The 550,507-nt window shown below is 43.5% G+C and overlaps 7 protein-coding genes across 16 annotated transcripts; 3 read left to right on the top strand and 4 right to left on the bottom strand.

The window, feature by feature from the left end:
- The first annotated feature begins 3,127 nt into the window (after positions 1 to 3,127).
- Positions 3,128 to 10,108, top strand: HYAL3 (hyaluronidase 3). The gene is made up of 3 exons (XM_054977767.1): positions 3,128 to 4,048; positions 7,363 to 7,452; positions 9,532 to 10,108. Exons 1-3 carry the CDS (start codon positions 3,128 to 3,130, stop codon positions 9,955 to 9,957), a joined length of 1,437 nt encoding a protein of 478 aa, XP_054833742.1. The 3' UTR covers positions 9,958 to 10,108.
- A 3,678-nt stretch (positions 10,109 to 13,786) lies between these two features.
- Positions 13,787 to 24,845, top strand: LSMEM2 (leucine rich single-pass membrane protein 2). Of its 2 annotated transcripts, XM_054975184.1 has the most exons (5): positions 13,812 to 13,874; positions 15,489 to 15,553; positions 19,430 to 19,579; positions 21,897 to 22,139; positions 24,132 to 24,845. In XM_054975184.1, exons 3-5 carry the CDS (start codon positions 19,435 to 19,437, stop codon positions 24,263 to 24,265), a joined length of 522 nt encoding a protein of 173 aa, XP_054831159.1. In that variant the 5' UTR covers positions 13,812 to 13,874; positions 15,489 to 15,553; positions 19,430 to 19,434; the 3' UTR covers positions 24,266 to 24,845. The 2 variants fall into 2 exon arrangements, with proteins under 2 accessions (XP_054831158.1, XP_054831159.1); XM_054975183.1 differs by lacking the exon at positions 15,489 to 15,553 and having other exon boundaries at positions 13,787 to 13,874.
- A 115-nt stretch (positions 24,846 to 24,960) lies between these two features.
- On the bottom strand, positions 24,961 to 53,550 carry IFRD2 (interferon related developmental regulator 2). Of its 2 annotated transcripts, XM_054975181.1 has the most exons (12): positions 53,360 to 53,550; positions 38,532 to 38,648; positions 35,600 to 35,684; positions 33,705 to 33,829; positions 32,547 to 32,704; positions 32,318 to 32,368; positions 30,248 to 30,429; positions 29,936 to 30,041; positions 29,176 to 29,313; positions 28,417 to 28,545; positions 28,079 to 28,174; positions 24,961 to 27,535 (listed from the first exon to the last, which is right to left on the bottom strand). In XM_054975181.1, the coding sequence occupies exons 1-12, from the start codon at positions 53,409 to 53,411 to the stop codon at positions 27,455 to 27,457; spliced, it is 1,320 nt and encodes a 439-aa protein (XP_054831156.1). In that variant the 5' UTR covers positions 53,412 to 53,550; the 3' UTR covers positions 24,961 to 27,454. The 2 variants fall into 2 exon arrangements, with proteins under 2 accessions (XP_054831156.1, XP_054831157.1); XM_054975182.1 differs by lacking the exons at positions 33,705 to 33,829; positions 35,600 to 35,684.
- Positions 53,551 to 55,788: 2,238 nt separating this feature from the next.
- On the top strand, positions 55,789 to 100,259 carry MST1 (macrophage stimulating 1). Of its 3 annotated transcripts, none has more exons than XM_054977485.1 (18): positions 55,789 to 55,889; positions 58,057 to 58,189; positions 70,114 to 70,226; positions 76,134 to 76,248; positions 77,269 to 77,405; positions 80,218 to 80,335; positions 82,894 to 83,012; positions 87,194 to 87,356; positions 89,579 to 89,709; positions 90,318 to 90,420; positions 91,857 to 91,993; positions 92,495 to 92,530; positions 92,737 to 92,851; positions 93,347 to 93,424; positions 94,107 to 94,253; positions 97,798 to 97,904; positions 98,649 to 98,788; positions 99,186 to 100,259. In XM_054977485.1, the coding sequence occupies exons 1-18, from the start codon at positions 55,820 to 55,822 to the stop codon at positions 99,345 to 99,347; spliced, it is 2,124 nt and encodes a 707-aa protein (XP_054833460.1). In that variant the 5' UTR covers positions 55,789 to 55,819; the 3' UTR covers positions 99,348 to 100,259. The 3 variants fall into 3 exon arrangements, with proteins under 3 accessions (XP_054833460.1, XP_054833459.1, XP_054833458.1); XM_054977484.1 differs by having other exon boundaries at positions 80,215 to 80,335; positions 87,197 to 87,356; XM_054977483.1 differs by having other exon boundaries at positions 80,215 to 80,335.
- Positions 100,260 to 112,913: 12,654 nt separating this feature from the next.
- On the bottom strand, positions 112,914 to 157,995 carry LOC129327419 (acylamino-acid-releasing enzyme-like). 5 transcript variants are annotated; one of them, XM_054976052.1, is made up of 22 exons: positions 157,094 to 157,995; positions 156,829 to 156,958; positions 143,538 to 143,664; positions 142,986 to 143,073; positions 142,257 to 142,332; positions 139,999 to 140,138; positions 138,942 to 139,079; positions 138,091 to 138,182; positions 136,429 to 136,469; positions 135,729 to 135,850; positions 135,186 to 135,246; positions 134,753 to 134,847; positions 133,810 to 133,861; positions 131,910 to 131,998; positions 131,163 to 131,301; positions 130,244 to 130,330; positions 129,872 to 129,952; positions 119,617 to 119,705; positions 118,449 to 118,639; positions 118,039 to 118,141; positions 116,700 to 116,806; positions 112,914 to 113,734 (listed from the first exon to the last, which is right to left on the bottom strand). In XM_054976052.1, the coding sequence occupies exons 2-22, from the start codon at positions 156,956 to 156,958 to the stop codon at positions 113,584 to 113,586; spliced, it is 2,199 nt and encodes a 732-aa protein (XP_054832027.1). In that variant the 5' UTR covers positions 157,094 to 157,995; the 3' UTR covers positions 112,914 to 113,583. The 5 variants fall into 5 exon arrangements, 4 of the variants coding, with proteins under 4 accessions (XP_054832027.1, XP_054832028.1, XP_054832029.1 ...); XM_054976053.1 differs by having other exon boundaries at positions 130,244 to 130,327; XM_054976054.1 differs by lacking the exon at positions 129,872 to 129,952.
- Positions 157,996 to 160,025: 2,030 nt separating this feature from the next.
- On the bottom strand, positions 160,026 to 176,970 carry APEH (acylaminoacyl-peptide hydrolase). Of its 2 annotated transcripts, none has more exons than XM_054978487.1 (22): positions 176,784 to 176,970; positions 174,584 to 174,713; positions 173,842 to 173,968; positions 173,243 to 173,333; positions 172,829 to 172,904; positions 172,397 to 172,557; positions 171,601 to 171,738; positions 168,787 to 168,878; positions 167,426 to 167,466; positions 167,216 to 167,337; positions 166,394 to 166,454; positions 165,215 to 165,312; positions 164,794 to 164,845; positions 164,470 to 164,558; positions 163,757 to 163,895; positions 163,496 to 163,579; positions 163,322 to 163,402; positions 162,458 to 162,546; positions 161,789 to 161,979; positions 161,603 to 161,705; positions 161,355 to 161,461; positions 160,026 to 160,959 (listed from the first exon to the last, which is right to left on the bottom strand). In XM_054978487.1, the coding sequence occupies exons 1-22, from the start codon at positions 176,793 to 176,795 to the stop codon at positions 160,854 to 160,856; spliced, it is 2,190 nt and encodes a 729-aa protein (XP_054834462.1). In that variant the 5' UTR covers positions 176,796 to 176,970; the 3' UTR covers positions 160,026 to 160,853. The 2 variants fall into 2 exon arrangements, with proteins under 2 accessions (XP_054834462.1, XP_054834463.1); XM_054978488.1 differs by having other exon boundaries at positions 163,496 to 163,576.
- Positions 176,971 to 212,177: 35,207 nt separating this feature from the next.
- Positions 212,178 to 545,028, bottom strand: BSN (bassoon presynaptic cytomatrix protein). The gene is made up of 13 exons (XM_054976376.1): positions 544,838 to 545,028; positions 526,219 to 526,618; positions 480,818 to 481,025; positions 480,189 to 480,775; positions 269,080 to 269,523; positions 253,176 to 255,992; positions 249,150 to 253,121; positions 218,868 to 219,363; positions 217,188 to 218,816; positions 215,945 to 216,831; positions 215,222 to 215,318; positions 214,368 to 214,508; positions 212,178 to 212,218 (listed from the first exon to the last, which is right to left on the bottom strand). Exons 1-13 carry the CDS (start codon positions 545,026 to 545,028, stop codon positions 212,178 to 212,180), a joined length of 11,910 nt encoding a protein of 3,969 aa, XP_054832351.1.
- Between the last annotated feature and the right edge of the window lie 5,479 nt (positions 545,029 to 550,507).

Below are 550,507 nucleotides of genomic sequence, written 5' to 3'. Positions count from 1 at the left end.
CCTATATTTTGGTTGCTGTAAGCCTGTTTGCAAACATTAGGGTAATTGCTGTGTGCACCCATTTTTGTGTATGGCTGAGCAGATGTTCTAAGCAGCATGCAATGCTTAAATCTAGCTACGTAATCTCTTATAAACATCTGGGTTGCACACACTTCAGATTGATTTGTTTATGGCCTCGGCACACATTTCTTACTTAAGAACTCCACTGGTTTATTTGCGTAGACAGATAAAGGAGCAAACTAATGGCTATGGACAGAGGAAGATAGGGACGGTAGAATTTAGGGCAAGATTTCAACAGAGATGTGGGGCAGCCAATCAGGGTTTTATTGGAGATCTGGTAGGCACCGAAAGATCAGTGTAAAAAGATCAGTGAACCAGGAATTTGAAATTGGTTTTAGGGGGATGCTGTGATCTTGACTTTCAGCTGATGCTTAATCTTCTCTACATGAAGAAGTGTATATTTGCTGAAAGATGATGAAGTGGACAGTATAATACAGCATACCTACTGAGACAGGAGATAGAAATGGTAGGAGATGCCAATCTGGTGGTCATTTGAAACAGGGCTTGCCTGGATTAAACCTTGAAAGTTGTTTTTAGTCCCAGGCAGGGCTTTTTTTTCTGGGAAAAGAGGTGGTGGAACTCAGTGGGTTGCCCTCAGAGAAAATGGCCACACGGCTGGTGGCCCCGCCCCCTGATCTCCAGACAGAGGGGAGTGTAGATTGCCCTCCACGCTGCTGAGCGGCATGGAGGGCAATCTAAACTCCCCTCTGTCTGGAGATCAGGGGGCGGGGCCACCAGCCGTGTGACCATTTTCAAGAGGTTCTGGAACTCCGTTCCCCCGCGTTCCCCCTGAAAAAAAGCCCTGGTCCCAGAGCTCAGCTTTGCAATGATAGTGATATCAGATAAGAGTGTGGCTCTAAGCGTGTTCATAATTTAATGTCCTCACTACTGAGGAACCGAAATTACCAGCTATATTGTTGTGATAAAAGAGGTGTCAAAGCAAAGGGCATATCTTTCAGTCAGGTTTGTATCAGCCTCTTTCATTTTAGATATTGCACATTGATCATATGGCCTTCCAAGCATGGAGTGCGAGTTTTCCAACCTCACCACAGTGTTCAAGGCATAGTAAAATTAGGGTAATTTCTACCAGTTTGCTTCAAGATCACCACCACCACTAGCCTGTATGTCTGTCTAGGGCATTTTGACTTGCAGAGGTGGCCTTGCATAGTTCTGTGCTTAACACCTAGACTGCAGCAGAATATTCTCAGTTAACTCAGCATTTTGCCATGTCCATACCCCATGGGAAACACAAAGAGGGTTAGCACTATGCAAAAACATTACAGTAGCAGTAACAGGTGTGAATAGCAAACTCTGCAATATGGCATGAGAGACAGGCTAGGAGAAATGATTCCAGAAGGTTAGCCGTTCTAGTCTGCTGCAGCAAAAATAAAGGTCTTGTGGCACCTTAAAAACTAACAACATTTTATTCCAGTGTAAATGTTTGAGGATACAGTTAATGTATCCTTTCTGTACAGTCATTTTATGTAGGAGGCATGAAAGCAAAACAAATTAACGGAACAAGGTTTGTTGTTTGTTTTTATTTTTCTGCATAAAATGACTGCATAGTAAGACTCCATTCATTGCATTTAGAAAAATGGGCTGTATTCCAGCACAAAGGGTTGTGCTGGAATAAAATGTTGTTAACCTTTAACGTGCCACAAGACTTCTGTTTATTTTAGGAGAAAGACACATCACTACAAATAGGAAATATTGTAATACAGGTAGATGATGGCTGCACTATTCTGTTCTAAATGAAAAACAGTGTGCTGATTTAGAGCTAGTATTCATGGCCCCTCGGTGATAGCAAATCCCAACTCATCAGTGAACTGCCCAATCTCTAAGAAAGCTGGGACCCAAATCCTGACAGCCCTTTCCTTGCAGGGGTTTGTGTGTGTGATGCTACTGGAGCTTTAAGACAAGCAGCCATGTTCTGATCATGATGAAGTGACACATCATTTGCAGAGGCTGAATCAGAGGAGAAGATGCCCTTCTAATAAACAAGTTTTCGTCATTTCCCAAATAATACTTGGGGAGTATTCAAAGCCTAATACAGAGCCAGTTGGCAACCAGCAGTAAAACTGGAGACAGATCCTAGCCAGCAATTTCTTAGGCTTGGTGTTCTTTCAGACTGGAGTGGAAAATGAAGCAAAGGGAATGACACAGAGCAAACAATCCAAACCAACAGTGGAAGCAGCCTAGACTGGGCATTTGTGCTTCTCCATTGTGGAAAAATACTTGGCTGTTTAGAGCCATCCTTCCTAGTATCCCTGCATAATCTAAAGAGCTTCTCTCTCACAAATAAGATGAATTCACATCAACCAAAGCAACCAACTCTATCACACAGCTACAGTCTTCTTGATGCTCCGTCCTTGCCTTCACAAATTTAATCTAGAATTAAATCCCTTAAAGCCTTCCCTGAGCCATTTATTCCAGAATAACTGAATTTATGTGCTGGGGCAGAGAACCTTAATTTTTTGAGTCCTGTGGACACTTTTGAAATGTTGAGGCTGGGACGGCACCATCACAAAATGGCTGCCACAGGGGCAACCATGACTGCCATGAAGTGCTGGGGGCCAATCACAAGATGTTAGGAAGCTGCAAATCAAGCATTCTCCTATGATGGAAAATGTTTCTGAGTGGATGCTCTCTGCAAATACAAAGATGGTACCTTCTTAAAGATGGTACCTTGCCTCATTGAGGTGGTAGAAAGCCAGGACTGATTCTTTGCTTTGGGAAACAGTGGCTTTGCTGAAAAAGCAAATGAGTGCCAGGAAACCCACTGGTGGGCACTATAGTTCCCACAGGTGCCACAATTAAGGATCACTGTGCTAGAGTAAGCACTGGTGTTTAAATACTATGCTAAAATCCCCAAGGTTAAAAATACAGCTTGGAAACTATTGTGGGGTTGTGTGATAAGTGTGTCAACTAGTTAGGGGTTTTGTTAATGGAGGAAGATAAACTGAGAGGAAAAATCTTAGGTTCTCCTTTTCTTTCTCCCTATTAGGAAATGTATTCATAAGCAAAGCAGGAGAAGCCCCAAAAGATATATTGGATTATTACATCCACCATGATCCCAAACAGAGTAATCAAGGTTTGCATCATTTTCTACCTTTGGGCCCCACACAACCTGAAAGGACATAGCTGGGACCCGACAACTGCTGGTCCCATTTTCCAAAATGAACCATTTGCTGTAGTGTGGAACTTGCCCACTGCAAGATGTGAAGAACATTTTGGGATTGCTCTACCTCTTGGAGATTATGGCATTGTTGAGAACAAAGGTAACACATTTCGTGGCCAGAACATGACTATATTTTACAAAAACAAGTTTGGACTCTATCCTTACATCTCCTCTGAGGGTGAGTGGCATAATGGGGGAATACCTCAGAAAGCTGATCTGAAAGAACACCTAGAGAGGGCTTCAAAAGAAATTACAGAACTTTTGCATCATGGCTTCCGAGGTCTGGCTGTGGTTGACTGGGAGGAGTGGCGGCCTCTCTGGAGGAGAAACTGGGGGCCCAAGATTGTGTACAGGGAGGCCTCTCAACAATGGGTTTTGGAAAGGTTCCCAGATCTGCCTGCTAAGGAACAATCCTACTTGGCTGAGGAAGAATTTGAGCAGGCAGCTAAAGTGCTCATGGAGAGAACATTGGCTGTCGGGAAGGAGCTGAGGCCACAGGGACTCTGGGGCTTCTACCGATTCCCTGATTGCTTCAATGACAACTGGGAGAAAGAAAAGAACTACACTGGCCGTTGCCACCCCAAGGAGGTCCAGTGGAACGATCGACTCAAATGGCTCTGGGAAGTTTCCTCAGCCCTCTTCCCCAGTATCTATCTCCCCCCAAAGCTCCCATCATCAAAACACCAGCGCTATGTTCACTACCGCATAAGAGAGGCATTCCGCGTGGCACAGTTTGGCTTGAAGCCACCCCTGCCTGTAATTGCATATTCCAGAGTCTCCTACAGACACTCCTCAAGGTACCTTACTGAGGTAAGACCTAAAAGATGCTGAGAGTGCAAATAGCAAGTAGAGATTCTTCCCTGTAGGTGAATGCAAGCTAAAGTTGTTACCTGGATGGTAGATGGCTTCTTCAGTAAATATTAGCTTCCACTGTATATTTTTTTGTATTATCTTTTAATCCTGCTCTTTCTCAAAAGTAGTTCAGGGCAACATTCACAGCTGTCCCGCACCTGTCCCTCCAAGTTTATCCTCACAGTAGGTTAGGTTAAGGAAATGTGAGTAGCCTGAGCTCAACCGGTGAGATTTATGGCTAAAAAGGGTGTTGAACCTAAAAAGGGTGTTGAACCAGATTTTTCCAGGTCAGATTCAACACTGTTCATTTCATTACTATGATCAGGGCTTTTTTTCAGCTGGAACGCGGTGGAATGGAGTTCCGGCACCGCTTGAAAATGGTCACATGTCCTGTGGCCCCGCCCTCTGACCTCCAGACAGAGGTGAGTTTAGATTGCCCTCCACACCAGTGTGGAAGGCGATCTAAACTCCCCTCTGTCTGGAGGTCAGGGGGCGGGGCCACAGGACATGTGACCATTATCGCTGAGGGCGATTTAAACTTTTAAAAACTCTCCCCTTGTTCTAGCTGACCGAAAGTGACGTCATTGTGTGGTCCTGAATTCCACCACTGAGTTCCACCACCTCTTTTCCCAGAAAAAAAGCGCTGACTATGATAATATATTTTATAGCAACATGGAGCAACAACATTATGTGAAGATGTGCATAGAAGCTCTAGGTTCCTGCTCTAGCAAGCCAATCCTGCTTGTGCAGCACAATCCTAAATAGAATCACACCCTTTCAAGTCCGTTGAAATCAATGGGCTTAGAAGGGTGTTAAGCAGCTTAGAATGGCACTGTACTTTCCCAGAAACAAGACCCATTGAGTCCAATTGTCTTAAGGTCAAACAACACATTCCCGGTGGTGATTTGGCAGCCTTATTGCAGCTGTGAGTCCCAGGTGGCAACTCCATGTAAAAGCAGGGGCTTTGGATTGGCTCCTGCTACATTTCCACCCAGGCTGTTTTAGGGTCTAGGGGAAGCAGGGACTCCTCCTCCCCCCATGCTGTGGTCCTGATCTAAATCCGGCCTCTGCTTGCCAACTCTGGGATAGGAAATTTCTGGAGGGGGTGGAACTTGGGGAAGGTGGGGTCTGAGAGGGGAGGTACCTCAGTGGGGTACAATGCCATAGAGAGTTCATCCTCCAAAGCAGTAATTTTCTCCAGGAGAACTGATCTCTGTCATCTGGAGATCAGATGTAACTCTGGGAGCTCTCAAGGCCCCATCTGAAGATTAGCAACTCTACCCCTGCAGTGTTTTTACACAGAGTTGCCACTGGGGACTTGTAGCTGCAATATGGTGGACATTCCCCGCTGGGAACTCATCTAAAATGCAACAACTAGTTTGGCCCTTATAGTCTCAGGCCTAAACTCCTGTAAATTCTACAGCCACAAAATCCTAGTTTTGCTGTTGGAATAAAATATTCTGTTAGGTACCTTGCTATAAAGGTATTTTCCCAATGCCCAGTCCAAAGTCTTGAAGGATATATTTTTAAAAGTCATTTAGATGCTTTTAAAACAATGAATGGAAGAAGGGGTAGGAGTTTGTGGGCGTACTGGTAGATGACTCATGTGCAGAAATAGTGGAGAAAATTATCAACCATGGAGAAGGAAAGGGAAATTAAACTTAAATTTGTTCCCTTATTGGACATCCCCTCTCAGAGCTGCTGCCTTTATCACATGCTGATTCTATGTCTACAGCCTTTTTTCCAGTCAATGAAGACTAAACATTTGTTTTCTGATTTAAAAGAAAGCTGATATTCTTAGAGCCAAATGAAACCCAATACTGAGAGATCTGTGAATGGATCTTCCCAGTAAGCCAGCAAGAACTGCACAGGGGCCCAGTTCAGATTGGTGCTGCAGTTAGGGTTGCCAGCTCCAAGCTGGGAAATTCCTGGCGATCTGGAGGGTGAAACCTGGAGAAAGAGGGGTTTGGGGAGGGAACAGACCTTGACATGGCATAATTCCATAGAGTCCACCCCCCCACCCCCGAAGTAGCCATTTTCTTCAGGTGAACTGATCTCTGTGGCCTGGAGACCAGCTGTAATTCCGGGAGATCTCCAGCCACTACCTGGAGGCTGGCAACCCTAGCTGCAGTAATAGGGGGAAGAAGGGGTTTAAGCCTTCCTCCCTGTGCCATTGTGCTGTTTTAAACTGTCTGCTGTGCTGTTATTAACCCAGAAATGGGGGAAAAAATACAAGACAGAATCTGTTTGGATTCTGCATATAAGTCAGTGCTAGAAAATTGCATTGAATTTTGTTGTTCAAATATCTAGACCAAGCACACACACAATAGAGGACTATAGTTACAAAGGGTTATGGAAAGGCAATGGTGGATCTTTGCTTTTCTGTAGATGGCCAAGAGAATATTCCATATTCATGAATGACTTACTGTAGCTAATAATATGAGTACAATAGGAGTTGTTTTCTACTCTGCATGGTACAGAAGTGCTATCTCTCCGGTCTAGGGTGGCCAGGCTCAGGTTGGGAAATTCCTGGAGATTTGGGGGGCAGAGTCTGGTGACGGCGGGGTTTGGGGAGGGGAAGGGTCTCAGAATGGTATAATACCATAGAGTTCACCCTCCAAAGCAGCCATTTTCTCCAGGGGAACTAATCTCTGTCACCTGGAGATCAGTTGTAATTCCAGGAGATCTCCAGTCACCACCTGGAGGCTGGCAACCCTACTCCAGTCCAACACAGGTTCATGTTTACACTGGGCAAGGGAGAAAATGAAGTCATTTAAATAATTAGTGGAGATCGTCAGAGCCTTGACAGCTAGTCCGTACAAATACTACTCATGTACCTGAGTGTTTGAGAGGGCCTGTCCAATAGAGTGGTGATCAAGAAGGAACATGCATAGGGACTTCCTACTGCCATCCTTCACATGGTAAAGAAGGCTATGTGCAAATATTCAAACACTCAAAAGTAGGGTGATAGATCTATTCTTGCTTGCAGCACATACATTCACTTTTTCTTTCTTGCCATGGTCTTCAGTGTGACAAGATTTTTGAAGCATTACAAACCCCTGCACAACATACTTAATCAGAGGGCATAGTGAGACAGGAAAATGGAACATGTGTTGTTCTTGTTCTTGGGGCAACAACTACTCTGTCACAGTCTTCAAAAATCTACTGCCTGTAACCAAGGAAATCAGGCTAATACTGCCCAAACTAACATGTACTTTGAATACATAGAGTGTCCCTGAGCTGAAATGTTCTTTGTTTCTTTTCTCATTCAGACTGACCTGGTATACACCATTGGAGAGAGTGCAGCACTTGGAGCTGCTGGAGCGGCACTCTGGGGTGACCTCTCCTATTCCAGTTCACTTGTGAGTATCCCTGAAAGATCTCTTCCTAAGGCAAGGATAGCCCTAAATCTGCCTCAGGCAGAAAACAGGTACACCTTCTGACACAACAAGCACGTGCGCACACACACGCGCACACCAGGGCCGGCGCGCCCATAGAGGTCAGGTAGGCGGTGGCCTCGGGCGCGAGGGCACTGGAAAGGCACCGGAGGGGGTGTCGGAGGTGGAGGTGCGCGCAGCAGAGCTGGTGTGACTGAGCTGCAGCTGCTGCTGCAGCCAGCCAGCCCCATGCCACTGCTGCTGCCACACGCCCCAGCCGGACGCAGAAGCCGCGAGCCGCTGCTGGGGTGACGGGTGGAGGCTGCTCTGTGCTCCGCACGCTGCCCCAGCAGCAGCCTGACGGCTTCTGCACCGTCAGCAGCTGCAGCCAGCCATGACAGCCAGCAGCTGCAGCCGCAGCCAGCCACGCCAGCTCTGCTGCACGCTCCTCCGCCCCCACACATCCCAGCCGGGCCCAGAAGCCGTCAGACTGCTGCTGGGGGCTGGGGCAGCGTGTGGAGCACGGAGCAGCTTCTGCGCGCCACCCCAGCAGCGGCTCGCGGCTTCTGCGCCCGGCTGGGGCATATGGCGGCGGCGGCGGCATGAGGCTAGCTGGCTGGAGCAGCAGCTGCAGCCAGCCATGCCAGCTCTGCTGTGCGCTCCTCTGCCCCCACACACACCAGCCGGGTGCAGAAGCCGTCAGGCTGTTGCTGGGGCAGCGTGCGGAACACAGAGCAGCTTCTGCGTGCCGCCCCAGCTATCCTGCACTGCGCAATGATGTCATCGCACAATGATGTCATCATGCAGTCCGTGGCATGCGCGCGCACTCTGTGCGCGTGTGCACGAGTGGCCGCAGGCGCCAGAAACTCTGGCGCCGGCCCTGGCGCACACACACACAAAATAACCAGGAAGAAAAGGAAGCAGCTAAAAGGAAGGAATTCCTTGAAATTAGCATTCAGAGTAAACAAAGAGACAGCAAAAGAACAGACAAGAAGAAGAATACAGAGGAATCTGACCTGTACACGATACTAGTTCTACCAGCCCCTCTGGAGTACTTGTGTGCTTGATGCAAAGACAATGCACAGGCCTTCACTTCCAGCATTTAGTTCCTGAATAACAACTGAGTTTTCTGTCCCCTCCTGGTTTCTTCTCTATAAAGGCCATTACTAAAACCACTCATTGGCTTCTTTCACATGGCAAGAATTCTCCATTTGTATTCATCACCACTGTGAATGCAGAGGTATTTGCACTGGCAACAAACTTTCCACACAGAAGTTTTCCGTACACTTTCCTCCATCAGCTACCATTTCCCCTGCACCTCCCCCCTGAACAGTACTACCAAAGGGCCTTAAAAAAAATAAATCAGTAAATGGTATAGGACTATAGCTTTACAGCACTATAGCAATTAATTTTTTTTTTAAGATTCCAATTTTTTAAAAAAGAGATTCCACAAAGTCTTTTTGTTGAAGTTGAAAATAGCTGCTACAGTAAGCTGATGGAAGAAAAATGGCACTGATGCAGGTGAGATCATTAAAAATGTGCACCTTTCCATTATAGGGGACCACTATAGTGTGAGACCTCCCACCCTGGAGCTTGGGTGTTCACCGCCACTCAATAGAACGGTGGAGGGAAACTGGGGAGGGGGGGATAAGCTCTGGTATCCTACAACATACCAACATATTAATGTCACTTCTGGGTTCACATTGGAAGGGATGTCATGGTATTGCCGTAAGGTCTATTTAGCATGTCTCTGCCCTCTACATCTCCTACCAGTTGCCAGTGCTCAAGCTGGCAATCCTATCCTATGAATAGTGTGCTAGACTGAGCTTTTCCCCTAAAGGTTGTAGAAAACCAGGTTTGGGAAAGAGTATACTGGGGACAGGGAAAGGGTGAGTGGAGCATGGTTCGAGCATGGCACTATGTTGATGCTTCCCCTCAGAAAAACCACTTCAGTTTGGACACTGAAGTACAGAAGAACCTCCACGTGAAAAGCAGCCATTCTTATTCAGCTGGTCCAGCCACTGCAATATTCCAAGCTGTTAATTCTGGCTTTCTGTTCTTTAGGAGAGCTGCATGAGCCTTCACCGTTACATTGTGAGCACACTGGGGCCATATGTAGTCAATGTAACCACAGCAGCCCGCACATGTAGCCAGCAGCTGTGCTATGGGAATGGACGTTGTGTGAGGCAGCACCCTGATGAGCTGGGGGCTTTCCTCCACCTCAGTCCACAGCAGTGGGAAGGGGAGCCTACTGTGACAGACTTTCTGGACCAAGAAGTTTCAGCATGGGAGAGCTTTCGGTGTCACTGCTATCCTGAATGGACTGGTACCTGGTGTGAGAGGCCACAATGGAGAGAGCCCATCACAGAAGTGGAGTTCAACTTAGCTTCACAGTATCATGATATCTGTGATGCAGCTCATGACAACAATGTTGTGAAGTCAAACAGCTGTCCTCCCTCCATTTATGACAAAAAGACAGAGCTCAGATAACTATCTATGCAGGTCCAACAATCTCTAGCATTTAACGAAGGGTAGCCTCAATGTTCTGGTAACTGAATGACAGGTTTGCTAAGGGACATCCTGTCTTGGACAAACAGCAAAATACACTCTCTTTTCTTACTATTGTACTTACACTGACATTTCAAATAATCACAGGTCAGACAATATTTCTAAGAATAATGGCTTCACTTTTTTACAGTTATGTGAAGCTTTTGGGTGCTAAAGTAAGGACTTGGACATTGAGGTTTTGAACTCTGTAGTACAGCACATTCTGTGTATTAAAAAGAAGGGAACCTTTTGGCAACTATTTTGCAGTTATAGTAATGAATGGGCATTACATGCTTCCAGAGGTATTCAGAATTTGTACATGCCAGGGTAGAGAGCAAATAAAATACTCCCCATTATGACATTATCTTTATTCATACTATTCTCTATATCTGTGATCCTACTGGGTAGTTGCTGTGTTGTTTTAATATGTCAGGCTTAGAATTGCTTGTGCTCTGTTTCAGCATTTCTTGTGCCCTGTATTGGATTTCTGCTGGTTTTTAATCTTTGCAAATTGGCATTTATACCCTATGGCAATGTTTATTGAAATATCTGTGAAAATGACTGTGCTGCTGACTCATACTGTGCAATCTGCCTTGAGTACTAGTGAAAAAGGTGAACTATAAATAACAGATAAATATTCCCTCAATACTATGATGTAGGGACAAACTACATGTTGTGCTGGACATTTGTGACTAGATCCGCCAGTGTGTCTTTAAAAGCAACTGCAAGCAGGTGAGATTTTAATTGGGGCCACAGCAATGGAGAAGGTTAACCCTGTGCAATTATCCCCATCAAAACTACCCTTCCTAGTTATATTTAGCCTTAGCTGGGGGGGAAAGACAGGCACTCCATCTATGCCTACTGTGGTTAAAGCAACCTTCAGGCCCCGGTTTCAATATGAAGAAATGATCAGTGAAAAGGTTAAATTCTCCTCCCCACCACTGTGGCCTCAATCCATGTTGCTCACCACAGCATCCTCTTGAGGCTAAACTCTGTTCATGGACCATCAACATTATGTATAGTTAGGCCTTTGCAGTTCAGCAGTCTGGAGCTGTATCTATTATAACTATTTCTTCCCTTCATAAAATGTCCTTAATAGCTGTAAGAAAGCAGATGTGTTGAAAAACCCCTGCACAGCACATCTCCACAAGGGATTCTGTGCCTCTTTCTTGTGTGTTATTAGTGCAATAGTTAAGCAGTTATTACAAAAGTTCCAGATAACTTAACCTCTTGTGCTTCTGCTACAAGAATCTTGTACGCTGCCCCATCCAACCCCCAATTTCAATATTTTATAGCTTGGGAAAGGCTATTTTATTTCTCAATAAGAGCCATAGCTTGAGATTTTGAATACAGTGTAGAATGTGGATGTTTAGTAATCCCAGCTGGCAAAGTTCTTTGCCTAAGATCCTGGAGCTTCTCAGCCAGTCAGCTAAGACAGTTACAGGTGAAATGGACCAAGCAGTCAGAGTCACACCTTTTCTGTTGCATGCTGGAGTGTATGACTGCCTGCCCATCAGTTCACCAGTGGGACCATAATGTCCTTTATCTTGAGCACTTCCTATTTCTTATGAAGTTCTGTCCAAATACTTAGTAGATTAGCTATATGTCTGCCACATGTTCTCTTTTGCTGTTTAGCATCACCAAATACTTTCCAAATAGTATTAACAAGTTCATAAGAACATAAGAAGAACTTTGATGAGTCATACTAGAGGTCAATTTAGTTCAGGTTCCTGTTTCTATGCTGTCTAATGTTAGTCCTAGAATTGATTATGTTTTGCTTCAATATCTCTATTATGTCTTGGATCCTTGCTAATGCTATGTCTTTAAACTTGTATATGTTTACCTTATGGTATTGTATTGAAATGTATTTACTTGATACTGATTGTATTAACCTCATACTGTGTAATCTGCCTTGAGTCTCAGTGAGAAAGGCAGACTATAAATGACTTAAATAAATAACCAGCCAGATGCTTCTAGGAAGCCCACAAGTATGGCATAAGAGCAAAAGTTGTGTGTGTGCCATAGCTACTGATATTTTAATCCATTGGGATCCCATTTTGTAATTTCATAAGTTCATAAGAACACACTGACCTAATAATAAAAATAATATTAGCACATTTAAAACTGCTTTACCATAGATCCTATCAGCAGCTAGCATACCACCAGTCCATACTGGCATTGCATCTTAGAGTCTAACCAGATATCATATTTTCTCAGAGTAGTTATACGTAGCTGTATGCGTCATATGTGTCTGTTCACATATGTCTTCATGTTGTTTCTTCTTTTTTGCCCCCAAGTTTGCTGTGTACATGTTTATCTTATCAGTATGACTGTATGCCCTTGTGTGCAGTTCTTGCATATTTCTATACCACTGAGACTGCACTGAGAAACATTAACACCAGGTTAGGTTTGCAGTGTGATTTTTGTCCAAGATGTTTGCATTTCACAAGGGACACCACTGGTGATGTTATGTACCACAATGTTTACGGCTTGGCTTTTATGTGGGGTAAGGGTGGCTTGGGTTAAAGTTAGGGTATTATTCGGTTGAGGAAGGGTATTTTGTAACACATGCACACATATGAACTTACAATCATATGAAACTACAAATTTGCAAATACATGACCCAGATACAAAGCTATGAATACAAACCTCAAAAACAGTAAATCCAACAGCATCTTGAAATAGTTATTGATAGCACCTCTGCTCCAATAATGCCATCTCTTTTATGACAAGCCACAACCTCACATGATTTATTTGCATTTCAGTCAACTCCCTGGATAGTTAAAGGCAATGCTGAGTTAGAAGAATAGTATGATAAATGAATGGGCTAATTATAGTTATAATTTTATTTAAATAAAAACATATTTAAAAATTACTGTGTGTATTTTCTGACCAACACAAATGGGATGCACATTTTGTCTTTCTCTGCATTGAGTAGTAGAGTAACAAAAAGGAAATCTAGGAAAATATCAGTGTTTACATTTTTATCCATAAATTATTTCCTGAATGTTTAAATATCATGATACAATATTTGCTTGGACAGCAAACCCAATATAATAGCAATTAATTTCAAATGTATGTGTTTGCATGAATTTATCAGTTTTAGTATAAATCGTATGTTCCCAAACTTGCTGAGCTATTGTGGGCACTTTTAGATTTCTGAAAATACAACAAAATGGCTGACGTATGTGATGCAGCTGACCAAACAATGGATGCCTTAGAACAATCACAGAATGTTGGGAGGTTCCAAGCTAAGTGTCCTCTCATGATGGAAGGAGTTGCAGCTTATCATCACTGATCCTGGACCTAGCAGCAGAGGAAGGCCTTTGTCACCTCCCAGTCGCCTTGCTATGGCACAGCAGCCGGGGTGCTGCCTAAGTACCTTGCTGAAGTGCTGCTCATCATGGCTGATCCTGTAATGCCATGGGAGGGCTGGCTTGGCACCACTCTAGATCTGGGACAGACAGGCAATTGCATACCGAACTCTGCCCACTCCCCCTCATTGGTTCCTCCATTTCCATCTCATTCTTGCTGCTGTTCCCTCTGTACATCTCTCTCTGTTCCACACGAGATCTCTTCTCCATTCCCTGTCTTCTGTGTTCCAGCACTCACTTAATATAGTTCATGAAGTAGCTGCTCTGGCCCCTCTATTCTATTTATAGCTCCCTGTTGGACTCCTCTCATTCCTATTTTAAGCCCAAGCAGCTGATGTGGCAGGCAGACGCCTGTGTTTACTTTTCCAGGGGATCTGTATAGGTCCCTCATAGCTTCTTCCACACCCATTTTTTTCTTGCGTTGACTCTGGAAGGGCCACTGGAAGAGGAGCCTGGCTATAGTGATGCCCAACAAGACTGGAAAAGGTACCATCTGTTTGGGGACAGGATTGTAGGGTATTAAGGGGACATATAAAAAGGCTATTCATGGTAGAGAAATGGAGCGCTGCTAATAGACATTGCTAATCACTACTACAGACATTGCACCTCTTTAAGTACAAGGATCTCCTCTTTTGACACACTATACAAGGTGCTTTCCAGCTGTCACCGTCACCTCAAATATCCCTTAATAAAAGAGTGATTCATGTGGCAGTATTATTTGCATAGCTAACTATGACAATGCTAGCTTGAAGGGGAGGGAGTCTAAGGTGGTCTGTGCTCAATATGAAGTGGGTGGAGGGAATCCTGGCTGAGGTGAGTGTGCTGGCAGCTCTAGTTGGCACAGACCAAGGCAGAGCTGACGTTGGGCAGGTTCAAAAGAATGAGACGCTTGGTCTAGGGGATATAAATCATTATACAGGAAAGTGAACAAGGTATGAATCTATTTGAATGACATTTAATTAACACTACAGTTGTTGACGCTCTCCAGTATAGCTGAGTCAAGCCCTCCTCTCCAAGCCATGAATGCATGTCAGATGCACCGGACTCATAGTTGCCAGAGTCGGATTCAGCTGCAAGAGCAAGCATGCAGGTTCTTAATTCCAGCATTTCCTGGACTATTAGCCACCCTCTCTTCTGTATTGCTGTGGCAAACAAGAATCCAGTTTTCCTCTATATCGGGCAAGATGGCTGAGTGGGGTTTCTAGTGCTATAGCCCAGGATGGGAGACAACTTCACTGCATGATGTCTTGGGCTTTGACCTCATATGACATGGAGAAGGGAGAACTGGTGTTGGCTCACAGCCATTGTTGTTGACGAAACAGTAGTAGGTACCAGCTCCAGTGACATCAGTCCTGCCCACAGAACATATTATAGTAGAAGCATTCTCTAGGGCTACAAAAATTTCTTTATTTTACTTGTATTAAATTGTTATATTTCACAAGGTAAGGTGATTTCAAGGCATGGGGAAGGGGTAGTTGTGAATACAGGATTATTAGGGTGCAGAAGCATCAGACTTATTTGCAGAGGTCCTGAGCACAGGTTGCATTGTTGTTTTCTGAATTTCACAACTGAAACAGAGGCAGACTTAACAGTGATATTTCCCTACGTGTTTATCTTATGCAGCATCACACAGTGATTAAAATGTCTGAATAATTGGCTTGGTTCAGACAGAATGCAAACCCATGGTTTATTTTAACTACTGTTAGTTCGGAAAATCAGGATTCTGTTTGCTGGCAACCATTCAGTCCGGTTTGCCTTGACCAAAGCTGGTTTAATCACTTTCACTCTTTCCCGTTTCTCCCACAGGGGCCTAGGTGGTATTCCAGCTTGCACTGTGGTGAGGGTAGCGTCAGGAACCAGACAGGATTAAGCCAGGATGTCCACATTTTTACATCTGTCAAAACTCTAGCTAAGAATGTGGTTAAGTCTTTGAATCTTGATCCTAGTTTAATACTCCCTAACAAATTGCATTTAATGTAGTGGCCCATATTTGGATAATCACACTAACCTTTATTTCTTTTCTTCATTTATACTCTGCCTTCCACCCAATGGTGCTCCAAAGTGGCTTACATCATTTTGTCCTGCATTTTATCCTTACAGCAACCCTGTGAGGTAAATCAGGCTGCAAGAATGACTGAGGTCACCCGTTAAGTTTCCATGGCACAGTAAGAATTTGAACCTGTCTCTCTCAAATCCTAGTCTGACAGCCAAACCGCTACATCACACTAACTTCAGTTACTTTAAAAAATCAGTTTCTTGTGATGTCCAAACATCACATGCTGCATGTTTAAACTGAGTAAATGCTGCAAGTATTATGAATGAGCACTTACTTCTTGAATATTCTGCGTATAATTCCTACTTTGACTAGTTGTTCCTTCCAGAATAGGCCCTTTCCCAATTTGAACAAATACATTATTGGCAATATGCAAATCATGTAGCCTTTGGATTGTAGAGGAACAAGATGAAGAGGAGAATGGGGAAATTGCGTAGTTGTATCTTTTAGTATACAATTCCATTTAAATTATTTGCTGAAGGAAAGATTATGGGTCATAAAAATATGGCGTTATTGACCACAATCCAACTTTAGCTGCATGTTATTGTCTGCAACAAGTGGTCTTGCATGGGAATAATCACCATCCAAATCAGACATATCCATTAAACTCAATGAGCCTCAGAGGTGCATTTTAATATTTAATATTTCAATTACAAGGTGCTTTTAAACCAAATGGATCCTTGTAAAGATGAACTCTCTTCCACATTAAACAAGTCTTTATCTGTCAAAGAGTTGTTCTCATCTATCCACTTTTCTATATGTAAGATTTGGGGGTGGGGAGGCAGAAATATTCAATCACGTAAGACTCCATTTTCAGTCTGGAGTGGTAGAGCTCAAATACAGGTTTGTGTCTTCAGTAAGGTCCAGAGTAGCTGTGACGACTTCCTGCTCCTGTGCTTTTAACAGATGCATGACAAGCAGAAATGCAGTGACAGGACTACATCTGCTAATTTCTTGTTTATCATGCACCCCTGTGTACTTCCCTTGTGATTGGCCCTCAGAGCAGAACTAAGTCCGTGTCCTTGGAAAAATATGATCTCAAGGTGCCAGTAATGTTGATCTATGAGATCATTGATGATGCTGGTTTATCCAGCAGAGATTTGCGCTGAAGTGATAGGGTTGCCAATTTTTTTGTCGTCCCCCCCCCCCCCGCAGGTCACCTGTTCCTTTAATAGCTGCATGACAGGCAGAAGTCCAGCAGGTGAAGAGCCCACCATTTCTGTATCTCCATGCCTCCCTCAAAAGAAAAAAAAATGCACTTGCAAAATTTTTGCTGTTTTGTCATTAAAACATTTATCAAGATGAGAGAGCAAAAAGCAAATCTGATTCAGAAAATAAGAAAAGCTCTTAGGGCAAGGAATGACATAAGAACATAATTTATCTCAGGTTTGCAGCTTCTGTAGCTTGGCAAATGAGCCTCTCTGTTGGGTGTCTGTGCAATTAGGCCATGAGAAAAGGACAGCAGTTATATTAAGGCAAGAGGCCTTGTGTGGGACTCAACAATGTAGCCCAGGATTCCATCCTCCTTAAGGAGGCATGGAGGGTTCTGTCCCTGGGTGACTGGACAGCATCTAAGTGGTTTACATGGGGAAAGGCAATGGTAATTCTAGCCTATTCTCTTACATGGCAGAATTTGAAGTATTCAAGGCAGGGTGCTTCAGCTGTTTCAGGGGTCTGGTAATAAGAGATGGCCTCAGGGTCACAAGTACTAGGTATGTTGTCCAGGCCTTTCCCACCCAAGGAATCTGAGCGCCTTGACCTCATATGAAATGGGGAAAGGATCACATTTGCCAACAATGTTGTTGTGAGGGATGGCATCAGGGGTCAGCACTGTTGAGCATCTTCTGGAGCCCCTCTCGCTGACCCCTGGCCTACCACTGCACTAGCAAAGACAGGATTTGACCTCCTTTGTGCACATTCCATTGTGGCTTCTTCTCTTTCCTCTGCTGCTTAGAGGGTTGCCTGCAGCTACAAATGTCAAGAGAGAAACTGGGAGAGGGACAATGCAGCAGCAATATGAAGTTTGCCTACTCTTCTCCCTTAGAGCAGCAGTGAAATAGGAGCTCCCTGTGGGAGTTTCCACCTTCTCCTTTGGCTACTAGTAGGATGTAAAGCTAAGGTGTTCTCCTTCATGTTGCCTGCCCAAGCCAGGATATAAAAGAGGAGTTGAGCAAACAAATGGCAGCTGCTGTAATTTGCAACAGGCAACTGGTAGTGATAAGTTGCCTGCCATTTGGATTGGGTGGTGGTGGTGGTATAGCCTCCTTATCCACCCAATATCCTGTTGAGGGCCTCTCCTTTTCTAAATAAAACCTGAATATTGGGAGAAAACGAAAGTGGCGCCTGTCTGACCAAAAGCAAAACAATTGATGCTTTCCCCCTTTTTTACCAAGAAAGAATTCCTCTGAAGCAGAGGATATTACTGTATACTACTGGTATATGCTATTATCAAATTATTGGATGGCTTCTAATTTTTATTATAGCACATTGCAGCATTATGTTGAAGGTATCTGATAAAATGCCTGATCTGACATCTGAAATGCACCACTGAAGCAAAGAATACCCTTATGAACAATGGGTTTGTTAACATGTGAAATAGAGAAAGGATTTTAATCAAGTAGATCTTTTATTTGAGATCAGAGAGAGAAGTAAGGCACCTTCTAGAATTGTGCTGGAATCTCCCTTCTGAATCTTAATCTAAAAGCAAATGATTGGATAATTTGTTGGCTTAACTAGAGGGTTTTTTTGGGGGGGTAATCATTGTTTTGGCCAAGTCTGATGGAGAATATTGGATGAGATACATGGGCCATTAGGGGCAACAAACATGTTTAGGCATACAAGAATACTGTAGGGACCAATTCTGTTTTGTAAGATAAAAAGGTAAAGGTAGTCCCCTGTGCAAGCACCGAGTCATTACTGACCCATGGGGGGATGTCACATCACAGATTTTTTACAGGGTGGTTTACCATTGCCTTCCCATCATCTACCCTTTACCCCCAGGAAACTGGGTACTCATTTTACTGACCCCGGAAGGATGGAAGGCCAAGTCAACCTTGAGCTAAAATACAAAGCTAGAAAATGCTCTAAACTCAGAACAGGACCCTGGAGCAAATCCAGTGTCTCCTCTTTTTGTTTGACTGAAATGATTACTAATTACCATCCACCCCTTAAGAAAGAGAGATTACTGAGATGTTTTTTAAGCCTGCCAATCCAGGCTCTTTGCAGACTTCACCACCTCAAGATTACTTAGAGGTTGTAAGCCTTTCACTGGAGTAGCACGAGGGTGGAAAATACCAAATAGTAGCTTGATGCTACTTGCCCACCCCGTGCCATTTTTTACTCCATACTAGGCCCCGATATATCCAGAGCAAAGTTTTTCTTTAGACAGCCACTCTTGCAATTCCAGAGAATTCTACAAAGACAAGCAAGCGTGTGGCTTAGAGCAGAACCACAAGTGACAAAAGGCACAGATTGGACACTTGTCTGCTTCCCTGAAGTTTTGATGGGAAATGTAGGCAGCTTGGCGGAATGTTGGACAAGTGACAGTTGAAAAGTCCATTGGACAGCAGTCAGAGAGCCAAGCTGCGAGACCAGGATGCCTACATTTCCCATCAAAACTTGAGGGAAGCAGACAAGTGTCCAATCTGTGCCTTTTGTCACTTGTGGTTCTGCTCTGAGTCTTCACAAGCAAAGGGCAGGATAAGTCAGGATAAAATGGCAGACCACAGAATAGAGTGAAGGAAAAAGAATCCTACTCTTAGCAGCTATAGGACTGAGGAAGGGGAGGCAGATGTTCTGTTCAATTGGTACACAAAAGGTTTGCTTTACAAAAGTGGGCTGTAATAATGGACGGAGAGAGAGAGGACACTGAACACAGCCTAAGAGAGATGGGATTTGCAGAGTTATTTCTGCAGTTCATAGAGACAACTGACTTAAACCAGCTGCTATGCTGTGTCTCACCTCCCAAATCCTGCATTTCCCTGTGCAGACGCCATGGTGAACGCTGCTGCTTCCTCCAACAGGGACCTTTTTGAACTCAGCAGTAATGATACAGCAGAAATCAACTTGCACGCAGTGGAGTCCATTAGCGACCTGCATTGTGTGTCCAGCAGACACGACCATGTCAAGGGCTCAGAAGGTACGTAGTCCAACCTAACTGGATTGTAAGGCATCCTCAAGAGTTCCCATAGTAACAAGCTTTGTTTTATGTATTGTCGAAGGCTTTCACGGCCGGAGAACGATGGTTGTTGGGGGTTTTCCGGGCTGTATTGCCATGGTCTTGGCATTGTAGTTCCTGACGTTTCGCCGGCAGCTGTGGCTGGCATCTTCAGAGGTGTAGCACCAAAAGACAGAGATCTCTCAGTGTCACAGCGTGGAAAAGATGTAGGTCATTTGTATCTACTCAGGAAGGGTGGGGTTGAGCTGAGTCATTCTGTAAGAGTTTCCCAGGGTGTGGAATGCTAATGGCGGGAGGCTTCACTGAGTCATTCTGTAAGAGTTTCCCAGGGTGTGGAATGCTAATGGCGGGAGGCTTCACTGTATCCTGAGGAGGTTCTTTTGCATATGGATTGGTGCTTGATGTGCTAATCTTCTCTGCAGGGTTATTGTCGGGTGTGGAGTGTTTTGTTGGCCTGGTGTTTTTCAGAACTGGAGCCCATGCTCTGTTCATTCTTAAGGTTTCTTCTTTCCTGTTGAAGTTTTGCTTATGCTTGTGAATTTCAATGGCTTCCCTGTGCAGTCTGACAAAGTAGTTGGAAGTGTTGTCCAGTATTTTGGTGTCCTGGAATAAGATACTGTGCCCTGTTTGAGTTAGGCTATGTTCAGCCACTGCTGATTTTTCAGGCTGTCCAAGTCTGCAGTGTCTTTCATGTTCTTTTATTCTTGTCTGGATGCTACGCTTTGTGGTCCCGATGTAAACTTGTCCACAGCTGCAGGGTATACGGTATACTCCTGCAGAGGTGAGGGGGTCTCTGCTGTCTTTTGCTGATCGTAGCATCTGTTGTATTTTTCGGGTGGGTCTGAATACTGCTTGAAGGTTATGCTTTTTCATAAGCTTTCCCATCTGATCAGTAATTCCTTTGATATATGGCAAAAACACTTTTCCTGTAGGTGACTGTTTTTCCTTGGTTGTTTGATCACCACCCCCGACAGAAAAGAGGCATAATGAAAACATTAGTGGATCGTGCAAGACGGATATGTGAGCCGCGCTTTCTCAATGAGGAAATTAATCATCTAAACCACGCACTTCAGGCAAATGGCTACTCCAGAAGTGAAATCCGAAGAGCAATCAAACCCAGGATGAATCAAACAACCAAGGAAAAACAGTCACCTACAGGAAAAGTGTTTTTGCCATATATCAAAGGAATTACTGATCAGATGGGAAAGCTTATGAAAAAGCATAACCTTCAAGCAGTATTCAGACCCACCCGAAAAATACAACAGATGCTACGATCAGCAAAAGACAGCAGAGACCCCCTCACCTCTGCAGGAGTATACCGTATACCCTGCAGCTGTGGACAAGTTTACATCGGGACCACAAAGCGTAGCATCCAGACAAGAATAAAAGAACATGAAAGACACTGCAGACTTGGACAGCCTGAAAAATCAGCAGTGGCTGAACATAGCCTAACTCAAACAGGGCACAGTATCTTATTCCAGGACACCAAAATACTGGACAACACTTCCAACTACTTTGTCAGACTGCACAGGGAAGCCATTGAAATTCACAAGCATAAGCAAAACTTCAACAGGAAAGAAGAAACCTTAAGAATGAACAGAGCATGGGCTCCAGTTCTGAAAAACACCAGGCCAACAAAACACTCCACACCTGACAATAACCCTGCAGAGAAGATTAGCACATCAAGCACCAATCCATATGCAAAAGAACCTCCTCAGGATACAGTGAAGCCTCCCGCCATTAGCATTCCACACCCTGGGAAACTCTTACAGAATGACTCAGCTCAACCCCACCCTTCCTGAGTAGATACAAATGACCTACATCTTTTCCACGCTGTGACACTGAGAGATCTCTGTCTTTTGGTGCTACACCTCTGAAGATGCCAGCCACAGCTGCTGGCGAAACGTCAGGAACTACAATGCCAAGACCACGGCAATACAGCCCGGAAAACCCCCAACAACCAAGCTTTGTTTTACTTCCCTTTTTCATGGTCTTGCAACTGTGAAAGCAAGCCCCATGGGCTATGGTGACCCAGGAAAGGATGGGGAGGGAGGGACACAAAAGTAGCAGTTGGGGTTCACCTGCTGAACTGCCCCCCCCCCCGCAACAAAAATTCCTTCTGGCTTCTCCACATTACTGTGGCCCAACTGAAACAATATATGAACACAAGTCACATGACTTGCACCACTCCATTGGCCTCCTGGAATTTTGCACCCCTAATCTCCCCTCTGCATCTGTTCTGACTTTAACTCATAGTTCTCCCTCCTTTCTTCTTCAGGGAGTGCCCACTCTCAACTTAATACCACACAGACTCCACATGGGGCATTCTCCAAGCACGTCCGTCTCCCCGATGAAGATGACTCATCCTTCCTACCACCAGGCCAGGCTGTTCACATCATCCCTGCTTGTACCTGCTGCCCCTGTTTCAGTCCCACCTGCTGCCCAACAGGCTTCTTTGCTCTCCTTGGCGTGCTTGTAGTGGCCAGCCTTGCTCTAGCCACACTGGCTGTCTATCTGAGTGGTACGTTTGGGACCCTGCAGGCTGTTCTTGGTAACGAAGGGATTGTAGTGGGAGCTGCTCAGTGCCCATCGGTAGGAAAAGATATGAGTGAAGGAGCAATCCTATCTTAAATACAATATGCAAGAGAACTCTGGGGATAAGAATCTGAGGAACTATCATGCCTCACAACTGGAAGATCTATCCCAAATGTTTTTGGTTGGCAAAGATTGGCTGCAAATGTGAGAGCAGTCCCAAGCTTTGCTGCCACCTGCAGGGACTCTAAAAAAAAAATCACACATGTGGATCCAACCCTTCCCAAGCATCCTCTGGCCTCTGCCAGAACACCACCTGGGAAGTGCTAGCAGGCACGCTCACAGCTCATTCTTGGGACTCAGCACCTGTTAAGACTGTCCCAGCAGACATGCTATATGCCTAGATGAAAGAGAAAGAGGGGGACCCTGGATGACTCACATGAGGGGAAAACTTATTTCCCACCCTGCCCCTCTCTACTCTGTTTGAGAGAGGAGTAATACTAATGCTTCAGCCTGCACTCCCAACTGGCTTCCCTCTACTAGTTATACTACTGGGAGACTATCTCTTCACACAGAGTTGCACAATGCATTTTTATGAGATCCTGTAGAGTGAGGCTCTCTTGTGATGTTTGTGGTAGCACAGGCAGCACTTCTGCTGTTGCGGGTAATTTTTTTTTTAAAAAAACAACCTTTTTCTCAAAACCTCTTAGGTATTCTCCCAAGATGGTAGAAAAATCTCCCCTTTCCGTACATGGCCCCATTGTGCAGGTTTTTATCGTTCTACTAGAAGAGTGGTCTTCCACCTGCTAAACTGCAAACTTCTGTAAGCTTCACCATTTGTTTTCTGCTTTTGGGAAGGATTTGCTGCTGGTGCCCATGCAGAGAAAGCAACACCTTCTGTCTTTCTTTGCACACAGAGGAGGATAGTAAGGTGAGGTCATTGAGTGGTGGAGCCAATTTCTTTTTAGCAAAGGCAAGACTCTCCCCTCTTTACATGACCATGGTTCACATTTCTTCCTGTCACACTTGTACCTCAACAGGGCCTTGGGTCTGGAAGGATTCATGACCACTGTGCTAACAGATCATACATGTCCTAATGTGCCAGTTGCTCTGGGCCTCGTTACTCAGTGAGTGCTAAAATAATGGTTAACAGCGAACTGTACTAGGTAGGACTTTCACTGAAAGTTAGTGTTACAGTGAACTGACAGTGCAATCCTATGTAGCCCCACCCATCAATGTGTTCAACTAGTCACTGTCCAGTGTAGGAGACTGAGCAGTAAGTTTTGAACTCAAATCTCAACTCTGTCATGAACTAATGAGAGGGCTCTCACCCTGTCCTCTATATGCAATATAAGGATAATACACCTGACCTACTTAACGAGGTTGCAAGGATTACAAACCCTTTGAATTGTTGCAAGTGCTGTACTAGTAAGAATAATTCATTTGAATTCTAATCAGCAGTGCTGGAGGTGAATCCAAGCCCACCTTCCTCCATTTCAGCATTTAAATTCTCATCCATCTACTTTCACTGCTGCCCCACCAGAAGCCTCTCCTTGTTCTTCCAAAACAAGCTGATGTCTGTCCAATGTGGGCTGGCCAAGTGGTACTTCTGAAGCTGATCGCAGAATGCGATGGGTTAGCAAAACAAAAAGCATCTCAGTGTGACAGCAACCTAGGTTACCTTTACTAAGTGCTGTCCTCTTCTCCTGCCCATAAAAACACTAACCTGTCAGGAATGAACACAGGGGACTGGGAAGTAATTTTTTACACAGGCAACATTAGGTTTGCTTGCTACAACTGTTGGTCTCCAAGTAAGAGAGATGTGAACAGCATCTCACCTCTCTTCCTTCTCATCTCTCTTCTGTTGCTTGAGGCTCAAAGGCTCTGGCGTATAAGCAAAGTAAAAGCTGCTAATTTAAAGGAAGAGGTGCTGACCACGCCAGGGTATTAATAATGTGTTTTTTCCTTCTCTCCCATACAGTCTTACAGAGCGAGTCACTTCGTGTTCTTGCCCGATGGTTGGAGTCCCAGGAAGCGACCATCCGGCAAATGAGGGCCATGAGCTTACACGTATGGAGTCAACTAAATGTCAGTGACCCTGGGGCTCGAACCTGAGTTAACTTCCATCACCTCTACCTTCCCCTTGGGGAGCCTGGTTCCAATCTTACAGAAGAGGGGAAACCAACTCACTGCTTGACACATTGTAGACACTGACCTGACTTGAGATGGCAAATGAGATTCTGAAGCAAAAAGTTCTCCAGAATCCCTGGTGGGGAGAGTCCTCCAGGCATCAGTGGATACAGACCTCAGGCTGTCTGAAGAAGGCAGAACAGAGGGGAAGAAATGGTACCGAGACCTAATAGGAATGGTGTTTCTCATGTGCAGCCTTTCTCCAACTCATTTTTTAAAATCACATACAGTGTTCTAGCACCTTACTCACACCCAATTGTTCCACTATATACCCATTTTGATCCTATCTTTGAGCAAGTATCTGATATATGACAATTAAAGTGACAAAACTAGATCAGCTACTTTTTAACTAATGCATATGACTTACTTCCTTAGTAGATTTGGCTGGTTTATGAAATTCAGGTGCAGCATGTAGAAAAGAGACTAGAAGCATGTAAAGAACTAGGCTTGGGAACAAAGAAGAAGGGCTTGTGGGATATCAAAATATTAAGAGGAACATAATTAATTATCAACATCGAAATTGTTTGCTATTAGAAAATCTTGACTCTGTAAATCATTATGCAATCAAACATGCACACCCTATTTTCAATTTGTGCCAGATGAAAATCTTGCCATTGCCACAGATTTAATTATTTATTTTTCTCCAATCAGAGATGGTGAAGGCTGATGGGGGAGGGGGAGAGGAGCAATACTGCAAGGTAACAGGTAACACAGATGATAAGGTACATACAGCACTGAAATTCCAGTGAACTGAGGTTTAGAGTAGATGCAGTAGGAGAATCCATGAGTATTTATTCATGAGTCTTCCTGTTCATGTGTGAAAAAGGTACCAAGGAGTGTATTTTAATCACAACTTGAATGCACAAGGAGGAGAGGAGAAACCTAGCCTTTCCTCCCACCATACCTTGTGCCATTACTTTAAGGATTTTCCCCCAGCCTGGCTCATTGCTGGTAATGGGGTTGAACCAACTGTTTAAAAGCAACAGAACACCCACAGAGAATGGCCAGGGCACTGCTTCCATCTCCCCATACACTCTGGTTTGGGTTACAAATGGACCCTTCTCTGTGTAGAGGACAGATGAATAAGTACTCTTGAATCTTTGTCTTTTTTAATCCTAAAACCGCTGTTGGTTTTCACAATGCTCACAGAAAAATACTTATGTTTCCAAGCTTTTCCTTCATTTGCAAAGTCTAGACAAACTTTTAAAAAATAAATAAAAGGATAGCTGAGATTGGAGCATAAAGGACTCACAGTACAGAATATGAACAATTCCCTGTGCTGATGCTCTAAGGATTACTTTGCAACTGCTTCTCTACATTGCAGGAAACTCAGAATAGCCTTACAGCTGACCATTAAGCAAGCCAAATAATTCATTTTGTGAGCAGGCAACTTCTAGTGCCACCACTCAAGATGTCGTACAAATACAGAAGACACGCAAATTCTTTGCATAGGTGGAACTTGCACTAAACTAAGTCCAGTGAGGAAAAGCATCAGAAATACACACAGCTACATGTCCTGCCATTAGGACACCATTATTAATTTTGTAAACCTCAGTGAATCACGAGATTCTCACCTTGCAAAACAAGCTCCATGCCCACACCACTGCTGAAAAAGTCCTGTTAAGATAAGCATAGCTCTTACCTGCTTCATCTTACTTTCAAGAGATGCCTGCCACTTGGTTTATTTTAACTAGTTATACCTGATCTTTTCCTTATGGCTTACGAACAAAAAAAATGTTTAAAAAGGCATAGGTGAGGTGGTTCATTAGAGACGAACACACTGAAATACCTAGAAAAGCATGCACCTGCAAGTAGCTTAGTTACATGCAGCTAAAAACAAGCTGCCTTTCTTGAAGGCTTACACACTTTGCACCTTACCCAATTTGGAATGATATAAATCACAAAGAAGCCAAGTGAGCAAACCCAGAATACCCTGCATGCAGAATGGTGAGCAAGGACTAGGATACATAAAATCCAGCACTGGCTAATTTAACGGTTCTCATCCACTGTGCTTCATTCTGCAATTGTATGCAACTACTGCAGAAGCAGCATTTGGTGCAGGAAACAACTTCTTAAGAAGCGCCACATGAGCTTGGCAGTCTCTCGAAAGTCTAGTTAACAGGAGTTCGAGGCGTCAACAAACCAGGCATCAGGGTTCCTGCACAGCTCCTTACCTTTCACACTGGGTAGTGGAGGTAAAATAAATTATGCAAAGCGAGCAAATTCATGCAGAACTGAAAACTTTTCTTGGCATGAAAATGGACCTGCCATGAAGGCAAAGCACCATGGTGAGAGTAGTTTGGCAGGGCCGTCAACAGGAACGCTTTAAAAAGCCGTATGCAAATGAGAAGCAAAGCCACGTGTTAAAAAGCAAGAGAACTCATCTGCCTACAGTGATGGATAGGAAAATCAGAGAATGGAAGAAGTAACCAAGAGTTAGCAACTGCACGAGCAAATAACACCCCCCCCCCTTCATGGTGCTATGAGCCTAAGCCTTCAATCAACTACACTGATTTCTAATTTACATTTTATCCAACCTTCAACACTGGGGAGCGGAGGTGGGGACGAACCCAAGGCACTCATCCTCAAGCCGGTTCCTTCACTGTCTCCATCCAGGACACTCTCCCTGAAACCCACCTCCTGCACTGAGCTATCACTGGAATAGTCAACAGTTGCAGGCCAGGGGGATGGAAAATGATCACTGACTCCAACTTCTGTTGCCAACAGCAACTGTACAATACATTCAGCAATGGAGACAGAGAAAGGACGCCAATATTACCACTGGTTTAAAAAGCAGCAAGGGGAATAAGTCTCCCCACCACCCAACCTCGTTTAGATTTTTGGTTAAAAAAATAAAAATGGCACCTGCCCACTGCCATTCCACCAGTATTCAAACACCCAAGACATTTAAATAGTATTCTATACACATATATAAAAGCCCCCCCTCCCAAAATTGGTGGGGGAACAGAGGGAGCATGGCACAACCCTGGTTTTGAATGAGTTGAGGCAATGGGGTCCCCTGCCTCAGGCTTCCCCCACCCCCTCATGTTCACAGTGGTCCGGGTCTGTAGTTCATTGGCTTGATGGAAGGCAAAAGGAGGGACAAGCGCCCCCTCACAGGACATCCGCTCGCTTATCTCGAACACGGCTTCTTGCTTTTGTCCTGGCCTTGAAAGCAGCCGAGTTGTACAGATGCTGGTGGCAGTGAAAAAAGAAGAGGTACAAACGAAAAAAGTCAGATTAGGGAACCTCTGATGCAAGTTCAACAAAGCTGTAGGAGGAAAGTTACCAGATCTGAATTAATTAGGTCACGATAAAGAAAAAAAGTATATGTTATGGCAAAAACTGCCAGATGGGAGATCTACCATGGTTAATTTTATCCTTTGCCACAAAACAAGACCACACAGAAACTCTGGGCCAAACTAAAGGTCCATCTAGCCTAGTGTTCTGTTTCAATAGTGCACATGAAGGAAACAGCAACCCCCTGTCTGGCTTCGGTGGGTCATCTCCACACAGCCCCAGACTGAATCTCATTCCTACTGGGCCTGACCATTGTACGTCACACTTATGTTAGAGGGATCTGAGAACACGCAAGTACATTTCCCAGTGGCACTGCCAGGCAGCTAAAGCAAGTTCTTCTGGAAGAGAAATTGCAGAGTTCAATGCAAAACAAGAACCTGAGCAAAGCAAATGAGAAAGTCAAGGACAACAAAAACAACAACAGCCTCACTGATGTACCTTCTCAAAACGTGAGATCTTGCTAGCTTTGATGGCCGCAGCATCGAGCACAAGCGGGGGACCCAGCTCAAATATTTCACGCAGCAGCTCATTGTTCTGGAGAGGAGGAGACAATAGCCATTGGGTAGAATCTTGGAGTCAAGAAATAAGTTCCCAGAGACACAAATGCATGAAATGAAGAGCAGATTCCGGGCAGGCGGGGCTCTACCCATCAGCATTCTGTGTACCAATGCAATTTTACGAGGGCTGGCTGCCTCCCCTTCTGAAGTCTGCCACCCCCAACAGAATCTCTTTCTTCATCAAAAAAGAGCTCTCAGCAGAAACGCTTCTACTCTTACCTGTAGGTGGTGCCGGACCCCAGAGCCAAGGGCTTCTTTGAAGGCATTGTATGTTCTTCTCCTGGCCCAGCTGTCCACGTACATGCATTCCAGTCCAAACTTGATGGTCTCTTCATGGCACTCTCCATTCTGCCACAAGGAAAAAGTGCATTCAGAGACTTGATGGAGAAGAGGACAAACCCCACCAGATTTCCCCATCTGGTAGAAGAGACAACTCAGCACAACATTGTACCACCAAACCCTTGGGGAGGTTAGCCACTCAAAGGACTCTCAGACTGTACTGCAGGATAAACCAATTCCACACAAGTACCAAAGTAACCTGTTCCACCAAGAAGCCAACTGCAAAGAGCTTTAGACATACAGGCTCTGAACTGCCTTCTTTTTTACAATTCCTGGTGTGGGCAGAATAGCAAACACTGCCCCAAAAGTTTCATGAGGGAGGCCAACACCAGCATCTAAATGAAATGTCTCAATGAACAGTATTCCCTCCTCTGCCCCTCAAGCCCAGGCTTGGAATTTCGGCCAGACTTTGGGCTCTATTCTGAATGACAGGCCTGACCGATGGAACGTGAGAAGCAATACAAAAAACAAAAACCATGTGTCTAAGGATGCTCAACAATGAGCCACCATCTCCTGCCCTTCATGGAAGTGGGACTGGGGGAGCATGAGGGCTCAGAGCAGACTTCAGACCCATTTGGAAAAATTTAAATGGAGCCCACTACAGATCTACGCAATGATGGCAAGAATCAGGCAAGGCACCTCAATGTAATGCAGCACATCCCGAAATATAGAGCGTTGCTTTCGCCGGTCTGTTTTGGCCCGGTACTTGTTGCTGTCTGTAGCCAGGGCTTTCAGTTTTGTGCACAGCAGGTCCGTGTCGTCATAGAAAAAATCCTCCTGTGGCAAAAATGAGATGGGATGCTGATCAGAAGCTCCAAATCACAGCCCGAGCCCAAACTGAAAGGAGAGAAGGAATGCAGCTCTTGCCAAGCTTTACTTCTATCTGCTTCCTTTAGAAAGCTCATAGTGGCATATAGAGGGACCCCAGAATCTCCAAGTCAACAGATTCTTGTACTTTGAGCCTATTAGCCTGGCACAGATTCTTCACTGAATCTAAGACGCAGTGGACTCCCTTTGACTAACACCAAGCTAGAGGAGACCACAGGGATCTCCATGAAGAAATCCTCATTCGCTTGATTCTTTTCAGCTCACTATGATAAAACTGTACTTTTCCACTTCTTGCAAAGCCTCTATGCAGTGCAGAAGCGCCAGTCCACATTTAGGAGGAAGCCAGCACTACCACACTTGCTGAGTCTTCTGAGATACGATCCTCTATTGTGTGACTAACAAGCTAAGCCAAGTCAGACTAAAACAATGAAAATTAAACAGAAGAAAGGATGCAACTGAACGAAAAGGGGGTGCTCTTCCTCCCGCTTTTGCTTGTTCTTAGATATTGACAATGGCCCTAGACTTGTAATACAAGAGGACAGGAACCTGCCTTTTTGTGGATTCAACATACCTCCATGTCTCGGGCCAGCTCAAAGAGTAGTGCAATCGTTTCACCTGCCACAATCCGAAGATTGACGTTATCACTGGACAGCATCAGAGGCAATGTAGGTAAATGACTACAGAGGAAGAGACACAAAGCAATGGAGCAGGCCCTGTGCCCACCAGCTTGTTCTGCAAGGAAGTTACTTTGGGAATTCATCCCCCTCCTCTTACTCCCATGCCCAGGTGGACTTGACTGGCAAAGGTCCTGGTGAGCCCTTGCAGTGTGTATAAAGGAGAGCTCCTTTGGCCTGTTGCTGCCTGGGCAAGACTGGCTACTCACTTGTCCAGGATCTTCTTAATCTGAGTGCTGGGGCAGATGGTGAGGAGCAGGGACCAGGACTGGAGCGCATTGCAGTGCAAGACCCGGAGCAGAGGGCTCTGGTGGGAGGGCACTGAGCTGGTTTCCTTGCTGCAGGAGGTGCCAAAGATACCCTCTAGGCAAACAAGGCAGGAAACCAGGTCCTGAAAAAGAGGGAGAGTGAGCAGCTCTCATGGAAACTACAAGAGGAACGGAAGGAAGTCACACACCAGAACAGTCTCTGGCTAACTTGCTGAGAAAAACAGGGAAAGTTGCAGGGAATCATTTCTTCCTTCACTATATAGCCGTGAACCCAGAGAATTATCACCTTCCCATGTTCCTTCAGGCAGTTAACTTCCTTATGTCATAAGAACACTTTAGTTAAAAACACCTTGCAGGTGGATATTTTTCAGGACAAAATGGGCAGCTTTCCAAAAAGGCTTCATAGAACTGACTACAAAACTAGCCCTTTCCCACATATTAATGCCCACCTTCTGTAAGTAGTCATCTTTTAAAAACCCACAAATGAAGAAGTTCCTTCCTGGAGTCCAACCTACACAGTTGTTTAGGACATTATAAATGTGGAGCCTTGCACACTGTTACTCTATGGCATAGATCCCCACCGTGGCACCCACAGACAACATGGTGCCCTCTTGCTCCTTTCCTGGTACCTGCCAAGTACGTTTAGAAAGTGGATGGGACTTTTTCAGCTTTTGATGTCTATGGTATAATACAAACAGTCATTTTATATAAGGTTCTTTATGTGTGCAAATAGCAGAGTGATATGCTAAAAAAACTGGATCTTGATTCTGAATGTTCACAATTGTGCTGCATGGCTAAAATGCTTAATGCACCTAACTGGATCTTCTATAAAGGAAATCAGATCTTCCCAGTTTTAATGTATCTTTATAATTAAGTTGGACGCTGATAATAACATCACTACATCTAATTTTGATCACTTTTCAAAAATCATTTACGTTTGTATCAGTCTCTGGCCAGAATCTCTCTTACTGTACACGTGTGCAAGGTATTCTCATCACCAGCCCTTCAGCAACAACTGTTGTTGTACTAGTAACAGTGCAGGCTGAAAACGGTTGGGTTCATGAGAGAAGGGCTCATGTAAAGGAACAGCCAGAAGAAGCATCTTTTCCGTTTGAATACACGTATTAGTTGCCTGCAAAATGGAGACAGATACTGCCAGATGAGGGTTTCTTATTTAGCTTAGTATACTTATGTTTTGTGTACCCACAAAAATATGTTTAAACAATGTTAACTTAAAAGACATCCCACTAAACTGAGCTTCTATCTGAAATGTTGAAGAACCATTGTCAGAGATGCAGAGGAGTTAGCCGTGTTAGTCTGTGGTAGCAAAATCAAAAAGAGTCCAGTAGCACCTTTAACCATTGTCAGAGTTATGCATAACATTTTGTGGTTGGCCCCACCTGCTGTTGCAACCATTTCGTAGTTGCATCCACCACCCTATGTCAGAATTCCAAAAGGGCACACATGCTGAAAAGGACTGGGGACCCCTGCTCTATGGCCAGAGGGTGGAAGAAGGCACACGATGCAGCTACCCTGCTGAAGCTAAGCAGGTCGGTCTGGGTCTAGACAGGGCGAAGGTGGGAGACTTCCTGGGAACTCCCCATGTAGTTCCATGATGAAAGAAAGACAGGATATAAATGTCACAAGTAAATGTCACATTTATATCATGCGGGGAGGGTGGGATACAAACGGAATAAAATACAAATACAAAACAAAACCCTGTGTAGCCTTTTCCCTAACCCATTCCAGAAGTCTGTCTAGTAGTCTTAGAAACCAAAACAAAACCCTTTTCAGTAACAAAACCCTTTTCAGGGTTCAGAAATAATCTTGCGTTCAAATAAACAGGTTATCGGTAAAAAGGGTGAGGTGCAGCCCTCAGCCCAAGTGAAAGATAGGGGCACACTAGAAACCTACTTCAAGCCATTAGGGGGTATAAGTCTGTTTGAGGAGAAGAACTATTTTTAGCTACATCAGCTAAAAGCTGTCAATTAAAACAGTAGCTTATTTTACCTCCATGTCCGCTGCAGCGATATAGCAGCACATCCCAAGAGCAGTGGCACACTAAAGGGGATGGGGGGAAGAGGGGGGTGGGGAAAAAGAACAGATAATAGCAAAACTATTCTGAGGAATCAGTTTGAATTTTTTTTTTCAAAAAAAGAATCCAGATAAGAACTCTTCCATGAGTGCTCCCTCACACATCAAAATTCACTTTGAGACTGAATAAAAAGAAGTTACTCACGCTCTGCCGAGCAACTGGGCTAGCCATGGAGTCTATCAGGATGCTGATGAGGAGGGGCTTCAGGCTGCGGAACACTTCCTCCCCCTCAGGCCCCGAGCCCATTTGAAGGCACAGTAGTGTAAGAACAGTAGCAGCAAGGGACTGTTCCTCCCCTTTACCTGAGTGTAGGAAAAGGCACAGCTGTCCAGTTTTCTGGTACAAGACATGCTAACAAGGCTATGCATAGACAAGCAGCACAGGGCGATGGCGACATTTATAAGGGCAGAGAGGCAGACGCTCAAAATTTAGAAGTGGTACTCTCCTGCAGCATTACAAATTTCTCTCAGTAGTTCAAAGTGGTTTTAAGACCAGAGTTTACTTAACTCTAGAGGAGGACGTTCAATAGCAATGTGAAGAGTACCACTAAGAAATGCATGACGCTTGTGAAGGGTTGCATCAGAACCTAAAAACCAACACTGAGAAATGTACCACACACTGTGGAGATGTCGCAAAACCCTGACAGTCCAGTAAGAATGGAGGAAGAGCCATAAAGTCTGTATTTCCCAAAATGCCTCATCTACATCAGAAGTAAATCCCATAGGATTCAATGGGTCTTAATCCCAGAAAGGTATCTTTAGCATTGCAGACTTTGCTCCCCAAGTTCTTACCTATAACTATTTCACAGTTCTGAAGACAGCTGTCTCCTTCAACACCCGCCCCCGCCTCACCAAGAATGCCAAGACACCATTTACTTATCACTTCAACACACAACATATCTGTAATGCCAGCCTAGTAGCTGTGAACCTGGAAGTTCAATTAGCAGCTTTAGGCAAACCTATCACCTTCATCTCCTTGTTGCAATACCGTGTGAAATATACTGGCCCATCTTACAAGGCTGTTGTAATGATTCCTGAGAAAGAATACTAACAGTGAAATCCTAAACAGAGTTACTCCTGTTTAAGCCCACTGAAATCAATGGGCTTAGACTGAAGTAACTCTCCTTAAGATTTCACTGTAAGGGCACAATCCACATAAAACACTTCCAAGTCCAATGGATTTCAATGGGAGAAATATAAGCAGTATTCCAATTCTCATACTGAAATAATGGAATCTGAAAATATTTCAAATTTCCCCCCTAAATATAATAGTTTTATAAACAGAACACTGTTGGAGACCAACCTTTTTTCAGGCACTTCTCCAAGGAGTCCATGAGGGTGAGCCTACGTTCTAAGAGGAAGTCAAAGAGCGTCTTGGAAGAGAATGCAAGCCGCAGGCTCTCTAGAGCTACCTGTCGTGTCTTGGCGCTGGGGTGTACAAGGAGAAAGATGGAGTCACAACCTTTGACAGTCTGGGAGCTATGCCTGGATAGATGTCCTCTCAAAAACCCAAGGCAGCATAATGAACTCCAAACAAATTATGAAAATTATTTAGGTTTTCGTCCCCCCACTAAAAATGTATGGTTTTATGAGGTTTCTAGAGAGGAGGGTTTGCAAAAAGACAGCAGATCAAAAAGCAGCAAAGATACAGCATAACAGTAGGCATGAAATAGGTCAAAGAACTGTGCGAGTTCTGAAGCCTTTCCCCCCAAAGATTAGAGACTATATACAACCTCCGATAAGAAGTCAGCCAGTAGGGGCCCAGAATGTTTTTTTTTAAAAAGAATTGCCGGCAAAATGCAAATTCTATGCCTGGTCCTAGATTCTGATCTCAGAACTGCTCCTTAGATTATGAAATCAGCAGATATCCCATATGTGTGCTATTATGTGCTACCAATGCACTATTTTTAAGAGGGTATACACACCCCAAGAACCCAGGACCAACCTGTCCTTCTCAATGGCCCAGACACATGATGCATATTGGGGGGTCAAGGACAACATGTAGGAAGTCCATACGTTATGTGGTACATCACAAGTACTTGTTGAATATAAGTATGCACAACTCATTTCATAATGCATCAGATTTCTGAACTCTCACCACAAAGCTATGTGAGTGACCAAAGAACAAGAGGCCTGGCCTGCAGCACTGAGTGAACTCTTTTTACAGCTGATCAATATCCCCAAATCAAGTTTCCTCAAATCCTCACCCAGCTCCTTTTAAAGTGATAGGCATAAAAGAGGACTGAGGCTTTACCACCCCCCACCCCCAAACTAGTTCATAAGTTCACTGTGAATCATGGAAGCTGCATGGCCAGATGGGCAGCTGTAAGTCCTATTGTGTAGCAAGGGGCTGTACCAAGCACTGCTGGCACTTCTGTCAAGTTCTCTTCAATGGAGCTTCGTCCAGCCTGCCTTGGTTGACAATTTGATACTAATAGCACAGCATGAAAAGACACCATAGATACTGCAGGGGTGCGGGGTATTGCAAGTGATGAGACTGCTCCTAGAACAGTTTCCACCAAAAACGTGCAGCAGAGGCAAGGAAAAGGCACAGAAATCCAGTAGCTCCATTGGCTGGGTAAATATGCTGACAAGCAGATCGAGCCAGAGATTCCCTCTCTGCTCCTTTTGTCCCCAGCCTGCTATCCCTCTGCTCTGGAGATCAGAGTTGCTGCAAACAGTGCTGTCAGCTTGGGGAGCTCCAACAATCACAATGCAGATGGAGTTGCTGCTGCTGCTCAAAAAAGCACAAGCTCAGCAGGATCAGCAGCTCCAGGGCTTAAAAGACACAAGCCAGAATGAGGTTTGTGTTAACCAAAGCTCTGGGAGGTCAAGCCCTGCTCCAGTTACCTATCTGTTAAGCTCCCTGTTCTCTTGGTGTCGTGGCTTCTGGGAACAGAAGATCGGCCACAACTGCAGGGTAGGAAGGTGGAGGCTCTTCTCAGCCAGTAGCACTGGGCTCCAGAGGCACTCCTCAAGCTTATCTGATAATACAGGCTTGGGGCGGGGGGAATCAATGCCAAGCACAAAGCCAGCCAAGATGAGCAGACCAAGCCACCAAGCCACAGTTAACACCTACCATGGTTTGCCTGATGGTCACAAACCAAGGTTCAGATATCACACCAAGCCACAGCTGAGCTTCCCAAACCACCATTTGGCATGTCTGAACTGAGCCTTCCTATGGCAGGTGCCTCTCACCTCTTGTCCATTACGTTGTCAATGCACTCCTTCAACTTATCTTCCATTTCCTCTTGCTGTGCTTGCTCATCAACTGCCTCACCTCCTGAGAAAAGCAGCAAAAATCACGAGCACCAGGTCAGCCCAGCCAGATCCCACAGTCTGCAGAAGCCGCCTCCTTCTGCAAGGAGTGGTATCAGACCTGAACGGCACTGGCAGAGCTGCACAAAGGCCTTCCTCCTAAGATTTCAAGAGACTTGTGGCAAGACGATCCTTGTGTTTTGCATGATTCCTGGCAGCTATCAATTTAACTGAATCCAAACAGAAGGAATGGTATAGTAATATGAAGTTCTGAACTGTTCATCATTTTCAGCTCTTAATTTGGTTCTAAGATTTTATTTATTTACATCATTTATAGTCTGCCTTTCTCACTGAGACTCAAGGCAGATTACACAGTGCGAGTTAGTAGAGTCAGTTTCCAATAAACCATGTAAGAGGGTACATATATGCAAATTTGCAGATTTAAAACCAGAAGAAATTTAAAACCAGAAGAGTTGAAGAAATGCTGAAACAGAGCATTAGCTATTCTAAGACTGAAATATTAAACAACGTAAGTGTGGTCCCTATCTCTTTACTGATGCATCTCTTTGAGACCACTACCTTACAATTTAGCCCTCCTATCTGAGTAAAAACCCCTCTTGAATAATTCAGTTTTGCATAGTTTGCAGAAAGTGAGGAGAGTGAGAGCTTTCCTGACCTCTTCAGGTAGGCCATTCCATAAGGTGGGTGCTGCCACAGAGAATGCACATGTACTGGCAGCTGTTGATTTTGCCCATGTGCAAGGTGGCATCTGCAGAAGGCCCTGTTCAGATGAGTGACGTTGCCATAGTAGAACATAGGGTGAAAGGTGGTCCCATAGATATGATAGACCAAGGCCATGAAGAGCTTTGTATGTGATAGCCAATACTTTGAATTGAGCCTAGTAACTGATAGGTAGCCAGTGGAGTGACTGCAGAATGGGAGTAATATTCATTCTTCTCCAAGCTCCTAATAGTAACCAAGCTGCAGCACTCTGCACCAACTGGAGTATCTGAGTTAGCTTAAAGGGGCGACTTATATACAATTCATTACAGTAGTCAAGTCTCAATATTACAGTGGCATGGATCCAGGTGGCCAGATTGGCTACGTTAAAGTAAGGGGCCATCTCCCAAGCTAGACTGAGGTTGTAGAAAGCATTTTTTTCAGATACCTTGCTTTTCTAGCAGTAGCACTGGATCCAGTATAACCCCATGGCTCTTAACTGAGTCTGCAAGGGTAAGACAGACTCCATCAAAAGTGGGGAGTACAATGTCCTTTAAGATCTGACTTCCCAATGAGCATTACTTCCATCTTGTCTGGTTTCAGTTACAGTTTGTTAGCAACCCAGAGACTGAATAACATGGAAGGTAAGACTGGGCCCTGTGGAACCCCATGAGATAATTCCCTCTGGAGATGGCTGGTCTCTCACAGCAATCTTTTGAGTCTGCTCCATGAGAAACAATTTAAGCAATTCTGATACCCACTTCTGCCTCCAAGTGACTCAACAAGATGGCATAATCTACTGCATCGAAGGCTGCAGATAGATCCAGGAGGAGCAATAACAAAGCATGGCCTTTGCCTATATTCAGATGGAGAACATCCACTAAAGCTACTAGAGTCGTACTAGAGTTGCCTGAATCCAGACTGAAAAAGGTCCAAAATGCTAGAGTTATCCAAGAAGACCTGGAGCTGGGTCAGCTACTGTTTTCTCAATCACTTTGCCCAAAAAGGACAGATTAGAAATGGGGTGATACCTGGTCACATCATTTTAGCCTAGAGATTTTTTTAAAGTAGCAGGTGGAAAACTTCCTGTTTTAGTTGCTGGGGGAAAGTGCCTTGAGTTAGCAACTGATTTACGATAGAATTCAATGGATTGTTTGTGATCCTTACTTGATTTTAAGAGCCAAGATGAACAAAGATCCAATGCATAACTAGTAGCTTTCACAGATGCCAGAATCTTGTCTAGATTCTTCACTGTAACTGGTTCAAATTGGCCCATTCATGAACCAGGCTTTGGGGGATAGCTTAATGGTCAGCCACAGTACACGTTTCATTATAAATAAAATTAACTAAGGGCTTTAGAAATTTGTGTAGCTATGATCATAGAGTAGAGTAAGGCAGCCCCAAAATTATTTTCATTCTAAAACATGCCATCACCAAACAGATGTTTTTAGTAGCCTTCCATCCAAGTATGCAGAAATTATTAACCCACAACCTTAAATACATGACAGTTTAGTTAACAGAGAAAGAAGCTAGAGGCCCACAAAGAATCATGAGGGGTTAATTTGGAAATCCCAACTCCTCCCCACATCACCTCACCCAAGAGACACTAAACTCCCAGGGCCTTGAGCAGGATGCGGTTCCCCCCTTTTAACTGGCACTCGGCTGCTCTCAACATTCTATCCTTTCTGGGGGATGTTTAGTTCTCATCAGGCCTTTTTCTTCCGGTCCATTCACAAAGCCATACTGTTCTGTATACCTCTAATTTGGTACCGATCCCTTGCATTTGTTAGTGGCCCAGTTTTGCCGCTTTTGCCATTCACACAGGGCCAGGCAATTTACTGATTATCAACAGTGATGAGTTGTCTAGCTCTTATTTCCCACATATTTCAAACCCAAAGCCTCCTTTCCTTTACAGACCTACTCTCTTCTCCTTCTGTTATTCCCTAACTGCCAATTTTTCCTGCTCTTTCTTTCACAGACACACATCTACCCTCTATTTACATTTTCAAGAAAACCCTCCAAAAACACATCAGTGTGCTGCGTGGCATTTCCAAACATATGCAGTTTGCAGAGCTTATTCAAGGAGTGTAAGCTTTTTGGTTAAAACCCACAGAATTCCAGATTTTCTGTTCCTAACATCACCCACACTTACCTGTCACTTCCTCTGCTACACTGGTAGTCTCACTGGCGCTGCTGTAGTGACTCAGCACTTCACTAGCTGCCTCATCATCACTGGCCTGGGAATCTATCTTGGCACTGCCACGGGCCCCTTAAGGAGGAGATTAAAAGGTTAGCACAAGTAAAGAAAGCTTCATGTTTACCAAGGCAAGAAAACAAAAGGCTGAATCCTGCACTTTTCCATTCATGTTGATTTATATATAATATGGCCCACCAAAAGATCAGAGTAGGTCACATAATTTTCCCCCAGTTGTGCTGAGCAAACACAGATAGCTATTTACCAAGAAGTATCCAACTATAATCTACAGGTAGTTGCCTGACAAGTTGCATGGTTGTATTATCAAGTCTAACACTGAGGAGAAATTTATCGGACCTCTGCACCTGATCAGAGACTTGAGTGGTAATGTTCTCCTCACCACTTGGCAGGACCCATACAGATGACCGTAATACCACAGATCAGCACCAGGTGTTCAGAGAAAAAACCCTTCTTGCTACTTGGCAACACAATATAGCCAATACAGACAACCAAGCAACCCCAAGGTAGAAACCCAATCCAGGATAGTTTGGATGCATATCTAGATTCAACCAATCAAGCATTGACATGCTCACTGTCATAAACTAACTCATTCCTAGTTATAATCTGTACTGTTTGTACATGCAACTCCATTCTAAGCAGAAGTCTAGACATTTTCATCTCTTCTTCTTTACATGTCCTACAGAACGAGTTCAAGGCCTCTGCAGGAGTCCTCATTCCCAAGGCATTTCCCCTAGACCCACTGAACTGTGCCCTCATTTAAGATGGCATTCTAAAGACCAAGCAGGCTGAGGCTGTTCCAGTGAAGACACCTGCAGTGAAATATCAGGGGAGAGTGACAAACAAGTTTTCACTCACCTAAAGCACAGTTAACCATATTCTCTGCATCCCTGAAGATACTTGCTAGCAATGGAGAGCACTTACCCTCCAACAAAGCAAAGGTCTAGTACATAACACAGCATGCACATGTTTCTCCTACCTTTCGCTAAAATTAGCTGTCAGCTTGGCCATGCTCTTTTCTACAAGGCCTGGACTAGGAGATAATCAGCACCATATGGAATGAGTAAGGGGGAGGGGCCAAGGGCAAAGCCCTTCTTTAACCCTTTCTTACCATTTTGTATGTGGTTTGTTCTGGATTTTCTCAGTTGGCTTTTCTCTGATCCCAAAAGGCCAGAAACTGTCCTTACTTTGCTCAGCACAAATAATAAAGTCACTTTGTTCAATTTGTTGGAATTACCAATTTTATTCCTGGACAAATAAAGATAATTGTGTGCCACGTGGCTGAGAAAAATGGAAGACAGGTGCAGAGGAATCCTTCAAGCAAGAAGGAAAGGGGGGAGAGTATGTTCCTCCAGAATTTAATTTTTGAAGCCTTTAAGTTTCAACTATAACAATATTATAAAGTGGTAATAACCTTTCAAACAGTATACAAGGTGGCACACAATACACACAAAGCAAAGCTTCATAAAAAGGATAATTGAACAGATGCATATTCAGTCAAATGGCAGTCAAGCCCACTTGTGATAACAAAGAGCAGAAGTCCAGTAGCACCTATAAGCCTAACAAAGTTTGTGGTAGGGTATGAGCTTTCATGAGTCACAGCTCTGTGACTCACAAAAGCTCAGTTCTGAAGAAGTGACCTGTGACTCAAGAAAGCTCATACCTTACCACAAATTTTGTTAGGCTTATAGGTACAACTGGACTCTTGCTCTTTTCTACTGCTACAGACTGACTAACATGGCTACCCATCTTGTGATAACACAGTTTGACTTTTGCTGGTATTAAAGCAAAGCTTCCAGCCCTTTGTCTGACATTCATGTTGCCACCTACAGGTGCTAAAAAAAAAGACAAATATTTCAATATTACGAGGGCCTTATCCTGTAAACTTGCAGGTATTGAATACATCAACAGTTGGACAGATGCCCAGTGTGAGGAGACTAATGATTAAGTAAGTGCCGTAACACTGAGGTAGTGTTAATTAGCTAGAGAAGGTGCTATTCCAGTTTAGTACCCTCTAGCTTTCTCCATTGCTTCTACTGATGGCATCAAATGATGCCTCAAGGTCTTTTAAGGAGACAAGCCAATGTCCCTTCCTCTTAGATGTTTGTAAGATAACAGCAAGTACATCACAGTGACCTGATCTAAAGCTGATCTATCCCTTGGGGAAGATACTGTCAGAAACTGAGAGCCAACATTGTATAGTGACTGAAGTCAAACTAGGACTGAGAAGACCCAAGTTCACTTGCCTATGAAGTTGACTGAGTGACTGTGAACCAATCACTCTTTTTCTCAGCCTAACCTACCTCAGATGATTATTAGAAGGAGCAACTAAAGGAGATTACTATGTACGCCATTCTGAGCTCCATGAAGTAAGGATAGGATGAGAATATGATTGACAGATAGTGATCATCCAGCTTTCAAGTAAGTATTCGACATGTAATTTAAGAACTGGAATACCTTTATTAAAGAATCAGAATTGTTGCTCCAACAAAAAAGTTTCTGTTTCTTTATATGTAGTTATTAGAATCATAAAAGAAGAAAAAGGAGAAGTATCTGAATAGAGAAAAGAAAAAATAGTGCTAAGCACCAGAGATTATAAATATTTATAAAGCGATGATCAATTATTGCATATGTACATAAGAGCAGAGCATAATACAAAACAACAAAAACATTGCACAGAAAAACAGTGACAACCATGTCCAACTAATTTTGAAAAGTTAACACTATCAGTCTTGTTAATAATATTCAGGCAGGATCATATGTAGTTTTGACAGATGCACTTTTTAGCATGTCGAATAAATGTAAATGGCTTTTTTGGTAACAAATTTTACAGCCAAGACAGAACACATATTTAATGTGATTGGCAGATTTATTTGATGTTTTCCTTATTGAAATGCATGGACACTACATTTCAGTGATAAACTTGTTTGATATTGCTAGTGATGGCTTACTCCTATCTATTACCAAATGGAACAGATATAAGATATTAGGAATGAAGCCTCAGCATTTAAAATAGTCCCATAACTGACATGTAGCTCACAGGAGAGAAAATCTTTAATATTTCTGTTGCATTTCCAGTTCAGCATAGGCATCAATTACCATTCACCTTGGCTCAGCAATAAACCCTGAATTATTAACTAGCCTGTGACTTCGTATTAGGAGGCTAAAAACAATCCTAATTCATTGGAGATCAACAACAGACCTATAAGATAAGACTTCAACATTTTAAAAAGTCAAATAGAAATCGTGATGTGAAGGTATAATTTTACTATATTAGCACCCTGAAGTAAAAGCAAAATTCCTTTTTCAATCAAACTTTCCCTTGCCATTTAGCAATTTATAATCTGATTTATAAAGAGTTTTACAACTACTCCAACAGAATTGGAGTTATCATTCTCAGCGTTTTGCTGGGGTAGAAAGACATCATTTCCCTCCTCCAGCCCCTCAAATGAAGCTTTTGCTACGTTCTTTCTTCTCAGGGAAAATTTTGCGGACCTTAGTTTACGAAATCTTATGCAACAATAAAAATGTTAATCTTTAAGACAGCAGGATTTTAATTCAATGGCACTTTAGAGACCAACAAGATTTACAGAGTGTAAGGTTTCAAGAGTTAGAGCTCACTTCTTCAGACAAAGTTAATCTTTAAAGTGTCACACGATGCCGTCATGGGCTAACACAGTTATTCCGCTGGAACAGAACTTCTGCAGTTCTCTCATAATTCAGTCCCAAATTCTTGTTAGGTAGAATTTGTCAGAAGAATATAGATTTTCATTAATTACAGATCCATGTTTCCACAATTACGACAACCAGCATAATTTGTTCATACTCCACTTTCAATTGCAGGCTAACAAGATTAACCAATATCCCAGCTGCCACATAATTTTAAGCGCAAGGAGAGCTCAAACTGTGAAAGTAGAGTTTTATCAGTCAACCCAAGTTTCCTAAAGACAAAGGATTTTACTGCCAGCAAGTCTAGACTGAAATATTTGAGGGTATGAAAATAGTTTCTGTTCTGTAAAATTCTGACTGATGAAACTACTGAAATGAAATTTTTGTTATTATAATTCCTAGCAAAACACATCTGCCTCATCCTAGCACCCTGCCTGGAACCAGGAAAGAAATTGTCACTGAACAGCTGGATCAGCCATCAGGAAAAAGAGGTAGAGGATCTTTTTTGGGAGCTTACCTTTATCAAATTAAGCCTGCTTCTGCCATAAGACATCCACATATTCATGTTTCTTTCATTATGCAACACATTTGTCTCCTCTACTGTCTGCACTGTACTAACTCATCCTGTGATGTGAGCCCACAGGAATCTACCGAAAAAAGCACTGAAATCTGACTAATTCAACAGTTTTAAGCAATTATTTGTTAACCAGAATACTACAGAATACAAAGAGGATCAAGTTGGATGAAATATCACACCCTCTAATTGGAGATCCCTTCTACCATTCCATGGAGAAATCCGAGGAGATACAGTTCCATACTAATCATAGTGATGGAAGACTGCCCATTGGGTAAATCGTTTAAACAGCGCTGATTTCAATTTCCCTCAGAGCATGAAGGCACTTTTTACACTTCTCTGGAAGGACCAAGAATTAACCGAGTTTACTTTAGCTTAAATAATTTTCCCATCGCTGTTCAAGCTGGGGAATAATATCTATTTTGGGAATCCTTGGACTGGAGTAAATACATTTTGCTATAGCATCAACATTATTATCCAAAATCACAGATTGTGAAGGTGTTGCTGCTGTAGGACTTGTTTAGACAAATGTTAGTTGAGGTTTTAATAAGTACACCAGGCCTGGATCTGAAGGGACAGAGTTCGTCTCAAAGCACTAGGACTGAAATTTAAGTTTTCATTAGCATCAGAGATGATAAAGAACGGTATTAGAATTAGTACCCACAGAAAACCATCAAATTTGCAATACAAAAGAGCTAAATAAGGCAAAAAAAGGTCAGGAGCAAACCACTTTACACAATTAAATTTTAGCTATTAAGTACAATGGCTAACTAGGACAGCTGGACAAAAATAACTCATCTGGCTAAATGGAAAACCTAGATAGTTTGGGCCTCATCAAGCACAGCCAACTCTGCAACTAATATTCTGTGTGTTTCAATCTAACAGCTAAACTATTCTGCTGCTTTTAGTCTTGCCTAACTAATGGACCCCTTACAACTTCTTCCAATCCCACAAGTTTTGCTCCCAATGTTTTCACCTTGCTTGCCTCTATCCATCCTCTTTCCTGCTCATCTTATTGGGAAAGCCCCTTCTGGATACATATTCTCCCTGTCTTAAGTCTCCCCTTGTAGCAAACAAAAGAATTGCTTCTGGTTTCACCAGGGCTTCCTCCATCTTCCTCCAAGCCTGAGAAATGCAAATATTTTGTACTTTTTCTTCTTTGGCCTCTCTATAAATAACATCCTTCATAATTCTAACTTGTGTTTAGTAATCTGATACTGAGGACCAGCTCTGGTGTATATCCTGAACTCCCTTGCTTCAACCCCCACCTCCCACTTGCATGGCAGCTTCCACGTGCTTTCTCCATGGATCTCTCCCATGATGTTCTGCTTGCTTGGGTCCCTAAATGGCCTTGTCCAGCACCCTCTCCTCTAACACCAATTCTCCTAGATTGTGTACGTGGAAAACTATCAGCTGCCTAGATACTACCTTAGATGATTTCCTCATGCAGAATCATACAACAATAGGCAATACAGCACTCTGCTTGCCTTGTTACCCTCCCCCCCCCCCACATCTCTGCCTTGAGTTACACATGGCATAAGTGTATATTCTTATCCTGTGAGCATTTTGGTATTTGGTGATCATGCATTTCAATGAATAAAACTATCCCTGATTGTGATAAACCCTTACTCCATTTTGTTCCATGACTGCTTCAGAGTTTTGTTCCTTTAAATATTCCTTAGAAGTAAGTATGTGTTTGTGTGTGTGTTATCTCCTCAGCCATTTATTAGAGACACCAAATCTGCAGTTCCTTTAAGACAGAAGTGGCAGAAGAGATGTCTCTTCAGAATGAGTGTGGCAAAGGCACAAAGATGTTTACATGTATTTTTACGAACACACTTAGTAATAGGGAAGTCCCACTATTAACCATGTCTTTAAATGTACTTCAGGTGCTGCATAATAACTAGACTGAAATAGCAACATCACTCATTAAAGGACAAAAAACCCAAAGCAAAATAAATGCAATGTATTGTTTTTCTAAAAATCACAAAATCCATTAAACAAGAATACTTAATGTACTGTCCTAACTCCTTGGGCAACATCCAAGTATACACCTCTGCTCTCACTGAGGTGTAGCATTTACTGCCATGGTTAAAAAATGCTGGCTTGACAAGAAGTGAGGACCAGGGGCAGTAGAAGTAACAGTGGGTAAACTACAGCATTGACTCTAATGTCACTGTGCCAGATAATACATAAATCCCAGTGTTATAGAGGGTGATCTGTCCTACTCCTGGCCTTCATGTGTAGCAACCAGGGCTTTTTTTCTGGGAAAAGAAGTGGTGGAACTCAGTGGGTTGCCAGCACAGGGTGCAACTCCTGGCAGGAGATGGTACCACATGCGCGTGTGCAAAATGCGTACATGCTCCCAGGACCACACAATGACGTCACTTTGGGTCAGCTGGAACAAGGGGGGAGTTTTTAAAGATTAAATTGCCCTTGGCGAAAATGGTCACATGGCTGGTGGCCATGCCCCTGATCTCCAGACAGAGGGGAGTTTAGATTGCCATTTTCAAGAGGTGACCATTTTCAAGAGGTGCCGGAACTCCATCCCGCTGCGTTCCGGCTGAAAAAAAGCCCTGGTAGCAACTATGCTGGCACCTCAGCCATCCCAACTTCAAGCCTAGTGATGCTTAAATAGTCTGAAGAGAGGAGACCACTGATCAACTCCAAAATTTCAGTTTATAGCCGGGCCATCTTTAATCTCTTTAGCAATCCATCGGAGGCCCTAAGTGTTAGATCTACAGGAAGTTTTTAATGAAGGATTAATACAAAAATAACTTTCCCTGCACCACATACTAACCACCTCCCCTTTACCCCTGTATTCCAAATTAAGACCTCTCTCTACTATCAGTACCCCAATTTCTACTAAAAAAATCCAAAATTCAATATCTGCACGTAACATTTATCATTCATACAGAAGTTTCCATGTGCAAACTTCTTTATGGCTCTTACCATTTTAAAGCTGTTGCTGGAACAATAAAGGATAATCACTGATTATCCATGCTGCTACTCAGTGTGGCCATGAATTAAGATAAATTTGAATCCATGCTTCCAGATTCAAATTAACCACTTTTATTGGTAATTACATGGTCCAGCAGTCAGAGTTACAGTGAACTTGCTCATAGTTTTTTAAAGTTGCACAATATATTCTAGCTGCAGAACTTGCAAGGCTTTTGGTGCACAATACACAGTTCTATGAGGCCAGAGACTTCAGCAGCAACTTTCATCAATTCTTCCTGGCTGACAGACACCACGTGTGTACACTGAAGCAGCTCAAGCAAGCGCCACAGCCCAAGGGAGTGCTTCACCTCAGTCAGCCCCATGCAGAAGAAAAGCTTTCTAGGAAGGCAGCCAAGCCACTCTGCCAAGTCGTTCACTCTTCTCCTGCACATTCTCTAAGAGAATGTGATAACCAGCCTGCAAACAGCTCGAATGCAGTAAGAAAATACAAGGGCAATTAAGATGCTGCTATAATAGCAGCTTTTGAGTTAAATATAACACTTCCTCAGGTATCATGGACAGGAAGTCAATTTACATCTATACAAAAGCACCAATTTGTCCGGGGTCTGAGCCTCAGCCCCCGGACTTGCCAGGCAGGAGCAACGGGAGACAACCGGGAGACAGCAGCCCTGCCACCCCAGCCAGCAACCAGAGTCAGAACCCACCTACACCCGGGGAAAGGGGCAAAGGGCCAGGGCCTCAGAGGGCTAGAGGAGGCGGAGAGGCACCAGCTACACCCACCCTCCAGGGGGGCAATAGCACCCCCAAGCTACAAACCTGTTCCTTTAAGGGAGTACGACCCCATCTAGAACAGCAGACATGGCAACCTAGACAACAATGTAGCTCTATCACCAAGAATATCAGCCAGTACTTGCTAAACAGGTGACACCAAGAGAGCATCACTGAAGGGTTATAGCTTCATGGCCGACATAGGTAAAAAACAACACTGGTTGCACAAACCAGATGAAAGCATCTTCTTCAGTACGCAGCTGGATCCACAAGTGTACTCAGTAGCATCTACCAGAGCAAATGTCTTACTTTCTTTGCAGGACAGACTGTGGTCAAAGTTGTGTGGCTGACTACACAGCAGCGCTGAATACATTCATCTGCAAGAAACATTTTTCCACCAGTATCATGTGCTCCTCACTTAAGAGTGTTGAGAAGTTCCAGCGGCAGCACCTACCCAGTTGGTTCCTTTTGGAAAAAAGAACACTGAAGTCTTACAGCATTTCTGTATTATTTTCCTATTTACTGATAAGCAGGTAAAGCACAGGCAGAAATACAGAGACACTTCTACAGAAAAGCAGATACATCACCTCATGTCAGACCCTACCCCAGCTCACAACAACCTGTCTGCATCCCTGTGTCTTTTCTGCTGACTTCAAAAGACAGACATTTGACCCTCCTCCAAGAACTGGCGCTTCAACAGAGCCATCAGAGGACATTCTCTTCATAACTGATGCCTATTGAGAAAACACTACAGTAGTTAAGAACTGTTATCAGTCTTTTGTCATAAGCTCTAGCTCCCCCCCCCCCCGCCCCATGCCACTTTAGGACAAGTTCATCCATTCACAACGACCAGAGTCCATACCCAGGACATTCAGCATGATGCTATCCACTACAAAGGGAGGCCTGTGCTACAGTTCTGCTCCAAATCAATAGCTGTTATTAGTCACCAGAAGGTGTCAGGGGCAAAAACCAAAATGTAAGACAAAGTTTCCTCTTACAGTCTGCTTGCAAGACAATCTAGCTGTGCGGCTGACAAGATGCATATGTGAACTTTAGCACACCAAGGCAGCTGAAGTTGTATTGATTTTGAATGTCCTTAACTGGGTCTGCTGTATGGATGCCAAAAGAATAGAACACTGTGTACTACACTATACTAGGGGAAGAGATGCTCTGGGTAGTAAGACACTCTTGAATACATGTCAGGGTGATCTTCACTGTCACTCACATATCACACACCAGGGACACACTGGGACAGCCTCAAGGCACACAGGAATTCTCTTGATAACATGCAGCCATCTCCAGAGTTGCTTCTCCTTCCCTTTCAATCACAGAAAGGTTGTATGTGGTATTGCCTAAAATAGTATAATGGACTCCTCTTGCTAGAAGAACACCGCTCTGGAAACATGCTTAGGATTCCCTTATGGGACTCTTAAGCCACAACAATTTATAGACAGGGAAATAAAGACTATATACACAAAGAAGAGTGGTTAAAGTAAAATGACAAGGCTCAATTCACCACTCTTGCACTGAAATCAACAGGCCAACAAAGTGATTAATTTTGTCTGGACTGGGCCCACAGAGTTGGTTCAGTTTATCGAGGAGCGGCAGCTATGCGAACAGGTAAGTTCTTTTAAGAGAGCCTGTGAAAATGTCACAACATTTGGACAGCAAGAGTTCATTTAGTTTCAGGGGCATTATTCAGTCTGCCTTTTACACTGGGGCAAGAGAAGCCACGATCATCAACAATACATCTAATTCTCAATATGGCCAAATGTGTGTATATGTAAAACTAGAGATTGGAGACCTGAACAGACAAGACTGATGTTTCTATAATCCTGAAACACACTCTTCCCAGGTTTGCAGAAAAACCTGAAATAAAAAAATACATTGGAGTATTAAAAAAAAAATCTAAATATTAAAGCAGCACCTATAGCTTTAGGAAACTAAAGCCTTCAGTGGCCATTGCTAGACAACCACACATTACTGCCAGCCTTTAAACCTTGGTTTCTGTCAGTAAAAGGCAAGGGACAGAGGTAGGGCCCTTTCCAGGGTTATTTTGGCCTTTGAGGGAGGACTCATTAAGGGGCAAGCCTGGCAGCAATCACAGAGAAACCTGTTACCACATAACTTGCATGAATCATCCAGGCCCGACAACTTGCTACCAATCAACAGCAATCACTCCATGAAAGACAGTGTTAGAGTTTCAGACTAAGATCTGGGAGACCTGGGTTCGAATCACCACTCCGCTGTGGAAGGTCACTGCGTGACACTGGGCCAATTACACATTCTCAGTCTAACTTACCTCAGAGAGTTGTGAGGATAAAATGTAGGAGAGGAAAATGATGTAAGTTGTTTTGGGTCCTTGTTGTGGAGGAAGGTGAAATATAAATGAAATAAACAGATGAAGATGGGGGGCAAATAAAAGGTAGATTTGGTGGGTGGGAAGAACAGGATTCAAGAAAAGAGGAAATAGTGCAAGGAAGGGGATACAGGGTAAAATGAGGTATCCCCTGCAAGTGCTTGTGCCACCCCATGCAACTGGGCCCTTCCCAGCAGCCAGCAACAAGGCCATGGGTTCCCAGGTAGAAGCCCTCTGGAAGAGGGAAGGGGGCAAAAGCTGAAGACGGGGACAGATAAAGGTAGGTTGGATGCTGGGTGGGGAGAAGAAAAGGAAGCAGGAAAGGACAGAAAGGCTACTGGGGCTACCAGGGAAGGCTAAGAGGAAATGAGATGCCCCTCCGAGCAAGTCCTTGTGGTCTCCCACTTGTATTTTCTAACAGAGGCACATTCAAGGGAGAAAGACTCTTTCTTACTAGTCATTGATCTCTTAACTGGAAACTCCAGAGTGCTTGCCATTAGCATTTCTAAAAGGAAATAATTAGAAGATTATATACCTAAGAGATTCTTCATCAAATTTCTAGAATGGGAGGGGGCATTAGTAACCTCATGTATGAGCTCCATCTCCAAATTCTGCCTCCAAAAATAAAATTCTCAAAACCTTTGCATAAATTGTCGTTATGATGCACCCAAACTACACATGTATAAACTTCCAGACTACATCCTGGAACATCAATGGGATCAGCGCATTTTTGTACAGAAAGTGCTCTACATTTTCTGAATGATACCACATCTGAAAGACAGACAGCAGTGCAGCAGGATTCAGCAGCCCTCCTGGAGAGTTCCACAACACACAGAAAACCCAACAGATGGTCATTCCAGTGTTGACATCACTTACATCAGAAAGTAAACACAACAGGTCCGGAACATTTGCTGATTTGTGTTCCTGAAGTCAAACTACTTTATCTTGTACACCTGTAAAGGTCACCAATATATTTGGTTTTTTCCCTTGCATTCTTTACAGGAGAGTTTCATGACATTTAGCAATGCCAACTTTTGAATTAGCTCAACATGAAGCCATAGTTAAAAAGTACTTTTTTCCATTTCACCAGAAAGACTACAGAGGTAGTTTTAGGTGGGCAGCAGCGTTGGTCTGTAGCAGAAGAGCACAACCTGGGTCCAGTAGCACCTTAAAGACTAACAAGATTTCCAGGGTATGAGCTTCCAAGAGTCAGAGCTACAGAGTTTCACTTTATTGCTGTGTAGAACATGGACTTTGGGGGGGGTGTCTACCAGAGCATTCCCTGTAGGTTGCTGAATTATATGAAGTTGTAGAAATGTTATTTAAGACAGACACAAACTTATATGAGTGATGGGTACTTAATTCCTACATCTAGGAAGAGCCCCGTGGGCCAGAATGGTAAGCTGCACTACTGCAAGTGGCGTAGATGGCTGGGGAAAGGCAAGTGTAGATGATTGGGGAAGGCAATGGCAAACCTCCCAGTAACAAAAAGTCTGCTAAGAAAACATCATGATGCAACATCCCCCTGTGGGTCAGTAATGACTCGGTGCTTGCACAGGGGGCTACCTTTACCTACCTAGGAAGGTTAAAGAACTACAGTCACAGAAAGAGAAAAGATTCTATACTTATACTTGCCTCAAGAATCTTAGTTTATGAGCGCAGAACTTTAAAAATCCTCCATTTTCTTGAAGTAGTAGAGCCTTAATGTTCATCCCTCAATACTAGCTTCACCACTCCAGTCTGCTTGTGGAAGAGCAGCTTCACCCACTAAGCAAGAGGCAATACTATGCAAGTCACCCCATTTCATGTACACAGCAAATAGGAAATTATTGCAGAGTAACTAAACTCCTGTTGAAAGGGAAGACATCCACTCACTTCTCAATGGACAAGAAAGACAGAAGATCTAATCCTTCATCACTGTGGCTTAGGGTTTTAACTAGATGAGAAGCAAAAGATCTGTGATCAGACTGCAGAATATATTTAATTAATTTGAAATCAGCCAAAGGGTTGACGTGCACACTTTGCTTTGGATTAGGGCCACAGTAGTGGAGCATAGGCATTAATTACCCTCCCTCCCAGCACTGTTTCCCAGAGAGAAATTGCTCCACGGCAACTGGCTGTCAGCTGGAGTAGGAAAAAGAGAAGACAGTTTATAAAAGAAGTTAGGAGATCTGATCATCCCTCATGTCTTATCTAGTGAAGTGACAACTTCTCACTGAGATAGAAAATTTGCATGGGGCAGTACCTCTTTCTACTGCCAGTGGGGAGGGGGGCTCACATGAATCTCTTGCATGGAAGTGTATTCATTTGTATGAAGCCACAACTGCAGTGCGAAGTGGGACTGCCCACACACAAGTTTGCCACCTCAGTAAGAATCAGGCCTATCAAAATCAAAAAGAGTCCAGTAGCACCTTTAAGACTAACCAATTTTATTATAGCATAAGCTTTCGAGAATCAGGCCTATATTAGAGATTATTTTACTGATGCACAAGGAAATTGCTGAGTTAACATCCATCAAGAAGTTTAACATGCTTTCAACCAGGTCTGAACAGGGACCAGTCATTTTTTAAACCAGGTGCAAATATCTTGGATTTTCCACCCCATCCAGATGCTAATTACTTCAGCTATACCTCTGTAACTTCATATTGTATCTGCTCATCTCAGTTGATCCCACACTAGATTTTATGTTTTGCCAAATAACTGTGGGGAGAGTGAACTGATTACTCTTTGGATCGGATCTTATTTTTGGTCAACCTCTCTTTGCAATACTTACCCCCTTCTGTTATGTACATAAATTGGGCCTGATGGATATACACTCCTGTGCACTGAAGAGTACACTCTGACTCACAAAGTTTATGCTGAAATAATTTTTGTTAATCTTGAGGGTGTCACTGGATTTATGTTTTATTTTACCCTGCAAAGAGACTCTTTGTCCAATATTAAAGACAGATGACAAAAGCAGTCACACATGGCAGAAAAGATGTCTCTTAGCAAGTAGCAATACCTACAGATTCCAAGTAAAGCTCTTGTCCCATCACACTCAGCATATTACCTAGCCTAGGAAATTAACAAACTGTTTGCAACCTGTCACACAGGAGAATCAGAAATATTCCGGTTTCTCTCAGGAACTGCTCTAATGTAGCAGAAAGGGGGAAACATGACAAAAGGAAATCTGAGCACAGGGAAGGATTCAAAACAAGTTATGTAAAACAGCCACACAATTGCTGCTGTATAGCAATGATAGTTTCCCACTTTTTCCTCATTTGAGCAGAATTTTATCTAGCTTGATTATTCAGCCCTTTAAGATCACACATTTTGAAAGTTTTAGGTGGGTAGCCATGTTGGTCTGCAGTAGAACAGCAGGATTGGATTCCAGTGGCACCTTAGAGACAAACCAGACTTTCAGAATCAAAGCTTTTGAGAAACCTGAAGAGGGGAGCTTTGACTCTTGAAAGTTTACACCCTGAAAATCTTGTTGGTCTCTAAGGGGCCACTGGACTCCATTCTTGACATTTTGAAAGCACTCTGTGTAGGACACCTGAATGAAGCAAGCAGGTGCAGTCACACAACCATTTTACAGCGCATATGGATGGGATGGAAGTTCCTTTTGTAACTCCACACAAGCAGGCATACACGTATGGGATCTTCACATATGGTAATATGTACACAAATTTCGTATTACATTCCTAGGCAAAAACACTCGTTCTTGTCCCTTCTGTGAAGCAAGCCAGGAAAGCAGGGGCAACAGTGGAGGGGCCTTCAAGGTGCGTTAAAGTGCTGGCGGGATTTTAAGAGGAAACACGGAGCTGCAAGGGACTTGAGGTGAAGCTCCCAGGCGCTGCATGAAGACTAAGGCCATTTCCACACACGTTGAATAATGCACTTTCGCAATCCTTTTGAAGTGGATTTTTTGTTCCACACATGGAAAATCAGTTTCAAATGTTTACTAAAGAGCATTGAAAGTGGATTATCCAACGTGTGTGGAAGCAGCCTAATATTCCAAGCAGAAAGGGCATAGCGGTGTTCCGTTGAGGTCTTGGCGGAGCATGGCAGCCAATTCTCACAGGGCCCCTCTCACTCACCCTCCACTTCCGCGCGGCTAGGAGGCGTCCTGCCTAACTGCCCCATTCCCGCCCCCGAGGCTTCTGCGCGTGCATACCCAGGAGCTGGCGGCGCTGCTCAAGCGCCTCACGCCCGCGCCCACTCTGCAAGATCTGCTTGGCGCTCCCTGCCTGGCACGCGGCACCTTCCCAGACTCGCCTCGGGCGTCGCCGCCGGCGCAACAGCTGTTAGCAGGAGACGGGGAAGAGGCGGCGGTGGCGGCCACAGACAGGGACCGTCCTGCACTAGCCCGCTCCGGATTCCGCCTGCCCGCCCGCCCACCGCCCCTCTCCCTCGCTCCCATTGCCTAGCCGGCGGGAGGGCAGCCTGGCTCACCTCGGGCGCCCCTGCGGGCTCCGTCGCCGCGGCGCGACCGTGGCCGGGGCATGGCTGCTATCAGGAGGCGGCTTCAGGCCGGGAGGCGTCTCTCTGCTGGGGACTGGTGACGGGGCTGGTAGTTGCCTTGAGGGGGAACCACGCCGCTTGCTCCACCATCTTCCTTCCCTTGCTCGACCGCTCGCTCGGCTTCCCGCTCCTCCTCTTTCCCTCTCCCAGCGTGTGCCGGTGCTGCCGTGGTGCCCTCTGGGAGTTGAAGTCCTCATCAGCTCTGCACTCCGAGGCAATGAGCTTTATGACAGCGGGACGGCTAGACTACCAGCCCCATGATGCTTCGCGCATCGTCCCCTTATGACTTACTGGGAAACATAGCCTCAATGAGCAGGCTCTCTTGAGAATGCCGTGTGGGAGGTCAATGAACTACGATCCCCATAGGCCCAGGGCAGAAGTTTCACCGCCTCGGTGGCCTTAACTAAGTCCCACGAATCCCGCGCGAGGACAGACTGTGGCTCATGCCCTCTAGTGGCGAGACGGAGTTACTACAGGGGCCCATAAAGTTCCCTTGTCGAAGTGGTTCACGAACAGGGCTTTGGTTTTCGGTTATGTTGTCAGTCTGGTGCTTGGCGGCCGAGGGATTGGAGTTTCCCGTGGGCCCATTTTGTCACCCTACCAAAGCGAAGAAACGAACTGGAAGCGGTCGTCTTTGTTTTATGGTGGGATGGTCACTGCTCAGATCTTTTCACCCCACCCCCACCGGGAGGTTGCAACTGGTCAGCTGAGACACTGGGCTTGAGCATAGGATCACAGCTGGTCCCGTTGTCCAACTCTGGCGTTAATGAGTTACTGGGATGTTAAGAAAATAGCTACTGTTCTTGCACTTCTCTCGTGTGGTAGAACTAATCGGTGAAAGAAACATAGCACCTGTCTTCTCAGATCTTCCAATTCAGCCTCTGGCCAGGAAGGAAATAGAGTATCAAATTCACCTTATGCTAAAGGAGGGATTCAAACCTGTCTCTCCTCGACCTTAGCTTGACATTCTAACTAACTAGGCTTCACAGCAGCAGTCCTGTGCATATTTACATGAAAGTAAGTTTAATTGAACTTCGTGGGACAGTCCTTCCAAGTATGTGCCTAAGATCTGGTTGTCAGGTTCAGTTCTACATACACTAGGGAGTGAATTCCATAGAACTCAGTGGGACTGAGGTAGGCTTTCAAACACACAGTTAACGTGCTCTTTTTTGAGGGGGGGGGTTGCATGCAACATTGCTTAGTAAAAGAAATTCAACAAATTAATTCCTTGTTACAGTATCTCCATGATGAGGAAAATAGTAAAAAGTCCAGTAGCACCTTTAAGACTAACCAACTTTATTGAGGCATAAGCTTTTGAGAACCACATCTGTTGAAAAGAGCTGTGGTTCTCAAAAGCTTATGCCTCAATAAAGTTGGTTAGTCTTAAAGGTGCTACTGGACTTTTTACTATTTTGCAACTACAGACTAACACGGCTAACTCCTCTGGATGATGAAAGCTACACCTGCTATTGTCTTGCGCTTCATTATCAGTTGCATTTCAGCAGTCTCTCTCATCTCCCTTCGAAATTCCTCTGTAGGATAACTGCTACTTTTTGGTCAGCAACTGAATGTCCTGGAAGGTTAAAATGTTCCCCCCACTGGTGTGGGTTGCAATAATCTCAGTTTCAACCACACTATTTCTGGACCATGAGAATAGATAACATTCTGCAACACCTTTAACAGCAGCACATTAAGGCCAAATCAACAGGTGCGGCTCTGCTCCCCAGCATGGAAAAACTTCCATCTGTTATTTTCTTCCTGTAGTGCATGTATTGAGTGCATAAAGCTTCTGCCCGTTAAGCAGATGGCCATCGTTACTTGCATTTCCAGGCTGTACGCCATCCCCTCCCCATAGGTCTTCTGTAAGCTACTCATTTGGGGTTGAGAAATTCCAGCTATCAAAGGCCCTACGGTTGTCTCTGGAGCTGCTGGGCTTTCATTAGCTGTTCCTTTCCTCCTGGCATGCTGTCAGGAAAGGGCTGTGATTGTTTCTGCTTGGAGGATGGATTTTTGTGTACGGGGAGGTAGCTCACAGGAAGGGGATGGTTCTTGAGCTGGGGCCAAATTGAATGAGTTTGGAACAATTTGTTAACTTGGCTTTATGTATAACGTTAATATTTTTGTAGGGGCTGGGGTTTGTGGTAGGGATCAACTCACTGACTTGAAGAAAGTACTGAAGAAGGAAAAGTTACTTAAGAGAGAGAATTGGTATAATGGGTATAATTGTGCCCCATGCCCTTTGAATTTGTTTTTTCCTTTCTCTGAAATATTACTGACACGTGAGCTATAAGCAAATATTTGGCTAGTGGTATCAGGGAGGTCTGTGCATTGCTCTCTGATAGTCTGTTCCTGTCCACCTAACCCAGCTGGCACATCTGCCTGGTTGAGCCAATGTTGCTGGAGGGAAACATGCAGTCTGTGGCCGTCCTGCTCCTTGTGCTGGTCTGTACGTTGAGCACAGGTGAGGAACCCCTACACACGCCAATTTCCTTTCTCCTGGAGCTGACAAGGTTCTTCTCTTCCACTGCTGTGACTTCGGAGAATGCAGAACTCATACCCTTTTCTCCTGCCCCTCAGAGTTGCTGCCTGCTGAGTTTTTTTGCACTGAGGCACCCGGAAGAGGAGTAGTCTAAGGGAGAATAAGAGAGGAAAGCCATTTTTGTTCCATGAGGGCTTTTGAATTAGGAAGAGTTTGGCATAGCAGCTGTTTCCCTCTTTGTCACCCATTTTTGCCATGTCTCCCCAGAAAGCCTCACAAAAAAGCAAGATGCAGCTGATCAGAGACCACAACATGGCTCCTATGTAGAGCAGCTACCTCCCCTCTTCCGCCCTGTGACAGAGTGACTGCATGGTGTAGTGGTTAGAATGCCAGACTAGGATCTGGGAGAGATGGGTTTGAATCCCCACTCTGCCTTGGAAGCTCACTGGAGGACCTTAAGGCAGTCCTGCTTTCTTAGCCTAAAATGGAGGAGTGAAGAATAATTTTGTAAGTTGCTTTGGATCCCTGGTGGTGTTGGTGGTGAACAGGGCAGAAATATCTAAACAAATAAATAAACAGACAGGTATTCAATTGTTAGAAGCTTATTAGCTCAACGCTGAGAAAATGTTTGTTATGCAGCTATTAAAAGCACAGGAGGCCTGACAGGAAAAAGTTAATACTCCTCCTAGAAAGATAATACCCTTTCTAGATTTAAAAAGAAGGGATGTCACTTCTCCCTACAACAAGATTCCACGTCTGGCACCATTTCACTGCAGGCAAAAATTCAGAGGTACAGCTTTCTCCCATTACAGTATATGTTGGAGAAAGCTACAGTTGATACATTTCTGGCTGTCATGTAGCCATTGAAGGTCAGAAAAAAGCATTTTAATGGAGATAACAAGGAAAACTGTACGCTTGCGCTGTCAAATTTGTTAAAAGGCTTCTGACTGCCAAAAGCAGCGTTATGGATTCTGAATGTTGTTTTGGCAATAGCTCTGCCTATTTGCTACTGCACACCTGTAATATCTGCTCAGTCTATACAGACTTCATTTTCTAACCAAGCTGATGTGGTGGAGGTTTTTGATAGTGCAGTTATAAGATGCAAACAGAAGCTCTGCTGCCATCCTTGTGGGTTTGTTGCTGCTTCGAGAGATGTTGTTGCAAAGATACACAATCTGTCTTGCTCTTGTCTTGTGAGGACAACTCTTAGGGCATGCTTACATTATATTTAAAACAGTGTTAGATTTGTTTAACTATCATGACTGCCAACCAAGGAAACCTAGAAATTGTGGCTGTCCGGAGGGGCTGGCAATCTCTTGAGTGGCATTCCTCTTGCAAAACTACTGTTCCCAGAGTTCTTGTGGGAAAGGAGAGGCTTGGAAATAGCCCCAGTTTAAAGTTATAATACCAGTGTGCCCTTTTTTAGTCACTATATTTAGTTGGTTGTAATCCTCAGCTTAGGTAACACCCCAATGTGTTCTTCTCACCACCTTTCATTCATTAACCCTGGGAAGAAGTTTGCCCTGGGATCCAGGACCAGTTTGCTCAGCTAATCCTTATTCATCCTCTAGATTCCACTTTAATGTGAGCTGTAGCTTCCTTGGCTCTCGGATGTGCAATGTAATACCCAGGTGCACTAGAAACATTCTCAGGCAGGGCAGATAACTACTGTCTTGAGACACCTGCACATTCGTCATGGGAAGCCAGATACAGTGTTGGTGCCAAGTCAGCCACGTGTGCAAAGTCACACCATATGTCTTTTCTATGGATACTGGATATAGTGGGAAAGTGCATGCAGTCCTTCAAATCACAGCCACCTACATGTGCTTTTGAACAGATTCTCATGCTCCTTTAGGCTCATCAAGCTTTCACTTACATTTTACATGTTAAGAGCTCCATTGGAAATGCCCAGGGACTTGAGAGTGCTCAGCAGTCTCTGGGAGGACATTTTTCTTTGAATCACTGCCTGTCTCTTATTCCATAGCATCACACACTGCTAGCTTTTCCCAGGGACTAGGACACTGCTGACAGTGAAAGAAAAGTCAGAAGAACTAGCTGTGTGGTACTTTAGACTACAGCTTCTGGAACTGGTTGGGTTCTGGCTTCTTTGTAGGAGAGTGCAGCAACCTGTGATTTCTATGTATTCTAGGTCAGCGTTCTCCTCTCAATGACTTCCAGAGGCTAAAAGCTACTGAGCTGGTTTCTGTGTCCCTTCGCAGAGAGGAGAAGCCCATCGGAGTGGAGGAGTGTGCAAGGCAGTGCACAGCTTTCCTAGATTGCAGGTGAGAGGGAAAATAACTGCAATAGAGGCAAAAGATGTGAGCTTCAGGATTATGAAAGAACAAACTATATATAGCATTGTCTTCTACTGGCAGAGATTATTTGCCCCACTATTAGGAATAAGAGACAGACACAGTATTTGGATTATAAAAATGGGCCGCTTTATTAATAAACAACAACCAGAAAATATTAACTACGGCAAGGGCCTAACTAGCGGTACAGGTCAGGCCCTGGGGTCGCTCCCTACCCCGCCCTGACCTGTCTGGGCGAGACACCCGCTGCCCCAGGTGCGAGCCATCAGACAATGGCTGGGACCCAGCCTGGCCAGGCGAAGTGGTTCACCCCTGTAAAGCTCCCCCACCCGGCCGTACGGCAGCGGGGGGAGACTGGCTTGTCCAGGGGTTCCCCACCAGGGCGTCTAACCACGCAACTGGGCCGTACGGCAGCCAGCCACATCTGGCAGACCCCAATTCCCCACCAATGGGGAGGTGCCAAGGGTGCTCACCGGCCCGCTACAGATTCTTCCCTAACTAACACCCTGCCACCCGTGGCATAAACTCAGACCCACCAAATCAATTAACCCTCCTCCCAAGACAGTACGAGGTAGGCGAAAAAACTCCAGCCCCAAGGCCAATCGGGGACTGTGAGAGAAAAAAAATTCCTACCTGGCTCCAAATAGGCAACCGGCTAGTCCCGCACTGAAATAGGGAGAGGTGGGTGGGCCGAGCACGAGGCAAGACTGAAGCCAAGGGGGCGGAGAGGCAGAAAGACGCCGCAAGACTCCGCCCCCAGGCTGAATCCCCGGATGAGGCTAAAGCTGTCTGCCTCCATCCCTGCAGTGGGGCAAATGGCTGCCACCTGCTTAAAGGTGGGGCAAGCCCCAAGCAGGATTGGCAGTATTGCCCCACTATTAGGAATAAGAGACAGACACAGTATTTGGATTATAAAAATGGGCCGCTTTATTAATAAACAACAACCAGAAAATATTAACTACGGCAAGGGCCTAACTAGCGGTACAGGTCAGGCCCTGGGGTCGCTCCCTACCCCGCCCTGACCTGTCTGGGCGAGACACCCACTGCCCCAGGTGCGAGCCATCAGACAATAGCTGGGACCCGGCCTGGCCAGGCGAAGTGGTTCACCCCTGTAAAGCTCCCCCACCCGGCCGTACGGCAGCGGGGGGAGACTGGCTTGTCCAGGGGTTCCCCACCAGGGCGTCTAACCACGCAACTGGGCCGTACGGCAGCCAGCCACATCTGGCAGACCCCAATTCCCCACCAATGGGGAGGTGCCAAGGGTGCTCACCGGCCCGCTACAGATTCTTCCCTAACTAACACCCTGCCACCGCAGAGGCCAAGCCTCTGCTTAGGCCTCAGCGCCCCACAAGTGGCTTAAAGCCAGGCGCAGCCCTTGCCGCAGGTCGTTCAAGAAAATGGCATTACCACTGTTGGATAAGTGTACCCCATCCCCTCGGTAGAGGTCTGCAGACTCGGCCCTTATCTGCGGATGGGGCAAATAGATCCCAAGACCCCCTGACATTGCTCTAAACAGGGCTCTATTGGCCATCCGCCTCGCCCTTTCCACAGCCCTATGGTCCAATGCTTCCCGCCACACCCGACGCGGAAGCATCGCCGACCAAAAAATGAGAACACCGGGCCATCTTCTCATAATCTCACGGAAGTCGTCCTGTGCCTGGCAAGACAGGGCCACGCCCTTCATGAGACCCAAATCGTTGCCACCCAAATGGACAACAAGAATATGTGGGGGAGGGAGACTCCGACCCTCAAACAACAGCGGCAGCAAACCTGCCCAGCGCAGGCCTCTTCTGCCTTGCCATTCCACTGTGGCCCAACGGCTGAGTCCCAGCTGAGTCCGTGTCCTCTTCGCTTGGTGTGCCGCCCAAAAGACCATACTATGGCCACATATGAGAATGCATATCCTATCGCGCCACGTCACAGCACCTGGAAGAAAAACAATGTCAGCATGACTGCCCACCAGCCAGGGGCCTCACATAAGCCTTATAAGCGGAGGAGCGCCACCGCCCCACTTTCTGAATCTCAGCTCCCGAATACCCCATCGCTGCGGCCGTGGAAGCCGCACCTATACGAAAAGAGTGGGTCCCAAATTTGACTCCTTCTAGCCCTAACTTTGAGAGCGCCCTGCCGGTGACAGTCCAGAACTGGTATTTCGTAAGCGGGGAGCTATTCTCATGGCAAAACAGTGCCCCAGGCGCTGAGCCCCGTGCTTTCAAATACTTTTCCAAAGCCGCCACCGGGCACAAATCCTTAATTGCGCATTGCCCTATTGACAATTCTACCCCTTTATGCATCTGATCGGTCTTAGAACGCCTAATGCGAATCCTCACCTGTTCTCCCTGAATTTTAACATCAGAAACGGAGATGGCGCGACCAGAAACGTCCCTAAGGGACTGGGGAACGAGCTCACTGACCCTAAGAGCTCCAAAAAATGCAACCAAGGAAGCGGCATGGAATAACAGCTCCTCAAAAGGGGAACTGCAGACCACCGGCCACATGGCCCTCAAACCCTGTAGAATACTAGGGGAAATAGGCTGCCTGGCGTCCCTCGGAACGACGGCCTCCCTGGACCAACCCTCCAGCATTTTCCTAATGCGGAAGTCACCCGTGGGGTCGACCAGGCCCCGAGCCTTCGAAGCAAAGCCCAAAGCCGCAAGCTGACTACGAATGTATTTAACCCTGTGCCCCTTACCTTTCTGAGCAACACAAAATTGGGCTGCATGCTCAACTGGAATTGGCCAAATCTGCGGAAGACCAGACTCCTGCCTGAACTCCGCAAAGTACCTCACCGCCCTGTCGTAGGCTCTCCTGGTACTAGGGGCCAGAGCTAACTGGATAGCCCTGAATGCCTCGGATTCCCAATCCTCCATAGCTCCAAAGGAACCTGGGCAGGCAGCAAATCCGCCTCTGGGGCAAGCTGTCGAAACCGGTCCATCTGCAGACGAGATAAGGCGTCTGCCACTTCATTATTTAACCCGGGTACGTGTCTGGCTAAGAACAAAATATTAAGGTGGAGACACCTTAAGGTGAAGGCTCGGACCAGCTTCATTACCCTGGGGGATCTAGAAGAGAGGGAATTCACGACCTGCACCACTGCCATATTATCGCACCAAAAGTGCACGGAGTGGTTGGCCATTTCCCCACCCCATAAGTAAACTGCCCCTAGAATCGGGAAGAACTCAAGGAACGTAAGGTCCCTGCAGAGGCCGGCTTCCATCCAGCTGGCGGGTCATGGCGCAGCACACCAGTGCCCCCTGAAATAAATGCCCAAACCAATGGAGCCCGCTGCATCAGATGAAACCTGAAGGTCACCCTCCAACAACAGCTCTTGTCTCCAAAAGGAAACACCATTGAAATTGCCCAAAAATTGGGACCAAACTTCCAAGTCCTGTCTCATACCTGGAGAAACCCGAACCCTGTGATGCGGAAGCCGAAGTGACCTCATTGCATCACAAAGGCGCCTCAGAAAGGCTCTACCTGGCGCCACCACCTTGCATGCAAAGTTAAGATGGCCTACGACCTGTTGGAGCTCCACTAGGGAAACTTTCCGCTTGCCCAAGAGGGTCTGCAATCGAGACCGCAACTCCTGGAGCTTTACCAAGGGCAGCCGCGAAGTCTGCTGCTCGGTATCCAATTCTATCCCAAGGAAGGTCAAAACCGTCGTGGGACCCTCCGTCTTTTCGTGTGCTAAGGGAACACCCAACTCGTCAGCTAAACGTACAAAATCATCCAACAGACAAGCACACTGACCCGTGTGTGGGGGCCCAACCAGGATAAAATCATCCAAATAGAAGGCGGAGTCACGGCAGCGTTGCCTGTGACGTAGTGCCCACTCCAGGAACGTACTAAAACGCTCAAACACTGCGCAGGAAACGGAGCAACCCATGGGAAGGGCTCTATCCATGTAAAATTTGCCCTCAAAGGCAAACCCCAGCAGTTCAAAGTCGTCTGGGTGCACAGGGAGAAGGCGAAATGCTGACTTGATGTCGCATTTCGCCATCTCTGCACCCCGACCGCAACGTCTAACCACTTTGACCGCCTGGTCAAAGGAAGTGTAACGCACTGAGCAAAAATGCTCAGGAATTGCGTCGTTAACCGAACCGCCCCTAGGGAAAGACAGGTGGTGAATAAGCCGGAATTCACCTGCTGCCTTCTTAGGCACTACTCCCAAGGGAGAAACCCGCAGATAAGGAACTGGAGGGGAGGGGAAAGGGCCTAAAACCCTGCCCTCGGCACATTCCTTCTGGATCTTTGCCCGCACTCCTCCATGCCAATAACTGAACGCAAATTGGCTGACATGAAGGCGGTTCTGGGGCCTTGATAAGGAATACGGAAACCAAACAAAAAACCTTGTAACAAAAACTGGGCATCCACCTTGTTAGGGTAGTCATCCAACATGGCCTCAAGGACCCTCACTTTTATTGGGCTGGGGCCCTTCACTAAGCCCCTGTTGCCCTGAGGGGCCACCCCCTTTCTTTCCGAACGGCCGCTGCCTCTTACAGGCATTGAGGGCATGCGGACCTCGGCAGGTCGGGCATTCATGTCCAAACCGACAGTTTTTACGGTTGCAGACCCCTTTCGAGGTAAACTCAAAGCAAAGCAGCCGGGGCTGAACCGACTGCCCCGCCGAGGCGCGGGAACCGTAAGAACCCTGGGCAAACCCCCCAGAAGCCTGTGAAGAACGCTGCACAATATGACCACTATCAGACCTGTCCCCAACTGAAGACTTAGCCGGGGTCATCAGCTGCAACCACAGGTGCTGGTGGACTTGATCCCAAGGCAGAGATGGGTTCAAGGCCGCCCGCATCCGGAATTCTTCGTCATATTGCAGCCAGGCTGCTCCTAAGAATTCCGTGTGAGCCCTATAAATGTCCATGTACTGGAACAGTGGTGCCGCCCTCCAGGGCTGTGCCCTAGCTATGACTCCCGCGTAAATGAGAAAACCAGGGAGCCAATTATGCCATGTTCTATCTATTTTGCGCCTCTTGATGCGCTCTTTGTCACGGTCTTCCAGGTCTTCTTTATCCTTCTTCTCCAGATCTCTGAAGAGAAGGGTAAAGACATCTACATAATCCCCGCGCAGGATCTTCTCCCTAGTGGCCGGGGTAAGATGATCGCCTAACGGCATGGCCGTGTCCCCAACTGGGAGGGCCCTATAAGGCACAGAACCATAATTGGACCAGGGAACTCCATAATAAGAGCCCCATGGTGGAACCATGCCCATGCCTTGAAACTGTGCCGAGGGGGGCACCCAACTAGCAGCCCCAGGCGGCTGCCCAGGGACAGCCGGCTGGCACCAGTTGCCCCAATCCGGAAACAAACTGGAACAAGATGGACCCCCCGAGGAACCAGAGTGCGTACCCGCCGCATGTGGTGCATTTTGCTGCGCCTGCCCCCAAGGCCAAGCGCCTGGCTGCTGCGGCCAAGAACACTTACCGTCAGCCTCGGGCGGTTGCACCACCAGCGCCACTTGTCCAGCATCCTGGGTCCAAGTCCCCTCTACCTCCGTGGCTGCCGACTCCGCCACCTCGTCCTCAACGATATTACCAGCCGTAGAAGTAGATGGAGCCGAAGTACCACCCGAAGATGCCCCTTCTAAAGCCGCTAAACGAGAGAGAATATCGTTAAGCGATGCAGTCTTAGACGCAACCCTCACGGGTCTCTTACTCGCCGGTTCCGCTGACGGAGCGGAAGATGCCCGTGCTTGCTCTAAAGCAGCAATCCTGGCTAAAATATCGCGTCTTGCGGGAACATCGTCCTCCTCGTCAGATGATAAGGCAGTGGCCACGCGCTTAGGTGGGCGCTTTGCAGGCTGCTTGCCTTTAGCCACACCTGTACCCTTCTTGGGTGGCATCCTAAATCAAGTTAAAGAAGTGGCAGTTAAAGACAGGAATGTTGAATTACAGCCAAGCCACTTAACCACTGCGCTACAGCAGGTCTACAGGGGGGAACCCCGCCCCCTGACAGAAACAGCTGAAGAAGCTGGAGCAGGTAGGGGAGGCTCAGCAGGCCGCCTTCAAAGCTACAGTGCAGTAGCGGGATTTGAACCAGAAAACTGGTTCACAGCCAGCCCACTTAACCACTGTGCCCAACTGCTCCAACAAAGGCCCAGACATGAGAAATCGGCCCCCGATACAGCCCAAGGACCGGGGGAGATGACACAGGTCAGGCCCTGCAAGTAACTCTCCGGTACCTTTGGCACCTATAGGGCCCAGAATGTCTGCTAGAGGTACCGCACCCAAAATGGCCGCCAAAGGCTGGACAAAATGGCCACCGCAACAGCCGGGGGAAATTAGAGCCGGCCGTTACAAAAGTGCAGGGAGGCTTCCCCCAAATGCACGCCCGCCCTAAACCAGGTTGAGGGGGGGGCTCTGAAAACGGCCCGCCGGCCCGTAACCAACGGCGCGCCGCGGCAGCAGTGGGCAGGAGAAATACCCCCCCACCCCAGAGCCGCCGGAGGCCAGGTAAGCGGCGGCGAGGCACCCAGTTGCCCTTAGGGGCCAAACGGGCGTTGCGCGAAGCGCAGAGCACAGACGAGGCGCCGGGACGCAGCCGCGCCGAAGTGGAAGGCACGAGCGCTCCTTCCTTACAGTCCCTCGCTCTGCTGAACGAACCGGGGCGGCGGGAGGGGGGGGAACGGCACGCAGGCTCGCACGCCGACCCCCTCCCGACCACAAGGGCGGGGGGAAAGAAAGCCGCCCACCGCGCCCCCACTCGGCGCCCGAAGCTCAGTAAAGGCGGCAGCTGCAAAGCACTCCAAATATCCCAAACCCCGCACGACCCCGAGCCGGGCAGCAATATGCCAAACGGCCAGTCGCTGCGAAGGCAGGGGGGGGGAGAGCAAGTTCCGCCCCTCCGCCCTAGCCAACCCTTCACCCAGCCGGGTAAGAAAGCCGCGATGATCCGACTGGTCCTGCGTCAGCCAAGGCCTCGTGCCGGGGAGCAAACTGACAACGTCTTGCCTCCACCGAGCACGAGGCAAGACTGAAGCCACGGGGGCGGAGAGGCAGAAAGACGCCGCAAGACTCCGCCCCCAGGCTGAATCCCCGGATGAGGCTAAAGCTGTCTGCCTCCATCCCTGCAGTGGGGCAAATGGCTGCCACCTGCTTAAAGGTGGGGCAAGCCCCAAGCAGGATTGGCAGTACAACCCACCTAGATCTGTACTGTACTGCCTAACCCAGTCAGCTCAGGCAGGAACCTTTCTCCTGAGTCTACTCAGCATTAAGGTTCCAAAGATTCTTTAACTGCAGGTGCCGCGGACAGAAACTGTGATCTTATATAACAGCATGCACATTATGTTCTCTACATCTTGACTGTGGCTGAGTGTATGCATTATATGCATCAGTTAAACATAACTGTTATTAGTTGTTAGGCATGTAGGGGTGATGAACCATAGTACTGCAGAAGAGACATGCAGAGGGGAGTCATCTGTTTACATGACTGCCCTCCTGTCTACTAAACTGCTTGCCATAGGCTAAACATTAGAATCATAGAAATGTAGAGCTGTAAGTGACACTAAAGGTCATCTAGTCCAACCCCCTGCACAATGCAGGAAATTCACAACCACACATCCCTTCCTCCAATGACCCTGCTCAATACCCAGGGGAAGATAAAAAATGTTCAGGATTCCTGGCCAATCTGTCCTGGAAGAAAATTCCTTCCTGATCCCAAACTGGTTATCAACATTATCCTGGGCATATTAGAAAGGTCCGCCAGAGGGCTGAGCACAGGCTCATACCTTCCTGCTTTCCATCTCACAATCTGCCTAAGTTCATATTGAATCATAAAATCAGCATTGCTGATTTATGTAATGGAACAAATATTTGGACTGTACTCTGGATACAAGCTGAACAGAAAGAAAACAAAGATGATGCTACTTTCAACAACAGCAGCAGAACAAGAAGGGATAGGAAAAATAACGCATTGTGCCTCTACTTCAAAGCCAATAAAATACCTAGGGATGTATGTATTAGCCTGAAATGAGAATCTTTATAAGGATAATTATCAAAAAGTCTGGATAAAAATTACCAAAGATTTGCAGAGATGGGATAAATCGGAAATTTCAAGGGTAAGATTTAAAATATTACAGGATGACAAAAAATGAGGAGGACTGGCTGTACTGAACTTTAAGTTATATCACCAAGTGGTGGCACTAGTTTGGATAACAAGCTGGATTATAAACCCAAGTAGCAGATGCATCCAACTGGAGACAGAGAATGGCAAAGAAGGTATCCACAATTATCTATGCCTTAAGAAATCACTGAAATCTATCAAAAAAACAGGATAGAACTCACATACTAAGAGATGGACTATTTAAAACATGGTTTCAGTGTAGAAACAGATTAAGCCCACTGGTCTCCCCATCGATGTTGCCAGTAAATGCTTACTATGACACAGCCACCAGAAGCAGAATTGATCAGTTCAGCTATGAGTCAATGTTTGATGAGAAGGGACATATGAAAACCTGGCAAGAAATTCAAGATCAAGGTAGAAATATTCCATGGCTGATGTATCACCAAACGGTATCAAGGCTAAAAGAAGAATTTCTTAAACTAGCCTGTAGATTAAGGAAAAAAACAGAATTTGAACTATTAATATCTGGAGATCTGAAACATCTCTTAGGGAAAATTTACAAAATGTTATTGCAACACCACACAGAAACGAAACAAGTCAAAACATGTATGATAAAATAGGCTTCCAACTGCCCAATATAAGACTATATTATGAAGTAATATGTCTGGTATGGTTAAAAGACTGGATAACGTTAAAAAATCGTAAACTGCTGGCCTTGGAGGGGCATAAAAAATTATTTGGATGGCATGCATACATGTGGTATGACAAAGTAAAAGCAGACTCGATGTTTTTGCACTACTACATTCGGAGAAGCCTCTTCACAGTCTGGAAAAAATATAAGGTTTACATGGAAGATGGAATTCCTTCATGGGTGGTTCCATATGAAGTAATAGATCCGAGAACCGTTGACAATGAGAAGCAGTGCCTAACATACAAGGAGATAACACAAGTACAACACTCAATGCTAAAAATAAAAACAGAAGAAGAGTTGTCTCCTTGTTATGGATGGTTCCAGTATAGACAGATTAGAGATCTTTACAACTCAGACTGCTTAAGAGGAGGCATAAGAATGGAAAACTCTGAACTAGAAGAAGTGATGTTACAAGAAGGCAAGAAAGAAATATCTAAAATTTATAAATTACTTCTGAAATGGTATACAGAGGATGAAACAGTTAAAACCCAGATGGTGAAGTGGGCAATAAATTTTCACAAAGAAATAACAATGGAGGCGTGGGAATACCTGTGGAAAAACACATTGAAGATTTCAACTTGTACGAATATTAAAGAGAATGGATATAAAATGATCTACAGATGGTATTTAACGCCAAAGAAAATTGCGCTAGGGAATACAAACATGTCAGACAAATGCTGGAAATGTAAAAATCATGAAGGATCACTGTATCATATGTGGTGGACTTGTGAAGTAGCTAAGCAATATTGGGGAGATATAATTGAAGGAATTAATGAGATTTTACAAACTCAAATAAATAAGAACCCAGAATTGTTGCTACTGATAATCTAAGCTAATATTATGACTAAGAAAATTTGAAGTAAAATGGATATATTAGAAAATTTATACTATATATTATATATATTATGATTTATGGTACTAGTATAGGCACTGTACACTATATTGGGATGCTATATTTTAACGCATGCTAGGTTATATTGTATGGAATAATATATAACAAATACTATATTGATAGTATACTATATTGATTAGTATATTGGATAGAGAATATGCATAAAAGAATTAGAATATGGCTAGAGCAAGAGACATTATAATTTAAGTGCTATAGATAAATACATGTTATGTTATATTACGTTAGGTTATGTCATACTTTAATGCATGCTATGTTATGTGGTAGGGTACAATATACAGTAAATATTATACTGACAGTATAGTTGAAAGAGTATTTGTATAAAAGAATTAGAATATGCTTAGAGTAAGAGATATTGTGATCTGTGTGTTGAAGAAAAATATAAATGAAATAGTATTAAGGAAAAAAAGGGGGTAAGGGTTGGAAAGCTGTTGGAAGTCAATAGGGAGGGGGGAGGAAAAGGGTGGGGAATAGGACTAATTAGATATGAAGGGAATGTATGTAATAAATTTTAAAGGTTAAACTCACCAATAAAATTTTTTATTAAAAAAAAACATGTATGATAAAATGGATGGAAAATTTGGGAGAAACTATTCTGATGAATGTATGGGAAGACCTATGGACTAAGGATATAAAATTTACAGCCTGTCAGTTACTAAGTGAAAATTGATATAAAATGTTTTTAGACAGTACATCACCCCTAAAGACATTGCGAAAATTGCTAAAGGCTATAATGGACAGTGCTGGAAATGTCAGTGCATGGATGCAACATTTTACTATATATGGTGGACTTGTAAGAAAGCATGAAAATACTGGATACTGGATACATGAAGAGATGCAGAAGATTTTCAAACAATGATTTGAGTTGAATCCAAAAAAACATATTATTAAACATCTTACCAAATAATCTCAGAAAAGAGCAAGGATACCTCTATCATTACATGGCAACAGCAGCTGGAGTGCTATATGCAGCGAGATGAAAAGCTGATGCCTCTCCTGAAGTGTCAGAGTGAACAGATAAGGTTCATAAATATGCCTCAATGGCCAAATTAACTACTTATGTACACAATAGATCAATAGCTGAATATTGGGGGAAATGGAGGGATTTCTTTGATTACTTAGGCTAGAACTAATATTAATGAAGGTAACGTAGTATAATGATAAAAGGGTGAAACACAGGGAATGATAGTAAAATTGTTGATATTAAATTTTGTATAAGTAATTAAGGAGTATAAGTAATTAAGGAAGGAGATTCATTATACAACTAAAATCTGTTATTAAAATTCTTTTTTTATATTTTTATCAGTTTAACTCAATTTTAAATGTAGTGCTTGTTTAAGTTACAAATTAATTTCAAATGTACTATTTGTATAAGTTAGTGTAAGTTTCATATTAATTTCAACTACTACCAGTATAACCTTTATTATGCACTTTCTATTGTCATATTCTATCTTGCTTTTTAAATAAAATCATCTATTTTAAAAAAAATTCAGCATTGCTGACAGCCATATAGTCTCTACTTAAAACCCTTCAAAGGAGGAGAGCCCACCACCTCCCAAGGAAGCCTGTTCCACAGAGGAACTTCTCTTACTGTCAGGAAGTTTTTCCTAAAGTTTAGCAGAAAACTTTTTTGGTTTAATTTTTACTTGTTGGTTCTTGTACGACCATCTAGGACAACAGAAAACAGCTCTGCTCTGTCATCTATGTGACAGCTTTTCAAGTACTTAAAGAGGGCTCTCATATTAGCTCTCAGTTGTCTCATCTCCAGGCTAAACATACCCAGTTCCTTCAACCTTTCCTCATAGGACTTGGTCTGCAGACCTTCACCATCTTTGTAGCCCTCTTTTGGACATGTTCCAGCTTGTCAACATCCTTTTTGAACTGTCCAAAACTGAACACAGTACTCCAAATGAGGTCAAACCAGAGCAGAGTAAAGTGATACCATCACTTCACATGATCTGGATATGATATTTCTGTTGATGCAGCCCATTCTGTGTATCCTTTTTCCCAATAACAAAGTGATGTGAGGCTCAGCTGAACATGGGCTCCATCTGTGTAGTGGAAAGTGGGGCTTTTTTCTACTTATCTATAGAGTTGCCAGTGGGACTAGGGATCCATTCATGGGTGCGAGGAGTGGGTATGGTCCCTGGCCAGGCTGAAGCCCATACATTGCTCATTGGCTAATGAGGATTGCGCTTTTGTGTTGTCTTACTTTTCCAGAGCCTTTCATTACAACTGGCAGAGTCATGGCTGCCAGCTGCTGCCTTTGACACAGCATTCACATCAAACCCGGTTGCAGAGGAATGTACACTATGACCTCTACCAGAAGAAAGGTAGGATGGCAGGCTTGAGCTATGCAAAGAAGGGGAGGGAAATAAATAAATAAGCAACACAGTCCAGCCAACAGACCAGAAGGACAAAAAGCGATGCAGGACGAATTACTGGACTCAAATCTGTAAGTTGTGGTGCCATAAAAGAGGAAAGTCTAAGGGAAAGCCAGCGTTGCTGTAATGGGGTGGGGAATGACCTGGAAGTATGTCAGTTGTAAAAGAACTGGATGAAAAACAGCACAATTATTAGGCGAACTGTCAGTGAAAGCATTTTAGGAGGAATAGCTTAAGTTGCAAAGAGTACACCCGAGTTAGGACAGATGTCGAGAGCTACATTGGTTATTCAGAACTGGTGGGTAGGGGTGTGCAAAGGCACTCTGTTTCGTGTTTCTTGTTTCGGGTTTTTCCGAAACAAGAATCTTTTTCGGAAATAGCAAAACCCGAAAAGTCTAGCCGTTTCGGGTTTAGCGTTTCGGGTTTGTTTCGGGTTGTTTCGGGTTTCTTTCGGGTTTTTTCAATGGGAAAATGCCTCCGTCTTCCCGGACGCCTGGAGGAGGCATTTTCCCACCGAATCAAGCCAAAATTGGTAGGGACCTTCCTCTAACTCCTCTCTAACAACCCCCCAAGTTTCAGACCGATTGGACTTTGGGACCCCCTACCAGGACCCCCTATCCTCGCATAAGAAAGGGAAGGGTGAGCATATTGTTAGCTTGCTGCTGCTCATCTTCTTCTTCATTATTTCCTATGGGGAAAAAATGAAGAGGCAGGCTTCCTTTGCCAGGGGTGGCATTTTGCATGCAAAATGCCCCCCAACCCTCAGGGGCCCTTCTCCCACCCTTCCTCCTACCCCCCACCAAGGCTCAGCCTGCTCCCACTTGGGGGGGCATTTCATGGCCTCCCCGAGTAGGTGCTCTTTTCTCTACTACTTACAGCTGGGGGAGGCTTGTCTTGCCAGGGGTGGCATTTTCCATGCAAAATGCCCCCCTACCCTCAGGGGCCCTTCTCCCACCTTACCTCCCACCCCCCACCAAGGCTCAGCCTGCTCCCACTTGGAGGGGCATTTCATGGCCTCCCCAAGTAGGTGCTCTCAGCCCCCAAAGTCCACCCCCTACAGCCCCACACAAACCCAATTCCCCCCCAGCTGCCACACACAGACCCAAATCCCCACATTAGCCCCTCACAGACCCAAATCCACCCCCAGCAGCCCCACACCCATAACCCCAGGAACAGGCTGGCAAAGGCCAGCCCTCTCCCTTTGTTCCCTATGCTGGGAACTTCTAAACTCTCTTTCCCTGGGCAATTCTGCACAGCCCAGGGGTGCCACAATGGTGGGCACACTTCTGAGTGCCAGCTGGTCCCTGTGAAAGAGCACCTGAACCACAGACACCCTCCCTCAAATTCCCCCACCACCTACAGAGATGGCTGGCCAGCCCGCCCCATTGTTCCCTATGATGGGAACCAACTGTACAACAAAGAATAAAACACGAACAACACAAAATAAAGTTTTTTAAAAATTATTTTCTCCCTTTCAAAGTACAAATAGGCAAAGCATTATGACACATTACACCAGCAGTCCCCCACACAGAAAAATTAACACAACTCACTTAACATCAGAGAATCACAAAAACACAATTCCTGTCAAAAATACTTTATTTCTTGAACAGTTTTAGGTTACACAGCAGGGGGGCACACCAAAGGGCATGGCAGCAGTATCTTACACAAAAATAACACAACTCACTTAACACCAGAGAATAACAAAAGCACAATTCCTTTCAAAAACACTTTATTTCTTGAACAGCTTTAGGTTACACAGTAGGAGGGCACAACAGGGCATGATAGCAGTGTACTACACAAAATAATACAACCCACTTCACCGTTTTTGACAGCAATTGTGTTTGGGTGATTCTCTGATGTGAAGTGAGTTGTGTTATTTTTGTGTAGTACACTGCTTTCATGCCCTGTTGTGCCTTCCTACTGTGTAACCTAAAGCAGTTAAAGAAATAAAGTGCTTTTGACAGCATTTTTGGGGGTGATTCTTTAATGTGAAGTGAGTTGTATTATTTTTGTGTAAGATACTGCTGCCATGCCCTTTGGTGTGCCCCCCCGCTGTGTAACCTAAAGCTGTTGAAGAAATAAAGTGTTTTTGACAGGAATTGTGCTTTTGTGATTCTCTGATGTTAAGTGAGTTGTGTTATTTTTGTGTAAGATACTGCTGCCATGCCCTTTGGTGTGCCCCCCTGCTGTGTAACCTAAAGCTGTTCAAGAAATAAAGTGTTTTTGACAGGAATTGTGTTTTTGTGATTCTCTGATGTTAAGTGAGTTGTGTTATTTTTCTGTGTGGGGGACTGCTGGTGTAATGTGTCATAATGCTTTGCCTACTTGTACTTTGAAAGGGAGAAAATAATTTTTAAAAAACTTTATTTTGTGTTGTTCGTGTTTTATTCTTTGTTGTGCAGTTGGTTCCCATCATAGGGAACAATGGGGCATCTCTGTAGGTGGTGGGGGAATTTGAGGGAGGGTGTCTGTGGTTCAGGTGCTCTTTCACAGGGACCAGCTGGCACTCAGAAGTGTGCCCACCATTGTGGCACCCCTGGGCTGTGCAGAATTGCCCAGGGAAAGAGAGTTTAGAAGTTCCCAGCATAGGGAACAAAGGGAGAGGGCTGGCCTTTGCCAGCCTGTTCCTGGGGTTATGGGTGTGGGGCTGCTGGGGGTGGATTTGGGTCTGTGAGGGGCTAATGTGGGGATTTGGGTCTGTGTGTGGCAGCTGGGGGGGAATTGGGTTTGTGTGGGGCTGTAGGGGGTGGACTTTGGGGGCTGAGAGCACCTACTTGGGGAGGCCATGAAATGCCCCTCCAAGTGGGAGCAGGCTGAGCCTTGGTGGGGGGTGGGAGGTAAGGTGGGAGAAGGGCCCCTGAGGGTAGGGGGGCATTTTGTATGCAAAATGCCACCCCTGGCAAGACAAGCCTCCCCCAGCTGTAAGTAGTAGAGAAAAGAGCACCTACTTGGGGAGGCCATGAAATGCCCCCCCCAAGTGGGAGCAGGCTGTGCCTTGGTGGGGGATGGGAGGAAAGGTGGGAGAAGGGCCCCTGAGGGTTGGGGGGCATTTTGCATGCAAAATGCCACCCCTGGCAAAGGAAGCCTGCCTCTTCATTTTTTCCCCATAGGAAATAATGAAGAAGAAGATGAGCAGCAGCAAGCTAACAATATGCTCACCCTTCCCTTTCTTATGCGAGGATAGGGGGTCCTGGTTTGGGGGGCCATAACATGCCCCCTCAAAGTCCAATCGGTCTGAAACTTGGGGGGTTGTTAGAGAGGAGTTAGAGGAAGGTCCCCACCAATTTTGGCTTGATTCGGTGGGAAAATGCCTCCCCCAGGCGTCCGGGAAGACGGAGGCATTTTCCCATTGAAAAACCCGAAACAACCCAAAACAACCCGAAACGTTTCGGGTTATTTTGTTTCGGATAACCCGAAACATTTCGGGTTTCCCAAAACGTTTCGGATAACCCGAAACAACCCGAAACAAGTTTGTTTCGGGTTTCTTTCGGGTTTCAGAAACCCAGATTGCACACCCCTACTGGTGGGTGTAAGTGGCAGGGGAGGATCTCAGCTTTGCTCCATTACCTATAAATTGTCTCAGTTTCCCCTCAAACTGGGTCTCCAGACTAACACAGCAGAATCTCATGTGCCTGTTCAACACCCTGCTTGTATGAACTCTGAAATATAAGCACCCACACCCTCCAGTATTTCACAGGTGGGAATAGGGACATGTTTATGAATGTATGGAGAGCACAGCTGAGAACTCTAACTACAAGATTTTTCATTGAGTGGACCAATGTAATGAGTCAAGAGGAATTTCTGATTTGAAAACATGGTAGCAGCAGTTTATTTTAAACAGTGGCCATCATTTTAAAAAGTTTGTTCTTTATTTTGCCATTTATAGTCGACCAAATTGGTATATAGAGGGTTCCCAAGCAATATCCCATTGAGGCACTGTCCCACTTCCTCAAGGTTGCTATAAACAATCATGCGCCTTCCTTCCACAACCTGAGACCACATCCAAGTTAAACAAGTTTAAGAGGACATTTATGGTCTAATTGTAAAATTATCTGGATCACTTCATGTTATCACAGGAGTAACTTTGTCAGTGACAGAATAACGCAGTTTCACTGTTACTGCTTAACATCTCAAAGATAATTGTGTAGCCCAGTCTACAAGAAAAATTGTCCCCATTTGGATTTTTTCCTCAAATCCACTAGAAAACTTACCAGTTAGGAAAAAAAACACTCATTCTAGGGTCTGAAACCTGTTAGGTTTAATATGAAGCAGATCCAGCACTCACCTGAAATTAGCCTGAGAACATTTTCCACATCAGGGCACTGTTCTGGAATTGTTAAGTAATAGAAATACATCCTGGGAGATTTGGAACAGTAGGAGGCTATGTACACAGGTTGTAAATGGTTCATAATTAAGCAGAACACTTAGTTCTATTATCAGATAAGAGAGCAGTATGATCTTTTATGATGGGTGTCTGTCTCATCCTGTTGCCAGGAGACAGGTCTACTTTTCCAGTCTGGTTTCTGAGAGAGAGTAGGCAGTAGTAATCTAGATATTGTGTGAGTCAGAGGCAAAAATATTGCCCAGTTCCACCTTCTCTTGTTCTCTTGCTCTTAAGGTAGGACAACCTCTCATCATTCTGGAAGATACAATGTGACAAAAAATCCAGTCTTTATTTATTTATTTAGGTTATTTCTATGCAACTTCTTCATGATCTTTCCCCCCAGTTCTGGCCCCATACTATTTCGATGTATCCTCCAAGTTCTTCACGGATGGTCAAAATACTCTGATTCAGTCTCCATACTGCTTTGCATCCTGCATTTAAGGGTTTCATCTGCTGCAGAATCAATCTTTCCACGGCTTTTCTGCAGCACTTCTCCCTGCACAAATATCCTGATGCTTCCCCCCACCCCCAGTGTTAAGACTGCTTTTTTTCAGTGCAAGATGTTTTCTTCTGGATGAGCCCTGCCCCTACCTTTCAATCTCTCTTGCGTTCTGATTGGTTGGACAGCAATGTGAACACCATTTCCTCTCCTTTCTTCTGCCACCACTTAACCCTTTTTTTAAAAAGTCTTTGTTCATTTTGTGTTGTGTGTGCATAATAGCCTCAGTAGCTACTTTGGAAATAAATCGTCTTCTCAGGCAAAACAGCATTGCTCAGAAAGTCCTCTGGTTGTTTTTTTTTTAAAATTAAAACACCAATGCTGCAGTGTTGCTATTTCAACCAAATAAATAAATAAATAAAGGGTTTGCGTTCCGGGGAGCAGGGGGGATGTTGTGATGGCCTAACATAAAAACTCAGCAGAAAGTCCTGAATCCTGCTTAATATTTCAAAACAGTTTCCCTCTAGAACACCTCAGCCAAATATACATGCATGCACAAAAAAACCCACTGACAAAACCGTTGTAGCGTTGTCTTCCCCCAGAAAGCCTACAGTAGAATAAGGGCATTTTTTAAGGGCAGAAATAAAAAACAGACACCACTTCAGTTTGACTCCCTCAAAGTGTGGAATTAAAGAGTTGAAGCACTACATGGCCAAAACTGATGAATAAAGCGGTTCCGATTCTTATGAGCCAAATATGCAAAAAGATCAATGTAAAGTTCACCATGTGGAAGATGCCCACAGAGTCTGCTTAAGGCAGCTTACAAATTAAAACCTAATAAGAACATTAGCACCATAAAAATTGTAACAAATAATAAAATATTTTTTTAAAGCAAGATATTAAAAATGGCCTAAAACATATAGCATCTTAAAACGAATCTGGTAAAATACTTGACTACGAAGATGACATAGTCTTTTTCATTTTTCATGGGCTGTATTGATATTACTGTAGTTGTGCTCTCTCCCTTCCACAGCTTATACAGTGAACTGCATTATGGGAGATGGGTCAAGCTACAGAGGGACACAGTCGGTGACAAAAAATGAGGAGACCTGTCAACACTGGCGATTGAAAGTTCCTCATGATCATAGGTACAGTAGGGACAATGATAACATAGCTGTACTGTGCTGTGGGGTTCCATCTTTGAAAATTTTAAAGAAGCTGAACAATCATCAAGTAATATCTCAGCCTAACAAAGTGAAACCCATGCTTCTTTCTGCAGGGCTTGTCTCCTGGTTAGGAGGCTGTAACCCACCCCCAAAGAATTGAAAAGTTATTAATAGATGTCATGGGCAATCACGTGTTCATTCACATGTCCTCACATTCACCAAAATGAATCAGTGGGAGAGAGAGTTTTTATATTTATACAGAAAACAGAGCATACAGAGAAGGGGAGCTCTCTCCCCTAACCTTACTATGCTCCATTTTGGAGACGGTGTTCTAGCCGTGCTGTATACTGGGACAGCCTGGAAGAATTCTCAAAGGGATGGAACTAACAAACGTAACATGAAGGAGGGAACAAGATTCCTGCTCTTCATTTGCATGCTCCTTTTTTTTAGTTTAAAAAATCACCCCACTTTACAGGACTATGTGAATAAGTTCAAGTGGATCCACCTATAATGGGTGAGTTTGCCCTTAGAGTGGGTATTAGATATGTCTTCACTAGCATGTTATTCCTGGATTATGCCTCAGGATATGGGCAAAAGTATTACCTCATAAAACAGTTACTGACCCCCCTCCAAAATGTTCCCAGTAATGTCTGAGTAGATATTTTAAGACTCTTTTTCTCTAAAAGACTGTTATTCGGAAAATCACAAAACCAGCTTTTGTCCATTTGAGACAATGAAGAGTTTTGAGGGTCATCGGGGTGGAGAGGAGAGAACAGAGCATACATTTTAAAATAACTGTCAAAATCTATGCAAATAAAAAGCACTAATTAGTATATGTAATTTGAATCCCCCCTGTGCAAGCACTGAGTCATTACTGACCCATGGGGGTCTGAATTTGGAGTTTCTGATCAAATGTAGCATTCTGTTGTCCATTTGACAATTTCAGCTGGAACAATTACTTGGACCTGTCATTCTTCTCCAATTCTCAATTTGTGTTATAAGGTTTTCACCATCGCTACATAATGGGTTAGAAGAAAATTACTGCCGCAATCCAGACAAAGATCAGCGTGGTCCCTGGTGCTACACAACTGATCCTGCCGTTCGGTTTCGAAGTTGTGGAATCAAGAAGTGTGAAGATGGTATGTAGATTGGCTTAAGAAACCTAGATATTGACCATTATTATTTTTTTAATTGCTTTTTATCTCACAATTCTTCAAAGGAGCATGTTCAAGTTGACATACCTAGTTCTGTCATTGTCACAACAACACTGTCAGATAGATTAGGCTGAGAAACAGTGGCTGGTCCAAGGCCACCCTGTTAATTGCATGGGAAGCAGGGATTTGAATGTGGATCTCTCCAGGCTTAAGGGGCAAAATACATGTGACATGAGTCAGGTCACAGGCACCTAACCCAACTCTCAATCACATGTTCACATGAGGACCAACTTTAAAAATCCTCTCAGTCACGTGTACAGCTCCAAATGCTGTGAGGACGAGTGAGGAGAACCATCTTCAGACTTCTCTCCTGCACCATTTTCATCAGTGGCAATAGCCATGGAGGGCCTGTTTGCCCCCTTGTTGGGCTCTGTATGCCCTCGGATGGATACATGGAGCCCAGGTGAGTAAACAGGCCTTCCTGTGGCTGTTTCCGCTAGTGAAAATGGTGCAATATGGAAGACCGAAGGCTTGCTTCCCCCTCGCAGCGTTTGTAGCTGCACAAAGTGATGGAGAGGTTATTTTAAAGTGTTTTTTTTTAAAGTTAGTTCCTGAGTGAACATGTCTGAGAGGCTGGGCACCCATGACCCTGCTTGTATTATATTTAACATGCATTTTAGCCTTCCAACTAACACTCTAACCACTGTCCTGCTTTGGCTCTGTATCAGAGCATAGGTATCTGGTGCTGTGGCACATGATCATACATAAAGGCTCGCTTGTCTGCATAGAGGCATTTGCACTGTGGTTGTAGAGTTTGAGCTCCAAATATCTTGGGGAATAGGTTGTCATCTTGAAGTAGTTTTGTGGTGGTGATTTGGGAAACAACTTAGTAAAAGGAACCAGAGAGATCTTCAGATCAAGCAACACTCTCCCAATATGGATTTTTTTTTACATTAACTTATTCCATGACCTGGCTTGATGTTTTGCCTTGAACTCTCCCAGCAGCATGCAAAGGCCATCAGAATTAGTAATGGGAACAGCTACGGTAGATGGATACAAAGGTCTTTTCTTCTTCTAGAGCCCCATCGCTGCACTGTGGAAATAAGTACTTTGTACACTCCACTTCTCTGAGTGATGAGTTTGCTTTCCTTTGGATGAGAGAGAGAGAGTGATCAATGCAGACTTATTAGCAGTTCACCCATTACAGAGTATACAGGCTGGGTCCAGGGATCCCCCACCACGTGTCACACTCATATGTGAGTTGCAAGTTTTCAATTTACACACGCATGGTGCCCAGTGGTTTTAGGGAGTGAGCTATTGGGAAAACCTATGAGTGTACACCTGAGTTTCCCCAATGGGCCAAATAATGCCCCCTTCCATGGACTGTTACAGGCAATGAAGCCCTTTTCCCACACATGCTTATCCATACAAGGCATTGCACGCATGGAAATTGAGGGGAACCTGCAACTCACATGTGACTGCTAGTCAGGACACAAAGTGGGGACCATGGACACATTCTGTGGATTCTACAATGGGTGAATTGACCCTTACAGTGTGTCTTTGAATATTTGTTTTATTTACAAATATCCATCTTAGGTGGAGGAAAATAAGCCCCTCCTGTAGGCAGCAGATCTGTTACTTCTTCTGTTGTTTCTCTAGGGAAAGAGATCCTGTGCCCTAAGCTGCTTCATCATCCAACTCACAACTCTCTGTCTGCCCCAACCTCAGACTGCAGTTTCTTATTATACACATTTTCCCCTCAGTTGAGTCACCTTATCTAATCTCTCATCAGTCAATCTTTTGAAATCACAGAATCCCCAATCTGCTCTTACTAATCAAACATTCTGGGCTATTAGCCTAACTAAGGAAATGTCAACCAACAGGCATAAAAATATAATCCTCTTGGACTGGATTTCTACCTAGCCATAAGAGCTAAACTCTCTGTATCTATGCATAGGTATCTGGTACCCCAGAGGGTGTTCCAATCAGCCAATAAACAACTGCTGGTGGTCCCTGCCTTCAGGGAGGCTTGCCTAGCCTTGACCAGAGACAGGGCCTTCTTGGTCCTGGCACCAGCCTGGTGGAACTCTCAGTCTGCTACAACCCGGACCCAGCAAGATTTATTATCTTTCTACTGATCCTGTAAGACAGAGATGTTCCATCAGGCATATGGTTGAGGTTGGGCTATGGGCGAGTTTTCTTGCTGGTCTCCTGTTGGGGGGGTAGCATAAACCCCCACCCTGGTTTTTCCATCAATAGACCCCCACTGTTACTTTCATCTCCCACCCATGAAATGTCTTGGCTGGATCTGAGTAATATGGGCCACCATCTAGAGTTGTTTTATTACTGAATTATATGTTTATTTATGGTTTTAATGTAAATTTTAATACTGATGTTTATCCACTCTAAGCCCGATCACGGGGAGAGTGGACTATAAGACCAATAAATCTAATCTTTTTCTTCTGGAGGAAGTCCAAGATACAGCTTCCTATATTTATGATGAAGTTGAATTGACTCTCTTGCTGTGGAGCAGGAAGACACGCTCTGTGCTCTAACGCCACTCTGCAGATCAGAGGTTGCACAAACATTTTAATTTGCTAGTCTGTATGGCACATGCCAATGAACATTTTTCTCCAAATTTATACTCAGTGGTTACAGTTTATTTAAAGTTGACCTTGACATAAGATGTATCTGTTCTTCTTCAGGCTGAAGTGCTCTTGCAAATGAGCCCTCTTTTTTACTTCTAGACGAGCTGCGTCTCAAAGAGTGACTCTTTTTGGTCTTTTCCTTTCAGCAGTATGTATGTCATGTAACGGTGAAGACTATCAAGGCTTTGTAGATCACACTGAGTCCGGCAAGGAGTGCCAGCGCTGGGACCTGCAGTTTCCTCACAAGCATCCATACCAGCCAAACAAGTACTTGGTCCCATCCTTGAATAAACTATTAAGGGGAAGGGAAACCTTTTTCACATGAAGGTTTTCCTGATCATGGATTTTTCCAAGAGACATGGGCATCCACCCAGGCCTTACCAGTGCCTGTGAGGAACTACACTCATTGGAACCGTTATTGTGAGTCAGGGTATTTCCTGACCTCCATTTTCTGCAGAATTGTTCTCCTCCCCCTGATTCCTACATCAGGCAATGAATAGATTGGATCTAGGGCTTCCATCATGTGTAAGAGTCAGATCTAAGTTGTGGGGTGTCTTGCATTCCTGCATGAATGGTGCCAGAGATTTGGATCAGGATTGTGGTGCGTATGGAGAATGGAGTTCAACTTTCCTTCCTGCACCATTTTCCTGACCTGAAACTGTCCGGGAGAGTGCTGTTTGACCAGGGCTTTTTTTCTGGGAAAAGAGGTGGTGGAACTCAGGGCAATCTAAACTCCCCTCTGTCTGGAGATCAGGGGGCGGGGCCACCACCCATGTGACCATTTTCAAGAGGTGCTGGAACTCCCTTCTACCGCGTTCCTGCTGCAAAAAGCCCTGGTGGTTAGAGTGTCAGACTAGGATTTGGGATGACTGGGTTTGAATCCGTACTCTGCCATGGAAGCTTGCCAGGCGATACCTTTCACCTACCTCATAAGGTTGTCATTGTAAGGATGAAGTGGAAGGGGAGAACAATGTGAAAAGCTGTTTGGGGACCCAATCAGGGAGAAAAATGGGGTATACTAATAATTTTAAAAGATCATAATCCAGCTCCTTCTCTTCCTGTTACAGTACTCTGATGTCACAGGGCTGTGATGTCATGTGACTTCTGGTAACGTATTTGCATTGTAGAGGGTCCTATACTGCTGTTGAGGGTTCAAACTGTGTTCCGGACCTGGAAAGTTTGAAAGCCATTGCTATAAAAAATAAAAATGACAAGTTCTTTTAGGCTCAGACCAATTCGTTTGCCAAGCCAAGGAGAAAAAGGTTGCATGGTGAAGCAGCTCAGCAATCCAACTTTCATATGGGGCAGTCCTAGTTTCAAAGACATATGTAAATTGCATGGATGAGTTTGCGGTTGCACATCTCCTCCCGCACAACATGTGATAATTGTCAACTCTGGTCTGAGAAATATCTGGAGATTTGGGAGTGGGGGTGCCTGAGGAGAATAGAGTTGGGGGGGGGGGGAGTTCAGCATGGATATGGTGCCATTCAGACCCCTTTTAAAGCTACCATAATAACATTCAACTTAATGCCCACTCAGAGCAGTTTACAAAGTATGTTACTATTATCCCCACAATTACCCTGTGAGGTTGGTGGAGCTGAGAGAACTCCGGAGAGCTGTGACTGACCCAAGGTCACCTAGCTGGCTTCAAGTGAAGGAGTGGGGAGTCAAACCCAGTTCTCCAGATTAGAGTACCGTCACTCTTAACCACTACACCAAACTGGCATGGTCAATAATTGAACCATTTCCTCCAGGATAACCCATCTTTGTAGTCAGATTAGTGCCAATTCCAGGAGAACTCCAGGCCCTACCTGGAGGTTTTCAGCCCTTTGTGACATAGAAGTCATCTGTGAATGTCCATAAGCACTGCTGAAAAAAGTCTGGATAGACTGTATGAGCAACGCCTACATGAGAACAAGTATACCAGTGTGAACCGTATGCTATGCTAAACACCAAACATTACACTCTACATAGGATGGCAAATACAAGTTAAGAACCTCACATGAAGTTGCCAGTCCAGCGCTGGCACTTGATGGGAGGTTGTAGAGGACAGGGACCTACCTGATTGGTGGCATGCCACCCCGACGTCCCTTCTGGCACAAACTGGTTTAACTAGAGTTTGAGGTGAATCCTATAGTGTTACACTCAGGAATTTTTTCTGGGAAAAGAGGTGGTAGAACTCAGCGGGTTGCCCTCAGAGAAAATGGTCACATGGCTGGTGGCCCCACCCCCTGATCTCCAGACAGAGGGGAGTTTAGATTACCCTCCACACCGCTGGCGTGGAGGGCCATCTAAACTCCCCTCTGTCTGGAGATCAGGGGGCGGGGCCACCAGCCATGTGACCATTTTCAAGAGGTTCCGGAACTCCATTCCACCGCGTTTCAGCTGAAAAAAAGCCCTGTGTTTGACCCATAAGAGGAAATCGCAGGAGTTTTCCCCTTATATCATGGGAGAACTCTAGCACAATTTTCTAAGGTTGGTCTTTTGGTTTTCTGTGACAGACACAGTAAAAAAACCTATCTCAATGTTTCTTTTTCCCAGACGACACATTATACTTGTGAATGTGTGTTTCCATTGTTTTAATCTATTTAGATTTATGCTTATTCTAAAAAAAACAGTGGTGGTGGTTATACTTAATATGGAATAGATAGAAATCCTATCTGGACTAGCTAGAAAACTATTTCCATTGCATAAAGCAGGAGAAGGGAGATGGTGGTGATTTTTTCTTCCTGAGTGCAAATAAATGCTTGATCCAGGGGCAAATTAAAATAGAAAAAACAAGAATATTGTTTTGTTGCTTTTCTTTTCTCTCCTTTTCTTTAAAGATACCCTGATAAAGATCTGTCTGACAATTACTGCCGTAATCCTGACAGTTCTGAGCGTCCTTGGTGTTACACGACAGATCCTGCATTAGAGCGGGAATACTGCCACATTCGGAAATGCAGTAAGTTCTGAGGTAAAAGGTACACTCAATGTTAAGGATAATGTCACCATGAAATCCATGTTTGCTGGGTCTTACTCACCCTTTGAGGTGATTGCCATTGTTGTCAGTAACTATAGAGAAATGTCAATTTGGGCTTTGGGCTTGTTCTGTTCCTCAGCTGGACCTGTAAAGATGAAACAAGGAGAGAATAAACAAATTTCAGGTATGGCCCGGGTTGGGGAGGAGAATGGGTGTACTTCACTGGGTTCAGGGTATACATGAGATGATCTGTTTAACTCATTTCAAAAATGATTTTTTTAAACTTTTCCAAAACAAATTTTAAAAAATTCAAACACAGATTTCCTCTCCCCCACCCATGTGTCATCTTATGTATAGGATCAGCTCATGTGTGCAGAGGAGCTTAGTGACAGGCCCAGCTCATGAAAGAGGACACACTTTGGACTTAATATTTTGTACTGAACCTTTGAAAGAAGGCCTTATGGTTGGAGACTTGGCTTGAACCATGGTCTAACCATTATCTACTGAACACAAAAGTGAATATGGCCCTGACACCCCACAAAAAGGGGAGGCCCAATAAAATGGTTTGCCCACAAAGGTTCATGGATCCTTCTAGATTCCAAAATGCCCTGGGGGGTGGGTTAGGGTTCCAAGCACATGCTCTATTGAGGCTGCGGTAGGAGCTTGGAATGTGAAGCTCCTCAAAACTATTGACAAGATTGCTGTTTGCTGACCTCTCTGACCCATGGGATGGAAGCCAGCCCTGTAGTTTAACATGGAGCTGAGTGACCTAAAGAGGGGTGAACGACTAGTACTGAATCTGATAGAGCATGCTACAGAGCCAATTGGAAGATCTATAAAATGGCAATAAGAGCAGTAAAGAAACGGTATTTCTCTGCAACCATCACATCAGCTAGTTCACACCCATCCAAATTGTTTATGATGTCTCATTTTCTAACTCCTAAATCTGAACAGACAAGTAGCTGTGATACCTTTGCAGAGGTTTTTGCTGATAAAATAGCATGAATATGGTCTGATCTGGATGCCAGCTGTAATATAAGCGAGGAATTAGATGCCATCAGTATGTGGATGACACCCAGCTGTATATCTCACTATCCAAATCACAACAGGTTGTAATAGAAATCTTGGGTCGCTGCCTGACAGCTGTGGTCAAATGGCTGAAAGCAAAATATTAAAACTGAACATTGACAAGACAGAAGTGATGCTGGTTGGGAAGGTGGAGATCTTGAGGGACATTGTACGCTGTCCTTACTTTCAATGGAGTTCATCTGACTCTTGCAGACTCAGTTAGGAGCTTAGGGGTTGTACTGGATCCAGCACTACTGCTAGAAAAGCCAGTAAAAGCAGCTGCAAAAAATGCTTTCTACAAATTCAGTCTAGCCTGAAAGATGGCCCCCTACCTTGACATTGTCAGTCTGGCCACCTGGATCCATGACATGGTAGTATCGAGACTTGACTACTGTAATGCACTGTATACAAGTCTCCCATTTAAGTTAACTCGGAGACTCCAGTTGGTGCAGAATTCATTCATTCATTCATTCATTCATTCATTCATTCATTCATTCATTCATTCATTCATTCATTCATTCATTCATTCATTCATTCAATGTCATTTATAGTCTGCCTTTCTCACTGAGACTCAAGGCAGATTACACAGTACAGTCAATATGAAGGACATTTCCATAAACAATGCCATAGGGTAAATAAGTACAAGTTTACTAAGACATAGCATTAGCAGGAATCTAATACAGAGTTGAAGAAATGCTGAAACAGAACATAAGCAATTCTAGGATAGATATTAGACAACATATAACTACCCAGTAGGATCATACTTGAAACACAGATAGCACATAGGGACACATACTTAAAGCAACAGATAGTATATAAGGCAACATAGTAGTGAAGTATATGGTCCCTAACTCATTAGTGAAGCATCTGAAACCTCTCCCTACAATACAGCCCTCCTATCTGAGTAAAAAAGCCCTTTTAAATAATTTGGTTTTGCATGATTTGTGGAAAGCCGGGAGGGTGGGAGCTCTCCTGAGCTCCTCAGGCAGGCTGTTCCACAGCTCAGCTATTATCAGGAGCTAGAAGGAGCATACATATTACTACCATTCTGCAGTCATTCCACTGGCTACCTATCAGTTACTAGGCTCAATTCAAAGTATTGGCTATCACATACAAAGCTCTTCATGGCCTTGGTCTATCATATCTATGGGACCACCTTTCACCCTATGTTCTCTATGGCAATGTCACTCATCTGAACAGGGCCTTCTGCAGATGCCACCTTGCACATGGGCAAAATCAACAGCTGCCTGTACATGTGCATTCTCTGTGGCAGCACCCACCTTATGGAATGGCCTACCTGAAGAGGTCAGGAAAGCTCTCACTCTCCTCACTTTCTGCAAACTATGCAAAACTGAATTATTCAAGAGGGGTTTTTACTCAGATCAAAGGGCTGTACACTGAGGAAACAGTCTCAAAGAGTTGGCTTAGTAAAGGGATAGGGACTGTACACTTTACTGCTATGTACTGTCTGCTGCTTTAAGTATCACCCTACTGGGTAATTTCTGGGTTGTTTTAATACGTCAGGCTTAGAATTGCTTGTGCTCTGTTTCATCATTTTTTCAGGCCTGTATTGGATTTTTGCTGGTTTTAAATCTTTGCACATTTGCATTTATATACCCTATTATATTGTTTATTGAAATGTCTTTGAAATTGACTGTATTGACTCACACTGCATAATCTGCTGTGAATCGCAGTGAGAAAAGTGGACTCTAAATAATGTAAATAAACAAATAACTAAAAAAGAAAATTAATACCAAGCCTAGAGAAATTATGCATGATCCTTGCATAGAAATGCCCCAATTTGTGGAATGAAAAAGTAAGGGAAGGTCCAGTAGCCAACCTAACCACCAACTTTCCACCCCCCCTTCCCTACATCTGGTCTGGTACTAGTGCTCTGTGTTAAATACACCCAATTGCAGATGCTGCTGTCCTCAGAACAAGTGGAACAGAACAGATTTTGATTCCAATATTTATCTTGACTGTGTGAGGTTTATTCTGATGTTGAGGCATCAGGGGGAATTGAAGAAAGGCTGTAAAGCCTAAGCCTAAATGATTCTTAATGTACTTAGTGAGGACTCGTTCAGGAGGCCAAGACACTGACGTCTGAAACAAATATATCACCCCCGCTCCTCAGTGCACATTTGATGCTCTCCAAATCTAATCATGCACACAGATTTATAGTTTGCTGAGACAAAGTACATGCACAGTGTTAAAGTTACTTGTGTAACAAATTCCTCCTCTATTGCTGAAATACTCTAAAAATCAGTTTTATAACCTCAAATCATTACATTTTATACCCTAGATTGTAAGGATATATACTAAAGATTGCTTTTTAAATTTGGCTTCAAAATAGCTAATAAATTAAAGGCATTTGAGGGTCCTCCAGATCAAATGTTACTGATATTTTTTCTGTCTTATTTATAATGTTGGCTTTTCAGTATAGTTATGATTTCAGTTTATTACTCTTTTTTTTTGCTTTGTGATCCACCTCAAGGATCTCTTGGGGAGTATAAAGTGGGAATGGATACAAATTAGGAATAAAATGAATACATTTGCTGTCATTTAATGGTTCCCAAAATGACTGCCCTGTGGGGAAAGTAATTCCTCACACAGCTTGCTAAGGATTCATTAGAGAGGTCGCATATTACAAAAGCCAGCTGATTCTAGGGCATTACCGTCAGTCCTAATTTATGAAAACACAGGTACAATTCAGTAGAAGCTTCCTTGGTTTGAGCTAGCACACACTCAATAGCACTTGGCGTGAAATATATGCATCAGCTCCTCCCTATGCATGAATTGGTTTGTCCATTAATAATCAATGGGTTGCTAAAAAGAGGGATGTGACCAGAGGCAGATAGAAATGTTGATGAAGTTAAATGCTTTCAGTAGAGAGACCACAGTTGGTTGCTACCTTCTCTTCTATCCTACCCCCAAGAGATTCTATGCCTTTAACAGGCAGAAATTCAACAATTTACCTCATTATTGCACCTTCATGTTGGGAAAAACTGCAGCTGTTAATGGGATAGAGCATCAGTAAGGAAAAAGAGTACATTGCAGTGTACAGGCCCTCCTTTTGTTTTTTGTGTCCCTGAAAGCAGAGAAACGTCCACGCCTCACTACTAAAACCAGTTGCTTCAGGCTGAAAGGAGAAGACTATCGAGGCGAGGTGAACACCACTTCAACAGGCGCCCCTTGCCAACGCTGGGACTCACAGGCACCCCACCAACACAATTTCCTGCCTGAGAAATATGAGTGCAAGTAGGCTGGGGGCATATATGTTTGGAGGTGTCTGTCACAAAGAGGATGCTGTGTGTGAACCATATACTAAATAAGGCTACTGATCCATCCATAAGTGGGTGTGTGTCTCAGACAGAGGATCTTTCCCAAACCTGCTAGCTGAGAGCCAAACTGGATGTGATGGCATCCTTGTGGGCGCCTCAAGGGAGCCGCCGCCATTTTAAAGTAATTTTAAAATGCTGTGAGGGCTGATCAGGCCTGCAGTGCAGCAGGCTGATGCACTTTTGTCCCCATCTCCCCATGCCTTATCAACTATTGAAATGGGCACACATACCCCACTGCTGTTTTAGCACCTGAAAAGGCACATGGGGGTGTGGGGAGTAGACACAAGAGTGTTACGTTGTGGGCCCAATCAAGATTAAGCCTTTGCAGCATTTTAAAATGACTTTTAAATGGCTATGGTATCACCATCACATCTAGTTTCGCCCTCTGATACTTTAAAGATAATGCTGGGGATTGAACCTGGAATCTTCTGAATGCAAGGCATATGTTCTACCTCAGGGCACAGGCCATTTTTCTAATGTGTGCTGCCTCCATGCCTCTGATGTGAATTTGTCTGAGGAATAAATGCCGGACCTCTTTCACTCAAAGCATAACTCATGTCTCTTGAACAACAAGAGAAATCCCAGAGTATGAGGAGCATATTAGTTATGGAGCTGGCGGGGTTTATTCTTCTAGGAGTTGCTAGACTTAAAATGATTTAATGCAATTGCTATGGTAGCCACTCCCCCATATATATAAGCTCTGTGTACCGACACATTCAGTGGGTACAGCTTTTCATGCAACTGCCAAAATCTGCACCTGTGGAATTTCTGCCTGTCATACAGCTGTTAAAGACACAGCACCTCTTTCAGGGAATCACATGTAAATCTTACAAAGGGCTCCAGTTCAGACTCTGGGTAAACATACTGCATGCTGTGTTTCTGAACTATTTGCCCCTGTAGCTTAAGAGTATGTTGCCCATCAAGAATGGTGGAGGGTAAAAACTGCCCATGCCATCTGTTGCTGGCTTTGCATAAAGTGTAGCCCAGCATGTGAGCTGTTTTCCATTCATCTCAGCTGCCTTTTGACTCTTTCTAAATACAAGATTTTCTGATTATTTCAAAGTATATACATTAAACTCACACTGATTTCAGCTGATATCCAGATTTCTGACATTGACAACATCCAATGTCTGTTTTACTTCAGTGCTCCATAGGTTAATGGTATATTTGTGCAACCATTTTTTCTAATTATGCCACGGTATTTATAATCACTATAGTTCTTTTCATGTGTTATTTTTTCTGGCATTCCTATCTCATGTACTGGGAAAGTATTCTATGTACTATCCTTATGGTATGTGCAATTGCCATTTTGTCTGAAAAGGTGACACATATTTTTCAGCTTTGGTACACATAAACTCATACCTCAAAAATCTGGGTTTCATGTACCATATACTATGGCTGGAAAATGTTGCCTTTGTCAGACAAAATGATGATTACATGTACTGAGAGGATTGCATGCAGCACACTTTCCTGGTACATGAGATAGGAGCACCAGAAACATAATGCCTGAAAATGGCGTATGCCTATGTAGAACTGTGTCATCTGATGGGAAGAGCTGGGTTGTTTCCAACTCAGAAGCAAAGAAGTAATCCTCTTGTTTCCCATTCTAAAATAATCCAAAATCTCAAAATGGGGATGAGGATAATGATTTGCCCTGGGCTTGAAAACTCTCATTCTTTCTGGCTTCAAAATTGTCCCTACGTATGGCTACCGGAGCCGTGACCTGGACGGCCTGGACTAGCTCCATATTGTCAGATCTTGGAAACTAAGCAGGGTCAGCCCTAATTAGTACTTGGATAGGAGATGGCCAAGGAAGTCCAGGGTCATGCAGAGGCAGGCAGTGGCAAACCACCTCTGAATGTCTCTTCCCTTTAAAACTCTACAGGGTGACCAAAAGTTGCCTGTGACTTGACAGCACCATGTCTACCAGAAGCCTCCAAATCCCTTTGATAAAACAGGCTGCATTAGCACTACTCAGTGCCACAATCCTGATGTAGAGGCAACATGGCAATTAATATTCATAAATTAGAGCACTGCGGGATTCTAGAGAGTGCTACAACCCCAACAGTTGATCCCAGGATTTCTTTGAACTCCTGCTGCACATTTGGAATGGTGAAGACGCTGTATTGTTTCCCCTAGAGACCTGAAGGAGAATTACTGCCGGAACCCAGATGGCTCAGAGGCCCCCTGGTGCTTCACTACCCTTCCCCACCTGCGGATGGCTTTTTGCTTCCAGATCAAACGCTGTACTGATGATGTGGAAATAGAAGGTGAGAGCTGGCTGGACTAATCTGCAAATGAAATGTTGGACCTTCCAGCAGGGATTCCTTCCCCTCCCACACTTGGATGGATTCCTGGAGGTGGTTTCATACAAATTAACTGTTGATCATACTGTATTTTTGCTCAGTGAATGTCCTACATATTGATTATATTGTATTCACTTGCAGTGTGTAATCTGCCCTGAATCTCAGTGAGAAAGGCAGACTATATATACATAAATGCCCTGACCTGGATAGCCCAGGTGAGCCTGAACTCGTCAGATCTCAGAAGCTAAGCAAGGTCGGTCTTTGTTAGTAATTGGATGGGAGACCTCCAACAAAGACTAGGGTTGCAGAGGCAGAGTGCTACAACCACCTTTGTTAGTCTCTTGCCATGAAAACCCTGCCAGGTGTTACCATTAGTCAGCTGTGACTTGACGGCACTCTCTACCACCACCACATATAAATAAATAAATATTAAATAATTCTTTCACTATAAAAAAATTCTTGTATTTGGGACTGTATTGTTGAGATGGATAGAGGACCCTGGTACTGTTGATGTGAAAGGTGGGCATCTGTGTCAGCACTCATGTGGGTTTCTTATCTCCCCCCCACTCCAGATTGTTACTATGGAAATGGAGAAGAATATCAAGGCACTGTCAGTAAGACTCGGAAGGGAATCACTTGTCAGAAGTGGTCAGAGCGATCACCTCACAAACCCCAGTGAGTGTTCAAACTGGCATGGAAAGGCTATGGGTGGTGGGCATCAATACCAGCTGGGAACTCGGTTTAGTTTGTGGCTCTCAACCAGAACCTTGAAAGACAATGCCACTTATGGTCCCTGTTTGCCTGACTCGCTCATCAGAGGAGTCGGAAATAGCTGATAGATAACTCAGATGCCTGGCACTCTTCTGCAGGGGAAAACCTGCATACTGACTCTGGAGGACCTAGGGCAAAAAAAAAAAAGAGTGAGCGCTTATATTCAGTGTACTGCTATGGTTTCCAGAGGGTGAGCAAGTACTCTAACACTCATTTGTTCCCTCCTGAAAAAAGAGTAGCAATAGTGCTACTAGGCTTTAGATGGCTGTGGCATCTTAGAAGCAAAGATAGTGCTTCTAAGTGGTAGGCATGGGCCTTTGGGTAAAATAGTCCACCACTCCCAATCTTTGGGGCCCCTGGCTACCAGCAGGCTTGGAGAGATCCCTTTGCACAGCCCAAAATATTGGGCATCCCCCAAGCAAGAGAGCCAGAGACTCCTGGCAATAACAAGATGGAATTAGGGCTAGTCAAACTATTGTGATTTCGTTGAAGATACATGTATGATCATTTTGTGGGAGTAATTCAGACTGTTTTCCTTTTTAAAAAATCAGGTTGTCAAGATACATTCATATGAATTGCATTTTAGTAGCTCTATATCACACAGTTCTGTAATGCTGAAGGGTGGGACTGCCTTGCTCCATAGGATATAATCTTGGTGTGTTGGGGGTGGGAGAGAATAACTGTCCTCTGCTTTTTAGAAAGGGGTCAAAATATGCAGTGTATCACTGTATAGTGAGAGCATATACAGCCTTAAAATAATTATATTTTAAAAATAAAACAAGACGTGTACAAAATGATGGGCAATGATGTGGAGGATTGTAGCCTTTATTTGTGTTCAGTACGTTAACAAGATGTAAATAACTACATGAGCACTCCCTGTAAAAAAGTAAAACTAAATTAACTCCAAAAACTCACTCCTACTGGAAGGGGTTGTGTGGTTCATTGCTAGTGATGTCACAAGCATTCTCCAATCAATCTGTGCTGCAGTCACATTCCAAGCTGCACTTGCAATTGCATTGGAGTCATTAGCTGAGGAGGAGAGTCTCCTTCAATCAATAAAATATTGCTTTTTGAGTTTTGGGATGTTGAACTATCTGCCCAATGAAAGTGCTTAGAAATGCCTGAATAGTCCACAACAAATAACTAATTTTCAAGGCTATAGATATTCCATTGTTAGCTATTTGTTGTGGATTTTCAGGCATTTCTAAGCACTTCCATTGGGCAGATAGTTCAACATCCCAGAACTCAAAAAACAGGAAGTCCGGAAAGGACCTGAGGGTGTGGCAGGGGATAGTAACTTGGAAACGTACAGAAGGGATGATGTTCTGTCTTTCTGCTAGGATCTTCCCTACTATGTTCCCCACTGTGCGCCTTGAACAAAACTATTGTCGCAATCCTGACAATGATAGTCATGGACCCTGGTGCTACACAATGGACCCCAGAACCCAGTTTGATTACTGTGCTATTGAGCCATGCGGTGAGTCTTTGAAAATAAAGTGAACAACACTGTCACAGTGGCCGGTCAGTTACACTGGCTGCGTCCTCTCCTTTGGTGCCCAGAGGACCAAGACAGGCCTCACTGTCTTCTGACCATTCAACAGTCTTTCTGCCAGGAAAGGCAACTTGTGCCCCACAATAGGATTTGAGTCCAGTAGCATCTTAGAGACCAACAAGATTTCCAGGGTATAAGCTTTCAAGAGTCAAAGCCACCTTCTTCAGATAGAAGAAGAATGGAGCTCCCTAAGCCTTTGTATCTCAGTCAGGAGGTGAGATGGGTGAATTAAAGAAAGGGATGTAGAGGTACAATGCATCTCATTACAGCAGAAATTAGCATGTGTAGTGAGGTAAGAATCCTGTGTCTCTATTCAGTCCACACAGCCTACTTTTCACTGGCTCCAGTTCAGTTGCCAGGCATTAACTGGGATAAGCCAGTTAATGTACTTGCATGTGTGAACAACCTGTTTTTTTTCTTCTTCAGCTAGTAACAAGAAACCCTCTATCTTGCTGAATCCAGGTGAGTTGTCTGTGTACAAACTTGAGTGTTCCGATAAATCATTTCAGGGGGAGGGAATGCAGCTGGTTGGGCAGCTGAGGCCCCCCACATCTCTGTCTCCAGGTTGATGTGTCAGTAATCTTCAAGCATGAGCATTTGTGTTTTTAAAGCTACTCTAGCTTGACTAAAGGTACTCAGGCTTGACTTGCTGTAATTCCTGCTTGCAGAGAACGTAGTCTTTGACCATTGTGGCAGGAGGGAGGAGCGCTGGTTCAGCAAACGGTCTCGTATTGTAGGGGGGCATGTTGGAAACTCACCCTGGACTGTCAGCATCCGCAATCGGTGAGCAAAATACAAGATTCCTTAGGACGTGGTCCATAAAAAGACCTGAATGGTATGACGGGGAAAGGTATTTAAGAGGCTTCAGCCAGTAGACAATGATGAATTGTCCACAGTCCCTATTTCAACAGTCCCTATTCTTAAAAGTGAGGTCTCAGATCTGTGGCACAGCCTGTCTCCATTTATCCTTATGCCGTCTGCATTTTCCAAGTAGCAGAGTGCTGCAAATGGGAAAGTTTTTGGCAACTAGTGGCAAACTGTTTACTCTTTCAAGATGTTACAGTGCTGGCCTGGCCGAATGAAGGTGTTTTCCTGAGACCAAATGTAAGCACAGATGCCACATCAGCTGTTGCATGGCTTCAGAGGAAAAAATAATATATGTGAAACATGGGAGCACTGGATAAGAATTCAGTGACGTTGGAGGCCATATTGGGAAATGAGTTCACTGAGTGGAAGCTGACCCCTTTTCCACTGTGCTGTGTACTTTCTGTTATCCAGGGAAGGAATCCATTTCTGTGGAGGGTCACTTGTGAAAGAGCAGTGGGTCATCAGCACACGCCAGTGTTTCTCCTCCTGGTAAGCATTGCCTTCTGCCACTATTTCTTCTGGGTCCCTCAAAAGACCTGATGGTGAGCCTATATTTTTTTAAAAAAATTGCTTGAGCATAATTCCTGATGTAACTGATTACAGTTGCTTTCCTTGCTTAAAAAGTTGACTATGCATCCATTCACACAAGTAATTTTTCCTAGACAGAAATCATCTGTGTGGGAAAAAGTGCCCCATATGAAGTACTGATGTCTCTTCAAAACAGTTCCAGAGCATCTCAATGTTTTGAAATGCCCAGTCTGCAACATCTACAAAATAACTCCCAGTTTGTTCAGGAAATGTGCACCCAGGTCACTTTCAGAAGCTAGAAGCATGCAGCAGATGGCATTTATGGACAATATGATGACCAGTGATCAGATGAGAAGGGGTGGGGGTGAGAGCAAGAGAGAAGAGCTTGGACAAAAGCACTTGTTTATAAATTGCAGAAAATAGTTACTTTTAAATATTATAGTACAACATCCATCCAGCATCATTTTAGGTTCTTAAAAACAGGTAATAAAAATATCTAGATAGCTGCAGAAAGGTACTATGAGGACAAAAGGAAAGATAATACTGTGCTTTCTTTTTCTGAGGTACATATATTTGGGAAGCTGCTATAGAGAGTGGGAATCCTTGGCAGCTCTATGGAAATTTTTGTTTCTCTTCCTGACAGTGATGCTGACTTATCAGGGTATGAAGTCTGGCTTGGCACTATCTTTAAGAACCCTCGCCCTAATGACCCTGAAAAACAGGCCATGGCCATCCGTAAGATTGTCTGTGGACCTTCTGAATCTCAGTTGGTGATGCTGAAATTAGAGAGGTATGTGGCTTTGAGGAGGATTTTGTATCTCCTACAGAAAGAATGTGACTTCCATGTTTTATGCACAATGATGTGGGATCCTAGGTACCTACTGCACCAAAGTTTGGAGCCTGTGATTTGTTATTCTGGTTCCAACATGAAGAAATCAAGTGGATATTTTGGAAACTTCTAGTCTTGGGGAGGGAAAGCTTAACATCCCATTGCCATGGAAGTTAGGACGTGTTGGGAGTGGAGAGGTAGTGGGCAGTACTTGGAAGTCTCAGCAAGTTCCAAATCAGCCGATGTAACATCATGGCCCTTGTTAAGGGAATATCTCTTATAGGGTGCAGCTGGTAAGAGTGTTGGCATACTGCTTGAGGGAACTGACAGATAAGGGGGATCATGTGATATGATGTGATGCAATGTATAAATTGATAGGAAGGGTGACCAAGAGTAAATTTGCAAGACTATTTCTAGGTGTCTGGTAGGTAGCTCCCTTGGACATTGTAGGGGTGATGTCCTCAAGAAGCTCCTACCCATTCCGTAGCATGACAACTGCAACCTGGAAGGGGGCTCCTGGGTCATCAAGGGCCGCTCCTAATAAAAGTAAGAAAATTCTGCCACAAAACTATGTACCGTCTAGTCACCCTCGGATAGGCTTTTGTATCATTCCCCCTAAATGAATCAAAAGAAATTTTTGTATAATTATTATTGATACCTGCCTTGTTAAATATACCCTATTTCCCAGCCATGAAAAGCTCCTGAAATAGGTAACAAAGCTCCACAAGCGATGATGTCACTGTCCTAGATGGTTTCTACATGGGAACAAGCTTATGTTGTTTCCCTGTTACTGGTGTGGCTGCCAGTTCAGTGCAGCAACAACAGGGCTGTCACATGGCAGGTTTCCCAACAGTTTCACTGTCCCAGTCCCCCAGTAGTAGCTGTCCCTGATCCCATGGGCCACTTGGGCCCTTTTCAGTTTAAAAAAATTGTTAATTTCATATTGCTATATCAATATGTTATAACAAGAAGTGCATCTCTGTGATGGAAGGGGCTAGGGATTTACTTTTTTTTAAAAAAATGAAAGGTGAGAGTTCACAAAACCTGTTACATTTAATGTTATAATGATATGAAATGGACTATTGTTTAAAAAACAAAAAGACCCCCAAGTGCTGTGGGGAGGAAATGTCCACTGTTGAGACAGGGTCAATGAAAATGGTTGCCATGTGAACTGGGAAATCCAAAATTTCCCACCCATGCAGCAGTCGTCCAGGCTTTATTGCGATCTTTTCCAAAACATTGCAGCAAAGCAGGTTTGAGAAAGATCAGAGAGAAGCCAGGGAAACTCCAGGAGGTGCACAAATACAGCACAACACTGTAGAGAAGTGGTGGCGGGGGGGGGGGGGGGCGCAGCGGGGACATGCAGATAGCCATTGTGGAAATGGGCCTACCATGCAATCTCTTCCAGGGTTACGCACCAGAAAACAGTATGGAGTTACCATGGCACTCCATGAATGAAGTTTCAAGGAAGCCTTTTCAGAGATGTTGCATTAGACAAACTGTTTCTACGCAGGTTATTTACCCCAAGTTCATAGAAACATAGAGGTGGAAGGTATTCCAAGGGTGGTCTAATCCAACCCCTGCCCAATGCAAGAAATTCACAGCTACCTTTCCCCTTCACCCCCCTATGACCTCTGCTCTATGCCCAGAGGAAGTAATAGAGTTTAATGCTGTTGCTCCAAAGTTAGGGAAAGATAGCAACCCCCCACCTCCTGAATGGCTGCCATGTGGGTGAGAAATTTTGGATTTTCCCTGTCCCACCAACACAGCAGGCATTTCCCTAACAACAGCCATTTCCTACCCCATCATAGTGGCGGGGGGGGAATTTTCCCGTTTCTGCTGCAGCACCTGCACACAGTACCTCCACATAGAGCAGCAGAAACAAGAACACCACCCCCACCCCCTGCACTGTTTTTGCACAGGGAAGAATGCTTGGGAGAAAATCAGGAGCTCCCCCTTCTCCTGCTGCAGCTTTCCAAGCCCATTTGCCCTCTCTCTATTTAAAAAAATAGAAACCATTCCCTGGAGCTGCTGTGTGACTGTGCAGAGCACGGGTTGGCTCTGTGGCAAGCTTGGAAAAGAAGTAATGTTTAGAGTGACCAACAGTTTACCTGGAACTGGTCTGCCTCAGGGTCATTTTTCCTGTGGGAACTGCATGTATACCTGTAGTATGAAAAAAATTCATACATCTTGTAGATAATAAAAAATATATATACTTAAGAACTTCAAAATATGCACCTCCAATCAGGAAATTTATGTTGTCAAGTGTCCTTGTTATGTTGTATCATAATAATAATAACATTCGATTTATATACCGCCCTTCAGGACAACTTAATGCCCACTCAGAGCGGTTTACAAAGTATGTCATTATTATCCCCACAACAAAACACCCTGTGAGGTGGGTGGGGCCGAGAGAGCTCCTAGAAGCTGTGACTGACCCAAGGTCACCCAGCTGGCTTCAAGTGGAGGAGTGGGGAATCAAACCCAGCTCTCCAGATTAGATTCCCATGCTCTTAACCACTACACCACTGAGGAATCTAAAAACTAGCAATGAAGAACAAAAAAATAACAAAAAGGCAAGTGCCCCCCTGATTAAAAACTTTATAGAGCATAATCATCATCCCATGGATCTGTCAGTCTGGGCCATTCAAATAGTAGGAAGCTGTTACTTTTAAACATTTTCTTGTTTGTTTATGTTATTTATAGTCCTCCTTTCTTGCTGGGACTCAAAATGGATTACACAGTGTAGGATTAGCTGTGACACTCAATAAACAATGTGATATGGGCAGCAATATATTTTGAGACTGGGTACTTTGGTTTCTCATGGGTTCAATGAGGACCTAGAACTGCTGCAAATATATAGATAAGAGACCTGCTGCATTCTGCCTTCTTTTTATTATTCTATTATTTTTATTATTCTATAATTATGTGATATTTTGTGCTTGGGACATATTATTTTAATTGTATGTGGGTGGACAAAGTGCTATATTGCTTTGCTAGCTTATATATATTTTGTTGTCTGCAATATGATATTTGTAGTCACTGGGATATTTCAGCTTGTGAAACATTCTTACTTCTGCTCATTCATTCAGATGTCTTCTTAAGTGTTTTTAATACCTTACGTTTTGACTGTTTTCATATGATTTTGTTTGTTTCTTTTATATCATATTTCAGATCCCCTGAAGAAGCTATGGCAAAACATAGGCTTTTTAGTATTCTATCAATAAATGTTTTTCCCCTCACTGCACTATCAAGCATTTGACTTGGCTTTCTTTTGTCATTGTGACTGGTGCAGCCCTTTTGTTTTGCTGTTGCAATGGAATAAGTAAGCATTTGCAGTATTCTGCAAAAAGCTTAATCCTGCACAGACAGGTTGCTGCACACAATCAGCTGGTTATGAGCAGGGTGTTGAGGCAGGCTGCATCATGTCATGTGACCATGAATCTTTGATCTTTGTGTGAATGGATTTATGCCTCCCCCGCCCCTTCTCTCCTTCTCTCTGCAGACCAGCCATTCTGAATTCACGTGTGGCACTGATCTGTCTTCCACCTGAGCGGTACATTGTGCCTGAGAATACCAAGTGTGAGATTGCAGGATGGGGTGACACCAGAGGTACCAAACAGGCAGAGGAAAGGGGAATATGTGAAATGGGGAGGAATGTGGTTTGCACTCACCCTTCCAGTCACCAAACTACTGTCTCTTACCACCAAAGTCCTATCTCTTACCACTCTCTTACCATTTTCTCTCCCTGCTTCAGCATTAGAGTTACAGTGCAACTTGTCTCTCTCTCCTGCCCTTTCATTCTACAGTTCACTTATACGTATAGTCTCTCTTTCAATGAGACAAATTACATGAGGACACTCAAGTGAAGGGAGGCTCAACGTTTGCTGCAAATCCAAGTTCTAAAAGACAGATTGGAAGGCTTTGTCAGTTTGCCTCTCTACAGAGCTTGCAAATATTGCTGCTCATAGGGTTTGTTTATTTCCTCTTCGCTACTGGGACGGCTCTGTCAGTTTCACCTCTGGTTCTAGGAAGCAAAGAGGAAATAAGCAAACCCTCTGAGGAGCAATATTTACAGGCTCTGTAGAGAGGGAAATTGACAAAGCCTTCTAATCTGTCTTTTTAGAACTACGCTTCCAGGCTAACATTGCGCCTCCCTTCACTTGAACATCCTTGTGTAATTTGTCTTGTTTAGAGAGACTCTTTGCTGAATGACCCTAACTCAGAGGATGCATAGGTTATCCCTGATATCCTGGCCTAGGCTAAGTGGATACCCTGCAAGCCATCTCATCTGACCTGATACTGCACATTCCTAAGCCTTTTTTTCTGCTTCTCCCTCTACCTCCCACCCCACAGGGACTGGTAATGAAAATCAGCTCCATGTAGCTGAGCTGACTGTCATGAGCCATCAAGAATGCAAAGTGGCACTTCGAGGCCGTGTGAAGGAGAGTGAGTTGTGTACAGGACCCCTGCGTATAGGTGTCGGGGCCTGTGAGGTAAGCAAGGCAAGAATTTGGGGAGTGAATTGAGCTGTAAGTGGTGGAGAGTAAAGATATAGAGGTATGGTGGTGGGAGGCAAGAAAGGAAGGAGGATTTCCAGGGAGGGGGAACAAAGAAAGAGGAGGTCAAAGCAGTTTTTGCAGAAGGAAGAGGAGAAGGGGGTGGGGGGAGCTGAGACAAACAAGCAACAGGAAACAGGCCTTCTAATGAGAGAAGGAGCAGGACCTGCAAATAAAGCATCTCATGAATGTATCTGAGCAAGTTGCAGAAATAGGAAGAAACACCACAGGACAATGTTCGAATCATATCTTGAGAGGTGTGAAAGCTGGTTGTGTTGTCCTTTCAGGCTAGAAGTTGCTGTTATTGGAACTCTCTCTTGTTCTCTCTGACCAGGGTGACTTTGGAGGCCCCTTGGCCTGCCTGACTCATGACTGCTGGGTGCTAGAAGGTGTGATCACCCCATCCCGTGTATGTGCTCGCACAGACCAGCCTGCTGTTTTCACCCGTGTCTCCCTCTATGTTGATTGGATCAACAAAGTGATGAAGTTGAGCTGAGCTTGCTGGAGCCATCCTGAAGCTGGGCCCCACTACAGGTTTTGAGAGCCCCTGGCCAGATACTCTCCAGTGCCCACTCTAGCACACTGCCTCTTCTCTTTTGTGCACACAGGTGCACCCACATTTTTGTGTTCATGCTTCCTTCAGCCTCATTAGGGCCAGCAGAGGCAAAAGTAATGTGAAAGAGTCATGCTATGCTGCTTCCAGCTCTGGTCCTTCAGGAAATCTGAGAAGTAGAGGCATCTAGAACAATCTGGAAGAGGCTTCTGGGGCAGTCACACATTTCCTAACGGGAAGGGGTGGACCAAGTGTTGACAGTGGGCCTTCTGCCAGGCCAGTGCCTGACCATGCTGAACTTTGACACTGACAGTGCATGAAAGCCTTCTCTTCAGAGCTTTGGGCAGGAACTGTCTTGCTCCCTTCACCCACTTGCCAACGGGCTTCCCATTCTTGATGTACAAGTCCTATATTTGACATCAGTGTTACCAAATGGGACAACATTTCTGAAGTCTGGATGTGACTTTGGGACCATCTCTACAAGCATCTGCCCCTCTTGGAGTATACAAAGAATTCTTTCCATCAAATGCTATCATAATTCAGACCCTTCTCTCCTGCTTCTTCAGGAACAGCTATTATCATGATAGCACAGGAACAACAATATAGCAAAACAGCTTATTCCAAATTGATACAATATTCATTTATTTAAATAGGTTAAGGGTTATGTTTGTATAGTGGTATTACCACACATATATTATCAAAATGTTTGAACAAAAAGCATTGAGGTGTAAGGGGCAGAGACATATGTCACCCTTCTAGGAATGTCCACTGTCTGATGAATACATTCTTCCCAGAAGAAAAATCTGTATGGTGTGTCTTACATTTCAAAATATAGGAATTATTTCTTCCCGTTAAGGTACCTCTTGGTTTTGTTTAATACAAGAACTTTCTATGTTTTACATTTAGGCCACTTCCACAGGGGTGGTTTGCCTTGCCTTGGATGCTGTTGCAAAGCAGGTTTTTACCCCTCTTCCCCAAAGCATCACGTCCCTTCTGAGTTTTCTCCATCTTTCCTGTTGTGTCTCCTAAACCTACTTTGTTGCAGTGTTTTGAGAGAGATTGCAACAAAGACAAGGGAACACATAGTGAGCAGGAAAGTTCTTATCTTCCAGTTCTGCCCACATAAGCATCATTTCCCCTACGTGAGTCCCTGGTGGCAGCTATTTCCCCACTGGAGGATGTTTTTGGATTTTAAATCAGCAATCAACATATCATTATAGTGCTCTAAAATTATAACTGACTATCATGTTCTCTGAATTCTCAGATTTCATTTTTTTTTAGGTAAGTGTTTAGTCCCCTTTTATGGTGGAGGTATGTACTGAAAGGTGCTAGACACCTTTTAAAAATGAAATGTGGGAATTCAGGGAACCTGAAGAAGAGTTATAATGTTAGAACTTATAATGTATAACCCCAAACCAAAAAAAGCCTCCCAGTGGTGCAGATGGGATGGCAGTTGTGATAGACAGAGGCATGAAAATGTAGGGAAACACATCATGGTAGAAGCCCCACTGCTGTATTGGCAACTTCTGCAGCAAAAGAGAAATGACACAAGTGGAAAACACCTTACTCTGGTTAGAACTCAACTCAGACTGACATACCACAATTTTGGGAGAAATTCCTTAAAACGCACCTTTTTCTGCATCCTGAAAGCTCTGGTTTACAGTGTCAGACAAGCTGGTCCATGCATTCACTTATTCATTCCTGGTATCTCTAGTGTTATGGGTTCTAGCAGACCCATCTCCAATGGCTTTATGGTAAAAAAAAAATAATTACTGAACCAGTTCAAGGGTGAGGGGCTTGGCCTGCATAGAGACTCTTGCTGAGGCTAGGTATGTGCAATGGTGATTCTTGATGTGCTGCACATTTGTTTCATGCTTCAGATTGTCTCCATTGTAGAATATTTGCCAGTTTGTGGTTCACTACTGCCTCTGCTCTAAACTGAGTTTATCAGGACTGATGCCATGGCTTTGACTGGGATTAATATTTATATCTATTTCCTGCTGTCCCTGTCTTCTGGGTTTCTTCTGCATGGCTGCAGAGCAACACATTAATTAATGTTTTGGACATGGTTGAAGGAGGGAGCAGATTCCCCTCACCCGTATCAAGACCCATATTCCATATGTGGTGTTCTTACTTATTATTTCTGGCTTTCCCTTTGCTGTAATTTTACTTTATTCACTCTGTAGACTTTGCTTCGCTCCATAGTATGTTTATTCTATAGATTGGCATCTCAGTAGTCCTGGGTAGCCACGCCACCCAGCTAAGCGGCAAGTGGGGCTGGGCCAGCAACCCAGAAGCTGGCTGGCCGAGTCTCACTGCCGCCACTGGGTCCTGGACCACAGTGGCCAGCAACGCCAGGGGCACACCCGGCCCTCCCAGCCAGAAGTGGGCCAGTGCCCTGGGAGGGATCCTGGGGGCGGGATCCTGGGATGGGGCGGATGGGCTATCACTTAGCTGGGGAGGCACATAAGGCAGGCAGTAGCCCCTGGCCGGGGAGGAGAATGGAGGTGTGTCCTTGCTGTAAGGGACACCCAGGCAAGAGAGGAGCTAGAGGGGGTTCCTTCCCTGACATCCCCTCTTGCTGCATCTGAGGCCTTAAAGGGGGTGCCCACCAGGACACCAGGAGCCAGCAAGAGACCAAAAAGGTGGTCTGAGGGATCAGGGCCACACCCTGGGGGACTGTTGTCATGGCCACAACACGGCAGAGGGCCCAGCAGCCTCGGTGGCGGAGAAGAACCCCAGCACATGCCCTTTCCCTCAGTTCTCCTGAGCCACCGGAGGCAAGTATACAAACGACCACACTCACAGCGGGGCAGGAGGGAGGGAATGTGTGCCTGCATGAAGACCTAGATGAACAAAAGTTACAGGTAAGTACAACACTGTTTTCATTTTCAGTCTTCTGTACAGTCTCACATTGGGAGTATAACCAGCTACTCACCAATGGAGAAGGGTGTGAGTGATTAGCCAAAGAGAGACTGTAACACAGCTGTACCCACAACTGTATCCCTTCTGGCATATGTGTTGATAGAATAGTGCCTGACAAATGTTTCTGATGAAGACCATGTTGCAACCTGGCAGATGTCTTGTAGAGGAACTCCCTGCAGGAATGCTGCTGAAGAAACTTGAGCTCTCGTAGAATGTGATCTGTAAACAACACTGGATTCCAGCAGTATCATAACACAGTTTAATAGCTGAAACAAAAAGAGTCCAGTAGCACCTTTAAGACTAACCAATTTTATTGTAGCATAAGCTTTCAAGAATCAAGTTCTCTTCGTCAGATGCATGGTACAGAAACTGGTCAAATATAGAAGAGGAGGGGGGGGGGAGGGGAGGAGAGAGAAGATGCAATTAGGCGGGGAGAGGGAGGATGCAACCAAAACATTCCTTTGCTAGTAAATGTAAACATCTCCTTTTGGAGGGGAGATTAATTGGCTTGTGTGAGGCTTCAAAGGAGTTTGCCCTGTTGGTTTGTAGCAGCAAAACAACCAGACCATCCAATTCCAATGTAGTATAAGCCTTCGATAACCACAGCTCTCCCCGTCAGATGCATCTGACAAAGAGAACTGTGGTCCCCGGAAGTCCATGCCAGGTGCCACTGGGCTCCCCCAGACCCCACCTCTGTAAAGGAAATCTGTGATAATGTGATAACCATTCATAGTCCCTATTCAGTCCCAGCTTGACAGAGTCACATTTGCATATGAATTCCAATTCAGCAGTCTCCCGTTGGATTTTGTTTTTGAAAGGTTTCTGTTGAACTACAGCGACCTTTAAGTCTTTAATGGAATGTCCTTGTAGATTGAAGTGTTCTCCCACTGGTTTCTGGATGTTTCCATTTCTAATGTCAGATTTGTGTCCATTTATTCTTTTGTGTAGAGGTTGGCTGGTTTGTCCAATGTACAGAGCAGAAGGACATTGTTGGCACATGAGGGCATATATCAGATTGGAGGATGAGCAGCTGTAAGAGCCAGAGACAGTGTAGTTGATGCCATTGGGTCCTGTAATTGTATTCCCTGGGTAGATATAGGGGCAGAGCTGGCATCTGGGTCTGTTGCAGGGCCTGGTACCTGTGCTGGTGACTCTGCTGGCCGATTCATGATTGTGAGTGAGAAATCGTTTAAGGTTGGGGGGCTGTCTGTAGGCAAGGAAAGGTCTTCCACCCAGGGCTTCTGAGAGAGAGGTACCATTTTCCAGGATGGATTGTAGCTCACTGATGATACGTTGGATGGGTTTGAGCTGGGAGCTATAGGTGACAACCAGTGGTGTTCTGTTGTTAGTTCCTTTAGGTTTGAGCAGACTGTTTCTGGGTACTACCTACTACCCAAAATTCATAAACCGGGTAACCCAGGACGCCCCATTGTCTCAGGAAGAGACACTATCACAGTGGGAGTCTCAGGATACATGGACTCTATCCTCAGGCCCTATGCCACCATTGTCTCAGGAAGAGACACCATCACAGTGGGAGTCTCGTTCAGCAAGCAACAATGGATCGAACAAGAGATCTCTGAAGTAGACTCTTCCATGAAAAACAATCCCTCTGCACAGACCAGGAACTGGCAGATGTTTACCAAAACCAGAGGAACTATTTATTGCACTCTATTTACTGAATTACAGAACAAGAAGGAGAAGAAATTCTCAAAACTCCTGCATGCAACAGGGAACAAGAACACTTTGGATCCACCCAGCAACATCATCAGTCTCTCCAGCCACAAACTGAGCCCAGCAGAGGAATCTGTCCTCTCACGTGGACTATCTTTTTGCCCAGCCAGACCCACACAAACCATACAACTTTGTGGAGACCTGGAGGCCTATTTCAGATGCCTAAGACTGAAAGAATTCTTCAACTACTCTACTGAACAAAATGAGGAACAAAGCACTGAACAGACACCATCACAGCAGCCATCACCCTCCCAACCCAGCAATACACAATCATCGTTACAAAACTCCAGAAAAAAGAATTCCACATGGATACCCCCTGAGGGCTGGAACTCTTCATTGGACTTTTACATTGAATGCTTCCGTCGACGTACCCAGGCTGAAATAATTGACAAACAACAACACCTAAAGCAGAACCTCAGCCATGCAGAAAAAGATGCCATAAACAGCCTCCAAAACAATTCTGGCATCGTAATCAAGGAAGCCGACAAAGGCGGAGCAGTGGTCATCATGGACAAACAGAACTACCTACAAGAAGCAGAAAGACAACTCTCCAATACAACATTCTATAAAATACTACCTGCTGATCCTACGGAGCAATACAAAAGAGAACTCAATAAAATATTAAAGACTCTCCCCGTGGACATACAAGAATGCATCCATACGGACACACCCCAGGAACCACGACCAGGAAAATTCTACCTACTACTCAAAATCCATAAACCGGGTAACCCAGGACACCCTATTGTCTCAGGAAGAGACACTATCATAGTGGGAGTCTCAGGATACATGGACTCTATCCTCAGGCCCTATGCCACCAGCACACCCAGCTATTTACGGGACACCACTGACTTCCTCAGGAAAATACAGTCCATTGACAACCTACCAGATGACACCATCCTAGCAACCATGGATGTGGAGGCTTTATACACCAATATCCCACATGCGGATGGACTGCAAGCCATAAGGAATATTATCCCGGACAAAACCACAGCACACCTCACCACTGAACTTTGTCACTTCATACTCACTCACAATTACTTCGAATTTGGTGACAACTTATATCTACAGATTAATGGCACAGCCATGGGCACACGCATGGCACCACAATATGCTAACATATTCATGGCGGACTTGGAGCAACGCTTCCTCAGCTCCCATCCACTGAAACCACTCCTGTACTTAAGGTTATTGGATGACATCTTCATCATTTGGACCTATGGGAAGGAAGCCCTTGAAAGATTTCATCAGGACTTCAATAACTTTCACCCTACTATCAACCTAAGCCTGGACCACTCTACACAACAGGTACACTTCCTGGACACCACTGTACAACTACATAATGGACAAATAAATACCACCTTATACCGGAAACCAACAGACCGATACTCATATTTACATGTCTCCAGCTACCACCCTAAACATACCACTCGGTCTATTGTCTACAGCCAAGCCTTACGTTACAACCGTATCTGCTCCAATGCTCTCGACCGAGACTCACACTTAAGAGATTTACAACAAGCATTTTTGGGACTACAGTACCCACCAAATGAAGTGAAGAAACAAATCAACAGGGCCAGACTAGTACCCAGAAACAGTCTGCTCCAGGACAAACCTAAAGGAACTAACAACAGAACACCTATAGCTCCCAGCTCAAACCCATCCAACGTATCATCAGTGAGCTACAATCCATCCTGGAAAATGATACCTCTCTCTCAGAAGCCCTGGGTGGAAGACCTTTCCTTGCCTACAGACAGCCCCCCAACCTTAAACGACTTCTCACTCACAATCATGAATCGGCCAGCAGAGTCACCAGCACAGGTACCAGGCCCTGCAACAGACCCAGATGCCAGCTCTGCCCCTATATCTACCCAGGGAATACAATTACAGGACCCAATGGCATCAACTACACTGTCTCTGGCTCTTACAGCTGCTCATCCTCCAATGTGATATATGCCCTCATGTGCCAACAATGTCCTTCAACTCTGTACATTGGACAAACCAGCCAACCTCTACGCAAAAGAATAAATGGACACAAATCTGACATTAGAAATGGAAACATCCAGAAACCAGTGGGAGAACACTTCAATCTACAAGGACATTCCATTTAAGACTTAAAGGTCGCTGTAGTTCAACAGAAACCTTTCAAAAACAAAATCCAACGGGAGGCTGCTGAATTGGAATTCATATGCAAATGTGACTCTGTCAAGCTGGGACTGAATAGGGACTATGAATGGTTATCACATTATCACAGATTTCCTTTACAGAGGCGGGGTCTAGGGGAGCCCAGTGGCACCTGGCATGGGCTTCCGGGGACCACAGTTCTCTTTGTCAGATGCATCTGACGGGGAGAGCTGTGGTTATCGAAGGCTTATACTACATTGGAATTGGATGGTCTGGTTGTTTTGCTGCTACAAACCAACGGGGCAAACTCCTTTGAAGCCTCACACAAGCCAATTAATCTCCACTCCAAAAGGAGATGTTTACTAGCAAAGGAATGTTTTGGTTGCATCCTCCCTCTCCCCGCCTAATTGCATCTTCTCTCTCCTCCCCTCCCCCCTCCTCTTCTATATTTGACCAGTTTCTGTACCATGCATCTGACGAAGAGAACTTGATTCTCAAAAGCTTATGCTACAATAAAATTGGTTAGTCTTAAAGGTGCTACTGGACTCTTTTTGATTTTGCTACCACAGACTAACATGGCTAACTCCTCTGCATAGCTGAAACAATCCATATGGATATAGTCCGTGAGGAAGCTTGATGCCCAGTCTTAGGACTCCACCAGCAGACAAACCATGACCTTGTTTTACGGAAACTTTTGGTTCAATACAGTAATGCCCTCTTAAGATCTAATTTGAGCAAGGTACACTCTGCAGCAGAAGTAGGGTTAGGGAAAAAACATGGAGAGCATTTTTTGCAGTAAATGAAATTTAGATACCATTTTGGGAAGAAACTCTATACTAGTATGCAATGCCACTTTATCCTGAGAAAGTTGAAGGAACGGAGCATCCAGTCTAAGAGCAGTGATCTCTCCCACCCGTCTTGCAGCGGTAACTGCAAGCAGCAAGGCTACCTTCCATGGCAGCAAAGAAAGTGGGCAAGATGATTGTGGTTCAAAAGGGGACAGCATAATCTGGGCAAGTACCAAGGAAAGACTCCACTGAGGAACCAGCAAAGACCTTGGTGGAAAGGCCTTAAACATTCCTTTAAGGAATTTTTTCAACATACAATGGGAAAAAACCATCTTGCCATCCACTGTCTCATGGAAGGCAGAAATGGCAGCAAGTTGTACCTTAACTGAGGAAACTGAAAGTCTTTGGTCATGGAGGTACAACAAAGAATAAAAAATGCACGTTAATGGGCAATTGAATGGGGAGAGTTGTTTAGGAGCTATCCATTTACTAAACCGACTCCACTTACATCCATAAGCTGAATGTGTTGAAGCTTTCTTGGTATTCAATAAAATTTGCATCACTTTGTCAGAAAATATATATCTGGTGGATTCAGCAACCATGCTGTCAGCCGCAAGGTGGTTATATTGTGATGCCACACACCCTCTGATTAGAAGGTCTGGGACCGCTGGAAAGTGCATACATTTGTCTAGAGCCACAGCCTGTAGTGTAGTGAACCATTCCCAATGGGGCCAAAAAGGAGTAACTAGAATGCAATGTGTCTTGAAGTGCCAGATCCTACACAACACCTTTGTTGTCAAAGGTGTAGGTGGGAAGGCATAAAAGAGTCCCTTCTCCCATGGGATCTGAAAAGCATCCCCTAGAGATAAAGGGTCTGTCCCTGCCCGTGAACAGAACAGTTTAGCCTTCTTGTTTTGCCTCATGACAAACAGATCTATGGAAGGAAACCCCCACAAATGGAAAACAGGTAGGGCATATTTCTTGTTTAGTGACCTTTCATGTTGTGAGAAAAAATTTCGGCTAAGGACATCTGCTCTGCTGTTTATTATTCCCACTATGTGAAGGACCTGTGATAACACAAAGAGCCATCACTTCAGCACAGAGAGTGAGGGATGCTATCCCCCCTTCCTTATTTAGATAATCAAGGGCTGTAGTGTTATCCATATGGACTTGCACTCTACTGTTGCACAGCACACCTGCAAAAGAAACAAGGGAATAACGGATCGCCCTGAGTTCTAATACAGTGGTGTACAACTTCATTTCGCTCTTAGACCATGGCCCTTGGGTCGATAAATGCCCACAGTGAGCTCCCCAACCTAATGCTGAAGCATGTCAGCTGGAAGCTTCCCAAAGGGGTAACCTTGATTTAAGTTCTCACATTGTGTCCATCATACTGAAGATTTTAAAACAGATCTTGGGACAGAAAGTTTAATCTGTTGGCTGATCGTTCTAGGATTAAATTTCCACACAAACCAATTTTGTAAAGGTCTCATCCTTAATCGAGCGAAAACCACCACAGAAGTGGTAGATACCATGAGACCTAGTAGTGTTTGGACAACTAAGGCCATTTGTTAATGTTTGGAAAGGAAAAACCTTGCTAAAGATTGTATGCTCTGTAGTCAGTCTAATGGTAGGAAGGCTCTCCCCTGACAAGAGTCAAGTTTAGCCCCAATAAACTGGACAACTTTACTGGGCAATAGATTAGATTTTTCCCAATTAATCAGGAGGACCAAATTAGAAATATGTAAGTCGTATATGGTCATATAGTAATGATTCCGATTCCACCACAAGCAACCAATCATCTAAATATGGGTAAACCGCACGGCACAGATGATAAACCAAAGGGAGGCACAGTGTACTCACACTGTGACATTGAAACCTAAGGTATTTCCTGTGGTCAGGATGTATGGAAGTGTGGAAGTAAGCGTCTTTCAAATGGACAACTGCAAACCAAGTATTACACTCTAAAAGTTGAATGACTGTTGATAGCATAAGCATACGGAATTTTTGAACTTTAATAAATTTGTTGAGCTTACATAGGTCCAGTATGGGCTTATCCCTCCATCTTTTTATCAATCAAAAATATCTAGAATAAAACCCGTAAGAGGGTGGTGACACTGGGACTCTTTGAACTGCCCCCCTTTTTAATAAATTTGCAATTGCCTCTTGAAACGGAACTGAACAGGAACTAGAACTTGGAGGGGTTAACATTAATGAAGGAACTTCAGAGAAATGCAACTTATAACCATGCTCGATTATTGAACGCACCCATGAGTCATTTGTGATAGACTCCCAAACATGTAGAAATGGTTGCAGTCAGTCCAAGAAGAAGACAGAAGAGGTGGATCCATCCTGTCCTAGTCAGAACACAGACTTCTGTCCCTGAGAGGACAGTTTTGGTGAATGGGAGCGAGATGGCTTTCCCCCTCAGCCTTGGAGTCCTCTTAGATTGCTGACAGTGGTATGGAACGAAAGGATGCTGGTTATAAGGTTGTTGAAACTGGTACCTTCCTTGATGGCTGTGATAAGGTGGTGAAGCTTGGAACCCTGGTCTAGTTGCTTGGCCTTGAGATGAAGCAATGACTCCCAATGACTTCGCAGTCTGGTGATATTCATTTGATGCAAAGAATCGTCAGTCTTTTCTGAAAACCCCTTTGAAAGGAAGATCTTCAACTCAATTCTTATAATTAGGAAGTGCGGTAGAATGAAGGCATGCATGATGTCTCAAAGTAAAGGCCAAGGCCGTCGACTTCGCAGAGCAATCAGCTGCATGTTTCCCCCTAGTCATCTGCTGCTTTGCCAATCTAGATGCCTCCCCTTGCAGGAGCTTCACCATTACATGTCTATCATCAGGGACATCCTGGATACAGTGTGAAAGACAGTCCCATAGATAAAGGTTATAGGAACCCATTATAGCCTGGTAATGAGCAATCCTAAAATTGAGCACTGCAGAAGAGTAGACTTTACAGCTGATAGCACCCAGTTTCTTGCCTTCTCTATCCACTGGCGCAGATAGAGATCCATGGTAATAACAGGGTTGAACTTCCTCTTCCTCTTTTCCTCCTACTTTTCCTAGCATTATTGACTTTTCCAGAGAATCTTGTCTTCTCATGTTGTGACCAAAGTACAATAGCCTCAGTTTTGTCATTTTAGCTTCTAGGGAGAATTCAGGCTTGATTTGATCCAGTACCCACTTATTTGCCTTTCTGGCTGTCTATGGTATCCACAAAACTCTCCTCCAGCACCACATTTTAAATGAATCCATTTTTTTCCTGTCAGCTTTCTTCACTCTCCAACTTTCACATCCATACATAGTAATGAGGAATACCACAGTTTGGATTATCTTGATCTTGGTTCCCAGAGAGACATCATTAAGGATATTCTCTAGCTCCCTCACAGCTGCTCTTTCAAGTCTCAATCTTCTTCTGATTTCTTCATTGCAGTCTCCCTTTTGACTGAAGATTGAGCCAAGGAATAGAAAATCTTGGACAATTTCAGTTTCCTTATTCTCAACTTTAAAATTGTGTAATTCCTCAGTAGTCATTACTTTTGTCTTCTTGATGTTCAGTTGTAAGCCTGCTTTGGTGCTTTCTCCTTTAACCTTCATGAGTAGTCATTTCAAGTATTCACTATTTTCTGCCAGTAACGTGGTGTCATCTGCATATCTAAAATTGTCAATGTTCCTTCCAACAATTTTCACTCCACTTTCTTTTAGATCTAATCCAGTTTTCCTTATGATATGCTCTGCCTAGAGGTTGAACAGGTAGGGAGATAATATGCATCCTTGTCTGATACCCTTGCCAACTGGAAACTATTCTGTTTCTCCATGTTCTGTCCTGACAGTAGCCTCTTGTCCAGAGTACAGGTTGTGCAACAAAACAAGCAGATGTTGTGGCACCTCAATTTCTTTTAACAGTCTCCATAGCTTTTCATGATCCACACAGATAAAAGTTTTGCTGTAATCTATAGTTTACACCTATGGTTGCATATAATGTATTTTCCTAGAAAGATGATAATCTCTGTGTTTTGGCTGTCTGATCTCTGTTCTCTTTGTTGTATTCTACAGTAAACACTCTTCTCCATAAACTACTGCCATTGCCAATTACATGGAAACAAATTTCAAGAGAGCCCCATGAAACTTCATGGTTTTAGATCCTAACGTTAAAAATATTTCAGAGTTCTGCTACCATTGTAGCATGAGATTTTAATGGGTGCATCAAAATCACAGATGTCACAGAAGCAGTTCGCACCCCACAATTCAGTGTTTGTTGAAGTAAAGAATTACCATAATATGGAGTCATCCTCATACTGAAGTTTGAGAGTAGAAATTTCTCTTTAACTAGCATCAAATAAAAAATCTGAGTGATGTCTCAGAGACAAAAAAATTTAGACAATGCTGATGTCAGGAGATTATCACATCTTGGCTGCTTGCACATGTTCCAATTTTTTAGGTTTTCCCTGTCCCAAAGCTGTGTCTTCCCAATCTGCTTCGAGAACTCACCTTCCACATATATCATCCTCATGTGTGTTTTGTGGGTGTTTGTCGCAAACAATACAGAAAACACGTTCTTTATTTCTGCCTTGCCACACATGATGTTGCCGCATTCTCGCCCAACTTTTTCTTTTTTTTGGAGAGGATGCAGGATTGCGTTATACCATTGTCCAGTCCTTCAGCTTCTGTAGAAACGGCATGCATAGTATTCCATTCCCTACTGTTGATTTCCCACTCAAAGCTTTAAATGCAAAAGTGTTTCATAAATATGCGAACAGTAGAGTAGCGCAATTGAACAATTCCATATCCTACTATATAAAAGTCAAATGGTGTTTCCAACCACTCACTCCTTATCCCTATGCAGGCGCAGTACACAGGGATAAGAAGCAAGTTGGGGGGCAAAACAGTTTGCCTCCGTGCTGCCTCCTCAGGGCTTCCAGAGGCCTGGAAAGGCTGAATGCGATGGCAAGGCCCTCCCAAGGACCTGCAGTGGCCTGGGGGGCGGGGCTCCCCACTGCCTCCACAGGGCCTTGGAAGGGCCGTGCACAAGCTGAGTGGTGGCCAAGAGACCGGAGAAGGAGGAGGGATTCCCCAATCTCTTCCCCGCTCACCCCCTCGACAGATGCTGTGGGGAGCGCTGCTAGGGCCCATTGTATTTTCCCAAATAATAGGCCTTATTGCTAGTTTAAAATAAAATCAGAAATGGCATTCCATTCTCAGTGTTGTTCCTAAACTGATGGTCTGATTGCTGAGTGATCCAAGCAAGCACTGCAGTATGATCCCCTTTGTATACGTAGATATTGTAATAACGCAAGGACCATTAAAAAAAGTTTTTAAAGGGGGGGGGAATTGTACGATTGTGCATGCGAGCCAGATGCATGCGTGAAGTTTAAAGGAGAGGTAATGGCAAGAGGAGGGGTTGGAGATTTGTGGGAGGGCTCTTCTGATGTGCAAAAAAGCCTCCACATGCATTGATCACGTGGAAAACCTGCATCAAAAATAAACATGGACCAAAACAGGTCTCACAAAAAACTCTTAAAAACCGGGTTCATCATGACCTGCTTGTGCATGGGAAATGATGATGTATGCAATGAGTGAGATAACCCGCCAGAGTTCTGTTGGCAGGCCATCCCATTAAGGATGTCTGGAAGCAGCCCTTGTTTTAGGGAAACAGAATGATTGGTCAGCTCTGTGAGTCACTGATTACATATATTCATTTTAGCTAAATGCCAACAATCTATTTCGCTATTGCTCCTTCCCTCCAAAAGGTAGTCAACATTATCAGCTCTGACACTGTTAATCATCTATTTGATAGTGTGATCCTCATCTGCAACATTGTGGGTACAGCTGTTTCATGTGGGGATCTCTGGAGAAGGATACTTAGAATAAGCACTGAAGACCGCTGTACATTTTAAAAATAAAATTAAGGGGGAAAGGATTAAGGGAGAAATGTAGTCAATCTTTATTGAATCTGTAATAAGAATGAATATCTCTGAAGAATATTTTTGACATGTTTGTCTATGTCTGCAGGAGGCAATAGGCAGTGATGTTCTAGGGGACAGGAAAGATCAAACAAGCAGCAAACATTTACTAGGGTACTTAGGACTAATGGCAACTGCTTCAGTTACCTTGTTAGGGCTGCTCATACAATAGGTCCACAGCAATAAATCATTCAGCAATAAAATTGGAGTCTTGCTGGTATATTTGTGTTGAGAAAAGACATCAATGGTACACCCCCATGGCTATTTTCTTACAATATTGATAGCTTTTTGAAAAATCAACACACCACCACCACCACCACCACCACCACCACCACCACTATTTAAATCCCCTTAGCTGGAAACAAGGCCCAGCAGAGTTCTATGGCAGAAATGTAAGTTACAGTCCTGCAGTTCTTTAAGAGTCAGCTTTACCTCAAGAAAGTAATTTGAGTAGGTTCAGTTTGCTGAAGATTTCTTCAAAAGAACTTGCATCATAAAATTACCAGATGTACAGCATGGTGTTTAAAGGCCAGGAACATGACTGTATGCTGCATCTGTTGGGACTGGTAGCCCTAGCCAGTGATCCTCATACAGCTGGATATAGAGTCCTACAGTCCAGATATTTTTTCTCAAAGTAGAATTTACAGCTCTGCTTTTTCAGATGTTTGCAGATTTCCAGCAGCTGCTTCCACAGAAAGATGTTGTATAATCCACTGTGCACAGTTCATAAAGAAATCCGCTTCAGTTTGAACTCCACTTAGGGTATGATTCCCTTCTGGATACCACAACAACCTGCAAAAGACAGTGCAAAATATTTTTCATAATTTCTACTGGGCTATGGTAGAATGAATTTTTGCCACAGCATATCTGTGAATTTATTATTCCCCACCCCACCACTTTGAATGCAGACTGTTTCCCCTTCAATTCCACCCCTTCTTTGCAAATATCTTGGGCCAGTGACCAACTTCTCCTTTTTGAGGAAATTTCTCATAAATATTCCATTCTCAAAGCCATCAGTTCTCACTCTGAAAGTCAGGAAGGGATTGGACATGTTCATGAAGGATTGAGGGGGAAGGTTTTCAGAAATCAGAAAATTAGAGAAGTCAGGGCATCTGCTTACTCCTTACTGCCCTGAACTACATCTGTTGATGTGTAGATTGTTAATTTCAGTACTTCCTTCTCTTCCCCCCTTTGTCTTCTCTCCATCTTGCATCATGGATGCAGGACTTGTTCTGCAATCCATAACCATTCTTAGACTAGATAGGTAGATAAGAATCTTTCATATCAGAGTATGGAGTTCCTACAATAAAGAACTCTTATTTCCTTTCTAAATATAAGCTAATTGTGTTGTTTTCTCTCATACTCACACCAGCCAGCAAGCTCCAAACACCCATTATGTTCTTTCTGTGATTGTTATACTCTGCCCATATATATATGGAGATCTTTCATTCATAGTGTCGCCATAGGTTGGAGGCGACTTTACAGCATATGACACGCACACAGTTTTGAGTAGCTTGGGTCAGAACTTGGGGTTTTGATCCCCTAAATATTCTTTAAATCTTTCTTTCTTTGCTTTAAATTCTTTTTTGTAAAACCAGTATGTTGAATTGAGGAAGAACTAATTTTATCTTTTCAGCAATTGCTTTTAGTACCATAATTTATGCCTTCCTGAAGATTGTAACATGTTAAGGCAGTGTTTCCCAAACAGAGTTCTTTCATCAGGGGTTTCATGAGAAATTGGTCAAGCATTCAACATTTGTGCAAAAATAAAGAAGCCCATATATCACACTGAAAGTAAACCTTACATTGACTCTGGTGGTGAACTTTATTTTGATTTGTTATTTTGATATTTGAAAAAAAATTAGATAATACAAAAACACATGAAAAATGTTTCACTTTTTTCTTACAATGAAGAAAGAAAGAAGCAATCAAGCTCTTAGCAAATTGCATGCAGAACTATTAATTAGGAGCATACTTACAGCAACATACAGTACACAGTGTTATAGTCTATAGTCCCTATCCCTTTCCAATGAATCTCTCTGAACCATTTCTTTACAGCACCATCCTATTACCAGTGTAAAAAAGCACTCCTGAATAAATCAGTTTTGCACAGTAATCTGAAAGCCTGGAGAGCAGGAGTTTTCCTGACCTCTTTCTTTGGGCAGGCAATTTCATAAGGTGGAGGCCACTGTAGAGGATACATGTGTATGGGCAATTGTTGATTTTGCTGTGTGAAGCTTGGCACCTGCAGAAGGCCCTGTTTAGATGAGGACAGCTGCTGTGGCAGAGCACAGGGAGAGAGGTGCTTCCATAGATGTAAGGGACCAAGACCATGAAGGGCTTTATATATGAAAGCCAAAACCTTGAACTCAACTTAGCTCCTGATAATAACCAAGCTGCAACGTTCTACACCAACTGGAGTCTCTTTTTGCAGCTGTGTTAAATAGCTTCTCTAGCAGCAATGCTGGATCCAGCATAACATCTTAAATGAGTCTGCAAGAGTCAACTGAAGCCCAATGAAAGTGAGAGCACAATGTCCTTCAAGATCTCTGCCTTCCCAACCAGCAAAACTTCTGTTTTCTCTGAGTTCAATTTCAACTTCTTTGCTTTCAACAATTTGACCACAGCTGCCAGGCAATGGCTTAAGGCCTCGCCCTCTACTGGATCACCAGAGGATTTGGATAGTGAGATACAGAGCTGGGTTTCTTCTGCATATTGATGGCATCCCATTCCAAAACTACAAATGATTTCTCCTAAAGGCTTTACATAGAGGTTGAATAACATGGTGGATAAGACTTCAATCTGTGGTCACTGCGCAACAAGGGAGTAATATTTTCCCCTCCTCCTTCATCCAAACCAGTTACGTAGGCACCTACTAGAAATCTGTCTGCCTGTCTTTTCCCATATTTTTTATATAGGATACTGAAAACTGAACTGCATGCAAACAAACCTGCAGAAACTTTTGAAGGCCTCAGAATAGGACAAGGGGGTTGGCTCTGACAAATGATATATATTACAGTCAAGGTGGAAGTTTTTAAAAATAAAAGCACAGACTCAGCAGGCTCTTTAATCAAGCAAGGGGAGGCATAACATGACCCTTTTACTATATTCATCCCCTGGACAGGAAAAAGAAGTGGAAGAGCAGCAGGGGAAGGATGTTTCCCCTTGCTTAAGCTGTAGAATTATCTTTTCTCTTCTCTAGTTTCAGTTCATCTTGCTGCTGGTCCCTATTTCTTGTTTGTATGCTGAAAACTTAAGGAAGGGATATCCGCTTCCTTAAGTAAGGGACAATGTTAAATGTATTCCATGCTCAACTGCCGATTTAACAGAGAATCAGTCTGTCACACTAGAAGCTGGGAAACTCCAGGCTCGAATCTCCACTTTGCCAAGGAAGCTTGCTGGGTGACCTTGGGCCAGTCACACACACTCGGCCTAACCTACCTCGTGGTTGTTGTGAAAATGAAGTGGAGAAGAGAAGAAGGGTCTCCACTGGGGAGAAAGGTGGACTATAAATGAAGTAAATAACAGGGATGGCACCAGCAAAGGCAATGACGCTTCCTCTCAAAATGTAATGCTCAGCATCCATGAGGTTTTGGCCAAATGTGGGGGGAAAGGATGGGGGGAAATCAGAGCAGAATACTTCTTTGCAGTATACTCTGAGAGAAAGAATGGCTCAGCCTCTGAGGAGGGAGCTCTGCTCAAATAAAGCATTGCCTTTTGCATATCTGAGTCCGCAGAAAAGGTATACAAGACCCACCTCACAGGAATCCCTCTGGCTTGCAACACACGATAATACTCCACAGCTTGGTACGGAGATACTCTTCGGTCCTTGCCCCCCACACAGAGCAGCAAGGGTGTAAACACCTATGGAGAGGGAGTAACCAGTGAGTGTAGGAGCAACACACAGAAGCACTCTCGCCACCTAGGACCAAGTTTCCAAATTTGTCTATACTTTACATGAGAAAAAAATGCTACCCCAAGAAAAGTGGAATTCTGTACATAAAATTATTTAAATTGAACAAATTGTATATTTTCTTATTTTGTTCCTGCTATTCACGAGATAGGTAAAGAAACCATTGCAGGCAATGATGCTCCTCCCTATCCTCCCATCCCTTTCCTCTGTATGCTGCAGAAATCCTACTCAGCTCTCTCCTACTGGCTGCTGAGATTTCAGCAAGCGCTTTCACACATGTTCAATTCTGTTTACAGCGAAAAGGCAGAAGCTTGCTATTTTAAAACAAATGCTGAGATTCACAGGATACTGAGTTCTAATCCCTAGTCCCAAATTTTGTACTAAAGAAGTACTGGTGCTAAATGATGCAACGCACATGGCACAAAGAGGAAGTGCACAAAATCACCGCTCCAATGACAAGACACTTGCACTATAGCCCAGTTCAGTCATTACAATTCGGTGATCCAACCAGGGCTCATTTGGAGGGGGAACGCACTGGAACACTGTTCCAGTAGTTCCCCAAACAGTCAGGTGGCCTCGCCCACCTGACTTTAAAAAATTTTGGGCCCGTTTCGGCTTGGATCAGGGCCAAAACCATCCGGATTGGGTTGGTGCTGGGAGGGGGAAGGCTCCCCTACCCGGCACTGACCCAGTCTAGGCCATTTTGGCCCTAATTCCAGCCCAAAATAGCCATTTTCGGCCATTTTTGGCCCGTTTCAGCCAGGATCGGGGCCAAAACCATCAGGATTGGGTCAGTGCCAAGTGGGGGAAGCCTTCTCCACCCGGCACTGACCCTGTCCCAGCCATTTAGGCTACTGCCAGGTGGGGGAACACTCCCCCCTCTGGCAGCAGCCGAATCCTGGCCATTTCGGCTTGGTCAAGGGCATGGCATGTGCTAATGTGTTCCTGCAGCTTTTTTCCTACAAAATGACCCCTCGATCCAACCACGCACTATGTGCAATCCTCCCAGTACACACAGGGCCATTTTTAGTAAATAGGGCAATGCATTTATTTGCTAACTTTAGCAAGTGCAGTTGGAAACTTAGATTTCTGAGAATATGTATATACTGAAGCTGGAAAATACAGCATTGCTTTATTCACACACAATGGAAATCAAGTGAACAGGGACTTCTCTGACTCTTACCTTTGCAGCATGAATGATGGGGGAGTGGCGTAGCATCGTCACCAGATCTTCTTCAGAGGGAATTCTCTCAAAACAATATGGCAAACCTAGGGATGTGTAGCGCCTGTGGAAAGGTACAATTACGATAATGCCCTGATTTGTGACATCTGCCAAGGAGCCGAGGAGCACCCTCTCTATTGCTGGGAGAATGACTATTGTGGAGGTCAGAGAGAAAGAAGGATCATTGTAAAGTGAAAGATAAGGACTAAGAACACTTATTCATGAAATGAGAGAGGATGAGGACAGGTAACATGGTTGAGAGATGACTGTATGAAAGTGGATCAAAAAGAGACAGGAACTAGCCTGTCATAGGTGAGAGGAGGCTCTTGGGAAAGGTGAGAAAGAAAGACTAAAGCAAATACGTTTCTTACCAGTCAGGGATGTCGGAGGTCCCCAGCAGAGTGGCCATGTTGATGACAGGGCTTCTGACTGCACAGGCTTTGTACATCTTCGGGTATCGACCAAGTATGTGGCAACAGATGAAGCCTCCATGGGAGCCTCCCAGCAAGGCAATTCTATTTGGGTCCAAGGGCTCAGACTGCAGTGCCAACTCCACTGCCAACTGTGATGGCAGAACAGAGCAGAGTCAGGCATGTTCTCAGGTAATGATACAAACTCAGAGCAGGGGTGTTTGCTCTAGCTGGAGGTTCCTGTGAGGTAGCCAGTGATAGCCCACATACCATAACCCAACTCAGCATACTCAGTTTGATTTTGCTACCTGAGCCTGCTCTTGGCCAAGAGAATGAATCTATAACAACAACAACAACAACAACAACAACAGATTTATATATCGCTCTTCAGGACAACTTAACGCCCACTCAAAGTGGTTTACAGAGTGTGTCATTATTATCCCCACAACAATCACCCTGTGAGGTGGGTGGGACAAAGAGCTCCTAGAAGCTGTGATTGACCCCAGGTCACCCAGCTGGCTTCAAGTGAAGGAGTGAGGAATCAATTCACTTCTCCAGATTAGAGTTCTGCTGCTCTTAATTATCTACCTAATGATTTTTTGCAGTTCTTAAAACAGGTGCCCCAACCCCTCTGTCCAATCATACAACACAGATTAGCCGCTCACATACAGAACTCTCCTCCCACAGAGTTCTATTAACAATTGCCTGTACACACCTGGAATACAACTTCTTGATGGCTGCTGGATGCCCGCAGATGGTGCAGCGGAACCTAGGACTGGGTCATAGCATTTTGCTATCCCATGCATCTCCTCCCATGCTGCCCTGGATGGTTCTACGATAGGGTTGAGGCACAGCATGAAATTGGAGGGCGGCAGGGATGCAGTGAGGAGATGGTCCCAGCACAAGCAGGTCTATGCCAGATATGCCTTGCAACAGCCAGATCGGTGTGAACTGTTTTCCTTCCCCTCCCCAAAGTGAGAGGGCCTGCCTGGTGTTATAGAAAGGATAAACTGATATGCAGTGTGATATTTGTTAATTAGGTCTCCTGAAATAGAAATAACGAGCCTTGCACTTTTATTTTCACTTGGCCTTTCCTGCAGAGAACGAAAGAGAAAGAAAAGAGGCTGACCTGAGTGTCTTCCACATCTTGTACTCCCACACGAGAGATGAGAGAGTCAATGCTGGCCTGGCCAAAGCCCAGGGAGCCCCTGTAATTCACTGTTTAGAAAAAGGCAATGCAAGAGACTGAGGGGGGGGCGGGATGATCTCAGCAGTCTTCTACAACTTTTTCACTCCCAAGGATGGTTGATAGCAAATGGCTGCCCCTAGAATCTCTCTCCTTCCCATTTCCAATGATACACTAATAAATAAAATGGCATAATAAACCTGTAGCACTGGAAACAAATGTGGGAATAGAAAATGTTATATGCAGAGTCTAGGAGAGTCATTTTATTTCTTATATCATGACAACTCTGTATTGTTAATTATGTTATTTTATAAGATTTTATTATTATGTTATTAGTTTCCTTCTGTTTGTGTTCTTAGTCCCCATGACCTTTGGTCTCCACTGGTGAATAAATCTCTTCTTTCAAGCCTCTGGATAATGCTCTGAAATTCACAAAAGGAACACAAAAATGCATCTGATGTTCTTGGGGTACACGTGGAACAAACTGTACAATATAGCCCGGAAGAGAGTGCCAAATAGGAAAATGGCAAGGGGACAGGGCAAAGGAGATGGGGCTTCTTGAAAAGATAGTATTTTCACACCAGATGGCAGGAAGCGGAACACTTCACCCCCTCAGGCTTTAGTTTGAGATCCACTTAAGCACTATTTTCTCCCTCCCCCATGCACCTACACATGGAACATTCCACAAGGAGTGTCTACTAATCTAGTCTTTTCCATTTCCTTCTGCTAGTATAGACAAAGGCAATTTCAATTTTCTTTGGTCATGTTGCGTAGCTAACTAATAAAGGTATTTCTCAGGCAGAAAGGACTGATCAGATCAAGAAAAAGGCTAGTTTAACCCAGCATTGTGGAGATGATAACACCTTCCTGGATTACTAAAGTTCTGTCAGAAGATGGGAGCCCCCTCTGGACTCACATGATAATTAGACATGGGCACGGATCGAAATATGAATCAAATTTCATGATGAATCGGGCTGATTTGTGTTTTGCGAAACATGTTTTATGGGGGCCACGTTTTTTAACGAAATTCACAACTTTGGGGGCTGATTCATTCGATTTGTGAATGATTCATGATGCCAGACAGGCTGGCGTCGATCCATTGATTCCCTAGGCAACATAGGCCCGGAATGTCTGCAGACCTTTTGTTGCCATTGGAAACCCCAATCTTAGCCCACATAACCATGATAGGCAGCTCTCCCTGCTAACTGGAGAGCTTCCATTCTGCCCTATACAGCAAGGAGCAGGGGGGTTAATCCCCTAGGCAACTGAGGAGATGGGCCTTCTGTAGCCATGGGGACACCAATCTCATCCCTCCAAACCGTGTTAGGCAGGTCTGTTTGCCAACTAGAGATCACCTGTTCTGCTCTATGTGAACATTTTCTTATATAAGGCACAGCTCTCTGCCTCGTGCTTTTCAGTTCCAGTAGACAGAGGGATAGGGAGGACCTGTTGCTGGGATTTGGAGTGAGAGAGTGGAATTCGGAGCTTTTGGCTGGATTTACTGCTGCTTTAAAAGAGACTGAAAAGCCTCTTTCTTATTTTCAGCTCTTGGCCTTGCTGGGCAGGTCGTTGGGTGAGGGTGCCTTCTTTCCTCCACCTCACCCAACCACAGTCTCATGCCATTGCCTGGCTCTGGTGCCTACTTGACTGAGGCCTACCTTTTTTTCTTTAATTTTCTTTGCTTATATTCTTATTTAGAGCATTTGTTCTTGCTGGCTTGTTGGGGAGGGTGGGTGGAGGAGAGCCTGCTGAAGTCTCCCTGTAAGTTTGGCATCTCTGGGTATGAAGGGGGCCATTGAAGTACCCTGGGTTCTGACTAATCATGAAACTAACAAATTGTTTCATGAGCGACTTCCGGTTTGGGATTCATGGAGGTCTGAAGCAGCTCCATTTGCGGAGCAGACCGGACTGCCGTTTTAAGCGGCCGGCGGGGGAAATTTAGCCCGCGGCCGACTGCTCTCAGGCGGAGAGCAGGCAAAGAACGCTCAAGACCTCAGGGCGCGTTGATCTCGGGCGAGGGGGGGCTCTGCGCAACGGGCCCCCTCCCGACCCTTGAGGTCCCACCCTGCGACAGGTCGGCTAAGATCTCTGCGGCAGTTTCGGGGCCAATGCGGTTGGCATAAGACCTACGTACCCAAGCTTCAAAAGGGGAAAGAAGTGGAGAGGAGAAATTAAGATTGAAACAGCGATTACAACCCAAGGAAAGTGAATGAGAAGGTAAAGATCACTATCTTCTGATACGGGACAGATTGTAAAAAGTAAAGAAGAATTAAAGTAGATTTTCAAACTGCAACAGGCTAGTAAAAAGGAGGGGAAGACTCGGCAAGAGTTGCATAAGAAAAGAGACTAAGTTTAAGGAGTTATTAAAGAAATTGGACTATTGTTTTGAATACTTGCGGTTACGGAGCTGTGAGAAAAATTTACCATCGCGAGAGCTAATGTGGGAAGTCGGGAAACAGGAAGTACGTAATAGCAATAGAGTTGCTGGAGAGAAGCGGCCCTTGCCGAAGGGCAGGAAGAAGGGAATCGCCATCTTTGAAAGGGGAAGGGTCGCGGCTTCAGCGGAAGAGGAAGTAAGCCATTTTGGATTACAAAAATCATAGAAAACCCATAGAGAAAAGACGCCCGACATTTTGGACTTTTTAAAAGCCTTTTTTTTTTTGCAAGAAGACTGGGACATTTGAATTTAAAAAGACATTAAATTTTACGCCACGGAGTTAAGGAAGAGAGCGGACTCGTGGGAGCGAGCTAAAGCAAGCCCCACGATGTCGAAAAAAGAGTGGCAATCGGCAATAGAAAACCTGGATAAAAAACTTTTAGAAGTGATTAAAGAACTTAAGGACATGAAACTGGAGCTGATTAAAGAGGTTAAACAGACAGTGAAAACTGAGCTGTCAGAAGTGAAGAAAGGTATGGAAATAATACAAAACGAATTGCAAGGGACACAGCAGAGAGTCAAAGTAGTGGAAGGTGCAGTGGAGAACTTAGCTGACACGCAACAAACAGAGATGAGACTGATGAGGGGAAGAATGGCGGTTGCGGAAAGTAAACACATGGAGAAGCAGCTGAGATTTCGTGGCTTGCCGGAAGTGGAAGGAAAGACAGCGCAAGAACAGATGACTGAGGTGTTAGCTGAATACCTGGGAAAGGAGGAGGAGGAAGTTGTGGCTATCCTTGATGTGGTATATCGTGTAAATTCAAGAATCGCGACCCAGAGGAAATTACCAAGAGACATGATTGTGCAGTTCACGACTCGAAATATGAAAGAGAAGATTGTGACTAAACAGTTTCAAGATCCATTGGAGATTGATGGCAAGACGATTATCATCATGAAGGAACTACCCAGATCGGTGTTACTAGATCGGAAAAAATATAAAGCACTAATTCAGATTCTGAAGGACATGAAAATCAGGTATAGATGGGAATTACCAGAAGGTGTATCCTTTGAATTTGGAGGGGCCAAAAAGCGTATCAGATCTGAGCGAGAGATGGAGCGATTCTTAAGGGACAATGAAAAAGACTTACCAGCAACAAGACTATGAATATGGAAGGTAAAGTTTTATCTTGGAATGTAAATGGACTAAATTCACCAAACAAGAGAAAAAGTATTTTCCACTGGCTATTAAAACAAAAATGTGATATTGTATGTTTGCAAGAGACCCATATCAGAAAACAAGATGTAAAATATTTGAAACTGAAAAAATTGGGTAATGATTTTGCAGCAGCCTCTAATAAGAAAAAAAGAGGAGTGGTGTTGTATATAAAAGAGGAGCTGCAGCCAAAATTTGTAATGAAAGATGTGGAAGCCAGATTTATAGCAGTGGAATGTATATGGAATCTAAAGAGAGTGCTGGTAGTTGGAGTTTATGCACCTAACGGAGCAAAAGAAAGCTTCTTTGAGGATTTGAGGAGGCAACTAGATGAACTTTCATATGACCAGATAATTCTTGCTGGAGACTTCAATGGAGTGACAAATTTGGAATTAGACAAAAAATTATCAACGGCACAAAAGAAAAGAGGACTGTTACCAAAGCTCTTTTTTGAATTGATACAACAGGAGACTTTAGAAGATGTATGGAGAAGACAAAACCCCAAAAGTAGACAATTTACGTTCTTTTCTGCAAGGCATTCTACACTATCGAGAATTGACATGATCTGGGCCTCAAAAGACTTAGCGTTATGGACTAAGGAGGTGGAAATAATGCCGATGGTAGGCTCAGATCATAATCCAATCATGTGGAAATTGGGGAGAAGGAGAAAAAGGAAAGGATGGAGAATAAATGAGGATTTGTTACAAGAGGGAGAGAACTTGGAAATGTTGAGAAGAGAGACAAAATTCTTCATACAATATAACATGAATAAAGAAGTACCAACCAACAAGGTTTGGGATACCTACAAGGCGGTAATTAGGGGCATACTAATGGACTTAAATGGTAGAGCCAGGAAAAAGAAAGAAGAGAAGAGACAGGAGATTGTGGAAAAAATAAAAGTCAAAGAAACATAGTTAAAGAAGAGACCAGGGAAAAAGAAAATTTATCAGGACATTAAAATACTTCAAGAACAGCTGACAGCAATGAATAACAAAGAATTGGAGTGGAATCTTAAAAGACTGAATCAAAAAGCGTTTGAAGGTGAAAATAAACCTGGGAAATACCTGACATGGCAACTGAAAAAAAGAAAGGAAAAGAAAACTATAAATAAAATATGTGAAGATAATAAAACATATTTGGAACAGACAGCCATTAGTAGAGCCTTCTACAAATTTTATGCTAAATTGTACAACAAGAAAGAGGTGAATAAAGAATTAATAGCGACATACTTGGATAAAATGAAACTCCCAGTAATTTCGGAAGCTTGGAGAGATAGATTGAATAATGAAGTAACGGATGAGGAAATAAGAAAGGCAATACAGTCAACAAATTTGGGAAAGGCGCCAGGGCCAGATGGACTTACAGCTAAATTCTATAAGGTAATGGCCAATGAACTGGCACCATTCCTAAAAGAGGTGATCAATGGAGTTTTAAAGGATCAACGGACTCCAGATACTTGGAACGAAGCTAACATATCATTGATCCCTAAAGAGGGTCAAGATCTGACTAATGTGAAAAACTACCGACCTATATCGTTACTTAATAATGACTATAAAATTTTTGCGAAGATACTGGCGGAGAGAGTGAAGGGATGGCTTTCGGAAGTTATTGAGGAGGAACAAGCAGGCTTTTTGCCAGATAGACAAATTAGAGACAATTTAAGGACAGTGATTAACGCTATTGAATACTACGACAAGCGTTGTGATAAAGAGGTTGGTTTCTTCTTTGTTGATGCTGAAAAAGCGTTTGACAATTTATTTATTTATTTATTTATTCAATTTATACACCGCCCATCCCAGGGGCTCTGGGCGGTGAACAGTTAAAATTGATAAAAAACAAAAACTAAAATCAATATACAAATAATAAAACAAATTAACAAGGTGCAGTGGTGGGGAGAACCTTCCCCACCCCAAAGGTGGGAGGCCGACATGGCACCGCCCCCTTCAATCACCAAACGCCTGGCGGAACAGCTCTGTCTTACAGGCCCGGCGGAACGATAATATGTCCCGCTGGGCCCGGGTTTCCATTGACAGAGCGTTCCACCAGGCTGGGGCCAGGACTGAAAAACCCCTGGCCCTGGTTGAAGCCAGGCGGGCTTCCTTAGGGCCGGGGACCACAAGTAAATATTTATTCGCTGATCGGAGCGATCTCCGGGGAATGTACAGGGAGAGGCGGTCCCGAAGATATGCCGGTCCCAACCCACTCAGGGCTTTAAAGGTAAGAACCAACACTTTGAACCTGATTCGGAATTCAACTGGAAGCCAGTGCAGCTGGCGCAGGACAGGTGTGATGTGTGACTGGTAAGGTATACCAGTCAGGACCCGTGCCGCCGCATTCTGGACCAGTTGTAGTTTCCGGATCAGGCCCAGGGGTAGCCCAGCGTAGAGTGACTGGGACTTTATGTTTGCCACTATGGAAAAGCTACAAATGGGAGAAAGATTCATAAGAGCAATTAAGGAAATTTACAGAGACCAGAATGCAGCAATTGTAGTGAATGACGAGACGACTAAGAAACTGACTATAAGCAAAGGAACAAGACAAGGTTGCCCGTTGTCTCCGCTGTTATTCATTTTGGTATTGGAGATCCTGATGATACAAATACGACAAGACGAAGAAATTCGGGGAATAAAAATAAAGGACTTTTCTTACAAGGTCAGAGCATTTGCGGACGATATAATGTTAATTGTAGAGGACCCAATGGAGAATATGCCAAAAGTGATAGACAAGATCAAGGAGTTTGGAGATTTAGCAGGTTTTTATATTAATAAAAAGAAGTCAAAGATATTATGTAAAAATATGACTAAGCAAAAACAACAATTGCTAATGGAAATAACAGATTGCGAAGTAACAAGTAAGGTGAAATATTTGGGAATTGAACTGACGGCTAAGAATATAGATCTATTCAAAAATAACTATGAAAAATTATGGACTCAGATAGAGCGAGATCTGATTAAATGGAATAGATTGAATTTGTCATGGTTGGGAAGGATTGCAGCAGTTAAGATGAATGTGTTACCAAGAGTAATGTTTTTGCTACAGACAATACCAATTATTCGGGACTCTAAGCAGTTTGAAAAATGGCAGAGGAAAATATCAGATTTTGTCTGGGCAGGCAAGAAGCCTCGAGTGAAAATGAAAGTTTTACAAGATGCAAAAGAAAGAGGCGGAATGCAACTGCCCAATCTAAGACTTTACTACGACGCAATCTGCCTAGTGTGGTTGAAAGATTGGATGATGCTGAAGAATAAGAAATTATTGGCCCTAGAGGGATACAAAAAAATATTTGGATGGCATGCATATCTATGGTATGACAAAGTAAAAGCGAATTCGATGTTCTTACATCATTATATACAGAGAAGCCTATATGCAACCTGGAAGAAGTACAGAGACTATTTACAAGAAGGAACCCCCCTGTGGGTGGTTCCATATGAGGTAATAGATCCGAGAGCTGTCGATACTGAGCAACAGTGTTTAACTTACAAGGAGATAACCCGAATAGAATCTTCTAAACTTAAAATAAAGACAGAGGACGAGTTATCACCAAATTATGATTGGTTTCAGTACAGACAGATCAGAGATCTCTACAATTCGGACTCTGCAAAGGGAGGCATAAGAACAGAGAATTCGGAACTAGAGCAGACACTTTTAAAAGATGACAAGAAGGAAATTTCTAAGGTATACCAAGTACTGTTGAAATGGTATACTGAAGATGAAACAGTTAAAGTACAAATGGTGAAGTGGGCCATAAATTTTAATAAAGAAATAACAATGGAGGCATGGGAATACTTGTGGAAGACTACAATGAAGACTACGACGTGTACTAATATCAAAGAGAACATTTACAAAATGATTTATCGTTGGTACATGACACCAAAGAAGATTGCGCTAGGGAATTTGAACACCTCTAACAAATGCTGGAAATGTAAAAAACATGAGGGTTCCCTGTATCATATGTGGTGGACGTGTGAGGTAGCTAGGCAGTACTGGGGGGAAATAATAAGAGTAATAAGTGAGATTTTACAATTTCAAATTAATAAGAACCCAGAACTCCTGCTACTGAACTTGGGAATGGAGGGCATTCCAGCTCAACATAGGACATTGTTATTTTACATGACAGCAGCAGCTAGACTTTTGTATGCGCAAAAATGGAAAGTACAAGAAGTGCCAACTATCGAAGACTGGATTTACAAATTGCTGTATATGGCAGAAATGGACAAAATGACAAGAAAATTGAGAAACCTTGACCCAGGACAGTTCAACACAGACTGGGAGAAGCTGAAACAATATTTGGTGAAGAAATGGGAGGTGGGAGGAGAACTGTGGCAGTTTGAGAACTATTGAAATACAATAAAATGCAGAGGGGGGTGACTTTACCGGGGGGGGCGAAGAGGTAAATGAAAATTTCTAAGCAGTTATGTCATTAGATTATTATATGTAGAATAAGATATAGAATATTGATAGAAAATAATTAACCATAAGGATTAATCATAAGGACTGACTAATTAACATTATTTTTGGTAAAATTTGTATAATGTACCAAACTGAATAAGTTTATCTGAAGATATATATGAGTCAAATTGATTGATATTATATGATGATAGTTATATAGATTTATAATTGAAGGGGGACAAAAATAGTAATGTAATTAAATATAACTAAAGCAGAAAGAAGAAGATAAGTAGAATGAGTAACACATAGAGCATAAGTTAAATTGGTTGATTTATATGAATGTATGGTTTATATGGTTTATGATCTATAGAAATATTTGAAATTATGAAAAATGGGATAAATTGTTTATCCAACAGGGAAAAAGGGACTCAAAGTTAGGGTACAGAGTATCAAAAATAGTTAAAGAATTATTGCTTAGAATAAAGGGAGAATATATACTTGTTAGATAGAGGAATATAAAAGGAGTAAGGGAAAAGGGACAAAGGGTTGGAAAACTGTTGGAAGTCAACAAAAAGGGGGGGAAAGGGAGGGGGTTAGAAATTGGGAAATGGGAGAATTGATTGTAATGTGAAAATAATTGATCCTAACCCAATAAAAAAATTTTCAAAAAAACAACAACAAATTGTTTCATGAAACGGGACAATTTCGTGACAGTTCGTGATTCATGGAAAGTGACAAAACGCAAAACGCTTGTTTCGTTTTTTTCCCATTTCGTGCCCATCTCTAATGATAATCCCCTTGTACCAAAGATCCCTCTTTCCAGTGTTCAAATTCTAAGGGGAGGCATATGGGGGCTACCACCTTACTTTTTGTGACATCTCCCTTAGCTACTATTTTCAGAAGGATACCAGAGAGGGGATATGATTCGACCATAATTCTTTAATGATTGAATTAAGTCTCTTCATCCTTAATTCGAGCACTGCCCCTTCTCCCATCCATTACAATGGGAATGGAGACCTTGCAAGGCTAAGACACAAAGAGTCAGACTCAGTTGCAGAGCGTATGCACTGATGATCTGGATATACCCTCAGAGGGGTTGTACGCAGTCAGCCCGGCCTCTGCCAGTTGTACAGCAGTTTTCATATAGCTGCGTGTAATATTAAAAGTGTACAAGCCTCTGGAGTTTAAAATGGCTATGGTTTAGCCAGTCAGAGAGCCCCTGCTGTTGCTATGTCCCACCTGGGAGAACCAGGCATGCAAGGAATGCTGCTCTGGAATGTGGAGCGACCGTGGCTTGATTGGATTTACTGCCATCGCCAGCCCTGCTGGTGCCCAGAACAATAAAGGACTCGCAGCGTCACCCCCACTTAGCACATTCCTCTCCTTCCCTCTGTGATGAGATCTCCTGTCCGTGATTGAGGAGATAATCAAATGACATTCGTACGTATAGACAGTCGTTCCTGGCACAATGTATCCCCTCCCTAAAAACACTTAACCTAGCTCCAGTGTACTTCATCAGAAAAACCATCCTTTTTGTGCAGTGCTAGAACTTGTTTTGCATCTGCATTTACACACCCTGGCAGCTGCCAATCAAAGTACTCAAACCTTTTGTCCAACCCAGGAACACCACTGGAGTCTTTGTCCTAACTGCTAGGAGGACTCTCCTCCACTTCAGGGCACATTTTACCCATTCAAATTGTACTAGCTTCCAGGATGCTGCTCCCTTAGGGTTTCTTCCCTAAACCTATCTTCCTTTGAACACGTTTCTGGATCCACAAGTAATGTTCCCTTGAGGTTTGCTCTAAGCCTCTTGCCTTGCCGAGGACATTGGCCGTTTGAAGCTCTCTCTCTCTCCCTACCACAGACTGGACTCCCTTCTCCAGGATAGGTAGATATACTTGCTCCCTCGCTCTATTCCCAAATCTCTGGATATATTTCCTAGGACTCTGTGTGTGTGTGTGATTATCTTCCCCCAGTAATTGGTGTGTATGCGCATGAAGTTCTTGTGTTTAATAAAAGTTATTGTTTAATATTAAGCACCAGACTTGCTTGTTTGATTGTAGGAAGGGACCTGGCATACAAAGGAGATAGATTCCAGTTACCGCCTCTCGTATAGCTGTCTTCCTTGCTAGCTAATTCCCCCATAAATCATATTTATGCAAGGAGACCATTTCTGGTAACAGGGTGGGAAAGGAGATACAGGGCTCCTTTGTACTCACCCATGAGCACTGCAAAACCCAGCTGGCAGAGACAGGCCATGGTTGGATGCCAACAGGCCTCAAAGACTGCATGTGGGCCACCTGAAATGAGAATAGCAGGTGTACAGAGAAGGGCTTCTGGAAAAGAGCTCTGAGAAGCCCAAGCAACACAGTTCTGTCAAGCATCTCCCTCCCCATCAGGAGCTGAGATCTGTAAATGTTACAGTGGCTCACAGTGCAGATTAAAAAACATTTTCAGACACAAAACCATTCTGGATTCCCTGCCACCTAAAGAAAAATGGTAATGGATTTATAACCATCTTTGACAGAAAAGATGCTGGAGGGGTCTAGTAGAAAGAGGTTTATTCAGACTACATGAGAGGTGTCACTCACCATGTGGAGAAACAATAAGCGGGAAGTCCTTTTGTCCTTGTGGGCTTCCTTGTGGTCTCAGCAACAGGGCTTCAAATGCCTGGTCTGCTGCGAGGGAGGCCACAGATTAGTTGCAGTTCACCAACATCCAGTTGACTGGGGAAGTCAACAGGCACACCATGCTTCATTCCTCCCCATGTACTTAGGGTTCCCAAAACTAGAGGAAGTGAGACTTTCTCCTATGTCATACAGAGGCAAACTAAGACTTTTAATGGAAGATCAAAATCCTGCCCTTTCCCCTCCAGTAAAAGAATATAATTCAATTACTGAAAATTTGCTATCCTTTAACAGCACCTCAAAATCTCTGCTTTGACAGTTAACGCATGGCACCTGATGACAGGGCCAGCCCAGATATTATGCTTACGGAAATTGGATCGAGCTACAAACTAACTACAAGCAGTCTCAGAGGCTCTCTAGAAGTGTGAAATGAAGCATCAGAAGTTTCCCCATCTTTACTCAGCCCTAAATGATGATACAAGATGATACCAGCCTCTCAGTGCAATGTCAAGTCCTTCTCATTTGTCATCTGTAACTGAAAGCTCATACTGAGGTTCTGTTCCTGGAATCTAAGCTCAACGAGTTCTTAGTGTGACATCCCAGAGTCCCCATTTGAGTAATCTCTCTGATGTCTGCATCCAGAATAAGGTCTACCATTTCTCTCAACTATTTCTGTGCCAGCATCAGACCTTAACCCATAGAGAATTAATAAAAGGTGGAATTTCCCTATGCTTTATCCATCCTCATCAGTCAGGCAATGCCCAATTTGTACTACTACCGAAAGCTGTTTTGGTTCAACTAATTGCAAAATCCTCAATAAATTCCAGTCAACCTAGTGAGTGGATTATAGGCTGGCTGGAGTCTCCACGCTCCTGCTCCTTACTGTATGCAATGCCCTCCTCAGTCACAGGTGGCTGCACCGTGAGGATTTTCCATTCCAAATCTGGTAGTACAGAGGTTTCCACCACACTCATCCACTGCAGTTCCAGCTCTCTCCCTGCAGGGGGAAGCACACCCACCTTCTACAAAGCAGATACAATATTCTGTTACAGGAAGTGACAGGCAATGTTGAACTCAGAGCCAAGCTAGAAATGATGAATTACACTTGAATGGCAAGTGAACAGACTCACATGTATTCCTTTCTATTCACTTGCACTCCACTTGCACTCTACACAATCGCGTGGAGAGCAAGTGAACAGGGAGGAATACATGTGAGTCTGTTCACCTGCCATTCAAGTGTAATTCGTCACTTCTAGCTTGGCCCTCAGACCTCTTAACATGATTAAGCAGCCTGTCTTGGAGGACAAGGCATGAGTTGACAGAAGTATTTCTGTGGAAGAACCTGGTGTTTGAACTGAGATTTCTTAAGGCACCACCTAAGTGACATTTTTGACATCCTGTCTTCATGTATAAAGAAAGCTAATTAACGATAATAAGAGAATGCCCACTATATTTTTTTGGCCAGCATTTTCCTAGATGATCTATCTATAGAGGACAAACACATGAACATTTCAGAAAAGAGAAGGGCAACAATGAGAGGGCATCACCACCCCTTGTTGACCATACTCAGAAAGATTCACAAAGGGAGATGGTGGGCTGCTCTGCTGGGCTTGCAGATGCTCCTTCTTACCAAGCTTGGAGGGCAACTTGGTGATGAGCAGCTGACCACCAACAGATCCTGTTGAATTCCCAGCAGAGTCCAGCTACCCTCTGGTGAGCCTCGGATGGAACAAGGAGAACAAAGATTCAGTGAGTGCAATTCAGCCTTTGTGAAACAGTCTAACACATGTCAAAGTCCACAATATTTACATTTGCTGGGGGGGGGCTTAGCTGAGTATGGGGGACTTTCTTATGTTTGCTTCTTTAAAGGAATAGGATGCTCTAGTCCAGAAGAAGGGCAACAAATAACTTTCTAATGGAATAAAGATTTAAAAAGCAAAAGCTTGCAAAAGTAAACTGCGCTCTTCCACACAAATGCTAGATGAGATGCCCCATACTGGACTAACAGAGTAATGCAGGGCCCAGCCTCCGATAGTCAGCCATTTGTATTTAAGAGGAAGCCTCTTTTGAATGGAGCAAGTGTGGGAGGGGCCAGCAGTGTTACAGACCAGCTTCCCTGAGAGCTGAGGCAAGGGCTCTAAGCTCCTCGTCCCCATGTGGAATAGCAAACACCAGCTTAGTCAGAGGTCTCCTTTTGCAAACCTCATTTGCTCACTCCCATTTGTTTGTGTCTTGGCTGGCACATGGGAACAAGCTGCAGATGTCAAATCCCCAAAGGGCTGAATGATGGCTGTCTAAACTTCAAATGCTGATCACACAGGGAAAAGTGTGCTCAAGAGCCATTTGCCTGCATCTTGAGTGTGTCTCAGCTAGCTTTGCCAACCTCCAGGTGAGGCCTGGAGATCTCCCAAAATTACAACTCATCTCCAGACTAGAGAGATCAGTTCCCCTGGAGAAAATGGCTGCGTTGGAGGGTGGGCTCTATGGCATTATAATTTGCTGAGATCCTTGTCTCCCCCCCCCCCCAAACTCTGCTCTCTCCAAAATTCAAGGAATTTCCCAACCTAGAATTGGCAAGCCCAGTCTCAGCTCTACACAGGAGAAAGTGGCTGGATACAGAAGAGGACACCCTCAGAACTGGGGGCTGGATTAGACACTCCTGTGCTGCTATCTGCCTGTTTCTTCTCACTAAAAACCAAACAGAAGAGCGCTCACCATTCCTACAGGAAATATTTACTATTACTTGCATGACCACATTTCACACTGCAGCCACTATAGCATGGATGTCCTTATCTGTGTTTACCCAGGCAGAAATTGTGGCATATCCATACACTACTAGGAAAATGCAATATCCGCACAGCAGAAGCATAATGTTAACAGAAAACTGGGCTGTATACAGTAAATGGGCTGCAGCTGTGATTTTATTTTTTGAAAGCTGCCACAAGATTCTTCTTCATTTTTCCAGAAATGATGAGCATCTAAGATGGATACAATGATTTAAAAGCGAAGAGACGTGAGAATCTGCAACTGGGATTTTATTGTACTAAAGTAGATGATCAGCAAAGGCCAAAACTAATAGACTTGCCCCATTTGAGTGGCGGAAAAGTACCCAGCTCACTTCTTGAAAGGCTTGCTGACCTTCACAGCCCAATAAAATATAATTCAAAGTAAAGGCAAGGCCAGCCAATTCTGGAAAAATTTGGATTTCTTGTACCAGTTGTTTGCAGAGTAAATTGCAGAGCTTTAGCATTAAGCTTCCAGTTTCACTACACTGGCCTAGGAGTGTAGCACAGGCTCATCTGCAGAATGTTGCAAGCCCAATGGAAGTAAAGGAACCAGAGTATGGACACATGGCTAGATAGCGTATGAAATGTCTCCTATATCAGCCTTTCCCAACAGACAGAGTTCTATGAAATGGGCGAAAGCACTAGATATGGGACTCCTCCTGACTACTACATCTGTTCCTAGGAATGGAGTTCCACAGCAACAATCTAGTTCCTGCAGCCTACAGCCTAAAGATGGGATTGTACCTGCTGTAATACACTTCACACTTCCCAGTCTGGTATCCACCACCAACAGTTCCTGAAACAGAATGTAGAACCATTTTGGGCAAACTGCTGCTGGGCTACAAGAACACATCCAATAATTACATTTGGTCACCACTTGTCCCCCTCTCATGATCTCTGGAGAGGGAAAGCATACCTGGAGCTAATTAGATTGTAAGACAAGCTCCCATCCTTCCAGCCCCGCTCCCCTCCACAACTTAAGACAGATGGCAATCTTCTTTCAGGACTCTTTGCTTCTTCTTCCTCTAAGCCCTTTCATGTTCAATAAATCTGGCTCAACACTGTCAACTGTAAATAAGGTTTAGCATTCTGAAAGCCCATATGATACAGCTGCTAGAGTGTGTTATTATTAGAACCAAGGAAATCCAGATGCAAATCTTTGTGCACCAATGAAGTTCAGTCTCTCAGCCTTACCTACTATGGATTGCCATGCAGTCCAAATGCTGCTCTGAATTTCCTGGGAGAAGTAGAAAGCCCATGTGGTGCAACAGTTGGAGCAGTGGAATAGGATTAGGGAGACCCAGGTTTGAATTCCCAAACTGCTATGGTGCTCATATGGGTGACCTTTGGTCAGTCATACTCTCTCAACCTCACCTACTTCACAGGTTTGTGGTGGGGATGAAATGGAGGAAGAAGTTAATGATGTATGCTGCCCTAAACTCCTTGGACAAAAGATGGGATAAAAATGTTGTTTCTAAAAAGTGTGTTTGGGGAGGGTGTGTGTGTGTAGAGATATCATGTAATCCACTTTTTCTAAGGTTAATGGTTTTGCATCCACACCACATAGAGCTAGATGTTTTGCTCTTTGCTTTGGATTTCCTTCAAGATATTACTTCCCAACATCCCTACATCCATATGTTGGCCCACTTCCTCAATGTCCCAGAACTCCCCTGAAGCCTGAACATACCTTCCTGCTCTTCTGAGGAGTACTCAGCAGGACTCTGCGGTTGTCTGTTGCCCAGCAGAGCTGGGGCAGCGCCCCTGAATAAATCCCCCAAAAACCTTAAAAGGAGAAGACAAGCCCAGTGAAGAGCTTTTATACAGAAAAAAGAAACATACACGGACAAAGCCAGACGCTTCGAGAGGAACTCTGTAGACAGGGATCAAGCAGCTGAAGCTAGCATGTGGAAATACGGCTGACAGGCATATTTCTCACTCATAAGGCTCACCGTTTTCAAGTGAAAAAAGGAAACACTGGGGCTTTTTTGTGTTTAAGGAAGTAAGAGCTATGTGATAGAAAGAAGCAGCAGGAGGCGTGCGCTCGAACTGAGTAGAATAGCAGGGTGATCCGAAAAAGCCAGCTGGAGATGGCATTTTCAGCAGCTGAAACTGGGACTTACCAGCTGTGGCAGTCCTGACCACATCCACTACTGTGGATGTGAGCTTTGTTTGCCAGTTGAGCTAGGCAGGAGAGAAGATCAATCAGAGATTTTATTTGGAGACACAGGGAATAGCTAGATCCCAAGGTTCAGGTTTCTCTGTTCCTTTTGAGTAACTAATTCCCAACTATTTACCACACAACCCCCATCAAGGAATTCTGAATTCCTGGAAAAGATTATGCATTTGCAGCGAGAATAACATCCATTTCATATGGATGTCAGAAGGGAGTTCTGACTCAAAAGCTTACACTCTGAAAATCTTGTTGGTCTCTAAGATGCCATTGGCTCCAGTCCTGCTGTGCTACTGCAGACCAACACGGATACCCATCGAAACTATCCATTTCATGTGTGTGCCATTTTTATATTTTGCATCTCATTTCAAGGTCATGTCAAACTTGGCTGTCCTGCTATAGGCATGCTTTTTGCTGCAAAGGTCTTGTTTCACAGGCCCCCAGCTGTATGTCCCCGCCAACTGTCCTCCTCATTGTGGTCTCTCACACTCACCAACTGCAGCTTCAGGCACTGGCGATGAGGCCCAAATACTGGCCCCTCTAAGTAGAGCAGGTGGGTTCCCTCAGGGCTCAGTCGTGGAGAAGAGACAGCCTGGCAATCTGAGGACAGCAGCTCTGCAACCATAATCATTATGCAGCATCAAGGAGAAGGCAGAGGGGGATTTATGAGCGCAGAACTCACGACACAGCTTTGTCCTCTCCAAAATTGCTCCCAAACTCCCAGATGGTAAAATTACCACCACATGAATGGTAAACATCTGAATCCATCTTCTAAGAAGTCCCCATAGCCATATTTCTAGGGCTTCTTCTGAGAACACATTTCCTTTCTCACAGTTTGAAAATACAAAGCATAAGGAGCAATGACATGACTGAAGGAAGTTACACAGTGTCTTTGCAATATCAGATAGATTTAGACCATTTGAACCGGCAGAGAGACACATTAGAAAGCCACATGTTCCCAGGCATTTCCTGGCTACCTCCCAAAATGCAAAGAGGAAAAAATTAATATCAGAAAGTCCTGAATGCCACAGGCTGAAGAACTTCTCTCAGAATGGGGCTCCTATGTCTTTTACAATTACATGGAAGGGGGAATCTGGAAGGCACAGCTTCTTCTTCCTCTACAGTACTAAGCCAAGAAAAGTTGTACTTTCCAAAATTCTCCCCTTTGAAGGACAGCCTCTGAAATGACTTACCACAGCTGCTTCCAGAGACTTCCAAGAGAAACAGGGCTGACCTATGGCAAGAAGAGGGAAATGGTGAGGACTGACACATTTCCCGCAACCCCAATTTCACTCTGCATCAGCACTAGGATGATTTAGATATATTACCACTAAGGGACTAAATATCCACATTTGCACTTAACAGATGGTGAAGCTTAGAATCTGGAGCTCCACTGCCACGCTTCTCTTCACATTCTGTTTCAGGGAAGCCCTTCATGTTAATTATTGGTATCATTTTTCATAGACTAAGCTACCTGATGGTGCCTGTGGATTCTCCTTCCTTGGTGCTTTCTCAAGGAAAGAGTGAGCTAATTCAACTTTAGGCATCTTCCTGAAAGCAGTGAATGGGCGACTCATCAAGTCCCTCTCAAACCTGCGATTCTCATTTCCACTGATGCCAGCATGGTGTAGTGGTAAGACTAGGATCTGAGAGCCTGAGGTTTGAGTCCCTGCTCTGCCTTGGAACCTTGCTGGGTTGCCTTCACAGGTTTATCGTGAGGATAAAATTGAGGAGAGGAGAACAATGTAAGCTGTATTAGGGGATAAAGGTGGAAGATAAATGAAGCAAAAAAATACATAAATACATTTCAGAGGCTATCATTGACATCATTGACTTTGTTCTGGCTTGGACTGTACTCTGGTGAACTGCTGGTGTTTACATTTTCAAAGCAAAAGACTCCATTTTTTGCTTCTTCTCCCCAGAAGCTTTTGGTGCTATCTGAAGTCTAACTTGTTTGTATCTATTGCCATACAATTAAGTCTACAACACATTCTTGGCTCCATTTTTTAAAAAGAGAGCACTTGAATTAATATCCAAGTTTTGCAAATTCAAAAAGCCCAACTCCCATTGTTTTTAAATTTGTAAACTGGGTGTGGTCACATCTGTGAAGACCATTCTTCCCCCTTTCTTTTCTAGCAATTGAGAGTGGCAAGAACAATTTTTTTGTTGCACTGTATTTTCTGCACAGAAGTTGTGTCCAGAATTGCTCAGCCCTACCAACACCCCACTCTGCCATACACTGGTCTTCATTTTAAGAATGTTACAAATTACAGACAAACTTTGGGCTTTTCCATTATGCCCTAAACAGTGTTTTCTCTCTGCACTTCCCCCCTCTTTTACACTTAAGCTGATGAAACCTGATAAAACCTTGCATGTACTATTTTATGACATTTTGGTTGGTCCTAATAAAAAGATATTACATCAATGTTGTTTTTGGATTCCCTCCACCTATGTCTTTGAAGTTCAGGATGTAGGGTTTTTCTTCTTATCATATTTGGGAGCTGAATGAAAATGTCTATAACCCTCTGAATTGCCCCGAGGCAGTAGCTGGTCCCGGCACAGCTAATCAGAGAGCAGGATCTAGCGTATACACCTCCACAGTTGTAGGCCAATGAGACCTCACTGCTATGCTAATATGGTGTAATGGTTAGAATGTCGGATTAACTCTAGGAGACCTGGGTTCAAAGCCCTGCTCTGTGATGGAAGCTTGCAGCTTGACCTTGGGCCAGGCTCACACTCCCAGCCTAACCTACAGGTTGTTGTGAGGAAAAAATGGAGGGGAGACATGTACAATGTAAGCAGGTTTGGGTCCCCATTGGGGAGAAAGGTGGGGTATAAATGAAGTAAAAAAATACCTTCTGTTGGAGCAAGCTCTCAATCCCAGCCTGAAGGGCTCATGCCACCAGCCAACAAACACAATACCATTGTCATCAGGGAACCACAGGGCCTGGCCAGGGAAGCAAAGCCATAGTATGAGCCAGTAGCACCTCGGAGTATCATCTAATCTACCCTTACGCCCTGGGTAATGTTACTGAAGCTGATCAAATGCTTCAGCAATGGCCTGACCCAGCCTAGAGTCTTCTATTAGGACCTACTCCTATGCAGGATGGCTAGACTAGGAAACAGCACTAGGAAACAGCACATACTACTTCCATGACAAAACTGATGTGGGGACAGGTAGAATTAATGAGAAATGATGTTTTCTCCAGAAGGATCCTGCTAGACTCCAGCCTCTGGAGCTTGAGTTCAGTTTGCTGTGATGTGGATGGGCCTTAGAGCCAGCTCCACTGGCTCCACAAGAAAGCCCCCAGCAGTGATTGGTTTCCTGTAAGAGTTGAGAGATACGTATGGCTTAACTGAACTTGGATTCTCTCATTTGGGTGAGAGCTCTGCACACCCACAGTACTTGTCCAACTCTGAATCCCAAATGCCACAGAGAGGCATTCTTGACCTTGCCAAAGATGTAAGAAAAATAGAAGGGTGTGCAATGCTCAGAGTCCACAGCAGACTCTGGGACAAAGAGCCCCAAGGCAAGTTTCCTTCATACTTTTCTCACAAAGCAAACATAACAATTTCACACTCAGCAAAAATTGGGTCAGAGCCTCCCCTCTTCCTTGCTGTGTTTAAATCCTGCCTCTCCTCTGCCTGTGATCTCTGATAGGGGCTGCAGTTTCCCCATTGGCTTTCAAGGCTGCAGTGCACTAACCTGCCCAGGAGAGATGTGTTCTGGTATGCCGCCTGAGACTGAAATTTCACTGGTTTCAAGATCCAGCACACACAAGACAGGGGCACTGCAATCACTCAGCATCTCTCCCCAATTGTCATAGTACACAAATTGCTCCCCCTAGGGAAAAAAACAGGGGCAGATATATCACGGTGAGTTCTTCCCTGAAGGCATGTCGTTCTCTCTGAGATAAACACAGAGTCCTGAGTGGTACCTGCAGGCAGGCTTTTCCCACTCATCAGGGCTTGCTGCAGACATTGTGCTTGTAGACAGGGCCTTATCCACCAGGTCCTATTACCTTCTTCCATAAACTTGCCTCCAAAATTCCAAAACTGTTATATGAGACAATGGTGGAGTTATGTATGCAGAAGGCCCCTGGCATCTCTAGCTAAAAGGATCAGGTAGGAGGAGATGTGACAGACCGCTGCCTGAAACCCTGCAGAGCTACAGTGAGAATAGTTAATACTGACCATGATAGACTAATGGTCTGACACAGTATTAGGCAGCATCTTATGTTCATATGTTGTTAGCACTGAATTGGTGGGGGTGGGAGGTGTTGTCAAGACACAGCTGACTTATAGCAACCCCTGCTGGGGTTTTCAAGGCAAGAGATGTTCAGAGGTGGCCTAACTCCGCATAGCAACCCTGGTCTTCCTTGGAGGTCTCCCATCCAACTAACCAAGACCAGCCCTTCCTAGCTTCCCAATTACCTACACGCAATCCTTCTCAGGCTTGATTATAAGAACAGCCTTGCTACATCAGTCAAATGGCCTTTTTTTGACAATGTGCCTCCTGAATTAAACAGCGAATGTTTCAAATGCACAGAGCAGGAGAGTGCATGCCACCAGGGCTCCTAGAAACTCATTCATGTTGTTTGTGAATGCTTTGTTCATTTAATGTAAAGAAAATGTGTCTTTTTTGCATTGAGAAATATTGAAGAAAAAGTAATTTTTTGCTAGACTGGTAGATTTGTCAAGCTTGCAAAGCACTTGGGACATTAACATGACGTTAATGTCTAAATGATAAAGGAAAGAGATACCTTTCTTGCTTCACCTGGCTTCTCTCCTGCCTGGGAAGACCTGTCATGAAAGAAAAGTGGCTGCATTTTGGGACGTTTTCTCTCCGCCACATACAGGATCCGTGTTTCTGAGCTGGACCAGGCCAAACACCCAAACTGCTCTGGTGGCAGAAGGAAGATGAGAAAATGGGTAAAGAAGTGACTCCATAGGGCGATCTTTCTCGCCAAAGCAGAAAGCAAGTAAGGAACAGGAGGAGCTCACAGTGCTGAAAGTTTGACTGACGTCTTCCTTACAGCTACGGAAGGACATTAACACTTCTGAATGTCTAGTAGCCAAACAAGCCAAGCAGGTGTCTGTGAGCTATTTAGGAAAAGATGGGTCATTGACTAAAGTATGAATATTGCTCCAAGACAACAGCTGAAATGAGACAGCAGCTGCTGCTATTATAAAATGACTGTGGCAGTTTTCTAACAAGGTCCTAATATGCTGTTAGTGAAGACAGAGCAGCCACAAGTTACTAATTGCTGTGCAATTATTAGCCTGAGATAACTCTGCATTGCTTGTGGGGTTACAAGAATTCATTTTACTGCAACACAAGTTCCCTTTTGGTATGAATGCTTCATGCTTGTAATGCTGCAAGGAGCATAGAGTTTCAAAGCCAGCATGGTCACAAACTTCAGGGGAAATCTCAAATAACCTTTCCTATGTTTTGGTCTTAAATTTGTGCTTTTGAGCTCACCAGTATTCTTCCCCAGAATCTGTTTTAACAGCTAGAAATCTGTGAAGTAGGGACAATAAACAACACTTTTATTTAAAGCAAGATAATTTTCTAAGCTTAGCACTCTTCCATAAGCAGCTACTTATATTCCGAAGTAACATATTATTCTAGAATAGAATCTGGTTTGAATCAGATTATATGAAGGCAATCCACTGCCCTATCCACAGAAGGGAGCAATGGCACGCTTTCCAAACACCCACAAGGGGTCAAATATTGAAAGTGGACATTCTCATATACAGATTACATTCCTCAGTGTTTCCAAGCAATGCCCTCTATGTTCATGCAACAACTGAGAAGGCCCTTTCTTGGATTGCCGCCCATGTAGCCTCAAATGGCTTGAGTGCCCGAAGCAGGGCCCCTGAAGATAGCTAGAGTGCTCAGGCAGGTTCATCTATGAAGGTGTCAAGGGACTCAAGGCCATCCTGGCCAATGAAAAGTCAGAAAATGTATGCTGGATGTGAATTCCCTAGTCAACTATCTTGCTATCTCCAATTTAGATACTGTAAGGTTTCGAAATCTCTGTCACTGCTTTTTATTTTCTTTATTTTACACTATTTAAGTCACTCAATCTTAGCCTTTTGGATTGAACATAACCCTATAATTTTGGTCATGCTTAATCACTATCTGCCCTGACCTGGATAGTCCAGACAAGCCCAATCTCATCAGAGCTCAGAAGCTGAGCAGGGTCCACCTTGGTTAGTAATTGGAGACCTCCAAAGACCAGGCAGGCAATGGCAAACCACCTCTGTTAGTCTCTTACCTTGAAAACCCCAGTGTGTGCGTGGGGGGGCGGGGCATAAGTCAGCTATGACTAGATGGCACTTTCCACCACCAATCACTATCTAAAGGAACATCAAGGACCTCATCCCTTTATTGCCTTACAGTGCATTCAAAATGGGGAGTTAATAATGCAAGTATAGGATTCATAGGACTGCTTTTGAGTGGCTCTGCTTACTCAAAACAGGAAAAGTCCAAAGAGGGAGGTTTGGTCAGTCTGACAGAGGTCCACTCTGAATCCCTCCTGTTCAATATGTCTATGACACCATTATACAAGATTGTATAAAAGAACAGCATCAGATATCTCAAGCATGTTGAACGGCACACGTGTGGCTGGTTCTAAATTCTCTGTATCACTGAGAGTTTCTCTGAAATGCTACGTAGATATGCTGAGGCTGAATCCAGATGCTGAAGTAATAAGCACAGCTCTCTGGCCTAGAGGTGTACCACCCATCAAAAAGCCTTGTCATGCTCTTGTGTACCCAGATTGGTGACGGCTAGGAGAGCCTTTCAGAAATTCTTCCTGACATAGCCTGAAAGGACAAGGTGAGGTAGGTGCATAGCATAGGAGCATCTCTCTGCTGGCAGTGGGGAAAGTATGTTAATGGGAAGGAGGAGCATAAGCTCTGTGGCAGCAGGGAGCAGACATTAGTACCAAAGTGAAAGGATCATTCCTCTCCATACAGAGTAGCATGCAGCCAAGCCAACTATTACTGTCCTTACCATCTGTGCAAACTCTGCCATGTTTATCCTGAACTGTAAGGTTGACACTTTTCACCCTCCCACTGTTGCTCCAAACCTGTAGGGACACAGAAATCAGCACTGGACAATGCCTACCATAATGCTCCCAGGCTGGGCAAGCAACACATTATCCCTGAAGGCCTAGACCGGCATCTTCCCTCCCCATTCCCCTCCCCCATTGCTAGGCCTGGAAAGAGAAAGCTGTGGCTACTCCAGGAAAGAGTGAGCAACATCAGCTGATAAAAACTACTGTCGACACCAATCAAGAGTTAATCCCCAAAGAGAGATAGTTATTCTATCTCCATAGGAGGCCAATAACAGACCATACACATGTCTGAATCACAGTTTGGAGCCATGGGAGCATTTCTGTAGATGGATTTATTTCTGCTTGACTTTCTTACCTCCCTTTCTCACTGCAGCCCCAAATGCCCCATATCAGGGGGCATTAATGGCTGCAGTAGGTGGGGGGAGGCTGAAAAATCACGCTTTGTAGGTCGAAATCCTTCTACCCACAGTCATGCACAATAGTATCAAACCTCCAGAACTGACTTCCTACTATTCTTGGTTCTTCTCCAGTTACTGCACAAACTTGTACATATGGAGACACTAGTCATTTCAGGGTTCAGAGTTTGCAACACTATCACAGTCTTGTGGGGATGGCAGACCATTGCCTAGATAGCATATGGAACAGCAAAGTGCAAATTATTTTACCTCCATCACCTCCTGTTTCTGCCCCGTTTCCAAGTGGTGGGTAAGAACAGCCTTGTGCGTCCCAGTAGGAGATACTTGGCTCAGCAGTCTATGGCATAGGAAAGAGGAGCGTTCAACATGAGCAGTCAGCTTTTAAGAGATATTCTATAGGAAAGAGGAGGAAACCTCTTTCTTTGGCATCAATTTTGGGCTAAAACCAACATGGGCTTATGACTCCTGTTGACATATACTTTCAGCTGGAGGATTCCAGGTTGCATGGCCATGAAAGAAATTTGCCTGTCATCATGGTGAGCAGGTGCCAGTTGTAAATGACAGTAACTGGGTCAGCCCAACATATATTCATGTATGTATAAAATGCCATGCTCAATCTCAAGCATTCCTGAGTCTGCCTATCCTCACCCTTTGCTCTCATCTTTAGGGGAAACAAATTATTCTCACTACAGTTTCTAGTCTACCTTGTACCAGTTTAGGTCCACTCCCAGATTGGCCTGCACATCTTACAAAATGGTTAAAGTGAAGGATAGTGTTTGGGCAACTGGATGTTGTACGTACTGGTCTCGAATCTCAGCTGGCATGCCAACAGGAGTAACTGAGATAACTGCACTGCCATCATGGTGCAGGATATGTTGGCGGCTGAATCGCAACTGCTCACAGCTCCCCAAATCAGGTTGGCACCACTCTGTAGTACAAGAGGAAGATGAAGTGAGAGAAAGTGTGCTGGCTAGGTTACAAGAGCCCAGGAATACACAGCCTCTTCCCAGTATGAAATATTGCTTTTGCTGGAAGAAAGTGATCAATCAGTACCATGGTCTCAGCTGAAATGTTGGGGATGTGCCAAGGCCAGAAAGAAGTAAGGACAAGAAACAAATAAAAAAAGGCTGAGTGGACTCCAACATCTCAGGTACTATGAAGAAGCATTATGTAATGTTTTGCCATGTAAATATTTTTGGGTGTTTTAAGTCTACTCTAAGATCCCAGGTACTATGAAAAAGCATCAGAAGTACAGTTTCATTCTAAAACTATAAAGTGAAATAACACTTGATCTGACAAGAAAGGTATCATTTGGGAGATTAAGATCTTTTCCTCATGGGTTATTTACTCTAGGCTCAACGCTATTGGGAAGTGTTTTTTTTCTTTAATCACTACAACATTGTGGTACACTCATGTGCCTTCTAGGTTTTTCTTTAGCTTTTCTCTGATCTTTACAAATCCTGCTTTGTTGTGAAGCTTTGGGAAAGATTGCAGCAAAGCCAGAATGGCTGCTGTGTGGGCACAAGTGCTCAGATTTTCCCATCCCACTCACACAACAGCCACCACTTCCCTCTGCCCCAGTGATGGACATCCCCCCCCCCGGAGGGGTACTTTTAAAACCAGCAATATAATCTTACTAGAATGTTATAACAATCTGTGTATCAGATTCTCTCAATTCACAGCTTTCCTTTTTTAAATGAAATAAAGATATCCTTTCCTCCTGGTATCTCCATAATGAAAGAGGCTAAAAAGTTACTTTTTAAAAAGTGAAAACCAGGAATTCAGACAACCTAATACAACAATATTCAACTATCAATTTTTTAAAAACTCAAAATAGCCCTGTTAGTATGTGTGTGTGTGATAGAAGAGCAGCTGCAAGGGCACTGGGGACAGGGAAAATGAAGGGAAATCTGCCACATGGTATGGGCTGTTGCTACTGCAACACAAGCAACTACAACCAAACCACACAAACCAAACTGTGTGTAGGAAACATCCAAGTATTAGTGTTACTTATATGAAAGATACTAGCTAATTGTTAGACATACATATTATATGTTAAATGAGAGTGAAGCTTTTCAGAATTAGGGAAAAACCAGCTGAAACAGAAAGAAGCATGAATAAAGAGTGGTTGCCGTGTTAATTTTTAAGGTACTGCTTGAATTTTCTTTTATTTTGGTCGAATCCACATTACTCATTCTAAGTCGCGTGTTTCCCGCATTCCCCACGCAATCCCGAGTGCCGGTCACATTACCTCATTAAACAGACGCATTTCATTCGCATTTCTCCTGAATATGTGGTCACAGGTTTTCAACGGGAGTTTCACGGTGGCCATGAACGGGCCAATGCGCAATTTACGCGGTTTTTTTAAAAAACACCCCCCCTTCCTGTCTCTCCGGCCGTTCCGAGAGTTCCTATTGGCTGATTCAACTTGCAAGTGCTCCGTAGTCTGCAAAAGACTGTTTTTGACTTCATAGCATTGGATTTATTGATTATGCTGTTTCTGAATCAAATCTGGTAGTTTGAAAAATCATTTTGGGGTGAATCCATCCTCAGAACGGACTCGCGAAACTTCCTTTTAAACTGTTTTTTATTTTTTTATTTTATATTACTGTAATATCGAAATTACAAAATATCGAAATAATGACACTCCAAGGAAGTGAAACTTCAGTAAAATTCAAGCACTGAACTGTCCTGCATAGGAAATGCCCACGAAAGCTTCCCACATGCTTCCAAATTTCCAAAAAAGAAACGGGAGAGAGCCATCAGGGCTGTCAGTGGGGGAAAGAGAGGCATCATTATCTTCAATGATGTTTCTTTATAAGGCAAGATCGAAATAACGGAAAAGTGCGCTCAAAATTTTTTTAAAAAATGGGCGGGGAAAAAAGGTCCCGCCCAAAAAAGCTGTTTTCGAGCGGCCGTGTGACTGGAGGGACGTGCGAGAAAGACGGATTGGAAGCAGGAATGTGAATGAAGAGGAAAAAATTGCGGATTGGAGGCAAACGGAAGATATCCGATAAACATGCGGGTAATGGGTGAATGTGGATTCGACCTTTGCTACAACAGACTAACACCATTTATTTCACAGTATTTCATGAGTCACAGCTCACTTCTTCAGAGAAGATTCATACCAAGAATTCCTCTTAAGGAGAAGATTATAAGGGGGAAGGATGAGTTGAAGCACAGAAGTTTCATGTGAATTTCATCACGAACCTTTTGATTGTAAGGAAAAAAGGGAAGAGTTGAGGCAGAAAGGTTAGGTGTGAATACCATCATAAATAGTTACACACAATGGATGAGAAATCACAACACTTAGAACACAGTGGGGGAACATTTTAATTTGCTGGATATACTTTTACAGACCTAAAAAATATTATTCTACCCCATTCCCCTGAAAAACCCTTCAAAGGCAATACACAACATGAAAGAAAATAATTAGAACACATAAAATATTAATCACTACCAGGGGGCGTGGCGTTGGAGCCGGAGGTGATGGACGCCAACTGAGAGTGCTCCATCTACCTTGAACCTTAAACCTCACCCAAGCTCAAGATAACACCCAATTTAATTACCTTATTATGGGCAAACTTGATCCGGAAAAGAAGAATGCAATGAAAGCAGCAAAAAAGCTCCAAGACTTTTTTTCCTGCGCAAAATTTAATCAGGCTGCAAGAAAGTCCTGAAATTCAACAACTCAAAATGGCAAAAGCACAGTTGAACACCAAAATGATGCAATTATCCTCATCGGAGCCGATTGACTCAAAATTAGCAAAAATAAAACAAAACATACTAAATCAACTAGGTAAAGGTAGCCCCCTGTACAAGCACAGGCAGCTCAACCCTAAGGGGGGGAGTGAACAGGGAGAGAACTAAGGCTTCCGCCGGTGGAACTGGCTCCTACGTGGACGCAAATACCCTTCTGACAGCGGCAGCACGAGGCGTGCTACTGCTGCCGGGCTACTGCCGGTGAGAACGCTTGGTGGGCGGACAGAGGCAGAGAAGTGGTGCAGGGCCCTGTGCTGGCACAGGAGGAGGTGGGGCGGAGGGTGGGCTGGAGTTAGTTCACTCCCTAAGCCCTTCCAGGCATGGGAACTCCCCAGTGGCGCAAAAGAGCTACACCACAGAAAAAGGCGGTGTAGCCCATAGGGGCCCATTGAATGGGGAAAACTCAGCCCCCTCTCCCCATGCCCAGCCCCACCCCTGTGGCATGAAGGAGCATAGGATGGGAACTACCATGGGGGCCAATCCGCGTGCGCTTCCGGGGTGGGTGAGCCCCCCTCCCCGCACCCAATCACCTGCTCACGCACCCTACAAAACGTCTGGTTGCACTGCTCATGACCTCAGGTAGGTGAGCACACAGCTGAAGGCTCTGCCTGTCTGCCGTTTGCTGTGCAGACTTTGTGCACAAGACAGGAGAGTGCACTGGAGGGGACTTAGCGGGAAAACTGGAAGAACTTTGCACTCGCTCAAGGGAAGAAGGACAAAGTCCAGAATGTGGGGCTAACTAACAATAACCACTCAAGTTTCCTTGCAGGTTATCTGACTCTGAAGTTCCATCTCAGTAAGGAGCAAGGTAGCACTTACAGGTAAGAAGGAGATGGGGCGGTGGCTAACCCATCTCGCTGATTTGTGCTGGCTGCCCCATCACCTGAACTCGCCTGACTACTATCCTCTTCAGGTGAGGCTTGGCAGGGGAGCGGACGGTGGCAGCAGCCCGTCTGCCCAGAAAACTACTCTTGACCGGGTGTTTGTAACTACCTGTTGACTTTCTTCCTTAAAGGTAAAATCACCCCAAGGCAGAGCGCTTCCTCGCCAGAGGGTCTTGCATCAGCTGGTCACTAGCTGCACCTCTGGGGCTGCCGCTGCTGCTCTCTACTATGTGCACCTTTCCTTGTGCTGGAGTGTGAGTTCGGCCTTGGCCATGGACCGAGCAGGGTTACCTGCAGCACAAACATGCATAAATATAATGTGACAGAATAAACGCAGTAACAATATTGCACTTACTCCCATTCAAACTACACTTAAGACATGCGTCGGTTGCTGCTCCTAAGGAAGGCTGTGTGTGATAAAAGCCTCCTTGTCAATGGATGGCTAGAGTGCATCCTAATATTAGGTTCAGCTCACAAGTCAACAGCCAGGAGATTAACTTCCTTGATATAACTATCTTCCGTGATCAGAATGACTGTCTGGCAGTCCGTCCCTTTAAGAAGGACACGGACAGAAATTCATATTTACATTATCGTTCCTTTCACCCACCATACATTAGAAATATCATCCCTTTTGGGCAGTTTCTCTGCCTTAAAGAAAATTCAACTAAACCCATGGATTTTGAGACAAATTGTAGTTGTTTGGGTCATGACTTCCTTGCAAGGGGCTATCCTACTCATGTTGTTAATAATGCATTACAACGGGCTACACTGCACCCCAGAGAACAGCTGCTAAAGGACATACAACAAATCAAAATAGACTGGTCTGTGCTCTTGATTATACACCCCTTGCCCCAGCTATTGGAAAAATAATCCATAGATATTGGAATCTTGTAGAAGACATTGCAGGTTGCAGGGACCCTCCTATAGTTGCCTATTGTAGAACTAAAAACATTAAGGACATGCTAATTAGATGAGTTTAATGGCAGGACAAAAACAAATAAATACCTACCAGAAGGTCATTATGCACGTGGCAACTCTAGGGTTTGCCCACTTGTAATGAATGCACAGAAACTTACTCCTTTACAGATAAAATCAACACAAGTGTACAAACTGCAATACCGCTAATGTTGTTTATTTGATCCAGTGTCGCTGTTTATTATTGTATGTAGGCAAAACAAATCGGGCTGTAAGACTAAGAATACTTGAACATTTGTCACATATAAAAAACAAGGTAACAGAAGCTCGGTTAGTTAGTCATCTTCTGGAAGCAGGACACAGAGAAACAGACTTGAAATATACAGTTTTGTATACATCAAAGGAAAGGTTTCCAGAGGCTATACATGGAGATCTGCATAGGAGGGAAACATTTTGGATTTATAAACAGAATACTTTAATCCCCAGAGGACTGAACATCAATAATGACTATGCATGTTTCCTCTAGTGGAGGGCAGCCCTGGCTACTGGTCACTTTAAATTTACGTTCAGTTGCCAGCTGTGAGTGATTAAAAGGAGTAGGTTTGAGGCTTTTATCACATGCAGCCTTCCTTAGGAGCAGCAACTGATGCATGTCTAAATGTAGTTTGAATGGGAGTAAGTGCAATATTGTTATTGCGTTTAATCTGTCACATTGTATTTATGCATGTTTTTCAAACTGTATGTTTTTGTATAAAGGTTTCTGAATATTGAAAATAACGTCAGTGAGATAACCATCTTTGAAAAAGACCCTGAAACAGGACCCCCCAAATGAACCGGTCTGCCCGTTAGATGGTATAAATTCCAACCTGCACGTACTTGGACCTATACTTGAAGTTGGATCCTATGAACTTTTTGAGTGATCCTAAGGAATACTAATGGACTTTAAAAATATCAACTGTTTATAGGTAGTATCACCATTGCTTTGCACTAGCACTTTATGTATAGGTCTGTATATGAAGAATGTGTGTATTGATATATATTGAATGGCAAATTGAAAAATGCAATAACAATAAAAATATTTTTGCCATTGTTATAAGTGTTTATTTCGTTAGGTTGTCACGATTATTGTTCTCTATTGCTATCTCTTCTCGTGATTCTCTGCATTTGGTTCCCTTCTTGGAAGAGGGCAACGATAATCATAATCCCCAAACAAGGAAAAGATCCTTTAAATGTTTCATCGTACCGTCCCCTATCCTTGCTCAATCAAGATTACAAAATTTTCACATCAATCCCAGCAAAACGCATTAACTCTTTTATATCTAACTACATTCATACAGATCGAACTGGTTTTATCCCTTAATGTGATCTAACTGATAACATTTATAAATCACTGAATTTAATAACACACTGTAAATCTCACAACTTAAAGGCTGCTTTTCTCTCCCTAGACATTGAAAAAGCATTTGACTCATTAGAAATAAATTACTTATATAAGACCCTACAATACATGGGATTTGGTGATAATTAATATGATTTATTCAATTTACTCCCAACCTCAAGTTAATACCAAAATAAATGGATGATTTTCAGAATCAATAATTATTAAAAGAGAAACCAGGCAAGGATGCCCTCTCTCTCCTATACTCTTTGTGATTGCTCTAGAACCTTTAGCTATTGCAATTAGAGATAATCAATATATAAAGGGCATTAGCATTGGTCCATTATCTTTTATAGCATGTTTGCTGATGACATGTTAATATATCTAACAGGTCCTTTGTCATCACTTCAACACCTCCAGTCATTATTAACAGAATTTGGATTAATTTCTGAGTTAACAGTAAATCACTCCAAATCAAACATCCTCCCAATCAATATTGACAAAAACTTAGGAAGACAAATCAATAAAATATACAAATACCAATGGGCCTCAAAACAAATATCTTATTTAGGAATTACGATCCCATCAGACTTTAACAACCTTATTAAACTAAATCACATGAAAATTATAATGCAAATCGAGTCAAATGTAAACAACTAGAAAAAAATTAAAACTTTCGTGGTATGATAGATTTCACACAATTAAATCGTTCATTCTACCAAAACTTTTATTTGTCTTCAGAGCTATCCCAATTAAAATATCGCAGAAACAATTGCGCGAATAGCAAAATATCCTGAATAACTTCTTATGGCAAAGCAAGAAACCAAGAATTGCTTTGATACTCTAAGATTAAAAAGCATAAATGGTGGCTTTAACTATCCTGATCTCGTTACATACCAAACAGCAACAAGATTAGTGAACCTAGTTCAACTATTAAATCACACTGACAACCCCAATTGGGTCTTGATCTTTCAACTCCTGTTGAATAATAAAACAATTATCAAAATTATATGGAACAAACCTAATAATTGCCCATCAATGATTAAAAAAAAACTTTTTAGATTTAATAGTACTAAAAGAATGGGATCTAATAAGAAAGAAAATTATCCCTGGTATATCTAGATTCTCTTCCTTTATTACATAACACTGGTTCCTACCAGGACAAAATAATACCTTTAGCTCATTTTGGAGGCAAATCAATAATATTAGATTAATTGACATAGCTTCTAATAATGGTCTTTTAGAAAAAACAGATTTGGAACACAAAATGCAACAAAAAATTCAATGGTTCACTTATCTACAACTTAAAAGTATGACCGACCAAATCAATATTAAAAAGATAATGAAAAAACCCCAAACGGATTTTGAAATAATATTAGATTCTTCAACCTTTATACATAAAGGATAAATCTCTAAACTCTATAATATCATATTAAACACATCAAAGTGTAAAACTTTAAAATGCCAAATTAAATGGTCATAAGACTGCAATATAGAACCATCAACAGATCAATGGAGAAAAATCTGGTCATCTAGCACACATAATTATAAAATAATAGTAACTAAATTACAAACTTACAAAATTATAAATAGTATTTAACTCCCAAAAAATTATCAGAGATTACATCATCATCACCACTGCAATGCTGGAAAGGTTGTGGAGAAGAGGGCACTTTTTCCCATTGTTGGTGGAAATGCCAATATGTAGCCAAATTTTGGGGAGAAATCTTAAAAATAATCAAAGATATAACTGGTTATGAAATCCCTTTAACACCTGAGATAATTGTTTGAACCACTGGGACAATATTCTTATCCCTAAAATCAGAAGAGACCTTATTACAAATGTTCTTATTGCAGCTAAAAGTGCCACTGCATTAAATTGGAAATCAAAAAAAAATCCAACACTAGAAAATTGGTTTTCAAAAGTATGGGATCATTTTATTTCCGAAAAACTACATGATAAAATTCATTTCCCAAATAACACAAATTTTTTAGAGAAATGGTTTCCTTTTTTTGAATATCTAGAAAACAACAGCCTTCAGCCCATCTCAAAGTTATCTCAATTTTTAACAAATCTTTGAGCTACTTTATAATTTTACTTAATGTTGTTATAAAAATGTCATTATGCAGCTCTATTGTTATATCTCTTTATCTGGAATTTTTGTCAATTGTAAGTGTTCAGCTTTTATCTGTATTGTGCGAACTACCATTAAAAATAAAAAAATTAAACACTATCAGCCTAATCCTAAACCCTGAGTCAGCACCCCCACCCGCGTATCAACATAAAAGTGGTGTTGCTCCGCTACTCCCTATGGACTTTTTCAAGAGAGCCACGCTGGCCCGAGAGCTCAGCAAGGCGAGGTGCAGCGGCCGCCAAGAGCACTTGGTTCTCCTGACAACCTCGCCCACACGAGCCAATGGCCACACTACTTCCCTGATAGGCAAGCGAGGGGCAAGTAGCAGCACAGCCAATGGGGAGGCCCGCTGCCCACCAACACCCCCCCACCAGGTTCCCCCTCCCTGAAAAGTGGGACCAGAAAGCCAACAGGACCCAGTGAGGATCGCACTCACAGCCTGCAGCACTTGGGATCAGCCCCCATGTTCTGGAGAGGCAGGTGTGTGTGTGTGGGGGGGGGGGTTCCTCAATGAGTGACAGAAATGCCCACTGGAAACCATGCAAGAGGCCAGAAGGCCCATTGAGGGTGATGAGAGTGAAAAGCTGCACCATTTGAACTCATCACAGCATCACAAAAGACGTGAGATTGTGGGTTGGATCCCAAGAGCCATGTTCCAGTGCTTCGGGGGACACCGTCCACCCCCTCCCCACACCAGATTTCCCAAATCCATCCCTGCCTCCACAAACAGCGAAAAGGAGGGTGGTCCATCCTGTAGGAGGAGACCAGGAGATCCCAATATGTTGCTCTACATCCCCCACCTCCTGGCAGCAACCTCCCCATCACCCCATATGCAACCGTCAGCTGCCTGGCTTATCAGATACCCACAGCTCTGTCTGTCAGAGAATGAGTCCTCAGCGGTACCCCCCCCCCAGACATTTATGGGCCATACTTCAATTCCCACCTCACTGCTGGAATTTACATTGGGGGGGGGGAAGGGGGCAGGGAAGCTGGACAGGCACCACCCGACATCTGCTTATTTTGGCAGCAAAGCCCACCCCACCCATCCCATCCCTGAGCCAGGAAACATTTGCAGGGGGATATGTGAAAAGACATCCCAACAGGGAGTTGGGGCAGGGGCTACTGGCACCGCCAGGAAGCAAGCAAACAGAGAGCCAGACAGGCAGTTTGTGGTTTTTCAACGCATACTTTATTAAACTGGAAAAGGTGCAGAGGTTCTCTGGACATGTTTCCTGCCAATGTCCCTCAGCTGGAAAGGGAGCAAAGGCAGTTTGCGTAGCAGTCAGAGCCACAAAATCCATCCCTCATCCTGCCCTTGCAGGGGTGGGGTTGACATGCAGGCTGCCTTAGAAAACTGATTCCTGGGCTGGACCTGAATGGCACTTGCAGAGGATCACCGGGGGCTGGAACAGGCCCCCTTGATCTCCCTGACGAGTTGTGACCAGCCTGAAAAGGAAAGAGACGTGTGGCAAGAGATCCAGCCCTGTCCAAGCCCCAGCCCAGTCTGCCACGTTCTGGGGGGTGTCCATGGGTGGAAGCAGCTGCAGCAGCTCCAGTATCACAGGTCCAGCCTGCAACCAGATGATGCATGACGCTCTGGTGAGAAAGCACTGTGCATTGGAATGGTCTTATCCTGTGAGGGAGGAAGTCAAGAGGCTGAGCCCCCTCCATCAACAGGGAGTTACAAACACCCTGTCAACTTGTCCTGCGGCTGCACTTCCTCCTCGACCAGGAGGGGCCTCAGATGACGGAGTCTGAACAGAGCCCTCAAATGGCACCCCCCCCCCCAAATGGCTGCATCAAGAACAGTTTCCTGGGCAACTGTCTCTGTGGCAGGCAGCCGCTGCTGCCGAGCCCCCCACCGGTGAGCCTTACCTGCAGAGGCTGGCGTTTGGGACAGTTCAGGTGAGGAGGGCAGCTGGCACAAATCAGTGAGCTGGGGTAATCACCGCCCCACCTCCTTCTTACCTGTCAGTGCTCCCTCACCCCTTCCAGAGCTGGGACTCTGGAGTCAGGTAACCTGGAAGGGCACTTGGGTGGTTCTTGTTAGTCAGACATTCTGAACTTTACTCTTCTTCCCTTGAGCGAGTGCAAAGTGCTCCTAATTTTCCACCAAGTCCCCTCAGTGCACTCGTGACCTGCCACTTTGTGTACCCACTCTCCCACCTTGCACACAAGGTCCCTGCAGCAGGAGGCTGCTTGGGAGAGCCTCTAGCCGCCCACTTACATGAGTGGCACAGCTGGAGGTTATGTAGGGCATGTGGGCAGCCGATTGGGCGTGGGTGGAGGGGCTCGCCCACCCCAGGAGCGCACAAGAATTGGTCCCTGTGGTAGTTGCCATCCTATGCCCCTTTTGGGCCACATGGGCAGGGCCAGGGCTGGGAGGATAGCCTGAGTTTTCCTGTTTAATAGGCGCCTATGGATTATGCCTCCTTTTTTCGTGGCATAATTTTCTGCCGCTGCAGGGGGCATTCCCGGGCCTGGAGCGGCTTTGGAAGCCAACTATCTCATGGCCCGCCTCACGCCCCCTCCATGCCGAACCTTACACCGCACTTACGCCCCCGCCTGGCTGCCAAGCGTGCCCACCATTGGCAACCTGTCTGCGGTAGTGCACCTTGGACAGCCGCCATAGTAGTAGTAGTTATGCCTACATAAGTGCCATTCACGCCCGCACAAGCCTTAGTTCTCTCCCTATGCACTTTTCACGCCTCCCATTAGGATTGCACAGTCAGTCTCATCCTAGCTTTACCAGAGACTTGAATTTCCTTACTCAATACAATCTTTAATACAGGATCACTTTTTAGAATTTTAATTGGATCTTCTTAACATGTTTCATCAGATGATAACCTTGTAGCAATATCAATTAATTTTAACTTAAACTTACTTCCCCCAGTTATCCTACCTTATCATTTCAAACTTCTGACCTCTCTCAAAATCTTTTGTGCATAACTGTTAATTCTGTTGAAATGAAGGTTAATGAATGAGCCCTCACTAAAGAATTTTGGAAATTTCAACTCCATAGTATACATTTCCTTATCACTTACATTTTCATGTTGATATACTATAGTCTGTACATTTGTTTATTGTGTCCCCTGAATACAGTACCATGTCACACACGTACAGCTATTGCCGAAGGCAGCTTTGACTCTTGAAAGCTTATACCCCGAAAATCTTGTTAGTTCTTAAGGTTCTACTGGATTCAAAATGTGCTGTTCTACTGCAAACCAACACCCAGCTGAAACTGCCTTACTTTAAAATATTGACTAAAATGGTTGTTAACTCTAGTATCAAGTAAAGACAGCTGATAATTCTGCAAGCCAAAAAAAAAGATATGAGGGAAGACATAATCCAGTATTATATATAAATTAGACTGTGAGATTCTTGGCCACATTGCAAGCTCATCTCAACTGTATTTACTCAAAATTGATTCCAATAAGAAAACAACAAAGTTAGCATGCTTTGGATTATAGTCTTAAACAAAAGCTCAACAGGCTAGGCTTTGCACTGAAGGACAGAAAAGCAAAGATGCAAGTGTAGTATATGTAAGAGGACAAAGTGATGGATAGATGTTTGTTCATTTAAGGTAGAGAAGGCCAAAAAGAGAATAAATACAAGTTCCTTTGCCCCAAAGAAACAAAATACAAACATATCTGAAGTACTCTGACTTTGGCTGATCTGACTGCGAGAAAAGGGACCTGCACTCAAAACTCAATGGCAGGTAGAAGCAGGGAGAAAAACTCATAGAGAATAAGAAAATCAAGGACATCAAACCAGCAAAAAGAGAAACCAGAACTGCTGGACAAGAAAGTGGCAGGCAACCTACACAGTTTGGGCACAAAGCTCACACAGCCAGGGGACACCGGTTCCCCCTGGTACTCCCCAGTTGTGATCCTGCAGAGTACACTGTTCACCCTTCAGTTCTTTTGCCACAGAGCCATTTCCCAGAAAAAATATTGGAGAGTTTCTTGATAATGGAAATATAAGATTCTATACTGCTATCAAATTACAGTTCTAAATTTGACATTCCTTTTACAATATCGGAAAAAGCAATCATACATTTTGATTTCAACATATGCAATAACTTTTCCTTTTTTATTAATTACACACAACTTTAGCTTGGATGTAACTGCAAACCTGAGATGTACAGGGTGGGTTGGTGCTATTCTTTTCACAGTGAATCAGTTTTTCACAGTGCATACAATTTTAATTCATGCGTGAATTTCTGCAAGACTGGCCAACTTCTGTCCCTTTTTCCTAGTAAAAGACTCCAATGGAAGCAAGTTGATTAAAAGGCTGCGTATTCTGTCCAATGTTCCTTCTAATCGCAAAACCCAGTAAACCACTCCTCTGCTGCTGGAAGATACACAACCCTGATCGGCATAGATCAACCCTGTGACAGAGGCGTAAAGATGGGAGGTCTGATGGGAGACCACAGCAGATGAATTATTTAACAGGTTCTGAATTGAGGTCTAAAGTTTGACTACTACTGAGAGTTCCAAATAAATATTGACTTTTAGAAGATTAATTGGCGTAACCACTTATTTTAAACTATTTGAAAAATAAGAGGCACACAATATTATTATCTCCTTCCAAATAATAAACTTGCTCCCTTTCTGAGAACTTTAATTCCTCAGCTACTGGTAGCAGCTCCTATCAACTGCTCAATTTAGCTACCAAAGTGGGGCCTCATATATCATTAAGATAAATGGCACAAGCCTGTTGTGCAGCTAGATTGCTAAGAAACATTACATTTATTATTCTAGAGACCAGTAGTCTATTCCTCTGGGTGGCCCCCGAGTTATCTGGTCTGTCCGCACATCTGTAAAATGTTATAAAGATTTTGAATGCCTTATCTTATAAAAAGAATTTGGAAAAGAGGCAGGGTATTTTAGAAAGCAGGACAGGGAGGGAAAACGACACCGTCAGCTCAAGCCGACCCAGCTAACACGTCACCCAGAAGTGTTTCCCAACAGCGGGGAGGGGGGCTGGGAAGGATCAGTCTGAGCAACTGGGCTCACCGCTGTAGAGGGGCAGGAACTTGGCGCCGCGGCAGCCAGCGAATCCGACTCCTACCCTGGCATAAGTGGCCGAGGGGAATTGGCTCAACTCCTGATACACACCGCCGATGGGGCCCGAGCCCCCCGGCATCTGTGAGAGAGAGAGAGGAGAGGCGTCTCACAACAGCCCCCGGCCTTCCCCTGGCCGCCCCGACCCTACGGCTCCTCTTGCTTCTCTCCCCCCCCCCCCCCGCCTTCCCGACGCTCGCCACAGCTGCCCCCTCGCCTCTCTTGCGCGGTCCAGCCTGCAAGCCACGAGGCCTTTCCCAAAGATCGTGTCCGGAACAGCGGTGGGAAAACAGCACGGAAAAACCCCTGCCGCGCAGAGCAGCAGAGTCCGCAGAAAGACCAGCACGGCGACGAAAGCAGCCGAGAGCCCGAGGGGCCTGGGAAGGCGTGAAACAGCGCCCGGCCCGCCCTTCGATGCCGTTTCTTCCGGTTCTCGGAGCCTCTGGGCGGCTCAGCTTGGGCAGTCGCCCCTGGCTGAAAGGAGGGCCGGCTGCCATTCCCTTTCAAATACCCCGGTTGGCTAGCGCCTCGCGTGCTCGCCGTAGATTGCCCGAGTTCAGCCACGTAACCCACCCGCGGGCTATCAAACCACCAAGAGACGGGAGAGACGCCAGGGAGACCTTTCCGTATGGAGCAACGAAGTACTTGAAGGACTGTCGTTAAAGGGTAACGGGGTGGGAGCTTCTCCTTCAGTACAAGACCGCCCCACAATAGCACTGTTCTACTTTCTCTCATATAAGCGAATGAGAATCAAGCCTGGTCCTCTGTTGCAGTCCTGCAGTGAGGGAAACCTGTGTGTTACATATATAGAAAAGTTGGCCTCATATGCGCGCATGCAGCCACGATATAACAAGTCACAATTGCGGCCTTCTTCCTCAAAACAGGGCAAAGCATGGGGCAGCTGTCACACTTTTCCTTCCAAATCAGCCAGGTAAGTTGAACCTAGGAAGACAGCCCAGCTCAGTAAGCAAGTGGCTGCTCCATCAAAGGGAGTAGAGAGGGTTCCAGTCCTCCTAAGTCTTACTACTTCCAGTACAGCCTGTTGGAGGGGCTAATCATAGCACACTGCTCAAAAACCTGTGTGGTACAGGAGATAGATTGCAGCTGTAGGAGATGTAGGTTTAGTTAACTGCCCTTGAATAAATTACACTTCATTCACCATGCACACTTGCAAGGATAAAAATATTAGTTTTAACCTTGCCTGAATATGTGTCATGGAAAGGAGGCAACAATATATTTTTAAAAGGAATAATGGAATAACTAATTCCATTCAGCTTTAGCTAGCAACACAGAACATGGTTAGGTGACCTACAGCAATCTAGTACAATGGGCTGTCATTCTATACATGCACCTAAACTGCACCCAACCAGCTTATTTTCTGAGAAAGGCATCTCAGTAGAAATGGAGAGAGGGCAAATGTATGATCTTTTGCTTATTATGATTTTTATTCAGACATGTCACACTGTAGTCAGTAGGACATGCTTCCAGGTAGGGATCACAGCTTTAGTGACAGTTTGACAACCTATTAAGGAATATTCCAGCAGTGAGCTTTTTACGTCTCCTTAATGAACTGCCAAGCTATCTCTAAAGGCAATCCATGGTCCATCCTAACAACCAGAAGCAGCTAAGCTTGTAGGACTCTCAATGTTTCAGTCTTATGTTGTGATGCCTGTTCTCCATGATATTGTACTAGAGTTAGTTAAAATGCTAGAGAATGATGTCTAGAAAGTGCACTAGAGGAAACAATTCAGGAGCAGACTGACAATCAAGAATTTATATTGAGACAGGATGGCTTGTTCAATGGCAGTGGTCTCTTTTATGATTGCCTTTTAATGGCCTTATTTTTAAAAGATGTTTTAAAGCTTCTGTTTTATTATCTTTGATGTATGCCACCTTGAGCAGGTCTCTGGAGAGGGGGCATATAATAATAAAAATAAATTAAAATAAATAAAATAATCCTACTATATAAAAGGGTAACCGTGTTCCAGACAACTCATTTCATATCCTGGTGCGCCTCTAGAGGATGCTGTCATGGAGGAAAGCCCAGAAAAGGCAGCCCGTCCCTCAGAGAGCATGCTGTGGTGGGAAGCCTAGGCTGGGATCAGGCACGGAGCAGGCAGCAATGCCCACCCCCTGCCTTCACCCAGCTGGGATCAGGAGCAGAGCAGGTAGCAATGCCCACCCCCCGCCATCACCTAGCTGGGATCAGGAGCAGAGTAGGTGGCAATACCCGCTCCCCACCTTCACCTAGCTGGGATCAGGAGTGGAGCAGGTGGCAATGCTCCCCCCCACACTTTCACCCAGCCAGGATCAGGCATGGAGCAGGAGGCAATGCCTGCTCCCCCCTTCACCGAGCCGAGATCAGGAGTGGAGCAGGTGGCAATGCCTGCTCCCCCTTTAACCTGCCAGAATCAGGCACAGAGCAGGTGGCAATGGCCGCCCCCTTCACTCAGCTGGGATCAGATGCAGAGAAGTCAGCAATGCCCACCCTCCCTTTGCCCAGACGGAATCAGGGGCAGAGCAGGAGGCAATCCCTGCACCTCCTTCACCCGGCTGGGATCCGGCATGGAGCACGGAGCAATGCCCCCCCCACACACACCTTCACCTGGCTGGGATCAGGCATGGAGCAGGGGACAATGTCTAACCCCTTCACCCAATGGAATCAGGCGCAGAGCAGGAGGCAATGCCCACCACCCCTTCACCCAGCCAGGATCAGGAGCAGAGCAGGTGGTAATGCCCACACCACTTCACCTGGCCAGGATCAGGTGCAGAACAGGTGGCAATGCCCACTCCCCTTCATGTGGCTGGCATTAGGAGCAGAGCAGGTGGCAATGCCCGCCCCCGCCTTCACCCAGCCTGGATCATGAGTGTAGCGGATGGCAATGCCTGCTCCCCCTTCATCCCGCTGGAATCAGGCACGGAGCAGGTGGCAATGCCTGCCCCCCCCTCACCCCATTGGGATCAGACGTGGAACAGGTAGCAATGCCCGTCTGTCTTCACCCAGTCGGAATCTGGCGTGGAGCAGGAGGCAATGCTTGTCCCCCTTCACCTGGCTGGGATCAGTAGTGGAGAAGGTGGCAATGCCCGCCCCTCCTTCATCTGGCTGGGATCAGTCACCCAGATGGAATCAGGCGCAGAGCAGGAGGCAATGCCCGCCTGCCCGCCCTCCCCTTTCTAGAGCCCATTTCCCCCCCAAACACACACAACAGGCTTTGTTAGTAGTATAATATAAATTGAGCGTAGTACACATTACCATTCAGTTTCTAGTCACACTTAAAGCTACAAAATGTGTGGTAGTAAGGAAATACCAGATTAGTGATCAAGCCTGATCTATTTTTCTGTTTTCAAAAGGGGCATATTGTATTCAAGGAATCCCCTTCTGAATCACCACTTTTTCTTTGGAATTCCTGTTTGCTGATACCACTACCCCCTTCCTCTCCCCCAAAATCTACTCTTTCCATCCCAAGGGAGTTCTCATCTCAGCAACTGATGATGCCCAGTCATTGTCAAGTCTAAGTAATTACATTTTGCAAGTCAGCATCTAAGAATTTAGGAGATAAATAAAGTCTTTTATCTTTTGCTGCTCGGTCCTCTGGGATCACCTTTACTAGGTCTGCCCACAAAGACCAGTGCTAAAGACAGAAGTTCTGTGGAAACTGAACAGGACCATTTCTCATCTGGCACTTCTCAGCCACCCACAACCGTAAAACTCCTGATAAGACTGCAAGATGTGGCACTAGGTTTGGGGTCAGGTTGACCTCTGCTGCTGGCATAACTAAGCTGGCCACTGGGACACATGCTATCCATTGTCCCTGATTCTATGTAACTCCATGGTCCAGAGATCCTGAACAAAAGCTATCAGAGCACCCAACCTCTTCAATGGCTCCTTTGAATGGAAGAGACCTGAATTTATGTTAGCTCGTCACACTGCTTAATAGGGAGGTGAGATTACAATAGGTGCAGCCCAGGTTCTGAAGTCATAGTTTCATATGCTGGATCAGCCAGAGTGCAATATTCATGAATCCATCAGCCTCAGCCTCCACACCAGCTAGGGCATGGTTATTGCCTGGATACCATAGCACCCTGGAAAAAGATACACAGCCATTACAAAAGTAGTAACAACAGCATTCGATTTATATACCACCCTTCAGGATGATTTAACACCCACTCAGAGCGGTTTACAAATTATGTTATTATTATCCCCACAACAAAACACCCTGTGAGGTGGGTGGGGCTGAGAGAGCTCTGAGAGAGCTGTGACTGACCCAAGGTCACCCAGCTGGCTTCAAGTGGAGGAGTGGGGAATCAAACCCAGTTCTCCAGATCAGAGTCCCATCGCTCTCAACCACTACACCAAACTGGCTGACAAATCATTCTTCAGTACCAATCCCATGCATTTTTAGTCCCTTTGACCATTTTCTAAGGCTCCCTCTCAGCCAGATCCTTTGCATTACTTCCTAAGTTACCCAGATGCTTACCGAGTTGGAATTCCCCTAGCCTTGAGAGCATGGTAATACTCTAAGCCCTGCTTGGGGGGTACGCGTCTGTCTTCTTCTCCTAGAATTAGGAGAACAGGCGTCTGAACCTATAGTAACAAAACAGCAACACAGAAACAGTTTCCAAGGCTGTCAGTAGTTGTAAGAAGTCAAAAGTCCTGAAACTGAAGTAGGACAGATATGAGATTTTCGGATCAGTGAACAGGGTGTATGTGTGTGTGTTGTTATACCTTATCAACATATTGCATAGGTGAATGAAGTAGCATCTCTGTCCACTGTTTGGGATCTGGGAGAGCAGACTGATCATAGGGTAAACCTGCTTCTGCTAGGCACCTGAAGGAAGCAACACAGAAAGCATCAGTAAGGATAGCAGGCAAAGGCTTGGAGACGGAAGTGCAGCTGTTCAAGATACTCACCAGTCAGGAATGTCAGTACTTCCCACCATGGAGGCAATGTTGACAACAGGATTCCGGGCTACACAGGCCTTGTAGGTACTAGGGTACTGGCCAATGAGATGGCAGGATAGGAAGCCTCCATGGGAGCCACCAAGCAAGGCTACACGCTGTGGATCTAGGGGCTCTTTCTGTAGCACTTGTTCCATACAGAACTGCAAAGAAGAAGAATGCAACAAACAGAGTTGTAGCATTTCAGTGGGAGCTCCAGACTCTTATTTCAAGAATTCATCCAAATATTCAGCAGAATGCATGACATATTATTTAATACCTCCACTGGAGTGGGAGGTGGAAGAGGGAAGTGTTCATATGACTGAAAACATCCCCTGGCTAAAAGCTCCCTAAACATGTAAAACAAGCACAGTATATACATATCAGAGGTGGTTCAGTCCTGTGAGGAATAAATCTTGTGCCTGCCTGGTAATCTGAATTGGCTATATAACAGAAATGCACACAGTGCATGTTGGAATGGAAAAGATACATCTGTGATCCCTGAGGGCTTAATGAATTTGCTTCTCTGCCACATTATTTCTTCTGTGTTTCCATATTCCTCCACCCCGTGAGGAAATATATGGACTCCTTGCATAGTCTTCCAGTTGGCTGTGAAGGAAGGGATGACTGAGCTCCACTTACCTGCACATCCTTGACATCCTGAGTGCCCACATTCCCTGGCAGGGAGGCCACACTGTCCTGGCCAAAGCCCAGGGATCCTCGATAATTCACTAGATGGGGGGGGGGGAAACCAACAACATAGTGTCACTAAGAGCACTGTGCTTGGCTCCTTGCTGGCCCAAGTTAAGTGGCTTACAGGGACTTGTTCCTCCTAGCCAGGATTCACTCCAGGCATCTCTAGCATGGGGATGCTTTCCTCTAATGGGAGGAATCTCCATCACCTTCTATCTGGATTGGCTTTATGATAATTTAGTACCAAAAGGCTAAAGATGCTGCCCACTGTAGTAGTCCATATATACCAAATTCCACTGCTCTAGAAGGGTAATTATGGACTGTTGTGTAATTTCTCCTCTAGTTCCACTTCTACAGCAGCAGCAGTAGCTAGAACTTCTAACAAAACAACAGGCTAGTTTCGGAGATGTAAAGACAGGTCCCTTCCAACCTGGTCCTCTTAGGCTGAACTTGAGATCAGAGCATAGATTTTCAGCACAGGCACAAGAGAAGATCTAGTGACAGCCCAGGCTCAATTATTCTGACTACAGTGTAGTGTTCTAAACCAGAGGTTCCCAATGTGGTGCCCGTGGGCACAATTGTGTCCACTGACACCTTCTCTGGTGCCCACTGAGTGTTTTTACAATGTGGGTAGGACCTGGTGGGGACTTCTGCAAAGCATGGCTTCCAATTGCCCACTGGATACTGATTGGCTGTGCAGACTTCTAAAAATATTGTTTTGGAAGAAACTGCTTCCACAGCACAAGAATCTTTACTGTACAGGGACCACAGCAGGTGCTCAAGTGCCCAAGAAGCATCCAGGCCATTACTCACCCAGCAGCACCGCAAAGCCCATCCGGCAGAGCACTGCTGGGTAAAGCATCCAGCTGATGGTGAACACAGAGTGAGGGCCTCCTGCCAGGAGCACAAAAGGGATGGACTGGTGAGACAAGTGGAAAAGTCCAGCATACTTTCAATGAGGCATGGGAAGAAGACAAAGACACTTACCATGAGGGGTCACCACTAATGGGAATTTGACCTTCTCTGGTGCCTCAGTGGGCCGGAGTAGGATGGCTTCAAAATCAAGCCCTGCTGCAGAGAAAGAGCATCACTTGCAGATCATGGAAATGCCACATGAAAGTCAGATGCACAAACTGTATTACAACCCCAGGGCCCCAAATTATTTTTGAGGAACCCATTTCAGGGCACAGGACGAAGGCTGGTGACAGCTGGCAAAGAATGCCTAGCTTTTGCTCTCTGGTTACACACCATACTGGGTGTTGTCTTGTTCTGGAGGAGGGTGCAGTGTATGGATATTCCAAGTGATTTCTTGGATTTGATTAGATTCTTCCAGGCACACCCAGTTTACTTCAGCTTCCTTGCCAGCAGGAGGCAGGAAGGCCACCATCTGTAGCAAAAGAAAATGATTCCTAAGTTGAGAAATAAGAATCTACTACTGGGACACACTTTTTTGTTTGGGAGATTAATCTGGAGGAGGTGATCTGGAATCATAGTAGAACATACGCCCCTAAACATGGCAGCATATGTCAGGTAAGTGCCATGGACAAAGACACAGGCCCAATAGAAATGCACAACCGGCAACATTAACACTGATAATAAGGCAGGGAGGTTTCATACATATACATATGAATGTGCACATTAGCCCTGTTTCTGTTGCAATACTTGTATTTCAGCCAAGGCTCTCGACAACTGCATCCCTATTAAGGATGAGCTTCACATTTTGTCTCAAAGTTCTCCCTCCCCAAAGCTGAGCACAATAATATGATATTATTTGTCCAGTAAGTTTGGTACCAAATGATTCCCAGGTCTATCACTCTGATTTATTCAATATTCAGATAGTCCTTGAGTAACTTTATCAAGGATCGAAAGTACTTGCAAAGTTATTATTTACTATTAAACACACTGAATACATTGTTACCAGGCAGTTTCCAGAACCTTCTGCCTAGCCATGTGGTACTTACAAGCCTGGGAGGACAGTTTGGAGTAGAGAATTTGGCTACCAGCAGATCTCTGTCAATGGTGAGCAGTGTCCAGCTTCCAAGAGGGGACCCTGAGTTGGTGCAGGAACAAAGTTTCATTACTTCTCCCTCTCACTTTCTGCCTTCTGTGTTCACTCAGATAAGGAAGAACTTGCACCACTTGTTCCTTGGTTTCCAACCTAGTTTAGCAGTCCTTTCTAACAGGTGGGAATGAGAGTTCCCTGCTGAAGACGAGCAAGTTGCAGTATAGCCTTCAGCTGCTGAATGAAGGGCACTAATAATCAGGGCCAGGACACGCATACATACCCTTGGTGAGAGAACACACACTGCCTGACCGCATATCCACCACAATCAGCTCCTAGAAGAAAATACATCATTGGAGAGATCTGTCTTAGGTGGTATCCAGATAGCAGCTTCCCACATAGTTACTGGTACAATTTAGTGTGAGAAGCAATGCTGAAAAACAAAGGCTCAGGGGGACTCTGTCATCTGTACTAAGCCAAACAGACAGATGTTGCTAATCTTCTGCTCTATTTGAAACTGCAGATGTCCATCTCCCTGTGGCTCACAATGTTAGAAGTACTGAATCAACAGGCCTGATACTGAAGAGATTGTCCATTTGGGGGTGCCCTTGGGGGCTAGCCAAGTACAGAGCATCATCTGTCTTGGCAAAAACTATGCTGGGCTTCATCCTAAAACTTAGAAGTATTCTATAGTTCATTCTTACCTGCCTACTGCGCTGTACAGTGTCCAATACAACCCTCTGGCTGTCTGCTGCCCAACAACGCTCAGGCAATGCTGTGTTGTAGATCCCTGTGAATTCACCTGCAAGAGATAGTACATGTTCATTCAGACAGTGACAGCTTTCATGCAGTAAGACGCAGGCAGTATGCTAAGAACTGGACCACAGAAAACACGTAGCAAATTCTATCAGCTCCATCCTGTTCAGCTGTTCTGGATGCCAGGTACAGGTGGCCCATGAGAACTGGGTTTTCTGACATAGGCACCAAACTAAAGTCCCCTGTGATGGCAAAAATATATGCAACAACCAACACATCACTGCCTTTAACAGCACCTCAAATTTATGCTGATGGAGGCAAGCCACTTCATACTGCCTAATCATCCCGGATGCCAGCTCCCCTGAGATATGCCAATGCCTACCCAAAAGAGTTCCAGAAGACATCATGTAAAAAACATCTGCAATAGGCTACAGAACCCAACTGGGATGGCCAACTCCAAGCATCAACCAAAATAACACCCTGCTATTACTTCCAAGGGATGCTTCTTGACAAAGAGGCAACCATCCTGACTCAGAAGGAAACACAGGAGGCCTGTGATTAACTTGCATCACATTTCTTCACGGCTCAATCCTTTCTCTACTTCCCCAAAATCTCCTCCTTTCTCAAATTCCCTCCAGAGTATTCCATATTCCACATCACTGCCAATATATTTCTGTAGCTATGATAAAAACAAACACTCTTTATATGAATGTGTACAATATAACCAACTGTCTGAATAAGCATAATATGCAGTGGTTACAAGACTGGTCTTTTTTCATTGATGTATGCAGGAGGATCCTTGCCTTGACCTGGATGGTCCAGGTGAGCCTGATCTCATCAGATCTCAGAAGTTAAGCAGGGTGGGCCTTGGTTAGTAATTGGATGGGAGACCGCCAACGAAGACCAGGGTTACAGAGGCAGGCAATAGCAAACCACCTCTGTTAGACTCTTGCCATGAAAACCCCACCAAGGGTTGCTATAAGTCAGCTATGATTTGAGGTCACTCTCCACTCCGTACAAGATTCTTAGAGCCCAATTCACAGAATCTCATCAGAGCACCTCAAATATCATCAAGCATCTTCCACTGCACATCCCAGGAGTTCCAGGAGCGATGTCATACTACTCACCTTGGCTCTGCCGAGGCACAATCTCCACCACAGTAGAAGTGAGCTTTGTGTACCAATCATACTGAAAGAGAAGTCAAAGAAGGATGTGACACAGCACAGCTCCATGCTTCAGAGATCTCTTTCTGCATTAATACCCCTTAGATCACTGGCCCTCAGAAAATTTCTTTCAGCTTATGGCACCACTAGGAAAGAGATACTGTAAAGCTCCATGAAGCAGGAGGCCAATCTAGATCAAGGCATCACTTGCAGTTTAGGAAAATCTCCACAATAGTTCTGGGTGAACAATGCCAGATTTATGCTGCCTTGGTTCTCTTTCTGAGAGAAGAGAGAAATGGAGAGCCAGTTTAGAGTAGTGGTTAAGAGTGGTAGGACTCTAATCTGGAGAACTGGGTTTGATTTCCCACTTCTCCACTTGAAGTCAGCTGGGTCAGTCACAGCTTCTCAGAGCTCTCCCAGTCCCACCCACCTCACAGAGTGATTGTCATGAGGATAATAACAACACACTTTGCAAACCGCTCTGAGTGGGCATTAAGTTGTAGTGAAGGTCAGTATATAAATCAGATGTTGTTGTTGTTTCCGTTCAACACAAAATGCTGAAACTCCACCAATGAATATGAGCTCCCAATTGCAGCTGTCACTATGATTGCAGTGGAAGCACTCAGGTCCAGACAGAGTCCTACCTGAGCTCATGCCCAAATATTTACGCTCAGAGAAGTCTCCCAAAGCCCAGTATGGGTCAAGAAACTCAGTGAATCCTCTGACTTTTATACAGAGACTGAGAGACCATGAAGTCTCTGGCAAAGACTCAAGCACAATATTTACCATGCACAGGCGGCTGCATTGTTGGTGTGGTCCATAAGCCATGTTTTCCAGAAATACAATGCGACACTGATCTGGACTCAAGCGAGGAGACCAAATAGCCTTGGTATCATCTGAAAGCAGTTCTGCAACAGAAAGGGAGACAGTGAATGAAGAGCGAAGTCCATGATAACTCAAGGGCTGAGAAATGTGCAATAGCAACAGGTCCCTCACCACAACGACCGCCTGTCAGATCCACATAGAAGAGAGCTGACCTGAGGGGAGAAAAACAAAACAGAGATGACAGATTATGCAATACTTTCTGGGGGAGGGGGAAAGAAGACACCCATTCCCTACAGCCAGCCTACTGTCCTACTCATCCGGTGATTCCGCACTAGTGGTTTTCCGCTGTTCAGCTTCCAAATGACCTCGATTTTTCTTTGTGTTTCCACACGTGGGAAGGCAATCCTAGCAGCAGATTCAAAGTCACTGCAGGTTTTGTCCGTTTTATTCCATCCCGCTTTTTCCCGACTTATTTGTCCATTCGCAGCAGATTAGGGATTTTAATCATGTGAAATTCTTTATCCGATGTTCTCCCCACCCTTGCCCTTTTCTCTCGCCCTTCGAAACAACTTGATTGGCCAATCACGTTTTCTAAGCCACACCCACTACCTTTCCCTTCCCCTCTTTTAAATTTTTTTTTAATATAAAAAACATTTCAACATTTCTACAAGTCTATGCAGAAACATATCCTGTGTCATGTAACGAAGACGAAAAACGGGTCCGTTTTTCAACATGCCAAATTTGTTATTTGTTGCTCGCTGACAGCTGACAGCTTCTGAGGCAGAGGGAAAGCGGGATCATCGGTAACAATTTTCCCTCCAAATGTCAATAACCAATACTCATTCCACGATATCGGCGGGAAATGTTCTGACCTATCAAATGTGTTTGTTTGATGCAACGTTTATATGTAGCAACGTTTTTTGGGGGGTGGAGGTGGATTTTTTAAAAATGAAGAAGATGCACATCTGTCGACACTTCCCCTGGGAAAAGCAATGAGGAATCGATTTTTTATACTGGCAAATTCCGCACGATGGACTTTGAGCATGATGAAATGAAATGTCTATGTGAAACAAAAGCCTTAATGTGGAATCGGGGAGCGGTGGATTCGTACAACTCCATTGCAGCACGACTGCTCAGAAAGTCCGATCAAAATCATGCGGAATCCCCCATTATCTGAACAGAAGCAGGAGTACTGTGGTGTTACTAGCCCAGCTGACTTCTTTCTAACAAGGCAGAAGCAGACTTTCCACTCAGAAATGGGCAAGGCCTGAAAACGTCTACTCGGTGAAGCTACCTATCTGAGGAAGCTATGCATCTTGTCCTCCTCCATAGTCATGGACTACAGCAACCTCTCCCCACATGCTGAAAGAGTTCCTCAACCCCAAGTTATCACTGCAGCAAAGAAACCTCATGGTGTAGATGACAAATGCTTCTTATATTGATTTCCCCACCATTTAGTCCTCCTCCATCCCTATTCTATTATGGAGGGGCAAACCTGTATGGATCCCCGCTGCTTTTGACAGGGCACTCACCTGCGATTGGTGCAGTGCCGCAATCCCAGACGAAAGGGCTCATGCCACCAGCCTGCAAATACCACCCCTGTATCACCAGGAGTCCAGAAAGCCTAGAGGGAGAGAGAAAGCAACGTCAGGGGTAAATGCACTAGACTTTACTAGGCAGGACAGGTCTCCAACATGCAGAGAGAGGCTTCAAAGAAGAGCCATGGAATAATAATCCAATAAATATATAGTATGAAAAACCTGAAGCAAACACTAGTAGAAGACACCTTGCTCCTTTCCCTATGGAGCTCCAGTGCTCCTAGTGTAATGCCACTGCGCCCACACTGATAAAATATGAAAAGGCACTGCATCAAAATATCACCACCTGGGCAAGCATTTCGCCACATGTACACTAACTCAATTTCTTACAACCAGGGGTTTAGGGGTACCCAGTACATGATACCACCTCTCCAAGGGTTAAGAGCAGCCTAGGTCCACAGAGGAATTCAGTACTCTGGAGGCACAGCTTGAAGTTTACCTTGCCATGCAAGGAAAAAGCACCCAGAATTGGGAACAAATGGATTCCACTAGTCTCACTCTCTCCTATTCCACATTTATTGGGAACAGGAAATTTTACTTGCTGTTCAGTATAGTTAGTCAAATCACTTTTAAATCACATCAATACGATGGATTTCCATGCAAAATTTCAAATAGATTGGTAGCTCTCCAAGTCTGATAAAGATGACAGTTCCCTGCAACTTATATGGATGCTATATTGTAACTAGCAACAGAGCCGATTGTAAAAATAAATACAACGGGCTCTAGCACCAGGGTCAAGACCCCACTGCTGCCATTGAGGCAGCGCGAAGGCTGGGGGGGAGGGGAGGCTCCCCCGCACTGCACCTCTGTCCCCACCAGCTTCGCAGGCAGGCCTCAGACTGGTCGCAGAGGCAGTGGGAAGGTGCAGCATGGCCCTGCAGCCGCTGTGGAGGTGGTGGGAAGGCAATGTGTGTAGGGGGGGGGCTCCACCATGCTGCACCTCCCCGCCGGCTCCACAAGGCAGGCTTCTGACAGGCCTTGTGGCCAGCAGGGAAGCACAGCACGGCCCTGTAGCCACCGTGGAGATGGCAGGAAGGCCATAGGGGCGCCCCCCCATGCTGTGCCTCCCCACCCAGCAAGCCTCTGATGGGATGCAGAAGCAGCAGGGAGGCACAGCAAGGTCCTGCAGCCGCTGTGGAGGTGGCAGGAAGGCTTGGGGGGGCTCCCCCACATGGTGCCTCCCCACTGGCTTCGCAGGCAGGCCTCTGAGGGGCCGTGGAGCTGGTGGGGAAGTGCAACACGGCCCTGCAGCTGCCACAAGGGTAGCAGGAAGGCTGCATGGGGGGGGGCTCCTCCGTGCTACACCTCCCTGTCAGCTATGCGGCCCTTCAGAGGTCTGCCACTGACAACTCTTTTACCCTGGCGCAGGTGCACCGCAGGGCCCTCAGTGTGCTTGCGCCAAGATAAGAGGTGAGTCGTTGGGAATATGGTTTATCTTTTATGTTTAAGGGTGCTCTGATCCATCTTGAATATCAAAGCCACAAAAGTAGTACTTTCTTCTTTTAGAATCCATTCCGAACCACATATCAAACACTGTATTTGAGCCGAACCTTGTTATTAGCCATCAATAGTTCACATTAAGGGAATCTAACGACCTTAACCCCCAGGTATCTAGATTCCTGTCTCTTTTCAACCCTTACATTTAATCGATTACTCATCCCTTGTTTTCCTGCCACATACTCAAATACACCAACTTCCAATCCTAGCCCAAATTAATTTATACCAACCAATCTGAATGTAGACACATACCAAGGGTTTATATTAATGAGTTTAATTTACATCTTGTATAGGCAATTTATAGCAAAAAGGTAGCATTCCTACAGGTATTGGTTGATTTGCTCATACCCCCTTTGGTTTACAACCTTTCTGTGTAGTTTTAATACACTTCTATGGTGCCCCATGCACCCTATGTGCCCATACATCAGGCACCTCCTTGGCTTGTGAATGTAATTAATAAGCGATCCCTCTTGTTTACCATTTTGGGGTTATTTTGGGGAATCTTCCACCTTAGTCACATCACTCTTCAGGACAGATTGTATGTTTTATTTTTATTATTGCTTCCACACCTACACATACACTAAGCTATTTAGGAACATAAAACATACTGGCTATGTTTTGTTGATTATGGCCGTGCATGATTTATAACTTTTTATGTTATGGAGTGTGTACAAGTGAACATCCCTTTGTTTTGCTATGCATTTTTCATTGTATTCTTTCTAGCATGTGCCTTCGTAGCTATTCCATTGTTTATTTAGTAGTAGTAAAATCCCATTACTGAACTTGAGTGTCAAGTCTTTAACTCCCCACCACTGCATCAGAAAGTTTATTGCCAATCTCCCCCCTCCCTCTCTCATTCAGCAATCCCCTCCCATCTCCTTACAGTGAGGGTTAGCACCACCCACAGAATGCTGGTATATATAGGAATAGACCCTAATTTATATGTTAACCCTTTTGGTGCACTCTGAATGTGCTCAGAGAGATGTCCCTTAGGGTCAGAGGACAGACATGGGTAGCTCTTTGGGTAACAATTGGATCTGAAATTCTTTTCCAAGGCTCCTATGGACTACCTCCTTCTCTACAGCCCAGCAATTTTACTCCACTGCTGTTATTACCCTACTTCTCAGTTTCAATACTGCCTTTATAGACAGAATAATAATGTGAAAGAGAAGCACTCAGGCAAAGAAGATTCCTGTTAAGTGTCTGTGGTCTGCAGGGTCTCAACCCTTTCCCCAATTGCTCATCACTGACCTGGCCAGGAGAGATGTGCTCTGGAACACCCTCTAACACTGAGACATTGTTGCTCTCAATGTCCAATACACACAGCACAGGGACACTCTTAGCCACCAGGGTCTCTCCCCAGTCTTCGTAGAATACAAACTGCTCCCCCTAGAAAAGACAACAAAGAGATCATAATGTCAAGATTTGCTGCTGTGAACGGCAGCAAGTGAAGAGATGCTCATTTATCTGGCAGATTCCCCTGGCTTATGTGGCTGGTTTTCACTTTACTTCAGCCAAAACACAGAATGCTTCACATCTTAAGACCAAGCAAGCATATACACATACATGCACACAAATACAGCCATTTTAGGGAATGAAAGAAGACACCTCTTGAATAGTCACGAACAGTTCCTGACTGCTGCCTCTTCAGAGCAGGCTTTTCAAGAGGTGCCTTCCTTCATACCAAATATATAAGAGAACACAAATCCATCATAGGATGATACTTCATAGGCTGAAACTGGGAAAAGAAGAGTGGTGGTTTTCACTGATGGCACAGTCTGATATCTTGGCTGGGTCTGATAACATGTTCTGTGCACATAGCAAGGGACTAGTTTCTAGCCAAAGACTTACAAGCAACATGGACACTGGCAGGGAGAGTGGAATGGTGCCACCCTTGTCTTGAAACTATGCAGTTTCAATGTTTGGCCAGCAACATCATTTAAAGAGCTTGGTCAGAGTGGAAGATGCACTCAAATCCCCATGCTTGCTAACAACCAAAAGTATCCTGGCGATCAAAGTGCTGTGTAAAACAAAGACTCACTCCTACCTTGATGGCTTTGTCTCCTTGCTCAGTCTTGGTCAGCTCCTCTTCAACGCTCAGTTCGGGAGCTTTTGCCTTAAAGAAGGACTCTGCCTTAGGGCGCTTCTTCTCTGCCACATACAAAAGGTGAGTCTCCGAGTGTGACCAAGCCAAGCAGCCAAACTGGTCTAGAAAAAAAGAGAATAACACAACAGACTCAACTGCAGCATTGACTCCCACAGCCCTAACATGATGAGCCCAGCAGCACTCCACGGCCTGCTGTCCTATCAACCAAATACAATTTGGTTTACATGAAGAACTTTTTAAGCAGCAGCGGTCTATGATCATGAAAACTTCCACTACCTAGTTACAGCCAAGATTCCCTAAGCCCTGTCATCACACCTGACAAAAAAGCTCAAACCTCTTAAAAATCCAGGCAGAGCTACAAGGAAGCCTCACCATCTTCATACACTTGGCCGTGTTTCTCCAGAGCTGATAACTCAATACTCTTCACCTTGCGGTTCTTTTCCCACACCTGTAAGATCAGCACATCACAACATTAGTCTTGGAACTCTTTGCTGACCTTGGGGCTTCTTGGAGGTGAACCAGGCCAGGTTCATTCTGAACTACATAGCACCCACTAACATTTCCCACTCCTGTCACCAAAGATCAGCAAGTAACAGATGACATACAGCTACCTCCTGAGAGTTGAACAAGGTGGGATTGGTAACAGTTTTGTTATTTTCATTGAACAATGATACAGAGGGAAGTCATGTTGTTTTGGGAATGAAAGGGCTGAGTATCTCTAGAAGGCCTTGTTCTGATTATAACAAAAATGCTAAAGAAACATGGTTGGTTTCCACCAATTTGTACCTCTAGGAACTGTTTTTCCTCGCCTTTGTTATTGCTGGTCTTTCGCAGAACAGCTTTCTGAGCTCCACTGGGAGAATCACGGCTGAGTAGTCTAAGAGGGAAAGCCTATAGTTAGTATACCGAAAGTTAGCACTGCAGGCATGGTCCAGGATATGAATGAACAAGGAATAAGAGCAGACATATTAGGCAAGCAAATGTTGCATGAAAAGGGGCCTTGCCTGGATGCACAAAGGAGCCAAGAAGAAAAATTAAGTGCTAGCTGAGCTGCTTACTACTGAATTACTCTATAAAATTCTACGTTATTTGAAAACCTAAATCTTGGAAGCTCATTAAACAAAGTAAATGCATGCAAGTATATGTAATTTACACAAATTCTCATCACAAAATTTGAGTACATCTGGTGAAGAAGTTGGAATTTCTTTTGATGCTGAATACACCCAACCCTGGCAATTAAGTGTCAAGGCTATGCTTGGTTTCCAGGGAAATGGACCACTTCCATAAGCCCACAGGAAACAGCATTCATTGTAAGGCTTTAGAGTTAAACGTAGTCTGATATTTCTGTCAGAAAGAGTAAAACAATACAGCAAATGAAGACTTACTCTCCCTTTATTTCAGTGCAGTTGCCAGAGGGGCTAGAGTATACGATGGACTGGCTGTCATGGAAGATGAGGTACTGACGGCAGAATTTCACATTTTCAGCTCTTTCCAAGTCCCGCTGAGACCATTCTGTAAAAAGAAGTAACAAACTTTGATGCTGTTCAACTTGGCACAGTGAGAAAAAAACACCCCTCTCTGCTGCGAACACGTAACTGTGGGAAGAGACCTGAAGTCATCAGATTCAATCCATTTCCTCTTCCACTGCTGCAAGACAGAACCATGCACATGCACATGCCATGCACATGCCAGATCCCCAAATTTTGACCCATACAATTCAAACTCAATCAGTCACAAGCTGAGAGCAAGTACTCTAATGTGCCTAAAAGCAAAAGTTGTAGAAGACTCAGGCAAATGAGCTAAGTTGTACACTTGCACACAAGACAAGTCTTCCTTATTTAGGTTAAACCCATCATCGATGGGCAGTTGGAGCATCCCATACAGGTCTACTCAGAAGCAAGTTTCATAAATATTCTTTGGATTGCAGGAAGCTTCATCCGTAGCCCACAATCAGTACTGCCAATGAAAACTTTATTCTTTATGATCAGCAAAGGCTCTAAAAACTCACAAACCAACATAGAGAAGGCCCAAAGCAAATTAGAAAAACCATGGCTACAAAATACACCCCATTCCTATGAAGCAAATACAGGATCCTGTAATACAGGCAACTCTATGGAGACGGTATACCTGTGTAAATATTGCAGTATTTCCCCCCATACTGCGTTGTTATCTCAGGTCCAATACAAGCACTGGAAAGAGATGGGAATTGGCTAAGTTCACGGTACAAAGCAGCTATGTCTTCAGTGTTTACCAGCAACTGCATATTGAAAAATAAGAAGTGTAATTAGTTGAGATTGGCTCCAGGAGACAGTATTACAAGTATCTTGTCAATGACCCACTTGTTCAGGGCAAGCAACAACTGCTTCTGGATGAAAAGCCACACAAGATACGAAGCACATCACCTAAGTAGAATATTTCAGTGAATTAAAGGTGAGAGAATGTAATAGAAATATATATATATATGAGTGTTCTAGCTAGCAACGCATCAGAAATGGCTTTCTGCAGAGGAAGGGTAGTTACAGTAGCTGCCATTGATTTTTATTCCTCTCTAAACTGGTGGTAATGCATCCACATTGCATGCAGAAAATCCCAGGTTCAATCCTTACTATCTCCAAAGGAACAGTTAGTAGGTGACGTGAAAGACCTTCACTCAAAACCCTGGAGACGCCACCAGTCAGAGAAGGTCTGATTCAATATAAGGAAGCTTCATATGTTTAGGCAGAAATACTTATTTTCTATTTTGTGTCAGTTATAGTCAGGATTTCTGTTGATTACTTCTTCAATATTAGAAAAACCTCTTTGATCTTGAAGTGCTGGCAGGAGAAGGATTCATTTTTAAGCATGGGATCTGTCCTATCAACTTTTTAAGGATTTGCTTGTTTTATCAATAATTTGTAAGCTGTTTATGTCCAATGGCCTTTTAAAAAAATACTGTGATGTGATTTTAATTGTAAGCCACCTCAAGTACAACTCTGAAGAAATGGCATAGAAATATCTCAAACAAACAAATAAATGACATTTCAGAACATGTATGCTACCAAGTCAAGTTTGTAACAGAACTACAGAAGACTTAGGAATTTCACATATTTAAGGAGGGAGAGACTCAAAAGTCCAATCAGTTCAAAACTGCAAGCATCACAACAAAGATTTCTTTTAAACATAAAATATGTTTGTTGACCTAGCTCAAGTTAATAGGTGCCTGGCACCAGTTGGAACGCTCTTCTGGGGAGATATGGAACTAGAAAGATCTTCACGTCACATGCACTCACTGCTCTTTTTTTACTGCTGTGATCATGTGGAGAGGTGAATAGAAATAACAGATCAGCAGTGACATCAGCACTTGCTTGTCTGGCCCATTCCCTTCACTAGTCTTGCACTTTCATCAGTTTTGCTCCTCTTATATCCTTGGGCAGCATAACACCACAAAAAAGGGGAGGAGTTTCCTGGCCGTTGTTTCTCACCCATTTCTATTTACCTTTCCCACCCGAGAGTAAGCATAAAGGGCGCTTCTCTTTCAAGTCGAAGTTTACCGAATGTGGCCCAGAAGGTCAGTGAATCTGGCTACCTCTGATGTTGGACATTATGCATTCTAGAAAGACTAGTAAGAGCAATAACTATCGAGGTCCCAGTATTTGATCTGGAGGTACATAATACAGCAAGCTTGTTGTAACTACACAAGCATGGCGTGGGTCTAGTCAGTACCTGAAGGGGAGACCTCCTGAGAATCTATGCTGTCTTGAGTCCCATAATGGAAGAAATGTGTGATAAAACTGCATTAATTGAAAAAAAATCGGGATGTCTATGAGCAGACTTCACAGGAGCCTAAATAGGGAAGGAGGAAAATGAGAAATAATCTCTAGCGTTCCAATTCTCGTGGGAAAATAGTAGGGGGATCAGACCCCCTCCCCTCAAATTTATGAATATTTTCCTCCTCAGTAACCCTCAGCCTGCAGGTGGGGTAATTAAGCCGGTTAAGAAAAAACTTGGGGTCGTTGCAAGTCTCTGTATAATCTCCCAGACTCTTCGCAGTAATCTGTCCTCAACAGCCCAATGGTTTTGGACCCAGCAACTAGTAAAAGCATAGACCAGTCGAAGGAGAACCACGCACGCGCTGACCCCAACGGGGAGAGAGCCAGGGGCCTCCGCGGCTTTTTCCGGGGGGAGGCACGGAGCCCCTCCCACTAGCATTCCCGCCAACCCCTGCGCCCCTCAGTCGGCACTCGCCAGGCATTGTGGGAAGAACCGTAAAATGCACAACGGGGACCACGCATGCAGCGCATCCCCCCGCCCGCGCGTGGCTGGAACCCCCCCCCCCCCAATATCTCACCGGGGGCTCCATCTCGTCGCTGCTGCTTCTCTTTACCCTACAAAGGGCCGAAGTCTCGCAACCTTCTGTTCTGTGTTCTGGAGCAAGGCGACGGGAACAGGGATTTGGCTGCGGAGCTGCCTGTCAAAGCCGAGAGTTGCCTTTCTAGGCAGCTGCTGGGATGGGGGCCGGGCTGTAGCTGGCGGAGCTATCGGGGGTGGCGCTGGCGCTGGCATGCCTTTCTCTCGGGCCAGGGTGGGAGCTGGGCGGTGCTAAAGAGCAGAGACCGCTGCGGGGGCGGGGGGCGCTCTCCGTGGCTGGCGGATTGGTTTCTTTGTAGCTCATCCAAGTGGGTCACGTCCCTTCCTTACTTTCCCTCCTCTTTCATTTGCATACCCTTTGCCTTCCCTTTAGCAACTGCATTGCTCTCCGGAGATCAAATTCTGTATTCTGCTTCCGAGCCAGTCGGAAGCATCAGGGACCATCTTGTACCCTCGTTTCTTTCTCTAACTCGTACTTGGACCTTCCTGGGGTTGTGTCTGAACAAACTGACATTTCCTTGGCCCATCTGGGCGGGGGGGGGGTGCATATAAGCTTATTGCAGATGTTGTGAGTCTGTCTGAATTTTCTTAGGAGCCCTGTCTACTCTGTTCTAAATGTTGGTGCTGTTAATGCTTGAAAGACTAGTGCATCCAAGCATCTGTTCCATTTTTTGTCACTTTTTCTTTTCCAGAACTCCTGTGTTAGTTTCAAGGGAAAGTGAAACTGTGGAAGCATACCCCTGTGTTCCTTGTGTGATGCTTAGCTGTGGCTAAGGCTGCTCTTCTTCAAATGGGCTTGGGCAGTGTGCAAGAATTTGGATTCAGCTGATCGTAGTACAGTTTGTGTGTGGCTATATGTGGCCACTGAAAATCTAGGTGATCAGTTTTGATAAAAAATGATTTTGAGCTAATAAACCAACTGGTTATCTATCTCGGGGACTGTTAAGAGTGAAAACAGTTGTGTGCAGTTCTTCTCTTATGTGCCTGATTACTGATTGGAGGAAGCAAGACAGTATTATCTGAGATACTTGAAGGTTAAAGAATTGACAGGGGCAAGAAATACATACAAGGGAGAGGGTCTGTACAAAACTGCTTAGCCCCAATTGATCTGGCTTGTGTCCTTTTTGAGTTACAGAACAGACAAGAGGATGAGTTACCAACAGTGCTACTAGAGCTGAGCATGCTAGTCTACTGAGTAAAGGAGAGCCTTGCACAAGGCATGTGTGGGGGCTACTGCTTTGAATGAGATTCTCTGGATTGGCATCCTTTTGTAGAATGCATTGCTTGTTGTAGGCCCACCTTATTGGCAGACCATAATGACAGAAGCATACTTTTTTGGTGTGCTTCTTTCAGTGAAATTGTGCCCTTGCTTAGCTTCCTGTTGATAGTTGCCACCTGAGGAAAAGTGGATAGGTGGTGCTTGAGATTAAGGACTGGAAGCTTTGGTGTGATGGAGGTGTGATGGAGATCCCATTTTGAACTTTTGTTCATGTGTTATTAAAAACATTTATTAGTCAGGCAGGTGCTGAACAAAATAGCATATTAAACGAGGCACTTTTGGAGTGGGGCTTCCCATAAGAATCCTGGGGGCATAGGGTCTTGAGAAAAAGGATGAAATCGAGCCTATGTTACACTCAGCCAGATAAATTCGGGGTTTGGGGGGCGGGGGGGATAGTAACATTCCTTTTGCTTCTCCCTAACCTTGTTGTATTCTAGATTTTGTTGCTTTTCTTAATAAATTTTATTACGAATTTGCCTCATAATTTGCTATGTGGTTTGCATGGGGTATGCTAATCTTACAGAGTTGGTAGGTCCTAAAGATTGCTTTTGCAAGCGCCTGGCTGCCAGTGTTTGAAATGCAAAACCTAAATGATTTCCAGAGATTTACCCCCATCTGCTGTTTGCATTGCTGTCAGTCAAGTGATTTATCGTTAATGAAATTACATTATCTGAGTTCAATTGTTTTGAAATTTTTTTGAGAATACTGATCCTAATACAAAAATAAAAAGTATGGTATGTTTAAATTCGCGATCACAGTTTGCAAGATCTAAAGTATTCTAAAGCTGGTAGTTTCCACAGACTCCAGGGCAGCAGCATAGCTGCTTTGTGGCTCAACCATGTTTGATTTTCCCAGTCCAGTAGAACAAGGATCCACATGTCCTGGAAGCAACCCCACAGAATGAATCGGAGAGAACAGAATACTCCCACTGCCTATTTTTGTTACAACCCAGCATCTTATTTACAGTTTTAGAACCTTTCTTCAGGAGATGATAGCATCCTGCCCAGTCAGTCTTGCATATGAAAGATACTTGTAATCCCCGTTTTCTCCCCCTTCCTATTTTTTTTTTGGATCATTGTGATTGAGAGCAGTCATGGAGGACCCCTCCGCTTAAGAGCTGGCTATGGGAAGCAGCAGGAACCCGTATGGTGGCAAGAAGTCTATCTGGGCAGACTTCCATGGCCATTGGGAGTTAGGGCCTACACAGGAACACACTATAGGTAGAGTTTTCCTTGGCACACTAGCCTCTTGTAGGAGTTGGCCAGTGTTTGTGGGAGTGGCACTCATAAGAGAGGGATTTTTCTTGGGTTGGCAGGACCAAAATGAGGGCAAGCAGAGAGGGCAGAGCCCCTGGTTGGGGTTAGCTCTAAAAACCATCTGAGAGCATAGTTGGGGGTGGTGAAGGTCAGAGGAGGCAAAGGACTGATCTACCAAGCAGCAGGTCAGTGAGTTTTAACTAGCCTGACCACATCCTTTAATAAAGAACTGTTAACTGGCAAGCTCTGTATTGTTGTGTGTCTGGGGAGACTATGGAATGGAGGTACACCCGAAGGCTAGTCTGTTGAGGAACTCTATATTGCTTGCACCACAGCTGCACCAGCCTATCCTGGATACCCCACATGGGACATCAATCATTCTTCAAAGTTTATGGGACTGTTGTTTGTGCAGTATGTATTGTACAAGTAGAACTCCTTAAGACTTGATAAGTAATGCACCTTCCGATGAGGGTCAAAAGCAGCCCAGGTGCCCTTGTACTGCCCCTGACACTATTCAAAGAAATCTGTGTTTGCTGTCTCTCTCAGTGCTGCCACCCTATTTTATTCTTGCTGCCTTCATTAGGAGACATGCATATTGGGAAGGAGTGGAAGATCAGTGGCTTTCTACCATAACACTATGCCATGGGTAAAGATCTGTATTCCACCTACAACATTGCCTGTAGAGCGCAATTTATTATTTTGAACATTTCTATTCTACCCATTTACCAAAACAGTTTTCAAGATGGCTAACCAAGTTAACAACTGAAAATACGCTAGCAGCTGAATGTCTCCCTGTTTACTGCTGGTATGATGATTAACCCAACAGTTGTGCCATGTGAAATGGATGGTAAGGTATATTGGGACAACATCAGCAGAAAGAGGACAGAGGTGATGAATTGCATGAAGAGCTCATGTGTGGCTGGGTGAGCATGAACAGATGGAACAATGTATTGAGTGTGACTGTCCCTGGGATAGTCCCTGATTGATTGGCTACCGTACTGTACTACCTCCTACATCTTTTATCAGCCCTTTTCTCTGGGAGGGATTAAAATAGGAACTGGTCTTGTGCTTATCCACTGATTAATGCTCCACAGATCCTCTTTGGATGGTTCTCTGTGATGGTGGATGTCATGACTTGGGTTCTTGGGAAGCTGTAGGGGCCCAATGTGCACTTGTGTGGATAACATGTAGCTTTTTGGAGTACAGGACCTTGGTTCTAATCTTGACACATATTAATTTTTCCATCTAATATAACTGAGATCAAGCTTCCAAAATCGGCCTTTGCCTTAGGGTGGAGCCACACATGCACATCACTCTAAAAACTATCATCCGCTTTTCATTACTTTGCATTTTAATAACAACAACAACAACAACAACAACAGTGTGCTTGTATATCACCCTTCTGGATAGATTAGTGCCACACTCAAAGTGGTGAAAAAGGTCAGTGTTCTTATCATCCCCACAATAGAGCTGGGCCTGAGAGGAGTGGCTTACTCAAAGCCACCTGCAGAGTTCACGGCAATAGTAGGAGTCAACTTGTAGAGCGGCTAATACATAGCCCAGCTACTTAACTACAATGCTACGGCAGCTTATAGTGTTATCTGCTGTTGTGGCTTTTGTTCTTCCTTGTGCCCCTCCCCTCCAAAATGTTGGTTTCCATACAGACATGTAGTGCTATGCAATTTGTCTGTATGGGAAACTGCTGGGTGCCTCCATGGAGCCTCCTATGTTTAGCACTATGTTGGGAAGTAAAGTGCAAAATGCAGGCTATCTTACAATGGAAAAGTCAGAGGAAAATCAGTTATTTAAACAGTTGTCTTTAGGAATGCTGGTGAAGTTCACAAGAAATGTGACGGACATTTGAACATACTACAATCAACTTTTTCTTTACACATGAATTGAGCCCCCTTCTTATTATCTTGCTGTACTGATTGTTCAGATTCAGTGCCATGTTGTTCCTGTGCACCACTGATGAAAGGGTGAAGGACCAGTGACAACAATCCTTGATTTCCTTTCCCAAGATTGTTAGAATGAATGAAATATTTAAACTCAAACGTGCCAGACAGGATATGCAAAATTACCTTTGGGAACATAAGGTAATGAGAGTTAACAAAGGGACAGACTGAATAGTTATTGCTTCTGAGGAAAGCTGTTTACTAAAATGCTTGTTGTAGCACTCAACAGTATGGAAAACCTTCGCATTAGGTTTGGTTAAGGATAAAAAAAATCCATTTTGATGACTTGAGCCTGTAGACTTGAGACTCCTGGTTTTGGTTGTCACTCTGGCATTGCCATTGGGTAGAACTGTTTTCTTTAGGACAAATTTGATGTATAATTGAAGCATACATTTCATTTTCATGGTGCTAGGAAATAAAGCAGCCACCTGTCTTGGCAAACAAGGGGTGCCTTGCACAATTCTTGCCAGCGCTGACTGTGTAGGACTAAATGTTCCTGTGCCAGTTCTGAACAAGGAATAGCACATGCTGTGTGACTCCCACAAGAAAGCTGTGCGGCTCCAAGGCCCGCATGCAGCTCGTTGTAAATATGCATGGAAGGGTCTGATAGCAGGAGGCTACCCCCCACCCATCTCTCTAATGACTAAGATCTCTATGGGAGCAGTTCCCTCTACTAATCCAGCCAGCAGTTTCTCAGGGTCAGAAAGCATCTCCCTGTGAAGTGGAGTGGGAAGTGAGCCCTGTGGCAGTGTGACTGGAGGGTAATGACAAGTGACACATCCTGATTGGCATTTCCTGTTTACTTCTAATCAGCAGAACTGCAACACGAAGCACTGGGTGGCAGATGGCTGTTCAGGCATTGAGTGGGAGCTGTGTCCGCGTGGGGTGGGCGGGCGAGAAAGGCCTACCCCATAAAGTAACACTGTGGAAGGGAGAATAATAAGAATAAAGAAGTGTCTCTTGGAGATCTGCAAAGTCTTTGACAGGCCTCAAAACAAAGGCCTTGTACTATCAGGGTAGGAAGCTAACAGCCTCTGGGTGATTCCTTCCTGTTCCTGAAGTGTGTAGTAGGCTCTTAAAATAATGTGATATGAACTGGGCCCATAACTGCAGGTCAGTGAAATCTGTTTCCCCAGTCATGTATACATGTATCTTCAAGAAATGACTTGGCTTAGGTGTACATATTTTTATTTATTTATATTTCAATTTATATACCGCCCATCTTCAAGGGCTCTGGGCGGTGAACAGTTTAAAATCAATAAAAACAAGAAAACAACAATACTAAAATCAATATACAAAACAGTAATGAAATAAATTAACCAATTTGGGGTGGGGGTGGGGGAGAACCCCCACCCCAAAGGTGGGAGGCCGACATGGCGCCGCCCCCTTCAACCACCGAACGCCTGGCGGAACAGCTCTGTCTTACAGGCCCGGCAGAACGATAGTATGTCCCGCTGGGCCCGGGTCTCCATTGACAGAGCGTTCCACCAGGCTGGGGCCAGGACTGAAAAGGCCCTGGCCCTGGTTGAAGCAAGGCGGGCTTCCTTAGTGCCGGGGACCACCAGTAAACATTTATCCGCTGATCGAAGCGGTCTCCGTGGAACATACAGGGAGAGGCGGTCCCGAAGATATGCCGGTCCCAACCTGCTCAGGGGTTTAAAGGTAAGAACCAATACCTTGAACCTGATTCGGAATTCAACCAGAAGCCAGTGCAGCTGGCGCAGGACAGGTGTGATATGTGACTGGTAGGATATACCAGTCAGGACCCATGCCGCCGCATTCTGGACCAGTTGTAGTTTCCGGATCAGGCCCAGGGGTAGCCCAGGTGAATGCATATGTCCATGCATACACCTTTATCACTGTACTGAAGAAACAGTGTGAGAAGCAGCTCTGAAAAAAGACCATAATTATCATTACTTTTGAAATTAGCCCATGTCTGACCCCACCTAAAATCTGGGAGGAGCAGGATCCCTGGTTGGTTGTGTTCATTGACACTGTTCAGAGCACAGTGTCAGACAGCTTTATATTCACTGATTCAGTCAGTCCCTGCTCAAAAGCCTCCCTTGGATACAGGCTCCCCATCCAGCTACTGACCCATTCAGTTATTCTTCCTTAAGTGAGTATGAATGCACTAGATAAGCTTTAAGGGCATCCAATGAAATTTCACAAGCGTGCTGACTTTGCTGAGCCTACCCATCACTCTATTTTCCATATAACCCAGATCCATCTCTTGGTGCTTATGTAGCAGGTAGCTAAGTCAAGGAGCTGGATGCAGGAGAGCCTGATGAAGGTTAATCCAGGCAAGAGTGAGTAGTGATGTTTGCCACCAAATCTCGTGATAGATGTGTATGTATGTGGGGAATATGAAGAAGCAGATTGTGTGTTTCTCTTCCAGCTTTTCTGTTCTCAGCCTTGAAACGCTTCCATATCTATTTGTGAATGGACATCCAGAATATAGTGGTTGCCAAACTTGTTTTGAGAGTCCTTTGTTACCTGATCTAGACCAACTGCCCATCATTTATGCCATCATAACCTCACAGCTTGCCATGGTAATGCGTGCAGTATAGGGCAATGCCCCTCATGCCCAAGGCCTTTGCTGCTTACAGGATTGGGCTGGCCCTGTGTCTGTCTGCTTTTAGATCCAGTGAAATAGGAGAAAAGACATTAGCTGTGTTATGAGCCTGGGCCCATGTAGTAAGGCCTAGTGGCTCAGGGGAAGCCTGTACTAAAGTGACTACATGGCCTACATTTCCCAGGTTCCCTTTGGACCCTGTGATTGGTTAAGAGGGAATTTGGAGGGGGAAAAATTCACCAATAGAGAAGTACGGGGATGATGCCTGAGAGAAGGGATAAAAGGCTTCATCACAGTGGGAGGGTGTTCATTCCTAGGGTGCAGAGCTGAGGAGAAGGTGCTGCAGATGGAGGGATCCCTCATCTAGAAGGGGTGAGATAGTTTGAATCCAGTCATCAGGAGACAGCTAGGAACAATCTAGCTAGATGCATTAGGGTGTTTTATTTTGTTTGTTCACCAACCTTTACTGTTTCCTTAGTTTTGAACACCAGTTATTACTAACCCTTTTAAATAAAGTTTTTTATTATTCTGCCTGGGTCCTCATGCCTCATTTAGTCACACAAAGTAAAATCTACTGGGAGTGAGTAAACAAAAGGGGTTGATTGGGTGCTCTGGGCCCTTCTGAGGAAACCTGTACCAGAGTGGTGACAGCCTACAGAGAGCATCTTTGGTCCTTGACTGTTATGACAAGCTCTCATTCCTCATGGACACATGGCTCCATGCCTTATGGCCTAGAATGCAGGAATACATTCAGGTATAAAGAAAATGGCATCTGAAGCTGAAAATCTGGCAATCCGCCCCCCCCTTCCCTGTAAGTGGTCAGCCCAGCCTCCACCATTTTAATAGCAGTTTTTTTATGGCTGCTTGTGATGTTAAAAATGTTCAGGCCTCTGGAGTTAAAATGGCTGCTGTATTGCCACTAGAGCGCCTCTAACAGTTTCTGAGTCCTGCCTGGGAGAACATGGCATATGCATGGAATGCTGCACAGGAATGCGGAGTGATTAAGAGGCATTTGGATTTAGTATCTTCCTAGCCTCAGAGGAGCCCAGTGCAACAAAGGTCTCGCAGAGTCAACCCCATTTAACACATTCCCTTCTGTGATGAGATCTCCTGTCTTTGATTGAGGAACAAATCAAATGACTCATAAATATGTACAGTTGTTCCTGGGAGAGTACAGTCCCCACCTAAAATCCATCAACTTCGCTTTGGTGGAATTCACTAACAAACTTTATCTCTTTTATGCAGCGTTTTGCATTTGCTTTCACATACCCCGGCAGCTACCAATTAAGGTACTCAAACTTTTGTCAAACCCAGGAACTGACTGTTGGAACCTTTGTTCTAAGGTGGTAGAAGAGCTAGGTGGGCTCTTCTACCTCAGGGCACATTTTACCTATAAAGGGAGGGCCCTGGCCTCATTCAAATCATGCGTGCTTCCTGGCTGCTCCCTTAGGGTCACTTCCCTAAGCCTTTCTCTTCGTACACGCTTCCGGATCCATAAGTGCTGTTCCCTTGAGGTTCGGCCAAGCCTCTTGCTCTCCTAGCCAAGGACGCTGGTGTTCGAAGCTACTCTCTTCTCCTGTGGACTGGACAACTCTTAAGGATAGGTAGATACAGATATTTGCTCCCCCCCTCTCTATTCCCAATTTCTGACTGAGCTTCCTAGGACTCTGTGTGTGAGAGAGATTATTTTTACCCCGTAATTGCGAGTGTATGTGCATGTCATTTGTTCTTAATAAAAGTTATTGTTGTACCTTAAGAACCAGCCTCGTTTGCTATCTTGGGAAGGGACCTAGTAGAAACTGGTGACAGATCCCTGCCATTACTGGCCTCTTGTATAGCCATTCTCCTTGCCAGCTAATTCCCCCACAAATCATTTTATTGCAAGGAGACCAGCTCTGGTAACAGCCCCCACTGCACCGAACAGTACTTGTGAAATTTAGGGTGGTTCCCATTTTTTTTTGCAATGGATATTATTCAAGTGGCATTATTTGGCTTCCAGTAATAAAACCAGTAACATAGTACATTAAAAACAAATAGCACATGATGATAAAGCAGCCACATAAAACTGATGAGGCCCAGACTCCCTCCCTCTTAAAGAAACAGTATAAAACCAAGGACACTTTTAGTGGAGTAAGCCCCACTGAATAACACTGAATTCTGAGAAGGCCTACTCAGGATTGCCCCCCAGCACTTACTCTTCCCACCATCAACAAAAACCAACAAAGCAGCAACCTCAGCAGATACCTGGGAGAATAAACAATGCTGGTGTCTCAACAGCCTTGGCAGCAAATAAATTTCTGTATGGAGTCCTACAGATGGCTGCTGGAGAAGAGAAAGAAGGTCCTCTCTCGTGCTTAGCCATCTAATTTCAGAAGGGAGGGGTGAACACAGGACAGAATCTCTGAAGCTGATCTTATTGGTGGGTAGGCTCTGAGGGAACATTTCAGACTCAACAGAAAATGCAGGTTTCCTTTGAAAAAACATAAGCACCAATCATGGTAATGCTATAGTTTCAGTATTTCTAAAAAAAAAAATAGTATTGAAGACCAAATGTTTGGTCCATAAACCTACTGGAAGCAAAAATATTTAAGTGTTGGTAACAATGCAAAGAACCCTTCCCAATAATAACCATTTGACCAGCTTGTTTATTCCCTTGGTTGCTTTAAACAAATACAAGCCAATAGTAAATCAGGAAGTGAGATGTGAAAAGGGGAGAGGCCTACAAAGGGTAGGTCACATTGTACATCAGAGAGGGTGGCACAAAAGTAGAAATGGCTCAACCACTTTGTTTATGAAAAGGTATTGTAATTCAGACTTCCGGTTTGGGAGCATGGTGGTCTGATGCAGCTCAGGGAGCGGAGCTGTCCGAGCCGCTGTTTGTGAGGGCTAGTGGGGTGCTAGATCGCCCGTGGCCCCCTGTTCTCAGGCGGAGAACAGGCGTGAATGCTCAGAATCCAGAGGGTGTGTTGATCTCGGCTGTGAGGGGAGATCTGCGCAACGATCGTCCACCCAGCCTTGAGGTCCCGCTCTATGAAGGATGGCAAAGATCTCTGCAGCGGCTTTGGAGTCATTGAATTGACATAAGATCATCGTACCCAAGCTTCAGTAATTAATTTGGACTAATTTGGAACACTTGGAGTACTGAAACAGCGATTACAACCTGCAAATAGAATTGTTAAGGTAAAGATTGCTATCTCTCTTTTCGAGAAGAATTTTGATAAGAGGAACTGAGTTAATTTGGAAGATAAAGATTGCTAAGTTTTAAAGACTTATTGTCTATGTTCCGGCAAAGTGACTGAGTTAAAAAGAATTTATTTAGAAGAATTAGAGTGGAAAAGTGATTATTGTTTACATACCTGCGGTCCAAGAGAGACAGTGAACTGTGGGAAATTTGAAGAAATGTGAGAACTGCTGTGTGGTTGTGATGGAGCAGGAAGTGCGTCAAAGCAATAGAGTAACTGACTGGAAGCGACGACTAAAGGGAACCCGGAAAAGGAAGTGCACCATTTTGGAAAAGGGAAAGGGCAAGATCTCAACTTAAATGGAAGTGGGCCATCTTGGAGAAGGATAAGGGCAGAAGCTTCGAGTCAAAACCATAGAAAAAAGACACCCGCCATTTTGGATACCAGAATTTTTTAATCGGAGAAGAATTTGTTTAAAATAGAGGACCTAATTTTGAAAATAATAAATTATTTTTGCCACGGAGTTGCGGAAGAGAGCGGACTCGTGGGAGCGAGGTCAAAGAAGGAGTGGTAGTCGGTGTTGGAGAGCCGTGATAAGAAAGTGGCAGATGGAAATAAAGAGATTAAGGATATGATAAGGGATATGGCGAAAGATTTTAAAGAGACACTTAAATTGGAGGTGGCAGAAGTAACTAAGAGTATTGATGAGGTCAAGAAGGAATTACAAACGACGCAGTTGAAAGTTAAAGTAATGGAAGACGAAGTTGATAAATTGTCTGCTTCTTTTAAGATAGAAACCAAGGGTTTGCAAGGAAGAATGTCTGTGATGGAATGTAAACACATGGAAAGACAACTCAGATTTCGTGGAGTCCCAGAAGTAGAGGGGAAATCAGCCCAAGAGCAGATATCAGAAATACTTGCAGAATTTTTGGACAAGGAATTGGAAGAAGTTGCGGCTCTTCTGGATGTGGCGTACAGAATTAATTCAAAATATGCAGCTCAAAAAAATTTACCAAGAGATATGATAGTGCAATTTACAACAAAAAGAATAAGAGAAGATATTGTGAGTAAGCAGTTTCAAAACCCTTTGGAAATTGCTGGAAAAAGAGTGCGAATAATGAAAGAGCTACCTAGGGGAGTCTTGTTGGAAAGGAAGAAATATAGAGAATTGGTTCAAATGTTGAAGGATTTGAATATTAGATATAGATGGGAGATACCAGAGGGTTTGAGCTTTGAATTTCAAACAGTCAAGAAAACGATCAGGTCGAGTCATGAGATGGAGAGGTTTTTTATGGACAATGAAAAAGACTTACCTAAAAGATCCAGAATTTGATTATGGAATGCAAAATCATATCTTGGAATGTAAATGGACTGAACTCACCTTCTAAACGCAAAACTATTTTCCATTGGCTATCTAAACAGAATTGCAATATAATTTGCTTACAGGAGACCCATATTAAGAAACAAGATGTGAAATATTTAAAGAATGTTAAATTGGGAAGGGAATTTGCAGCTACATCGAAGCAAAAAAGAGGAGTCGTTTTATATATTAAAGATGAATTGCAACCTAAAATGATATTTAATGATGTGGAAGGCAGATATATAGCCGTGAAAATTATTTGGAATACGGAAAAGATTTTGCTGATTGGGATTTATGCACCTAATGGTGCTAAGGACAATTTTTTTAAGGATCTACAGAAACAATTGGACGGACTAACTTACAAATAATTTTGGCAGGTGACTTCAATGGAGTTACAGCTTTAGATGTTGATAAAAAAACAAAGGGTGCCCAAAAGAAAAGAGGACTTTTGCCAAAATCCTTCTTCGAAATTAAGGATCAGGAGAATTTGGAGGATGTTTGGAGAAGGAATAATCCTAAGGTAAAGCAGTATACGTATTTTTTGCCAAGACAACTGACATTATCAAGAATCGATATGATCTGGACCTCTAAGGATTTGGTTGTATGGACAAAAGATGTGGAGATAATGCCAAAAGTAGGCTCAGACCATAATCCAATTATGTGGAAGTTTGGAAAATGCACCAAAAGACGAGGATGGAGAATAAATGAGGATTTGCTGCAGCAAAAGGGTAATTTAGAACTGTTACAAAAGGAGACCAAATTCTTTATACAGTATAATTTGAATAACACCGTTCCAACCTATAAAGTTTGGGATACTTATAAAGCAGTTATTAGAGGAGTATTAATGGATTTAAATGCAAGGGATAAAAACAGAAAAGAGGAAAAAAAGAGAGAAATTGTGGAGAATATAAGAATTAAGGAGATACAACTGAAGAAAAGACCAGGGAAAAAGAAACTATATCAAGAAATTAAAATCTTGCAAGAACAATTGAAAGCAATGGAGAATAAAGAGTTGGAATGGGAATTGAAGAAATTAAATCAAAAGTCATTCGAAGGGGCAAATAAACCTGGAAAATATTTAGCGTGGCAGCTGAAAAAGAAAAAAGAAAAAAGGTGATAACTAAGATTCAAGAAAATAGAATGATATTGATGGATCAACCAGCAATTAGTAGAGCATTTTTTAAGTTTTATGCAAAACTGTATCAAAGGAAAGAAGTAAATTTGGAAGCTATTGAACAATATTTAGATAAAATTAAATTGCCATTGATATCAGAAAAATGGAAGGAAAAGCTGAATGCAGAAATTACAGAGACAGAGATAAAAGAAGCTATTCAGTCAACTAAATTAGGTAAGGCACCAGGTCCAGATGGAATTACGGCCAAATTCTATAAATCATTGGCAAATGAATTGGTACCTCTTTTGAAGGTGGTAATGAATGGAATTTTAAGAGGACAAAAGGTCCCAGAATCTTGGAACAAGGCCATTATATCACTGATACCAAAGGAAGACCAGGATTTATGCAATGTTAAAAATGATCGACCTATTTCGTTGCTGAATAATGATTATAAAATTTTTGCAAAAATTTTGGCGGAGAGATTAAAGGAGGGGCTCATGGAATTTATTGCAGAAGAACAAGCAGGCTTCCTTCCAAATAGACAAATTAAAGACAATTTGAGAACTGTTTTAAATGCGATAGAATATTATGACAAACATTGTGAGAAAGAGGTTGGTTTCTTTTTTGTGGATGCAGAGAAAGCCTTTGATAATCTAAATTGGAGTTTTATGTTCGGCACAATGGAAAAACTGCAAATGGGAAAAGACTTTATTCAAGCGGTAAGAGCGATTTACAAAGACCAATGTGCAGCAATTGTAGTTAACAATGACTTAACTAAAAATTTGGAAATTAGAAAGTGTACAAGGTAAGGTTGCCCATTATCTCCATTGCTGTTCATTTTGATTTTGGAAATGTTACTGATTCAGATTCGAGAGGATGATGCTATAAGAGGTATAAAGATTAAAGACTTCACCTACAAAGTTAGAGCGTTTGCGGATGATGTGATGGTTATTGTTGAGGACCCAACACAAAATATGCCAAAGTTGCTAGATAAAATAAAGGAATTCGGAGATCTGGCTGGATTTTACGTTAACAAGACAAAATCAAAGATATTATGTAAGTGTCAGGTCCAGTGTATATCTAAACTGTACTGACTCCATTTTCTAATGCTTCTAGTGTTTAAGTGCTTTCTTCCCAGGTGCACCAGTTCCCAGGCAGCATTCCCACCGGAGGCGACTGTTTTGTCTAACACCGTTCCACCAAGCATTGGCCTTGAAGGAGAGCAGCTTCCCAGGACTGAAAGATGTTGTTTTGAGAACTGTGGGGAGAGGCAAATCCAGATGGGTATTGTTACTCTGTACCTCATGCTTTGCCCTTCATTGGTAACAATGACTATGTACCATCCTGAGTCTCCTATTCAGGACAGTGGACTATAATGGACCTTTTCTGCAGTAAAGTTTCCTTGTTCAATCAATGGACTCCTGTTTGCTTTTGAAAGGGAACCTGTAGGAAGCGCCTTATCTAGCCACAAGCTGACATTTTGTTACCAATCATGCCTGAGTCGGGCCCAGCGGAATCCAAGGTTGTCCCGGACAGGGATCCTTTGTTCGATCCGTATGCGTCCCCCGACAGTCAAACAGTGCAACCCCAAGAATCTCATGTGCCACCCGGGGCTGGAGCTTCGACGTCTACATCGCCTCTCATCGACCTCAGCAGTGAGGGGACCAGGCCGACGGCTACCGCTCTCCCCTTGATCTCGTTACCCACCCCGTCGGAGTGGGGAGCCAGACCCCGAGAAACGCGAGAGCGCCGGGCCGGAGGGCTTCATCCAAGAATTTCGATGAACGGACGCCGAAGCCTAGAGACTGTCCCTGAGCTGGATAGCAGCCAACCGTGGCTGTTTTGGAACAGGACGGCCGAACAGACGGACGGGAACACATCTCGCCGCGGCGCCCTGAGTTGGGATTATTCGGAACTTGTCCCTTGGAAAGAGCCAACGGAAGTTCCTGAACAAAGTTGGGTGCAAATGCAAAGTCGCACCCATGCTGTAGATTCCGGCATATCGGCAGTGACGGGCCTAGCCAAAGGAATTCTAGCAGCGAGATCACGAATCGATCAAGGAGACCCTCCGCCTTGGGGACCGTTTTCCCCGGTGAGTAAAACCGAGGGAGATTCCGTGATGGGGCAACCGGGTCCTAGCCGAATGCAACAGTTGGAGGCTAGGCTGATTGATATGGAGGAAAGTTTGGCTCATGCCATTCACCTAATCTCAGCGATGGGGGCAGGGGAGAGAATCTCACCTGAAGAAATGGCGGTACAAATCGCCACCCTCCAAAGTGTCATGTCCTATCCAGTGGAGGACGCCCCGCAGCAGCCGCTACCTTCGGGAGAGGAGGAATACTATCCGGGAGAACCGGGAGAATCGCCCGCGGAACTCCCTAGGATAGACGAAACTCCGCCGGGCGGGGATACTCCAGCTGAGGCACCTGGAGAGACTCCAACGGAAACCCCAAAATCAGACGGGGATCCATCTCCCAAGGAGACCCCAGCGGAGGAGCCTAGAGAGGAGGAAGAAGGGCCAACCCGTCCAACCGAAATGACGGTGATACCCCCTCCCGCTTCTCCAACGACAGTTCGGCCGGATCAGATGGAAGAGCCCCCGGCCCCTTCAGAGGAGGAACGGCCGCTAGAAGTGGTTCCCATCCAACAGACCCCGAGCGCCCCGACGCCACAAGATCAGCCTTTGCGTCCTAGAAACACGACGCCGAGAGGGGTAAGCCCGCACGGCCCACCACCCATCAGGCCTTCGCCGCTGCGGCCCCTTCCGCTTCGACCGCAACTAACTCCTTCGCAGCAACCGATACGTTTGCCACTTGAGCAGCCCGTAATACCACCTCCGAACCAACCGGTGGGGCCTACACCACTACGACCCCACCAACCCGTCCCTCAGCGGCCGGTCATTACTCAGCCGCACCGGCCACCTCCACCTCAACCGCTACTGCCAGCACCTCCTGTATTGCCACCAGCCAGACCGAGATTGCAGCCGCCTGCCCGACCACGACTGCAGCCACCGGCCCAGCCGAGAGCACCACCGCCAGCCCAGCTGAGAGCACCACCGCCAGCCCAGCCGAGGCCGTTACCCCCGGCTCAACCGGTGATGCCGCCGCCAGCGCAACCAGCACCGCTACCACAACCGGGTCCCCCCATACCTCAAGTGCCATTGATGCTTCCGACAGACTTCTACCCAGCACCGACTCCGAGGCAAGACCTCCCGATGGGTTGGGTGAAACTGGAAGCTACTTTTGACGGGGATCCCTCCAAACTGGGATTTTTCCTAGTGCAAGTCGTGCAATTCTTCAACCGGTGGGGACACCTCTTCGGCAGCGAGGCCAGTCAAATTGAACATCTCGGATCCCGCTTACAAGGCAAAGCAGCGGACTGGTATGTAGGACTCTATAATATCGGGGCCCCAGAACTCAATACTCTCCAGGGGTTGGTGGATGCTATTCGAGCGCAATATGAAGACCCCTTAGAGGAAACCAGGGCCCGAACAGAATTGCAAGCCATTAAACAGGGTAGCATGTCGGCGAGAGACTATATCACGAAATTCCGACAATTGGCTGCCAAATGCCCTAGGTGTGAGGAGTCCACCAAAATCATTCTGTTCAAGCAAGGACTAAACCCGAGACTTTTGGACAGAGCCCTCATGCAGGACAATCCCCCTACGTTGTTAGGCTGGATCCAACTTGCATGCGAAGTTGAGAATCGCATTTTGGAAGTCCGTTTGGTTGAACAACAACAACAAACGGGACAAAGAAGACCCTTGACTTTACAGAAGGGAGGACGGGGATCTGGGTACGCCACCCGTGGAGCGAGAGATGCTAGATGGCAACAAGGGCTGTGTTTGCAATGCGGACAAGCCGGTCACTTTGCAGCACAATGCCCCTACCGGCCTGTGCAAAGACCTCCGCTTCAACTACGGCGCCCAACCCTTGCTCCATTTCCTACTCTCCAACGCCCGATTCCCGCACCACGAGCGAACAGAGGCCGCGGCGCTTCCCAAAGGCCCGCCTCAGAGAGAGGGCTAGAAGCGGAAGAAGTTATGGAATACGACCCCGCTTCCCCAAACGCAGAAGTCAACCCAGAAAGCCCCCAGTCGGGAAACGAGATGGATCTGTCGTAAAAGGGCCCAAACGACAGATCCGCCCCAAGCCCGTTCCGGCACGGAACCGGCCGCCCGGGTCCATCTTATTCATGCCAGTGACTCTAATCAACCCAGAGAGAAAAATGCACATCCGAGTGCAAGCCCTTATCGACTCGGGCTGTTCGAGAGACATCATCACCCCAGCTCTAGTCAATGGACTAGTCTTACCAACTCGGGAATTACAAAATCCAGTAATCTTTGAACAAATGGATGGCACCAATATGAACCCTGTTACCACTGAGACCATCCCAGTGATCACAGGCATGGGACAACATTGGGAAAAGAGGTCTTTTGTCATTAGCTCCACTGCCAAATACCCGTTAATTCTAGGCAGCAAGTGGCTATGTGATCACAATCCCTACATAGACTGGGCCCAAGGATGCATCACCTTCAGTCATGCCAACTGCAAAAATCACTGCTGGAACCAAAACTGGGGCAATGATCCAACTCACACGGAAAAGGCCCTTCTTACTCAAGAAGAAATCAACCAAATACCCGAACCGTATTGGCCTTTTCTAAACGCTTTTTCCGAGGAGGAAGCTGATACTCTACCCCCGCACCGACGAACGGACTGTGCGGTGGAAATTTTGCCCGGAGCCTCACTGCCCAAAGGACGACTATATCCCATGAGTCTCCATGAACGAGAAGAGCTCCGGAAATTCATCGACACCAACCTCCAACGAGGGTTCATCCGTCCAGCCAACAGCCCCCACGCCGCTCCGGTTCTCTTTGTGAAAAAAAAGGATGGGGGACTACGACTGTGCACGGACTTTCGAGGACTTAATGCAGTGTCCACCAACAACGCCTATCCTATACCACTCATCCGAGACCTTCTCAACGTCGTGGCCCAAGGTAAGATCTTTACAAAATTAGACTTAAAAGATGCTTACTTCCACGTCCGTATCAAGGCAGGGGATGAGTGGAAAACCGCATTTAATACGCCCCTCGGACAATATGAATACCTAGTTATGCCTTTTGGATTGACGGGAGCCCCGTCTGTATTTATGTCCATGATAAACGAAGTTCTGCACGAATTTCTGTACAAAGGGGTGGTGGTGTACCTTGATGATGTCTTAATTTATTCAGACACAGAGGAGGAACATATTCAAATGGTACAAAAGGTCCTGGCCACCTTGATGAAAAATAAACTGCCCATCAAGTTGTCCAAATGTGAATTCCATAAAACTGAACTCACTTACCTTGGGTATTGCATCTCCCAAGAGGGTTTAAAAATGGATCCAACCAAAATACAAGCGATTCAAGAATGGCAAACACCCACCACCCGTAAAGAACTACAATCCTTCCTGGGTTTTGCCAACTTCTATAGAGACTTTATAGCAAATTTCGCCCACATCACGCTCCCCTTAACAGAATTGTTGAAAACAAAAGATAAAGGGGACCAAGCTAAAAAACCCTCCTCCAAACTACCATGGACCTCCGATTGCCAAACTGCTTTCGAATACCTGAAAAAACAATTTGTAACGGAACCCATCCTCTCCCACCCCAACGAACAGTCCCCTTTCATAGTGCAAGTCGACGCCAGCGATACGGCAATAGGGGGAGTTTTACTGCAGAAGGGGGAGGATGGAAAGTTGCGGCCTTGTGCATTCTTGTCTAGAAAGTTTTCGGAGGCAGAAAGGAATTGGAATGTGTGGGAGAAGGAGGCTTTTGCAGTAAAAGCGGCCCTTACTAATTGGAGACATTGGCTGGAGGGGGCGCGATACCCCTTCGAGGTCTGGACAGATCATAAAAATCTGGAGGCCCTCAGAAGCCCACGTAGACTGAATGCCAAGCAATTGCGATGGGCGGAATTCTTTTCCAAATTCAACTTCACTCTAAATTATCTCCCGGGCAAAACTAACTTTTCGGCGGACGCCCTATCGCGCATGCCCCAACACAAGAGCAAACGGGAGGAGACTGTCGACACGGTCTTCTCGCCTACGCAACTTGGGGGCGTGGTGACTACTCGCAGTCGAGCCAAACAGCCCCTCCCGGCCAGCCAGGAGTGGAAAACGAAACTTAAAGCTGAGGTGGATAAGGAGGGGGATAAGGCTCCGCGAAACAAACTGGTCCAATCCCCACAGGGGGATTGGCTGGTTGGAAGCAAGTTTTATGTCCCAGACAGCCTCAGGCTGGAGGTCTTGCAGCGCTGTCATGATGCTCCCACTGCTGGTCATTATGGGTATCTGAAAACATTGCATCTAATCCAAAGACAGTTCTGGTGGCCGGGCATGCGCAAAGACATTTCCCAATATGTTAGTTCCTGCCCCATTTGCCTCAGCGCAAAAACCAGGAAAGGAAAACCTCCAGGTCTCCTTCAACCGTTGGAAACGCCCAACAAACCTTGGGAAATAATATCTATGGACTTTATCACTGATCTACCTATTTCAAAAGGACATAATTGCATTTTAGTCGTGGTAGATCTGTTCTCCAAACAAGCTCATTTTATTCCCTGTACTGCTATACCCACCGCTCGAAAACTAGCAGATTTATTTTTAAAACACATCATAAAATTACATTCTTTTCCGTCCAAGGTGATTTCGGATCGCGGCGGACAGTTCGTTGCCAACTTCTGGCGGGAGCTTTTGAGAATGTTGAATATTGAGCAAGGCATCAGCTCAAGCCACCACCCACAAACCGACGGACAATCCGAAAAAACAAACCAGATACTAGAACAGTTTCTTCGTTGCTACATTAATTTCCAACAAGATAATTGGGTAGACCTTCTCCCTCTGGCCGAATTCTCATATAACAACAGTGTACACGCTTCAACTGGAGAGGCCCCTTTCAAAATTGTCTATGGAGCTCACTTCAATCCCTTCCCGTTGGACGCTCCCCCTCTCCATTCCTCTAATTTGCCAGATGTGTCTTCGTGGTGGGGGGAGGCGGCGCAACAATGGACGCTTATTAAGAAACATCTTGAAAAAGCCAAACTGGATTACAAAAAATACGCAGATCGCCATCGTGTGGCCGAATGGGAATTACAACCAGGTGATCATGTGTATATTTCCACAAAGAACCTGAAACTAGCTCAGACAAGCCGCAAACTCGCTTTGAAATTCCTGGGACCTTTCCCTGTGCGCAAAATAATAAATAAAGTGACTGTTGCTGTAACTTTGCCCAAGAACTTACGCCACGTACATGATACGTTCCATGTCAGTCTTCTAAAAAGAGCTCCTACCGATGACAAGTGGCACATCAAAGCTCCACCCATTCCAACTTTAATTGACGACCAAATACACTATGAGGTACAACAAATTTTGGACTCTAAACTCAAATGAAATCAGCTCTTTTACCTCATTAGATGGAAGGACTTTGATTCTGGGTACGATGAGTGGGTGAACTCTGTACATGTTCATGCTCCTAGATTAACCAAAGCTTTTCATACTCGCTACCCATATAAACCAGGGGGGGATCTATTTTAAGGGGGGCAGAATGTCAGGTCCAGTGTATATCTAAACTGTACTGACTCCATTTTCTAATGCTTCTAGTGTTTAAGTGCTTTCTTCCCAGGTGCACCAGTTCCCAGGCAGCATTCCCACCGGAGGCGACTGTTTTGTCTAACACCATTCCACCAAGCATTGGCCTTGAAGGAGAGCAGCTTCCCAGGACTGAAAGATGTTGTTTTGAGAACTGTGGGGGGAGGCAAATCCAGATGGGTATTGTTACTCTGTACCTCATGCTTTGCCCTTCATTGGTAACAATGACTATGTACCATCCTGAGTCTCCTATTCAGGACAGTGGACTATAATGGACCTTTTCTGCAGTAAAGTTTCCTTGTTCAATCAATGGACTCCTGTTTGCTTTTGAAAGGGAACCTGTAGGAAGCGCCTTATCTAGCCACAAGCTGACAGTAAGAACATGATCAAACAAAAGCAACAAGAATTGATGGAAATTACAAACTGCGAAGTAACACATAAAGTAAAATATTTAGGAATTGAGCTTACAGCCAAGAATATTGACTTGTTTAAGAATAACTATGAAAAGCTATGGCAGCAGATTGATAGAGACTTGATTAAATGGAACAAATTAAATCTGTCATGGCTGGGAAGAATAGCGGCAGTCAAGATGAATGTGTTACTATGGATCATGTTTTTATTACAAACAATTCCAATTATCAGAGATGGTAAGCAATTTGAAAAGTGGCAGAGGAAGATTTCTGATTTTGTATGGGCAGGCAAGAAACCTCGAGTAAAAATGAAAGTGTTGTGCAGTTTGTTTAGTTTGGCTTAAAGATTGGATGTCATTGGAGAACTGTAAGCTACTAACTTTGGAAGGTTGTAAAAAACTGTTTGGATAGCATGCCTACTTGTGGCAGGATAAATTGAAAGCTGATTCTATGTTTCTACACCATTATATTAGAAGAAGTCTCTTCACAATCTGGAAAAAATACAAAAGTTATCTGGATGAGGGTATCCCCTCGTGGGTGGTACCATTTGAAATTATCGACCCGAGAGCTATTTACAATAGAGATCAATGCGATTCGGTTTCGTTTTCTCAGCCATGCCGGACGCTCCTCTCGGCTGGTCTGGGAGGAAACGACCGGGCACCCTGACCGGGCGGCTGACCCGCAAGGATTAGCCCCCAGGACTCCCAGGGAGGGAGCCAGGGTCCGGGACGCGGCGGGAAGAACTCCCCGAAATCAATGCGGGGGGGAATTGCCCGTTTGTCCCTATGGAGGCCGGCAGATGTGCGCGGCGCCTCGAGTGCCGCCGGGCAACGAGAAACGGCAAGTAAAAGAAACAGGCGGAAGCCTGTAAACAAGCGAATCCCTTCTGTTCTACAAGCGTTTGTGAAGGAGAGGTTGATCTGAAGAAGACTCGCTCTTCCCCTTCGTTGAGTTCCAGAATTTTGTTGGCGCCCCCCCCCCAAATGGCAGCAAAGAGGCAAAGTCCCGCTCTCGGTAAGTCAATCTCGGCTACCTTGCAGAAGGGGGAGTCGCTCGAAGAGTTGGTACGCAGGGCGGTGGTGGAAGCTATAAAACCCTTTGTTGACAAGCTGAACGAAACTGATCAAAGGGTGGGCTTAATTGAAAGCGAGGTGAAAACCATTAAGGCAGCAGCGGGGGGGGCAGAGAAGTCTGCTCTGGAAAGTGCGTCACTTGTGAAGGCTACAAAAAAGGACCTGAAGTTGGTGGAGAACCAGCTGATCGGGCTACAGGTGGAACGAACGCAGACAATTTTGCGTCTCCAAAACGTGAAAGAGGAGGAAAATGAGGATCTGTGGGATTTGGTCTCGGAATTATTGGCGACACCCCGCGAGGACGACTAAAGAAGAGGTTAAAAGCGCCATTTTGGAGGTCCGTCGGGCTTCTTCAAAATATGCAACAAAGCGACAGTTGCCTCGTGAGATCATTATTGACTTTTCATCTAAAAAGATTCGGGACACCATCCTATATAACTCATACAATGCGGATTTGGACTTTATGGGTTTGAAAGTCAAGATTTTGAAGGACGTTCCATTTCTAGTCCGGAAACGGCGTTTTAAATATAAAAAGTTTGTAGCACTTCTGAGGGACCATGGAATAAAGTACAAATGGTTATTCCCGGAAGGAATATGGTTCAGATATAAAGATCAGGCCTATAAGATATTATCAGAAGATCAACTAAAGGATTTTGAGAATAAAAACCCAGAACTCTGCTGCACCAAGAACGAAGAAAAGGAGGAGCCGGAGGGGGGGGGGGAGGAGGAGAGCATCGCAACAGCAGTTGCACAGAGAGAATTGCGTCCGGGACCTAGAAGGGGGAGGAAAGTTTAACCAGAATTTGAAATGTTTATTCTCTGTATGATTAACCACTCCATCATTATTTTATGGAGCTATTTTTGTATTGACAGTATGAAGGGAAACATTGAAGTGTAGTGTTTAGTGTTTGTAGTTCATTCCCCCCCTTTTCTTTTTCCACCCCCCCTTTGTCCCTTCCCTCTCCCCTTTCCTTGTGATAGTTTTGTGTAGTGTTTTGTAGCTATGAAAAATAAAAAATTTATTAAAAAAAAACAATAGAGATCAATGCCTGTCCTATAAAAAGATTCTTATCCAGGAGCAGAATATGACAAGAATTAAAACAGAAGAAGAGTTAGCTTTTTGCTATGGATGGTTTCAATATAGGCAGATAAAGGACTTATACAACTCGGATCGTTCAAAATATGGAATTAAATGGAAAGATTCAGAATTGGAAGAAGTTATACTACAAGAAAGTAAGAAGAAAATTTCAAAAATTTATAAAATACTCTTGAAGTGGTATACAGAGGATGAAGCTGTAAAAGTCCAGATGGTGAAGTGGGCTATAAATTGTCAAAGAGACATAACAATGGAGGCATGGGAATATTTGTGGAAAAATACATTGAAGATTTCAACCTGTACCAGTATCAAGGAAAATGTTTTCAAGATGATATATAGGTGGTATTTGACGCCAAAAAAAATAGCTTATGGAAATGCTAAGATGTCTGATAAGTGTTGGAAATGTAAAAGTCATGAAGGATCATTGTATCATATGTGGTGGACTTGTGAGGTCTCTAGGCAGTACTGGGGAGATATTTTAGAAGTGATGAATGAGATTATGCAGATTTCAATAATAAAGAAACCAGAACTCCTGCTACTGAACTTAAATATGGAAGATGTTCCTACGCAATACAGAACATTGTTATTTTATATGACAACAGCGGCAAAAATTCTATATGCGCAGAAATGGAAAGTGCAAGAAATACCATCTATAGGAGAGTGGATACAAAAGTTGCTGTACATGGCGGAAATGGACAAAATGACAAGAAGGCTGAGAGACCAGAATTCTGAAGAATTTTTCAAGAACTGGGGGAAATTGAAGGAGTATTTGGAGAAAAAGTGGGACGTGAAGGGGAAATTATGGCAATTTGAAAGTTATTAACTGGGGAAACTACTAGGGATAGGTATCTTTACCATTCAAAGTGAAGTTTTAATTATTGTTTAGTTTAAATTTTGAATAGATTTGATTTTAATGGATATCATTTAGTTTATTAACAAAATAGGAGATAATAATATATAGAGGGAATAGATAAGTAAGTTATAGAATAAGATATGGGTTGGAAAGCTGTTGGAAGTCTATGAAAAAGGGGGGAGGGAAAGGGTGGGGGGAAAGTGATATTTAGGTTTTTAATTGAAAATTATATTTGTAATCTGTACTCACCTAATAAAATTTTTTATTAAAAAAAAGGTATTGTAATTCAGATCACTCGTTTTGCTCATGGATGCATTACACTGTGAAAAAGCCTGTGTAATTCTATGGGGGGAAGGGTATATCCGAATCTCGAAACCTAACACGTTTCATTCCTTTTCCTCTTGTCTCTTCTGTTATCCCTTTGTTACCTAGATTGCTATTCTTAGGGACTTTATTCCTTCCGGCACTCTCCTCCTGGTGATCTCCCTCTCTGACCTATCTGCATATCCTAGTTAGATAGCCAGTTAGAATGCCTATTTTGTTTTCCCTATCACAGTATGGATTTCTTTAACAATAAAAAGATAACTGTGGGTCAAGCTAAACATGCAGGTTCCCCAGACCCAACTTGGGCACCTTGCAGTGACAAAGCAGCTATGGGGAATGGCTGTTAAAAAATAAAGGAGAACCCAAATGGCCTTGGAATGCCACTGCACAGGAAGGAAGAATTCTTGTCTCCCCTCTCAAGCCATTTTCCAAATTAGCAAGTGGGGGGGGGGGGGTTCTGTTTTTGCTGTTCCACATGGAGTATTCTGTGCACTTGATAGCCCATCATCCACTAGTTGATACTGTGTGACAAAACCCACCAGCTGAACATGGGGTGATACACGTTGCTGAAGGGGAAATCATGAGTTTGTAACATGATGCCCAGGCAAAGAAGACACATATGCCTTGCTGTAGTAGCATTATAAAAGCTCTGAACATTCTGACCCAAGTCAGAGAACCACGGCTTGCTTTTGAGAGCTCTGTTCCTCTCCTTTGTTGCAATGAAGTTTTCGTATCATTCTGCCTACTCCAGCCTCTTTGTGGTGACTGGCAAATGCACAGGGGAGCCGCCTTCGGCACAACACACATAGAGAAGTAAAAACATTGAAATACCTCTCACTCCTTGTGCTATTTTGACACAAGGTAATAGCTTGGTGGGGATGGCAAGAGCTCTTCTTTCCCTTGTGTTGGCATTCCAAGATGGTTGGGCTCTCCTTTTTTTTAAATAGCCATTCCTCACAGCTGCTGCTTAGCTGCTGAAACCTGAGTTGGATCTGGGGAACCTGGGCCCAACTCTTTGAAAATCTGCATGAAACAGGATGCTGGACTTGTTGGGCTGCTAGTCTGATCCAGCAGGGTTCTGTTAATGTTCTTATTAGGCAAGGTGCAGAACACTCTCCTAAGTTTTCTTTACTAGTAATTAACTAGGGATAGCAGTTAAATGGTCAGTTTTAAATCTTAGATCTGTGCTCTGGTAATTTCTCTTGACAATTATTGAGAGACAAGTGAACTCACAACAAAAAGGAATGCCTGTCTCCACTCACAGCCCAGCATCCATTTCCCCTGCATTGCTCTGGTTTCTCAACATTGTTCCCTGCATTCACCTGGACCAGACTTCGCACCTGCCCAATCTCCCCCCGCCCTCCCCGGTCTGCTCCATCCTGCCTCCTCCCACTGTTTTTTGAACTATTTCCCTTTCCCCTGCTTTGTTCCCTGCCCCATCATCCTCACTGTTGCCAGTGTAACCATGTCTTTCTGGGGTGAAAAAGCAACCCCTCTCAACAGTAGTTGCTTTGTGATAACTAAAAATGGTGAGTGAAATTTGCAGGTTGTTCTCATGAGAAGGTGTGAAGGAATTGTTTTGTGTTTGCAGTGTCTGTGCTATTTTGAACCCCCTCCAATTTTTAACATATTTTTTGCAAATGTGAGGATTCCCTGCTTTGCCCTGTGTAGCCCTCTCTTTGAATTTCTTTTATTTGCATGGGCGGGAGGTGGTCAGACAAAAATATTAGATGTATGTTACTGTAGATGGATTTGCTAAGGTTTTGAACCTGATGTTCACTTTGGGGATTGGAGGTTTCTCCCAGATAGAAACTAGAGGATGGTGCCATTTGACTTGGCTTGCTTTTGGGGGCTGATTCACACACTCACCTACCCAGGCAACACTATATATATTGTAGAACAGCATCTAACCCCACATCTCCAGGTTTATGAAAACATGATGTAGGCGCTTAGGGAGAGACAGTTTCCATCAGGGGCAGAGCTGCTCCCACCCATTCTGCCCCCTCCCTCCTATTGCCTGTAGATGATGGGTAGATTTGTTTCATTTGATGGGTGGTGGGTTTTTCTTATTTTGTAAGCTACTTTATAATGATGATGATGATAATGAGTCCACATTGAGTGGCGAAAAGCAGCACAAAATGCACATAACTTTATACATGCATGGGACCAATTTGTGCATTTATTTGATTTTTTCTGAAGGTGAAGGATTGAAGAGATCATGTAAGGATTGGGCACATATTTCCTTATGTGGACAACCTGTGTATAGGGAAAAATCTTCTGCCATGCATAATGAACCCCTTGATGTGTGAGACAGCAAAGAAATCCTTTGAGCCAGGGCTTTTTTTCAGCTGGAACGCAGTGGAATGGAGTTCCGGAACCTCTTGAAAATGGTCGCATGATTTATGGCCCCGCCCCCTGATCTCCAGACAGAGAGATCTTGGGGCCACGAGCCATGTGACCATTTTCTTTGTGAGGGAAACCCACTGAATTCTACCACCTCTTTTTCCAGAAAAAAAGCCCTGCTTTGAACTATCTGGCACCCACAGTTCTGGGAGTATCTTCCTGTGGCATGCCTCATTTTGATTGTGATGTGATATGGGTTGGTATGCAGAAAGACTTTTTGTGACTAGCCTGGAAATTCCCAAACTAATTTGTCCAAAGCAGCCTATGCTGCTGGCTCGCTCTGTGACAGCTATGATCGATGCAGCTATAATGTAGTGCCAAATGACTTCTAATGCTTGTCAGCTTTGGCCTAGGTCCCTCATGCAGAAAACTACGCATTCCCTCCAAACAAAAATTGGATGTCTGGAAGAAGGGTGGCCTTCTCCCAGACAAACCTTTTGGTTATGTTAAGGAAACTTTTAAAAAAAAATGTGTGAAGGAACATTTTACCAAGTGACCCTCCTCTCTCATCTGCAGTCTGAAATAGTACAGTTCAAACACAGGTGTTTTCACTTGTGTGAGAGAGTAGTGCAATCCTAAACCCACTGACTGCAGTGGAGTTAGAAGGGTGTAACTTTGTACAAGATTGCACTGTAGGCTTTGGAAGCAAGTGTGTTGAAAGTCTCAAAGTAAGGCAGTCATGGAAAGAGAAAACCAACCCAAACTTCAAGGTTCTTACAAGCAGGGACAAAACCAGAGGCACCTTGTGAATCATATCAAGTCCTTTTATTCTGTTCTCCACAGAAATACCTTGTAGGGCAACTTCCCATACGGAGTCACAATACATGAGGTGGTACACTGAAATACTACAAGTTCTCACAGAGCACAGCAGGACACACACATCATTTACAATGTTCAAATAAAGGATTTTAGGTCATTGCACTTACAACTGTAAACTTTTGTTTGATGGGGGTTTTTTTTGTTCTTACACACAACCCCTCCCACCTCCAAAATAATAAAAAATAAAAAGAGAAAAGGAAACAACTCAAAGAGACATGGAAGAGGGAGGTGAGGAGGGTGTGGAAGGGACATGTCATGTGACAGCCACGACAACTCTACAAGACTCTGCTATGCTTCGCAAGAAGAGGAACAGTCCAAAGGAGCCAGCCACAAACACCAGGCTTTGTTTGTTGATCTTTTTTGTACACAAAAGCAAGAGTTGGCAGGTGTGCTGGTCACTGAGATGGAGCCCCACAGAAAGGGCCTATGAGTTGACTTTTTTTGTTCTTCATACCACATAAGTAGTGTTTTTTTTTTATACACACTGTACAAATATTTACAATGGAAAGGATGGAGGGGATTTTAGCAGCCACTGCTGAGAGAACTTGTAAGGGACAAATTCAACTTAAGAGCCCTGAAGAAGCATCCTCAGATTATGCACTTGTCATTGTCAGGGAGGCTGGTACATCGGAGAAAAGCTGTTAGAGGGAATGATTCCTACCATTTTGCTCAGCTCATGAAGGAAACAAATCCCTGTTTGGGGAGAGAGACATGGGGATCCCTTTGGCCCATCTTGCCATCATTGAAGCAGCTGCCAGGAACCCATGCTGGCCACGAAAGCCTTCTGCCCTGTAAGCAGTTTCAAGAGAAGTCTTGGCTCTTGGCTCCTTTCTTGTTGGGATATTAATTCTCATCTGATCATCATCTCAGCTGTTATGATGGTATCCTAAAACCCAGTATGAATTAGATATAATCTGGGCCCTGCTGGTAAAACTGATAGGGAGCTGGATATTCATTGCTGTCAGTAAGGTGGCAATGCAGTTGTTTTATCTACAGAGGCAGCAACAAGCTACCTTCCAGTTTCCTGATGCTTGCTCCAATGAGACAGCAGGGGTACGTGCTGCCTGGTCCAAGTGAATGTTGGAAACGCAACCAATTCAATAGTACTGGGAATGCACTAACAAAGTTAACTCCTGCTGCAATATTTAGCTTTTTTCTTCATCTCCCACCTGAACGCAAAGCTCAAATCAACTGTTGTGTCCTGTTTCTAGAAGCATTTCTTGCTGGGGAAAAGTGTTGGCTACTCTAAACACTGTTTTTAGTCTTGGTAGAAAAGCATGATCTTCCCTATACTGCATTCTTGCCTCTCATAAAAGAGATTTCCCTAAGACTTAGTGAGGTATTCAAACGATGGCTACATGGACTACCATGGTGAAACTAGTTTCTGTAGATAGCATGACTGCATGGTGAACAGTAACTGAACAACCATTGACAAGCCTTCCTAGTCAATCTTTTACATTGCAACAAAAGAATTGATTCAGAGACTGAGTGCATCTATATAAGCTCTGCAGTCCCCACAACCCACAGGCTTCAAACTACACTTGTCCCCTCTCTCAATCAATATGGGGAAGAGGGAAATGACTGTGCAGATTGCCTAGGTAGACACCAGCTATCAGATATAAAGAGACTAGAAATAAAGGACCTACTTTGACTCATACTGCTAGCTGGAAACAAGTGATAAACCAGTAGCATAGGGAACTGCTGTGCAAACTTATTCTAAGAGAACAAAGAGAGGTTATTACTATCCTAACCCAGTGCAAAGCATGAGCATGCTCTGACCACCCATCCTTTAGAGCCCATGGAAAACTCCTATCATCTCTGGTTCTGCCTATAGAGTAGCAAAGGGGTGCTCTTTGGTTATGAGGTATACCACCTAAGGTCTCCATGTCACTGCTTACTAGGTATCTGGAACACAGACTGCCATAACATAAAACACTTCAGACTCTTAACTAGTGGCTATAGAAATCTGTAATCCCGGCAGTTTCCTAAGGACCAAAGCACACACTAATTTTGTAAAGTATACACTGAAGATATTTTAAGTGTGTACACATATAGTGTGAGTTTGAAAAAATAACATTTGCAAACATAGAAAGCTTCCTAGCTGCAGTGCCTTGTAGAGTATACAAATCTAGGTTTGCCTCAGTATAATATGTGAAATGCCCTTTATGTTAACTGATCGGCCATGTTCTCTCAAAATATGAACTTTATTTCAGCCTCTGTAGGAACAGGTGACTGCACAAGTATGCCACTGTAATTCATGAAAATATGCCTTTCAAACCCAAGGAAGAGCAACCTGGAGCACCTGCGGACTGCATCTAGGCTCTTTATAACAGACAATTATAACAATTATAACAGACAATTATGACAAGCAGGACTTGAACTGTCCTGGTTGAGTGCGTGGCTCTGAAGGAAACCATGGGAATGTTTCACTATACTGTATTGTTTTAAATGCTGATGTGAATGGCTCAGGCTAGCCTGATCTCATCAGATCTTCGGAGCTAAGCTGGGTGGGCCCTGGTCATTATTTGGATGGGAGACCACCAAGGACAGCCAGGATTGCTGTGCAGAGGCAGGCAATGGCAAACCACCTCTGTTCGTCTCTTTCCTTGAAAAACCCTATGGGGTTGTCTTGTCAGCTGCAACATAATGGCACTTTACACACACTACTTAAAAACTGTTGTTTCATTGATTTTGAGGTGGAATTTATTTTTTACTTCTAGTGTTCTTTTGTCTTCTACTTCAGGAAGTTTGAGAGGTGGCATAAGAATACCCTAAATAAATAAATATATCTTCTTTATTTTGCACCAAATGTCTTTAATGCGTTCAAGAACCTATCATATAACTGACATGTTTGCTTCTTAACCTCTCCTCCTCATTTCTCACTTTAAAGGGTCACACAGACTCATTCCCATTTTTGCAAACATTTCTGCTTTTCAGTCCAGTCAGGCAAGAAATTCTTAATGTCATCATTCCGCCAAGGGGGATGGGCATACTTGGTGGGAGGAAGGGACTGCACTAGATGCTAGAATCTACATTGAAAATTGCATCTCTCAGCGACCAAGCTCCAGGAGCGGCAGTTCAATGGCTCTTTATTCATATATGTTGCACTAGTGGGAATAGGAGCCACTACTATTGGTCCTCATCTGCTGAAACTAGGAGAGGAACATTGGGTGGTTTCTTTCTATGCATTAATTGATGGTGGGGTTGTTCAAATTGTACTTGCAAAGCATGCTGGTGAATTCCATACTTGGAGGATCTCCCTATCCTGTGGTAGTCCCAAATAATTTATATTTAATGTTTGAACAGGAATAATGTACTTCAGGTCTAGACAAAGCCTATGCTTCTCTAGTAGTGGACATGAGTGGCTACTGCAGAGTAGGATGTGGCAAAGGTCAGAGAAAGTTGATATAGTTCAGCAGGGAACATCTGGTGTTACACTCTGCAGGATAATTACACTTCACAGTGTCACTGACAGGCCTTCAATAACAAGTGCATAAATCTGCTAATGGCATTCAATAGAGAAGATGAACCAACTGGAGAAAAAAATTCAAGCAAAGAACTGCAAGCATTCTAAGTAGATGAAACCGTGCAGAGAAGTAGCAAGCCATGCTCTATAACAGACAGACAGTCAACGGCTCTATGGCTACCCTTTGGCAAAAGTGTCCCTCGAATGGGTCAAGCATGCCACTAATTGAAAACTTCATACACACAGGTGTTCGATATAAAGATATCTATCCAGTTTCTCAGTAGCACATTTGCAATTAAATCCTTATACATAACATTGAACTTATTAAATATTAACAGTTGTTTTTTAAAATTTTGTTATTTGATTGCATAGAACATTAGACATGAGAATCATTTTGCTGTTACCCATGGTGAATGGAAGCTCCTATGGGTCACACCAATGAATTGTTGTTCTTGAGCATGCTCAGCATGGACGAGAGACAGGCAGGAAACGGACAGCACAAACAAATGGGAACCAGAGCAACTGTACACTTGCTGGATTCTTTACAGCTTAAAAAAGGAGCTGTTTTGCAGGGTTTTCTTTCGGCTCTCGCAGGTTACAGTGCAAGAAGCTCCACACTAGCAGGATCAATGACATTCTGCTCCAACTAGTTCCTCTGTCGTTCTGAGCATGCCCACTGGTAATGGCTTAAGAAGGACTTGAATTGCACAGTAGTAGGAAGGAGGATGGCAGAGGCAAGCTCTCCTGCTCTCACCACACTGGATTGTGCTCTTTATAGCCTTCTGCACTCTATTGCTTCTACCGACAACAGCCCATGTGCTAATTCAGTACAACACAAAGAGGGGGGGAAAAGTCCAATACAAAGTAAAAAACAACAAAAGAACCTCACAAAAAATCCCAAAATAAAATCCAATCCCCCAATTGCTGGGTGTTGATGAGGTATACATGTAAATAAAAGTGGAATGATTAAGGCTGTTTTTGAAATAAAAATAATCCCCAGGCATACGTAAAACAACGAGCAACACTAACAATGGAAAGCACTGCCATTTGAATGCTTTAGAATGGCTTCAGGATGGCTTTGGGGTGGCTGATAGACATGCCTGGCCAGTATTTGCTTCAGTCAAATTCAGCCAGTTTATGCACTGCCTTTCAGAGTCCTATGGCCTCTTATCTCAGTAGTGAAACAGTGTTAGGTCCTAGTCAAAGTTCTCTACGTCCCAAGCGTTCCACTGTAGGGACGATGAGAGGGAACAAACACTGTGCATGTAGAGGAATTGACAGGGCAAACTGGAATGTGAAGGAGAGTGGAGCATCCAGCTCCCAGCCCTCAATTCAAGCACATCTTGGAGAGCAGGAAAAACCTATGAAGACTCTAGAGCTAAATTTCAGTAAGCGAGAAACTCTGTGTATAATCTCAAGAATGGGCCATGGCTCCCAAAATTAGACCTTAGGCACAAATGGAACCACCGCACTGAATAGTCTCTGGAGTCCCAGACATCTTCTCCAGCATCAGAGAGCAGCCAGTCTGCGTGACAAGTTGGAATGGGCCCATGTTCTGTAAACATTTTTCTGCATGATCTCTCTGACCATGGGTCTGCCTTCACCCCACAGGGCTCACGTGACATAGACCATGATGTCAACAACAGGTGGCTTCTGAAAGCCCTTTATGATAGTTGGCTCAGATGTCCTCAAGGAGTTTCTTATGGGATCCACAGGCCGATATCTTTATATACACCTCTTCCACCTTCAGTCTCACAGCCTAGTGGATTTCCATGGTTTCAAAAGCTTGATGAGACAAAAAGGCAGAAACATGATATTTACAGGAGTTGTTCATAGCACTGTTATTTCTTGTCAACAGTTTGGCACCTACTTTTCTCACCCCTATGGGGGGTGTTCACAAGGAACTTCACCTAAAAACCTTTTATATTTATTCTGCTGCTTCAAATCTTTTCTTTTCTTTCCCAATGGAAATAAGATAGTATCAAATCAACTAAGGAACTAGCCAGAAGACACCATGCATTAAAGAGTAGAGACAACTGAGCCATCAAATCAACTGTCCACACTTGCAGTGATGCAACATTTTCGAGCTGGAGATTAGGACAGAATGAGATCCAGCATTTTCCCAAGGGGTTATCTGCACACCACATCATTGAGCCTGGGATCCAGACCCAGTTCATATTGCGTTGTACAGACTGAGGCAGGGTTTGTAAGACGCCACTCACTTTTCTCAACTAGTATAAGTTCATTCCCCCCACCCCACCCCATCAAAAAAGCATGCAGTTCCTTTCAGTGAGCTCTCTAAGATGAAGAAACAGACAAGGCTATGAAAGGAGATTGTGCTACATGGGGGAAATGTTCCTAGCACATCCATGGGCTAGAATTATCAGGGCAAAAATGCCCTCTGTTCTCCTCCCAAATATGCTTGGTGGGCTAGGCCCATGTAGCTCTGGATTGCTAGCATTCTGAAGTGTAGAGGGCGATGCATTTCAAAGGCAACACAGCCACTTGGCATGTATCTTTCCCCAGTTTTGTGAGAGGAGAAACTGTTCTGCACATGGGCTATGTGATCTTTTGCAGGGTGGGGTGGGGGTGGGGGAGGCTCAGCACAGCAATATACAAAATGATTCCTTATTTTCCCTCCCCTATAACAGACAGAAAGATTGTGCCTGCTGCCTCTACTGAGCAGGTTCCAAATCACAACTGCTGCTCCAAGAATGGTCACAGCTGTATACCGCTGAAAATGGAGACTAAAGGATGTGGTTTCACTTGGTAGAAAATCAGAAACAAATTTCCTCATTTTGTGCTTCCTGTTATGCTGTCTGCTATCCATTTACATCATGCTGATCATTTTATGAGCAAGCCAGAATAACTATCTTGCAACACCAAAGCAATTATGATGCCCTGATGCATAAGTAGGATACATTTCCTGTGCCTTTTGTAATATTTTGTATTATTTATATTATTATTAATTCTTTCTTTCCTCTCATTCTCCTGCCCTGTTCTGTGGGAATCTGAATATTCATGCTGATACCTTTGCTGCTGCAGCCTCTTGCCTTTTCCTTCACCCCTTGTATCTTCACACTTGATTTCATCTTCTCCTTTAATGTTTTATCTCTGATCTCTCTGCCTCTGAACTTCCCCTCTCTAACCAAGGCTCCCTCAAGCTGTCTCACACCTGCCAACTCCATGACTATTCTGTCACACAAGCATTCCACAATCTCAAATCTACAGCCCACCAGTTTTCCCGACCAACTTGCTCTCTTGGCCCTGTACCCTTCTGACTTTTTGCATCCATCTCCTTATTCCCTCCAGATCCTTATTCAACTTTTGACATTATCAGTCATACTTCCTCCTGGATTCCAGCTTCTCCTTGGGGTTCTGTACTGTTCTCTCTTAGATTTGCTACCTTTCCAATTGCCTTTTTTGGTGACCTCCACTTCTTGTCTTTTCCATTTTCTGCAGAAGTCCCTCAAGTCCCTGCACTGGCTTCCTGTCACATTTCATACCCGTTTCAAGATTCTAATTCTTTTAAAGTTCTTCAACTCTTTGGTCTTCAACTACATTCCTCCCAGCCCCATTTTCTTTTTCCATTCATTCTGCCATAGTGCATGCTCCATCAGCTCCCTTGGTCTGTTTCTGCTGTTTTTGTCTCTGTGACTCCAGGCATGCAGTCCCCCGTGCCTGGGATGGCCTCCCAATTCTCTATAGAAATAATAGTAAATATGACTGTTAGTGACTTCCTCTTGAAGTTCCTCTGCCTCTTCTTTAACAAAGTTTTTGCTAGCCCATCCCAACTACATCTCCCATCATCATTCTTGCTCATTTTCTGTCCCTCACCTGTTCCTTACTCTCCTAAGCGAGTCTTTTCTACATAACACAGTGTGTAAGGGCAAGGACTATATCATGATGTATAGTATGTTGTAGATATTAAGCTAGTGTTTAGCAGCATTAGAATGTACACTTGACTGTATGTGGCTCAATTTACTTAAAGTAAGTGGTAAATTACTGTAAGCAAAGAAGGATATCATTTGACTTGAGTAAAACAAACATCTCCTCTGCATTGTGCCTCATATCTGGGACAGAATTAGAGCTAGTATCTGATGAGCATGTTCATGCACGCACACACCCTGACAGAACGAGCCAGATAGAGATCTAGAAGCAACTGGATGACACTCACTTTTATACCCAGAGTCTGGTGCCACAGACTGAATTCACTGGATTCTTCATAGGTTTTTCCATTGCAGTGATGAGATCTCCTTGTATTCCTCCAAACTCCTGCCAGGGTAATGGGGAAGAGGGGGGAAAGACAGTGCAAAGAGAGGACCTATTAGGCAAAAAAAATAAAAATCTAAAAGAAAGGAAAAGAAGGTGTCTGTAATTGGATGGATTCTTGGATTAAAGCTAACCTCATGTCTAGTCGTTGGGCCAACTGTAGCATTGCAGTGTAATCAAAGTTTCAAGTTAAAAAAAGCTCTGAAAGAGTCTCAGGATTGCAATGGCCAGGGCACAAGGAACATGTCTTGAGATTTGTCTGGCGCTGGTGGGTGTGTATATGGAAGACCAAAAGTTACTCACCTGGTGACGTTCTCTCACCAAAATGATGTGAATTTTTTGCCAAAAGCTGACACAGCTATGGGTGTAAAGAAAAGAGAAATCAATGCCTGATGCAGTAGAACATTAGCATTACCAGGCTCCACAGAATGGTTGCTGTCAACCCCATCTATCTTCTTCCTTTCTATCCCATTATTAGGTTATATAACCTATCTTTATTCCATTGACATTACTCACTGTAGACATAGTTTATCTCAATTTCAGTAAGGCTTTTGATAAGGTTCCACATAATATCCTTGTTGACAGATTGGTAAAATGTGGTTTGGATCCTATTACTATTAGGTGGATCTGTAACTGGTTGACAAATCACACCCAAAGAGTGCTAGTTAATGGTTCCTCATCCTCTTGGAGAAAAGTGACAAATGGAGTTCCTCAGGGATCAGTCCTGGTACATGTTCTGTTCAACATTTTTATAAATGATTTGGATGAAGGAATAGAGAGTGCTTATTAAATTTGCAGATGATACTAAATTGGGAGGGGTAGCAAATATGGTCAAAGACAGAGTAAGGATACAGGATGATCTTGACAGGCTGGAAAACTGGGCTAAAACAAATACAATGAATTTCAACAGAGATAAATGCAAAGTTCTGCATTTAGGAAGGAAAAATCAAATGCATAATTATAGGATGAGGGAGACTTGTCTTGGCAGTAGTATGTTGGAAAAGGATCTAGGGGTAGACCATGTAGACCATACACTGAACATGACTCAGCAGTGTGATATGGTAGATAAAAAGGTAAATGCGGTTTTGGGCTGTATAAACAGAAGCATAGTGTCCAGATCATGAGAAGTGATGGTATCACTCGACTCCACTCTGGTTAGACCTCACTTAGAGTATTGTGTTCAGTTTTGGGCACCACAATTTAAGAAGGAGATAGACAAGCTGGAACATGTCCAGAGGAGGGCAACGAAGATGGTGAGGGGTCTGGAGACCAAGTCCTATGAGGAAAGGTTGAAGGAGCTCAGAATGTTTAGCCTGGAGAGGAGATGACTGAGAGGTGAAATGATAACCATCTTCAAGTACTTGAAGGGCTGTCATATAGAGGATGGGCAGACTTGTTTTCCGCTACCCCAGAAGGTCGGACCAGAACCAACGGCTTGAAATTAAATCAAAAGAGTTTTCAGCTAAACATGAGGAATAACTTCCTGACAGTTAGAGCAGTCCCTCAGTGGAACAGGCTTCCTCGGGAGGTGGTGGGCTCTCCTTCTTTGGAGGTTTTTAAGCAGAGGCTAGATGGCCATCTGACAGCAATGCTGATTCTGTGAACCTGGGCAGATCATGAAGGGGAGGGCAGAATGGGTTACATCAGTGCTTAGTTCTCCCTAGCGTTCTTACATGTCCAGAGTAATACCGATCACCACCTTGGGTCAGGTAGCAATTTTCCACAGGCCACTTTGGCTAGGGATCCTGGAGGTGTTCTGCCATCTTCTAAGCATGGAACAGGGGTTACTGGGGCAGTTGGGGGGTAGTTGTAAATGTCCTGCATTGTGCAGGGGATTGGACTAGATGACCTTAGAGGTCCCTTCCAACTCTATGATTCTTCATATATCTATCTCATTATCAGTCTTCATCTCCACATTACTATAATTAAACTTGTTTTATTTCCATATTACCTTGCATTGTTGTAACATTTAGCTTTCAGTTTGGAGCTGAGTTACAGAGAAATTAACTTGGTAGTGGAACTCATGCTTTATATGCAGAAGGTCTTTAGTTCAATTCCTGGCATCTCTATGTAAAAGGATCTAGAACTCAAAGGCCAGGAAATGCCTAAGCCCTGCTGGATAGTACTGGGCCACATGGAACCACCATTTAACTCAGCATGGCAGCTTCATTTATTTTTACAAGCTCTTTAGCAATCCTTGCAGCCAAAGGGTTAATTGTTCTATAATGCTGATGGTCTCTGATGCTAATTCATTTGGCTTCTTCAGTGAAACTACTATCCCTTCCCTCCTTTACTTATTGTGACTTTTACTGCCTTTCATAATTTTTAAAAACTTTTTTCTCTATTTTTCATCTTGTCACATAGATGTGAACTGGAATACAGTTCTTCTGTATCCTCTGGGTGGTTGCTCTATAGACCTGACAGTCCTTTTGCAGGAACTTTTGAGCAACTGAGCTTGCACGTCCCTCATGCTTTTGGACAAGTCTTCAAGAAAGGTCTTCTCTTACCTTCAGTCAATTTGCCTGCTTGTTCTGCTGCACCTCCTGGCAGGATTTTGGAGAAGACGCTTTCTCCTTCTGCTCCTGGCTGACCAGCTGCTGCACCAGCAGGAGTGGGTGCTCCAGCTGGTTTAGAACCCAGCTTAATGCCTGTTGAAAGAAACCATATGAATATATTTAAATAGGTACCCCACCCTATAACTTAGGGTAAGCCGAAAGAGCAATTTGCAGAATTTTAAACTGTCTCCCTTTGGCTTATATCCTCCACGCCAATGTGTTTCAAGGTCATCTCTGTTCAACTACCCGCACCAGAAAAAAGGTGGAAAAGTGGTCCCACTATTTTTATAGAATAAAAATAGTACCATTTGCATTAAGTGGTTGGTGAGATATCAATACCAAAGCAAACAAAATTACTTTAAATTGGAGCAATGTTGTTGGCCAGCCACCAGTTGAACTACTGCTTCTTTCTGTGAGTAGGCAAACTTCTAGTCTTTATAGCTGTAGAAAACAGACTAATGTTCCCCATCTGCAATGAAACTTTCAAGCATCTTCCTTGTGCTTTTTATGACCTGTGCCAATGCTAATTCTATACTGACTGGCATATTCTCTGCACTACCATGGCTAGATGATGGATTGGTCAAAGGCACTCACCATATGCTTGATCTTGCTTAAGAAGTTTTAATTCTCTGCAGTGAATGGTTTTGGAATTAACTCTCCTGAGCACAGATTGAATAACAATAATAATAATGAAGAAGAAGATCTGAGCCTTGGTTAGTAAGTTGTTGGTATGTATTTCTTCAGAAAACACATCTAGCGAGAAATACTGAAAAGGAGGTATCTATAAGAGAGGAAAACTTACTTACCTCCTGCAATTGTTCCCTGTGGCTGTGTTTGGGGTGCTCTCCCCACCTGTGGCACTTTTGTGGTAGGCTTGGATGCATCTGTCTGTTCAGTTTTAGGCTATAATAGTAAACAAAGATTAAAACAAAAGTTTATTCCTAGGGGTTGGGCAGCAGGATAACAGACAAATCATTGTAATATGAAAGCCACTATCCACTTCAGAATGTCCCCTCAGAACTCTTCTCCAAAATTTAATTGCTAAGTCAATGGTGTCTCTAATCAGCCCTCTAACTACCCTTATTTTCCATTGGTGCTATATTCCCCCAGCCAATGTTCCTGAGGCACTATTTATGATCTCAGCCAACACTAAACATTTATAGAGTAAACCCTCAAATTTAGAGTCCATCCCCACTTCTTTCTTTTCTTGTCCACCTGATCTTCTATAGTTCTTTCCAAACCGGCCATCAAATGTGCCATTCAAATGTGCCAATGAGCAGAATACCTCCTCTGTAACATTCTAGGACTTTTGTCAGTTCCAATGAAACATGTGTTGGTAAGACCCTATACTACATGGTACTATCTACTGGACTGGGCAATAATCCATGCACTGTCAGTGACTGCCACTTTTGTACAAACCACATTCTGTAGAATAGACCATTGTTCTGCCCAGTACTCATCTTGATATATGCCAAGGTGCAACCAGTTGCTATATAACTGGCAGTAAATAAAAGAGAACTGCTACTCACTGGTACTGCTGGGTGAGTGCTAGGTTGTGCTTGGAGGGCTGTCTGTTGTTTGCCTAGTGGCTGGGGCTGCCCAGGCTGCTGTTGGGCTGTCCGTGTGGACGGTTGAGCTTGGGTCCCTGGTGGTGGAGGTTGTGGCTGCTGCGGCTGCTGCGGCTGCTGTGGCTGCTGCAGCTGTTGCTGCATCCTGGCTTGCTGGGGCTGTTGCTGAGAAGACTGCTGTGAAGGAGCTGTTTGGTGCTGCTGAGGCTGTCTGCCTGATTGTTGCTGCTGTCTGACTGAAGCCTGCTGCTGCTGCTGCTGCTGTTGCCCAGCTTGTTGCTGCCTTGTTGGCTGCGGCTGCGGCTGCGGCTGTTGCTGATGTGAAAGCGGCTCTGATTTTGGCTGCTGAGATGATGGCCCATGTTGCATCTGCCTCTGTGGTTTCTGGGACTCTGAGGTATGATGGTAGCCAGATGGCTGCCGGGACTGCTGGGAATATTCTGAAGAACTGGAAGGATAGCCTGGCTGTGTTCTCATATCTGCTTGCTGAGCTTTCTTCTGGGAAGAGGGTTGTCCATGTCCACGTGATTCATGGCGACCTGGATCTCGTAGATGTTGCCTAGATGATCTCCTGGGTAGATCATCGCTGGAGTGCCGGGAGGATGATGTATGCCTCCCATATTCTCCGTGGTGTCTATGTTCTTTGGAAGAGGAATGACGTGGGTGGGAGTAATCATCGTGATGCCACAAGTCTTCATCTGGTGGTTCATCATAGTCATGATAGGTATGCTTAACTGGACCCCTCTTCTGGGAGGATGAGGAATGGCCACCATAATGCCTCATCCTCTCTGAGCGAGGTTCCCTCGGCTTATCAAACCAGTCTGTCTCTTCCTGACCCAAGTGATAGGCTTCAGAAACCAAAAACAGATCACAGTCAATCTCCTGATCCAAAGGTGTGAATTTAGCCCAGGTTGAAGCCATGCAATGAAATAAAAGAATGCGAGGAGCTTATCACATGCATATATGATATGTCACAGCAGCCATTCAGAAAATACTTTTAAAAACTAGGAATCTTAGCTTATAATCACACTGAACAAGCAGTGAGCACCAGTAGGACATGCAGAGTGCTAACACAAAACAAACACTACAGAAAACAAAATGGGGGAGAAAGGCACATGGCAAGCAAACTCAGGCTGGGTATTGTCTTTGCAGATATGACCTGCTTGAGTATGCTCTGGGGTAAGTCACCACAGGTAGCCATTACCTTCACTGTCTGAAACAACACAGTGTGAATCATCCATGATGTAACCTTCTTCATGCTTGTATGAATGGGTTCTTGGCACATCTTTAATATGTTCTTGTACATCAGGCAATGAGTGACTGGAGCAGAACTGTGAGCAGCTATCTCCAGCAGACTGAGGGAGAGGTCCGCCAGAGGATCGTGACACACCCATGGATTTCCCCAAAGGACTGATAGGGCTTTCCTCTTCTGAAGTCTGTGTGCGAATTGGAGGTCGCCCGCGACTCTGACCCATACTAAGAGAAGAGGGTTTGGAGCTTCCTTTAGGAGGCCTTTCCATGCTCTCTCTCTCGTAAGACCTGCTCCTGCTGCTGACCTCTCGGCTTGACAATTTCTCTGATACATAACCAGAGGACCTGGATCGTCCACCACTATATGCTCTATCATCCTCTTCCATCATATCCCTGTTGGACATACCATAGTACTTCTGCTGATCATATACATTCTTCTTGAGGCCGTAAGTGATATCATCTTGCAATTTCTTGGCTCTGGATGCTATACTACTGCTACTGACTGATGTGGTTACTGTATAGGAGGCAAGGTCTGATTCCACATCTTTGGCTTCTTCTATAGGGGAGAATTTGGAGATTTTCTGTTCCATGCCTTGTTTCCGATGCTTGCTGCGCTTGGAAGAGATGACAGCTGGGGCCAAGTTTTTAGAAGTGTGTTTCTGCATTCCTATACTGGAGCTATGCTTTTCTGGGCGAGAGGAATGCCTGTAATCACTGTCTCCGTAGTAGTATGAGCCAGAGCTAGTACCACTTATCCTCCCATTACTCTCTGGGCCTCTGTGGTAGTTCTTCCCTCGGTGGTCAGTGCCATGATGATCATACATATCCTCCTCAGACTCCTCTTCTCCTTTAGAATAGCAGCAAGGCCTACTGGAGACATCTGCATCTGCCAGGTCACTCTTTTCTTTAATATGCCGTCCATTGCTACTCTGTGACTGCAAATCTCCTTTTTGGCCCTCGCCTCCATTGCTCTCTTTGGTCAATTCACTGATATCATCAATCATTACATAGTTCCGAGGAATGTTTTGCTCTAGGTTGGTGTAGAGTGAGTCAGAGGAACAGCTAATGGAGGGACTCTGCACTGCACCACTCCTGTCTGTTGGCCTTCCTTCTGGAGCTTTGTATTGGTCATAGCTGCTGGTTACTGTTGTGGTGCTATATGTAACTTCTGGTGTTGCGGCAGAGATCACCACAGTGGGATTACTGATCACTTCATAATTGGTGGGGATCTTTTGCTCTAGATCAGCTAGAGATGTCTGCCGTGGTTTCTGAGTGGTCGTGTGCGTGTCTGCATGGGTTTGAAACAGAGTGTTCTGAGCAGGCTGCAAAGGTGTCTGACTGGAATATGTGGTCTGAGCTTGGTAAGGGGGCCGGAAGCCTTGATGGCTCTGCAGGCCCAGATCAGATTGATACCCAGTGCTTGGAGTGAAGTTGTGTGGCTGATACGTGGTTTGGGAAGGATAGGCAAGCATCTGGCTTGCCTGGAAACCATTTTGAGTAGGGACATTGCTAACTGCAGGATAGTGAGGAGGCTGAAATCTTGTTTGCTGGAATGTGGCTGGGCCTGGTGCGGCAGCCTGTCCTGAGGAATACTGATATGGGGCATAGGAGGAGGCTGATGTATACTGTGCACTGGAGAAATCGGCATATTGATTAGAAGGAGCAGTGCTGGGCCTAGCCAGGAGACTGCTACTCTCGTAGCTGGAAAGGCGAAGATTGTTTAGCTCACTGTCAGACATGTAATCCCTGTTTTCTCCCAGGCATCGCAGATAGGGATAATCACGCACATTCCGATCCTTCAGCAGAGATTCCTTTCTTTGATTGATTCCCAGTTCCAAGTACTTCAGCTTGGCATCAATCTCTTTCTCTTCCTCATCCAGCTCAGCTTGTTTCTTCCTCAGCTTAGTAGACTCGTGCTCCACCAGCTTCAAGTCCCGATCAAGTTCTTTGAGGAGGCTGGCTTTGGTCACTTGAATGGCCTGTCCTCCCACTCCTTTCTGCATGAGGCCCGGCATGTACATCTGTGAGTGAGCTTGGCTGGTCAAAGGGAGGTGAACTTCTTCTGGTGGGGGACTGGGCAGTGTTCGCTTTACCTTCCGAGTGAGGGTGTTTGACTGCAGAGTGGAAATCTAGAGGACAATGGAAACATCATTAAATTTAGACATTAGATGACCATCAAAGAACACACTTGCTGCTTCCTTTATCAGATGGATGTGTCACTCAATAGTGGTTTATGTTCCTGGAGTTCCCATCATCTAAACTTCATACATTACATAGAGCAACTGAAAGGAGAAGTATGTGTTAAGTCTCATGAACACCCCAAAAAATTAAATGAAAAAAGAGGGCAATTTACAAATGCTGTGCCTGAACCCTGAAAGTATCTGCTTACTAGTATTGCATCCTCTATCTTTTCTTAGTGAACAAATGCTAAACAAATGGTATATATATGGAAGCTTTAAAATTGGCAAAGCTGTAAAATAGCATGACCAATTTAGGAGTGCTCTTAATTATTTTCTTAAAAACATAATGAAAGGAAACAGATTAACATAATATAAACATCAGATTTCACTGTACTATAAATCTGAAGTGGGCTCCAATCCTTGTTTCCAATAAAAGATACAATGTATGGTTCTCAAGAAGATAAACCAAGAAAAGAATTTAAAATACTCTAAAATGCATAAAAATACTAACGGTTTGTGGTTTTGGAACAACTAGAGTGAATAATGATTTTGCTGGCAAGCTCATATTACATGAATGGCCATAGGTACTGACACTGAGTGTCAGGTACTGACACTGAAAATGGATTCTGAAAGGAACAGGAAGTAGCTTGAATATTTCTCCCTAATGAGTAAAAATAAATCCAACCTAGTCTGGTTTAGAGATAAATTCAGGCAGACATCTGTAGTCACAACATACTGGAAAAAGGTTTTGAGGTGAGCCAAGTTTCTGAGTATTTATAGTGAATAAATTGAGAGTGGCAGACTTATTTGGTCTATAGATTTAAATCCAAAGCCTCTGAAATGCAGATGATCCTGAAACCTTTTAGTATCAGTTTTTGCTGCAAATGAATATATTGGACTAAATGAAAGAAAAGGCGAAATCCAGGATTAAGGACATTACCGTAAATATTCTGTAATCACAGTAAACCTTACAAAGACAATATAAGGATGAGACCTAGCCAGGCATAATCCTCCCCCCAGTTCCCCCCCTGAATTCTTCCAAGTATGATTTTGAAACCTTTTTGCAGAATAGCGGGGACCTTTTTGCTCATATATATTGATCAGTTAGCAGAACTGTAGAGAGAGAGCTGTCAGATGGTTGGGGGGGGGGAATAACAGCTGTTCTAAATTAGTATCTTTGAAAGGTCTCTAAGGGCCATGCAGCTTGCAGGTTTCCATTAGGGCAGGCAGAGCAGGCAAAGAAGCCTTGCAGGCAAAACGTCATGAAGATATTCAGATGAGCAAAAATAACAATTAGCCCTTGGGCAATCAGATCATATTCACGAGTATTTTCATAGTAATTGTTTTTCACTTCTCAATGCTAAAAAAACCCAGATTGTCTGACAAAATTCGTGTTAGTCCTAGAAGAATGATGCAGTGTCAGAAAAGCACACTACCACATTTCTCTGTTGTGTTTGTAGAGATGCAGAGGATACACAGAAAGATAAGTGTCAGGATTTGGGTGTTAGACTTTCAGTACCGCAAATTCAGTTTTAACAAACTAGCTGAGCAATCTTAAGTAGAGTTACACCCTCCTAAGGCCACTAAAGTTGTGGGCTTAGAAAGGTATAACTCTGCTCGGGACTGTACTGTAGACTCTTAAAGTCATTTTCCAAGGATTTCTTCAAACAGAGTTGATTCTGGATAGATGCCAAATGCAATACTCTCATAAAGATTTGATATATATCCAAACTGCAGATCAACATATCTTGGACGATTCTGAAAATTTCTCAAGAGGCAATTTGGTCGTATCTTGAACCATATGGAGGCTTTGAATTCACACGTGTACATTTCTGATTAAGTGCACAATAATGAATATAAATCATCGGGGAAAATAATGTTTGGTACAGAAGCATGATTTTGTGCAGTTATTATATTGTACCAAAAATCTAGAGGATACTTTCCTTTTTTAAATTTAATGTTTATTAAAGTTTTGAGTTGTAAATGGTTTTCTAAAAAGACAAGTTTTTAAGTAAACACCAAAACTCCAGCAAAGACAAAGCGCACTTCAAGAATGAAGGTCATTGGGTCAGTAGATGTATAGTTGGCCATGATTTTGCTGCCATCTCAGCAGTTAGTTAAAATCTGGCTTTTAATGAAGCCATCTACACTGTTCAAGGGTGAATGGATATTTTTTCCTTTTCCTTTTCTTTACATTTTGTATTTTAATACATTGTCTTTTAATATAAAATGTGTGTTTTAATATGGTGAGTTTTAATAGATGGAATTTGAAATTGTTTATTTAAAAACATGACTGTTTTATATATATTAAATCATTTTAATTAATGTTATTATACATAATTTAAGAGTCACTTTTTTGTTGGCAAAAAAACACAGTATATAAAATTTTAAAAAATCATTCATTTTTTAAGTCTTAGAAAAGGAAAAAGATGTGTCCAAGAGAATGAGAAGGAAAGGATGAGGATTAAGGGATAAACAATGTAAGGGTAGGGTATGGGTGAGACCAAGCCCATTAAAGTATTAGACTAGGATTTGGGAGATCCAATTTTGAATTCCCATCCTGCTGTCATATATGCCTGCTTACATATCTGCCATGTGTGTTGTCTGTATGCTGGGCTCTGTACTGATCCTCTGAGAGTATGTGAAGTTGCATATCAGTGGCCTATTTAGCTGGGAGTTGCTTATCTTACAGGTGCCTACTGTGGTGTCTACTTTCGTTTTCGCAGCCACTCAAGAATGTGTCCTTGAGTACCGGCTTGAGCCTGGGAACTGAAAATGACTTTATTTTTGGTTTCTCTCCTCCAGTTTTTCTCTCCTCCTGTCTCAAACCCCCTCCCCCCCTTCCTGGCTCCTTTGCGCCAGAATCCTAACCGTCCATATCCAAAAGGCGGGAACTTTCCCTATAACTAACCCCTCCAAACTTCTACACGTCACTTCTGCCAATACCCTCGTCTGTGTATGCTGATACAGATGGATCTCTAATAAAGTGACTTTAACTCATACCCTGGAGTGTACGCAGTGGAGTGCTATGGAGATCTAACTGCCAGAACCTGACACCTGCCATGGAAGCTCACTGAGTGACCTTGGGCCACTCACTGTCTCTCTCTGCCTAACCTACTTTACAGGGTTGTTGTCAGGATAAAATAGAAGAGGGGAGAATGATGTTGTAAGCTGCTTTCAGTTCCCATTGTGGGAACAAATGGGGTATAAATATATAAATAAATAAGTCACCATGTTAACAAACCCATTTGGAGTCCTACTGTTTCAACACGGAATTCTTTCCTTAGAAAGAATAGCCAAATATGTATATCTGATCAGTATTACCTTTGGGCTGAAAGAAATATTGTATGAATCGCTGCTTATCAATCCTCACATTACAGATGTCCCAACCCTGTGTCCTGTTGTAATGAGCAGGTCCTATTCTACCATTTACAGAATAAAACTTTGGTACAGGATTCATGCCTGTAAGAAATCTTACCAGGCCTGTTTGCTGAGACAGGAGCAGCCTCTGCTGATTAACTGCACCTGGGCTTGCTCTTGCTTTGAGAGTGTGACCTTGGAGAGGCCTGGAGCTTAGTGCTGTTCTTAGCTCTAGCCATACTCCTGAAACTTTCTCACTGAGGTAATGTCCAATTAAGTAACGAACCCTGATTGGTTCCTTTAGTGGGCCGATGCCCCCACCACTTTGAAGAAACCTCTCTGTTCCTAGGGAGTTTACCATTCTATCTTTCTATACCATGCTAGACTAGTCTTGACCAGCTATGCTACCTTGTAGCTACTTACAGCTACCAGCTACGTAAGAAGAGAGCTTCTAGCCCCATGCCATCTCCAGGATGCCTAGAGTCAGCTAGCACGGATGGACTTTGGTAAGAACAACCAGCCTTCGAACCAACTCAGAGAATATTTAGACAGCTAGCCTGTGAGTAGAATTTTAGCTAGTTAGAACATAGGTAGATTAGCACGCTGTTATTTGTTTTTGCCTTGTCTAAATACTTTTATGAGCAATTTCCACCTAGCTTTTTTTCTGGGAGGAGGTGGTATGCCTCTCACTACATGCATGTGCGCACATGACGTGCATGCTCCCAGGTCTGCGCAATGACAACACTTCCGGGAAGTAACACCATCACGCAGGCCGTGGCCACCCCGGGAGCGCTCCTGTGCTCCATAGAGGGCCTGATTCGGCCCGGATAGGGCGAAATTTGGCCCAGGTTGGACCTGAATCAGCCCGCAATGGGCTGCTGAACCGCGGGGGAGCACTCCTCTGCCCAACAGCAGCCAGATCCGGGCCGTTTCCCAAAATGACCTGGATCTGTCTGCAATGGGCTGCTGCCACATGGGAGAGCACTCCCTCACTGGGCAGCTGCCTAATCCTGGCTGTTTTGGGACCTATCCTGGCCATTTTGGGTCTGAATTGGGCCCAAAATGGCCAAAAGGGGCACAAAGGGCCAGGATAAGTCTGCTGCTGGGCAGGGGACTGTTCCCCCACTTGGCAGAGGCCAGATCCTGGCTGTTTTGACCCCAAATGGCCAGGATCAGGCCGCTGCTGAGTGAGGGAGTGTTCCCTCCGTTGGTAAAGGCCCTATCATGGCCTTTTTGGGCCTGATCCTGGCCATTTTGGGCCTAAATTGGGCCAGAAATGGCCAAAACGGGCCTGAAACAGTTCAGATTGGCCCCGAGTCGGACTGAAATGGGCTGCTGCTGAGCGCGGTACCGTCCCTCGCCTGGCAGCGGCCCTTCCTGGCCATTTTGGCCCCAGTCAGGGCTGTTTTGGGCCCAAAACAGACCAGAAACAGCCTGGATCGGCCCCAAGTTGGTATGCAATGGGCCGCTGCAGGGTGGGGGAATCCTCCCCCACCCAGCAGCGGCCTGATCTGGGCCATTTAGGGCCTGACCCGGGCCCAAATGTGCCCCCAAACAGGCCATTGTTAAAATACCCATGTGACACCAGTCACGTGGTTATTTTAAAGAGGTGCCGGAACACCGTTCTAGGGCGTCCCAGCTAAAAAAAAATGATTGTGACTAGACATGGGCACGAACAGCATTATGAACGGAAAAAAAAACACCAAACAGGCTGCTCGCAAACGTGATGCGCCATTCGTGATGCGCCATTCCAGCCAAAGAGGCGGTCGGCGCAAGCCTTGTTCATTGCACTCGGCTACCATTCGGGAAGCTAGACACTCAGGCGCCTTCAATCAATTGCCTCGGCAATGGAGGGGGCAAGTGCCTGAACTCTGTCTGCACTCCCTCTGTCGCCCCGGACACCCCAATCAAAGCCCAACTTAGTTTGATGGGCAGGTCTTCCAAGCGTGGAGCTGCAAATCTGTTACAATTGGTAATGTGGGAGCAGACACCAGGGGGAAGGGAAGGAGAAGGGGGGTGTTCTGTGGCCATGGGAACTCCAATCTCATCCCTGCAAACCCTGTTAGGCAGTTCTGACTGCCAACCACAGGCCTCCTGTGTTTCTTAATGAGTTCTCAGCTTATAAAAGGGCACTGCGCTCCCAGTTCTGGTTTCACTTTCAGCAAGCAGTGGAGTGGGACAGAGCTGTTAATAGCTTTTTGGGAGAGAGAGAGGGAGAGTGCATTGGAGCTGGGCTTTTTTGTGTGTGTGGTGGGTGGGATAGGGAGCTATCCCCTCTGGTTCCAGGGCTGCTGCTAGGCCCTGGGGCCAAGCTCAGTGGGCACCTCCGCTGAGGGCTCACCCTGATTATTATTATTATTACTATCAGTATCAGACAGTGCCTGATCTAGTGGTCAGGTTTGTGGGAGTGCTGGACTAGTGCTCTAGCCTCAGCCTTTGGATCCAGGGCTGCTGCCAGGCCCTGGGGCCAAGCTCAGTGGGCACCTCGGCTGAGGGCTCACCCTGATTATTATTAGTAGTAGTGGTTAGTATCAGTATCAGACAGTGCCTGATCTGATGGTCAGGCTTGTGTGTGTGTTGGGCTAGTGCTCTAGCCTCAGCCTCCGGTTCCAGGGCTGCTGCCAGGCCCTGGGGCCAAGCTCAGTGGGCACCTCCGCTGAGGGCTCACCCTGATTATTGGTGCCTGATCTGGTCAGGTCTCTGGGAGTGCCGGGCTAGGGCTGTACCCCCTCCCTCTGGTTCCAGGGCTGCTGCCAGGGCCTGGGGCCAAGCTCAGTGGGTACCTCGGCTGAGGGCTCACCCTGATCATTATTATTATTAGTTAGTATCAGTATCAGACAGTGCCTAATCTGATGGTCAGGCTTGTGTGTGTGTGTTGGTTCCAGGGCTGCTGCCAGGCCCTGGGGCCAAGCTCAGTGGGCACCTTGGCTGAGGGCTCACCCTGATTATTAGTGTCTGATCTCGTCAGGTCTCTGGGAGTGCCGGGCTAGGGCTCTACCCCCTCCCTCTGGTTCCAGGGCTGCTGCCGGGCCCTGGGGCCAAGCTCACTGGGCACCTTGGCTGAAGGCTCACAGTGTTCTCTTCTGTTCTCCTTAATTCTAGTTTGGTGGCACAATGAGACTTCCAGTTGTGTTGGCTGCCAAGGGTGGTTGTGGGGTGAAGTGTAAAGGCATTCCTCCTGGTTTACTTGTGGAAAGCAGTACTGGGTGTGGCTCGGGGGCAGCAGAGAGTACTCCCGCTCCCCCCAATTCACCTGTGGGGGCTGTGGAGGAGACCTAAGAGGTCTTTCCACGGGGGGGAGAGGATCTCTCTCAACATTTTGAGGAGGGGGTGGGTGACAGATCCCTGGAGGAATGGTTTGTGTTTTATGAAACATCCCTCCCGTCCCCATCCCAAACTCTTGGTGGTGTCCATGCCTGCAGTCCACCCCTCACCCCGTCATCCATGGCCAGCTCCACAGCGCAGCCTGTAACTGTTCGTCCTCCTTCCCCTGGGACAGTTAGTGGTCCACGTTTCAACACCTCCATATGGCGGCACTTTCGGGCCCTTCCTAATGACCCCCGTGTGCTGCATTGCTGTGCCTGTGATGTCCTGGTGCGCAGGGGCAAAAACCTGAAGCACCTGTTGTTGACAGCCCTGACTCTGCACCTGAAGATGCACCACCCAAGCCTGTGGTCTCCATCCTTGCCTAGTGAAACATCCGTTGGGGGGAGAAAGGGGCGACCAGCTCTTCTGAGCGGGGATCAGTGGGAGGATCACCATGCCCTGAGGGTGATGCTGGCGGCAGCCTCCTTTGGGCACTTGCACAACAGCTCAGGAGCTGTTGCACATGTAGTTGAGCCGCATGGTGCCCCATCCATTGCAAATGCTGTGTCCTCTGAGCAAGGGGGAATGGGTCCCTCGACTCACGTCCTTCCCACAAAGGCAGGAAGGTGACCGATGTCAGCTGCTGCTGCTGTCCCATTTCTGTCTCTCCCTCTCTGGAACCACTCTGACCCATCCAAGCAATGTCTCCTGTCCCGTCCATCCCCTCCTTTCTGTGAAGGCAGGAAAGTGGGTGATGCTGGTGGCAGCCTCCTTTGGGCACTTGCGCAACAGCTCAGGAGCTGTTGCACATGTAGTTGAGCCGCATGGTGCCCCATCCATTGCAAACACTGTCCTCTGAGCAAGGGGGAATGGGTCCCTCGACTCACGTCCTTCCCACAAATTCAGGAAGGTGGCCAATGTCAGCTGCTGCTGCTGCTGTCCCATTTCTGTCTCTCCTCTCTGGAACCACTCTGACCCATCCAAGCAATGTCTCCTGTCCCGTCCATCCTGTTCAGTCCATCCCCTCCTTTCTGCGAAGGCAGGAAGGCGGTTGGTGTCTGGCGGTGCAGCCCAAACTGTTATTGAGTAGTGCCCGTACTGCCTGCACAGGTGAGGTGTCTTGGAGTGGTGTGGAACTTCTCTGGCCCCCCTAATTTCTCGGGGCTGCTGGTCCCTCTTTCTACCTCTCCCTCTGTGGAACTACCCCTACCCTTACGAATGACCTCTCCTGTCCTGCCCATTGCCTTCTTTCTGTGAAGGCAGGACAGCGGGTCATGTCAGCCGCCACTTCATGAGGGACTATCCTGTTACTGCTCCCTCCTTGGTCACGAGGGACAGCTCGGTTGCGATCGCACAGCCGATTGTACCATATAGGGATACAGTTGGTTGCACAGCATGGCAGCTCCCCTGTCAATGGGGCTAACTGGACCCCTTTGAGCCAGGGGGAAATGTGTCTCGGGCCGTGATTCCCGTTCTTTCCACAAAGGTAGGAAGGTGGGCGATGGCAGCTGCCGCCGCTGCCATATTTCATCTTCTCCCTCTCTGGGACCACTCTGACCCCTCCCAACTACCTCTTGCTTGGGAGCTTTCCAGTTCCCAGTCCATACCTCTCCCTCCCAGGTACTGCCATGAGTCCCTTCCCCACCACTTGCACGATCCCGTCCCCGCCTTTCTGTGATGGCAGGGAGGTGGTTGATGCCAGCAGCTGCTGACAGATTGGGGTCTTCCAGGCCCTGTCACAGAATCTTCCAGGTGTGGCTCATCGCCATGCCCGGAACACCTGGGTCCTCCTCTCCCACCATGACTATTTTGTGTTCCCTCTTTCCTCCTCTCCCTCTCAGGTACTGCTACGAGTCCCTCCCCCAACGCTTGCACCGCCCCATCCCCTCATTTCCGTGATGGCAGGGAGGTGGGTGATGCCTGCAGCCACCGATTCATCACTGCACCCGGACCCCCTTGGTCTCCCTCTCCCTGACCACCCGGCGGCCGCAGTCATGAACCACCTTGCTGTGTAAGTGGATGCTTTGTCCACCTCTGACCCGGAGGCCTGGTGGGTGGGCACATGGGGGGGGTGCTGCCAGCGAGTGGCCAGATCCTCCACCCCTGAGGGGAGGCAGCATGCCACCGCCTCCCCGAGCCCAACAGGCCCGGTGGCCACAGTTTTCACCCACCTTGCTGCGTAAGTGGATGCTTTGTCCACCTCCGACCTGGAGGCCTGGTGGGTGGGCAAATGGGGGTGCTGCCAGTGAGAAGCCAGACCTCTCGCCCCCTGAGGGAAGGTGGCATGCCACTGCCTCCTTGAGCCTGCCAGGCCCGGCGGCCGCAGTCTTCACCCACCTTGCTGCATAAGCGGATGCTTTATCTGCCTCCATCCCAGAGGCCTGGTGGGCGGGCACATGGGGGGTGCTGCCGGCGAGTGGCCAGACCCCCACCCCCTGAGGGGAGGTGGCACACCACTGCCTTCTTAAGCTCACCAGGCCCAGCGGCCGCAGTCTTCACCCACCTTGCTGCGTAAGTGGATAATTTTCCTCCCACCCGCAGGCCTGGCGGGCAGGCACATGGGGGGTGCTGCCAGTGAGTGGCCAGACCCCCTGTCCCAGAGAGGGGACAGGCATGCCTTCAGGACTACCGCACAGGGCACAAATGAACTGGGGAGGGTAGCTCCATTTGTGTTGATTGTGAGTTTCCTGGGAGCATCCAATTTGGGAATGTATAACTTCGAGATCCATACTGCAATCTTGACTAAACTTGGGTGGTGGCTGGAGAAGAGCCTGCTGCACATTCCCTGTGAATATGGGCTCTCTAAGTGCTAAGGGGGTGCTCTGGTGCTGCCGAACACCGAACACATTCATTAACGGGACATGTTCGGTTCCGTTCGTCTGTTCGTGTTCATTGTCGGGAACGAACACCGAACAGCCTGTTCGGGGTTTTTTCCCCGTTCATGCCCATGTCTAATTGTGGCTGTGGTAGACATGAAAATGAGGCTTGTCTTTTCCCCTGCCATTTTCCTAACTTTAAACAATCCTGGGAACAATGTTTGGCATGTATACTCCAAATGGCACCCACCCAGGACCCTGAACCCAGCCTGGGTACTCTGAGTTAATTCTGTGCCAAATGAGCTCTGGATAGGTATAATTTAGATTCATCCTCATAATTACCCAGCTGTTAAAAATCCTGACAAAAACTTTTGCAAGAGTTTAGAGTAGCTGCCTCAGAAGGAGGCATTTCTGTAGCTGAAACTGGAGCAGCAAGTGCGGGCGATTAAATGTTGGATTGCTCCATTCTCTCTGCCTGATAAAGCAGAATTGAGCTTTAACATCATTTATAGCTGGGCCTGTACAAGTTGCCTATCTTCAGGTATTATCACTCATTATTCACCTACAACAGTGAGGATGGCAATGGAGAAACTGTACCTGCTTCCATGTAATAGTAGCGGATTTGTGAGCTCAGAGGGCATGAAAGAGGCTGCAGACATCTGGCCACATGTTGAAGTGTGGGAAAGTGTCTTTCTTGGTCCATGTACGATTTGCAGTTCCACAAAACACAATAAGATGTAGCAGTTCTACCTGTTGCCAGTGCAGATGCCCAGTGTCAGATGTGAGGTACTACAGATCTATTGCTGATTAATCAACAGAATTTCAGCATGACCCAGATAAACTGTCGTGTGGACAAATCAAATGAATTTGCCAAGAATCTGCATTTACACCTTTTGTAAAATGTACAATCTACAGATTATTATAGATTATCATGTAGTGCTCAATCTAAATGGAATGATGGTGGTATCTGAATTTTAAAAATATTTTTGTCCCTTGAATTCTGTCCTCTGTTTTTATTTAGTGTTCTCAGTGGAGAATTTCTGTGTGTCTTTAAAAGAAAGACATTAACAGTGCAATCCTAAGAAGAGATACACCAGTCTAAACCCATTCATTTTCAATGGGTTTAGACCAGTGTAACTCTTCTTAGGATTGCTCTGTGAGACACATTTTACAAAATGCTCTTTCAAATTAAAAAGGTAGTAGCAGAGTGGAGAAAACAATGGCTGTGAATAGCTGCGAAAAAAACCAAAATGGAAGATTTTGCATCAAAAAATTGAACATCAGGAATATGTGACACAGCATTAATATGATGAGTCCTCATCTAGTAGCTGCAACTGATAGGTAATGATCTTTTTCTGTCAGCTAAAGAACATAGCACCTTCATCAAATGATAAAGATCTATACTGCAGTGCTTAAAGTCTCTGGTGCAAAGCCTGTAAAAATGTAGTATAGGAAAAGTGCTAGAATACTATAAATGGCATACATAAATTTGTTAAAATAGAAACTTTTGAAAAATAAGAGATTTAGTTTAAAAGGGAAGTAGAAATGGAAGGTTAAGAAGGTCAAATCTCTTCAGAATGCCTGGAGGCTTTTTTAAAACATACTGAAAGCACAGACAAAATTTATGCTACTTGCCCTGGCATTCCCATATAAGACATGAGACAATAAAGACAACAACAACCGAGTATTGGTTCAACTACTTTTTAAATAGCTGATCTACAGCACTGCTTATTTAAATAAGCTGATTATTTTGAGGGCAGGCTGCAATATGCAACTGCTTTTGGCACCCACTGGGCAGGTCAACACTGGCTCCAAACTCGGCCAGTGGCTATTGCCAGCCTTGTTTATCCCAGCCTGCACAGCCATTCCGTGTGGAGAGGTGCCCAGCTTAATCAGCTTCCCCTGATGGGCCACAATGATTCGAGAGAGGCTGCTCAGCACTTGGGGCACTCCTTCACAGGGCACTCAGCCCCATTACTGTAATGTCTCAAGGTGTTTGGCAATTAACCCTACATATTCTGAGCAACCCGCCCTATTCCTGCAATACAAAGGGGCTAACCTAACAACACCCCTTACACCCCCAAAATGCCTGCTGGGGAGAAGGCATAGGCAAGCAAATAGCTTCCTGCTACTATTCCCTAATTGGCTGAGACCCTTTAACCTCCACCAGTAATGTCTTGTGTCCCATTTGTATTTTATGTGGGCCAGGGCAAACTGAATCCATGGCATTAATGCCATGAATCTACTGTATTGGGAAAGGTACGAGCAATTGCAAGAAGATGCCATTGTGGTTAATTAGCCATGTTCACGAAAGGCAAGAATGCTTTTTTTTAAAAGTAAAAGGGGAAATTTAATGTTTTTTTTTAAAGAGTAAAAGAAGTTTTGCCTAAATTAGGAAAATAGAAAGGAGCACAAACTATGACAAAGCAAATGAAAACTGACAACAGGGAAAGCAAAAAAAGAATCTGAGGAATGTATTATTGAAAACATTCTATTTAAAAACATGGTTGAAAGTTCTTCAGAAATATAGCTAAAATATAAAAGATATTGCTAAAAATTCTTTATAACAGAAGTGGTAAACAACCAGGAGGCAACAGGACCATTAGATGACACAAATAAGTAAGGACAGCTGAAAGAGGATAAGAAGTTGTACAGAAGCTATATAAGTCCTTTCCATTGGTCTTTGCTGTTAGACTAATGCCCAGTCCTCAGCTGCTTTCTTGGGAAGTTAGTCAGATAAGAGTAACAAGATACGAAATTCTAGCTTTAACTGACAAAATTCAGAAGTCACCAATTCCAGATGTCATATACCTGAGAGTACTTAAAGAAGTCAAATGTTGATCTTCTACCACAAAACATGCAATGTCGTTAAAACTAACCTCCTTACAACAGGACTGGAATGTAATCAAGATAATACCGATTTTAAAAAGGTGTATGGAGGGACGGAGAAAGCAAACAATGGTCTAACATCCATCCTGGGCACTAGAATTGTTCATTGTTGTTCAGCTTTGGTGAAGAAACATCAGCATGGTTTCTACAATCCAGACCTATCAGGAGTATGAACTTCTTTGAGGTCAACAAGCATGCGAATGGGGTAATCTGGCTTTTGACAAATTCCGTCATCAAAAGCTCCAGAATAAATTTACCTCTCATGGGATAAGAGAATGAGTCATTTTATGAATTAGTAGCAGATTAAAGAAGCAGGGAGTAGGCAAGGGTAGGAAAAAAATAAACACTTTTCTCAATGGATAGAAGTAAATGGCAGAGTCCTCAACTTGGACACTTCAACTGAGGCAGAATGTACTTTATCTAATGTTAGGCAGCATGTTCAAATAAACCAAAGCAATGATTATATTGGTTGCCAATTTGCTTCCAGGATCAATTCTATATTTAACTCCTTCCATTGCCTGGGAATCCACATGCCTGAAACTCATTCCCATACGAGAAGACTATACCAATTAAGATGTGGACAGCAAGCCCTTTGGCAGTACCATCACTCCAGCAAGTGTGTCCAGTGGTGGTAAGAACATGTGTTCTTTGTATAGCTGCCCCACAATATGCAACTACTTTAATAAAAAGGTTTTAAAAGTTTCCTATCACTGGCCTACTTGCAAGGATGCAAGATTTCTCTTCTGGCTGGCAATTGGTTAATTTGCAATTGTATGGATTTTTATTTAGTGTAATTAATTTTATATTGAATATTTTATTGATCATTATTGAGTGTTTTTATGGATTTGTGTAAAGCAGTATATAATGCCTATAATATATTAAAAAGCCATATACTGATGAGATCAGGGAAGGGCCGTGGCTCAGAGGTAGAGCATCTTTTTGGCAGATCCCAGGTTTAATCCCTAGCATCTCTAGTTAAAAGGATCAGGTAATAATGTGATGTGAAATATCTTAGTCTAAGACCCTGGAGAACTGCCACCAGTACATAAAGTTCCTATAACTTTACGAATAGTAAAGCAACAGAAAACTATCACCATTACTCTCTCTATTTTCTAAAGGTTTTCTTAATCTTAACATTTGAAACATTTCTAAAACTTAATAAAAATCTTAATAATAATATACAGGTAGATGCATTGTGAATTCATCTGTGACTGTGTATGTGCACACACCACAACAGTAATGTGAAGCTAGCCTTTTAAAATATTCATTGCTGGAACATTAATCAAATGGAAACGTCCGAGTGCACCTGCTGGGGACATTCTACCACAGAAAGCCTTTTTAATAGCATGAAATGCTGACAGTACAGAGAGGTGAAGAGTAGATATGGCAAGAAAATGACAAAAAGTTGATTCCATATTTGCAACAAAATATTTATTCACCTTAATCCCTCAGTTTTGGTAGCACTGAGGGATATCTCCCATGGCTTGTGATGGGGAGGAAATAGTAATACATTATGCCATTTTATCACAAAAACAAGCCACCCTCGTCTGCCAAATAATCACATGCACAGCTCATAAAACAACCATCTAACTAGGCAGAGGAATCTTTGCAAAAGCCAAATATAGTCAAAACACAATAAATCTATATTTGGAGAATCATCAGCTGGATCTGTAATTAGCAAATATATTTCATGGCTCATTGGGATATACTTAAAGCAAATTTCTACATGGAAAGCATATTAGTGTAACATATAAGCCATAGGTATTATATTATCACAGTGCTGACTAGACATATAGGCTCAGTTCAGACATCACATTTCTCAGCCCCTAGAGCTTGGCCACAGGCTCTTCCATTTCCTCCTCCCTCCCTTCTCTTCCATGGTTTACTATATCCATAGTTTACTGTTGTGTGAATTGCTGAAGTATTTGTGCTAACCAGGATTGCTTCTAAATCATGATTTCAAAAACATGGTTTGAAATGGACATACAAACCATGCCTTGGGGCAATCCTGGTTAGTGGTAAGCAATGTTAGTGCTGATTTACATATAATGGCAAAATATAATGAGAGTTGACAATAGAAGGGAGAAGGGAAAATGCATGTAGGAGGGGAGGATGGTGTCACACGAGCTAATGGTACATTCTACATTCCAGTTCAGAAATCCTGGTTTGTAGACTGGGAAATGTGATGTCTCAGCAGAGCCACAATGTACACATTCTAGGCAGCTATAATCAGTTACAGCTTCTCAGCAGGTGCAGGTACAGAAAAATACATATGAATGATGATCACTTTTGGTGATCCTTTCCTTGTAATATTGAAGATTCTCTCAGACAGCTATTTGCGAAACAACAAATGCAATAATCTCCTCTTTCAGCCTATAGTTCATAGAATCATATAATTATAGAGTTGGAAGGGGTCTTACAGGCCATCTAGTCCAACCCTCTTCCCAGTGCAGGAACAACCTGAAGCGTCCCTGACAAGTATTCATCCAGCTGTTCCTTGAAGACTGCCAATGGCGGGGAACCCACCAAATCCCTAGGCAGCCGATTCCATTGCTAAATTACTCTTAACATGAAAAAGTTTTTCCTGTCATCCAGTAGGTACTTTCCCTCTTGTAATTTAAACCCATTGTTTCCAGTCCTATCCTCTGTTGCTATTAGGAACAGGTCATTTTCCTCCTCTCAGTGACAGCCTTTTAAATAGTTAAAGAGAGCAATCAAGTTTCCCCTCCCCTCATCTCCAAAATAAACATTCCCAGATCTTTCAAGTCTTTCCTCATAGGGCTTGGTCTCCAGGCACCTGATAATCCTGGCCACTCTCCTCCACACCCGTTCCAATTTGTCCACATTCTTTTTGAAGTGAGACCCTCCAAAACTGCACACAATACTCCAGGTGGGGCCTGACCAATACAGTATGTAGTGGGATAATGACATTCTGTGATTTGGATGTTATGCCTTTGTTGATATATCTCAAGATTGCATTTGTCTTTTTTGTCTAATTTAAATTAGACAAGAGTCATTATGACTTTGAGCAATCTAAAACTGAATATGAAATTGCCCTTTCTACAAATGATGAACATGTTATTTCTAAAACGTATAAATTATTGTTGAGGTTTGAGATGGAAGAAGAGCAAGTAAAAGAATGTATGGGCAAAAAAAATGGGCAAAAAATGTGGACATGACATATTAAGGAAGCAATGGGAAAATATGTGGACAAGGGGGTTGAAATTTACATTAAGCTCTAGTACCAAAGAATTTTTTTACAAGATTTGCAAGATTGTATTGTTGGTATATGACTCCTGAAAAATTGGCTAGAATGTATAAGGGTGCTTCAAATGTATGTTGGAAATGTGCTAAAAAGGAAGGGACATTTTATCATATGTGGTGGACATGTAAGAAAACAAAGAGTTTCTGGTTGTAGATACAATCATCGATTCAGAAGATTTTGAAGATTAAAATCCAGTTGAAACCAGAGACTTTTTTGTTGGGAATAATGGACAGCCAGTTGGAAAAAAGCTTTGGAACTTTGTTTTTATATTTTATTATGGCAGCAAGAGCACTTTATGCACAAAAGTGGAAAACTCCAACATTGCCTACAGTGGAGGAATGGTGGACAAAAGTTTTAGAGTTTGTGTCAATGACAAAATTTACTTCACTGATTAGAGAAAGGACATTAGTTAACTTGTTGACTGAATGGAAACCATTTATAGACTTTCTACATGAAATGGATAACAAGGATTTGATGACATCTTGATTTATGGATTAAGAAACATGAACAATAGAAAAAAGAGGGCTCTTATGTTTAACATAGAATAAGTTAAGTGAAATAATCGGAACTCAACCTGTAGTGTAATTTTAGGGTGTTTTTTTTTACTTGTTTATGCATTGTTAGTGTGTCTTCTTTTCAGAATGTTGTGTTTTTTATCCTCTATGTTTATTGTTTATAGTTTATAGTTTAAATAAAGAAAATTCTACTCAAAGATTACATTTTTGCTGCTACACCATACTGAATGCTTATATTTAGCTTCTTATCTACCTGTATCCCAACATCTTGTTCACACACACTGCTACCCATAAGTGTATCCCTCATCCAGTATGTATGTTTTGCATTTTTGTTACCCAGGAGGAGAACCTGACACTTATCCATGTTAAATTACATCTTATTCAGATCTCCCACTTTCCCAGTACATTCACATTTCGTTGAATTCTATCCCTGTCTTCAATGTTGTTTGCTACTCCTCCCAGTTTGGTGTCCTCTGCAAATTTAATGAGTAATCCCTTCACACCCTCATCCAGATCATTTATAAAAATACTGAAAAGCACTGCACCCAGGACATCTCCCTCCAATCAGATGTGATGCCATTGACAACTACTCTTTGGGTGTGGTTATCCAGCCAGTTCCCTATCCATCTAGCTATCCTAGAGTCCAGTCCACAATCCACCAGTTTACACATCAGAACATAATAACATTAATAACATTCGATTTATAATACCGCCCTTCAGGACAACTTAATGCCCACTCAGAGCGGTTTACAAAGTGTTATTATTACCCCACAACAATCACCCTGTGAGGTGGGTGGGGCTAAGAGAGCTCAAGAGAACTGTGACTCGCCCAAGGTCACCCAGCTGGCTTTGTGGAGGAGTGGGGAATCAAACCCGGCTCTCCAGATTAGAGTCCTGTGCTCTTAACCACTACACCAAACTGGTGCATCATGAGGAACCTTGTCAAAAGCTTAACAGAAATCCAGATTAACTAAATCAACAGCATTCTTGTGATCTGGTAAGCTTATCACTCGATAATAGAAGGAGATGAGGTTGGTGTGGCAGGATCTGTTGGGGACAAATCCATGCTGACTTTCCTGTATTACCATGTTGTCCATCAGTTGCTTGCAGATTGATGCCTTTAATATCTATTCCAGTCTCTTCCCTGGGACAGAGGTCAAGCTGACTGGCCTGTAGTTCCCAGGATTGTCCATTTTCCCTTTCTTGAAGATTGGGATGTCATTTGCCCTCCTCCAGTCTTTCAGCACATCACCTGTCCTCCAAGAGGCCTCGAAGATGATTGACAAAGGATCTGCAAGCTCTCTTGAAAGTTTTTAAGCACTCTTTGGCACACCCTGGGCCATTTCCACACGGCTTACCTCTCTTCGTAATGTCCTGGTAGATCACGCAAAAAACACGGAAGATTGCGTTTTCTCGCGCGAGATTTGCGCGACGTCACATGACATCGCGCAAATCTCGTGCAAGGAAACGCAATCTTCCGTGTTTTTTGCGCGATCTACCAGGACATTACGAAGAGAGGTAAGCCGTGTGGAAACGGCCCCTACCCAGCCCAGGAGATTTCTACACATCTAATGCAGCGAGTTGCTTCTCCACAACTTCTCTGCCATGTCAACCAGCAGCTCCAAAGCCATTCTTTGCCTACTACCATCTCTAAGTGGCCCTGATCTCTCCTTCAGGGAGAAACTGAGGCAAAGTAGGCATTGAGCCTTTCTGCCTTCTTTCTGTCCTCCATCAGAGTTTCTCCATTTTCATCCAGCAATGGGGTGATAACCTCATTTATCTTCCATTGCTCCTCACATATCTGAAGAATGTCTTTTTGTTGTGGTGAGCCCCGATGGCCAGTCTCAGCTCATTCTGAGCTTCAGCCTCTCTGATGGTTACCCTACAATGTCTAGCTACCCCTAGCTACTCTTCTTTAGATGCATTTCCTTCCCTTCATTTCTTGAACAACTTTTTCTTCCTTAGCTCATCACAGAACTCTCTGTTCACCCACATTGGCTTCTTAGTCCTTCACTGCATTTCCATCCTGCTGGAATGGTGATAGCTGGAGCCTGCAACTGCTCTTCTTTTAGGAGGGCTCATCCTTTACTCGCCCCTGTCCCTTCCAGCATTCTCTTCATATCTCCAAGTTTATTAAAGTTGCCTTACTAAAATCTAACTTGCAAGTTTGGCTACAAACTCCCTTGGTATCCTGCAGCAAAAGGAATTCTAGGAGGATGCGATCACTTATCCCTAAGGTTCCCACCAACTTTACGTCATTAACCAACTCTTTCTTGTTGGTTAATATCAAGTCCAGTAAGGCCGAGCCCCTCGTAGCTTCCTCCACCATTTGAGAAAGGAAATTGTCAGCCAGGCAGGACAGGAAGTTGTGTGACCCTGGACATGTAATAGAGTTGGTCTCCCAGCACACGTCAGAGAAGTTGAAGTCTCCCATAACTACAAGGTCATGTTTCTTGGATACCCTATTAAGCTGCTCATAGAGGGTAGAATCCACCTGAAGCCCTTGGTCAGGCAGTCTGTAACAGACCCCATACCACAATACTGCTCGTCCTTCCCTTCCTTATCTTCATCCAGACACTTTCCACTGGATTGTCACTCTCCTCCTCAAGTATTTCCTGACAATCCAGCCCTTTCTTCACATACAGCTCCACTCCGCCTCCTCTATGACACTTCCTGTTCTTCTTGAATAACTCATACCCATCCACTACTGTATTCCAGTCATGGGAATAATCTTACCAAGTCTCTGTAATGCCTACTCAATCATATCTTTCCATCTGCATTAGTACATCAAGTTCCTCCTCCTTATTGCCCAAGCTTTGGGCATTGCTATATAGGCATCAGAAGCCTTGCAACATTCCCCCCCCCCGTTTTGACCTGGCCTTCTCAGGGAGGCCTATTCTATTTGCTCTCCCTCTTTCCTGAAATTCCTTTGCCAGGTGTCTCCCTTCCCCTGCAATGTCAGCTTAAAACTCTCCCAAGGAATCTCCCCAGGACCCTTCCAAACACATTCTTCTCTGTCCTTGATAGATGTGGTCCATCGCATGCACACAGGCCATCTTCAGAAAAAAACGTAGGCCATGATCCCAGAATCCAAATAGCTCCTGCTGGCATCATGAAGGCAGCCCGTGGTTCACGTCTATAATCTTCTGTTCCCATTGCATTCCTCTTCCTCTGACTGGCAGGTTTGAAAAGAATACCACTTGTGCCCCATTCCTTTCAGTTGCCTCCCAAGGACTTCATAGTTAGTCCTTATGCGGTCAGTGGTGTTCATGTTCCCACATGGACCATCACAAATGGGTAATGGTCTGTTGGTTTGACTAGCTTGGCCATCCAGTCTGTGATATCCTTCATCTTCACTCCTGGTAAGCAACACACCTCTTGGGCAATGGGGTCAGGCCTGAACACATGATGTTCCATATCCCTCAGCAGAGAGTTTCTAATCACCAAGATTTCCTTCTAATGTTATTTGCTTGTACATCTGCCAGTGATTCTGTCACGTCAGCAAGGACCCAGAATCGATTTCTCAGCTCCTGTGGCCATTTTGCTCTGCCCCTTCTGGCTCGTGCTGTCAGCCTCTGAGGAGATTCATTAGGAAAATATTCTGTTTTATTGTCCCGTTCACTACTCTCCTCTACCCTTTGCAGGGCCTGAAAACTTTTGTTGATGAAATCCTCTTCTTTGATCTCTTGAAGGGTACCAATTTATTCCTCCAGGCTCTTCATTTTTTCTTCCAGTAACACTATCAGCTTACACTCATGACAAATGAAGTCCTTTTTGTCCTCTGAGAGGAAGCCAACCATAACACACCTATGGCAGGTAACTGGAAATGGCCCTTCAGTAGCAATCATCTTCCAAAAAAGACATCTGCTTATGACTGCTGTACAAAGTAGATTTTGTCCCTGGACTCTACTTTCTGTGAGGAACCCTGCCCCCCCCCCCGATCTAATATCTCCTGAAAGCAAAAGTGGTAACACAATAAGATAAGAGTATATATTTAAAAAGTAGGGGCAGAACTTTACAGGCCAAGAGCCCTTTGGCACTCATCCTTAGACTTGTGCCTCTGGCGAGGCCTTTAAATTTCAGTAGCGCATGCCTCCTGCCTGACAATAACCAAGTGTGTGGTAGCAATCATTCCCAAGCAGAAAGGCCCTCCTCAGTTAGCCACATTACACTCAGGGAGAGACAAGGAGAAAGCCTCTCCCTTGCACACTGAGCTCACCAATCACTCTCAGGCCAAAAGCATGAGCTCCCTCTCAACCTCTCTTCACACCCACACACATGTAGAAATGTAGAAAGGTTTCCCATTTCTTTGCTGTCTATGGAAGGTACCATCACTGAACATCTCATGATAATTCCCAAATGGAAATCTTGTTTTTGCATGCACTAATGAAAGGGAAAGTACCTCTGAGATGTCTTTTGGGAGTTTTGAGGCAATTTAACAACATGTTTTTACCAGAAACCCATACAGATATTTTTCTTGATCACCACTAGATGGCATGGCAGAGAACACAATTTTACTCTGCTTCTGTTCTTTCATGGAGTTGTAGAGAAGTCACAGATGAGGGATCACTTTGATCACCTGTTTTGAACTTGGCTGCGTTCAGTATTTGATAGTTCACATTCCACAGAGTATAAGTATGCATTAAGGGAACAAAAGAAAGTGCAGTAATGGGGAAAACATAATTCACTTTAACTTCACACACTGCTCAGTTCTCTCGACTGAAACCACTAATTGCAGAAGTGTCACAAAAGCACACGCAACATATCCTGGAAATGGGATTTCCTAAACTATAAAATCCCACTGTATATTTCTTGTGAGAAAACAAGTCAGGATGCTATTCAATTTAAAATTACAGTTGGCTCCTAAACATCAGGACATTAGCTGAAATGTCACAGGAATAAGGTGGGATAATCTTTTGAGATCTTCAGGATGCCTGGACATTTGTAGCAGCATCTTCATATCATACTAGAATCGTAAGAGTGTCTAACACTATTGAGAAGGCAGCTTGATTTATAAACAACATATTAACATCCAATAAAATATATATTCTCTAACTTGAGCTGAAGACGGGAAATTTTAGGTGTGGCAAAGGGAGTTTAAAAGAGACTTCACCAACCTGAAAGTACACATTTTGATGTCTTGAACTCTGAATAAACAGCTTCTGCATGGAGGGCGGAAAGTTTCCCCTGTAATTAGTTATGCCTTTGTTTGAATTGTCACTTCTGCCAATTGCCACTTTTGGGTGAACACCTGTACTGTATGGATCTCAATAAAGCTACTTCAACTGGAACACCTGCATGTTAACTGTGGAGGACTTGAGGGACCTAACTGCCAGGGAATGACATTTTACACAAGTGGGGCAATTCCCAGTAACACACAACTGAACAAAAGTGGAAAACCACCCGGGAACAATAAGGCAAAGAACAATACTCCAAGTTTTTACTGTGTCAATGTTCAAAAATCTTATGCATTTGTCATGAAGTAAATATTAAATATTTCAAATATCTACAGCTTAACAATATTCCTATTACAAAGGACAACTCTCTCTCATTCCGTGTATTCAAAGGAAACAGGATATGCTCTCCGAATCAATAAATCAGGTAAGTCCAATATTCAATCCTTACTGCCATATAATAGTTCTCGTGTCTTTTTCTTCTTATGTCCATAGGTGATTCCACCAAAAAAGTAGCCCAAGCTGGGGGCTGGCTGCAATGCCAGATTTCGTCTCCCGACTTCCTCAGGGGCAAACGAAGGATCACTACAAAAGTTTTTTACACAACACAATAATATATGTTCTAACATTTATATTCTTACAATAAATAAAGACAATTTGTACAATGATGCTTACCCGTCTTAAGACCTGTTTCTTCCCATTTTTGTTTTCATTCCTCAATATGCTCGGTGGTTGATGCAGGTCAGTCAGATCCTGCGTACCTCCCATTTGTTTACAATTACTTATATACAAATGCCCATCCTGTTCTTAAAGTGGCAATGTCAATATCCCACTCCAGCTAACGTTCAGCCAATAAAGCAGTTTAATGCCAACTCATTATTCAAGCTCCGTGGTTTTAAAGTGTCTAATGAAAAAATCCACTGGGCTTCCCTTCTAAGTAACTCTTTTGAAGTACACTGATTAGAGCCCTTGATTCCAACAAACAAACTTGCTACCTTCATATCTGATGTATTGTGGTGTAATTCCATAAAATGCTGTGTCAATGGTTCCTCAAGTACACCATTCCTGACCCTTGAGATATGTTCTAGGATCCTAGTTTGTAGTGGTCTAGTGGTATTTCCTACATATAGTTTGGGGCACGGCCATATAATAAGATACACAACACCTGCCGTTTGGCACGTTGAGAAATGCCTAATTGTAACTCATTTACTCCTTGCTGGTATGTTTATATGATCCCCTTCGAGGATCAAAGGGGATATAGTACAATGTCCGCATTTAAAGTTGCCTGTAGGCATAATCTATGTTTCCCTGGTTGTGACTATATCTGAGTGAACTAATGCATCTTTTATTTTTTTAGTCCTAAAAAGTCGGGAGACGAAATCTGGCATTGCAGCCGGCCCCCAGCTTGGGCTACTTTTTTTTGAAGGATCTCTGATTGGAATCATCTGTGGACATAAAAAGAAGAAAAAGACATGAGAACTATTATATGGCAGTAAGGATCGAACATTGGATTTACCTGATCTATTGATTCAGAGAGTATATCCTGTTTCCTTTGAATACACGGAATGGGAGAGAGTTCTCCTTTGTAATAGGAATATTGTTAAGCTGTATATATTTGAAATATTTAATATTTACTTCATGACAAATGCATAAGATTTTTGAACACTGACACAGTAAAAACTTGGAAGTATTGTTCTTTGCCTTATCATTCCCGGGTGGTTTTCACTTTTGTTTGGCTGAGGGAATGACAGAAGTCCTTTTTCCCTCTGGACCCAAAACCTCTGGAGTTTGGCTACCGGCATAGTGCCATACAAGTTGGACCCAGGGACGACAGAGCCAGAGGAATCACAACCCATCCTCGAACCCCAGCCAATTCCAATGCTGGGAGATGGGACAGCTGGAGATTTTACTGCTGAACTGGTACCCAGACCTCAACATGAAGTGGAGTACCTGATTAGCCAAGACCCCGCGGAGACATGTGGGCTCGGGGCAGTGGGCGTTGCTCCGATATATGAGGAGTTTGGAGCGATCCCCAAGGGGGGTATTATTCGTCTAAGATGGACTCTGGCCAAGACTCCTCGTGTCATGGCGGGAGGGTGTGAGAACCTGCAGGATAGCACATACCAAGACCCTGCCGACTGGCATGGGCTTGATGTGACAGCATCGATGGAGAACAGACTGGAACTGTGGTAGGACTCCAACCTAGAACAGTATTTCAGCTCCTCATTGAGGAGAGAAAGCTACCTACCCTGGAGAACCGATACCTCTCCAGAAATATGCTTAATGGGGGGGACCCCATGAAAGGGAGATGCAAATGTGGGCAACGGAAAAGCCTTTGTTGAGGTAGTTTGTTCCTTGATTGGGGGTCCCCAGGGGATGGGGATGACACAGAACCCTGCGGAATGAGGGAAGATTCCCTGGCTTAACTTCGTGAGGAGATGCAGGTAATGAGGTGTGACCTGCTAGCCCTAATGGGACCCACTTGTGGCTGGATGACAGCAGCCGCGCAGAAGCCTCCCCACTAGGATACGACAGGACCTGCTCGGGATGGTATACCTGACTCAAGTGGATTGGTGCCAGGGCCGCAACAAGCAATTCCCGCACAACCATCCTCGGACCTGTCCGCTCCCACGCAGGACAGGAGGGTCAGGAGGTTGACCCCCCCAGAATAGTTCTCAAGCATTGCCACAATATGGACTGGCAATGGGATTAAAATTGATCTGGGATGGCCAACAACAGGCCACTGCACCGCTCCCAAGAGGATTGACTCCTCAGAGTGGCACAGGGACGTTGCCACAGGTTGGGTTGGCAACGGGATTACACTTAGCTCCTGCTACTTCACAGCAGGCTGGATTACAGTTGAGTTCTGCTACTTTGCAGCAGGATACTACACAATTCCAGACGGGGAGGTCGCCGATACCCAGTCAGGCAACAGGATTACAAATACCTCCGGCGTTTATGCCACAGATGGTTCCGCAGCCCCAAAGTTGGCTGGGAGCACCAGTACCCCGACAGCCATGACTGAAAGGACTTGCACACCTTGGGGCCACTGCGATGCCGTGGCCACATTCGTCCACAAGGCCGCTCCAGGGAGTACCAATTGGGATACGTCAGCCCCCCTTGACCAGGCATACCGATGGGTCCTCCAGTTCAGGGATCACCACAACCACTTCAAGGAACCGCAGCAGGGCTGCTTCTGCTTCTACCCATGGGGGACAACTGCCACAACATCCTCCTTTTCTCCCATTCCAAGCACCGCTAAAGGGGATACCGATGACACAGGCAGGGTATGGAGTACTGTGGGGCCTGCTGCTTCAGGGGATCTCCCCCAGGCAACTCTTTGTTGGAGCACCACAAGGCCAGCCACAGTCGCTTCAACCCCAGGTGTCCCCTCCACTCTTCAGAGGCCCCACAATACCACCACTCCTGGGGGGGGGAGTGCTTCTGCCGCTGCATCCTCCAGCAGCCCCGATTCTTGGAATGCAAGCTGTGCCAGGAGAAGGACTCCATGTCAGGGACATACACCAAAGTTGGCCCAAGCTTGATGCAAGGTTTGATGGGAACCCTGAAGAACTGGGATTCTTTATTGTGCAAACCCTAGAGTTTTTTCAGGACTGGGGTCACCTCTTCCCAAATGAACACAGGCAGGTGAGCCACTTAGGCTAACACCAGGCTAATAAAACACTCTATACCCGACAATAGCCCTGCAGAGAAGATTAGCACATCAAGCACCAATCCATATACAAAAGGACCTCCTCAGGATACAGTGAAGCCTCCCTCCATTAGTATTCCACACCCTGGGAAACTCTTACAGGAATACTCAGCTCAACCCCACCCCTCCTGAGCAGATATAAATGACCTGCCAACATCTTTTCCACACTGTGACACTGAGAGATCTCTGTCTTTTGGTGCTACACCTCTGAAGATGCCAGCCACAGCTGCTGGCGAAACGTCAGGAACTACAATGCCAAGACCACGGCTATACAGCCCGGAAAATCCACAACAACCATCACTTAGGATTGTGCTTACGTGGACCCATAGCCACATGGTATGTGACTCTATATGAAGCTGGAGCGCATGAGCTGTGGACCCTCAATGCGCTTGTGCAAGCGCTGAGAGCCCAATTTGAAGACCTTCTGGAGGAGGAAATGGCTAGAACAAAATTAAAAGCGATCCGGCAAGGGCACAGACCAGTACGGGAATACACTGTGGAATTCAGACACTATGCAGCCAAAATATGTGATTGGACTGAAGAGATCAAGATCGAATTCTTTCAGGCTGGGCTAAATGTGGACTTAGTAGCAAAAGCCCTAGTACAAGACGACCCCAGAACCCTGCTGGGATGGATCCAGCTGGCGTGTGAGGTCGAGAACCAAGACCAAGTGGTGAAGCTCCTGAGAATGTAGCAGCAAGGTGGTGTTAAGAAACCACACTCAGAACTGGGAGGTAGAGACAAGAAAGTGTCCTTACTCCCCAGAAACAGAAAGAGCCATGCACTGGAGAAAAGGCCTATGCATATTGTGCAGAGGAGTGGGCCACTTTGCCTCTGATTGTCCTGGATGGAGGGAACTAGGGGAGAAGAATCGCCCTGTGAGAAAAGTGGCACCACCAGCCAAAGTGGCACCCAACAGAACACTCCAGAAATGGAGCACAACTGAAACCGGGCTTGAAGCCATTGAAACCCCAGAGGTGGCAGGCGAGATCCCCTCAGAGGAGGAGGAGGACCAAGCCGCCCCACTGATGGGAAACGCAAGTGGCCTGCCATAAAAAGGTCCCAATGGCAGGTCCAAAAAGAACCAACACCAACAAAGGTGAGACCAAAAGGGGCCTTGCTTTTCATGCCAGTGACTTTAGTTAACCCCAAGAGAGGGACTCCCATGCGAGTGCAAGTTTTAATTGATTCGGGGTGCACTCAGGATTTAATAGCCCCAGCCCTAGTCACAGGATTGGGGCTGAATGTAAATGAACTAGAACACCTCACTGTGTTCGAACAAATGGATGGGTCCTGCATGAAAGAGGAACCTGCTAGCTATCAAACTGAACCAGCCCCGCTGGGCATGGGAAATCATTGGGAATCCAGAACTTTTGTAGTGAGCACAGCTACCAAATACCCACTGGTGCTAGGAATCCAGTGGTTATGGGATCATGACCCATATATCAAATAGAAAACAGGAGAACTGTACTTTGATGAGGGGAAATGCCAAGGACATATATGGACCCAAGACTGGGGCTAAAATGCCCCTTTCTTAGAAGCTGTGTTGCTAACTCAAGAACAAATAAAGCAAATTCCCCCCGAATACCAGACTTAAAACAAGTGTTTGGGAAACAAGAACTAATGAGCTTCCACCCCATAGAGCTACTGATTGTGCCATTGAACTCATCCCAGGACAGAAGCTGCCAAAAGGAAAATTGTATTCTATGAGCCGGGAGGAACGGGAGGAGCCAAGAGACTGCATTGACAAAAACTTGGCATGAGGATTCATCCGCTCTGCCAGCTCTCCCCATGCCACGCCAGTGTTATTTTACAAGAAAAAAGATGGAGGACTAAGACTTTGTACGGATTATAGAGGAATAAATGCTGTTTCGATGTCTAATGCCTACCCCCTCCCTCTCATTAAGGATTTACTGAGCGTTGTGGCTCGGGGAAGATTTTTCTAAACTGGACTTAAAAGATGCATACTTCCGAGTATGAATATGGAAGGGGGATGAATGAAAAACTGCTTTCAACACCCCGTTGAGACAATTTGAATACAGAGTAATGACTTTTGGATTACAAGGGGCTCGGGTTTTTTTATGAATTTAATTAATGAAGTTTTGCATAAATATCTGTACAAAGGTGTGGTGGTTTATCTTGATGATGTGTTGATTTATTCAAGAGATTATGAGTCACATGTGACATTAGTCAGGGAAGTGCTCAAGACTTTAAATGACAATCACCAGTAAAACTGTCTAAATGTGAATTTCACAGAGAGGAATTGGACTTCTTGGGCTACCGTGTGTCTGGGCACGGGCTAAAAATGGATCCGGATAAAATACAAGCCGTGGTAGGGTGGGACCCCCCTAAAACTAGAAGACAATTGCAATCCTTCCTGGGTTTTGCTAACTTTTACAGACCGTTCATAAAGAACTTTGCTCAGATCTCCTTACCCTTAACTGGTCTGTTGAAAACAAAAGGGAAGGGGCCTCAAGGGATGAAACCCAGTGCTAAATTAAACTGGATTGGAGAATGCCAGGAGGCATTAGAACAATTAAAAAAACTGTTTACTTCAGAAATGATCCTACAACACCCAGACGAAAACCGTAAGTTTGTGGTGCAAGTGGACGCTAGTGATGTTGCGATGGAGGGGTACTCCTACAAGCAGATGATGAAGAGAAAGTGCACCCCTGTGCGTATGTGTCAAAGAAATTCTCTGAGACTGAACGCCATTGGACGATTTAGGATAAAGAAGCTTCAGCTATTAAATTAGCGCTAACTACTTGGAGACTGGTTAGAGGGGGCTAGGGTACCGTTTGAGGTATGGACGGATCATAAGAACCTGGAAGCCTTGCGTACCACCCGCAAATTAGGCACCAAACACTTGCAGTGGACGGAATTCTTCTCTAAGTTCAACTTCACTCTGAAGCACCTCCCCGGCAAATCTAATTTCCTGGCAGACGCACTCTCATGCATGCCCCAACATGAAAGCCAAAGGGAGGAGGTGATAGACACAATGTTCTCTCCAAACCAATTGGGAGGGGCCGTGACTACCTGTAGTCAAACCACAAAGGCAAATATGAAGCCTGACTTTCCTGACTGGGAGGAAAGAGTTAAAACTGAGATGGAAAAGGAGAGGGGAGTTGTACCAAAAACTGAACTGAAAGAAGGGGAAAATGGTAACTGGTACAGAAACAATAAATTATATGTTCCAGCCAGATTAAGAGGAGAAAATATGCTTATAACAAATCAATACACAGTTCCACAGTGCCTCCCCATTTATGGTAGCACAAGGCTATGAGGGAACAGCAATGCCTTGTGCTCAAACCCCAAAATCTCAGCAACCAGGAGATCTAGGGGAGTGGTGGACTAACTTAATGACCCAATGAGATGTCATAAAAAAGACTTTGGAAAAAGCCAAAGAGGATTATAAAAAGTTTCCTGATAGAAAACGATCTGTCCAATGGAAGGTGCAAGCAGGAGATTATGTGTACATCTCCACCAAACACGTGCGGAGGAAGCAACCTAATATAAAACTTGGATGGAAATTTTTGGGACCCTTTCAAGTAAAGAAAATAATAAATGAAGTGACTGTAGAGGTGGATCTACCAAAAAATTTAAGACAAATCCACCAAGTCTTCCACTTCAGCCTCCTGAAGAAAGCTCCCCTCCCCTGATAAATGGCATCCAAAGCGTGGAGCTCCTTGCCCCATCCTAGTGGATGGACATGTGCATCATGAAATAGAAGTCATCCTAGACTCTAAAATAAAACATGGAAAACTTTTTTATTTAGTTCGTTGGAAATATTTTGCTGAGAGCCACAGGGAGTGGATTGAAAGCTCTAACATGAATGCTCCAAGACTTATAACAAAATTTCATAAACTCTACCCTGACAAACCTGGCTCAATGTGAGAGGGGGTGAATTTTCGGGGGGGGGCATGTATGCCAGCATACCTGCCATGATTGTATTCTGCATTTTATAATGGTCAATGCTGTTTTATACTGTCTGCCAGAATTATATGCTGTAGCTCTGTGTGATCATCTGAGAGTGTCTTACCTTCTGATATTAATTGCAGGAGAGCCAGTGGGCCCCTCCATCATCTGTTGAAAATATGTACTTTCACTTTTTCCAGCAAGTGTCCTTGAGGAGAGCTGCTAGCAGCAAACACTGTAACTTTCTCAGAGGCTGGGATATTTTGCTTTGTACTTCATGTAGTCTAAACTAATCTGTTCCCATGCAACCTTTTTGGGGTTTCACGCCAGAATATCAACGGACCCAGGAGGGTGGGAAGTTTCCCCTATAATTAGTTATGTCTTTGTTTGAATTGTCACTTCTGCCAATTGCCACCTTCGGGTGAACACCTGTACTGTATGGATCTCAATAAAGCTACTTCAACTGGAACATCTGCGTATTAACTGTGGAGGGCTTGAGGGACCTAACTGTCAGGAACTGACACATACCTGTAAATGGATAAGGCAAATTGTGAAGCTGGGTTTATGTGAGAGAAGAACCTGCTGTGATCCTTCATGATGTATGCTTGCTTATAAAGTTAAAAACAACTCTCCTTTATCCTGGGTGATGCATTCTGGCTCAAATAGTAAATATAGTTACACCCACCAGGCTGGCCTCGGGGAAGGAGAGCTCACAGCCATTAAGAAAGGATGGTAGAAATTTTATCAGACCCATTTCAATTGTTAGACAAGAAGCAGCCTTACCTGGCTTCCAGGAAGCAATGTATGCTGATACAAGGAGAATCTATCCTTTGCAGATTCCTCTGATGTTGGGCTGATGGGCTTGGGATCAGATAAGGATCTCTGCATGGTTTTGATTGGGCGAGGCAGGGTCTGCTGGCGCTGGGTGGAGTCAGCTGTGAAGTGCTTCTGTGGGGTCACGTGGGCTTTGTTGAGTCTTTCACTGGTTGTGAAGGATGACTCCAGCAGCCGATGAGGGGAGAGGGGAGAGACTGGGGAGTAGAGCACCTGAGGTGATTTGGGAGGCTGGCGAGAAACCAGTTGAGACAAGGAATCTGTAGGCAGGTGGGACTGGTAGCCAATTTCCAGAGGGTCAGGCTTTTTCTTCACCAGTGCTTGCTGTCGGACTACATGCGGATCTAAGGGACCTGTGCTTACCATCTGGATGTTGGAGGAGTAAGGCGTAATTGTTGTAGGCACGGTGAGCTGAGGGACCACAATGCCTGGTTGGGGCTGTGCTTCTGGCTCTGTCTGGCAGGCCAGGCTCTCTCCTCGTTGGGTCTTCTCAGGGGCAGAGATGTACTTCACTATCTCCACCTTGGGGTCAGGGGTGATGATGTGAATAGAAGGAGACACTCTGTGTAGCTGATCAGGTTCAGTTTGCACAGAACAGTCGCTGATGGTTTGGATTGCTATGCTGGCCATGCCTTTTGTGGTGGAGTCTTGTTTGCTTTCAGCACTGGAGTCCGAATGCCGGGTGAAGCGGGAGCGCCGCCGCCGCACTGGCTGTTCCCACTCAGCATTATCTTCCTCATCTGTCTGAACACTACAGTCAGTGCTACGTCGTGTACGGCGCCGCCGGGATGCATAAAAGCGCTCCTCACCATCCTCCTCATCAGTCTGTACGCTGCTGTCTGTAATCTTCTTCACAACATAGGGCTCGTGGCCAGGCTCTTTATCATATACATCCCGAAGACGTGGCATAGAGTTGCGCTTCTTAATGCCTCGACTGGCTTCCCACTGTTCTTCTGTCTGTAGTGACATTTCAGAGGCTGAGTTAGTGAGGGGCCTCTGGAGAGCAGGATAACGAGGCTGCATTTGCCCATCTTGCCCTGCAGCTGCAGTAGCCATAAAGGACTGGCTTAGGGGTGGCCAGTATTGCCCATTTTGAGCCAGGGTCTTTTGCATTTCTATAGCTATTTCTGATGCACTCTGGGGAGGGATCCTTCCTGCCTGGTCACATACAGGAGGAAAGGTGGCTTTTTGCCTCTTCTGCTCCTCTAACTGCTGCTGCAGCTGTTGCTGCAATTGTTGGATCTGCTCCAGTTGCAAGCGCTGTTGGGCCAACTGTTCCCGCTGCAGAGCAAACTGGGCCTGGCGCTCCTCCTGCTGCTGCTGCAGGACCTGGTGCTTTATAGACTGCAACTCCTGGATCTCCCTGTGCATCAGCATCTGTTCCTTCTCCCTGTGTCTCTGCAACTCCACACGTTCTCTCTCCAACTCTTCATGGAGCCTCATCTGCCTCAGTTTCTCCAGCTCCACTCTTTCCCTCTCAATCTGGAGGATGTGCTCCTGCTGCTTCCTCTGCCTCTCTTCCTCCTTCTCTTTCTCTTCCTTCTCTGTGGCCCCTTTGCTAGTGACGCTGGATTGTGGAACTTCTGCTTGCTGCTTCTGAACTGGTATTTGTGTTGGCTGCTGTGGTCCTTGACTGGGGTCCCTGGAAGTACTCTGCACTCCAGAAGTTGCTGCAGGCACCTCCTCTTGAGTGACAGTGCCTGCTTGCTCAGGCCTTTGCACAACAGCAGTTGGAACTGAAGGTTTGGAAACTGTTGCTGAACTTACACTAGTGGCTACAGTGCTAGATGCTGTGGTGCTAATGGGCTTTCCCAAATACATTGGCGTTTCCATCACTGATGTTGTGGGAACTGCTGGGAGTCTGCTGGGCACTGGATAGCGATACAGGCCTTGCGCTGCAAGGGACATCCTTGGAGTAACAAGAGGCACTCTGGTCAAGCTGGCCAGAGGGACAGGTGTGATGCTGCTTGGAGCATAGGGTCTATATAGGCCTCGGAGCATAGGTCGTAGCACAGAAGCTGGTTGGGTGGTTATGGGAAGGGTTGATGCTATTGGCGTATTAATGGTTGAATAAATCATGCCATCAGCAGCTCGTACAGTGGCTGTGGAAGGAAGTACTTGTCTGACACTTCCAAGTCTGGTGAAATTATATTGGGCTAGGCTTCCAAACCCTGGGCGAATTTCTGGAAAATTTGGATTGTATATCATGTTTGGCTTCATGGAACCCTGCTGAGCTGAGATGTTTCCACTCCCTACTGGCCCAGCACCAAGAGCACTAGGGCCATACTGAAGAAGATCTGAGCTGTTTGTGTGCCTGCCCCCATACTGGTCCATGGAGTTGAGTGCTGCACACATTCGGCTGATTTCACGAGCTGTAGTGGCGCTATAATGAGCCAGGCTGGCTTCCTGGAAATTAGCCAAGTCTGCTCTTGGTGAATACCTATAATCAGAGTAGATATTAGAGGCTGAGCTATATCTTCTCATTGGGTATGAATGGCTTAGCAAATCAGTGGCCTGTCTGAGGTCAGAGAAAGAACCATATTGCAATCCATGCCCCATATAGCCTCCCTCAGTAAAGCTAGTGCTATATGAATGTTTCATGGTTGTTAAATCCACTGCCGAATCCCCAGCAGGAGAGTGGAACGGCTGCTCTCCTTTAACTGGGTAATAGTTCAAACCCATTTCAGAAAGGTTAGTATCAGACATGGATGAATACAGCCTCCCAAACAGCCCATGTGGATAGAACCTGTGCTCTTCATATGGGTTGGGCCCCAGTGCTGTTTGTTCTGTATATGGGTATGTATCTGATGCCTCCTGTTCTCTGCTTCCATAGTACTGGCCACTAGGTTTGCCAGCATGAGCTGCATCCCCAATGTTTTTCTCTGGCAGCTTGGAAGAAGGATTAAAGGCTCCAGTGCAACTTCCTCCAAATGGAAATTTGTAGACTACATCACAGCATGCCACTTGGCTTTCAGGCTTCATTCCAGTGAGATCAAGTGCACTGGGAGGCGGTTCGTCTTTGATTAGTTTTGTTACAGGGCCTGCTGCTATATCATCCATCTGCACCATCATCACTTGGGATTTCTTACTTCCAAGGGTGACTGGAGGAGACTGAGTTTTCAGTTCCACTGGAATTCCTCTATATCCTTCTGAACTTTGATCCTGAGGGAATGGTCTGGGAATGGCACTAACAATATTCTGAGCGCTACTGGTCTGAGTAATCAGAACATCTTTTTTTATCAAAGGTGTCATTTGATTAGGTAAATTATACCTTGCAAATTTCATTTGCTGTGGACCTACTGTTTCAGGCCGGCCTCCAGAAGCAGAAATGCCAGTGCCACTCACAATTCCTCTGAAGGTGCCGGTCTGAACGGCTTGTTCTACCTGTTTAACATGTGTCAGACAGACTGGGCTTCCTGTTCCTTGACCAAAGTCCATTCTGTTATGGAAAGGATCTCCATAGACTGCAGGTTGCTTTGGCTGAGACACAAGCATGGAAGAAGCAACAGTTATGCTGACTGTGGTGGCTGTGCTTATGATAGCATGAGGCTGTTCCTGAGCATTGAGATTGATGATTAAGGGTTGGATGGTTGTGGACTGCCGACTTGGTGACTGGTCCATAGTGAGACAATATTTTCTGCTTTCAGTAGCTAGGGATGTAAGATCCATACCTTGGTCTGTTATAATGATTGGAGTAGACTTTATAGCAGTTCGCAAATCTACAATATTACTGCCAGGTGGTCTGGGTCCAGGTTCGACTCTAGATGTCCCAGGAATTGATGATATTCTGCACAAAGAAATGTTCTCTGCAGGCAGTGTTCCCCAGCTGTACACACCAGAAATGCTGTCAGCAGCAGCTGAGGTCTGCACTTTCTGCATTGCAGCACTAGAAGCAGAGGCTCTTTCTACCACTGATTGTGTCTTTGTGTAAGCGGACTGCAGCTGCTCTTGCTGGAATTGCGCTGCATTGATGACTGTCTGACTGTAACTATGCACTGTTTGCTGACGGCCCTGCCTAGTTGGAGATGAAGCTGGTGAAATGGAGGAGCTTGCACCGATTGGCTTTGTTTGAATGGCTACATCAGATGCTAATGTGATGACCATAAAGGGGGATTCCTGTGATGATTGTTGTCTAGCAAGGCGAGGCGAGCTAGATCGATGGGGTGTTTGTGTTCCTTGCGCTACCATAGAAGATGTCGACACAGCAGTTGTAGTGGGGGCATCATATGAGAGAATTGTGCTGTGTGTTTGAGTGGAAAATTCTGCAGTTGATTTACATCCCACTGCTGAACTAGAAGGCAACCCAACTCTTGGAGCAGGATGAGTGGGACTTTGAGTAGGAGAAGAAGGGGAAAGTGGGGGACTTGAGCTTTTGAAGAAAGAATACATTTTAGATGTTGACATGGATACATTTGTCTTGCTGTCAGTCATACTTTGGAGTTTCTCTCTTGCTGATGGCCCACTTATCTCTGTAACACTCTTGACTCTGGAGATATTTTCTGTTTGAGAGCCATAACTTGCTGTCATTTTTGTATGACTGTAACTTCGGCTAGTAGTGGACACAGATGGTGCATCTGTGCCACTTAAAGAAGTTGGAGAAGTGTAGATTCGTGGTGCACTTACAGGACTAGAAACAACAGTAGTGACTGTGCTGGATCCTTTAGCGTACGTATAAGGTGTTGTTATACTCTTTGAAACTGAGCTGGGTGCAGTAGGTGAACTATGAAGTTTTGGGTGGTCATGACTCTCCTTTGCAAAATGTTGAGTGACTCTAACATCAGGGATTATTCTGCCTGTGCTGCTTTCAGAAGATGAAAAGGAGACAGGAGCAGATAGCTGTGTAGGACTTGTCCCAGGAGTAAGGGGGCCGCTTTCATAAGCGCTCTCTGCATTCAAAAACTGCTTTTCTTGATAAGGGCCTTCTCTCCCTTTCTTCTTTACTTCCTGTTCCAGAGTCAAATCCAGAGAAGAAGACTGATGCATCCTAGAAATATTCTGTGATGTCTGAAGTATTTCTTCATAAACTGCTCCAGATTTGGAAAGTTCATTCTGGTAGTCGGACTGAGAGGAATCCACATTCCGACTCTCAAAGCCATAATCATCTATATACTGGTATTCGAAATTGTTTTGGCCTTCTGAACTACGGTAGCCTACTTGTTGGAAGGTGTTGCTGTAGGAGACACTTTGTTGGGATGGTTGTTGCTTTTGGAACATCTCTGCTTTCCTCATCATCTCTTCATAGGCTTCTTCAGCACTTTTCAGGGGCTTGCTGGAGGTATAACCAGAACTAGCAGTTTTTTCTGTTGGAGAATAAAGGGACATAAACGTTGGTAGATTGTACTCACTGCCAGATTTGTACAACTTGGAGGCAATGCCATCAAATCCCTCTGCTTCTGAGTCAATAGAGGGCGAATATTCTGAACAGGAAGATCTGTGTAGCTCTTCCATTTCTGCAGCTTGCCTCAGTTCCTCAGTGGGTGAAGCATCCTCAATGGGAGAAAGATTGCTAGGAGGGGTTTTGGATCTCTCTCTCCTCCTCTGTGCCCTCAATTCTTCTTTATCTCGTTTGGTTTTGCGTGCTGTACTTCGGATGCGTTGCTGTTCCACCTCTCGCATTTTTTCCTGCTCTCTCAACAGCTCCTCTTCCTCACGCAGCTCCTCTTCCTCAGAAGAATCTTCTATGGTTGGAAGCAAAGGGCCATGTGACCGATGCCGGGCTTTCCTCTGCTGTTTAACCTCTTCCAGTCTCTGCCTGCGGCTAGGACTGCTGTCACTGTCTTCCTCCAAGGAAGAAATAGAGGTGGGGGAGGTTCCTGAAGTGTAACTGGGTGTTGTGGCTGGCAAGGTAGAGGAATATTCACCCCTTGATCTGTCTTCTGGGGACCCTGTCAGACTCTCCATCTCCAGCTCAGGTTCTCGATCCAGGCTGATGTCTGTCTCCTGGCTAATTTCCATGTCTCTGCCATAGTTGTTAGTGCTGTTTAACTCAATGGTCTTGAAACGTCGCAAACCTCCTTGAGATGTAATCATATCATCCTCAGTACTTTCCAGCTCTTTACTTTCCTCTTCATATATACTGCCAGAGCTGTGAGGCAGACGCCTTTTGGACGAGCTGGCGTCCCTGCTTTTTTCAGACTCAGGCTTGTGTCCATTTTTTGTAATGCTGTATTTTACACGATCGTATTCTTCCTCCTCCTCAAGGTTATCTTCTTCAGCACTCATCTCCAGGAGCTGTCTCCTCATGAACTCTTCATCGGTCATCTTGGATTCTCTGGCTTTCTGCCTAGTTGGTAGTGGAGAGAACCCTCCTCCTTCACTGCTGTCTTCCACATAGTCATGGCGCAGCTTGCTGCCAAAGTCATCTGAAGACTCCATGCTCTCCCTCTGTTCCCTCTGGTTCTCCCATTCTAAAGAGTCTTCATCTTCTTCCATGATATCTTCAAGCTCTTCGTCAGAATCAAAGGCTTCTGGAGTGATGGAAAGGGACCGAGGCCTCTGCCTCTGCCTCTGTTCTTCTCGTAATTCATGGTAGGTTTTCCCCCTATCAGAAGGCTCTTGAGTCAAATCTTTTGACTCCAACAATGGGCGCATGGTACTTTCCAGTTTAGTGAGTTCAGATGGACTTGGGGGGCTCTGCTCTACAATTCCTGTTTCATTCAGCTGTTCTTCTTCTTGCTGCACTAAGCCTGTGATCTCACTCTGAGAGCTAGAGATTCCATCAGATGAATACCCAGTGTCACTCAGGCTTTGGGGGCTACGGGACAGGTCTGAGGAATAAGGCTTAGTGGATTCCTGCAAAGATAAAGGAAAAAATACATTAGATTCCATAACAAACTACTATAAACAATTCACTTCATTTGCTTTAATCTCCAGCTTTAATTAGGGTCTGGTCTACGCATGCAGGAGCATGAGATGGCAGACTGCTGAAGTGGTAGAATGGACTGTGCCACTTCAGACTCCACATGGAGGATTCCACATCTGAATGTTGGTAATTAAAATTTCCCCCCCAGTAAACAGAAAACAAGCACAGAATGTGCTAGGCCTGCATCTTTCTTTTTGATGTATTTTTTTTAATTGCATGGAGGTTTTACATAAGGGAAGTATTAAAAAGTGATCCCTTCATGTGCACTCTGAAGTGGTTCAGTCTGTTATATCACCTCAGAAGCCTCAAGAAGGGTTACCTCAAGTGGGGCCTGGAGTTCTCCCAGAATTACAGTAGATCTCCAGACCACAGAGATCAGTTTCCCTGGAGAAAATTGCAGCTTTGGAGGGTAGACTCTATAGTAGCACATCTCCACTGAGCCGCCTCCCCCCTTAAACTTGGCCCTCCTCAGGCACCCCTCTCCAAATTTCCAGGAATTTTCAAGCTAGAGTTGTTGACCCTAAACATCTATCACCTCATTCTGTTGCATGTATACACCAAGCCTCAGGCATTCTGTGTATGTAAAGGGCCATCACCACAGCTGATTTATGGTGACCTCATAGGGTTTTCAAGGTAAGAGACAAACTGAGGTGGGTTTGCCATTGCCCCATTGCTTGCCTCTATGTTGTTACCCTGTATTACTGTGATGGTGGTCTCTCATCCAAATGCAAAACAGGATCAACCCCGCTTGGCTTCCAAGATATGACGAGATTAGGCTAGTCTTCCAGGTCAGAGTCTCAGGCAATCTAGGAAGGCTATAAAGCCCCAAAATCACTATAAACAACTACTATAGCCAAAAGGTGAAACATCTCCCATAACAATTTTCAAACCTATGTGAGGATAGCTCCTAACCTCATAAGAAGTAATATAGTTATTTTTAAAATCTCCATTGTACTCTGACCCTTAGCACTTTGATGTCAAAGAAACCTAAGAGAAACTTTGAAATTTTAGGAGGCAATAAACTTGCATCCTTATGAAATGGACACAAGAAAATAGAACATTATACATATAATTAAAAATACTCCCCACCCACCCCGCCAAGTTCCTATCAGAAAAATGAGAATGCTCTTGGGACTGTCCAAATGCTCAATTTACAACCCAACAAATGAACAGTTGTTACTCATTTGTTGTAAATGTCATTTCTCCAGGTAGCACTTCTGTTGCAGGGAATACTGCTTTTTTCCAACATATTGTTGCCGGGAAAATGTGATTTTTAGAAAATTGCTCTGATGGTAATTAGTTATTCAGAGTAATGTATGCAATTTCCTTTTAAAAAAAACCTTGTACAACTAGATTTTTTCTTTAAAAATTAAATGATGTTGAAGCATAGCCCACATTTTCATCCTGGCATTAATGCTGAGTCTGTCTCCTGATGATAGATCCTGATTTCAGCAGGCCCCCGGGGAAAGACAGAACATTTGTAAGATCTAAACAGCTGGCTTTGCAGATTTAGAAATGTGTGCTCTCTGTCCTCAACCCAGGGGCTTAAACTACACTGTCTTATTGGCTGGTTCTTTCTTTTTTAAACAAAGCCATCTGGCTTGCCCAAAGTTGAACATTTCCAAAGTTGTGTGATGTAGGCTTTTTCATAGCCTGAAGTATAGTGCAAATACCACAGTCAATTTTTCACTGAGAAGTAACATTATTACTTCTTGCTAATCTGTTTAGGCATGCACTGAGGATCAATTCTCAGTTTGGAAGATGTCATGTTTGTTGCCTGAATTGCTTTTTGAATTTCACACGTCTCTGCAATGATATCACACTAACCCACATGATTGCTACTCAAATTATAATGTTTTTAATGTTCACAGAAATAGCACCTACCACATTTTCCTATGTGGGACAGATACTCCCTTCCCCTAAGAATAAAAGCTGGGATGTAATTTTTTAGTGGCAAAAAATAATAATTGTGTCTCAGCCTTGACCGTGGGCCATGCTAATCTTCTGGTAACTGGCCACTGGTAATGACTACCCATTGGGCTGTTTCACATGTTACAACAAAAGCTGAACTCCTCTTTGTCTATGTTTGTCTCTGCAGATAGCACTATAAAGTATGCATGGTATTTTCAAATGTGGGCCTCCTTGCCACATGTTATAGTGGTCATCAAGCACTGTAGACAAACAGAAAATTCTCCTTCACGCAATATGTGAGGACTGCACCTGTCCATAGGAATAGAAAAATACATTCCTCAAATTAAATTGCCAAACCATATTCAAATGCCTGTTTCCCATGTTGCAGACCTGATCAACTGTACTTAGAAGTTGAAACAAAAAGTGCATGTTGAACAAAACTGTGATGCATTCTTCATATCATCTGTTAAATCCAGAATTTCACAATCATGTCTGCACTGTAGAATAATGCATTTTAATATCCCATTCAAATGTTTGTGAACAATTCTAGAAATAACTATAAACATAAGAATATAAGAATTTCCTTGCTGGATCAGACCAATGTCCATCTAATCTAGCTGTTTCCAAGCAGGTGTATATAGCAGATCACCAGACCTAATGGTAATTCCATCATATATTGTTAGTCCTCAGCACTTGGTATAGTTTCTCTGATAATGGAGGCATCTTTAAGCTCTCATGGCCAACAGTCACTGATAGGCACAATTTTCAAAGTCAGCACATTAAAACTTGTTCATCTGGATGTAATCTATACAAATGTATAAATTGACACAGCCAGCTAGTAATGAACTGTTTGGTAACATCTGTGCGACAATTGGCTGCTTTGTTGCTTGAGTCCCCAGCAGCTATTGAATTTATGTGCACAAGCTCTGCTTTTGACTTGCTCAAATATTTGCCAGTATATGTCTTTTTTTAAAAAAAGGCTGGAAGATTAATTGCCAAGAACATTAGTCAAAACATTACATAACAAACCCCCCAACCCCACAGATTTAAGCTGTAACCAGCTGTTATAATGACAAATACTCTCTGGTGTAGAAGAATGGTAAACACATGGTCTAACAAAGCATTTAAATACCCTTGAAGTACTTCAAAGTGAGGTGATATGGTTATCACAGGGAACTTCCTCCTGCTAGGTAAATAAATCAGATTTCACGGCTGATTCTGACTAAGAGTCTCTCTACAGAAGACATCTGACATGTGAAGAACATATGTCAGGAGATGCAATGGCAACTGGGAAGGGTAGTTTAAAAAAACAGAGCCGGCAGCAGGGCAAACGCTTTGCTATACACTGGATTGTGTGAAGAGGCTGTGAAATGGCAGAAGGGAAACTTCAGCCCATTATAACCTCTCCAGGTCCAAGCCTGGTTTTGGAAGGCAGCTCCAGCCCATTTCCATTCCTTGCTGCCCTCTGGTTGTGATCCCACACAATTTTAGATTGAAGAGGTGAAATTGACAGAGCCTTCTGGGAGGTAAAGACGAAATTAACAAACTCTCTGAGGAATCATCTCCTGCTCTGTTTTTTTAAACTATGCTTCCAGGATAACATTGCAGCTCCTTACACTTGAGGAACATGAGCCAAAATGTCTCATGTAGAGAGACTCTAAGTTATAAGATGGTTATTCTCCTTGGGTCCTCCAGCAGAGGCTACTTAAAATTGTTTTATACCATTTGTGTGCGGTGGCTCATAGCTCAGATTGGGTGATGATCTCCAAGCCATAGCAAATGGTTAAGAAGGGTGGGGGGAATCTCATGTTTTGTGGTGTGCACAGAATCACTTAATCTGCACAGAGAGTCAGCCACTGCACACAAATGATTCCAATGAGGAGGAAAGTTGCGAAGCAGAGTGATTTCATCTGGCTGTTGTAATATATGCACCAGACATAAAGAAGCTGCCACAGAATGTGATAATTCTGTTAACTCACCCCGCAGGTTACATGTAGCATGTGTTTAATTATAAGTACACACGCATGTTTATTCAGAACAGAAAACTTCTCAAGGAAATTTGCAGTAGAGCTCTAACATGGGTGGCCAAATTGATTTGAGGTGCACATGATAATCTTCAAAAGTTTGAGAGCCATACATAGTGGGTTTCTAATGCTTTATATAACATGTTAAAATTATACTTCCTGCATTAGGGCTAATCAGGTCTAGCCCCATCTCAGTAAAGCAAATATTATTCCATGATACCACAGAATTTTGGAATTAATGATTTATAGAGCTGCTTGTTTTTAAGAAGAGCGTAGGGCTAAAGAGTCCTCATGAAGAGTCCACGTGAAGGAGGGGGGTGGAGCAGCAATGCTTTTTCAGTTAGGTGAAAAAACTGATTACAGAAATTCAGTCAAACAATTTCTGTATGACAAAGTCATACTTGGTGCTGTTCCTGGCCCTGTGGTGGATAAGAGGGAAAGTGTATTGCTTTTTCATAGTAAAGAGTTTAGTAGCACCTTTAAGATTAACCAACTTTATTGTAGCATAAGCTTTTAAGAACCACAGTTCTCTTTGTCAGATGCATGGAAGGTATGAAGAAACTGGCCAGATATATACATGCTTTTTCATGTATGCTTCCGTAGAAGTAACTGGCTTGACCAAAAAAAGCCTTACTGATGTAATCTGAAATGCAGTCTCCCCTTCCGGTATCATATTGCTCCCTCCCACAGCCCCACCACAATTTCCTTCCAAGCTGATAAATGTACATTACTGATGTTGTTCCAACCTACTTGGGCCTATATTACATTGAACACAGTGGGACTTACTTCTAGTTAAAAATTCAGCTGAAATATTTTAAAATAAACATATATAGGTTTGAGCTGTAAGGATGGACTCCTATTCCTAGTTAACTGTAAGCCCTTTTTGAAATCAGTGAGACGTACTGCTGAATAAAGCTGCAATCATTTCACAATTAATTGGAGGAGAGTCTCACTGAATTGAGTGGGCTTTCTTCTGATGAAACATGTATAGGATCAGGCTGCAAGAATGTGCCTCCTATTTGCAAAGCTGTCCTTCTGTTTTCCCTGCTAGCAGATCTGGGTCTCCCATCCAAGGCACTTGGGAGGGGGGCGGGTTTAAGGGTACAGTTTACCGGGACTGAGAGGTTAGGGCTACCAACCTTCAAGTGAGGGCTGAACTTCCAGAATTGCAACAGATCTCCATACTGCAGAGACCAGTTCCCCTGGAGGAAATGGCAGCTCCGGTGGGTAGTATCACGTCCCTGCTGAGCTCCCTCCCCAAACTCCACCCTTTTCAGATTCCACCTCCAAATCTCTAGGAATTTCCCAAGCTGAAGTTGGCAATCCTTCCAGAGGGATCTGCTGGCCCCATTGTCATGAGGGAAAAAAACTAAGGATAAATCGTTTGTTGTGCCTGAAGATATATATAAACTCTTATTTCTCTGGATCTACTATTCAGATCTCTTGTGAGATTTGCTTGAGCAATCAGAAGCAATATTAGAGCAACAATCTGAAGCAGCATTCTGAACTGCTGGGCCTCCTGCATAGGGATGCCAATATTGAGGTGGGCCCATAGAACTCCCAGAATTACTACTAATAACTAGACTACAGAAATTAGTTCTCCTGGAGAAAATGGCTGCCTAGGAGGGTGAAATCTATAGCATTACACCTTATTCTCCCCAAGCTCCACCCTCAAACCTTAGGAATTTCCCAATCCAGAGTTGGCAACCCTATCAAGAACCACAACTCCCATAGTTCCTTGTGCATAAGCAGGAGGGAGTAGGGTTCCCAGGTGCCTGTCGGTGAAAGGCAAACTCCTGGGGATTTGCCACCTTGTCCATTTATCACTGGGCAATTGATGGGAGGGGGCAAACTCCCGAAGCTTGCCTGTCAATGGCAGGCACCTCAGGAGCATGTGCCATGCTTGTGCTCCCACCTGGCGTGGCGACATCACTTCTGTAAGTGATGTTGTAGCACTGACTGCGGGAACGTCCCTGCACTCTGTTTGGAGCCAATTTGGGTCCCAAACTGGCTGAATCAGAGCCATGCAGAGTGTGGGAGCACTCCTGCGGCTGGCGCGATGACATCACTTCCAGAAGTTATGTCATCACGCCGCCGCCAGAGCAAACCAGCACGGATAAAGGTAAGTGCAAGGTCCCAACCCTCCCGGCGGGAGGCTAGAGGAACCTGGCAACCCTAGGAGGGAGGGACACTTGATGGGAAGGCTAGAACAAAATTACGTAAGAACAGTGGGAGTAAGTGCAGCTGCTGCTTCTGGCAGGATTGCAGACACAGCATGTTACCTGCTCCTCCCCCCCGCCCCCCTATGCTGCCATATCTAATGGTGGCTATAAATAGAAATGGGCAGTCAGAAATGTAAAAAGAAAAGGAACAAAAAGAAGCTAAAAGACACCAGTCTATCCTCCAATTCTTCTACAGTCAGGCAAAAGTACAGTAACTAGGGAAGAACTTAAACATAATCAAGAAAGAAAAGATTTCAATATAGAGACTGAATCTGTGGCAACTAATTCTCAGTGAAGTGTGCACAGCCCTACTGATTTTTACACAGTGCCAAAGACTGTGGTGGAAGCTGATAGAATCTTCAGCAAGCTAGCACTCATTAGTCTCCTCTTTCATTACTTAAGCTTGGTATCTTTTCAGAAACCTGCTAGAAATTCAGTAGGTAAAACTTTTTCCAACATAGGTATGCAATAATGGGGGGAAAGTGTCACCTGCTGAATGTCCGCTTCTCATCTAGTTAAGGCAGAGCAGCCCGACCGCCCCAAAATTGGTAAATCTACTTAAAGACCAATAAATCCAAGTAGTTTTGGATTTATCAATCTTCAACTAGAGTTGCTGTCACTAGTAATAACAACAACAACATTCGATTTATATACCAACCTTCAGGACAACTTAACGTCCACGGAGAGTGGTTTACAAAGTATGTCTTTATCATTCCCACAACAGTCACCCTGTGAGGTGGGTGGGGCTGAGAGACCTCCTAAATGCTGTGACTGACCCAAGGTCACCAGATGACTTCAAGTGGAGAAGTGGGGAATCAAATGTGGTTCCCCCGATTAGAGTCCTGCTGCTCTTCTTAACCACTATACCAAACTACTAGTAGTCACCATTGTAGTTGTTGTTGCTGCTTGGGGTATAGTTTTACAAATAGTATGTTGACTCTTTAATATTCATAATAGCATCCATATTGTGTGGTTGGATTGGGCAGATTTGGAGGTAGGTTATGTTTTATTTTCATTTGTAGAGTATGTGTAGTCCTGACCCTAGCATAACCTTCATGGTTACTGGGCTGGAGGGTAAGCCTCTGTCTTGCAACAAAGAAGTATGATGCAAGAATCACAGAACTATGAAAAAGGAGGTGTACCAGCTATTTTGGCACAGGAAAAAGCTGAAGAAGGGCTGTGCCAAACAGCAGGCCTCCTCCTTTATAGTTTTCTGGTGTCTGTTTATTGTGTTACATATGACAGAATGTGTTGCATATGACAACACTTAGAAATAGATGGCTGGATATGAGCAAAGAAACTTCAATAGTACTCTGCAAGATGGAGGCAACAGAGCCTGAGAGGTACTACGGAAGTCCAATCCAGATTTGGTCATTCTGCCTGACTACAGGCAGTTTGAAAGCATCAATTTCCAACTGACAACTGGAAAATTCAGAATTCGGGTTTGGCGAAGGCTGCCATAAACCAGGCCTCTTCCTGGTATCAAATAAAAAACATTTGCACAGAGAACTGGAAAAGTAGCTGCCTTATAAAAACAAAAAGATGAATGTTTCAAGCTTTGTTTTCATTTCCCCTTCTAACAGGACTGCCACCCGTTTTTGCTCACTTTCTAAGGGATTTCTCAGCTCATGCTCAGGATATAATAAAATGAGCCACTTCTGCCCCAGTAATTCATCTGCTTCCAGCAAGCTGCCAGACTATAAATAGAGTACAAGTGAGGATCCATTCCCTTTTCTAGGCTCCTAACAGGACCTGGAACAGCATCATGCTTCGGCTCTTTTGCTACACTCATGCAAATACCTTAATGAGCATTTCTCTTATATTGATAAAGGTGGCATTGCGCTTTGAACACAAATTCCACCTCTGTCCTGATCTACAAATTTATTGAAGCAGCAAATGGTACAGAAAGGGCACTTCAGAAATCATACTGCAGTTCAGCTAAGTGCTATGTTTATTCCCAGGACTCCAGTAAATTTTGTGGTAACTGCAACCCAACCTGCAGCACTAAGATTTTAAATCTTCTCATAGGACTTGGGGGGATCTATAACTAGAACTTGAGTTCAGGAAGGGAACTGTCTCCATGTTCTGAAAGACAGGAGGTCAAATATCTTAATTCCTGTGTTTCAGGTACTAAGACAGTGATAAAATAACAGGACATATGACTCTCAGCAACCAACAATCACTGTACAAAGCTTACTTTCAGTGGCTGGCAATTTTGTACAGGGATCTAAAGAGGTAAATAAGAGAGCTTACTGGACAGCTCCACAAATAAAATTCTGTTTTTAATTAATGCTGCAATCAAAATATTGGCAGCAGAATCATTCTGAATAATTGAGGATTCCCACAAAGCCATAGCCAAACAGGTGTAAAGTAAAAAAGGTAAAGGTAGTCCTCTGTGCAAGCAATGAGTCATTACTGACCCATGGGGGGATGTCGCATCATGTTGATGTTAATGCTGACTCTTAACTTGCCTCTTGGGGACAAGGAAAGCCTACAGCTACAATAAAGTAAAATTAGGCAATATGCAGTTAGAATATATACTATTAAAAACAACAGCAAGAGCCCTTGTAAAAATCCTTTTCTATAACAGTAGAAATGTCAGTGCCCAGTGTGGCCCCATGGGAAATATTTCTGTTCTCCTGGGAGGCAGTCTGAGGATTCAAAAAGCATGTTTAAACTGCACTGTTGCTGAATATCATGGGTTTGCCCTTAGCACTATTTCTTACCTGTTTTTTTCTTGTTGGAGAAAGCTAGGCACTCAGTTTCACCTTTTTTTTCCTGCACTAGAGCATCTAACAACAAGCCACTGCAGATGGCTCCTAACACTAGGGCTACTGTAGTTCTCCCAGAATTACAACTGATCTCCAGGCTACAGAGATCAATTCCCCTGGATTAAAAAAAATGGCAGCTTCAGAAGATGGACTCTATAGCATCACATCCTTGCTGAACTCTCCCCCACTCCAAATTCTACCCTCCCCAGGCTCTACCCCCAAATCTCCAGGAATTTCCAAACTTGGAGTTGGCAACTTTACCTAATGCTCTCACACGTTCAGTCTGTAGTTAAAGTCTGCCAGCTGCTGATAAATCCATTGTTACCCAATAGCAAATGATATTAAAAAGGATTTGCTAATTTCACAAATACAGATTTTATGCAAGGGCAGCTAATTTACTTCGGTGCCATTGGATGAAAAGCCACCCTCATAAAATGGCCTTTAAAACATCTTTGGGCTATGTTTGCATGTTTGGACCAAACCTTACAGTGGGATTACAGCAGGATCAGAAAAGAAGGAAAGACGCTCAATTAATGGCCACCTTTGTAAACCTTACCTTTAAATCACCACAAATACATACGCTGTATTGGGAAGTCATGCTAACTGGCTGTAGGACTAGTGCAAATATGCATAACAAATTCAGTGCCACATGATGGCAACTGTTTTTGATGGATTTTTAAAATTGCACAAATTCATGGAGAATAGTTCAATCAAAAACCATTAGTTCTGATTACAGATGTAATGGCTTGGAAAAATTAGTGAAAAATGACTTTGAGATTTTGGGGACACTGAAAAAAAAACCCCTCATATGAAATATTTTCTGTTTTAGAATAAGACCCATTCCGCACTGCAAACTGTAAGCACTACTGAGTATTCATGCTGAGTATTCACGCTGATCAGTGCTGAATCGGCTTGGGCTCCTAGGATTCTGCACTGCATGACCTCAAGGCGATTTGGTGTCTGCTTTCTTATTCCAAATGAGTTGAGAAGTATCTGTTTCAAGCTGCCTTTTGCGGGGCTGGAGCAGACGTCATTTTTTTAAAAAAAATTCAGAGCATGCGTAGTAACGTTGCAAAGTTGGAGCTCAGTTTGTTCACCACCTCCCCCTTCCCCCTGTCCCTGTATTTGCTAATTGGGCAGTTTTGTGCCCACCAGTTTTTTATTTTCAAACATGAGCCCCAGTTGTAAAGAAAGGGGGGTGGGGGAAGGAAACCCAAGAAGTGATCAGTGGGGAATATGGATTGCCATCAGGGAACGGGACACATATTGTGCTTAAAGAACACAGGAATGTCTCACAGCATTGTAACTCTCCCCTCATTAAAAGGGGGGGAATGGATTGGATGCTCATTTGCTTGCAACTTGTTTCAGGCTTCTAACAGCAAAGAGCAAAAAAATAAAGACACGTGTGGAGACGTGGGGAGGGAGCAGTTTCCACAGCTGTCTGAGAGGAGGACACAGCATTATACTCATTCTCTGAAAACTTCCCTGTGTGCCAGCCAAGATGAGTTTTTTAGATTAAGAATTTAGAAACGAGAAGGAATATTAGCGCAGTAACGTTTCAGCATTACTACCCTATTTGTTTAATTTTTAAAAAGTGGAAAAGGAATTCAGAGAGCTGAAGAGGGAGAGAATGGTTTCCACAGCTGTTTGAGAGAGAAGGACGCAGTGCTATGATCCTTCTCTGTAAACTTCCCTGTGTGCTAGCCAAGATTTAGGTGGAGTTTTTTAGATTTAGAATTTATGAATTTGAAGGAATATAAGTGCAGTAACGATCCAGTGTTACTTACTACCCCATTTGTTTAATTTTTAAAAAGGAGAATGATGATCAGAGGGGGTGGTGGGATTGGTTACCAATGGGTGGCTGACCAATCAGCTCCTGGGGAAAGGAAAGGGGAAGAAAGGAGAAGCAGAAAGGGAGTAAGAGTTCTGCACATGCATATGATGCACCAGTGGCGACTTGGAAGCAATGTCAAAAAAAGGTCGCAGTATGTCTGCAGGGGGAAAACTTGAGGGAAAGATGGACAAAATTCGATTTTGTGTCCTATGACTCCCTTGCACGTGCGGAACTCTGGAAATTATGGGAAGCAGAACGGAATCTGAACTGCTGAAAAGTGACTGCACGGAAAGGGCCTCAGTGAAATAGTTCAAAGGGAAAAATGTTCATAAAATGTACAACATGAAAAAGTCTGAGGATCTTTTCAGTTTTTACATCAGAATAATTGAGAAATTTTGGGAGCACTAAAAATAAATCCTATGAATTTTTTTCTTTAAGAGTAAAGCACTTCACACATATATAGACTTAATAAGTCTGAAGGCTTTCTTAATTTTTCCAACAGAAAAACTGGAAAATTTTGAGGTGGTGAGAAATAGGGTTGCTAACTCTGAGTTGGAAAATTCCTAGAGATTTGGAATGAAGTCTGGAGAGGGTGAAGTTTGGGGCATATGATGCCACCAGGGGAAGGGGGATCAGGCTCAGTGTTTTGCATGCAAATGGTCCCAGGTTCAATCCCTGGCATCTCTATTTAAAAGGACCAGGTGATGTGAAAGACATCTACCTGAGACCATGGCAAGCCATTGTCTGAGTAGACAGTACTGACCACAATGGACTAACGGTTTGATTCAGTATAAGACAGCTTCACGTCTCTTCAATCCACCCTCCAAAGCAGCCATTTTCCCCAGGGGATCTAATCACTGTAGTCTGGAGATCAGTTGTTATTCTAGGAGATCTCCAGGCCTCACTTGGAGATTGACAACCATACTGAGAAAAGATCCTATTTTTTCTTTTTTGGAATGTGTCAAATGAACTAAAAGGTTTTATTCAAAATGTGTAGTATGAACATTAGATAATGATAATTCTTACGTATACTATAGATATATATATAATATTTTCAAGGTTTTTTTGTTAAATTTAAATAGTTTTGGCAACAATATGTCTTCGATAATGCATTATTAACGGCCAGTGTTTTCAATTTTATGGAGTTTATAAAGTTATAAAGCAAATATGTTTATAGTTCTTACATATTTTGACCGAAGGAGAGTTTCTGTCCAAATAATACACTTCCTTTTCTCTACTACAGAATTTGTTTTCTACTTTCAACATTTTTTCTTACCTCTCAGAAGACAGAAACAAAGCGCCAAACTAGACGTTCACGCTTTTAAAGAATTGGGCCTGGGTTCCTCATAGCCATGTAGCAGCTGCAGAGAATGGCTATTAAAAAATAAAGCAGAGCCTGTTTGGCTCAGAATGCCACCATGGGGAGAGGAAGGGCTCCTGCCCCCCAGCCATTTTCCACAACAAAACAACACGGGAAATGGCTTGTGGGGGAGGCAGGAGCCCTTTCTCCTCCAACGATGGCATTTTTCCCGTGGCTTCAAAACTTTTGAAATTTTCTATCCCTTACCATAATAGGGGTAACATCCACATGCCCAGGGTAACATACATATGCACAGGGGTAACATACATATCAGATGCTGGAGATAAACAACACGATGTTTTGCTTGTGAATTTTCAATTGCATCTGGCTGACAGTTGTTGGAATCAGGATGCTGAACTAAATAGGCCTTTGGACAGATCCAGCAAGACAGTTCTTACATCAGGATTAAACCACTGCATTACAAAAAGATCTATGGTAAATACTTCCCTGTGTTATTGTGAAGACTATAAACTATGCTGTCCCAAGAAAGCTTTCTCCATTAATCAAAGAAGAAAGCAAATTCCATATATTTTTTAGACAAATGTATCTGTAATCTAGAGATGTGCAGATATATTTTTTCTGCCCCGGGCAACAACTTGTCATTGCCACACAGCAAATTGCTTCTGAAACCTGAGGATATTTTTAAAATGTAGCAGGCAGTGAGTACAAGGAGGCTGCTGCTTGGTAAAAGGAGAAAAAGCTAAAAGCCCCACTACAAATGTGCCATTTCATGTAGTAGTGTAAAGAGGTCTGTTGGATTGTAGCCCATTTCTATTATCTCCACCCTGACTGCCAGTTAAAATCACTTATATAAACTGGCTCCCTTTGGCTGGTAGGGTGGGTCTCAAGAAAACAATATTCCATAAACCATCATGTCTAGTAGAATAATGCTTACCTCCTGCTCTCTCATTTTCTGAGATTCAGATATTATTGTGCTGTCTTTGATGTCTGCTTCTGGTTTTGTGGCCATACTTTTCCCCTTTGGCAATGGACTTTCAGAAACTTTGGGAGGCTTATCAGGTAATTTGGACTGTGGCTTTCCTTCTGATGGAGGAGGAAGCTTTTTTTCTTGGACAGTGGTTGGTAATTTGCTCTGATCTGAAGTCCTGAGATGCTTTGCTTGTGAAAGATGCCTGTTCTGAGGAGCTGATGCTTCAGGTTTCTGGGGTGTTACTTGCTGGGGGGCTCCTCTCTGTTGCTGACCAATTCCGCTAAGTTGGTGTCGAGGGGATCCAGTTGGCTGTTGCTTTGTAGCAGGCAGTGGCATTGGAGCAGGGTCTCCTAGGCTTCCTTCTAGCAGCCTCTGAGTTTGGCAGTTCAAACACAGCCATTCATTTTTCTGAAAGAATTTTTTTAAAAAAAATCAGTGTTGTGCCTCCAAATTCTCACTGAAGCATATGTTTATTTATTTATAGCCCACCTTTTTGCTGAAGCTCAGGGTGAATCACAGAATATAAAACAAATACAGTCAGATACCACAAGACCATAAATGAGCAATGTTATTGGTTCAATAGAGACTGAAATTTAATTCAAGAATCCAGATGAATGGGAATGCCATTTAGACCTTTCTATTCTTGATAGACAGTCCTATTTTTCATTTTGCAGAGGAGACTAGTTTTTGTAGCCTCAACCTAGTGTGATCTGATAAATTATGCCATGCTTAGATTTTGGTTAAATTTGCTGCAGCCATGGATTTGTTAAGAGGCCTGGGTTAAGGTGCAGTATATCAGCTTCGACTGACAGTATGGCAAATGGGAGCAATCCAACCTCCAAAGATTGTTGCAAGAAGAAACAAGAAAGAATTCTGAACCTAAGTATTAGATACCGAACTTCTAACAACAATTGCAACTAAATTGGCATGCTAAAGATTTAATTTTCTCCTACTCTCATTTAAAGATCAATCTTTTAGTTCCAAAGAAAGAGCAATGGCTACTTATGATATCATTATAAAAATGTAAATTGGCCAAATGGGTTTAACATGGAAATATTTATAGCTTCTGGACTGTGGGAAAGCCAAGTAAGACTACAGATAGCAATTATGCAGTATATTAAAGCACCACAGAATGTACTGTAGATTTTGAGGGAATACCTCTTCCTTATGAGACTGAAACATACTAGAACTTCCTGCCTTGTGAGGATTCACTGTTAGCTCTGTTGGGGCATGAATGGAACCAATCAGTCCCCAAAGGATAAATGTTGCATGCTTTTTCCTACCAAAGGTAGGCAACAAAATGACCCTGTGTAAATAAGCTTAGATGTTATAATATGAAACCAAAGTTGGCTAATAGGAAATGTTTCAATTGAAAAAAAAAATCATCTACAACAAAAATGTCTGTGAGTTTAAAAAAGATTTAATTACCCAGGCACTTTGAGCCAAATTACACAAGACACCCAACACGTGTTCTTCATGAGTCGAGTCCTGCAAGGTTCCTGCGTAGTCTTACAAAGAACAGCCACTCGATGAGATTCTCTGCTGGGGAATCTCTCACTTTCAAAAAGCCACTCGGCTTGGGCTTTCCTCCAGGAGCTGGGGGGTAGTGGACATAACAGGAGGCAGGAAAAAAGCTGAGGCTTTTTGCAAAACAGAAAATCCCTCCTCTTACGATTCTCACTCCATTGTGATTATTTTTCCAGCTGCTCCTTTTCTCCTCCTTTCCATCTCCCCTCCCCTTTCCTCTTTTTAAAAAAAATGTTAAGTCCATTACAGGATTTATGAATCGCTGGTTTGAAGGCATCAAGGGAAGTTCCCTTTTTATTCTTTTTGCAGAGAACTGGTCAAGTGAAATTGACCTACCTTCATCAATTTTACCTCCTAGCTAAGTAGAGGAGGCCAGTCAATTTCAGTCCTAGCTAGGAGGTGAAATTGATGAATATCAGTCAATTTCATTTGAACAGGGCTCTCTGCAAAATGAATAAAAATGCAGCTTCCCCTTGGTGCTTTCAAACCAGTGATTTCTCGAGCAGCTGATCTTTGTAAGACTATATTTCCCAGGGAACATTGCAGGACCCAACACACGCCCATGTGTATCATGTAGTTTCCCTCTTTCTTTCACGTCTACATGTAGAATGAAGAGAATCTTTCTTGGTAAGTGGGTATGTTAAAAGAAGCTCTGGATCCTATAAAGTGTACTATGTTCACAGAACTGAATCTTTCCCCATGCTCTGTTTCCCCCATCAGCTCCCTAAGTACCCCCCAAAAGCCAATACTGGTGCTGGGAAGCCAGTATTCAAGGACAAAATGCTGAGAGGTATAGAGGGTTGCTATATTAGGTGGGGGAACTGGACAAAATCACCTCTATGCCAGTTTGCACTTCATAGAATGCAACCTTGTTTTTCTCCCCTACAACTTAAAAAAATTGAGATAACCTATGACAGTATTGGATTGATGGCATTCAGAAGTATACATTTCAGTCTATTGATACATTTGTATTATAAGACATACTATAAATTTGTAATATTAGTAAGTTGGAAATAAGTTTCATTCAAAGTGCCTTGAATGCTGCAAGGTAGAAAGGTGGTTAACAAATATTAAATAAATGGCCAAATTACATGTTACTTTTGTGCCATAGTTGCCTCTTACACATAGCTGCATTTCATATTGCAGTGGTTAACATCTCAGTAACATATGAGTATGGTAGTCATGTAGAGTGTTTCCACAGTAGTGCTGTTGACCCCTGAAGAAGCATCTCATGTAATCTGCTCACCACCCGTATTTACTAGCTTTAGGGGTTAGTGATATGGTGTGGAAAGTGGCAGCAATGCCAAAGAAAGAAAAAGTATATGCCACCCTCTGATATTTCTGAATAAATGTGGTTCAGATCAGGTTGTAAAAAATCTGAACACATTAAAAATGACTACAAATTTTCACAACTTCTTTAACAAAAAATCAGTTTGCAAAGATTATTGTTTGGTTGTTAGCTGGGGAGCCAAACATTTGTTAACCCCCTTCACTGGTTTCAGTTCTACATATATCTCAGAAAGTTAGCTGCAAAAAACCCTGTGCTGTGAGAGCAAGAAGTAAAATGAAATCTGCCCTTTAATCACTTTAAACACTAGCAGTTTAAAACATGTGGTTCCATCCAACATCTTTCTTTGAAAAATATGTTAAGTAATGGATAATTTTCTTAATAATGAGATGTTAGGAAAAGTTATTTGATACTGTGTTTCCTGTTGCTAAAAATGCTGAATCTAGTACACCAGCAGCTACACTTTGATCTGTACTGATTTTATATATATAATGCTTAGTCACTTTAGAGCTGTTAATTGCATTCACTCATTCTGCTCATAATGGCTCCCTTGTGAGCAGTGCATCTGCTGCATGTATAACAGCTGAAATTCTTCACTTGTTCTTTTATTTTTAGCCCGAAAACTCACAAGCGAAAACATATTTTACTGAGAGGATGATTTTCTATAATTAGAACTCTTTGAATTTGCAGAATGTGCTACAGCAGGGATGGAGAAAGGAAAATGCCCCCCCACACACACACACATTAACATGGACTTTCAACCCTCAATATATCATACAGTTATATACTTACAAGTGGGGGACCTGTGAGAGTTGTGGGGACAGATTCCATCCTACCCCCCACTCTGTCATTGGGCTGCCCACTAAGCTGCTTGCTTGCCTGCCCACCTGCAGTGTAGCTGCCAGAGGCTGCCTGGCACAAATGGGTGGGGCAAACTGAATGGCAATGATTCCAGCAGCTCCAGCTCTCCCCTCTTACTCGTCCTCCGCCTACCTACCTGCAGGCTCATATGGTGATGCTTCCAGCTCCTTCTACCACCAGCTCGGCTCAGGTGATGTGAGAACTCCCCCTTCCTCTACTCTCTGCTGGGTGGCTCAGGTGGTAGCTTCACCTCTATCCTTCCTGCCCATTTCTGGCCCAGGATGTTCCTCTACACTTGCACAGACAATGTTCCTTTCTTTGGGGGGAATTTAAAGCCATTCATTTTTTAAAAAGTTTTTCACATTTTTCTGCAAACCTGGTGGGTTCCCTAAGTCCGCAGAAGAATGCTCCATTATCTGAACCTGGCGCCATTCTCTGGGTCTATCAATCTCCATGGGGGCCAGGTTCATAATGAGATGTGGGATATATACTACACCATTTGGCACATCACATCCACATGAAGAAAAGTGTTGGCCTGAGTTTTGCTAATATTCTTGCAGCCCTGCCAAAGTGCCCCCTTTTCAGTGACCAGGGGTGAATCAAAAGGGTGTGAAAATGTTTGTACATTGTACTGGGGTAGGTATTGGGAGGTGGAAAGGGAATGTGCCTCAACAACAGGCCACTGGTTGAGAATGAGAGAAATATGGGTAATTAATTTCATCAAGGACATCACCATGAAGTCATATCTGCTAGCTATGTGATTCTGTAACTTGAACCTAATTGGTTGGGATCACATGAGGAGGATTAGTTTTATGACACCAGAAGAGCAGCAAAAAGTAGTATATAGTGTCACTATACAGCAACAATTAAACACGAACAAAACTTTGTTTCAGGGTGATCAGGATTATTTCACCTCTCTCAAAATACCATTTCACCCTACAAATTTTATGAGTAAAAGTTTGTTGGCAACCCTATGTATACAGAAGATGAGTTTGATTTATTTATGGATTTCTCACCAGTTGGACTGTGATTGAACTTTTTAATAGCTATTTATTACTGTTTATTCTCGTTACGGAGTGGCTCATTTGTTAAGTATATGGATGTGTTATTTATATGTAGTTATTGCACATTATTAAAACTTTGCACTTTAATAGATTAGTAAAAATATTAAAATATTAAATTTATAAATTAGATGCATAATACTTAAGAGATTTTTGTCTTTCTAACTCTGGGTACTTTTTGGTTTAGCTAACAGTCTGTTATTCCCAGTAGAGCCCATCAAGGTTAGCACATAATTAGTATACATCATATGTTTCTAATTTATATAATCTTTTATGCATCTTTTCAGCAAACTCATCTTCTGTATACATAGGGTTGCCAACAAGCCTGGGAAAAAATGTCTTGACCCTTTAATATAGGCTTAATGTGAGGAAACTGGCAGCTGAAGCTTCTCATGGCATGAAGATAAATAACATCACCCGGTAAATAACATACCATTAAGCCTCTGTTTTTTTTAAAAAAAAAAAACACTTCATTTATACTATAGCTTTCTTCCCAATATCATTCTCCACTATGCCATTTTCCCCTCACAACTCTGTGAGGTAGGTTCAACTTAGAGAGTGTGACTGGCCCAAGGCCACCCAGTCAGATTTCATGGCAGAGTAAATGAAGTAATGTAATGTAAATGAAGTGATATATTGTCACTAAACTGCTGCATCACTTCTAGTTCATTAATATAGCTGATAACTTTTGACACCAGGTTAGGAGGCTAGGAGATCCATTTACCTACCCCCTCCTACTGCAGCCCAATGAGCACCCCAAATTTATTCTTATGAGCAGGGGACTGTTGTGAACAGTGCAACAGGCTAAGAGAAGATCTACGCTGGGACGGGGGAACTCTCAGGAATCACAGAATCACAGAGCTGGAAGGGGCCATACAGACCTTCTAGTCCAACCCCCTGCCCAATGCAGGATGAGCCTAAAGCATCCCTGACAAATATTAATCCAGCCTCTTCTTGAAAACTGCCTGTGAAGGGGAGTTCACCACTTCCCTAGGCAGCTGATTCCACCTTTGAACTACTCTGACCATGAAAAAGTTTTTCCTAATATCCAGCCGGTACCTTTCTGCATGTAATTTAAGCCCGTTGCTTCAAGTCCTATCCTCTACTGCCAACTGGAACAGCTCCTTGCCCTCCTCCAAATGACAGCCTTTCAAATATTTAAAGAGAGCAATCACGTCCCTCCCTCAACCTCCTCTTCTCCAAACTAAACATTCCCAAGGCCTTCAGCCTTTCCTCATAGGCCTCAGTCTCCAGACCCCTGATCATCCTCGTCACTCTCTTCTGCACCCTCTCAATTTTGTCCACATCCTTTTTGAAGTGAGGCCTCCAGAACTGGACACAGTACTCCAGGTGTGGCATGACCAAGGCAGTATAGAGGGACTATGACCTCCTGTGATTTTGATGCAATGGCACTTTTGAATCCTCCACCTCTGATGACAGAAGTGTCTTTCCTTCATTGAAAACAGATCATAGGATACAAACCATTATATCATTACCTTTGTGTCCTTTTTGCAAGTTTTCAGAACTTTCTGCCACTGTTGGAAACGGAATACTGGACTGGGTGGATTGTGTTCTGATCCAACAAGGCAATTCTTAACCATGTTTTCCTACTTAGAGCATATCCATTGTACACATTTCAATCTATATTTTATTGTCCTTTGGGCAATGATCTCTCCAATGAGCGAATTAAGCCTAGGGTTGCCGTTCCCCAGCCTCCTCTCCCTGCAACCACTCACCAGGCCTCTGGGGGAAAAGGCATGGGAACAGACCTCCCAGGGTATGCTCCCAGCATGGCACGACAATGTCACTTCCAGAAGTGACTTCATTGTGCAGGCCCTGGGAGTTCTTCCTTGCTTCATGCTTGGCCAATTCAGCCTGTTTGGGGCCAGCCCAGAAGCATTTCTGGGGCCTGCACAATAACATCACTCTTGGAAGTGATGTCATTGTGCTGTGCAAGGAGCACATACACACTTTGTCTGCATGCAAGGAATCCAAAAAAGTAGGTGCTAGGTCCCCTCCCTCCCTGCTGGGAGGGGAAAGGAATCTTGCAACCCTAGTGGAGCCTGTGTTTTCAAATATGCTCAAGGAACAAAATAGTAACAAAAGTCCAGTTTGCATGAGGAGGGATAATAATCAGTGAGGTTAGGGATGAAATTTTATACAGAAGCTAGGCTCGGGGTGGGGAAAGCAAAGGACTGGAAAGCTGACTGGGAGGGAGGTCTGGGAAGGTAGAGAACTGATGGATAGATTGAGGGAATGGGTCACAATAAGCAGTGTATGCATAAACTTGAGCATGGGCAGACAGGGAAGAAAAAAAAGGGCCCTGTAAAAGTGCCCCCTCAAAGGAGGGAGAAAGAGCCAGCCAGCCTTCCTGGCTAGGCTTCCCCATCTGTGCAAAGTGCAGGCAGGCTAGGTGCTGCTTTCCTTGTGCCATGATGCATAGCTTGGGCAGGCCAAACTCTGCCCCTCTCACCACTGGGCTGGCCCAGCCCGAGGGGGAGGAACCAGACCATCAGCCCACTGGGAAAAGTTCCAGTGGCCATAATGGCCAGTCCAGCTACGTACTTGAGAGCCTGATGAAATAGCCTGGATAGTGTAGATTAGGAAGTGAAGGTTGTCAAAACATTCAGTCTTTAGTCTTTTCACTTCCCAGGTCTACAAATCCTCTGAAAAGCTGGAATAAGAAAGATTTATTCAAACGTCCTTTATATCTCCTTTAAAAAAGGCTTTCTCCCCAAAGGATATCTCATTGTCTTGGAGAAAATATCTCTTCATTAACTTAAATTAGTCTCTTCTAACATCAAGAAATGAGGAGCGGAAAGCTTGGTGTCGATTATCGGTTCCAGCACTGCTACGAGTGAAGATAACTTTCCCAGATTCCAAATGCTACGGCAGGGACCAATGCCAAAACCTCCATCTCAGCAAAAAAGCCGCCCCCGACAAGCAGTCTTAGGAATGCAGACACTGCCGGCGCCAGGGTTTCTGGCGCCCGCAACGAACCCCCGACGTGCACGCGCACAGCGCACATGATGATGTCATCGCGTGATGATGTCATCGCGCAGCGCAAGCTGCCTGCAGATGGCTGGGGCAGCGGGAGGAGGCTGCTCCGGGCTCCGCACGCCGCCCTAGCAGCGGCTCGCGGCTACTGCACCCGGCCGGGGGCGTGTGGTGGCAGCGGCGGCAGCAGCAGCACGTGGCTGGCTGGCTGCAGCAGCTGCAGGCCAGCCACACCAGCTCCACGGCATGCACCTCCGCCCCCGACACCCCCTCTGGCGCCTCTCCAGGGCCCTCGTGCCAGAGGCCACCACCTACTTGGCCTCTATGGGCGCACCGGCCCTGAATGCAGATGGGATAAACTCACAGTCTGTCTTTTGATCCAAGCAGATATTCAAGTGGAAAAATTCCCACATGGCAATTTAGCAGTGCTTGTCCCTCAGCTCCTTGCTGGGCGTCTGCCTTCCTTGCCCTCCTCACCGGAACTCCTCTAAAATGTATAAACTTTTGTTGAGGTTTGTATGAAATGGATAACAAGGATTTAATGACATCTGCATTTATGGATTAAGAAACAAGAACAATAGAAAAAAGAGGGGGTTTGTGACTAACCTAGAATAAGTGTGACTCTAGAAATGATACATACTTCTTGTGGAGAAAATTGGAACTCAACCTGTAGTGTAATCTAGGTTTTTGTTGTTGTTGTTTTCTTTTCCCTTTCCCTTTTTAATTATATAGATATATGTATTGTTAGTGTGTCATGTTTAGAATTGTGTTTTTTCCCTTATTCTCTATATTGGTTATTATGTTATGGTGTATAGTTTATAGTTTAAATAAAGAAAATTTTTTAAAAGGAAGTGAAGGTTGTCTCATCTACCCTAAGAATGTTGCTGTGACTTACACAAAAGGCAGAATTTTGCCATCTATGGCTTTTACTGTAACTGAGCATTGTAATGTGGCAATCCTAAGGAAACAATAAAGGCCAACAGCTGTGAGATGGGATGATGCATTTTTTTTGCACATGTTCAGTTGAACAAATAAGCAAATGAAGGGAAATCACACGCACAAAAGAAGTCATGGTAGGCCTCTATGAAACATATTTGACTCCACAATAATATTTGATCCTGCAGAAACAGTGTTCTCCTCCTTCTCTTATATAGCCCCCACTCACCCAGCAATATCGCTCTAGGGAATCTGCATCCATTTTTCCTCCTATAGTGCTGTACTCCTTTCAGTTTTCCCAGTTTTCCCATATCAAAAAGATAGATAGTAATGAACTGGAGGCCTATAATATTAATGTATAGATATGTAATTGGTTTATGCCTTTTAATATGTTGCTTCCATTCTTAGCATTCTTCCTGTCATACATTTGTGATTTAGAAACAATTCTCTGACTGAAATGATATGCTGAACATTTTAAATATCCTTAAAAATGCAAAAGGTGTGACTGAAACCATATTTTGACACCCCAGAGAATCTATGCCAAATCTGTTGAGAGCCACCACACTGTTGTGTGGGAAGGAAAATGCGTAGTTAAAATGATGAGAGACCATCATTTGAAAATTCGCCGGTATTCATTCTCCTCAGGGACTATAATTAATGTAACAGGCTGTTTCTCTTTATTCAGGTCAGTGCTAAGACTCAACTCAAATGTCCCAATGCAGCAAAAGAAAGAGAAAATAGGAAGAAAACAAGACAACTATGAGGAAGCTTGCATTAAATGAGCTTGAAGTCCATGTGGAGCCAGTTTGAACCCCAGAGGATGGAAATGTGGGAAAGAATATTAAATAAATAAAATTCATTGAATGAGCAAAGTATCAATGGAATATCTCCTAAAACTGGAAATAGAATTAAGCATGACATGTAGCTGCTTGATCCCTTTCCTTCTGAGGTTACTTTCTTAGCTCTTTCCCCTTGTTTAGTTTTCTCACCGGGGTTCCCAACCTCCGGGTGGGGCTTGTAGATCTCCTGGAATTACAACTGATCTCCAGACTATAGAGATCAGTTCCTTTGGAAAAATGGCTGCTTTGAAGGGCATTGTACCCTGCCAAGGTCCCTCCCTTCCCCAAACCCTGCCCACCTGAGGTTCTACCCTCAAATCTCTAGGAATTTCCCAACCTATTTCTCACTGAAAATTGTTTTTATTCCTACTGAGAAAAAACTTAAAGGGGTTAAAAGAAGTTCAGGGGTGACATCTATTGTTTGGGGTTCCAAAACACTCAATGTATTTTAATTTTTGTCCATTATCACTTTAATTGCCCTTTATATATAGATTCAAATAGATAGGAAAATTCCTATTAGTTACATTTATTGGTAAAGGAAAATGGCTTACAATTTTAATGACAGCATTCTAACAGATATAAAAGTTTTAGTTGTTTATTTACTGCAAAGGCCTAATTCTGCAAGCTTTTACAAAAGCCTTTATGAAATAGTATTTAATGTACTATAATTGATCCTATGTATTTTGTACTTGAAGTTATTTTTCTTGTATATATAAACTGAAATGCATTTTGGAAGTCATTACATAGTTTGACCCATTATATAGAAACCAGCTGAAATTTATTTAAAGCTGAAATTCTCCATTTAAAAATATGATGCAATTTTAATATTATACTTTTCCTGAATATGTATGCATAGTTCTTGACTGCTGTAACAAATGAAACCTATCTATTTGCACATAGTCTTTGATCACCAGTAATATGCAATTCTCCTAGTCATGGTTACTTGGGAGTAAATCCCCTTCATCATCAATAATATTGGTAGTTACTGTGAAAAACAGGTTTCTCCATAATACAGAAAACAAATATGACTGCACATGCTGTTTGGTTAATTCACAGATTCTAAAAATATAAGCAATCATGCTGGTCCTTCAGAAAAAATCTAAACAGCAGCAGTAGCATAATACTCTATTTATTAGGATTAACTTACTCTAAATATGCTAAATGTTAAACAAAAGAAGGGTTGTGGCAGGAGCAGTCTTAGTAGGGTTGCCATGGGCTGAAAGTGATTCAGTTACTGAATCAGCCCCTGGTGTAACCCATCACTTCTGCATCATGGTGGGATTATGTCATTCCCAGCGGGAGGTGGGAGTGATCTGTTATCCAAAGGGGTCTCCTTCTGAGTTGGGGGGAATTAGCAACAAGGAGAATCAGTGAGAGGAGGGGTAACTTAGGGATCTTTTAGCCTATGTATACGGGGATTGTCCCAGCCAGAGAACTCCTTCCAATAAACAGTTGGTTTTTTAAAAAAAGGGGATTTTTATTGAAAATAAGAGTTCAACCGCATGCGAACACACACATATACACACAAAAACACACACTGACAACATGCATTCAGAGCTAACTGGAAAGCAGAGGTGAAAGTTGGACAGAGTTTGAGGGACTGGGTGATATTTACCTATCCAGACGTCTGGGAGGGAGAGGAGCAGCACTGAGTGGCCTGCATTTCAGGGCGGAGAGGGCTTGAACAGAGGTTTATGGGTGGATGCTGATGAATCGAAAGAATAGCCACAGTTTGGGCTGAGGGGCAGTCTATTTTATACCATGGCTCCTACCCAGGGGCAAGATTGCATCTTCTACCCCAAAAACAAAGGTTTATTAGTCCCAGGGTGGAACAAAGGATTGCAAAGTTTTCTCCTGGGCAAGTCAAAGAAATGGTGAACTGTTCCCAAAGTGGGCCAGTAAACCTTCTCTGGGGTGTGGCAAAGAACTAAGAAGGTTTGATTAAGTCTTCCCAGATGAAACTAAATTTATCAAATTATAATTGACAACCTACGAGGTAGATGGGTGAGGCTATCCACTCCCTGAATCACATAAGAATAGAAAAGTGGTTAAAGTGAGATTGATAGGGCAGGTGGCGTTGAGTAATTCAGGAACTCTGGGAAGGCCCTATTGTATCAGGATCCTCAGCGCATCTGGATCTGACTTGCCTGCTTGGGCATCAACTTCCATGTTTTCTGCCTGCTTGGACAATAGTTTTTGTGCTTGAAGAATATTCAGAGAAGGGGCTTATGGCATAGCCATAATCATATGCCTTCTAATATGGGGGTGGTTCTGACCGCTAACAGTTCCAGTTCCCAGCACTGTTCCCACATCTCCCCCTCCCAGTCAAGTGTGAAGTGTCAGGAGGTGGAGGCTGGAAGTGGAGGCCTCAGGGATTCTGTGGCCCTGGGGAAATGCTGCCTACCCACCACCATCCCCTCTCCAGGGCCATGCAAGGAGTGGCCCTCGGCTCATTCAAGGTGGGCAGGAGCCATGTTAGTGACAGAAGCCAGCTGCCTGAACCCCAGCCATAGCAGGCACGGGGGGCAACAGGAGACCGTTCTTCTTTTTGCTTCTTCTTGAGGGGGGCACAGCCATGGGTGGTCTGGGCCCCTCCCAGCATGGGGCCTAGGACATCTGCCCCTATTGCTCATTGGAGGCTCATTGTACTCCACTGAGGCCCCTTCCCAAACATCGCCATTTCTTGGCTCCATTCCCAAATCTCCAGCAATTTCCCAACCCAGACTGGGCAGCCCTATTCATGAGGGATTCTCTGTTGAAGGAATCTAGCACTGGGGGGGAAATTCCTTTTCTAAAGCTCAGTTCTTACATGTGTAGTTAGAACACAGGGGAACAGCCTTATTACTGACTAGGGAGAGCCTTTTTGGTGCCTGTTAACAACAACACAAGTTCATAAGAATGCAGAAAATTCTCTCATGTCAGTGCAGTTAAGTGGAGTAGATGGTCATCACTCTTGGCGCAGATTGTAATTTGAACTAACAATGCCATATGATGAAACTTTTTGAACTATAAGAGCGTATGCAAAAAACAAGGAATCAACCTATAATCCTCTGATCCCAAGCTTCCAGACCACTATTCAGTTACTGTAAGGAGGATACTTTGTTTCTCTTTCTAGAAAGGAAGTGTATGAGAGAAGTCAGCAAACAAATTATTTTCGTCAAAGTCACACAAAAACACTCACCAGTTTGCTAATTGTAAGCAGGGTCGGATCGACGGGGGAGCAGGGGGGGGTAGACTGCCCCGGCGCCGCCAAAGAGGGGGCGCTGGGTGCAGCTGCCAGCCCCGGGAGCATGCAGGTGGCAGGACAGGGAGCACGCTTGCCTCGTGCCCCCTGTCCTGCAGGGCAGGTGAAAGGCAGCACGCATGGCTGGGAGGCCGCCTGCGCCATTTGCCTGCCCCACAGGACAGGGGGCGCGCAGCAAGCCTGCCGCCCCCTGTCCTGCGGGGCAGGCGAATGGCGCGGGCGGCCTCCCAGCCACTTGCACTGCTGCTGCCAGCTCTGCAGTGTGCCGGGACATCCGGCTTGCCATGGGGTGGCATGCGCCGCCCTGTGTGATGATGTCACAGGAGTGATGTCATCATGCAGCACCGGGAGCACACGGTCTTTGGTTGCCCTGGGCACTGGCAACCGAAGATCTGGCCCTGATTGTAAGTATTGTATGTTCCTGTTAAGTAGGGCTGTCAACTTCTAGGTGAGCCCTGGAGATATCTCAGAATTACAACTCATCTCCTGACCGCAGAGATCAGTGCCCTGGAGAAAATAGCAGCTTCGTAGGGTAGAATGTATGGCCTTATATGCTGCTGAGATCCCTCCCCTCCCCATATGACACGTTCTCAAGGCTCTATTCCCCAAATCTCCAAGAAATTTTCCAACATGGAGTTGGTAATCTTACTTTTAAGGCAAAGGAATTTGCTTTACTTCACCTTTAAGAGCTTCATAGCATCACTTGTAGACAGCCTCTGTTTTCATTGGAGGTTTTCTATATCTCAAATGCTGCCATTGGCTGCCCTCTCTGCTCCCCTTTCCCTTTTGATATCTCCTCAGCCAAATAGTGGATTGAGGGGGACCAAGAATATAGCATCACTGTAAAGAGAACTGCATATTGCCCCATACCAGGTAGGAATGGAGAGTTCTCCTTTAAAATCTGAAATCAGATATGCTACTGTTATCTTACTAAGTTGCTTTTCCAAACCCAACCAGGGAGTTAATCTTATAGTATGCATATTTACTCAGAAGTAAGTTCCACTAGGTTTAATGGCATCTACTCTTTGGCAAGTATGAAGAATGCCACAGCTCAGTTACTGTTATGAACTAGGTGGGCATGTGTATTACACGCACTCAGCAGTCACTCCACTGACTACCTATCAGTTATCAGGTTTAATTCAAGGTACTGCTTATCACCAACAAAGCCTTTCATGGCTTTGTTTTTTTAAAAAAATAATTTTATTGGATTAGGTATCATTAAATTGTACATTACAATCAGTTTCCTTTAATTTTTCCAATTCTAACCCCCTCCCTCCCCCCCCTTTTGTTGACTTCCAACAGTTTTCCAACCCCTTGTCCCTTTTCCCTTACTCATTTTAAATTTATTCTATCTGTCAAACATAATCTTTCACTTTCTTCTAAGCTTATCTATATAACACAGTGCTCCTTCTGTCTTCCTACTTACTTTAACAACTAAATAATACATAACTAAATAATACATTCTTGGCATATTTTCTTTTGATAATAATCATTTAGCTAATTTTGGTACTCTATACTCTATTTTATAATCTCATCTTCAATATGGGGCAAACAATTTATCCCTCATTTAGCATATTTTTAGATACTTCTATAAACAGTACATTCAATATAAGTCAACCAATTTAACTTATACTCTATGTATTTCTTTTTCTACATATCTCATCTTCATACTGTTTTAATTATATAATTGTATTATTCTTTCATTATGCAACTATCCACCAAAAATAGTCAACCAATTTGACCCATATATACCTCCAAACCAATTCAATCAATTTAATACATAATCTATACATTAATATATATTTTCCCACCTTACTTAAATTCCTTCATTGCAATTATAAAATTATCTCCATTATACAATTATTGCCAGAAATGAAATTAATTAGTTTCTATCCTTATAATTGGTTAATTTCTATCATTATAATTCTTGTAATAACACCTATAATACTTAATGCTATATATAATAGTCTAATAAAATAGTTGCTTAGAAATTCTCATTTACCTCTCCACCCCCCGGTAAAGTCACCTCCCTCTACTTTTATTGTATTTCAGTAATTTTCAAACTGCCACAGTTCTCCTCCCACCTCCCATTTCTTCACTAAATATTGTTTCAGCTTCTCCCAATCCGTGTTGAACTGTCCTGGATCAAGGTCTCTCAGTTTCCTTGTCATTTTGTCCATTTCCGCCATGTACAGCAATTTATATATCCAGTCCTCAATAGTTGGCACTTCTTGCACTTTCCACTTTTGCGCGTACAAAAGTCTAGCCGCTGCTGTCATGTAAAATAGCAATGTCCTATATTGTGCTGGAATATCCTCCATTCCCAAGTTCAATAGCAGGAGTTCTGGGTTCTTATTAATTTGAAATTGTAAAATCTCACTTATTACTCTTATTATTTCCCCCCAGTACTGCCTAGCTACCTCACAAGTCCACCACATGTGATACAAAGATCCCTCATGCTTTTTACATTTCCAGCATTTATTAGACATATTAGAATTCCCTAGCGCAATTTTCTTTGGTGTCAAATGCCAACGATAAATCATTTTATAGACATTCTCTTTAATATTGGTGCATGTCGTGATCTTCAACGTATTTTTCCACAAGTATTCCCACGCCTCCATTGTTATTTCTTTATTAAAGTTTATAGCCCACTTCACCATTTGCACTTTAACTGTTTCATCGTCAGTATACCATTTCAGCAGCACTTTATATACCTTAGAGATTTCCTTTTTATCCTCTTGTAAAAGTGCCTGTTCTAATTCTGAATTCTCCATTCTTATCCCTCCCTTGACACAGTCCGAATTATAAAGATCTCTGATCTGTCTGTACTGAAACCAATCGTAACTTGGAGACAACTCGTCTTGCGTCTTTATTTTGGGTTTAGAAAATTCCATTCGGGTTATCTCCTTGTATGTTAAACACTGTTGTTCATTATCGACAGTTCTCGGATCTATTACTTCATATGGAACCACCCATGAGGGGATTCCATCTTGTAGGTAATTTCTGTACTTCTTCCAAGTTGTGAATAGGCTTCTCCGAATATAATGATGTAAGAACATAGAGTCCGCTTTTACTTTATCATACCATAAATATGCATGCCATCCGAATATTTTTTAATATCCTTCTAAGGCCAGTAATTTCCGGTTTTTCAGCATCATCCAGTCTTTCAACCACACTAAACAAATTGCGTCATAATAAAGTCTTAGGTTGGGCAGTTGCATTCCGCCTCTTTCTTTTGCATCTTGTAACACTTTCATTTTCACTCGAGGCTTTTTGCCTGCCCAAACAAAATCTGATATTTTCCTCTGCCATTTTTCAAACTGCTTAGAGTCTCGGATAATTGGTATTGTCTGTAACAGAAACATCACTCTTGGCAACACATTCATCTTAATTACTGCAATTCTTCCCAGCCTTTCATGGCTTTGGACGCTCACATCCGCAGGGCTGCCTCTGCTGTTCTACACCACCATGATAGCTTTATTCATCCTCGAGGGTTGCCAACTCCAAGTCAGGAAATTCTTGAAGATTTCGGGGTGGAGCCTGGGGATGCCAGGATTTGGGAAGGTAAAAGGCCATGGTGGGGTATAATGCTATAGAGTCCACCCTCCAAAACAGACATTTTTTCTAGGGGAATTCATCTCTGTTGTCTGGAGTTGGCAATTCTACACCCTTTGGAAGGTGCCACTCTACAAATGAGTAAGATCAGTAGCTGACTGTCCACACATCTTTTCTCTGTTGTGGTTTCCACTGTTTTTGGAATAGTCTGACTAAGGAGGTTAGGAAGGCCCCAACACTTCTGACATTCCACAAACTATGTAAAACAAAATTGTTCAGGAGGGCATTTCTATAAAGCATAATAGAATGGAGGGTATTTTTATAAAGGGAACAGGATTGCAGTCTGTTTTATTGTTTACTAGCAACAAAGCCCGTTGTGGGGGAAAATACAACAGACACAAGAGACACTCCTGTCTTAAGGACAGTTAGCTGGATTTGTAGTCACTATGTACTTGCAGTTAGAAGTTGCTTGTGGCAAAGACATAAAGCTACGTTTCCCTTACCATTAGCTATGGTTTTATGACTTGCCAAATAATAATAAAACCAAATAAGTGTGACTGTGGTGGTGCTGTGAGCAAGAATGCCATCATTATCATTCTACTGTAATATAATATGCTACCCAGCAGTGCTTTAAAATGCCTTGAGAATATTTCATTCTTCAGGTAAAATATCACACAGTGGACGTCACTTCTTACATGAAGGAAAGTGGGTAAGGATAGTCTTCTTATGAAAGGATTAATTTAATTTATTTATTTCATTTATGCCATGCTTTTCTTCCCAATGGGTATCCAAAGCAGCTTACATCATTTTCATCTCCTGCATTTTATCCTCACAACAACCCTGTGAAGTGATTGGCCCAAAATCACCCAGCAAGCTTTCACTGCAGAGTGGGGTTTCAAACCTGGGTCTTCCAGATCCTAGTCGGAAACTCTGATCACTGTACCATGCCGGTACTCTGGAAGAAACAACGTAGGTACCAACCAGCAACCCCTCTTCTAATATTTGCAGGTTGTCTCTCTACTTCAATTTAAAATTTGTTTTCCTCCTCCCAATCCTTTGAGTTTTTTTAAAAAAACCTGTTTATATAGTGCTCTTTGCCATGAAGCAGATATTCTGCTACCAGTTCAATTTTTACAGATACTTTTGTTACAATTAATTTTAAAAGATTAAAATATGGTCTAAGAAGACAGGTTAACATAAAATATAATTCTCAATATTAATCCTATTGCTCTGGAAACCTGCTCTAATGTGCTTTTCAGTTATGGTACAAGCAATTCAATAACACAATCACATTTACTTTCTGAAACTTGAATTGCCGGGCAACTATCAAAAGGTGATAGCTTTAAGTTCCTGTCCACATGATCAGCTCCCATCAATAAGCAGTCATGACACCTGTTCTCATTAAGTTGTTTTCTTAGTAGTGTGAAGTGACAATCAGAAGATCAACTTGTGTTACATTGGTTGTGATCTTAATATGGTCAACAAATCATAAACCCTTGTATAGCCAAGCATTTCATTTTTTTGTTACAGGTCTAATGTTCTGTATGTGGAACCTAGATTCTGATTCTAAGATTTGGCCACCAGCCACAAAGAGACTGGCTGTTTTTATTTATATTCAGTGTTTTCACACCTGGAGAAAAACCACACATTAGAGAACTGTTTTCCTTCAATCAGTGATAATATCTAGTTGGACTCTTCTTAGTTCTGGTAATGCTGTGAGGGCAGCATTTCCTTAACACAGGCCTTTTCTGACCAAGTGGATTAGTCTGTGGAAGTTGTTTTCAGATATATTATGGTGGAAAATGTAGCTTAGCAAGCTGTGCTAATTGTAGTCATACTTTCCCCCCAAAGGCTATATTATTTTCCAAATATACCTTAACTACCTAATAGTTCAGAAAGGATCACTGATAATTGTCATAAAACAAAACCCACAATAACTGGTTAGTTCTCTTTTGACTAAAAGTTTATCTATTTAAGGAAGCCTTCAAAAATCATAGATATTATTGAATCACTGTCACCAAGGAGCTACTGTATGGCTCTGACGAAGAGAGCTGTGGCTCTTAAAAGCTTATGCTATAATAAAGTTGGTTAGTCTTAAGGGTGCTACTGGACTCTACTATTTTGCTACTGTATGGATTGATGCCTTAGATAAATTCAGATTAGGATTTCAGGACATTTTGCACATTAAGAGGTCCCCAGAATCTGTTTTTTGTTAGTCTGATATAGCTCCAGGCTTCCCTTCTATTACAGCATTTTTTGCAGTCCAGTCTACACAGTTTTATTCTCCAAGATTCACTCTCCTTAGAAAATCATGCAAATTCTACCTATGGATGAAACTAAACTTCTAGTAACCCAAGCACCATACATAGCAATAGTGCTCTTCTGAACACTACATAAAAAGCCTAAATTGCCTATTTCTTGTATTTTATTTGCATGTTTGTGCAGTACTTTAAGTAGCCATGAAACTCCACAATAATGCCTTCATTAACTCACCACTAAACAATGTAACTGTTCTGCTTTGGAGTTCACACCCACCAGCTGCTGAACCACTTGCACAGTTAGTTAAGCATATATATTGCCTCATCCTGCCCCAAGTGCTGATCTCAAGGCAACACTCACCTAGGAGACATCACCATTTATTTATGAAGCCTACCCCCATGGTGATCCTAAGGTTCATTCATTCAGCCTGACATCAGTTGTGCTCACTATGCTTCAGGTAACAGAGCAATTAATGGGCTGATGGCTCTGACTTTTCAAGAAGATCCATTAGTTCCTGCTGTGTGGTGAAGTTTGTTAGCATGATTATAGGCTTCTCCTGTTGAGAAGAAGCAAGCGCTAATCCTCAGGGAGATGGATGGTACTGCAGGAACGAGGAGTAAAAATAACCCATTGAAATAACAAGAGTTGCCATGGTGACTGGAAAAATAGAAATGCAGAGATGGACAAGCAAGTGGGGGAAGCTAAACTTTTCATAATCAGGTCTGTGCCATTTTTGGAGGCATGCAGTGTAAGAGTTACCATATGCAAGTGCTTTAACTTGGACAACACCTAGTATGGAACCTGGTATACACAAATCCACTTAAACACAAACCTATGTAGAAGTGCATGTGATAAAAGTTTATTTTTTTGATTCAGTCACACAACTGGTGCTTAATTTTACCAAGAACTTGCTTTACATTTTGTTGAAAGTTGGAGTTCGCCTGATGCTGTAGAAACACAAATTTTGGCTTCTGCTACTCCTCCAAAGCAGGTCAAAAAGTTTACAAAACCACAATTTTCTAAAGAAGTATAATGCTAGATAACATTTTAAGTTGTCTTAATTATAAGTTATTTTAAGTATCATGCTAGGTAACATTTTTTTTTCCATTTATTTCTTCTCTAGTTGTCAAGAGGACCCCCTTTGACCTGCCCTCTGACCAGGCCAGTGACTCAGACCTGGAGGACTCAGAGGAAGAGCCTGAGGACTAGCAGGGTCAGGACAGGCCTGGTGCTGCAGAGGCTCTGGCTGACCATGTGCCAGAGGCTACATTGCCAGAACCTGCGAGTGATGCCCTGGCTGACCATGCCCCAGCAGCACCTGAGCCCACCCCACCAGAACATGCAAACGAATCCTTGCCTCCTGCAAGCACATCCAAGCTGCCTGCCTCAGAGGCCGCCAACTGCGTCCCATGCTGAGGGAGTGAAGGTGGCAAAGGATCTAGGCAGACATAGCACAGAGGAGGCAAAGTGCAAGGCTGGGCAGCACACCATCTCCCTGCAGACTCAGGCTCTGATGGTGATGCTTCCTTGCAGGGCCAGGGCCAGAGCAGAACTCCCTGAGCCTCAACACCTGTGGGCAGATGCAGCTGAGCCAGATCACCCCATAGCCTATTTAGGCTGAGGCTTGGCAGAGCTTCAGGGCTGGAACAACAGGTTCACTTTGCACTGGTCTTGTGGCCCAGCCCCCTTACAGGCCAACTGGCTAAGTAACCAACTCCTGAGGACCAGGCGTAGGACACTAGTGACCTGATATTTATTTGTTTGTTTATAACCATTTTATGCTGTCTTTCCACCCAATAGAGTTCCTAAGGTGGTGAACATGAAAATATTTGAATATTTGTGTGTATGTGATAGAAAGAACCATCAAGTCAAATCTTACTTATGGTGATTCCTACTGGGGTTTTCAAGACAAGAGTCTAACACAGGTGGTTTGCCATTGCCTGCCTCTGCAACCCTGGTCTTCATTGGAGGTCTCTCATCCAAGGCTGACCCTGCTTAGTTTCTGAGATATGATAAGATTAGGCTTGCCTAGGCTATCCATATCAGTTGTGTATATCATATAAACATATAAACACACAACATACAAACACACAACACCAAAACCAGAGAGGAAGGCCAGTAACATTTATAATTTGGGGTATATCAAATGAAATAAAGTCTTTACCCACTCATGTATGACAATGATGGAAGGAGACAGAAGAATCACCCTGGGGTAGATATCTTGCAATCCAGTCATTCCTGTTTGACATCATGACAACTCAGCTATAGAGCTGTGTTTAACATGTCACAAAACAGCATATTGAGAACTTTAGCATACTATATGATGGGCATCATCAGGAAAAGGAATACATAAATTGAAAATGACAAAGGTGTTAGGAACTCATTTACCAAAGAAAAAGGTAAACATGAATGAGAACGGCTAAAAAAGGATTCATTTGCAATTATTTTTCGGTAGGTCATTAAATCTAAGCAAGCAGCGATGGAGGACTCATTTACAAGGAATAGCAACAATATTTTGCATTTTATATGGTCGTCTAGAATGTTCAAAGTACTTCACATACATTATCTTATTATAACACTTAGAACAAACCTGTAGGATAGGTCAATATTATTACCCACTTGCACCATATTACAGGTGGGTGTCTAAGGCTGAGAGAGTTTCACATGGCCTTTGAGCAATGTATCAGTACCATTTCCAGCTTTTGAAGGGCCCTAGGCAGAGAGTGTTCAGGGCCCTCCTATGCCCATTACTACGTAGGTTCCTCTTCATACCCTCCCACTCACATGCCCCCACCTGCCTGTGAATCCTTTTGCTCACTTGCCAGCTTTCCCACCACCTGTAGTCACAGCTGCTCACACTTCCTGCAAGTCCTTTCCATGGTGGTGCTGGGTGGTGGGTGCACCTAGGAGTGCTGGTCATAGCCACCAAGAATGCACCACCATATCCCTTTCTCTAGCAGTGCTAGGCAGCATATACAGCAGGGAGCAGAGGTGACAAAGCAATCAGAAGCAGGCAGTGGAAGAGTGTAAGTGCAAGCATTAGGGGAGATGCATGAGTAGGGAGTCAGCAGCAGTGGGCCCCACCAGAAGCCATAGGCCTTGGAAACTGTCCCACTGTACTGTGCGCTGACACTGGCACTGAATGATATGCTTTGAACCATGGACTTCATGAACCAAAGCTCAGATTCTTCACCACTACAGTACTCCACCTCTCAAGGCAACTTTACCATGTAAGAGTGATGGGGGTGGTTGGGAGAAAGGGAAGTAGCATCTAGTGGAAACTCTTTGGAAGAGAGATACATGAGGTAGTCCAATGTCACCTTTAAGGACATGTTGCTGAAATGAAGCAGTGGACTGACGCTATGCTGCAAATCCTGTGTTCCTGACCCTTCTTATTCATGTTGGTTAAGTGCTATAAGAATGCACAAAGAAAATAATTGCTTGTTCTTTTACTTTGAGTGCTCTACTCTTTATTCATTTGTGCTTTATTTATCCTTGGTACGTCCATTCTGGATGTTCTGTTTTTGGTATTATCCTGCCTTCTCTATTAATAGTCCATAAATGTAGTAATCCATTGCCTTTTTTACAGTCACACTCACAGAAGTCAAATATGGAATCAGGGCACGTACTTTTGATTTGTTGTTAGTTTAGCATTGGAAGGCCAGCAACCTTCAGACCAGGATTTTGATCTGTTTACTTTTATCACAGCAGAAGTTAATTATCGTAGAAAAATACTTCATTTCATTGATAGAAACGTCCTAAGGATTTTTCTGCAATCCTTTGTGACAGTGGTTCAAAAAATAAGGTGATGTTCTAATGAGTATCAAAATATCCATCCAGGAAAGAGCAAGTGAAGACAATGCAAGCGTGCCAGTCACAAAGGTATAAATAGCCAGGCTTGTCCACCCACTTCCTCTTTAATTAAATTCTAAAGCTAGAAACATACATCAAAGTGTGCATGAGGGTGACCTGAAAAAAAGTTAGCGTTCACTATTTTTTCAAGATGTAGTTAAATGTATGTCTGATCAAAAGATTGCACATTAACTGGGAAGAATGACGAGAAGAAAAGTTCTGTAGAGGTAGCATTTTCCTCACTGTAAAGAACTGTATGTTCATTCTTAGATGCAGCCATATCAAGACATTATTTCTTTTACTCTAAGGACATGGGGCAGGTTACAGCATTAAAATTATACTTCCCCCTTCTGAAAGCTTACAAAGCACATAATACTCCTCCCCACCCAATTATACAAAGTCAACTACTTTGATAACACAAACAAGTCCTTTAGCTTGCTATTCCTCTTTTCTTTAAGGTCATCTTATTATGGTGTGGAATCACGGCTCATGGCAGCTTTGTATGCAGAAGGGTTCGATCCCTGGTACCTCCACTTAAAAGGATCAGGAAACAGGTGATGTGTAAAACATTTACCTGAGACTCAGAAGAGATTGCTACCAGTTGGAGAAGACAATACTGGCCTTAAGAGACTAGAGGTCTGACTCAGTATAAGGCAGTTTCATGTGTTCATCTTGACGGAAACATTCTCATCCGTACCCACTCCTGTTTTGCATTTTTCCCCATGTCAAAATTCTTTCTAATTTTTTGGGGGAAATTACTGCCATGTCCCTTACCTCACAGGATCCATTGTATGTTCAGGCTCTTCTCATATTGGGATGCATCCTCCCATCCCATCCAAATCATCTCACAGTGTAAGTCAATACTATCAATGGCTGGGACATTCAATAAACAATACACTCAATAAACAATACAATACAATATTGAACCCATGTCACAGAGTGGTAAGCTGCAGTACTGCAGCCCAAGCTATGCTCTTGAGTCATGACCTGAGTTCGATCCTGGTGGAAGCCAGGTTCAAGTAGCTGGCTCAAGGCTGACTCAGCCTTCCATCCTTCTGAGGTCGGTAAATGTGTACCCAGTTTCCTGGGGGTAAAGTGTAGACGACTGGGGAAGGCAATGGCAAACCACCCTGTAAAAAGTCTGTGATGCGACATCCCCCCCATGGGTCAGTAATGACTCGGTGCTTGCACAGGGGACTACTTTTACCTTTACAGAACTGAAACAATGCTGGAAAAAAACATGATTGAATTATCATGACATTAAGTGACATGGAGAAACTATCCAGTAGGAGCATAATTACAGCAAAAGACAGTACATAATAGTATAGTCAGCAGTTCCTATCCCTTTACCAATGCATCGCTCTGACCATTTCCTTACAGCACAGTACTTTTACCTGTGTAAAAAAAGCCTTCCTCAATAAATCAGCTTTGCACAGTTTGTGGAAAACCAGGAGAATGGGAGCTTTCCTGATCTCTTCAGGCAGGCCGTTTCACAAGGTGAGGGCTATCACAGAGGATGCACATATACTTCTATTTGTAGAAAGGTGATGAAAAGTTCCATACTTTATGTGCTTCTGCTTCATAGTCAGGAAAGAAAATGCTTTTAACATCTAATGGATATGGATTACATAACCTTTAGGCATACAATAGGCCCTCTATTGAGCACTCTCCAAAATGTACCCAAAGTCAGAAAATAGGTACATGCTCAAGGAAACATAAATGGGTGCATAGATGCTTTTCAGATAGTAGTTCTAAATATATCAGTGAAGTTTCTTTCTGAATAGTTAAAGTTAGTACTGAGCTGTAAATTATCAAACATCATTGATTATAAGATTGAGAGATAGGGACAGGCCCAAGGTCACCCAATAAACTTTGTAGCTGAGCAGGAATTTGAACCTGGTTCTCTTTAACACCCTAATCCTACACTACTCAGGCTCAATAATAAGTACTTTTTTCTCTTTTCTGTTTTTGGTTACACATTACTGTGCTACAAGCAAGTAAGAGGGGAAAAGGCATAAATCAGCTGTAACTTAAGTTAAGTTGATATACTCACCATTTTGCAATCATATCAAGAAAACTGAACAAAGGCAGAAGGAGGATGGGAACTGTATGAACAGCTCCGCTAACTGCCATGACATAAAAAGGAGTCCTCTAATACTTGTCCTATTTTCACTAAACCCAGAAGGCATAACCTTTAATTTAAACAACAAATTCCCTGAGCAAAAAAGTTGCCAATATTTAAAATTTTATAAACTGGATATTATTTTTAAAAAACCTGCTGTCAGCCATTTTACAACAGATTTTATTCTGAAATCTGACCCCATTACATCTCTCATGAGAGGGAAGGCAGCATGGTATCTCATCAGATCTTGGAGTAGAGTCAGTGCTTGGATGGGAGACCACCAAGGAACGCTCCGCAGAGGAAGGCAATGGTAACCACCTCTGCTTCTCACTTGCCTTGAAAGCCATTTACTGGGGTTGCCATAAGTCAGTTGCGACTAGACATGGGCACGAAAAGAAAAAAACCGAACATGGTGTTCATTGTTTGTTACCATCCACGAACGACGAACAACGAACACTGACAAACATGATCCTATCACGAACATGTTCGTTGTTCGTTGTTCATGGGGGCAAGTAGGCTCTCCTCCAGCCATCAAGATCCCTACTGCACCACTCCCAGAAACACTCTAGGGCAACAGCAGGAGTTCAGACAGAGTTCAGACGATCCCTGCCTGAGTTGCCATGGGAATTGATTGCAGGTCTGTTTTCACACTACTAACCTGCTTCCATAACGTTGCGAAACTTTGCGCAAAAAATGCAGAAGATAGCATCTTCTCGCGAGAGTTTTATGCGATCTTCCGCGTTTTTTGCTCAGCGTTTCGCAACATTACAGAAGCAGGTTAGTAGTGTGAAAACGGCCTAGGTGCCAGACTGTCTGGCTTGACGAACAGCAACGAATGAGGCTTGCAACGACCACCTGTTCGTTTAGAATGGGGCCTCACGACCAGCTTGTTTGCGAACAGCAGATTGGGCTGTTCATGGTTTTTTTTTAGTTCATATTGCTGTTTGTACCCATGTCTAGTTGCAACTTGATGGCGCAGGCATGCAGGCACACATGCACACACACACTTCATGAAAGATTCAGGGTGAGGAAAAATGTCTGGATAGAATAGAACGTCCAGGCATTATAATGCTAGAATCCTGTTTTTATACCAGTGCTCTTGCACAAGAATAATAATGCTCATGCAAAATAACTCCTACAGAAATACTTAATATTACGTTCGTGTGAAAGCAGTCTAACTTAAATAAGTACTGAATAGTTTTTATTATATTTTTAAAGATATGCCATATGGGCACAATAATTTAATATGTATGCTTACAGTGTATTAAAAGAACTGTTTTAAAATAACCAGACTATAAAGCAACTCCTCTTAGCTCTATATATGACTGTTAAGTAAAAGCTGATGATCTCACAGGAAAAAAGAAGCCTTCCTTCAAAAGATGAGGCAAGTTTTTCAGCATTCCCCTACACATGAAATCACATAAAATGAAAAGCCCAGGATATTATTGCTAACTTTCACTTTTGTACATTTTACCTTCCTGTGAATTCTGTTTTTGCTTGATGAACTCCTTGACCACACCACAACTATACCTGACACATCTACTCCACTGAATAGAATAGCATGTGGAGTGCTAAATGCACACTGATTCTTAAAGACATCAAGTTGATTCAGAAGCAACTCACTGGCTTCAGCTTCACGGATACTACAGCAAAACATGATTATACAGCTCATCTGAACAGGACCTTTTGTAGGTGTCACCCCACAAAATAGCAAAATTAACAACTGCCTGTACACACACATTCTCTGTTGAGTATCCCACCTTATGGAATAGCTTGCCTGATAAGGTAAGGAGGGCTCCTGCCCTCCTGGCTTTCTATAAATTATGCAAAACTGAATTATTCAGGAAGGCTTTTTTAGACAGGTAGGAGGGATACACTGTAAGAAAATGGTTTATAAAGATTTTTGATAAAAGAACAGGGACTATAAACTACACTAGTATGTACTATCACTGTAAGTATGCTCCTATCAGTTAATTTCTGCATTGTTCAACATGTCATGCTAAATTGCTTATGCCTTGTTTCAGTATTGTTTTAGCTGTGTATCAGATTTTTGCTTGTTTTTCAATTTTTTCGGCAATTCTAAAACCTATTATATTGTTTATTGGATATCCTAGCCATATGTAATTCGCCTTGTGTCTCAGAGAGAAAGGCAAACTATAAACAAAGCAAATAAATAAATAAATAAATAGAGTCCTCCGCTGAATGGTCTCCTGTTTCAGTGTGATCCCCAAGGTTGCCAGTTACACAAGGAGACAGACCCCACTCTCAGAGGGAATCAATTGATCCTTCTGGACTTGGTAAAGAACTTAGGGATAATACTGGCCCCAGAACTGCTGCTAGAGAAGCAACTTAATGCAGCTACCTTCTCCCAATTCCGTCTAACTCAGAAGATGGCTCCCTATCTTGACACAGCCGATCTAGCCACCTGGATCCATGTCCACAGTATCATCGAAACTAGACTACTGTAACACACTCTACATAGTTCTCCCCTTGTAGACAACTTGGAGACTCCACTTAATGCAAAATGCTGTCGCTCGGTTATTATCAGGAGCTATCTAAAGCATTCATATTACTCCCATTCTGCAGTCACTCCGTTGACTACCATTGGTTACCAGGCTCAGTTCAAGGCATTAGCTATCACATACAAAGTGCTTCATGGCCTTGATCCCTCATACTACCTTTCTCCCTATGTTCTCCCTATGTTCCACCATGTCAGCTTTGCTCATCTGAACAGGGCCTTCTGAACAGGGCCTTCTGGAAATGGGCAAAGTCAACAACTATCCACACACATTCTCTGTTGTGGCCCTCACCTTGTGGAATGGCCTGCATGATGGGGTTAGGAAGGCTCCCACTCTCCTGGCTTTCCACAAAATATGCAAAACTGAATTATTCAGGAAGACTTTTTATGCAGCTAGGAGGGCTGTTCAGAGAGATACTTTGGAAAAGGTATAGGAACTGCAGACTATCCCAAAAGTGACATTGGACAGCTGGAGAATTGCCGGAAACTTTTGGCAATTCCTAGAGCTACTTGATATCAGTTTCAGGATTTCCCCAGAAGTGACATCACAGTGCACCAGCATCACACCAAACTTCCCTTGCAACTCAGTGTCACAAGAGAATGAGGAGGTATTCTAGCTAAGGATATTACAATATTTAATAGCGTTCCCCTGCAACTCTGTCTCAGTTTGGAAATCTAACAGTGCCATTGTATGTAGAGCTACTTGAATCCAAGCCCACTGAAACTGACTGGAGTAAATCTCCATAGGATTCCATTGTAAATTTCTTTTATGTTTTTTCTCCACACTCAGGGCAAAACTACAGCCATTCTGTGTCCCACCCATATTAATAAAATTTAACAGAAATATTGCTATTAAAATCAAAGCTTATTTTGTGTCAGTTGTGTATTCATTGCACATAATGTATAAATGGTATTAAACATAAAAAGGCTGCCTTCATCATCAAACAAAAACAAGAAATTCACCAAAGAAAATAGGTGGAATGAGAATGATCTTCCTAAGATATTCTTTAGGAGGGGTGGCATTTGGTTCTTACCAGAAGGCTATGTCTGATCTGTACTCCAATACCATGCAAAAAACTAAAATAAAGGAAAATGTACATATTCATACATCACTGTACTCTCAGTTCATGTGGCCAGGTGAGGCCAGCACTCCATGTGGACTGTTATGCCCTAAAATGCTTCCCTCTACCTAGAAACCTCTATGATAAAGAACAGGGTAGCTGGGTGCTCCTGTTGTATTGTATAGCTGAGGGATATGTTATGTGATGGTGGTGGTAGGGTCATGAGAGAGGAGACAGATAGAGGGCTGGGGATCCCAGTGCTCTGGGGTCAAGGGAGGTATGGCGGTGGGACACAGATGAAGAATGGAAGGCCTCAGAGACGTGGTAGGGCTCGGTGTCCTTCAAATCTGCATCCCATCCCAAGGAATGCTGGTTGTGGGGCTAGGAAGACAAATTGCCTTCCTCCAACACTGTTGTGCAACGCCAGGTCCATTAATAATAAGACCAGAATATTGCAGGATTTTTTTGCAGTGGAAAATGTGGTCCTAGCATGCATGACCGAGACCTGAGTGAGGGATGGCGAAATGGTCACCCTGAAAGAACTGCCCCCCCCCCCAGGGTTCTCGGTCCTTCATCGGTCTTGGATGGATGGTTGGTGGGGAGGGGTGGCGATTCTCATCCGAGAGTCTTTCTCCTTCAGGCCACTCCCCATACCAAAGATCACTGGCATTGACTGTGTGGGCCTGACATGGGATGCTAAGGAGAGTTTGGCTATCTGTCTGGCGTACCGACCACCTAGCTCACCAGCAGCTACCCTGTCGAACCTGTTGGAGATGGTAGCGGGGTGGGCTTTGGAGCACCCTAGGCTGTCTTAGGTGACTTCAATGTCCATGTTGATGACGCCGCCTCCTCACAGGCTGCGGACCTAGTGTCATCCATGGCAGTACTAGGACTCTCCCAATTTGTTTCAGCTCCCATGCATTAAGAGGGCCACACACTGGATTTGATTTTTGGGATGGGGATTTAGGTGGACCTTGATTTCACTAAAGGAGTGCCATGGTCGGACCACTCTGTCCTGAAGGATCATTTGGGAGTACCAGCCCTCCCCCCTGTATAGGTGGCGAGCTAATTTATGCTCGCCCACAGAGACTAATGGATCCAACCAGTTTCCAGAATGCTCTGCGGGATCCAATGCCCCCTGGTGGTTCATTGGATGAGCTGGTGGAGGACTGGCATGGCCGTCTCTCAGAAGTCATTGATGCAATTCCCCCCCCCCCCCGTGCCAGACTGGCCCCCTGGTATACAGAGGAGCTACGAAGGATGAAGCAGGAACTGAGATGGCTGGAGCAAGTGTGGAGGAGGAATCGGGACGAAAAGGTGAGATCATCTTATAGAGTGTTTATGAAGGCCTATGAGGTGGCTGTGAAGGCAGCAAAGAAGGATTACTTTGCTGCCTCCATAGCATCTGCTAGCTCATGCCTGGCGAAATTGTTTCAGATAGTTTGATCCTTGGTCTCCCTGTCATAGGGAGACTGCCAAATTGAGAATTCGGCCATTAGCTGTGAGGCTTTGAGGAGCTTTTTTGCAGATAAAGTCCTGTTTCTCCGCCGCGACCTACCAGCCATGATTGACACAGTAAGCGAACTGGAGACCCCTTGGCTGTCTTCAGGTCCAACTTTAGATCACTTCAGTCTAGTCTCCCAGGAGGATGTTGACAGGATCCTGTGGCTGGTGAGGCCTACTACGTGCTCCTTGGACCCCTGCCCCTCGTGGCTGGTTAAGGCCAGCGTCGATAGGCTGAGGGCCCCATTGGAGGTAATTATTAATTCATCATTGAGCTCTGGGTTTTCCCCAGGGTGTTGAAGGAAGCCATAGTGAGGCCTCTTCTGAAAAAACCAGCTTTAGACCCCACTGATCCATCTAGTTACCGCCCAGTCTCGAACCTCCCGTTTCTGGGTAAAGCGATTGAATGGGCAGTGGTGGAGCAGCTGCAGGTCTTCCTGGAAGACATATCAGTCCTGGACCCATTCCAGTCTGGCTTCCATCTGGGTCACAGGACTGAGACAGTGCTGGTCACCCTCACAAACAATCTCTGTAGGCAGCTGGATCGGGGTGGGGCGGCGCTGCTGGTGTTGCTAGATCTCTTAGCAGCATTAGGCACAGTCGACTATGAATTGTTGTGGGGATTCGAGGGACTGCTTTGCAGCAGCTCGTCTCTTTCCTCCATGGTCGGGGACAGAGGCTATCAGAGAGCACTTGGGCTCAGTACGCCAACCTTTGCTGTGCGGTGTCCCTCAGGGGGCGATACTCTCCCCCCTGTTATTCAATCTTTATATGAACCCCCTCGCCCAACTGGTATGGACTTGTGGACTGGGTTGCCACCAATATGTGGATCAACGATATATTTTTTCTTGTCTGACACCAATATGTGGATGACACCCAGTTGTATCTGCTGACGGATGGCCGGACTGGCTCCGCCCTCTAGTGCCCTAAATAGAACCCTGGAGGCTGTATCTGGGTGGGTGTGGCAGAGTAGACTGAAGTTAAACCCTATGAAGATGGAGGTCCTGTACTTGGGCCATGGTACAGTGGATAGGGGGATCCAGCTCCCAGCGTTCAATAGGGCGCCACTTGTGCCCGTACCGGCGGTCAAGAGTCTTGGTGTGACACTGGACTCCTCTTTATCAATGGAGGCCCAGGTCACAGCAGTTGCCCAGTCTGCCTTTTTTCACCTTTGGCAGGCCAGGCAACTTGCCCCCTATCTTTCAACCCATGACCTAACTATGGTGATCCATGCAACAGTCACCTCCAGATTAGACTACTGTAACTCGCTCTATGCAGGGCTTCCCTTGGGTCTGACCTGGAAGTTGCAGCGGGTCCAGAATGCTGCTGCACGTGTCCTTGAGGGTACACCATATGGGACGCATATGACTCCAATCTTGCAGCAGCTGCACTGGCTTCTTGTGGAGTTCCGGGTCAGGTTCAAGGTTTTGGTCTTTACTTATAATGCCCTAAACAGACTGGGACAGGCATACCTGAGGGACCGCCTCTCCCCATATGTACCCCGGAGAGCGCTTGGATCAGCAGGAAAACATCTACTGGTGGTCCCTGGATCTAGGGAGGCTTGACTGGCCGCAACCATGGCCAGGGCGTTTTCAGTCCTGGCCCCAACCTAGTGGAACTCTCTGTCGGACGATACTCAGGCCCGCCAAGACCTTGTGTCCATCCGGCGGGCCTGTAAGACAGAGATGTTCCGCCAGGCATTTGGTTGAGGCCAGTACTCAGATCCACCAATTGGCCTCCCTGCCTGTCTCCTATTAGTGGGGGGCTATACTGAGATCTGCCCCATGTAGGAATGGTGGGTAATCTCGCACCAACTCACGTCCCCACCCCTCTCTTCTCTTGTGGTTGGCAGGGAAGGGTGAAGTGAACCTGAGACATAGTGCAGAGTCAGAACATAGTGCAGAGTTTGTTTTTATGCTGTTAAATCTGGCTTTTATCATTATTTAATGTACCATTTTATCAATGTGTTTTTATCTGTATGTTATAATCCATCCTGAGCCCGTCCACAGGGAGGGCGGACTATAATTTTAATAAATAAATAAATAAATAAATAAATAAATAAATAAATAAATAAATAAATAAATAAATAAATAAATAAATAAATAAATAAATAAATAAATAAATAAATAAATAAATACATACATACATACATACATACATACATACATACATACATACATACATACATACATACATACATACATACATACACACACAAAAGTCATGTGGCAGACAGGGAAGGATTCCTTGAAAAACAAATGGATGCTGAAAGGGTCCTCTGGTTTATAGGGTTTATATAAACAGCCTCAAAAATAATTCTGACATCATAATCAAGGAAGCTGACAAAAGAGGTGCAGTTGTAATCATGGACAAACATAACTACATACAGGAAGCAGAGAGACAACTCTCCAACACAACATTCTGTAAAACACTACCTTCTTACCCTACCGCGGAATACAAAAGAGAACTCAATAAAATATTAAAGACACTCCCCATGCACATACAAGAACGTATCCATATGGACACACCCCAGGAACCATGTCCAGTAACATTCTACCTACTACCCCAAATCCACAAACCAGGTAACCCAGGATGCCCCATTGTTACAGGAATTGGCACGATCACAGTAGGAGTCTCAGGATATATGGACTCTATCCTTAGGCCCTATGCCATCAGCCCACCCAGCTATTTATGAGACACTATAGACTTTCTCAGGAAAATACAGTTCATTGACAACATACCGGATGACACCATCCTAGCAACTATGGATGTTGAGGCTCTGTACACCAACATCCCACATGTGGGTGGATTGCAAGCCATCAGGAATATCAACCCGGACAAAACCACAGCACACCTTGCCACTGAACTTTGCCACTTCATGCTTACTCACAATTACTTCACATTTGGCGACAACCTATATCTACAGGTCAACAGCACAGCCATAGGCACACGTATGGCACTACATATGCTAAAATATTAATGGCAGACTTGGAGCAACGCTTCCTCAGCTCTCATCCACTAAAGCCATTCCTGTACTTAAGGTTCTTGGATGACATCATCATTTGGGAAGGAAGCCCTTGAGAAATTTCACCAGGACTTCAACAACTTTCACCCCACCATCAACCTGAGACTGGACGATTCTATACAACAGGTACACTTTCTGGATACCATTATACAACTACATAATGCACAGATAAAGACCACCTTATACTGGAAACCCACTGACCCATACTCATATCTACATGCCTCCAACTACCACCCCAAACATACCACTTGGCTGATTGTCTGCAGCCAAGCCCTACGTTACAATCGTATCTGCTCCAATGCTCTTGATTGGGACTCTCACTTAAGAGATTTATAACAAGCATTTGGGGGGCTACAGTACCCACCAAATGAGGTGAGGAAACAAATCGACAGGGCCAGACTAGTACCCAGAAACAGACTGCTCCAGAACAAACCAAAAAGAACCAACAACAGAACACCACTGGTTGTCACCTATAGTTCCCAGCTCAAACCTATCCAATGTATCATCAGTGATCTACAGCCCATCCTGGAAAACGATGCCTCTCTCTGACAAGCCCTGGGTGGAAGACCTCTCCTTGCCTACAGACAGCCCCCCAACGTTAAATGACTTTTCACTAACAACCATAAACTGGCTAACAGAGTCACCTACACAGGAACCAGACCCTGCAAAAGATGCCAACTCTGCCCACATATCTACCCAGAAAATATGATTACAGGACCCAATGACGTCAACTACACAATCTCTGGCTCTTACAGCTGCTCATCCTCCAACATAATATATGCCCTCATGTGCCAACAATGCCCATCTGCTCTGTACATTGGACAAACCAGCCAACCTCTGCGCAAAAGAATAAATGGACACAAATCTGACATCAAAAATGGCAATATCCAGAAACCAGTAGGAGAACACTTCAATCTACCAGGACATTCCATCAGGGGCTTAAAGGTCACACCATAGTTCAAGAGAAACATTTCAAAAACAAAATCCAATGGGAAGCTGAATTGGAATTCATATGTAAATTTGACTCAGTCAGACTCGGATTGAATAGAGACTGAATGGTTATCTCATTACCAGAAGTAACAGCCTTCAGGTTTTCCATTCAGATTCAGCAATGGAGGGAAAGGGGTCATACACAGCCTGGATTGTGCACTCCACTTATTTCATAACTTTTGCAATTGGTTTACATCTACATGGCCCTCACTCCCTGCACCCTCCCCACCCCCCTCCTATATATCTCTGGCCAGTTTCTTCATACCCTCCAAACATTTGACAAACCGAGCTATGGTTCTTGAAAGCTTATGTTACAATAAAGTTGGTTAGTCTTCAAGGTGCTACTGGACTCTTTACTATTTTGCAACTATAGACTAACATGGCTAACTCCTCTGGTTTATAGTGTCATTGTACAGCCCTTTTCCTCTGTGTTTATCCAGTGCTTTCTCATAGACTTGTAATTTCCCCTAACATAGACTGGGCCTGAGATGTGTTATACACTCAGTGTTGGGATGTTTTGAAATTACACAATATTCCTCTGACCTTATGGTGTCCTTGTTTGAAAGCTGCAGCATAGTGCTATACCTATGGTTTTGATCACTCTCTCTCAACCTCTGACAAGCAGCTATAAAGCTGTGAACTAAATGATATCCAGCAACGAGCGCTCCAAGCTCAATAAACAGAAGTGAGATACATTTAGGAAAACAAGCAACAGGAGCTGTTTATCTGTAAATGGAGCTCTTCCAGGATGGCCTGTTTAATTGAACTAATGGATTATATGTACACACTGCATCAAGCATGGGAACAATTTCCTGAGCAGCATGTGATCTGCTGGGTGAGACTCCCATTTGTTTCTCAACCGTCTTCTGGTAAAGGGAAATAGAGGAGGGATAAAGGTCTGCACTTGGGCACGATCACTTTGGAAAAGCTCTGTTACGGGTAACAATGCCCATCAGTGACTCCTTTTTGTATTACAGCGAAGACTCGGACACTGGAGGAGTTGAAGATAATATCATCTGGAGTTGAGCTGCTGAAAGCTGATTTCAGCTGAAGCTTTGTTGGCCATTAACTGCATGTTTAGTGTTGAGAGGCACAGAAGAGTTCTGCCTCATTCTACCTAATGAGTACATGGCCAAAGTGACATTTGAACCTCGGACCTTCAGGTTCAGAGATCATACTCTTAGCCAATACGTTGTACCAGTTTCTAAGGATTAACTGATTTACAGCAAATCTCCTGAAACTCATATAAATCCATAACTAAGTAATCTCATGGCCATGTATTTAATAATATGCAAGGAAATGGGTTAGACATTCAGTACAGACATTTATTTATTTATTTATTTTTTACAGACATTTATTAACACTCTCATCTTCATATTTAAGCTCTGGTGGTTTATTATAACTTTCTAATAGCAATTGGTTATGCAGCAACTGCCTTGGTTTCTTTTTCCATCCTAAGAATGATTTTAATCTTTTATAATGATTTTAATCTTTATTAAATCTTTTATAAAGATTAAAATCATTCTTTAGATGGAAAAAGGAACCATGAATGATGATAATATAAAATACCAGGAATTGTTTTGATAAAATTTCTATATTGTAATAAAATAAATTGGACAGAGTAAATAAATGGAACTAAGAGTAGTCACAAAAACTAGATTCAATATCTAATCACAGAAAGGTGCTTTGGAATTTTTGTTCAATAATAATTTGAAGTCTGAATTAATCTAAGAAGAATTATTTCTCTAGTAGAGTGGTAATGTAAGACAAAATGTTAATTTCAGTATTTTAGGGAGTTCTATAATTTAACAGAGCAATTCTGCTCCTGACTTATTCCCACTAGTCATGGACAGCATATCTTCTGCACCCTCTTGCTTCAGCTGAGTTGATGATAGGCCAGAGGGGAGAAAACTACAGTAGAAAAGTAATACCCTTGTGGTAGTGGAAGGATACTGCTGGCATCACCTTTATGCCATCAGAAGAAGTGGGGAAACTAGGTAGAGCTGGGCATGGTGAAGGAAGAGTGGCCCTTAGAATCCTAGGCTCATTCAAGTGTTGTTCCTGCCCCTAACAACAGCATAATGTTACACCTGCAAGAAAGGTGGTGTAAGTGGACATTCTCACTGAAGTCAATAGAGACCTCCAGTTGGCTTCCCTCTCTTAGTACATCACCTCGACTCCTCTCAGGACCAGCTCCCCAATTGTATTGTGGGGATAATAACACTGACTTTGTTCACCGCTGTGTCACGGGCTGGGCCAGCCCAAGCAGGGTGGTGCAGGTCCAAACCTTGATACCAAGTCCAGAGGGAGTTTCAGGAGCCAAAAGCCAAGTCAAAGCAGTGGTCAGAGCACAAGCTAATGCCAGAGTTGAGTCCAGAGTCCAAGAGCAAGGTCAGGCACAGTCCAAGGTCAGTTACCGGTAGTGTCAGGTCCAACAGTAGGCACGGGCAAGGTTCACGGAGCACAGAGCGGTTGCAGGCAGTAGAGACGTTGCTTCCACGCCTGGCTGTTGCTCCTGACTGGCTTTTATAGCCAGGCATGGTTTTCAGCCAGCTGCTGGGGCTCCATCCTGAAGCTACTCATCATCACTCTCCAGCAGCTGGCGTCGGCTCAGGAGACGAGCACTGCGCTGTCTCTCCTGCAGCTCCAGTCTCTGGCGCTGTCTGCGGCGTTCTCTGGGTGTGGGTGAACCTGGGGGGGTGGAAGCCTCTGGCTGGGCTTCCCCTGTGGTGCTGGCAGTCCCTGACTGAGCTTCCCCTGTGCAAGTCCCTGGCTGCACTTCCCCTGTGGTGCTGGGGCTGGAGAGTACTGCTGGCTCTGCTTCAGCTGCTGGCTGTAGGCTCCGATTAGCCAACAGCTGTGGCTCCTGATTACCAGCCTCTGCTGAGTCAGGGCTGGCTGCATGGAGCTCCTCTTCTCCTGAAGAGTCCTGGCTGGCTACACGAAGCCCCTCTCCTCCTGAGGAGCAGTCCTCGCTCTCACTGAGCCCAGGCTGGGCCATGACACTCTGAGTGGAACACTAATCTGTCTAGAAGAGCAGTCTACAAGCACAGTGTTGTTGTTGTTATTATCATCATCCTTCAGAGAACCACAAGCACATAATTAGATGAAGGCACACACTGCCCTATCAGCAAAAACCCAGTAGCCATAAGACTAAAAAAAATGAAGAGGATGTTAATAATGCTTCTGTTCCCAGATTCACCTAGGATTTTAGACAGATATACCCCAAAAGAATCTCAGCTCCATTGTTGCAACTGGAGCTACAATGAGAAGTAAGAAGTAAGCTACAAGAAAGAAAGGGTAGAGGCCATATCCACAGAGGGAGGGGGGCATGTCTCAAAATATGATACTTGTATGTCCTGTACCCCTGCCACCAAATTACAACTCTTGCCCCAGAAAAGATATGAGTATGAGTCAAACTCCTATAACTCAAGAGTGTCTTCCTCTCCCTTAGCAAACTGTTTATGAGACTCGTTTACCCAACAGAGTACAGCAGTGCCCCCCATAAGTGACACAAAACAAGCATGCACTGTGTAAATAAAACAGGGGCTCTGGCAATCATCCTAACGAATGTGTGTGTGTCTGAATGGGATGAAGAGGGCTCAGTAGACCATGATCTTGACTTGTTCAAGATCTGATGAGCATGATGGAAGATGTTGGAGATTACATAGTTAATACATTTATCATGTTCTAATCACTGTAGTACTTGGAATTAGTAAGGCTTCTTCCACAAAGATGAGGGATAAATTAGAATGGTCTGCCCCAGAGACTGATATATCCAGGCTTTCTAATACATTTGGGAAACACTTTGCTGTTAAATTCTCATATATATTCTGACTTAGATGGGATATTGATTACAGATAGGGGTTCAGTTGTCTCATGGATATATCTTTGTCCTGCTTTGTTAGATACTTCTTAGTTTATACAGCATGAAGATAGGAACAGAATCCTTAGAAAGGTGAATCCTTATACCTGCTACCATAACTCTTAACCATCCTTGCTGATTAGATGTGGCAGAAGGGGAATGGGTGAAGTAATAAATGCTTTCCTGAGAGTGGGTGTGATCCTGATTGTCTTTAAAAAAAAAAGAGGCTCTGGTAAAACTCCTTTTGAAAAATCCTCTACTTGATTCCTCCACTTCTGACAAGTTTTGGCCTGTCTCCAGTTTTCCATACATGGGCAATGTGCTCAAACAAGTAGAGGCAACACAATGCCAGAGATCTCTAGATAATGCTTATTATCTAGGCTAATGTCAATATTTTTTAAAAACTAGATTTGGAACAGAAATTGCTTTGGCAATCCTGGTGAGCCATCTATGAAAGGAGATGGACAAGAGGAGTACATACCTTTCGGCTACCAAGATCTCTCAGTGGTGACTAGGATTTTCTTCTGGACAGCCTTGCCAGGTTGGAATTGGGTGTCATAGTATGTAGTAGTTCAGGTCATTCCTGGAGAGTTTCCAATTTGTTTTCCATGCTATTTTGCATGTTGGGTGACATTGTCCAGAATTTGGGCTACAGCACCATCAGTATATGAATGACACCCTGTTTTCTCTTTTTCCTACTACTTCCTGGCAAGAATGTGGAAGTTCTAAACTAGTGTCAGTAATCAGTGATGGATTGGACAAGGATAAACAAACAGAAACATAATCTAGAAACAATGGAGGAACTGCTGGGTAAAAATTTAGTTATAATACAGAGACAGTTGTATTGCCTGTATTGGATAGTCCTGCACATTCCACGCTTGAGTTTGCACGCTTGAGTTTTTTTCCTTGGACTGGATGCTGCAACAGGATGCTCAGATATCAGTATCTGCCAAAAATGTTTTTTATTAGCTTTGGCAGGCACACTAGCTGCACTCTCTCTTAGACAAAAAGGTGACATACAGATCTAATTACTATAATGTATTCTTTATGGGGCTGTCTTTGAACAGTGCTCAGCTAGTTCAGAATGACACTATCATAAAACAGGGATGCGCCATTTAGAACATATAACTATATTATTGTGTCATTGCTAGTTTCCTGGTTAGTTTCCCGGCCAATTCAAGGAGACAGTTTTGACTGTTAGAGCACTGAACAGATTCTGGGACCCAGTTTATTTTAAGAATTGCCTTCTTCCATATGAGATCCTCTTCCAAGGCCTTTCTCTGTGTTCCTCATTGTCAGAGGTAAGGTGGGTGGCTACAGAAGAGAGGACCTTTCTACCATATTACCAACTTTATGGAACTGTCTACCAGAAGTTTGTCCTGTTCCCTCACTGCCCTCTGTCCAAGGCTAAACAGCCTCCACCCATGTGTACCAGTTATTGTGGCAATGAATGTAAAGTGTTTTAAACACTGAAAGTGCTATATAGATTATAATTATTATTACGTTCATCTGTACTATCTGAAGTCTCTGTGTATCACTGTATGTGTTTCTGCCTCTCATAAGGGTCGAATCCACACTCACCCATTACCCACATGTTTATCAGATATCTTCCGTTTGCCTCCAATCCGCGATTTTTTCCTCTTTGTTCACATTCCTGCTTCCAATCCGTCTTTCTCGCGCGTCCCTCTGGTCACACGGCTGCTCGAAAACCGCTTTTTTGGGCGGGACCTTTTTTCCCGCCCATTTTTTTAAATTTTTTTGAGCGCACTTTTCCATTATTTCGATCTTGCCTTATAAAGAAACATCATTGAAGATAATGATGCCTCTCTTTCCCCCACTGACAGCACTGATGGCTCTCTCCCGTTTCTTTTTTGGAAATTTGGAAGCATGTGGGAAGCTTTTGTGGGCATTTCCTATGCAGGACAGTTCAGTGCCTGAATTTTACTGAAGTTTCACTTCCTTGGAGTGTCATTATTTCAATATTTCATAATTTCGATATTACAGTAATATAAAATAAAAAAAATAAAGCACAGTTAAAAAGGAAGTTTCGCGAGTCCATTCTGAGGATGGATTCACCCCAAAATGATTTTTCAAACTACCAGATTTGATTCAGAAACAGCATAATCAATAAATTCGGAGCACTTGCAAGTTGAATCAGCCAATAGGAACTCTCGGAACGGCTGGAGAGACAGGAAGGGGGTGGTTTTTAAAAAAACCGCGTAATTGGGCATTGGCCTGTTCACGGCCACCGTGAAACTCCCATTGAAAACCTGTGACCACATATTCAGGAGAAATGCAAATGAAATGCGTCTGTTTAATGAGGTAATGTGACCAGCAATTGGGATTGCATGGGGAATGCGGGGAACATGCGACTTAGAATGAGTAATGTGGATTTGACCAAGGTGGGAACTCTGGAGTCATGTTAGAAAACTTGAAGGCCCCAAAGTTGCAAGAAAATTCCCCAATCTTTTCCTCACAGTAACAACTTTTGCTTTTGATCCAGCAAACAACATAATGAAGAATACTGTAAGGAATATTAATAACTCAATAATAATATTATAATTAATGAAGTCTAGTACTATTATCTCCATACTGCAAATAGGGCTGGAGAGACAGAGACAAAGAGAGGCTAGTAGCTTGCCCCCCTATAACTACTTGGTGCCCGAGGTAAGAACTGATCCAGAAACTTTCTGGTTTACAATTCATAATAGCCATTGTGTTACATCACGCCAGAATGAACTGAATGGACAATAACTACACATGTAAAAAGTTTTTTTAGAACAAAATCAGTCTTATGCAAAAGATGTTACTGTAAGAAAGACAAATGTTATGAATTTGATTTAGTAGGCTGTGATCAACAAAATTTTATGCCACAATATATTTGTGCTTTTAGTAGATTCTGTTGCATCAGGCTAATATGGTTATTCCTCTGGCTTAAACACCCTGACCTCTTGGCAATGTGTCTGTTTTCATTTAGGCCATATGCAGATATAAGCAGTGACTGAGGCTTGTTATATTTACTTGCTAACCTAACATTCACTTGTGACAGCGCATAAATACAGCACAACAGTAGTATCCTAAGATTTTATGCTGAGGGTGCACAAAATTACTTCCATGTTACAAAGACAGCATGAAACAAATTCCCCACTCAAGGTACTATAAATGGTTGTGTCTAGGTACCCTAATAAGCTTGACAGATATGTTAGCATTTATAATATGGACCTTAATGCTCCACAGAGCAACACAATATATTACTACAAGTTAAATTACTCCTACTGTTGATTTCTGCAGTTTTACTAAATGTCTTAGAAATAGCAGTTAAACTAACAGTTGTCTATTAACTCCCAAAGACAGGTTAAAATTTCTGGCTTTGAGTTTTTTTGGTATTAGGAAAGGGCTCCCTACTATTTAATTATCCTTTCCAGAAACAGCCCTTGCCAAGTCTTGCTAAGAAAGCAGAATTCATAAGGCAAAGAAATAGCAAACACTTCAGTATATTTTTCCTGAAGATAATGCAGCATAATAATCAGAGACCTTGCATTATGTTACCTTACAAAGAAGTTTGAGTGACCAGAAACAGAGTTATTTGACAATTCATATGTCATATACCACAAGATGCTCTAGTAGAGCCAAAAGCTACTCTCACTTAGGCCCAATCTTAGTGTAAGTTTCATCAAACATGAGAGGAGTAAGCTATTTCTTGACCACTAGATTTGTTGCTACCACCTATGTTTAGATTCAGATAAACAGAATAACTGTTTATCTGCTTTAACTGTTTATCAATACCAGCATAATGCGAAGTGGCACAAGGTCTATAAACCCAATTCTAACTGTTGTCATGGATACTGGCCAGAAATATAGGGGAATAATTGCTGGATTTGACCAAAATCAGAGGATGTCTCTGAAATCAGAAACAGAGCTAGCCTGGCCTCACAGCTAAACAATGGCAAAAGGCAGTTTAGAGACTACACTTCCTCTTAGCTCCCCGTCACCTCTCACCTGGCTGCCAGGGGAAGAAGTGTGTGAAAACAGTGGTGGGGGTGAAGAGCACCCCGTGCACTCCAGAGCGCTCTTGTGTCACAGCAGAAACAACATCATTCCTTGAGAGACGCAAAAGTAAGAGGTTGCACCAGGGGCTGAGTTAAAATCAGCCCCTAAATTAGTGTTGGGGGCTGATTTTTACTCAATTGGCTCCTGGCACTACCCATTACTTTGACATCATGCCAGGAATTATGTCATTCCCAGAGCGATAAGGGATGCTCTGGAGTGTGTGTGCACTGCGAGCGCAAGGTAAGTACCCTTTGCACAACTGCCCTCCCCACAACTCTCCTGTCTCCCACTTTTACCTCCTATGGACCTGGCAACCCTATTAGAGATCCAGAACAGAATAGCCTTGGAGAGGGGCAAGATACAAAGGAGCTTTGTGTAGATTAGAAACCATTTTACCCAAATCAATAGAAATTGTGTTGAGGCCCAGGTGCAGAAACTTCTGAGAATGGCAAGAATGTCCAGCTTCACAGAAGTGAAGATACAGTTCAAAAGTGGATTATTAGTGAAGTACTTGTATCTGAAGAAATGAGCTTTGACTCTCAAAAGCTTATACCTTAAAAATCTTGTTGGTCTCTAAGTACTCATATATTCTTCAGAGGACACTCTGATCAGGGGACAAACAGCTGTTGGTGGTCCATGGCCCCAAGGAAGCCCGCCTAGCCTCGACTAGAGCCAGGGCCTTTTCGGTCCTGGCTCCCACCTGGTGGAACGCTCTGTCTGCTGAATTCAGGGCCCGGCAGGGCCTACTATCTTTTTGCCGGGCCTGTAAGACAGAGTTGTTCTGCCAGGCATATGGCTGAGGCTGGGCCTCCGCCGGCTTGGAAAAAGGGGTGTATAAATTTTAACCCTCCCTATGAAGGCTGTCCACCATCCTGTTTTAAATGTGTTGTTTTTAATGTACAAGAATTTTTAAATTGTATTCTTAATATGTTGTTATCCATCCTGAGCCCGCTTGCAGGGAGGGCGGAATACAAATCTGAAATAAATAAATAAATACCACTGGACTCAAATCCTGCTGTTCTACTACAGACCAACACAGCTTCCTATCTGAAACAATCTTCATATGTATGAGAAACTTGTGATCACTATTTTTAAACAGACATTGTTAAGATAAAAAGTAGCAAGAATGAACTAACAATTTTCATATATTTTAAGACATTTCAACTGTAGATAACTGTATAGTGTTTGAAGTTATAAGATCATTAGTTAGCAAAGAATGTATGCCTTTATCAAATGAGACAGTTAGCTATTGTTAGGAGATAATTCTAAAAACCCATAAATATGAGAAGTTGAATGGATTGAGAGCATCTTCTCAGAAGAGCTCCTTGCTTGTGAATGCTTATCTTTGGGTAAGATACTTTTATGGACTCATGTAATTGCTCTCCTTTAATTATCTATGGATGGTATAATTTTTGTTTGAATTGTGTGTGTTATGGGCTGTCAAGTCACCTCTAACCTATGGCAATCTTATGGATGAAAGACCTCCAAAATGTCCAGCGACCAGGCCGGACTTGGAAACCCTCCCAGAGCCACACCCAGAACCCAGGCTGGCAGCCCCACCATCCAGCCTTGCCACCCTTGGCACTCACCTGACAAGGAGGAGACAAGCAGCAGCAAGGAGGAGACAGGCAGCAAAGGCACCAAAAGAGAACTGGAATGCCAAAGAGGGTCCAGGTGTTGACAAGCCCTCGTCGGCAGGAGGCAGGCTAGATGGCCCAGGTGCTGACAAGCTCTCGTCGGCAGGAGGCAGGCTAGATGGCAGCTCCTGGGTCCTAGCCACTGCCCGCTTCCCAGCCAGGCCCTTAGAGCAGCCCAGCCTAGCTGGAGGAAGAGGGCACAGGGGGTAGAGACGGCCAGCCCATGCCACCACAGGCAGCGCCGGTGGCACAGGGCTGCACCCCAACCCAGTGGCAGACACGGGAAGAACTACAGCCCAGCAACCCAGCAAACAAGCTAGAGGGGATGGAAAAGGGCCAGGAGAGGCTGGGGGCAAAACAGGCACAGCTGTGGCTACCTAAGGCAGCCAGAGCAGCAGCTATGCTGTTGGGGGTGGGGCTAGGAGGTGGTGCCTGGGAATGGTGAGGGGATAAAAGGGAGGTCCACCTACAAGGGGAGGAGGAAGGAGGTTAAGAGCAGAGTGTAGGCGCAGGAGGTTTTGTCCTGGAGTGGAGGTCTGGGTTGTAGAGGGGCCCCTGGGAAGTACCCAGGGCCCAATCACCCTGCTTCTGAGACCTTCAGGGGACAATATCCCTGCACCTAAGAGGGGCTAGTGGGCCAACAGTGGTGGATTTGACCCAAAGACCTAGAAGCAGAAGTCAAGCAGGCAACAAGTGAGCACCAACACGGCAGAAAGAGACATGTGAGGGGCGGGGCACGCCTGAGCCTGACAAACAAACTTGCTCAAATCTTGCAAACTGGAGGAAGTGGCTTCTTTTGAATTAGTCAATGTTAAATTATGATAGTTATGTTTTAATAAAACAACAACAACATTTGATTTATATACTGTCCTTCAGAACAACTAAATGCCCACTCAGAGAGGTTTACAAGGTATGTTATTATTATCCCCACAACAAAACACCCTGTGAGGTGGGTGGGGCTTAGAGAGATCCAGAAAGCTGTATGACTAGCCCAAGGTTACCCAGCTGGTTTCAAGTGGAAGAGTGGGGAATCAAACTCGGTTCTCCAGATTAGAGTCCTGCGCTCTTAACCACTACACGAAACTGGCTCTCGATTGAAATAGAAGCAGATCCTCTTCTAGTATTCCTCATGAACTATATCTGTAACATATCTAAGATGTTATTGAGATGTACCCACTTGCCAAGAATTAAATGACTTGATGTAGGAAAGCTAACTAGAGGCCTAAGGCTTCTTAAATGCACAACTGTATCTGAAGCAACCCTGACCAACGTCATCACAGCCTTTCAACCTCGTCATTCACCGAGCCTACTGAATATTTGCCCCTCCCCTTTTTGCAGGCAATTTAAAGCTCTGGTTCTTGGCCCTTTGCCCACAGCTTGCAGCTTTTGACTCTTTGTCAGCTGTGCCAGTGGAACCAGCACCAGCCTAGAATGCCCTTATGGTTTACTGACTGTTTTAAGTTTGTTCTAGAGGCCTGTTAAGAAGTTGTATATTTTTGTTTAAATTTTTACTTTTATGTGTATTTTACTTTGTAAGCTGCTTTGGGTCCCCAATATGGGATAAAAGTAGGAAAACTCCTTGTGCAATTGTTGAAATGTGGGTCAAACCTATACTGTAACTGATGCTTGGTGGCCAGGCCCATACCTTAAGGATACACAGAAATACTGCTCTTTCTCCAGAGTTTCCCTCCACTCCTGCCTGTCAAAATGGCTACCATTAGCCATTATAGCTCTATCCTACCTGGCTCTATACCTCTATCTTTCCTGGCAGGATAGAATCCTCCTCTGCCTGATTCTGTGCATTCTCGGTTGCAGCGCACTGTTGTGATATGGTTTGTTAGCAGGAGGGCTCCCTACAGAGACGGCCTTAAGCAAGAGGTGTAAGGCAGTGTGACTTAACAGAGCCTTTCAGTGATGGTTTTGGGCAGGCAGCTGGAGAATTATTTTGGAGTTGGTTAATGGAGAATTGTATTGTGTTTACTATTACTGTTATGTCCGGACCGGCATTTTAGCCTCGACCTGACCCTGTGAGGGAAGTTAGGTTGAAAGGAAATGACTTGTTAAAGATCACCTAGGGTATAATTAGACGATAGGTTAAATGTGAGCTGGGTTGGGGTAAATGTTTAGCACATGATCCAGCGCTAGGGTTGCCAGCCTCCAGGTAGTTGGCTGGAGATCTCCTGGAATTACAACTGGTCTCCAGACCACAGAGATCAATTCACCTGGAGAAAATGGCTACTTTGGGGGGTGGACTCTATGGAATTATGCCATGCCAAGGTCCTTTCCCTCCCCAAAACCCACTTTCTCCAGGTTTCAGCCCCCAGATCTCCAGGAATTTTCCAACTTGGAGCTGGCAACCCTATCCAGCACTTACCTTATGGGAGGGGGGCAAATTGGCTTCATCATTCCTTCCCTTCCACACAGTACACTTTTTTTTAGCAAAAAGGGTTGTTTTGTCTTACTGCTGGTTCCACCACATGTCTATTAGCAAAAGCTCGCAAGGTGGAAGGGAGGGAATGATGAAGTTTCTGCAGCTGCCATGCACATGCTCAGGAGCCAATTTGCCCCCACCCCTATTTTTAGGTGAGTGCCAGGTCATACATTAAATGCAAGTTGGGGTTTCAACTTAAATCACATTTAACATACTGTCTAATCAGATCCTTACTGAGCTTTGCAGTTGAGCATGGTTGCTCACTGGTTAACCAAGTATGCTAGCTATTATCCTATGAGGACTTCTATTGTTTGTTAATCATGAGTAGAGATGGGCACGAACCGCATTACGAACGTCAAAAACCCACAAAAATGGTGATCGCACGATTGTGACCTGGCGGATCGTGATCGTCCACGGCCACGGTCGGGAGAGGCCTGGATCGTGGCATTCGGGCTCGGTTCGGGAATCCAGACACTCAGGCACCAGCAATCTATTCCCCTGGCAACAGAGGGGAATGCCTGAGCTCTGTTTGCCCTCCTTCTGTCACCTTGGAAACCCCAATGGAAGCCCACCAGGCTCGGCTGCTGCCAGCCTCAACCACGTTCCTGCCCTCTGTGGGAATACCAAGGCGCTCCACTTTGGCCTGGCGGGCAGGCACATGGGGGGTGCCGCCAGCGAGCAGCGAGACCCCCGCCTCCTCCCCGTGCCTGCCAGGCCCAGCGGCCGTTGGCATCACCTACCGTTCCTGTGTTGCTGGGAAGGGAACAGTGGGGCGCCCCTCTGCTTTCGCCTCCACGATCCACGGTTCGGTTCGGGAACGGGACATGTTTGTTGCTGTTCAGGAATTCGGGATCGTGGTCTGCACCGAACCACGATCCTTTGGATCATTAATTTTTTTTGGTTCATGCCCATGTCTAATCATGAGTCTTTTTTGAGAGACTTCCTTCCTTCCTTCCTTCCTTCCTTCCTTCCTTCCTTCCTTCCTTCCTTCCTTCCTTCCTTCCTTCCTTCTAACTTATATACCACCTCTCCACCATATTTGGTGCTCGAGGCAGTTTACAGCATACATATAAAAACGCTATTAAATAATAGACATACAAATATTAAAATTAATAGTACTGTCTAGGATCCAAGGCTCAGCCCCTGGACTTACCAGAAGGAGAGGACAGGAGCCAACCAGGAGCCAGCTACTCAGCTGCCCATGCCAGCGTCACAGAAATCCACCAGGTGGAGGGGTAGAGCAAGGCCGCCGCCACCACAGGAGTAGGAGGGGTGGCAAAAGAGGGCAACGCCATGGCCAGAACTGCCTCTGACAGAGCCACCTGGCAGCTGGACTGTGCTGCGAGAGCAGGCTCTGGCTCCGGCACCCTACCCATCCTGACAGCCAGAGGGAAAGAGACACCCAAACCACAGACAGTCAGATGGGCAGGTGGAAGCTGGCTAGCCCCACCCTCCAGTGTGATGCTAGGAGCCCAGGTGGGATGAGAAAGGGCAGCCAACCCCAGGAAGGGGCCCGGGAGCCAAGGCAGCTGCCCGCCAAGCCTGAGGAAACAGGCTTCTGCAGGGATAGAGCAAGGCCAGGAGGATAGGGTGGGTGCCCCCAGGGTTTCTGGCGCCTGCGGCCGCCCCTACATACTCACGCACATAGTGCGCGTGCGTGCCCCCAGACTATGTGATGACATCACCGCGTGATGATGTCATCACGCAGCAAGCCAGGCCCATTGGCTGGCGGGTGGCTGGGGTGGCGTGTGGAGGCTGCCCGCACTCCGCACGCCACCCCGGACGCCTGCCGTGCCTGGCCTGCGGCTGCTGCACCCGGCCAGAAGCATGTGGTGGTGGCGGCGGTGCAGGGCTGGCTGGCTGCAGCAGCTGCAGGCCAGACACACCAGCTCCGTGGTGTGTGCCTTCGCCTCCAACATCCCCTCCGGTGCCCCCTCCGGCGCCCCAGCACCTGCGCCGCCCACCTCACCGCCAGAATGGTGACGCCGGCCCTGGGCGCCCCTCCTCAAGGCCCCCATAAAAAGGCGAAAGAATAAGAAGAAGTGGGGAGTTGAGGAGCAGATAGAGAGAAGGAGAGTGAGTGGCTGAGAGCGTGAGAAGAAGAGAGAGAGAGGAAGAGGAGGAGGAAGAGAAGGATGCTTTGTATGGAAGGGAGTTGGAGAGGAGGAAAAAGGCAGGCTAGGCAGAGGAATGGACGAGAGGGTGCGAGGGTGATGTATACCCCCCTCCAGCCATGGACCAGGTGCCAGCAACAAGCCTAAAGGCAGCCTTCCAAAAGCACTTGCCAGTCATTAGGGCGCCCAGGGAAGAGGCTCTCCTGATGTGGCTGGGCAAGGCCGCTTGCCAGAAGCCCTCGCCAGACGCCAGGGCGCTAAGTGCAGCTGCCCTACAGCTGAGGTGGAGCAAGGCCACTTGCCAGAAGCCCTCGCCAGGCACTAGAGTGCCAAGGGCACCCCAGCCAAGGCAGGGCAAGGCTACTTGCCGGAAGCCCTCGCCAAGCGTTAGGCACCAAGTGCAGCAGCACCACAGCTGAGTCGGGGCAAGGCTGTGGCGTGCAGGCGAAGACCTGACAAGTACAATATTCAAACAGGAATGCAAACATTTAAAACCAATAATACAATAGCATACAGACATTAAAACATTATCTTGGTATAAAGTATGTGATTAAATGGTCCACTAAAGACTATTCCTTTGAGTTATCTCAAAATGAGGGGTGGGGTTGAGAACAACAAGCAAGACAGTAGCCAAAGATAATTAACTGTTTCTTAGTAAAAGATGAATCCAATATTTGTCCAGTGAAACATGCAGCAGGAACAATCATTTTCTGACCTGGTCTACTGGGAAAGCTCAGCTTGCAGCAAAAGATGTATGTGGTAAGAAGCCTGCAGGGCTTAAAGGGAGAGCTCTGTGTTAATAGATCAGAAGAAGCCTTTAGAGGGTTATTTTTACCTCTGCAACAGTGTCCATGAAGAGGGGGCTTGACATTTCTTTGCCTTTTGATATTTCATCATTTTAAATCATCTTTCTTTTCTGCTATATTTAAAGCTATATTCATATAATATAACTCTCTTCTGTAAATTTATTAACAGATTTTGAATCTTTCATTTAAATTAGAGCAATCCAATATACCCAAAGTAGTTTTGACTATGATGTAAGGGTTCTTTTGGTACTGAAAGTTTTGAATTATTTCCAAAGCCATCTATGCCTTGTTCACTTTTCTAGTTGAACCTTAACATAAGTTATTCAATGGAGGACTTTCAGACATGCTACTCTCTGCCCCCACTCCCTTTATCCACAGAGGGCCAGTTTCTGCAATTAAGATCCAGAGGATGGTATATGGATTTTCTAGGGCTTATCTCCGCCCATCTGAACAAGGAATTCCAGAATATTTTAGCCATATTCTTTTGTTGACTCTGACCCGTGAGAAACTTTACTATGATGGCCCTTTATTTCTTTTATTTAGGAAAATCTGTAAAGCTTTTGTCTTTTTTTAACAGGTTGAAAGTTGAAAGATACTTGGTGTTTTTAAAATGACACTCTTCTTTTGTATTTATGGATTGGATAAAAGGTTTTGTATTTTAGCTGTGACTATTTTAAACTGCTTCAGTCCAATTTGAAGAACAAGGACCAAATGATATTCTGCTAGACCCTTTGCATTTCTTCTTTTAAAACACTGCCAAAAGAATGAAGTTTCTTCAAACAAGAGATCATTAATGTATTGTGCTCCAAACTGAGGTGATACAGGTTTAAAAAGGACAAGAGATAATCATCGAAATTACAGTCTAGCAGAGGTTGCTAGCAAAGATGCTTACGTGGTAGTACTGTGGTCAAGGCAGATACTAGGAATTTAGCAAGATGCTGAATTATGGAGTTTCTCCAGTGGGCCACCACTGGAGACAAACTATAGGCTGCATGGACCTTGGTTGATGCAGCAACGCAATCAGGGGTCATTTCCTAGAAAAAGAACTGCAGGAACTCATTAGCATAACTCATTAGCATATGCCACACCCCCTGATATCACCAGAAGTGTGTCAGAAGGCAGCATCCACCCCCCAGGCCCCTTTCCACAAAAGTCTCCAGGTATTTCTTTAAAGGAAAATGAACTCAAAGCAGCCTACCCTCCTCTAGAGAGCCAGCCCTCCTTGCAGCCACTCACTCTCTCAAGTCACAAATGAAAATAAAGCAGTATGAATTCCAAGCACCCTGCGTTCCTTTGGAGCTCAGCACCACTTGGCTTGCACTCATTCACTCACTCTCCCCCCCCCCCAGTCACAAATGAAAGTAAAAGAGCAGCGCAGAAGGAATTCAAGCAGCTTGTGTTCCTTTGGAGCTCAGTACCACTGGCATTCACTCATTTTCTCCCTCTCCCCCTCCCACAAATAAAAGGAGCAGAGCAGAATAAATGCAAGCAGCTTGCTTTTCTTTGGAGCCCAGCACCACTCGGCATTCACTTCTTTTCTCTCCCCCCCCCCCCGCCTCGAGTCACAAACAAAAGTAAAAGAGCAGAGCAGAATGAATGCAATCGCCTTCCTTTGGAGCCCAGCACCCACTCGGCATTCACTTATTTTCTCTCCCCCACCCCCAAGTCACAAACGAAAGTAAAAGAGCAGAGCAGAATGAATGCAATCACCTTGCCTTCCTTTGGAGCCCAGCACCACTTGGCTTGCACACTGAGGAAAAGTAATCACGTGGACGGGGACAAAACCCACGTGACCTCTTTTTAGAGGTACCGGAACACCATTCCTGTGCGTTCTGGCTCCAAATGAGCCCTGAACGCAATTATTATCAGAATGTCAATTAGTTTGCGCATCTTTCAGGAACAGGGACATATCTATTTTCTCTTTCAACTGTATCTATCTGAATAATGAAATCAATATATAGCTTAAAAATAAACAAGTTGAAAATCCATCAGTGACACTGATAACTAGCTGATTCATTACCAAGATCTAAACTAATTAAATTTAGATTTAAATCCACTACATTCACTATGAATAAGAATTCACAGCAACTCAGATACTGCAAATTAAAAGTATTTAAAACTATTCCAGAGTACTTAATTCAAATATTTGTCCAAGAAAACAACTTGTCAAATTTGATTCATGATGAACATTAAAAACTAGCGTGAATTTTGGAATATATGCTATTTCCTCATTACATAAATGTCTTAAAATTAAGAACAGTACTGATTTTGCTGGTCATGAAAACTTTCTGCACTGCTATATTTAATTACTGTTTAATCAAAAGAAAGTCTAATTAGAGGGCAAGTGCAGCCCTTTACATCTTAACAATCACACTTGTCTCCTTTTTTCAGAATTCATTCTCATCAGCTTGCTTCATTCTGAATCAGATCTCTTTCTCACAACAGACAGCAATTTAATCATTCCAGACAATAAAAGAAAATGTAATTGCTTGTCAGAAATGGTCTTTTAAGGAACCTGTGCATTCCATTTGGTATCAGAGATACATATGATAAACTATTGGCTGTTACGCTTTCATTTGGATGGTGTCCATTTTTGGCTTCAAAGGAGCAACCTTATACTAGCAGCATGCCGTGAGCCATTAAGACAACAAAGCATTCTAAATAAGATGCTGATGAAGAGGTCTTAAGGTCATGCCTGAAAGATTTTTCTCATCCCTCCAGCCCTTTTAACATTTGGTCTAATGAAGAATGTTGTATCATTTTGGCAGGCCTTAATGAAAATTATTACATGGCTTTTGTGTTTGAATTTTGCTGTGGACCGACGTGCCTACCTACTTTTTTGTGTGACATTTAATGTCTGTCAGAATGCCATGTACAGTGCTTTTTCCGATGAGGTTTCACATATTTACATGAGCATGTTGCTGTGTTAGGCTTATAATCTGCCAACGGGCACCAGGCAGTCTCCTGCAAGGGCTCTTAGTAGGGATGTGCAATTCAAGCTCGGTATTCGGTAAAAATGAACTAATGTTACCTGATTCGGTATTTGATTGAAAATTTGATATTACCAAGCTTAAATCTGTATTCCCAAATAAATTCAGTAATACCAAACTCAAGATTACTGAATTAATTTGGTAAAATTGGGGAAGTGCGACCGTGCTGTTCCTTGCTGTTGTCTTGCTAAAGAATAGCAAAGAAACACTGCTTCCCGCCTTTTTTAACCAGATGGGAGGGGGGAGTGAAGCAGAGGCAAAGGGGGAGGTAAGGAAAAGGGAGAGTGAGTGGCTAGTCGTTGCAGCAGCTCTCCTTCGCTGGTCAATGGGATTCTCAAGAAGGATAGTGCCTTTTTAAAACTGCTGCAAGGAGTTAAATTAGGAAGCCTCAATCAGCCAATCAGCCCTCTTTTTGCTCTCACCTGGAGACTGAGAGACACTAACTGTGTTGCAAAGTAGGCCCCCTCTCCTGCTTTAAGGCCTGCCATGAACTGTGTTAAAGTTTCCTGCGTTACTGTTTTACTGCTGCACCAAAGACTGCCCTGCATGTGTGTGTTCTGGTACACGTGTCAGTTTCCTGTCTGCTGTTTAATTACCTTGCTGCTGCAATAGACTGTGTAGTTCCCTGACTCCATGTTCGGTTAACTGCACAAACGACTCTCTTCCTGGGCAGCCCTGCCCAGACCTGTATCTGGACTTCCCAGTGTGTGTTTGGACTGTGTTACAAGTATGCCCCGTGCCTGCACTGCCATCTGCCACGGACCGTGCCTGTTCCCTGCTTTGGACTGTGTTTTGTGTGCTGTTTCCCCTGCCTCCATGGAAGCCTGCCTCATATGGGCCCAAGCCGCTGCTAGCAGCCGGGCGCCTGCCGGGGAAACCTCCAGCGAGCCTGGCTAGGCGCTCCCTGGTCAGTTCCCGCCTGGAGCCTCCCGCGGGTCGGTCCCCGAGCTTGCCCTCGCTACCGGGCAGCCTGCTATCCAGCCCCAGCCATGCCCAGCCGGCATCCATGTTCTCAGGCAGCCAGAAGACCCAGAGGAAAAGACTGCTTTGGGAAGCCATTTCGGCGAAGCGGGCACACCACGTCCGCAGCGAGAGTACCTCGCCCCGCTCTGCATATCTTAGGAGCCGCCCAGGAGAAGGAACTAAGTGCCGACCGTCCCAAGCACTTAGAGAATGCATCTCAAAGAAACCTCCGCATTCCAGAGCTGATGACATCAGGACAAGCCCTGTCCGCTGGAACATCCTTTCAGCCCACTCGGATTTCCCCCTCCCTCTTTTGTCCCCTCTTCCTGAGGTGTCACTTATCACAATCAGATTACCAAAGTGGCCCATCCAAGCCATTCAGTAACCCATTAGAACCTTTGTTTTAATCTGTGAGAACCACCAAGTACAGCACCTGCCCCAGGGTACGTTTTGGGGTATTTAAGCTGGTCTCTCAGACCACTCGGTGCTTAGGCCATTCCTATCCAGAACCCCTCGCTGTCCGTCCGTGGTTCCATTGCTGGCATTGGACCACCTCGCTGCTGTGTCTCTGCTTCGCTACAGGATTGTGAGTATTCCCCACCATCATTGGGAACCAGCTAATGCGAAAGTCTCTGTATTTCCTACTCTGTATTTCTTAGATCTTGTATGTTCTCTTGTATGCTTGTGCAAGTTTAGGCTTACGCCACATTGTTAGCAAATACACGTGATTGAACCTATTTGTAGTCTGCCTCTTTTTCACTAGAGTGTCTGGAATCGGGACCTCCGTAAACATAGGTTAAGATCCGCGCTAATTTTAAGTTACAGACTGCTAAAGCTAATTTCCCCCATTAATAAGAGCAGTTCTGGTAACAACTGTGTCATGGGTCAGACAGGCACAGCCAGCCCCAACAAAGCAGACAGCTCAGGGGAAGAGGACGAAATAATCATAGCAGGTTTTTTTCTCTTTGGTGGGGAGGGGGGAAGGGAAAAGGGTTTTTACTTTGAATTTTAAAAACTGCTTTTTTGCTATGCATGGAGCATGCTTCGGTTGGGCTTTTGTATACGGGGGGCGGGGTATGATTTCTGGCTTTTAAAGTTATATATACTGTTCATTTTGCGGATGGTTCTTCTGGGGGGCTTGTTTTATCCTGTTGTGGGTAATTGTTGTTTGGTGTTTTATAGTTCCTGTTAATTTTATTAAATTTATTTGTTCTTTGGGGGAGGAGGGCTGTTTTTCCTTGTTGTTGGGACTTGCTCTTTCTTTACGGAATTTTGGTTGGTGTTTTTTGTGGGGTTCTGTTTTCTGTTGGCATAGAAGTTAGGTTGGTGTTAGTTGTTCTTCTGTGGGGGAGGGATGTTTGTTGGGGAGCTTGGTCCATGTGTTTCTGCAGTAGGCATCAGCATGGAGTTTTATTTCCACAATAGGAACAAATAGAGTGGCTGAGGGCACCTTGTTCAAGGGCCCGCATAATTGGACTTCAGGGTCCAAGATCCTTGAAACTTGGGGAGTCCATAGAGGACGGTCAGGAGTAAGTCTGTTGAAAATTTGGTGGATTTTGCTTGCCAAATGTCACCTCCTGCCCCCTGGATAGCTCCCATAGTTTTCCCCATAGGGAATAATGGAGATTGGACCGCCCTGGGGTCCACTCTTTATGAAACTAGGGGGAGGAGTTAAACGACAGTTAGGAGTAGATTCCATGCAATTTGGTGAAATATGGTCAAAATTGCCCTCCCCCCCAGACAGGCCACCAGAAATTTCTGAATTGACTTTCCCATTGGAAATAATGGCTAAATTTTACCAAATTTGTTCTGCATTACCAAACCAAACTGGAGAATGGATTTGGTATTCATCGAATTCTGAATTTTTTTCTAGATCAGTATTACCAAACAGAGGGGTTACCCTACCCCTCTTTGTTTTAAATATATTTTTTTTTCCTGCGCACACCCCTAGCTCTTAGTCCTTGATAATTTAAGGAGAGGGGAAAATGGGGGAGGGGTGTTGTCACAGCAGAAACTATCTGTAGGCTGCTACCACTCTGGTACAGGTTTCCTTGGAAGGCCCAGAGCACCCAACCGACCTATTTACTCTTTCTGAGTAGGTTTTATTTATTAAGTTACTGAATGAGGCATGAGGACCCAGGGAGAATAATAAAGAACTTTATTTAAAAGATTTATTAATAACTGGTGTTCAAAACTTTGTAAAATAAAGATAATAGTAAAGGTTGGTAATAAACAAACTAAAACACCCAAACGTGCCTAACTAAACTGTTCTTAACTGTCTCCTGGTGACTGGCTTCTGGATGAGGGATCCCTCCAGCAGCCTCTTCTCAGCTCTGCTCCCTAGGAGTGAACACCTTCCCATTGTGGTGAGGCCTTTTATCCCTTCTCTCAGGCACCATCCTCCTACTTTTCTGTTGATGCAATTTTCCCCTCCAAATCCCCTCTTACTCAAATACAGAGGACAAAGAGTACCTAGGATGTAGGCCCTGCAGTCAATTTAATGTAGGCTTCCCCGGAGCCACTAGGCCTCACTAGGCCCAGGCTCATAATAGGTAAGGTTGCCAGGTCCCCCCATTCCCCTGTGCCGGAGGTGGGAGGCCCTGCACTCATCTTTTCTTTCTGGGAAGTAACATCATTGTGCAGGCCACAGGCCACCCTGGGAGCACTCCTACACTCTGATTTGGCCCTGATCCAGGCCGATTAAGCTCTAATTTGGGCCCAGATCGAGCTGCTGAAGTGACCTCATATACTTTCAAAACTCCATCATCTCCATGCAGTGCCCCCCAAATCTCCTGGTATGTGCTGGTGCAGGGCTGGCAACCCTATGCTGAGGCAATAGAGTATACCACCCATGAGGTCAAGCTGCTTTCTCTACCACGCACTTCTTATTGGGCTATATTGTACTTGTGGCATGACTTTGGTGATCCTATGCAAAAACTCTCTATCTGCCAGGCACCAAGGCAAGTGATAGGCTAGGCAGAATGGAAGAGTCCCAACTTGAGTCAAGGGTCAGCTGGATGATAAGAGGCAAGTCCACAGGTGTGGCAGAGGCATGGTCAGGGTCAGAGGCAGAATTCAAGACTACACAAGGTAGTTTAGGACAGAGGCAAGTTCCAATATCAAACAGGCAGGAACCAAAATTAGCAGATCTAACAATCTGGAAATTATGAATGAGTTGCTGACACTGAAGCAACATTTGGAGAATGCCTTAGCCTTTTTGTTGGCCCTCCAGGATGCAGGACTAGAGGGACTACAGATCTGAATCAGATCTGGTATCCAGCAGTTTGATGACTCTATCCTTAACAGAACACCTTTTATGTTCAGCAGGACACCTTTTATGTTCTGCTGGCCATCATGAGGAGGTATAGAGAAAATAAGTGTGTTTTCAGTGCCATGCCAGCTGTGATGTATGCTCTATAGATTTACTCAACAGCTTTACCAAACTTCATTTTAGTAAAACTAAGACTAGTTCACACAGTTTTTGCCAAATATTTTCAACATAAGTAGTCTTTGTCTAAACAATTGTATTGAGAACATATAATATGAACTGTAAATACAGATATACAGTTTTGCAGTGATTTCCTTGACTACAGTAACATTGTCATGGGAAACACTACAAAGTTTACTCTTGTACCATCAATTTACACTAAATTTTCTTCATATGATCAAAGTAACACACATGCCAAAGGGCAACTATATTGAGAAATTTTGGTATAGACTATGTGAACCAGTCCTTTGTTAGAGGTATTTTTTTCTCTCTCCAAGCATACTGATACATTTTTAAAAATGCCATCTTTCATAAATGGCACAGAGATAAACCGTGTAGATTCAAATAATGCTTTATAACTAATAATTAGGCATAATTTTCTCATGTCTAGTAAGTATGTTAACATGTAACCTAGCCAGAAGACACAAGAGTGGGGAATTTCCATTCTCTGCCCCTGCTGCAGCTAGACTATTCCCTTTACAAATTGCAAAAACAGAAGCTGTATAATATCTTTTGTTAGGATCATCTAAAATACGGCAAAACTGTGTGCAACACAAAGCAGTGTGCAAATTGAGTTTCCTATAATTCTTCATAGGGCTAGATGTTCAGTGCTAAAAAGGAGAAAGAAAAAGTAAATTGTTTCAATGTAAAGCCTGAACTCTACAGTTCGTCTTAAAATGGAAAGAGGAATGTGATGCTGATTAAATTAGCTTTGTTCTTATGGTGCTGGGCACAGACTGATTTTCAAGTTACAGTAAGTTACATAGAAAAGAAAAATGGCATCCTCATTTTGTGATTATTGTTTCACTAGCACTAAACACAACAGGCAGGTCTAAGTGCTTTAAGTTATCAGTCTCCTAACAGTGGATCTCCTGAAGATCATTTGATATTTTTACAGAAAAATATTTAAAAGAGAGGGCAATTCCCAATGGTCACGCTATACTTCTTTGGGCCAATGCACCAAAGATTCAGTTTATTTCAGTGGGAGATAATTTTTTCTGGGATGTTCACCGATCTTCTTGCTGCAGCAGATAAAGAGGCTAAACTTCTAGAATATGCTTTTTTATTTTCTAGTATAAGCATGAGGGAGAGAAACATACTTTTTTAAAAAAGAAGTAGAACTGATGACTCCACAAAAGTGTTAGAGAATCCAAATGAGCCTCATTCCTGGTACAAGAATAGCAGATAATGTGTTGTAAGTATGTCATTGAATTTAGTGTATGCCAAATAAATTATGAATCTTTTCAATGAAAGATACCAATGCCCACGTCCACTCTGGACAACATACAGAAAGTCTCTTCCAAATTATTAAAGAAGAAAATTCTCAGAGAAAACAAAAATAGTTAATTTTTCAGTACAGAAACAAAATCAAAGACAGTTCGATAATAGAAGAAACACTATTCTAACAAAGTAAAAAACAAAGATTGAGCAACAAAGCAGTAGTGGAAAAAGTAACTGATATATTGCAGCACTAGACACAGTCAACATGTAGGGGAAGGCCCAGAAAAAATGCTGCAAATCTTAAGTGCCTAGCCTCTTAAGCAAATGTACTAATTAAATCAGTAGAAGCCTGGAAGTTATTAAAGAAAAATAATGGAGATTTAAGCATAAATCAAGACAAAGGCAAAGCAATTACATTACCCATTTTCAGAGAAATGTAAGATCTATTTTAGAACTTGTTGGTCAACCATATGTATATAACTCAACAGAAAGGAATTTCTGAGTATTACAGAGTAAGCTGGACAGTTTACAAAAGTTAATACATTAAAAGATTACATCTGTAATAATGGGGGTGTTTCTTAAGTCCTATTTATGTTATTTTCCTTGGGTCCTCCATGGGCCCACCAGAAGGACTTCTGATCAGATGTGCTTTCTGAGTTCCATACTTAGAATTCAGTTTTGAGGCTCAGATGGGTCCAATTTGAATCAGTGGTGTGGCTTACATCTTGCTCCTAACAATTTTCCCAATATGAAACAGCTACAAGGAGCTACTATTTGCCACACTGGAGAAACTCATATGTTCTAATTGCTACACATAGGCTTCCCCCGTGGAGCAAATAGTAGCTTCTGGATGGGAAAGGTTGGGAAAACAATGTAGGGAAAAGGCTGAAGGCACTTTTCCATCTGTGCCATAGTCCGGACTCCTGATCCAAAATGGCTTCCCATACATCGAAGAACTGAGTTCTTATAAATGAATACCCTCCAAAATGTCCTATTGTTGACAGCTTTGCTCAGGTCTTGCAAACTGAAGGCCATGGCTTCCTTTATTAAGTCCAGCCACATGATGTTGGGTCTTCCAACTTTTCCTACTGCTTTCAAACATTTCCTAGCATTATTGTTTTTTTCCAGTTAGTCTTGTAAGCACTTAGGTGTATTAAATTTACTTATTATTATTTTTTTATTCCACTATTCCTCCAAGGGGCTCAGGGCAGCATGCATCAGTCTTCCCTCCTCCCATTTTATTCTCAGAATCACAGAATGTCCCTGTGAAAATGATGTGGTTGAGAGAGAATGACTGGCCCTAGGTCACCAATTGAGCTTCATGGCAGAGTGGATCTCCTTGATCTCATTTCAGCACCCTAACCACTGCACATATGACTGAATATCTTTGGATCCCAGCCAGTTTTGTCAGTTTTAGATATTGGTGAAATTGCCATGATATTATTAGTTTCCCAAACGTTTATTATGGAGATCCAGTGAGGGAATCCTGTGTTGTTCAGGAACTACCTAGTTCCTGATCTAAAAGGTCTGTTGTCCCTAATCATCCTATCATGATAATTTACCCACACGCCTCCCAAAATCCAGAGATGAATTTTCCATTTGGAAATCAGACGCTTCAGACAAACTGAAGATACAATTTCAAGATTTTTCTCAGCAACTACACAAGGTAGAATTCTTCTTCAATGAAGAGAAGAATTTTCAGCACTGTAACGAATATTCTGGTTGCCCAGGAACATATTTATTCATCCATCCTGACATGAAAACTGATTCTTCATATGCTCAGTGTCAACAGCAGTAAATTAAAGTGTGGTAAATATCCCATAAGAGACAACTAGTTTAAAATATGTACTGGTACAGGGGGACTGTACTTTACTGTATTAATATGAGCTACAGAAGTGAAGAGAAATAACTTTTGGAGATAAAGTGTGTGGGAAACAGTTATGACTTTGTACTGCTTGAAAAGATTTCAGAGTGATAATGCATCTGAGAATACAGAGCTCTGGTTGTTTACTGCTGCAGAGAGAGATAATATCCTGCCTATGAGTGTGTACGGAGGTTGACTTAAAACAGTGCATTAACTTCAATATATACTGAAGAATCGGAGCAGTGACCTTCTTGCTCCCTGTCTCATTGGCTCTCTCCCCCTCCAGAAGCAGCAGTCAATAGACTAAACAGAAATAAAATACATATTGTTCAAATGTGCATTCTTGAATTACAATCACTCAGAGGAGAAAAGACGCTAATTGCTACTGTGTTCGTAATAAAAGGATGCAAACCAAAACAGATAATGGTGAGATGTTTTTATTGTATTGTCTGGGACTTACTGCCTCCATCTGCAAGCTGACTTGGGAATCATTGATTGAGAGAGTGGGATAGAACATTTTAAATAAATAAACTTATTTTTTTTGTACACAAACTTTCATGCTGTGAGCAGATAAAAGCCACAAAAAAAATAGCAACGTATAAGAGCAGCTTTCACAATTAGACTGACGGCAATATGCTTGATTGTCTGTCAGCAACAGAAAGAAAGAAGGGAAGTCAGGGTATATATTAGAAGCCACGTAACACTACTGGTACTCTGAATGAAAGGCACATGTGAATGCAGTTGATAGGCAGGGTGAAACAGCACACACAATGAATGGAAGTTGCTTTTGAAATGCTGCAGATAAAATGTAACAAGGTAAAAGTCTGAACATATCTAGACTAAATCTGCACAGATAGTAGTTTGAGAATAATAGAGCTATTATAAGTGACGTGGAAGAGAACAAGAGGAAACCAACCACAACTGACGCATACTGAAGAGTGCTCAGTTGGAGCACTTCAAAACATGCGTATGGCACCATTATTAAGTCCAGTTCTATGAGTCACTGTGCCAACAAGTAGGTGGTTGCAATGTCTACTAAATGCCAAGAAAAAAGAAAGACCACCAAGCCATAATATTGCAGTTTATTTATGATCGTCATAGCATTGCTTTGTTATGATCTGTAAATCACTTTGAACATTTTTTTTCTGTAGAAGTGGTATAGAAATGCCTTAAATAAATACATGAACAAACTTGGGGCTTTGTGCCAGCATTACAATCAGATTCACCATAACTGCATATGAACTGCCCTGCTAGACAAATGATCCATCTAGATCACCATTTTTTTCTGCAAATACGATGGTGATTGCTGAGTGTAATCCTCCCTGAGCCTGCCTGTGCGGGGAGGGCAGAATAAAAATCGAAAACAAATAAAGAAAAAAATATACATACTTGGTTGTTTGTTCTACCATCTGCTAATCAGAGGCATATTACTTTAGAACATAGAGGTTCCATTCTGCTACCACATCTGATGATGACTGATAAACTTTTCCTCCCTTCATCTGGACAATCCTCTTTTTACAACCTTCAAAGCTAGTTGCCATCACAAACCATCCTGTAGCAGTGCATGCCTTAACTGTCAGTTGTGTGCATTACTTATATTCTTTTGTCAATTCTAAACTTGCTTCCAATAAATATTATTACATGAAGCTGAATTTATCATTGGATGTGAGAAAAAAGGGTTGCCCTTATTTGTTCATTGAGTAGTCTTCTGTGCAGGCATACATTGGGACTGTGCTAGGGTTGCCAGGTCTACTTACCCTCCTGGTGGGAAGGGGGGACCAGGTGCTTACTTTTTTCTTCTTCCCAGCAGTCTCTTCGTATGCATACAAAGTATGTGCATGGCCCCACACCAAGGCAATGATGTCACTTCCATCCAAGAATATTAGAGCTGCTTGTTTTTCATTATGTTTATCCAAGTATTCCACTATATCCAATACATTGTCTTTTGGGCAAAAACCACTTTGATCTTCACGAATAAAGTCTTTGAAAACATTCTTAAGTCTTTCTGCTAATATTGTGGTAAATAGTTTGTAGTCATTATTCAGCAATGATATAGTCTATAATTTTTTGCTAGTGTCAAATCTTGCCCTTCTTTGGGTATCAATGTAATGTTAGCAACTTTCCAAGTCATCTTTCCTCCCAAAGCTACTAAAATCTCATCTTCAAAGCATTTATGGCCTGATTGTCCATCAGGTAACTGCTTTTCCAAGGCTATTACATAGTTGTGAAGTGAAAACGAGAAAATATTTACACTTGAAAAGAACATTCTTCCTTCAATGTGGGGCCAAGTTGACCTGCAGCTTAAGCTCCTAAAATGTGGGAGAAGGAATTTGCCTATCAAGGCAAACTTTGCCTTCTGCATGTTTAGCTTCAATGATGCTCACACAGAAAAAAAATCCCTTTACACATATTAATGTAATTCTCATAATAACAATTTTTTCCACTGGTATTTCCAGATAACAACATTTGGCCAGAATTGATATATACTAGTGCATGGGTTTGTTTTTGATTTTTTCTAAAAGTGTGTATTATTGACCACTGAGGGAGGCATTTTGGGAACAAAACACCTTTGGTCTTGTGTTGGTGATTTGACATGTTCATCAACAGTATTTGGAATATATTACAGCTTATGTAAAGCTTGCTCTGACTCTTAACACAGCCTGACATTCAGGCCTCTTATTTTTAATTTTATTGTGTACACTGCATAATAAATATGTAGTAAAATGGTAGTAAATATGTAGTAATAAATAGGTACTAAAATGTAGTAATATGTAGTAAATGTAGTAATATGTAGTAATAAATAGGTACTAAAATGTAGTAATATGAAGTAATTGTAAAATGTAGTGATATGTAGTAAATGTAGTAATATGTAGTAATAAATAGGTACTAAAATGTAGTAAAGTGTTAATTGGAACCTTATTTTGGGATGAACGGAAACTCCACCCCCCTAGAATGTTCTCTTGCTTATTTTTGTTTTCTGAGTTCAGTTTGTTGTTGGTTGAAATAAAGTAGTGTTAAATTCAGCAGCTCCCATGAGTACAGCAATTTATTACAATTTCATAGTACGATCACAAGAAAATAATTATTTTGATTATATTTTATTTTATATAGTTTGACCCTTGTAGCATCTTCAGGATATTTTGTGTTGAGTTTGGGTTTTTCCCTCCTTTTTTCTTTATTGTGTAAGGATACTGCCAGGTTAGACATGGGCATGAACGGGAAAAAAAACCCGAACACTCTGTTCGTCGTTTGTTGCCATCCACGAACAATGAACAATGAACATGGACAAACATGAACTGTTTCCAGACATGTTCATTGTTCATTGTTCGTGGGGGCCAGAACCCACCCTCAACCCCCCACTTAGCCCCCTCCCCCTCAAACCCACTTACCTGGCCCTTTAAAGATCCCTTTAAACTATCAGATGGCAGGCAGCAGGGTGGAAGCCCCCCTGCCGCCTGCCAGCTGATAGTTTAAAGGGCCCTGTCCTGGCAAAAACAGCAGTGTCTGCTGGCAGCTAGTTTGAGGGGTTACAAGCTGACCTTCCCAATGTCCAATACCCACCAAATTTGCAGGGGACATAGTCCTCACTGTCCTCTGAAGACCCCCCAAGTTTCAGAGAGATTGCACCCCAGGAAAGGCATGATCCATGGGTCTCCCCATTGGCTGTCATTTTCTCTTCACAGTGGCAAAAACGGGACTCTCTGCTGGAAATACTTTGAAGGGTTAAAGCCAGAAGAAAAGCCAGAAGGAGTTCAGACAGAGTTCAGTCCCTGCCTCTGGTTGCCAAGGGGATTGATTGCAGGTGCCAGACTGTGTGACTTGACGAATGGCTGCCGAAGGCAACGAACGAGGCTTGCAATGACCACCTGTTTGTTAAGGATGGAGCCTCACGAACAGCTTCTTCGTGAACAGCAGATTGGGCTGTTAGTGGGTATTTTCTGTTCGTAATGCTGTTCGTGCCCATGTCTATGCCAGGTCTCTCTTAGAGCCTGAATGACTTAAATAACTGATGCTGTTGTGAGACATGAGGGCTAAACGCCAACCTCTGGTATAGAATTAAAAAACTCAATTTTCAAAAGCTACATCAAGATATTTCTTTAAAACTGAAAAAATAGAACAAGCTGAACCTAGGTTGTTGTGGGTTTTCCGGGCCGTATTGCCGTGGTCTTGGCATTGTAGTTCCTGACGTTTCGCCAGCAGCTGCGGCTGGCATCTGTTGTATTTTTCCTGGGTTTGACTGCTCTTCAGATTTCATTTCTGGAGTAGCCATTTGCCTGAAGTGCGTGGTTTAGATGATTAATTTCCTCATTGAGAAAGTGTGGCTCACATATCCGTCTTGCACGATCCACTAATGTTTTCATTATGCCTCTTTTCTGTCGGGGGTGGTGATTATATTAGAAAAGAGCAATCAAACCCAGGATGAATCAAACAACCAAGGAAAAACAGTCTCCTACAGGAAAAGTGTTTTTGCCATATATCAAAGGAATTACTGATCAGATGGGAAAGCTTATGAAAAAGCATAACCTTCAAGCAGTATTCAGACCCACCCGAAAAATACAACAGATGCTACGATCAGCAAAAGACAGTAGAGACCCCCTCACCTCTGCAGGAGTATACCATATACCCTGCAGCTGTGGACAAGTTTACATCGGGACCACAAAGCGTAGCATCCAGACAAGAATAAAAGAACATGAAAGACACTGCAGACTTGGACAACCTGAAAAATCAGCAGTGGCTGAACATAGCCTAACTCAAACAGGGCACAGTATCTTATTCCAGGACACCAAAATACTGGACAACACTTCCAACTACTTTGTCAGACTGCACAGGGAAGCCATTGAAATTCACAAGCATAAGCAAAACTTCAACAGGAAAGACAAAACCTTAAGAATGAACAGAGCATGGTTTCCAGTTCTGAAAAACACCAGGCTAACAAAACACCCTATACCCGACAATAGCCCTGCAGAGAAGATTAGCACATCAAGCACCAATCCGTATGCAAAAGAACCTCCTCAGGATACAGTGAAGCCTCCCGCCATTAGCATTCCACACCCTGGGAAACTCTTACAGGATGACTCAGCTCAACCCCACCCCTCCTGAGTAGATATAAATGACCTGCCAACATCTTTTCCACACTGTGACACTGAGAGATCTCTGTCTTTTGGTGCTACACCTCTGAAGTTGCCAGCCACAGCTGCTGGCGAAACATCAGGAACTACAATGCCAAGACCACGGCAATACAGCCCAGAAAACCCACAACAACCATTGTTCTCCGGCCGTGAAAGCCTTCGACAATACAAGCTGAACCTACCTTGGCTTAACCATTTATACTTAATTAAAAATTTCATATTACCAAAATTTTTATTTTTGTTTTGAACTCTGCCTATAATGCTCTCGGATAAAGAACTACAGCAATGGCAGAAAACTTTGAATAATTTTGTGTGGGTGTATAAAAAAATCACAAATTAGAAGTCAGATTTTGTTTCGACCAGCATTCAGAGAAAGTTTGGACTTCCCAAATCTGAAAAAGTATTACAAGGCTACAAATTTAACTCTGAGAATTGGATACAAATAGAACAGGAAGTAGTCAAATCATGGTCTTTATTAGAAAAACAGGGTTAACATACCTGTAACTTATGTTCATCGAGTTCTTCTGTGCAGACACACATGGGACTGCGCAGGCGCAGGCCAGCCGCCGGAGAATTTTCTAGAGCTTCTATGGCTCCGAAGGGGCCGTCTGTCGCGCGCCTCAGCGACCGTTTTCCCGCCCAAACGGTCACGTGATCCTCCAGCGACCAACGGCCCCTTCCCTCAGTTCTCCTTTGCCGCCGCTTGACCAATACACTTCAGCCATAACACCTTAAAGACACCAATTTCCGTTACAGCCATCACCTTGTCGTGCATTGGAATTCACAGCGGGGTAGGAGGGAGGGTTGTGTGTCAGCACAGAAGAACTCAATGAACATAAGTTACAGGTATGTTAACCCTGTTTTCATCTTCGTTCTTCTGTGCCTCCACACATGGGAGTGTACCAAGCTTCACGCAATAAGGAAGGCGAGGTGAAGTCCAACACAATTTTATTGAACAAACAAGAACAACAACAAACAGATATGCATATATACATCCCTGTAAATTGTGTAGTGGTACATAAGTACTCAATATTTACACATATATACACCCCAATATACATATATACACTCTATCACTCAAGGGTACCTAGCAGGTACGCCAAGAAAATTTTTTCCCAAGACTCCCTCAGGAAAAAAGGGAGTGCAGGACAGCCTTGGCCACCGACACATCCTGTTCGGCATTTACATCTATGGCATAATGCCTGACAAACGTATCTGCAGAGGACCACGTGGCCGCTTTGCAAATGGTAGCCAGGGGCACACCCCTGAGCAGCGCCGAGGAGGATGCCTGGGACCGTGTAGAATGGGCCCTGACATGAAGCGGGCAAGCTAACCCTGCCAGGGAATAGGCCTTGGCAATGGCCGCTACAATCCACCTAGACAGGGTCTGTGAAGAAGCCCTGTTACCCTTGTCCTTGGCCCCAAAGCACATAAACAGGTGAGGGCTCGACCGGAATCCTTTCGTCCTATCCAGATAATAGGCTATGGCCCTCTTCAGGTCTAGGGAATGGAGGGCCTTTTCCCCCTTAGAGGAAGGGTGAGGAAAAAATGCAGGTAAGGAAATATCCTGTGAGAGGTGGAAAGCGGACACCACCTTGGGCAGAAAACCCAGGCAGGGACGCAGGACCACCTTGTTGGGATGAAACACAAGAAAGGGAGGGTCAGACCGCAATGCAGACAGCTCACTGACCCTTCTGGCCGATGTGACGGCCACCAGGAATGCCACCTTGTACGATAACATGTCCAAGGGGCAGGTAGCCAGAGGTTCGAATGGAGGCAACATAAGACGTGAAAGAACCAGGGACAGTGACCATTGAGGCACCGGTGCTGACACAGGTGGGTGTAGGTTGAACATGCCCTTAAGGAACTGGCGGGATAGTGGGTGAGAAAACACTGTAACACCCTCAACTGGGGTGTGCGCAGCCGATATAGCTGCCAAGTGGACCTTGAGGGAAGAAACCTTCAAGCCCAGGTCCCGCAGGTGGCACAAGTACCCAAATACAACCCCTAGGGGGCTGCTGGCAGGCACCACTCCTTTAGCAAGTGCCCAAAGTTCAAACCTGCGCCACTTGGCCGCATAAGCGCGCCTAGTGGATGGCCAACGAGCATTCAGGAGGACCCTCTGTACTTCGTCAGTAAAGCCTACAGGGGAGGAACGATCCGCCAAGCCGTCAGGTGCAGCGTCCTGGGATCGTGGTGGACTAGGCTCCCGTTCAGGAGAAGGTCGTGCCGAGGGGGCAGACTGACATATGTCCGTTGGGACATCTGCAGGAGCCTCGGGAACCAAACCTGCCGTGGCCAAAAGGGGGCCACCAGGATGCAGTCCGTCCCGTCCTCCTCTATCTTGCACAGGACCCTGGAAATCAAGGGGAATGGAGGAAACATGTAGTGCAAGCCCTGCGTCCACGTAAACTGGAAGGCATCCCCAATAGAGAGGGGGTCGCTCCCTGCTCTGGAACAGAACGTGTGGGCCTTGGTGGTTGCCGCAGTGGCGAACACGTCTATCACTGGATGACCCCACATCTGAAAGATCGGCCCAATGCACTCTACGTTCAGTTCCCACTCGTGGTCCAGCAAAGGGACCCTGCTGAGGGCATCTGCTCGGGCATTGTCTGACCCAGCCACGTGTATAGCACGGAGCGACACGCCGTTCCTGATAGCCCACTGCCAAGTGAGCGTGGCTTCCCGGCACAGGGCCATGGACACCGTGCCCCCCTGCTGATTCACGTAGTACATGGCAGTCGTGTTGTCCGTCTGCACCAACACCTGACGATTTCTCAGCAGTGCTGTAAGGGACACAAGTGCGAAACGAATGGCTCTTAGTTCAAGCACATTGATATGGAGGATCTTTTCCCTCTCAGACCAGACATCTTGCACAGACACATCACCACAGTAAGCCCCCCATCCCAACAGAGAGGCATCAGTGGTAACCGTGACGTCATGGTGCTGATACCCAAAGGGAGTCCCTTTAAACAAGTTGTCATCAGACAGCCACCAGTCCAAGGAGGAGAGGATGACCCTCGGGATAGAGAATTTGAGGGACGGAGGGTGCAGCAGAGCATCGTACCTCCGCACAAACCAGTTCTGGAGAGGGCGCATACGCAGCCTAGCAAAGGGCACCACAGAGGTGGCCGCTGCCATATGCCCTAGTAAGCACTGGATAGTGCGCACAGACTGGAAACGGTTCCTTTTAAACATGGACACCAGACCCCTTAGGGACCGAGCCCTCTCCAAGGGGAGCAGAGCCTTACCCTCCACAGAGTCTAATAGTGCACCAATGTATGACACCTTGCAGTTGGGCACCAGTTTGGATTTTTCAAAGTTCACCAGGAGCCCCAGGCATTGGCAAGTGCTAAGTACCAAGCCAATGTCCTGCACCAGCCTAGACTCCGATTCAGCCACGATGAGCCAGTCATCGAGGTACGGAAAGATGGTACAGCCTTCTTCCCGCAGGAAGGAAACCACAGGGGCCACACATTTCGTGAACACTCGTGGGGCAGTGGACAGGCCAAAGGGGAGCACCCTATACCGGAAAACCCTTTGCCGGTGAACGAAGCTCAGGTATTTCCTGTGCTCCTCCCGTATTCCCACGTGAAAATATGCGTCCTTCAAGTCAAGGACCGCAAACCAATCCCCTTGCTTCAGTAAGGCAATCACAGCCGCCAACGTAACCATCTTGAACTTGGTCACCTTGAGGAAGGCATTAAGGCCCCTCAGATCTAAAATGGGACGTAAGCCCCCATCCTTCTTGGGGACCAGGAAGAACCTAGAGAAGAACCCCTTTACAGAGTCCTCATAGGGCAATTCTTCCACAGCACCCTTGGCCAAGAGCGACACAATCTCCGCATCCAGCTCGGCCATAGTATTATTGACAGCTGCCAGGGGTGAACTGCACCTAGGCAGCTCAACGAACTCCAGCCCGTATCCCATTTCAACAATTGTTAAGACCCATGAGTCAGATGTTATTGACTCCCACTCAGAGAGGAGTGAACTCAGTCTGTCCGAGAAGTTCGGGGATACGGCTGGCGCGACCCGTCAGTACTGCCTCCCGGCGCCCTGCTGATCTCTCTGCTGGGCCGGTGGCTGCGACGGACGAGGTTTAAAAGGCCTTCGCCTCCTCTGTTGCTGTGCAGGAGGGTATGACCGCTGTTGGTAAGCAGGATACTGGTGGTAGCCCGGCCGCTGTTGCTGGTATCTGCCCTGGAAGTGGTAAGGGCCGGACCGGGGAGCATACCGTGGCCTGGAGGTGGGCTTGTCCGTAGGAGCCAGCCCCAAGGACCGCGCCGTCTGCCGGTCCTCCTTCTTTTTCTTCAGGGTCTCGTCGGTCAATTTGGAGAACAGCGAGTCCCCTTCAAATGGCATGCTCTCCACCCTGGAACGCACCTCTTGGGACAGGGCCGTAGACCGCAAGCAGGAGTGGCGCCTGAGGACCACCGCCGAAGCCATTCCCCGAGCAGCAGTGTCAGCAGCGTGGCTCCCAGCATTCATCTGCTGCTTAGACAGCCTGACAGCCTCTGTCTGCAACAGGGAGACGACAGCCTTCTGCTCAGGTGGGAGGTCTCGAGTGTAGGATGCCAACTTCTCCCAGAGGTAGAGCTGGTAACCAGCCATGATGGTCTGGTAGTTGGCGATCCTCAGGCCCAACGAAGCCACCGTGTACTGGTGCCTGCCAAGCGCATCAAGCTTCCTGCTTTCTTTATCGGCCGGCACAGATGTGTGGCCCGACCGCTTGGGGTTGAATTCCTCGGTAACTTAGAGAGGAAGGTGGAGGGTGCTTCACCAACGCCTGCCAGGTGCCCTGTTTGATTTTATACAGCTGCTCTATTCACTTGGGCGTCGGAGGCTGGTCACAGGGCACCTTCCACACCCTATCCACGATTTCCTCAATACCCTCAAGCATGGGGAAACCGAGGTATGCTGAGTTGTCCCTGTAAATCCTCTTGAGGAGCTTGTCCTTGGTTTGGGGGGCCGCCGAGGAGATGTCCATCTCTAAGGCCTGAGCCATTCGTGCCATCTGGTCAGAGTAAATCCGTAGGTCTTCATACGGTGAACCAGTAGCAGGCACCACCTCATCAGCGGGCGATGGCTCAGACCAGGACTCCGACTGGTAGTCCCCCAGGCTTTCGACGTCCCCCTCGTCGGAACCGAGCTGGGATCCCTCACCGTGGACCGGAGGTGGAAACCATGCCTGTGATGTTGAAGGCCTCGGCTCCGATGCGGTGAAACCCGTAGGCGCCCCTTCCCACTGACAGTGGTACGACGGGGGAAGGTAGGAGGCCTGGCGATGTCGGGACGCAGTGGACCGGACGGATCGGACACTGTCCCCGGACCGACGCCTCTCGCGACCAACAGCAGGGGTAGATCGACTCCGATGCGGAGACGGGCTCGGTTCCGACCTCGGCGAACGATGGGCGGGAGATGGCCGACTCAGATGTGGCCATGGGCTCGGCTCCGGTCCCGAGGAAAACTCTGCCCGAACAGTCTCGAACGCCATCGGATCCGGCACCGGTTCGGAGATCTCCTCTGGTTCAGGGGAACCCAGATGAGGGGAAGGCGTGTGCGGGAGCACGATGACCTCCTCCTGCGGAGCGGGACGCGGGGACCGGCGATGCTTGGTCTTCTTCTTCTTTTTAGCTGGTTCCGAAGAAGAAGACCTCGGAACCGACGCGCTCCTCGACTTCGAAGGGGACCTCTGCTTCGACCTCTTCGCCTTGATCGGGATCGAACCGGTCGTCGGTTCCGACCGGGGACTCGGTACCAGGATCCTCGGTTCCGAAGCTGGTCTCGGATCTGACCTGGTAGACGACCCGCTCCGGGGCGGCCGTGCTGGAGAGGCCGCTCTCGACGCCAAGGCACTCGGGGGACGCGGTTTCGGTCTCGACCCCGTGGAGGCCACTGAGCCAGCTCTTGATTGCCGTTCGGCAGAGGGGCTAGGGCTGGCCTTGGGCGGAGGTAACGGGGCGCCTTCAGACATAACCTTCTGCCACAGCGAGGAATTTAGTCGGGCCTTGCGATCCTGCCGGGCCTTGTTGGTGAAACCCTGGCAGATCCTACAGGCCGACACATTGTGGGTCTCCCCCAAGCAAAAAAGGCACAGATCATGGCCATCGGATTTGGCCATCTTAGTGTGGCATTGCAGGCAATGCTTGAAGAGAGCCGTAGAGGCCATCTTCAGGGGCACGCGAGAGAAGGGTCAAAACAGTCCGAGTCGTATTACCGAGTCCACGTCAAAGTCCAAAGCGAGATCTGAAGAATAGTCGAGGTCAGAAGTCCGAAGTCAAAAAAGCCAAGATCAATCAGTCAGAAGAAATGCACGAAGCACAAAGCACAGAGCACAAGCTCACGTTCTCTCCAAGCGGCGGCAAGAAGAGAACTGAGGGAAGGGGCCGTTGGTCGCTGGAGGATCACATGACCGTTTGGGCGGGAAAACGGTCGCTGAGGCGCGCGACAGACGGCCCCTTCGGAGCCATAGAAGCTCTAGAAAATTCTCCGGCAGCTGGCCTGCGCCTGCGCAGTCCCATGTGTGGAGGCACAGAAGAACGAAGATGAACTATCTGGGCTAAACCTTGTCTTCAAGTGACCCAGATAAAGAACAGTCCTTTTTTAAAAAAACTTTTTATTTTTCATTTCTCTTAATTACAAATAAGAATATGAACAATATACGCACATAGTAATCATAAAAACACTCAATAACAAAACAATAAAAACAATCAATAACAAAACAGCCAGTACAGTTAATTATATTGTCAATAGAAAAGGTACAATACTTAATTAGACTCATAGTATTGCTAAGAAGCTGAGAGTATTCATGTTAGCATTAGGCAATTGATTGGTATCATATTGATGGTTCAAAAAAGGCAGCCATTGTGTAAAGAATGTCGACTGATACTGTGGCTTATTAATGGAGTGAAGATGATCTGCTATTTTCTCCATGGTAAAGATATCCCACACTTTCCGATACCACTGTTGCAGTTTTGGAAGTCTTTCTTGTTTCCAGTACAATGCTAAAAGCATTTTTGCTGCAGCTAGTAACAAAAATATTAATTTTTTCCTGATTATTGGTATAGCTGGGTATTCCCAAAGGCCTAGCAACATTGTCTCAGAACTCTTAGGTAAATCATAATCTGTGATCTCTTTAACTTTCCTTATGATTAAGTTCCAGAATGATTAGATTTTAGGGCACGTCCACCAAAGATTAATATAATCTCCAATTTGGCCGCATTGTTTTCAGCAAAGTGGGTCTATATTAGGGTTATGTTGGCGGAGAAGAGAGGGTGTCATGTACCATCTCGACATTATTTTGAAAGATGACATTTTAATATTGACTGCTTTAGATTTTATAGGCCTTCCTGACCAGATTAGGGACCATTGATTGTCTATTAGTATATTGTTGCAGTCTCTGTTCCATTTCAATTGATATTTTAATGGGGATTGTTCATTTTTCAGATTTAGAATAGAATAAATTCTTGCTATAAGGCCCTTATGTTGAGATTGTACTTGCTTTAGCAGATATTCAAATTCTGTTAGCTCTCGTTCTAAAGAGTCTGCAGTTGACTGGCTGCCTATAAGGTATGTCAATTGTAAATATTGATACTATGGGACAGTAGCATCTGCATCTCTTTCTATTTGCCCCTTACTTAGGATGGCCCCTTGTTTGGTTATATCTATGATTCTAGATTTCTTGATTACCTTCCACTGCTGAAATTAAATTAAATTCTTTCCAGGTGGAAACCAAGTTTGGTCACGGAAGGATGACAATGAAGAAGGTGTGGGAGCTAAATGTTGTCTTGTCCTGTTCCAAGTTATTAATGTCGATTTCAAAAAAGGGTTGGCGAAGGTTTGAACTGGTCTACTTTTAGGTTCTGTCCAAATTATATCTTTTATGTCATGTGGGGAAATGTGTATTGTTTCAACATAAGTCTAGTCCAAATTTTGGGAATCACAATAACCGAAGCTTCATACCAAGGCTGGGGAAAGATGCCTTGCGAAAGAACTGCGTTGCAGGACAGTCTAAGTGGTTCAACTAAGATGTGATTGAAACTTTTATAGAATTCAGCAGGGAAGCCATCTCTGCCAGCAGTTTTATTAAGTTTAAGCTTCTTGATGGTCTCTGTGATTTCCTGAGTAGAAATAGGAGAATCTAAAAATTCCTTATGTGCTGGTGTAAGTTGTTTTAAAGATGTATAAGAGGCTAAAAAGTTGTCAATTTCAGATGGTGGAGGATTTGTGGTTTTATAAAGATTAGAGTAGAAATTGAAGAATACTTCCAACATTTCTCTGTTGTTAGAAGTGTAAGTCTTATTACTTTTTTTGATTAAATTAATTTGGTTGGATGAAACTTTCTTTTTGACTTTCCAACCAAGTAAACATAGTGTCTTAGAACTGCTATGCCAATATTTCTGTTTAAGAAAAAGTAGATTCTTTTTTATATTAGAGGACTCTAGCGTTTCAAGCTTTTTCCTTTCTAGCAATAATTGTTTGTATGCCTTTTTGCTGTTATACTTTTTATGCTTGTATTCTAGTGCTTGGATTTTGTTTATGATTTCTGACCTAAACTTCTCTCTTTCTTATAGAATGAAGCTAATGAAATGACCTTCCCTCTAGTAATTGCCTTTATGGCATCCCAAATTATTGCCTAGGAACCTTCGCCTGTGACATTTTCTTTAAAGTAATTTTAAAGCGTTTTCTCTATTTCTTTGTGGATGGTTGGGTTTAATAAAAGAGATTTATTCAATAGCCAATGAGTTTCGTGTCTCATTTTTTCAGCCAAATTTAGTTGACTTTCCACCCAGGCGTGATCCAACCAAATTTTACTGCCTATGCTGGAGGAAATTAGATTTTGGTAAATTTTGCAGGAGGCCAGAATGTAATCAGTTCTTGTATGAACTTGGTGACAGGCAGAAAAGTAAGTAAAATCTTTTTCTAGCCCATGTTGTGTGCACCATATATCTTTAAGAGCAAATTTATCAAATAAAAGTTGCAGGTTCGATTGATGTAGTTTTTTCCTTTGATCGCTCCTATCATTCTGGGACCGATCTAAGTTTAAATCTGCTATACAATTAAAATCCCCCCCATCAAGAGTTCACCTTCAGCAAACATGTATAAACTAGATACGGTTTCATGAAGAAAATCAAGTTGCTTATCATTTGGTGCATATATAGAAGCTAAGGTTACCCTTGTTTCTTCCAGGATCCCCTTAATAAATATGAATCTTCCTCTAGGATCAATTTTAGAATCTATCCACTGAAATTTAACATTTTTTTACAATAAAATTGTGACACCCACCCCCCTTGCATTTGATGAGCCAGGAGCTTGAAACTGCATATTAAACCTATAGGATTTCAGTATCTGAGGCATTTCTTTTCTATAATGGGTCTCCTGCAAAAATAATATGTCTACATTCTGTTTCACTAGTGCTGTGGAAACATGTTTTATAGGGTTGTTTAAACCTCTTCAGTTAAAGGTAATAATTTTATTTTTATCTGTCATAATGTACTAGCAAATGGAAGATATTTTTGATGCTAGTGACACATAGTAGAATCGAGCAGAAAAAATAAAGCATTTGGAGTGCTGAAAATGCACCTTCCTTAGCTTTACATAGCTTACCAAGAGCTGCAAAAAATAAACATTCGTTCCAAGGAAAAACAGTAACAATACAAACTATTTCCCAACTCCCCCCAACAAACAAGAAAATTAATTTAACCTTCATACCCCTTCTGCTCCTTTAAGTCAAGGAGCAATCTCTCCAGATGCACAGAATTATACATTTTGTGCAGTAAATAGAAAGGAAAGTAAACTTTACCTTCCTTTGTCGGGAGGTCCCTAAGTAGACCGGAAACTATAATGAAAATCAGGTGTCTCCCCCTCCCCTCTCCCCCGACCGAAAGATTAGTAAGAAAAGATAGAACAACAGATAGAAATAAAAGAGGTAAGAGTCATAGTGACAGTAGGAAAAGAAAGTTAAGGGCAAGAACAGAAGTAAGTATAGGCACAGCCAAAAGTTTTCCTGGGCTCTCTTCAGAGAAGATCAAGGTGGGTGGAAGTCATTGGTGAGTGTCATCTGTCTCAGCTTGATGATTTTGTTGGGATCGTAATCCATCTTGCTTGAGTAGAAAGATTCTGAACAATGTCATTTTCTGGTAGTTTAATGTCCAGGTCTTGAGTTGGCAACTTCAGTTCTGTGAGTAGTTTCATACCGGTGTCCAGGTCGACTGCATGAAGAGCTCTGCCTTGGTGTGTCACCTGAAGCTTAGAAGAAGCTATTCACTTATATCTAATATTCACTTTGTTTAATGCAATTATAATGGGTTTGAGTTCTTTCCTCTGCAACAGGGTTTCACTCAACGAGTCCTGGAAAACTTGTATTTTTTCCCCTGGAAAGAAAATGAGCCTCTATTCCTTGCCTCTTGAATGATTTTTTCCCCTGGTACAGTAATCTGAAAATCTAACAACTATGTCTCTATTGATGTTTGATCTCAAGTTTCGAGGGGAATCCAGCCTGTATGCAGCCATTTTATTTGGTGCCACCCCTTCTTCTAACTGCAACTCCTGTGCTAGCCATCCAGTTAGAAATGCTTAGATCCAATGTTCCTTCTTTGGATTCTGCAAATCCGCAAAATTTCAGGTTGTTGTACTTCATTTTATTTTCTAAATCCATAATTTTATTTTTCAGTCAGCGTTCATTTGATTGCATTATGTGCGCGTCTTTTTGCAGGGACAGGCTGAGATCTAGTGCTAAGTCAGCAGTTCATGTAGCTTGCTGGAGTTTGTGCAAGCTTATAGTTCATGGGCTTAAGGAGCTTTTCCAACTGGTTAACAATTTTATCCTCAAGTTGATCTATCTTAAGGTTAATTTTAGCTTCTAGTACCTGAATTTCTTCTTTGTCTGTTTGGAAGACAGTAGTCGTGGCAGCCATCTTGGGTGTAGAACGTGGCTCCACCTCAGCCCCACTCTTGGTTTCTGCTGCCGAAAAGTAAGTTTTTACTGACTGTGCTGTCGATTCTGAAGCCTTATTTTTGTTTCCTCCTGTTTTGCCCATGACTTGCAATTAAAAGCTTAAATTTATAGCTTAGTAGGTCGATCGAGGGTGGGTGGGTCTGAGCTGGGAGCCTGAACTTCATGCATCTGGCATGAATGCTCGTGACACCCTGCCCCCCAAGAACAGTCCTTTTTTACACAGTTCCCTACAAATCTGGGATGCTAAAAGAAAATTTTTGGCTCCAAATATTTCAGTTACGTCTTCCTTGTACAATCAACCCTAATTCCCTCAGGGAATGGAAATGGACGATTTTAAAAAATGGAAACAAGCTGGAATTTATCGTATACATGACCTGACATATAAAGGTCGACTGCTAGAAAACGTCCAACTAGAAAGAATAATCAAATATCCTATTCTTCGGCTTCAATATTTTCAAATAAACCACCTGTTTGCAGATTTTAAAAAATTAGGAATTTTTGATAAGCAACTGACAGAGTTTGAACTTAAAGATGTTGAACTTAAAGATATTGAAGAAGATCCTAAGGATGTCTTCTCCAACATTTATAAAAACTTAACCTTACAAGATAATACAGCTGCATTGCGATACCAAAACTTATGGCAGAAAGTTCTTAAAAAAGAAATCCTGGGTGATTTCTGAGAAGAAATCTGGTCTTCACCAAACAGTAAGTCGAAAACTTTCAATATCAGATTTCAATATTTTAAATTAATGACTAGATGGTACTTTACTCCAATGTATTTACATCAAATAAACCACTCCAACACAAAAGAGTGTTGGAAACAGTGCAGTTTATCTGGAGATTACCTCCATTGTTGGTGAAGCTGTAAAACAATAAACATTTTTTGGAAACAAATTGTGGAACAAATTAGGAAAATTATGGGACTGACACTGCCGTTTACTCCAGAATCGATGCTGCTTCATTACTGACAAAATTTAAAAATAACAAAACGAAAAAGAAATCTTATAGTTATTTTGCTTGGAGCTGCTCAGTTAACTATTTCTTATTGGTGGAAATCCAACTGCCCATTAAATTTAGATGACTGGCATGGAAAATCTGGGATCAGATTGTTATGGGAAAAATAAATGATAATCTAAAATAATCAGATTATGATTTTGAAGCTACTTGGCTCCCTGTTTTGAAATATATGGCTGAACAAAATATTATTCCTCTTAATACTTTCTATAGGAATTTATTATATTTATAAATGAACCTCTGACTTTGATTGTAAATACAATATGAATTGAGATAGATGGGCCCTGGGAAGTGTAGTCGGGCCAGCAGCAGCAGGGCCAGAAGGACAGGAGGGAAAGAGTCAATGAGGGGAGCCTGAAGCTGACAGATGGCTAGCAGTGGCAGAAGGAGCTGTTGAGGCTGCCACCATCGCAGCTGCCAGATGCAACCATTCCTTCGCACAGAGAGGGGAAGGAGAAGGGATGGTTGTGTTAAGTAGCTGCAGTGGCAGCCACTGCTAGCCACCTGTCAGCTTCAGGCTCCCCTCGCTGACTCTTTCCCTCCTGTCCTTCTGGCCCTGCTGCTGCTGGCCCGACTACACTTCCTAGGTAAACTTGCAGGAACCCAACACATGTCAGCTGTCTCATGTAGTTTAGCTCTCAAAGTCACAGCATCATAAGAGTGCTCTGGGAAGGAGAGAGCACTGAAAGCATGAGAAAGATACACATATATTCTGTCTAGGAAAGAAGAAATTTGGGTAAACCTTGAAGTGTGAAACTTAAACTGAAGACCAAATTCTGCCAAGGTGACACACATAGGTATATAAGAACATATAACTGCAACTGTGAAAATGAAATCGCTGAACAGTCTTAGTAAAATGTAGATTGACTAAGATGAAAAGGCAAAGGAAACTTTTTCAAATTATAGGACAAAAAAGGGGGGGGGCTGCCCTGGAAAGGGTCAGTAACCAAGCATCAACAGAGCAGAGGAAAAAACTATATTGTAGCTTCAAGAGGGACAACCTAGTTGTCATGCATTTTATAAACATGCAAGGTATTGGATATTTGCCACTAGCAGTCTGCACCCCCCAACAGCAGAGAGACTCTCTGCAGGAAGGGTAAAGAGTAGAGGTGGGCACGGGCCTCATAACGGACCTAATTTCCCCACGAATTTACCTTGTTCAGTATTCATGAACACACGGGCCGTGGGTGTGTATTTGTTTCACGAATGCGCCGAAATTTGGGGCATTCTGTCCGTTGGCCCGTTATGCCAGGATTCCTGCCATCGCCGCTCAATCAATTTCCTAGACAACAGTATGGAGTCACCTTCCCCTTTTGGAACACGCCAATCTAAGCCCAGGAAACCTTGACTGGCAGCTCTGTCAGTCAAACAGAGAGTGCCTACTAGCGTTTCTTATATAAGAGGAAGCGTGCGAAGCGTGGCTTCAGTTTGCGGGCAGGAGCGCGAGTTAGCAACTGCTTGCTACGGAAGTTTTTCTTTTGCCTTGCACGTTGCGAGACCGGCTTGTGCCTTAGCAAGGAGCTTTGGGGCTTTGGATGCAAGAGGGCCAACTCTTCTTTCCACTCCTGTTTAATTTTTTTCGCCTTTCAATTCTTGCTTGCTTACTGAGAGCACTTTTTTAAAATCCTTTTTTTGTGCTTTCGGGTTACTCTGATTACTTTCCTCTTTCTAATCCTTGGGTTCTTGGGCTTGATTTTTTTCCCAAACTCTTACTTGCTTTTGGGTTCCTGGTGGGTTTTATTGTGCTCTGACCCAGGGGCTTTCACTCCACTCAGGGGCCTGTCATTTCACTCCAAGAGGCCTTCTGTTATTCCCAGGGATCATCTTTTTATTTAGAGGCATGTCATTCCAGTCCCAGAGCACTTTGGCTACACCCAGGGGCTGTCACTCCACTCAGGGGCCTGTCATTCCAGTCCTAGAGCCCTTCTGCTATTTCCAGGGGCTGTCATTGCACTGTGAGGCCTGTCTTTCCAGTCCCTGTATAGTTTATCTGGGCCTAGAGACCTTTCTGGAAAATCCATTCCACATTTTCTTTGCCCCCCCTTTTTTTGCTGTAATGTATTTCAATGGAGCCCATGCAAGTAAATTGGCATTCTTGTTTCCCATAATTTACAATGGGCCTTCCAGCATTTCCCATTATCCCGCCAGGGAGTGTCATTCCCCTCTGGAGGCTGACCGTCCATTCTCAGAGGAAGATTCTCCCACTCCATCCCAGGTTTTCATTTCAACTTTTGGGTGCTGCAAGGCAATGCCAGCCAGTTGGCTTTTGCAGCTCCTGGAAGTTTCCTTGGGGTGGCCACTTTGGGGGCCTGTAACTCAGACATCTGAAATGCAATCTTAACCAAAATATTGTCGAAGGCTTTCACGCCTAGAGAACGATGGTTGTTGTGGATTTTCCGGGCTGTATAGCCATGGTCTTGGCATTGTAGTTCCTGACGTTTCGCCAGCAGCTGTGGCTGGCATCTTCAGAGGTGTAGCACCAAAAGACAGAGATCTCTCAGTGTCACAGTGTGGAAAAGATGTTGGCAGGTCATTTATATCTACTCAGGAGGGTTGGGGTTGGGCTGAGTCATCCTGTAAGAGTTTCCCAGGGTGTGGAATGCTAATGGAGGGAGGCTTCACTGTATCCTGAGGAGGTTCTTTTGCATACGGATTGGTGCTTGATGTGCTAATCTTCTCTGCGGGGCTATTGTCGAGTATAGAGTGTTTTGTTAGCCTGGTGTTTTTCAGGACTGGAAACCATGCTCTGTTCATTCTTAAAGTCTCTTCTTTCCTGTTGAAATTGTGCTTATGCTTGTGAATTTCAATGGCTTCCCTGTGCAGTCTGACAAAGTAGTTGGAAGTGTTGTCAAGTATTTTAGTGTCCTGGAATAAGATACTGTGTCCTGTTTGAGTTAGGCTATGTTCAGCCACTGCTGATTTTTCAGGTTGTCCAAGTCTGCAGTGTCTTTCATGTTCTTTTATTCTTGTCTGGATGCTACGCTTTGTGGTCCCGATGTAAACTTGTCCACAGCTGCAGGGTATATGGTATACTCCTGCAGAGGTAAGGGGGTCTCTACTGTCTTTTGCTGATCGTAGCATCTGTTGTATTTTTCTGGTGGGTCTGAATACCGTTTGTAAGCTGTGCTTTTTCATAACCTTTCCCATCTGATCAGTGATTCCTTTGATATATGGCAAAAACACTTTTCCTGTGGGAGACTGTTTTTCCTTAGTTGTTTGATTTATCCTTGGTTTACTCGCTCTTCTGATTTCATTTCTGGAGTAGCCATTTGCTTGAAGTGTGTGGTTTAGATGATTAATTTCCTCATTGAGAAAGTGCGGTTCACATATCCGTTTTGCACGGTCTACTAATGTTTTTATTATGCCTCTTTTCTGTCAAGGGTGGTGATTGGAGTTTTTGTGTAAGCACCGATCCGTGTGAGTTGGTTTCCTGTAGACCTTGTGACCTAACTGAAAGTTTGCTTTGCGGATGACCAAGGTATCTAGAAATGGAAGTTTACCCTTGGTTTCTCTCTCCATGGTGAATTGTATGTTCAGGTGGATATTGTTGATGTGGTTTAAAAACTCCATCAATTCTTCCTCACCATGGCTCCAAATGATAAAGGTATCATCCACGAACCGGAACCAGACTGTAGGTTTGTGGGGTGCTGATTCTAGAGCTGTTTTTTCAAAATGTTCCATGTAGAAGTTTGCTATAACTGGGCTGAGAGGGCTTCCCATGGCCACCCCATCCATCTGTTCATAGAATTCGTTATCCCATTGGAAGTAACTGGTTGTCAGACAATGGTGGAATAAGGCTGTTACATCCTCTGGAAAATCTGATTAATAAGTGCGATTGTGTCTTTTACCGGAACCTTGGTAAATAGGGATACAACATCAAAACTGACAAGTATGTCCTGTGGATTGAGTTTCAGAGAACTGATTTTGTTGATGAAATGTGCTGAATCTTTGATGTAAGACGTGGTTTTTCTGATGTGGTCCTGTAGAAGATTGGCCAGATGTTTAGCTAATTCATATGTTGGTGAACCAATGGCACTCACGATGGGTCGGAGTGGGACTGAATCCTTATGAATTTTAGAGAGTCCATATAGTTGTGGTGGCTGTGCTTCTGTCTTGCATAGTTTTCTGTGCGTGTTGGGATGAAGTGAGGAATTCTTGATCAGCGCATTAGTTAGCCTGGTGATTTTGCAGGTTGGATCTCATTTTAGTTTTTTGTAGGTGGAAGGATCCAGGAGTTCCTTAATCTTCCTTTTGTATTCTTCTGTTTTCATGATCACTGTGGCATTGCCTTTGTCAGCTGGTAGAATAATGATGTCTGGATCCGCATTGAGGGTCTTGATGGCGTTCCTCTCCATGCGTGTTATATTGCTGGTGGGAAGTTTAGCCTTACGTAGAATCCTGGCAATCTCTCCTCTTATTTCCTCAGCTTTCTCTTCAGGTAGATGACGAATGGCAGCTTCCACATTTGCAATGATGTCTTTCACAGGAATTTTGGTGGGGGTGACTGCAAAGTTTCCTCCCTTAGCCAAGATGGAGGTTTCTTCTGGTGAGAGTTGATGATCCGTCAGATTGATGACAATGCGTGCATTGTCAAGCATTGGGTTTGTCAGTCTTTTTTCCTGTAATTTGTTAAACTTCTGCTTCTGTCTGAAAGTATGGCTGGTAAACACATGTTCCATCTTTCTGTAGGTGAGATTATCGATCTTGTCCCAATCATGACTTCTCATTTTGTGGCTGGTGTTGATATGCAAGGAGAATAGCTCCTTGTCTGTGGCAGCAAGTTCTCTGTGGGTAGTATGGATTCTCTCACGTAAGAGGGCCTGTTCCACACGGTCATAGCTGCGGTTAGCCTGTGGAGTTTTGAAGATTCTTTTTGGTTTGAGAAAAGATGGAATGGTTTTCATGTCCCTGCAGTGTAGGAGAAAGGTTAAAGAACAGAGTAGATGTGCTTTCTTGTTCCAAAGTGTTTCCAATCTCCGGGTCTGTTGAAATGTTTCCTCCCCGTAGAGGTGTTCAATATATTGTCGAAGGCTTTCACGGCCGGAGAACGATGGTTGTTGTGGATTTTCTGGGCTGTATAGCCGTGGTCTTGGCATTGTAGTTCCTGACGTTTCGCCAGCAGCTGTGGCAGGCATCTTCAGAGTGACACTGAGAGATCTCTGTCTTTTGGTGCTACACTTCTGAAGATGCCAGCCACAGCTGCTGGCGAAACGTCAGGAACTACAATGCCAAGACCATGGCTATACAGCCCGGAAAATCCACAACAACCAATCTTAACCAAACTTGGTGGGTCAATGGGCTGCTGAAGATTCTGTGTGAGTTTGGGCTGCCTGGGTGCAAAGGGGGCGGAACCAGGGCCCAGGAAGTGATGTAACCCAGTTTGTGAACCTGGTTCGCGAACCAGGCTGGTCCGTTTTAAAGATTGTGGTCCGTAGTCCATGAAAATCAATGGACCACAGACCAGTGGTCCGTGGCCAATTCCCAGTCTGTGCCCATCTCTAGTAGAGAGATGTATGAATAAGATAGCCAAGCACAACTGTAAGGAATATAATACACAAAATTAGATGACATGGACCTTAAATAAGCTTTTCCATCTGCCCTCCTTAACAAGTGAGGATCATTCAAAAATAACACCCTTTTTCTGTCTCAAGGGAAATACTGAACTGAATAGTTCAATTAGTGGGAGAACAGGTGACCTCCCCTGAGAGGAGAGGTGAGGAAGACCTTGGGTCTTTTGATCCCACAAAGCAACACAAATGTAGTAAAGAATTGTAGGAAACCTGTGAGTGGTGGACTACTGAAAAATTCATCAGATCACTGAATTTTAACTTTCTGTTATACAGTAAGTCATCACAGAGGACAGCCAAATGAATTTAAAGGATTTAATAGCAAGCCTATCCTTCTCCATAGAGTGTTGTCTATCTGGACTGAAAAATTCAGTCTGTTTGAAGTCACAGTAACAGCCACTACATTAAAAAAAAACATTAAGTCCTAGAATGGACTAGGCAATCCTGTTCCAGATTAAAAGAACAGACATGTTACAAACACTACTGTTATAGCCTGTGAAAGACACAGATATCTGAAGTCATAAGCTGAACTCACAAAAGCTCAAATACATGTTAGTCTAAGTAGAAACCTAAGATGTCCTTTAAAAATATGGGTGTAGAGTTTATCTGAAACTCACCTTTCTGCCCCAATGAAGACTCAAAGTGGCTATAACATTTTATAGCTTTTCATTCCATCCACACAACAACCCGGCAAAGCAGATCAGGCTGAGGGAATATGATGGGCCCAAGGTAACAAGCAAGCCTTTCAGGCATGGTGGCATTTGAATTTGGATTTTCTAGATTCTAGCCCAATACTCTAATCACTATAGCAAACATACAGGTGCCATACAGGAATGGTCCCAGGGACAAGATGAACACAATTGCAATAAGAACTCTCTCCTAGCAGTGGCAATTGTAATGTTGTGGTTTGCTTCATGTTTTATGTTAGTCCCAGGATAGGTTAGTTTCAGGTTGCCAAACCTGGCAATCAGTGGGAGGGTTGGGGGAATCATGAGTATGATGACATCACTTCCAGGTTTTCCTGTGGCAGCTCTAGGAATTGCTAGAAATTCTATAGTTTTATTATAGAGTTTCTGACAATTGCTAGAGCTATTGATGGTGGTACCAGGCCTATCCCAGATCCATCTTTCCTCTTCTCTATCTGAAAAGGGGAGGATGAAATTGAAGTACACTTTTTAGAAAAGGGTACTTCTCATCTTCACTAGGTTTCCTGATCTCATTTCCTATGAAGGAGGGGATAAATGTGGGCATGTCAGGGAGAGAAAAGTTGGCTTCAAAGTATGATCTGGTCTGCATCTCTCCCTCTCTCTGAGCTGTTTTGGGAAATGAAAGAAAGTTGGCAGTAGGGATATAAGCAAGATTGCTCTCTTTAGGTGGTTGGTGCTACAATTGTCCATTGCTTCTCTATAACCACCAGGATAAGGTTGTTCCATTGCACATATAGCTATAGTGCATCATTTGCTATTATATGTTCTATTTTATGCTAAATCTTCCATCATAAGAATTAAATTACTACAGCTCTCTTTCTGATCATGTATTTAGGTATACTGCATATATCTAGGAACATGTTTTTACACCATGGGTATCATCTCATATATCATTCTTGGAGCTTAATCTTACATTTTTTGTACTGGCTAAGTGCTGTAATAAAGTAAAGTAATCTTACATGTTTTTACACCATGGGTATCATCTCATATATCATTCTTGGAGCTAGAGAAAAAAGAAAAATGTGAAGAACTTCATCAAAGAAGGAATACTGCCTTCAGGCTAGATCCATATGTTCTCAGTATAAATTGCAACCTGTTTGGTGAAGCAGAGCAGACTGAAGCTGAACCCTGGTTGGGTGAAGCAGCGCAGACTGAAGCTGAACCCTGGTTGGGTGAAGCAGAGCAGACTGAAGCTGAACCCTGCGAAGACAGAGGTCCTGTATTTGGGCCATGGACTGCAGGATATGGAGATTTGTCTTCCAGCCTTTGAGGGGGCCCCGTTGGTACCTGTCTTGTCAGTCAGGAGTCTTGGCATGATTCTGGATTGCTCCTTATCTATGGAGGCTCAGGTCACGTCTGTGGCCCGGACTGCCTTTTTCCAACTACAGCAGGCTAGGCAACTTGCCCCCTATCTTTCAGTCCAGGACCTAACCACAGTGATCCATGTAACGGTCACCTCTAGGCTAGATTACTGTAACTCCCTCTACGCAGGGCTACCCTTGGGTCTGACCCAGAAACTACAGCGGGTCCAGAATGCTGCTGCTTGGGTCCTGATGGACATTCAATTCAGGTCACATATTACAAGAGTTTTGCACCAGCTTCACTGGCTTCCCGTGGAGTTCCAGGTCCATTTCAAGATGTTGGTGTTGACATTTAAAGCCCTAAACAAACTGGGACCAGCATACCTGAGGGACCGTCTCTCCCCATATGTACCCTGGAGAGCACTTTGTTCAGCAGATAAGAACTTACTGGTGATCCCTGGCCCCAGGGAGGCTCGTTTGGCCTCAACGAGGGCCAGGGCTTTTTCTGTTCTGGCCCCAACCTGGTGAAACTCTCTGTCTGAAGACACTCGGGCTCACCCAGATCTGGTATCATTTCGGTGGGCCTGCAAGATGGAGATGTTCCGCCGGGCATATGGTTGAAGCCAGTATTAGGATCATCATTGAGCCTCCTGTCACTTTCTCCTATCCAATGACATCCCATCCATCAGGGTGTCTCCCTTTTTGTATTTGAGGGCAGGAATGTGCAATAGGCCATCTGAGTTATGACTTTATGATATGATTTTAATTGTATTTATATAATTATGTATTTTATGAATGTTGTACCCCATCATGAGCCCGCTTGCGGGGAGGGAGGGCTAAATACCAAATAAAGTAAAGTAAAGTTTGTCCATCATTTCTTAAAGAAAAGATTTTTTTTTTAATTTTACAAAACTTATATCCCACCTTTCTGCCCTCACAAAGGCCACTATGGGAGCTAACAAATTAAAATATATATAGTAAAATCACATTTTAAAACCATTAAAACCAACAAAAATGCACATCATGAAAACAATTACAACTAGAATGGTCCATGTGCTTATCTTGTGCCTGGAAACAAATCAGGAGCCAGTGCAGATGGGCCAAGACTGGAGTGATATGGGCTGTATAAGCCACTCCAGTCATTCTAGTAGCAGGATTCTGCACCAACTGAAGTTTCTGAACACTTTTCAAGGGCAATGCATTGCTGCAATCTAACGTAGGTGTATCTAATCAAATGGAATTCACTTTTTGGGCCTACAGCTTGTCATATTCTGAGTTAGCAGCAACTATCAGCATCATTAGCAGCAAGAAAAATCACTTTTCTAATCCCAGAACTGTTCAGTGCTGCTGATACTTCAGTGCTGAAAAATGAACAACTAAGCAAGGCATAAACAACAACAAAATACTCTTGTCATTAAAGAGCAACAAATATAATGTGCATAAGCTTTCATGAACTACAGCTCAGTTTATCAGGTGCGTAAGCAAACAGAGGGGTCTACATGCCATGAAATGTAAGTGGCATACGCTATGACATTTTCACATAAAACTCAAATGGGCACGGAATGAAAAAAAAAAACCAAACTGCTCGGTTCATGGTTCTTTAATTTCCACGGAACACAGAACACAAACTTAAAGAACTGACCCAATTGCCGAACCGGTTTGAGGTTCGGGGAGTCCAGGATGGCCCCCTTCCTACTCAGAGAGCCCAAACTCGCAGGGAGTTTTCAGTAGGCTCTTCTCCAGTCACCCTCCAAGTTTCATGAAGATTGCAATACTGATCTCCGAATTATAGAGCCCCCAATCTGGGGTGTGTGTGAAAAGCTAAGACTAGAATGGGGGGGGGAGAAAGGAAAAAAGCACCCTTTTCCAAAAAACCTCACCAGTCAGTAAGAGAAAAAAGAAAGCAAGAGAAAAGAAAAGAGGCTTTTCAGCCCCTTTTCCAGCAGCCAGAAGTGCAGGCCAAAGATCCAAGTTCCAATCCCAATTCCAACACCACAGCCAGCCACCAAGCCACCAAGCTCTCCTCCCTCTCCCACTCTAGAGAAACTGAAACCAGAAATCACATGGCTTCCCCTATTTATGGAAAAAGCCAAGAGATTGAACAACACAGGAGCACTCTAGTTGGCAGAAAAACCTGCCTAACATGGTTTTGGAAGGAAGAGATTGGTGTTACCATGGCTGCTGAAGGCCCATCTCCTCAGTTGCCTTGGAGATTCTAACCCTCCCCCCCATTTCCTGACTGGATAGGCCAGAGTGGAAGCTCTCTAGTTGGCAGGGACAGCTGTCAATCAAGCCTGGAAGCCTCAGATTGGGGGCAAGCTAAAGACTGCCACCATTGCCTGGGCAAGGGAGTGTTTGGCACCAAAAGTGTCTGAACCAGCAACGGAACAGTAAGAAAAGTGCATTTGGTTTGGAAAAATGCGGTCCCACGGAATGTGTGGTTCTTTGACTACAAACCGGCCGTTCCATATGGAATTTTGTTCCGTGGTTCGTTTTGTGCCCATCTCTAATCCAAAAGATATTTGAATTTTATATGAAGGTACATTTGAGCTGTTCATGATACGTCTGCATTTATTCCAGTTCCTTGGACAAGAATTTCTATTTAAATAATTTACATCAGCCATTCTTAAAAATGACAGTACCCCAAATAACATGAACAAACAGACTGAAAAGGCCAGACTGGTACCCAGGAGTAGTCTACAACAACTAAACCACTGAAAAGCAGATGATCTTCAGCCCATTCTGAACAATGACACTAGTAGGCCTAACTAAGCTAGTAGGCCTGTCCTTACAGACAACTCCCTCATATAAAATAACTATATACCAGCAACTGCTACTTGAATTGGTCTTCTTGCAAGTAAGAAAATTGTGGGGGAATTAGCGGCAAGAAAGACTGCTATGTGAGAGGGGTAACGATGGGATCTTTCACCAATTTTTATGGAGTCCCTTCCCCAAGACAGCAGATGAAGCTGGTGCATAAGTCCAAAGAGTGGCATTTTATTAAAAGAGGGAAATGCCCACATACACACAGGAGTAAATAACAAAATGGTTGCACACACACAGAGTCCTAGGAAGCTAGCCAGAAGTTGGAATAGAATGAAGGCGGGGAAGTATATCTACCTATCCTGGAGAGTAGAACAGTCAACGGAGGAAAAAAGTAGTTTCAAATGTCCAGCGTTCTTGGCCAGAAGAGCGAGAGGCTTAGGGTAATGGCTTAGGGTAACTTCAAGGGAGCAGCACTTTGGATCCAATAAGAGTGCACACTTTGAATGGGGCAAGGGTCCCTATTCTTATAGGGCAAAACATGCCCTGAGGGGGGAGAGCCCTCCCAACTGTTGGAACAAAGACCCCAATGGTCAGTTTCTGGGAGTAACAAAGGTTTGATTACCTCTTGATTGGTGCTGCTGGGGTGGGACAAAAGAGCAAAGTTTTGCTTTCCAGTTGAATTATAAAGGAACGTTTGCAAACTGATGTCCCTGGAGCTGAGTTGATGAATTTAGTTGGGGAATGTACCATTCCCAGGAATGAATTACAAAACTTATGGGTGCTAATTGATTTCTCCTCATTCTTGGGCTGGGGATCTCATCACAGAAGGAGGAGAAAAGAATGTGCTAAGTGGGATGACACTGCGAGACTTTTCTTGCTCTTGCTCCACCCAGAACTGAGAGGAAAGTAAAATAATCACCTCTGGTCACTCTGCGTTTACATTTGGCATTCCATTCATGCCTGGATCCCCCAGGCGGGACTCTGCAATCCCCGTTTGCAAACCAAACTGCATTTAATCTAGGGCCTTTGTGATTCTTATATCACAGGTAGCTATTAAATAGCTATTAAAATGGCGGAGGCCGGGGCAACTGCTTACACAACCATGATTAAACTAACTAATGCTTAAACTAACTGAGACATAAGCCCATAACACCAAGCAACTAACTCAGATGGCAGTTCTCCCATACCCGACTACAAATCAGCAATACCATTCAAGGTTTATTCACATGCTCATTTTTCTACGTGAAACATGCAGTAATCCAACAACTATGCCACTCTGTTATCTACATAGAACAAACAGGTCAGTCTGTATACAAAAGCATAAATGGACACAAATCTGATATAAAAACAACAATATGCAGAAACTTGTTGGATAATATTTTAATCTCCCATTATTCAACAAACAGAACTTCAGAGGGAGACTCCAACACAAAAATGTTGAATTAGAACTTCAGGAAATGTGACTGGATTAGCTAAGGCTTAAAAAACGACAATCACCTGAAAAAATAGTATATACAAATGCATTTTTTTCCCCGTGTATAGTTTGTGTATTGGGACGGTTGTTACTGGGGAAAGCCTCTTGTGTTTTGTTAAAAAATGACAAGGCATTCTTCATTCATTGTGGTACGAATTAATTTAGGGAAACTAGGGAGACAGCCACCAATTACTATTATTGTGAACGGTCCATGTGCGTATCTTTAATACATAAGAAGTTTTTGTAGAAACATCACACATTTCTTGCATTTCATGCTTTTTGACTCAAGAGTAGACATGGGCATGAACAAAAAAAAAACCTGAACAAGCTGTTTGTTGTTCGTTGCCATCCACGAACAACGAACAGTAACAAACATGACCCTGTTCACAAACATGTTTGTTGTTCATTGTTCGTGGCCCTTTAAAGATCCCTTTAAACTATCAGCTGGCAGGTGGCAGGGGGGATTCCCCCTTGCTGCCTGCCAGCTGATAGTTTAAAGGGCTCTTTCCTGCCATGTACAAGGGGCATGGCCCTTTAAACACCCCACAAACTGACCTTCCCAATGTCCAATACGCACCAAATTTGCAGGGGACATAGTCCTCACTGTCCTCCGAAGACCCCCCAAGTTTCAGAGAGATTGCACCCCAGGAAAGGCATGATGCATGGGTCCCTTGCTTCCCTGTCATTTTCTCTTCACAGTGGCAAAAACGGGACTCTCTGCTGGAAGTACTTTGAAGGGTTAAAGCCAGAAGGAAAGCCAGAAGGAGTTCCGACAGAGTTCAGTCCTTGCCGTTGCCAGGGGAATTGACTGAAAGGCCCCAGACTGTCTGGCTTGATGAACGGCTGACAAAGGCAACGAACGAGGCTTGCAACGACCACTTGTTCGTTTAGAATGGGGCCTCACGAATGGCTTGTTTGCGAACAGACGAACGGGCTGTTCGTGGTTTTTTTCCATTCGTAATGCTGTTCGTGCCCATGTCTTCTCAAGAGTTTACACTTCTTTTCTCTGTATCCCCAGAACCTATATCTGTCTACTGAGGATACTCTTTCTACACTGGATGAAATGGGCTCTTGTCCATGAAAGGTTATACCTCAATAAAGCTGATGGTCTTATGTTTCTGCGGCAACAGACTAGCATTGCAACCCCTGTGGAACTGGAGCAAATCATATTTCTCAACTCTTTTTAACCTATCTTCTCTGAAATTAATTTGAAACCAGCCTCCAGTGCTGAAGAGAAACTATGCAGTAGCAGTAAGGTCATTCATTTCAAAATCTAAACCAGGTTATGTGGCTGGCTTACATTTTAGCCATTCTGTATTAATTGGCATTTAGCCAGTGCAATTGTAGCCAACCAAAGGCTCCTACTCAGCAACTGTAATTTACTAATGTGTCCAAGGCAAAAGGCACACTAAGGACACGCCAAAAGACCGCTGCTGCAATCCAAAGCTTTATTCACAAGTGCTGAGGGTCAAATCAAGAAGACGGGGAGCGCCCACACTCTCCGGCTGCTCCCGGCAGGAGATTGGCAATGGGTTTGCCTGGCTAGATTGTCCCATTTCGCAAGGCTCACAGCTTCATCAAAAGCCACAAATAAATTCTTAGTGTAAAGCGTATTTCTTTTACTGAAAAATAACCTGCTAGACGAGAATCAAGTTTCTTCTTAGTTTTAGTTGAACAGAATTTCAGAGATCTCATTTATGTGATCTTTACATGATTTTAGCAGCCATGATGGACAAGGATCTAGTGTACAAGTAATGGCCTTCTCAGATGTCAGGAGTCGGACCCTGTCAATATCCAACACTGTAACTAGGTGCATTTCTTCTGCTTCACCTATATTACAGTTGGAATCCAGATAAGAATGTATTCATGTTATTTTATCAGCCAAAACCTGCAAAAGCATAATAACTAATGGTCTGTTGGGACAGTAAAGTTTCAATATCGTATCTGACATCCCCCTCTACCCTGTCTGCAGTGCTGCATGTCTGAATGGCACAAGCAAAATGTTTGTCCCTGTACCTAGTAGGCAAACTACTACAGAGAACAGAGTAGCAAGTTAACAAGAACGACAGTGCTTATATAGAATACAAGCACAGATTCCTCCAAGCCAGTGAGCAATGTGATTGCTGTAATAACATTTTGGAAAGACAGACTGTTGGTGCAGTCCTCTTTGCTGGAAGGATTTGTGAATAATACTGCTGACTGGTAAATGCCTTTGTCAGTTACATATCTACTGAGTCATTGTCTTTCTCCTGCCTCTGGTATCCATTAACAGTAAACCAGTGTGCCAGGATCCAGACAATACTCAGAGCTAAAGATTTCCAAATATTACTGTTATTAATGTTCATATTCACATTAGTTATTATATTAAAGAACAGGGTATTTGCAGTCTATTTTTAATTACTGTTCAAATGTAGCTTCAGCCCAAAGCAAAATAATAAATAAATAAAAAATCAAGAGTTCAGTTTAAGATACTGAATCCCAATCTTCAGTGCCTACAATTCTCTTCAGCTCCTGACACCTGCAGCTTTGCTAATGCCTCTCCATTTCAATCTGTGATCCATCTGGCTACTCATTGACTTATGAAAGTGATAGAAAGGCCTCTTCAACTATCAGTACTTCTCTATGTAATAAAGGATTTCTCACTGCCTGTTGATTGTTTCATTGCTAGGTTATTCAAGTCCTGAAATATAAAAACTAGAAAAGTTCCCCCTGAGGAGGATGGCTGCTGCCAGGAGACCTGAGGCCGGGGAAATGAAAGGGAAGCTGCTATGTGAAGGCCTCTTTGCTGCTGTGCTGTATCAGCAACTACAGCAGCAGGAAAACTGCACAAGCCTTTTCCTGTGCGGAAAACACCTCAAGCACTGAGGCCACTGATCAAGCCTGATCAAAGTGCTGCTGATCACTTGCAAAATTTAAGGCAGAGAGGCAATCTCCACACTAGCCCAAATGGACTAGTAGAATTGGCATGTGAGAAAACAAAATAGTGAGTAATTTTAAACCCTTGTGATAGGAAGTTTCTCTTAATGAGGTATTTCCTGTGATACTTCCAATTTTCTAGCTGTTCTTGCTGATAGCGGCAATGTACAGAAGCACCTTAAATTCTACTTGTCATATGAAAACTTATGGAGCGTTTCAAGTAACTTATTAAAAGTAATTTTTGGTGGTGTTTATTCTAATGCTATTTGAGTCACATTTTGCATTCCAAACCAGCTCTCCAACCAGAGACTTCTGAAAAATAATTTGAGTTGTGCATTTCTCAGCTTCACATTCAACACATCTTTCAGAAGAAAAACCAAAAGCTGTCAACTTTGATATCTTATTACGATTGCCCCAGCTCTAACTTGATCTCCATCTACTGAGTAGATGGAATAGATTATACTTCCACAACATGCCATAGCTTCTAAAGAAAATCATTTCTGTCTTAAGTTTTGTTTATTAATTTTTATTGTTGTTTGTCATTGTTACTCATAGTTTTGTTGTGTCAATAAATATAATACTTTTAACCATCAATTTAGAAGCACTTCGCATTTTTAATTCCCCCCCCCCAAACAACATTCAAAGGTGCCTTGTCATGTACTTCTCTGGTGAAGAAGGGCAAAGGCTGCTTGCCTTCCCAAATGATTGATCTAACTTCATTTTCACTGACTTGAGTATATCTTGTTTGGAATAAGGCTATCTGTGAATGGGTGCTGCCATTTTTAAAAGTTGTTTCCCCTTATATATTGGTCTATATAAAAAATGACAATCTTCAGTGAATATAAATGAAGTTTAAAAGATAACTACTTATCCAAACAATTGATAATTATGTATCACTAATCATAATAACAAGCAGGATATAATATGCTTATACCTGGGAAATCTTGTTGGTCTTTAAGGAGTGACTGGACTTGAATATTGCTCTTCTTTTGCAGACCAACCTGGCTTCCCACCTGAAACTAATAATAATAGGGTTGCCAAATCTACACTCGGGAATTCCTTGAGATTTGGAGGTGGAGACTGGTGAGGGACCTCAATAGGGTATAATGCCATAGACTCCATCCTCTAAAGCAGTCATTTTCTCCAGAGAAACTGATCTCTGTTGTCTTGAGATCAGCTGTAATTCTGGGATGTCTAGAGGCCCCACTTGGAGACTGGCAATCCTAAAACAACCATATATCACCATTGCTTAGGAATATAATTTATAATTTGTGATTAAATATATTTGTAGACACAGTAACTTTATTTTCTTACTCCCTAGCAATGATACCTACATAGATGGGATGGGTGGGGGGTGGGACTGCTAGTCTGCCGTATTTTTTTGCCCGGATTGCCAATGGGCAATCGAGAACTAAGACAGTATAGAATACATGTATGTCACTCTAGATTTATGATTTTCATTGGTATTTAAATTGGTATTTAGATTGAAGTTAAGGCATTTGTTTTGTAGCCTAATTCAGAAATGCTTGAGGTAATATGCATAAGCATAATAGGGACTTAAATTTTAACAAAAATGCCACCAATAAATTGCTTCTGAAATGCATGTGCTTGTGTAGCTATAACTTTAAAAGGTAATTAAAGTTGCACTGTGTGAATATGCAAATCTATGTATGCAAGACTCAGGATTCACTATAAACAGCCATACTATACAAGGCCCCAAACATCATAACTCATGTCATAAACACTTGACAGACGGCATCCCTCTGGTCGAATGGTGACTGGCAGAATCAGTTAACCAAGAGAGAGTTATACAAACAGAATAAATTATGGGCCAGCTGGAGGGTTGGGGGGCAAGGACATGGTGTGTGTGTAAAATCAAAAAGAGTCCAGTAGCACCTTTAAGACTAACCAATTTTATTGTAGCATAAGCTTTCGAGAATCAAGTTCTCTTCGTCAGATGCCTGATACAGAGACTGGTCAAATACAGAAGAGGAGGAGAGAGAAGAGGCAATTAGGGGGAGGAAGGGGGAGGGTGCAATCAAAACATTCCTTTGCTAGTATATGTAAACATCTCCTTTTAGTGTGTGTATCAGTTGGCTTCAAAGGAGTTTGCCCTGTTAGTTTGTAGCAGCCAAACAGCTAGACCATCCAATTCCAATGCAGTATGGGCCTTCGATAACCACAGCTCTCCCTGCCAGATGCATCTGACAAAGAGATCTGTGGTTCCCGAAAGTCCACGCCAGGTGCCACTGAGCTCCCCCAGACCCCACCTCTGTAAAGGAAATCTGTTACCTGTGGTAATGTGATAACCATTCATAGTCCCTATTCAGTCCCAGCTTGACAGAGTCAAATTTGCATATGAATTCCAGTTCAGCAGCCTCCCGTTGGATTTTGTTTTTGAAAGGTTTCTGTTGAACTACAGCGACCTTTAAGTCTTTGATGGAATGTCCTGGTAGATTGAAGTGTTCTCCCACTGGTTTCCGGACGTTTCCATTTCTAATGTCAGATTTGTGTCCATTTATTCTTTTGCGTAGAGGTTGGCTGGTTTGTCCAATGTACAGAGCAGAAGGACATTGTTGGCACGTGTGTGTGTGTGTGTGTGTGTGTGTGTGTGATGATGGCATTGACGTCACTATGTCACTACTGGAACAGCCTGGAAGTGACTATGGGTAGCTCTAGAAATTGTTAGAAACTCTACGATAAACTCTGGTTTTACCAAAGAACTCCCGGTGACTCCTAGAGCTACCATTTTTGGATTGTACTCAACCCACTACCACTTCTGGGTTGTACTTAGAAGTGACAATCCAGCATGGAGGATGCTGGCACTTTTTGTTTTATTTTTCTCCTGCTGATGCTTGGAGCAGCGGTAGGCAAAAGAGGTAATCAGCAGGAGGCCTGGGAGGCCTGGGAACCCTAGACATGAGAGTTCTGATTGGAATCTTTTGTATCTTTTTAACAGGCAGTGTTTTTCTTAGATTTACCATCTCCAGCGTGGTGGACTCCTCATGATTTAGAAGCAGAACTTGGGGAGGGTTGAGTTTGGAGAGGAGAGAGAGCTCAGTGAAGATGTGATGCCATAGAGTCCATTCTACGAAGCTGCAATTTTCCCCAGAGAAACTGAACTCTGTAGTATATTGATCAGTTGTAATTCTGGGAGAACCCCAGGCCCACCTGCAGACTGGCAACCCTACTTTTTCTTCCTATGGACCGAATTGCTTCAGAGGGGCTAAGTACTTATGGAAGAATTGTTGGAAGAAAGAGTTTATAGGATGCTGCAATTAGTCAGAAATATACCAAGGGTTGGCTTGGTAAACCAAGTATAACTATTCAAAACAAATAAAGACTGGAACCCAAGGCTTACTAGAGTCCTTCACAGCACCTTGCCTAGACAATTTACTCAGAGCTGTAAGTAAATCTGGGGCTGGAACCACACCATTTTCTGGAACTCTGGAACTAATATAAAAATATAAAACAAGAGATGGACTTCTGAATATTATAGGGTTCAACACTTCTGTGCTCAGACATAGCCTCTCAAACCAGGAGAGATTCTAAGCCACTAGCTTGGTCTTCAGTCCCACAGTTAAACTGTGGCAAATATACTGAAAGTCACTGTTTGCACTGTTTTACAGAGTCACAGCTCTGTAATTGCTACAAATAGCCATAAAGCAATTGCTGAAAGTTCAGCAAGATACAACAATATTTGTACACATACATGCATGCTAGTATACAGAGAGAGACAGAGAGAGAGAGAGATGAATTTTCGTAAGAAACATTAGCTAGATTAGCTGTGAGAAACCAAAGTCAATGTTTTTATAATTTAACATCTCATCCTGAGACTGCTCTTTTATTTTGGTATGAATCTGAGGGCATTTAAAAGGGCTTTTTTGTTTGTAAATGCAGCCAACTGAAGCTATTGTTTTGAGAACAAGTTCTCTTAGGGATAACATTTTCAACATGAAGAAGTATGTGAGGAAAGGGTTTAAAAGACTCCTAAACTACCCCCCCCCCACAATAACAGCTCTAGCAGCTACATTTAGAAATTGGGGGGGGGGTCTTTAAAATAATCACAGAATGAATTCTATTTCCCTCAGTTGATTATGATGATGATGTTCACTCACCAGCCAAACTGATATTCTTGTCAGTCAATAATTAGACCCACATTTTCTATTTTCCCCAAAGTGCTCAAAAGATCTTTGGAGGTAAATTTAGAAAAGCAGAATATACAAAGGTTGCAAATTTTCCTGTAAAAAAAATTTCCTACCCTAAAAATACTTGCATATGTGAACTAGTAATGATATGTGACAGGGCTAGCAGCTACGCCAATTGGAATTAATTCTTTACATGTTTTTTCTGAAGTTATATTACACATACCCTGTCTTCTTCTGGGTTTCTGCCACAGTTTGTGCATCAATGTTTAACCATTTGTTGAATATGCCATTGTTTTTTAAAAATAGATCCCTTCCCCCAGTTCATCACCATCTTTTATGCTTGAGGAAGAATAGGCCTTCCAGTTGCTTTTTCCTGTTCTTAAAACCTCCCAATTTCTCTTTATCATCTGAGCAACATTCCATTTAGTAATTGAATTAGCTGCAACACAATAATAGTCTTAGAAAGTGAATCAACTTTCCTGTGCCAGGGTGCCCCTGCACCACAGCCAAGATTAAAAGACAGGACAGGAGCTTGGACTCCCTGTGGTGATAGTCAAACTGCTTTGTATAATGGAATAATTAGTGCTTTAGAACGTAAATACTTAGCCATGGGCACTTCAGCCATTGTTCTAATGCCTTAAATAGCTGTGGCACAACCTTAAAAGGCTTACAGTTCTCTATTGGGAGGAGGATTGTCTCCAAAACTACTTAGAAAATAGTCTGTTAGATATCAATAATGTGCTTTAAAACAAGTCAGAAGGGCACTAACATGAATCCAAATAAAATAAACACTACAGGAAAAACAGTATGAGTTGGCAAATTTCTCTTTAAGACAGAGGTCTTCAAGCCATGAGTTGGAAGCCTAGGATGTTGGAGGGGGCGGGGTGCTCCACTTGCAATGTCACAAACTTGTATAGAGCTGGCATTATTATCTGTTGCTTTTCAGAAGGACTTGCTGATTGTGCAAACATACAGAGAGCAAGGGCATCCTTCCTCCTTCCTCACATTACATATCTTCTTAAATAAGCAGAAAGGCTATGAGATAGGGTCACTTGGCAGTAGAGATGAGTCCTTTTTAGCATCAACAAGTTCAGAGTTGCCATCCCTCCCATCCCTTCCTCTCACACAGTTTGTCCCAACCACCCTATCCATCAGTCCTCCAATGCTTATAGCTCCAGCTCTTCTTCCTCCTCCTATTGTGATTTCTGCCACATGCTTGCAGCTCAGTGAGTTCCAGACCACTGCTTGGAGATTAACAGCTGCTCACAAGTTAGCTGGCTCCCTAAACTTTTTCAGGCTCAGGAATGCCACCAGCAGTGATGGAAAGTCATGCCACAAAAAATGATGGTGTAGCCCATAGGCACCCATGGTACAGGAAAAGTCGACTCCTCCCCTACGCTCAGCCCTGCCAAAGTGGCCTGGTGGAGCATAGGATGCCAACTACTGGGGAGGCCAATCTGCTTACACCCCCACAGCAGTCAGGCCCCCTTCCTCGCTCCTAATCTGCTCCCTGGGCACCCTACATAACCTCCAGCTGGGGCACCCATGACTCCAGGTAAGTAGGGAGGTGGCTGGAGGTTCTGCCTGAGAGCCCCCTATTATGGGGACTTAGAACATGAAGAAGGGGAGGGCACTTGTGATGGCAGGGCAGGGGGGACAGGGGAAACTTTGTGAGATCCAGGGCATGCCTCATACTCACATATGGGAAAACAGCCATGTCTAGAATGTATAACAACTACCACCTGAGTTTCCTTGCAGGTTATCCATCCTCCCAAGTCCCTGCTCAGGGAGGGGTGAGGGAGCATTGAAAGGTAAGAAGGAGCTGGGAAAGCAGCAGCCCCAGCTCACTCATTCACACTGCCCTCCTCCCTCACCTGTGCCCCCCCTAAAGCCAGCCAAGGGAGCCATGCTCAATGCAGCTGTTTCAGGGTGGAAGGCCACAAGAAGTTCATGGCAGGGCCCCATTCAAACCCCTTTGGCTAGGTCCCTGTGGGCAGAGGAGAGGGCACAGCCACAGGCAGGGTTACTGGATACTTGTGCTGGCAACCTCCCCACAATGGCAAGTGCATGACACTTTGACTATCTCCCTCACAGGATAAGATCCCCAAGCAGCCATAGGAGCAGAAGAACCAGATAGAGACAATCAGCACCTTCCTGCCAGAGGGGCATCCATCATCTGCTTGCTGGTGACTCCTGTGATGATAGAGCCACTGTTGCTGCCCCTGGCCACTGGCATCCTCCCAGGACGAGGCAGACCTGACCATGGCTCACACAAGGCCCAGCCTCTCACCACAAATGTGCCTGTTTTCCTGGTGATGGTCCCCAGCCCTGGGCTGCCAGGGAAGTGGCAGCCATGAAGGCTGACCAGGCACTGCTGCTCCATTGGGTGGCTCAAGCCCCACATGGGAAGCAGCATGCACTCAGGAAGTCTTTGCACTAGACAGAGTAAAGGTCTGGACCGGTGGCTGCCCGTCATTAATCCAGGGAGTACTGAAGGAAAGAAACAGGTGGGTGGAGGACCAAGGCCCCCCTGGACCAGTGCTTCCACATGAAATGCTGGCCCGGGGAGGATGGAGAATGTGAATGGTGCTGCAAGCAAGTTCCAGTTCCTGGTGGTACTTCAAGGTTTCACAGTCCCAATCAGACTGGCCTGGGTTGCCGGATGGCTGACCTAGCCAGTATAAGGAAGATGTACTGTTTATACATCAAGAGATTATAACAGTCGAAGGGTAAGTAGCCAGATGGCTGCCCGAGCAGGATAAGCCCCCGCATTCGTGACCACCTGCCCACCATCTCCGGGGATCCCTTATGATTTCAGTGAGCAGCCCATTGACCCAGCCCAAGGGAGCTGGCCAGCAGCTGCCCCCCCCCGGCTCTTGCACGCACTTCCCTAACAGGGCATGACTGAGATCATGTCTTGCTGGGATGGCCCCATCATCTGCAGCAGCAGGAGGGGTGGAAGTGGTGAGTAGACCATGTCTTCACACCCCCTCACAGTCATGTGGGTGTGGCTGTGCAGGGACAGCCAGCCCTGTCCAGCAGACCGTGTGATGTTGCCATGGGAGGGTGTCGCTGGGATGGGATAGAGGTGTCGGCATGCTGTAGACTACACCTTTGATAGGCACTTGTGCACCTGTTGGGGGAGTGGCATTACCATTGAAGGATGTTGGCTGGGTTGCCAGGGGAACAGTGGGGTGGGCACTCTTGCCAGTGGCCTGGCCTTGCCTTGCTAGGTTTGGATGCTGGTGCAGCTCTCCCACCAAAGTCCTTAGGGAGCGGCTTAGCGGTGCTGCAGTTACTGGGTGCATAGGTATCGGCAGCCCAGCAGGCCTCAGGATTGGACTGCCCATTGTACTTCCCTTCTGTGGCTTGTGTCATGTCAAAAAAGGTGAAAGCTGAAGTCATGTAACAGCCTCTACTGGGGGAGCTAAATATCTGGGATAAATCCAAGCAGCTTTAAATCTGTCCATTCTATGAGTCTATTATCAACTAGCTTCAGCAGCAAGTTATATTAAATTGCACAAAAATAAAGGACGATCTATTTTAGACCTAAATGGCTCAGACAGATGCTCTGCTCCTTCACTGTTTCTGCTAGGAAACTAAATACTATGGTATGTGTGAGAAAAGTTTTTACTAATACTGCAGGATGTTGATAAAAACCTTATAAATACAATGAGAATGGTTGGCAAAGCCACGTTGCTGGGTCTCAAGGTAAGGCCACAAAATGGCCATGAAATGGAATTATATGTAGAAGGTAGACTGATTATTATAATGTGTGTACAGCTAGAAGTGACATTAGTGGTGCAGTACTGTGCATAGGTAGAAGTTCCATTGGTCTCACTAGATTACTTCTGCGTAAACAGAAATGGGATCAGGCTGGCTGATCATATGTAACTTAATTATGTAATTCACTATTATCTAAAGTATATCTTTAAACTTCACTCTACTTACCCTTCGACTGTTATAATCTCTTGATGTATAAACAGTACATCTTCCTTATACTCTACATACCTGAACATACATTTTATTGTAATGTATCAGATTCCAGTGTGCAATTAGACAGGCTTGCCATTCCTGGGATTCTTGCCTGCAGTGCTCTAGTAATGGCTTGAAATAATAGCACATCAAGGTTTGTAAAACTATGTTCATTGTGAAACCATGTCCATTGTGTGTAGGGATGAATTTGAACATTTCAGCTCCCAAAAGCAAAACATTATACTATTGTCTGTCCCTTCTGTTACAAAGTTCTAGAATCTTCTTCTTTGCCACTATCTGCATGTAACAGGAGTGCACTGTAACCCTCCCAATACGTGCAGTTGTGATGCTATGTGAACAGAGGCAACGGGCGTAGTTACCATGCATATACGAACTAGGTATGCGTGAAATGATCACTTCATTTTTCAACCTGCTACATGGTGGGATCTCAGTATATGTGCATGTAATATCTGAAAGGAGTGATGCTGCTAGATCCGCTTTGCTTTATCTCTGTGTTACTGTATTCTTTTCAGAACCTCCTTTTCCTGTTTCTTGAAATCTTCTGTTTGTCTACTGCTCATCCTTCCTTTACTGCTGTATATACATGTATCAATCGATCAATGTAAATTGCAGAGCCACCCTAAGGCTGCAGTGAAAAGTCACTTTCATTTGCTGTTGTGGTAGAGTATAACTCAGCCAACAGCCTCTCCCAACCCCAAAACACTCTACCAAAAATAGGCAAATTAAGACAAGAATATTTTTTAAAGATAAAATAGATGGTCTTCGTAATGGAGAAATAGACCCTCAGTGTTTTAGAACAGACCAATAAAAGAACAGACCATCTCACAGTCCTTGGGTCCACATCTTCCCTCCTTCCAGGTACCCTGGATGGGCCCATCTTCTAAAGACAATGGGCCCAATTATTGCTAATTAATAGCCCATCACAATGAAATCTCCCTATGAGACATGTCTTTCTCTTCACTGAAAGCCTCCACCACCTCTCCTACTTTCCTGCTTCCTTCTCTCCTTCCTACCCACCAGCCAACTTACTTTTCATCTACCCCCTCATCTTCAGCTATATTTATTCTTTATTAATTTCATATATACACCATATATGGGTCTTCCAGATCCTAATGAGGAATTAGCCACTACACCACACTGACTTTCATGGGGTGGCTCCTGTTGCTGTATGGTTTTTATCATAGAGATTCAAGAAACTCCTACAGTGTGACTGACACTGTGACATTACTTCTGGCTACACAACCAGAAGTGGCATTATGGGTGTGCAGCACCATTTTCTGCAGTCTCTATCACTGGCAATGCTCCTGGGGGGTGCCAGTGTATGGCTGGCAACCCTAGAATGGAAGAGAAAGCAGGAAAAGGGGAAAGCCTATGGAGGATGCTGGAGGAGGGCAGGAACAAATAATGGGGGGGGGGGGAGCACGCACACACACACAATTTTTACAAAATGCTGATTCCCTTGGCCACTGGCACAGGATTGGTCTGGAGCAGCCAGTCAGGATAAGGCCATCCTGGTGGTGAATTGAACTGAGGATCCTCAGAGAGTAGGGTGCTGACCTCAGGGGTTTCACTCAGTCCTGGCAGGTGGCAGGATGGATCTGGAAGGTGACAACAACATACTAGTCACTAGGAAAAGTGGAGTTTTGTGCAAGAAAGGCTAGTACAGGCTGCAGAAAGCAGCAATGGCTCAATGAAGGATAGGAAAGGCACAAGGGAGGATGGGGAAGGAGAGAAAACAGCAAAGCCTGGTGGGATTAGTCAGGAGAGGGCATGACTCAGAGCAGGAATCATAGGTAAGGAGAGAACCTGAAGATAAAAGTTGAAACAGACAAAAATACTCAATGTGCAGTTTTTTTTTTAAAAAAAATTCTACTGAAGTTCACATGGTTGGGGGGGGGGAGAGAAAGAAAAACCATGGAAAATACAAAGAGAGCTTGGCAGAGTTTTCAAGATAAAGTGGGGTAATCCTGTGTGTTTCCCCTTCCCTGTGATTGCTATTGCTGCTTTTATTGATTGTCAGGCTATGGATGACAGGATATGGCAGACAGATCCCTGTACCATTGCAACAAGAAGTCCAGGCTCTTGGTTAAATGGTTTTATTCAGAAATCAAATCATTTCCATATATATGTCCATAGGATTACTCAGAAGCAAGGTAAGCATCTAAGCAGTAAGAACAAGATTGACGGGAATAGTGATATGTGGAAAAATCCTTCTTCTTAACACACACGTTTGCTCCTTCCCTCCTCCCAACAGAAAATAGGATTTTGGCGTGAACCTGGCGTGAGAACTTCTCACATCTTTGTACTATCAAGTTGAGTCACTGGGAAAGCAAGACATAGCAATACATGGAAGTGAGTATTATACAAGGTCATGAATAGAGATGGGCACGAACTGCATTACGGACTTCAAAAACCCATGAAAATGGCGATCGTGCGATCGTGATCCGGCGGTTCGTGATTGTCCACAGTGAACGAACCAGCGTTCGGGAGAGGCCTGGTTCAGTGCATTCGGCTGCGGTTCGGGAAGCCAGACACTCAGGCGCCAGCAATCAATTCCGCTGGCAACGGAGCCGGGGGAATGCCTGAGCTCTGTCTGCGCTCCTTCTGTCGCCCTGGAAACCCGAATGGAAGCCCAGCTTACCTTGATCGGCAAGTCTTCCTTCCAACCACGGAGCTGCAAAGCGGTTACAAGTTGGGAGAAGACACCCAGGGGAGGGAGGGGGAAGGGGGTGTTCTGTAGCCATAGGCACTCCAATCTCATCCCTGCAAACCCTGATAGGCAGCTCTGACGGCTAAACACAGACCTCCTGCGTTGCTCAATGGGACCTGTGCTTATAAATAGCCGTGGGCTCTCAGGCTGGGTTTCACTTTCAGTGAGCAGTGGAGTGGGGCAGAGCTATTGCTTGCCACTTGCTAGTCTTTGGGGAGACTAACAACAGTTTAACAGGGTCTTCAAAACTTTCCTCTATTGGCACTGTAGTACCAGTACCCTCTATGCCTGCAGCTAAGGCCCGAGTGATGGGAGGCAATGGTTACTCAGGCCCAGCTCTCAGGGGTGAAGAAGGATTCCTGACAATCTGTCAGGGACTGCCAACTTAGATCCCAGTAACTTCATTGCATGAGTCCATGGATACATGAGTTAAAGCTTTATTGGGAATCTAATAGTACAGCATCACAAATATTTCTTGTCAGGAATAACTTTTCCCTCCCCTTCAAGCACAACCCACTCTAACCCCCTCCTTTAGCTAGGTTCCCATCTATGCAGCAAAAGAAAGTAAAGTGAAAGTAGAATTGTTATGACTAGGAAACCAGTCCTTCTCAAGCCATCTGGCCACATCTCCTTGGCAATGCTGATAACTGCATTTCTTCTTAGCTTCTCACAGCTTCTCAAGTCACTTCTCCAATAGGATTAATACACAGGGCCCTGATAGCACTCCCAAAGTATGTCACAGAAGATCAGGTCTGCAGCCCGACAGTGAACCCCTAAACTCCCAGAGTATGGCAGGGCCATGACCCTGACAATTATCTATAAATAAAGATGAACAAAAGGAGGTAGAAAAAAATAACAGATTGTGTGATTACCAGAAAACCAATAAAATATCTGGGAATATATGCAATGGGACAAAACTTTTAATTACTTTTACTTTAATTAAGATAATTACCAAAAAGTTTGGACAGGTATCATAGAATATTTACAAAGATGGGAAACATTGAATATTTCATGGCTAAGGAGAACCTCCGCTGTTAAAATGAATATATTACCAAAATTGAATTTTTTTTCAAATGGTGCCAATTTATATAGATGAAATGATTTTTAAAAAGTGGCAAAAAAAGATAAATGACTTTGTATGGAATGGAAAGAAACCAAGGATAAGATTCAAAATACTACAAGATGAAAAAAGCCAAGGTGGATTGGTGGTACCAAATGTCAAATTGTACTGCCAAGTGGCAGCATTATTTTAGATAACAGACTGAATAAATCCGAACAGAAAACATATAATATTGGAGACAATTGATACCAAGGCAGGAATTCAGATTTATGGGTTTAAAAATCACTAAAATCTATTCAAAGACAAGATGGCACTCATGTTTTGAGAAATGGACTTAAGAATTTAATTTCAATGTAGAAACAGACTAACGGTGCAATCCTAAGCAGAGTTACACCAGTCTAAGCCCATTGATTTCAATGGTCTTAGACCAGTGTAACTCTTCATAGGATTGCTCTGTAAGTCTGCCAGCTTCACCAATGACATCACCAATAGATGCTTACTATGAAATGACTACAAGAATTAGAACTGATCATGTAAATTATGAATATATGATGGACAAGCACAGAAAAATAAAAACATGGCAAGAAATTCAAGCTCAAGGAAAAAACATCCCAAGGTTGATGTCCTATTAAGTGGTGTTCAAATTTAAAGAGCAACTATCCAAAGAAGATGGTCAACTAAGAGAAACAGTGACTGAACAACTAATCAGCAGTGATCCAAAATACTTGTTAGGAAAAGTATATAAAATCTTGTTGCAGTGTGAAACAGAATCAGAGCAAGTTAAAAACTGTATGATAAAATGGATGCAAAACGCTGAAGAAAATATCTCTATGAGCCAATGGGAATCTTTATGGACTAAAGAAATTAAATTTACAGATTGTCAAATGTTAAGGGAGAATTGGTAAAACGTTTTTTAGATGGTATATTACTCCTAATGAAATTGCAAAAACCAATAAGGACTATAGTGGAAAGTGCTGAAAATGTCACTGAATGGATGCAATATTCTATCACGTGTGGTGGATATGCAAGAAAGTAAGAAGATATTGGATAAAAAACATGAAGAGATGCAAAAGATATTAAAGCTCCACTTTATGCTAAACTGAAAAAATATGTTATTAAATATTTTACCAAGTAATATTGCAAAAGAACACAGTGAACTCTTTAAATATATGGTGACAGCGGCATGAGTAGTTTATGCAACAAAATGGAAGGAGGAACTTTGTCCAGACGTGACTGAATGGATGAATAAATTGTATGTTTACATGACAATGGCTAAATTAACTTGTATGTATAATAGACTAATTTCAGAATTTCAGGAAAAATGGAAAGTCTTTTTTGATTATGCGGCTGAAAGATAAGGTTTTTTTATATAAGCTAAATATAAAATGGCAAGTATAATGTATTTTAACATAGTTTTAACAATCTGCTATACATTCCTTTTTGATATTATGTTTATTTTTAATGTTACTTTTTGTTATATTATTATGTAGTTTTAATACCTCATTACTTATTTTGTTTTGATATTATGTTTCCTGTCTAATGTTACTTTCAGTTATATAGTCTGCTTTTGATATTTTTTCTATAGTCCAATGCTATTTTCTGTTTTAATAATAATAAAAAAGATATGCCCTGCTGGATCAAACCAGTGTTCCATCTAGTCCACCATCCTGCTTCACAGAGTGAAAAGAACATTTTATCAAGTAAACAAACAAACAAATAAATAAAACAGCTTAATAGAGTAAAATAAGATAAAAACGAGTAGAACAGACAGCAGAAAAAATGAAAATATACCATGCTTAAAAATTGATCTGGTTTAGGGACATGGTTCACTTAGTATCCACTTCACCCTCAAATTCCATTTGGAAAAGAATGATCTTAACCTATCTGCATATGGTCATCAAATGCGGAGGGGACAGAGTTCCAAAGGTCAGGGGCAACAGTGGAAAAGGCCCCTTCCCATGCACCCACTTGTCTTTCCTCCTGTGAAGTCAGTGTATAGAGAAAACCAGTTCTAGATGATCTCAAACTATGTGCAGGTTTGTATGGGCCAAGTGGTCCCACAGGTACCAGGTTCCAAGGCTATTTAGAGGTGTAAAGGTCAGCATTATCACTTTGAACTGGTCCCAGAAAGAAACTGGGAGCAGTGAAGTTTTTGCAGCCTAATGGAGATGTAGTCCCTTCCTGCAATACATTCCAGTCAGCACTCTAGATGTTACATTCTATACCAGTTGCACTTTCCAACTTATGGAGTAGTCAGAATTTTTGCAGTGGGATTAACACCAGAAGTTTTTTTTTAATTGGTTCTGGACACATCTTGCTTCTGTGTATCCCCTGTATCCGTCTTTCTTTCCCCCCTCGTGTTTTTTAAATCATCAATTTCATATTGATATATTGACATATCAAGTTCTCTGAATTTCCAGCTTTTATTTTGTTAAAAAGTAAATCTCTGGCCTCTTCCCTTGCAGAGATATGCCCTTTTCCTTATATCTCTGCAAGGGAAGGGGCTAGAGACTTTTTTTAAAAAAAATGGAAGTTGGAAATTCAGAAAACCCATTGCACCTATTATTGCAACCGTAGGTCAATATATCAATATGAAATTGATGGGTTATTTTTTAAAAAGGCCTAGTGGCCCAGGTGTGGGTGGGTGGCCACTTCTGGTGCTGCTGCTCTGGGCTCCCTCCCAACAGAGGCTGGTTCGCCCCACTAGTGCCAGCTTCTGCCTCTTGCCTCTAGGTCAGCCCAGGCAGGGCTCTGCTGTTTGGGAGCAGAGCGGGGCTTAGGTATGGGTAGTGGCGTTGCTCTCCTTTTACGCTTTCCCATGTAAAGACTGGCAGTACATTCATTTTCTATCTTTAAAAAAAATTCCACTCTTATATTGATATAGAAATATAATCAGGTGCAAAAAATAAAAGGGCAGAGCTGTGACATCACCAATGATGCCACCAATGAAAACATCACCCTCGCTTGTGAGGGGAAAAATGTGTCTCCACAACTGTAAAAAATGCAAAGGGAGGGCAGATGTGTGGAAAAATTGTTCCTCAACCAATTTCAATGCTTGTGGATCAACTGCGAAGAAAATCAGGAACAATTCGAGTGTGCTGAAAAGCCCACAACTACAATGTTTGTCTGGAATTCTTTTTGCAAAATCTGGTGGTAGGAGCTAATAACACCAGACACAAGTTCTTGTGAATTTTTCACAAAAATTGTTCAGTTATAAATCATTGTTGTAATAGTTATGAAATGGGGGGAAACATTCGATTTACTTCAAATGTTAAGCTTTCTTTGTAATGGCCAGGAAAATAGATAGAAGCACTTCTTATTAAAAAAAATAATAATCCTAGTGCTAAACACTACCTATTGCACTTTCAGGTGTTAACTTGGAACATTACAGGGGGCTGAAAAGCAGCTTTAACTGATTCTTCTCTCCAGGGCTTTTTCCCTGGGAAAAGAGGTGGTGGAACTCTCAAGAGGAAAATGAAGGAGAAACACATGGGATTCCAAAATGTGGGGAGGGAGCACACACAGTAGGGAGGGAACAGATGGTGTGCTGGGTCACACCAGATGCCTCCCCCCTTTGCTCCATTGGGGGGCATAAAGGGGCACCCCCGCACCTCCAACTGTTTCCCTTCTGGCCGAGAGCCCAGTGGCAGGCTGCAGGTGAGCTAGGGCTGCACACACACACACCCCGCAGCCCTCCTGGGCAGTAAGGAGTGGGAAGCCAGCCAGGTGCTGCGGCTGCGGGCTGCAGATCAGTTGGCCCAGGTGCGCCATGCACTGCTGACCTTTCGGCTGGGCACCCAGCAGCGAGCCGTGAGTGAGCCAGTGCTGCACACACACACCCCACAACCCTCCCGGACAGCAAGGGGTGGGAGGCCAGCCAGGTGCCATGGCTAAGGGCTGTGGATCAGCTGGGCGTGCCAGATACTGCTGCCTTTTTGGCTGGGCACCCAGTTGGAGAGCCATGTGCAAGTTGGGGCTGTGCATGCACGCTCCGCAGCCCTCTCAAGCAGCGAGGGGTGGGAGTTCAGCTAGGCACAGTGGCAAACCATGGCTCAGCCAGTGAGGGAGGGAGAGCTGTATGGGAGCGGCAGGGCCACACATGACTGTTCCGCAGCTCTTCAGGCCAGGCACTGTGGCGCAAGTCTCGGCCCAGCTGCGACCATGCGCCCGTCCCTGGGGGTATGATGCAATAGAATCCCCAGCCCCTTCCAAAATGGCCATTTCCCCCAAGGGAACTGATCTCTGTCTGGAGATCAGGGGCAGGGCCACCAGACACATGAGTATTTTCAAAAGGTGCCAGAATGTCATTCTGTAGCAGGGTTCAAGGAAATTGCTTTATACTATATTGATTATTAACTAATAAGTGCTATAATGTTGTCTGATTAATAAATTGACTGTTAACCTTTAAGAATGATTAAAAATCTTTGCTTTGAGTAAAATCTAGCCTGTCAAGTTAGCTAGGTAATATTGAGAAACAGGAAATCTGTTCTCTAAGAAAAGGGGAAGTCTACTACTTATGTTCTCAGAATAGATTCTTGAAGGTTGTAGAAACTGCTGATTTAAGACAAAATTTCTACATTGGCTGTGTTAAGTAGAGGTCTTGTCTGGGGCAAATAATCTTGATGATGAAGCTGAAATGCTGTAAAATTGTAATCAAGTATGTACCACATGCCATGTGATGTAACCAAGCATAACTATTTAGCATCTGAGCTCTCTCTATTCTGGGCTCAGACATTTTTAGTGATTTGATATCACAGCTGAGCCGCCGGCTTAATAAAATCTTTCCTTCTTAAGATTCTGTTTTGGTCTCAAGTCCTTGGGCAAATCCCTAGTCCTGCTACAGTTCCACTGCATTCAGGCTGGAAAAAAGCCCTGCTTCTCTCTGCCCTTGATGCCAAATGTAAAGATCCTTTTAAAACTGAAGTCATGCAAAATAAAAGGCACAGCTAAGCTTACTATAAACTTATCATTCCAAGCTATTTTGTGCAGGCATTAGGAACTGAAACAAAAGTCTGGCATGAAAATGGAAATGGTAGTCTTTTTTGACAAAGCTGATACTATCTGTTTCCCTCAATGTTTTATCCCCAATTATGAAAACAGAAAGCTACACCAGCTTTAGGTAAGTAAAGGAAAAAATTGCTGCATACGACTCTATTCCTCTGAGAACATTCTCTAAAGTCAAAGAAAGATGCTTTGTATAATTTTGCCTTGCCTTTGCATATTGTTCCTACTGTAACACAACTTTTATCTCTTAGAACAACAGGCAAGGGAATAATTCCTTCCTTACTCAAACATGATAGCAGAAGCTTTAACAGATCAACATGACATTTCCACAAGGACTTGCACCAAAAAGCAGAGAACTGAGACTTGATGTGTTAGATCTACTTTATAGGAACTGTCAGCACAGACAATATCTAACAGCTGTCACCAAAGGCCAACAGTTGTTTGTTAACCAAACAAAGCTCTGGACAGCAAGTGTTCATAATATAGAGATACAGTTTTGCTGCCCAGAAATGCATTGTTCTCTATGCTCCTTTACTTTTCAAACAAAATAATAACCTGCTGTTTTATTTTTGTGGAGTACAAGATCATGTATTCTGGAATAAGTGGGACAGGTTTTTTTACTGGCCCTGATTCAGATATTCCAAAAGTTTAAAGGTTCCCAACAAGGTGAAACAAAACATCAGTGTGGTAAAAGCCCTGATAAATTTCAGTATGTCAGCTGCTGCTACAAGCCCAGTAAAGATTGCAACTCTATAGACATTATTCTATTGCTCTGTAATTTATTTAGCCAATCACACTTCACTATTTCAAAAATTAGTGTACAACAGAAAAATGACAAATAAGTTTTATATATATATACACACATACTAGCTTGATGCCCGTGCTTCGCTACAGTATTTAACTACTTTAAATCCAGTTATAATATTTATGGGTATGTAACATTTTTTGATTTGGGGGGGAAGGTTGAGCTGATTGTCAACAAGCTGTATCCCTATGGGAAAACACATTTGAGCCCTTTTACCCCCTTAAGGGGCAAATTTCTTAAAATCCCTTCTTAGTGAGCCCCTACATCATAAAAGGAACGTCCTGCCCAAATTTCACATTGCTAGGTCCAGGGGTTTGGGCTGGGCATTGATGAGTCAGTCAGTTAGCAAGTCAGCATGACAGGAGTGAGTAAGGAATAAAAAACAGTTTGATGTGATATGAATTATAATACAAATGGCAGAGTATTGGTGGAGGGCAGAGAAATGAGAATGAGTCGCTAAAGTGTTAAGATGGTATTGGTAAAATTTTCAACTCTACTATCCTTTAAGATTATTATTTTGTGTGATAAATGTAAATGAATGAGGAAGTAATATCTTATCCAGAAGCCATATTAACAATAAGAGAGATGCTTCTATTTAATTTGTCCACAGAAATATTGCTAGATAGCATGCGTAGTCCAGTGTTGCTTTTACTAGACTGTTTTCAATCAGCACCCTCACCCCACCACCATGAGCATTTATATTGCTGAGGAGAAATGACTGTATGTGCTAACGTTTGATCTGTACCTTGGCTTTTGAACATCAGAGGAGCTGCCATAGTAACACAAAGCACATCAGTAAACAGGAAAGCTGAAAGGTTCTATAGTTCAATATATTCTCAGTGCAGAATACTGCTGGGCTTAACTTGATAAAGACTAAAATTTCACATTCCTATGCTTCAAGCCTTGTTATTAGCAGAAGCTAAATGATACCATCTGAATCCCTTTAGATCCATGATCAATATTCAACAGTTTCACCGTAATGAATGTGAGCCTGTTTCTTCAGCCTTAAATATTTTGTACAACTGTTCTTTCACAATGCAAAAGTGGAACAGAGAAAAAAATCAATGTGATATTTTTAGCACCTGCAGCTATACCTACAACCAAGAATTCACTTTGAGAGTTGGCTCGTGCCTTTTATTTTGAGCTTGCTAAATTTTTTGACCGAAGTCATTCGACTATGATTTTGCCTTTTGACTTATTATACTTCTGACTGTATCTCTGACTGGGGAGAGACTTGGACCAACTGCATCCGATGAGGATGTGAAACTGCAGGTCAGAAGCCAGCTGCTACAGGCCAAGCTATCTGTACTTAGGACAGGTAACTTCTTGTAATGTAGTTCATAACTTGAAGAATTGCCTCCTCTTTTAGTATCTAGCACACCAGTTAAGATCTGCTTCCCAAGTCCTGCTTTCTCCTGCAGAGATGAAATGGGTGGTAACCAGAGAGAGGACATTTTCCATGATGGCACATCAACTTTTCAGTGCCTCTTGATGCTTGTCTGGTGCCTACCTTACTATCCTTAGGCACTATCCTTTAGGCATGTTTTTTAAAATATAGAGTTCCATCCTTTAAAGCTTTTTTATGGTCTGCTTCTTGCCTAAGGGCTATTTTGTGAATATCATTTTAGGCTACTAAATATTACACTGTTTTTATGTCCCTGGCTTCGTTTTATGGCTTGTATTATTGTTGAAAAATCTTATGATGTTGCTTATACGATTTTAATATAAACTCTGGGAGCTGCCTCATGGAGATCTCTGGAGAGGTGGCATATAAATCTTCCAGGTAAACTAATAAACTTAAGTTTTGAAATCACGGAATTAACAACCAGGGCTCATTTTGAGGGGGAACGCATCAGAATGGTGTTCCGGCAGTTCCCCCAAGTCCAGTGGCCCTGCCCACCTGACTTTAGGGCCATTTAGGCCTCAATTGGGGATGAAATGGCCTGAATTTGGACCAAAATGGCCAGGATCGGGTCAGTGCCGGGCAGGGGAACCTTCCTCCACCTGGCACTGACCTGAACCCGGCCGTTTCATCCCCAATCCAGGCCAAAGGGGGCCCAAAATGGCCATTTGGGGACATTTGGGGCCTGTTTCTGCCTGGATAAGGGCCAAAATGGCCCAGATCGGGGCTAAAACAGCCCAGACAGGTTGGTGCTGGGTGGGAGAAGCCTCCCCCATCCAGCACCAACCCAGTCCCAGACATTTCGGCCCCAATCCAGGCCAAAATTGGCCCAAAATGATCATTTTTGGCCATTTTGGGTCCGTTTCAGCCTGGATAAGGGCAGACATGGCCTGGATTGGGGTCAAAACGGCCCAGTTAGGGTTGGTGCCAGGTGGGGGGATCCCTCCTCCACCTGGCACCACCCCAGGCTGAAATGGGCAAATATGGAAATTTCTGGCCATTTTGGGCCCGGATCAGGGCCGAAACAGCCCGGATCGGGTCAGTGCCTCCCCCGCCTTTACACCACAAAAGGAACATCCTCCTCAAAAGGAATGTCTTCCCCAAATAGTAATAGCTGGTTTCAAGGGAGGAGAGAGAGAATTCCCAGGGCCGACCTTCTTTCATCACAGCCAGTGTTGGAAGTTCAGCTACTATGGCAGATTGGTGATTCAAACCCAGGTCTCTCAGATCCTAGCCTGACACTCTAACCACTGTACCACATTGCTTCTCATGAAAGTAATATTAATAAAGCACTATTTTATAAATCTAGGCACTATTTAAAAAAAGAACTGGACAGGCCCTGCCCATGGCAAGTATATTAATCTTAATTTCTTGCCAGTATTTCATTTAAAGCCTGGTAGAATTTATCTTGGTGTTCATTTGGTGCATATATCATTGCTAGCAGAAGATTCTTTTCTCCAATGGTAATCTCAATCATTAAGATTCTGCCATCTTCCACGGAGTAAATTCAAGTAGGATTGCCAGTCCCTTGCTGTGGGTGGGGGATCCCCTGCTCCCACCCTCCAGCCCTGCTTACCTGGCCAGTGGGGGAGGCATGGGCCTCCTGGGGGCATGCTCCCAGGCAGCACGGCATGCTCTCATGGACCTGATCTGGCCCAATCCGGCCCCGAATTGGCCCAGATCAAGCCTGAATTAGCTTGAGCCCAAATCGGCCCGGATCAGGCTGCTGCAGAGCGCGGGAGCGCTCCCTGCTCTGCAGCAGCCTGATTCGGGCCTGATTCACCCCCCACGAAGTGTAGGAGCGCTCCCAGCGTGGCTGCAGCCTGTGCGATGGTGCCACTTTCCAGAAATGATGTCATCACGCTGGCCTGGAAGCATGCGCGCGTGAGCAAGGACAACTGAGCAGGTTGGTGCCGGGTCCTCCACCTCCCGGCAGGAGGACAGGGGAACCTGGCAACCCTAAACCCAAGTCATATTCTGTATTTCAGTTAAACATATTCTGTAGGTTGGGTAACATTGAAGATACACAGAGGCCAATTCACTTGCCCATGCCCAAAAGAAGTGAGGAAGACATTTAGTGGGATTTTGTTCAGCTCCTCAGTATTTTGAGATAAAAGTCTGAGTGAATGCAACACAGAATCAATACCCAGAAAGAAAGTAAACAGATCCCCTGGTTTGCAAAATGAGACTTGCCTTTCTATAACAACTATTAGAATGAGAAAAGAACTTGGAGAAATTATCACAGTTTTGAAAGCAGAAAAAATAGGGCAAGGACAAAAGTACAATGCCAGGGGAATCTCAAGAGGCCATCCTATCTCCTGCTGTGAGATCTTGGAAAGTAAAACAAAGACTTCCTTATATCAGCTACTGAAGATGATACAGTCAAAGTGGGTACACTGGCTTCCTTTGGGCCCTGTACACACTCAGAAGAGAGGAAATGAAAAAGAAGAAAGCACTGTGCCAAAACAAGAAAGCAAGAAGCATCAGAAAATGTTTTTTTTCCCCTAGCTCACTGAGCTTTTAACAGTCTGCCTTTTTATTTTACCTTCATGAGATAAGTCAACTGCTTTAGCTGAAAAGGCTAAGCAGAAACAGTAAATTATGATGATGATGTTCACAGGGTAAGCAAAACAGAGCATCCCTTATGTAACAGAAAGTACATTCTTGATCTCTCTTTCGAAAGCAGTAACTATGGGTATATCAAGCATAATGCAGCCTGTCCCAAATGTATGCAGAGAGCATTCTAGAGGGGATAGGGATGCTAGGGTTAGCAGCACACCCTCTGGATTAGTGGTTAATTGGTCTCAGCCATGGCAAAGAGAGAAAGTGCTAGCTGGCCAGGGAAGGCTTTTTATAAAGCAAACTGTGAATTCCTGAACTTGGGGAATTACAGTGTGCAAGGGTGGGGCGAGAATCATGAAAGTTCATTTGCTATGTTGTATAGCTGCTGAGAACTCTTCTAAGCTGTACCACTGTACAAGGGCTCCCTTATGCAAGAGGTACACATTAATTAGCAATTTCTCATTTCTTTGCAATACCAGAACAAACTGCTAAAGCAGACAATACTCCAGCATCTCCCAATAACACCTAAATCCTCTTTCTATTATTTCTGTCAATATCAATAATTTATACGCAGCATGAGCCTACATTTTTCTATTTAAAAAATTCCTTAATTGTATCTTTCTTATTTTAGCTTAGAATAAAAATGTATCCTACATTTATTTTTATTTCTTTATTTATTTTACTTTAGATTTTTATTCCACCCTCCCCACAAGCGAGCTCAGGGTGGATTACAACAAGCTAAAAATATATCACATAATTAATATATAAAACAATAAAACATTTTAAAAACATAACATACAAGCACAATATAATAACTAGATGGCAGCAGTCAATATGCACTAATAGGTTAATTTCTGTAACCTATAGATTGTGAGCTACCACACAATTCTAAGGGAGTATCTGATTTCCCCATATATCTACATAACCTTGTATCAAGTGCTTAGCATCACCCGTCATACCCAGCAACCCCTGCTGTTATGATTGTAGTCTAATGCTTTATGTTATGGTTATTGCTAAATGCTGAGGATATTCTTTGACGGGACTGCAAATGTTACTCGTCTTGTCTTTTGGACCAGAGATATGAAACTATACAAGGGAGGCGTTTGTTCCTGCTGGCATCTGTATGCTCCTGTGTACTTCACCAGACACCATGACCTTGAAAATCTCATATATCAGTTCTGCTGTTTTTCCCGTTTAGATGCTTTCCCACTGAGCTTAGCTGACCATTAGACTAGGGGGGAGGATTTTAGAATTTGCCCATGCTTTTGAAGCCTATATATGTTCGATGCTTGCACGTGAACATTATTCCTGGCAAAGATGGAGTAAGCTCATGATACTAGCAGCTTTTCAATAAAGTTCTTTTACTGCCTGCAGTGAAGTCTTTTGAGAGTTGCTTGGCAGATCCTTACACCTTGCTTATACCGTTTCATGAGTATCCTGAGAAGTGTAGATTTTCTTCTGTTTAGAAGTTGTGAACTGTATTGGAAGGGATGATTTCTTTTGTATACTAATTTGTTTGTTTGTTTATAAAATTTATATGCTGCTGAATTGTGAGGGAGTTTTTGTTCAGTTATGATATAATTTGCTCTAAGATACATGGCCTCTCCAGAAGATATTCATTCCAGGCTATACTACATTTTCCATAGAGGTCCAGAAAAATAAGGTGGGACATCCTTCAGCAGGAATTTCCAGCTTGTTATGAAGATTCATCCACTTCCCAGGGAACTCTCTTATGCAGTAACTATTTGGAATTCTAGTCTATCTCCCTATTTTGGTTAATATGTACTGTTACGACTTCCTTTATTTTTCAGTTACATTTTGCCTTTAACCTTCTTCTTACACCCTCTGGGTAGATGGCTGCCACCAGGAATTATATTCCAAAATAGTTAATTTAAATTTCCCTTTTAATAACTTGCCCAAGCGTCAGGCTCCTTTGTGGAACTATGCGGCCCTGAGGATAGGAATGAGATATATAGGAATGACATATACTCTGGGATGAACAAAAAAAACAAAAAAAACTTTCATTTTTACAAGAAGCATATTGGTTTCACACTATTACTTAAGCTTGATGGTTTCAAAGATAGTTCTCAGTTCTTAAAAGTTTCTTTACATAGGCACAGTCACACAGATCTTTATAAACTTTCTCAGGCATACACACAGTTTGCCTGCTTCAGACAGAATGAATATTCTCTCACAGACACACACAGTTCAGGCTTCCACACAGGTTGCCTAATGGAACTAGAATGAGAATCCACTCAGGCTTCCACACAGGTTGCCTAATGGAACTAGAATGAGAATCCACTCAGGCTTCCACACAGGTTGCCTAATGGAACTAGAATGAGAATCCACTCAGGCTTCCACACAGGTTGCCTGCTTTGCCTGGACTGAATGTTCTCTCTCTGCTCAGTAACTAAAAACAGCAGTTCTCTCTGCCCACACTCTCAGTCATCAACTAATCATCTCACTCACTAATCCCTCTCTTTTACCCCCATTCTTAATCTGTATCACACCAAACATTTAAAGACACACACATATGAATCATCACATGTACCTCCCCCCGATTTTCTCAAGATTGGCAGTAGCTAATTTTTGGAATAATTTGGATAAGTATTTGCAGAAGATTACTGCTCTATATGCATTGTTGATTGGTGGTGACATGAATGCTAGAACGAGAGAAACAAATGAGGCACTACAAAGTTTCAAGGGAGAGTTGCTTAATACCTTGATAGGGACTGAGGAAGTTACAAGATCCTAAGATAAACAATGCTGGGAAGACATTGGCTACATTACTTATTAATCATAGGTTAACAATTTTGAGTGGCTGCCTAAGGTTTGGCTGTAAGAGTGACTTCACTTGCATCACTCATTGTGGTGTATGATTGACTACTTTATTGCTTCCCCAGAGTTAGGACCTTTAGTTAAAAACTTCTGTGTTAAAGTAGTGTGATCATCTAATATCCAGGATAAAAACTCTCTTTTGCCTCTTCCAACCCCTACCCTGAGCCAGAATTGTATTAAACTAAAACCTATAAGATGGAATCAAGAAATTAATAATTAAGAAACTGATGGCTAGAAAGGAAGTTATACAGGTAAAAGAGTCCCCTCTCTCTTTCTCTTTAGATAGTAATATCCAGAAGATGGATGAACTATTGAAAATATTACAGACAGTTTATATGGCCTATACACACATTGGAGATCTGCCAAATGGACAAAGAAAGGGGGGCTAGTTTAGATTAATTAAGATGGCAGTGCATAAGTAGATTGCATAATGGCATGGTTAAATAACATAAACTGATATTTGTTTGCAGCTCAAACTAGTATTAAAGGATTAGCTAGAGAGACCAGTTTAGAAGCTGGAAACATTAATGTTGGAAAGTACCTTGATCTAAAGCTGTTTAGGGTTGGGAAGGTGAGAATGAGCCCTCTGAATTGTGCTTAGAAACAAGTGGGTAGCCAGAAAACAACTGTCAGTGCAGAAGTAACACAATCACTATATCCAGCCCTCAACTCAGTAGCCTGGCTGCCACGTTTTTGGCCAACTGAAGTTTCTGGATAGTTATCAACGGCAATCCCATATATAGCTCATTATAGCAATCAAAAATTTTCATTGTATATTATTAGTAGCAATGCTTATAATAATACATATACAATGTACATCAACCTAATTCAATCTGATTGTAGTATGCCAAAAGCAGAGACAATTACAATATTTATCAGATTTTAAATTCATTTTTCCCTCACTCTACTCTAATTTTAAGGAAATAAAACTGGGAGCTTACATTATACACCAGAACACTGAAGGTAAATACTATTGATTTAAAAGGAATTATGGCTCTAGAGTCAAACTTCGTAACAGTAGATGTACTGAACTACATGTAAAAATCCAATTGATGTCTTTCTAGCCTATTATGGAGGGGAAAACCCACATGAAATTTCATAGACTGAAAAATACTTTCATGTCTTACTGTTCTCATAGCAGTAGAAAACAGCAGCAGTAGAAAACAGCAGCAGCACCTATAAGACTAACAAAATTGTAGTAGGGCAGGAGCTTTCATGAATCACAGCTAGAGATGGGCATGAACTGAAATACGAACCAAAGTTTGTGATGAACCGGGCCATTTCTGATGAACCGCTATGAACTTTACGCTGGTTCATTTGGTTCGTTTTTTGGTTCGTCACTGCAGACAGCCTGGTGCCAATCAATCAAGTTTCCTAGGCAACAGGGGATGGACTTCCTGCAGACCTTCTGCTGACCCGGAAGTGACCTTCTGCTGACCCAGAAGTGACGATTTGCTGACCTGGATGTGACGTTTTCACAAACCAAATGAACTGGTTCGTGAACAGGGGAAGGTTCGTGAAAGTTAGTGAAATGTGACGAACCACGAACCGCATGGTTCATTTTTTTTCTGGTTCGTGCCCATCTCTAATCACAGCTCACTTCTTATTGTTCTCATAGTTGCTTAGCATTCTGACAATGAATTCATACCCACTCATACCCAAATCCAGGGTGGATAAAAATCAATGATTTTTTTAAAAAAAATCAAAAAAATCGGATTTTTTTAATTTAAATCAGATTTTTTTGATTTAAATCGGATTTTTTTAAATAAAATGCTTTTTGAGGAAAATATATTACCATCCAAAGGTTATTCCATCATGAAATAAAGATTAGTTTTTAATTATGTAGAATAAGGCTGTATATGTTTACTTTTTTTGGTAAATAAATTCCATTAATCCATTCACAATGTCATGCTCTTCCAGAGGTTTTTGTAAGATTATTGGGCAGTTTCTCTGCCTACAAGATATTATCACAGATGCTTGGTTTTGCAGTTCTCAAAACTGAATTTGTGTCAGCTCAGCAGAGATCACATGCCTCTTCTTCACAGCAAAAATGTTATAACATGAACAGAGTTGAGAAAAAGACCTTAATCCTATTGTTCTACAAACCTATGAAGACAGAATCAACCCCTCCAGTGCTAAGTTTCAAGAAGTTCAGTGAATAGAAACAATATTTTTCTGATTGTTTGGAGTGGAATAGATCTGCACAAGAAGAAACTAAGTGTGAGGAGGGAGGGGCAAGCAGTACAAAATTAAAGTGAAACTTTTTGAGCACAATACTGCACAAGTCTTTGGATCTTTTGTGTGTATGACCTGAGGTTTATCACATTCTTTCCTTGGAGGAAAAAAACCTATAATGGCAGCAGGCTGTAAAAGAGACCCAGTTTGGGAATACTTTAATGAAGTTCCTTTGCCTATCGGTAAGGCAGGCTTCTACTTGCATATTAAAGTTATACCAGCAAGCATTAGTCTTTATGTAGAAAACTATGATTTAAATCAAGCCTTAATGACTAGTGATTTAAATCGTGATTTAAATCAGTTTGATTTAAATCAAATCCACCCTGCCCAAATCTATCATGGTTCTAATCTCCCAAACTCCACACACCCCCACACACTATTCCTAGCTTTTCTCAAGGCCAAGACTAGGGCAAGCTGCTACACAAAACCACATACCAGGGAATCAGGGTCTCCAAGAGTTAGCATCATGAAAATAGCAATCAAGAGTACAATGAATTGTCAAAGCAGGGGTAAAGCTCATAGGAAGAGCCAGAGGGTAGGTATCAGAAGAATCTGCATACCAGAGCAACAATAAGAATCCCAGCCTTCCTTCTGCAGGGAGCCAATGGGCTGCATTAACGGGGAATAATCGTATCTAGAGACACACGGAGCAGCAGGCCTCCTGATCTAAGGACTGTTGTTTCAAAACTCCAGTGACTCCTGCTCATCTGGCCAGTCTATTTAAGAGAGATGCTATAGGCATTATGGTGAAGAATTATTTTACAAGGATCCTGTAGTTTCTGAAGACTGAGTGTAATGTGATATCAACAGAATGCATATAACAACAACAACATTCGATTTATATACCACCCTTCAGGATGACTTCACACCCACTCAGAGCGGTTTACAAAGTATGTTATTATTATCCCCACAACAAAACACCTGTGAGGTGGGTGGGGCTGAGAGCTAGAAGCTGTGACTGACCCAAGGTCACCCAGCTGGCTTCAAGTGGAGGAGTGAGGAATCAAACCTGGTTCTCCAGATTAGAGTCTCGTGTTCTTAACCACTACACCAAACTGGCTCAGGGTATGTTGCTATATGGGAAGCTGAGGTTGAAAAGTCACAATTGGGCACAAGATTATGCAAGCTAATTTCACTGAACTTCAAGACCCCTTGGCTCATGCAACGTATGATTTAATGTCTCCGAAATGTAGTGGATTACAATAATCTCCTTTGGCAATTAGGATTATGGGACCCACAAGGACTTGCAGAGGCATCTCATTTTCCTTTCCGACAATATATCCTCTTTTTTTTCCCTTGCCCCTCTATAACCTTTACCTTTTCCTGCTTCCTTCTCTCCTTCCCACCCATTTTTGTCTATCCCGTCTTCACCTTCTCCCTGTCGCGTGGTACTGGCTGAGCCAGGCCTAGTTACATAGTTGGGAACCTACAAGGACTTGTGGAGGGTACTTCACTTTCCTCTGTATCTCTTTCTCTACACTGGTCCTTCTTTCCCTCCTCCTGGCAGCCTCCACATGAGCACCTTTCCTTACATCCTTCTCTCCTTCAAACCCTCTAAAAATTTACCTTTTATCATATCCTCATCTTCATCTATATTGCTTAATTTACTTCATTTATATGCTGCCTAGTGCTGTCAATCCCCTGGTGGGGGTGAGGGATCTCCACTCCCAGCCTCTGCCCCCTTCCACTGCTTACCTGGCTGGCAGGAGGAAAAGGCACAGGAACTGGGCCCGGGAGGCAAGGAACTTCCAGGGCAAGCATACAGCGAGTGCACTCCCTGGTAGATGTGATGATATCAGTTCCTCAAGTGACATTCACAGGGACCAATTTTGTCCCCCAATGGGCTGAACTGGCCCCATGAATCATGCAGGAGCACACCCGCTACTGGCACAATGACATCACTTCCTACTGGGAGGGTATGGGGACCTGACAATGCTAGTACTGCCTTTCTCCACAATAGGGACACAAAGCAGCTTATATAATTCTCCTTGCCTCCATATTATCCTCATAACAACCCAGAGAGGTTAGGCTGAAAGAGTGTGACTGGATCAAAATCACCCAATGAGCTTCCACAGCACAGTGGTGAGCTGAACCTGAATCTCCCACATCCTACTCTGAAACTCTAACCATGACACTGCACTGGCTTTGGGGGAGGGGGTGCTGTTCAACAGTAGCAAGCAGCCATGCTTGGGTGAGTCATGCAAGACATGTGGAATCAAGTCACCCGGTGGTTGCTTCTGGGCTTGGCCTCAGTGAGTCCTCCCCCAAAGGCCAAAAGAGCCCTGGAAAGGGCCCTGCCCCCTCTTCTTACCTTTTATCAACAGAAACCAACTCTAAAATACTGGCTAAACTGTTATGGTTGCCTAGTTATGGTTAAAGCTACAGGTGCTCCTTTTCTTATTTTGGAGTTGGGAGAGGGTTTTCAGATTTTTCTGCAAACCTGAGGAATTTTCCACGTTTGCAGGAAGATTTGTCTTCTCCATTCATGGCTCCAATCTCTGGATTTAAATATCCTCAGATCTGGGCCACTTGGCTATTAGTATACAAGGTAAGTTCAAAATGAATCTGATTAAAGCAGCTAGACTAAAAACAGAGCTAACAGGGCAAAAATGGTCATCGTGGTTTACAAGAGCTTCTATCAATTGGTTTACTCAAGCTTAAAGTGCAGGCTGATCCTATAGTCTTCTGTGCTGGCAGCTGCTATGTCAGCATGTGCTCTAATAGAGCTTAGTGTGAATTTATGCTCATCCAGCAGCAGGGTAGAAAACACAGAAAACAGACCTCCAGAAACATAGTAACAGCAACAACAGTCATCACCACATCACTGGTGACCCTTTCCATCCACACCAGCCATTGTTTTGTTCATGACAATGCCCTCACATTATCCATGCATGGAAGGCACCAATCAATGAGAAGCGTGATAAAATTATGGAAATTATGTGCCGTGCCCCTTCCTACACAAGCATACTCTCAGACTTTATTGCATTCAGTCTTTCAAAAAAAACTCTAAGCAATGTTTTAATTGTTTAGCTAATATTTTTCACTGAACTCCCTGCAGTGTTTAGGTTGCAAGAAACACTGTATTGTCAAAATCCTAGAAGTCTTGAGGTTTTAAGAATACCAAAGGTCTGCATTTGGACTAGTAGAAGAAAACTTAGTGTAATTATCTCAACAGAAGGACAGAAAATTGTTAGTTTCTTCTGAGAAAGGATTGTTTCATATATATGCTACAGAGTATGTGCCGTCACTGACCTATGGTCACTCCTCTGAGACAAGATATGACCAGGAACAGTGTGACAGAACCACTTTTAATTACAATATTCTTCATCATAGAAAAAACATCACCAACTTCTTCATCTGGCAGTAACAACAATCAACATTAACTTCAGTAGAACATACTTCATTTCTATACTGTCTTGTGCTACTTCAATACAGCTGCCCCTCTCTGCTTTGCTTCCATGAGAAAAGTAATATTGCTTTGAGCAACAGGGGCAAATTTACCCATCATTCCAATGATGAATCAGCAGTAAATAGATAACATGAACACACCTGTCCTGCCATGTGAAACAAAAGGAAACAGCATTTCTTCCTATAAACATTGTCAATGTACTGTATCATAGTTCCTTTTGAATAAAGAAACTGAAATCTATGTTACAGCATTCAAGATAATTGTGCCTGCCAATTTCAATACATTGCACATCCAAGGCGATTTACTTCAAAGCTGCTGCTCCATAGTCTGTGTCAAAGTCTTTTTATTGCCATTAACAGGGCCTAGGCAATTCATCTTTATGTCAATTACTATTAAAGATAAGCCTAGATGGCTGTCATAGAGAAATCTTGTTAATCACAGATTAAATTATTACGCAGGGTCTTCACTGACTCAAACTAAAATGAGTAATAACAATACAAAGCAGGTTTTTTTAAATTAATGAAAATATAAGCTTAATTCTTCCGTAAGCTTCTGTATAGGTGCCAGCTTTGCAATTGTGCTGTGAATTACTACCTCAGCAGCTTGTTGAGAACATACAGTTTGTCAGCATGCAATTGTTAGGATTGCAGTATTGGCAAAACCATTGTTGCAACCTGGATCTTGGTCCATTTAGCTGTTCCTGGTGACATAAGGCTCAATAAATGAGTAGCTGGGAACTACTCTACCAGTGCAATCCTCTGGTGAGTTACTCCAGTCTAAGCCTATTGAAGTCAATGGGCTCAGATGTAACTGTCCATAGGATTGCACTGTTCATCTTGTTCCATCAGAGTTTAATCTGAGGTCAAGGCTTACCAGGACTCAGCTCCCCAAACTGTTTTCAGTGATAGGTCTGAGATTTTGGAGATCTAATAAGAGCTGAAACAGACATTACGAATTACACGTGTTTGAGCGAATGCCAGGAATCATGTCTGTTCCTGCCCGCCCGTGGCCCTTTCCCGGAGTTGTGCACGTGTCCCACCGGAGTATGCAAATACTCTTTCATTCATCTAATTCCAGAGAGCACTTACAGGAATGGATAGGGGAGGGCTAAAAGTGTGAGAGAAGGCTGTCAGAAACTGTGACTTTTAGAAAGGACTGAACTCCATCTCCTCTCAATTTGTAAATTAAGTACCATGTTTCAGAGGATAGGAGCATGCTTGGTGAAAACAGCCCCGTTCTAGAGCAATTACACACTAGGTGTGTATGCTGAGAAAAAAAGTATAATTTGGATCTGGACTTTGGTGGCAGACTTTAACTGTGACTGCTTATTTCTGGGTAGGACATTACTAGTTTGAGAGTCAAATCTCTGTGATTTTCTGGGCTCCAGGGTTTTGCAATCATTATTCAATGGAGAATCCATTCAAATTTCTGGGGTAGCTATTTATAAAGATAATAGTACTAAATTTGCACAAGTCTCCCTAAGTTTCAAGCAGATTGAATAAACGGGTTCGATTTTATAGACCTCTGAAGTAGATGCCTCTCTGCACAGCAGCATTTCTTTCTACTGATTCCTAAAATGGTGGTCAAGTGGTATTCTAGCAGGAGAGCTCCAGCCAGCCACCAGCATTTCTTTAAAAATCTGCTTTCATTTCGTTTCCCTACTCTTACAGTGACAGAACATTTTTTACCCTGCTGTTGACAATTCTGATTTTGCCATCCACTCTTTTGTGGATGTGGTGTGTTGTTTGTTCCCTTTCACAAAGTGAGGAAGGCTTCCATTGCAGAAGCCACACTCCCAATCTCTCTGCCATTATTCCATACAGGAGACATTTTCAGGGGAGCTGGAGTAGCTATTTTTCAACCAAACGACTTGAAGAGAGAAATGCCATTGTCTAGGAAATCAGTACAATCAAGGACAAACAGAAGCTCATGCTGCATGGCTGGTAGGCACCTGAACTTAGAAAAAAAGATATGGATTGTTTGGGGCAGAGGGTTTTGTAATCTCCAAGCATCTTGAATTTGTGTTATTGTTCCAGAAAACCACACTAATGACCTGAAACAGTAATTTCCATGTATATCTTCAATATATATAATGCACACCCCTATGACTCACACTTAAGCTGCTGAACTATATACTATCTGGCAGTAACATTAAACAGCTGCTGTTTTTGTTCTGATCCATGGCTCCATAGCTCATGTTGGGCCTCTTTAAGGTACATTAATATTAAAAGCCTATTACGTATGTGAAATCAGTATATCACATATGAACGGCTTGCCAGGAGCTACTGAACCTTAAACAGATGTGTTCTTATAAATGCTGTCAATAAGATCAGATTTTACAGCTTTCTCCACACCAATATTCTGGTCATATTTAATTTCATTTTGCTTGTTCAATCCTTGTTGCCTTGCAATAAACTTTGCACATTTTCTGCAAGTAGCCTCCCCACTTCCAGAATTAAAGGTTTAAGATTTTTTATTCTGCTAAATAAATGCCAAAAATGTAAAACACATGTGCACACATCTCTACACTTTCCCACACATTTTATGTAGTGTGCTGAAAAGAGGGATTGTCCAGGAATGGTCTGGAAAATATTGTATGCTTATTTGTAGTTTCATACTGTTCTCTGGGATTATGGTAATGTTGTGCTAAGATTTAATACTTAATATGTGTGTGTTATGTGCCATCAAGTCACTTCTGACCTATGGCGACCCTATGAATAAAAGACCTCCAAAACGTCCTATCATTAACAGAATTGCCCAGATCTTGCAAACAGGAGGATGCAGCTTCCTTTACTCAGTCAAGCCATCTCATTTTAGGTCTTCTTCTTCTACTGTCTTCCACTTTTCTTAGCATTATTGACTTTTCCAGAGATTCTTGTCTTCTAATGATGTGACCCAAATATGATAGCCTCGGTTTTGTCATTTTAGCGTCTAAGGAGAATTCAGGCTTCATTTTATCTAGAACCTATTTTTTTTGTCTTTTTGGCCATCTATGTTATCCACAAAACTCTCTTCTAGAAAACAGAAAATGAGACGTGCTTATGTCTCCTTTTTATAGACTGTAGATCTAAGTTTTTAAAACTCAGCTAAAAGTGTAAGGGACTTTGATTGGATACAAGATTTGTAGCAACTGTTTCCTTTTATGAGACTTCTTCTGCCTATCCTGTGAGCAAGAATCATCTTTTAATTAGCTTCTCCACTGGAGATAATGGATTTAATCAGAAAGGAATGAGAATTTGTAAAGTGCCACACAAGTATTTAATTCTTTTTAGAAGTGCAAGGAAAGGGGCCGGCACTTGTTGCGGATAATATATACATTAATTTATACTTTCAGCATGTTTTCTTATTTCCAAAATGATTTCAGACAAAGGACCCTGAGGACGGCTGCATCCACATGAGAAATTTCAGTATTTGGGCGGGGGCGGGGGCGGGGGAGCTTCCACATAGCTTTCTGCTTTCTCCAAGCATGACACATAGTGTCCCAGAGCTTTCCCAACTGAGCCACCGGAAAAAAATGCCTCCTTCAGTACAACTCAAAAGAAGTGCAGGGCAGCAATGGATTGAATATCCATGCTGATATTCCATCCCAAGCCAATACAGGGAGGGGGCAGAGTTAAAGTTTGCCTTCAAAATGGTGGAGCTAAGTTTTGCATTTCCATACCTCTCAGCAGCCTGTTAACCATCTATTTTTCAGTTCACAGCTGAGCTGCAGTGTTTTCTTAACCATGGCTCATCTGTGAAGGGTAAAGGGGAGGTTACAGGGCCATAAGGGGAGGTTGACAGTATGTTTATCAATATGTCAGTGCTGACGAATGGATGGGGTGAGTATAGCAGCAAGTGGTACAGGGATGGAGAGTGCAGATGCCTCCCTGTCTCTCTCCAACCTGCTTGCTGCTTCTTCCATAGTGAGGGCAGGTTTTCCAGCCCCTTGTGAAAGCATTCACAGTCTGAATGTTGCTAGGGGACATTATTGCCTTAATGTGCTGCCTGCAAGAGTTCTGGTAACATATGGCTGGTGACAGTTAGAAACAGGATGCTGGACCCTTGGTCTGATCCAGCAGGGCTCTCCCTATACTCTTATAAACTAGACTACTTTAAGGAAAGTTAGCATTCTCCCTGATCAAAAGTCTGCTCAGTCAACCAAACAGCTGTTTTGTTGATCATTGTCCCATGTACAAATGAAAGTGTTAGATATATGGTAAGCTCTTTCTCCAACAACAGAAGCAGCACTGCCTACTGTTGCAGCAACTCAGAGACTTATATTTTTATTTTTATTTATTTATGTCATTTATAGTCCACCTTTTGCACTGAGACTCAAGGTGGATTACATAGCGTGAGATTAGCACAGTTAGTATCAAGGACATTTCAATAAACAATGCCATAGGATACATAAATAAAAGTTTACAAAGACATAACATTAGCACAAGTCCAATACAGAGTTGAAGAAATGCTGAAGCAGAGCATAAGCAGTTCTAGGACTGACATTAGATAACATAGAACTACCCAGTAGAGACATACTTAAAGCAACAGATAGGACATAAGGCAACACAGTGGTGAAGTTTATGGTGCCTAACTCATTAGTAAAACACCTCTTTGAGACTCCCTCCTCACAATACAACAGCCCTCCTAAATGTGTAAAAAGCCCATCTGAATAATGCAGTTTTGCATTGTTTGCAGAAAACCAGGAGACTGGGGGGCTCTCCTGACCTCCTCAGGCAGGCTGTTCCACAGGGCAGGGGCCACCATAGAGAATGCACATGTACAGGTAGATACTGATTTCATCCATGTTCAGGGTGGCACCTGCAGGAGACCCTGTTCAGATGGGCAGAAGATACCCCAAAGGAATGAGTTCTGTACTGAAACTGTCTTTTCCTATATGAACTAATGGTGAGTTGGCAAGAGAGGAAAATGTAAATAAGCCAATAAAAGGGTCTATTAATGTTAAGAAGCTTGACTGAAAGTATCAGTCCCTGGTAGATAGATTCCCCAAGTTCTCCACAGCAACAACACAGGTGTATTAGTTGAAGTAACTTTATTAGAGATCCATCAAGTTCAAGGTGCTCAGACAACGGGATTGGCATAAGTGATGTAAATGGGGTTGGTAATGTTAGTTATAGGGAAGATTCCCGCCTTCAGGACAGTGACTGTTAAAGTTCTGGCACGAAGGAGCCAGGGGGTTGAAGGGGAGAAAATAGTTTTAGGCTAGACAGAGCAAAGAATGAAATCATCTCAGTTCCCAAGAAGGATACATCTCGAGCCAGCTGCAGCTGGCATTTAAGGACACTTACTCAAAGCGGCAGGGAAAGAGAAAGTAAATACGTGCAAGATAATCCACTGGCTTAGCATCAATAAGAAACTTCCCATGCCCTCAGAGGATCAGCACATAACACAAAATACATACATGGCAGATATGCAGGTTGGCATATATGACAGAAAGACTTGATAATGCCCTCTGACTGATGAAAGTTTGGAGTCAAGGTGTGGTCTACTTTACTTGGATACTATTAACATGGGTTGGACAATTGGTACAATTTGCAGACGTGCTGGAGACGTAGTTGTTTTGGAGCAACATCTCAACATGATGTGGGGATCTGAGCATGTCAAAGAAGCTGAGAGCAATACCTTCAGGAGTAGACTCTGTCGGATTCGTTTTCGTTTTCCCGGCCATGTCGGACGCTCCTCTCCGCAGGTGTGGGAGGAAGCGCCCGAGCAGCCTGACCGGGTGGTTGGCCCGCAAGGGTTAACCCCCAGGACTCCCAGTGAGGGGGTCAGGGTCAGGAGCGCTGCGAGAAGAGCCCCCTGAAGTCGATGCAGGGGGTAAATTGCCCGTTTGCTCCTACAGAGGCCGGCAGACTTGCGCAGCACATCGCGTGCTGCCGGGCCATGGAGAACGGCAACAAGCAGATTTAAGGTGAAAACCTGGAAGTAAGCGAATCCCTTCTGTTATTCTAAGCGTATGCGAAGGATTGGTGGAAGTTGAAGCTAAGAAGGTTCGGATATCTTCCCCTTCATTGAGTTTTGGAACTTAGTTGGTGGACTCCCCCCCGCCCAAGATGGCGACAAAAAAGCAGAGCCCAGCTCTGGGCAAATCTGTTTCGGCTACTTTGCAGGGGAAAGGAGAGTCTCTTGAAGAGGTGGTTAAGCGGTCAGTCATTGAAGCTATGAAGCCCTTTGTTGATAAGCTAAATGAAATCGGTCAAAGGGTTGGTTCAGTTGAAAACGAGGTGAAAACCATTAAAGACGTAGCGTCTGGGGCAGAGCAGTCTGCTCGGGAAAACGCAGTACTCATGAAAGCAACAAAGAAGTAAAGCTTTTGGAGAATCAACTGATAAGGTTACAAGTGGATCGTGCTCAGACGGTTTTGCGTCTTCAGAATGTGAAGGAGGAGGAGAGTGAAAACTTAAAGGATTTGGTGTCGGAACTTTTGGCATTATTCGCAAAGGCAACTAAAGAAGAGTTAAAAAGCGATATTCTGGAAGTCCGCCGGACATCTTCAAAATATGCAATGAAGCGTCAGCTGCCTCGCAAGATTATTATTGACTTTTCATCTAAGAAGACTCGGGACACCATCTTATATAATTCGTATAATGTGGACTTGGACTTTCTGGGTAACAAGGTTAAGATATTGAAGGACGTTCCATTTTTAGCTCGGAAAAGAAGATTCAAATATAAAAGGTTTGCAGCTCTTCTGAGGAAGCGTGAAATAAAATACAAATGGCTATTTCCGGAAGGTATCTGGTTCAGTTATAAAGACCAAGCCTACAAGATAATATCGGAAGCACAGCTGAGGGACTTTGTGTTTAATCATCAAGAGTTTCAGCAAGGAGAAGATTTAGGATCTGAAGGGGAGAAGGGGGAGGAGGGAGTGAGCGCAGCTACTGTAGCTGTTCAGAGAGAGCTGCGACTGAGACGCGGGGGGGGGGGGAGAAGACCTGATCCTGACTGTAGTTTGTACTTTATAAGATCTACCAATCTAATAGCATATTAGAAAGTTTAACTTTAAATAATTGTATTATGAAGGGAATGCAATACCTGTAGATGTAGTGTGTTTTTATATGTTGTTTCTTCCCTTTCCCCCTGTTCCCTTTTTCCCTTCTTTGTAGTTTTTGTGGCTAGTAATTAAAAATAAAAATTTATATATATATAAAGGAGTAGACTGTCAAGAGTTTAAACACCAAGCAGAGTCACTCAAAGTGGAATGCTCAAAGCTGAGGCACCAGACTAAGATGCATCCGCTCCCTTCAGTAGCAGAAGGTGACACTGGTGGAGGATCTTTCACAAACAATGGCAGTAGCACTGCAGCTAACCCTGGTTAGTACTGAGCAGAAGAAGGCAATGATAAACTACTTTTCATCATCTCATACCTTGAAAACTGTATAATGAGACAATCCAAAATGAAAGAAGATATAGTGCTGGAAGACTGGACCCATCAGATCGGAAGGCACTCAATTAGCTACTGAGGAAGAGCAGAGAGCAAGTACAATGATTAAAGCAGAAAGGGCACTCAGTTGCTAATGTGAATAGATGCAAAAGGAAAATCCAAAGCTATATAACTCACATATTAGGAACATGGAATGTGAGAAGTCTGAATCAAGGTTAACCTGAAATCATGAAACAAGAAATGGAATGGTTGTATTCTATGAACAGATGGATGGGGTGGCCATGGGGAGCCCTCTCAGCCCAGTTATAGCAAACTTCTACATGGAACATTTTGAAAAAACAGCTCTAGAATCAGCACCCCACAAACCTAGTGTATGGTTCCGGTTTGTGGATGATACATTTATCATTTGGAGCCATGGGGAGGAAGAATTGATGGGGTTTTTGAATCATCTCAACAACATCCACCGGAACATACAATTCACAATGGAGAAAGAAATCGAGGGAAAACTCCCATTTCTGGATACCTTGGTCATCCGCAAAGCAAACTTTCAGTTAGGTCACAAGGTCTACAGGAAACCAACTCACACTGATCGGTACTTACACAAAAACTCCAATCACCACCCCCGACAGAAAAGAGGCTTAATGAAAACATTAGTGGATCGCGCAAGACGGATATGTGAGCCGCACTTTCTCAATGAGGAAATTAATCATCTAAACCACGCACTTCAGGCAAATGGCTACTCCAGAAATGAAATCCGAAGAGCAATCAAACCCAGGATGAATCAAACAACCAAGGAAAAACAGTCTCCTACAGGAAAAGTGTTTTTGCCATATATCAAAGGAATTACTGATCAGATGGGAAAGCTTATGAAAAAGCATAACCTTCAAGCAGTATTCAGACCCACCCGAAAAATACAACAGATGCTACGATCAGCAAAAGACAGTAGAGACCCCCTCACCTCTGCAGGAGTATACCGTATACCCTGCAGCTGTGGACAAGTTTACATTGGGACCACAAAGCGTAGCATCCAGACAAGAATAAAAGAACATGAAAGACACTGCAGACTTGGACAACCTGAAAAATCAGCAGTGGCTGAACATAGCCTAACTCAAACAGGGCACAGTATCTTATTCCAGGACACCAAAATACTGGACAACACTTCCAACTACTTTGTCAGACTGCACAGGGAAGCCATTGAAATTCACAAGCATAAGCAAAACTTCAACAGGAAAGAAGAAACCTTAAGAATGAACAGAGCATGGTTTCCAGTTCTGAAAAACACCAGGCTAACAAAACACTCTATACTCGACAATAGCCCCGCAGAGAAGATTAGCACATCAAGCACCAATCCATATGCAAAAGAACCTCCTCAGGATACAGTGAAGCCTCCCGCCATCAGCATTCCACACCCTGGGAAACTCTTACAGGATGACTCAGCTCAACCCCACCCCTCCTGAGTAGATACAAATGACCTGCCAACATCTTTTCCACACTGTGACACTGAGAGATCTCTGTCTTTTGGTGCTACACCTCTGAAGATGCCAGCCACAGCTGCTGGCGAAACGTCAGGAACTACAATGCCAAGACCACGGCAATACAGCCCAATACATGAAAGACACTGCAGACTTGGACAACCTGAAAAATCAGCAGTGGCTGAACATAGCCTAACTCAAACAGGGCACAGTATCTTATTCCAGGACACCAAAATACTGGACAACACTTCCAACTACTTTGTCAGACTGCACAGGGAAGCCATTGAAATTCACAAGCATAAGCAAAACTTCAACAGGAAAGAAGAAACCTTAAGAATGAACAGAGCATGGTTTCCAGTTCTGAAAAACACCAGGCTAACAAAACACTCTATACTCGACAATAGCCCCGCAGAGAAGATTAGCACATCAAGCACCAATCCATATGCAAAAGAACCTCCTCAGGATACAGTGAAGCCTCCCGCCATCAGCATTCCACACCCTGGGAAACTCTTACAGGATGACTCAGCTCAACCCCACCCCTCCTGAGTAGATACAAATGACCTGCCAACATCTTTTCCACACTGTGACACTGAGAGATCTCTGTCTTTTTGTGCTACACCTCTGAAGATGCCAGCCACAGCTGCTGGCGAAACGTCAGGAACTACAATGCTAAGACCACGGCAATACAGCCCGGAAAACCCACAACAACCATCGTTCTCCGGCCGTGAAAACCTTCGACAATACAAGAAATGGAATGTTTAAACATAGTAATCCTGGGTGTGAATGAACTAAAGTGGACTGGATTAGGGCATTTTCAACCTGAAAACTACAAAGTGTTTTTACTCTGGGAATGACAAATTTAGAAGAGACAGTGTTGCTCAACAGCAAGATGAGAAGTAGCACAAGCAATCAGTCCGGTCGTTTTCACATGCCTGTAACCCTCTGGAAAATAGCGCAAAATTCACGGCATGACGGCGTCTTCGTTGTGCGATTTCCTGTCATGATCCCGTTTAATGGTGCAATGATATCAGAAATTGCACCATTAAACGGAATCATGATGGGAAATTGTGCTATGAAGGCGCTGTCATGCCGTATGTTTTGCACGACTTTCCGGAGGGTTACAGGCATGTGAAAACGACCTCTATAGTGCAAAGCCTGAATGAAAAATATCAATCAGATTTCACGAAAAGCCTATCAATATAACCATCACTCATGTTAACACCCCAGCTACAGATCCTGAAGACGAAGAAACTGAAAGCTTTTATGCAAGTTGTCCAGGAAGAAATTAATCATATACCTAAACAAAAAGTGACTTGGTCTCTACATCCCCTCCTCCCCCATCGGGTAAAAAAAGGTGGTGGGAAGCTCAAAGCAACACTTTTCTTGCTGTTTGCAAACGTCAAGAACAGTGCTGATTTCAAGCTTCCTGCCACCTTTTTTACTCAGTTGGGGGAGGGAACTCTCTCCTCCTCCCATCGGGTGAAAAAAGGCAGTAGGGGAAGCTTGCTGCTTCCAAGCTTCCTGCTGCCTTTTTTATCTGATGGGAGGGGGGAGGAGATATGAGGCCAGCCACAGGCCCAGATGAAAAGGATGATGATGCCATCACAGGCTCCTTGTCCATCCCAGTGGGACAATCTATTGAGCCTGCAGCAAATGGCACCCCATTCATTCTCAGGTGATGAACCAGGAGGAAATGGAGGTCAGTGATAGGTTGGTAGACCTTTGACTGCAGAGGCAGGGGGAGACAGAATTGAGGTGGCTGTGAGAATATGGGCCCGCATGGCACAGCTGCAGCCCACTGAATGAGCCGCTCTGCTTGGTCCTCCCCAGAAGTCTTTGCCCTGTCATTCTGAGCCCGTTCGCAGGAAGGGCAGGATATAAGTTGAATAAAATAAATAGATAAATAGATAAATAAATTCTGCCAGTGTCATAGAGCATATTCATGCCCTGTATAAAGAATAGAAAGAAAGACTTACAGAATTCTCCTTGATTCATATTAGACAAATATATACAGCTTAGAGTAGGTTTTTGCTTTCCATTCATTATACCTACTCTACATATCTTTCTACTGTGCCCTTTGTTAGGTTATCTGCATTAAAATTTAATTTAATATAAATAGCCATATCTATAATTTTCAGGTGTTAGAGGCTAAAGAACCTGCCATGTAATTTTTCATTAAAAAGCAGATGACCATACTTGTTATGGATATGTGTCTCTTCTGTATCATGTTTTCTTTTTCTTTATAAAGTTTATAAAATATTATCTTTGGTTTTAGAGAACCATTAAATCTTCTTATATTAACTGAGCATATCTTCATCTTGCTGACAGATCTCTATACTACTGCTTCTCTCTCTAGCGCTTTGTTGTTGACCTTGTTCTTCTCCTTCAATATGCCTACTGTTATTTAAAGAAACATTAAAATTTATGGATGATTCATTTAAAACATCCGGTTTTCCTATTCAGATCTTACTATTAATCTCTTGTTGAGTATCCTGTACCTGCGTCATATCTTCTTCCAATATTTTCCTACTCTGCTTTTTAGATTTATTCTCTGGATTTCTCAGTATATGGATTAAAATGATTTCTTCTTTAGGTTTATAAATCCATAATTTCCCCTTGATAGAATGCTTGAAATACAAATGGAAAACCCTACAGAAACTTTATTCCCAACTTCCTTGTCTCTTTTGTTAAACCTTTAAGATCTCTTCATTTTCCTAATGTCCTTGATAATTCTTTAAGTCTTTCTTTATTAAATTTTCAGAAGTTACAGAAAGGGAAATAATTTGGGTGGGGGGAGAAATTATAACAAGATTATTAATACTAAATTGAGCAGGTCTTTGTATTGATTGATGAGAACAATGGTTTTATATAAGGAATTTAAATGGAGGACGATCGTGTGATTTATAGATGTGTAGCAATACTAGCATCCTAACAAAATTATACTTTCTTCTCAGAGCAGCATAATAGTTTCTTAAAAACTGACTTCTTTCTGATTTCTCCCAGTTTATTACTGTTTCTTAGTAGATCTATAGTTCAAAGTTCTACCTATGCAAACCTAACCTGATTAAACTAGAATTAAGGTTTGAATTAGGCAGAGCATGTTTGCAGTGGAACTTGAATCATTTTGTTCTTAAAGAGCAAGAAGTTGAATAATAATGATAATAGTAACATTTGATTTATATACTGCCCTTCAGGATGACTTAACACCCACTCAGAGCTGTTTAAAAAATATGTCATTATTATCCCCTCAACAACAAACACCCTGTGAGGTGAGTGGGGCTGAGAGAGCTCCTAGAAACTGTGACTGACCCAAGGTCACCCAGCTGGCTTCACCAAACAGAGCTCCAGGCTCTGTTTAAAAAATGTTGTAAGATTTCAATAATTTTTTACTATGGGAGTCATACACAAAAAGACAATTTATTAGCGTCATGACAACTATTTCAAAGAAAAGTACCCAAGAATTTTCCTCTTTAAGGCGGCAATCCTGAGAAGGAAGTAAGCCCCAATGAATAAAATGGCACTTCTGAGTAGAATGGATTAGCATTACTCAATCATGTAATAAAAATATGGGAGAATAAATTTAAAAAACAGTGTATTTAAGGGTCTATAGGAAACTACTTGCTGTAAGAAAATGTTTGGCATTTAAGGAAGTATATAAAATTATTTTGTATCTGTTATATGGTAAAGAGATAAGGGAAAAGAAGCCAGACAGGCTAATAGCTTATATATTGAAAAAAAAGAAGGTAGAAAGGGTAACTTTTAGCTAAAAGAAAGGATGGAACATTCACCATTTCAAGAGAAGAATTAAGATTTTGAGGACTACTATACAGAGCTTTATACTTCTGGATCTCCTATTAAATTGCAAATAAGTTACAGAAGATAAATATTCCAATGATTTCAGGAACTGATACAAAAGTGTTGATACAGTGGTAGAGGTTTTAGAAATCATAAATGTAGTGAAATAATCAAAATAAGAGAAAATGCTGAACCTCAAGGGCCTCCCATTCAAATATTATACTTAATTTTATCAGTATTATTGTCTCAATAAGAACCTTTAATAATATTATGACAAAGGGAACTTTGCCCAGAACATGAGATGAGGCACATGGATATGTTTGGGTACTTGTAAACCAAATAAAGATCCCTGCCTAATCCCTTCTTATTGTTCAATATCACCCTTGAACTAGAGCCAGTCTGGCAGTTAAGTGCCCAGCCAGGACTTTAATCTGGAGAACCAGGTTTGATTCCTCACTTCTCCGTTTGAAGCCAGCAGAGTGACCTTGGGTCAGTCATAGCTCTTCCAGAGCTCTCTCAGTCCCACCCACTTCACAGGGTGATTGTTGTGGGGATAATAATAACATACTTTGTAAACTGCTCTGAGTGGGAGTTAAGTTGTCTTGAAAGGTGGTATATAAATCAAATGTTGTTGTTACTGCTGCTATTAATTATAAACTCTTTAGAGCTATCTTGGTGAAATGTCTAGATCAGGTTCTTCCCACTTTATGGTCAGCAGGGTCTTATAAAAATAGAATATTGTCCATAATATTTTAAAAAATGTGACTGAGATGCTCAGGAGAAAGCCAAGCATATAATTTTTTTAAGTAAAGAAAGAGAGTTTTAAAACTGAAAATGTGAGAAGACAACTATCACATTTACTGATAAGAAGGTATTTGACATAGTATAGTGGGAGTATCTCCTTTAAATTGTGATGGTTTTCAAGTTTGGAGAGGCCTTCATGTCATGGATAAATAAAATATACGAAGCCCCCACTGCCAGAATTCATCTAAATAGGTCTTTAAATCAATAAATCTCCTTATTTAGAAGTACAAGGCAAGGATCTCCTCCTCCTCCTCCTCCCTTCTTCAAGATACATTTAGAACCAGAGCCCACTTAATTGGATCAGAGGGATTAACTGAAAAATTACTAATAGGCAGGTTAGAAATTATATTTAATTTCTGTGCAGGTGACGTGATGGTTAACAGTGCAATCCAGATGTTGGAGCTGAAAGTGTTCAGGGAGCTGACTAAATGTTATGCTGGTATTTCCCAGAGTTATGTGGTTGCATCCTGAAAATACACTTGCATCACAGGAGATATGCTGGCGGCCTGCTGCAGCAGTCTGGTACTCGAGATATGTCAGCATAGACACGATGCCAGCATAGAAACAAGTGAAGTTGAGTGAGTAGTAGGAGTGCAGTCAGACTTGGTCAGCTTCCCAAGCCTAACAGCAGACCTTCCCCTCATTCTGGCATGATGTTACACCCCTGAAAACCATGGCATAACCCATAGGTGCTCATGTAACAAAGAATGCAACCCCCATGCCCTCCCTCAAGCTCCAGCACAGCTTAGGATATTGACCAAGAATGCAGACAATCACAGCCTCCCCAGAAGCCAGCCATCCACACCTGCCTGAGTACCCAATCACAGCCCCTTCTGCACTATATAAACCCCAGTCAGGACATACACAGCTCAAATTCTAGGGCAGTGATGGCAAACCTTTTTGAGCCCGAGTGCCCAAACTGCAACACAAAACCAACTTATTTATTTCAAAGTGCCAACACTGCAATTAAACCTGAATACTGAGGCTTTAGTTAAGAAAAAACATCTCATACAGTTGTCCGAACTAATTAACATCTCTCTCTCTCTCACTCAGGAGCCACGAATGAAAGTAAAGCAAGTTAAATCAAAGCAGTTTGCCCTTCTTTACATCAGCAGCTGCTTGCAGTCAGTCAGTGTCTCTCTCTCTCTCATTCACTCACTCAGGAGTCTGGAATGAAAATAAAGCAAGTTAAATCAAAGCAGCTTACTCTTTTTTAGAAAGCCAGCCCCAGCAGCCCGGCTGCTGCCTCTGCTTCCTGCTGCTAAAGAGACGGGAAGCAGGGAGGCAGCCTTGAGGAAAAGGAATCATGTGGGCAGGGCCAAAACCCATGTGATCTCTGCTCAGAGCTACCAGAACGCCATTCCAGGAGTTCCCCCTCCAAATGAGCCCTGGACCTAGCGATCGGCGACTTGGCTCGCGTGCCCACAGAGAGGGCTCTGCGTGCCAGCTGTGGCATGCGTGCCATAGGTTCGCCATTGCTGTTCTAGGACATAGAGCTGTCTCTCAAGCTTATGTCATGCATTCTTAGAATACAAAGCTCTGCAGTTTGGTGGGAGGAAATGGAAAGGGGGGAGCATGGCAGCACATTATGCTGGCTAGTGCATGCCTAGAGGTGGAGGTTACAAGCTGCACCAGTGCTGTATGAGCTGGCTAGCAGTGCAGCCCATGCCACTGTTGCCCAGACCATGATGCCAGCTGTGTTGCAGGATCAGAGCTCCATGGAGCAACTTTTAGATTGTGCCACTCCAACTGTGCCAGAGCCTAGCCTGCTGACCTGCTGCACAACTAACCCCAATATAGCAGGGCCACTGGCTGAGGCCCCTGATGTCACCCATGCAAGCCCCCACTCACAAATGGATGGTCCTAGCATGCTGCATGTCAGCACTTAGGACATCTGCCAGTAATGGTGGCAGCAGCTGCAACACTGGCACAGATGTGGTCCATGGCAGTTGTGAGAAAGAGCACTGGGGGTTGAGTAGCTTGCCATCTGTCCCTCTCCTATCTTGGGCTGTGTGCATCTGCATCTCCAGCACAGTGTGGATCTGTGACATATGCCTTGGCATGGGATGCAGTGTGCCCCACCCAGGAGGTGCAGTGGATCAACCCTGTTTTCCTAGCAATAGAGGGCCACGTGGCAAAACATAGCATAGCATGTGGATCCTAGTGGGACAGCCATTCCCCCGTTTGGGCTTACATGTGTGGCTCTAGTTCCTTTACTGTGGCTTTCCTATCCCCTGTCACATGTTCATAATGTTGGTAAAGGATGATGGCAGGAGGTGCATGAAGCAGCCCATGTCCCTCCAGAGCACTGCTGATGGCAGAAGGGGGCATTCTTTATGTTCCACCTCCCCCTTATCAGGACCATGCTCTTGCACTAGCCCAGCTCCTCCATGGCCTCCTGGACTGCCAGCCAAGTTTTTCTGTTAAAGGCTGTTATGCTGGCTATGAGTAGGGGGAGGTTGAAACAGATCCCAATGGCCCTGAGCAGGAACTCAATGGCATCAGCAGGCTACATCTGCTGGAAATACAATGTCTTGTGTACAGAGAAGGCAGAAGACACAGAACACCTGTGGAGGGGGGGGGCAGCAAATCTGACAGATAGATAGCAAAATAAGATCCTTCTTTCTGCCTTTCTTCTGTCCTTCTTGCATATCTCCAGATTGGTATTCTTAGACTACTTCCTGTTTCTTCCCAGAAGTCCCTCTCTACCAGTTCAGTAAGGCAGTTAGTATCTGTTCTGTTTCTCTGCTTTCTATCAGAGTTGTAGTTCCTGAATAAGCTCTCTTCATTCACTCCTTAATCAGACTCAAGATAATTCCCAAGATATACCAGAGCCTACAACATCAAGGTCTTGTGCGCTACTACTGCCATTGCGGCAATGAGAATGGCATCCCTGCTTGACTTTGTCACTGTCCTGCATCCGTGTGACCATGTGTCATGCCTGTTTGGAATTACTTGATCCTCATTAATCATTGTTTTGGATTATTTGGGGTGTGCCTAGACTACGGTTGCCAGGAAACTCCCAGAGGTTTGCCCCTCTACCTGCCAACTGCTGGCTTATGGTGAGAAAAGGCAAGTTGATTGGTGATCGCCCACCACCAGTAGGCATCCCTGGCAATCAGGCATGCATACTGCCATACCTCACTGGCATGATGTCACTGTTGGAAGCGATGTTGTCATGTGGGGGGATGGGGCAGGAGCGTGCATGCATACTTCAGACCAAAATATAGGGGAAACAATTGGTTAGTGCTGCAACTCCAGTGCCCCCCGATCTCCCGACAGTTGCTAGGGTGTCCTGGCAACCTTTGCCTGGACAATCTCCGCTAGTCCCATATGATGTTAGGTTTAATGAAAATGGGGATACTGATACATTTAACATCTGGGGAAATGTAAAATCAACAAATTTGGGGATTGGATTCAAACAGTCTCATCTGTTGAGTTGCAGAGAAAATATTAGAGGGTAATACCCCAAATATATTGTTTGGTCAATGTACCAAAGAGTTTCTCTTTCTGCCTTCCCACTCTCTCCTCAACATGAGGCACAGGAGGTTGTGTGAGAGAGTGAGATTGTCAAGGTGCCCAGAGGAGGGCCAGTTAACTATGGAGAAAGGGGAGCAAAATCCTACTGTGGCCTGCTTGATCTTTTCCTGGGTGCCTGACACAGTGGTAGTGATGGATTTACTCTCTTCTGTGGCCAGCTTGACCTCTTCCTGGCAGCAACCCAGATGATGGGATGAGAGTGCAGAGGCTGAGAAGAAGCATGTGGGGTTATTGGATAGGATGGGCCCTTTACTTCCATTTGGGGCACAATGTATGCAACTTATGGAGGCTCATAGTTCACCTGTCTTTTCAGTACCTCTGTCAGAGGCTGTCTCAAGGTACAAAGCCCTGCCAACCACAAGCCCTATTGGTCAATTGCCTTGCCCACTTTCCTAGAACAGGAGGCAGTTGCCACATTGTGGAACAGTGCTTAAAAGAGTCACAGGTGGCATGTCAAAGAGCCAAAGGAGGCTCTTGAGCCACTGACTATCACTGCTCTGACCAGTACAACTGGTTATGCCCCAGCGACTGTACTTTTCAACAGAAACATTCATTCCCACATACCAGACTATGCTCTAAATAAACAGATGCTGACAAGTTGAAGTTAAACTTACATTTGGAACTCTATGCCAACAATGCCAAGAAGTTTAGAATAAAACAAGAATATTGGGAAACTTGTCAGCTTTCTACAGTTAAAATGTAATAGATGTAGCTGATATTAACAGTTCATGATTGTAGTACAGTGGAGATCATGCAGTTCACCACCAGTAATTCATCTGTATCTAAATTCAACATTTACTAAGGAAGAAAAAGATGATGGAGATCCATTGGTTTGTCATGTATCCATCAAATCACAAGAAACTGACACAGAGCATGCAACATCAATACAAAATAAACCGCAACATCCTATAAGAGAAAGATCTAGCAAAATACTTGAGAGATTGTGGCCACAATCCTTTGCACACTTATGTGGGTGTAAGCTCTACTGAACTCAGTGACATTTACTTCTGAGTAGACCTTATCAGGATTGCATTCTAAGTGTATTATATATGGAAGTTATGTGAAACCACAAACCAGTATCTCTATTGAGTGTGTTACATATAAGAATAATTTACACATTAAATTTACACAAGTATATCTGTTACTCTAAGAGAAGATCTCTCTCACACACAAGAAGTGAGGACTTCTCTTTGATCCTGCTAGCTAGAGGAAGAGGAATGCAACAAGAACAGAAGATTATGGCAGTGAACCACTGGTTGTGTTCATGGTACCAGCAGAAGTGATTAGGATTCTGCGACTACGGACTATGTTTTCTTGAAGATGGCCTGCTTGCATGCAATAGACTTCACTTTTCAAGGATATGAAGAATGTGTTTGGAAGGGATCTGGGGAGATTCCTTGGGAGGGCTTTAAATTGACATCACAGGGGAATGGAGACAACTGGCATAGGAATTTCAAGGGTAAAAGAGAGCAAATAGCAGAGGCCTACCAGGGAAAGGTCAAACAGGAGCCTATATACCAATGCCCATAGATTGGGCAATAAGAAGGAGGAGCTTGATCTACTAACGTAGACTGAAAGATATGACTTCGTAGGTATTACAGTGAATTGGTAGGATGATTCCTACAACTGGAATACAGTAGTGGATGGGTATGAGTTATTCAAGAAGAATAGGAAGTGTCATAAAGGAAGTGGAGTGGTGCTGCATGTGAGGAAACGGCTTGATTGTCAGGAAATACTGGAAGAGGAGAGTGACAGCCCAGTGAAAAATGTCTGAGTGAAGATAAGGGAGGGAAGGGTAAGTAATATTGTGGTTAGCGTTTGATCACCTGACCAAAGGGATGAGGTGGATTCTGAGCAGCATAATAGGGTATCCAAGAAACATGAATTTGTAGTTATGGGAGATTTCAACTTCCCAAATGTGTGCTGGGAGACCAACTCTGCTACAACTTCCTGACCTGCCTGGCTGACAACTTCCTTTCTCAAATGGTGGAGGAAGTGATGAGGGGCTCAGCCATACTGAACTTGATATTAACCAGCAAGAAAGAATTGGTGATGGAAATCTTAGGGAGAAGTGATCACTTCCTTCTACTCCTACTCTTTATTATTACAGCACTTAGCCAGTACGTCCACTTCCTTCTAGAATTCCTTTGGCTGTGGGGTACCAACCAAGGGAGTTTGTAGCCAAACCTGCAGGTTAGATTTTAGCAGGGCAAACTTTAATAAACTTAGAGAGATGATGAGATGTTCAAGAAATGAAGGGAAGGAAATGCATCTAAAGAAGAGTATCTAGGGGTAGCTAGACATTATAAGGTAACCATCAGAGAGACCAAAGCTTAGAATGAGCTGAGACTAGCCAGGGAGGCTCACCACAACAAAAAGATATTCTTCAGATATGTGAGGAGCAAATGGAAGATAAAGGGGGTTATAACCCCACTGCTGGGTGAAAATGGAGAAACTCTGACAGAGAGAAAGCAGAAAGGCTCAATGCCTATTTTGTCTCAGTTTTTTCCCTGAAGGAGAGAACAGGCCCACCTAGAGATGGTAGTAGACAAAGCATGGTTTCATGGCTGTCATTTGACATGGGCAGAGAAGTTGTGGAGAAGTTCCTTGCTGCACGGGATGTGTGCAAATCCCCTGGGCCAGACGGGGTGTACCCGAGAGTGCTTAAAGAACTTTCAAAAGAGCTTGCATACCCTTTGTCAATCATCTTCCAGGCTTCTTGGAGGACAGGTGATGTGTTGGAAGACTGGAGGACAGCAAATGTCATACCAATCTTCAAGAAATGGAAAAAGAACAATCCTGGGAACTACAGACCAATCAGCCTGACCTCTGTCTCAGAGAAGAGTCTGGGATAGATATTAAAGGCATCCGTCTACAAGCATCTGATGGACAACATGGTAATACAGGGAAGTCAGCATGGATTTATCCCCAACAGATCCTGCCAGACCAACCTCATCTTCTTCTATGATTGAGTGATAAGCTTACTGGATCACGGGAATGCTGTCAATGTAGTTTATCCGGATTTCAGTAAAGCTTTTGACAAGATTCTTTATGATATTCTGATGGGTAAACTGATGGATGTGGATTGGACTCTATGATGGTTAGATGGCTAGATAGCTACACTCAAAAAGTAGTTGTCAATGGCATCACATTTGATTGGAAGGAGGTGTCCAGCAGAGTGCCACAGGGCTTGGTTCTGGGCCCAGTGCTTTTAATATTTAAATAAACAATCTGGACGAGGCTGTGAAAGGATTTACTCGTTAAATTTGTAGATGACAGCAAACTGGGAGGAGCAAGAAACATTCTTGAAGATATAGACTTCAACGAGATCTGAACATACTGGAAAAGAAGGCAGATGCAATTTAACATGGATAAATGCTGGGTTCTCCACTAGAGTAACAAAAATGCAAAGCACGCATACTGGATGAGGGATACACTTCTGGGTAGCAGTGTGTGTGAATAAGATCTTGGGATACAGGTGGATAAGAAAGTAAACATGGAAACAGAGTTGCACTTACCGTAACTGCTGTTCATTGACGTCTTCTGTGCAGGAACATATGGGACTGCGCGTGCGCAGGCCTGCCAATCGGTAGATTTTCAAGCTTTAAGTCTGCTAGGGGGCACTTGTTTCCCTGGTGCGCATGCGCGGCTTTTCATGCCTAATGGTACCGGGAGACAGCACCCCCTCCCTTCAGTTCCTCCTGGCTGCCAGCTTTCCCAGGTAAGTATTGAAGAAGTACAGCGGTGTAGGAGGGAGGGTATGTGTGCCTGAACAGAAGACTTCCATGAACAGCAGTTACGTTAAATGCAACTCTGTTTTCATTGTTCATCTTCTGTGCAGTCCCACATGGGAGACTCACAAGCACCTTACCTTGGAGGTGGGTGTGCTCTTCATTGGAATAAGGTGTGAAGTACAACCCGTCCCACTGCTGATTCTCTTCTCTCCATCATGTCCAGGGCATAATGTTTAACAAATGTCTCCAAAGATGATACGTAGCTGCATTGCAGAGCTCATACAAAGGAACTCCTCTCATAAATGCAGCTGAAGATGCCTGGGACCTGGTGGAATGCACCCTCACTTACAGTGGACACAGTAAGTTAGCTGTTGTGTAACAAGTCTTAATTGTTAATCTAACCCACTTGGCTATATACTGTGCCATGGCCCTCTTTCCCTTTCTAGGGCCAGCATAGCAGACAAACAACTGTCTATCCTTCCTAAATTTAGATGTACAATGCAAGTAGAATAATAGGGCTGTTACATATGTGTAGGGAGAGTAAGGCCCTCTACAAACTATTAGATGGTTCAGGAAAGAACACCGGAAGAATATCTTTGGAGAGAGGAAACTGGCTCACTACTTTAGGTCTAAATTTATAGTCAGGTCTCAAAACCACCTTTCCCTGGTGGATCTTCAAAAATGGGGGATATGATCTCAGGGTTGCTAATTCACCCACTCGCCTGGTGGAGGTGATAGTCACCAAAACCGCTACCTTACCAGAAAGAAATTTAAAATCACAGTTAGCCAATGGTTCGAACAGACATCTCGTGAGTTCTGCTAGTATCAGCTATAGCGACCACTGGGGTACTATTTCCCTAACCGGTGAAAACAAATTCTGTAACCCTTTTAAAAAAGATTTAGATAAACTATGGGAAAAAACTGTTTTGCCATCAATTCTTGGGTGGAATGCTGAGATGGCAGCTAAATATACCTTGACAGAGGAATTGGATAAACCATCATCCTTGAGAAAAAGCAAAAATTTCAAAATATCTGACAGCTAGCAATCAGAGGGATTCAGTCCCTTAGTGCAGGCCCAAGTACTGAAACATTCCATTTGAATGCATAGGATTTCCTCATATTTTCTCTCCTAGCATTGAGAACAGCTTCCGCCACTCTTATAGACAAGGTCCCTGATCCATTATGTGCCACACCATGAATTTCAGTCTGGGTAGGTTGTGATACCATTACCCCCTTGTCTGTCAGCAGATCTGGCTCCAAGCCGAAACGATACAGAGAACCCTGTGAGAGGTGCATTAAAAGTTGAAACCATGCCTGTCTGGGCCAAAATGGTGTTATCAGTAGCATGTGAGGTCTGTCTGATTGTATCTTGCTGACCATCCTGGCAATTAACGGAATTGGGAGGGAAAGCATAGAACAGGTATCCCTTCCAGGTTACCTGGAAGGCATCCCCTAGTGAGTTGACACCTACTCCTCCCCTGGAACAATAATGGGGAGCTTTCTGGTTCCCTTCTCTTACAAACAGATCTACGTCTGGAGTCCCCCAATCCCTGAACACTGGTTCTAGGTAAACCATGGAAATGAACCACTTGTGATTTTCTGAACTGAGTCTGCTCAATTTGTTTTTGGTTATGTTCGTGATGCCTGGGATGTGTACAGCATGCAGGGTGATGTTTCACTGGATTGCCCACTCCCAGATGACAATAGCTTCCTCTCACAACCTTCTGGAAGTTGTGCCTCCCTGCTTGTTTATATAAAACATTGCTGAACAGTTGTCTGTCAAGATCTGTACTCTTTTCCGTTGTACTGTATCTGCAAATGCAATAAGGGCACAGTGGATAGCTCTGAGTTCTACAACATTAATATGTAGATTTCTCTTCTGACTCAACAATTTCTCATGCACGCTGAATGAGCCACAACTAGCCCTCCCAGCCCAATGCAGATGCATCCATAGATAGTGTAATGTCTATCTGAGGGGAACCACATTCAACCTCATCCAAAAGATTCCTGTCCTCTGTCCACAAAGCTAGAGTTCTAACTATTGCTCTGGGTATAGAGTATCTTTTGTCTAGCTTATCGTATGCAAATTTATGCACAGATAGGAACCACAGTTGCAATCTACACATATACAATCTTGCTATGGATGTAACTGATGTCGTGGAAGCCATAAGCCCCAGTAAGGTCTGTACAAATAACTCTGACTGGAATCTACAGCTATATACCTGTTTCACCAGGCCCTTAATCCTGTCTGCTCTGTCTTGGGGGAAAAGCCCTATTTAGATCACTGTCCAGTATGTCAGAACCGGTTTAACCTGAATGAAGCCATATTAACTGTGTAGTATTTAGTCTGTTTTTTCCCCAGGCCTCAACACCTGCTGGGAGCCGCTGCCATGGGAAAGGAAGCTCTTATCAGTTTGCTCGTCCTTGGCCAGCACATCGTGCCTCTGTAAAGCTTTGCTATGTGAACTTGGGGGGGAGGCTGGGTTAGGGAGTGTGAACTGTAACCATTTTGGTTGTTGTGGGTTTTCCGGGCTGTATTGCCGTGGTCTTGGCATTGTAGTTCCTGACGTTTCGCCAGCAGCTGTGGCTGGCATCTTCAGAGGTGTAGCACCAAAAGACAGAGATCTCTCAGTGATCTCTGTCTTTTGGTGCTACACCTCTGAAGATGCCAGCCACAGCTGCTGGCGAAACGTCAGGAACTACAATGCCAAGACCACGGCAATACAGCCTGGAAAACCCACAACAACCATCGTTCTCCGGCCGTGAAAGCCTTCGACAATACATGTAACCATTTTCTTTTCATGAGTTATTCTTGTCAATTCTTTGGTCGGCCAGGATCTCTGTCCTGGAATGTGTATGCTCAGAGATGAATGCTGTCTTTCACAATAAATCCTTTGGAAATAGAAAGACTTGGTCTTCTTGCTGAAGGGAGTGAACCAGACTATCAGCTCTGGAGTAGCATAGTCTGACATTTTGACAAGAATCCTCCTTAGAAGTCGACAACCACCTCACCCGGGGCAGATGGAGTCCGAGGAATCCTTACTGGACCTCCCAGTCCCTGGCCAGGAGGAGGACGGCTTCTTACCACTGTTACCAGCGAGTGGGTCGGGGGAAATCCCAGACCCTACTGTATTACCTAGTGAAGCACCCTATGAAGTCCCTGAAGAGGGAGTTCCTGAGGATGGAGCGGGAACGGTGCCGGACGGAGGAGCTGAACCACCTGATCCAGGGATAGCTGGAGCACGTCCAAAAGTGCGAGGGGCTACCGGACAGGATCAGCTAATTTCGCTGCCGACTCCGAGGCAGTGGGGCTCCCGGCCAAGAGAAGCGCGGGAGAGAAGAGCAGGGACTATGTTCTCTTGCTCCATGATTGATGTTCGACGCACCGTCGAGTTGATGGAGCCAGAGGGCCCCAGCATCATATGGGATCTCAGACAGGCTACCCGAACGCCTGAAGAAACGCAGGCTAGTACACAGCCTTGGTACAAATGGAATGTAGCGGCAGGTCGCCTAGATGAGTGGGATTCCCGGGGCAAAGACAGCCTCCAGGATTGGGAAACCACAAGACATGAACTCATGAGTTGGGATTACTCTGATGTGAACTCAGCCAGAGCATGGGAGCGTCGTCGTACGCAACAATTGGAATATCGAACCCGGGCGGTGGATTCCGGAATTTCGGCAGTCACCGGCCTAGCAAAGGGAATATTAGCCGGCATGACTGAAGAAGAACGACGTATTCAGGGAGATGCTGCGTCAAACCTGATACCTCTGGATAGTTCCCGAGGGCCGAGTCCCCAAGATGATGACTCAAGCGAGAGCGAAGAGAGGCCTATGGAACCAGGGCCGTCGGATGTTGTCCCCCCTCCATCGCGATTGACCTCAGAGGCCAGCTCACGAGGAGGAAGCAGAGCGGTGAGGGAAATTGCTGAATACAACCACCGCATGGAAAGGCGAATGGAGGCGATGGAAGAAGAATTGGGACAAGTGATATATCTTATCAATGAGTTGGTGAGAGGGCAGAGAGAAGAACGAGCCGTGGTGGATCAAGCTCGACGCTCGCTATCGGTAGCACAGGGACAAGCACCGTCGCATGCCCCGAGGTCGGTAGCTACGCAGTCCACACCGGGGTCTAGCGTGCACCCGTCTCCGCTGCCGCAGCAACAACTGACTACTCTCTCAACGCCGAGAGCAACATCCGCCCTGCGACAGCAGCAAACTGCTGCCCAAGTGGCTCAAACATCTCTGCCAACACCTCCGGCCCCTATTCCATCAACGTCCACCACTCAAAGGATTCAACAGCCACCTCCAGACCAAACAGTTCCTCCGGAACAGCAAGTTCCTCCACCTCCAAGACAAGTGCCTCCACCAACACCCAGACAGTTGGTAACTCAGCAGCCCCAGCCATTACAAGCACCCCCAGGGGCGCCCCCAGGAGCACCGCCCCCAGGGAATCCACGAAGGCCCAGATCAATGGGGGTACCGCGGGGACCGCCACAGGGAATACAACAAGCACCATTGCGACCACCTCCTCTGCAGGTGCTGCCGGATAGACGTAATGAACCAGAGTTACCGTGGGGATGGATTAAATTGGAAGCCACGTTTGACGGAGATACACGGAAATTGGGATTTTTTATTGTTCAAACCCTCCAATTCTTCAATAAATGGGGACACCTATTTCCAGACGAGGAAAGCCGCATTGATCACTTCACTTCGAGACTAGAAGGCAAGGCCGCCGAATGGTATGTAACATTGTATGTCTCCAGCGCCCCGGAGTTGGACACTTTACAATCTCTTATGGCGGCATTACGCGCCCAATATGAAGATCCTTTGGAAGAGGACCGATCTTGTACGGAGTTACAAATGTTGCGGCAAGGCACGCAACCAGTCCGAGAATATGCTGCTAACTTCAGGCAATTAGCAGTCAAATGCTCTCATTGTGATGAAGGGACTAAGATAGTAATGTTCAAAGGGGGCATGAATCCCAGATTGCGAGATCGGGCGTTAATGCAAGATGACCTGCCAACCCTTCTCGGTTGGATCCAGCTAGCCTGTGAAGTCGAAAACCGTATCGAACAAGTGCGGCTAGTAGAACAACAACAAGCTATGGGGACCCGGAGAACCTCAATAATCCAGAAAGGAGGAAGGGGGGGACCCCCGACCCGTGGATCTAGAGATACCCGGTGGCAGCAAGGACTGTGTCTTCAATATGGCCGAAGCGGGCATTTCGCAGCACAATGCCCTAAACGCCTGCCTCCGCCACCGCCTCCCGCTCAAGCACAACCTGTCCCAGACCCAAGAGCAAGCCGAGGAAGGGGAATGCCAAGAGGCAATCAACCAGAGAAAGGCTTGGAGGCTGAGGAAGTATTGATGGAGCTCGACGTGTCACCTACTGAAGAGGAGGAGGAAGAAGCCAGTCCCCAGTCGAGAAACGAGATGGATCTGTCGTGAGTGGACCCGACTGGCAGATCAGGCAAGATAACTCCCCTCGAGAGGTGAGAGAAAAAGGGTCTGTCCTATTTACATCAGTCACGTTAGTAAACCCAAAGAAGGGGACGCATATATGTGTACAGGCATTAATTGATTCCGGATGCTCCAGAGACATTATAGCCCCAGCCTTAGTGCATGGTTTGGGTCTCAAGGCTAAAGAATTGTAGAACCCTATTATTTTTGACCAAATGGATGGTTCCAATATGCCTCCAGTGATCCTAGAGACTGAACCAGTACCTACTGGTATAAAAACCCACTGGGAGAGACGATGTTTTGTAATCAGTCAAGCAGCCAAATATCCCCTAATCCTTGGCAGTCGGTGGTTATGGGATCACAACCCCCATATAGATTGGGCGACAGGAATAACAGACTTTCACCATGAGAATTGCAAAACTCATAAATGGCAAACCAAATGGGGAAAAACAAAACCCCCTACAATGGATGTGGCACTTCTAACCAAAGAGGAGTTAAACCGCATCCCCAAGGAGTTTAGAAGTTTGCAGCAAGCATTTAGTGAAGAAGAGGCTGATAGTCTTCCCCCTCATCGCGCTACAGATTGCGCCATTGAAATTCTGCCCGGAGAGGAACTACCCAAAGGCAAACTATATTCTTTGAGTCCACAAGAAAGAAAGGAATTAAGAAAATTCATAGACAAAAATTTGGAAAGACGATTCATCCGCCCCGCAAATAGCCCACATGCAGCGCCTGTACTATTTGTAAAAAAGAAGGATGGAGGCTTAAGACTTTGCACAGATTTCAGAGGAATTAATGCAGTGTCAGCAACCAATGGTTATCCTATTCCACTCATCAGAGATCTACTCAACGTCGTGGCGCAAGGTAAGATCTTTACAAAATTGGATTTGAAAGATGCGTACTTCCATGTCAGAATTAAGGAAGGGGATGAATGGAAAACCGCGTTCAACACGCCTTTAGGGCAGTATGAATACCTGGTCATGCCTTTTGGCTTATCTGGTGCCCCATCTGTGTACATGTCCATGATCAATGAAGTCCTACATAAATTTTTATACAAGGGAGTAGTCGTGTACCTAGACGACGTGTTAATTTATTCAAAAACAAAAGAAGAACATGTCAAATTAGTACGGGAGGTACTAACTACATTAATGTGCCACAAACTCCCTATAAAACTGTCCAAATGTGAATTCCATAAGTCTGAATTAGACTATCTGGGCTACCACATCTCCAGGCAAGGACTACAAATGGATCCTGCCAAAATTAAAGCTGTACAAGAATGGCAGACACCTCGTACTTGCAAGCAATTGCAATCCTTCTTGGGCTTTGCCAATTTCTATAGAGACTTTATAGACGGTTTTGCTCGGATAGCCATCCCATTAACTGAACTCTTGAAAACCAAGGGGAAGGGAGATCAAGCAAAGGAACCCACTACTAAATTAGAGTGGGACCAACATTGCCAAGCAGATGAACTCAAGCTCAAATTTACCTCCGAACCCGTCCTACAACACCCAGACGAACACCAACCCTTTATTGTGCAGGTCGACGCCAGCGATGCAGCTATTGGGGGTGTTCTTCTACAGAAGGGGGAGGACGGTAAAGTCAAGCCATGCGCATATCTTTCTAGAAAATTTACAGAAGCAGAACGGCATTGGAATGTATGGGAAAAAGAAGCCTATGCTGTAAAAGTAGCTCTCACAGTATGGCGTCACTGGCTTGAGGGGGCTCAGCACCCTTTCGAAGTCTGGACAGATCACAAAAACTTAGAAGCCCTGCGAAGTCCTAGTCGCCTTAATGCTAAACAACTTCGGTGGGCAGAATTCTTTTCCAAATTCAATTTCACTCTAAAATTCTTGCCAGGCAAAACGAATTTTCGGGTGGACGCTCTTTCGCACATGCCTCAACATCAAAGTAAAAAGGAGGAAACCATTGATACTGTCTTCACCCCCACCCAACTAGGGGGAGTGGTTACCACTCACAGTCAAACTGCGCAAAAACAAGAAACCGAAAAGGGGTGGAGAGCAAAAGTGAAAAGCGAAGTGGAAAAAGAAGGGGAGGGAGCGCCCAAAGCAAAAATGTCTCAAACAGAGGACGGAGACTGGGTTAAAGACAATAAATTGTACATACCGGCTAGTCTCCGAAAAGAAGTTTTACGGCATTGTCATGATGCTCGCACAGCCGGCCACTTTGGCTATTTAAAAACTCTCCACTTAGTACAAAGATAATTCTGGTGGCCGGGCATCAGAAAAGATGTTTCCCAATATGTTTCCTCCTGCCCTATTTGCATAAGTGCTAAAACCAGGAAGGGAAAGCCTCCGGGACTTTTGCAACCACTCGAAACTCCAAGCAGACCTTGGGAAATAATTTCTATGGACTTTATTACAGATCTCCCCGCATCCAAAGGCTGCTCCTGTATATTAGTGGTTGTGGATCTTTTCTCCAAACAAGCACATTTTATACCTTGCACAACCATACCCACCGCCAAGAAATTAGCAGAAATATTTATGAAACACATTGTTAAATTACATTCCTTTCCTTCTAAGGTGATCTCCGACCGCGGCGGACAATTTATTACCAATTTCTGGAAGGAATTACTTCAATTAATGGAGATGGAGCAAGGAATCAGTTCCACCCTCAAAGTGATGGACAGTCGGAAAAAACTAATCAAATATTAGAACAGTTTCTTTGATGTTATATTAATTTCCAACAAGATAATTGGGGGGACCTTCTTCATTTCGCCGAATACACATACAACAACTCAGTCCACAGTTCAACAGGAGAAACTCCCTTTAAAATTGTGCATGGATATGATGGAAAAGCTTTCCCCTTCGAGTTGCCACCAGGACAGCAACCCTCTGAGGACTTACAACAATGGTGGACTTCCCTTAGCTTACAATGGGCAGCCATACAAACAGCACTCAATAAAGCCAAAGCAGATTATAAGAAGTACGCAGACCGCCACCGTGCGACAGAATGGGAATTGCAACCAGGGGACAAGGTATACATTTCAACAAAAAACCTTCGAATGAATCAAGCCAGTAAAAAACTGGCTTTAAAATATCTAGGACCATTTCCTGTTAAACGATTAATCAACAAAGTAACTGTGGAAATCACCCTGCCAAAAAACCTTCGCCACATACACCCATCCTTCCATATAAGCCTCTTAAAAAAGGCCCCTGCACCAGACCAATGGCATCCTGCTCCAACTGCTCCCCTTCCAACACTGATCAATGATCAAGTACATTATGAAGTGGAAAAAATACTGGACTCAAAAATTAGATATAATAAGCTTTTTTACTTAGTTCAATGGAAAGACTTTGAAGTAGGGTACAACGAATGGGTAGAGTCTATCCATGTGAAAGCACCCAGACTCCTCAAACAATTTCATCAAACATACCCTCACAAACCGGGAGGAGAAAGGTCTTAAAGGGGGCAGAATGTCAGAACCTGTTTAACCTGAATGAAGCCATATTTAACTGTGTAGTATTTAGTTTGTTTTTTCCCCAGGCCTCAACACCTGCTGGGAGCCGCTGCCATGGGAAAGGAAGCTCTTATCAGTTTGCTCGTCCTTGGCCAGCACATCGTGCCTCTGTGAAGCTTTGCTATGTGAACTTGGGGGGGAGGCTGGGTTAGGGAGTGTGAACTGTAACCATTTTCTTTTCATGAGTTATTCTTGTCAATTCTTTGGTCGGCCAGGATCTCTATCCTGGAATGTGTATGCTCAGAGATGAATGCTGTCTTTCACAATAAATCCTTTGGAAATAGAAAGACTTGGTCTTCTTGCTGAAGGGAGTGAAACAGACTATCAGCTCTGGAGTAGCATAGTCTGACACAGTACAGCACCAATGAAGCGAGCCCTCTTGGAAGGAGATAGGACAAATTTCTTAATGTTAACTATCAGTCCTAGCTGATTACATGTGTTGACCACCAAATCCACGTTTATTTAGAAGGGCTTCCGAGGATGCTGTGAGAAGTCAATCATTCAAATATGGCACAACCCTGTTTTCTTAAGTGTGCTACGACCACAGCCATACATTTGGTAAAAACCCAAGGAGCCATAGAAAGGCCAAAAAGTAAAACTTGGTACTAAAAAAACCTTTCCATTGCATATGAAGCATAGGAACTTCCTATGTGAAGGATGTATTGCAATATGAAAGTATACATCCTTCAAATCTAAGACTGCAAACCATGTGTTGTGTGGGAGTAATTGTAGCACCACATTAAGTGTGACCATCCTAAATTTTCTTGTATGGATACATTTGTTTAAACCTCTGAGGTCCAGAATAGGTCTGACACCTCAGTCTTTCTTATCCACTAAGAACATATTGGTGTAAAACCTCCACCTGGAGACCTCAGGAGCGACTTCTTATACTGCTCCTTTTTTTTTTGTTGTAACTCAATTATTTCAGCCAGCAACTCATCAGAAAAAGAACAAGATGAAAAATTAGGAGGACTCAAGGCTGGATAAGAAGTAAACTCAATTTTATATCCATACTGCACAATTTTTAGAACCCAACTATCATTGGTAATATCTGTCCAGGCTGTATAAAAACCAGCCAGTCAGTCGCCAAACACAACTGTCTGCCCCACTGCTAGTCAGAAAGATTTCTGCTGCCCCTGTGGGTCTTTACTCAAGGGTTTTTGTGGCCCCTGATGCTGTTGGTTGTTGGGCCATCTCCTCTGATACTGTCCATGTTTTGGGATTGGGATTGTTTGTACTGTGGGTATTGAGGATATGGCTGATACTGATATGATCTTCCTCTATAAGACTGCTGGGACCGGTATTGGAAACATTGTGCAGATTGCTGCTTAGGCAGAAGCACACCATATGACCAAGCTGTCTGCCAATCTTTTCGCTTTTGTGACAAATAGTCACTGGCCTTGGACGAGAATAGTGTCGACCCTTTGAAGGGAAGATTCTCAATTTTGTTTCTAGTCTCTAAAGGTAATGCAGTGATGCATAACCATGCGTGGCATCTAAGCACTATTGATGATGCCAGGGATCTGGCCGAAGTTTCGGCAGCATTGCGACCAGTGTTGATCTGCTGCTTTGACAGTTTAAGTGTTTCATCAAAAATAGCTTTAGCCAGCAGTTTCTGGTCCTCTGGAAGTTTATCTATAAAGGCTGTCATTCTATTCCAAAGGAACACTTGGTATGCACCCATAATCACCATGTAATTGGCTATTTCGATGTTAAGGGCAGCAGAGGAGTGAAGTTTCCTGCCCAACAAATCGAGCTTCCTGCTATCCTTATCTGCTGGGGCCACATGCGTGCCTTGCCATTGTCTGGCTTGCATCTCCTCTGTCACCAAGGAAGATGGAGAGGGGTGGCTGAAGAGGAACGTACAGACATCCTCACATGTCTTATAAAGGCCCTCAGCTTTCTTTGAAGTTGGATGAGAAGATGCCAGTTTCTCACATACAGAACTGAGTAATTTGACAAAGCCTTCTATGATAGGAAAGGCTACATTATCCGGGTTGCCCAAGTAGAAATGTTGAAGGATTTTATCCTTCAGCTTCGAGTCCATTGCTGATACTTCTATTTCTAAAGACCGAGCCATCCTTAACATTTGCTCAGTGTAGAGCCAGTAATTCTCATTAGGGGAAACTTGTCCAGTTTTGAGAACTGCTTCATCAGGGGATGGTTCCAAAGCAGGACTCAAACTCCATCTCGCTCAGGTTCTGATAGTAAGTAAGACATTGCCAACTCAGGGATCTCATAAGGTATTCTAGATCTTCTTGGCTGCTCAAAAGTGTCAAAGCCCAATGCGATGGAGTATGTTCAGTATCTTTCACCAAAGTCCAATCTATATCTGGATGATGAATGGTGAGACCACGTTTGCTGAGCACAAGAGTAATAATGTCTCTCCCTGTTGCTGGTCTGAGTCTGGTCCCTCTCGCAATTCACCCTCCCCAGCCAAGGAGTGGTAAGATGGAGAATGAGAGTGGAAAGATGGTGTCCTAGGATGATCAAGCACTGGTTCCATCTCTCTCGGTTCCAAAGAGGGTTCGATGTGTTTGATTTTCTTCTTGACTTTCTTCTTTGGTGGTTCACAGAACTTAGATGGAACAGGTTCCACAGGTTTCGGTTCCACTGCCTTCGGTTCTGAACCTTTCAGATTTAAGCCCTCTGGCTCTGAGGTCTTCAGTTCCAAGGCTGTCTGATCCAACCTGCGGCCACCCTGTGGTTCCACACATTTCTTGTTCTTAACTGAAGGAGCAAGGATCGATTCCAACCTTGAACATGACCTTGATGGCATATGGTGGGTTCGAGGCAGGTCAGTAAGACTCTGAGTCTCAAGGTGGTGATGTTGGATCCATATTGGATCTGAGATGGTCAGACTCGAAGATGTGGAAGGCTCAAGGATCTTTGGATCCAAGGTGGAGACTTAGCCACAGAATGCGATGTACTGCACGATCCCCGCTTGCCACAGTGAGAGGGAAAACAGACTCGGGCACGTCCGTGGCCTTCATTGCCCTCTCCCATAAAAGAGCTTTGAGCCTCAAGGCCTGTTCTGCTCTGGCCTTGGGGGTAAACTTATGATAGTGCTCGCAGGCTTGCACATTGTGTCCTTCCCCCAGGCATCCAAGACAAATGGAGGGGCCGACTGCTTTAGTCATCTTTGTAGCACACATCGTGCATCTTTTGAAAAGAGTTTTATCAGCCATAACTAACTCTCTCTCTCCTTCTCCTCTTTCAGAATGCATGTGGACAAGAACAGCCTTCCCAGTTGGCGACAAAGAAGGAACTGAGGGGAGGGGGTGCAGTCTCCTCATACTATTAGGCACAAAAAGTCGTGCATGCGCCCCAGGGAGACAAGTGCCCCCTAGCAGATTTAAAGCTTGATAATCTACTGATCAGCAGGCCTGTGCATGCCCCAGTCCCATGTGGGTCTTCACAGAAGATGGACAATGAACATTCAGTGTGATACAGCAGCGAAAAAGGTGAATGCAGTCTTGGAGTGTTATCAACAAAGGCGTAACATCCAGATCACAGGATGTCATTGTTCCACTATATACCACATTGGTTAGGCCACACCCGGAGTATTATGTGCAGTTCTGGAGGCCTCATTTCAAAAAGGATGTGGACAAATTGGAATGGGTGCAGAGGAGGGCAACCAGAATGATCAGAGGAAAGACTGAGGGACTTGGGAATGTTCAGTTTGGAGAAGAGGAGGTTGAGGGGGGACATGATTGCTCTGTTCAAGTATTTAAGATGCTGTCACTTAGGAGAGGAAAGGCAGCTATTCCTATTGGCAACAGAGGATAGGAGTTGCAATAATGGGTTTTAACTACAAGAGGGAAGGTACCAGCTGGACATTAGGAAAAACTTCTTCACATTAAGAGTAATTCAACAGTGGAATTGGCTGCTTAGGGATGTGGTGGGCTCCCCCTCATTAGCAGTCTTCACAGAGCAGCTGGACAAATGCTTGTCGGGGATGCTTTAGGCTGTTCCTGCATTGGGCAGGGGGTTGGACTAGATGGTCTGTAAGACCCCTTCCAATTCTATGATTCTATGACTAAAAGAAAATGGAAGAGGGAATTAACAGGTAGGATAGATGACTGTGCTTTTTGTTCACAAGAATCTTGTTAGTTTTTAAAGTCACTAAAGATGTTGGGACTGTTATACATAAGCAACAGTATAACCCATAGGTTGCCTCATCCACAGCTGCACAAAATCAGCACGAGACAAGTTCATAATCACTTGATTTACCAATGTTCTCTTTAAACCTAAATGATCACTACAAGCCCGTCTTTTGTGCAATGTAATGAACCACTGCTAATAACAAAAAGAGAAAACAGTAGGAAACTCACATTTTCTCAGTATGAACCTGATATTTTGCTGAATGAATATGCTTAATATATTGATTGATTAATGAAGTATGTGTGTGGCATTAGCACTTAAAGAATAGAAAGCTGGATGTAAATTTTCTGACTGGTTTAGACCAAGACCCAAACAATACACAAAAATCATTTATATCACCTAGATGATTCTAATAACATATTGAAGGCAAGTACAGTTTTGTAAGTTTACTTCCCATTTAAAACTGAGGAAAAAATTAGACAAGATAAAATGATAGAAAACTCTGGTGTCTGAGTTGGTATAGCATAGCAACTAACAAACTGAGCTGTGATCCAAGGAGCTGCTAGTTCAAAGCTCAGTCACAAATCACTAAATAACTAATAACGTTTCAGGTAGCCAGATTTGGTTGGATAGCTTCAAGGATCAGGAAATCCTTAGTGGCTAACTGAACAATTTTATTGTACCACCAAGAATTTTAAAGTTTATACTATTGTATTATGAATGATTTTACCCAGGTACTGTGAATGGTTTTATTGATGTTTTATTATCTTCTGTGGTACCTTTTATTGGTGTCTTTGTTAACTGCTGGTCATTGACCGTGGAAAATAAACTACTACTAAATAACTAGCCTTAGGTAATTTATTCTCTCTCAGCATAAGTTGTAAGGATTACTGTGCTTTGAACAAACTATGTAAGTACTAATTTATTAATATTACTACTACTGCTGCTGTTACTACTACATTAACATACCTCCCACCTGATTTTGCTGCAATGGCATACTATGTTTTCCATGTGTACCTCTGCTGATATTATTCAAACTATATGAAGTGATAAGGCTCAAAAATCCACCTATTTCATCATTAACTAGGTAGGAAGAAAAGTTAGATCTCCTTTTCTTTTAGACAGCACTAACCTTTTGAATATGATTTAACATATGCCATTTATTCTACTCAGAGTATTCATCAATGCTAGAATTCATACCTGTTACACAACCTACTATGTTGCTTCCATTGTTACTTCTTCCACTTTCTTCCACTTTCTCTGGACCATGATCCACTAAAGTTATGGTTGATTCTGTCTCCTTCCCTCTGCAAGAGTGGTAGACCTATTAGAATGATCTTCCCTAGAGACTATAGCAGAATGGTGGGGAAGGTTTTGAAAGCCTCAGTTATAACTCCGTAGGAGCCCTTGTGGATGTCTGGGCTACCAGGTCTTTGAGGTGCTCCCTCCCTCTGGTAGACTCCTGGCTCCTTGTTCTACCATCAGGGATTTGGGAGAGTTGGGAAACAGCTACAGTATTGGTGGCAGAAGACTTGTGCGCATTCAGATAATACATGCCATACAGCCCACTGCAGACCTACACAGAAGCAGTGACAGCAATGAAAACGTTTTTCTCTCTCTTTCTCTGCTGCCACTGGGTCAGCTGAATCATGTCAGGGGTATTCTCTCACTGAGACACAGCTTTAACCAGAGCCAATGAGCCCTCACACCACTGAATACATGTGCCATACTTATTTTGGTGCTGCAAAATGGAAGTGCATCACTCTTTAGATTGTGTTTTGGCTGCCAGAAAAGGTTTCATGAGTGTTTGCAGGGGGTAGGCTGGGTCAGCCAGGATCTGAACGTTCAAACTATCCCCCAGTAAGCAGGAATGGTTATTGGTGTGGGATATAATGAGAAGGATTAAGGATATGGATGTAAGTTCAGTGTTTGAAGCTAGAATTATTATAATTTGTATATTCAGTGTTGGAATTGTTGGAATGTGGTAGTTAGGAAAAAGTGGATTTGTATTTGTATTTATATGTATTAATTAATAATAACAAATAGAAAAGGAAAAAACAAATTTTAGAACAATCAATCATTGTAAAAAAACATCATAAAAACTATCAGCAAACCCTAAATGTAAGGGAGAAACACACACCATGAAACACACAAATACACAGCAGTTAAACTAAACCAGTAAAAACAGCTTAGAAAAAAAATCTTCACCTGTCACTTCAGAAGGTTTTGTGACAGGTGAAATAATATGGGGCAGGAATCGCCTAACCTGAATGCCATTGCAGAGAATATCCTGCTCCACATACTCATCCACCTTACGTCAGATGTGGGGAAGAACACGCAGCAGGGCCATATAGCAGATTGTTAACTGTTGGGCAGGTTCATAGGGAAGCATGAGATTTTCCAAATACCCTGACCTCAGACAGTTGAGGTGGCCATTCCTAACATGGTGTCTGCCAAGGTACTGGTTATCACTTACTAAGCTCTTAATGGCCTTGAACCCACATACTCACAGGACCACCTCTCCGGCTACAATTCCCTGTGACAGCTTTGGTCATCTGAGCAACCCTTCTGAAGCTGCCACATTGCAAATGGGTACATTCTCTGTAGTAGCTTCCACCTCATAGAATGGCCTGCCCAGGAAGGCTCCCATCCTTCTATAATTTTTCAGAATGTACAAAACAGAAATGTTCAGGAGGGAATTGAATAGGATTGTAGTCTACTTCAACAATTACTGTAGAAATCATTTACTTTTAATATATTGTCTTCTACCTTTGTAATCCCACTTTCTGCATTGTATATTGTATACCTTGCCTTGGGTAGCTTGTTGTTCACATTGTTTTCTAATTCTGTAATCCTAGTCCTACTGCATTTTTCATTGATAGTTTTATGGTGCCTGATTGCATTGTTTTAGATTCTGTCATCTGTCCTGAGTCTCAGTGAGAAAGGTGGATTATAAAAAGTAAACAGACAGACAGACAGACAGACAGACAGACAGACAGACAGACAGACAGACAGACAGACAGACAGACAGACAGACAGACAGACAGACAGACAGACAGACAGACAGACAGACAGATAGATAGATAGATAGATAGATAGATAGATAGATAGATAGATAGATAGATAGATAGATAGATAGATAGATAGATAGGGTGGCTACTTCCCAGTTAACTAAAGTGTGAGAAAATGCTAACAAGCTTATTTAGTATCACTGGAATTGGCTTCCTAGTTAATTCTGAATATATTCAGAAACAACCAGGTCCCTTATTCCCCATGGGGGAGGTGGGGTGTTTCTTGAGCAAACAACACCAAAATTGCAGTGAAGTGAGGCCTGGCTGTCCTCTCAAGACCATCTAAGTTTCAAGAAGATTGGGTCACGGGGTCCAGTTCTATAGGCCCCTGAATAAGGTCCCCCTGCCACTCTCCATGTTTCCTAGGAAAGCCAATGTTTTCTCCAAGGCAGAGAAGCCAAGAAAAACAAACAAACAGCAACCAGCCTTCCAAAAAGAACTAACAGAGCCCAACAGAACCAAAAAAATCCCAACAGAACCCACCTGGCAGCAGAAGGAAAGCAAGTAAGGCACATACTCACTGGCAGCCATTTACACCCTCCGTATTTTAGGAGGCTTGGAGAAAAGGAGGGAGGAAAAGCAACTCCCAGGCAGCAGGTTAGGAAGATAGAGCTCTGTCTGTCCAATAATGATGATATTTTGGTGTAGTTTGCTCAAAAATGCCCCCACCCCCCACCCCCCAAAGATTCCCCCATAGGAAATAATTGGGCCAACTATATTCAGATTTCCAAATGAAAGTCAGATCCAAACACTATACTAGTATTTTTGGAGCTGAACATGGAGAATATTGATGTTTATCAGATGTCCAATACCCGAATCTAAAAATATCAATTTTTGTTTTAAAATGCAAATCCCTAGTGAGAAGCTCAATCACGAATGTTGATCCAGTGTGCTTCAGTGGTGAAAAAGGCAAACTCCATGCTAGGAATTATTAGGAAATGGCCAGAAAATAAAACTGTCAATATTGTAATACCCTTGTATAAAGCTATGGTGCAGCTTCATTTCAATACTGTGTGCAGTTCTGGTTGCCATATCTCAGAATAAGAAAAAGTACAAAGGAGGGCAACCAAGATGATCTGGGGGTTGGAGCACTTTTCCTATGAGGAAAGGAGACTCTGGGTCTTTTCAGTCTAGAAAAAAGATGGCTAACGGGAGACACAGCAGAGGTTTATCATGTTATGAATGAGGTGGAGAAAGGGGATACAGGGAGCTTTTTCTTCCATTCTCATAATACTAGAACTCAGGAACACCTGGGCCGATTCCAGATGACTAACCTTAAGTCGCTTCATGCCGCCCTCTTCCGGATCGCGACGGGGAAAATGCGAAATATTGCGTTTCCTCGCGCGAGTTTTGCGCGTCGTCACGCAAAACTTGCGCAAGGAAACGCGATATTTCGCATTTTCCCCGTCGCGATCCGGAAGAGGGCGGCATGAAGCGACTTAAGGTTAGTCATCTAGAATCGGCCCTAGTGAACTTGCAGGGAAATAGATTCAAAACAGACAAAAGGAAATACTTCTTTATTCAATGAGCAAAACTGTGGAATTCACTGCCAGTAGAAGAACTGATGGCCACAAGTATACATAGTTTTAAAATGCGGTTAGACAGACTGACAGAGGAGAGGTCCATTAATGGCTCTTAGCAATCATGTCTAAAGAGAGCCTCCATATCCAGAAGTGGCAAACCTCTGAATACCCAGTGGTAGGAGGCAGCAGTAGGAGAGGGCCTTGACCTTTATGCTCCCTGCTTGCCCTCCAGAGCATGGGTTCTTAACCAGGGGTGATTCACCTCCAGAGGGTTGGGGGGGGGGGGTGACTGAGAAGGTGTGTTGAAGATTTATTTTTTAAAATATTAAAACTGATTTAAACTTGAGAAAACAAGCATTCGTTTAGTTAAACTAGAATTTTAACAGTTGGTTACTGGGGCACCCCTGGCTGGGTCTCTAGTCGGCTAGTAATTAGAGGGCCAGGCAGGAGTTGCCAAGGAACCAACTATTACAAGATTGCCCAGGGCTTGAAGACTACTTGAGTTCTGTTGCTCATGTTTGCCCTGGGCGGTGTATATAGTTATTCCAGTAAAGCTGCTTCTATTGAAATCCCATTGTGGATCTAGTTACTCATCAGATCTCTGGCTAATAGGCAAACCCCTGGCCCTATCATGTCAGAGAAGAAGCAGAAATATTCAGAAGAATACTGTTATGTATTGGTCAAGCTTCTAGCTCAAACAAGGGTACTGAAGCCTGCACTGTCATGGTTTTGTTTTGCTGGTAGCAGCCAATCAGGGTGGCACGATAAAGACCAATCACTGAGCTGTAAATAAGTTAAAATGTATATAGTTGATGCAAATGAAGGGTTCCTGTTCTGCGTATTCTCATTGGATGTTAAGATAGTTGGGGTGTGGTTTGGGAATGAAAGTTGTGTATATATGTGAGGCTTGCCACCCAGGGGTTTCAGTGATGTTCTGATCAAATAAAGAGCCTGTTGAATCACTCAGTGTCTGAACCCACTATTTAACAAATACTTGAAGTTTAGATTCATTTGTTCAGCTGATCATGATGGAACAGAAAAGCCTCAGTGTATTCTGTGTGGTAAAGTTCTCTGCAACAACACTATGAAGCCTTCAAAGCTTTATGAACACCTAAAAAAAAACATTCTAAAAATTCTCAAGACCATCTCAACATTTTTAAGAAGCCAACTTTGTTCTAATCATCAGGATGTTGCCAAAACTGGGATTTTTATCACCAAAGAAGAGGCAATTTACAAGTTCACTTAACTTGTTGCAAAAAATAAAAAGCCTCATCTGATTGATGAAACTTTGATTAAGCCATGCGCCTTCGAAATGTTCGAATTAGCTTGTGGAAAACAGCAGAGAAAACTTGTTGCCACTATCAAACAACGTAATTTCCTTGCAAATTATTGACATGTCAGCTGACATTTTTAGCCAAGTGGCAGAGGAACGAAGAAATACTGGCTTTCCCATTGCCTTGCCGATTGATGAAACCACAGATGAGGCTCGATTCAGTCTAATTCTTCTTTTATTCTTAAATCAAAGAGGAATTTTATTTTATGAGTTTTTGAAAGCTACTACAAAGCCTCTGGTTGCATTCAACATGGTCACCGATTTTTTTGGAAAGCATCAGCTGGACGGAAAAATGGAGCTGGGGTCAGTTTGCACTTATAGTGCACCATCAGAGCTAGGAATTATGGAGGCTAGTGAAAAAAATGTCTGAGTTTCTGCAGTAAGTGGCATTGTGGAAACCATGCCAATTTCCTGACTCCAGAAAACCTTTTAATTTCAAATCTAGATATGGGTAAATCTTTACTGGCATCTATTTTAGAAGAAATTTCTTTGCATTTGAAAAATCTTAACAATTCCTTTGACAATTAAGAAATTCTCCCTAAGAAACTATGTAGCAGTTGTTGCAAGTATACAAGTAGATGGAATCTGAAAGTAAGCAGTCAAAAAACTCTGGGAATAATCAAGTTGGAATATTAAACAAGAACCACCCTGACATTGATAGTCCAGGCTAGACCGCTCTCATCAGATCTCGGTAGCTAAGCAGGGTCACTTTGGTTAATAATTGGATGGGAGACCACCAAGGAAGACCAGGGTCATTATGCAGAGACGGGCAAAGACAAACCACCTCAGTCTCTTGCCTTGAAAACCCCAGCAGGAATTGCCATATGTCAGCTATGACTTGTGGCACTTTCCACTGCCACATTATACAGGTCAATTCACACATTACATGTTGGCTATTTGTCCTCCCTGTATGAAACACTTCTCAGTTTCATTCTCTTATCTTTATAGTATGCAAATAGTCTAAATGTATTAACACTACAGGCTAGAAGTAGCTTCATAAGAAAAAAGCAGATGTATATACACAAGGTACCTGGGCCTGGCAGTCAGTCACAGGTAGAGAACGTTCAATTCTAATACACCCTCTCAATATCCAAACTATTCCATGTGACTGTTCTAATCAGAGATACATCCATACTAAGTGGAAGAAAAACACATGCTAAGAGTAACAAGTATAAATGTAATAATTGTTCTTTTTCTTGGTTATTGAGGTGTTCGTTCTCACTAAAGTACCTGTCAAGGCAAACAAAGGCATGTATGTATGCACAAGCAGTTCTTTTGTTCTGAAAATCCCACTTGGGGTTCGATAAAAGCATGTTGCCTTACCAGCATTAAAACCTAAAAGTCAAATACTGGATCAAATTGGATCCCTTGACCCAGCTGTTGATTCGGCAGTAGCCTCAATTGCTGTTATCATTTTATAACATGTCAATAGTCTGCTATATCAGTAATACAATGTAACCTTTCTCAGAGGCCAGTGTGATGATGCCCAGTGCCCAGCTTTTCTGTTTAGTCCAGTGGCTGGAAAATTACAAGCTATGTTGTCATGCCACATAACCAGTTTCCTTAGGAGAACAGATTATTCATTCTGCCTAGAACACAGGAAATGTATCACTTCAAGCAAACCGTGAAGCCCAGTCTATGGGAACACAGGTTCATACCTGTCTTTTACATGTAAATGTGAACTGTTTCCCATCATGGGCTGGGATGGTCATCATTTATCACATCTCATGTAAGGCCTCTTCAGAACCTTCTGGCAGTACAAACTCATAATACATTTCAGACAGCCCTATTCGTTGTCTCAGATCATAACATAAACTGCCAAAAAAAATATCTAGTAATTATCCTAATCATGCATTTTTAGATTGGTAAATAGCAACAGCTGCTCCTTTAAAACTATTTCTATTTTAGAACTACTTGAAAATTGTTTAAGTTGCAAAGTATTATCTAGAGCTTATAAAACAGGTTCTTAATTAGGTGAAATTATTTGCTTTGTTGTGGAATCATTTCCAGAAGCACCTAAAAGAGCTTTTAATGCTAACAGCACATTTAGATTGCAAAAATCTTTCTTCGCTGCTTCAGCCTACATGCTCTCACGCACCTCCCACTCTGAAAGAAACTGTCTGAATCTTAACAGGCCTATTTAATGTACTGTTTTCTTTACTGAGGAATGAATAGATTTTTACACACACATATGTCATAGCATACAGAGCCTTCTTTACCTTGTCACATTGAAGACCTGGTTTAGACAGGATATTAATTTATTAATTATTTAACTAGGCAAATAATTACACAAAACATTTACAAAAGTTATGCATTTCTTTACAAATTGTATAGAAGAGAGATGGACCTACTTGAGGTTCACTTGGAGGCAAGACAAGAACTGAGCAGACAAAGGGTATGGAAGAAGATGAGCACGAGTCAATGGGATTATACCTCAGCCATCAGAACACATGTCTAGAACAAGCACAATGTTAAGCCACTCCCCCAACTATGGTTGCAAGATTCTTCCCAGTTTACTCAAACAAAAGAGAAGGGATATGCTCATAGATAACTAATGCAATCTTTACAGAAGGATCAGTTCTTCCATCTCTTAAAGCAGGGGGGTGGGTCTCCAACATGGCACCTACAGGTACCATGATACCTGCTGTCACTTATCCTGTTGCCTACTAAGTGTTTTGAGAAAGTGGTTGGAGCCAGGTGGGGCTTTTACCCAGAAAGGTTTCTGCTTGGCTGTGCAGAAGTTTAAAAAGTTGATTTGGCAGCAACTGCCATTAGGGGTGAGTGATCTGGGATTCATGATCTGGCTAAATAGCCCAATTTATGCTGATACCGCATAATCTAGCTATGCTAGATCACATTTAAGAATCTTGAATTAGATTGATGGAACTGAACTCTGCTGGGTTGGATTATTTGGCCAGAGGCAACCACAGCAGAGGTAAAGCAGCAGCAAACAAGAGAGCAGAGGCACAAGTGATAGGGCAGCAGCATGAAATGGAAGGAAGCTCCATGCTGCAGTAGGAGAGTGGCACCAAGATGACAGGGGAGGCAGGCAGAGTTGATTCCCATGCCATCCTGCCCCCACCCAAGCTCCAAATGAGCCCTTCAAGCTGCCTTTAACTCCATGGTTCCATGGCCCCAGTGAACCTCCCCCTTCCCTTTGCTTTCAGCTTGGGATTCTCTACTTTTACATTGAGGTTCTCTGGTTTGACATTGGTATTCTCTGGTTAGACATTGGCTCTCCTTCACTTTGGTTCTGTTGGACTTTGTTAGTTCAGCTTGTATGGGAGTGGGACTTGCATTTGGGACTGGCTTTTGACCAGGGGTTGGCTTTGCTTACGGTTTCCGTTTGCCTGGAAAACCTTGAAAATATTTCCCCCAGAGGAAACAATGGAGAATGGCTGGGGGCAGCTTGTACAGAGGCCCATAGAATTATACTGCAGGGTCCAATCTTCCTGAAACTTGGGAGTCTTTAGTGGACAGGAAGGAGTAGGTTACCTACAAATTTGGTGGAGTTTGCCTGAAAAATGATCCTTCAGTCCTCTCCCCTGGATAGTTTTTCCCATAGGAAATAATGGCTAGATAAATTCAGGATTCTCTAACGGGATTAGAGAATCTGACCTGGATTTCAGGGATTCTAAAAAAAAATTGCATCCATGAAAGCTGGATCCACATCATCCAATTTTGGGGGGGGGGGCACACCCGTAGCTGCCATCACATCACATGGTTCTTCACTGCATTACTGAAGGTACGTTGTGTGTATGCAAGAAAATATTTTTAAAATAATGGGTTCACTATAAAAGACATCCTATTTTGTGGATCCAGCATCAAAGGGTGAAGGAGTGAGGGCAGGTGGCACACACACCAAGATGACTTGTTGGAAATAAAAATCCACAACTTTATTGGTTTACCACTTATGGGGCCTTGGAGCAGCATAGGGCATGGATCCAAGCATTGGTGGACCTGCCTGCTGGATGATACCCTCCACCTGCTGAAGGGGGAAACCATGGGATGACAGGCCATGGGATACAACAGAGGCACAAACCTTTGTGTGGATCCCTCTGCCACCTGATAGTGAGCATGCCCTGACAGCCCCAACTGAGCTTGTCCCTGCAATGCATCACCCCTAAATTCACTTAAAAGGATCCCCAGGTATACGGAAACTGGACATGAAGGCCTGTAAGGTCCCTCAAGGTTCCATCCTGTTTCCCATGCTTTTAAATATATATAAGAAACTTCTGGGAGAGATCACCCAGGAATTTGGAGACCTTTCCATCAAAATCTAGAGAAGGTGTATATGAACATAACTAGTATCTGGAAGCTTTAAGGAACTGGATGAAGGTGAACAAGCTGAATTAAATCCAGATAAACCAGAAGTGCTGTGGATCAGGGTGAAGCTGATCTGGGAATATGAGTTCAACTGGCACTGGATGGAGCTGTACACCTTATGAAGGAGCAAACTTGCAGTTTAGATATGCTGAAGCTCAGGGGATTGAGGTTGTCAGGAGTGTATCTTTCCAATTTAGGGTTGGCCTTTGAAGATGGTTCAGAAGCTCCAGCTGGTTTAAAATGAAGCAGACAAGATGCTTATAAGGATTGGCCCATACCTCATTACTCCCATCTTGTGTAAATTACATTGGCTACTAGTGTGCTTCTGTGCCTAATACAAAATGCTGGTGCTAAACTTTAAGGCCTAAATGCCTTGGTGCAATGCCGTCATACATACCAGCTTGTGCTCTGCACTTGGTTGAGATAGCCTTCATGCAAGAGACCCTTTGGAAAAATATGATCAGTGAGTACCAGCATAAGGAGCTTTTCCAGCACAAGGAATGGGCAAAACATGGCAACGATAGCTGCTCTTAGGCACAAAGACCCTAACAGTGCATCCTAAATGTAAGTCTGCTTAGGATGGCACTGTAATCTTTGTTACTATCCAACATACATCCAAGAAAAAGAATGTTCACGAATGCCACATTTCCTTTTGAAACATAACTGCAGGTATCCAACTTTGTGGCCATGAATGCTTAATCTTACTGAATGCTGATATACTAAAGGGCTAGTTATGACTTCAATTTTGGAATACTGAGCATATTCTTGGTAATCTCCCCCCTGTTTAAAGATCCATTGAGTCCAAAACATTGTGAGTAAATGATGCCTTAAGTGCAATACAAGTAGCATTGTACAGAAAACATTCCAGAAGCAATTTCAGAGGTTATCTAAGATAAACACATACATTCTAAAATGAATTAAGATACAATTCCTAAACATGTAATCACAGTTTTCAAAAACAACTTCAAAAGCAATCCAATGGAACACTACAACCTTATGTTCAACCCTACTAGGTTGCACAATAGAATGGGAGTAACAATAAACAACATTCACAGTATTAACTCCTGCAGTAAATTGTCAAGGTAGTTGATTCTTTTACTTGTGCAAATGGAAAATGAATATGTGATCTCTATATCCTTTTATCCAAAATCTTACTTAATGCTGTTGCTAAACATCATAATGAACTATATACCAAGCACACAAATTTTAAGTATCATCATTTGATTAGTTAGGTTACTATTAAAGATAAATGGCCACGAGGCAACATTGGCCACCACAGCACACAAAAAATGTCAAAGTGGGGCACCTTGTGAAGTGTTAAAATAAATGGTGTATCCCTTAATAAGTTACTTATTTGAGGCTGTAAGATTTATCTTTGCACCTTTTTCAACAGCTTTTTCACCTTTTAAGTGTTCATTTCAAGTGATATCTACAATCAGTTATGGTGTTAAAAATAACTCTATATGGAAGCCTGCTTGCTGACACATAAATCAACTGTAGCCTACAGAAAGACTTTGAAAGAACTCTCCTGCTTCAAAAAAAAACTTGTAAATTTACTTTTCAAAGTTCTTATTCCTGTTGGCAGTCCTTTTCATTAACATTTACAGAATTAATCTAAAATTCAAATGTATACTGAAGTTACATATGCCATATATCTGGAAGTCCCATTCCATCAATGCTGCCAGCAATTTAATAAGCCTAAAGTCAGTTGTTAGAGTTCAAAGGCTAATCTTTATGTTCAGCAAAAACAAGAATATGTATTTGTTGTGATTTCCATTGGCTCAGTTTTGCCACCACCATACTGATTTCTGAAGCTTTCCTTTCACCAGCAATTTGGAGAGCCAGTTTGGTGTAGTGGTTAAGAGCGGCAAGACTCTAATCTGGAGAATCGGGTTTGATTCCCCACTCCTCCACTTGCAGCCAGCTGGATGACCTTCGGTCAGTCACAGCTCTCTTAGAGCTCTCTCAGCCCCACCCACTTCATAGGGTGATTGTTGTGGGGATAATAATAGCATACTTTGTAAACCGCTCTGAGTGGGCATTAAGTTGTCCTGTAGGGTGGTATATAAATCAAATATTATTATTATAACTGGTAAGCCTCTGAGTGCATGCAGAGTACCAGCATGAATGAACATCTGGACAGATGGAGAGGAATCTTGGGATTAGGAGAGGAGGGCAGGGAGAGACAGAGGCCCTCTACTCCACTTGCCTGCTAATATAGTCACAGCAGCCTCACTGATTGAAAGGTAAATGGAGGAGGAGGGCAGAGAGGTATTGAAGGTGTGCATTATGAACTGCCAAAACTTGTATTTAAAGTTGTTTTCTCTTCCAAACATGAAGGTGGAAGGGAAGAGAAAAGAGCTTGGAATATAAGTTTTGGAACTCTGCTTGAGGGTTCCAAACAAGCTCAAGTTTCTTCAGCATCTTTAAATATTTTTTGTACACTGTGTCACTGGGCACGTAGGGCTGCAGGACAGCCAGGTTACAGCCTTCTTCTAGAAACAGGGCAAAAGGGCCAATGCCCAGGAAGAGCAAGTGGAAAAGCAATGAGGAATGCTGGGGTGGGATAGTAGAGACTAGTCATGGGCACGAACCCAAAAAAATTAATGAACCTGCAGTTTGTGGTTCAGTGCCGCCACCGAACCCGAACAAATGAACCGTAATGAACATTTCCCATTACCAAACTGGTTCGTGGTTCGTGGGCATCGGAATGGCCCCCGTTGCACTTAGAGAGCCCATATTCACAGGGAGTGTTTAGCAGGCTCTCCTCCAGCCAGCATCTAAGTTTGGTCAGGATTGCAATAGGGATCTTGGAGTTATACCCTCTCCAATCCGAGGCCCCCAGGAAACTCCCACTCAATACAATTAGAGCCACTAGTTGACGTTGGCCCAGTGTACAAGGCATTGGCCATCAGAACTGCCTATCAGGGTTTGCAGGGATGAGATTGGAGTGCCCATGTCTACAGAACACCCCCCTTCCCCCTCCCTCCCCCGGGTGTCTTCTCCCATGTAACCAGTTGTAACCAATTTGCAGCTCCACGTTTGGAAGGAAGACCTGCCGATCAAGGTAAGCTGGGCTTCGATTCGGGTTTCCAGGGTGACAGAAAGAGTGCAGACAGAGTTCAGGCATTCCCCCAGCTCCGTTTCCAAGGGAATTGATTGATGGTACCTGACTGTCTGGCTTCACAAACCACGGGCGAATGCAATGAACCGGGCTTCCAACGAACACTGGTTCATTGGCCATGGACCCTCACGAACCACTGGATTGCAAACAGACGATCAGGCGGGTCATGGGTTTTTTTGGTTCGTAATGCGGTTCATGCCCATGTCTAGTAGAGACCAGCTATATTTACTGCTCTCAAGCTCTCCAGACCAGAGAGACAAACATACACACACACCCTTGACATTGAAGGCAGGGATTATCTCAAAGCTAATGCAGAGTGAGGTGTGATAAAGGCAGGATACCCAGAAGTAGAGCCAACAGATTGGGGAGTCCTGGACCCTATATGACAGCAAAGGACAAATTGCCCAGCTCATATCTAGGCAGGCACCAAGGTGGGGATTTTCTATTCCAAATTCCCCCTCCATTTAGAGGACTGAATATTAGAGATCTGTGACAATGACATTCCCCCCTCCCCAAGATTACACAGCTCACCGCATCTGTCATTACTTCACACTCTACAGTGTGATTTAATTTGCTTGCAAACATGCTTAAAAACTTAAGATAGACAGATTTTAACATTTAGAACATACCATGTAATTCCATAGACACTTCTTTTTTAAAATAAATATGCAGGATTGACAGCAGCAGTTGTTATGTACTAGGAAGAAGAAGCTACCCAAGAGATACATAACCAGTGGAGAACTTTAACCACAAAGGTACATCAGAGGAAACCTTGAACATAACAGGCTGTTATCAAGAGACCAAACTGAACTGTACTTGATAAAGAGACTTGAATTTCACATGTCTTATTCTGGCAAGGCAGGAAGGCCAATATACTACTACAGTACCTATTTTGAACACCAATACAGAACTCTGATTTAACTGAGATTGTGATTGTTCCCAGACCATAGAATGCAAGTACCCTTCAGATAATTTCCTTTCTTTTAGCACAGTGATGCTTATGGAGCCAATGATAAAAATTTACCAGCAAAGTGTTGCTCAGGAAAGGAAATAATTTGGCCTAATACATAATTTATAGCTGTACAATACTATACAAGCAATCTGTTTTTCTAATGTCTGACTCACTACTCTGAAACATCATATCCGCACCAATGCTGATGAATTCTGCAAGTCACAACTCTGAAGTATTAATGGAGAAATAAATGCGTGATTGACCAGCTGTGAGGACCATCGAGCGAATTATTTATCATTATCCCCTGGTTTATTTCTAATGCCCAAGGATAGAAATGTTCTCAAGAAATTTACTGGTGCTTGGTATAGCACTGAAAAAGTATGCAGTCTGAATGGCTTTCAGTAGAAATGATGAACTGGTAACCAAAAGTATCAGCAGGCCTGCAAGATGACTCTGTATGGGGCCCATGAGCCTACCTGCACCATCCTGCAAGTCTTTGAAGAGTGTTCCCTGGATCTCTGTATACCATAGTCAACTGTAGTGATGTTATCTACAGGTACTATGGTGCTAAGCACAAATGAATATGAGGAGATGACAGCACACCCGACTGCATGTGAAACGTGCTTGGGCTGGGGGCTGCTTTTGCCTCACTGCATGGAGGGAGAGGCAGCCTTGCATTCCTGGGCATCCAGGTTTTGGGAGGCGGGGCCTGGCCCTATAAAGGGAGGCTCTGCCTCCGTAGGGCTCAAATAGCATTGAAAGCTCGGCCCACCCACCTATGGCAGTACAGGATTAGCTGGTTGCTGGTTACCAGGGCCAAGTAGGAATTTTTTCTCTTTTTCCCAAATTGGCTCAGGGAAGAGGTGTTTTTCGCCTACCTTGTACTGTCTTGTAGGAGTGGTATTTGGAGTGGTGGAACTGTAACCTAGGTCTCTGGCAGGTTAGATTTGGGTAGACAGAGTGGGCTGGTGAGCACCTGGTGGCACCTCCCCATTGGTGGGGAACTGGGGTCTGTCAGGGATTGGCTGGCAGGCTTTACGGCAGCCAGCTGAGAGGGCAGACTGCCTGTGGGACCCCCTGTACAAGTCCTTCCCTCAGGCTCCACGGCTTGGGGTGCTTGGACCTTTAAAGGGAGAACCATTCACCTGGCCAGCTGGATTACAGCCATTCACATGGATGGCTCGCACCTGGGGCAGGGGTGACTCACCCAGACAGGTCAGGGAGGAGGTCCAGGGTGATTCCTTGGTCCTGACCTGTACAGCTAGTGATGACCTTGCCATTATTAAGTTTAATGTTGGTCAATAAATGCCCCAAATTTATACTCAAGCCTTCTGTCTGCCTCTTCATTCCGAATGGTGGGGCAAAAGACTTGCTTGCACACACTGGAGTGCATAGCAGGATTTGAGTCAAGTGGTACCTCAGAGACCAACTAGATTTTCAGAGTATAAGCTTTCAAGAGTCAAGGCTCCCTAAGACAGGAGCTCTAACTTTCAAAAGCGTACAGTCTGAAAATCTAGTTGGTCTCTGAGGTTCCACTGGACTCAAATCCTGCTATTCTATTGCAGACCAACATAGCCCACCTAAAACTGGAGTTGGTAAGAACTGAGCAGAAGAGATGGACTAAACCAAAGCCAACTAGCATGAATTCCAGCAATTGTTTCTGCCTTAAGGAATGCTGAAGTTTGCTGTAGCTCATCACATGTTTTTTCTGGTGAGGGGCCTTTTGGGCTTTTGAAGTAGTTTATAATTTTAATTTAGAACGTAGCAAATCATCAATAAAACATTAATTATAAATCAATCTAAATAAATCAATAAAATATCAAGATCTAAAAATAGGGCAGATGAAGTTTAAAAATGCCAGATTAAATACCATTTTTAAAAACCATCAATCAAGTGTCAGAGTAAATAGAAACATTTTTGCCTGGCACCTAAAACTCAAAAAACTCAATGCCAGGCTAATGGCAATGAGGACGGTATTCTGCAATAGAGACTCTGCTACAGAGAAGGCCCTGCCTCTGGTTACCAATTCACCTACTTTAGAAAGTGGGGACACTCAGAACAGGACCTGAAGAAGACTGAAGACACTGACTTCCGGAAAAACCAAAAGCCAATCAAAATTAGTAAATCTAGTAACATTAAGTTTATGTTTACTGACTCTTGTTTTTAATCTATTTCACTCTGACTTGAAGGCTTTCCTCGTTTTCATACTTTCTTTTCTGTTATTATACAAAAGTTTTATAGACACATTTTGAGTAGAGGTATTCTGTATCAGTGCACAGACAAACCCAAGATACACGTTACCTACATAACATTCCTTTCTGCAGTCACATTTATTATTCAGAAGACTAAGTAAAAGTGTCAGTGTTTTCTTTCAAACCCACAGTTCCAGCTTGTCAGAGACTGACGTACAACCCTGTACTGCAACTTCAATCTGCAACTTCACCTCAAAATCTCTCCCAGCACTATCTTTGCAAATTGTGGGGAGGTAAAGGAAGTATTCATACAAGGTATTTTCCTGCAGGGATTCCCATGCAAGTGTGTTGGGTAAATTAAGTTTCTATATCAGGGATTGTGGGCTCCTATTCCTGTTCTGACACCACCTGCAGAGTCAATCTCATAACAACTTTTACAGGGTGCATCTGCACACAGGCTTTTTAAAGCATTGAACCTACTACCATCAACAGTGTTGCTCGAGCTGCATCTAACTGTAACTAAAACTTTTCCCAAGAAGGGCCGTTTCCACATGGCTTAACTTGTTCTAGAAAACAGCGAAATCTCGTGAGAAGACGCTGTTATCGCATGAGAAGACGCGATAACAGCATCTTCTCGCACAATTTTGCGCACGATTTCGCTGTTTTCCGGAACAAGGTAAGCCGTATGGAAACGGCCAAGGAGTCAAAGACGGTATCCTTGAAGCCCTGACAGAATTTCTAATGGCTGCAAAGCAAGGGAAGAGTGAAATTAGGAAGAGTAAAATCACCTATAGCATCCTATAGTAAACTGGGTAAAATTCTGGCTAAAACAGTCTGTAGCTTACTATCCATTATTTTATCCATAGATACTACAGTGCTCTATTGGAAATTAATTTGGTTTTGTATTTTGACTTCATTAGGCCACCACCTGTAATTAATAATGGTTTATAACAACAACAGCAACATTTGATTTATATATTGCCCTTCAGGATGACTTAACACCAACTCAGAGCGATTTACAAAGTATGTCATTATTATCCCCACAACAAAACACCCTGTGAGGTGGGTGGGGCTGAGAGAGCTAGAATCTGTGACTGACCCAAGGTCACCCAGCTGACTTCAATAGATAAAACCCAGTTCTCCAGATTAGAGTCCCATGCTCTTAACCACTACACCAAACTGGCTCTCTCTAAATGTACTCCACTACAATATACCATTAGCTTTTATACTGTTTCAAAGGGTACCATAGGGTCAAGCTACAAGTGACGAATGACACTTGCCTGGCAAGTGAATAGACTCACATGTATTCCTTCCTCCCTGTTCCAGTGGAGAGCAAGTGAATGGCAAGTGAACAGGGAGGAATACACGTGAGTCTGTTCACTAGCCCGGCAAGTGTCACTTGTCACTTGTAGCTTGACCCTCAGATGCTCACACAATCTCTTAACTTGTTCCCTCTCCAGAATAATGTGGAAAGTTGCCTGTTAAAACATTACATATTCAACAGGCAAACAGTGGTTAAACCATGGTAAATAATGGTTTCTAGATAATTCAGATAGAGAAATCACAATGGAGAAGATATAGTCTAATATATGTTACTGTCTTGGCATGTCCCAGCAATGATAAGATGAAATTCAACAATCTCATGCTTAATTCAGAACTTAGCTCCTGAGTGCAGATCAAGAACTCTATGCACATGGGTACAGTACAGAAAAGGGAGATGTTTGTTTACAGAAAAATCCCAAAACCAAAAGAAAAAAAGGGGGGGAGGATAAACAGAAAAACGATGGAGAAATAGGCGATGGTGAGCTGGACTTGGAGCAGTGTGTGCCAGACACACTTCTTTCCAAGAACCCTCATCAGCCAGTTTATCAGGGGCTTGGAGCAGAGAGCAGCCAGTCTGCCCTGTGATCTCACAACAAAGTGTCATGAGACTGTGTTCAGCAGAAGTCAAACAAAAAAATGCCAAATGCAGTATTGCAACACATTATTACAAGAGCTAAGTGGCAACCTGATCAGAGGTGGCTTGGAGCAGGAACAGCATTCTGCACTCCAAATGCTGCACCCCACCACCATCAGCCAGGTGATGGGGTGGGCACAACCACTCAATGAATACCACACTACCACCACCATAACTCTCCCTATACAGGTTTGGGGGTTCCCAGACAGATAAGGGCAACCACAACACACCACCTGTCTAACCTCTATTTATCAGGTAGAAAGCCCAGACCCAAACCCACACCATGCCCCCTTCTCTCCTCTTCCCAGAGGTTCCACCAGACAAGCAGCCCAATTCCTCTATTTACTTCCCCTCACCCAGCTACTGAGCAGGGCTTTTGGAGAAAGTGAACTCAGTGTTTGATTTCTCTATATGCTGTCATTATGAAATTAATTAAGGCACATTGGTTGTGAACAGAGTGTTTGACATTCATGTGCGTGTTATTTCCCCTTAGTCAACAACTTCAAGCCAGCCATCATTAAAACAAACAAGAATAATTTTTATTTACAAGACAGAATACTAAACTGAATTATTTTAAAACACAGATGTATTTTGGTTAAACAAGGAATAGTTATAATGTATCAGAACAAGTGTTACCAGCCAGCTACTTCTCTGCTGCTTCTCCTCAGCAGCTTCAAAATATTTCTATTTTCCTCTTTCTAACCCTTCCAAGGGACTCTCAACTAGAGATGGGCACGAATCCAATTACAACCCAAAAAAACGCATAAACCAGGCTGGTTCGTGGTTCGCAAACCATGGTTCGTGGAAGCTCCTTTCTACAAACTTCCACAAACTGGTTACTGGTTCAGGTCCATTTGGGTCGTATTGGGAAAGGGACAGTTTAAATGGCCATTTCCCCGAGGAAATGGCCATTTAAACTTTTACCTGAAGCTTGCAAGTGGCAGGTCCCTTTAAACTATCAGCTGGCAGGCGGGGGGGTCCCCCCTTGCTGCCTGCCAGCTGATAGTTTAAAGGGACCTGCTGCTTGCAAATGGCAGGGCCCTTTAAATGTCCCACAAACCCCAGCCCCACAGCCCCACCCCTCCCCATACTTACCTTGATGACTCCTGTGGCCTGCGGCCTCCTCCCCCTCCTCCTGCGAGGGGTGACAAGGCTGTTTTTGGCTTCCTCCACCCCTGTGCAGGCTTGCAGAGGGATGGAGGAGGCTGAAAACAGCCTTGCTGCCCCTCAAATGGCCGCCACGTGGCCATTTGAGGGGCAGCAAGGCCGTTTTCAGCCTCCTCCATCCCTCTGCGGGCCCACAGAGCGGCAGAGGAGGCCGAAAACAGCCTTACCATCCCTTGCAGGGGGAGGGGTAGGAGGCCACAGGTCATCAAGGTAAGTGTGGGGCTGGGGCTTTCCTCGGGGAAATGGCCATTTAAACTGTCCCTTTCCCTTTCCATTTAAACTTTCCCTTTCCCATGGAGAAAGACAAAGTGGGGATGTTCTCTTGTTAATTCAGGGTGGTTGAGCCCTCTACAATTTCAGGTAATCTGCCTTGAGCCTGCCTGTGCAGGGAGGGTGGAATAAAAGTAAAAAGTAATAAATAAATAATAAAATAAATAATGGCTTTCCAGTAAATAGATATTATTAATTAAGTGGTTATTTTTCTAACTCCCTATTGGCAAGAAATAAATTAAAAATACAATATAAAAATATAAAATAAAATTTTAAAGTGTTCTTTGTTAGTTAAGTTGAAGTTCTATTACCAAGATTTACTTGCTATTTCATCCTATATAGCTAAAATTATCAAACTGAAGCAGTTACAAATCCTGCTTTCTAATTTCTACCTTAGATAACATTTTCTATTAACATTCCTAAACTCTAATGATGTAATTTAAATAAAACATTTCAAATTTTGATTCTTAAACCTCTTACCCTTATAACTTGAAACAGTATACTACTATTACCTGACAACTTTCTAAGTGGGGAAGTAGTAGAAAATAATTTGATTTAACTCCCTCTCTCCCTCTCCTATCAGATCTCCCCCTTTTTTTACACAAGATTTATTACCAAAGTTATTAAAGATTCAAAATATTTACACTCCCACTGGGTTAATAAAAAGCAGTATCTATTGTTAAAATTGTTGCCCAGAAAACTAGGATGGCTGATTTGTCTTAATTATTGTCTAGTTCCTATAAGGGGATGTAGATGAAAGAGTAAAGAACAAAATACTAACTTTAAAACTTCAAACTCTGATATTTTTAAAGAACACCAAAACTTATTACCCCAATATTAGGGTAAGTACCTCAGGGCCCCAAGTAATTTTGGAGCGCAGGGAGAGTATCTCAATTCCTCCCTGACCTGGGATTGCTTAACTGGAGGGGGAAAATGAGTGGTAAAGTTGGTATGCTCTGACTTGCCCTCTCCTGTTATTCTTATGAGCCTATATAGACTCATAATTTCTCATGACACACTTACATACAAAATTTGATCTACTCTACTAGAAATTATTATTCATGAGATATAGATTTTAACTATATACATTTAAAGAATCATACAGATAAGTTCAAGAATTTAGAGATATTTTTATCTTGATTCTTGCTGTTGCTCTTTGGTTTTTGTTGCTGAAGATTTTCCCAATTCAGGTAGGTGTTTTAAGCTCAGATTCACGCTGATTTTTTAATTACAGAAGGAGAAGTTTGGGGAGTTCCGCGATCATGCGTTCACCATCTTCCGGCATCGCTCCGCCCCCTCTGAAGGAACTTTGTTTAAGTTTTAGACTTAACTACCAACCTCTCATGTCTAGGATCTGTAAATATTTGAAACTAAGCTTTAAGAAGACTATTGTACCTAATGCTTGTGAAGTATTTTGTTCAACAAACAAAATTTACCTCAGCTTTCCTTTCCCTGCCTATCTACATACCAACCCTGCCTGTTGAATAAACCTGCTGTTATCTTTTTTGAACTTTACTTAGCCTCTAGTGCCATTGCATTTTAAAGAAGACATAGGTTTCTGCTTTCCCCCTACTTAATTCTGGGCTGTGTCATGAGGCTCAGTGATAGTGAGGACTCCTCAGGAGGAGAGGGGCCTTGTGTAGCCAGCCCTGACTCAGCAGAGACCAGTGATCAAGAAGAACAGCTGCTGGCTGATTAGCATCCACAGTCAGCAGCTGAGGCAGAGGCACTGGCACCCTCCAGTTCCAACACCACAGGTGAAGCACAGCCAAAGACTCTCAAACCTCCAGCTTCACCCAGAGAGCGCGGCAGACAAAGGCAACATATGGGACTGCAGGAGAGGCGGCAAAGCGCATGCCTCTTGGGTTGATGCCAGCTGCCTGTGGATAGTGATGAGGAGTAACCACAGGATAGCTGTCAGAGGCTAGCATCTGCCATTACTATGCTGGAAGGGAAGAGTGCCAACGAGCCTTTGAGAAATTGAAAGAACTATTTACCTCTGAGCCAGTATTGTGTCGTCTTGATGAAAATAAAAAATTCATTGTGCAGGTGAATTCGAGTGACGTGGCCATGGGGGGAAGAAATTCTGCAAGAGAGCTCGGATGGGAAACTACATCCTTGTGCATATGTCTCAAAGAAATTCTCAGATACTGAGAGGAATTAGTCAGTGTTGGAGAAAGAGGCTGCCGCTGTAAAATTAGCACTTTCAACATTTGCTAGAGGGGGCAAAAATACCCTTTGAGATACGGTCAGATCATAAAAATTTGGAAACTCTCTGTACACCCAGGAAATTAGGAGCCAAACAGCTTAGATGGGTGGAGTTTTTCTTTAAGTTTCAGTTCACTCTTAAAAATCTCCCTGGGAAATCGAACTTTCTAGCTGACACATTATCTCATCTCCTGCAACATGACCGTCAGAGGGAGGAAATCACTGACTCTATGTTTACAACCAGCCAGCTGGGAGGAGTTGTAATATGATCACAACCCCTTGGTCCCCTCCGCCCCAGCCTGATTCATGGTTAGACAAAGTGAAGGTCGAAACTGAAAAGGAGGGGGAGCTGCCATCACAGGGATTGTTGGAAAAAGGGGAAGATGGATGCTGGTACCAACAGGGGCATTTATATATTCCAGAGACTCTGAGGGGGGAGGTGCTCGAACGGTGTCATGCCACCAAAACTGCTGGCCACTTTGGGTTCGTAAAAACCCTCCACTTAACACAGAGACAATTTTGGTGGCCCAGAAAGAGAAGGGATGTGTCTCAATATGGGTGTACCTGTCAGGTCTGTATGATGGGGGGTGGGAAAGAGGGGGGAAACCGCCTGGACTTCTTCAGCCTCTGGAGGCTCCCTCTAGACCTTGGGTGAGCATTTCCATGGATTTCATCACAGACCTTCCCCCATCCAAAGGGAAGACAGTAATTCTGGTAATCGTTGATCAATTTTCTAAGCAAGCCCATTTTGTTGCCTGCTTTAAAATCCCCACAGCAAAGAAGCCAGCCCATTTGTTTATACAGCATGTAGTATGTTTACATTCCTTTCTTAACAAGGTAATCTCTGACCCCAATTCGTTGCCACCTTCTGGCAAGAGTTACTAAAAGTAACTGGAATCGAGCAGGGACTAAGATCCTCCCATCATCCAGAGACTGACAGACAAAGCGAAAGAATAAATCAGGTTTTGGAACAATTTTTAAGATGTTATATCAATTACCAACAGGATAATTGGATGAACTATCTTGCATTTGCAGAGTACTGTTACAATAACAGTGTATACTGCTCTATTGGAGTTACTCCCTTTAAAGCTATGCAAGGATTTGAAGGGAAACCCATGCCCTTATTGGAGCCTAACTCAGCGGGGGGGGGGGGGGGAGGCAGTGATTTACAGCAATGGTGGGCTGACATCATAAAGCAATGGGATATGATTAAGCAAACCTTGGAACAAGCTAAACTGGACTATAAACACCAAACAGAAAAGAAAAGATCTCCACCTGGAACTTAAAAGTGGGGGATAAGGTGTACATTTCTACCAAGCATCTGAGATGCAATCAATCAAGCAAAAAATTGGGGTGGAAATTTGTGGGCCCCTTCAAAGTGAATTGTCTCATAAATGAGGTTACAGTGGAGCTAGAATTACCTAAAAGTCTAAAACAGGTACACCCAGTATTCCATTTCAGCCTTCTGAAAAAGGACCCAGGACCCAGCAAGTGGCACCCAGAACCAGCAACACCTCCCCCCCATTATGGTGGAGGGGTAGCCCCACCATGAAGTCAAACTTATATTGGACTCTAAACTGAGACAGAAAACTATACTATCTCGCCCAGTGGAAATACTTTCCCAAAAGCTAGGCTGAATGGGTTAAGGCCACTGACGTTTGGGCCCCTAAACTATTTAAAGACTTTTACAGAAAGTATCCAGAGAAACCAGGAGGAGAGTAAATTTGGGGACAGCCAAAATGTCAAAGGCTAGCATCTGTCATTGCCATGCCAGAAGAGGGTAGGTGGAGTTTCCCATGAGCTGACTGTTTTTACTAACCTGCTTCTAGCACTGGGAAAAAGTCTTGGTGGCCTTGGAGGCTTCAAGGCCCTGTATACATAGTTCCAAGCAGTAAGCGGGGGGAGGGATGCTAGCCTGGGAGGGATTTATGAGCCTATGCTGTGGTAGTGCCTTATTCTGGGCAAAGACCTTCTTAGGATGTCCATCGTAAGATTATGATACTAGACTTGTTTAATAAAGCTTTACAAATTCTGTGGAGACTTGTGAAAACATGTCTTGGCGTGATCCTTACAATAGCTCCCAAACAGCTGGCTGCAAGCCCAGCCTCACTATAAAACCCAGCCACAGAAGATCAGGAGGCATGAAAACAATGTGTTGGATTCCTGCTCCTGCTGCAACCACTCCCTTGAACCTTGCCTTGCTCCTGTAGCTCTTGGACTGTGCTGTCTCTGCCTATATCTAGACCTGACCTTACCAGTAACTGACCTACGGATCTCCTGACTTGGCTTTGGACTTTGGACTCATCCTTGGCTTTGGACTCATGCTCTGACTTTGGACCGGACTTTGACTACTCTGCTTCGGCTGGCCCACGACAGGCTGGGATGTAAGACAGATATATATACATATTTAAGAGTGAGACAAAAGGAATTCTTAGTTACACCCAGATACATACTACCAGAGGCTTCCCAGCCCCAGCAAAAAACCTTGTCAATTTTGGAGGGAAAATCTACCTCACAGTAGAGGATTGAGCGGGCAGTCATGCTATAACAAGTATTCCTGGAGAAAGAGTTCCACAGTCTTGGTGCCACAACTGAAAAGGCCCTCTCTCGGGTTGCTATCTCCCTAACTTCAGAAGGTGAGGGCATCTGAAGCAGGGCATCAATAGATGACCATAGTGGATTATATGGGAGTAGGCAGTCCTTAAAGTATGCTGGCACAGACAGTATAGAGCTTAAAAGGTCAACACCAGCACACTGAAACAAATTGGGAGCCAGAGAAGACGAATCGAGACTGAAGTGATATGGTCTCTACAACCACTCCAATCAACGTTCTACCTGTAGCATTCTGTACTAATTCAGATTTCTGCAGAGAGGGCATTGTAGTAATCTAAACTAAATGTTACCAGGGTATGCACCATGGTGGCTAGATCTTTTCTGCCAAGGAAAGGTTGCAGATGGCTAACCAACCAGTCAAAGCGAGAAAAAGGAACTCCGGGTCACAGTTACTACTTGCTTATACAACAATAGGGATGGGGCCAGTAGCACTCTCAAGCTATGGACCTGTTCCTTCAAGAGGAGTGCAAGTCCATCCAGAACAAGAGACAGCTCAGCTCTTAGGACAGTTCTTATGCTCACCAGTAGCACTTCTGTCTTCTCAGGATTAAGCTTCAGTTTATTTGCCAGCATCCACCCTAAAATGGCCTCCAGGAACAGTTCAGGGTTTCTGCAGCCTTCTTGGGATCAGTTGGAAGTGCAAGACAGAGTTGAGCATCATCCACATATTGGTGACAGCCCAGTTCAAATCTCCGGACAATGTCATCCAGCTGTCTCATGTAGAAATTAAAGAGCATGGAGGACAAGATGGAACCCTGTGGGACTCCACAGATGAAAGGTCAAGTTGCTGAGCAGCAGTCCCCTGGACACCACCTTCTGAAATCAAACTTCTGGGTAGGGCTGAAACTAATGAAAAATGGTATCTCCCAGTCCCAAATCTGAAAGGTATCTCCCAGTCCCATGGTACTGTAAGCTGCTGAAAGGTTCAGCAGAATCAGTAGGGTCCCCCTATCCGTCTCCTGGTGGAAGCTATCCACTAGGGTGACTAAGATGTTTCAGTCCTATATTCAGGCCTGAATCCAGACTGAAAAGGATCCAAATAATTCATTTCATCCCAGAGACTGTGCAGTTGTCCAGCTACCACTCTGCTGTAGTGCACATACAGGAAAGATACTAACAGAAATTTGGAAGAGCCCCCTAAGAAACTGTATGCAAAATGTATAAGAGTTATGCTATTATTAAAGATTCTTCCCTTTGCACCATTTGCTGTTTTTTCTTCATTTTGCCTTGGTGCACACCCCCTTCTTTTTCACTGACCATGTGGACCCCACCTGGAAGACACGTGGCTGAAACAGACACATGTACTCCCATGTCATTGGAAAATGAAGTCATTTCCAGCACAACACAGAAGCGATGGGTCCTGCCTAGGTCAATTCTCTAAAAATTGGGCCCAAACACTAAGTTGGCCCTGGCACAAACTGTTCCTGCTGTGTTGCACCAGAAATGAGGTCAGAGATGTGAGAGCATGCGTACATAGGGTAAATACCTGCCCCCACCTGCTCCCTGTACCCTCCATTTGGCCCCCAGGTGACCTGGAGACCCTGGAATAGAAAGACGAAGGATGAGAACAGAAAGCAGAGGAGAATCAAGAAAGCTATGGCAGAAGGGTTGTTATGAGGGGTGGGGAGAATAGGAGATGCAGCAGGGTGGTGAAGTGATTATACTGAGTTGATAGAAGGAGATAACAGTGAGATAAAAAATTAAGGTGCAAACTAAGTGGGAGCAGATATCTAAAAAAACTGGCAGAAAGCTGCTTATTTACTTGTTCCCCATCAACTCCATAATTCATACCATATACTTTAGTTGCCATATGGGACTGAATTTAAAGCTAAAAAGATATTTTGTTTCAGTTCTCCACTTGCCATATTTAAACAGTGATATACCTTTTGTTTTCATTTCTAAAAATCTATTACTTTTTTCTTAAATCCAATAATTTCTGATTTTCTGCTTTTCTCTCTCATTTTGGCTCAGAAGCTTCATTTGACACTAAGTTCCAATATCAAATAGAGAAAAAGGACTTCTTTTTTCTATTTGCAGCCTCTCTTTTTACCTGAATGGCCCCAGGTTCTTGCAATCAAGAATAGTTATTAAAACACCTTCTGTGTAACTCACACTCTTTTATACATTTATGTCATCTATCTTTACAGGTCTCCTTTTAAAAGTAAATAATCTTTAAAGACATTTCAAAAGCTAATAAGGATTATAGTGGAAGATGTTGGATAATTAAGACACAATATTCTATCATATGTGGTGGACATGCAAGAAGGCAAGAAAATACTGGACAAAAATACATGAAGAGACACAAAAGATATTAAACTTTTGCTTTGAGCAGAATCCTAAAAAATTATTATTAAATATTTTACCTAGTGATATAAAAATACACAGTGAACTTTTTAAATATAAGGTGATGGCAGTGAGAGTAGTTTATGCAGAAAAGTGAAAGACAGAATCTTGCCCAGATGGGGCTGAATGGGTGAACAAATTAACTTCTTAGATACATAACAGACCAATCTTAGAATTTCAGAAAAAAATGGAAAGACTTTTTTGACCATGTAGCTGAAAATTAAGAAAAACTAAGAATAGCTATTATTACAGTAGACCAACTGTAAAATTAACATTTTAAAACTTTGATTATAAATGTTGAGTATATGTAAGTAAGGGGATGGAGAGGAGAAATAGTTTTGTAGTATAACAGGCTGTTCTGTGTTTATTGTTTTTGTCTATTGTTATCAATTGTTTATTGTCTTTGCTGTTTATTGTTTTTCTTTACTTTCAAATAAAAATTTATTTTAAAAAAGTAAATCTTTTTAAACAACTTTTCTGTAAACTAAGTCAAATCCATCTCTGAAAGTGCAATCCCAAGCAGTTATACCCTTTTAAACCGATTGAAGTCAATTGTCTTCAAAGGGGTGTCACTCTGTTTGGGACTGCACTGTGAGTCACTTATAATTCTTTATTATACATTCTGAGATGATTTAACAAGTGCTGCATATCCCATTTCATAAAAGGGTGGATCATTGATTGATATAATGGCATAATTTCTCTATTCTTTTCCTTCTTTAAAAAATGCATTCTAGTATCTTGCTTGCTTTTTTTTGACAACTATCTAAAATCATGTCCATGACCTTGTGACTGAAAGTGGTATTTTAAACTTCTCTACATTATTTTGCCTTTTGGTTGCTATCTTGTTGCATATTCCCTTTTATTAATCTCTGTATAGTTTTTAGTCTTCTCTTGGCCTGGCCATGCTGAATACCCATGGTTTTTTTCTATATCAAATATATGGTTGTACTGAGTCTTGAAATGTCATATTCCACTGTCTAGAAAACAGTATCCAATTGTTTCCAAATCTGATTGATTTTTTCTACTTCTCTTATGTAATGTTAATAGTGTAGTTAATGATGCCATAATATTAATAAATGCACTAAGCCAAGTCTTCCTTCCCTCTTCCCCTATACAATTCAACACTGAATCTACTGGAAAAATAAAAACTCTGAGCAAAACCTATTTGTAATTGAATTAACAGTCCAGTCTCCTTTGTTCTAACAAGAGACAACATAAATCAAGTGACTGTCCATCAGGTTACATAAAACAGGGTTAACATACCTGTAACTTATGTTCATCGAGTTCTTCTGTGCTGACACACATGGGGACTGCGCAGGCGCAGGCCAGCCGCCGGAGAATTTTTCTAGAGCTTCCATGGCTCCGAAGGGGCCGTTTGTCGCGCGCCTCAGCGACCGTTTTCCCGCCCAAACGGTCACGTGATCCTCCAGCGACCAACGGCCCCTTCCCTCAGTTCTCCCTTGCCGCCGCTTGACCAACACACCTCAGCCATAACACCTTAAAAACACCAATTTCCGTTACAGCCATCACATTATCGTGCATTGGAGTTCACAGCGGGGTAGGAGGGAGGGTTGTGTGTCAGCACAGAAGAACTCGATGAACATAAGTTACAGGTATGTTAACCCTGTTTTCATCTTCGTTCTTCTGTGCCTCCACACATGGGAGTGTACCAAGCTTCACACAATAAGGAAGGCGGGGGTGAAGTCCAACACAATTTTATTAAGCAAACAAGAACAACAATAAATATAGATATGCATATATACATCTATGTAAAAATACTGTGTAAGGACACATAAATACTCAATATTTACATATATACACACCCCCAGGTACATATATATACACTTTCACTCAAGGGTACCCAACAGGTACGCCAAGAAAGTCATACCAAAACTCCCTCAGGAAAAGAGGGAGTGTAAGACAGCCTTGGCCACAGATACATCCTGCTCCGCATTGACATCAACGGCGTAATGCCTGACAAAGGTGTCTGCAGAGGACCATGTGGCTGCTTTACAAATGTTAACTAGGGGCACCCCCCTGAGGAGTGCCGAAGAGGATGCTTGGGACCGCGTGGAGTGGGCTCTGACATGAAGCGGGCAAGCCACCCCTGCCAGGGAATAGGCCTTGCTAATGGCCGTCACAATCCACCTAGACAGGGTCTGTGAGGAAGCCCTGTTACCCTTGTCCTTGGCCCCAAAACATACAAACAGGTGAGGACTGGAGCGGAATCCCTTCGTCCTATCCAGGTAATAGGCTAGGGCCCTCTTCAAGTCTAGGGAATGGAGGGCCTTTTCCCCCTTAGAGGAGGGTTGAGGAAAGAATGCAGGCAGTGAGATATCCTGCGAGAGGTGGAAGGCGGACACCACCTTGGGCAGGAACCCGAGGCAGGGACGCAGGACCACCTTGTTGGGATGAAACACAAGAAAGGGAGGGTCAGACCGCAGCGCAGACAGCTCACTGACCCTTCTGGCCGATGTGACGGCCACCAAGAATGCTACCTTGTAGGATAGCATATCCAAGGGGCATGTAGCCATAGGTTCAAATGGAGGCAACATGAGACGTGAGAGCACCAAGGACAGCGACCACTGAGGCACTGGCGCCGACACAGGTGGGTAAAGATTGTACATGCCCTTAAGGAACTGGCGGGAATGTGGGTGAGAAAACACCGTAGCACCCTCAACTCGGGCGTGAGCAGCTGATATCGCTGCCAAGTGTACTTTGAGGGAGGACACCTTCAAGCCCAGGCCACGTAAGTGGCACAAATACTCGAATACAACCCCCAAGGGACTGCTGTCAGGCACCACTCCTTTGGCAAGTGCCCAGAGCTCAAACCTGCGCCACTTGGCCGCATAAGCGCGCCTAGTGGATGGCCGACGGGCATTCAGGAGGACCCTCTGCACCTCGTCAGTAAAGCCTACAGGGGAGGAACGATCCGCCAAGCCGTTAGGTGCAGCTTCCTGGGATCGTGGTGGACTAGGCTCCCGTTTAGGAGAAGGTCTTGCCGAGGGGGCAGACTCACATATGTCCGTTGGGACATCCGCAGGAGCTTCGGGAACCAAACCTGCCGTGGCCAGAAGGGGGCCACCAGGATGCAGTCCGTCCCGTCCTCCTCTATCTTGCACAGGACCCTGGGAATCAAGGGGAACGGAGGAAACATGTAGTGCAAGCCCTGCGTCCACGTAAACTGGAAGGCATCCCCAATAGAGAGGGGGTCGCTCCCTGCCCTGGAACAGAACGTGTGGGCCTTGGTGGTCGCCGCAGTGGCGAACACGTCTATCACTGGATGACCCCACATCTGGAAGATCGGCCCAACGCACTCTACGTTCAGTTCCCACTCGTGGTCCAGCAAAGGGACCCTGCTGAGGGCATCTGCCCGGGCATTGTCTGACCCAGCCACGTGTATAGCACGGAGCGACACGCCGTTCTTGATAGCCCACTGCCAAGTGAGTGTGGCTTCCCGGCACAGGGCCATGGACACTGTGCCCCCCTGCTGATTCACGTAGTACATGGCAGTCGTGTTGTCCGTCTGCACCAAGACCTGACGATTTCTCAGCAGTGCTGTAAGAGACACAAGTGCGAAACGAATGGCCCTTAGTTCAAGCACATTGATATGGAGGGTCTTTTCCCTGTCAGACCAGACATCCTGCACAGACACATCACCACAGTAAGCCCCCCATCCCAATAGAGAGGCATCAGTGGTAACCGTGATGTCATGGTGTTGATACCCAAAAGGGGTCCCTCTAAACAAGTTGTCATCAGACAGCCACCAGTCCAAGGAGGAGAGGATGACCCTCGGGATAGAGAATTTGAGGGACGGAGGGTGCAGCAGAGCATCGTACCTCCGCACAAACCAGTTCTGGAGAGGGCGCATACGCAGCCTAGCGAAAGGCACCACAGAGGTGGCCGCTGCCATATGCCCTAGTAGGCACTGGATAGTGCGCACAGACTGGAATCGGTTCCTTTTAAACATGGACACTAGACCCCTTAGGGACCGAGCCCTCTCCAAGGGGAGCAGGGCCTTACCCTCCACAGAGTCTAACAGTGCACCAATGTAGGACACCTTGCAATTGGGCACCAGCTTGGATTTCTCCAAGTTCACCAGGAGCCCCAGGCGTTGGCAAGTGCTAAGTACCAAGCCAATGTCCTGCCCCAGCCTAGACTCTGATTCAGCTACGATGAGCCAGTCATCAAGGTACGGAAAGATGTTACAGCCTTCTTCCCGTAGGAAGGAAACCACAGGGGCCACACATTTAGTGAACACTCGTGGGGCAGTGGACAGGCCAAAGGGGAGCACCTTATACCGGAAAACCCTTTGCCGGTAAACAAAGCTCAGGTATTTCCTGTGCTCCTTCCTTATACCCACGTGAAAGTATGCGTCTTTTAAGTCAAGAACCGCAAACCAATCTCCCTGTTTCAGCAAGGCGATCACAGCCGCCAACGTAACCATTTTGAATTTGGTCACCTTGAGGAAGGCATTAAGGCCCCTCAGATCTAAAATGGGACGTAAGCCCCCATCCTTTTTAGGGACCAGGAAGAACCTAGAGAAGAACCCCCTTACAGAGTCCTCATAGGGCAATTCTTCCACAGCACCCTTGGCCAAGAGCGACACGATCTCCGCATCCAGCTCGGCCATAGTGTTATTGACAGCTGTCAGGGGTGAACTGCATCTAGGAAGCTCAACAAACTCCAGCCCGTATCCCATTTCAACAATCGTTAAGACCCATGAGTCAGATGTTATTGACTCCCACTCAGAGAGGAGTGGACTCAGTCTGTCCGAAAAGTTCGGGGATACGGCTGGCGTGACCCGTCAGTACTGCCTCCCGGCGCCCTGCTGATCTTTCTGCTGGGCCGGTTGTTGTGCCGGACGAGGCTTGAAGGGCCGACGCCTCCTCTGCTGTTGTGCGGGAGGGTAAGGCCGCTGCTGGTATGCAGGATACTGCTGGTAGCCCGGCCGCTGATGTTGGTATCTGCCCTGGTAGTGGTAAGGGCCGGACCGGGGAGCGTACCGTGGCCTGGAGGAGGGCTTGTCCGCTGGAGCCAGACCCAAAGACCGCGCCGTCTGCCTGTCCTCCTTTTTCTTCTTCAGGGTCTCGTCGGTGGACTTGGAGAACAGCGAGTCCCCTTCAAAGGGCATGCCCTCCACCCTGGAACGCACCTCTTGGGACAGGGCCGTCGACCGCAACCAAGAGTGGCGCCTGAGGACCACCGCCGACGCCATCCCCCTAGCAGCAGTGTCAGCAGCGTGGCTCCCAGCGTTCATTTGCTGTTTAGACAGCCGAACAGCCTCTGTTTGCAGCAGGGACACCACAGCCTTCTGCTCAGGAGGGAGGTCCCGGGTATAGGATGCCAACTTCTCCCAGAGGTACAGCTGGTACCCTGCCATGATGGTCTGGTAGTTGGCAATCCTCAGACCCAGCGAAGCGACGATGTACTGGCGCCTGCCCATGGCATCCAGCTTCTTGCCCTCTTTATCGGCAGGCACCGAGGAGTGACCCGATCGTCGGGGGTTGAACTCCTCTGTGACCAAGGAGGAAGGTGGAGGGTGTTTCACCAACGCCGGCCAGGTGCCCTGCTTGATCTTGTAAAGCTGCTCGATGCGCTTGGACGTTGGAGGTTGATCACAGGGCACCTGCCACACCTTCTCCACAATCTCCTCAATACCCTCGAGCATGGGAAAGCCAACGTACGCCGGATTATCCCCATAGATACGTTTGAGGAGCTTGTCCTTGGTCTGGGGAACTACCGAAGAGATGTCCATCTCGAGAGCCTTGGCCATCCTTGCCATCTGGTCGGCGTAGATGCGGAGGTCCTCGAATGGCGAGTCCGCAGATGGCACTAGCTCCTCAGCTGGCGATGGTTCGGACCAGGACTCCGACTGGTAGCCGCCAAAGCTCTCCCCATCCTCCTCATCGGAACCGAGCTGGGATTCCGGAACCTGGAGCGGAGGGGGAGCCCACGCCGACCTCGATGTCGACGGCCTCGGTTCCGACACGGAGAAGCCCGCAGGTGCCCCCTCCCATTGGCAACGGTATGGCGAGGGGAGGTAGGAAGCCTGCCGATGCCGGGACGCAGTGGACCGGACTGATCGGACACTGTCCCCGGAACCATGCCGCTCACGACCGACCAGAGGTGGAGACGGACGGACAGGCGACGGACGGCTCCGACGAGGAGACGGGCTCGGTTCCAGCCTCGGCGACCGAAGGGCAAGCGATGGTCGGCTCCGACGGTGCGGGCTCGGCTCCGGCCCCGACGAGAATTCCGCGGGCACCGTCTCGAAGGCCATCGGATCCGGCACTGGCACGGAGATGTCTTCTGGCTCCGGGGAGCCCAGGTGAGGGGAAGGCGTGTGAGGAAGCACGATGACCTCCTCCTGAGGAGCGGGACGCGGCGACCGGTGATGCTTGGTCTTCTTCTTCTTCTTCGCTGGTTCCGAAGAAGACCTCGGAACCGACGCGCTCCTCGCCTTCGAAGGGGACCTCGGCTTCGACCTCTTAGGCTTCATCGGAACCGATCCGGTCGGTTCCGACCGGGGACTCGGTACCAGGATCCTCGGTTCCGAAGCTGGTCTCGGATCCGACCTGGTAGATGACGCGCTACGGGGCGGCCGCACCGGTCCCTGCGCTGGAGAGGCCGCTCTCGACGCCGAGGTACTCGGGGGACGCGGTTTCGACCCCGACCTCGCGGAGGCCACTGAGCCAGCTCTGGAATGCCGTTCGGCAGAGGGGCTTGGGCCGGCCTTGGAGGAGGGCACCGGAGCGCCTCCGGACATGACCTTCTGCCACAGGGAGGAGTTCAGTCGGGCCTTGCGCTCCTGCCGGGCCTTGCTGGTGAAGCCCTGGCAAATCTTACAGGCCGTCACATTATGGGTCTCCCCCAAACAGAACAGGCACAGTTCATGGCCATCGGTCTTGGCCATTTTCGTGTGGCATTGGAGACAATGCTTGAAGAGAGCCTTTGAGGCCATCTTCAGGGGCACGCGAAAGGAAGGTCAAAAACAGTCCGAGTCAAATTACCGAGTCCACAACAAAGTCCAAAACGAGATCCGAAGAATAGTCGAGGTCACGAAGTCCGAAGTCAAAAGCCAAGCAATCAGTCAGAATAAAGCACGAAGCACAAAAAAGCACAGAGCAACGAAGCTCACGTTCTCTCCAAGCGGCGGCAAGAAGAGAACTGAGGGAAGGGGCCGTTGGTCGCTGGAGGATCACGTGACCGTTTGGGCGGGAAAACGGTCGCTGAGGCGCGCGACAAACGGCCCCTTCGGAGCCATGGAAGCTCTAGAAAAATTCTCCGGCGGCTGGCCTGCGCCTGCGCAGTCCCCATGTGTGGAGGCACAGAAGAACGAAGATGAACAAGGGTTAGTTCCAGATTATTTTTACTAGCAACATCATGAGTTGGATGAAGAGCAAAAAACTTGCAGTATTTCAAACTATAGGACCAGTTCATATAGGATATTTGCTTTACATACAAGGGATCCTGGATATTATCAAGTATGTACATAGACAAGCCAAATACAGGAACCAGATAATCACAGACACAACAGCAACAGTTCCTGTGACCGTAGCATCTCGTTTGGGACATTATAATAAGAACTGGTGTTGCTAGTGCACACAACAGGCCAGATCAACATGTTAGGGACTGGGTAAACCAAATGTCCCTTGTCAGTGGGTTAGTCCAAGAAAATGGCTGTTTCATTTGATTTATGACTCTCTGATCAATTCAGGCTGCAATCATCTTTCCTGAGAGTAAGTCTCATTGAATAAAATGGAACTTAGTTCTGAGTAAACCTCCATAGGATTGCACCATCAAGCTATCGATTCTCTTTACTCTGAAGTAAAAAGGATTTTGTGTCTAACAGCACAAGTTACTCCCTTCTAAGCCCATTTACTTCAATGGAATGATGTAACTCTGTTTAGGTAAGGTAAAGGTAAAGGTAGTCCCCTGTGCAAGCTCCGAGTCATTACTGACCCATGGGGGGGCGGCATTGCATCATGACGTTTTCTTGGCAGACTTTTTGTTACGGGGTGGTTTGCCATTGCCTTCCCCAGTCATGTACACTTTACCTCCAGGAAACTGGGTACTCATTTACCAACCTCGGAAAGATGGAAGGCTGAGTCATCCTTGAGCTGGCTACCTGAACCTGGCTTCTGCCAGGATAGAACTCAAGTCATGAGCAGAGCTTGGGCTGCAGTACTGCAGCTTACCACTCTGCGCCACGGGGCTCTTCTTACCCCTGTTTAGGATTACACTGTAAAAGAGGAATTCTACAGCATATGAAAATGAGAGCCAAATATGGGAGTCATATAAGCCTTCCCCAAATGTGAGTCATGAGATTGCACTGAGAGAGCACAATGCTAAATCCCTTCAAAAACTATGTAATATCACTAGCTCAATATAGACACTAAAGAAATATTTAACTTAATTTTGAACTCAATTGACTCTGTCCTTAATCCATTTTCCAAATTAATCTCCATATTATCTAGTAAAGTTCTTGTTCCTTTCCTGTATGCTTTCTAAAGAAGAATGAGATTCTAATGGAACTAGAAATACTGAAATGCCTTTCTTTTGAGTTACCTTAGCTTCATGTGCAAATATTTTTTTCATTTGCTGCTTTATCTCCAAATAACATGAAGAAACCTGGACTTTTGGCCCAGTTACCAGTAGTTTAACATACAGCAGTGGTTCCCAACCTGTGGGCCTGGGACCCTGGGGGTGGGTAGTGGGTCACAGTTATCTCAAAGGTGTATGTAAATCTATTCAGCTTGCACAGATTTCTGTCTGTGCCTTGCCCACAGGTTTGCCTTCATGGCAGTTGTGGAGAAATACCTTTTTGCTTCAGATCTGGGCTGCCTTCCATAGGAGCATCACCTGACGTCCATGTCAATGTCTTTTGAGGGATATGTTTTGAATTGGGTGAAATTGACATTGGTCTAGTGACCATCTCTGAAAAAGAACAGAAACGGAACCAGAATAGAGAAACGGTCTGCCTGTCAGATGGTCCTTCTTACTTCCCCTCCATCGAACTGCACTTGGATTTAACATTGTGTTGTTATTTATTGCTATTTGCATTTAGCTGTTGGACTGCTGCAATAACATGAGTGACTTTGCATACAATCAGTTTATAGGAATGGAATATTAAATGTAGTAGGCACTAGCACTTTATGTATAGTTCTGGAGTTTGGAACTGATGCATGCATGAATACTGAAGGCAACTTATGCATGAATTTGTCCCCTGTTGTAATTAGAATTGAAAACTAACACAAACTAATTACTGGTTTAATACTTATTTATTGAGTTTTCATTAGCTTTCACAATACTTCCTTTTTGCTTTGATTTTCTCATGATACTCTCTTTTGGGTTATTCAGGTCTGGGCTTGACAGAAACCCCACATTTAGTTTTTCAAAAATTCTCTCTCCTAGCTTAAGACAGGTAGAAGGGGGAAGTAATTTGCTCCCAAGCATCACCTGTAAGTATGAGCCATTAAAGTTTTGAAACTTCTAATGGCCATTCTGGCCAGAGACAATGAAATAGTCAGTTCATATCTTGGCTGAAATCTGACACCTAGAAGGGAACAGAGGCTTGGGGACATGAGGGACTAGAATATATCTTCCTAGAGATTTCAGAAAAGGGTTCTTTGACCCACAGGGAGTGGGAAAACATAAGAGATAAAATCCCTATGCATACAGGGAGAGGGGTCCATTTTGTCAGTTCATTCTGGCTAATTCCATCTGGAGAAAGGAGCTCTTGCACCTAAGTTCCATCCTGATGGCTGCCATTACCATGTGAAACAGATAAAGGATTGGCTGCCTGGGCAAAGACGGCAAGGTAATTGGAAGCTTTTAGCAAACTGTAACTTCTAAGTTAAAGAGCCTGTTCTAAAACAAGATCTGTATAGAGGAAGAGACAGTGGAATCGTGTGCTTGCACTTTTCTTTTGTATTTCTTGCTCTGTCTTGCTGCGCAGAGAATACAGGTGTAGACTTTTTACTTTTAATAAATTATTTAGTATTTTAATAAAGTCTGGTAGCACCTATAAGACGAACAAAATTTGTGATAGGGTATGAGCTTTTGTGAGCCACAGCTCACTTCTTCAGATACTTTTAGTATTTTAAATGCTTGTAGTTGTTCTCTGTACATATAGATCTCTGCTATTAGAACATGTTATTTAAAACAGGCTCCAGGAGAAGGGAAGCAGTTGATAAATTGCTATTTCCCAGAAAGTGCTTAAGTGTGGTGAGCTGACTTCATGCTAACCAGTCACTAGGTAGCGAGAGACATAGGCTCAAGGCCGAGCCTTAGAATGGCAACATGGGAAGGGAAGCTAGGAGTACCGGCCTTCTCAGCAGGTAGTTCCTAAAACAAACAGTTGGTGGCAGCATACTAAAAGATAACTAAGAGAAACCCCTGGGAGACTGGAGACAACGGGGAGAGCGAAGTGTCACTGGCTGGAGATTTGGGACAGTCTCTGAGTGCCTAGATGCCTTTGAGGGCTGAACAGAGTACTGCTCACAGGTCAGTGCAGCTGTTCTACCACAGCAGCCATGCTCCCCCAACTCTGTGTTGGTTGGACTGCCAGTTGGGATTCATCTGCCAGTGGATTGCTGTAGCATAGCCATGCCTCCCCAACTGGGTCTGCCTGATTCAAACCCCCATCCAAGCAGATGGCATTGGGTCATCCTCAGCTAGAGAGCCCCATGTGTGCACAGGACCAGTTGGGGCTGCTTGCCTACTCAGAAGAAGAACCACTCCTCGTGAGAAGTTCAAGTGGGGTGTATTGGCTCCCACTTCCCTCCATCTCCAGTGACAAGCAAGGGCTGTGGCCCCCTAAGGAGCTGCTGTTCAGCCAGTGGCTTCCTTGTGAGCTCTCAGTTGAAGAAGTTTCAAGAAAAGAGAATTAAGGAAGAACATGCTAGAACATGCTAAAATTATGCATAAAATCAAAAACTGGGTTGGATCCAGCACAAGGACCTTGCAAGATCCATGCAAGGCCGCCTAATCTTGGCTCTTCTCTTTCCTGCAACAGTCATTTCTGACCCTGGGAAGTTTACTCCTGGTCAATGGCGTAGCACGGGTTGCATGCACCCAGGGCAACTCCTCGCAGGAGGCCCCCATCACCCACACATGCGTGCATGTAATGTGTGCGTGCACTCCCAGGATTGTGTGATGATGTCACTTCCTGGAAGAGACATCATCAAACAGGGTGTGCCCGCCCCCTGGGAGAGCTCCCACGATTTGGGCCACTTGTCACCCTACCCGTTACCTGGCAGTACACTCCCAGCCAGCAGCCGCTGCAGGAGCCAGAGGGCCAGCTTGGCGCCCAGCAAGCCAGCCGCCCTGTCGGCACAGCAGGCGGCCAGGGCAGCACAGGTGGCCTCTTAGCCCTCTTGCGCAGCCGCCCATGCTGCCACCACTAGTTCCGTGCGCTCCTGGCCAGCAGCCACTGCAGGAGGGCCAACTCAGCAGTGCTCAGCAATCCAGCCACCCCCCAGAGCAGCAAGGGTGGCCTCCCAGCCCTCCTGTGCAGCCGCCTGCGTGGCCACTGCTGGCTCCGCATGGTCCCATCCATCAGCCACTACAGGAGGGCCAGCTCAGCACCCAGAAAGCTGGCCACCCCCCAGAGTGGTGCAGGCAGCCACCCAGCCCTCCCGTGCTGCCACTGCCAGCTCCAAGTAGCTTAAATCCAATATCTGGATTTAAGTGTTCTCAGATCAGGGTCACTTGGCTATTAGTATATAAGATAATTATTTTTGAAACCACCAAGTTTAACAACTATTCTGAAACCAATATGCTTATCAAAACTCTGCAACCATCACAAATTCTTATAAATAAATTTAACTTTTTAACCTCACAACCACTCTCACATGTTGACCAGTTTATCAAACTACCATTTATAACAAGCCTTTCTATATTACCAGTTAAACTGAGGAGGTCTAAGGCAAAAGCCTTTGTGGTAGCAAAAACTTTTTGAGGAAGTCAGGGAGGCAGCAATATTAAAGGTCACACAAACACAAAAGGGAAGGTGTTCTTGAGGTAAAGGCTTGAGTAAAGTAGAGAACATCTGAAGCTCTGTATGAGTGGAAATAAGGAGCGTTGGTTGTGACCAGATCCCTCCTGAAGTATAAATTGAAGGTAAAGTAAGGAGGAGCTGGACTAAACATCCAAAGCCTGATTTGTTTTTTGGTTTAGAATGTAGTTGCTAAAGGTATAGAAGCCCTGTCAGAATAAAATGTGGCAACCATAACACAGACTGCAAAATAGGCCATCTCGCCTAGTACTGTCTGGACCAGACCTGATCTACACGTAACACATTAAGCTGAAACCTGTGCATGACAGCACACCAGACCTGTGCATGGCAGCACACCAGAAATTTAATAGTCCTGATTTGTTGGCTACCTGTTAGGGAATTTCTATGACCCCTATTCTGAAAGACCTATGTATGAGCATTTATTGGTGCAGACCTATCGCACAGAAGGCAAAAGTTGTTCCTTGTAAGCAGATTCCTTCTGACACTGTGGTTAAGTAAAGTTAGAAAGTCCTATTGTAAGGACAGTATCTCTCTTGTTTTGACTTTGTACTAAAAAATTTAGCTTGAATAAGCTCCCTCTCAGGAAGACACCCAAGATTCCTTTGTGGCACCAGACATGTAGCATGTTTATATTACAGAGAAAGTTTACTATCTTTTCAATCAAGCCTGTTTTGTGCCATGTCTCCTGAAGGATTTGATTCTGAATAATTGTTTGCATCTAGTTTTGTATAACAATTTTATCTCTTTTCTGTAAACAATTAACTTTGGAGAGTATATAAGATTCTCTGCTATGGCTGATTTTTATGCATATGTCGGAACATGGCATAGTATCTGGGTTTTATTGTAAATAAAGCTCATTAATTCTTTATGGATCACTGTTTAGTACTTGTGGGTGATGGCTGTTGGGAAATATAATCTGAATGCAGAGTACCTTTAAGAATTTTTACCTTAACACTACCTGCTACTACAAAACCCTTTTTATAGACTGCTTTCAGTTGGTAGAGCATGTAACATAGGCCTGTTCTCCACTAACTGGCAAATACTCTCTATCAGAGTTCTCCTCTATCTCTGCTACCTGACATCCTTTCTGAATCATTCTTTCTTGAAACACCTGATTTTGAAGAAATGAATTCTGTCTCTCTCGCTCTTTGAGATATAATTTCGTATGGCTCATAAATGTTCAACCCATAGGAACTCAATCATTAATCTATTTTACAAAGTCCCAAATATGTTAGTGTCACTGAAAGCTGTTAAGTGCAGATTCATAACAGGATTTGTGGCATAATACAAAGGTTGAATTCAAGCAGCATATGTCATAAAAAACTTTTTGATATTGACTTGGGTTTATGCTACCAATTATTTATAACCCCTGCCTCCTGTTTGTACCTAGAGTACAAACGTCTTTTGAAACAGAAGCCAGGTATCCAACTGCATAGAGCACAGACCACTGAACTGAGAAATCTGATGAGAGGATCTTTCCAAATGCTGCTAATTTCTTTGCAAACTCAGCTTGGTACCAGGGCAAATTAAAAATAAATTATGGTGTGCTATTTAAGAAATCAAGTGTTATCACTTCAGGAACAAATAAGGTGAGGAAGTGAGAAATAAAATGGCTGTTTCTTAACGCTTAAAGACAACAAAGATTCTGCAAAGAGACAATATCTCTTTAAAAGTTAATTTCAGTGATGATGATGATTCAGATTGTTTGCTATGTTCAGTTTATTCAGGAAACCCTAAAAAGGACAATAGTTCCCTGCTTTTCTCCTTACTCCCAAGTGTTCTGAATTCTGTCAGATAGCATCAACAGTGGATTCCAACCAATGGCTGGGTTCTGACTGTTACTTATTGTTTTGAGTTCCTGTTTATTACTCTGGTTGCCCCCTTTCCTAGGGGATAGAAAAGAGAGGATGCTTTAGTCAAAACTTTTAGGAGAAGCCTGCTGGTTGATCTTCAGTAATGAATAGAGATGGGCAAGATCCAAAAAAAATTAACGATCCAGCTGATCATGGATCGGGGCCAGCAACGATCCCAAATAAACAATCCACACCGATCATCTCCCGTTCCTGATCCGTGGATCGTGGATCGTGGAGGCAAAAGTGGAAGGGCGCCCCGCTGTTCCCAGCGATACAGGAATGGTGGGTGATGCCGGCGGTATCTGTGTTTGTGTTTGGCCGTCTGTGTTTGGCCATTAAAGCTGCCTATCAGGGTTTGCAGGGATGAGATTGGAGTGCCCATGGCTACAGAATACCCCCTTCCCCCTCCCTCCCCTGGGTGTTTTCTCCCAACTGGTGACTGTTTTGCCGCTCCGTGGTTGGAAGGAAGCCCTGCTGATCAAGGAAAGCTGGGCTTCCATTCGGGTTTCCAGGGTGACAGAAGGAGGGCAAACACAGCTCAGGCATTTCCCTGGCTCCGTTGCCAGGGGAATAGATTGCTGGCGCCTGCGTGTCTGGATCCCCGATCCGAGCCCGATCGCCCTGATCCAGGCCCCTCCCGATCGCTGGATCATTGCCCGTGGATGATCACGATCCGCCGGGTCACGATCGCGCGATCGCCATTATCGTGGGTTTTTTTCAATCGTAATGTGGATCATGCCCATCTCTAGTAATGAACAAGCTGTTAAAAATGGATGTAGTACGGGAAGTCTTTCCATGAGTATCTTGACTATTTTGCAGTATTTCATTCTGTGTTCATATCTAATTCATAATTTGTGCTAATTCATAATTTGGACTGCCTGTGTTTTCTTCAGTGTTCATATACCTTTAGCTGCATAACAAGCTGAAATTCAACTGGTTAAGCTCTTCATTGCACAGGGATGGAGAAAGCTTTGCCTTTTGATCTTTACAATAAGAATGCTGCTTAAGGCAGAGAAGTTCTGCCCGAAAATTAACTCATTAAGGATTCTGAAGCATATACTCACTAATTTAATGACAGATAACTAACCTATATTAAATCCATACCACTAAATACCAATTAATCCAGAATACTCATGGAAATCCGTGTCACAGACTCAAGATGAGAAATTTTAAATAATCTTTGTTGATTTAACACTCGATTTAGGATTCACTGCAAAGGTCAAATACTAGTTCCTGTCTGGCCTCATTTAAGAATTCCTTATAGACTCTTGACTTTGAAAGACCTGAGATTTGGATGGCATGCTTATTCGTGGTATGATAAAGTAAATATCAATATAGACTTCAAAAATCATTATATTAGGAGAGCCATCTTGAGAATTTGGAACAAATATAAACTGAGATCAGTGCAGAAGACACTGCTTTGGATTTCAACACAAGAAGCTTTTTATATGCGTGAAATGATAACTAAACAGGGATGGTTGACTAATGGAGATTTATTAGAGTTCTCACAAGGAGACTGTAAATTGACAACAAGGGAATATCTCATAGCTAAAGGTTATAAATGTCAATGATTTTTCTGTGCACAATTTCTAGAAAGGTTTAAATTAGATTAAAAACTACAGGACTTTGAATATGAAAAGACAGAGTTTGAAAAAGAGCTTTGTATAAATGATGAACATGTTATTTCAAGAATGTACAAACTTTTGTTGAAATTTGAAATGCAAGAAGAATGTGTGAAAGACTATATGGTAAAATGGGCTAAAATGTTGGCTATAATATACAAATGTACCAGTGGGAAAATATAAAGGGGCTCAAATTTACTTTGAGTTCCACACTTAAAGAAATTTTTTACAAAATGATGTATCGGTGGTATATGTCTCCTGATAAATTAGCAAAAATGAATAAAGGTATGTCAAACAAATGTTGGAAATGCGAGCAACATGAAGGAACATTTTATCATCTTTGGTGGACTTGTCCTAAAGCAAAAAAAATTTGGTCACAAACTCATATGACAATGCAGAAAATTCTGACGATCAATATATAATTTAAACCAGAAGCCTTTTTCCTCGGACTAATGGACAAACAGCTGGAAAATAAACATGGTATCTTATTCTATATATAACAACAGTGGTAAAAATTTTATATGTGCAAAAATGGAAAAGCACAACATTGCCTCCAATAGATGACTGGATTGTCAAAATGATGGTTAGCAGAGATGGCCAATCTTACAGCTTTTATCAGAGATAAAACACTGTCTACTTTTATGGTTAACTGGAAACCCTTATTGATTTTCTGCGTGAGATGAAAAAAAAACCAACTGATGATTCGTTGATTTGATTTCTAAGAAGATAAATTTGGGGAAAATAAATAGAAGGGGGGCATTAATGAAAAGGAATTCTGGAAGTATCATCACTATATTGTTTGTAAAGATACAATAAGTGTAGAGAAAAATGGAAATGAAATATGTATTATTTTTCTTTTTAAAATTTTTTGTTCTTCTTTCTCTTTTCCTATTCTTTCCTCCCCTTACTTTCCTTTTTGCTCTCTGCCCTTTTTATTGGGCTTTTACACTTATTAATAAAGCAATAAAGTATTTTGAGGGGGGGGGAAGAATCCCTTAACACAATAATGCCTTCAGAGCTACAATCTATGTTACAGGCTTAGCTGCATTCTGCACTTGACCCTTGAAATATTAAGTGAATAATATTACTAAGTTGACATCACAACAGAAAGAGATTCTTCAAAATTCCATGCAAGAGGCAAATGTTTGGTAATAACAAGCTGCATCTTTCATTGTTATAAAGCTCTTAAAAGCTGCACTAATATCAATTGAATATTTCAGAATTTTCAAAAACGTTTTCATAAAGTTACTTGTATATGTAAGATAATATTTATGAGATATCAGATTGTTAGCAACATTGCATAGATTTTGGATCAGTAAAAGGGACTGAAATTCAGATTATACAAAACTGAGAGAAATGCAAATGCTATAAAGAACTGAATTTAAATTCTAAAAAACTGGGACAGATTAGAATGCTGAGTTGAAAATAGTAAAATAAAATCTATATAGACGGTATAAATTACTGTACTCTAAGCTAGCAATTTTACCCCAGGCCAGTTTGGCTACGGATTCTGATGATGTTTTTGCCATTTTCTGGGCATGGACCAAAGGGAAAACCTGCCGGAGGATTAGCCCAATGAGCTATTATCACTTACTGAGTTATATAATATATATATTATTTTTATTTTCTGAAACCTGCTAAGTGCTAAGATGCAACCAATTCTAGACAAATAGGATCAGAGAGGCTACAAAGAAATGTACAGACAGAAAAATCGCTGAAGAATACATGATCTTGTGACTAACAGATATGGAAAGCAAGACTAACAGATATGGAAAGCAAGTCTCCCTGATCCTGTTTTTAGTATGTGACCTTAAGGAAATCTTACAGTGGGGTCCTTAGAATTCCTTCTTAATGGAAAATATGGACACCATAAGAGACACCATCAATGCAAATTTAATGTTACAAACTGGCAGAGGCATACATGCAAGCTTTTTATGGAGCAATTAATTTCTGCCACCCATATCTTGACCAATAAAAGTCTTGGCAACCCTACTTGAATCCAAGAGTTTATTTCTATAACCATTTAGCCTACTGTAACAACTTTCCTATTCCAATCTCTGATCTGTTTATACAATCATCATGTGACTGATCAAAGGCTGAAGCAAAATGAAAGTGAGCAAAGAGATCTGAAAGTAGGCAGAGGCTGTTTTTTTGCTGCTGCTTCATCTTGGGCACAGTAAATGCACAAACAATAGTGTGGTTTTTATTCTATGCTATGAAAAAGGCCTATGAAGTTCAGAACTGACAAATACATAGTGACATACATGGAAGTGACATGAGAAAATAAAAGTGTTTCAAAACTACCCTGGGATTCCCTGCTTGTGTTGCCTTGAGAACTGTTGAAGTTTCCAATTTGTTGAAACAATTACCATATTCATTATCTCTACTGCACCATATGTATCTGGAATCACCACATATATCTCTAGTCCTCTTTCCCTTCCTATCATTCCTCCCTTCTCGAAAAGCAGCTCCAAACAGAGGGTAACACAGAGCTGACAGAATTTCCTTAACCTACTAATTCTCTTTGGCTAGAAATTACCAAATAAATGCATTTCCAGTGACAATGTAACCCTATCCCAGAACAGCAGAAAATGCTTTGATTGAGGAAGGTGATAAATATTCTTGAAGATAGGGGATTCCTAATATAAATATGCATCCATCTTCAAAAATAAGCCTAATGTAGTCAAATCAATGTCACCTACTTACACACAAAACAAGCACATACACACAAGTTTACTTCATGCAACCAGAATGGGAATATTTAAAAACACTGGAGGCACTAAAGTGGTGGGCAGATAAACTCTTGTTGCAGCTAGTTGCTCCTAACAGCAGCTCCTGGATGCACGTTCTTTTTTGCAAGCATGTGTGCAGAAATACTAAAAATTAAGCTTCATCACCCTCCCCCATTCTTCTATCTGTTGCTTGATACCAGAGGATATATCATATTCCTCTCAAATGCTGAGCGAACAAAGTTCTTTCCAGAACATTTAGACATATTATTCACTAAAACCAAATGCAAAAGCTGAAGGTTGCGCTCCGCTCTTCCACACCCTTCTCTTTCATTATTACTTCAAACCTGAATTTTACAGTGCTGTTTCAAGTAGATGTCATAGACATGGGGCCCATTCTCCACTCTGATATAACCAATTCTTTTGAACTTTGGTTTGAATCATTTTTGATGGGAAATGGGGACCTCTGTAAATCTGGACAGCACCCGCAGACAGATACATGCTCTGGCTTGAAAAATCTGTTTGAACGGATTCCGTTTGACAGATGCAGCCAGGCTCATTAACCAATGTATACTAAATGGATGAAGGAGGAACTATTCCTACACACTGTTATGCGCTAGATTTCTCTTTTGTTAAAGGAGCCAGTTAATGAGGCCTGGCAAACATGAAAGGGTTACAGAGGAATGGTTAAAGAAACTGAAGAGCACAGAGCTTCCAACAAGATAGCACAGGATTTTGAATAAGAAAATGGAGAGCTCTTTCCGCAATAAAGCTATATAACAGAAAGGAATTGGTGCAATCCTGCTTTAAAAGACTTTGCAATAATGGGCTAAGCACACTAGATACGTGAGCTTGTAATGAGATATAGCACCACAGCCAGAAACTGCACAATGCCAAGGGGAATATTCTCCTGCCTGCTAGGAAAGCAAGACAGTGATAATTTAAAGAGGTTCTAACAGTTCCTCAGCAAAATCCATATTACCCCCCCACACACACACAACCCATGATAGCTCCAACATCCCTTCACTCCTTGCAGACTGCCTTGTGAAAGAGCAATGTGCTGTACAAGTTAATGAAACTAGTCAGAAGGCCTGGAAAAAAAGGGCTCCACAATCAAGAGCTACCACCCCCTATCATTCTATCAATACCTTTGCTTATTCTTGCTGTGGCATCATTGCTACCAGACAGTAAGAAGAGAATTTACAGCAGGAACAGAGTTTACTAGAAGGCACCAGCACAAATCCAAAAATTTCTTGTTCTGTAGTTTGTGTATTTCAGCATCTGATACAAATTGGTAGCCCAGCAAAGACTTTAACAGCAACAAAAATGCTACACACATTGTTGCCCTGACCTGGATAGCCCAGGTGAGCCTGATCTCATCAGATCTCAGTTGCTAAGCAAGGTCAGCCTGGGTTAGTAATTGGATGGAAGACCTCCAGCAAAGACCAGGGTTGCAGAAGCAAGCAATGGCAAACCACCTCTGTTAGTCTCTTACTATGAAAACTCCATCAAGGGTTGCTGTAAGTCAGCTATGACTTGAGGACACTCTCCACCATACACATTGTTAGTGTGATGCAGCTGTCTTTCAAATTCACTTTACAATTTCCTATTTTCCTGATAAGATGCTGTAATAAGTCACGTTAATTCATTAGTCGCAGGGTTGTATTGCCATAGATTCTTTCCTTGATACACAGCCATTAAGTTCCCATTCAGTTAACTAGAGATCCAAAACAAGCAAAGGAATGACCCAGCCCATACTTACCCAGTACATGTAATGACCATGGCCAAGGTTTATCTTTTTATACTTCAGTAATGACTGAATTTCTCTTGAACAAGAAAAATTGTTGTGTCCTTTAAGGCCAGGATGGAGATCTTCTGTTGCTTATAATAAAATGGTGTATATACTGTGGGGAGTTTTTATTTGACAGCTCCAAAATCAGCTATGAACTAAGTGTATATCCCCTGGTCAACTCCTTTTTATACTATTCTAGGCCCCTCTATTGCTGGCCTTCTATCCTGCACGTCTCCCCTATTTAGTGGTTTCACACTATCATCATCTCATTGCTACTATCATCCACTCCTTAAATTTCTGTATTCTTAACATCACTTCCATAGTCTAGTAGCTATTTCATTTCTCTTCCCCCCATCCTTCTCTCTCATTTCCCTTCACACTCACTCCATATGCCACCATAATCATTAGATATTAGTCCTTTTCATTCCACTGACTCATAGATTTGGATCAGCCTCCCGCTCTTAAGCAAGCCACTTTCCTCTCTTCAAGACCAAATTCTTGGTCTTGTCAGTTGTCCCCTCATTTTAGCTTCCACCTGATTCTTCCCTTTCTCATTCCTAGTACTTCTAAGGGCCAAGCTACACATGACGAATGACACTTGAACAGCAAGTGTATTTCTCCCTGTTCACTTGCCCTCCACTCAATCCACTTGCCGTTCAAGTGTCATTCGTCATGTGTAGCTTGGCCCTAAGTCAGTCCTTGACCTCTTCCTATAATCCTGTCTTGTCAGTTTAATGTCATTTGTCAGCCCTCTGGGAAGGGAATACACTACCACTATAACCCAATGATAGCATACATTTCTAATTAGAAGTTAAAATATAGTGGCAGTAAAGTTGCTTTGCCCCTTACTTTCTTCATCAGCTTTCACAGCTGGGAAGAGTATTTTTAATTGATTTTCATAAATATCTGTTACATAAACGAAAAAGGAAATTAAAGACAATAATAAGGGAATTTACCATATGTGTTAGGAGGAGCATTGTCTCCTGCTGCTGAATTATTGATATACAATGGAGAACCTGGTAAAATCACCATGGATTTTCACTCCCAGAAAAGGGATTTGGAAAGCAACTCTGAAATAGATCTGTTTGTAGATCTGAAATAGATCTGTTTCTACTGCTTGAAATGGTCTTGCAAAAATCTAGTCAACTCTGTACCACAAGAGTCCCCAACATGGTGCCCAAGAACACCATGGCACCCACCAACACCTTTTCTAGGGCCTACCAGGTGGGGATTTTTGGCAACCCCCCTCCAGTAAAAACCCTCCAGTTCTGCAGTCAAACCACTTCTGGGGGCCCCTCATCCCTTATGAGCAGCATTTCAGGAAGTATTTCAGGGGGTAATGGGATAGGGGAATAAGGGAAGTTGCACTTTCATGCATAGTTTTAGACTAAATCTAACCAAACAGCTGTTCACTGAAGAATTATAGTGACTGCTTGTACATATAATAAGAGCTACATTCCTGCTTCTTCCTTCCTTCTTTATTTGAAAACTGTGATTATCAAGTGCAAGAACACTCAATGTGAACCTCAGAGAAGAAAAACGTCCCCTGATTATAGTTGTGATATCTGTTATATACACCAGAGTCCCCAATATAACACCTTTCCTGGGGCCCACCAAATGTTTTTAGAAAGTGGGTGTGTCAGGTGGGAATCTTGCTCAGCAGGGATTCTGATTGGCCACTGGAGATCCAATTGCTTGGACAAATTAAAATAATGTTGTTTCATTGACAGTTGCCACAACACTGTTAGTTTTATTCTCTTTCCCAATGTATTTTTTTAGAGTTACCCTTCTTCTCCCCTGAAATTAGGCTTCCTCTGTGTATACAGCTCCACCTCCTACAGTAGGCATTTTGTGGTTAGCTCTATCTCCTGTGGCAGCCATTTTATGGTTGCGCCCACTAACCTGAGTTAGAATTCCAAAGCTGCCCACAGTCTCAAAAAAGTGAGGGACCCCTGCTCCAGTTGAAGTGGAGATCAACTAAATTAATGTTGTCAAAGGAGGGAGGCTCTGAGAGTTGAACATGCATCTTCTAGAGATGTTTAAGTACAGAATATAAGGGCAGTGGGATTTACTAGATTTTTTCCCATTTATGGGGCAATTCATACATTTACTGAATTGGAAATCCTAGATGTGAGCAGGAGATATGCGTGCACGCCCCTCACTGCACATACAATGTAACAAATTACACAAACAGAACATACATACACCTAATTTGAACACACACACCCCATTCTGAGGAGAAAATACCAGTTGGACATACATGTATATTACCGTCAACACATTGTGCATGCATACCACCTCTATAGCCCATGGATTGTGTTAACCAGTCCAATTATCTCTATGCATTGTCCAACTCTGGGGCTGTGCATGGCTGGCTGGTAACCCAAAACCAAGACCCACCCCTTTTGTTAAAGTTTGGTTTAGCACCCTCCTTATGCAGCACTGCCAAGAAAAGAAGAAACAATTTAGAGCAGCAATGGGCAACTTCCTATGCTAAAGGGACCAGATTCTTCTCAGTCAATATACACAAGGGCTGGACTTTGGCTTTGTTATCATTGTCAGGCTCTAGCTACAGGCAAGGGTGACATGAGTGTGGAAGGCATCACCTACACATGACAACAATGCAAGAATAAAAATGAAAACCAAGGCAACTCTCCCTCAATCTTTTGTCCTTCTCCATATTCCCAGCATTGTAGGATGGTTTCAGGGGGGTCAGGCAAAATTATGTCATCTGGCCACTCCAGAGCACTGAGATAGATCAAAGCCTCAATTAAAGGGATTAAAACTAAACTGGCCCACTATTCATCTGCATGGCTCCGCCCAGGGTTCTGTTTCTTTGCGACTAGGCCAGCCCACATTTGCATTGCACTTCCCTTTATTTGCATACCCTCTCCCAGGCTCCTGTTTCTTGAGAAAAGAGCCAGCCTCTATACATACAATTCCACCTTTTCATCTACATGGCTCCACCTGGCTTCAAAGACTGCCCCAGGTGATCAATACTGAGCTCTGTAGTTACTTCATGTAACTACTTAGGTGGGAGCTGCTTCTCTTGACTGTACAATTACAACTTAGCTTTTCATCAGAGACAATAACAGGTACACTGCTTCAGCCTATCTGAAATGGGTTGAGGCATTACCCTTGGCTAGAGTCCTGTATGTCACATCTACTTCTCATCCTCTTTTACCTCCCAGGCAAGGCTAACTCCCTTTCATTTCACTTTGTTTTCTTTGGTTTCAATGTTACATGGCAGTGTCTCCTGAAATCTTCTGCTTCACAGAGCTGCCTGTCACTCCCACCAATCAAGTTTTGCCATTCTAATCATGTCTGCAGACAGCTGACAATGTGTCATGTTCTGTGCGCTCAACCAACCTAACCACAGCATTGCTTGATACAGAAATCTAACCTCCATAAGGAAGCACTTCATGTATTATCCTTTAACTGTTTCAACTGGGCTCATCTCCCTCAACAGTTCAAGCCCCTGGCGTGTTTGGAGTTGCAAATGTTGACCTCGTAGGCTGCCAAGCTGGAACAGCTACAGAAGGAAAGGGCTGCTGCTGCAGTGTAGCATTTCTGCACATGGAATAAGAGCTGCAATCTGTGCTTCTGCTTCCTGCAACACCAGTTAAGGCCTCAGAAGGAATGATGATGATGATGATGGTGATGATGATAACATTCGATTTATATAGCCCATATAGCTAAAGCCCATCCTTGAAGCTCTTGCAGACTCAGTCCAGCTAAGAGAGGCACAACACACACTTCAACAACATTCTATAAATTGCTATTCACAAAATCAGGAGACCGTTCCTTCAAAGGCTGTTGTTCCACAGGCTCAGCCTTCCCTCTCCCACCAAAGCTGCTCAAGTCTGAAAAGGAGCTGCTACCAGGTGCTGTATGCCCTACCCCAAGCCTTAGGAGCTAATCCTCCTTTAGGAAGTTATGTATGGCCAAATGGTGCTTTGACAGCTGGATGAAGGGAGCTTTGTCTCTCAGAAGCTTATACCCTAGAAATCTTGTTGGGTTTTAGAGTGCTACTTGACTTGAATCTTGTTCTTCACTTATTAGAAGATCATATCATCAGAATCAAAATCCCTGCATCTTACAACAAAGACTAGAAAGTGCATGCAGCAATAACATCTGTAAATCCTTAAGGTGTCGCAGGACTCCCTGTTGTTTGTGCTACAGCTACCCCTCTAATTTTTTTTAAAATGGTACATAACTTTCAAATAAGCTGAATTAGGTCTGAGCTGTTAAATATATAATATATTTTGTTGCACTGTCCCATTAACAGGCAATCTCAACTCTTACTTTAGCAACAGACATTGACCCTTTTCGCACTTATGGTTTAAACCGCCATTTATGAGCATTCGCCCCGATCGCAGTGGCTTCGGCATTGCACCTGTTCATTTCACACTATCCACTGCAATTTCGATTTGGTGTCTGTGCTTCATTTCAAAACCTCGGTGCAATTTTGGGCTTTTGGGGCCTTGCAATTCACGTCACACTTTTTTAAAAAAAATTGAGCATGCGTAGTAACGTTGCAATGTTGGAACCCTTCCCCCGTTTTTGCTGATTGGGCTGTCCCCTGCCCACGGGAGAGGCAATTGGTGGCAGAGTTCTGGGGGAAAACATGTACCACTCTCATTTTTTTAAATCAAGCCAGGAAAGGGTTAAAATGCTGCCGATTAATCTCCTCCCAGGAAGCAGAGGCTTGTTTCCAAAGGGCTGTGCAAAATGCTTGGGGTTTTTCCCCCTCTTTGGCAAAGTCTGAAACATGCCTGGGAGGGAGGGAAAAGCAGCCATTTAATCCTTTCCTGGCTTTTACAGCCAGGAAGAAAGTGCAGGAACATTACAACGTTGCAACCCATTCTTGTCTTTAAAAAAAAAAAGAATGTGTGTGCATACCCTAAGGGAGGAAGGAGAAAGCAGCTATTTAACACTTTCCTTGATTTTAAAGCTAGCAGGGAATTAGCAGCAAGCTTAGGAATCATTCCTGGCTTTTGAAAAAAAATAAAACAGCATGCATACCGGGAGGAAGGAAACCAACGAAGAAGCAGCCTTATGACCCTCAGCTCTCTTTACTAAAAAAAAAATGGTGGACAAAGGAGTTCAGAGAGCTGAGGAGGGTGGGAGTGGTTAATTCTGCACAAACCAATCAGCTCCCAGGGAAAAGGAGGGGGGGGAGAGAGAAGCAAAAAGGAGGCAAAAGTGTTCACATTAGCAAAATGCGGGCCAGCTGCCAGTCAGCAGCGAACTTAAAAAAACATCGGGGTATGTCCGCAGGGGGAAAAATCGGGGACACAGCGGACAAAAAGCGGGACTGCATCCCATGACTGCTTTTAAGTGTGAAAACCTTGCAAACATGGGATGTGGAACAGGTACAAACGCGCTCTAAAAACCGAGTGCGAAATGTACCATTAATTCAGTTTCTGTTTAGCCTGTAAATCTGAAACAAATAAAAGAACTTCAGAAGCACAGCACTGTCTGCTTTTCCTTTTTGTACATATGACTTACACTGCCTGCCATCTTTGGTTTATTATTTATCAGTCTTTAATTAACATTAGCTTATAGATAATGTAATGTTTATAAACAAAAGAAAAGCACACAGTAATACAGCTATACCTGCTTTTTTGCTCACATGGTAAGTAAATACATGCATAGACTGAATTGTCTGTTGAACATTAATTCTTTAATTTAGTAGAGGCAAATTCACAGGACAACAGTTGCACTTGTTTTTTGATAGTGAAGAATTTTGAGTATAATTAATTGGTCAGTGGATTAGATCACCACAAGCACAAACCCATATGACTAGCTGTGTAGATTGTTTTAATCTCTTTGACAGGACAAACTTAACTATATACATTTCTGCAGCAAAACAGGGGTCTCCCAGGTCACACAGGTAGCATTGTTATCCACAAAGTACTATGCTTAGGGCACACTAGAGAACCATGACTGAATTGCCCAACCACTTTAATTGTATTTAAAAGCAGTGACAAAATAACTTCATTAATAACAACAACCACAACATTTGTTTTATATACCACCCTTCAAGATGACTTAACACCTACTCAAGAGTGGTTTACAAAGTATGCTATTATTATCCCCACAACAATCTCCCTGTGAGGTGGGTGGGGCTGAGAGAGCTCCAGAGAGCTGTGACTGACCCAAGGTCACCCAGCTGTCTTCAAGTGGAGGAGTGGGGAATCAAACCTGGCTCTCCAGATTAGAGTCCCGCGCTCTTAACCGCTACACCAAACTGGCTCTTCCCCTATGCATTAGATGTTTTGAAATAAAAATGCATTTACTTTCAGTTTCCAACTTGCAAGTAGGATCTCCAAATCTGCTTCCTGCTGTTACTGCAATACTGGCAATGGAGTTTGCCTTCTGGGGAAGGGGAGGCTTGTGGCTTTCCATGGATAAAGGAATATAAACAGCAAAATCCTATGCAGAGTTACTTCAGCCTAAACCCACTGAATTCAGTTGGTTTAGACTGGACTAACCTGGCTTAGGATTGCACTGAAAATGTAGTATATTACCAGTCTTACAGGCAGTTTCAGTGGGATAAGCCTGTTGTAAGGACTAAAACAAGATAATGTATGTGACGCATTTTAAATTCTGAAAGCACTAAGAATTACTGATGTAACCCACACAGATACGTCAACTCAATTGCTTAAATGCAGCACTGTTACACTGTGTAGAATATGACAGCTATTTAACAGCATCAGTTAAAGGAAGACAGAAGTAGCTTAAAGTTGTGTGGGAAACATCTACATGCACTTGAAATGTCAAGATGGAATGTGTTTTTTTGGAATGGAAAGACTGGGTGGGGAAATTCTACAATGTGGAAGTGCGCCAGGTAACCAAGTAACAGATGTACCAGCAGCGCAGCATCTCATAGAGCTGTCATGGTGCTGCTCAATGTTAATTTAGAGGCAGAAGGCCATCCACTGCCCAGTCATATACACCAGTTCCCATAGCATCAAGAACTGGTACCTGTCTTTGATCCAGCCCTATTTTGTACAGCAAGATCAACTCTGAAAAGGAATTCATGTAATAAAACAAAGCAATCTCCTGAAAATCTAACAGGATTACTCTGTGCCACAAATTTGGTTTTACAAAGTATGTTAAAAGAAATATACTGACTATACCAAAAATGCCCTTACCTGGATAGCTCAGGTGAGCCTGATCTCATAAAATCTCAGAAGCTAAGCAGGGTTGGCCTTGGTTAGTAATTGGATGGGAAACCTCCAACAAAGACCAAGGTTGCAACAGCAGGCAATGGCAAACCACCTCTGTTAGTCTCTTGCCATGAAAATCCCTGTCAGGGGTCGCCATAAGTCAGCTATGACTTGAGGGCACTATCCACCACCATGCCAAAAACATAAATAGTAGAATTCATATTGCGTTGCCAGCTTGAGGGGAGAGGGCTAGGGTGGAGGAAGGAGACACACACTAGCATGTGGTGAATGACAAGTGTACATGGGTGGCTGTGCAGTAAGTGCGTGCAGGGCATGCCCCTCCTTGCCTGGCTAGCTGCTCCTGATAGGCCTGGGATAGGCTCTCACATGGTCACACAGGAGCTGGCAAGAGCCGCCTGGGCTGAGCCACAGCCAAGAGCCTCTGCTGTTCGCCCTCACCCCATGAGCCTGCAAACTAGTCTCTGAGTAGCCTTACCACAAACTGGCAAGCCAGCAGGCCATAGCTTATCATCCAGACTTAAGGTATCTATCTGTTCAAATTAACTTTTTCTTTCTAACCTAGTAGCAATCTATCTTTATATAGTTTACTCAAGTTTAATCCAAATTTTTTATTCTGAAAATATTATCTCAAATGCTTTTTGGATAAACAGTTTTTTCTGTACTTCAGAAAAGCAAAATTGTTCCCAAATGGGATAGTTTTCATATGAGTAGTATTTGAAATTTTAAAAACAATGCAATGAGACACAAGGGCATTGTAGCAGTTCATTCCATTTTCTAAGTTTCATTTTAGACAATGAAAACATCTTTTTGTGAAACCAAACTATTATTACAAGTCATGTGACTTAGCATTCCATATTTATCATCTGTAGCTGTAAAAGCCTTATTGAAAGTTTAGGACATTTGACACTCCCAAATCCAGGATCAGGATCAGGATCAGGATCAGGATCAGGATCAGGATCAGGATCAGGATCTATCTATCTATCTATCTATCTATCTATCTATCTATCTATCTATCTATCTATCTATCTATCTATCTATCTATCTATCTATCTATCTATCTATCTATCTATCTATCTATCTATCTATCTATCTATCTATCTATGATGGGTCAGGATCTAACAGAACCAGAGAAGAATATCACATATATTTCCAAACAGTTATAAAAAGTATAACCACACCATCTTTGTGGCAAATTCATCATATACTATGGCATCATCCAGGCACAATTTACAAAGCTGAGGCCTCATTCTTCATCAAATAGTGGATATTTGCACTCTTTCACTACCACCTTTCCTTTAAACAATAGAAACATTAAGCAACTTTTTCAACCTAAAGTACATGAAAGAGTTGCCAGTGTTGTAACTTGTGATAAAGGCATTTGGGTAGCTTAAGGCCTTTCCCTCCCTGCAATTCTTTGGTCAGGATAAAGACCTACAAATCCAACTTCATTCTTCATATTTTTGACATCCATGAGTACCCTTCTCTTTGACAACTAAATAATTATTGCCGGGACCTAGCCCAGTGAATTGTAAAGAATATTGGTATTTCAATTTGTCAAAACCAAATGCAGAACAGTAACAAAATCAGAAACACTCCCTTTGCCAGTTTTCTTCTTGTATTTGTTTACTGGAAAATTATGTGCTGGTTGAAGATGTCACACTGCTACCTTCTCAAGAACCTTCACCTTCTCATAGCATGAGAGTACCTCATTTTGTGTTCAACAGGCTCTTCCTTACCAAATGTGCTAGGAGGAGAGGGACATTTGTTTGGTTCATTTGTTATCCTACTAGCACAGTTTATAACTTGCTCTATCAAATCAACAAAATACATTGGGAATTACATCCTCCCCTGGACATGCACTAATTTTCCCCACGGTATCAGTATTAAAACCAGGATTTGTACTAAATGGAAAGAAAGGTACCTAACCTAATGAGAAAACTTCTTACCTCCACCAGATGAGGTGTTGGGTTGAATCCACACATATTGCAGACCTGCTGCTTACAGGTTGTACAGGTATTATAGTTGGAGGGTTCCCCAGAGCCCACATTGATCTGCGCTTTGCAGAGGGGGCACAAGACCCTTTCTTTCGGCACTTCCTTTGGCTTGATTACTTGTTCTGTTTTCACTTGCTTTGCAGCTGGGACAGTTCCAGCCATACCCTGCATTCCAGGTACAGTGCCTGGGGTTTTAGGGCCAGCTTCTTTGCTAGCATCACTGAAGACAATTTTTGGAGGCACTTTGCCAGGGGACTGTTGACTTTGTGGGGTGGCCTCTGGCTGGACAGACATGAGCGTGCTTGCCTGGGTCAAGAGAGAAGCTCCAAATCCAAAAAGCTTCCCAGTGAGGCCCTCTTGGGGTTGCTCTTGTGCCCCAGCACTGGGGGGAGGTGCTGGAGTCTTAGCTGGGGAGTCTCCCACAGTCTTTCTCTGATCAGTGGATGAAGGCTTTGTTTGCTGATGCTGAGGGGAAGATCTCACCACTTCCTGAGGAGCAGCAGGTTTTGGCTGGACTTGGCTGTGTGGATCCCTCTGCACTGCAGCTGGAGGTGGTTTGAGGGGCTCAGGCTGCATGACACCAGCACTTGGCCTGGGGCCTGGCTGCATAGTTCCTGGTTGTTTCTCTGGACCAGTTACCACTTGGGACGGTGGCTGTTTGGCTGGGGAATGGGATGGGGAAAGTGAAGGAGAGTGTAGCTGCTGCTGGCTTTTGGAGCGAGGTGCCGTGGTCATATCCATCCCCAAAGCTCTCTGCATCTGGCAATTTAAACATAACCATTCTTTCACCTAGAAGACAAAACAAACAATCCAGTGAGAATATGCACACCATAGTCATCAAGCGATCAGGCTGGTGCCAGAGTTTCTGGCGCCTGCGGCCACTCGTGCATGCGTGCATAGAGTGCGCGTGCACGCCATGGACTGCGTGATGATGTCATCGTGCGCTGACGTCATCACGCAGCGCAGGATAGCTGGGGCGGCACACGTAAGCTGCTCCGTGCTCTGCACTCTGTCCCAGCAGCAGCCTGACGGCTTCTGCGCCCGGCTGGGGTGTGTGGGGGCAGAGGAGTGAGCAGCGGAGCTGCCATGGCTGGCTGCAGCTGCTGCTGCAGCCAGCCAGCCCTGTGCCACCGCCACCACATGCCCCAGCCGGGCACATAAGCCATCAGGCTGCTGCTGGGGTGGCGTGCGGAGCACGGAGCAGCCTCCGCACGCCACCCCAGCAGCGGCTCACAGCTTCTGTGCCCAGCTGGGGCGTGCAGCAGCGGCGGCAGCACGGGGCTGGCTGGCTGCAGCAGCAGCTGCAGCCCAGTCACACCAGCTCCGCTGCGCACGCCTCCACCCCCGACACCCCCTCCGGCGCCTCTCCAGTGCCCTCACGCCCAAGGCCACCGCCTACCTGGCCTCAATGGGTGCGCCGGCCCTGCAAGCGATAGACTATGACTGGGTGACACAAGCACACAGTTGCTCATTCCTTATGGAATGTTACTATTCTACTCCAAGAGCAAAAGACCTTTCAGGGAACAAAATTAATACACATGACTATAATCTCCTTCTCCTCAAAAATACTGTGCTGCTTAAGTAGTGTCAGGACTATTCATTATCCTTCCAGCAACTATCACTATTATTTCAAGGCTTCTGCTGCAGTCTCTGTTCATCTAATACAACCAGTACAAGCTGGGTCTGGCCAGGAGGGCTCGCTACAATAAGAAAAACTTCTACAGATATGTGAGAAGCAAACACAAGGTAAAAGAGGCAATTGGACCGCTGTTGGGAGTAGATGGAGAAACTCTGATGCAGGACAGAGAAAAAGCAGACAGGCTTAATGACTTTTTTGCCTGTTTTCTCCCTGAAGAACTCAGGCACCTCTAGAGATAGTAGAAAATGTGACAGGACACCTGAGGGGCTAGTTGACATTGACAGAGAGGTTGCGGAGAGGCATCTGGCTGCACTGGATGAATACAAATCCCCTGGGCCGGACGGGGTGCACCCAAGAGTGCTGAAAGAACTTTCTAGAGAACTTGCAGAACCCCTGTCCATCATCTTCAAGGCCTCCTGGAGGACTGGGGATGTGCCACAAGATTGGAGAAGAGCGGATGTTATCCCAATCTTTAAGAAAGGGAAGAAGGATGACCCGGGAAACTACAGGCCGGTCAGTCTGACTTCTGTTGCTGGGAAGATATTAGAACAGATTTTAAAGGGATCAATCTGTAAGCATCTGAAGAACCACTCAGTGATCCGGGGAAATCAGCATGGTTTTGTTCCTAACAGATCTTGCCAGACCAACCTGGTTTCCTTCTTTGATCGAGTGACCAGCTTACTGGATCAGGGGAACTCAGTTGACGTGATTTATCTGGATTTCAGTAAAGCTTTTGATAAGGTCCCCCATGACATTCTGATGGGCAAACTGGAAGACTGTGGACTGGACTATAGGACAGTTCGGTGGATAGGGAACTGGTTGGAGGACCACACTCAAAGAGTGGTGGTCAACGGCATTTCATCAGATTGGAAGGAGGTGTCCAGTGGGGTGCCGCAGGGCTCGGTTTTGGGCCCGGTACTTTTCAATATTTTTATCAATGATCTGGATGAAGGAGTGGAAGGGCTGCTCATTAAATTTGCTGATGATACCAAATTGGGAGGAGTAGCAAACATCCGAGAAGATAGAATTAAAATTCAACAAGACCTGAATACTCTGGAGAAGTGGGCAGCTGTGAATAGGATGCAATTCAACAAAGACAAGTGCACATTATTACATCGGAGCCTCAAAAATGGGAAGCACAAATACTGGATGGGGGATACACTTCTGGGCAGTAGTATATGTGAAAGGGATCTTGGGGTAAGAGTGGACTGTAAACTAAATATGAGCAGTCAGTGTGATGCGGTGGCAAAAAAGGCGAATTCAATCTTGGGTTGTATCAAAGGGGCCATAGCATCGAAATCGCAGGAGGTCATAGCCCCTCTCTATACTGCCTTGGTCAGGCCACACCTGGAGTATTGTGTGCAGTTCTGGAGGCCTCACTTCAAAAAGGATGTGGACAAAATCGAGAGGGTGCAGAGGAGAGCGACAAGGATGATCAGGGGTCTGGAGACAGCCCTACGAGGAAAGGCTGAGGGCCTTGGGAATGTTTAGTTTGGAGAAGAGGAGGTTGAGGGGGGACATGATTGCTCTCTTTAAATATTTGAAAGGCTGTCATTTGGAGGAGGGCAAGGAGCTGTTCCAGTTGGCAGCAAAGGGTAGGACCCAAAGCAATGGGCTTAAATTACATGCACAAAGGTACCAGCTGGATATTAGGAAAAACTTTTTCACGGTCAGAGTAGTTCAAAAGTGGAATCAGCTGCCTAGGGAGGTGGTGAGCTCCCCCTCACTGGCAGTTTTCAAGAAGAGGCTGGATGAATACTTGTCAGAGATGCTTTAGGCTGATCCTGCACTGGGCAGGGGGTTGGACTAGATGGTCTGTATGGCCCCTTCCAACTCTGTGATTCTATGATTCTATGAACCAGCAAAAAATTGTTTTTATGGGCCAGTTCATACCTGGTGAACCCTGCACGAGTGATTCTGAAGCTGGCTGATCTGCTAGCAGGGTCACAGTCACACTTCTCTATTTGTGTAAACTTTACAAACTGTCACAACCAGGCACCTCAACCTACACGGAGGCCTCAGCTCACATAAGCAGCATCTCAACATGTACACAACCTAGCTAGAAGCTCACTAGAAGGCTCATGTGCTCCCAAGAGGGTCACACGCAAGTCACTATGTTTAATGACCAGATTCAGCTTAGTGTACTCCAACTTAGTGTTGCAGCTTATCTGATAAAACCTATTAAGTGAATGACAAATTGGATAACAGTGCGTATTCCATGTTGCCTGGGTACACCACTATTGTTTAACACTCTCCATGTTCTAGAGCTTTGAAAAATTGTAAATGCAGTAGCCACACAGAGACAAGGAAGTAAGGTGCAGCCTCCCTCCTCTTTACAAGACATACAGTTGATTGAAAGCAAAACACACTTTCACTCAATAAATGTGAAACCCCTAGATACAAAGGGAAAGCTGCGACATGCCTTGCCTAAGTGCTAACAAATGAAAGATTTTCCCCATGAGATACATACCCAGTGACAAAATAATATCTGAATCAAGTTAATTAAAGAGGCTTTATGGGAGCTGCAAGTAGTTTGATTCTTGGGTTCCGCATGATACTGTGTGACTGCATAAATATTAGTATATAACATACTGCTGAATAATCACAGTTCTTCACAAACTTGAGTTTTTGTGAAACAAACAATTATGGTCCTAAAAACTAAGTCCAAAAACAGCAAAGTAACAGCTGAGAACTTCAGGACTCTTATTGAACCAGTCAGGGTAGTAGCAATGAATCAAATTGCTCTTTTACCCAACAAACACACACACATACTCAGCTCTACCTTTTTCATTGTATGCTTCCAATCTCCCTGAACTTACTATCTTTTTATCCTATTGACTGCCAGCCAGTTTTTTCCCAAACTGAACATATTTACCCAATTATGATACCTGGCAGCCTGTATTCTTCTATACTGCTCTCACTATAATCTTTGTTCAGTTAATTCTTTTCTGCGTTCAGATGCAAGCTGAACGGAAACAGGGATTCAACACAGCACTTAATAAAATACTATATCCCCCAAACAAATCCATCTCTGCCTGCAAGATCCTATTATATATTTGCTTAGAATTAAGTTTCCTTCAACAAAAGTCCTGCATCTCCCAGCAATTTCCTTTCAGTACCTTTGTTTTGAGACTAATGAATTACCTCTTGTTCTCTCAAGGCTAGACTTTTATCTCTTGGTACTCATGAATCAATGGTTATCAGTTTTTGTTCCCTTGGTGGGGTTGGAGGCTTTAGTATTGCTTTTTCCTTTGTAACAAACCAAACTCATTGCTAATTTAAAAAACCTATTTATATCTTTATTAGCATAATTTAGGATAGCTGGCATGGCAATAGTATTTTAAGTTTTAAAAACTGCCATACATCAAATCTGAAGAAAGACAGCACAGAAAATACTAGAATGCAACAGGATGACTGTGATGACATGTGGACTGTTGTGTATTGCTGGAGCTTGAGTCTGAACGAAGGCTCCTGAGGCCTACATGGCTATTGGGTGTTTTTGCACTGGTAACGGTCAATCATAACTGTTGCCTTATAATCCAATCACTGTGCTGTAAATAGTTACTTTGTATATAGCAAACGAAGGAGTCTAACTACTTGCTTTGTATTGGTTGTTGCTAAAAAGGGGTGTGGTTTTCTTAAGTATAAATTGGCTCCTGTTGAGCCTGGTTTCAGTCTGTCTGCTTCCAGTCTTCAATAAAGTTGTTGTTATGAGCTGTTAATCACAATACTTAATATGGACTGTCTATAAAAAGCTGTGTGAACAAATCACAGCAAACGCATACTAAATGGCTAGGGGGAAACAAAAGCTAAAGTCTCACAATACATTTAGGTCCTGTCTTTTTTACATGTCTTAACATAATTACTTTGAAATAGCATACAGTCCATCCTCAATAGCGTGATACCTAAATATTGGTATATTTATAAACGGGTCATTTTGTAGAAAAAGAGCTGCAGGAACTCATTAGCATATCTCATTAGCATATGCCATGCCTCCTTGCCATCACTGGAACTGTGTCATTAGCATAACTGATTTCCATATGCCACACCTCCTGACCTCACCTATCCTGGCTGTTTTGGACCCAATCCTGGCCATTCAGGACTGAAATTAGGCCCAGAATGGGAAAAAGGGGCTAAAAATGGCCAAAAAGGGGCCCAAAATGGTCAGGATCAGGCCGCTGCTGAACAGGAGAGTGATCCACCACCCGTAAGAGGCCTGATCCTGGCCATTTTGGGAACAATCCTGGCTGTTTTAGGCCCAATCCTGGCCATTTTGGGACCAATCCAGGCCAAAATGGGCCCAAAATGGCCAAAGATCAGGTGGGTGGGGCCACCTGACATGTGACCTCTTTGGAGACCTACCGGAACTGCGTTCCTGTGCGTTCCCCCTTGAAATGAGCCTTGTTTATAAATATACCGTCCTAAATACTGGGATGGAGTACAGTTGTCCTTGTGGTTGAGAATATCAGTTATTAAGACAAATGTTTTACCTAGAATGTTATTCCTCTTCCAGACAATACCTGTGTTAACTTCAGATGTACCATTTAAACAGTAGCAAAGGGATATTTCAACATTTATATGGCAAGGGGGAAAAAAACAAGAGTTAAATATAAAATTTTACAAGATGCGAAGGAGAGAGGCGGCCTAAGTTCACCGGACTTGAAGGCGTATTATGACGCCACATGTCTAATGTGGATGAAGGAATGGATGCTTCTGAGAAATGAGAGGCTCTTGACATTGGAAGATCATGACATGAGATTGGGATGGCATGCTTATTTGTGGCATGATAAAGTGAAGGTCAATGTAGACTTCAAAAATCATTATGAGAGCCATCTTGAGAATTTGGAATAAATACAAACTGAGGTTATCAGAAAAGACACTGCTTTGGATTTCAACATAGGAAGCATTTTATAAAAGGGAGATGACTACCAAACAGGCATGGTTGACTTACGGAGACTTACTAGAATTCTCATAAGGAGATTGTAAATTGAAGACAAGGGAGTATTTAACAGCTAAATGTTATAAACGTCAATGGCTTTTCTATGCTCAACTTCTAGAAAGGTTCAAATCAGATCAAAAATTATGGGGCTTTGATTATGAAAAGACAGAGTTTGAAAAAGAGCTCTGTACAAATGATGAACATGTTATTTCAAAAATATATAAACTTTTATTGAAATTTGAAACGGAAGAAGAATCTGTGAAAGATTGTATGGTAAAATGAGCTAAAATTTTTGGGTATAACAATGTACCAGTGGGAAAATATGTGGGTAAAGGGGCTCAAATTTACTTTGAGTTCTACACTTAAAGAGAATTTTTACAAAATGATGTATTGGTGGTATATGTCTCCTGCCAAATTAGCAAAAATGAGTAAAGATATGTCAAACAAATGTTGGAAATGTGAGCAACGTGAACATTTTATCATCTTTGGTGGAGTTGCCCTAAAGCTAAAAATATTTGGTCACAAATTCATATGATAATACAAAAACTGTTGAATATTAATATACAATTTAAACCAGAAGCCTTTTTGTTGGGATTAATGGAGGAGTTGACATGGTCGGGGTGGGGGGAGGGTCCCGGTTCCGGTGAAGCCTGTGGTGTCTCATGCGTTAAGGTCTTATCTTATTTTTCTTTTTCCTTCTCCTTTAGAGTATTTTTATTCTGCAGGGTTACTTTCCTTAATTAGAAGCAGTATAGTCAGTGTAACCCTGCAGTTCAATGTGTTTTAGTTTAGTTAGCCTGCTTGTGTTGTAGATAAGACTGTAGATAAGACTCAGACGGTGCTTCAAATTGTAGCCACAACTGTAGCCTTTTTGTCTAGAAGCCTCTAATTATAAAGGAATTATCAAGGAAGTAGCTATCACTGCCAACACCACCATTTCAGTGCTGTTGTGATGCCTAAAAGTAAAAAAAAGGAGTAGAAATAACTCAGACCTTGACTCTCCGATAACCTCTTATCATAAATCTCCAAAGCAGCTGCGCATAGATGACTTTTTACTAGATAGAACTCCTTGGGAGGTTATTCCCCATTCTAAATAGGTTTGAAATATTGGAGTCCTTGGAAGACCCAAAGTCTGCCAGCCCATTGCTAGCTCTATCTCCTGAAATGGGGGATTAATGGATAAACAGCTGGAAAATCAACATGGTATTTTATCTCTATATGACCATGGCGGCTAGGCTTTTATATGCGCAAAAATGGAAAAGTACAGTAGAGCCTTCAATCGAGGCCCGAATTATGAAAATGACGAACTTAGCAGAGATGGTTAAACTTACAGCTCTGACCAGAGATAAAACATTGTCTGTTTTTATGGTTAACTGGAAACCCCTTATTGACTCTCTGCATGAGATAAGAAAAAATGAATTGATGATTTGTGGATTTGATTTTTAAGAAGATACATTTGGGAAAAATAAATAGAAGGGGGGCAGTATTCGAAAAGGTAAATTTTGGAGATATCAAAACTAAAATGTTTGATAAATATGATAGGTGTTGTAGAGAAAAATGGAAAATGAAATGTATTATTGTTCTTTGTTATTTCTAATCTTTATCTTCCTTTCTTTTTTTGTATTCTTTTTTCTTTACTTTTTTATTTCTTTGCCCTTTTTATTGGGCTTTTAATATTACTAACAAAATAAACATTTCTCATGAAAAAAATACATTTAGGTCCTGGAAATTAACTATTAAAATGATGGCATACAGCTAGAACTGCTTGTATAACTGGACATCATTTCAATACAGTGGGTTCCAAGTTTGTACCTGGCATTGAGCAATGCACACTCCAGTTCTTTAGACAAAAACCTAATGATGTGGAATCCATTTTAGCTTCTACTTTCCATAGCTCTGAAAGGTTATAAGTAGGGGTGTGCAAAGGCACACTGTTTCGTTATTCTTGTTTCGGGTTTACCTGAAACAAGAATCTGTTTCGGATACAGGCAAAAGCTGAAACGGCTAGCCGTTTCGGCTTTTGGCTTTCGGGTTTGTTTCTGCTTGTTTCGACTTTCTTTCGGCTTTTTCAATGGGAAAATGCCTCCGTCTTCCCGGACGCCTGGCGGAGGCACTTTCCCACCGAATCATCCCAAAATTGGTGGGGACCTTCCTCTAACCCCTCTCTAACAACCCCCCAAGTTTCAGACCGATTGGACTTTGGGGGGCCATGTTATGGCCCCCCAAACCAGGTCCCCCTATCCTCGCATAAGAAAGGGAAGGGTGAGCATATTGTTAGCTTGCTGCTGCTCATCTTCTTCTTCATTATTTCCTATGGGGAAAAAATGAAGAGGCAGGCTTCCTTTGCCAGGGGTGGCATTTTGCATGCAAAATGCCCCCCAACCCTCTGGGGCCCTTCTCCCACCCTTCCTCCTACCCCCCACCAAGGCTCAGCCTGCTCCCACTTGGGGGGGCATTTCATGGCCTCCCCAAGTAGGTGCTCTTTTCTCTACTACTTACAGCTGGGGGAGGCTTGTCTTGCCAGGGGTGGCATTTTGCATGCAAAATGCCCCCCTACCCTCAGGGGCCCTTCTCCCACCTTACCTCCCACCCCCCACCAAGGCTCAGCCTGCTCCCACTTGGAGGGGCATTTCATGGCCTCCCCAAGTAGGTGCTCTCAGCCCCCAAAGTCCACCCCCTACAGCCCCACACAAACCCAATTCCCCCCCAGCTGCCACACACAGACCCAAATCCCCACATTAGCCCCTCACAGACCCAAATCCACCCCCATCAGCCCCACACCCATAACCCCAGGAACAGGCTGGCAAAGGCCAGCCCTCTCCCTTTGTTCCCTACGCTGGGAACTTCTAAACTCTCTTTCCCTGGGCAATTCTGCACAGCCCAGGGGTGCCACAATGGTGGGCACACTTCTGAGTGCCAGCTGGTCCCTGTGAAAGAGCACCTGAACCACAGACACCCTCCCTCAAATTCCCCCACCACCTACAGAGATGCCCCATTGTTCCCTATGATGGGAACCAACTGCACAACAAAGAATAAAACAAGAACAACACAAAATAAAGTTTTTTAAAAATTATTTTCTCCCTTTCAAAGTACAAGTAGGCAAAGCATTATGACATATTACACCAGCAGTCCCCCACACAGAAAAATAACACAACTCACTTAACATCAGAGAATCACAAAGCACAATTCCTGTCAAAAACACTTTATTTCTTGAACAGCTTTAGGTTACACAGCAGGGGGGCACACCAAAGGGCATGGCAGCAATATCTTACACAAAAATAACACAACTCACTTCACATCAGAGAATCACAAAAGCACAATTCCTGTCAAAAACACTTTATTTCTTGAACAGCTTTAGGATACACAGCAGGGGGGGGCACACCAAAGGACATTCCAGCATTCCACCTCACAAAAATAACACAACTCACTTAACATCAGAGAATCACAAAAACACAATTCCTGTCAAAAACACTTTATGTCTTGAACAGCTTTAGGTTACACAGTAGGAGGGCACAACAGGACATGATAGCAGTGTACTACACAAAATAATACAACCCACTTCACCGTTTTTGACAGCAATTGTGTTTGGGTGATTCTCTGATGTGAAGTGAGTTGTGTTATTTTTGTGTAAGATACTGCTGCCATGCCCTTTGGTGTGCCCCCCTGCTGTGTAACCTAAAGCTGTTCAAGAAATAAAGTGTTTTTGACAGGAATTGTGTTTTTGTGATTCTCTGATGTTAAGTGAGTTGTGTTATTTTTCTGAGGTGGAATGCTGGAATGCCCTTTGGTGTGCTCCCCTGCTGTGTAACCTAAAGCTGTTCAAGAAATAAAGTGTTTTTGACAGGAATTGTGCTTTTGTGATTCTCTGATGTTAAGTGAGTTGTGTTATTTTTCTGTGTGGGGGACTGCTGGTGTAATGTGTCATAATGCTTTGCCTACTTGTACTTTGAAAGGGAGAAAATAATTTTTAAAAAACTTTATTTTGTGTTGTTCGTGTTTTATTCTTTGTTGTGCAGTTGGTTCCCATCATAGGGAACAATGGGGCTGGCTGGCCAGCCATCTCTGTAGGTGGTGGGGGAATTTGAGGGAGGGTGTCTGTGGTTCAGGTGCTCTTTCACAGGGACCAGCTGGCACTCAGAAGTGTGCCCACCATTGTGGCACCCCTGGGCTGTGCAGAATTGCCCAGGGAAAGAGAGTTTAGAAGTTCCCAGCATAGGGAACAAAGGGAGAGGGCTGGCCTTTGCCAGCCTGTTCCTGGGGTTATGGGTGTGGGGCTGATGGGGGTGGATTTGGGTCTGTGAGGGGCTAATGTGGGGATTTGGGTCTGTGTGTGGCAGCTGGGGGGGAATTGGGTTTGTGTGGGGCTGTAGGAGGTGGACTTTGGGGGCTGACAGCACCTACTTGGGGAGGCCAAGAAATGCCCCCCCAAGTGGGAGCAGGCTGAGCCTTGGTGGGGGGTGGGAGTAGAGGTGGGAGAAGGTCCCCTGAGGGTTGGGGGGCATTTTGCATGCAAAATGCCACCCCTGGCAAGACAAGCCTCCCCCAGCTGTAAGTAGTAGAGAAAAGAGCACCTACTTGGGGAGGCCATGAAATGCCCCCCCAAGTGGGAGCAGGCTGTGCCTTGGTGGGGGTGGGAGGAAGGGTGGGAGAAGGGCCCCAGAGGGTTGGGGGGCATTTTGCATGCAAAATGCCACCCCTGGCAAAGGAAGCCTGCCTCTTCATTTTTTCCCCATAGGAAATAATGAAGAAGAAGATGAGCAGCAGCAAGCTAACAATATGCTCACCCTTCCCTTTCTTATGCGAGGATAGGGGGACCTGGTTTGGGGGGCCATAACATGCCCCCCCAAAGTCCAATCGGTCTGAAACTTGGGGGGTTGTTAGAGAGGGGTTAGAGGAAGGTCCCCACCAATTTTGGGATGATTCGGTGGGAAAATGCCTCCCCCAGGCGTCCGGGAAGACGGAGGCATTTTCCCATTGAAAAACCCGAAACAACCCGAAACATTTCGGGTTATTTTCTTTCGATTAACCCGAAACGTTTCGGGTTTCCCAAAACGTTTCGGATAACCTGAAACAACCCGAAACAAGTTTGTTTCGGCTTTCTTTCGGGTTTCAGAAACCCGAATTGCACACCCCTAGTTATAAGCAGCTCCTCAGAGAAAGGAGGTAAAGTGCACCCTTTTTCATCTCCACCAAGAAAACAAAGCAAATGGTATATATGTGTCATGTCTGACTGTACCCATTCATTCATGCCAATGATTTTGCTGTCCAATGTGTACTTTATTCTGTCAGGAGTGACTCCATTTTGTATGCTTGGATGTATTCTTGTTGCTAACATTCCAATAAGTTCTCACCCGTTCCCAGGTGGCTGGGTGTTTACCAGTTTGAAGCTTTCTTCCTGCTTGTGATATGTCTGCTCTCTGTGTAGCTTGATAACCCAAATATGCATACTGTTCTCACACAGATCAAACAACCCTAAATTGTTTGGCAATTGGGAGGGGGGATGGAACAGAGGGTAGAAGAGGGATGTAATTTCCCTGTATAGCGATTCTCATCAACTTCCTACTGGAACTGCTTAGGTGCTTACCTTGCTCTTAAGTAGACCTTTGGATCTGATTATGGAAATAACTGATTTATGAGTAAAAGTCATTTAGTCAAGAACCAGCGTCTTGTTACAATGAACCAGGGATCTGTCTGCTGTAATCTATCATCCAGAGTCTGACAATATGTCTATAAAGGCAGCGGATGTAAGAGAACAACCACAAGTAGAGTCAAACACTGTCTTTCACTTGGCATGGACACTTCTCTTAAGTATCCACAATACTTACTCCAGTGGTCGAGCACGTGTGCAGAAGATCCCAGGTTCAGTCCCTATGGGCTCTTTATAAATGTTTAGGCAGCAGTTTCTTTTTAAAAAGCTGGATGCCCAAGATTCTGCAGAGCTACTGCTTGTAAAGCAAATATTGCATTAGATGTGTAAGAAAGATGGACCAGAGGTATGAACTAGAATAAAGCAGAGTCCTAAGTTTGAGTGAATGATGTATGTGTGTATATCTTTCTCCAGGTTTCCGTGGCTCACAGTGTTGCAAAATAACTGTGCAGCATGGAAAAGGGGATTGGCAAGGAAGAGAGAACACAGTGTAGGAAAGGCTCCATTATCATTCTGCTTTCAAGACAACCTCTGCTAGATATATACAGAAGCAGAAAGAAAAGTTCTCTGTGACTTACAATACGCAATCATATCTGTGTGCCATAAGCATCTACTATGCAATTGGTGGCCCTGTTGTATACCAATTTTTGAAATAGCACACTTATCAGAGATGCTTCCAATCACACTGACACAGCAGCAAGTAATTGCTTTACTTCGCAGGAAAGCTACAAAGGCTGTACTAAGACAGCAGAACTGGGAGAGATTGAATTAGATGTTCTGACTCAAAGTGCTGTCAAGAATCTAGTCTGTAACCCGTCTGTGCAAACACCCCTCAATAGTCTACCTGACAACTTTATTTTGGTATGAATTTAGAACTGCATAGAGAGAAAGGCAGGGGGGTGGAGAGTGATTTGGTACAAAAAGACAGCTGGTGGAGAAACAGATCAGTACCCCTTCCCCATCCAAAACCTTCTTGACTCAATGGGCTTTTTCCAAAACTGAAGCAAAGCTATGTTGCAGGCAATTGTGCACAATATGCAATTTGCCAGCAAGAACTTCGTACGTTTTTTTAAAAAAAAATACTGACTCCTCTCTCCCCACTCCCATGTAATTCTATCAGTTTCAGATGAGTTCACCTGACAGGAATAGATTCTGCTATGGGATAACTACAGTTAATTAAATGCAGGTCTCACTTGAACATCTCTAACAGCGCAATACTAAGGGGCAGAATAGCTACTTCGGCCAGACCCTCACATAACTTCCGTAGTGTTATTATTCTGTTTCCTATGGACTTCTGACCAGGAGATATGCCAATGGACAAAACTGACCAGGCATGGGCAGCAGAGCAAACTCTCCAGTCCCACAGAAACTCTGGCAGTGTCCACCAATCAAACAACAGGTGCTGTTGACAGCTTCATGAGTGGTGTCTACAGATGGAGCCAATCTTCAGCCACATTCTCAATGCCACTCACCCTCCCACTCAGAAAGCCAACAGATAGTGGAAAGACCCCACGACTGCAGCACCCCAATAGGGGCACCAGGTTTGAGAGTCCCCCTCCCCAGCCTGGAGGGGACACACACCCATGTGGCAGAAATGGTGCCCACCCCATTGCTGGCAAGGGCCATGCTGGTAGCAAAAGTGCCACCCACTCTCAAATACCACTGTCCTAAGCCACACACACCCTTCCCCCAGAAAAGTAAAAACAGAAAGACAAAGGTCCATAGTCAGGAGAGGAGGTTCCCAAAAGACATGCCAGTGGGCACTAGACATCCCACTACTACTCACATGCCACCACTTGCAACATAGTGCCAGGCAGAGAATATCATACAAATCAGCACAGCTCGGTGGAAAGTCCTGGGGCTGACTCCCCACCCCCAAAACAACAGGGGCGCAGGATGGCCTAGCCGATGGGGCACTCCAGAGATACATCTTCTTGGCTGGAACATAGCTCCACAACTTCCTCTTTGCTGCATCCACAGCAGCAGCGCCCTAGCACTGAATTTGGATCCCTCCACATGCTAATAATCTGTATAGCTTATGAGATGCCAGCAGTGCTGTGGGACAGTGTGGGACTCCCTCAGAGACCCCTCCTCTTCCACAGAGCAGCCACATACAGTCTTGGACAACCCTCCAAGTTGTACCCAGTGCTCTGCAATATGTGCAAGGGGCAAAAAGGGTGTGTGGACTTAAGTGTGGGCTCAGCCTCCAAGGTGCTCTGTTGTGTAGCAGAACAAAATAGAGGTCCAGTGACGGCAAGAAAAACTACAGGAGTCACCCAAGACTTACCACCCTTGTGGCATCCATACACAAGCAAACAGACAGGGAGAGAGTTGTGGAACGACTTTATTAAAAATTAAATTTCTAGCCCCCTCCTTTGCAGATATATCCACCATGGAAGGAGCCAGAGACTTACTTAAAAAAAAATAAAAGCTGAGAATTCATAGAACCTGCTACAACTTTTATTACAATGGTAAGTTGATAGATCAATATGAAACTGATGATTTTTAAAAAATTCAAAAGACCTGGTGGTCTGGGCCAAAGGGGGGGGGGTCACTTCTGGCACCAGAAAAAGCAGTGCAGTTTGAACATTACATAGCTGCTGCTGCTGCTGCTTTCGAATTATTGTGAAATTATATCTCTTTATTTTCTTTTTCCTTTTTAAAAGCTGTATATTTTTTCTTTTATATATTTATATTATTTTTTGCAATCTGCAATATACGTATTTCTGCAATACAGAGTATCACTTTCATATCATTAAAAATTTTTTTTAAAAAACCACATAGCTGCTGCTGCCCTGCCAGTGCTGGCCTCCCTCTCCTGGCTCTGGGTTAGCTTGGCAGAGCTCTCCAGTTTGGACCAGAGGAGGCTTAGGTATGAGTGGCGGAGCTGCTCCTCTTATAGGTATCCCCATGAAAAGACTTCCTCATGTGTTCATTTTCATTTTTTTAAAATACAGCCCTTATAGAATATATCAATATATCTTATAAGCACGTGCAAAAAATAAGAAGGGGAGGGGCAAAGTGACATCACTGATGATGACATCACCCTCCCTTGGAAATCTTGATTTTTGAAGGCATGCACAAAACAAAATAAACTAAAAATGCAAAGGGATGGCAGATGTGCAGACGGACTGTACCCAAACCGATTCCAGTGCTTGGAGATCGACTGCTAATAAAATCAGGAATAAGTTGAGGGTGCGGAAAAGCCCTGAGACTGTTGCTTATATGAAAATATTCCTGGAATCATCCTATAAATGAAACCGTTAAAAAAAAACATTAATGTTCCCATAGAAAATAAGTCCTACTAGCCTTGATTTTATACTTGCGTGTGAGGCAGGTCTTCTCTCTCATTTTCCATCACTAAAATCAGAATTCAACCCAACACATTCCCAGTCTGGTTCCCTCCTGTACATTCCCTCTCCCCTCCCTCACTAACATACAGAAATCAATGTTTATAGGGGCTAAAGAAAAATAATTTTCCAGAAAAATGCCTTTAATGAAGGGTTATCTGAGGGCAGGTCTTCCAATCAAGGCACTGAACTGTCAGATGTAACTGGCAAAACATTCCTCCAGTAACCCAGCCCAAGGCAAAAGGGACAATCCTTCCAGTTAATTAAGAAATAACTCTTGTGTGATTTGATGCCTTGCTATACCCAGTTTAGATGTTCTTTGTTCCCTAGCTACAAGAAAAGACTGAAAGGAGTGTGGGCACAGACACAATTCCTTCTTCCCTGTTTTGTAAGCAAGAAAACAAATCTCTCTACAGGCTTTAGCCTTTGAAACCAAAATGTAGGAGTTTTATCTATAGTTAAACTGTTCTTTCTTTTTAAAAAAAACACATTAGTTATTAACTAACAAAAAGTTAACTTTGGCATTATTCTTCTAAATCAAGACAACTTTTAGGTTTTTTTAGTGTTGTGTGGAAAGAGCCAAGAGATATATTTGCAAATAAACAAGAGGCTCAGGGCCTTGAGAAGTCATTCTTTGTCTTTCTCTGAATTAAAAAATAACTTGAGAGTTGGGTGGCTGAAGGCAACAGGGATCACTGATACTCAAAATTGTATTCATTCGCTGGTACCAAGCAGAGGAAACCCATAAAGAAAGTAGATTTTTGTAGGAGAGGTAGAAGGGGAAATTTAACCAAAGGGTATAGTATTGATGTCATTCACAAAAGAGATTATACTAGAAAATAGATCACTCTGTGAAGACAGCCTTACATTTGATTACATCAAAGCATGTAATTCTCAAAACAAACATACAAATTAACACAGTCCTTGTGCTCCTATGCCTCTGCAAACCCCATTACATATAGATCCCATATAGGAATCTCAAGGGCATTCTTCTTTAAAACAGTGCCAGTACTTTTAAGTTTATCAGCAAATTGTCTTCTGGGACACTAGCTCTGGGTTTTGTAGCTCCTTATCGAAAACAACATGCATTTTGATGTTGGAACACTTTCCTTGGCACCCAGAGCAATGTTGTTCTCACTACACTCCATAGTAAACGATAGCCATTCACAGAGTTAACATCAGAGTAATGTTGGAGGCCAGTTGAGCTAGTCTACTAAATCTGAAATCACACATGGCATTTAAACACTTAATCACTCAGAATCTCCCCTCTGCTTAATTTAATGCACATTACCACTGCTCACAAGTTTCCCTTTTTGCTGTTTTTATACAAAATTAGCTTGATACTCGTGCTTCGCTACAGTATTTAACTACTTTAATTCCAGTTATAATAACATGGGTATGTGTATCTTGCACAATGTCTGCCAGGAGGCTTCTTGAGGGCAGTAAGACGTGATGGCCGCGAGAGGTGTGAGGTGGACTGAGGGAGGGGTGGTGTTGTGAGCATTTCGGCAGGTTTGTGTGAGAATCTTGCATTGAAATGGCCCATAGAAAGGTCATGCACCATTTCCCCATGAACATTTAAGAACTCAGGTGCCATTAGAGATGGGCACGAAATGAATTACGGCCCCCCAAAAGTACAAACCAGGCTGGTTCGTGGTTTGCGACCCAGTGGTTCGTGGAAGCTCGTTTCCACGAACTTCCATAAACTGGTTTACTGGTTCGTTTGGGTCATAAACGGGCAGTTTAATAAGCATATAAACTTTTCCTGCAGCTTACAAGTGTCAGGTCCCTTTAAACTATCAGCTGGCAGGTGGCAGGAGGGGATCCCCCCCTTTCCGCCTGCCAGCTGATAGTTTAAAGGGACCTGCCGCTTGCAAGCCACAGGGCCCTTTAAACTGCCCAAACCCCCGCCCCTGCCCCAGCACCACACTTACCTTGCCCTGCGGGCCCGCAGCATCCTCCCCCTCCTCCCGCAAGGGGCAGGAAGGCCATTTTTGGCCTCTTCTGCCACTGTGTGGGCCCTCAGGGCAGCAAAGGAGGCAGAAAACAGCCTTCCCGCCCCTCAAATGGCCGCCACGGGGGCCATTTGAGGAGCAGGGAGGTCGTTTTTGGCCTTCTCCACTGCCGTGCAGTGGCCATTTGAGGGGTGAGAAGTCCATTTTTGGCCTCCTCTGCTGCCCTGTGGGCCCACACAGCAGCGGAAGAGGCCAAAACGGCTTTCCCACCCCTCGCAGTAAGGGGGGGGAGGACACCGCGGGCCCGCAAGGCAAGGTAAGTGTGGGGCTACGGATAGTTTTAAAGGGACCTGCCACTTGCAAGGCAGGAAAGGGCCCTTTAAATTGTTAAATGCTCTTTTCCCTGCCACTGCTAAGCGGCTGGAAAGGGGCATTTAAACCCCACGAACCACAAACTAGTTCGTAAACTTGCCCCCGTTTGTGCCAGTTTGTGGTTCCTGGTTCATGAAAACCCACGAACCACGAACCTCATGGTTCATTCTGTGGTTCGTGCCCATCTCTAGTTGCCATACTGACTTTTATATAAAATCCCTATTCAGGAGTCTTGTACCATCTTTCCTCAACTGTCTGCAGTTTCTTTTTTTTCTTTTTCTTTTTAACTTTTATTGATTAACCAAAACAAAATACACAAAATGTACAATACTCCAATACCCATAATAGCGTAAAAAAGTAAAAATTAGAGAAATAAAAATTTAAAAAATAAAATCATGAGGAGAAATAACAAATTTTTAAGTTAAATTAATTCAAAAACACATCATAATCCTTCTTATTTGGGATAATATTATTACACTTTAGATATTCTAATACCATATTCCACCCCTCTTCATGACTAGCTTTCCACATATTTATGATATTTTCCTCAAAAAAGGAATTGTTAGTTATTCTGCTCATTACATACATCTTCCATATTTTATTATACCATTGCATCTTCGTAGGTGGTGTATCCGATTTCCAATGTTTAGCTATTAATAACCTTGCAGCCACCAACAATATTGAAATCAAAGTTATATATTCCTTTGTCAACCTACAATCATTCGATATTGAATAACATCACTTTAACGTTATAAGGAAAAGAAACCTTAACAATTCTTATAATCTCCTCATAAATTTCCCTCCAAAAGACTTGAATTACCAGGCATTCCCACCAGATATGATAGGGAGTTCCTTTTATTCTATATTTCCTCCAACAATATGGGCTAGCAGTTTTAAACATTGATTTAAGCTTAGATGGAGTCAAATACCAATTTGAAAACATTTTATAATATTGATATTTAATACACAAAATTTTCGATGTATTTGAAGGTGAGGCCCAAATTTTCTCTCAGTCTGGTTCAGTTAGCTCTTTTACTCCGTCCTTTTGCCAACTTATCATGTATCTTGGTAAGGGCGACTAGAATATTTCCACCAAATGTTTATATAACTGTGATAACCAACCTTTAACAATACTCTCTAAATCCTTCAACTGTCTGTAGTTTCCTTTACCGGCTATTTACCTCAGAAAGAAGAGTTCCAAAGCTGACCAATCAGAGAGAGGGTGTGCAAGCAGGCAGGAACCTGCCAGCAGCTAGGAAGTGGCACACCTCCTTTGAGTATCCTAAAGGCTCGGCAAGGAGCAACTGGAGCCAACTGGCTTAGAGCCAGTGTGGTAGATGAGAGACAGGCCAGTTCTATGAAAACTGATCAGCTCTGAGGCAGCACTGGGGCTGAAGAAACGCTTATCTGGCCAGGTAGGTTTGGTTTTACAACTGGAAGTGAAAAGATGGCATTGCTTTAATATTTTATTGCCTCCCCTTTGTCTAAGCAGGTGCTGGCAGGATTTTTGCTCCAGAAACTGTCCAAATTCAGTAAGACCTTTTTGTCACATATGAGGAAGAACCTGAAAGGGAGTGTCTTTTCTGTGTGTGTGTGAGAGAGAGTGACGATATGAAGGACCACATCCTCCATATGCATCTCTCTTACTTGCTCAAGGGCCGTTTGCCCAGTAGGGAGTGACAGAAGTGTGCTGGGAGGAACCTTCACAGTCAGGGTGGCCTCGCCATAAAATCAGTACACACAAAAGAGAAGGCTGGACTCGTCTGCATTCCACCAGTTGCACACCAGTTCCTACAGCTTGGAAAGATGTTTGGCCTGGGTGCACTGCAAATCCCCCTGAGTGATGTAAAATAAACACACTTGCTCCTCTATTATCTCATCTGAAGGTGTCAGCTTCCTTATTCCACCTCAGTATGCAACCTTGTTTGTTTGTTTTTTAGCTCAAAGTGGTTAATTAAGTTTGGAAACAGCCAATAAAATAGACAGGCAATCCTTAATATTTTCCCTCCATTTAAAAAGGCAGGCTGTTTTCTCCTGTCCTGGTAAAATTCCATTCATAAAAAGGGATCACGAAAAAGCAATAAAGTGCTGAGGGAGCAAGGAGCAACCTTCTCTATATGGGTTTCATTTAAAAAAAATAGTCTCTTCTTGTAGTTCTTAACTGAATTTTGGTCTGGGCAGGAGAAGAGCCTGATGATAACAACATAAATCTGTTCTGATATGGCTGAATTACAAATGACTGAAAGCTGCTCAAGCACCACATGTTATTTACTTATTTCCTAGGTAGCACAACATAAATCTTGAGAACTGTTAAGGTTAGTCCAGTCAATTTCCAATGCCTCAGAGTTTACATTTGCCCGTATGTTCCTGAGGAGAAAACCAGGGCCAAGAAATTGAGGGAATAGGGGGAGATATTAATGCCCTAATGTCTTACCTTCATCTGGTAACCTTAAAAGACTTTGTTTTAAATCACCAAAGCCAGTATCTCAGCTTCTTTTATAAAAGCCAAAGTATCTGGTAACAGCAGTATAAACACCACAAGGCAGTTAAGCATGGTTAGGCTCTGAGGACTAAATCCAATATGCAGAGTCCAACTTAAAAAGAAAAATGGTTTTATTTAAAGGAAATCAGAATCACATGACAGTTGCAATGTAAAAGGAAGGAAAGTGTTTAAAAATCTGGCTAAAAGGTTTTGCCAAGTATGGAAAAAGAGGAAAGTACTTACACATTACTCCTAAACAGGTCTACTCAGAAGTAAGTCTCATCTTGTACAATGGGCTTTATTGCACTCTAAGATATATCAATGAGTCTGATATGGAAATGAATGAGTGTTTGTTCAGCTGGCTACCCCAACTCAGAATAACTTTAGCCAATTTGAATTAATTGTTCCAGTAAAGAATTTTTACCTAATACCTCTCTGAAGTAGACTGACCTCTTTCTTTTTGTGGTTGCCCAGGTGACAAACAGGGACAATACACATGCTTCTGAGGGCAGCTTTGCAAGCTTTGCTATTATAATAGGGTCTGGGTATTCTATTCTTTTTTTTTTTTTTTGAAAAATGAAGACCAGTAAGGCAAGCAGCTCAAACCTGGAAAGCACAGTGAATACTAATCTGGCTTTTGTCAACTCCCCATATACTTAAGGCAGGGGCAGAAGGTAGACACAAAAAAAGAAGGAAATTTAAAGGTGATCAAAGAGCAAAAAGAGATGCATAACTTCAGGAGGAAACGCCCATAAAACTTTTTCATAAAGTTTATCCAAAATGTCCAAGTACCAGGATTTGGAAGTCCATCTACCACAGTACTGCATGCTGTAATAGAGGCATCTGTGAGCCCTGTATTGAGGCAGCAACATGTTTTGATGTATATTTCAAAACCTGACATTTCCAGTTCAAACCAGAGGTGTATGATCCAGGATTTGTAATCTGGCCGAATAGCTGGATTTATGTCAATCTGGCATAATCCAGCTATGCTGGATCACACTGGAGAATCCTGGCTAGGATCCAGGAAGCCAAACTCAGCTGGGCTGGATTTATTCGGCTACAGGCAAATGCAGCACAGTTGGAGCAGCAGCACATGAGAGAAGCCAGCAGCACAAAGTGGGGGCAAGCTCCATGCCATGGCAGGGAAGTATGAGGCTGGTGGGGACAGGAAGCAGCTGGCAGAGTGGATTCCCATCCCATCCTGTCCCTCCACCCCCACCCAAGCTCCAAAAGAGCTCTTCAAGCTGCCACTGGCTGCACTTTAAACTCTGTGGCTCTAGTAAGCCTCATATCATGAAGATACAAGACTCAATAGAAAATATAACAATGCTAGGAAAAGTAGAAAGCAGTAAGAAAGGAGGACCCAAACTAAGGTGTCTTGACTTAATAAAGTTTAGGTGGGTAGCCATGTTGGTCTGCATTGATTTTAGTTCAGTGGCACCTTAGAGAACAACAAGATTCTCAGAGTGTAAGCTTTCTAGAGTCAGAGCTCCCTTCTTCAGACTCAATAAAGGAAGCCACAGTCTCCAGTTTGAAAGATCTGAGCAAGGCTGTAAATGATAGGATGTTTTGGAGGTCTTTCATTCATAGGGTCTCCATAAATCAGAAGCAACTTGATGGCACATAACACACACATTACTTACTTATCTTATGTTACTTTTATATAAATAGAATACATTCTGATGAGCAGTCAATAATAATTGTGTAATATAAAAATGACAATACAAGAGTATATGTTATTCCCAATATATGTTCCAAGAAAGTGATGCAGATACCACCTTCTTGATACGTTTATCAGGTCCAAAAGACACTTTTGCTCAACTATTCTTTAGACGTTAGACGTCATACACACTCACATTCCCCAGACAGAAACTTTTGAAATACAAAATCTCCTTTTGTAAGCAAGTAATAGAAAAATTAGTTCTAAAGTCTAAGGATTTCTATATCAGCTGCCTCACATAGGCGTGTTCAAGCAGAAGGGTAATTCATGGCATAGAAAGAAAATTAGAGCTGAAAGAGATCCCAACCAAGGGTCATCTAGTCCTACCTCCTGCACAATGCAAGAAATTCACAGCTCTCTCCCCCTCCCACCTCCCTCAGTGACCCCTGATCTATGCCCAGAGGAAAGCTAAAAAACCTTGGCCAATTTGGCCTGGATACCAGTAATCAACAAAGAAGAAGAGGGGAGCATACCAAGGCAAAACAAAGAAGAAGAGACAATTGGTGCAGAAGAAAGGTATCATCCCACCATGCATCCCTCTCCTGATCTGTGTGTACATTCATACTGAGTCAGAGAATCATCATAGCTGTCAGATGGCCATCTAGCCTCTTCTTAAAGACCTCCAAGGAAGGAGAACCCACCACCTCCCAAGAAAGCCTGTTCCACTGAGGAACTGCTCTAAGTCAGGAAGTTCTTCCTAATGTTTAGCCAAAAAATCTTTTGCTTTCATTTTAACCCGTTGTTTCTAGTCCAACCCTCTGGGGCAACAGAAAACAACTCTGCTCCATCCTCTATGTGACAGCCCTTCAAATAGTTTGGTTGTTGTGGGTTTTCCGGGCTGTATTGCCGTGGTCTTGGCATTGTAGTTCCTGACGTTTCGCCAGCAGCTGTGGCTGGCATCTTCAGAGGTGTAGCACCAAAAGTCTTTTGGTGCTACACCTCTGAAGATGCCAGCCACAGCTGCTGGCGAAACGTCAGGAACTACAATGCCAAGACCACAGCAATACAGCCCGGAAAACCCACAACAACCATCGTTCTCCGGCCGTGAAAGCCTTCGACAATACAGCCCTTCAAATACTTGAAGAGGGCTATCATATCACCTCTTAGTCACTTCCTCGCCAGGCTAAACATACCAGCTCCTTGAATCTTTCCTCATAAGACTTGGTCTCCAGACCGCTCACTATATTTGGTGCCCTCCTTCGGACACATTTCAGCTTGGCAACATCATTCTTAAACTGTGGTGCCCAAAACTGAACACAGTAATCCAAGTGAGGTCTAACCAGAGCAAAGTAAAGCTGTGTCCTTTCCCCAGCAGGCATTTTGCCACCATTTTCAGTCCCCTGTAGAACTTTCCAATGATTACAGGCCAGCAACACTGCAATACATGGGGGCAAACCAAATGTCAGGAATACTTCCACTTCCATCATATATATATATATAATAATATACAAAAAAGACTGCGTAACTGGGTACAGAAACTGCATACTGAAACTACCTGCATCTTTTAAAAGGCTTCCTTTGGATGATATGTTTTATAAACTTTAACGTTTTCAGCAAGTTTGAATTATGTACAGTGACAAAAACTTCTGATTTATCAGAGCAGTGTTCCAGCTTGCCTGGTGGTGACTATTAAATTGAAAGAGCTATGCTACTGACTCTAAGATGAGGGCCTGAACCATGACTGATGTAGTCAGCGTCTGTACTGCTCTGATAAGAACATTAGATGTTCCTGAATAATCTAGACTTTGCTCAGTGTTAAAGCTGGTACAATTACTGTTCCTGGTTTGTGTGTGTGTGTGTGTGTTAGAGAGAGAGAGAGAGAGAGAGAGAGAATACCATTCATCATATCTATTAGAAAGGAAAGAATTGTCAACATACAGGATAACATTTCTTTCCACTTTTAGCCTCTGTGCTTCTTGCTACACATTTGCATTATCAGGGCTGAAAGCCAGTAGTAAATTACTTGTAAAACTAGAAATGACTCATCCAAGTCACTGGAGGTGACAGGATTCAACTTTAATTTCTATAATATTTCTTATATGGGGGGGAAATCTTCAGTTTGAGCTTGCTAAAAATGTCCTTTCTGTGATCTAAGAGGAAAGACAAACTGTAAAGGCACAAAAAGGCATCCTTTAAAAAGTGATTATAAATATAAACTTGCACTATGAATGTGCTATTACAGTAGCAAGGCACTATGAGGTGATCCCCCCCTAACCTTCTTTGCAGTATTTCTAGAGAAGGTTCCTAGGAATGAGACGACCAGGAAGGGGGATCCCTTATATAAGAATTTCAAGTCTCTCTTCCCCCCAGGCTGCTTCATACTGTCCCCTCCTTGCTTGGTGCCACAACTGCAGAGCCTTCAGAAGATGTCACTCTCTCCTAGGTAGCAGCATTCCCCTTCTTACTGTCTACCATTGGGCAGATACTTATTCCTGGCCAAGCAACCAGTTTCCAAACAGTGCAAAAACACAGAATAGCGTGGGAAACATTGCTGTTTTTGCTGGTAAACTCTGACTCACATATTTTTCTTCAGCTTTCTACCAAATACATGTCTAGAGCCTTATCCCTAAGTGATCTGTAAAAATAAGTATTTCCAATAGCAATCAAGATGGGCCCAATGTCAGACTTATCCCCTGGCATCCACATTAAATCAACATGAAGCAAGACAATTGTCTAAAGAGTGAATTATCGTCTTTACCATTTAGAACATTTCCCAGGTGTCTGAAGAAGGGAGTTCTGACTCTTGAAAGCTTACATTCTGAAAATCTTGTTGCTCTCTAAGGTGCCTCTGGACTCAAATCCTATTGTTCTACTACAGACCAACATGGCTACCCATCTGAAAGTATAAGTGAAAGGCCTCTTTTTTTCACATGATTGACCAGCAGCTAATCAGATTGTGATGTTTATGCTTTAACACAAGAATTCCATTAGAAAAGCACATGGTAGATTCTGATCATGTCTACAAACTGTAGCAGATGAAAAGACTATCATTTAACATAATTCCACAGAAACATGAAGCAAAAAGAACCTCTTTTGCAATAACTGTAATCATCACAAGAATGGCAGAATTGTCTGAAAATCCATACAATGGGATGTGGGGATGGGTGTCAGACTCTGGATATAGACCACAGAAGATAGACCCCTGGTTCATTGTAGCCAGACACTTGTTCTTGGTTAAATGACTTTTATTCAAGAATCAGTTCTTTCCATAATCAAATCCAAAGGTCTACTTAGGAGTAAGGAAAGACCTAAGCAGCTCTAACAAGAAGTTGACCAGAATTGTTACCTAGGAAAATTACAAGCCTCTTCTACCCATGCTCAATCCCTACTCCCTTATTCCAAATAACTTGGTGCCATTTTATACGTGTGAGAAAAGCCTGCATTATTGTGTTATCAGTTACAGAGAGAGAGAAGACATAACAACCAGCCGGAACCTTCTAACTGGTAAACACCCAGCCTCCTGGGAACGAGTAAGAACTCATAGGAATGTTAGTGACAAGATTATAGCTAGGCCTCCAAGATGGAGTCACCCCTCACAGCATAAAATATACAGTTGATCACCAACAATATTGGCATGTATGAATAGGGTATAGTCAGACATGACAATGGGTAGAAAATCATGGCTGGGTTCCAGAGACTTGTACAGATATGCAAAGTATTTCTACATATGCACACAATCATCTTCCCTTTTGGTGGCGGCCCTTCATGTCTGATGGAACACTGCCCTGAAGAGTCCAACAAACTAGGGGAATCAAACTTCAAAAGGGGCTAAAATCCTATTTATTGACACACTTCATAAACACTCCTTGAAGGAGAAAAATTCCTATGCAAGACATAAAAAGACATAAGTAACGATTACATCTTAAGAAGAGTTACAGTATGCTCAAAATACATGAGACATCATCCATTTTCTGAAATGTGTCAATAAGCAGGGGGTTTGGCTCTTTTTTTGTGTGTACCTTTTGAGTTTGCCTTCGTTTTTTGTTGCGTTTCAGGCATTAGTAGTACCCTCATTTCTTCCTTCACGGGCAGTTTTTTGGGAGTGCAGTGGGCTGAAGTAGGAAAGGGGCAACTGAAAAATCATGTATATTGACGGAAAACCATGCACACATGGATGACCCTGTGGATCCCAATCTATTTATAGTTTATAGTTTGTAAACAGACTATAAAGATTCTTTCACAATTGTTTGTTACAGCATACAGTAATGCTATCCTTCTGGTTAACAAAAGCAGGAACTTAAATTCTGCCAAGTGTAGGCTCTAACATTATGAATAATCCAATGTCCCATTTCCCAGTGGACGATCAGATGCCACAAGCTATAGAGGGCAAAGCCTCCAATAGTTGTCCCCCAGCCACTGGTATTCTGAGCAACACTGTACATATGTAGGTTCCATTTAGCCATCGTGGCTACAAGCTACTGATGAGACAATTCTTTATTAATTTTTCCCACCCCTTATTGAAGTCATTGAAACTAATAATTATGATCATCACATCCTGTGGTGAATTTTATTCAGTAAATTATATATTGTATGATGAAGCACTTTTGTCAGTCCTGAATCTACTATATCTATATCATTGGGTGCCCTTAGGTACCTTTATGGGAGAGGGATGAAAAGTCCCCTCTTCCTGCTTTCTCCAAGACTATGCATAATTTCATAAACCTCTAACATGTTCCCACTTGGTTGTCTTTTTTAAAACTGAAAAAACTCCAACTCTATAATGTACGCCCTTCCAGCCCTTTAATCATTTTAGCTGCTGTTCTCCAGCTCTACAATATTCTTTTTGAGGTGGGATGACTTAGAATAGTGCATTTAGTGGAGATTTTGCCTGTAAATATGTCATTTAAATCTTTTTTCACTCCATCTGAAGGGGAAAAGGCCAACATTTTCATCCAATCCCAGTAAAAGAGCTGATTCCAACAGGAGGAGAAGATTTTCATACAGTTAATCTATAGACTAGTATATATTTCTTTAAATCATCTTGCATCTCAGTGAGAAAGGCGGATTATAAATGACATAAATAAAATAAATAAATAAAATAATCTTTGAACAAAAAACTTTCACGGGCCATATATGTGACATTTTAAATCAATGCTACAAATATCTATTTTCTATAGTCCAATTAACACAGAAACCTTTGTGGAATAAAGGCTGATGCTTCAGACATAAAAAAAAAACTTGTGGACATGGTGGGAAATGTCATTTGTTTTAATCAAAGATGCCTGGCACAACTCCTGCTTTTCTGTGCTATTGTAGCTTTACTCATTAACTTAACTACTTTAGTTGGTTCAATATGCTTCATCTCTGCCTCTTTCTTTGAAAGCTTGAAGAAAAACAGCTCAGTCTCTCAGACAAGAAGCAGAGAAAATAAATAGCCCACTCTCTCATCATTAATACAATGCCAGAAATGTTTTTAAACCAGTTTGGTAGATAAGAAATTGCCCATCTCTGATAGAACATATGAACTGTCTTTTCCTTTTTATTGCAGAGTTGCTGATTTGGTTCCCCTGATCCATGTACACCACCCCTGCTTTTTATGTGTGAATGGGAAGAGCTGCCTGTTGTTTGCCCCTATTGTAGCTTATAGCACTTTGTGTGTGTGTGATTTGTATATGTGATGGGGGAGGTATGGCTGCTTAGTACTTTCACATGAAATTACAGACACTAAACTGCTAAATTGGAAGTTCTTTTTCATATATAGAGATGATCTCCCCTCACCACCAATGACTCACATCTTGTCATTTGATGTGTATGCTTGTGTTTATTGCTTCATGGCATGTGTGTGTGTGTGGGGGGGGGAGGGATCACAAGTGGTCTCAGTGATTTTGGGACCCTGGGCTAAGTCCAGGATGGGGCCACTGAATCACATCCACTGGCCCCACCTGCCAGAACCAAGCAGGTTGCAGCTCTTGACCCATGTAATGCAGGTCGGAGCTGCTGCTAGGAGCTGGGTGCCTGAGCCCTGGATGGAGCAGGTGCAAGAGGCTGTCACTGCAAGTGGGTGACCCAAACCCCAAATAGGTAGGGTGCTTTATTTATTTAAACAGATAAGTAAAATCCCTCCCCAAGTCTGTCTGTGGGACAGGTGATTTGGCTACTGTCATAGGAGAGGACCGCAAGCATGGAAATAGGCATCCGTTCCCTTTTTTATCTCTGCATCGCTGACTGCTTGCCAACAGTTACAAAAGAATTATCCTTGCCCTGTGTAGGGCATAGGGACTGCTTGGTACTGTAACTTATCACAGAAGGGGAAATTTAAGTACTCCCCCATTACTCCCCAAAGCAGCTTACATCATTCTCCTCTTCTCCATTTTGCCCTCACAACAATCCTGTGAACAGGTTAGGCTGAGAGTGCATGACTGACCCAGCAAGATCACCCAGCAAGCTTCCATAGCAGAGTAGGGATTTGAACCTGGATCTCCTAGATCCTAGTATGACACTAGGATCATTTGCCTTCCTTGTCTGCCAGTGGAGACAGGAAGCCTTGCCTCATCTAGTATGCCTGCTGCCACAGTTAACAGAATAGGTCAGAGAAGTTACACAGAAACAGAGAGCCCTCCCCAAAGTAGTGTGATGATGGGCAGAAAGTGGAAATGCTGAGTGCAAAAATGCCAGCTGGGAGGATCCCATTCCCAACATTTGTGTCATGAACACAGCTCTGATGCTGAGCCTCTCTCCCCTCCCTACACCATCCCATTCCGCCTCCTGCAACCCAAGCAATCACAACTAGAATGCAAGTCAACATAGTAAGTTAACTGCCAGACCAAATGGCTCTCTCTGCTCTGAGTGTCAGTAAAATATTCATTTAAACTCAGAGAATTTGCAGTATGGGGCATGGTTTGAGTTGGATCTCATCACTAGCCACTACGCACAACTAACTCCCCTTGTGGAACAGCTTCAATGAGATCATCATGGAACCAACCACAGAGTTGCTTGTCGCTGGAATCTGCCTATAGACTTCAGTTCTTGAGGCACTTGTGCCAAGGTTTAAAATCAGGGCTCTGCTGATTTAATTGTATGAAGTACTACACTGTTAGTTTTACTTAGCAACGAATGAAGCACACATAATATTCATGACAGATATCACACAAATACACACTTCATCATGAGAGTCTGAAACCTTAGAGAGCTGGGGTAGCCTGGTTCAATGCTCTTCAGGTTGCCTTTGAAGAAGGTGCAGTTGCAAAAGAGAAAGCTTCTAGTACACCTGAAATTGCTGCCTCTATGACCTGCTGCTTTAATTACTTTTCACCCTCATATGCACTCTCCCACAAGGAAACCCTCACTCCTACATCCTTTGAAGAAAGCTTAATGTTTCAATCTGAACCACCCATGCTGTTTGTCGTGGCACTTTAAAACAACACAGAACTCCTGCTTGGTCTTGATCATATCCTGTATCAGAATGAGTGGATGGCACAATTTAAAGAAGACTGTCAGTAAAACTAATAGCCTTATTCATAGTGAATAATGTATCCAACACATTTTTTATTAGCACTTTTTAATCTTTTGTTTTGTTTTGTTAAACACTCTTTTCATTATTTTCTCTTACTCTCTAAATCAGAATAAAGAAGCAGAGGAGGGAAGCACACTAGAAGGAACAAATTGAACTGTTTGTGCATAAAAGCAACCTTAAGATGTTTCTGGTGAATACTGAAAAACATTGTCTGCTGTACAGTGGGAGTAACGTATTGTTTCTATTTAATAGATAGAGATTACAACTGGAAAATACATATTTCAAAAGATTCAGAGAATTGCAGCTGATAAATATGCCATTAAATAAAGTCTCTTTTTGCAGATTCTTCTAAAAATATGGCAAACATTAAGCAACAGTTAAAAAAAAATCCAAATTAGGGAAGACTCAAAAGAGCCAGTATATTTAATTCCAAGAGAAGCTAGATAATGCAGCAAAGCAAAGGAATGGAAAAAAATGGATCTACTATAAAAAGAAAGCCAGATGCTTATTTATTTCTTCAATAAAAGAATAAGATGAAAACACTGCAAAATGAAAATGGAAAATGTTTCAACTTGCTGATATTACCCTGTGAAACCCTTTGCAACAAAGGACAACGGCTGAGAGCTCTGAAAGAGTTACAGTATCTTTACAAACGTTTATGAGTACAGGCTAAATGGTAGAACTCTCAAAATTTTACTTTCTATGTCAGCAAATAAGAGCATAAGATGAAGAAAAAGCAATGTTGCATCAGAATGTTATAAGGACCCATTGGAGGTCATTGTCAACTTGTCTCTGAGCTCTGGAATTTTTCCAGGGGCACTTAAAGAAGCTGTGGTGAGGCCCCTTCTAAAAAAACCCATCTTTGGAAGCCACTGATCTGTCCAGTTACCGCCCAGTTTTGAACCTCCCATTCCTGGGTAAGGCAATTGAGTGGGTGGTGGCGGAACAGCTGCAGGTTTTCCTGAAGGATTCCTCTGTCCTGGACCCATTTCAGTCCAGTTTCTGTCCAGGCCATGGGATGGAGAAGGTGATGGTTGCCCTCACAAATGATCTTTGTAGACACCTAGATTGAGGCGGGTTGGCACTGTTGGTGTTGTTATCTCTTTTGGGAGTGTTCAACACAGTCGACTATGATTTGTTAACCCACTGCCTCACCAATGTAGGGATACGAGGGACTGCCTTATAGTGGCTTGTCTTCTTTCTCCACAGTTGGGGACAGAGGGTGGCACTTGGGAAGAAGTTATCATCATGCCACCTGTTGGTGTGTGGAGTCCCACAAGGGGTGATACTCTTCCCCTTGTTTAATCTTTATATTTATCCCCTCGCCTGGGTGGTACGACATTTTGGACTAGGTTGTCACCAGTATGCGGATGACACCCAGTTTTATCTGTTGATAGAAGGCTGGCCTGACTCTGCCCCAAATGTCCTAGTTAGAGCTTTGGAGGCCGTGTCTGGATGGGTGAAGCAGAGCCAACTGAAGTTGAATCCCATGAAGACAGATATCCTGTCCTTGTGTCATGGGCCATTGGGTTTGGGGAGCCGACTCCCAACCTTCAATGGGGCACCACTTGTGCCTGCTCCAGCAGTAAGGAGACTGGGAGTGATGTTGGACACCTCCTTATCGATGGAGGCCCAGGTTGCTGCAGTTGCCTAGTCTGCTTTTTTTCATCTCCAGCAGATCAGGCAACTTGATTCCTACCTTTCAACCCATGACCTAATGATAGTGATTCATGCAACGGTCATCTCCAGGTTGGACGATTGTGACTCGCTCTATGTACATTGAGTCAAGGTACATGTGGTTTATTTTATCTGGGCAGCACCACACGCCCAATAAATCAGTGGCTTATGGAACATCAATCCTGCATCAGAAACAAAGTATTAGAAGCTCCTATGGTTGCCCCTTTTTGGAAGCAGACCATAGAGAAACTGACATGTGATATATGATCTTATATGTGGCCAAAGAGTCTTCTTTTGAAGCAATTTTGAATGAATTATGAAGGAAACATTTTAGATTTTTAAAATGTATAGTACCTGAGGTACTAAATGTCAATAATGATCTTACCCATTTCCTATGATGAGACCTGGCAGTGGTCACGTTGCCCTTTAAGAATTAAATGACCAATTGGAGAGCAGGTGAGGAGAATGTCAATTTAATGGATGTCAGGCTTTCGCAAGTTACTCAGCCTCTTGCCTGAGCAAAATGGGGACATGATTCTTTGTACTTTGAGTGAGTGCGTATTCAAACTATTTGTGGTTTTACATTTAGGTTTATTTGTACTTGGCTATTGATATATTTTCCACTTGATACGATTCAGAATCTGTGATTGCTTTGAAAAAGAATATTTGGAAATGGGAATAATGATGACAACCCATCAGTGATCACAGTGGAATCTATTCTATTTAAGAGAAGTTTTTCTGACCAACTGCTATTGTTACAGCACCAGTAAAGCAAAAGGAAAAGCAATTTTGAGTGATCGGAGCTAGAGATAACTGCTAATAGAACATTCTTGAAAAAGTGGGTTTGAAACAGGAGAAGTGCTACCTTCCTGTTGAGTGATTCTGGATAGCTGTGAACTCTCCTCCGCACTGAGACTTGTGAGTCCCTGCGGGTTCTCCCGCCCAGGAGATGGCACAGGCCACTTCTGGAGCTAGGAGTACGCTTGGGAGGAATCAACAAGAGGAGATCATCATAGGAAGAATTATTGACTCCAAATCTCTTCTGAGAACGGAAAGAAGAGGAACTCATGTGGACTTCAGGATTATTATTGTTGAGATTTTTGGATGTGAATGTATTACTATTGAGATTCTTGGATGTGAACATATTGTAATTGCAATGGTGATTTTTTTATTACATATGCAATATTTTTGGAGGCACTGTTCACTTTAAGAGTCAGTAATTATATCATAGTGAAACTACTGTTATCTAAGATTAAAAGTTTTGGAATAATTTTGCATGGTGCACTTTAAGGATATTACTGTATCTGCAGTTTCCTTTTGCTTTACTGGTCGGTAGTCTCCGTGGTACCCTTTGGTTGTTTATTTATTGTTACAGCACCAGCAAGAGTAACGGACACACTATTTAGTAGATATTTGTGAATGGACTCGTTTTATGAATGAATTATATGCAAGGAGACATGTTACTTCTATTCCTGCTGTTACAAATCTCTCTGAGATTAGAATATATCAAATTGGTCTAGTGCAATAATTAAGGAGAAATTTAATCAAAGAGATAGGAAATGTTTACTTTGCACTAACATTTATTGATTTGAGTCAGTCAGTAAGCCGGAGGCTTTTCTACAACTTTGTAAAAGGATTGTAATTCACAGATTTATGAATATATTATTGCACTAAGTATAATTGTATTTCTTATGGAATAACAATCATGAGAACATAACAAGAAGACTTCTTTTTGTGAAAGCTTTATTAGAGTATACAACATTAATAACAAATAATAGTTCATTTTGTTGCTTAGTTAGTTTTCACAATATTGTGCTGCTGTACTCACAAGACCAAGGAGCATCCAGGCTGTTTTACTAGATCAGTATATTTTGAACATTAACCTATCATTGTCAGAAAAATCATCACTATTTCCATAGCACTTGCCAATGCTATAAAAATGACTAATAATATTCTTTGTCATTATGTTGAATAATGTAATTTATAATTCTTGTACCATCAGACAAACCCAAAGGTACTTTAACCCAAGACACTTGACAAAGACAGCACAGAGAGAGGATCTGAACTTCTACACTGAAATATTCAAGCAGTACAGTTCTTTATTTTTGCTGCCTCAAACTGCACCAAAGGGTGTAGAGAAGACTGGCTTTCTTAAAAGCCTTCAATAAGGAATACTATTCTCAAGGACCATTTACTTCTAACTCCCAGGAGGATCAAATTTAGATTTACTCCAGTGTTAAATAAACTTATATCCTTATGTTAACACTTCAGAATATCCACTAACTAAACCTAATGATCCAAAATGGTATCCCAGTTCACTTTACCACCCTTATATAAACCTCAATCATCACCTGAATGAGCTCTGCAGCTGAGACTGATTTCCTTTCCATTTTGCATTCTGTGCCTGCAACATAGTCATTCATCAGGCAATACTACTAGCTTTATATTCCTCTTGTTGGGCAGATACAGTTAGTTGCATTCCTTTTAAGATTAAAATTATTAAAGCTGACATGATTCAAAAATAACACCCTCACACTTGGGAAATAGAATCAACCCGGTTTCCGAATAAGCTCAATATGTCAACTAGCAAAGGAAAGAGCAAGGGAAGAAATAAAACATAATTTGCTTCTTCTCATGAAAAGCAAAATTAAATGCTGAGTGGGTGTAAATACCTTGAAGATTGCGCTTAATTTGTAGTTCCCTGAATTATCAACATTCAAAGAAGTAAAGTCATGTCAAAGAATGTTCATAACCTTGCAAGCTCTTCTAAGCAAAATTGTGCTCCAGCATCATGATTAATTATCAGCCATCAAGTAACTACTCAGCAAACAGAGGACTTAAAGCATGTACTTGTGCAAATGTTACAATAAACTCATTTTTTTTGCCTAGGCACACAGAAGTTTGTCAATTTACAGTTAATGCAAAATAGAATTCACGTTATGAGTTTATTAAAGAATGAAGGTTGGGAAACTCTGGGTAAGCAATTGTGTTAGATCTCTTGCAACCAAAACAACAAAGCATTTTGTGCTTCCTTAAAGACTATTACTTTTACTATAATATAAATTTGGAACATCTGCTGAAGTGGAGCCTAACTTGTGAAACTAGTCTCTTCTTAAAACCACTCATTTAAGATTAATCTACAATAACCCAGGCAATGTTCTTTTGCCAGAATTCAAGCTTATTCATCCTTGTGGTCCGTGATAGAGGAGAATAACTATCTTCTCTATGGCTACCTTGTAAGTACTTAAAAAAAAGAGACTGAGTGCTTGACAACATCCTACTATATAAAAGACAAACCGTGTTGCCAACGAGTTAGTTTTTATCCTTGTGCAGGCGCACTCTGGCCTGCACAAGGATAAAAAGTGAGTCATTGCCAACATGGCTTGCCTAGGATATAGTATCCTCAGTTGAAGGGGGTGGGGATGCCGGCGTGGCACTCGGCATGCTGGTGGGAAAGGCCGCACTGCAGTACCGGCCTTCTCCATCGCTGAGGTGGCCTCCTCAGGGCCTCTGGAGGGTTGTGCTGCTGCCACCACAGAGACAGCAGTGAAGCCTGACATGCCGGCGCAGCCCCCTCAAGGTCTCACAGCAGCAGCCACCATAGCAACAAGACCAGGCAAAGTGGTGGTCCCGCAGCAGGCCCCAAGCAGCTGGGGCAGTATGATGTCCCTGGAGTGCACCTGCGCTCCGCAGCAGGCCAATTTCAGCCCATTTGAGACTGAATTGTGCCAGTTTAGGGATGAAATCAGCCCACTGTGGAGTGCAGGACTACTCCAGAGCCCATCAAGCCACCCTGGCAGCATTTGTGCACTCCGCAGTAGGTCGACTTTGGCCCCAAATGGACCAAAATTGGCCCACTGTGGAGTGTGGGAGCACAGCTGGAGTGGCACAACAAGCCCTGGAATGCTCCTGCGCTCTGTTGCGGACCAATTTCAGCCTGTTTGAGGCTGAATCAGGCCCATTTGGGGACAAAATCAGCCCACTGTGGAGTGTAGGAGCACTCCAGGGGCCACTGCGCCACCCCAGCAACATTCCTGTGCTCTGCAGAGACCTGATTTCTGTCCCAAATGGGCCTGATTCTGCCCCAAATGGGCTGAAATTAGCCCACTGTGGAGTGCAGGAGCCATTTTCTAGAGCTTGGTTTTCTAGAGCTTGGGGGATAATAATGGCATACTTTGTAAACTGCTCTGAGTGAGCTCCGAGAGAATACAAAAACATCACTTAACACAAGAGGAAGAGAAATGTAGCAGACATGGCACGATGGCTTAGATTCCATCAACAAGATCAGAACTGGCATTTCCCCTAGGGTTGCCAAGGTAGTGTATTGCAACTGATGAGAGAACTGTGGGAGGGGGGAGCATCCCAGGAGAAAAACTGAAAAGAAAAATAAGGCTTGTCTACTTACAGGAAGTAAGGTGTTTTGTTGTAGGGATAATAATGGCATACTTTGTAAACTGCTCTGAGTGGGCATTAAGTTGTCCTGAAGGGCGGTAAATAAATCAAATATCATCGTCGTCATCATCATCATCATCATCATCATCATCATCATCATCATAGAGTTCTGGCAATTTCTAGAGCTACATTGAAACTATGGTAAGAACTTCCATCTAGGAATGCCTCTCCGCCTCTACATGAGTTTTGTATTAAATACAAATTTATAAGTAAATATTACAAGAACACCATATTCCAAAGGGAACAAATCCAGTTAAGTGCTACCCCTAGAACTTCTCACTGCAGGGGGAAGTGAGATGCAACTACACACACACTTACTATATTGTTATGAAGATATTTAAGCATTGTTTGTGGATGTATGATCATATTCATAACTGTTTAATATTTTACTTTACAGTAAATACAGTATCAAGACCCTGTATATAATACATGTGTATATACATCTCAAACACAGAAGTCAGTGAGATAAGCACACTATATATGAGTGCATAAACTCATAATCTGGTGAGATAAGGAAAACATACCATCAAGTGGCACCCAACTCACAGAGTAGGATATGTTCCAGGCAGGAGACAAGCAGGGGTGGTTTGCCATTGCCTTCCTTTGCATAGCAACAACCTGTTTTTTTCAGTAGTCTCCTGTCTAAGTACTGACCAGGGCCAACCCTGTGTAGCTCCCAAGCTCTGACAAGCCCAGGCTAGGCTGGGCTAATTGGATTGTTTCAGTGAGATAAGCAAAATATAAATATATTATATATAAGCCAATCCTCACCTCATTAAACTATTATATTGCACTCAACCAATACAGAAAATTATTTTAACATGTTTTATAGACTTCATAACTGTGTGTGAATCCATTACATTTTTATTCAGAGTTCAGAGAAGTGTACGTGGTTCTCTCTTCCCCCACTTTTACAACATCCTGTGAGAGAGGTTAGGCAGAGAATGATGGATCTAAGATCTCAGTGAGCTGTATGGCAACTGGGACATCAGGAATGTGGTAATGGATACGCTACCAAGAGTACATGGCAGACTTTTACATAGTAATCAATTGTCACATTCTGATCTTAGAACTGACCTCTTATTTCACAAGTACAATCCTTGTGCTGAGTTTTTAAATAACTCCATATACAATATAGGGCATAGTATTTCAGAAGCTCCTCTTTTTGCTCCTGTTGTATTAATTGTTTCTTTAAACTCTCCGTAGGAACAAATAAATGAAAAAGAATTATCCAAATTGGTTGGTTCTGTGCCATGAAGCTTACTGGCTGATTTTGTGGCAGTCACTATTTCTCAGCCTAACCTTCCAAGGTTATAGGAAGGATAAAACAGCAGGTAGAACCATTATATATGTAGAATAACACTATCTCATGGAGCTTTCCTACCATAGCGTAAGGCTAATGAATCTGGCAGTTTGAGGTAAAAAGGTATCTCACTCAACCCTCACTGACTTGCCTCAAGTTTTCAGCCCAGTGCATTCTCCCCCACACACTGTTGGGAACTGAAAACAATCTGATGCTTTGTTGTGTAGCTGTGACTTGGGTTTGCTGTTTAATGTCATGTCTGCATACCATTCATCCATGCCATTCATATATTCTCTGTTTCCTGTATTGATTTGATCACACTGTGTACCTGTATGCTCTCATATTATGCTCATATACTGTAACCATTATATTCATGCCATCTTTGACCTGCCTGAAAACTAAAGTACTAATGCTGAGCCTGTTATCTCTGGAGTCTGCTTGTTGATCTTGTACTATACTGTAACTCTTCGCAAAAGACAGAGGGAGTTGAATTCCTTGTAATCTTCTGCCTTTCTCTGCTCAGACAAAGCTATTGTGTTTCTCATGGGAATTTGGGATTTTCGTGCCTAGTTGCTAACTGCTCAAGGGGGAGGGGGGAATCATGCTCCTTATATCCAAGTGCATCTGTTTGTAACCCCATTCCTGCCAACTTACCCATCTTTGGATGTACCTGTGAACTTAATGGATCTTTATAATAAAACCTTTTCATCCCAGACACTGGAGCGCTTGCTGTGAGGGGTTTGGGGATCTATCTGCCATGGACTGCCATCCCTAGAACTGACATTACAGTTCATTTTCTGGGCCCTTCCAGATTTTATCTTTCATTCAGATTATAGAACTGGTGGCCAGGGAACGTGCCTGAGAACTGAATGGCAGCAGCTTTGGAAAGTCACCTCCCTGTGCAAATTGATATCCAACTAAAGGTTGGATACAGTGCAATCTTATACAAGAGTTACTTTTTAATTTCAATGGACTTAGAGTAGAGTAACTCTGCATAGGATTGCACTGTAAACTCTTGAGCTATCTTGAACCAAATTTGGGTATATTTTTTTAAAAAAATAATTAATAAATTAATTGATGGATTGGTAAAAGGAGCAATCAAATATACTTTGGGGGAAGAAGAACAAGAAGATATGCTGCAACCAAGTATTGAATTTACCAGGAATGTAATATTACCATTTCAGTGCTGGAAAAATATTGTATCATCTGACAGAAGAACTGTTTTAAAAAATAAACAAAATATGGATTCCACACCATGAATAAACAATATCTTCAGATGTATTTAATAATAAAAGTTCATCTGGAACAGCTACATGGAAACACCACGTCAAAGGACTGAAGCTGGACATTACAACACATGAAATTTGTAGATACTTAGTTTTGTTCCTTACTCTATCTAAGAGCCAAGTAGTGAAGAAATCTTTCTATCTGTAATAAACCATAGCATCAGTCTGCAAAGAAGAATGTATCATTTTATTCAACTCAGTTAATACAAAGAGTGTCTCACTGTGAAAAATTATCAGATCTTGGTTCCACTTCTTAAAGATGACAACAACGTAACAGGTTGAAGAAAGCAGGTCATTTCCAAGACTTGCAGTGAATGCTCACTACCCTACCCCCTTGCACCTTCTAACCAATTACATAGCCTACCAAAATAAGATCAAAACATTTCTTGGTGAAAGGCAACTTATTTAAAGAAATGATTTAGAAAAGTTATGCTTGGCGAGTTACTAGCCTTATGTAACATGAAACAAAAAATAAAACTGGGTCATCATCTTCCTACCCAATTATTTGCGTTTTATTATTTTAAAAGAATTGTCAGAGATGAAGTTGCAGACCAGAAATAGCTCTATGTGAATACAAGTTGCCAAAAAATCAAAATGGGAGGAGCAGCAAACAAAGACAAAGGAAAAAAGGCAATTCAGGGACAGAGAAGCAAAAGCAATAGAAAAGAACACAATAAAAGGGTTCTCTCATTCCAAAGCTAAAGGTAACAATGCATTTATCAGCTTTTTTCTTGCTATATGGTTTTTTAGATGCCTTGTGATGAGATTCAGTGTATCAGATCATATGAAGAGTCTAACATGTTGGACTCATGTAGTCTGCATGTAGTCTGTTGTGGAAATCCTAGGTGTGCACATTTAACCTCTTAAATGTTCATTATGGAATCTGTTAAATTGTGGCCACTATGTCTATTAAAGAGTATTCTATGAAAAAAAAGAATGACATTCAAAAGGATGCAAAGAAAGATGGCTTGATCCAAAGAACCATGAAAGGAAAGAAGTTCACAGCATTGTTTGTTTGTTTTTTTGTGAGACCTTACTGCAGCCCTTGCTGCTGAAAAGAGCCTGGAGATGCTCAGGAATGGCTGGAGTGAGATGCTGTAGGCGAGAGGAAAATCAGTGGAGATTCCCCTCTATCTTAGAGCTCTTATTTCTGTTGTGCAAGAGTAGGGTGGTGGTGGTTACCCTCATTGCAATGTGCCTCTACACTGCACTTTGCTCTGTTCTTAAGGAGTGATTTTTCAGGGGGAATAGGGGCTGTAGCAAAGGGGTATCAATCTATAAACTCACTTTCATTCCTTGATATTTGGATCCAAGTCAATGTACAGTGAACTGTAGATCAAAGAATGCTTAAGAGAGTAACTGTTTAGAATACCACATAGAGCCTGGACATAAATGGTAACTAGGGATGTGAAATTCGGGTTTGGTATTCCTTTAAAAATTTCAAATTTTACCTGATTCAATAAGGAACAGCAAAGAAACACTGGTTTGCTATGGAATAGCAAAGAAACACTGTTTCCCGTCCTTTTTTACCAGATGGGAGTGGGGAGAAGGGAGGGGAGTGAGCAGCCAATCCTTGAAGGAGCTCTCTTTCGCTGACCAGTGGGATTCCCTAGAAGGAGAGTGCCTTTTTAAAAACTGAGAGCAGCCTCCATTTTATGTGTTCTGGTTGCCTGGAGAGATCCTCTGAGACCCTACCTGCTGCTGGTTGTAGACTCTCTCTCTCTGTGGTCTGGCCTGGCCTGGTCTGATTTGAACTTGATGTAGACTGAGACTGGATCCTGATATCCAGAGTGGATTCCTGCTCCTACCTGCTGACACCTGCAACTAAAGGCCTTCTACTGCTGCTGCACCTGGAGGACTTCTGCTGCTGTCTGATTAGAGAATTTAGACTTACTGGGTTTTTTCTCTCTTTGGGGTAAGGGATTGGCCTGGTGTCTAGGAGGGATAGGGTTGGGTGGGGGGGAGGGAAAAGGGTTTTTTTAAAACTTTGCATTTTAAAACTGGGGGGGGTTGCTGTGTGGGGGGTGCTTTGGTTGGGTGTTGTTTACTTATTATAGTTATACTTATTATAGTGTTATAGTATTATATACTTACTACAGTTTTTATTTTGTTATTCTTCTGTGTGTGTGTGTGTGGGGGGTCTTCTCTTTTATCCTGTTATTTGGGTGCTTTATTTTATAGTTCCCACTTATTAGATTAACTTGTTTTTCTGGGATTGGGGGGGTGGGGTTCCTGTGTTTTCCCCTTGTGTGTGTTTTGTTGCTGTATGATTTTGCTGGTTCGTTGGGGGCTGTTTTCCCCTGTTGGAGCTGCTCTTTTTTATAGTTGTTTGGTTGGTGTTTCTGTTTTCTGTTGGCATAGAAGCTTGGCTTGTTCACTGTAGATTTTTTTTGTTGGTTGGTTGTTCTTCTTCTGGAGGGAGGGCTATTTGTAGGGCTGCTTCTTGGTTCAATTTTACCTAGTGGTCTTTGGGTGTACTTTGAGTATTCAGAGAGCGTTATATAAACTTTTAAAAAGTGTTTTCAAGATAGGCTAGGTCTTGTAAAGCAAAACTTAATTGGTAGCTTTTAGGGACCAAAGAGAGGTCCCCCCCCCTTTAAAAGACTTCTGTAGGAATTCAGAAGAGTTCAGATTCTACTCCAATTCTATAGTTAAATTGGCTGCCCATTAGTGACATTTAACTAGGTTTTCCCTGCCCACCTCTGGCTCCTTTGGAGCCAGGCTAGGCACATCAGAAGTGGGTTTTTTGTCACAGGCTTACCTACGATTGGGGTTCAGGCCAGGTGTAGCTTGATTCCTGAAGATGAATTAAGCTGCTTGTAGTGTAGTGCCACCATATATCTAAACAGGGCCTTTAAAAAAGAGATTTGTGTGTCCATCTCCAGGTTTAGACTCACAAAATACAAGCTTTCAGAGAAAGTAGGTTTTAAAAGAAACTCTCATTTTTATCTAGGTGCTTTGCATGGGTTGGTAATTTAACTGTTTAATAAGGTTAGTTACTAGTTAGTATATGTTACAAGGGGCAGAAAAATGAGTGACAGGAGACCAGAGAGGGGCCATGGAGGAAAAGTGAGGGATAAGATTAGAGGGAAGAAGAGGAGGGAAAGGGTTGTGGCTCTTCCCCTACCTGAGCAGAGGAAGCACACCCCAGCGCAGCTGCCATTCCTCAGCTTGGCCTCTGGTGACAGCATGAGAGTTCACAAGGGCCTCTTTGTTGAGGCAACTGCAGGAACACCACCCCCACCACAGGTGCCTGAGGCAGGAGCTGGCACTGGGCAGGGGCCTGCTGCTGAGGCTCCCCCTCCTCCAGCTGTAGAAACCCAGCAGCAGGAAGAGGAACAGCATGAGGAGTCATTTGGGGTGGGCTTGGCGCTCAAATCTGATAAAAGCTTTCACAGCAAGTGGCAAAAAATTTAGGAAACAACTTAGATGATTCAGTATGGAAATTTATTTTCATTTACAGTATTTCCTTTACAGTTTGTCTCTCTTTTAGAGAAAATTTGTTAAAAATTATTTAAAGGTGGCATTTAACTCCTTTAAGCCTGGTAAAGATTTATAAGACCAGTACTTGCATATGCTGGTTATGTAAAGAAAATAAGACCATTTTTTTCATATGTAGCAGACATGTATACATGCCTCCAGTTATTGGAAGCGAGTGGTCAAAATTATATCAATAGGATTGGAAGAATGAATTTTCAGTAAACCAGAGACACTGCTGCTGAATTATTTACCTGATTTATCTAGAGATCAGCAAATGGTTGCCTTACATATGATTACAGCTTCCAGGCTGGTTTTTGCCCGGTAATGGAAACAAAAAAATCCTTCTAGACTACAAGATGGGTTGTTGAAAATAAGAAATCTACATTGCTTTTCAGAAAAATAGAGATATTTATAGTATAGATCTTTTATGGTCGTGATACAAAGAATGGAACTAGCAATTATATAACTGGAAGTAGTATCGATATTGTCATTTGATGGTGAAGGGTTTTATATCTGTGGAGGTAGGATGAGGGGACTCTGGTAATGTATTTTGCAAAAATTAGTAACTTTTGTATATATCTGTAACCTGTTTATTTTAATAAATTTATTAATAAAAATATCTAATCTGCATATTTTTAAGCATATTAATCCAACAGGGCTCTTTAGAGTTACTAAACAAGCCAAGGTAAATCACTTGGGATGCTTAAAAACTGAGATGTCTAAAATAAGCTGAATGTAAGAGTCCTACCCATGCCTTGGCTTTCAGAGTACATGAATTAATGCAACCAAGACTTTTAAATATGAGGCTTTAGTGATGTTTATCTGCTGAAATGATTGCAGCCTTGACGTTGCCCACATAAACTAACTATAGTTTAGACTCTCCCTAACCCCCACTGCCATCGTAGGATGGTCATCTTGTAGTGAGATCCATCTGAAAGAGCACCACATACACATACATTACAATCACACAAGCAAGTTTATAAACATGGCTTATGTCAGGTGTAGACAACCTCTTTGGCGCAACTGCTGAAAAAACATACACCATCTACCTGTGAAGATGTTGAGGAATTGGTGACCAAAATGGTGGGTATGAGGGGGAAGGAGACAAGTGTTGTGCTTGCAGCAAGTCAAAACTCAGCAGTGCTGTCAGTATCTCAACTCCAGTACCTTGGAGTTAGACAGTGGCTGAGCTGGTCTGGGAGGCCATGATGGGCATAAGACATGCTTGTTGCCCTCTTTCATATCACTGGCCCCAAGCAGTGCTGCCAATGTCTTGGTTGCATGGGAGATTCTGTTCTGATTGCCAAGCAAAATGGTCTGGTGTGCCACTGTTGACATGCCTGTCACAGGTCGCCTACTACTGGCTTAGCTGAATATGATTCATTAGCAACCAAGCCCACTGTGTAAACAAGGCTGGGCCTTCTCACTGCCGCACCAGGCCTTTCCGGGCCTCTAGAAGGCCATGCCAGGCCTTCCCACCATGGCCTCCTCGGGGCTTCCAAGGCAAGCCGTGTTGCCCACAATTCACTTTTTATCCCAATTAAGAGGTCTGTGAGTGTGCCTGCGCGGGTATAAAAAGAGAGTCATTGCCAATACAGCTTGCCTTTTATGAAGTAGAATGAGCAATCGGAAAGGGCAAGACTGACAATAAGCAAGTTTGGATTACAGCTAGTAGTTCCAACATCTCAATGCTATCTATTCATTACTGTAACTTTATATATGCCTAATATATCATCTGGTCTGCTTATGGACCATTTTGACCCAGTTATCATGATGGAAGTTTACACAACTTGGGCATTGGATCCTTGCCTATCCTGGCCAATAAAATCTTGTAAGAACCACACTAATGAGCCCTTGATGTCCACCATAGATCATTTACTTCCCTAGACTATTGAAAGAGAGGGTTATCCTTCCACTACCTAAAAAACTACTCCTACAGTAAAATGATGTGGCCAGTTGTTTCCCAATCTCTAATCAGCCCTTCCTGAGCAAAATGATTGAGAGAGCCATCATGGACGAACTCCAAGCTTTTTTGAGTAACTCATCTGTTCTGGATCCTTTTCAGTGTGATTTCAGGCAGACTATGGGGCAGAGACAGTGCTGGTAGCCTCAGCTGATTATCTCTATCTGAATGTAAATGAAGGCCATGCTTCTTTATTGCTCCTTCTGGATCTAACTGCAGTCTTTGATACAGTACGTAATGCCATCCTGCTGAGACATTTGGAGGCAGAAGTAGGTATCAGGGGATGTGCCTCGCACTGGTTTGAATTGTTCCGCATGGAATGGACTCAAAGGGTTGCTGTTAGAGACCAGCTATCTTCAGTGTGGCAATAACCTTGCAGGGATCCAGAGGGAGAGGGAGCAATCTTATCCCCCACGTTTACTCAACTGCTATGTAAAGCCTTTAGAAGAAATCATTTATAGATATAGAATTGGATGTCATCAATATATGAATGACACCCAGCTCTATTTCTCTCTATCCAAACCCCTGGTGATACAGTCTTGAGCCGCTGCCTGATAGCTGTAGTTAAATGGCTGAAAGTGAACATATTGAAACTGAACCCAGACAAGATGGAAGTGATGCTGGCTGAGAAGCCTGAGATCTTGAACATTGTGCTTCATACTTTTGAGTGGCTTCAGTTGACCCTTGCTGACTTGGTTGAGAACCCAGAGATTATACTGGACTCAGCATTACTGCTGGAGAAGCAAATTAATGCAGCCACAAAAAAATTGATTTTTTTCAACTTAGTTTAACCTGGAATACGGCCTCCTACATTGACTCAGCTGATATGGCCACCTGGGTCCATGCCACTGTAACATCAAGACTAGACTACTCTAACACACTCTACATAGGCCTACATAGATCAAAATCAACTCAGAGACTCTGGTTGGTGCAGAATGCTGCAGTTTGATTATTAGGGATCTAAGCAGAACATGCATATTACACACATTATACAGTTACTTCTTTGGCTGGCTGTCAGTTACCAAGCTCAGTTTAAAGTACTGGCTATCATATACGTAAGCCCTTGGGCCCTCAATATATCCAGGACCGCCTCGCCACCTATGTCCCACCATGATAACTTCACTTATCTGAGCAGGACCTTCTTCAAGTATCACTCTGAAGATGGGCAAGATCATCAAGTGCCTGTTCACCTGCCTTAACCATAGTGCTCCCCACTCTTGTGTAATGACTTGCCTGAGAAGGTCAGGAAGATTGCTATGCTCCTGGCATTTTGCAAATTACGTAAAACAGAATTCATTGGAAAAGCATTTTTATAAAGGAAATAGGAATATATCACAACAGACTGGCCAAAGAAAATGCACTGTGTTTCTACTGATATAATAACATATTCTGCATTGTTTAACATGTCACGTTTAATTCTTATGCTTTGTTCAGACAACAGTAGTACCATTTCAAATTTCTGCAATTCCTACCCTATTGCTTATTAGATGTATCATCATATCAATTGTACTGATCTACATTGCATAATCCACTTTGAGTCTCAGTGAGAAAGGCAGACTATAAACAATATAAAACTAAAAATTAAAAATGCATAATAAAAATCTTACTTAATCTGCATTTTGAAGTAAATTATTTCAGTGTTCTAAATCTAGTGGGTTAATATTAACAAAGAAAATCTGTGCAGATGAGGTAGAAATACAATTATTTATTTATTTACTTAATTTATAGCCCACCTTTCTCATTAAGACTCAAGGCAGATTACAAACTAAAAAACAATGCAATCATATAACATAATAGCATTCAATGAACAATGCAGTTGGTGGAAAAACCATACCAGTTGCTGCTATGAATCTAACGAGAATTAAAATGCTGCCTTAGCTATTCAAATTTTATGGATAGTAGAAAATCTATACTTTTAGGGAAATAGAACTGTTGAAAACCATTTACTGTCTTTGTTTATTTGCATAATTTATGTATGTACATATCCTCAGCTTGATTGCATTTCATTAATACAAACTATACTATGTTTCCTGCCTCCCCAACCTACTCTTACTAACTCCCATCTAACACACAGTTTCTGCCCAATCATCCAGTCCTCAAAAATTATCCCCATGAACTGAATTCAGGACACTTTTTTCACAGAACATAGTGCTTCCTCAATTCAATAACCTAATCCATTAACAGAGATTGTTTGTAACAGCTGTTTTGCCATATAGTTTGATCAAAATGATAGACTCATTCATAAATATATAAAGACCAATTACCTCAGTCAGGTGAGGGTTGGGGTTGAATCCACATTGGTTACAGACTTTGTTGTGACACTGCGTACAGGTGTTGAAGTTTGGCTGGTTAGGAGAGGAGGTGAGTTCTGTTGTCTTGCATATAGGACAGAGAGTGCTGCTGGGGAGGGGAGCAATTTGGGGGACAGAATAAGGTGAGGTAGGGGTGCTGCCTCGATCGGGTGACACAGATGGTGAACGTCCTGTTCTCTGGTCCCTGCTGTCCACTTGGAGTGTCCTCCTTGACCCATCAGCCTGTTGGATGGTCTGCCCACGGCCCCTCATCTCTCTTGCGCTTTCACTAGTCTGAGCAGCCTGCTTAAGGGATGGGGAAGCTGCTCTCTGTCCAAAAGAGCGGTCTGATTGATCTGGTCTTTTCGGCGTGCTGAAAAATATTAAAACACATGTGTAAATCAGGCTGCAAGAACTGTGGCTTCTACTGGCAAATCTTAGACACACAGAAATATGATAAAGAATCACAACATACAAATATGACTATTGGTCTGTTACAACAATACTGATGTAAAGGACTAAGTGTTGGCAGAGTGGTAAATAACACAGCGGTAGTTAAACAGTACTGATTAAAGGTGTAAAAGAGTTTATTTAGGAACTTCATATCAGATAATAAAGAGGAGAAATAGAGATCCTGTCATCTGACTACATAGTAGAGAGAGTGTGGAGAAGAGAGAAGGAGGAAGATATTGCCCTGTTTAGCCCAATAGGAGACAAGACAAGGAAATGACCTTTAGAAGACAAGGGCCGTCGTCACAAGGGCATCTGTTCCATTAAATTTACAGCATATAGTGTCATCGCTGATATCGGCACAGTAACGTTTCTTTGGGTCACCTCGCGTTTCTTCGCGCTCCCAGCTGTCCACACCTAAGCGCTCTTTTCCGTTCTCTTTAATGGGTGCAGAAGCAGCTCCTCCCCTTTTTAAATTTTTGTTGGCGTTTAATTCCGCTATAACGGAATAACATTAATGTTAAAAAAAACCCGGAAAATGACTGAACACGGCCATTTTTAGCGAGGTGTGGTTTGGGGTTAAAATAAAAATTTCTCTAATGGCAATTCAGTCATTTTTACTTGTTTTCTTCAGCAGAAAATTTTCATTGTGTGATGTCGTTATAGCGATATAAGGACATTATTACAAAAAAAGGGGGGGGAGTCACGGGAGAAATGGATTCTGGGATTGAGGAGAGAAAAAAAGGGTGGGCCTATGGCGTGGTGAGGCGAAAAACACTGATGTGAGGCATTCACACTGAGGCGCAAAATATCACTACTATCAAGCACAAAGCAGAAGAGAGAAAATCACATGAGTGTTGGAATAAGGTGGGTGTTTGCCGGGAAATTGCGCCATTTTCGCACTAAATAGAAGCCCGTGTGACAACGGCCAAGAGAGGTACTGTCCTCACTATCCTATCTCACTATCCTATCTAACTGATACTTGCTGCCCCCTGTATGGAAGGGTCTTCTTCTCTTCTTTCTTCTTATACACCAGACATTGCTATTTCCAGCACTAAGGATGTTCACTAATCTATGGATTCATACTACATATCAATATTGGTACATTTCAAGTAGTAAAAATATCCTTCTCATATTATTGACATTTTGGTTATTTTGTAATGTATTTATTCTTCGCCACTGCTATTTCACTTTATTTAGAATATTTTAGACCACTTTTTTCCAGCAAAGGTCTCAAAATGGTTTACAATTCTAAAAACACACAGAGAAATCTAAAATCTTGGTACAACAATAAAAAATAGTTTATCTATATTGCACATCCTCCAGTCATTTATTACATGAAAAGAAAATCTTACAATTCATAGTCTGTCAAAAATTTGTCTATATACTTTGGTCTCACACAACTTCCTAAATCCCTAAGAAGGCAGGCCCCTGGTAAGCTTTTCAGGCTTAAGCAAACTGGGGGAGAGGCGGAACAGGTGAAAAAGCTCATCCCTTGGGGGAAAGTTCTCCCCTAATAAACAGCAACACAGCACCAGGGAACAGCTTCTTTTCAGGCCAGAGCACCCTTTTGACATAAGGAGAAATGTTCTTTTTCAAATATCAGGAGATATATATTGATCCATAATTCTGTTTATTTTTACATTTATTACACTTTTCAATCTATTAAAGTTCCTCAATGCAGCTGCAATATACAAAAGGACAGGTTACCAATTTCTTTTATTAAGGTAATAGCCAAAATATTTTTGGATATTTTTTCAGAACTGAACTGAAACACCATTTTAAAATCTTTAAGGCCCAAACTTCATGAAAGCAAAACAACAGTAAATAAATATTCAGAAAAAATGATTGCTATATGTGGTTATAACAACTAGTTTGTCACACTGGGCTAACCTTAATATTTACTGGACAAGACTGAATAGAGCCATAGGTGTTTGCAATGCAACTTTAAAGTCCTCTTACAGCACTGGAATTCTCCACTTACAAGGCAGAAAGACTGATCCCACTTACCTTATGCTACTTCTGTGGCACAAGAGGTCAAGAAAATGGGCAGATAATCCAGCCATTTCATTGCATTTTTTAAAAAAGCAGTTTTCCACTTTGCCAAAAATAGAAAGGCATTTCAAAATGATTCTGAAGCTGCCACTTCTTCACTATTTCTAATTTAAATATAGGTCAATGATGTAATTGGACATGACTACAGGAGACTCTCTTTTTTAAAAACCATGCAGGAGACTCTGTCTCTTTTTTAAAAACCATATATGTATACACATGCAGTGCTATTTGTTCCTGCTTCCTTCATTAATACTAGATACCAGAGATATTTGGAGCTCTCACACCTCTTTCTCTGTGAAAAGTATCTACTTTCAACTCTCAACCCTGCTTGCTGACTGGTTTGATTTTGTCCCACATATGTTCTGAATTCCTGTGTAAATAGCACTACCTTAAAAAAGAGAAAAAAGTAATAAAAATGTATTTACAAAATAATCTTTTCTTATTATTAGTTTGGAATACATCATAAGAATGTCCTTGTGACAAGGGACATTGGAGATTCGAGCCCAATAGCATTTTAAAGACCAACAAGATTTCCAGGGTATAAGCTTTTCAGAGTCAAGCTCCCTTGGTCAGTGAGAAGATTAGTCAAATGGAAGTTGCAAGGAAGAGTAGAAAGGACAAAACCTCTTCATAATGCTTAGATATTATTTAAAATCATAGTAACCGAAGTTCAAACAGCATATATCAGAGGAGGGATTGTGGTTCAGAGTAAGAATATCATCTTTGCATGCTGAAGATTCCAAGTTACTCCCCAGAATCTCCCTGTGGCCTCACAAACACTCCCTTATGCAAACTGAAATAGCATCTCTTCCCCCAATCCATCCATCCATCCATCCATCCTGCTCATAACAGTCATTTTATGATTGGCCCCACTCCATGATAGCCATTTTGTCATGAGTTCAGTGCCTAAGACAGTACTTTCTTCTAAAATTCCAAAGCGCCCACAAGCTCTATACTGGATTTTTGCTGGTTTTTAAATCTTAGCAAATTTGCATGTATATACCCATTACATGTTTACTGAAATGTCTTTGATATTGACTGTAGTCACTCACATTGCATAATCTGCTTTGAGAGAAAGGCGGACTATAAATGATGTAAACAAATAAATAAAAATAAAGGTTGGGATTTAGATCTACAAAATTACATGGAAGAAATTTGTCTTCTACTTAGATTGTTACAAAATGGCACAAACTACCTCCCCATTACGCTTGCAAGTTCTAGACATACTTCTGTTGCTTCTCTGCTCTTCTCCATCCCTCAGGTCCCTGAATGATAGAAAGCATCCCTTTACAGTAGTTTGCAGTAGGACATGATTCCTGTCCACATAAAGCCCACTGACGTAATCACAGAGTGAGAGTAGGTCTCAAAGCAAACAAAAAAGGCAACTAGAAGGCTGGATAAATGGGAGTACACAGTGGAATGTATTCTTCTGCAGCAGAGAAAACAACACAAGGAATATTTTGTCCAAGTCTTCCTACTGGTTAATAAAAACGAAATATGGTTTTCTGCTGCCTTCACTTTTCCCTGCCTATGATATTAACTAAGGTAAGCCCACTTCTGATTGTGCAGTCCTTTGTTTTTAAGATTTCCAATGCAGAATTGCTGCAGTTGTCAAGCTATCTGCTTTGCATCTCCCACTGTATAAGTACCATATGAGATATGGCGTCACAACAGAAGCAGACAGGAACTATTTCTTCTCTTTCTGTACCACTTTACCATTTAATATCATTATTATTTCATATTTTATGTATAATGTCCCTTATTCATCTTCTATGCCACTTCCATTTTATTATGTTTAAAGCACCATATAAAATAACATAATTGTGCTATAGTTTACATATAGGGAAAACCTAGTAATAATTACATGCTAAGAATTACTAACCTCTGATACAATCGTTGGTCTTTAAAGTGCTACTAGACTTGAATCTTGCTCTTCTACTGCAAATCAACACAGCTACCCACCTGAAACTATCCAAAGAACTGTGAACAAAACTTCATTCATGAAACAGATTTTGCCACCCCTACCTTCATACAGGGATCTTCTGTGTCCCCTAAGAACCAGTCCTAAGCATTTGGAGACCCATAGGCACAATGTGGGATGTGATATGGAGGCTTCAGTCAGAACGAGACCTCAGCAGAAATCATCCCTTCTTTCACGAATGTAAGTTTGGATCCAGCGCAATTTATTTATTACTCTTCACTACCAAATACACATAACATCTATATTCCAATATGAAAATACTATATATCTCCTTACAATCATTGAATGGCCTTATATAGAGTAGAGAAACACTTTAAGTCATAACTTCATGACATCCTTTAGCCGGATAGCATTATAAAAATAAAAATTTAGTGCTTCTACTCTGCAAGAGCATAGCACAAATCTCATTATATCAAACAACGTACTAAAGACGCCCCACACTAATGTGAAAGTATGCCAAACCGATACGTCTACATCCACTTTCAAAGTGGTATAAATTGTATCACCTCAAGAAATCTTTTGGCTAGTTGGACAGAGAACATCATACCCAGTTGATATGAGTAGAATGGGTATGGAGCAGACTCTGAAGGTTGTCAAAAACTGCACAGAAATGATAGCTGGATATGAGCCAGAAGGGACAGGGTTTAAGATGGTGATTCTTCAGGAATATATACTAGTTCACCTTGATCAAAGTGGAGGGTTAAAGAAGGCTCAAAGGGACAAAGAAGTGGAGGATAACAAAAGAAGAACTCAGTTTTTCCACGAGTCAGCTTTGAAAGAGGCCAGTGTGCAGAGACCATCTGAGTGTTATTTAGAAAGATGGACAATAAACAAGCAAGCAAGCAAAGGGATGAGTACCTCAGTTCACTCTCCCATCTGCTGAGACTATCATGAAATCTTCAGAAATCTCTTAGATATCCTAGACAGAAACATTACTTATTTCAGGTCCTTATATGCCAACATACAGAGCTTTAGAAGCCAGCATCAAATTTCTTGGCATCATCATATCTAGAGTGCTTAATGGGTAAGAATCTAATAACAAGGCAGAAAAAAAGTATTTAAAACTCTTAAGCACAAATGTTAAATTTCTAGCTGCCTGTATGATTTAGCATCTGGAATTATTTCCAGCCCTAATTATATGTATATAGTTATGTGTATAAATATATGCACAAAAGTTATGGAAGCAGAAGCAGCAAGGAATATATTAGTTAATTACTAATTGTCTGATATCAAAATTTGTTACACAAGAAAATAAGTGTTAAGGATGGGGTGTACTAATCTCTTTGCCAGTATAATGTCATACTCACAACCCATGATGTTCCGCCAGCATTACGGAGACCTAGTTCTGGAACTGTGAACAGACATGTCTGTGCAAATGTTGGAACTGAGAATTAAATAACTGTGCCATAAAAATCAACAGCAAAATATAATCTGAACATAAATTTATAATTTTCCAGAATTTCTTTGGAACAGATGTAGTCTTTTAAAACTGAGACCGACTGAAATGAGGGTAATCTGAGGCCAAAATTAGACACTCATGTGTCTGAAAACAATGGTCTTTCATTACAGCATAATGTAAGATGTAATACTGCTCTCAGAGGTTTCCTATCATCACTCCATTTCATTGGCTGACTTTTAAAGAGCTGAAGAAATCCAGAGTTTGATGACAACATTTCCACAAATGTACCCCATTCCCAGTTTGCAGAACCTGTAGATGTTTTTCATTGGTATACCCATGAAGATAAGCAGAGAATTTCTTATGATGGATAAATGCCAACATACAACTAGAAGGAAGAGAGTGTTACTGTGCAGAAATATTAGTCTAGATCTCAAGGTGGGCATTCAGAATGTTATGAATCTGTGGTCATGATTCTGTGGTCATGATTCTCCCACACAGGTAGTTCTCAAGACCAGTCAAAATCAAAGGGACTCACATACGGAGTAATGACATGTTTGCCTGACATAGGGAAGGGCTTAATGAACTCCCTAAGGGAATTTCCCCTACCCATGAGCACATTGTACATGTCAGAGAGGACAGGTTTTTTTTCTAACCAGGAAAGCTGACAAAAAGCAAATATCAGTTTTTCAAAAAGGGAAATCAATTAAAACTGGTCATAAAATAGTAAGTAATGAACTGTCATAATATTTTATAAACAATGGATTTTCATATATCAAGAGGAATAAAGAATAATTAATGGACCCAGTGCACTAATCAAAAAGCAAAATATGTCAAACAAATTGTACTATTTTTTCATAACTCTATTCTTTTTCTGTAAAGGTAGAACTGCAAGTATAATGAAGTCAAAGGAACTATATGCATGAATAAGCCAAGCAACAGTTCTTCCTTAACAAAGAAAACAGGGATGGTTAATATTTCTCAACTTCATTATGATATTTGATAGACAATGCCATATGCAAAACGGAGACCAAAGGAGTTAAGTAGGACTTTAAAATAGATACATGAATGCTAAAAAGTCAAAACAAAGGAATTATTAACATTGCAGTCAATTAAGACTAAAGTTTGTTATCCATTATTAATATAGTGTCAAGATATATTACACACAAAAACTCAAGTGAAGCATTCATTGAGTTTTGGACAATGCCCAAGTTCTCTTCAACCAATTCTTAAGTAGCCTTGTGAAATCAAGAAATGAACTGCTGGAGCTTCCCAAAAAAAGAACTGGGCCACAGGAGAGACAACTGGGCAACCTGACAGCACACATTCTTGTTCTCCCCACAGGATCTTAAGGTACAGCATAGCAGCAGCTGCAGACTACAGGAACCAAAGAGTTAATTAACAGCATAATCTTGCCCATAAATTATCTGAAGGGAAGGAAAAACTTCACAGTGGACTTTGGTCCAAGCTGTGTTCTGTTAACAGAAGATGGGGGCAGAGACAAGTGTCAAAAGATTATATGAGAGGAAGATGAAGGAGAAAAGGGTTCCTTAAGTAGAGAAGCCAAGTGGCAGGGAAGTATGGAAAGGAACAACAGAGGTGACAGGGTGTTGAAGAAATCAGGGACCACTGAGACAGTTCTTTCCCTCCATCACATAACAAGACGAAGAATCAGGGGATGCTATTTAAATACTGTTGTTAACAGGGAAAAAAGAGAAGCAAGGCAGGACAGTTATATATTATTAACTACTATAGGGAAAGTAGGGAAAATGAGAAATGAAAAGCTGAATGTGAAGGGAGGTGAGAGTATGATGCTTCAAGAAACTGGGACACAGATGCCAGCAGCCTGGAAAAGAAGGAACCTAAATGAATGACAATCTCGCCACCCCCCTCAACTGAGGTGGGGGAAAGGGGTGAGCAAGCAGGTGATAATGCCACAGCAGGAGACAGCATCATCAGCCAGCTTCTAGGAGGGACAGATAGGGCTGGCCTCTGAGGGGCTGACAGACCCTGCCACATCTCAGGAAGTGCTGCTAGCAAGCCCTGCGGGCTTACAGCATGCCCTGGCAACAACCAGGGCTCCATCTGGATGGCGGCAGGGAGAAAGCCTGCCACAACCAGCTAGGATGGAGACTGAGAGGGGGCAGCACCCCAGAGGAACAGAAAAAGGCAAGACAAACTCAAGCAGGCAGATGGGCCAGCAGAGAGGCTGGAGAGGCTGGATGAGTGAGCATTTGGTTGCCATTAGCCCAGATGCTGGAGTAAGCTCTGGGGGCAGAACCCTGAGGATATGGCTAGGGATGGATGGAGGGATAAAAGAGAGCTCCAGAACCCAGGCCAGGGAGGATACGCTGGGGAAGACTTGACGCAGACACTGAAGGGCAACACTCTCCAGAACAGGCAGAAGGCATGCCGGGTGACACAACCAGGCTCCTCTCCTGCATCTGAGGCCAGGGGGAGGCCCCAGTGGGTGTACCCTCAGGACAGGAGAAAGACAACAGGTAGCCCTAGGGCAGGAGGTGTGCAACAATGTAATCCAGACAAGAGGCAAAGGTGTCATACAAAAGATGCATATTATTTCCCTATCTGTTCAACCAATATTAGGGTTGCCTGCTCCAGATGGGAAATATCTAGAGATTTTGGGGGGTGGAGTCTGGGGACGGGAGGATTTGGGGAGGGGCTGGAGCTCGGCAGGTATACTGCCAGAGAGTCCACCCTGCAAGAGCAGCCATTTTTTCCAGGGGACCTGATCTTTGTTGTCTGGAGATCAGTTGTAATTACAGAGGATCTCCAGGGCCCACCTAGAGTTTGGGTTTGGCAGCCCTAACCTATATGCCAAACATATCATAAGGAAAATTGAATTAGATTTAGATGAAGATGGAATGAAAACTGGTGGAAAGAACATTAATAATATGAGATATGCAGATGATACCACCTTACTGTCAGAAAATCATAAAGACTTGAAACACCTACTGATAAAGGTTATGGGAGAAAGTGCCAAAGCCAGATTACACCTAAACATCAGACAAAAGTAATGACTGCTGAGGTTTAAGGTTGACAATGAAGAAACTGAAATTGTTAAAGATTTCTATTCCTTTGCTCAATCATCAACCTAAAGAGAGACTGCACCATAAAGAGACTGTGACTTGGAAGCTATGAAGGGACTAGAAAAGATCCTTAAGGACAATGAAAAAAGCTGAAGGAATAACGTTGGTTTGTTTGAAATATGGTACTAGAGTAAAGTTTTAGGGATACTATGGATGGTCAAAAAGACAATTAAGTGGGTTCTAGATCAAATCAAGCCTGAATTCTCTCTAGAAGCTCAAGAGTTGAAACTGAGGCCATTGTACTTTGACCACATCACAAGAAGACACGACTCACCAGAAAAGACGGTAATACTAGGAAAGGAGGAAGACAGTAGGAAGATCCTAAATGAGATGGTTTGACTCAACAAAGGAAGCCACAACCTCCAGTTTGCAAAATCTGAGCATGGTTGTTAAAGATCAGAAGTTGTGAAGGTTGTTACTTCATTGAGTCATTGTAAGTTGGAAGTAACTTGATGGCACATAGCACACACACAAAAATGGAAGGACAGCAACGTGTGGCACACAGTGGAATGATTGAATTTCCCTTACTGGCTTGAGAGCCAAATCTTCCGTCCATTTTTTCCTTTTGTGGATGGCTATTTTGAATATAAACAGCCTTGGGAGCTCTGTAGGAAAGCGATATGTAAATTTATAAAAATGAATAAATAAAATCTTTGAATGCAACTCTTTACTTAGGAATAGATTTATAATTGATTTTTTAAAGTCCTTTCCTAATGGAAGAGAGGCAGAAAAACTTTATTCAAGAATATTCTGCTGCAGGAAAAAATTATGCTTGAGTTTTTCATCAGGTTTTTTTCACATTAAATGTAGATATCTTTCAAATGGTACAAGTGACATACCATCGAGGTAGCAGAATTTCTTGTAATCTGACAATAGTTGACAGCTATATTAGCTTTACCAGAGTACTAACAGTAACAATAAGTAAAAGAAGTCACATTGGCTTGCACCAGTTGCTATGCTAAGACAGAACATAATAGTACTATGGCCTCGTCTACTTAAGCAGCAAGCACATTGTGGATGGCAACCACATGGGTCTTACATGGCAAGCAACATGACAAGCAACAGCTGTTTGGGTGATTTTAGCCATGCCATCTCAATCTAGTAGGGTATATGTGACATGGTGTAAACTGCCCAAACTTCAGGGGAAGGCTTACCCTGCCCATGAAGTCCCATTTCAAGTGGCCACCTGTACCAAGTGCTTTTTGCATACCAGCATACCATCATTTGCTGCTTAGACAATTCACCATGCCCATATTGCTCAACATTATATGAAGTTGCCCCTTATTTATTTCTTCATTAAAACAAGGACTTAGCAGAAATCAGAAATCAAGCCTATAGTCCCTGTTTTTGCAGGGGGGGGGGAATTACGCACTCCACAGATTAATCATCAGTACCCTCCAGCAGTCTTTAATAAAAACGGGAGTAACCAGACTGTGAAAACACAGCAGGTACACCAAAAGAAACCAGAATTGGGAGGGAGAAAAGAAATACCAGATGTTGTCGGAGGGCATGTGTATTCATGCTGAAAAGATGAAATGCACTTCAAGACGGCAGGCTAGGCAATTGCAGCATGGCTTGCTTGATTCATGGTAGAAGTTTTCTTAAAAGACCATTGTGCTTCAGCAGCTTCCCAATGAAGAATCGGGACACTGTAGCTCCTGTTGTAATCATACTCCTGGAAAGAACAGGTGCAGTTGCAGATTCTGATGGAAGTGAGTGGGCCAAGTCAAGGTGCTCTGCTCCCTCTACTGCGATCCAGGCCAATCATGCTGGCCTTCAGTTGTCCTGTGTTCATCTCCCAAGTTTCATTATGAATTTACTGCTGTGTTTCTGAATCTGTTTATTTCAGTTTTTAACAGGTTCATCCCCAAGGGCTAGGGGTAGCTTACAATCACAATAAAATGATAAATACGGCAACAATAAAAAAAAAATGAACCAGAGAACACCCAGCAATTCCAGGTGCCATTAACACATTGGTTCCTCAGGACAAGAGGCACAAATTAAGCACTTTTTTTTCCTTTCATCACACTACTTTAACTCATTTGAAAATGTATCATGCAGGTAGTTTGTAAGTTTGAAAAATAAAATTTGACATAAGAGGCGAACAAAATCCTTGACAAAAATGCAAACAAGTCTCATTGCTGGAAATGGAAAGCAAACTCTATGAGAAACAGCAGGCAATGGGAAAGCTGTATTTGTAAGTTCTATGCAACTGACTGGTTAGTGAGAGCAAAACTACTACTTTGTTTAAAAAAAACATTAACTAGATCAGTTAAAAAATAATACATGGCACAGCCTAGTAATGTTACTTTTCTAGGATGTTTACTAAAGAAAAACTCAAAACAAAAGCATATCGAAATAGTTTATTACTATAGTCCTATTTATTGGACTCTGTTTTAACTCTGTTAAAACAAAAAGGGTTCCTTTGGCACTTTAAACATAAACAGGTTTATTGCAATGTAACTTTCATGGGCTAGAGCCAGCCTACTTCATCAGATGTAATATTTGTAGTACTACAAATTTGTAGTATACGCCATGACAAATATAACGTTATGTTTCAAGTAACACATAAAAGCTAGATAGCTATATTAAGGCAAGCAGAACATCTGCTAAAGTAACAGTAATCGTTTATTTAATGGATGGGTTTTTTGTTTAGGATAAAATTAATGTATAGGCCAGTCTCAAGTTAAGTATCTACTGGCAGTAAATTTTTAAAAATCCAATTTATACTGAGGAAACTGCATCCCAAATTAGAAGGGAACTGTCCTTAATTCAAATATGTGCACTTTAGCTTCTTCCCAAAAGGGTATAAAAATAATGGTAGCCTGAAGCAATAACACTTAAAAAAAAAAACCTCGAGTAGTTCAAAGTCCACAATTGCTTCTCTTTTGCTATACAACATACATTGTGTACATTTTTTTTTAGTATGTGGTCAACCATTTCAAAATGTTAAACCATCTGAGAAAAGAATTATAAAATGAACTTCCAAAGTTCTAGCACAATGACAAATTCTGCAGTTGTGTCCACTGCCCAACAGCTATACAATGAACTATTTTCTAAAGAGAACTTTAAGACAGTGGCAGAAACTCTGTGAAGTCTGTTATGTGCAAAGTGTAGTCCTTCAAACAAGCCCTGATTAATATAATTTAAACAATCATATCATTTAATGGAAGAAAAACCTTCTGAGACAATGAAGGAAAGAAATCATGCATGACAGTACAGCGCCCATTACATTTCCAACAATGACTGTTTTTTCTTGGATCAAAATTGGGCCTAACAACAACAATCAACAGTTCTGCACAATTAACTGTTTTAATGATTTAATAGATTAATTGGACCTCCGTTTTCAAACTCAACCAGCCATCCGGGCTTCCCCTCTGCCACCTCTCGGACCAACTGGTTCTTCCATTCTTCCCACTTTCCCCAGCAACTTCCATTCCTCCCTACTGCTCAAGCAGCCTACTTTATGGAGTACGTGCAGGCGGTCTGGACAAGGTTTGCTACTAATCTACCATTTTATATCTATTTAATGCCAACTGTGTGACAAGCACCATCAGAAGAGCCAATTTACATTTTACATGGCAAGTGTGTTTGTTCCATATACACCAATCTTCAGAACAGCAAAAACTGTAAAATACACAGTGAAAATGCATGTTTGTGAAAAGTCAATGGACTCATGCTCAGGATCCACAACAGACTGGCCTTATGGTGTTTGCTGTTCTGAATACTAGTGTAAATACGACAAGCACTTTTTCCATAAAAAATGTGTGTTGATGTAAGTTTTACAAAATGACAGTGTGTGTGTGTTGATCTGACATGTCAAGAAAGGAGAAAAGACCATTAGCCACAACAGCAGAATGCTTCAAAAGAAAGTTACTCAAAGAATGACACGGCTCCTGATGTATCATTTTCCTGTATAAAATCTCTCAGATATGTAATAATCTATTGGTGTACAGTGGCAATATTTCAATGGGTATAAAGAGGATCTCCATGACTGGAGGAGAAGAGAACAAGCTCCCCCTTGTGGGGATAGGTTCAGCAAGAGCAACAATGGAAAGTATAACTTGCGTTAAAAGTTCATAAAACCCAGTATTCAGTCTCTGGTAGCAGCCAGATCCAGGTGTTTGAGAAACTAGTACTTTCAACTATTGGGAGTTTGGGTTGAGGGATACCTTAAGCATTATGTCTGGTTCCCATAGTGTAAAAGAGCCTTCCTAAGAACATACATCCAATGGTATCATCAACAAGTTCATAATGATTCCTTGATTTATTATCTGAAAGCAAGTCAGATGTGATCTCTCCCCAATAGCTTCTTTGCTAGCAATCTTGTCAAATGTAACAAAAATCAGCAGTTTCTCATTTTGCTTGTAAAAAGTCACTAACTGTTAAAAATGAAATATTTCCCTTGCATTAATTTGCCAGATTTTATGGGATTATTTAGAGCCACAGATTTATTTCTTCTTAAATAAATCTGGACTCATTACTGCAGTTACACAGAAATATAAATCATGTGGCATGATGAAACAATCAAAGTTAATCACTTTAATTTCAACACGAATGTAAAACACGTTCTCAAGTCTCTATTGACATCAATGCAATTTGAAGTGCATAGCTATGTTTGGGCCCTGTCTAGTCACAGTATCAGACACCAAAAGTTCTCTGTGTCCTTTTTTCAATTTTAACTGTGATCAAGACTAATGTGCAACATTTAAAGTTGGAGGGATCACCTGACCCATTCTGGAAACTCTTTCTTCCATGCTCCTCCATAATTGCTTCCCGCGGCAAATTAATACTTCTTTAAAAAAAATACATTGCAAGAACTTGGCATAAAACAAAACAAAAGGACCGTAAGGTAAAGGAACAATGCTGATATTGTTCACAAACAGTGATCATTTTCATCATTTTATTTGGGAACAACACTGGCCTACCTTACATAGCTGTTGTAAGGATGACTCAGAAATTATTTAAACATATAAACAGTATTCTTAGCAGCGTTCAATATATTGTCAAAAGGCTTTCACGGCCAGAGAACGTTAGTTGTTGTAGATTTTCCGGGTTGTATGGCTGTGGTCTTGGCATTGTAGTTCCTGACATTTCACCAGCAGCTGTGACTGGCATCTTCAGAGGTATAGCACCGAAAGACTACACCGAAAGGTGCTACACCTCTGAAGATGCCAGTCACAGCTGCTGGCAAAACATCAGGAACTACAATGCCAAGACCACGGCCACACAGCCCGGAAAATCTACAACAACTAGTATTTTTAGCCTTCCTATTTTCCATTGTACTCCCACATCTCAAAATATTACATTCTGATTAATCATGTTTCTTCTTCCAAGAAGCTATCAGTAGAGTACACAGGATTTTCCCTTTTTATCTTCAGAGAAACCTGTGAGATAGGTTAGGCTACAGAAGTTGCCCTGAGGTCACTCAGCCTGCTTTACCACTAAGTGGAGATTTTAACCCAGGCCTCACCTGTCCAAGTCTCACATGCCGTCTACAAACATTCTACTCAATCATTATGAAAATCTTTAACCTAAAAATTCCTAAGCTTTCCTCAGTGGGACATACATACCATTTTATATTGGTTGACCTCTTTGTTACATTTGTACTTTGTTGCTATTTATACTTTTGTGGTAAAAACTTCAATACAATTCTAAAAAAAGAAAAAGAAAACTGGGCTGGGCAGCAAATTGTTTCACCCAGAACTACTGCTGAAAATTACCAAGTTCAATGTCAGCTGAAGAGAGAATATGACAAAAGATAGCATTATACTAGAACACATTACAAAACTGGAAAACGTATTTTAATCGTCTTGAGATACTTGTATTTTATGCATACCATGCCATTACATGTCTTATAAATTGCCTGTAACTGAAATTTCAGGACCGTACTCCTATCTATTAGTAAGATCGTAACCAAAACATATATCCCTCTCCTTACAAAGGCACTTGGAAAGATGTATCTGTTAATCTTTTAACCATTTTTCTACTAAACTACATATGAACAACATTTGCAATCAAACCAATTACTTCAAATCAAAATGACAAATGGCCCCCCTTCTGTGGCCCCTTGTCCTTCCATTATCACGCTCTGTGTGAAGTTTTTGCCTATCCCTCATCCTTCTTTGGTTCCTGCTTTTTAAAGAAACCTTCCTCCCTCTCTCTGGTCCCCCCACCCATCCTTTCCTGCATCCCTTCTGCTAAGTCCAGTGGTTGCTGACTGAGTCTCCATTCCTTAACCACCTGCTTCTAGGCCTCCATTCCATGGTGACAGCTCAATCAATAGTTAACGGGACTTGCTGGCAACAGGCAGAGGAAAGAAATGAATTTATTATTAAAAATATTATTATTAAAACATTAAGTGTTTAATATTAAAATATTAAATGTTTAATATTATTAAAAATTATTAAAATACCATAGTTGAAGAAACTGAAGCTGATGATATCACACCCTGAAGAAAAGCACGTATTTAGAAAACAGCCAAATCAATAAACCCAAAGTCTACAGCAAGTTCAGTACTTTTAAATCTCAGTTAAATCAGTGGGAATTAAAATGGGTATCTTTGGTTGGATTATTCCCCAAGTGTTTATATTTGGCTGTATCACACCGTTGATTAACTATTTCTACATTTTGCTGAACCTAGAAAGAATTCAGAAAGTGGCGATAATAGTGTAATGTACACTATAATAGGTGAGTTGTATTCAGGAAGGCAGATGTAGTTGTTTCCATGATTCTAGTCACATCTAATAAGGAAGGTTAATACAACTGAGGAGTTTTAAGAAAGCTAACTGAAAGTCTAGAGACCAATGTGAAATCTGAGCAACAACAACAAAACAGCAGGATGGATCACGGGTCTCCTGTTATTTCTACCTCCTTCCTAGGTGTCCTTTCACATTCTTGGAAAATAGAAGCCAAGAGTGATGAATATGTTTAAATAAACATATTTAAATAAATAACTAACAAACCTAAAACAGTGGATTTTCCCACTGTGATGTTTCCTAAGGATTTGGCTCATCTGCTGCTGAAACACAGCCATGCATAGTACTAAAATGTGGAATTAAATACATCTCAATTATACTGTGCAATAAACTCACCTAATAAAATCCATCCCTGATTATGCAAAACAGCCTTTTTTAATTAAAAGTCAGGTCCAGATATCCTCTTGCATAGGAAAAATTCTAGAATATAATACAGTATTATAATCAACATTCCCAATCTAACCCCATATTCATGTTTATTTTTAAGGTGCCATGAGGCTTTTTACTGCTTTTGCAGCAACAGACTAACAGAGCTATTCCTCTAGAATTTGCCCATATTCATGAATATTCCAACACGTTCACTAAGCAGAGGACTATCAGACTGACAGAATAAACATTTATTAACAGGGGTAGGAGTATGTTGGAATGCCTGTACTGATAGAAATAGGGTTGTGCTGATAGTCTGAGTTTGGAAAGAGAGACCAGAGCTTTTGCACAGATGTATTAGTACTTGGATAGCTTCCCAGCCCTGCTCTTCAACACACCATGGCAGGATTGTTATAGAAAAGACTTGATGTGCAGATACCTCAAAACAGACGCTCAGCTCTCCATCAGTAACACTTCATGGTGCATAAGTGTCTCCAAGCAGCAGAATTAAGGAAACCTTCCAACAGCACATACTTACAGCCCACAGTAACTACATAATCCTGCTACAAGACCCAACACAAAAATGCTCCTATCTTTTCTGTACCACCTACACACACACAACTCTCCTAAGCCTTATGCAAAGATCAATTCATTCTGCCATGAACAATTCAACATCAATTCATTCCCATGCCTTTATGAGCTTCCCTTGTATATGCAAGCAATGCCTGGCCTACATTCTCTCCAAGCTAAATTGGGGAATAATGTGTAAACCTGGAACCCTGCAAGATGGAAATCATTGCTGCTTTGCAACACTGCCATCAATCAATCTGGGTAAGTTCCAATGAAACATGCACATGACCTATACTTTTAGAAGATACTTAAAATTACATATATTATCCAAACATATACCTTTATAAATTTGAAGTATAATATTATAAAGGGAATGCTTGAAAAAAATGTAGAGATTAGAAACATCAACCTAAAATGTCTGAAACTTTTCTTCCACAAATTCCCTCCCCTCAAAAAAATTCAGTTCAGCCAGGATCAAATAATTTGACCATTAAAGAGTGCAGTTCCAGTTTTAATCCTCACAGCCTAACTCATGAACAGGAAGCTATCTGATTTCTTCTAGAACTATTACCTTTTCTATATAATAATGGTACATTCAACAATGCATTCTTAAGTCAGGGAACAAGGATAGTATTCTTGTTAATTTATTTTATATATTTGTATCCTGCTCTTCAGTTGATCATGTGTTTCAAATCAATCTGCCATTGACATATTTGTGATTTCACTGCAAAATGAAAAATATGACTCTCGATGAATTTTTCACTAACTTTTTTCATATATGCCACTTTCCACATTAAATATATTTTCAAAGTACTACTTTGTTGCATGACACCTAATCATAACACTCCTTTCCCCCACCCATGTTTTGTTTTTCTCGAAAAGACAGACACTATGCAGAGCACTGACATTTTAAATCAATTATTTCTCTACACTGATGTACAACATTTAGGTTACATAACCATTATTATTTTTATGTAGTATAAAGGCTGCAATAAGGGTGGCCTTATTAGGATATGTACATCATACGGAAGCACTGTCAATGGTATCTTTATAAGCAAGCATGATAGCAACAGAACCTAAAAGAAGGCTGGCTAGAGATCTAGATGTATAGAGAAAGAATGGGGAATCATTTGTTCTTGTTGACTACTCAAGCCAGAACTATTCTTGACAACACAGAGACTGATAAAAGTTATTTATGTGAATCCTGAACAGCAAACGGTGCCCTTCCTTCAGTTTTGCATGCCACTCATTCCAACCTAAGCTGTGCAATCAGCATCCCATTCATGTTTCTCTGCTCTCCTCTCCCTGATACTAGCCTGCACTACGACACTCTGTGAAAGAGTCTTCACCCTGTATGCGCACATGCTGCCATCTGGATTTCTGTCCTGTTTCTTCTTCTCCTCCAGAGACGCTGATTTTCGTACTCACTATTTCACTTTAAAACACAGGTAAACTCCCCCATCCTATCACTTAAAGACGAATTTCAAACGGCACTTTACAGTGTTTTTATAGATCATCTGCTCACCTCACAGCTGCCCTTTAAACAAACCCAAACCACACCACAGAGCCTGATTACCAGATCACTATGGACATTGTGGAAATTCCGGGGTCTTGCTTCAAAAAAGGCACACATGGCAGAGCACAAACACAGGCCAAGCCACTTTTCCATTCCTACTCGATCCTCCCCCACCCCGTCCTGACTAAGGCGTCCCTGCTCAGCCAGAGCGCTCTCAAAAACTCTTATCCTCCTGCAGAGCCCTCGGCAAAGGCTGAAACTTGCCCTCGACTGACCCGTCCGCCTCTCAACCACAGGTCATGCCCAGTTTCCCAATTGCCCTTCGCCCTCCAGCCCAGCCCCTCTTCCACAGCACTGATTGGCAACCCGGCCCGCCCGCTCAGTCTCTCCCACCTGACTGAGGGTCCGTGCGGCTGCGCGGGGCCCGGTGCGGCGGCTGGAGCCCTGCCCGGAGGGAGCTGTCCAACGCTGCCTGGTGCTGAAGGCGGCTTGGCGGACCCAGGCGTCGTGGAGGGGCTGGCGGCGGGGCCGGGGGGCAGTTGCCCCTCGGCTCCTCCGCCCTCTAGGCTGGCCTCGTTGCCCATGGCGAGGCGGCAGGGCCGGGATGAGGACAGGCTCCCTAAGCGTCCTCAGCGCAGCGCCGCCTGCGCCGCCATCAGCCTAGCTCCACCATCGCCGCCTGCCCCATCCGCACTGAGCATGCGCTCACCTGGCGCGAGCTCAGCGCCCAACTCTCCTAACGAGAGGCGGAGGGCTCGCGTCGGGCTGTCTATCTCGCTCGCGCGCACGCGGGGCTCGAGCCCGCGCGGCCGCTCAGGGCCAATGGAGGCTCGCGCCCAGTTCAAGTCGGCCTACCGGGAGCACGTGCGCGACCAGGCCAATGGAAGCGAGCCTCACAGCTCGTTTCCCCCCTATTTTAGTGGTGTCCTTCCTGCCTTCTCAATCTTCCCGCCAAGCGCGTGCACGCGCCAAATCTCAAAGGTGAACGCTAAGGGCTAGTCTTGTGAGCGAGAACCCGCGGCAGCGAAACGAAAACACAGCATGTTCCCTTCCGCTCAGCTGGCGCAAAGATTGGGATGGAAAGCCTTGCCATTCCGCCGCTTTTGGACTGGCTAATGAGAGTTTGCGCTGCTTCCCACCTCCATTTACCTGGCCAATAGGAGCGTTCTCTCCCTCACTCCACCCTACGGCACATGCTTGGCTCGCCTAATAGGAGGCCGGTTAATTCCCTGCTCGCTTCATGTGCCCTGTAGGCGTGGGAGATTCTCGTCTCCATTACTAACTTTGCCTTTTTTCTTAGTGCTGCTGCTGACCGGACGAATAGGAAATCATGCCGGGTTTGTTCTTGGCATAACCCAAAGACGTGAATTGCAGATGACATGATATCAAACGGTCTTCAGCGCTAGATAACTTTTCCTCCCTAAAAGGGTGGACAGTGTCCTCAACCATTGCGCCTCTATTTGGTCACATGATTGTTGACAGAACCAGGCCAATGGTGGCACGAGCCTATCTTGTGGCTGCATAGGTGTAAACTGGGGGGGGGGGGGTCCTGAAGGGCTCGAGCCCCCCCCGGATTTGGTCAGGGGGGCTAAGCCCTCCCCCCAGTAACTGGTGAACTACATAGGGACTGAGGGGACCAAGCCCCCTCGGATTTGGCTGGGGGGGGGGCACCCTTCCTGTTGTATCATATTACAATTTCCATGATTCTTTGTGGTTCCTGTTTTTTGGCTCTTATGTATTTCTGTGTTTATTAAGAATTTATAATTTTAAAAAAGAGTTGCAGTTTAGAGAAACAATTTACAAATAAATGTTACGGAAGAATTAAGAGACTCTGACAGAAGATATAAGGTTTTGAAAATCAGTCTCCTGGAAGGCAAGATTTACACACTAGCAACAATATATGCACCAAACAATGCAAGAGGAAATTTTTTATGAAAATGTTTTCCAATCCATTTTTGATTTTCAAGAAGCTAATGATCTTCGGAGACAAGAATGGTGTAATGGATCTTTAAAAAAGATAGGTGGGAGAAAAACAAGGCAAACTTCCCAAAAATGTGTTTAATTATACGGAAATGTTACAATTGGAAGATGCTTGGGGGATCAAAAATCTGAATATTGGAGATTATACTTTCTTTTCTGAGATACCAAACACATTCAAGGATTGATATATACTGGATATAAAAAAACCCTTGAGTTATTTATATTGTTTATTATATGTTTACTCTTTTCTTTTTCTTTTGATGTAATTATAATTGTGTTTTTTATTTTCTCTGTTCTGCTTATATTTATAAAAATAAATTTTATATTAAAAATAATTTATAAACTGCCTTAAAATACCTATGGTCCACACTAAGTAGCTTAGTCCTTAACCCTGGCTGACTGTCTCTGTTGGACATAATTGCAACATAATTGCTTGTCTCCAATTTACATTTGGAAAACAAAACAATGGCCCACAGACTGGAAATGTTCAGTCTACATTACAATTCCCCAAAAAGGGGATGCCAAAGAGTGCAGCAACTATCGAACTATTGCATTAATTTCCCATGCAAGCAAAGTGATGCTCAAAATTCTAAAGCAAAGACTCTTACCATATATGGAATGAGAAATACCAAATTTCAAGCTGGATTCAGAAAATGAAGGGGCAGCATAGATCACACTGCAAATTTATGATGGCTAATGGAACATACTATGGAATTTCAGAAGAAAATCAGCCTGTGTTTTATGGATTACAGCAAAGCTTTTGTCTGTGTGGATCATGAAAAACAATGGAGACTGTTAAAAGAAATGGGGGTGCCACAATATCTGCTTGTTTTTGATGCACAACCTGTACTCTGGACAAGAGGCTACTGTCAGGACAAAACATGGGGAAACAGAATGGTTTCCAATTGGCAAAGGTGTCAGACAAAGATGCATATTACCTCCCTACTTGTTCAACCTCTATGCAGAGCATATCAGAAGGAAAGCTGGATTAGATCTAGAAGGAGGTGAAGTGAAAATTGGTGGAAGGAACATTAACAATTTGACATAGGCAGATGACAACACATTACTGGCAGAAAACAGTGAAGACTTGAAACAACTACTGATGAAGGTTAAAGAAGAAAGCACCAAAGCAGGATTACAACTGAACATCAAGAAGACAAAAGTAATGACTACTGAGGAATTACACAATTTAAAAATGGAGAATGAGGAAATTGTCCAAGATTTTCTATTCCTTGGCTCAATCATCAATCAAAAGAGACTGCAATGAAGAAATCAGAAGACAGAGACTTGGAAGAGCAGCTGTGAGGGAGCTAGAGAAGATCCCTAAAGATAAAGATGTCTCTCTGGGAACCAAAATCAAGATAATCCAAACTGTGGTATTCCCCATTACTATGTATGGATTTGAAAGTTGGAGAGTGAAGAAAGCTGACAGGAAGAAAATGGATTCATTTGAAATGTGGTGCTGGAGGAGAGTTTTGTGGATACCATGGACAACCAGAAAGACAAATAAGTGGATACTACATCAAATCAAGCCTGAATTCTCCCTAGAAGCTAAAATGACAAAGCTGAGGCTATTGTACTTTGGTCACATCGTGAGAAGACAAGATTCTCTGGAAAAGTCAATAATGCTAGGAAAAGTAGAAGGCAGTTGGGAAAAAGGAAGATCTAAAATGAGATGGCTTGAATCAATAAAAGAAGCCATGCCCTCCAGTTTGCAGGATCTGAGCAAGTCTCTTAATGATAGGACATCTTGGAAGTCTTTCATTCATAGGGTTGCCATAGGTCGGAGGCAACTTGATGGCACATAACAACAACAAGACTCCACTTCTAATGCTGTCCCTTTCCTCAGGTTTTAGAGAGGGAGAAACTAGAGTTAGAAAGACAGGTCAGGGCATCTGTTTACTGTTTACTCCTTTACTGCCCTGTTCTTTGACATGTAGCTTGCTAATCTCAGGACTTCCTCCTCAGGAATACATCGGTAGATAGGAATCTCTCCACTTTCCTATCAAAGTATGGAATTCCTATAATAGAGAAAGCTTACTTCTTTTCTAAAACTAAGGCAAGTATAAGTTTATTTTCTTGTTCACACTCACACCAGCCAGCATGCTTCAACCACCTATCATCACGTTCCTTTTTTAGGAACCCATCATCATGTTCCTTTTAATAGGGAAAAAGTGAGTATTTTATTTTACTTTTCAGTTACTTTATCATTACATTGTATTTTGGAAATGGAACACTGGGAAAGGGTAGACCCTCTGTTTCCTTGTTGAAATAGCTTTGTTTGCTTGCTTGTTTTTGCGGGGGGGGGGCTGGGTGTGGGAGAACAGTTAGTTTTTTCACGGTAGTGGAGGGGGGGCGCTTCAGCCACTCCTAAGTTCCTCTTTCAATTTCCATTCCATTTTTAAATGGAGAGGTGGTATCTATTGCAGAAAAGAACAATTCCTAAAATGGCAGCCTGAGTGGTCTTTCTCTGAAACAATGAGAAAGCCCATCTGCATGAACAAGATTGGGTGGGGGGGATGCAGATCAGAGGCTTTTTAAAAAAATTCCTTTTGCTCTGTGAGCAGCCCTGAGAGAACATTAGCAAGGGATGTGTACTTAATTATGTGATTTTGTTAATAATGTGTTATGAATGTCTGTGTTTTTAAGGTGGAGTTTTTAAGCAGTGTGCTAAGAAAGCAAGGTATATAAAATCCTAGATAGTATAACTGTGAGTTTTCTTTGGGGTTGTGATTAGCACTGTTCTGAATTGCCTCAAAATGTGCTTGTACTCACAGGATATGAGTTTGAAATGAGAAGAAGGAGATTGCTACTACTCTGAACTCTGTACATTGCTCAGAAATCAAGTGCACTGCAACTGTTTTGTATTCTGCCCTGGTTCAGATTTCAACCACACATTTACCAAATGAAAGCATCTGCGATGCCACACTTTAGTACATTTCAGTACTTTAGTTACTCTTATGAATAAGGCAGAATCAAGACTCCTGTAAATGAACGTCCAGGAAAACTTTAAAAATATTCCCCCACAGGCATTTCTGTGTTGTCTTTCTTAGTGTCAGATTTGTGACCATTAGTTTGTCCTATACACATGATATGTATATTTGTAGATCTTAAAGTGATTATCCTAAAAGTGAATTTCAAAAACAGGACACAGCAGGAGATCACTGAGATAGCACTATAACCACTGGCCAACTCCCACCTTTTCCTAGATTTGGCCCAGCCCAGGGGCATTGTTAGTGGGGTCCGCATGGGTGCCTGGGCCCCCCTAAATTTTGGGGAGCCCCTGCCTAAATCCCCATGGCCCCGCCTCCATAGATGGTGGCAATGGAAGCCCCTCCCTGTAATGTCATTGGCCTCTCCCTGTGGTGTCACTGGGCCCCAGTTCTTTTAAGGACCAGATATAGCAATGCCTCTGGCCAAGTCCCCCCTCCTCTGAAATTGGAAAATCTACGCCCCTGTGTGGCTGCCACCGAGTTTGAAGGCACAACAAAGCCCCCCCTTGCGGTGGAACACAAATCTGTGTTCTTTGTTAAACAAATAAAAGCTGGCTTGCAACACTGTTTATTAATTAAAATTACAACCCACAAAACTCTTCAGGCAACTGACTTCCAACAAAGCAGCTTCCAAAGAAAAGATAACAATAAGCAGGGCTCATTTCAAGGGGGAACGTGCAGGAACGCAGTTCCGGTAGTTCCCCAAAGAGGTCACATGTCAGGTGGCCCCACCCATCTCTCTCTTGGCCATTTGGGGGCTATTTTGGCCTGGATTGGGGCCGAAACGGCCCGGATTTGGCCTCTGATGGGTGGTGGATCACTCTTCTGCTCAGCAGTGGCCCAATCCTGACCATTTTGGGCCCATTTTCAGCCACTTTTTGCCATTTGGGGCCCAATTTCGGCCCTGAATGGCCAGGATTGGGTCCAAAACAACCAGGATAGGTGATGTCAGGGGGTGTGGCATATGCAAATCAGTTATGTTAATGACACACTTCCAGTGATGTCAAGGGGCATGACATATGCTAATAAGTTATGCTAATGAGTTCCTCCAGCTCTTTTTCTATGAAATGACCCCCGCCAATAAGTAACA

The sequence above is a fragment of the Eublepharis macularius genome, chromosome 4, assembly GCF_028583425.1.
Source record: "Eublepharis macularius isolate TG4126 chromosome 4, MPM_Emac_v1.0, whole genome shotgun sequence".
Classification (NCBI taxonomy): domain Eukaryota; kingdom Metazoa; phylum Chordata; class Lepidosauria; order Squamata; family Eublepharidae; genus Eublepharis; species Eublepharis macularius.
Note: the sequence above shows the minus strand (reverse complement) of the source record. Positions and strands in the feature narration are given on the sequence as shown.

Bases quoted from the DNA above. Each gene is read 5' to 3' on its own strand.
- HYAL3 (XM_054977767.1), top strand. From the start codon at position 3,128: ATGATCCCAAACAGAGTAATCAAGGTTTGCATCATTTTCTACCTTTGG. The intron at 4,049-7,362 runs GTAAGACCTAAA...TTTCTCATTCAG, and splicing joins CCTCAAGGTACCTTACTGAG to ACTGACCTGGTATACACCAT. The intron at 7,453-9,531 runs GTGAGTATCCCT...TCTGTTCTTTAG, and splicing joins TCTCCTATTCCAGTTCACTT to GAGAGCTGCATGAGCCTTCA.
- LSMEM2 (XM_054975183.1), top strand. From the start codon at position 13,853: ATGCCCAACAAGACTGGAAAAG. The intron at 13,875-19,429 runs GTACCATCTGTT...TTCCCTGTGCAG, and splicing joins GCCCAACAAGACTGGAAAAG to ACGCCATGGTGAACGCTGCT. The intron at 19,580-21,896 runs GTACGTAGTCCA...TTTCTTCTTCAG, and splicing joins CCATGTCAAGGGCTCAGAAG to GGAGTGCCCACTCTCAACTT.
- IFRD2 (XM_054975181.1), bottom strand. From the start codon at position 53,411: ATGCCCCGGCCACGGTCGCGCCGCGGCGACGGAGCCCGCAGGGGCGCC. The intron at 33,830-35,599 runs GTGAGAGGCACC...TGTACACCCCAG, and splicing joins GACAACGTAATGGACAAGAG to CGCCAAGACACGACAGGTAG. The intron at 27,536-28,078 runs GTACATCAGTGA...CACTGCCACCAG, and splicing joins AGATCTCACGTTTTGAGAAG to CATCTGTACAACTCGGCTGC.
- MST1 (XM_054977483.1), top strand. From the start codon at position 55,820: ATGTTGCTGGAGGGAAACATGCAGTCTGTGGCCGTCCTGCTCCTTGTG. The intron at 77,406-80,214 runs GTATGTAGATTG...TTTTCCTTTCAG, and splicing joins AATCAAGAAGTGTGAAGATG to CAGTATGTATGTCATGTAAC. The intron at 87,357-89,578 runs GTAGGCTGGGGG...TGTTTCCCCTAG, and splicing joins CCTGAGAAATATGAGTGCAA to AGACCTGAAGGAGAATTACT.
- LOC129327419 (XM_054976052.1), bottom strand. From the start codon at position 156,958: ATGCCGGGGGGCTCGGGCCCCATCGGCGGTGTGTATCAGGAGTTGAGC. The intron at 135,247-135,728 runs GTGAGTGTGAGA...TCTCCTGCCTAG, and splicing joins AGTGCCTGAAGCTGCAGTTG to CTCAACTGGCAAACAAAGCT. The intron at 131,302-131,909 runs GTAAGAAGGAGC...TCTGCTTTGTAG, and splicing joins CAAGTTGCCCTCCAAGCTTG to AAGGTGGGTGTGCTTCCCCC.
- APEH (XM_054978487.1), bottom strand. The intron at 162,547-163,321 runs GTGAGTAATGGC...CCCCCCATCTAG, and splicing joins GGGCTTTGCGGTGCTGCTGG to TGAATTATCGAGGATCCCTG. The intron at 161,706-161,788 runs GTGAGTATCTTG...TGCTTCCTTCAG, and splicing joins AGTACTGACATTCCTGACTG to GTGCCTAGCAGAAGCAGGTT.
- BSN (XM_054976376.1), bottom strand. From the start codon at position 545,028: ATGGGCAACGAGGCCAGCCTAGAGGGCGGAGGAGCCGAGGGGCAACTG. The intron at 481,026-526,218 runs GTAATTGGTCTT...TTTGTCTTCTAG, and splicing joins CCAACCCTCACCTGACTGAG to GTGAAAGAATGGTTATGTTT. The intron at 269,524-480,188 runs GTAAGAAGTTTT...AAATTCTTTCAG, and splicing joins CAACACCTCATCTGGTGGAG to AAAAATGAATGGCTGTGTTT.